This window comes from Bos indicus x Bos taurus, chromosome 22, assembly GCF_003369695.1.
Source record: "Bos indicus x Bos taurus breed Angus x Brahman F1 hybrid chromosome 22, Bos_hybrid_MaternalHap_v2.0, whole genome shotgun sequence".
NCBI classification, from domain to species: Eukaryota; Metazoa; Chordata; class Mammalia; order Artiodactyla; family Bovidae; genus Bos; species Bos indicus x Bos taurus.
In genome coordinates, this window is record NC_040097.1 from 32,280,255 (window position 1) to 32,856,970 (window position 576,716).

Consider the following 576,716-nt stretch of genomic DNA (forward strand, 5'->3'; position numbering starts at 1 on the left):
AGTTTCCATCATCCACCATCCTTTAGGTAACAAGGTTATAAGGAATATTTTAATGTGGTTACCATAGGGGTGATGATGCTGGGCAGGGGAAAAACCACAGGTGGTCATCATGCTTCATGTTGTCCACCTCTTCTGCTCTGTGACATGAGTCCGAAATTTCCCATGAAACTCTCCGCAGCAGCTAAATCCACCGTGATCTGTTGCTCATTGATCTCTTTAAAGTACAGTGTATGAAATTAATGCAATTATTTATGATGTAAGACATACAGGTGAGAAAAAACCCTTGAGGAGAAATACATCCTTAAAAAAGTGAAAGAAAGGAAGAAACGTCGTTTCCTGTATTGGAGGACTGTTCTGTCCAGGTTTTCCTCTAGGTCCATCTACTTCACAGGTAGACTGGGGACTAAGAGGCTTCTGTGGCCTGGCCCACAGAATAGATAACTTGCTTCACTGGAGAAAATTGGTTCTACATTCCAAACCAATAATTTATAAAAACAGTCATCCTGGAACAAAAAGTACTTGGTTGAGCAAGGTTTTTTGTTGCCTGGGACTAGGTAAGAGATCCATTTATCACTTGAGAATAGTATATGGCAAGGTGGTAACAGTGGTTTATCTGAAGTTGATACGGTTGTTGATGAGTTAGCTAGTGGTCTACAACAGACACTTCCTAAAATTTAGTGGCTTAAACCAACAGCTGTTTATTTGACTCATGAGTCTGCCATCTGGGGCAGGTTTGGCGAGGATGGCTCATCTTTGTTCTACTTGGCATCCGTTTGGAGGGTGGGATAGAAGGCGGGAATCACCTGGGGGTGTCACTCACCTGTCTGGTGGAGACTCAAACAGCTGGGGCTGGACAGCTGGAGCTTTGGGACACCTTCTGTTTAGTTTGTTTGTGTGATCTCTTTGGTGTGGAGACTTCCTGCATGTCCATCTAGGACTCCCAAAGCCCACACTGAGACAGAGAGAAAGAGAAAGAAAGCAGGGAAGGGTGCAGAACCAAGCTCCAGCCATATCACCTTTTATGACCTGTCCTTGGAAATTATGCAGCCTCACTTGCACTGAATTTTAATTGATCAGTGCGGTCTCAAAGCCCCACATCGTTTCACGGGGAGGAAACATGGATTCTCATGTGGAGCGTCCATATCACAGTGTAAAAATAACGTGGAGGGTGATGTATATGTATGTGTGTGTATAGCCATCTTGAGAATATAAAAACTGCCACAGAGGCTGTGAGTGATAAAAATACATACCCTTTTGATTTTTTCAAGAAAAACATGTTTTAATAACCATAAAAATTACAGTGAAGCATCTTTGATAGAAAGAACTTTGTATAGGGTATTAGAACTAAAAACTCGGCTAATGTATAGTGTATTTCTTGATGCTAATCTCCTAATCACTCTGATCACTGATTATAACCGAGTTAAGCCTGTTTAACACAGAAAAAGCCATTGGTAACCCTGGCTGGCAAAATCACAAACAAATTGATTTTTTTCAATACTTCTTGATATTTCAGACCAGCAACAAGGGAAAATGTGAGGATTTTCTAAGTCAAGTTAGAGCAATCCCCCTGAAATGCTCACCAGTCTTTCCTGTTCAGCGGAACTTTGTAATTGCAGAGACTGGGCTTGGAATCCGACAATATCGTAGCTGCAGGGCATGGCAGCAGGTGGAGTTCAGCATCTCATAAGCTTTCACTCCCCATCGCAGCTTGGTCACATAGTGAGGAGAGCGACAGAAACACTCAGAGAATGAAAACATCCATCAAAGGCTGACAGACCTCTGACATAGATTTCCTTTCTGTTACTAAAGGAGCTAGTTAGATGTGATGGAGCTGCTCATAAAAATTCTTCGGTGGTCCTGATGAAACAGCTTTGTATGCCCTATCCTCGTTAAGTGAGCAGGAAAGCGGCATTAGATTTTCCCCTGGCTAACACTGAATCTAAGGCAACGAGACCAGTGACACTCAACTCAGTTGTCTTCTGAAACTGGTGAGACTTGGCAGGGAATTGTTTGAATGGTGGGTCTTTGCCACTGAGGGGCTCTTGCTTTGTCATCAGAGACCAGGATCAGATGCTTTGGAGCCACTGAGACAGGATCTGCTTTTCCCCACATGAGTCTAATATGTAGCGTTTTTCTCTCATCAAAGCTGGTCCCTTGAAGTAAGAGATTTTTTTCTAGGGCTCAGCAGAAGAGCCTGATCTTATTCCATGCTGGAGGAAAAAGTGGTTGCAGAGGAGTTAGTGAGTAAGATGCTTAGTTGCAGCCTGGTTATTCTGAGGTTGTGCTCCACTCCTTACCTCACCTCACTGACCACAGGACATCTGGGATGACAGGGCATTTGTTTTGGTCACTGTGATTACTTCCTGTTCTCCCGTGTCCACTGCCAGAACCTTTGATTCTGGTGACTCTTGCTTTCCTGACACTCAGGAGATTGTCTGCTTTCACCAGGTGGGAGACTCGAGGCCTGTGGGCTCCTGTCCTCCTGTGCTCTGCACAGCCACCTCCCAGGGCACAGACAGGGAGCAGGAGCTGTCCTTGCATTGTAGGTGGTGACTGTTCCCAGGACCCAGAGGCCCCTGCCTTCTTCCCAGTCTGGGGGAATTCTTCCTCCTCTTTCTCCTTCCTTTCCACGGCTGTCTCATTTCTTGGCTCATCTAGCATTATGGCTTTCATGGAGTTAGGCTTTCATAAAACCCAGAGAAGGTGGCAACGTCGGGCTGCTTCTGCCTTCTCCCCTGCTAAGAATAAAAATCTCTGAGGCAGTCTAAAAGGGACTGTGTCTCTTCCAAGAGGGGAAAAGAGAGACAAAGACATACACAGCAACTTCTCAAAAGCCTAACTCTTCTGTGTCACCAATTCTGGCATGGTGTGCCAGTTCTACAGATGAGAAGACCAAGGCCTGGGCGATGAAGGGTTTGGACACAGTGACACTGTTAAAGGCTGGTATCGGCCTGGGTTCTGCCAACCAGAGCCCAGTGTGTCTGAGCAGGTCTCTGTCAGTCAGAACCCACTCTGCTCATCAAATAGGAGAAGCACTTATGAGCATTTACTCTTGGCATGGCTACGACTCCTGTCCTCTTGACCGATCGGTGGACCATCAGAACACCTCAGAATTCCAGCTTTCAAGCTGTCATAGTTGTGTGACTTGGGACAACTCACCAGACCTCTCGTTCAATTTCTGAAATCTAAAACACTTCCTCGATCAACTTAACAAGATGGTGAGGATGAGAGGAAAACACAGCAAGCCTTCAGTGCGTTGTCAGCACCCCATGAGTGGAGTATTAGCCGTCAGAATTGCTGTTATCTGCCTTTACTTGTTTCAGACTTCAAGTGGTCATGTGCATCACCAGTCTTGAAAATCTCCACAGAGTTGTGACATCACAGTGTGGGCATTAGAGGCATTAATTTGGTTATTATTATTTTTATGACCTGTGACTCTCTTGTCTCATCGGGATTTGACTCCTACACAGCAGTAGTTTGGGTTGTCATCCTGTTGACAGAAGTCACTGAACAATTAACCTGTGTCCTTAACAGTTTGTTACAGCCTCTTTGCTTTGCTGATGTGTGGCCCTGGGCATCTCAATGCACCATTGTTCCTTCTTGGTACGTTGTGAAAGGGGTTGACTGTGCTCTAGGGCAGCTCTGTCCTGGAGGAAGAAGTTCTCCTTTACTGAGAATAAAAGGCTCTTCTCACACGTGCTTTACTAATACAGCCCCTTTCCTTGCTCAATACCTGTAGGTCTTCTGTGCCAAGTAAAGCAAAATGCTGCTTTTGTAGGTCTTTGTTACCATCTGCATAATAAGTTCTTGTTTACCTAACGACTTCTTCCCTGGCCAGATTGAGTTGCCAGGGCTCAGGGCCCCTCTGCACTGTGTAGCAAGATATTTTGCATATTGTATTGAGTTGGTAAAAAAGTTTGTTCAGGTTTTTCTGTAACATGCTATGGAAGCTCCCGAATGACCTTTTTGGCCAACCCAATATTTGCTGGAGAAAGCTTGTTTGAGTTAAATTTTACTACTGAGTTGCCGTCACCAAACAGAGTGGCTGGTAGACGTGTTACGAGCTGTTGGTATTAATCTAGCCAGTTTGTTTTGCTGATAGATTGCTTGTTTAACTGTAAAGGGTGAGAACAGAGACTCATCTTGTGCTGCGTATGATTGCACCAAATAGTATTCTGAAGTGGATGAAGTCATGGCGTTGGCAAGCCCAAATGTCTTACTGCTGCAGCTGCCAAGATGCTTCTAGACTTATTTTGGAAATTGCCTTGAAATAAAGCAGGCTAAGAATTTCAGGAGGTCATGAGACCAGAATTTCTATATGTTGGGAGTGAGGGGAGTGTTTAAAAACACATGTTTCAGGGCTTCCCTGGTGGTCCAGTGGCTAAGACTCCAAGCTCCCAATGCAGGAGGCTGGATCTGAACCCTGGTCAGGGAACAAGATCCCACATGATGCAACTAAAGATACGGCATGTCTCAGTGAAGATCGAAGGTCCTGCGTGCTGCAGCGGAGACCTGGTGCAGCCAAATAAATACAAACTGAAAAATAAAAATACCTGTTTCTGGGCTTTACCGTCAGAGGTGCGTGTTCAGTGGGTCTGAGGTGGGATGTAGGAATCGACATACTAAACAACCCCAGATGTTCACATGAATATGGTCTTCAGAATACAGTTCGAGAAAAATTAATATTTTCTCCCAATTCCTTAATAGAAAGAAAACCAAACATTAGAGTAATTAGCAACATTAGGATTTCCGAGGTATTGGAATATTGCCTGACTCAGATTTTCAGAGAAGGGTGAAATTTTTAGAATTTAACATGGCCAAAACACACATTTTCAAGGTGAAGTTCAAATGTGGAAGGTTGATGTTCTGCATAGACAGCTATCTAATTTATAGGTTAAAACAACCAGTTTGTGTCTTGCTTTCGATTTTGGAGGGGTCGGGTATTGGGGAAGGACTCGGTGTGTCCGTTGGAATCTGACTCACAGACCATCAGCTGGGCCCGTGGGGCTACAACCACTTCCCCAGTGGCCTGTGCAGTCAAGGGCCTGGGACCAGCAGAGCTGCTTGGCCTCTCTCTGTTCACGTCCTGCAAGGCCTGTCTGTGTGGCTCAGCTTTCCCAGGATGGTGGTTGCAGTGTAACTGTACTTTTTCACAGTGGCTGACTTTTGAGGAGTACCATCAGGACACCAGCAGGCTCGTGAAAGACTACCTGTGTGATTGACGCAGTGTCCCTTCCGGTGTACTGTGCTGGCGAAGGCATTCCTGGGCCTGCCCGGACTTAAGGAGATCAAGGAATAGATTCCACCACCTGATAGGGTGCTGTGAGGTCTCATTGTAAAAGACCCTGTGGGTTGGGGGATGTTGTTAAAGCCACGCTTGGAAAATACAGTCTGCCATGAGTGACTTGCCCAGGATTAGGCAAAGCAGAGACCTGCTGGGTGCATGCTGAGGGAGGGGGCCTGTTTATGTTAGTGGTAGAGTATTATAGCACCTGCTTGATAATCTCCATGTTTACAGAATGTTTACTCTGTTACTTTGCGTGTTTTCTTGGCATTTTTGAAAAAATGGAAACTCCATCACACATACATGTTTGCATTTATTCTCTTTGTCCTGTGTACCTTCTTGAAGGATGAGACTCTATGTAACCTGTGCCTCCCACTTCCTGCATGGTCTTGGAACGTTCACATGTACTCATGGGTCACTTTTTTAAAAAAATTTATTTTATCGTATTTTTTTTGACTGTGCTGCATAGCATGTAGAATCTTAGTTCTCTGACCAGGATTCAGCCTGAGCCCCCTGCAGTGGAAGCACAGAGTTGTAACCACTGGGCCAGCAGGGAAGTTCCCAGGGGTCACTTTACAATTTACATATCCTCTGATGTTTTTTCTAGTTAAAAGAATTCATAACCTGATGTCTTTGCTCCTTAGTGGCATTTCCTCTTTTGCAATCATACTTTAAAATCCAATTTAATTGCCCCATTAGATGTGGTTCTTCTATTTTGATTTCAGCTTTTTGACTCTTTTGCAATTGATGCTATCGTATCAGTGACATTGACTAGTGGTTTTATTACACAACAGCGCAAAAGAATTGCCTTTCCTCCACTTCTATAAATGTCATACCCACATTTAAGCTGTGCCTGGATCTCACTAAAATACCCTGAACTTGTTAGTTGTTCCACAAATAGCTCCTCTCTCTATTTATGTTAATGCTTTATGCCAAACAACAATTTCACACTTAGAACTGTCCCTGTTGGTTTGTCTGTTTGAAATGTCATCTGCTCATATTTATAAATGTGCAGTGAGCTTACTTAAATTGGATTTCGTGGGTCCGAGACACCTCTAGTTTTCCTAATGACCAAATAACCAAAAAGCAGAACCGATTAAGAAGAAAAAAGAAATCTCAGGCATACACATCTCCAAGCAGTTGGGTTTGTTTAAAGCTGCTTTGTTTGGCAGGAATGGTTAATAAAAGAAACAGTTCCCCAAAGAACTGTTGTGGTCTTTAATTAAACTCCTTTCCCATAGGTTTGTAATATAGCATTGGACAATATTTGGTCAGTTTCTCTGCCTCTCTTTCTTAGTCACAGGCTGGACTTTATTGGATCCCACGTCCTAAGGGAACATTAGGAGCAGAGAGAGGCAGACTACATCAGATGAAAAGTTAATTGTGTTTAAGCTGCATTGGAAACCAGCCTCCTGTGCACCTTAGCCAAGAGCCAAGTTCAGCATGCAGGTGCCCTGGCTGTTCCACCAGGTCCACGGCCAAGAATATCTGACACAAAGTTTAGCAGCACAGAGGCCAGTGATCGTGAAAGAGGCCAGTCCACAGCCTCACTTCTCAGCTGTCATGGGCTCTGGAACAATGGAGAATGCAGGTGATTCATTCCACTGGTGGGGCTGGAAGTTGGGGTTTTCTTTTAGCAAGAAGTGCTACTGGGCAGCAGTTTGTACCTTGAGTTCATTAAGACCCAGAACTGTCTCATGGAAAAGCTGTGATGAATTACCCTAAAAGATCTGGAAGCTAAGCATGGTTGAAATTTTTGAAGAGCTATTTCATCTGGCTTTCTTCCTGCCCTTGAGTTGCAAATCACTATATCAGAGTAGACACACAGTGGGCTGCCCTGCGTTTCTGCAGTGGGCCGTGTTTTTAGAGGAATTGCCCCCTTTCCTTCTTGTCAGCACTTAAGGCAGACCACTCCCGTCTCCCCCGGTCTTGGCACATCCCTGGACACACATCATCACGAAGAGATATCAGGAGGTCTTCTGGGGTTAGAAGTTCTGTGAACATTCTTGCTTCATCTGGATGGTGTGGCCGTACCCACACGGTTTATGATTCTTCAGCAATTCATATTTTAGGGTATGAATCAGTTACTTACATTAGGGTATGAATTAAGATACAAAATTGCTAATAGTTGATCATTTTTCACCCTATGAAGTGGCAACTTTATAAGGTTAAACATTTTACAAGGAAATCATAAAATAATGTAGTGCAAATGCATCAGATAGATTAGCAGTCATGACATGTATGTAATCTAGGTGTGATGGTCAGTACAGAAGCTGTTCTATAATAGCTATTCTATTAAATGATGGTCCTGTTTCCTTCTGCTCTGAGAGTGCACTGTAGGCCTCCATGGCCAGATGTGATTGGGTTTGGTCCCCTGCTCTGCCATCCAACAGTTTGGCTGTGGGGAAAGTTCCGGGCCCCAGTTTTTTCATCTGAAAATAAGACTGGTGGTAGTACCTACTTTCTGGGATTGTTAAGCAGATCACGTAAATAACATAGTTAATCTTTGGAAGGGGCAGGTTTGAACTGCAGTGTGGGCTCACTGATGTTCAGATTGCTTTCAGTAAATACACTACAGCACGACACGATCTGTGATTCGGTGAGTTGCAGTTGGTTTAAACCGTGGAGGTATGCACTGACTCTAAACTTAAACTTGGTCGGTGTCTCTAATCCTTGCCTTGTTCAAGGGTCAACTGTGCCTGTCTTGCCAGCTGCATCTCCTACCACATCCCTTACGAATTTGATGCTCTGGACTTGTTTTCACTTGAGTCTTCTACTCTTCCCTTTTACAACTAAGTCTCTCCGTGTGCTATTTTTCTACTTTCCAGAATATTCTTCTCCCCATGCCTTTGCTTACATGAGTCTCCCTCTTGCCTGGGATCTCACCTCGCTTCTTGTTTCCTTAGCTGCCTTGACATCTCTAGATGGGTCATGATTGTTGATTCAAGCTCTAACGGAACCCTGTAACTTTCCTTTGTGGTACTTAATCTGTGATATCAGATTAAGATATTTGAGGGTTTCATCCATCTGTCATCCTCAATTGACTGTGAGTTTCCACATGGGCAGGAAATGAGATGTTTTTGGTCATTGTTGCTCTCTGGGGAACCTGGCTCATAGTTGGGGTTCCAGAAACATTTATTGAGTGAAGGGACTTACAATCTAGCAGTTCTTCTAACATAAGACTTTCTGACACTTCTTGTAAAATAATGACATGGGAAACCAAGTTCTTGAGTATAGTGTATATGTATTTTTCTAAAAATAACTGGTAAACCCATCAGCTTTTAAGAAGTCACTCTCGGCATTTTGCACAAAGTGACGGGTGGGCACTGAAGTGCAAGGTTGAAGAGTAGAGTCTTTGTCAGAATTCTAGGTTTAAAGTTAGCTCATCACTTGTGTGTGCTCTGTGATCTTGGAAAAGATACTTTTTCTGAAACTCATTTCCTTTGCAAAATGAATATTAAAAATAGTACCTGTATGCTGCAGGTTGAATCATGTCTGTCCAAAATCCACATGTTGAAGTCTTAACCTCCAGCTACTTCAGAACGTGACCTTATTGGGAGGAAGGGTCTTTACAGAGGCCATCAAATTAAAGTAGGCATGTTAGGGTATACTCTAGTCACATACGATTGGGGTCCTTACAGAAAGGGAAAGTTTGAACATGGAAACACAGGTAAGAGGGAACATGATTAAGTGATGTATATAGAGAGAAGATGGCCTCCTGCAAGCTAAGGAGAAGGGTGAGAGACAGGCCCGAGAGCCTTCAGAAGGAACCAATTCTGCCAACCCCTTGATTTTGTACTTCTAGCCACCAGGACTATGAGATGATAAATTTCTGTTGTTGAAGCCACCCAGTCTGTGGTTCTTTGTTTCCGTAGCCCTAGCAAACTAATACACAGAATGAGTTTAACATACAGTAGTGCTTTGTGTTGAACAATCCAAAAATGTCACTGACTCACAGCAGAAAGCATGAATTGTTCTTGCCTGTTGGCCTGTGGGTTGGTTGAAGTTCACCTGGACTCTAGACCAGCTGGGTTCTGATCCTTGTACATTTCTCACCCTGGTGCTGGCACCCAGGCATATTCTCTCACTGAAGAAGGTAAGAGAAATGTCTAACGCAAATGACACAGACCCACTGAAAGTCTTTCATGGCATCATCATCGTGCTTGGTAGCATTCCATTGGCTAAAGCAAGTCACTTGGCCAAACCTGCTTCCGATAGGCAGAAATATATATACTCTGTTTCCTGTAGGTGGAGGTATTGAAGGTCACATGGAAAAGGCAGAGAATGAAATAATCCAATTGGTCAATTGGATTGACCATACACATCATCCACCTGCAATGCAGGAGACCCTATTTCAATTTCTGGGTTGGGAAGATCCCCTGGAGAAGGGATAGGCTACCCACTCCAGTATTCTTGGACTTCCCTGGTGGCTCAACTGATTAAAGAATTCGCCTGCAATATGGGAGACCTGGGTTTGATCCCTGGGTTGGGAAGATCCCCTGGAGAAGGGAAAGGCTACCCACTCCAGTATTCTGGCCTGGAGAATCCCATGGATGGTATAGTCCATGGGGTTGCAAAGAGTTGGACACAACTGAGTGACTTTCAGACATCACAGGGTTGTCTTTGATAGATAAGATTTTTCAGGTAAAACTTTGCACCTAGTCACTGCTCTATAAATGGTCATTGCTATTGTTGTTCTTATTCTGGGACCAATTCTAGTATTCATCTTCCATTGAAAGTCTTCATGGACATTTTCTTTTCAAACAAGAAGAATTAGCTGAGTAAATTGCATTAATACTTGGTTAAGTAAAACTCTCTGTAGACTGCATTCTCGCAGCTGTGATTAATTCTTTTTAAATTCTTTTAAATTGCATGTCTGCTTCAGTGGATTGGAACAGAGATATGACTTCAAGCTTATGTTTCTCGTTAGGGCATGGAGGCCACAATTAAACATCCTTTTTCTTCTTCTTTGAAAAAAATCAAAGACTCTTAGATTGTTGTGAAAGGCCACATAAATATGTTTAAATCGATAGTTGAATTCTCTAAAGTGCCATCAAGACAAAGTGTTAAATGTTTTGATTAAATTTGTGATTGGTTAAGCTAGAAATCCATACGGTTGCATGCCACACAGTATTTAATAAATGGCATGTAGAGTATCTTAATTGTACCCATTTATCACTTCCCTCTGTTTCTAACTGCATAAAGTCATCAAAATCTGGAAACTCAAACATTTTTATTTCCACTTGCTTGGTTGGGCTTTGTTCTCTGTATTGCTTGCTGTATTGAGTCTGGTTTTGAGTTAAATATTTCTGACACAACCTTCATGACTCATTTACATTTAAATAGTAACAGGAAATCTCTTTGCCAAGAAGGCTATTGGAATCAAATTTTACACCAGATCTTTTCTTTTAAAGATGTTATAATCAATTATTTTGTACATCAAAGTACTTTTTTGCTTTCTCTTTTGGTAAATCTAAGTATTATAGACTGTGTACAAATGTTTCATTTTTCATCTTGGGTGATTATTATTGCTTCTGATGCTTATAATTTATGCCAGTTGCTATAATATTAAAAATTAGAAATGGACTTCTGAGATACTCATTGCTATTGAAGTTCTGTGAAAGAGAGTTTAAAGTATAATGCATGCTCTTGAACTGGTTATTTCATGTTGAATGAGATCTACTCATAGGATAGGGAATATATAATTATAGGAAAGGTGATAAAATCAAATAGATTCCTAATCAGCAAATTGAGGTGCGATTTGCAGACATCCAAACGATGGGAAGATTTCGTGGAACTTGGTGGGAGTTGAAGATAATTAAGAGTAAATCTGTACAGCTGGGAAAACAAGTATGTTTAGTAGAGGATCAGAGGAAAAAAAAATTCCCAGGCTTCCAAATGGATTTCATCTATCACCCTACCTCATGTTCTCAGGAATTCTCTTCGGGATGCAGTAGAATCGCAGGAAGGCTTCCAAGCTTGTAAACCAGCGTCAGTGGCATCAGCTTTGTTAGACCTTGTTGTTCTAGATGTCTGTAGGAGGAAGAACAGAGCCAGTGTGTGCTGAGATCTTGTCACGATTCTCCCTGAACTTGATTTTTTAAAAGGGATGGTTAAAGCCTTGTGTAATAATAACTTACATTTTATTGAGTCCTTAGTCTCTACCAGGCATTGAGGGTCTTATGTATATTAGTTCATCCTATTCCTCCCCAAGTTTTTTTTTTTTTTTTGAGACGATGGACAAGGTTTGTTACCTTGATTATAGTGATGGTTGCATGAATGTATGTATAGCTCCAAATTCATCAAATTTATGCATTTAATATATGTAGTTTTTAAAATTGAAGTTTCCTCGAGGGCTATGAGGGTGAAGAATTGACTGCAGTGCAGGAGACACAGGAGACACAGGTTTGACCCCAGGGTTGGGAAGATCCCCAGGAGGAGGGAACGGAACCCATTCCAGTATTCTTGCCTGGAAAATCCCATTGGACAGAGGAGCTGCGTGGCGGGCTATCGTCTGTTGGGGTTGCAGAGTTGGACATGACTGACTGACTAATACTTTCACTTTAAATATATCAGTTACATCTCAGTAAAGCTGAAATAAAATGAGAAGATAATGGATTTCTTGAGCTTGAAGGTCTTCCTGATTTCCTGCTGAATTTTCTTTGAGGGAGATCTTTGATGCCCACTTTTATCTACCATACATCCTACCGTATCTAGAATTCAGTGGCGTTCCCCTGGGAATTCTTTGTGGCTCAGACTTACTGGGATAGGCAGGAGTGGGGGATGTCTTCCTCAAAGCCTCTTGAGGTCGGTCATATGGTTCCCGTTTTCAGAAGACAGAACTGAGGACCGAGGAAGATGCTCAGTGCGCTCAGTGGTGGAGCTGGATGTGGCACCTTGGCTACTAACCTGGAGTGTCCACTGTCCTGATCACTGTGCTCATCTTCACTCTCTTGTTCCCTTGAGTATTTATGTAGGTGCCCTAGATGCTGTACTCTGTTCTGAGCACTGAGGATGAGGTGCATTTACAACAGAAACAATGCCTGTCTTCAAGGAGTTGTAGTGTACTGGGGCTCACAGGCAGTAAACAAGCAAGTCAATAATTAATACAATTTCAGGTTGTGCAAAGTGTTTTAAAATAAAACCGTGTCGGGCTAGAAATGCTGGCAGGAGAGGTACTGTCATAGAGATGCTGATGTTTGAGAGATTTCCAACAAGGGACTCAAGATGTTGGGAAATTCATTGACTTGTTTGTTGGAAAGCGAGCAAGTATGCTCTACCAGTGTAACTAGGGCTATGATCTGGAATTTCCAGGACTCTGTGTAGATTTTATACCATACTGGACCACAGATGGAGAATGCCTGTGGACAACGTTTTGAGTGATCTCAGGACAAACTTGAGACTTCTTTGTTTTGCCCTACTCATCTCCCTAGCTCCCCAGTTCTCCTCGTTGAAAATCTAGGCCAGGAGAACCTGCATGTCAACTATTTTCTCCTTAGTTGGGAAGGGACTACATCTGAAATTATTCGTCTGTATTACACACTGAATGGAGCAGATCATCATGGAAGGAACTTGCTGCCATTTAGGAAAATTACATGGGGGATTTACAAACGTGGTGGAGTGAAAGTTAGAAACTAGTGTCAAACTATAAATGTTGAAAAATATGAAATAAAACAGCCCTTAATGGCCTGCTTATTACCTCCTTTCTTCATTTAACTGAGTAGATATTCTAAATTTATTTACTCACGACTGCACGGGGCTTTGCTGCTGCACTCGGGCCTTCTCTAGTTGTGGTGCTCAGGCTTCTCTTTGTGGTAGCCTCTCTCGTCGGGGCGTGTAGGCTCAGTAGTTGTGGTGCATAGCGTTAGTTACTCTGCGGCGTGTCGGATCTTCCCCCAACCAAGGATCGAACCCATTTCCCCTGCATTGGCGGGCGGATTCTCGACCACTGAACTACCAGGGAAGTCCTAACCATGAATCTTAACATCAGGGGCTGTTGGTGAACTAAGGTGGGGATGACTAGGAGAGAAACTGGCAGTAGGGTGCATTTCACGCGCCGGCTCAGATCCCTATCAGGAGCTCCATGGAGCGAAGTGTTGAGAAGGATTCTGAAGTTGCACTGGGCTCTGTGGTAGGTTCACCGTAGCCTGTGGTGTTAACTGCTGGGAGCCCAGGTGGGAGGAGTGGATCTGTATCTGTATTGCGGCACTGGAGGAGCCAGGTTGTGGAAAACATTGTACTCTGATTTTTCTGGCCTGATTGAGGTCAAGAAACAGGAAGTACAGCAGGTGGATGTTAATTACGGATGAATTCCTTCCTCCTTTCCTTTCCATTTCCTTCCTTCTGCCCTCTTGCCTTTCTTCCTCATGCATCTCTCCTCTCTGACCCCCCTCCTTTTCCTTCTCAGCCAAACAGTGTAGTATGACAGAGTCTATCATTATGAAGATCACAAATCCTGGAGTTGGGCTTCTTGACTACCAGATCTGGTTCTCTCACCTTCTACGCGTGTGACCTTGAACAAGGCACCTCACCTCTCTTGTCTGCAGTCTGGGAGAACAATGCCTCCTTCCTGGTGTCTCTCATTTTTGGTCTCTCATAATAATTCCTTTGAGGACTATTTCTCAATATGTGACACATACACCCCCCCAAATGACTGTAAGTTTGAGATGATTTTCAGACAAGGGGTTAAATAATACTGTCTTATAGAGTGAGATGTTACTCTTCTCTTTGAATCCTTCTAAGAATTCAAGGATAAAATCTCAACATAGAGTTCTTTAACACTTTTGTAACACTTGTTCATTAGCGTTACCAGCTAGAGAACACACTCGGGCCTCAGGTTTTTGTGTTGGAACCATGTCCACCTGAAATTAATGATGTCATTTGCATCCTACTGCCTTTCAGAGTTACCTCTCTTCATGACAAGTGATAGGAGTTTTATGCTCTGAGAGAGGGTTCAAAATTTCCCTTCACATTTTTGTGCAAATAGAAGTCAGTCTCTTTAAAGAAAAGGTCCCAAAACACACAATGGAATGAGATGTAGTAATGACTGGCATGTAGCATGCACGTAAGTAATACTCTAGTTTGTGCAGTGGGGTGGATTGAGAAGAGCGGCAGAGATGGGCAACCAGTTATGGGACCATTAAGTTTGAATGGGATCCTCTTTGTTTAAGCCAAACTGGCCTTGCATCTGTGCCACCACCTCTGTTTGTAGGGCTTTTTCCAGATTATTTCCTCTGACCCCTTTCCTTCACCTAGTATTTTTAATCTTTCAGATTTCTGCTCATTTATTGCATTCTCAAAATATCCTTCCTCGATTCCTCTTCAGGGTTGTATTGTCTCTTATTTGTTCTTTTAGACTAATGTTCAGTTTTTGTGAGTGCACATCTCTGGCTAATTACATATTTACTGGCAGATGTGGAGTAGTGCCTGCCTATACTGTAGGTCACTTGTGGACAGGGTCCGTGTTTATTTTAGCTTATCCCTTATCCCCAGAACCTACTAGAATGTAGCAGTTCTCTCTTTGGTAGTTTATGGTAAATACATCAGTATTGACAATTTCATGTATCTTTCCATCTTTCTACATCTTTTAATTTACATAAGTGATGTTAGAAATAAGTTTTACTGTGTATGTGAGCAATATCATATGATATTTGTCTTTGACTTCAAAGATATTTGACTTACTTCACTTTGTATTATAATCTCTAGGTCCTTCCGTGTTGCTACAGGTGGCATTATTTCATTCTTTATAAAGGCTGAGTAATACTCTGTTACACATATTTGCCACATCTACTTTATCCGTTCATCTGTCGATGGACATTCCATGTTGCTGCAGATGGCATTATTTCATTCTTTTTAATGGCTGAGTAATATCCCATTATATATATTTACCACATCTGCTTTATCCATTCTTCTGTTGATGGACATTTAGGTTGCTTCCATGTCTTGGCTATTGCAAGCAGTGATGCAATGGACTTTGGGGTGCATGTATCCTATCGAACCACATTTTAACCATTGCAGAATCTAAAAAAAAGATGATACAAGTGAACTTATTTACAAAATGTAAACAGACTCACAGACTCGGGGAACGGATTTATGGTTGCCATGGGGGAAGGATGGGGAAAAGGGATAGATTGAGAGTTTGGAATTGACATGTGCACACTGCTGTATTTAAAATAGAATGACTTTCCATAAAAAAATAAACATTTTGTTGGTGAAATAAATAATGTTCAAAATATACAATTGGTTAGAATCTGTTCTTGCATGGATGAGGTTGTTAAAGAAAAAGTTACTAATGAAACTTGTTTCTGATGGTAAGATAGCCTTTTTTTAGAACTATAGTAACAGGCACATGGGTCTGCTGCAGTGGAATTCTACTGTAGGGGAGAGAGACTGGGCTCATCTCTGAATTCACCATGGCAGGGTCAAGGGATGGGAAATTTCTAAGAGGTGACGTCTAGGGTCTGGAAGATTCTGTCTAAAACCAACTAATGAATTTCCTTCTGGGAGCAGGCCAAGGTGATCAGACATCACCTGGGGGTTGGTGGACGATGGGAACCTGGTCAGATGTTGAGGGCAATCAGTTCCTGGAGACGTGGAGGGTTCTAATTAAACTAATTTCAGCGGGGTTCTTGCTAAGACTGGATTTTACAAGGAACTGTACAGAAGGACCTAGGAGAAGGTTCAGAAGCCTGACTGAAGTATGATCAAGAAGGAGTCTTTGTTGTGATTTAAGAATAAGGACAATAGAAGCCTGGAACTCCAAAAGTTCTAGTCCTCTGCTCAGGGGAGAATTTTGTTGTCTGAATTAATTAAGCAGAATTTAACCTGCCTTTAGAACATGGTTGTATTTACCTGGGGGTGCATCTGTGCAAAGAGCTTTATGAAGCACCTAAAAAGCCTGAGAACAGGGACTTCCTTTGCCCTGCCTAGTCCCAGGTGATTTGATTCCCTGGAGACCTGCTTGGTCATGAATGCTTGTAGGTGTGGTGGAATTCAGTGTGAGACCTGCTCTAATTGTGACCTCTCACCTGAGTGGGAACAGGGGGTTAAGGAGACCTGTGGCTTTCAAGTCACCTCTAAACATTGGAGGTGCCCCATAGTCACTGAGAGAGCTTGGCAACCATTGATGGCCAGTTGGCTTGGTCATCTTATAACCAGAGAGCAATAGACCATTGTTAAAGGGAGATCTGAATGGGAGAGGCAGTGGTGGGTTGGAGAATGTTGAGATTGAGTCAGGAGATCTTGATGATTGATTTATGTGACTGTGAGGAAGACAGCGAACCTCACGGGTCCTGGGAGCAGGTTTGGAGGTGTGGGTTGGTTGAAGGAGCTTTTTGTTTCTATCTTGTAAACTGGGCTGGTCCCTGACTCTCTCAGGAAGCAGACAGTGCTGGTCTTTGATAACCTCTCACCTCTCTCACCATGGCCCATTGTGAAACATTTCTTTCCCCACTGCTCTGTCTTAAAGAACATCCTACCTGTCTGGTGTGCTGTGGCAGCAGGCTCCCAGGCCTGGTTTGCTAGGAAAAGCACTTTGGAGTCATCCGTGCACCCAGCCTATGTTGTGATGATAATGTCTGGAAATCCCATGGGACTCCAGCCTACGTAAATAAATTTGTGGTTCCCAAAACAATCTTGTATGTATGACTCTTTTTAGACTTGCTGAAAAGTTGCAAAAATCCTGTAGAGAACTCTGATATCACTCACTCCACTTGCCCTTAGCATAACATCTTATGTATCCACAGTGTTATTATCAAGGATAAGAATTTGATATTGGTGTAATATTAGTAACTGACCTACAGACCTTATGTGAAATTCACCAGTTTTCCTCCAGTGTTCTCATTTGTTTCAAGACCCCATCTAGTCTCCCACGTTGTCTTTGATTGGCCTTAGTTTCCTCCAGTTTGGGACGGTTCCTTGATCTTTTCTTGTCTTCATGACTTTGACATTTTTGAAGAGTCCTGGTCACTTATTTTATAAACAGATCTCAGTTTGGATTTTTCAGTGTTTTTTCATGATTGGACTGAGGTTGTGCATTTTGGACATGAATTTAACGAAAGTACTCTGTCATTCTCAGTGAATTATGTGAAGGGGTTTATGATGTTGATATATCTCATCACAGTGATGTTTTCCTTGAACAGAACTTGGTACCTTGGTGTTTACCAAGTTTCTTCTCCCATATTAAGTTAGTATCTTTCCCTTCCCAGTTGACAAGCACATCTGTGATTTTAAACCTGGTAGCATCCCCATGAGGGCACTGAAATTTTGGGCAAGAGAAACAGCTCCCTTCTCCCAACCTTCACTTAAAAAGCATTCATTTGATTATTGTGGCTCATTCTGGAAAACCCATGCAGAATGGTTGATTCAGCTCAAAGTTGTCTTTTGGCTGCTTTTAGTGGCAGTTTTAAAAGATAGAAATAGTGATAATTCCTTTCTCCTTGCTGCCATCACTGTAGAACCTGTCTTTGATGATTTTACCTTCCTGATTTAAAATGACTGGGCTCCAAATGGTGGTAGGAAAATCTCTAACTTCCCAGCATGCCTCCCAGGACCTTCCACAGTAGGACTGCAATCTACCTGTCCATTTTCTTTCCCTCTGTCTCCTCTGCCCTGCACACTGACACACCCCGTATGTCAGTCATGTTCAACCAACGACTGTCCTCGGTTTTGGCTTATGCTGTTCTCTCAGCCATATGTCTCTTCTTTTGTCAGCTCTGCCTCTTAAAACTCCCGTCATCTCTGGATAAACAGTATTACGTCATCAGTCATTAAGCCATGGTCTCTCAGCTCTCAACCTGTCTTTCTGTACTCTGTGAGGCTCAGGACTCTAACAGCTACATGTCTTATGTGTGCCAACTGCCTCCTAGAAGGCTCTGCCAGTATAGGGCAGTAGAGGTGCTGAAAGATACTTCATTGCTGCGAGCATCGCCCCGGCCATGCTTCTTCGCCCCAGCAGTGGCAGTTCCTTCTTGTAGCAACCCTGGGATTCAGATGCTGTATTCCCTGCAGTGTCACAGTCAGCCACGTTGTACCTTCTGAGATGCTGGTACTCGCTGCCTGGAGAGCTGAGTCCCAGCCCCACGGGAATCCCTCCTCTAAGCTCAGTTAACAGTACCTGCCACCTAGTCCTTCCTGCGCACACTTCCGTTTCACCTCAGCAGAGAACCTTCTCTAAGCTTGGAAGTTCTGCTAATTCCAGCCTCTTCTTTCATGTCTGCAGTCCCAACAATGATAGGTTTCTCCCTACTTGATAGTTTAATGTTCTCTTTGTGGTGTCTATAAAGTTAGCAATCATATTGACTGGTAACACTAACTTTATTAAATTTTCTGTTATAAAAATGTCTACATAAAAAATACCAAACCAAAACTCCGGGTATAGTTTCTGTCTTCAGATTGGACCCTGAATGATATGGACATAGGTACCAGGATAGGTTTAGGGGTGTGTTTCTGGGGGCCTTGTGGTTTGAGCCCATGGCCAGTGGCACATGCAGGGCTGGGACCGCATGCAGCCAGTCATACCATGATTTGCGGTGCCTCCTAAAGCAAGGATCAGGGCTCCACGTGACTTCTGCCCTTGACTCTGATGGCATCACGATGACTATTCAGATGACATACTCGCATGTTTAAGCTCTCAGTTATGTCATGGACAGAGAATCAGAGAGCTCCGCCAGCAATCCCAAAAGAGCTTGCTCACTTGAACCATATTTGGAGATAATGGTGACTGCCATTGTTATCATGTCTTCCTGGTTTGAGAAAGAATAGGAATAAACCCAGCTCGGCTCAGAAGTCTCCCCAGGTGCAGTTAGCTCTGGCCAGGAAGGAGATGCCATACAGTGGGGCCCAGGCTGCCAGCTGTGGGCAGCTGTTTCCCACAGCAGAGGGCAGAGGCAGTAAGAAAAGAGTGAGATATAATCAACACGTAGTATTGACGAATTGTAAGGGGTATACTGTATTGAGTTGATACATTTATATTGCAGTATGATTGCCATTTTACCTATAGCTAACGTCTCGGTCATGTCACATAAATTATCATTTGTTCTCCTGATGGGAACAATTAAGATCTACTCTCGTACGAAGTTTAATGCTTTATCGTCTCTAGTCACCGTACTGTGTATCAGGTCTCCAGGATTTATTTATCTACCGGTTGCAAGTGTACCCCTTAAACAGCATCTCCCAAATTCTCCAGCCCCTGGTAACCCATTCTACTTTCTTCTTGTCTAGATCCCATGTATATGAGGTTTCATATAGTATTTGCCCTTCTCTTTTTGAATTATCTTGCTTAGCGTAATGTCCTTAAGGTACATCATATGTTGTTGCAAATGGTGGGATTGCCTTCTTCCTCATTACTGAGTACTATTCCATTGTATATATTAGCACAGCTTCTTTGTCCGTTCCTCTGTTAACAGGCACTTGGGTTGTTTCCCTGGCTTGGCTGTTGTAAATGAAGCTTCAGTAAGCATGATAGCCTGTTCTCATTTCCCGGGGATATATACTCAGAAGTAGAATTGTTGAATTGTATGGTAGTTGTATTTTTAATTTTTTGAGGAGCCCCTGTTCTGTTCCCCATCGTGGCTGTACCAGTGTATATCACTGCCACCAGTCACTGGTTTTTGAATATGTATCGAGGTACAGTTCATGCCAGGGAAGGAAATCTAGTGCCTGGTCACCTTAAGGCTGGGGAGAATCCTTTTGCAACTCTGTCTCAAAAACTAGAGTCTGACCTTTAAGCCAAGAGGGCATTTGGCAGGTATCGGAAGAAGTTGTTATCCTGAAGGACTTAGAGATTCAGAGCAAAAGCCTGGCTGCTCTTTGGTACCTCTGATAACAGAGGAGGACTCCGTGGGAGGGAAAGGGGTATCTTTTCTTTTCTGCATGGAGTGAGGTGTGGCTTTAGAACAGCAAAGACTGAGGGTGCTGAGGGAACCTTGAAAACCAGGTGGGTTTCACCTTTGGGAGTCTTAGGGAGACCACACCCCAGGCAGACAAACAGCCTTCTGGAAGGGGAGAGGGGATGGGCATGGTGGAGCTCCTTCACCCAGCAGATGCCAACCAGGATGCCAGAGCATAAAGTCACATCAAAAGGACTCCCCCTAAATGTTGAATCCTTTTGAAGTAGGGGCTGCAGAGCCAGCTTAATTCAGATATAAATGTAATTGCTTTTATGTAATTTCCAATATTTCTCATGCTTGCAAGGCTTGGGATTGCTCACGTTACATGAAAACCTGCCTAAACAACTTAAAAAAAGAAACACACACACACACTATTGTTATTCCGTACTGTTAGGCTGTGACAGGCTCTTCTCATCCTGAAGACTTAAGCGTTCGAAACTCAGACCAAGAGAATGACAAAGAAAGCTGTGGATATTAATCCCCTGGTTTTCACTTGCATGTCTTTCTCACTGACATCTTTTCAGGGTTTCCAGAAGAATGAAGCTTACTGGCAAGGGACTTCTGAGACTGTCAATTCCCCAAAGGCAGTTCGGGGTTTGTCGTTAGCAGACCTGGCCAAGCACACATGGAAATAAATCATTACTTGTTTTACCTGTTGTTTTAAGAAGGCAGCTTTGAGACACTTTGAATATTTCACTGTGGGGGTTTTGGAAAAACATATTTCAAATGGGGGGTGGATGGGCATAACAAGCAATGGGAAAGAGCAAATGAATGTCCTCTGAAGGATGGCTACTTAGGACATATGTGTATGTTGCTTGTGGATGTAAATTAGAATATTTGGAGACCCCATGGTGTTATTTCTGAAGCCCTTTACTTATTATTCATGGTTTCATTATGGCCCCTTTTATTCACAGACACATCTAGGAGCAGGGGAGGGGAGGGGGCAGGTGCTGGGGTTAGCCTTAAAAAAATACTAAACATAAAACTCGCCATATATTTTAGAGTTATAGGTGCATGCATTTCTTCTCTTCCATCAAATCTTGCTTTTCCATTTTAGCCACATAAATGGTTGTCATAGTGACATTTGCTTCCAGCCTCCATAGCTTTGATATGGAGCAGAAAGCTCAGACAGTATCCAGTGACCATAAATTCAGCTCTAACTGTCCCCTTAGCTCTCTGAAACTAATCAGAAGCGAGGACTGCCATAGACCCACTCCCGCTATCACAGAACAAGTGGAAATTATGTTGAAATTAGGCTACAACAGACCCTTTGTCTGAGTTACTCAGAATGGTGTTACTCATTTTTAGGATAAAGTTTGCAAGCTCAGCATTTCAAAGAACATGTAGTGAGCAAAAGTCATGATTTCTGTGATCCAGCAGTAAAGTAGGACATTTAATTCCTTGTAACAATCTCTGCATTACTTGTGTCTGGAAAGTGGCCATTAAAAGTGGTGAGATAGTTACAAAAATAATTTTTCAAAATTTCTTCCAGCAGACTTCAAACTCTCCTCTTTTTTTAATATTTACTAATGTTACTTTGTAAAACTTAGGTATATGTTCAGATTGAGTATCATCTCTAAAAATATTTCCCTAAGATTTTTTTTTAATTAAAAGATTTAAGAATTGATATAATCTAGAGGCAAAGTCTTCAGGTTCACTTAAGCAGTTGAAGGTTCTAAGGCATGGAGAGGACTGTGGAAGACCACCGAGGTGAACTAGTTTATAGGGGAGGGGATGGAAAAATAATTTCCTGGTCTTAGTTTAGGTTGAGGGTCTTTGAAGGACCAGACATTTCAAAGTGTTTCCTGGTGGTATCCGGGCCTCCTGCTGTAGTCAGTTCTAACTTCCATAAGAGTAGGACATGCAGCACGAAATATGAAAGAAAAAAAAAAAGAGCAAAGATGACCTGGGATAAAGCAAAGATGATTTGGGATGCACTTGGCTGCAAGAAGGAAAATAGTACCTAAAAGTGGCTTAATTCATTTGGATTTCTTTTTCTTCTTATGAATAACAAGTCAGGAGGTAGAGAATTCCAGGGTTGGTTCAGTCAGTCCTTACTGTCATGGATCTTGGCCATTGTCTCTGCAGTTACGTTGCCTTTCCCCTCCTGCTACCACTGCAGGTTCACATCCTAAGTTGCCATCATCCGTTGTTGAAGGAGGGAGAAGATGAGCATGTTCTTCTTGCTCTTCTGTCTCTCGCTTTTTCTCACTAACTTTCTTTTTTAATCTAAGTTACCTCTCTGGTCCTGCAGATGTCCACTTATGTTTCACTGGTAGGATTGTATCCCACCCCTGGTTGCCAGGGAGATGGAGAAAGTGAATATCTGACATTTTTCAGGGTCTATCATGAAAGGTGGAATCTGTGCTCAGAGTAGAAGGGGGAAGTTAATGGTTGGGGTTGAGTACTGACAGCCAACATTGTCAGCCATAGATGGAGTTTGCGGACTGAAGAAATGTCATGACGTTGCTTTGCCCATCTAGTCTGACTTATGAGGTAACTGGCACCAGAAGAGAATAGATGACCTGTTCACATAGCTTGGTGTCAGATTAAAAATCTAAATCTGGATCTTCTGGCTCACAGTGTAGACCTGAGGTTGACGATGACTAACTTCTGGCCTGTATATTCCAGCTGGCACAGCAGGGGCTTTGTTTAGCGTGTATCAGCTTGTTTATTTTCTGCCTTTAGCACTGGGGGGCCTGCAGGCTTCTCACAGCTGAGGGCACAGATGTCGTGGCGTGGCGCTTCTTTTGCTGAAAAGTGGCCAATCATTGCCTCCTAATTAAAGATCAAACATGATTTCAGATGGTCCCCTTCCTAAGATGTCATGGGAGATGTTCCTCGTATCTGCCAGTGGTGCTGATCATGTTGTCATTCCTGGCAACTAATTCCTGAAATGAATAATAAAATTATAATAATCTTGCACCAGAGGGAGGACGGCCGATTTGTAAAGTCCATTAAGGATTGAGCAAAGGATTGTCCTCTAATGAGATGAAGCACGTCACGGAGACCGTACATCAAGCTGGTCTGTCACTGATGCAGCACAAAGGGAGCCTGGAGGGAGGGGCCCCTGTTAGGCTGGCGGAGGGAGGGGCGGCTTGTCCTGGACGCACATTTACATATTGTCATTGATCAGCCGTTGGAGAGGGAATGACAAGAGCAACACCAGGGCTGTCCATGGTGAGGCTCGGGGAGTGTTTATGCCACCAGTGATTCATTCCCCATGGGGCGAGAAGCATTACTCACCACTTCCTCCTGTGCCAGGAAGAGAAATGGAATCAACGGGCATATCATCTCCTTGTTGGAAGATGACAGCTCCCTTATTATAAATCCCCAATAAATTGATGGAAGAGCTGTTCAAGCTTCATAGATGTGAATGTTTCCTGGGATTGGTGGGAAGTTATTCCTAGAGAGGACGTACAGTTGAGGAGCTGGTCTTTGAATTTTGAGGTATTGTTTTTGTTTTTCCTCCAGTTATCATGATAGCCTCAAAGCAGCTAAATAGAGATAGCAAGTTTTCCATTTTCCCCATTCCTGTGCCCACCACTTCCCCATGTCTGTTACATTTATAGCTTAAGAAAAGCCCAATTGTACCTACTTTTTGAGGGGAATCTTCCTTTTGAAACTCCTTTATAGGGGAGTTTGAAAAGTACAAAGGTCCTTGTGACCCTTGGGGGTGATATAACCCCCGCCTGGTAGCCTGGAAGCTGAACTACTGTTAGCTATTGTATTTTGAAGAGTTAACGCGTTTTATTCAATAGATACCTTGGCATTTTTGCTTCTAGTAGGCTTTGTGAATCAGAATATTGAGCCACTTGACTGTCACTTTGGGTGGAGATCATGCCTGCAAATGACTTATTTTGTGTCATCAGAGTTCTTCTCCGAGGTGGTCTCGAAAGGTCATTTGGGGACTGTCACTGGTATTTATATTAATGTTGATACCTTTTTTACCTGAGAGCTTTGACACATGGAACTGGATCTTTTGTCTGGCACCAAGCGCTTGTGGGCACTTAATAAATACCAATCAATAGCTTTTACTGATATTGGAATGCAGACCCAACCGCTTCCCCGATGGCTCCACGGGGAGAAATGCGTTGGTATCGTGGTTTATTCTGAAAAGGACACCAGGGGCTGATGACTCTGTTGCCTTTGTTGAACCCGTGCTGGGTGTGCTGGTTACGCAGACAATACTGTTTGTATCTGCCATTTGCTGGGGAGGTGGAACTACAGTTCCTGTTCCACCTGATTTATTGCACTTATAATTTGCCAAGAGCCCCTGACTGGGGGGTAAGGGTGTTGTCTGTAAGCCTGCCAGCCTTCTGAACAGCCGTGAGCCCACATCCCAGCCTCCTCCCTGGATGTCAAACAAGTCAGAGAGGGCCATTGGACACTTCACCTAGCGTCTCCAAAGCGGGAAGAATTCTGGTGATTGCTGTCTTTTAGCCATTTCTACCGAAATTGATTTATTCTACCTCATCTACACACCCCACACTCCGCAGTTGTAGTTCTGCAACTATAGACAATGTTGCGAACAGTAATGTTTTACAGAGTTTAAAGGTAATGGAGGAGGAGAGCACAGTGAAGTGTTAAAACTGAGAATTAGACATCATTCTTTGTTTTTGAACCTGTGCCTTGGTTTCCCTCACTAGGGGCATCCTCACTGGTGGTCTTGGTGACTTAGGTTCTGGGCTCCCACCATGCTGCTGCCCTCTCCCTCCTCTTTGTTATTCAGTCAACAAATGCAGAATACTGTGCAAAAGGCGTTAGACCAGATGCCTGGATGTGTGCGTGCGTGCCAAGGCACTTCAGTGGGGTCTGACTCTCTGCGGCCATATGGAATACAGAGCAGTAAGTGCAAAACAGACACCAGCCTTGACCTGAAGGGGCTTTTAGTTTACCATGGAGGGTTTGAGAGGTTGGCTGCACAGCACACGAGTGAGTTCTAGCTGTGATAAACTGATTCAGGCTAATGGCAGGAGAACAGGTGGTGTGAGCATGAGTGCGCTCTCCCATTTCCTGCCTCTCCCCACTGTGAGCCTGTGGCCTCTGAGTCCTTCTCCCCTCACTTTCCATCCTCGCTGCCCCCTTCCCTGCTCTCACCTCTCTTTGTTTGGATGGCTTCCTTCCAGACCTGTTCCAGGTCGAAGAGCTTCCCTTTTCCTGCACCAAGAGACTATCAAAATACTTCCGTAAAGGGCCGTCTCCCTTCATTAAAAAAAATACGCCACTGCCTCTCCTATCCCAACCTATTTGGGATATGGTTTTATTTTAAATTGCAGTTATTTCCTTCCTGAAATGCTCTCTCAGTGTTTTGTTTTAAAATGTGAGATGCCCAGAATGAGGCTGTGAAAGTTGTTTAGACATTGGGAGAATATCAACCAGCAAGATATCTCATAATGACACATTTTCTTCACCTCCTTTTATTGCAGTATAATTGACATATAACATTCTAATTTTAAGTGTACAACGTCATGATTTAATATATGTCTGTATCGTGAAATGATTACACGTTAAGTTTAGTTAACACCCATGCACAGTTATAATTTCTACTTATGGTGTGTGTGTATATATTAAAATCTATGATTCTTTTCTTATTCCATTATTGCTCCTTTTCTGCCTCCCCTCCCTTCTCTCTCTCTTCTTTATTTTCTATTCCCTGGAGGGTAAAACTGGATACTTTCAGTTGCCCATTTGTGTGTCAACACACATTTTACGGTACTTGTTATGTTCCAGGCCCTGTTCTGAGCAGCCATTCCAAATTGATACTCTTGCTTGGTTCCGAGAGAGAATCTTAGCTGGCTGCTGCTGTGACCTAGTTATTTACCCCCCTGAACCCATAAGGAGCAGCTCTGGGCTCAGAAGCTCTGACGTGTAGCTGCAGTTTCAGGATTCTGGTTTTGTTTCATCATCCCATCTAATTTTAAAGGCTACTGTCTACTTAGAGTGATGGACCAAAAGTTTCTTTTAAAAATCAGTGTGTTGTTAATGTTACATATTTAAGAATGGATAAATGCGTTAGGATGGGTAGTGTCCAGATACGGCAAAGTCACAGAGCTAACTAGATGGTCTAAAGCTTGGGTATCCCTGGTACGTGTGTGTCAGCAGAGAGCTTGGCGGGCCGGCTCGTGTTGTGTGATGAGGATGGAGAAGGATATTGGGTTCGCGTCAGAAGATGTGGTGTGAGGCTGGGTTTCGCTTGATAAGTCGCTCTTCTCTCTCAGCTTTGATTTCTTCTCCTTCCCAATGGTGATGGGTACCAGGCTGCTATACAGATGAAATGGGAAAAAGCTTGAGGAATTCTTGGCATGGTGTCTGACAAGTCCTTGATGTAGAACAAATGTTTAAGTGGGAATTGCAACATTTTATTGAATTCAGAAGTAATTATTTAGAAACTGAAAAGGCATCAGGATGGAAAGAAACCCATCTGCTGGGTTTCAGATCCTGGGTTATCCATGATGGAGACGAAGGACTGGGCTCCACGCTCAGGGGACTTCAGTGTCACAGGACCGACAAGATACATTTCACAACAAATCCTGGAATTAAAGTTGTGATCCATCTTGAGTAAGAAGAGAGAGGTGCTATGGGAATATTTGCCAAGCAGGCTTCACATTTACTGGGGAACAAAGACCACAAGAACTTGCTTAAACTGAGACCCTCCCCCCAAAATATGTGGGTGATGCTGTCAGCCAGACAAAGAGGAGGACGAGAGAATAACTGTTGAGACAGTGAGCCTGTTCTCGCTTCTGCCAAGACTGTGGCGGTGACTGTGGTTGCGCGGAGCAGATAAACTCATCCTATAAGCAAGCTCAGTTTATGGCTCCCATAAAAGGGCTTCATCCATCCCCCGCCTCAAGGCAGTCCCTTTATAGCGGTGATCTTTCTTCCTGCTTTATATTACAACCAGAGTGGTTCCTTTTCCAAATTGCCTGGCAGCCAGGGGTGTTTTATGCATACTTGGGTTTCTAGAAACAAGCCGTGGTCCCACAGCCTGGATTTCTCCATCTCCACCGGCCTGTTACACTCATCCTCAGACAGGCACTCCCTTGTCCTTAAAATGAGAAGCGCCTTCTGTGATGGTTGATTCTACGTTTTCCTGAGAGTCTTAGTTGATGAGGACAAGACCAGATTAAATGCTGTATTAGATGGCATCTCCCTTTATATTTTTAACTCTCTTCGCAAAGGGAGTCTGTGTCACTGTTCGCCATGACGTGCCCTGTAAAGAGAAGGGCATGTCAGAAGTCAGGCCTGGATTAGGATGGGGGATATTAAATTGTTTGTATTCACTGGCCTTAAAAAAGAATCCCTATTCCTGTAAAGGAAGCTTGGCCAGAATGGGATGGTTTCACTAGCTTTCTGCTTCTCACCTGCTTGTTATTTCCAGCCAGGAAATCTTTCTGGGGTAGGCACGTTCGCATTTCTACTTTCACTGTTCCAAAAGTAGCTCCAGTTTTGTCTCGTCTAACCTCATTTCTTGCTACTTGCAGGCATGCTAAGCATGAACTATGCCAAATCTTTTAGTTTCTTGAATAATCCTCGTCTCCACTCACCTCTTGGATCTGCTCACGAAGCTCGTGTTTCCTGAAATGTCCCTCTGCCTGGAACTCTGCCCACCACCCGCTGTTCACCTGGACCTCTCCCTCCAGTCTGAGTTGACACACAACCCCTGGGACCCTCTCTCAAAAGGGAAAATGAGGTTGGAGCCATTCTCTTGCACACATGCTCAGATAAGACTCTAATTCTCCCACCAGAGCACTCATCACAACTGACTGTTAGCCTGATGACTTGTTAGATTGACCCCCTACTCTCTGTTGAGGTTGGGACAAGCCACCATGTTTGCATCTGTATCTTCTGTGTCTAGCAAAATCCCTGCACCTTGCTGGTGTTCAATATATATACTAAAATGAATAAATGAATGGATAAAGTAATGAGAAAATAATGTGGGTAAGTTTTCATATGGGTCTGGTTTTGAATTCAAAATCATTAAAAGTCAATATTTTTCCCAGCCCCTTGATAGGTTTCTTTATTGTTATCCAAGACAGCTTCCTCTTAAAAATGTGTTATTCCTCTTAAAAATGTTTCTTAAGATAAAATACTAGCTTGGGTTTCATATCATCTCCATTACTCAAGGCAGTCCTTGGGAGGATCTTTCTTCCTGTTTTCTATTACAACAGGCCTTGTTCAGAGTATCAATAGTACTACAGAAGCACTTTTCTAATCGACTCCTAGCACTGAACTCAGTGGCTGAAGCAGGAATGTTGAGGGTAGAATAAAATTGGTCCACTCCTGACTTGGTACTGGCCAAGTGGCTTACTGTCTCTTGGTCTTTCATCTGTAAAATGGGGATATTCATAATGCCTAGTTACTTCTTAGGATTAGTGTGAACTGTAAACACTAGCTACTTGGATGAAGTATAACTGCATGGTGACTGAAATGATCCTCAGAGCAATGGCCTTTCTCAGCAACGTGTTGTACTGTAGATTAAAAGCTCATGTTAAACAAGTAGGATGTAATACCAGGCATGGAAGAGTACTCAGTAAATAATATTAATAGCTGCTGTGGTAATGCTCATTCATACTAGCTTATGAATATGGTCAGTGCTTGCCTCAGTCTGGAGCAAGCAGAACATTAACACACGTTACAAACTTTGAGAGTGAATGCCAGTGAACCCTCGCCTCTGCTGTCTTGAGAAGTCCTTTTCCAAAGATATTTCAGGCATCTCTCAGATCAGCCTCCCTATCACCACATCTCTCTTGCTCTTGGTGACCTCCATGACTGAACTCACCCTGTAACAGGGAACATGGTGACAGGTGGCAAGCGACTGTGAAGGAAAACTCTTGGGTAGAGGTCGAAGATTAACACGTGCTTTACAAATTTCCCTAGAGGCACTCATCAGAGAGCTTCAGCCAACTGACATCATTCGTGATCTAGCGTGAAAAATTGGTGCTGAAGCCGCTTTGACGTTAAGGTGAGCTTTTTATTTTCTTCCATGGACCTAAGATACTGACCACTTTAGGAAAGTTTTGAGTGATAAGGCTAGCCTCTTTCACTCCCAAAGCAGTATTCACAGCCAATCAGATTATTTTGGTTAATGAAATACTATTGACATTTTTTTGGACATCACTTTCAGACTTAATAATAGGGCTTTATGTTTAGTTTTCATGGATCTGGGCTCATATTAGCATTTGATTCTTCTGTCCAATATGCTCTTCTGCCTGGAAGTAGAAGACAGCATACCTTTTCTGCCTCAGTAGGTGAGAGGGTACCTAGAATTTCTGGGATTTGACCAGAAATGGATTAATAATAAATCTGGAGTTCACATAGCTTAATTATAATGATCACAGTGATGGGCATTAACGGGAGAATAAACCTGTTTTATATGCATGGATGTTACGGGCATCCATATATGAACAGGTATATATTCTGAGATATATGATACGTGTATGTGTGTACAGATACACATGTGTGCATACACAGGTAGAATTGCAGTTCAGTGCTTTAAAACAGTTGTCACTTGCCAAGATATATAAATGACATAGAACTACCCTTTCAACTTGTAAATTATGCTTGGGGCTGATAGTAATGTGAATGTGATCAGCCATTTTTACCTGTCCCATTCTCCCCCAATTGATGGATCAATCTGTCATGATATCCCCCCATGAGACATTCATAGCCTTGTAAATCATTCTATCACTACACTCTGTGCGTTATTTACAGTGGTGTGATTTTAAAATTGAATTATTGGCAGGACTTCCAGGTATGGCTGAATAAGGAAGTCAGTAAATCCTTTTCCCCCAAAGCATCTGTAAAGCTGGACGAAATTGAGACAGCAACCGTTTCAGTATTCTGGAAATTAACCAGTGGCGTCCAGCAATTTAAGAAGCACTTATGCTTGGAAAACTTTTGAGATTCAAGTAAGAATGACGGGGGAGTCTGTGATATGCTGGTTGGGAGCTTCTTCCCTGCCCTGCTCGGTTGCTGCTGCCGCAGGAGACTGGGGTTTGCATGGTTTGGAGCAGTGACTGACATAGTGACTTTTGGTGAAAGTGATGATCCTGGTGACCAGCAAATGGAGAGGGTCAGTAGCTTTACTAGCCTGGTTTTCAGTCATGTTTAGAGTATGTTCTGAGGTTGTGTACACATGTATAGCTGAGACCAGAAATTAAAAGGAACCCATTCGTGCTGCAACATGGCTGATCCTCAAACACATTATGGTGAATGGAAGAAGTCAGATGTAAGTGACCACATGTTATGTGATTCCATTTATGTGGAGTACCCAGAACAAGAGAATGTAATAGAGAAAGCCAGAATAGTGGTTGCCTTGGGCTGGGGAAGAAGGTAGGGATTAAGTCAAAATGGACCTGAGAGAACTTTTGGGGGTATTGGCTAAGTTTAATAGTATATAAATAATACCTCAGTAAAACAGTTTTAAAAAACACTAAATCATTAAATATTATCATTGGAAAATTTTATTAAGCCATTCAGATAAATTCTTCCCGTGTGTGGATATGGTCACATATGAGAAAAGTTTCAAGTGCCTATCTTTTCTAGTCTATTACTTAATTCTACTTTGTACCTATGCTTTACACAACCCAGAACTCTGCTGTGAAGCTGTTGTTTTCCCAACTGTTCACCTTGGGGGGATATCATTGGCAAACTCTTTTGATGAATAAGAACCTTCCTTTAAGGACAGGCCTTGTTAAAGGTCTACACAGATTTTTTTATAATGCGACTTTGGGGAGACATTTTCAAAATGTACTCATCCATAGCCTTCCTTCATAGTATATTATTGGATGTACACACATTCCCCTATAATCTGCATGCTGTGTGCATGCTACATCACGTGCTCCCATGCAGGGTTTGCAGGCAGCAGTGTATGCCATTTGCTGCTGTCACATGTTTCATAGGATGATCGCTTTTGTCCAGTTAGTGTTCTCCCACGTTATTTTCAGTGTGTAGAGCAAAATCTCTTTGTGCTGTTGTGTGCTGTCACACACCCAACCCACTGCTCTTAAATACACACACATTGACTTTTCCTTAGTTTCATTTTCAAGTCTCTTAAGCAACTTGAGGTTCCCCTCAAGAACCCCGCCTCTGGGAGGTTCCCCTCTTCCCTTATTGCAAAAGGGTGGCTGACATGCCTTTCCTCAGTAGTCCCTGCTGCTGCTGAGTTGCTTCAGTCGTGTCCGACTCTGTGCAACCCCGTAGACGGCGGCCCACCAGACTCCCCTGTCCCTGGGATTCTTAGCATTTCCTAAAGCTTGCTTTCTTGCACTTAGCACACTTAGGGCTGCTGCTGCTGCTGCTGAGTCGCTTCAGTCGTGTCCGACTCTGTGAGACCCCATAGACGGCGGCCCACCAGACTCCCCCGTCCCTGGGATTCTTAGCATTTCCTAAAGCTTGCTTTCTTGCACTTAGCACACTTAGGGCTGCTGCTGCTGCTGCTGAGTCGCTTCAGTCGTGTCCGACTCTGTGCGACCCCATAGACGGCAGCCCACCAGGTTCTCCGTCCCTGGGATTCTCCAGGCAAGAACACTGGAGTCGGTTGCCAACACTTAGGGCAGGCACTGCTAATTACTTCCTCCCCCTCCCCCCACCACATCCGTTCTACCTTTCTGATTACCAGACTATTCTTTAACAAAAGAATAATTACTTAAATAGTAACAAAAGAACCCTGATTTTCTCAAAGTAACCATGTGCCCAGTTAAAAATTCTTACCTTCCCATACTCCCTTGCAGATATGTGTGGTCATGTGACCCAGTAGTAGCCAATGAGATGGAAGGATAAGTTCTAGAGTAAAATTGCCAGGCAGTCATTTCCATTTAAAGGGGAAGTCAACTAGTTTGTACATTGTTTTGCCCTTGTCCTTTGCTCTGTCTCCTCTGTCCATTTAGAATTCACTTTTTAGCCTTGAGGAGCAGCAGGCTTCTTGTGAGAACAGGAATGAGGCAAAACGTTAAGAATGGTGGAGCAGGAAAATAGATGGGGTCTGAAACTACAGGTACTGCTTTTTGTGTCTGAGACATACTGCTCTTGAATTTCTTTTCAGCCACATGAAAATGTATTGGGCTAACTCAAATCCATGTCTGATTAAAGTATTACAGGTAGTTGAATTCATTCCTAACTGATAGTACTATCTTTGAATGGACTCTTTACTCAAGTGGCTTTATGTCTATGGAGTAACTTCAAAGAAGGATCTCCCCACGATTTGTATTTACTCTCTTTGGGTATATTTTCATATGGAGCTGGGTCTAGATATTCAGTAAGACTTTTTGCCATACTCTCTGGAGCAGAATTTCTCAGCCTCAACGCAACACTTTGGGCTGGATAATTCTTTGTTTTGGAAAACTTCCCTGGACATTGTAGAATGTCTGACAGCATTTCTGGTCTCTGCCCACTAGTTGCAGGACCACACCACCCCCTCGAGTTGTGACAAACAGTGTCTTCAGACATAACCCAGCGTGCTCAAATAATGTTCAAACTACTGCACAGTTGCACGCATCTAACATATTAGCAAAGGAATGCTCAAAATTCTCCAAGCCAGACTTCAACAGTACGTGGACTGTGGACTTCCAGATGTTCAAACTGAATTTAGAAAAGGCAGAGGAACCAGAGATCAAATTGCCAACATCTGTTGGATCATAGAAAAATCAAGAGAATACCAGAAAAACATCTATTTCTGCTTTATTGATTATACCAAAGCCTTTGACCGTGTAGTTCACAACAAGCTATGGGAAATTCTTGAAGAGATGGGACTACCAGACCACCTTACCTGCCTCCTGAGAAATCTGTATGCAGGTGAAGAAGCAACAGTTAGAACCGGACATGGAACAACAGACTGGTTCCAAACTGGGAAAGGAGTATATCAAGGCTGTATATTGTCACCCTGCATATTTAACTTGTATTCAGAGTACATCATGAAAAATGCCAGGCTGGATGAAGCTCAAGCTGGAATCAAGATTGCTGGGAGAAATATCAGTAACCTCAGATAAGCAGATGACACCACCCTTATGGCAGAAAGTGAAGAACTAAAGAGCCTCTTGATGAAAGTGAAAGAGGAGAGTGAAAAAGCTGGCTTAAAACTCAGCATTCAGAAAACAGCAATCACAGTATCCAGTCCCATCACTTGATGGCAGATAGATGGGGAAACAATGGAAACAGTGACAGACTAGTTTCTTGGGCTCCGAAATCACTGCAGATGGTGACTGCAGCCATGAAATTAAAAGACACTTGCTTCTTGGGAGAAAAGCTTTGACCAACCTAAACAGCATATTAAAAAGTAGACATTACTTTGCCAACAAAGGTCCGTCTAGTCAAAGCTATGGTTTTTCCAGTAGTCATGTATGGATATGAGAGTTGGACTATAAAGAAAGCTGAGCGTTGAAGAATTGATGCTTGTTGGAGAAGACTCTTGAGAGTCCCTTGGACTGCAAGGAGATCAATCAATCCTCAAGGAAATCAGTCCTGAGTATTCATTGGAAAGACTGATGCTGAAGCTGAAACTCCAATACTTTAGCCACCTGATGTGAAGAACTGACCCATGGGAAAAGACCCTGATGCTGGGAAAGATTGAAGGCAGGAGGAGAAGGGGACAACAGAGGATGAGATGGTTGGATGGCACCACCGACTTGATGGACATGAGTTTGAGCAAGCTCCGGGAGTTGGTGATGGACAGAGAAGCCTGGCATGCTGCAGTCCATGAGACTGCAAAGTTGGACATGACTAAGCAACTGAACTGAACTGAGAGAACTTGCTGGTAATGGAGAAGGGATTCTAAAGCTGAGCTCTTTGATCTACTGAGTAGTGTGTGTGTGTGTGTGTGTGTGTGTGTGTGTGTGTGTGTGTGTGAAGCCTCTGAAAATTATGCAAAATCTCTTATATGTGTGCATGCATTATTTTGGGTAGAAGATCTGCATTTCTTACATATCCTCAAGAGGGCCAGTGGTTCCAGCAGAGTTCAGAACCGTTTGTCTAGGATGGTCAAGCTGTTAAACTTTTCACCGTGTTCTTTTAACCTCCTATCCACTGTTGAACTTAATAGATTGAGAGGCTGATTAAGACTACTGCTTAATGACTAGGGAAATTCTAATCAAATGTTAAAGTCTAATAAACTGGAATTGCTTTGAGGCCCACAAAACAAGCCATTTGAAATATTTTGGAGAGCCACTATAAATATGGAAATTGAGGACAATATTCTTTGCCTTGTAACATAATGGTCACTCCACTTAAAGGAGAATCAAATTGCAGTTGTGAAACTGTAAATGCAGCAGTAATTGGAGGAAAAGTAAGAAGAGAAACTCTCATAAACAGATTACTTAAAAATGGTCTCAGGTGAATATATACTGGCAGGAAAATTTAAATTATAAAAAAGAAATAAGATGGATGTAAGCATGACTGAACTGAATTTAATGGTTGATGTTCTCACTTGCTTAATCACATAATGCCGCTACTTGGGACTCTATTACTGAAGCAAATCATTTGTTGCATCCAAAGGGAGCCATAATAATGCAAAATGTGCCATGAAATACCCAATTAAATTATTTTAACACGTTGGAGATTGTGGGCTGGTGCACGTGTCCTAGTCTTTCCTCTGCTTGACAGTCTGGAGGATATGATCTGTATTTAATATTACCTGGTTTGTATTTCTTCAGTCTGTCGTTGTGTGTGTGTGTGAGAGAGAGAGATATTATCTGGTTTGTATATCTTTGCTCTGTAGTGTGTGTGTGTGTGTGTGTTTACAAATGGATCCACTGCTCTGCTCTAGCTCTGAAAATATTTGGGCGCAGCACAGGCAGGAATATAAGGAACAGAAATAATCTGTAAATAAGACAGTCTCCTCCCAGAGCACTCCAGGGGGAAGCTGGGAATGTGACATGACGGGAACTTGGAAATCAGGTTTCCTAAACTTTATACCATGGCAGAAGCTTATTGCAGTGAATGTTCTGGGGGCATGTTCCTTGCTAACTGATAAAATAGAGTAGTCTTCTGGAAACAACGGCTCCATTTGCTTGCACTGTTTTGGGGGCGAGGAAGGGGAGAAATTGTACACAACTCCCCTTTCCACCTGTAAAGTATGTTTATTAATGTGTCTTTTTATCATCCAAGTTATTCTTAACTATAAGTGTGTAGATGAACCATGTATAGTTTAATAATATTGATATATTCTGTGTATAAATATTACATGCATTCATTAGAGGGAAAGATATAAAAGAAAATGAGAATTTCCATATTACCACCAATGACAGCTGCTCAGTATATTTCCTTTTCATGTGTATTGAAATCTAAAAACGTTTCTTTTCTTTTTAAAAGAAATAGTCTCATTAATACACAATCCTGAGGAAATAGCCTTTAATACTTTAGCCCAGAAATAGTAGTTTTTCATTTTTGTTTTGTTTTGTGTTTTTGGCAGCTCTCCACGACTTGCCAGGTCACAGTTCCCTGACCAGTGATTGAACCTGGGCCCATGGCAGTGAAAGAGAGGAGTCTTAACCACTAGAGCACCAGGGAATTCCCCAGTTTTCCATTTTGTATGTTAATGTTCCCACTTTCCCTCCAAAGATTCTTGCAGCCACAGACATTTGTAGATGGGATGTTACCTGTCCATGGGTACCCATTCTATCATGAGAATCTTTCCAAGTCAATAAAGTATCTTATATCTTACCATGTCAAACTTTGTGTAAGACACAAAGCTTTATTGCTTTTATGCAGAAAGAGATGTTCTAGGAAAAAGGAGGAGAGGGGATCTACAAAACGATATGGAAAAGACAGTAGTAATACCCCAAACCCACCATCCTGATATAGCTTATGCTAACATGGATGGAAATTTAAAAACACATGTACATCCATTTATTTAATTTTACATGATATTCTAGAAAGCCAGCTTTCATCTACAAAGTACTTTTGTGCAAACTATAGAAGGTATTTCTTTCCTGATAGATACAGGTACAGTCCTCTCATCAGGTACAGGGAGGACTCAGAGTGCTCAAACAGAGAGAGCAACCCTTGATTCTTTCACTCAGCAATATGTGGAAGACACACATGATCACATAGAGATGTACCACCCTTCCTATGTCAACAGCCCCTCTGTAAGAGAACCCTTAGTACAGTGCCCGCTCCATTCTAGAGCTGTTCGGAGAGTTTTACAAATATCACCCTAATATAACCCTTTAACAGCAATGTAGTAGGTGCTGTTGGGTTCCCCGTTTCATTGATGAGAAAACTGAGACACAGAGAAACTAAATCACTTGTCCTAAGTCAAGTGATGTATCTAATCATTTCCTTAGGATCATTTTCCAGTTAGTTTTTGTTTAGCATACTATTTCAGTGGACGTGAACTTGGTCAGACTCTGGGAGATGGTGAAGGACAGGGAAGGCTGGCACGCTGCAGTCCATGAGGTCGTGAAGAGTCAGATGTTACTTGGTGACTGAACATCAGCATACTATTAAATAACATGAAATGCCTGACACTGTTATGAACAGTTTACCAGTATTAACTCACTTGATTTTCCTCCTAACCCTGGGAGCCAGCATTTATCGTAAACTTCATATTGTAGATGAAACAAAGAGAGATTAACTGAAGTAAGTGCCAGAAGTGGGATTCCCACCCAGGCAGTCTGGCTCCAGGTCTTGTTCCTCAACCATTAAGTTACATAGCCTCTTACTTTCTTTAGGAAGCAGGAAGTATCTTGGGCCTTAAATTGGTTATACAACCATGGCATTGTGTTTAGTAGAGAGTATCCCAGTGGATGATTTCCATATTAGGGAATTTTGTTCTAGCTATCTTTTTAAATGCACGTCAAAATAGAATTTATATCATACCTTATATATAAATTCATTCATAGTTTTTTATTAAAAGTAACTTAGAAGACAAAAAATATAAAGAAAATATTAAATTTGCCAATGCATGCAGACAAATCATGCAGAGAAAACACTGATATCCTGTAGCCTATGCAATATTTTCTTATAGACGTGTAACTGTATACACATTGAAAATAAAATTGCTATCCTTCTTGCAATGAAAATGATTTATTTTTATTGCTTGTGTCACAGTGAATTTAAAAATTCAGTATAATATATTTAACAGATCTTTTATTGAAACAGATGACATTGAATTTTGGATTTTTGCAGGTAAAAATATCACATTAATGAACATCTTCACACATTATTCTTGATATTATTTTACAGTCCCTCAAGATGGGTTCTTGGGAGAGGAATAATTAGGTCAAGGACTATTAATAGTTGAGAGTTTTATAGATACACATTTAGCTAATTTGTAAGAGACATTTTTTTCTAAGTTACTATAAACTGTTTATAAGAACCATTTTACTCTTTGAATAATATGCGGTTATATATCTAGGCCATACCTTGACTATTTCACTCCAGAGTGATTGGTTTGTTTAGAATGGTGTTATTCAAGCATTTCAAATACTCTTTTGATAAACATTAATATCTCACAACTTCTTTAATGTAATTTTTAGATAGTATTCAAATCACTGACAGTTTTAGAAATAAAAAATTCGTTTTAATTTTGAAAATTTATTTCCCTTCAGTCTGAAAATTCTTCTTATATCATTTCTTGGAGTTCAGATCTGATAGTGACAAATTCTTTTAGTTTTCTTTCATCTGAAAATGTTTTTACTTTGCTTTCCTTCTGAAAGACATTTTAGTTGGGTATAGAATTTCTTTTTGACATTATATTTTTCTTTAGAACTGCAGATGTTATTTCACTATCTTATGGTCTCCATATTTCCTGATGAGAAGATTAAAATTGTTACTTCCTTGTGTTTAATATGTCTTTTTTTTTTTGGCTGCTTTGAAGATTTTCTGTTTATTTTTGGCTGTCAGCCATTTGGCTCTGATTTGCTCAGGGATGATTTTCTTTGTCTTTATTCTGATCGAGGTTTGGTGAGTTTTATAAATGTATAAATGTGTGATTCTACCAAATTGGAGAAAGTTTGGATTTTATATATTCAAATATTTTTCTGTTACTCTTTCTTCCTTGTAGGACAGATCAGATCAGATCAGATCAGTCGCTCAGTCGTGTCCGACTCTTTGCGACCCCATGAATCGCAGCACGCCAGGCCTCCCTGTCCATCAGCAACTCCCGGAGTTCACTGAGACTCACGTCCATTGAGTCAGTGATGCCATCCAGCCATCTCATCCTCTGTTGTCTCCTTCTCCTTCTGCCCCCAATCCCTGCCAGCATCAGAGTCTTTTCCAATGAGTCAACTCTTCGCATGAGGTGGCCAAAGTACTGGAGTTTCAGCTTTAGCATCATTCCTTCCAAAGAAATCCCAGGGCTGATCTCCTTCAGAATGGACTGGTTGGATCTCCTTGCAGTCCAAGGGACTCTCAAGAGTCTTCTCCAACACCACAGTTCAAAAGCATCAATTCTTCGGCGCTCAGCCTTCTTCACAGTCCAACTCTCACATCCATACGTGACCACAGGAAAAACCATAGCCTTGACTAGACGAACCTTTGTTGGCAAAGTAATGTCTCTGCTTTTGAATATGCTATCTAGGTTGGTCATAACTTTCCTTCCAAGGAGTAAGCATCTTTTAATTTCATGGCTGCAGTCACCATCTGTAGTGATTTTGGAGCCCAGAAAAATAAAGTCTGCCACTGTTTCCACTGTTTCCCCATCTATTTCCCATGAAGTGGTGGGAACAGGTATATAAAAGCTGGTGGTGGTTCTTTAGTCACTAAGTCATGTCCAACTCTTGTGACCCTGTGGACTATAGCCTGCCAGGCTCCTCTGCCCATGGCATTCTCCAGGCAAGAATATTGGAGTGGGTTGCCATTTCCTTCTCCAGGAGATCTTCCCAACGCAGGGATTGAACCTAGGTCTCCTGCATTGCAGGTAGATTCTTTACCAACTGAGCTGTGACAGAAGCTAGTTCATATGATATTATCCCTCTCCTTTTGCCTTAGATTTGGTAATTTCTTTTGCTATAGCTTAAATGTTAACTAACTTTTCTCTTGTCATTTCCTTTCTACTGTTAAACCTAGTCACTGACTTAAATTTCAGATATTTTAATATTCAATGTGAGTATTTCCATTGGGGTCTTTTTTCATAGTTTCTAGTTCTCTTCTTATTCATCATGAGAAATTTTAAAATTTATTAAACATTAGTTAGAACAGCTGTTTCAAATGTCACCATGGGGTCATTTCCAAATTAATTTCTGTTTTCTCTATTTGTGCAACTAAGTCACAGGTTTTGGTTCTTTGAATATTAAGTAATTTTGAATTACTAATTATTATATTGTAGAAACTCTGGATTCCATTATATTCCTCTGAAGACTATTGATGGTTTTATCAGGTATTTAACTTGGTTGAACTCAAATAGTTCACTCCGACTTTTGAGTAGCAGCTCAAACCTCTGTTCAGTTCTTTTTATCTTTAGCTGAACTACTTTGAAATCTGTCCAGTTAATATGTCAGCCAGACACTTGGGCAGAGATCACATGTAGGAATTAGAGTTTGTTCACTTTTGCTTTCTCATCTCTCTCCTTACTTTCTAGTGGCATTGCTTGACTCAAACTATCCTCTTATTCCTCAGGTCAGAAAAACTGAGATATTTCTTTCAGAGTTTTAGCCACTTCAAGACTTACAGCTGTAGAGACAGGTAACTCATTTTATGCCTTTTCCCCCCAAGTTTTGACTAGTCTCTAAAATGTTTTCTGTTGTTTGTACTTTAGTACCTTCAGGTCTTCATTTGTGTGTATGTTTTGTCTAGAGTTTACAGCTGTTGTGTGTAGGAACTCTGGGTTCTATAGGAACCTCCTTGGCTGAACCAGAAGCTGGGCTTCTGGGTGTTCTAAAGATGTAATAATTGGTTTCAAGAGTTAAACATCAAAGATGTTTATACCCAATACCAACTTAAATAGCACTTTTTGAATAGCATTTATGACATTTGTTATTAAAAAGTCATTTGCACACTTATTTGTCTAACATGTCTTTTCCATGAGAGCACAGGAAACCCTTTGATCCCAGCACATAGGCCTGGTAATATGGTTATAACTCCTTAAATATTTGTTGAACAAACAAATACAGCTGGGAGATGTTGAGAGTCTAAACTAGGGCATAGGAACTGAGGGTAGAGGATATAGGGTATATTTAAGAGAAACCTCAAAGCTTTCAGAGAATTTGCTATGGGCTAGATGGATGGAGGGAGTTGTGAAAAATGGAGGAGTTGAGATAAAACCTCAAGGCCTCTAGCTGGGGTACCTTGGTGAATGGTTGGTTAGGGCCAGTGCGTGAGTTCTTAGATTGAGACTGGACTTTTAAGCATTGAGAAAAATGATTCTTTGGTCTTTGCATGTTGATGTATTCATGCATGCTAAGTCATTTTAGTCATGTCTGACTCTTTGTGATCCTGTGGACTGTAGCCCTCCAGGTTCCTCTGTCCATGGGATTCTCCAGGCAAGAATACTGGAGTGGGTTGCCATGCTCTCCTCCAAGAGATCTTCCCGACCAGAGATCAAACCCATGTCTCTTACGTCTCCTGCATTGGCAAGTGGGTTCTTTACCACTAGTGCTATCTGGAAAGCTCCTTGCATGTTGATGGTCCCTCCTGATTTTTGATTGGCATTTATTCTGCCCTTGGCCCATCCTTGACTGGAACTGAGATTAAAGGAGGAACAGTAGCCAGAGTTTTGATTCGTCAGGTGCAGCTGGATGTGCTGAAGAGAGAAAAGAGCCAGTCTGCAACCCAGGGCATCTGTTAAGGAAGGGTGTTTCTCTATGATAAGAAGCCAAAGGTTGAACTATAATCCTCCAAACCCCTGCCTGCCCAGGACTCCATTAAATTGTTCCTATTAGTGTGATTGCTCCAAGATACCCAAAGAGCAGGGGAAATATTAGAAAGCCTGCGAATGAGGGGAGGGAGATTGCAAGCTGCGGCGCAGTCATGATTTAGGAGCCTCGCTAAATTCATAAGTGGAAATGTCTGACAGCCTCGGAATCTGAAATCTTTCTTCTTCCTGGTGGAATACGAGTTAGCTTGTGCTGTAAAATGAAAACTGGTGGTGAGCGCTGCAGTCAGGTTCACGTTCACTTAGTGACGGGGTTCTGGATAAGAGCAAAATTACGTGCAGCGGTGGTGCCCTAGGCTGCCTGTCACTTGATGCCAGGGCAACTTGCACTACCCAGAGGTTTCTCATTAGCACCTCTGATTTCTTCTGGAGCCACAGGCTTTCAGCTCATCCTTCAGCGGAGGGTGGCTGTTCTTACCAGCCTCAGTCAAGGCATTTAGCACCAGGAATGCCTCTTCTGATGGACTCCCCGCTGCAATGACAGAAAACGAGTTTCCAAGGGGAGGAACTTGTGGAGGGCTGTGCCTTTCAGTGGGGTTTCTCATGCTATTTCTGTTTTGAGGAGAGTCTCACCAGGATGTCTGGTTCTTTGCCACCCCCACAGGCTGTGCACTGGGGCACTGATTACCTCGCTGTCATTAGGGGGAGTTTATGCTCTTTTTGTCTTGTAGTTAGAAGTGGAGACGAGGAAATGCTGAAGGAAGAAGCAAGCCTAGCAGTTGGAAGGGACTTGCAAAAACACAGCAAAAACATGAGTGCATTCATGGTATTTGCACAAGAGAACACTGTTGCTACCCAAATGGCAAGGACCCTCATCTTAGGGCTCTCTGCCACACAAACCCCGACAGTTAACTCTGGTAGACTCCAGGGACTGTCCTGTGAGTGCTCAAAGCACATTTCCTCTGTTTATTTCTGCCCCAGCCGCCTCACTGCATTCCAGGCCCTGACATGGCAGTGTATCTGCGGCTCCATGTGGCCCAGGCCAACAGGCACTACTGCCATTCAGAACTTCTCTTCTGCTGCTTCCCTTGGACGTGGATGTCCCATTGCCCCTTGTCTTAGGGCCAGAGGATCCCAAGGTTGGGATGGGAGTCCCAGCCTCCAGTTCCTTCCATACAGTGGCCCGGTATGTGGCCAGAGCTTCATGATACTCTAGAAGACAACCCTGCATTTCTTCTCTGCTGTCCCTGTGTCTGCAGCTGTGGTTCACACCTCTGGCTGCATACTGCAGTGTCACACATGCAGCTCTTTACTTGAACTCTTAATATCCACACCCAGACCTTTGAGATTAGGCTCCCATGGTGGGGGCCCTGGTGTTGGGGCTTTATACGTTCCCCAAGTGATTGTCTGTGATGCTGTGAGAGATTGAAGGCAGGAGGAGCAGGGGACAACAGAGGACAAGATGGCTGGATGGCATCACTGACTCAATGAACATGAGTTTGAGCAAGCTCCAGGAGATGGTGAAAGAGAGGGAGGTCTCGTGTGCTGCAGTCTATGGGGTCGCAAAGAGTCGGGCACGACTGAGTGGCTGAACAAGAAGAAGTGATGCTGATGTGTTGCCAGGGCTGAGAGCCCCGACTCTGCAGGAAGCAGGGAAGAACTTGACCTTTGGGTGGGCTGGGCCGAGGGCAGCTGTCTGAACCCTTCTCTCCCCATTGCCAGCCTCAGGTGCCTGGAGGCTTCTGCCCTTTTGCTCAAACAGATGCCTGTTCTTGGATGGGACTGGCCATGGCCCAGTGGTTTGACTGGAAGTCAGACTTTGGATTCAAGTTCATTTTAAAACATTTTAATGTATTGATTGTGATTTCAAATACTACGTTAGCTTAACTCAGGAAAACCTAATCAGAAGCCATGGGCTCAGTATCACATAGATCGGCAAAAATGTGGAGTGGGAGGCTTAAAGTAGCCAGCACATCCATTTCCAGCCGTGTGATCTTCAACAAATGACTCAAACTATCTGGTCTCAGTTTCCCAACCTGTAAAATGGGAGTAGAGTCTGCATGGTACAGTTGTTGTTATGTACATATTAGGTGACGTGCGGGGAAGCAGTTTGTAAGGCATTGTAGAAAAGCACCACCTTGGCATGCGACTGTTATCCCACTGTCTTTCTGGCACTTGCGGCAAGTATGAATGTTCAGAGGGGATTCATGAGTGCTATTGGAAAAGTCATTCCACACTCACATTCTAGGGGTGAAAAATTGCCTTATTTTTGTGAATGAGGGGCAGTTGATACTGTGATTTAATTCTGTGATTCTCTGTAAGAGTGTCATTCCTGTGGCAAAAATATCAGTTTTTTCCCCCAGTACTGAGAATTCTGACCCTGGAATATTTTCACATTTTTCGATATCCTCTAGACCAGAGGTTCTTAAACACTAGGGGCACCAGAATCACCTGGAAGGCTTGCTGAAACAGGTTTCTGGGCCCTGCCCCCTGCCCCCACAGTTTCTGATTCAGTAGGTCTGGGGTGGGGCACAAGCTCCTAGTGGTGCCAGTGCTTCTGGTTCAGGGAGCACATGTGGGGAGCCCCCTGTGCAGACTGTCTCAGCTTTCCCTCCAGGGCAGTGGTTCTTGTCTTGAACTGGGCATTAGAGTTACCTGGGGAACTTTTAAATATCCTGATCTCTGGGCTCACCCCACAGCACCTGAAGTAGTCTCTGTGGGTATCACGATTTAAAAAATGCTCTGTGGGTCATTCTCAGGTGAAGCCGGAGGTGGGAAATCCCATTTCCCTGCTTCCCATCTTCTGCCCTAGAACACATGCTCTACTCGGCAGCAAAGCCTGTTGTAAAAGTACAGAACAGATTATCTCATGGCATTTCTCTGCTTAAAAACCCCTCATTTACTTTCTGATGTGCTTCGGAGACAGTCCGAGCTCTGTAGCACACCTCCAAAGTCCTGCCAGCCGAGCTGCCTCTCGACCCTGCACCCTCACCCTGCCATCTGCGTGTTTATCCACCTGCCAGGACCTGGACTTCCTCTCTATCCTCTGACAGACCTAGCCCTGCCCCGCCCAGGGTCTTGCTGTTGTCCTGTGGCTGGAACGCTAGACCTCATCTCTCAGCACTGCTGTCTCTCTATGTCCCTCCAGCCTCAGCTCCAGGGTTCCATCCTCACAGACGCCTGCCCTGGCCATCCTGTTAATGGCTACTGGTGGTGCCACTAGTAAAATAAGTCCTTTTCCCATCCCCCAGTCCATGTGCTCATATTTGCCTGATCAGATTTTAGTATGTTGTTAATTTATGCGATTGCTTGTGTATCGTCTGTCTCTAGAAATCATTTTCGTGAGGGCAAGGACCTTGTCCACTTTATTTACTGCTGTTCTATTTGCTTGCCAGGTAGAAGGACCTAAATATACTTATAAAATGAATGAATGAATGAATGAATAAACCCTCCAAATTATGAGCTACAGGAACCTACTCTGTTCTCTGCTGTTACTGGAGTTGCGGCAACTCCACACACACGTGACAGTGGACGCTTCATACTACTGAGCTGCAGTTGGCCAGCACTGGGGGCCGCATGCCTGTCAGGTTATCTCTTGAGCTGGCTTGACTGCATGCTGACTGCCCATCACCGCTTGGGTCAGACAGTGTGGGGAGAGGTCAGGGGCAGCGCATTTGTATTTGGCAGGGAGATTTGACAGGGACATGGAGGGGCCCTGGAAGCCTTTACGACATGGTTCCCTTACAGAGGGGTGGAGTTGTGCAAGTGTCAGTAATCGATAATTGTCTATTTTATATGGATGGTTTATAGGCTAATCTCAATTAATTGTTTCTGAAAGAGCAGTAAAATTAGCCCGGGAGGCCATCCACTATGATGGCCTGTGAGGGGCGGTGGCACAGACAGGCTGTTAGCATCGTGGAGGTCACAGCGGGCTCAAAGTGAAGGGCATCACGACTCCAGAACGAGAGTCCAAGGCCGGACTGAAGTATTCCCAGGAGTTTAAATGGCACCTAAGATGTTCAGTTTTCTGCAGAAGAAACGGCTGAGAGAACAGTCTGTGCTGTAGAGGAGGGAGGTGGAGTGAAAAGGGGCAGGTGGAAAATCAGGTGATCATAGCAAGCAGGTCTCTTTCTAACGGTGTGGGTTTTTTTCCCCTCATACCCAAAGAGGTTTTTTACAGTCAGTGCAACTCTCTGATCTCTTTGCAGTGGCAGTATTTTCTTGTCATACAAAGTGATGCGTTGTGCACATTTGTATGCAAACTGAAGTGAGGTGGGAAAAAAATGGTGCTTCTCAAATAATTATAATTGAATTTCAGGATAATTGGCAAGATTGTCCAAAGTGTAGCCACCTTTACTTTTAATCAGTGAGAGTGTTAGGCGTGTGTGTGTATTTATCATTTTAAAATTTAATAGCATAGGAGAAGATTTATAACTAGATACCATAGCTATGTGCATTCTGTTGTACTGTGGTATAAAGTCTTTTTTACAAGCAAATTTTGTTTAAAAAGTGTGAGTTGGTTTAAAAGAAAAGAAACTATCAAGGAACTGTCAGAAGGAAGTAACTAGATAGAGCAACAATTATTTGAAGTTTGAGAATTCCTGGGAACCAGGACTAGGATACTAGACCTAAGCAAATGATTTAGCAAAGTTTTTCTTTGTCTAATGGATGGAAATGTGAGAAAAATAGGCTTTGCTCAACATATTCAGCATAAATACTTGAGAAGAGGGGGGTTAACCGGCACCTTCACTCTTCGGGTGAGCTGAGTTTTCCCATAGTGGATCCACAGGGCAGAGATTGAGAGTAAGGAGACTGGGTTTAGCTGGATTAGCCAAATTCACGTTGGATTTTTTGTCCAACAAAAGTGGAAGATGGACGCTGCCTTCACATGATGGCTTCCTCAGAAAACCTGCACTGGCTCTGGACACAAGAACTCATCAATCTTTTCTCGCAGCCCTTGGCCCCAGCAGGAAGACAAAGTCAGGCCAGTCTTAGCAAACGTGAATCTCTGCCTAATTCAGTAACTACAGAGGAAACCGTGTGCACTGCTGGTCACACTAACATTCCAACAGTTGCCTGTCTTGTGGGAATGCCCCAGAGCAGTGAATTTAGCATGGTGGTATTTTGAGATGATAAAGATGTAGGTCTGCCATGTCAGCTACAGCTAGTAGTTTTGACCACATCAGTAGGTGCTCATATTAATAACTGCTCTTAGCCTCTTTCTCTTGATGAGTTTACTCTAGTTGAAAAGAGACTTGGGTAGAAGAATTTCCTTTTTAAAAAATTTATTGAAGTAGAGTTGATTTACAATGTTGTGTTAATTTCAGCTGTACAGCAAAGTGATTCATTTTATACATACACACACGTGCGTGTGTGCTTCCCAGGTGGCTCAGTGGTAAAGAATCTGGCTGCCAGTGCAGGAAACTCGAGTTTGATCCCTGGGTCAGGAAGATCCCCTTGGAAATGGGAGAGAAGGATATGGCACCCCACTCCAATATTATTGCCTAGAAAATTCCATGGACCGAGGAGCCTGGCAGACTATAGTCAGTCCATGGGATCGCAAAAGAGTCAGAGTTCATTTCAGTTTAGTCACTCAGTCGTGTCTGACTCTTTGCGACCCCATGAACTGCAGCATGCCAGGCCTCCCTATCCATCACCAACTCCCTGAGTTCACTCAAACTCATGTCCATTGTGTCGGTGATGCCATCCAACCATCTCATCCTCTGTCGTCCCCTTCTCCTCCCGCCTTCAATCTTTCCCAGCATCAGGGTCTTTGCAAATGAGTCAGCTCTCTGCATGAGGTGGCCAAAGTATTGGAGTTTCAGCATCAACATCAGTCCCTGCAATGAACACCCAGGACTGATCTCCTTTAGGATGGACTGGTTGGATCTTCTTGCAGTCCCAAGGGACTCTCAAAAGTCTTCCACTAAACAGCAAACATATATATATATATATCTTCTTTTTCATATTCTTTCCCATTATGGTTTATCACTGGGTATTGACTGTAGTTCCCTGTGCTATACAGTATGAGCTGTTGTTTATCTGTTCTCTATATAATAGTTTGCATCTGCTAATTCCAAACTCCCAGTTCATCCTTCCCCATTCCGTCTCCTCCTTGGCAACCACAGGTCTGTCCTCTTGGTCTGTGAGTCTGTTTCTGTCTGTAGATAAGTTCATTGTATCATATTGTTGATTCCACATATAAGTGTTAATGTGGTTTTTGTCTTTCTCTTTCTGACTTGCTTCACTTAGTATGATAATCTCTAGGTTGTACATGTTGCTGCAGATGGCATTATTTTGTTCTTTTTAAGGCTGAGTAGTTTTCCATTGTGTATTGCGCCACATCATCTTTATGCATTCATCTGTCGATGGAGTTTTATGTTGTTTTCATGTCTGAGCTATTGTAAATAGTGCTTCTCTCAACATAGGCATACATGTATCTTTTGGAATTACAGTTTTGTCTGGTTGAAGTGGAGTGAAGTGAAGTTGCTCAGTTGTGTCCGACTCTTTGCAACCCCATGGACTGTAAGCCTACCAGGCTCCTCCGTCCATGGGATTTTCCAGGCAAGAGTACTGGAGTGGGTTGCCATTTCCTTCTTCAGATCTTCCGGATCCAGGGGTTGAACCCTGGACTCCCGCATTGTAGGTAGACGCTTTACCATCTGAGCCACCAGGTAAACTTTGTCTGGTTATATGCCCAGAAAGGGGATTGCTAGATCATGTGGCGACTCTAGTTTTATGAGGAACCTGCATACAGTTTTTTTTTTCTGTAGTGGCTGTACCAGTTTCCTTCTTGGGTGAGAGAATTTCAGAACATATAGGCAGTTTTTTATTATCTATCTCTACTGTCCAGTAGGGTAACCAATGGCCACTGGGGCTGTTAAAATCTAACTTAGTAACATTGTACAGGAGGTGGTGATCAAAACCATCCCCAAGAAAAAGAAATGCAAAAAGGTTGTCAGAGGAGGCCTTACAAATGGGAAAAGAAGAGAAGCAAAAGGCAGAGGAGAAAAAGAAAGATATCCCCATCTAAATGCAGAGTTCCGGAGAATAGCAAGGAGATAAGAAAGCCTTTTTAAGTGAACAGTGCAAAGAAAGAGAAGAAAACAACAGAATGGGAAAGACTAGAGATCTTTTCAAGAATGTTAGAGATACCAAGGGAACATTTCATACAAAGATATGCACAATAAAGGACATAATTGGTATGGACCTAACAGAAGCAGAAAATATTAAGAAGAGGTGGCAGGAATACACAGAAGAACTATACAAAAAAAGATCTTAATGACCTGGATCACCATAATGATGTGATCACTCACCTAGAGCCAGATATCCTGGAGTGCAAAGTCAAGTGGGCCTTAGGAAGCATTACTATAAACAAAGCTAGTGGAGGTGATAGAATTCCAGCTGTGCTATTTCAAATAACCTAAAAAATGCTGCTGTGAAAGTGCTGCACTCAGTATGCTAGCAAATTTAGAAAACTCAGCAGTGGTCACAGGACTGGAAAAGGTCAGTTTTCATTCCAATCCCAAAGAAAGGCAGTGCCTAAGAATGTTCACACTACCACACAGTTGCACTCATCTCACATGCTAGTAAGGTAATGCTCAAAATTCTCCAAGCCAGGCTTGGAGAATGTGAACCGTGGACTTCCAGATGTTCAAGCTGGTTTTAGAAAAGGCAGAGGAACCAGAGATCAAATTGCCAACATCCGCTATATCATCGAAAAAGCAAGAGAATTCCATGAAAACAACTACTTCTGCTTCATTGACTACACTAAAGCCTTTGACTGTGTGGATTACAACAAACTGTGGATAATTCTTTAAGAGATGGGAATACCAGACCACCTTACCTGCCTCCTGAGAAACCTGTATGCAGGTCAAGAAGCAACAGTTACAACTGGACATGGAACAAAAGACTGGTTCCAAATTGGGAAAGGAGTACATCAAGGCTGTATATTGTCACCCTGCTTATTTAACTTACATGTAGAGTACATCATGTGAAATGCTGAGCTGGATGAAGCACAAGCTGGAATAAAGATTGCCTGTAGAAATATCAATAGCCTCAGATATGCAGATGACACCACTTTATGGCAGAAAGAAAAGAAGAATTAAAGAGCCTCTTGATGAGGGTGAAAGAGAAGAGTGGAAAAAGCTGGCTTAAAACTAAACATTCAAAAAATGAAGATCATGGCATCAGGTCGTATAACTTCATGTCAAATAGATGGGGAAACAATGGAAACAGTGACAGTTTATTTTTTGGATCTCCAAAGTCACTGTGGATGGTGACTGTAGCCATGAAATTAAAAAATACTTGCTCCTTGGAAAAGCAATGGTAAACCTAGAGAATATATTAAAAAGCAGAGACATTATTTTGCCTACAAAGATCCATATAGTCAAAGCTGTGGTTTTTCCAGTAGTCATGTACGAATGTGAGAATTGGACCATAAAGAAGGCTGAGCACTGCAGAACTGATGCCTTTGAACTGTGGTATTGGAGAAGACTCTAGAAAGTCCCTTGGACAGCAAGGACATCAAACCAGTCAATCCTAAAGAGAATCAACCCTGACTATTCATTGGATCAACCTAGATAGCATATTCAAAAGCAGAGACATTACTTTGCCAACAAAGGTTCGTCTAGTCAAGGCTATGGTTTTTCCTGTGGTCATGTATAGATGTGAGAGTTGGACTGTGAAGAAGGCTGAGCACCGAAGAATTGATGCTTTTGAACTGTGGTGTTGGAGAAGACTCTTGAGAGTCCCTTGGACTGCAAGGAGATCCAACCAGTCCATTCTGAAGGAGATCAGCCCTGGGATTTCTTTGGAGGGAATGATGCTAAAGCTGAAACTCCAGTACTTTGGCCACCTCATGCGAAGAGTTGACTCATTGGAAAAGACTCTGATGCTGGGAGGGATTGGGGGCAGGAGGAGAAGGGGACGACAGAGGATGAGATGGCTGGATGGCATCACTGACTCGATGGATGTGAGTCTGAGTGAACTCCGGGAGTTGGTGATGGACAGGGAGGCCTGGCGTGCTGCAATTCATGGGGTCGCAAAGAGTCGGACATGACTGAGCGACTGATCTGATATGATTCATTGGAAGGACTGATGCTGAAGCTGAAGGTCCAGTACTTTGGCCACCTGATGTGAAGAGCTGACTCATTGGAAAATACTCCGATGCTGGGAAAGATTGAAAGCAGGAGGAGAAGGGGATGACAGAGGATGAGATGGTTGGCATCACCATCTCAATGGACAGGAGTTTGAGCAAACTCTGGGAGATGGTAAAGGACAGGGAAGCCTGGTGTGGTGTAGTCCATGGGGTCGCAAAAAATTGAGCATGACTGAAGAACAGTTAAAATTAAATAATGTTAAGATTCACTTTAAATGTAAGAGTTAAAGTTCAGCTTAAAATTCTCCTTTGTACTAGCCACATTCCAAACACTTAATAACATCACGTGACTATTACTGTTGAAGATCATATTAGATAACATAAGTATGGAATATTCATTCAGGACACAAAGTTCTTTGGACAGTGCTGTATCAATGAGTCATTTCTGAAACGTTGGACTGAATCAGCCTGTTTTCAAGGAGGATCATCCCATTCTAGGAGATTTCGTTTTGTTGGGGTGGAGCGGGGGCAGTTGGCAGTTAGGGTTGTTTTTCAGTTTTCTGATTTCTGGCCATTTCTTTGTATATTTGCATTACCCCAGGATACACCTCTTGTCAACATGCCTGCTCCATCTGAGGTTGATTGGCTTCTCCACATGAGTGTGTTGTCTGTTCTGTCTTTACTAATTCAGAGGAATTCTTGCCATTTCTGGAGAGCATTGACAGGCAGTGCATTTAAAAGGGAAGGGCACAGTTCAATCCATTCTGAAGACTTTCTCTGATCATCTTCCCCTGAAGGTGGTAAACAGTCTATGGTCAACATTTAATTTTTTTGGTAGAGGGAATGTTTAAAAGAATAAGAAAAGAAGTGATTTAGAGGTGGGAGGAAATTAGTTTTGGAATTTCTCTAGGTCAAGTCAGGACACTGAGTTTTCTAAAAGCCAGAACTGGCCTTGGGAACCCTGGACGTTTTTGTCCACTGGGTCTTGTCCATGTAGCACAGACTCCCCACTTCCCTTCGAGGGATGCAGAAGAGCTATCGATTGAGCCTCTGCTAAGAAAACAAGTATCGCCACTCGATTTGAGAAAATACAACGTGTCACCCACTTAGTGAAAATCAATAATGAGGGAAAAGTTACTGGCTGCTATTCAGATCTCAGTTCCTCTCATTGTAGGGGCTGGCAGAGTCCCCAGTTTTTGAAATTTACAGGTCACAATAAGTACTGATCACCTGCTATTTGGACAACCTGAAAAGATTCTCAGTTGAGTTGTTTACTCCAATAATGACAAGGGGGAAAAGGGGGGAAGCTGCCGACACAGATACACAGGCTGGAGGCGCCTGTGCTCGGAGCTGCTCCTGAGGCTGGAGGCTGAGTCTGTAGAAGAGAATGAGAAAACAGTGCTTCCGGTGGGTTTCTCAAAGCTGGGGTCCCCCACCTGGCTCCCTTCACCCATACGAGTTGTCCCCCTCACACTGGCTGGGATTGACGTTTGTGACCCTCTTTTAGAGAAACCTAGGCATTGCTTAAAAATAGACAGATTTGAAGGCCTAGATGGAAGTGAAGGGAAGCCCTCAAGGAGCCCTGGAATTGAAGAGTTGTCTGTTGTGGTCAGAACTGAGGTGAACGTCACTTACCACGTGCCATCCTTTCCTTGAAAAAAAAAAAAATTTACAAACAGAGTAAAAGAATGGTAGAATGCAGGGCAGAGACGGGCTCGAGGGTGCAGATAGATACGGAAGGACTGATGAGAAACTGTAACCAAGTGTTGAACTGAGGGCGTAATACGGTGAGTTATAGGCCCAGCCCTTGAGTGATGCCCGAAGTCGTCAAGGGTCTGGGTTTTACCAAGTTGTCTTTCACATGTTATATTAGTGGCAACTGTAGCGACTGCGTCTCTTTCAGAAGGGGCAGTGGCTGTCCATCCTCTGTTACCGCCTCCGTGGTATTGGTTTTGCATGGGTGGGCAGTCATTCATGGGGCCCTCCCTCTACCTTTTTCTCCCCTCTAGCCCCAGATTTTCGAGTCGTGTGTGAATTGTGCTAATCTACGACTGAAGTGACTTAGCAGCAGCAGCAGCAGCAGCAGCAGCAGCGATAACACAGCAGGAAATCTCATCGTGTTTGATTGGTGTCTGGTGGGAGAGAGGAGGATTAGGGAGAGAATCACCAAATGTAAGGTGAAATTATTAAGGCCAGAAATAAGGGGACCTTTCAAAATCTATCAGGGACTGAAGGCAACAGTTCTGCGTGGAGTTTTCACCCTTTAACTCAGTGGCACCCCTGGGGAAGAAATGGGGGGAGGCTAAATATTTGGACCATTACTGTTTCCATGTTTTATTAACAGTTTCCAAAACACGCTTTCCCTTTTTTGCTGAAGAACTTTCCCAAAGCTCCACCCCAGTAGGTGGGGGTCTCAGTGAGATGTAGCTCATTTTATCCCTCAGTGGTACTTTGGTGCTTTTCTGCTTCTTCATTCTCACCCGGGATTCAGTGTTGAAACAGACTTCTGCTGACTATCAGTGTTCATCTAGACATGACCTTGGAGTCTCAAATCCACTCCCCACTACTTGTTTCCCACTACTTCGACACTGGGCTGATGTCGAAGGGTGACATTCCTGAGAATCTTAAAATCTGAAAGTTGGTTTTTTTTTTTTTAAACACAAGCGATGCCTTGACCTTGATCTTTGACCAAAAAACCTGCAACTTCATACTGTGCATATTTTTGTTGTAATTCTGTTCTGTTTTCTTTCTATCTCCTTGATTTGGTGTAACATATTTAGCAAACTAGGAAAGAGTGGAAGCAGAGGAGAAAGTGGCGACAGAGGATAAGATGGTAGATTGCATCACTGACTCAGTGGACTTGAATTTGAGCAACCTTCGGGAGATACTGAAGGACAGGGAAGCCTGGCATGCTGTAGTCCATGAGGTCGCAAAGAGTCGGACATGACTTTGTGACTGAACAACAACAACACAATTTAGCAAGTAGCTCTCATTTGAGATGTGATATAATAAAGTATATAACAACAATAATTGTTATTATTACACTTTTAATAAAATGTTGCATATTAATGAAAGCTAATTGTTACAATTGTATACTTTTGTATCACTATTGAAATAATAATTTTCTGCCACTGCTAATGTTGATTAATCTCTTACTGTGGGCCAGATGATGTGCTAAGCAGTTTTCATGGATTATCTAATTTAACCCCTATGAAACCCTATTGGTGAGTTTTATCATTTGACCCAGTTCAGAGTTGAGGAAACTGATACTTACAGAATTTAAGGAACCTGCCATAGGATGCGCAGTGAGATGGCGGCAGAGCTAGGCATTCTGCCTCCATCATCCTCAGTTGTCACCCCTGTAAACATTGCTCTGTGACTTGGTGTGGCAAGACAGGTGGCTCCAGGCCCAGGTGTCTGGCCTTCTTTCAAGCCTTCTGTTCTCGGAATGATGGAAAAGCCAATTTCAGCCTCCAGGAAGATGTTATTTTCCAATGAACTGATGATGGCTCCAAGCCCCATTAGTTGGCTGGCGCGATGGGTTTCAAGGAGGCTGTTTAATGGATCGCAGGGCCAGTTCACTTCTGGGTCACCCCATCCTCGCTGACCCCGAGTGATGCATTGATTGACGGGCATGGGGCTCCACCAGCAGTGGGTGCGTTGTGTGGGCTGCAGCCCTGGGGGCAGCACGGTAAATCTGATCTGTAGATTAGCAGGGTCTCTCCCCCGCTGCTGGCTGCCTCCTCTAAGTACTGTGTGAGCAACTGTGCAAGGAGCCATGTGATGATGAATTATGGCGGCACTGGGGATGGATGTGGGCACAATATGACCCAGTGTTGTCTTTGTTCTCACAGACAAGAATAAGGTAGAACCTTGCAACCTGTCTCCTGGAATCAAAAGTTGGCCTTTTCCAGTCTGCTCTGGGGTCCCTGAGTCAGCGCACAGGGCTGGTTTGGGCAGGCACATAATGGAGTGTATATTGGAAACAGCAAGGAAAAAGTGTCTGTAATTTGTCTTATAACAAGTACCTGGGGATTTACAGTGGTGTTGTCCTGAGATCCCCCGGAGGTCCAAAGGCCTACCCTGTGGACCTTCCTGCAAGAGAACACTCCAGAGAGGCTGCGTATCCCCACAGTGGAGCGTTGCCTGGGACAGCCACAGTTCACACACATCTCACTCCCAAAAGTTCCTGTTGGAATATAAATTATATGGTCATTTTATGACTTTGTAGAGAATGAGGCAGCTGGAGTCCAGAGCCCAAGTGCGAATCTTAGCTTTTTCTATTCAGAGCTCTGTGGCCTTAGACAGCTAGCTTTCTGAGCCCTGATTGCCTCTTCTCTGAATTGGGAGGAATCAAGGCCACTGTTTCCGAGGGTGGACCTGAGGATTAAATGAGACAATGATTGTGAAGGGCTTAGGAGGAAGTGCTTACATTGTAAGTACTCTCTGCACATTGAATGTAGATGCTGTGTGTGTGGCTCTTGTGCATTCTGAGTGCCAGCATTGTAAGAGGGACTTGTTTTCTATACATCAGTGCAGTTTCTGGTTTGGACCTCCCTTTTTTTTTTTTTTTTTTTGGACGCTGATAACACTTACCTGAAGTTTTGACCCTGCTCTGGTGAATAGCTGAGCTCCCTCTGTAGATGATTTTGCAATTCCTCATTCAGTAGCCTCTTCGGTAAGGTGAACTCTTTATTATACTTTGAGTCTCTGGAAGCTGAAGCCAAGTGTCTGCTTTCAAATCCTGGCTCCTGGACCCTGTTGTCATGTGACCTTGGGGGATTTTCTTCACCTCTCTGTTGTTTCTGTTTACCATCTACAAAACAGGAATAGAATCTACCCTGCAGGATGTTATGAAAATCAAATGTGTGAACACTTGTAAGCCTCTGTGAACTGTACTCAATAAATAGTGAGCACTTGGTGAATAATATAGTGTTGCTTTTCAGGGAAACACGATGAAATTTTTTTTAAAGTTCATGATTCCATCATCTAGAGATACTTCCTCTTAAAATTTTAGTGTATTTCCTTTCATTTATATTTTCATATTTGTCTCTTTCCTCCTTTAATTTTTGTTTTATATTGGAATATAGTTGATTTATAATGTGTTAATTTTAGGTGCAAAGCAGAGTGATTCAGTTACACACATACATATGTTGTTGTTTAGTCACTAAGTTATATCAGACTCTTTTGTGACCCCATGAACTGTAGCCCACCAGCCTCCTCTGTCCATAGGATTTCCCAGGTAAGAATACTGGAGGGGGTTGCCATTTCCTTCTCTAGGAGATCTTATCAACCCAGGGTTTGACCCCATATTGCCTACATTGGCAGAGGATTCTTTACCGCTTAGCCACTAGGGAAGCCATATATTTCTACTCTTCTTTCACATTATTTTCCCATATAGATTATGGCAGAGTGTTGAGTATAGTTCCCCGTGCTATATAGTAGGTTCCCTTGCTGATTGTCTGTTTCATCTACATTACAGTGTGTATGTTAATCCTAACCTCCTAATTTATCCCTCCCTCTCACCCTTCTTGTTTGGTAAATCGTAAGTTTGTTTTCGAAGTCTGTGTCATACGTAATTAGAAAAAAAGAGTAATGTACATAGACACTTTGCTTTTTCTTATGTCACAATTATTTTGCCTATTTTGTTGGTGTTAAGCTCATTTTTCTAGCATTATATTCCATCATAAGTTGAAAGTTATTTTTATTCACCTATTAATATTTTACATGATTTTCTAACTTTATTTGCTGACAAGTAATTGTTTAGCAAATATTTTGAAAGAAAAATGCAGAAATTTCCAGCCTACTTCTTTAGTTACTTCCTTTGGATAGACTCCTGCCTGCAGAAACACTAAAGAATCTTGATCATTTTTAAGGTCCTTGATATATACTGTGAAGTTGAACTCTAGACATGTGTCAAATTTATATTCCCAGCAACGGAATGTAACAGTGCCGTTTTATCACACCTTCACCAGCCTTGAGTGTTCTTTATTTTTTTCTTTTTCTCCCTCACTGCCCTTTGTGAGCAACCTACTCTGTTATTTCTAGTCTAGTACTATTTAATAGAACTTTCTGGGACGATGGAAATTGTCCGTATTAGCACTGTCCAGTGTGGTAGCCACTCATCTCATGGGGCCTGTTGAGCCCTTGAAATGTGGCTAGTGCAAGCAAGGAAGTAAAAGATTTTACTTTGATTTGGATCAGTTTGAATTTAAATAGCCACGTGCGACCGGTGCCTGTGGTATTGGCTAGTGCAGCTTTGAACTGTACCGCAGGCACAGAGGAGCCGTATCAACTTGGAGCTCATTTCATGTTCTCTTTTGGTCCACATGGTGGGGGGTTGGGGGCAGGGGCATGTGGCAGGACCACTGCCAGTTGGTTCTTTGCCTCCTGCATCACTCGGCAGCTTTCCCGGAAGGCCACCAGCCTGGAGAGCTGAGCCATTAGAGCAGCTTTAAGTTGAGTAGTACATTATTGTGCACCAGAGGTTGCTGCCTCTGACACCCTGTTATTTTTAGACCTCTTTCCCAGGTGATGTAGAAGCCCCAGAATGGTTGTCAGTCTGCTGCTTTGCCACGGGTTCATACTGGTTTGGAAGAGGTAAGTTGCTTGTCTCTTCCTGCTGCCCCTGCCACAGATGATGCCTGTCAGAGCTCAGAATCCAGGGTTTCTGTTTCTCACTGCACACATGCTTAGTCTGTAACACCTTCTGTTCGTGTTTGTCCCGGTCACGTGAGTAATGACACGGAGCGATTCAGCACAGACCTGCGCTCAGGACCTCTGTGACGCAGAGCCGCCCGGGCCCCCTGTGAAGTGTGACTCCGTCTGTTCAGCCCCAGCCACTGGGGCCCGCGTCGAATGAGGCCAAACCGCCCAAGGCAGCAGCTGCCAAATGGCTCTTGGCAGATGTGGAGATGCCCTATGGCCTCTTCCTGCCCACATCAGAAGAGAAATTAATGTCACGCCGTGTCTTCTCCTTGTTTCATTCTTGGCAAGCCCGAGCTACAGAAAGTCTCATTTGTGAGTAGATGAACTCATTTTCAAAACCCTGAAAGAAACAAGCAGCAAGAAGTGGTAAAAAAGAAAAAAAGGCTTAAAATCTGTATTAAGTAGCTCTTGTCCACTGTTAGCTCTTAGGTTAGGACAAACGGTAGCTCATGTCCACCGTTCTTGTTAGTCTTGGTAGACTTGTCAGGACGACGGTAGCTCTTGTCCGCCGTTCTGTTCAGATGAGTTCACTTCTGCACTTCCTTGGAGTCTGCCTTTGCCTTGAATTTTTTAATCGTACATTTTAATTTCATTCACTGAAGAAAAAACCAGGAAATTACACACGTGAACTGTTGTGTTTGAATTCCCTCAGAGGCAAATTCTTTCCCGTATAGCTGAGACTCTAAGAGACAGCCCTCTTAAACTGTACCTACGTGTTTACTGAGTGTCAGGCATGGGCTCCATGCTTCACATGGATTATTACATTTAATCCTTACAGCATCCTCCTAGGGACAGTGACATTTTTATTTCCAGTTGTAGATGAAGTGGTTTTAAGGATGGAGAGGGGAGGTGGCTTGCCTCATGTTACCCATGTAGCAGGTGGTAAAGTTGGAATTGCAGTCTAGGCAGATGTACTCGAGGCTCTGTATTCTGCTAGCCTACATACTTAACACGGTTCCAGTGGTGAACGAATGTGCCAGGCACTGTGCTGGTGGACAGTAAGGATTCTTCTTCTTTTATTACTATTTTTTAACTCTCACAGCAGCCTTATAGACTACAGGTGCTACTCTTGCCCCCAGTTTACAGATGTATAAACTGAGGCTCACAGACTTGAGGGAGGGGGGACCCAGGTCACATAGGAAGGAAAGTGGTAGAAACAGAATGGGATAAAGATTGGCTCTTTCCACACCCCAAGTTCTTATCTACCAGGTTATAAGCCCACCCTACCAATTTAAAGGTTAATGGAGGTGGCCAAAGTGTCTTTTCTTACAGATTGAAAACTGAGAAATATCATAGTTATGTGCTTCTCAATTAAACTGGGTCTGTGGTGATAGGTGAGAGAGACTTAGCGGTGGTAGACATCGGTTCACGTGCTCAGTCATGTCCGACTCTTTGTGACCCCGTGGACTGCAGCACGCCAGGCTTCCCTGTCCATCACCAACTCCTGGAGCTTGCTCAGACTCATGTCCATTGAGTTGGTGATACCATCCAGCCATCTCATCCTCTGTCGTCCCCTTCTCCTGCCTTCGATCTTTCCCAGCAGCTCTTTGCATCAGGTGGCCAAAGTATGGGAGTTTCAGCTTCAACATCAGTCCTTCCAATGAACACCCGGGACTGATCTCCTTTAGGATGGGCTCTCAAGAGTCTTCTCCAACACCACAGTTCACTCAGTGCTTCTTAAACTAGTAACCATGGTGAAGGACCAGGTTTGAAAAAACTTCCAATCCATCGTGGTCCCACTGTACATAGATAGTGATGGTGCTTGGTCCACACCTAATTCACTGCTGCTGCTGCTCCTAAGTCGCTTCAGTCGTGTCCGACTCTGTGCGACCCCATAGACGGCAGCCCACCAGGCTCCCCCGTCCCTGGGATTCTCCAGGCAAGAACACTGGAGTCGGTTGCCATTTCCTTCTCCGATGCATGAAAGTGAAAAGTGAAAGTGAAGTCACTCAGTCATGTCGGACTCTTTGCGACCCCATGGACTGCAGCCTACCAGGCTCCTCCGTCCATGGGATTTTCCAGGCAAGAGTACTGGAGTGGGGTGCCATTGCCTTCTCCGACCTAATTCACTAGGGAGTTGGAAAGACCCAGGATTCAGAGACACTGGACCATGGCTGTATGCTTACATGACATGTCAGCACTGTCAGCTTGCTATAAAGGTTTCTCATTGTTTATTCTCAATTTCTGTACTAATGTCATTGCAGACAGGTGAGAAAGAGATCATGGATCAGTACTGATCATGGGCCACACTTTGAGAATCATAATCAGAAGTGAGATTTCAGGCTCCCAATTTAGGAAACACTCATTCTAGCTGTGTCTCTACCTGGCTGTGTGGCCCTTTGAAAGTCACTTAACCTCTCTGAGTTTAGTTTCTTCATCTTTCAGTGGATAGATTTGGAGCAGACAAATAAAAGATTTCTAGTAGTTCCAAGGGACTAAGATTCTATGTGGATTTTGAGGGTCTTCTGCACTAGAGATGCCGGTGATCAGAAGTGTCAGAACAACAGGCTTTTAGAATATACTGAAAATGGTTAAGAGTCAGGTACCTGGCATAGGTGACTTGGGAGCATTGCCTTATAAAGGGCTCTTGTGATTTACAGCCTGGGACGTCCTTTTGTTTGACAGATGAATTTCAAAGGCATAGGAGTAGGTTGAATTTACTGAAAATCAAAGCAAACCCAACATGCCCAAGTGAGCTGTGTGTGGTCAGTCTTTGAGTTTAATTACAGTGATGGTTAAAATAACAGGAAATATAATGAGGTTTGTAAAGTACAAATCCCCTGTTGGCTGTTAAGTGTGGTTTCTTTCAACATCAGTCAGGAAGCAGGAGTCGACAGCCTGGGTTTTTGTATCAGTGGTATTTGAGAAAGTGGTTCAAGGGCCTCTGTTTATATTGTAGCTTCAGCAAGATTCCCTTATTTTGTATTTTCTAAATCCCCACCATTATCTGTGGTGTGGTCCATTGACCAGCAGCCTCTACACTCCTAGGGAACCTATTAGAAATGAAGTCTCATGTCTCACCCCAGGCAGGACAAGTCAGAGTCTGCTTTCTAACAAGACCCCAAGTGAACCTTATGTATCCAAGTGAGAGAAATGCAGCTTGAGGCCCCTGGAATTGCACTTGGAAAGGGGAAAATGGATACTGCAGGCATTCAGTGAGTGGCACTATCAGTGGCCTGGTAGATGGCAGGCCCCATCCTTGGCACTGGACTGGCATTGCAAGGAGACAGATCTGGTCTCCTCGTCACAGTCATGTACGACACACTGAGCCCGGTGCTCTCACAGGGCGCATGAAAGGGTCCAGGTGCCTGCAGAGGAGGGCTGCCCACCCAGCCTATGGTGGTCAGGGAAGACGTCCTGGGGCATGGCTTTTAAGCCAAGATACAAAAGTATAATAAAAAATAAAAGTGAAATGCTGTTGCTTCTAGTGAGATGGGTGAGGGGCTTGCTTTGCTTTCTGTACTGGAAAGTTCCTGATTCCCCTAGACCATGAGCGCTAAGATGCTTCAGTCATGTCCAACTCTTTGTGACCCCATGTAGCCCATCAGACTCCTGTCCATGGGATTCTCCAGGCAAGGATACTGGAGTGGGTTGCCATTTCCTTCTTCAGGGGATCTTCCCGACCCAGGGATCTAACCCACATTTCTTACATCTCCTGCATTGGCATTGGAAGGCGTGCTCTTTACCAATAGTGCCACCTGGAATGGGTAATCTGTGATCCATGGGGCCTAATCCAGCCTACTGTTTATTTTTGGAAATAAAGTTTTGTTGGAACATAACCATGCTCATGTCTTTCCATATTGTCTGTGGCTACATTCCTGATGCAACAATAGAATCAAGTAGCTGCAGCAGAGACCTTCCAGCCTGCAAAGTAAAAATGTTTACAGAAAACACTTGCAGATTTGTCTTCCAGAGCGTGGTTGTCAGCTCAGCATCGTCAGTGTTGGCTGGGGACTCTCTCGACAGGAAAATTCTCAGACCCTACCTCAGATTCATTGATTCAGATTCTAAGGGTGAGGCCCGGTGATGTGTGTTTAATAAGTCCTCCTGGTGATTCTGATGCACAGGAAGAGAATCACTGCCTCAGACCCTACCCCACTGAGCTCCGGGATCCTTCTGTCCTCCAGGCCCCAGCTCAGAAGAACCCTCTTTCAGAAAGACCTTCCTTGGACACCTAGTAAATGGAGATTCATCGGCCAGTCTGTCCCACTGTGTATTCTTCTATTTCTCATGGCACCTGTCCTATCTCCCTCACATTTTTAAGTTCACGCCACAGTCCCCTTTTTAAATCTGCAGAGTCATTGTCTCATAACTTAAGTTTGCCCATCTGTAAGATGCTAGCAGTATCTGTGCTGTCGGGTTATTAGGGGCAGTGAGTGGGTGCCGTGGTAAGTGCTCAGACTCTGGCATTTGTTGGCATCAGTCTGCCCTACAGGTGTTCTGTGGCAGAAGTCACTTGGTTTGGAACTCATACCTCCTGGACTCAAAGTTATTTTCACTGGGCTCCCCAGTTCGCTGTTCTGGTACCTGGACTCATGTAATGTTGGAGCTGATGAAGCTTGAGGACTGTCCTCTTGTTTTCCAAGGGAGCTGGGTCTGGGGGGGAAGTGCTGTCTGCTCCGTGTCTGTGGAATGCTACCAAGTACTTGACATACCTTCTCTCTTTAGTCCTCATAACGACTCCTCTGAATCCCCAAGTTGAGGTGAAATACCCTTGACTCAAAGAATCATACTAACTTGACTAAGATCAATCAGACTGTGGGAAAAGACCCAGAAAGGTCTGTGTGCTTAACAGTTTAGTAAGCTTGTCCTGCAAGGTCACAAGCAAGCATGATTTCTGCCCATGGTGGCTCCTTTGGAAGTTGTATTTTTCTGGATGAGTGGGATCTCAGCTCCTGGGAGTCTTACTGCTCTCCTGGCGTGGAGTTGATAGCTCCTCTCCACGGACGTGTGGTTCAGAGAAATTGGGGTGGAGGAAAAGCCCAACTGATGGTATGCGCTCCCTTCCTTTGTATTCTAGGTTTCTTTCATAATGTTTGAAATGGTGGGCACTGAACTCAACAATGTGGAATACAGTAAGTCCCTTACATACGAATGAGTCCCGTTCTGAGAGTGAGCTTGTAAGTCCAGTTTGTTGGTAAGTCCAACAAAGTTAGCCTAGGCACCCACCTAGCACAAATGTACAGTGTATATAGCACTGTAATAGGTTTATAATACCTTTCACACACATAGTACAGAAAAAACCAAACACAAAAAGTAAAACATTTTCAATCTAACAGTATGGTACCCTGAAAAGTACCGTCGTACCAGCTACATCACTGCTGGTTTTATGTTTGCTTCCAGACATCCTGGGCTTGAAATAAAGATACTGTACTACTGTCATGAAATATAGATATAGTCGTGGGTACTGTATAATAAAGTACCCCAAAGCACAGCCACTTGTAGAGGAGGCACGCACAAGAAAATGCACACCAGTCACGTGAACTAACTTAGGGGATCGGACATGCAAATGCATGTTTGCATCTTTGAAAGTTTGCAGCTTGAAGGCGCATATGTAGGGGACTCATTGTAGACCTTTGCAGCCAGTTACTTGAGATCTGGTTGAACGTGGGATGCAGAGGACAAAAGGAAAAAAAGGGACACTGAGTAGGAAATTATATTCTCCAGGTTTCTTCCAAAGGTCAGGCGGTAAAATACCCACTTACATGTAGAAAACTTCCCCTAAGATGCCTATGGAAAAATATTAAGGTGCAATGAAGAATTGCTGGCAAAAGTAAATATATACTTTCTTATACTTTCTTTGTGTGTTTTAGGAAGAGGCCCTTTGAAATAAAGCAGCATGAGCCAGGTCCTTCTTGTACAGAGAATGAAACAATAGGAAGGGATGCTGACTTTCAGAGGGATCTCAGCTCAGGACTTTGTAATTACTTTCATCCTGATAACATTGCAGACCAGGATGTTTTTATTGCTTGCAAAGAAGTGCCCTCTAGTTATCTGCTACTCTAGTCAAAGGCCTGTTTAGAATGGTATTGACCTTAAGACAATAATAAAGTGCGGAGTTGCAGGAGTGTGAAGGCATATTGGGTTTGTTGGGGTTCTAAGGGACGGGGGTTGCCACTGGGGACCAGAAGGGCAGAACAGGACTGGAGATCTGAAGCCGAGCAACTGATGGAAACTCATTTGGATTCTTTTATTTTTTTCTGACTTGGCGGGGCCAGAGGTAGTCATACAGCAGAGATCATCCTGGTGCCTGGTGTGCACACAGCTTCCCTTACTTCAGCTTCAGTGTTGGAAAAGTGCAGGAAGAGAAGGGGATTTAAAACCACTAGTTCAGGGCGTCATATTGTCTCCTTTTCCAGAATGTCATAGAGCTGGAATTACAGAGTATGCAGCCTTTTCAGATCAAATAACCACATTATCAGTGACTGATTTGGAGGCATTTAATAAACAAATAGGTGTATTTGCTTCAGTTCTGCAGGTGAACATGTGTCTGGTTGCTCTGAAGGCTAACGGAAAAGTGTAAAGCGAAAGTTGGCAAGCTTTTTCTGGAAGGGACCAGACGGTAACTATTTTAGGCGTTGTAGGTATTTATATAACCATTTATAATGTAACCATTTAAAGATGTCAAAAAATTCTTGGCTCATGCATCCTGTTGGATCAGGCCCACGGCTATAGTTTGCTTACCTCCAATATGATAAGATTTAGAGAGACAACTCAGCATACAGACAATTGCCCCCTCTTCAGTTGGCCATCAACCACTCTCATCCCATAAGCTGGCTGCTGCTTCTATTTGCATTACCTGTCTGACCCATTAAGTTCGCAGCTCCTAAAGGAATGAGCTTTAGGACATTGAGGATAGTTGAGGGTGGGGCAGCGTTTTGAGCAAAGAGAAGGAAAGCTCAGGGCTCTGGTAGTTGGTCTCTTCTGTTGGAGTGATTCATTAGAACAAAAGCCAGGCCTGCTTCTGCTGTGGCTTCCTACTAGCTGGCTCCCCGAGTCTCAGGGTCTACATCCATCAAATGGGGATGATGATACCTGCCTACTGGCTGCATAGGCTTGTTGTAAGACTCAGGTCATGTTCTTTTATTATGTGAGGCTGGGTTGGGAATATACTGTTTAGTATTTTTTGTTCTTGTATTTAGTATTTTTTGACTTGGGATCACAGAAGATTAAATGAAGGTGAGTTTGAAGTGTGATTTGAAGGGTCTGGGAACCATAACCTGAGGAACCAGAATTGGAGACTTTTGAATGGTGTGGTTGTAGAAATGAGAAGGGAGTGCGTCACTGTGTGGCAGGCAATTCTAGAGAAGCTCTTCCTGTGTAAAGCCTGCGGATGAGAAGTGTCCATGTAGAGACTTAATTAGGGAAAATATAGCAGCTGTCTTTAGTTCAGAGTCTGGCCTTCAGCCGTGTGGCCTTCACCTGTCCACGACTGTCGTGACAGTCCCCGTCTTTGAGGAAAGGACTCAGGCTGGCTAGACTCATAGGACCAATACCCCAGAACCAGACTGCTTATTTATTTCTAGGGAAAAGTTCAAGTGCCAGAGGGATCAAAATGCTCTTGCCTGGTGGTCACTTGCTTCTCTCCCTTTTGGCAGAACCATGTGGGAAGCCTAGCCTGACACAGAAGGTTACTTGGGGAGTAGGACATGGGTACCAGGGAGGCGAGTGAAGTGAATCCACAGGTTTGAGGTAGCAGTAGCCTGTTCCTCTCAGCTCTCAAGGGCTCATGGATGACTTTGCCAAGGAGACTGGAAAATTGAGTCTTCTACCCGAAATTTTTTGTATCTCTCTATGTAAATGTAAATGTGTACCTAATTCTGATTAGAACAGCATTTGGAAAATGCAGACACACAAATACAAATTGTCTGTAATCCTGTTACTCAAGTTCTAACCTCAGTTACTATGTAATGCTAAGTTTTTTCTGTGTATGTCCGCGTTTTAAACAAGAATGTCATTATAGAATACAATACTGTACTAGTCAGAGTTCTCCAGGAAAACGGAACCAGTAGGACCTCTGTCTGTAATCCTAAGGAGACAGAGAGTAGGGGAAGTAGAAAATACCCAAGGAATTGGCTCACGTGATTATGGAGGTTTGAGACATTCTGGGGTGGGAGTCAAATGGCAGAGTAGTAGAACGTGGAACTCACCTCTTCCCACAAACATACCAGGGGAAGTCCCAAGATCTGGGTCACCAAACTGGAGATGCTGGAGAGCTGATGGTATAGCTCCAGTCTCAAAGCCAGCTGGCCTGAGACCCAGGGAGAGCCAGTGTTTCAGTTGTAGCCTGAGAGCAGGACAAGACTGATATCCCAGCTTGGGCAGTCGAGCAGGAGCTTCTGCTCATAGGCAGTCACCCACTGTTCTGTTCAGGCCTGCAGTGTATTGGATGGGGTCACTCATGTTGGGGAGGGCCATCTGCTGTACTCAGTCTACAGATTCATGCATAATTCATTCAGAAAAACCCTCACGACACACTCAGAGTAATATTTTAAAAAATGTCTGGGCACTCATGGCCCAGTCAAGTTGACACGTAAAAGTTGACTGTCACAAAAACTGCTTTAGAAACTACCTTTTCCAATATAATATATTGAGAACATTTTCCCATGTTATTAAACAATCATCCACTACACTGTTCAAATTATACCACAGTTTAATCAACCATTTCACCATTATTGTACAGTTAAATTGTATTTCCTAAGTTTTGGTGCACTTCCTGAAATTCTTTTCTACAGTAAGAATGGTATAAATAAAGAAGTGATATAATCAAAAATAGAAGAACTAATCCAGTTGACTCCAACACCGCAGGAGTTGGGGGATCAACCCTCTGCACACTCAGAAATCTGCATATAACTTCTAGTTAGCCATCTGTATTTAAGACTCCTCTGCATGTGGCGTTCCATCTACAGATTCAACCAACATTGAACCACGAAGCACTGTAATATTTACTATTGAAAAAAATCAGCATATAAGTGGAACTGTGCATTTCAAACCTGTGCTATTCAAGGGTCACCTGTATTCACCATAGGGGATAAAATGCCTCCCTAGGAAATGATTTCTTATTCTCTTATAAGAGATGGCCCATGGATTTGACTCATGGAGGATAGGTTAGTTCAGTTGCCTGAAGCCCTTTCTTTCTGGTCAGCATTTCCTAGCCCTTTCCCTGACAATGTGTACATCTCCTGGTGTACAGCAGGTATATACTCCCATGTTTCTTGTCTAAAGTTATCCCCCCATTCTCTTATCCTGTACTATTGTTGTTACCATTATAGTATCTACCTCTAATCTAAATCATTCTTGTTTGTTACTTATTTTACTTCTTAAATAACATTCTTGTTATTTATCTGTCTTCCAGACTCTGAGTATAGGAACTGTTGTGTGCTCTTGCAACATAGGCACATAGTCAGTGTCCAGTGAACCTCTGATAAATGATAACCAAACACCTTGGTGACTATCCTGTGAAGGATTTCTCAATTTCCAGAATCTAATAATTGGTCCGGGAGGGAAAGGTGTAGGATTCTCCTCTGTAGTTAAAAATGGGTCAACTGTGAACCATATATTGATGGACTTTTGCCACAATTTCACTGTACAGTTTGATCATTTTCCATGGTCTACTTGAATGCACTGGTGTGTATTTCTGGTAATACTCTCTCAGATTAGATTTTGGGCAGCATGATCTGCAGAGTGGCCCCTTCCAGCTCTTTTGTAGCTTTGGCATTTCCTGTCAGTAAGCTTCTCCACCCCTGGGAAAGGCTGTCTCTGGAAAGCTGGGAGATAGTATTGGGAACACCCATGAGTCCATCTGTAAAAGGTATGGGCCTGGCTAACTCCACCTGTTGGGGCCTATTTTGGGGGTTCAGAGGGTCGGTGACAGAAGAGGGAGGGAAGTGTGGTCAAGAAGACCTGGGCCTTGTCACCTTTGACCTCATCCTCTTAATTAAAAAATTTTTTTTGGCTGTGCTATGTGGCTTGCATGGGTGATCCCCTTGTGTGCTTAGTCGCTCAGTCATGTCCAACTCTGCGACCCCATGAACTGTAGCCCACCAAGCTCCTCTGTCCATGTGGATTCTGCAGGCAAATTCTTGGCTGGAGTGGGTTGTCATGCCCTCCTCCAGAGGAATCTTCCCAACCCAGGGATTGAACCCAGGTATCCTGCATTGCAGGCAGATTTCTTTACTGTCTGAGCCACCAGGGGTCAAACTCCAGTCCTCAGCAGTGAAAGCACAGAGCCCTAACCACTGGACCATCAGGGAATTCCCCATGCATCCTCTTGATTCCAGTGAGTGAGAGCCTTCTCTCATGTCAGGGGCCAGAATGTAGCCTGAAAAATGACAGAGCTGGTCAGATTAAGACTCGGCCATCGTGACATAGAAAGCGGCCACCTGGGGTTGGTGTCTGTTCTGTGGGGAGAGTCTTTCTGGCAGTGAACATTCTGAGTTATCTATTTTGGTCTCCGGTGATACTGAGTTGACTTCTATTCTTTACTGTATTAGGAGTCAGCAGACTTTCTCTGGTAAAGTGTCAGATGGTAGCTGTGTCTGGGTTTTGTAGGCCATGTGGTCCTGATGCATGACCACTTAGCTTTCCCCTTGGAGCAGGAAAGCAGCCCCAGACAGTACTGAATGCCATGGCTGTGTGCTAATAAAACTTTATTGACAGAAACACGTGGCGGGCTGGATTTGACCCATGGGGTGTAGCTTGTGTGCCCCTGCGCTTTAGCACCGTGAGTGCAGATGTGGATTCTGGAATCAGATACGCCTGGTTTCAGAAGCCAGCCCCACCACTTTCTGGCCATGTGACTTGGGGGCTTGCGGGAGGACCGCATATCACCTTGAATTCTGTCTCCTCATTAGAGGAGTCAAGGAGCTCTGGTTTAAAAAAGTGCTCAGCACAAGGCCTTCACATTAGTTTTATTTTTCTCAAAGAAATTAAATCAGGAGCATTTTAGTTTTTACTGAGAATGTCTGCAGTGGGAAAGAGAAAAAAATCCATTCTGAGGCAAAACACGAGACCCTTCCTCACTTTTCGCAGAATGTGATCCTGTGATCATTTGAGGCAGCCAGTAGCTTAGGGCAGCAGAAAGGAAAGTGAGCCACTAAAGACCATTTTGCTTTGAAAGGCACAGAATAAACCAGACCACAACTGGCGTCCTTTAAAAATACTCACTGTGTTTTTTTCCTCGAGAAAATAAAAGTAGGTTGCTAAAATCAGATTTCCCTTTGTTTCCCATACAAATGTCCTTAGAATAGACAGAAGCAACCCCGCCCTGCCTCCTCCATGTGGTCCATCCCGGGCTGCCGACCGCACAGCCCCTCATGGCGGTGTCTGCCCAGCAGAATCCAGGGGGGCTGCTTAATGAGGGGTGAAGACAATATGGACGCAGGGATGCGGCCAGTTGCTTTTTCACAGTTGGTAGGCAGTGTTGCAGGTGCATTCTCTTAATGAGGGTTAATTTGTCTCATATTTTAATCTGACAGAATCTGGCCATGTTGCTAGTATTCCTTGGAGGTGACTTGGTTGTTTTTGGTTGGCATAAAGAGAGAAAATGGAATGTAATTTGGGGGTTGTTCAGGGATAAAGCAGCAAGCTGGAATTTGCAGGAAATCCTGCATTTTCAGGGCCCAGAGTAACAATTACCTGGAAGAAGAGCATTTTAGTAGAAACGGCACTTCCGAAGGAGGCCTGAATTATGTTTGTGTTATCTCCAGGTTCTAATGGCTTGCCGTACAATGAACTGAATCAGCAAATGAACTAGAGGCATATCGTGTGCTGTGTATGCATATTTGCTGGTTTCAGATATTGCTACCTGTGGGGTATTTAGTTGTTTCTATTTGGAGGTGAACACAGATACTCTCTCTCCTTAATTAGAGACAAAAGTGTTTCTGGGAAAAATTGGGTTTTACTTGAAAAATAGTATGTACCTATTGCAAAAGTTAAAATGAGTGAATCAAATGGAACATTTTTCCTGTGTTAAATTTTAATCATTGATATTTAGACCTACTGCTGCTGCTGCTACTGCTAAGTCGCTTCAGTCATGTCCGACTCTGTGCGACCCCATAGACGGCAGCCCACCAGGCTTCCCCGTCCCTGGGATTCTCCAGGCAAGAACACTGGAGTGGGTTGCCATTTCCTTCTCCAATGCAGGAAAGTGAAAAGTGAAAGTGAAGTCACTCAATCATGTTCGACTCTTAGAAACCCCATGGACTGCAGCCCACCAGGCTCCTCCATCCATGGGATTTTCCAGGCAAGAGTACTGGAGTGGGGTGCCATTGCCTTCTCTGTTTTAGACCTAAGTGCTGGTAAATTGCTTAGATAAGTTTTGAATTGGGTGGGGAGGCATACCAAAGCGTACATGTAAATATTCATGGTATTTGGGAGAGTCCTTTAATTTGCGCATGATAGAAACCAAACTCTTAACTAGCTTGAGCCAAAAGTAGAGTTCATAGCTGTGCTTTGGGAAGCCCAGGAGTGGATCTGGATTCCAGCATGATTGTATCCTGGGGTTCATTTGAAGCCTTCTATCCTTGTTTCTCTCCCTTTTTCCTTTCCCATCATCTAGTTCTTTTCTCTTCATTCCAGTGTTGCAGATGGATCTCCTTCTCTTGAGGGAAAAGGTGCTTACCTGTGTCCCCAGGCTTGTAACACACCAGTTCAGTGATCCCCCATGAAGAGGGGAACTTCTTCACCTAGGGACCCGTGGGTCAGTCCCAGGGAAGGATGGTGACAGTTCGGGCCAATCTCCATGGACAATGGGGACTGTAACACGACAGCCCTGGGTCACCTCCCTTTGTGACCACGTCAAGGGGTGTTATTATTGGTCACTGCCAAGGACAGAAACCCATGAACTCAGAGAGGACAGAGTTTCTGATACCAGAGAAAGGAGAGTTGGAATGCCAATTGAAGAGACACCAATATATGTGAACGCACACATATGTCCATAGTAATTTAAACAACGAACAGAAGAATATAGAATCCCTGGTATTCTACAGCTTTATTTTTCACTTGGTGCATACCTTTCTGTGTTGTCCTTCTAGCTTTCTTTTGAAAAGTTAAATAAGATTCATAATTGAATTCTCTTTTGCCAAAGAATAGCCACTGAATGAAAAGCCATCATTTCACATCCATCTTAAAGCACACGACAATGTGTATTTCACTATTTCCTTGTATGTCTTTGACAGCTAACCTCAAACTTCCGATTTCATTAAATAACAGAAATTTAGATTTAAAAAATAGACACCATAGGAAGTGTCGGATTGGCCTTTGTCAGCGGGAAACACAGCAGAGGTTTCCGAGCCTTTAGCGCAGCCCTTCACGTGTTCTTTGTTGCCCGGTGTCCAGCTTCGGCAGCTCCTTTCCTTTCGGCTTGAGAAATGAGCTTAGACCTGGAGAGACGGTGACTTGAGTAATGAGTCTTTTTTTTTGTTTTTCCTTAAGTTAGATGAGTTTTCTAGAGCCTTTCTCTGCTTCAGGGTTCTGATGGGAGATGAGGGGGAACCCTGGATCCCCGACTCCATACTGCCCACCACTCCAAGGGGCTCTCACTCTCGGGGGTCCAGGATTGTACCATGCGCCAGGTGAAATCTTAGTTCTGAGACCAGAGACGAAACCCCTGCCCTGCACAGTGGAGGCGCACAGTCCTCGTCACTGGACCACCAGGGAAATTCCTCCTCCTCTTCTCTAATGAGGCACTGAGCTCTGCTGTGTCCCCAGGAGCACCCGTGTATTTTGCATCACCCCCACTTCCCCTGGCACGACAACAGCAATGACAACAAAGTAAAATAAAAGGAATTACACAAAAAGAAAAGATGAAAAAAACTCCTGCTTCTTGGGGATTTGGCCCCATATGTACCAAGACCTGTAGGAGTCCAGCCTGCCACGGTTTCTGCCTGTGTCCTCTGCCTCTCCACGCCCCCATCCATGTGTGTGGCTTCCACTCCACACCTGTTAACAACTGCAGAGAACACTTACTCATCCCCCGACCGCTGGTGAACATAATCAGTTTTTACTGAAACATTCAGAGGATTCATGGAAAGGAGCAGCACTGGGGTTCATGGGACTCTTTCCCCATCTCTGGTTCTAGCATATGTGTTGGAATCAGGCAGGCATTGCAAATTCTTGCCCTGCTGCTTCCTGGCTGTGCAACCTTGGGCCAGTTACGAAATCTCCCCAGACCGTTTCCTCCACTGTGAGGTGACCGTCATGATGCCCACCTGGAAGCAATGCTGTGCGCGTGGAATGGAGCTTCCCAGGCAGAAAGCCCAGAGGATAATGGTGGGGCTGGAGGGCAGGGTACAGGTGGGTGGGGTTGAAAAGGTGAGCAGAGGTTATGTTATGGAAACTTCTAAATATCTCCTGATTTTTTTTTACTTAATTTTCAATCCAGTTAGGAACCATTTGAGGTATATGAATAGAGCTGGGCTTTAGAAGGATAATTCTGGGAGCATGGTGGTCTAGAGAGGCCCAAGAAGTGCTGATAAGCTCTGGGGCTAGGAAAAATGCAGGTCGGAGCTGCATTTGAGATGATGTCAATAGAATTTGGGGGCTTCCCAGGTGGCTCAGTGGAAAAGAATCTGCCTGCCACTGCAGGAGACTCAGGTTTTATTCCTGGGTCGGGAAGATCCCCCGGAGAAGGGACTGGCAACCCACTCCAGTATTCTTGCCTGGAGAATTCCATGGACAGAGGAGCCTGGCAGGCTGCAGTCCATGGGGTCGCAGAGAGTCGGACACAACTTAGTGACTAAACAACAACAGAACTTGATAACTTACTAGATTCTACTTGGGAGTCAGCTTCTGTTCATGCCTTTCCCCCTGCATTTAGTTTTGTAATTTGCTGTCATACATTCATTTTGCATTTATGCATTTTCTAATCATCTATTGTTATTTTTCTAATGGTGAGCAACATAAAGTCTCCGCAAGGTGTTTAGCCTTCTAGACTCTGGCTCCCAAGCATATAGGCTACTTCCATTAGCGTGGTCCCCTAGAGAATTCGTACCCAGCTCACTGGGGGCCTTTAATCAATATTAAATGAGCTAAATCAACATTAAATGTACTTGTTCACCATGGCAGCATGAAGTGAGAGGTTTGAAAGGTAGGGCTTTTTGATGGACAGTTTGGAAGGAAAAGACTCTCTCTCCCAGGGCACATGGCACACAGTTGTCTAAAATGGAAGGTTCCTGTGATTATGGGTATCATCCATGGGACATACCTCAGTAGGTTCTGTTGCTGCAGCGTTAGACCAGATCCTTTGCTGCTGGTGTTAGAGATGGGGCTTTGGCTCCTCTTATGCCTGCTTTGTAGGGTAGGATGCTTGCAGGAGAGGCTGGGGGAGCTGTTTTCGGGAAAGGGGATTGAATAGTGCCACGAGAAACTGTGTCTTCAGACAGAGTTCCAAGCTGTTGGTAATAAGAGTTTCCTGTTTGGGCAGAGGCACATGGGCTTCAGAATTTCCCCACATCTCAGGTGTGAGAGCCACAGTTAGCTCTAGGCTGTTTCAGCTAAATCATGTGCTCGGGACTTCTTTGATGAACCCAAGGCTCTCTAAAGGCTTGGCACCCAGGAAGGCTGATCTTTCACAAGTGAACAGTTGTCAGACAACTTCCCTGACCTTTGAGACATGCACTGGGCTTTCCCCCACCTCCGCTCCAGTTCTGTTAGTAGTGCTTCCTGCCTTCCTCCACTCGTGGGTAGACTGAGTGTGAAATTCCCAGTTTGTTTACGTCTGACATATCCTGTGTTTGTCAGGCTCATCTCTCCTTAATTATGAAATGCTGAGATGGACCTTTGAAATGGGAGCCAAATCTTATTAAAGACTTAATCATAGGTCTGCAAGTTATATAATCGCTTGTGACCTCCTTCTCTTGGTTCCTTTTAAGAAAATTTAGTTTGGTGTCTAAATTTCTGTAAGAGGTGCATCCAGTAAAAGTCTATCCAGGTTGTACAGAAAAATGTGTGTGTGTGTGTAAGGAGAATGGATTCATTTATGTATACTGCATGTTTAATCATTTTACGTGCACATCCTTATTACTGTATCAGAAATCATGTTGCCTTCCCTGGGTGAGCCCCGGAAAAGTGAGGCTTGCAAGCCAGTTTTGCGTGACAGAATGATGAGCCTTGTTTCGTGGCCCACATCACTTAAATGCCACCTTCGAGTTTGGTGTGGGAGCCTGTGTCTAGGCTTGTCTTCCTGTACGATCCAGGGGCCTTCAAACCTCACTCCCAGAGGCCCATGAGACCCATCTCTCAGTGAATCTAGAAGCTTTTCCTGAGTTAGATAACGTTCGAGTCTGCCTGAGGCCTGGAGTCAAATGAGAAAGCGCAGGAGGTGTGCTTACTGAACAAAGCTGCCCATCTGGAGTGCATCCACCCAAGGCTGAAATAAAATGGGTAAAAAATGAAATGAGAGGCTTTGCTTACTTTTATTTCATTTTTTGCCTGCTGTAGCCAGAACTTTCCATTTGCCCATTTGCTAGGTAATATGCAAGTTACCCCTGTTATCCCTGTCTGTACTTCATGGCTCTTGAAAAATCAAACTGCCCTTTATTGTGACTGTTTTTCATCAAATACAAATGCTTACAAATACACCAAGGCATAAGGTCAGAAATCAATTCCATCTTCCTAAAATTACTTGCATGCGGGAGACGGCTACTCCAGGGAGCCTGGTTCAATATCTCATATTTTACTCTTAGAGATTACTTGTTTAGCTTCCTAATATCTGGACCATGCAATGGGATATCTTCTGTTATTTTCTTTTAAAGCAAAGAATTCAAAAATGCTTGATGAAAGGAGACTCGAGAGAGGAGGGAGGCCAGTGTTTAAAATCCAGCCCTTGGCAGCTCTGGAGGAGCAGGTGGCCTAAGGGTACAGCTTGGTGGCTTCTCTGGGCTCTCGAGCAGCTGAAGGTTGTGTTTTGTCCCAGTGGTCTAGGAGCCCTTCCTCACTGGTGACACCAGTGTCCTGAATTAGTGGTCTTGTTTCTGGTGGCTCAGGTGGTAAGGAATCTGCCTGCAGTGCAGGAGACCCAGGTTCAGTCCCTGGACCGGAAGGCTCCCCTGTAACAGGAATGGCTACCCACTCCAGTATTCTTGCCTAGAGGATTCCACGAACAGAGGAACCTGATGGGCTACAGTCCATAGGGTCGCAAAGAGTCAGACATGACTGAGTGAATAACACTCACCTTCTTTTCAAAGTAGGTAGATTTTTTTTTTCATGAAGAAACTTAAATATTTGTCATAAAGATTCTTTTTTCCCCATCAATAGATGTATTTCCTCTCATGGTGAACTGTGTTGCAAGTTATTTGATCCTAATGATTATGTAATAGATCAAAGGCCTTCAGTTATACAGCGTTTTTTGAAAGGAAATTAATGATTTCAGGGTCGTTTCTGTCATAGCACCCCCTCCCCTGAACCCTGATAGTTTTTCTTGAGTGGGACAAAAAGGAGTAGAATTCTAGTCATTAAAACTTACATGTGTTCATCCATCTTTCCAACTGTCCACCCATCTGTCCATCCAGTTCTCACCAGACACTGCTGTACGCGAGGCCCGGTGGTAGACCTGGGACATGCGGTGAAGGAAACAGGGTTCACAGCGTCATATAGCTCCCAGTCTATTGCAAGAAACAGAAAAGAAAAAGTTGAACAGACACTAATAATTTAAAAATAATAAAAGCAATTTGGATAGCAGTAACTTCCATGAAAGAAATGAGACAAATAGTGTGGTGGAGGAACAGAGATGGTGCAGACCTTTGCACCTTAGATGATCATGTTTGCCTGAGGAGTTAACATTTGAGCCAAGACCCTGTCCTGTTAGAAGGACAGGTCCCTGCCAAGACCTAGGGGAGAGCGTATTAAGAGGACAAAAGAGCAAGCGCAGAGGCCCTGGCATGGAATGAATGTGATAGATCTTAAGAACAGAAAGGAGGCAAGGAGGGAAGCGGAGATGATGGAAGGAGAGGTGGCATGGAGTTGTGTTTAAGTACCGTGGACTTGGGGCTTCCCAGGTGGCTTAGTGGTAAAGAATTCAGGTGAGAGGTGGGAGACACAGGAGATGTGGGTTCGATCCCTGGGTCAGGAGGATCCCCTGGAGAAGGAAGTGGCAACCCACTACAGTATTCTTGCCTAGAAAATCTCATAGACAGAGGAGTCTGGTGGGCTACAGCCCAGGGTGTCGCAAAGAGCTGGATGTGACAGAGGACACACACCCACACACCCCGCACCATGGACTTGAGAGCTGTGTGTGCCTGGACTGGAAGCCTAGGCACTCCACTGATAGCCGTGTGACCCTGGATAAGTTTCTTCACCTCTTGATCGATGCCTAGTAATTGCAGTAATTCTATAGACACAAACCTTACAATGTCTTGGTTAAAAAAAAAAAAATTGTTAACCTAGGTCAGCATCCTTCTTTTGGAGAAGAAACTGCAACTTACTGGCAGGTTTCATTTAACTTACTTAGGAAGTGTGGTGTACAGGACTGTGTTCTTATTGTAAGTTCATAAAATGCTGCCACAGCTTCACTCTGCTGTTTTTACCATCAGTCCTAGTCCTTTCCTTGAAGGTCAATATTTGACCATGACTGACAGTTACCTCTGCATATATATGCTTAAGTCTTACATATGAAAATACATAGTTTTGTTTTCATAGATAATATTAAAAATATCTTTTCTAAAGATTGTGACAAAATACACATAAAATTTACCAATTTCACCATTTGTAAGTGCACAGTTCAGCAGCATTAAGCCCATTCCTATTGTTGGGCTAGAACATTTCAGTATTTCCTTGTTGGTTATAAAGCAGAATGACCTTTTCTGTTTGGCAGAAAGATGTCTTTAAGTCAGAAAGCAAGTGATGGGCAGTTGCTCTGTGACAATCATTTGAGGTTCCAAGCTGGCCCAAGTGCAGCTTTAGCTAATGAATTATGGAGGTGAGATACATTTTAAATAAAGCGCTGCCAGAGAGAATGGCAGTCTGCTTTGTCTCCTGTTTGTTTTCCTTACTCATAATTTGAGGGGTGCTCAGATGGAGCCTGGTAAATAATGGCAGTGTGCTTTGTAATCAGACACCTGTCCATCCCATCACAACTGTCGGGATTCACAAGGGTCCCACCACATATGTAGCGGTGCTGGCAGCCCCGCACAGAGCGGAGCCACCCTTTAGTGGCTGAGAGAGTGTGAGAGGCTTGGGCTTTCCAGGAGGAGTCAGGCCCTGAATCCCAGGACGGGAAGCCCCCAGTGTCCCCACGGATTGGTCATCATTTTCCAAAACATCACTACTGGCAGGTCTTCAGAGTGGAGTGTACTGTTGTCAAAGATCGATTGTGAGGCTGTGTTTGCATAGTTAAGACTGTTGCAAAGGGGGTACATTAAACAGGTGAATTAAACTAGGAAGGATTTTCTTTTTCTACCATGCTGTCCATTACATCTCGAGGAGTTAGTTGTGTTAGAACTGGAAGTGTGTACCTTTTGACAACCTTCACCCACTTTGCCTACCGCGCCACCCCACCTCTGGCACCTTATCAGTCTGTTCTCTATATCTGTGAGCTGTGTAAGAGTGTGTGTGTGTGTGTGTGTGTGTTTAGGTTCCACGTATATGTGAGATCATGCACTGTTTGTCTTTTTTCTGATTTACTTCACTTATCATAATGCCCTCAAGTTTTGTCCGTGTTGTTGTAAACGGCAAGATTTCCTTCTTTTGCATGGCTAAATAATATTCCAGCGTGTGTGTGTGAGAGACATCTTTTTTTTTTAGATATTATTATTTATTTTTAATTTTTAAAGACTTTTTTATTTTATATTGGGGCATAGCCAATTAATGGAGAAGGAGATGGCACCCCACTCCAGTACTCTTGCCTGGAAAATCCCATGGATGGAGGAGCCTGGTAGGCTGCAGTCCATGGGGTCGCAAAGAGTTGGTCACGACTGAGCGACTTCACTTTCACTTTTCACTTTCCTGCATTGGAGAAGGAAATGGCAACCCACTCCAGTGTTCTTGCCTGGAGAATCCCAGGGACGGGGGAGCCTGGTGGGCTGCCGTCTTGGGGTCGCACAGAGTCGGACACGACTGAAGCGACGTAGCAGCAGCAGCAGAGCCAATTAACACTGTTGTGATAGTTTCAGGTGACAGCAAAGGGACTTAGCCGTATGGAGACATGTATCCATTCTCCCCCAATCTCCTCTCCAGGCTGCCACGTAACATCAAGCAGAGTTCCCTATACTATGCAGTAGGTCCTTGTTGGTTATCCATTTTAAATGCAGCAGTGTGTATAAGTCCATCCCAAACTCACTATCACTTCCCTCCTCCTCTCCCCGCTGGAAACCGTAAGTTCTTTCTCTAAGTCTGTGAGTCTCTTTCTGTTTTGTAAATAAGTTAATTTATATCACGTCTTCCTAGATTCCACATATAAGGGATGTATGGCTCTGCTGTGGTCATCGTAAGCGCTTTTGAATGCTTACGTTGCCTCTGTGTCTTGACTATTGTAAATAAAGTTGCAGTGAATATGGGGTGCAGATATCTCTTCAGGACATTGATCTCGTTTCCTTTGGATACACATCCAGAAGGGAAATTGCTGGATCACATGGTAATTTTGCTTTTGAAGAGCCTGCATACTGTTTTTCATCTATTTGGTGACTGCACCAAAAAAAAAAAAAAAAATGTAAGGGCTTGAAAAGATGCTCTAATTCACATTCTCCATAAGATTTAGAGATGTCGATTAATAACCAAGTATTATTATTGTTGCTCTGTATCGTTATTGTTTTTGTAACAGTTGTTATTGTTGCTACTACCTCTCTTTCTTTTTCCTAGAGTGCCTGTATGGGAGAGGAGAGAGTATCCAGTGGGCCTCAAGCCTTTGTCAAAACAGTCACTCCCCAGCGCCTGTCTTTCCTTCACCCTTGTCTGTTTTTTAAGTGATTCTGCCCCCAGTTTCTAACGAGTAGGACTCATAGATCAGATTCCCACAGACTAGACCCTCTGCTACTGCCTCAGATCAGCGAATTGTCTTCATATCATATTGACTTAGGGAATTCTCTGGCGGTTCAGGGGTTAAACCTTCCCCTTCCAGTGAAGAGGCTGCAGGTTTGATCCCTGGTCAGGGAGCTAAGATCCTCCATGCCACAAGGCAGAAAACCAGAATGTAAAACAGAAGCAATATTGTAACAAATTCAGTAAAGACTTTAAAAATGGTCCCCATCAAAAAGAACCTTAAAAAGTGTATCATATAAAGTTAAGTCTTAAAAAGTTTATTTATTTTTGAGAAGTCATGACTTTTTCTGCCTTATGCTAATATTTGGTGAGTATTTTAAAAAGTAAGACTGTCTGGACATCTTAAAAGAGTCAGGGGAGTCTTGGCATGTCTGTAAGGATGGTTCAGCTGCTGCATATATCATATGATAGACTGGGTTTCCCTCTGGTCTTCTTAAAGAAAGAGAACAACAGCAACAAGAACACTAATGATGAGAACGAAAAGAAAACAGAGCCCCACGCACCCGTTCCCAGAGGAGCAATCCACGATAGACCTTCTCAAGAAGACAAGGAGGTGGAATCTGGCTGATGAGACTGTTTTGATATTTTGGGTGGAGTGTGCACAGTTGGGTGTATTAAAAACCCAAGTTGACCAAACTGAGGAGCAACAAAAGGGTCGGGAGCTCAAGGGACTTCTGCACCTGTAGGACACTAATGTCCCCAGTGATCATTTGCACTGTCTGTTGGGGACACACATCATGTACTTTCTAACTGATCAGTTCTAGACTGTCTGAAGGAGGGTATTACCAATCACAGGCCCCCCAGGCTCCCTTTCACTAAGGGACATTAGGTCATCAGTTGCCATGGCAACTGGGTCAAAATCTGTGACACCTGCAGTACCGACAACCTGGTAGAGTTTTATGTCCAGGTATTGAGGAGACTTGGTGTCCTGTTGGCATTGCCAGTAAGAAAGTGGTCTCAGACCTCAGTTTAAATCTGAGATTAGTGGATTTGCTCCTCATGAGTGTTGGCAATTTCTTGAGCATTTACTGTGGATTCATGATGAATTCTTCACCTACATGAGGTCATGTAATCTTCATAACATCTCTAGGACGTGGGTGGTGTTACTATCCCATTTTAGAGCCAGGGAAACTGAGACTTCGAGGGTTCAACTGACCCAAGGTCATATAACAGCCATCACTCTCAGGTGGTCAGTCTTAGAGTTAGGGCTCAGCTAAATGTGGTCCAAGGGCCAGATCCAACCCCACCTGCTTTCGGATGGCTCACATGTAAGAATAGTGTTCATGTTTTTTCAATGGTTTGACAAAAATGGAAAGTAGAATGATAACAAGGGACAGTTATATGAAATTCAGATCTTGGTGTCCATCAGCCAAGTTCTACTGTGACACGGCCTCCTTTGTCCCTTGACGGACTGTCAGAGGCAGCTTGTGCTGTGCGGCCACAGGGCTGAGTAGCTGCGTGGAAACCTGGTGGCCTGCAAAGCTCAAGATACTGACTATGTGGCCGTTTCCAGAAAAAGCCTGCCCACCCTGCTCTTTATCTTGCAGAGTCACCTGCCTGTTGGTCATCACCAACAGTCCTAGTCCTACTTCTGTTACGCGTGCTGTGTCCCAAGCACTTTTCTGGGCAGTTAAAACCACTCTATAATGACCCTTGGCATCCGATATCATCATCGTCCCCTGTTCACCTGTAAGGAACCTGAATCATCAAGAGGCACATTCTGGAATGAACTTACAGTTACCAGTGGGGAAGGGTAGGGAGAAGGGGTAGTTAGGAAAGTTGGGATGGAGGTGTATGCACTGCTGTATTTAAAATGGATAACCAACAAAGACCTACTGTATGGCACTAGGAGCTCTGCTCAGTGTTACGTAGCAGCCTGATGGGAGGGGAGTTTGGGCAAGGATGGATAGGTATATTATATGTATGGCTGAATCACTCAGCTATGCATCTGAAGCTGTCACAACATGGTTAATTGGCCAGACTCCAATATGAAATAGTTTTTTAAAAAATAAGCATGTTCTGGGGACTCTGCATCTGAACACAAAGCAGTCAGTGCACACTGACTGATCACCTGCACTAGAGGAGGAGAACGTGAGACACAGAGGGCCAGTGGCTTTCCCTGGGTTGCGCAGGAAGCTGGAGGCGGATATACCGGATGTATCCACGCCCCCATCCCTTAGGAATGAGCTCAGAGCCTGCCAGGGCTGCCAAGGTTTTACAGAGCTACCCTTGCCATGTGTCCCCCAGGTGACACTCGGCCCTTGGTGCCCCGATGGCCTCTTTCAGGCCTGCCACACCATCTTTCATCCTTTTAAAGCCAGTTCCCCATGCCCCCTCCCCCCGTACCCCCTACATCTTCCATCCATCCTGGCTAAACCAGGCCTCAGTAACAATCTCATTTACATCTGGGAGGGGAGGGAAGATTTAGTTCAAAACCACGTGGGTAAAGGCATCCTCCAGTCCTGTGTCTTTTAAGCCTCTTGCTAAAGCTGGTCTTGGTAATTCCTTCTTTACCCTCTTTCCCCGGAACCAGAGGATGCAAATCCCAGCAGGCCGGCAGCAGGCCCTGCTCCTTTCAAGTCGGATAAGTGGAGGCTCACGAGGCATCCGTGGGAATAGTTTTGATGGTCTCACAAGGTGAGAGCCGTTCCTTTTCCTTTGAAGGCATTGCTTTTTAGGCATTACTGCGGAGTCCCTGTTAGAATAAATAGATGTGATATTTCTTGAAAGCTCTCATGCTCACACTATGGATGCTTAAGTAGCATGTCTATTTTGGATGCGTGAGAAGAGAAAGGTACTCTTTGTGGAAGGAAGCTTTAAAAGAGCTTCCTTTCCAGATCCTTTTCCATTTCAGGCTCAACCCCCCAACCCCCTCCCCACTGCCCCCCTGGCATCCATTGCGATAAAACTCTTATTAAGCACCCTACACCAAGAGCAATTTCATTTAGTTCTTTTGTGACTTGTGTTCATTTCTAGAAATATTCATCTCCTTTTTGTGACTTGCATTCATTTCTAGAAATGCTCATCTCCTTTAGAAAATTGGACAAAACAGGGAATTACTCAGGTGTCTGAATCTGCCATGAGTAAACTCGTGTGTGTGTGTATAAACCCGGGCTGTGAGACTTCCTTGGTGGCTCAATGGTAGAGAATTCACCTGCTAGTACAGGAGACACAGGTTCAGTCCCTGGGTTGGGAAGATCTCCTGGAGGGGAAATAGCAACCCAGTCCATATTCTTGCCTGGAAAATCCCCTGGACAGAGGAGCCTGGTGGGCTGCTGTCCTTGGGGTTGCAAAAGTCAGACACGACTTAACAACTAAACAGCAACAAGCATGGGCTACGGGGAGGAGAGACACACGCATTTGAAACAGAAGACAGGGACTTCCTGGCGGTCCAGTGGTTAAGACTTCGTCTTTCAGCGCAGAGGGTGCCGATTCGATCCCAGGTTGGGGAACTAGGATCCCATATGCCTCTTGGCCAAAAAACAACAACATGAGACAGAAGCAGTATTGTAACAAATTCAATAAAGGCTTTAAAAATGGTCCACATAAAAAACAAATCTTGAAAAAATAGAAGACAAAATATTTTAAAATTTGCTCTAAGGCAAGGCAAAGCCCTACGATTTGTATTGATTTACATTGACTCGTGGTGAGGGGCTAATTCATAGTATGCGGCTGGGGACAGTTTTAGGATGCTTCCTGATGGAGGTAGGATTAGAAATCAGTTTTGAAATGAGAAATAAGATTTTTTTTTCAATTTATTTTAATTGGAGGCTAATTACTTTACAATATTGTGATGGTTTTTGCCATACATTCACGTGAATCAGTCATGGGTGTACATGTGTTCCCTATCCTGACCCTCCCTCCCACCTCCCTCCCCATCCCATCCCTCAGGGTCATCCCAGTGTACCAGCCCTGAGCACCCTGTCTCATGCATCGAACCTGGACTGGTGATCTGTTTCACATATGATAATATACATGTTTCAATGCTATTCTCTCAAATCACCCCACCCTTGCCTTTTCCCAGAAAGTCCAACAGTCTGTTCTTTACATCTGTGTCTCTTTTGCTGTCTCACATATAGGGTCATCATTACCATCTTTCTAAAGTCTATATATATGAATTAGTATAGTGTATTGGTGTTTTGTTTTTTTTTTTTTCTGACTGACTTCACTCTGTATAATAGGCTCCAGTTACATCCACCTCATTAGAACTGATTCAAATGCATTCTTTTTAATAGCTGAGTAATATTCCATTGTGTATATGTACCACAGCTTTCTTATCCATTTGTCTGCTGATGGACATTTAGGTTGCTTCCATGTCCTGGCTATTGTAAACAGTGCTGAGATGAACATTGGGGTACACGTATCTCTTTCATTTCTGGTTTCCTCGGTGTGTATGCCCAGCAGTGGGATTGCTGGGTTGTATGGCAGTTCTATTTCTAGATTTTTAAGGAATCTCACACTGTTCTCCATAGTGGCTGTACTAGTTTGCATTCCCACCAAGAGTGTAAGAGGGTTCCTTTTTCTCCACACCCTCTCCAGCACTTATTGTTTGTAGACTTTTTGATAGCAGCCATTCTGACTGGCGTGAGATGGTACCTCATTGTGGTTTGATTTGCAGAGAAGTAAGATTTGCTGAAGGACATTGAGGGTGGGTTAGCAACAGGAAATAAGCAATATCATTTATGAAGTAAAAAGAAACATGCTTGCATTCCTTAACTAGCCAGGTAAAGCACAAGTCAAGGGCCGGCAAACTATACAGCCCAGGGGCCAAATCTGGCCCTCTGCCTGTTGGTGTAAAGTTTTACTGGGGCATGGCTGTCCCCATCAGTTTATGTATGATTTCTGGTTGCTTTTGCCACGCAGTGCCAGAGTTACAGAGTGATTACAGCAGGGAGTGAATGGCATGTAAAACCTAAAATGTTTACTATGGACGCTCTGTGAAAAAACTTAGGAAGATGTATTAGAATTTGCTAAGGAAGATGGACTAGGTAAATAGAATGGAATAAAAGTTGAAAAAAGAGAGGAAAAAGACAGTTTAGAGGAAGAATAAGGGAGAAAAGAAAAGTCGCTGGAGAGAGAGAGAAGGCAAGAGCTTACTAGGTTTTGTTTGTATGCACATGACCCCTTTCTTTCAACCAAGTATGGCCTCACTGATATTCACAGTACTTGGCAGCACCCCGCCCTCCCTATAGGATTGTGGAATCACAGTGGAATAACTGTTGGCGAGAGGAGTCCTACAGCATCAGCTTTCCGTGAAGAGTTCAGTGCCATATAAAATCTGAAAGCAAAATTTCAGAACTCTTGAGAGCTAAATGATGTGTGCATAAGAACTGAATGAGGCCTGAAGGCAAAAGCATTACCATCCTGCTTTAGACGTTCCACACTAAATATGATAACCAAAGCAACACGGGGTGAACTGAGCATTTCCCCAATTTCTGGAACAGTCTCAGTGGTATTACGTATTTGGTCAAGTGAGTTCGGGGAATGCTGAGTTACTGGGTTGATGAAAAATTTCACTTGGGTTTTTCTGTAAGATCGTATGGAAAAACTCAAATGAACTTTTTGGCAACCCCAGAAAATACAGGTAAACATACTTATTTGCTGGTGGAATTCTCAGAGACTTTAATATACCTCGGGACACTCCGGGAGCAGAAGAAAAGGCACAGTGCTTCTCAGATTTATTTGACATGAGCATCATCTGGCTTTTTAAATAAAGCCCATTTGGGACAGTGGTATGAGTCTTATTTTGAGATTAATATATTCATATACAGACAGAATCTTAAAGGTCACGTAGCCCCATGCCTTCATAATCATGTAGTGAATCTTCTTCCCAGGAACTTTTTAAAAATCAAATTTAAACCCGAGAGTCTGTGATGTTGATTTGAATGTTGCTCTTAGAAATTTGTTTATGGTGTTTGAGTTTAGAGATTTTGTAATTGCAATTTCTAATCCAATTTAACCTTAGATTCTACTTTCTTCTCGGCCCTTGAATTCTCTCCTTCCTGAGGGGGATGATGGCAAAAAAAGGAGGGGGCTGAAAATGATAAAACTCTGTAATTAGACACTTAAAGGTCAGTCACTGGAAAAAATGAACCAGCATGTTGCCTAGATGGTCGTGGATGATGAGTTTTGGGTTAAAAAAAAAATCCTGTATTTCAAATACAGCACAGAATCAACTCTAATTGCCTGAACTGTGGGTTTCCAAATGAGTGTCTGGAAATTGGCAGTCAGCACAAGTCCACATCTGCTGTGACCAGCTCCTGACTGCACTGTGTCCTCCGCCACGTGGAGGAACTGCACTTATTTCCCCCATGATACTGTCCCCTCCATGCAGATTTTGCTTCCTGTGTGACCTGCTTTGCAAACAAGGGAGGGCCATGCTAGGGGCTTGGGGGAGTGCTCAGGGTATACTCAAAGTCCTAGGATAAACCCAGTGTATTTTTCTGGAGAATCCTTAAAAAGACTTTTTTTTTTTTTTGATGTAGACCATTTTTAAGGTCTTTATTGAACTTATTATAATATTGCTTCTGTTTTAGGTTTTGATTTTTTTTGGCTGCGAGACATTTGGAGTCTTAGCTCCCTGTCTAGGGATTGAACCTGAACCTCCTCCATTAGAAGATGAAGCCTTAACCACTGGACCATCAGGGAATTCCCCTAAAGTAACTTTTTATTGACATATAACACACACACACACACACATCCCGACAGAGAAAAGTACCTATGTCTTGATGGTATAACACATTTTCAACATTCAAACATATCCACATAACCAACACTCACAAAGTATCAGTTTTAATTGCATATTTTATGTTAAATCATGTGAAGATATATTATCAAGTAATATACCTAAGATTTTTTTTTAAATGAGATTCCAAATGACTTTTAGGGCATTGGCATGAGTCACTCCAGGCTCTGTCCTCAGAAGACCTGTGTCAGCTCCTCTCAGGGCACAAATGGATGCCTCTTTGCTGTTTGGTAAAAAGAAGTTTAATTGCTGGTGGATGAAGAGGTTCCAGGAGAAATGAGTAGGCGGATCTAAGGAGTAATCAGCATCACACTGAGTCCTTACACGGGGCCAGGCACTGCACATGTGTTATTGTGAGTGTTCACAACACACCTAGCGGTAAGTGCACTGCACACTTGAAGCAGCGGAGGCTTCGATGCACAGCGTCAGTAGCAGAGCGAGGATCCCACATCCTTCAGATCTGAAGGTCCATTCTCGTAATTGCTCTGTTTAACTGCCTCTGTGACATTTCCCTGTTTGCTTTTGTTTGAAGCCAAGCAGTCTTACAAAGGAATATTGTTATCATTTTTTAAACATGAATTGAACACCCATACTTCTTGTTGTAGCGCTCTGAAAGCAAAAACATTCATTTTTTGGGATGGAGACACACACCGATGGTTTTGTAACATAGCCCCCTGTCAGTTTTAGAGGAAAGCAATCCAAGTTGAATTTGGAATGAATTACCTTCAAATGGCCATGCTCTGCAATGTACTACTGTAATCGGGGATATTGCAAGGCAGCCTAATGTGCTGGGTGATGACACGTATGACCATTATGTGGCTCTCCCTCATTGAATGCATTGGGCGCAACCCAAATCATAAATCTGCCAGCAGACAAAACATAAAATTTACATGCGAGATCAAATCTCCCCTGTCCTGATTTTTATACAAGGGTCACCAGTGGGTAATAAATTAAGATTCAGAATAAAAGTTACCTGCAGGTGCTAAATCACAAGACCATGTCAGGATCATAGCATTTTCTTTTGTGAATATCATTACTGTTTGTTACCAGAGCCTGTGTTGAAGTAAAGCACAGGTCACTGTTTGTTTAAGGAAAGGTGCCCTTTGTCCCTTAGAGATTTTGTATTTCTTTGGTAAAACGTTCTCATATTGTTTTCCTGAACAGCCGGCTATCTGCTATCAAGATCTGGGTTTGAAAGCTAAATGTAGGCGAGCAGACATGCTTGGATGGTCTTTTGTACTCATAAATCTCTGGCTGTCAAGAAATTACACATATATTTTAATTTCATTAGCTTTCAAGAAATATTTATTGAGCACCTGCTGCCTGGTCATGTATGAGGCACGGAGTGTGCAAATATGAACAAGAGAGTTCCACTGAGAAATGGTCAGGGATCAGCACAAGAAAATACCACCCTAGGTACTTTAAGCAGGCCGAGATTTAATGTTGAAAAGCAGATGCCTGGAAAATCGCGGGAAGGATCGAAGGGGCTCTGTAAGGTCTGGCTCCAAGAATGAGTCCCTGAGCACCTCCAGTCAGCAGAAAGGAAGTACCAAGAACCCATGGTCACTGTCACTGCCACCTCAGCTGTCTTGACAACACAGAGAAACTGGAGAAAGCAGGTTGAATGCCACTGTACAAAGACCTAGGGTTTCTGAGCCTTTCCTTGGTAACACGAAGTATCTTACCAAGGCAGGACGATGGTCTCTGCCTGACTTCTGCCTAGGAAAGATTTCATGAGTGCAGTTAAGTGGCTGAGTCTGATTTCTATCCAGCTGCAAAGGAGTCTGGGAAAAGTCATTCAAAACTCTTCCCACTAGACGGATGGTGTGAATGTCAGGAGAATCGGTCTGTGATATCTCTCACTGGAAGCAGGGCAGGGGGCAGATGTAAATATGCATAATTTCAAAATAATAAGAATAGTCCCTGTCCTCTGCATCAAGTGTTGCAGGAATAGAGGGGACCAGTGCTTATCTAAGCCTGAGGGGTGTTTGAGAAGGCTTTTGGGTGGGAGATGCCTCTGCACTGAATCTCAGAAGGTGAGTAGGAATATCAAGGTGGAGGGATCGAGGGATAGCCACTGGGGGTAGCATGAGCAAAAGTAGAGGGCTGTGTGTGTGTGTGTGTGCACACAAATGCATGACTGCCTGTGCACATGGACATGCATGCACGCACACACACACACACAAACCATAGAAAATTCAGATAAAGAAACTGTTAGCTATGGAGTGGGTGCTATGAAGAGATGGGATAGGAGAAAGATGCAAATAGGACTGAGTTAAAGAAGGCCTGTTTTCCATTCCCACCAGGAATGTGTCTACTCCGTATAATGAAAGTGTGTTATGAACATTGATTGTTTTTATGTTTTGTTATTTGTTCCCTGTACTTTTAAGAATATCTCTTAATTCCTCTGGGGAACAACTTCTCCCCAATCTTAGTCAATGTGGCTTAAGTGAGGTTGACCCACCTCCTGACTGCAGTAGAAAGCATGGGGCCCAGGCCTGCCCAGTGAGGATATTCCTTGCCCTGTGATTCAGTATTTGAGTTGAGTTAATCAGAAATTGCATGCATTAGACCTTAGACTGTTACTGAATTTATTAGTAAATATAAGCGTATTTAAACCTTCCTGATGTTGCTAAATGGAGAAGCTGAGGTTCCCTAGGAGGGTGCTTGAGAATGACATCAACAGAGAGGAAAGCAGAGACCAGAGACGGAGAAAGACCAGGGCCAGTCATGTCCCTTAGAACCCACTGGCCTAACATGCTCCCCAGTTACCTGAGCCAGTAAACTCCCCTTTTCTGTCCAAGCAATTGTGAATTTGTTGTCCCTTTAAGTTGAAGGAATCTAGGGTTATTCGTGACCTTTGAAAGATTTTAAGACAAATATCAATATGATCAGACAAAATTAATGGGCTGAGATTGAAAGCTGGAAAATGAGTCTGAAGGATCTGTACTTGTCCCACAAAAATACTGTGCATGCTGGACTTGGTCGGGGCAAGGGTGTGAGGGATGGCCTTGGGACATGTTTAGCACATAAACCAGCAGTGCTGCTGTCTGCTCATTTTAACTGGGGCAGTGGCCATGTTCCACAGTCTGGCTTGCAGCTCGGGTAGTCATGTGACTAAGTGGTAGCTGGTGGGAAACATATGGCAGTGATATGTACCCACCCTGCCCCCCGACCCCACGTTATGTCTTTAGAACAAGCCTGCTTTTCCTTTATTTTGGCTTGTTCTCCTGTTCCTCCTCCCTGCCCCCTAATGCACTGAAATCTGGACCTGGGGATTGTAGGCAGGGTTAGCCATGAAGATAAGACCAGTGCTCTAAGAAGGGCACGGCTGCAGGACTCTGGATTCTGGTGGCTTTGTGGAGCAAAACGGCCTTTTTTCTTATACCACCTTTGCCTTTTACTGAGAGAGAAGAGAAACTTTTATCTTGTTAAGTAACTAGTGTTTACATCTAGATCATGAGGACAGGGGAGAGTCCCCAGAGAATGATTGCCAGGCAGTCATGGTGTTTCTGTTTCAGAAACATTGCTCTGGAGAACAGTTTTGGAGGATGGCACCAGCTGAGGATATGAGGCATGCTGGTCTTGCTTGGGAGCAAGGTGTAGTGGTCCAAGGTGGAGAGAATGGCATTTGGGTCCGGGATGTTAGTAGAGGGGACAGAAGGAGATAAGTGGATGATCTTAATTTCAGTTAAAGGCAGCAGGACATGATGAATGAATGACTGTGCGGGTGAGGAGAAAAAAGAATCAAAATTCCTTTAGTCCATGAGGTAGAAGATGTCTTCACTGCTCGATTTGAATAGGTTTGGAGGGGAAGAAAAAGAAGTCAAGTTGGGGCACCATAAGTTTGAAGTGTGAAACCCACAAGGGGGTGTCCAGTAGGTTTTAGCACACAAGGGCCTACAGCTGAGTAGAGAAAGTAAGACTAGAGATGAAAACCTGAATGATAACAGCAGATAAATGGTAATTCAGCAGATAAATGAATTCATGAATATTGATAGAATTGCCTGAAAAGGGGCAAAGCTTGGCATAGAATTTCAAGGGTGTGACATTTATGGGGGGAAAAAGTCCATGAAAGAGATGGAGGAGAAATAGAGAGGTTGGGGGAAGGAGTGAATAAGAGGTGGATTTTGACGGGAGGACAGTTGGAAATAGCCTGCTGCTAAGAGGCTAGAAGAAAAGATTCTGGAAAGTGTCCAGATGGGATGATGACCTTGACAAGAGAAATTCCCGGAGCAGAAACCAACTGGCAGTGGTTTGAAGAGTGAATGGGAATAAGATAGGGAAGGCAGGGTGTAGACCACTCCTTCAAGAAGGTGGTTATAAAGCGAGGGATCAGTGACATTTGTAGGGTGACATTGGACTCAAGGTGAAACTGTACTCAGGACTTTTTTTTCTTTCCTGTTTCTAACAGCATCCTGTAAATCAGTGGATCTGCCTTAAAGGATGTGACATTTTCGCAAAAAGATTTGGAAATGAGTTCTTTTAATGTTCTAGTTAGATATAATACAGCTATGTAAAGGTCTTTGCATCTGCTAATGGACCCATAATGTAGGTAACATACTCACTCTGAACTTCCGTTCAGTTGGGTGGTGTTTATTTAGGGCCTGTTCATGGCAAATAGATGGGGAAACAGTGGCTGACTTTAGTTTTGGGGGCTCCAAAATCACTGCAGATGGTGATTGCAGCCATGAAATTAAAAGATGCTTACTCCTTGGAAGGAAAGTTATGACCAACCTGGACAGCATACTAAAAAGCAGAGACATTACTTTGTCAACAAAGGTCTGTCGAGTCAAAGCTATGGTTTTTCCAGCAGTCATGTATGAATGTGAGAGTTGGACTATAAAGAAGGCTGAGCGCCGAAGAATTGATGCTTTTGAACTGTGGTCTTAGAAAAGACTCTTGAGAGTCCCTTGGACCGCAAGGAGATCCAACCAGTCCATCCTAAAGGAGATCAGTCTTGGGTATTCATTGAAAGGACTGATGCTGAAGCTGAAACTCCAATACTTTGGCCACCTGATGTGAAGGGCTGACTCATTGGAAAAGACCCTGATGCTGGGAAAGATTGAAGGAAGGAAGAGAAGGGGACGACAGAGGATGGGCATCACTGACTCAACAGACATGAGTTTGGGTACACTCCAGGAGTTGGTGATGGACAGGAAGGCCTGATGTGCCGCTGTTCATGGGGTCACAAAGAGTCAGACATGACTGAGCAACTGAACTGAACTGATGCTGGGAAAGAGTTGAAGGCAGGAGGAGAAGGGGACAACAGATGAAATGGCTGGATGGTATCACTGATTCGATGGACATGAGTTTGGGTAAACTCTGGGAGTTGGTGATGGACAGTGAGGCATGGCATGCTGCTTTCCATAGGGTCACAAAGAGTCGGGCATGACTGAGCAACTGAACTGAACTGAACTAGGCTTCCCTGGTGGCTCCGATGGTAAAGAATCTGCCTGCAATGCAGGAGACCCAGGTTTGATCCCTTAGTCAGGAAGATCCCCTGGAAAAGGGCATGGGGACCCACTCTAGTATTCTTGCTTGGAGAATTCCATGGACAGTGGAGCCTGGTAGGCTACAGTCCATGGGGTTGCACAGAGACGGACATGACTGAGGGACAAATACTTATACGCTTAGCACCATGCTAGATGCAGTGAGGGCTACAGAAGGCCTGTAAGACATGATTTCTGTCCTGCAGGGGTTTACAGCAATAACGACAGGTGACAGCCCAGCATTTTGAAATTACAAAGTACTCTTGAATATGTTTTCCTAATGTGAGTCTGATAATTGCACACCTGGAGGTGTGGAGTACTGGGGACCCACAGAAGCAGAGCAGCAGTAAAGGATCCACATGTTCTCTCTCTCCAGCCACCAAACCACCCCCTCCTTGCTCACAGCAGTTTCCATCTCCTGGAATAGGGAGCCCAGGATGGAGAAGCAGAGCCCTCCGTTCTCCCCACCAGGACTTCGAGGCAGTCCCTGAGGGTGCCCACCCCGTGCTCAGGGCCGGGGGGGCGCACCGGGGCAGATAAGCTTGTCGTTCAGGGCGCTGGACATTTGGGTTGAGGAGGTTTTGGGTGACAGAGAACCCAGGGGTTTGCGTTTCATCGTCTTGTGCTTATCAAGCTCCCTAAATAAACCTTCGGGCTTGAAGACTCTTTCAGGTTCCAAGGAACAGAGTGATGCACTGTCTTCCCCAGCTGATAGTAAGGTAGAGAGGTGAGTCGGGCATGGCTGGGGAGAAGTTAGTGTAAGGCTAGAGTGTGAGGAATACAGAGACATTTGGCTGGGTCCCAGGAGGCCAGGGCCATCATGGAGAACACACCAGGAGTTCTGTGTCTGATACGGGCTTCCAGGACAGTTGTAACGATAAATAATCATAACCAGAGCCCCCAATGGATACTGAGAACTTACTGCATTCTAGCTTCTGTACCAAGAACTGTGTCTTCATTACTCTTCTGTTTTGTTTCTTTTTAAAGTTTCATTTTTTGAATAGGTAAGAGTCACAGCTCGGGAAAGCATACATGGATATTTCTGTCTCCTGGACAACAATGCTATTAATGGTTTTGGTATATTGTTGCAGAGATATTTTATGCATACATAAGCAGATATCTATATTTATTCTTTACCCTTATCTTGTTTCTTTTTTAAAATGCAAACAGAAGCATTCTGCACACCTGTGTCATATCCAGCATTTTCACATAACAATATATTAATAACTTGTGGTTCTTTCCAGGTCAGAAATAAAAGAACCCATTTATTTTCATTTGTTTTCAGGAAGACAGCATTATATCCCATTGTTTGGAGTAATATAGTGTGTTTGCTGCTGCTGCTGCTAAGTTGCATCAGTCGTATCTGACTCTGTGCAACCCCGTGGATGGCAGCCCACCAGGCTCCCCTGTCCCTGGGATTCTCCAGGCAAGAACACTGGAGTGGGTTGCCATTTCCTTCTCCAATGCGTGAAAGTAAAAAGTGAAAGTGAAGTCGCTCAGTCGTGTCTGACTCTTAGCGACCCCATGGACTGCAGCCCACCAGGCTCCTCTGCCCATGGGATTTTCCAGGCAAGAGTACTGGAGTAGTCCTCTGTTAAAGCCATTGAAATTGCTTCCATTCATTTGCACATGTGGATTCTGCTGCAGTGAAAAACCTTGCATATAAGTCATTTTGCATCATAGATAAACCTATGGAATACATTCCAAGAAGTGTAACTGGTCTATGCATTTTTAATTTTGGTAGATAATGCCCAAGTGTCCTGCATGGTCATCGCATCTATTTATATGGCCTGCAGCCCAGCATCTATTCCCTACAGCACAGTGGGTTATCCAACTTCTGCATTGTTGTCTATGAGCTAGGTAAAAACTGATATCTTTGTATAGTTACGATCAATATTTCTCTTATTATGAATGAGTGTCTTTTTTTGTGTGTTTGGTCATTTATTGTTTGGATGTATATACGTTTTTTTCTGTTTTGGGTTGTCTCTTTGACTTCGGTTTCTAGACGTCCTTATTTATGAGAGAGGAGGAGAGGTTAACTTTTTGTCTGTGATGTGACTAACTGATAGTTCCCCTGTTTGTCCCCTGGTTTTTTCATTTTGAGTCAGTGGGTCTGCCATACTGACAAAAAAAATTTTTTTGACATAATTTATCACCCTTTTGTGTTTCACCAGAAGGGTCTCTCCATTGTACCAGAAGGGTCTCTCCATTGTGATATACTGCATAATTTTCTTTCCAGGACTTCTGTGGCTTTATGTTCATGCTTCCATTTTTGATACCTTATAGTTTATTTTGGTATAAAATGTGGGTACATGTACTGCTCTGTGTATTTCTGATGGCTACTCTAAGTACCATTTATTGAAAACCTGTCTTTTCTCAGTGATTTGAGCTGCTTCATTTATTATATGCCATTGCTTCATCTAATTGTTAATGACGATCCTTTGAAGTTAGTCTTGGTCTCCATGGTACAGATGAGGAAACTGTGGCTCAGCAAGGCTGTGTTACATCTAGAAGTGGAGTTGGCAGAGTTTGAGCCCAAGTGGTATTGGGCTGTATTGTTGGAAACAGCAATTCTAGAAGTTTCTTGCTCAGGGACGTGTGCCTCTGCTTGACCCCAGAGCCTTCATGTTTGTGGCTCTCCACTTGTCTGCCACTATCTACTGAAGTCCTCTTCCTCCAGCTCTTGGGCTCAGATGCTTTAAAGGGGAGACTGGTTGCATCAGCACCCACTGGAGCATCCTTGTTGGTCAGGGTGCCAGGGCAAGACCGCCTCCCAGGCCATGAGCAGCTGGCCGTTTGTAGATCCAGTGCCCGCTCCAGTGATGGCCACAGCTGAGGTATGTAGTGTCAGCCACCTGCAGAAGAGGAGGGTCCTCCAGATGGAGGCTTCCCAGAGTGGAGCGCTCTGCTGGGCTGAGTGAGGGTGAGCAATGTGCAGCCTGCTTGGCTGAATTAAGTCTTGTATCCTTTGTACAAATCGGGACTCTTTGGGTTATAAGTAACAGAAACCCAACGTGAATTAACTTACTCCAAAGGGGATGTTTCTCTTCTAATCAAGCCACAGAGAAAGCTGTGATCTTAATGGCCTGGGATGCTTGGATTCAAGCACGTCAAAACCATCAAGTGTCGGTCTCTCTTCCCCTCCCCGTGTCTCTCCTTCTCTTTCTGCCACCCCATCATTCCAGAAGAGGAGGTTCTGAGCTGACAACATTACAGTTCATGAATTTCAGGGAAAGATTCTGATTGGCTGCACTGAGGGGTACAAATCGTCCGTGGAATGATCACTCTGGCCAGGGAAGGGAGGCTCGGGTATATGACTGGGCCAGTCTGGCTGAGTGGCCTGGGTGAGGGTAAGTGGTTAGGGTCATCGGAAGATCTGATAAAACTGTACGGTTGGGATGGGGAGGGGCAGGACAGGGGTGACTTGTATCGGGACCATCAGGAAGAGCAAGAAAACAGATGTGCTCCATTTTATTCTTCCCTTTGTTTCAGAGCCAAAGCATGTACTTTGCCTGCTGTTATCTAATTTTGGCACCACATACTGCCTCTTTTTCTCCTTCCTTTTTCTAGAAAAGGGATTATTCTACTTAGAAGTTCGCATGAATTTTATATCAATAATGCTCTTCTTGGTTTGTGGCTACTGATCAGTTTATTTCAGATAAATTTATTCACCAATTAAAGATTCTCTCATCCAATAAACTTTTATTGAATCCTCCTCTGTGCTGGTAGATCTGCTCTGTTAGCTTTTGTGGGATTGGAGATTTAGGATTTATAAATACTCAGTATTGGAGGTACTCAGTATTGGAGGTATTAGTAGAAACAGAAATCCTCTGGAGCTAGCTCATGCAGAATAATGGGAGTCGATGAAGATACAGTAGAAACTGAAGCCTCAGGAGGGGACTGGAAGCAGGTCTGGAGAGCATTCAGGAATTCTCCCGTGCTGCTCCTGTCTGCTTCTGCTCTTGGGCTGTTTTTCTCCTTGAGCTCAGCTGACTGACCCTCTCACCGGCCACATGGACCCTCTCTGGAGCTTCTGCATAACATTGGAGTTCTAGACGCCTGCAGAGACCAGTTACATCCGTTTGTTAGGACTGCCATAACGAAGCACCGTAAGCTGGGTGGCTTAAACCCCAGAAGTTCTTTGTCCTGCAGCTATGAGGCTAGAAATTCTAAATCAAGATGTCCTCGGGGTTGGTTCCTCCTGAGGGCTGTGAAAGAGAATCTGTTCCATGCCCCACTCCGAGCTTCTGGTGGTTGATTGGCAGTCTGTCTGTTCCTTGGCATAAAGAGGCATCTCCCCCTTCTCTGTCTTCATTTTAGCATGGTGGTCTTCCTGCGTGTCATGTCAGTGTGTCCAGATTTCCCTTTCTTATAAGGACACCAGTCATACTGGATTCAAGTCCGCCCTAATGACCTCATAATTATTTCAGCAATGGTCCTAATCTCCAAATAAGATCACACTCTGAGGTCCTGGGGGTTAGGACTTCAGTAGATGAGCTGATGGAGGGGATGCAGTTCAACCCATAACACCCACCAATTCTCTGTCCACATTCTGAACCTCCAGAAGAAGGGAGCTGACTGTCCCATTTTGAGTCAGGTGTCTACCCGCAGTAGAGTCAGCCTGATGGTTTAGGAGTGGAGGTAGGTGGCAACTACTTCCATGGTTTGGGAAGCTTTCTAGAAACCAAAGAAAAGTCCTCCTCCAGTAGCTCTAAACCTTGGCTTCAGTCATCCACTTCTCAATGACAAATACCTCTCTGTGGTCATTCATTACTGGTGGACATAGTGGTGATGACTTAGCAGAGAGCTGTTAAGACTGCCCCCGTCAATCTGGTGACCAAACAGACTGGCCCTGCCCAGACTGGGTGCCAGATCACTTTCCCTGAGCTTTGTTCTGCCTGGACAAATGCGCTTCATTTGTTCAAGTAGCCATTTTGCTTTATTTTTCCAATGGAAGTACACCTTGTTTCAGGTTTTAAATGTTCTTTTGTTTTTTAATATAAAGAGAAATGGAGAACACAAAACACTAAGAAGAAAGTACAAAGCACTGCTCCTCCCACGTGACTGAAATGAAAACACTGTTAGCAGCTTGGGGCACTTGCCTCCAGACTGTTGTTTGTCATTTATAAGTAAAGATACATACATGCAAATGCATACACCCATGTGTTGATGTGTCGATGGGATTGTATCGTATATAAATTTGCTGTTTTTACTGAAATATTATTGATACTATTCCTTGTTATTCTGCCTAGATCTACATCAACTTTGCAAAATAACTACATAGCATTTCATAATATATTTACTCCTTCTATTAAAGGATATTTTAGATGACTTTCAAACTTTTGTTACTGATGATCCTTATCCATGTGTCTTTATGAGTTCCTGGAAGGAGAATTGCCAGATCAAAGAGTATGTTCTCCCTTAAATGGAAAAATAGGAATACTAGTAGCCTGCTGATCTCATCCCTCTCTCCCACTCCTGAAACACCCACAGGCATTGAGGGAAAATGTGCTTTGAGTAGCGCCTCGTGGATGAGAGGGTGTGGCTTTCGTGGTGGTGGTCTCTTGTGCCTGGAGCTGGCATCAGGCTGCTCATATTATTGGACACAGTTCCCTTTGCTCTAGTATGTCAGTTAACAGTCTGTCCTCCTACAGCAGCAGGCACCGACCCAACCCCCAAGCCCCCACCCACCAGAGTAAGTGTTGATGGGTTTTCCTGTTCTGTTCACCACCTAGATGTAGATTTCTTCTCTTCCTCTGCCTGGGTTGAAGCCTTGCTGGTGAGGGGGGCCTCACGCCCACTGAACGCACACCGGATGCCAAGCAGAGCAGGTGGCGTGCCTGCTGTGGCCCCAGAGGCTGGGGAGGGCGGGGGTTATGTCAGTTGGAGTGGCCAGGCAGTTTCCTCCTCTCAGCCATCCATGAAACAGCAACAAGAGATGAATCAAGTGGCCCTCTGCTCTCCAGGAAAATGTCCTGAAGTGTCTGCGTTACAAAGGAGGATTGATGTGTGGCATATTACTTAAGCTGCTGTTATTCATTATGTCAGCAGTCTTTTTCCAAATCACCTACAGGTGGCTGATGATAAAGAACAGGCCACTGTGATACCTGGGTTGAGAGACAGTCTCCTGTAGGGGCTTCATTCTCCTGGGAGGTTCATGGGTCTCCTATTCTAGGCTTGTTTGTCTTTGGGTTTTTGGAGCCTGTAGAGAAGTTTTGCAATAAGGGCAGTGAAGGCCGTGTGTGCGTGTGTGTGTGATGCCCACCAACATACACAAACAACCATCTGGCCTACTGTAAGTGCAGCATCAAGAGTGTTCCACCTGGGCACAGTTGTACAACTTTGTGGAAGCTTCACACAAAAATTTATTTCTAAGACATGCTCCTCACTCACTCACTGCACTCCCTGTAATTCATCCTGAGTTGATTGCGATTACTGATAGGCTTTGTTTTATGACAGCCACTCGTTACCCCATCGCTGGCCCCAGTGACGGTGCGGCAGCTAAGTGATGGAAAAGGACCAGAGAAACGTGGGTCCGCCAGGGTCTGTATGCAGTGGTTTGCGGGGAAGAGGAAGTGCTAGCCTATTCCTAAGAAAACCTACATTATAGGATGTGAAGTAGGGGAAACAGGTGAAGGGAATCCAGAGTCCTTAAAGGGCACATCGAAAGTATGTTTGAGGAGAGAGAGGACTCTGCTAATTTTATCATTTACCCAGAGTGTACTGTGCATGGGGCACCAGGGCTAAGTGCTTTACTGACACTTCATTACTCATAAAAACCCTCTGTGGCATTATTACTATTCCCATTGTACAGACAAGTAAGCTGAGTCAGGGAGAAGTTAGGTCATGTGTGCAGGATCGATCGAATAGCTGTGATGTTATCCTGTTCCTCTCTGATTTGAGAGGGTACTGTGCCCTCAACCACAGTCATATATGGGCCTTCAAGTTCACATGCAGCTTTTGGATTGGGGGAGAATGCTTTTCTGAGACAACACATGGTGGATGCCATCTCATCAGCCATTCATTTCCTTTCAGCACTGGAAAGATGATTCTTTATTCGGTGAGATGAGATAAATTTTAAAAACATATTTGTAATAATAGTTTGAGCTGTCTGGGCGTGGACTGAGGGCCAGTTTTGCACTAAGATCTTGAAATGTATTATTTCACTGAATTGTTTTATAACCTTGTGATAGTTCCTGTTATGATCCCTACAGTTCCCAAAAATGTTGTCTGTTTGCTTCTGTTTTGTTTTGATCCCCCTCTCTGCAATTAAAATCCAGGCTTCCCGAGAGCAGGGACCATTTCTGCTGTTTTGCTGATACATTGCTAGTATTTAACCCAGTGCCTAGCAGAGGGTGATGCGTCAGTGAAACATCACTGAATCTAAGAATGAATCTGTATCCTGCTGCTAAGTCGCTTCAGTCGTGTCCGACTCTGTGCGACCCCATGGACTGCAGCCTGCCAGGCTCCTCCGTCCATGGGATTTTCCAGGCAAGAGTACTGGAGTGGGTTGCCATTGCCTTCTCCTAATCTGTATTCTAGGGGCGATAAATGAAGCCTGTAGAGGTTGGATAACTTGCCCAAGCCTCAGGACTGGCTGATAAGCAGGGGGCTTATCAAAGGGCATTTTGATACTTGGTCTGTTCCAAGTGAGAGTTAAGAATTTTACTTGCTGACTCCAGGAGGACTAATATGAATGGTAATAATTAGGTGGAATCAGAATTTTAAGGTTTTGGAAAAAATATTCTGGAATCTGAAATTTTACTTTAGAAAGTAAAAATCTAACCTGTCCCACCTTGGGTAGGCAGTACATACCCCCTGTGAAGACCTTCATCCAGTGGCCCGTCCACAGACAGGGCTCCCACCTATGGGCCCTCTGACCTCATGAGGCCCATGGACATAGCCTAGGAGTTGAAACGAGCAGTACTTGAAAATCATTTTGTGTCCAGATTGGGCAGCGTCAAGGTCCCTATGTGAAAACCGCACAAACAAAACTTGCAAAACCTCCTTTTGCAAGAAGGACCCTAGTTTGCCCAGCACTTTGTATCTTAAATTCTTCCTATAAAACCAGTGAAAAACATGCCTGTGACTTGACAGTCAGGAGCACGGTGCCCCAGAAACATCTTTCCCTAAAAGCAGCAACCTTTTGGTTGCTGGGAACCTCAAGGTAATCATTTTTAACAAAAAGTTTCTGGGTCACTGCACCACAGACCCCATGTCCACTCTTGAGACCTGAGCAGTTGCCTGGCTTCTGGACAGTGGCTGTTGAGACTAGGCTAGGATGGGCAGGATAAGCAGCAGCCCATTTGCTAATTGGCACCAGACTTTTTTCACCCTGTGTTCCTTTTAGTCATTCCTTAGATATATTACACACTCTCTGAGTTCTTTCTCTCATCTTAGATGTGGCGGTAACTCAGGTTTTCTCATCCTGGGCGCATATGGCATTTATGGCTGGATCATTCTGTGTTTTGTGAGGGCCGCCCTGAGCGTTAGAGAAGGTTTAGCAGCATCCTTGGTCTCTACTCACTGGAGGCCAGTAGCACCCCCTTCCCATCTGTGACACTGAAAATGCCTCAGGACCTTGCTAACACAGCCAGGGGAGGAGGCAAAACCACCCAGCGAGAGCCACATGCTAAGTGATCTTACATGCCTTGTAAGAAATACTGAACTCCCCGCAGCCCACCAGCTGCTGTTGCTCATTTTGCAGAGTGGGAGTCTGAGGCACAGGGAGGGTAGCATTGCACCTGGTGTTTGAGCCCTAGAGAGCAGGGATATGTCCCGAGAGCTGATGTAAGTTGATATGCCGACCTGTAGTTCACTTTCCGGTATTATGTTACTTTCAGGTGTCCAGCACAGTGAGTCAGTATTTTTGTGGATGATAGTCCATTAGAGATTATTACGTGATAAAGGTATAATTCCCTGTCCTCTGTATCCTTGTTGCTTGTGTGTGTTATAGATAGTAATTTTTCTCTTAACCTCATACATCTGATTTGTCCCTCCCCATTCCATCTCCCCTTTGGTAACCACCGGTTTGTTTTCTATCTCTGTGAGTCTGTTTCATATACATTCATTTGTGTAATTGTTTTGGTTTTTAGCTGCAGTGTTCTCTGTTGCCCTAAGTACAGTGGGATCTTCCTAGAAACTCAGGTTACCTACCTGAGCTGAGCAATATCTTTGTAAGAAAAGGGTTCTCCTTTGTTGCTTCTTTTGTTCAGCACATTATATTTTCGGGAGCACCTGTGATGTGCCAGCATGGCTCTGGATGCTCTAGGGGATACAGCAGAGAATGAGATCATACAAATCCCTGCCTTTGTGAGGTTCAGAATGTACAGAAATGTGGCATCTCATTCCCTGAGCCCTCGGGATACGTGAAGAGGTTGTGTGGCTGCTTCTTCACATGGGTGATAGCTTGCCATCTTGCTTCTTCTTTTCTGTTATTATTACTGATGTGATTGTTGTCATTTTACTAATAGTGACCTCAGTTGAAGAGCTTTACTCTAGGCAAGCTGTGAATTCCTGAGCACTGCTATTCACTTTTATAAACCAAACTCTCTACAGCTTTGGTAGCATTTGAAATAAGGCTCAGGATCAGAAAGCATATGTATCTTTAATGCAATATTGCAAAATAGCCACTCAGCATTTTTTCAAGCCCAATCAGTTAAATTTTTTTACTGACTTTCTCTCCCTTCTTGGATAGACAATGAGGTTTTGATATTCTTGTGAGTCTTTTAATAATAAAGGCATGGATCTAGGCTTCTCACACCTCTCCTGATGGGCTAGAGTTCAGGTTGTGATTTTTTTCAAAAAAGGAGAATTTTGTTTCATTTTGGGTTCAGTGTGAAATCTTACCATAAGAACACACACAGAAGTTTCTAACACTTATGGAAGTCTTTTGATGAATGGTACCATAAACACAGGCAATTTTCTGTATCATGTTCACAGGCTTTTGAAATTTACAAGGTTTCTCTTTAATAGAATTGTCTCTGCTAGCTAACAGGCAGTTTTATAGTCTGTCCATATTTATCATTAGGATAGAAAAAAAACATACCCTCACCCTAGATTCTTTATTCTCACAGGAGCATAAATAATTCCAAATAACCAGCAATATCTTGGCCACAATTTGATTTGGTAGCTCTGAGGAAAATAGCTCCTAACCATTAAATCCCTTTCTACCACCTACATTTGAGTTCTGAAAGGCCTGGGCACATTCTAAAATGTGTGCTATGAATCTGATTAATGTATACAAAAGTGTCAAAATGCAGTTTTGAAACAGTCGTTACATGATTGAAGTTCCTCAGAGCCCTTTCACACTTTTATTTCTGGCTACCGTTGGGGAATCAGAAATGACGGAGTACCTGCTCAGGCACACACTCTTTAGCGGAGAGTCAGAGAAGTGTGGTCAGAGTGGCCAGGGTTTTGCGGTTCCACTTGAGAGTGTCAGAGCTCACAACTTTACAGAACTGTTGAAAATCAAGTTACATGTCTGTTACATTGGTACAATCAGTCAGACAGTTTGCATCCTTGTTAAGACCATAAGAGTAAATCAGTTTTTCTCCCAAACATGTAAATTAACCCATTTCAACTGTTCTTAATAGTTATTTTAAAAATAGATTTTGGCCCTTACTCTCACTATATCTAACCAACACATTATAAAATATAATAAGACAGATGTGTGTGTAGCAGGAGATACATTAAATCTTATGTGTAAAAATGTATCTTTCCTTACTTGTTATTTACTGGCTATTTCTCACAAGCCACTTTATCAAGACAGTTTCATCTGTATACTACTACAGTAGGTAATAAGGAAATGACAGAAACTTAAACCAGGTTTTTATCTTTTCTTTCGCATAAAAAAACATCTAGAGGTAGGAGATTGAGGGTTGCTAGGACAGCACCACAGTCTCATCAGTTTGTGATGACTGCTTCTGGCCATTTGTTCTCCTTCCTTAAAGTGTGACTATTGACTCATGGTCCAGAATAGTTGCTGGGGTACCAGGCATCAAGGCCAGGTTCCAGACAGCAGAATAGAGGAAGGAGAGAAGTCTCTGCTCACATTCTTTTAAGGAGACATAATGGAACTCTCACAGAACACTTCTATTTACATCTTACTGGCCAAAACTTTAATTATTGGCTTGGCCAAAAAGTTTGTTCTGGTTTATAGAAAAACTGGAACAAACCTTTAGGCCAACCCAGTATGTGGTGACATCTGCTTACATGGGGTGGGGGCTGGGAAATTCTTCCTTTCGTTGGCCATGTACACAGCTAAAAATCAGGATTCTTTTACTACGAATGTTGAACAAGCCACTGTGTTATTCCACTAGGGAAGAGAAACTGTAGACTTGCCATGGGGAGGTAACTGGGACTTTCCCTGTTTACCACAGCTGATTTCAGGTTAACTCTGAATCTCTTGAGAAGATGCTCGATTCTCTTGCTTTGCCTCCGTCTCTTCTCCCTGAGTGGCATCTGGTTAAGGAGAAGGCTGGCAGCCTCACTGGGGAACACTAGGTGAAACGAGGTGCCTCTTGTCTGTGCCGACCCTCTGGGTCTGAACAGTTCCTGCTGAGCGGGGCCCAGAGCAGACAGGCACATGCTGTGCTACCCCCAGGCTTGTTCTGTCACTGGCAGTTGCGCTGGCCCCCTTGGGTGCTGACCACAGACCATACTTTCTGCTCATGAGGTCTCTCCTGGCCTCTCAGAACCTGCACAGCCTGGAGCATCCACAAACTTCCCACCTTAGCACAGGCAGCTAGACGGGAACCACAGCGGGACGTTGGGCCCTTATCTTTTTACCTTACATGTCTTACATGACTGTCTCCGAGGGGTGAGGTCTCCCCTCAGTTCTTCTCGGGGCAGGGTGTGCTGGCCCCCAATTTCCACCATCTCCATCTCTCTAGGTCCAACCCTGGTGTTGAAGGAGGGAGAAAATCGAGGGCTCTGAGGTCTCGCTCTCTGTCCTGATTTCCTTTTTTCTTACGTCCGAAGGTCTCCCTGCCCTGTGGATTTATTTTGGAGTAAACTGCCTTTTGCTTTCCCAAAAGCAAAAGCAAACTGCCTTAAGCTTCCTGGCTAAGCCTTAGTGGTGAAAAAATTGCAGGGGAAGTAAACAGAAAAATAAATTTATCATAAGGAAAAATGCTTCATAAAATGCCTTTTGACTTGCACCAAAGCTGCTTATTTTCTGGGAAAGTCAGCAACAGCATTGCAGTATCCTGTGTATGTGTGTGTTTTATTGTAGACGGCATAAAAATCAACCTCAATTCTGCCCTGGTCCAATTAGCAACAACATGAAATTAATAAGAATTCTAGGCAGAAGTTGTTTATAATAATATTAGTATGTGGTAAGATTGGGATGGGCCTCCCTGGTGGCTCTGACGGTAAAGAATCTGCCTGCAACTCAGGAGACCCAGCTTTGTTCCCTGGGTTAGGAAGATCCCCTGGAGGAGGGAATGTCTATCCACTTACCTGGGAAATCCCATGGACAGAGGAGCCTGGTGGGCTACAGTCCGTGGGTTTGTAGAGTCAGATACGACTGAGTGACTAACACGTATACACGATTAGAATATGTAGCATTTCAATGAATACTGAGTGATTTCTTAAAGAAAGGTACTATTATTATTTTTTACTATTAATGTTTCTGCTTCCTGGTGTGTATTTGTTGAATGAGGGAATTAACTACAGACATATCTGAAATCAAGACTGCGTACAAGGGGGAAAGAAACAACAAAAATAACTCACAGTTCTCAAGCTTAATCTTTTATTTTAACTTGAGATAGTCTTGCCCCTTTGGCATTTTGATTGTCTTAATTCAAAGTCAGATGCCCCTCAGCATATTTTTTTATCCTGCTCAGAGGCAATATGAAATGTTCGCTGTCTGTCATGGGCAGTAATTGCTTTAGGGAGACTCATCAACACATGCCTCCTGCCAGCCCCCTGCTTGGGGCTGCACCTCCTGCCACACATCAGCTTATCTCTGTCGAAATGCATGGCACCCACATTAAGAACATGTTTTATTCGGCCTCCCTGACTCAGTGACACTGAAAAAGGAGGCTCATTACTGAGCTGAGAGGGGAGCGCCACTGTTTCTCAAGCAGTAAACGTTCTCGCTCTTTTTTTCTTCTTTCCTGTTGGTGACTGTTAATTGTAAACTTTTGTGATATCAGGAGCAGTAAAAAGGGCAATAAAATTGTTCCTGTGAATTGTGGGGCTTTGGGCCTGCGGCATTTATTTGTTTAGATATTTATTTCTTACAGTTTTTTTTCTTTAAAGATCTAATAAGTTTTCTTGAGAGACTCAGGGTATCCACTTTTTTTTTAATAAGGTGACCAAATATTAATCTAAAGATTAATAAAGTTCTGCCAGTTTCCTGGGGCTATACAAGGTACTATGACTTTTGGTCACACTTAGCTTTTTTTTTTAAATTTTATTCCTTTGAGAGATGAAAATGCCTTATGATTTCAGGTGGGCTTTATTGAACTGTAAGTGGAAGTTGGAGGGTTTGTAATTTCTCTAAGAGAGAGGGCTGTCTATTACTGGTATATCTGCTGGGTGTTTTATTTGTGGCAAACATTTGCTTTGAAAGAAGAAAGCTGGTCTTTTCATCTGCCTTGGTGTAGGCTATTGGAATGATACCTTCGGGTCAATTTTGATTGGTTTGAATTTCTCAAAGGATCCAATCCCCTAAGTCCTAAACCACATTCTAAAGCAAAACTTAAAGATAGAGAAGCGTAGGTTTCTCAGCATCCCAATGGTACGTGGAGGCTGTCTCCTTCACCTACACTTTGGGAGAAAAGCTGCCCCCAGTCTGGTCCCCATCACTGAGTTGGTCTCCTGCAAACTTGGCTAAATATTTATGTCTATTTTTTCTTGTGGTATAGAAATATATATATATATATATATGTATGTGTGTTTGTAGAAATATATATATATATGTATGTATAGAAGTAGAACAGAAATGTAAAAAGTAGACAGTGCAAGTCTCTGGGTAAGCCGCCTTTAGAAATAACTATTATTTGGTGCATATCAAATTACATAGATTCTAGAAGACCTGGAAAATTTCGCCTGTATGGGGACCGTCAGGATTAGGAATTGGGGAAAAGGAGAAGAGATGTCGTTACGAAATCAGTGATTCCCCAGTCATACCCTGCTACCCATCTGAGGGGGAGTTCTCTCTGATTTCTGGTGAAAAGAGAAATTAAGAATGATATGAGTTCTTTCTATTTTTGCGGTGTTGAAGTATCACAAGGGCAATAATAATGGATATTAGTTAACATAATGTTCATAAGTCCTTTCTTAAAGTTGGAGATTGGGTTGTTAATTCAAAGTACACACACAGTCGCTGCCCCTCCTTAGAGGGGAGCTGTGTATAATATCCTCTCCCACTCCTGCCGCTGAGACCTCGGGCTTGGCCTTGTGACTTGCTTTGTCTATTTCACTGGTCAACTGTGTGTGTCATTTCTTATGAGAGTCTTTTAAGAGACAGTGTATGTTTATTTTTCTTCTTGTTTTCTTTTCCATTATGGTTCATCACAGGATGTTGAATATAGTTCCTTGTGTTACACAGTCGGACCTTGTTGTTTCTCCATTCTCCGTATAATAGTTGGCATCTGCTAATCCCAAACTCCTAAGCCATCCCTCTCCCCTGCAACCCTGGCCGCCACAAGTTTGTTTTGTATGTCTGTGAGTCTCTTTCTATTTCATAGATAAGTTCCCTTGTGTCATATTTTAGATTCCATATATATAAATGAGGTCATTATAGTATTTGTTTTTCTCTTTCTGACTTACTTCACTTAGTACGATAATCTCTAGTTTCGTCCATGGAGCTGCCAGTGGCATTATTTAATTCTTATGGCTGAGTGGTATTCCATGGTGTGTGTATACACACACAGACAGCCACACACCATGTCTTTTTTATCCATTCATCTGTCGATGGATATTTGGGTTTCTTCCATGTCTTGGCTGTTGTAAATCGCACTGCTGTGAACATGAGGAGCGTGTATCTTTTCAAGTTACAGTTTTGTCCAGATACATTCCCAGGAGTGTGGTTGCTGGATCATGTGGCAGATTGTAGTTTTTTAAGAAACCTGCATACCGTTTTCCATAGGCTGCACCAATTTACAGTCCCACCAGCAGTGGAGGAGGGTCCCCCTTTCTCCACCCTCACCAGCATTTGTCACTTGTAGATTTTTTGAAGATGGCCATTCTGATTGGTGTGAGGGGTTACCTCATTGTAGTTTTGATTTGCACTTCTCTAATAAAAGTTGATTGTTTTCTCACATGCGTTTTGGTGATCTGTGTGTCTTCTTTCGATAAATGTCTATTTAGGTCTTCTGCCCACTTTTTGATTGGGTTGTTTGTATTTTTTTGTTTTTGAGTTCTGTGAGCTGTTTGTGTCATTTCTCCATTCTTTTTTTCCCTTCTTCTGTAAGGTGTGATCTCTTCCAGCTGCCTAGGTCTCAGAGTGAAGATGATGTGAAATAGAGTGACAGGCAACTCTTATTGGGCATGTTGCTTGAGGAGGAAATAAAACTTTGTTGTCTGAGCCACTGAGCTCTGGGGCTGCTTGTTATTATACTTCATCTAAGCCAACCAATACACTTGCCGAAATTAAATATGGTCAACCCTGTAGGGCCTCATCAGGTATTAAAAATTTTATGTCTGTGAACTCTAAGCATCTGGGACTCATTGCTGTACATCAAAATAAAATGATCGGTAGCAAATTTGATTGTTACTCTAGGGGTATGCTACCTAATGAAGTAGCCACTAACTGCGCGTGGCTATTGAGTGATTGAAATCTGGCTGGTCTCAATTAAGGTATATAAGTTTGAAATACACTCTGATTTCAAAGACAATATGAAAGAATGTGAAATATGTCCATAGTTTTTATATTGATTACACACTGAAATGATAATATTCTGACTCTATTGGGTTATAATCAAATTTGTGTGTGTGCACACGTGCACACTCAGTCATGTCTTAACTCTTTGTGACCTTATGGACTGTAGCCTGCCAGGCTCCTCTGTCCATGGGATTTCCCAGGCAAAAATACTGGAGTGGGTTGCCATTTTCTCCTCCAGGGCATTGTACCGATCCAGAGATCAAACCCTCATCATCTACATCTCCTCCACTGGTGACTGGATTCTTTACCACTGAGCCACCTGGGAAACCCACAATCAAATATAATAGTAGCATTAATTTTGTCTCTTCCTTTTTACTTTTTTTGTTAATGTTACTTCTAAAAAGTTTTAAATTATGTCTGTGGATCACATTTGATTTTTATCAGACACCCTTGCTCTCAGCTATGGAGTCAGACAGGTCTTTGTTTCCATCTTAACCCTGCCGGTCTCTTCCAGTGAGACCCTGAAGTTGCATCACGTCTCATGCTTCTGATTTGTAAGCAGGGGGAAGATCTGTCTCCCATGGATATTGTGAGGAGTAAGTTAAGATACTGAATATAAATCGTGCAGCCCGTAGTAAATGGCTGTCTTCTCTCTTCTGCTTTTCTCAATAATGTATTTTGTAGAGGCTTCCTTTCACATTATAATTGATTTTCTTTTCTGGTGTTGGGAGTGGAGCAGTTAATATCATGACTTCCAAGTGCTTGTAGAATTCAGAACTTTAGGGTCATGAACTGGTAGAGCCAAAGTTTTTCTCCGAATAATGTGAGTGAGGCCTTCTCATTCTGTTTGTATACTTGGTCTTCCCTGGAAGGTGGAGAATTGTCTTAGATTACTGTTCACTCTGATTTCATCATTCACCTCTCTAGAAAATGCAAATGGCCTAGGCACTCTAATGGATTATGTTGGGATGTTCATCTTGAAATCATTCATCTTTATTGATTCTTTTGACACAACCACATTTGGGGTGCCTGAAAAGCAGACTCCCCTATGGACTACAAATTAATTTCCTTCGTGAATCTACTCAAAGATGCCAGGTTAGTTTATTTATCCTGATGGCTGAGCCATGAGAAAGATCAAGTCATGTGAAAAATATCTGTCTTACTAGTTTCAAACATTTTTATAGAGAGCTGTCCCTCTATTTTAGTTAGATATCCAAATTCATTTATATGTGTTTATTTTATGAATGTCTGAAACCCTTTTGAGAGTTTTTTTGCATAAATAGCCATCTGTCAAGTTTTAAAGCATCATTAATATCGTAAACCTGTTGATGCTTAATGTTGTGAGTTAGCAAATTATGAAGCTGGAAGCATTGTGCTCTCCGATTCAAGTGTTAGACATCATCCTTCTTTGTGACTTTCCCACTACTTTGCAGAAAAGGTTGCTCTGTATTTCCATCAGAAAAGCCTGAGTAGAGATTGAATCCACTTCTTGGGAACCGTATAAAAGGTCCCAGATTGAGGCACTGTGGTTGTCATTCCCAGTTCCAGCACCACAATCATCAGCCTACGTTGCTGGGCTCGGAGTGTACGGAGTACCTTCCCAGCTTCTGATCACCTACAATCCCTGTTAACCCATCACATTACTTGGGATACTCCTTTCTTCATTGTGGGATGCCGAGTCTCTTTCAGTTCAGTCAGTTCAGTTGCTCAGTTATGTCCGACTCTTTGTGACCCCGTGGACTGCAGCACACCAGGCTTCCCTGTGCATCACCAACTCCCGGAGTTTACTCAAACTCATATCCATCGAGTTGGTGATGCCATCCAACCATCTCATCCTGTGTCGTCCCTTTATCCTCCTGCCTTCAATCTTTCCCAGCATCAGGGTCTTTTCAAATAAGTCAGTTCTTCACATCAGGTGGCCAAAGTATTGGCATTTCAGCTTCAGCATCAGTCCTTCCAATGAATATTCAGGACTGATTTCCTTTAGGATTGACTTGTTTGATCTCCTTGCAGTTCAAGGGACTCTCAAGAGTCTTATCCAACACCACAGTTCAAAAGCATCAATTCTTCAGTGCTCAGCTTTCTTTATAGTCAAACTCTCACATCCGTACATGACCACTGGAAAAACCATAGCCTTGACTAGACGGACCTTTGTTGGTCAAGTAATATCTCTGCTTTTTAATATGCTGTCTAGGTTGATCATAGCTTTTCTTTCAAGGAGCAAGCGTCTTTTAATTTCATGGTTTCAATCACCATCTGCAGTGATTTTGGAGTCCAGGAAAATAAAATCTGTCACTGTTTCCATTCTTTCCCCATCTATTTGCCATGAAGTGATGGGTCTCTTTGAATTCTCTTTAATCAACTTATTATTGGATTGACCAAAAAGTTTGTTTGCATTTTCATAGGGTGGTATGGAACTACCAGACAAAGTTTTTGGCCAGTCCAATATTTAGGTTTGGTTACAAGTTAAAAGGATCCAAAATAGCAGATTTAAATAAGATTAGAGTTCATTTCTCTCTTTTGTAAACAAAGACTAGAGATAGCCATCCAGGGCTGAGAGTCTGACCTCCCAAATTCCTTTTTTCCTGCTGCTCTGGGATTCTCCACCTCATGGTTCATCCTGCTTGAACTACTGCTGCCATGTCTACCTGCCAGTCAGCAGAAAAGAAGGTAAAGAAGGGTCAGCCCATAGCCTTTGCAGATGGTGACTGCAGCCATGAAATTAAAAGACTCTTACTCCTTGGAAGGAAAGTTATTACCAACCTAGATAGCATATTGAAAAGCAGAGACATTACTTTGCCAACAAAGGTTCATCTAGTCAAGGCTATGGTTTTTCCTGTGGTCATGTATGGATGTGAGAGTTGGACTGTGAAGAAGGCTGAGCGCCAAAAATTGATGCTTTTGAACTGTGGTGTTGGAGAAGACTCTTGAGAGTCCCTTGGACTGCAAGGAGATCCAACCAGTCCATTCTAAAGGAGATCAGCCCTGGGATTTGTTTGGAAGGAATGATGCTAAAGCTGAAACTCCAGTACTTTGGCCACCTCATGCGAAGAGTTGACTCATTGGAAAAGACTCTGATGCTGGGAGGGATTGGGGGCAAGAGGAGAAGGGGACAACAGAGAATGAGATGGCTGGATGGCATCACTGACTCGATGGACGTGAGTCTGAGTGAACTCCATGAGTTGGTGATGGACAGGGAGGCCTGGTGTGCTGCAATTCATGGGGTCGCAAAGAGTCGGACACGACTGAGCGACTGAGCTGATCTGATCTGATCTGATTCTAAAAGTTACACGTAACATTTCTGCTTACATGTAGAACTTCTTCACTTGATTGTAACAAGCTGCCAGGGAGATTGGGAGAGACTGCCTGGATTCTGAGCAGCCATGCCTCTGTTGAAAAGTACAGGTTCTATTAATAAGGAAGAAGAAGAGAGAGGCTATTGAAGCTAAGAACCAGTAGTCTCTTCTTATTATCTTCATTTAATAATCCTTAAAAAGAGAGTTTTATGGACCTTATTTTACAATACCTGATTAGTTCTTTCTTCCAGCCAGATGAGGGAAGTGCTATTATCTTCATTTTTTTTCAGATAAGAAACCGAAGTTCAGAAAGTTTGCTTTTTTCTAAGTCAAGGTCACAGTGATAATGGCAGTTGTTATTACTATGAACATTTAATGTGCAAAACTGCCATTAATTTTGGTCCCTCCAAACCCAAATGATTGACTGTATTATACCCCAGCTTCTCATAGGAGGAAATGTTGGATCACTTGTCCAAGGTCACAGGCTACTCGTTATTAAATGGAAGAACTTGAAACTTCTTAGCCTTTTCCCCTCTTCTCTTGAAAAATTGCAGGTGAGTTCAACTTTGATCTGTTGGTAGTGTCTCAGAGTGGAGCGCCATGAAAAGCATCTTGAAACCTCGCAAAGGCCTGACAGAGGGTGCTGGAATCAATTAAGGAAGTGTGCTATGGACTTGGGAGGGGAGAGAGATGACTTAACAGCCAAGCATTGGCCTTCTCTGCAGTTAGTGGATGCCTGTCACACTGTCCATTCAGTTAGCAAAACCAAGCTAAAAGGGAAGGAACTTGAAGTTGGCCCAGGTCCGAATCTTAGGAATGAAAAGGTCGCCTGCATTTGTGTGGAGAACAAGATAAATAAAGGATTTGTAGGAGACTGGAGAAAAAGTAATTTTTGTAATTTGGGCACATAGAAGTGGGAAGAATACAAATCACTCTCTTAGGCTGAAAGCATTCTTAACTCATTAAAGTGCATTGCGGCTTGTACAACCATCTTTAGCTTCATAAATCTACTTCATCATTTTGAGAGATCTTTGTCTTTTTCTTAGTTGTTTTTCTGTTTCTTCAGACTAGAGGTCAGGAGCTTAAATGCTTACAGGGAAGACATTTGGAGTCAACCTCACGACCTGGTTGAGAGCCCTATGCAGGAGTCAGATCACCTTGGTTCAGATTCCAGCTCTCCTGCTTAGCTGAGCTTGAATTTCAGTAGGTTGCTTGACTTCTTGGGGCTTCGGTTTGTCTTTTTATGCTGTTGTCAGCTAGGGGTGCTGGGAAACTGGGGGACATATGCCTGTTGGTGGTCCATGGAACAAGGCTCCACCTAGTTCTTTGGTGGAAAACTTAATGTGTAAGGAGCATGGGGCACGCAGTCCGTGATTGAGAAATGGTGGTCTTTATTATCTTGTAGTTAGAACTGGTGGCTCTTGTTCGTACTGTTGCTTAGCCATGCTTTAATCATTGCTTTACATGTTTCTTTCCCCCAGAGCCAATAGATCAAAGGCTGACTCCATCCTCTATCCCTCGTAGTACCTTACCAAGTGGGCTGAACTACAGTCACGTTCTGAGTCCACTCTGGCTGCCCAGAATCTCCTCTCCCCATGGTGGCCAGGTGAATCTTTAGGACACCTGCATCTGATGGTCTTGTCCATAGTCAGACTCTCTGGTTGCAGGGACTGACAGGGCCCTTCACGACATGCTTTCTCCACCTGTATCCCTCTGACCTCATCTCCTGTCCCACCTCATTCCACACCAGCACATGGGCTTCTTGTGGTTCCTTGACCATGACAGGAGAGATTCTTTTCCATTGTGAGCTTTTACAAGATATTGAACACAGTTCCCTGTGCTATAAGTAAGTCCTTATCATCTCTTTTATGTGTGTGTATGTATGTGTTGTGTCCAACTCTTTTGTGACTCCAGGGACTGTCCTATGCCAGACTCCTCTGTCCATGGGATTTCCCAGGCAAGAATACTCGAGTGGGTTGTCATTTCCTACTCCAGAGGATGTTGCCAACCCAGGGTATCAAAGCTATGTCCCCTGCATTAGCAGGCAGACTCTTTATCACTGTGCCACCTGGGAAGCTCCATTATATGTATATTTATATATTTATGTGTAGTGGTTTGTATCAATTAATTCCATATTCATTCCTGCCCCCCACCTTCCCCTTTGGTCTTACAGATCATACGTTTCTATTTTATGTGTAACTCTGTATCTATTTTATATATATATTTGTTTTTTTTTTAGATTCTACCCATTCAGTTCAGTTGCTCAGTCAAGTCCGACTTTTTGAAAACCAATGAATCACAGCACGTCAGGCCTCCCTGTCCATCACCAACTCCCGGAGTTCACCCAAACCCATGTACATCGAGTCAATGATGCCATCCAACCATCTCATCCTCTGTCGTCCCCTTCTCCTCCTGCCCTCAATCTTTCCCAGCATCAGGGTCTTTTCCAACGAGTCAGCACTTTGCATCAGGTGGCCAAGGTATTCGAGTTTCAGCTTCAACATCAGTCCTTCCAATGAACACCCAGGACTGATCTCCTTTAGGATGGACTGGTTGGATCTCCTTGCAGTCCAAGGGACTCTCAAGAGTCTTCTCCAACACCACAGTTCAAAAGCATCAATTCATTGGCACTCAGATTTCTTTATATAGTCCAACTCTCACATCCATACATGACCACTAGAAAAACTATAGCCTTGACTAGATGGACCTTTGTTGGCAAAGTAATGTCTCTGCTTTTGAATATGCTATCTAGGTTGGTCATAACTTTCCTTCCAAGGAGTAAACGTCTTTTAATTTCATGGCTGCAGTCACCATCTGTAGTGATTTTGGAGCCCAGAAAAATAAAGTCTGACACTGTTTCCACTGTTTCCCCATCTATTTCCCATGAAGTGATGGGACCGGATGCCATGATCTTCATTTTCTGAATGTTGAGCTTTAAGCCAACTTTTTCACTCTCCTCTTTCACTTTCATCAAGAGGCTTTTGAGTTCCTCTTCACTTTCTGCCATAAGGGTGGTGTCATCTGCATATCTGAGGTTATTGATATTTCTCCTGGCAATCTTGATTCCAGCTTGTGTTTCTTCCAGTCCAGCGTTTCTCATGATGTACTCTGCATATAAATTAAATAAGCAGGGTGACAATATACAGCCTTGACGAACTCCTTTTCCTATTTGGAACCAGTCTGTTGTTCCATGTCCAGTTCTAACTGTTGCTTCCTGACCTGCATATAGGTTTCTCAAGAGGCAGGTCAGGTGGTCTGGTATTCCCATCTCTTTCAGAATTTTCTGCAGTTTATAGTGATCCACATAGTCAAAGGCGTTGGCCTAGTCAATAAAGCAGATATAGATGTTTTTCTGGAACTCTCTTGCTTTTTTGATGATCCAGCGGATGTTGGCAATTTGATCTCTGGTTCCTCTGCCTTTTCTAAAACCAGCTGAACATCTGGAAGTTCACGGTTCATGAATTGCTGAAGCCTGGCTTGGAGAATTTTGAGCATTACTTGGCTAGTGTGTGAGATGAGTGCAATTGTGCAGTAGTGAGCATTCTTTGGCATTGCCTTTCTTTGGGATTGGAATGAAAACTGACCTTTTCCAGTCCTGTGGCCACTACTGAGTTTCCAAATTTGCTGGCATAGTGAGTGCAGCACTTGCACAGCGTCATCTTTCAGGATTTGAAATAGCTCAACTGTAATTCCATCACCTCCACTAGCTTTGTTGGTAGTGATGCTTTCTAAGGCCCACTTGACTTCACATTCCAGGATGTCTGGCTCTAGGTGAGTGATCACACCATCATGATTATCTGGGTTGTGAAGATCTTTTTTGTGCAGTTCTTCTGTGTATTGTTGCCACCTCTTCTTAATATCTTCTGCTTCTGTTAGTTCCATACCATTTCTGTCCTTTATTGAGCCCATCTTTGCATGAAATGTTCCCTTGGTATCTCTGATTTTCTTGAAGAGATCTCTAGTCTTTCCCATTCTATTGTTTTCCTCTGCCTGTAACTGATATCATGTAATGTTTGACTTTCTTTGACTGACTGACTTCACTAAGAATAATATTCTTTAGGTCTGTCTGTGTTATTTCAGGTGGCATTATGCCATCTTTTTTATGGCCGAGTAATATTTCATTGTATGCATATACCGCATCTTCTTAAGTTTGTTGTCCGTTAATGGGCTCTTGGGTTGTTTCCATGTCTTAGCTCTTGTAAGTGCTGCTGTGTACACTGGGGTGCGTATATCTTTTTGGATTAGAGGCTTTGTTTTTTCTGGATGTATATCCAGGAGCGGGATTGCGGGATTATGTGGTAGCTGTATTTTATATTTTATGAAAATTCCATACTGTTTTCCATGGTGGTTGCCCCAAATTACATTCCCACCAACAGTATACAAGTATTTTCTTTTCTCCATACCTTCTCCAGCATTTATTGTTTGTATACTTTTTGGTGATGGCCATTCTGACTTGCATGAGATGATACTTCATTGTGGTTTTCTTTGCATTTCTCTAATAATTAGAGTTGATGACCAACTTTTCACATGCCTGTTGACTATTTGTGTTTAGGCCTTCTGCCAATTTTTTAATTGGGCTTTTTGATATTGAATTATATGAACTGTTTGTATATTTTGAATATTAAACCCTTGTTTTGTATTATCATTTGCAGATGTTTTTTTTCCCACTCCATAGGTGGTCCTTTCATTTTGTTGATGGTTTCGTTTGCTGTGCAAAAGATTTTAAGTTTGACTATGTCCTATTTGTTTATTTTTGCTTTTATGCATTTTGCCTTGGGAGACTGATCTAAAAAAGTTTGCTGTGATTGAAATATGAGAATCTTCTGCCTAATGTTCTCTTCTCGGAGTTTTGTGGTGTCATGTCTTACAGTTTGGTCTTTAAACCATTTTGGGTTTATTTTTGTGTATGGTGTTAGCACCAGTTATTGTAGAGACTGTCTTTTCACCATTGCTTATTCTTGCCTCCTCTGCCATAGGTTATTTGACTGTAAGTGTGTGGGTTTATTTCTGGGCTCTCTATTCTGTTTCGTTGATCTATATGTCTCTTTTTGTGCCAGTTCCACATGTTTTGATTCCTGTAGCTGTACAGTATTATCTGAAATCTGGGAGGGTTATGCCCTTAGCTTTGTTGTTTTTCCTTAGGATTGGTAATTCTGAATTTTTTGTAATTCCATATAAATTTTAGGTTACTTCTGTTTCTGTGAAAAATGTCATGGGTATTTTGATATGTATCACAGCAAATCTGAACATTCCTTCAGGTAGTATGGCCATTTAAAAATACTAATTCTTCCAGTCTAGGATCCTGGGATATCTTTCCATTTCTTCGAATCATCTTTATCATGGAAACTGATTGTTCTCAGCATGTAGCTCTTTGACTGCCTTGGTCAGGTTTATTCCTAAGTATATTATTATTGTTTTAATGTGATTGTTAAAGAAAATTTTTTTTTACTTTCCCTTTATTAAATGTAGTTAATAATCATTTGTGCAAAAATTTTTGATTGCTTTTACTCTATGTGCCAGCTTATTTAAGTGATCTTCAGTTTTTTAATTTATTTGCCTTTTTTTGCTATGTTTTTTCCTTTCCTGTAGATTCTGGCTTCTTTTTTATTTAGAGAAGACCCTTCAGTATTTCTTTTAGAGTAGGGTTATTTCTGGTTAAAGCTTATTTCTTTTGCTTTTTGCTAGTCAGAGACATATTTTCTCTCTCCTCCTGTTAATATTCTAAATGATAATTTTGGTGGGTAGAGTATCCTACTTTGCAGGTTTTTCCTTCTGGGGCTTTGACTGGATCATGTCATTCCTTTCTGGCTTGCAAAGCTTCTGCAGAGAAATCAGCTGATATCCTCATGGGAATTCCCTTGTAACTGACTCTTGTTTTTCTCTTGCTGTTAATGGCTCTGTTTTCACGTTATTCACAACTTTTCTCAAATACTGCCTTCTCAGAGAAACCTCCTGTAATCCCCTTTTATAAAATAGAAACCCCTCACTCCACAATCACTCCGTGTCCTGTTGCTCAGTGCTGTTTTTCTCTAAACATATTGTTATAGCTAAGCATGTTGTATTTTTGCTTGATTTTTAGTTTTTCTAAAAATTGTTATTGTGTTTTGTTGTTAGTGTTGTTTTTATAGTTAATTTACTTTCTTTGCCTGTTTAAAATTGATGCTCCCTTGGAGGAAGGACTTGTTTTATTTTGTTCACAGCTGTATCTGTTGTCCCTGGCATTCTGCCTAGTAAACAATAGGCTCTCAATATTATATACTGATTAAATGACTAAATAAAATACACTCAAAAGATTCTAACTGAAGCCCCACCATGTGCAGGACCCTGTGTCAGGCTCTAGTATATACCCATTGAATTAGACTGGACATGGGCCCTGCCATCTTGCATTTTATGATTGCTTAAAGGAGACATTGGCTTTCCTGGTAGCTCAGACAGTAAAGAATCTGCTTGCAGTGCCTGAGACCCAGGTTCAATTCCTGGATCAGGAAGATACCCTGGAGAAGGGAATGACAACCCACTTCTGTATTCTTGCCTGGAGAATTCCACAGACAGACCGTGGGTTAGCAAAGAGTCGGACATGACTGAGTGACTAACATTTTCACTTTCAAAGGAGACACACAGATAAAGACAAAAACTTTCAAATGTGTTTAAAGCACAATGACAAAGGAGCTAGAGAAGACTCTGGAGAGATACTCTGCAGTATCCTATCTAATCTAGGGTCTTGCTGAGGTAAGAATATTTGACCTACACCCAGAGGATCTGTTGGAGAAGGAAATGGTAGCCCACTCCAGTACTCTTGCCTGGAAAAGAGGAGCCTGGTGGGCTGTGGTCCATGGGGTCACAAGAGTTGGACATAACTTGATGACTAAACCACAATCACCAGAGGACCTGTAAGACTTCAACTGAATGATGCTGTATATTGGGGTGGGGAGGAGTGTTTCAGGCTGAATGGGAAATTTAGCCCATCACTGGAGACTTCCCCAACAACCTGGATTTCTGAGACCCCAGGAGATCTTTTCCAAAGAAAGTTGACAGGCTGCAGAGGCCCAGCATCTCTACATAGTAGGGATTTGGGGGCAGCAATTTGGTTGCTAAGGAGATTGCTTTGATACAGTGATTGTGCAAAAAGAAATTTATACTTAGATCTTATTTTATTTTCAGTGGGGGCTTAGGGTTCTGAGGAGGATTAATTAATTAATTAAGGGCCAGAGCCATTCTTGGCCATCCATTAGTGCCACAACACTGGATGCTTTTTCAGAGAGGCTGTCTGGTAGGCCTGATGGAATGTGGTTTCCTAGACTGGTTTCCTAGGCCAGGTGAGACATAGGGCAGCTCCTTTGTCCTTTCTCTTAGCTCCTTGTGAGGGAACCCACCCTCCTTGTCATGAGGCCACTCAAGCAGCCCATGGAGAGGCCTGCAGGTGAGACAGTGAGGTCCCCCACCAGCATCCATTATCATGGGAGTGAATCACCTTGAAAAATACTTTTTAGCCCAATTAAGTCCTCAGGTGACTGCTGCCCTGGCCAGTATGTTGAGTGAATTCATAAGGCAGGACCACCTGGCAAAGATGATGTGGAATTCCTGACCCACAGGAACTGCAAGGCACTAATTGTTTTAAGTTGCCTATTTTTAGGATAATTTGATATGCACGGAAAGATAACATCCTGAATTGCACTCCTATTATTTATTTTTTTCTCCTTTAGTAACCAACACTTTTCTGTCCCAACTTTCAGACTTATTATTTTTCTGCTTTCTCCCTCTCTGTTATGGATCATCACCAACCCCATTGGATAGATAAGGAAATTGAGAAAAAGCTTTTGTAAAAAAGTCCGTAGCAAACCTGAAGTTGGTCCCATCGGTACCTTTTTATCACTCTGCCTTTTACCATCGATTGAGCATTTATTGTGTGCCAGGCATCTTATTGTGAGCTTTGCTATATACATTGTCTTATTTAAACCTTTCATCATCCATCCACTTGAAATGGGTACTGTTTTTCCGCTTATTTTCAAGTGAGAAAACTGAGGGTCAGTGAGGCTAAATAAAGTGACTTAAGAGCACACAGGTTGTCAATGGCAAAGCTCGTTTCTCGCTAACTACACCCTGAAGAGCTGTCTGGAGTTTGGGGACAGAGGCTAGAAGGGCAGAGGCGAGAGTGATGATGATGTGATTCCATGTTCCTCAGGGTTTATTGGGGAAGCGGATCACATGCAGGTTTTGGTGAACTATAGGGGCTGATTGAGTAGGTCTGGGCTGGATCCCAGGACTCTGCATTTCTAAGACTTGTCTAGGCCCTGCTGCTGCAGCTTGTCCTGAGCCACAATGCAGTTGGCACGGGTGTAGACAACTTGAGACGGGAGAGAGAACTACCCAGGGGGCCCTCTGGCCCCAACCCCATGCCTTGTTACAAAGCCCTGAAGATCAGATGTCTTGGAGCAGTAAGTGCTGAGAAAGCTAGAAAAGGATCCGTGCTCGGGAGTCTCGCCTCATTTTGGAAGCAGTTAGCCAACTCGCTTGGTTTACTCATCCCAGGAAAATGCAAACAGAAAAGAGAAGGCCCTGCCCTCATGTGCCACGTTGCGTCTCAGGCTGCCACATCTGTGGCTCCAGGCTTTCCGCTGATGCTACACGAAGGATTTACATGTGGAATGCATATTCTTAAATCTTTGTAAGGTGCCTAAAATATTTATGGTTGTTTTAGTTTGCTTTGCATGCCATATTGTGCTCTTACATTAAGCAGTTTTTACACCATTGAGGTCTCCCATTAATCATTGCAGGCTGTTCCCGGCTCTCTTAACCGAGGAGAGATCTATTACATTCTGTGACCGGAGCCAAATGATCTAATTTCTCCTTTGGCTGTTTCACCGAATGGTTCATAAAGCGATGGCTATTATTGTATTAGGAAGACACATTGTGGTCCTCGAGTGGCATGTTGACATGTTTACATTTCTTTTTCTTGAGAGAAATCATGATTGAAACAGAATATTCTTTCACAGAGGACGTTTTATAGCCATTTAGGTCTGATGAAATTAAAAAATGGGGAACATTGAGTCTCCAGCAAATGCTGAATTGGTTAAATTGGTGTCACTGAAAGATCAAAACAATCCCCCTCCTCTTGTCTTCGCACACAGAACTGTTCCAGTGGGGTTTTCAAGAGGAGGGAGATGTGCTGAGCAAGGATGATTGTGGTCCTGGGAAGAGGAAAGTCATGGTAGTATTTTTTAGGAGGTGATCTGGGACTGGGGATGGGAAAACTTGATGGTCTTACTACTTCTCTGTCAACTGAGTGTGGACACTTTCTTGAAAAATAATTTCCTGAGTGTCTCAGAGTCCACTTTGACTCTTGTAAAATTGATCTTATAGTAGATAAGAACCAAAGATGAAAAAGGCTGCTTTCTTTTTCCTTTTTTATTTGGTTGAAGTCTAGTTGATATACAACATTATATGAGTTTATAGGTGTACAATATTGTGATTCACAATTTTTAAAGGTTATACTCCATTTATAGTTATAAAATATTGGCTACATAGATAAATGCCATTTAATTTTTTTACTGAATTATAGTTAATTTATAATATTATATAAGCTTTAGGTATAGCACAGCACTTCAGTTATACGTGTGTGTGTGTGTTAATTTTCAGATTCTTTTCCCTTATAGACTTTTTTATAACACTGAGTATAGTTCCCTGTGCTAAACAGTATGTCCTTGCTGGATATCTATTTGATATATAATAGTAAGACATGCCATTTTAAATTAATGTTAAAGAGTGGAAAAAGAGCAAAACTGCCTCAAATAAATTGAGTTTCCCTTTATTTCTTTGGATTGTGTGCATGTCTATATGTGCATGTGTGCACTTCCTTTTTGACTGGAGGATAAATGGACACGACCATCCTGCACCTACGCCATATTTAGACTTCTTTATATGCACACTAGCCTTAAACAAGCACCATCTCAAAACAAACCATCAGCCTAATGTCTTTAATCACAGGATAGTTTTTAGGAGAAAGCAAAGCCTGCAATCTGTTTAACTCAAAAACTTACTTTAACTTTTTAGACTTCCTTTTATTAATATACACATCCATAGTTAAAGTGTCCTGGAAAGGAGTATGTTATTTTTCACTTCACTGATGAGAGACTTTGTAGATAAACTATATGTCAGTTCAGAAATCACTTTCATAAAAAGTTCCTCTCATTCACTGAGTCATCACTAGCAGACTGTGGGCAGTACACACCCATGCCGTATTCCTGTGAAAACCATACATGCTGTCGATAGTTTTCCAAGGATCCCTTTTGGCTTTCAGCTGTCATTTTGCATTTTTATAGACAGATGTGAACTACCCATACCACTGTCTGCCACGTCAACCTGATTAATTTGCCTTGGTATCCAAAACTACACGTGGCAGTCAGGGAAGCAAGTTCAGAGGTAATCACAGTCAGCCCAAAATCAAGGCCAGTGGGCTCAGCCACAAACCCTGGGGACCCTCACCCATCCATCCATGGTCACCACTGCTTTTGTGAATTTAATATTCAGTGGTTTTCTTACAACTTATGGTTTCTTTAATAATTCTTGCTGGAGTAGTATGCTGATGAGGAGACCTGATGAAAGGGTAGAATTCAGTATCATTGACCAGGATTCGAAACCTAACCTAAGTTGTTTGCGGGTTCACAGTCCCAAGCAGTCCATTAAAAATACATGAATGCAGATGGCTGTATGCAGGAAAGTCACAGCTGTTCAAGCCAGCATGACTCTCATGCACACATTTTCGACCGAAGTATTTAAAGCTTTAAGCAGAAAGGCACGATAGGGGGTGTCCTTGTTTTGATATAATCTCCCCTTACCTCTGCCCTTCCATGCTCCCCTCCCCCACCCCAGCATTATGAGGCCTGAAACATGGCCAGGCTGGCAGAATCCCATGGGGCCATGGTTATTTCATGATAACAACCCTCCCTGGAGTGGTCTTATTGGTTTTATAAAAAGTGTTTATTGTGGAGAAAGCCTATATTTTTGGTGCTGGCAGTAAAGGCTATTAAGCGGTAAGCACAGCTGTAGTTATGATTCGAATGGATAAATCTCTCACTGTAGACATCTCATTAGCCAATCAAAGTAATCCCAAAATAAGAAGGGAATTTGTAGAGAGAGGCAGAGAACACTGAGAGTGAGGCCGGTCCTTGCTTCCTGCCGCCAGCAGCAGCCAGGCTTTTCCAGGGTCCTGCTTGTCCCCTTTGCAGGAGCAAGTGGTGCCCTGCAAATGCTCCCCACCCACAACCAAATTCAGACGTGTCCACAGCCCTTTCTTGATTTCCCGAGCCATGAGGTGTGGGTCCTTTTTATGCTCTGAGAGATTTGGAGCTAATCCATTGGGATGGGGCAGCCAAGAGTCACTTGAAGACCACCATAGGTGTGGCGATAATTTGCATCATGACAGCTGGGGGGCTGGGGGCAGTGGCAATTCTTGTGCTTTCTGGAGGATACTGAACATGTCACTTGTCCAGTCAGCACCCCAAAGTCACAGCCGGGTGGAGTCCTTGTTGTAGGTTGTGGAAAGGAATTTAACGTCTGTCTCTAGCACACACACAAATCAGGTGTGGCTCCTGGACGCTGAGCAGATGCTGCTGGACACACTGAAATGAGCAGAGCACAGACTAGGATCGGCCAGGAGGGTAAACTTGAGTGATAGAAGCGTTTGGTTCTCTCAAGCACAGAAGTGGTTTAATGACCCAGTTAGGTCTGCCTGTCTCTAAAACGCAGCCTTACTCTCGTCGGTGGCAAAAACTTCTGTGTCCGTGCTTAGTGGAGGCTCTGTGACCGTTTTATCAAGGACTGTTTATTGAGCAACTATAATGTGTACTGTGCAGTGTTTGGGTGGTGGAAGGTCTCAAAGGTGAGTGAGGCTGGGCCTTTGTCCTTGAGTCAGGAGCTCAGAATCTGGGCCATTAAGGGGGTTCTAACAGTGTGCTATGACCCCATTTACTTATCTGGTGAAGCTTTAGGCTCCCTTCTGAGAATTCTGTTTTTTAATTCAGTGACTAAGATAGGATCACAAAGGACATTAAGTGACGCTGACAGTTATCAAAACATTAAAAGAAATCTGCTATCTAGCACCAAGTGCAGTTTTTATTAATGCATTATGTAACCGCAGCTTGTAGTGGGTCTAGTAAGTAGTTTCAGGTTAGGATTTTGTATAAAGAATATTTTGATATAGCTACAGTAACTATGACATGATGTGAAAATATTTGCATTTTCTCTGAGTGGCGAAGTCCTGGGTACTTGTTGCCTTTGTTTATGATTGAAGGATAAGCACAATTTCAGTTTGATGTCAGAGAAGGTGTAGGGTTTTTTCACATGTAAGTTCAGGGACTCTTGAATGTGTCGGACCCAGGTTAAAACCTGAGACTCGAGGGGAAAGACAGAAGTTCATCTACAGAGTCTGAAGTGGTTGTGACCTGGGTGGTGGAAGCAGGGAGAGGGGAGATTATCTGAGGGAGTCTGGAAACTCTTTGGTAGCGAGGTAACATTTGGACTGAAGGATGGAGCTCCCTGGAGATGGAAGGGAGAGGGATTGGAGAAGGTATGTGGTAGGTCTCAGATCCTCTTCCAACAAGGTCCCTTCTTCTAGCACAGCGTCACCCTCCTGTGTTGAGCTGGCACAGTAAACCCTCGAGATACAGCCTGAAGGCACACAGCCCAGATGCTGCCCCTCTGTCATGCCATGCCCGGGGCAGACATAACCAGTCAATCAGAGTCCTAAACGTAGATGTGGTCCCACAGATCTTAAAAACAATTTCACATAACCTTCCCCTATTCATGTGTCTTCTGAGATCAGATGTATTATTGGCCATTGCAGCCCTCAGCACAAAAGCGTCCTGAATAATGTCATGCAAAAGTGTGATGTAAGGTCATAAACTGATACCCAGCTCCATCTGCTCAAGAGTTGATGAGCAGTCAGGTTGCTTAGTCTTTCTGTGTTTCCTCCATTCGTAAGATTTTTGTACAAGCACACGACTGCAGATTGCAGTCAGCGGGGCTGCTGACTATGATGTTTGGGTATGTCTTCATTCCTATATCCACTTGCTACCTCTGCTATTGTAACTTTTTTAACATAAAATTTATTTTAAAAACTTGTATTAGCCTGCACTGCAAGAACAATTTAATGGTAAACTGTAAATAGAAAATAGAAATTACTTGCCACACATAGGAGGTAATTGTGAAAGTAAGTACTATGCTATGAAAAATAGTTATTCAGCCTTAGTTAAATACTGTTGTCTTCAAAACTCGGAGCTCAAGGCCTCCTCTCTATCAATTAGTGGAAGAAATAAGTGTTAACAGAAGTTTTAAGGACCCGTTTGTAACAATATGAGGCTTTTTCTTAAAAAGAATTGAAAGAAAATCGAACAGAAAAGAACTTTCTCTCTGCTTTTTAATTTAATATTATTGGAAGCTTCATCTCGAGGGACCCTATTCTACCCTGCCTTATCAAGATCAGTGGAAGGAGGTATCTGTCTGTGTGGAGTTTGGGAATAACCTCATTTCACACTATGTAAGGAAATGGTTTATGCCAGCCACCTCATTCCCAACTACATGTGGCTGGGCACTTCGCAGATTTCATACACTCAATTCAGCTGTTTTTTCCAGAGCCTGATTTGAGTGGGTCTTGAAGAGGCAGCTGGCACGGTTGGGGGTGGAGATGCTCATTACCACGGTGGTCCTTTGCCGTCATCTCATCCCCATGTGTATCCCCAGATCAGGCTGTGTGCAGCCACACAATCAGCCCCACAGGTATTGGAAATCAACTGCCAGGTCTCCCGGGAGCAAGTCACATGATGAGGAAACAGCATGACTTAGTTTTGGTTGTTTATGGGCCATGTTCCCGTGACTCTGTCACCACAATATCCTGGGCTCCTGTCCCAGTGCCGTCTTGTGTTTCAGCAGGGGTTCTGTTGGCCGATAGCAGGGTTTTTCCACATCAGCAGTGATTGACATTTTAGGCAGGATTATTCTTTGGCGGGTGTGTGTGTGTGGCAGAGGTGGGCAGGGGACTATCCTGTGCCTTGTAGGGTGTTTAGCAGCACCCTTGAGTTCTTTACCCACTGGATTTCAATAGCATCTCCTCTTTCCCCTATTAAAAATGTCTCTAGACATTGCCAAATGTTCCCTAGGGAGCAAGATCTCCCCACCTATCCCTGTTGAGAATCACTGGCTTAAAGGTGTTAAATATCTTGATGCATTTTTGAATGTAAACAGATCAAACACCAAGGGACTCAACCTCTCCTGGTGTCTCCCCAACCCTTCCAATGCCTTCTGTCCCCCTCTAACACTGCCTGGTTCCTGGATGGACAGTGAACGAGTGGGTCGTGGCTGGTGAGGAGATGTGGTGTGGTCTTGTTTACCCTGAAGCCCCAGCGTGTGCTGCAGCCTATGGTTGATATTAGCACACTGCTTGTGAGATGAATAGTGTGACGGGCTGCGGGAGCCATTTTTGGTTCTTAGGCCATCAGTGTTTTCAAAGGTCAACATTACATTGCCTCCAAGAGACTCACATTAGCTTTAAAGACACGTGTAGTTTAGAATAAAGGGATGGGAAAAATAAGCAAATGGTAACCAAAGGGAGCAGGGGTAGCTATATTTATAACAGGCAAAATGGACTTTAAAAATGGTGACTAGAGACAGAGATCATCGTATAATGATATAATATGTTCATATTCATCAAGAAAATTTAATATTTATAAATAGTTAAGTATCCACCATTGGAGTCCCTAAAAAAATAAATACTGAACTAAAAGGAGAAATAAACATGAATACAGTAAAAGGTGGGACCTTTAATACCCTGCTTTCAACAGTGGAGTGGTCAGACAAAGAATCAATATTATTTTTAAATGTAGTAGTGTTTAAGGATGGAGTTTTGGAATGGAGTGTGGGGTCAGTTGATGGTACAGTAACTGGCTTTTCTAGTAAACCAAGGATGAGATGATGGAGCATCAGGCTGTATCATCATGAGTTACTCTGGGCCAGGCAACATGATAGGGTTTTATATCTTTACTTCCATTTGATTATTATGACAACCTTATTTAGCAGGTGTTAGTAGTATTATTTGCATTTTCTAGATGAGAACACTGGGGGTAGATAGCTTAATTAAGCAAAGTCAAACAGGTCCTTTCCCCATCACTAAGGAGTTGTGTGAATTTTAGAAGGCTGTGCCTTTTCTGTTCACCTTTCTCCTCATTTTTAAAGTTAGGGAATTAGACCAGTTGTTCTAAGCTCTAAAGTGAGCTTGCAAAGAGTCATATCCATCTCTTTGCAACTCCATGGACTGTAGCCCACCAGTCTTTTCTGTCTGTGGGATTTCTCAGGCAAGAGTGCTGGAGTGGGTTGCCGTTTCTGTCTCTAGGGATCTTCCTAACCCAGGGATCAAACTTGGGTCTCCTGCATTGCAGGCAGACTCTTTACCATCTGAGCCGCCCAGGGCTTCCCTTCAAGCTCTAAAGCTTTACCACAAACTGGGTGGCTTGAAATAGGAGACATGTATTATTTCTCAGTTCTGGAGGCTAGAAATCCAACATGAAGGTGTCACCAGGGCCACCCTCCCTCCCCAGGCTCTGGGGAGAATCCTTTCCTGCTTCTTGTAGGTTCTTGTGGCTCCGGGTCACTGCTTGGCTCGTGACGGCCTCCATCTTCACATAGTCTTCTCTTCTATCCTTTCTTCTCTAATTTGTCTCTTACTGGGATGCTTACTGGGTTTAGCATTTACCTGGATAATTCATGATGATATTGCCTCAAGAACCTTAATTACGACTTGGTAGACTTTTTTTCCAAATAAAGTCACATTCACAGATGTGACCTAACCCTTAGGGTTAGGAGACAGATGTATCTTTTGGGAACCTACCTTTCAACCCACTACACCATGTCCCCTGTCTCCCTACTTGAAATGGAAGAAACTCAGGAACACTGACAGTTCTCTACCACAGTGCTTCAACCCTCTGCCCTTCAGTAGGATGGTAGCACTGAGAAAGGTGGGGGAGGGAGAAATCAGAGAGACAGCAAGAGGAAGGACGGCCCTGTCTCAGTCATGGCTGTCAGAGTCCTCCGCTTGCCCTGATTGCATGATAGGGCCAGCCTCAAAGGTGAGGCTCACCTGTCTTTGGTGGCCATGGGACAAGGGCTTCTTAGAAAGACTGTCCTGGAACTGCTTTGACACGTGGCACACCCCGCAGCCTGAGAAGTCTCCCCAGCTTTTCTGCTCTGTTTCTGAATGGCCTGCCCCTTCTAAAGTAAACCGAGTTATCACTCAGAAAAGGCCTGCTGATATCCTCAAATTTGCATACCCCAGATGAGGCTGCAAAGCCATTTATCTCTCGAGAGCAGCCTGCTGTGGTCCCTTTTATTTTTTTATGGGATTGTCCTTAAATGGCCGATTAGTTTGGGGTGATTTATAAATGCTTCCAGCTTGGCAATTTCCTCCTTAATGATGGGACAGATTTGTGTCTGACTTTGAGCAGCCTTGGTTTTTTGTTTGTTTGTTTTTTGTTTTCGTGTATTCTCCACAGCCCATCACCCTCTTCCTCCCGCTTCCAGTTCTCATCACCTTCTACCTTCCCGACTTCACTTTCAGTCAGCTTTACCTTTCTCCAAGTTTCCCCAGCATTTAAGAATTGCCCATCTTTGGTTGCTTACATTTTTGGAAAGGCAGAAAACCAGATACAAACAGTTTCTTCTCCTCATTCCCTTCTGTTTACAAGAGAGATTTGCACTGCCTTGCACCAGTTATTTATCCTTTCTGAGCCTTGGTTTACTTACTTGAAAAATGGAAAAATGTCAGAATCTCATTCTACCTCAGGAGTTGTTTGAGAATGGTCTTAGCTAATGTTAGGAAGCTGCTTAGCATTATCTTCTGAGCATTGTCACTGAGCCCTTGATAAATGTTAGTGGGTATTTTTGCTGTTTTAATGATATGGCAAGAGGCAAACATGAAATGTGAGGCTGCTTTGAGCTTTGTGCTTTTAAACACATTTGCTATTTTCACAATTATTTATGCCTGGCCTCTTCTTGGTGAAGCCTATCTCTATGATGAGTCCAGCTTTTCACTGCTGTCTGATAATACACCCTCATGTGTTAAGTAACTCCTTTATGTTTTGCTTTTTGCCATTTCTAATTTATTTTTTTGTGCAACACATGTATACCAGCTGTTTTTTAGCCCAGTGGTTTTTACAGTTTTAAGAAGTAAGTTTGTATTGCTATTTCTTATCTTTGTATTGATATTTTAGACTACTTATAGGCTTCCTAAAATCAAATATGATACATTCACTTGTTAATATACTCTCCCATAGAGAGAGAAACCCACATGTAAATTTCCTCTATCCACATTCTTCCGTTATTACTATATCATAAGGTTTGGTCAAATTAGTATTCCATAATCATTTTTTCTTTGTTCACTGCTGAGTCATGGAGTATATTGTACAGTTAATTTTTCCTTTCCTGTACAGGCTTTTGTTTTTCTAGGAGTTAATAGTTGCTTTGATTATTCATTTTAATTTGCATAATTTTCTATGTGCTCCTTGTCACTCCTATTTTCTCATATATTCTGATAAAACTGTAAGGTTCTTCTCAGTATAGATAGGCACCTCACATAAGCCGGGGTTCAGTTTCCTGAGAGGCATTCCTTCTGTACCAACCTGAGCTGTTTGCCCGGTAGCCCAGCTGCACCATCATCCTCCAGGGCTTTCCTTTCACCGTCAAACAGGCACTTTCCTTTACCTCTTGTGATCGGTATTCTCTTTCCTGCATCTCTTAGACATGCTTCTTGGTTTACGCATTCATTTAACTGGCACAAATCCCCTAGCAACTTGCTGAGAAAGGATACATAGGATGCTAAAACAAATTAAGTGCATGTCTGAAACTGTGAAGATATTTTATTATTACATTTGGCTAACAGTTTATTTGGGTGTGCAGTTCTGGATTGGATGTAATTATTTCTCAGGATATTTGAGGCCTTGCTCTGTTGCCTTCTCGTCTTCATGTTTGCTGTTGAGAAGTCTCATGCTAATTCCAGATCTATTGTAGGCAAATGCTGTATATATTTGCCTGTCAGGAAGTTCTTAGCTCTCTGTTCATAGTGCTCTGAAATGTTCTAACAATTACAGTAAACTTTTAACCAATTGCTGGTGCTGTTCATCCACTGGGCCATTTCATCCTAGAAATTTATTTTCTGCTGCTCTGGTACATTTCCTTGTTTTACATCATTGATGGATTACTTTCTTTTATTTTCCTTATTTACCACTTCTGAACCTTCCATTTTGGAGAAGGCAATGGTAACCCACTCCGGTACTCTTGCCTGGAAAATCCCATGGACAGAGGAGCCTGGTAGGCTGCAGTCCATGGGATCGTGAAGAGTCGGACACGACTGAGTGACTTCACTTTCACTTTTCACTTTCATGCATTGGAGAAGGAAATGGCAACCCACTCTAGTCTTCTTGCCTGGAGAATCCCAGGGACGGTGGAGCCTGGTGGGCTGCTGTCTGTGGGGTCGCACAGAGTCGGACAGGACTGAAGCAACTTAGTAGTAGTAGAACCTTCCATTTTAGACTCTTTAGATTGAACCTTTAATTTTATTTATTCTCTTTCACTTTCCACATACCTTGTCTTTTTTCCCCCAAATATTTTGTCTTTTTGTTATACTTTCCAACAGATTTCTTCCAACTATTTCTACCATTTCTTGAACATTTTCCAGTATCATATTTTAAATTTTTAGATCCTCTTATTGTCAGAATGTATCCCTCTATAGAAATCCATGTTGTTTTCTGGATATAATATTTTTAATCTCTCTCAGTAATGTGATTATGCTATTTGAGAATTTTATTATATTCCCTGTATTATCTTTTGAAAAATTTCTGAACTCTCTTCTTTGCCCAAACTCACCCTTATCATTTTTGTTTGTTTGTTTGTTTTGATCTTTCATTTGCAAAAATTGATTTAAGTTTCTGGTTGTCTTTGCGCAGTCATAAGAATCCAGGAAAAAACTGCTTGAAAGTTGAGCATGCATATTCATGGTGTGTGTGTGTGTGTGTGTTTGAAGTATGTATAGTGTCTGAGATATTTGTATAGTGTTTGGTATTTGTGGTGTGTGTGTGTGTGTGTGGCATATGTTTTTCAGTGTGTTTGGTATATGGCTTTGTGAGTACTGGGGACATGTATGTACATATGTCCCCTTCATGAATCACAGCCTTGTCATGGTGAAGGTTCCTGTGTAACTCAGTGAAGCTCTGAGCCACGCTGTGCAAGGCCATTCAAGACCGACAGGTCATAGTGAAGAGTTCTGACCAAATGTGGTCCACTGGAGGAGGGAAGGACAAACCACTCCAGTATTCTTACCATGAGAACCCCATGAACAGTATGAAAAGTCAAAAAGATATGACACCGGGAGATGAGCCCCGTGGATTGGAAGGTGTCCAGTTTACTATTAGGGATGAACAGAGGGCAATTATGAATAGCTCTAGTAAGAATGAAGTGGCTGGGCCAAAGCAGAAACAACACCCAGGTGTGGATGTGTCTGGTTTATCACCAAAAGTAAAGTCTGATGCTGTAAAGAACAGTATTGCAAAGGAACTCGGACTGTTAGGTCCATGAATCAAGGTAAATTGAATGTGACCAAGCAGGAGATGGCAAGAGTGAACATTGGCATCTTAGGAATTAGTGAACTATAATGGATGGGAATGGGTGAATTTAATTTAGATGACCATTATGTCTTCTACTGTGGGCAAGAATCCCTTAGAAGAAATGGAGTAACGCTCATAGTCAACAAGTTTGAAATGCAGTACTTGGGTGCAATCTCAGAAATGACAGAATGATCTCTGTTCATTTCCAAGGCAAACCATTCAATGTCACAGTAATGCAAGTCTATGTCCCCCAACCACTAATGCTGAAGAAGCTGAAGTTGAATGGTTCTATGAAGACCTACAAGACCATCTAGAACTAACTCCAGAAAAAAAAGATGTCCTTTTCTGTATAGGGGACTGGAATGCAAAAGTAGAAAGTCAAGAGATACCTGGAGTAACAGGCAAGTTTGGCCTTGGAGTACAAATGAAGTAGGTCAAAGGCTGACACAGTTTTATAAGAATACACCAGTCATATCAAACATCCTTTTCCAACAACACAACAGATAAGTCTACACATAGATATCACCAAATGGTCAATACCAAAACCAGATTGATTATATTCTTTGCAGCCCAAGATGGATAAACTGTATACAGTCAGCAAAAATAAGACCTGGAGCTGACTGTGGCTAAGATCATCAGCTCCTTATTGCAGAATTCAGGCTAAAATGGAAGAAAGTAGGGAAAACCAGTAGGCCATTCAGGTATGACCTAAATCAAATCCCTTATGATTATACAGTGGAGGTGATGAATACATTCAAAGGATTAGATTTGGTAGAGAGAGTGCCTGAAGAACTATGTACGGAGGATTATAGCAATACAGGAGGTGGTGACCAAAACCATCCCAAAGAAAAAGAAATCAAGAAGGCAAAGTGGTTGTCTGAAGAGGTCTTACAAATAGCTGAGGAAAGAAGAGAAGTGAAAAGCAAGGGAGGAAGGGAGAGCTATACCCAACTGAATGCAACGTTCCAGAGTCTAGCAAGGAGAGAGAAGGTCTTCTTCAATGCAGAGAAGTAGAGGAAAACAGTAGAATGGGAAAGACTGGAGACCTCTTCAGAAAATTGGAGATACTGGGAACATTTCGTGCAAGGATGGACACAATAAAGGACAGAAATGGTAAAGACTTAACAGAAGCAGAAGAGTAAGAAGAAGTGGCAAGAATACACAGAACTGTACAAAAAAGGTAATGACCTGGATAACCATGATGGGGTGGTCAGTCACCTAGAACCAGACATCCTGGAGTATGAGGTTAATGGGCCTTAGAAAGCATTACCATGGATAAAGCTAGTGGAGGTGATGGAATTCGAGCTGAGTGATTTCAAATCCTAAAATATGATGCTGTGAAAGTGCTGCACTCAATATACCAGCAAATTTGGAAAACTCAGAAGTGGCTTCCAAAGTGGCCATAGAAGTGGAAAAGGTAAGTTTTCATTCCCGTTCCAAAGAAGGGCAATGCCAAAGAATGCTCAAACTACCATACAATTGCGCTCATTTCACCTGCTAATAAGGTTATGCTCCAAATCCTTCAAACTAGGCTTCAGTAGTACATGAACCAAGAACTTCCCGATGTTCAAGCTGAATTTAGAAAAGGCAGAGAAACCAGGGATCAAATTGCTAACATTTGTTGGCTCAAAGAGAAAGCAAGAGAATTCCAGAAAAACATCTGCTTCATTGACTACATGAAAGCCTTTGTGTGGCTTACAATAAACTGTGGAAAATCCTGAAAGAGATGGAAATACTAGACCACTTAACCTGAGAAATCTGTGTGTGAGTCAAGAAGCAATAGTTAGAACTGGACATGGAACAACAGAATGGTTCAGAATTAGGAGAGGAGTACCTCAAGGCTGTATATTGTCACCCTGCTTGTTTAACTTATATGCAGAGTACATCATGCAAAATGCTGGGCTGGAGGAAGCACAAGCTGGAATCAAGACTGCTGGGAGAAATACCAACAACCTCAGATATGCAGATGATACCACTCTTAATGGCAGAAAGTGAAGAGGAATTAAAGAGCCTCTTGATGAGCATGAAAGATGAGAGTGAAAAAAGCAGGCTTAAAACTCAACATCCGAAAAACTAAGATTGTGGTATCCAGTCCCATCACTTCATGGCAAATAGAAAGGGCGAAAGTGGAAGGCAGTGACAGATTTTATTTTCTTAGGCTCCCAAATCACTGCGGATGGTGACTGCAGCAATGAAATTAAAAGATGCTTGTTCCTTGGAAGGAAAGCTATGACAAACCTAGACAGCATATTAAAAAGGAAAGCTATGATTTTTCCAGTAGTCATGTACGGATGTGAGAGTTGGACCATAAAGAAGGCTGAGCGCCGAAGAATTGATGCTTTCCAACTGTGGTGTTGGAGAAGACTCTTGAGAGTCCCTTGGACTGCAGGGAGATCAGACCAGTCAATTCTAAAGGAAATCAGTCCTGAATATTCATTGGAAGGACTGATGCTAAAGCAATACTTCGGCCACCTGATGTGAAGAGCCAACCCATTGAGAGAGACTCTGATGCTGGGAAAGATTAAAGGCAAAAGAAGAGAGTTGCAGAGGATGAGATGGTTGGATAGCATCACTGACTTGATTTTGACATAAGTTTGAGCAAACTCTAGGAGATAGTGAAGGACAGGGATCCTGGCATGCTGCAGTCCATGGGGTCGCAAAGAGTTGGACACGACTTAGCTACTGAACAATGTGTATGTATGTCTTTGGGGTATATATGTGTGTGTGTTTGGGGTATGTATATGTATGTCTTTTGAGAGATGTGTGTGGGGTAGAGTGTGCGTTTGTGTGGAGTATGTGTATCTTGAGTGTGTGTGTGTGTGCGCGCATGCGCGTGTACATTTCTGTTTGGAGTGGCTGTGTTTGGTAGGATGAGATTGATGGCTTCTCTGTAAGGTAACCAGGTGCATTCCTGCCTTTTTTATGACGATACTCATCAAATGTTGGTGTTTGAAAGTATTTTTCTCTCACATCAGTCAGTTTTGCAAGCTAGGCTCTTTTATCCCTTGGGTCCCCCTGTTCGTCCTTCTATACCTCCTCCTCTGCAGTTCAGCTCCCAGTACGAACGATGCTCGGAGTAACGATGGACAGAGGGACGGGACTCGGCGTTGGTATGCAGACTTTTATTGCATCCTGTTTTCAGTTTGATGCCTCACTTGAGTTTTCACTGGGCCTTGTGTTTTCAGGTTTGGAAAACATTTCTGGTCTGACGTCTCCAGATATAAAAGTCCCACCAATTCCTGAGGTCAGGGTGGATCCTGATCTAGCCTTGCGGTGTTAGGGGAGGTCCCCTGCTGGTTTAAATATTCCTTTCCTGAACTTTGAGCTAGTTCTCATTTTAACCTTACCCGTTGCCCCTCCCTTTAGAGATACCTGGTGACTCTGATTCCCTGTCTATGGTTGAGTCAGCTTTACAAGTTGGCATCCTGTTTCCTGCCCCAACCTCCCACGCACACTTATGGCCCCGCATTCTGTGTCCAGAACAATTTTGCTGATGGCCTTGGCATCTGATCTCCTATTCTCTTCCCTCCTTGTGAGTTTATACTTTTTTGTACCTTTGTAGTGTGAGTTTGAGCAAACTCCAAGAGTTAGTGAAGGTCAGGAAAGCCTGGTATGCTGCAGTCCATGGGGTCGCCATGAGTTGGACATGACTGAGCGACTGAACAACAACAAGTATCTGTTGAGATTTTTGGAAGGAAGCAGGGCCAACTGCATGTGTTCATCAGTGAAAGCTTTCCGGGAGTCTCAGTTCTTTTTGCTGACTTATCATGGGGTCCTCATATCTTTAAGCAGTGTGGTGGAAAGTGGGAGTCATGAACACATACACAGAGTTACATGTTTTATACAAATATGTATACACGTGTATATATGTGTGTGTACGTAAGTATTCTGGGCTAGTGTCTATGAATTATGTGCTATACAGATTTCTTTCTTTCAACATACATTTATTGAGCACCTACCATATGGCCAGACAGTGTTTTAAATTGAGGTGGGTGGGTTGCAGAGGCCAACAGACATCTCTGTTTGGGGGAACTTCTTTTCTTGATGGCGGTGCAATAAAAAAAAATAAGCAAGGTCAGTATGGTCAGGTAGTCTTAAGTACTGTGTGGAGAGTAAAAGGGGTGAGTGCTGGAAAGTTACGAGGGGACGAGTTTAGATTGGGGGTGTCAGGGCAGGTGTCCCTAGAGATAGAATATTTAAACTGACTTCTGAGTGATGAGAGGGAGCTGCTTTGCCAAGGCCCGGGGAGAGTCTGCAGAAACATCGAGAGCAGCTGGAGCAAAAACTGGAGGTGGAAACCGATGTCACCAAGAAGCCTATCAAAGGACTGATGGTTGATGCTCTGTGAGTGATGAGGAGGATTTAGAAGAGATTGGAGGCTCCGGGGACTGAGGCTGTGGGATACTCTAGGCTGGGTGAGGCATCAGTTTTACCCCACGTACCATGGGAAGCCTATGGAGAGTTTTCATTTCTGTGAGGCGAGGGCAGGCAAAACAGCAGGGTTGGAGTGCAGCTTTAGCCAGCTCACTTGGATGCTCCCTTTGGGGTGAAATGAAAGAAAGGAGGCTGGGTGGGATCCACGGAGCCCATCAGAAACTTACAGGAACTTGGGGAGAGGCACTGATGGCCTGACCAGGTGGTCAGGGGAGAAGGCCAAGAAGGGATTTGTTCTAGCAGCAGAGAAGGCAGTGAGTGCAGGTGACCTGGATATGGGAAGAGAATCACCAAGAATAATGTCAAAATTTGGGGTGTCTTTGGGGGAGTCTAGGGAGCAAGTTTATTGAAAAGAGCAACTGTGAGAGTATGGCTCCAGCATGTTAATTTAAAAGGACAGTGCTTTTTATTTCAGCCAGAAAAACACAACCGTCGTCAAGGATGAATTTTCCCTGAGTGAATACCTGCATGTGAGCGCTGTGGAGATCAGGACATGAAGGCTTCTCATCTCTCCATGGACTGTGATCTGGAGTCTCCTGCGCACAACTAGGGACATGAAGTCAGTGTCGGGAGGATGGGGTTCAGGTAACAGCTTGGGAGCCACTGCATATGAATGATAGTCATGGAGCTAGATGAAGTGAAGTGGAAGGAGCTTACGGTGGAACCCAGAAGGTCTTCTGCTGTCCCTGTGGGGGGTGCGGGCAGTCTTATTGGGAGCCCGGGGACAGGCTGACATGAGGACACTGAGCACCAGCCGTCGGGTAGGACGGACAGAGGATCGAGGCGGCTGGATGCCGTGCAAGGGCGTGGAGGAGCGTGTGAGCAGATACATTGTAGGGTGCTCAGAAATCGGGGGGAGATAAGGCCAGAAATGGGCTCTCAGCACAGGGGTCCCCTGGGCCGCTGAGGACTCGTCTACACTTGTGAGGACAGGCGTCCAGCTGGAGTCAGTGAGAAGGAAACAGGCTTTGAGGAAGTGCAGACAGCAGGAGGACACAGAATTAGATCACTGATGTGGAGCAGATCTGGGAGATGCTACGATGTCTGCAGGGGGTACTGGGATTAAGCAGGAGGAATTTTTTTTTTTAAAGATAGGGAGATGCTCCTTTTTTCTTTTTTTCCAATGATCCCATTAGCAGGGAGGTAATGATGTCACAGGAAAGAGTGGATCTAAGCTCTCAGGAAGGGGGAAACATCCAGAGGACAGTAAATTTTACAGAATAATCACAGTTTCTTTTATTTTTTGTAAATTTATTTTTAATTGAAGGATAATTGCTTTGCAGTTTTGAATCACATTTTCTTGATGAGAACTGACCGTTTTAAGCAGGGATGGGTGTCTGCCTGCAGGTCAGGTGGTGGACATCACAGTAGAGTTCTTGTCTTACTGCTGCTACTTTCTTCCTGGACAGTCAGCCAGGGCCCTGGCTGGGAGACAGTGGGGGAGAGACATAAGTGGGGTTGAGGACACAGAAGGTGTGAAAGAGTCAATGAGAAACTGGGAAAGTAAACTTAACCAGAGAGGTGCCCTTGGCCTGGAAATTCTCAGTGGGCTCCTGAGAGTGGTGAGTGTGAATTTCACAGAGCCCCTTCGTGATGTTTCCTGCAGCCACATTCACAGGTGTGGGTGGTGGCGTGGAATAGGGAGTCAGATGCCCTCAGCGTCATCCCTGTCCCCCAACAACCCTCCAAGGCGTGGGGTGAGCTGCCCAGAGACCCGAGCTGGTCGGTGGTGGGGTTGAAGTCCTTGTGCCTCTCTAAGCAGCATCGCCCTGTCCTGCGGAGTCACTGTCAGGATGAATGGGGACTTCCCCAAAGTGAGTACTTTGTGGTTTTTAATGTGAGAAAGGCGCCTCTTGATTTGTATGTCACCAGAGACCCTGGTCAGGGTGTCATCGGCTGCGCTGTGAGCCATGCAGGCCTGGCAGCTTTTGCAGCGATATAGCAGAGCCCCAGGCATGGGGAAAACCCGCTTTGCCACCTACTCTGGGTCCATTAGGGTTAGTGGTGAGGATGATAATGATGGTTTTTAATAATTGTTCCTAAGGCGCCACTAGTAATTATTGTGCTGAAACCATCGCCAACAACCTTCCTTCTCCCCGAAAGGAACAGGGATTGTGAGAAGAGATAACGTCTGTGGAAACCACTCAAGGAGACAGCACATATACGTGGGCAACCCTGGGCAGCCAGTTCCCACGCCTCAGTGCCTGCAGGCAGGACATGAATCCCAGGGTTTATACAAAGGAGCCGCCGACGCAAGCCACTGCGTCCTGAGCATCCTAGGAGGGGTGCTGGGAGCCCTCCCAGCCAGCCTGAATGGGGACCACATCTCTCTCTCCGTGATGTGCTGCAGTTGCTCTTAGCACAATATTTATCTCACCACGTAAACCAATCTAGCTGGTTAGAAAAACAAGTTGTATTGCATTCTTAGGCAGTGCACTTAGCTGGCTGGTCTCCTGTAAAGCCATATGTGTCTGACAGTAGAAATAACTTATCAGCATAAAGCCTGGATAAATTGGATTAAGAAATCACTGTGTGCTGAGAAAGTGGATGGAATACGTTTAGAAATGGAAGAGAACGGGAAAAAAAAAAACAAAATGGAGAGTGAACCGGTGGCCGAGGCCAGTTGCAGAGCCAAAATCTCTGAGTTCAGATCCCAGGTCCTCTATGAGCTGTGTGACCAGGGGCAAGTTATTGACTTCTCAGTGTCTCAGTTTACACACTCTGTGGGAAATTCAGTGAGCGAATGTATGCATTTGAAACGTCTTTGGAACAGTGCTTGTAAATAGGAGCACCTTGGCAATGTCAGTTATATTAGAACAGAACTTCGGAAAAGTCGGGGTATGGGCTCCATCAGAACTCCGGTACAACTTCAGAAAAGTTGGTTGGGGCAGGGACTTGGGTGAGGGGTGTGGAGTATAAATTTCAAATGGTGCCAGAAAAGTCGCTTTAGTACTAAAGATGTACGTAGTACTTTTGTATAATGTTTTTAGAACACCAAAATCCATGAAGACAAAATACCCAAATTGCAAAAAAAACAGAGGACCTGACCCTGTGATTGTCCCACACTATCTTACCTGCCTTACTACTTATCTCATATCTCACGCTCCCTCGTATCTCAGTTAGTAAAGAATCTGCCTGCAGTGCAGGAGACCTGGGTTCGATTCCTGGGTCAGGAAGATCCCCTGGAGAAGGGAATGGCAACCCACTCTATTATTCTTGTCTGGAGAATCCCATGGACAGAGGAGCCTGGTGGGCTGTAGTCCATGGGGTCACAAGAGTCGGACATGACTTAGCAACTAAACCAACTTGCCTTACTCTAATCCCAGCCCTTGATTACCAATAAAACTTTATTTATGAAAATAGGTGACCAATACAAGAGCCATAGGTTGATGCTTTGATTTTTTTTAAAGGAATTGCATTAAAATATTATCTGTCCTTAGTATCCAGGTTTTGGCACCCACTTAAATTTTACACCCATGGTCAGTGTCTCTCCCTAGTCCCAACTGTGGATGTTTTCTTTCTCTGAGAATACCAGAGAAATTCTAAGTCAGACACTGACCTCAGAGCTCTTAGGGGCACACAGGAATGTCCCCCTGGGCAGGAGGACACAGACAGTTCAGTGATGACATGTGTGTGACACGTGGTGATAGAGGGAGGCTGTCAGAAGTCTTCTGAGGTCACCTTAAGACTAAACTTCCAACCCAGAAAGAAAACTGTCCTGATTTCACTGCGTCTCCTCCTGCCCACAAAATGTATTTTTGACATTAAACTAGATGCAGGGGGAGGGAAGGGCCAACAGCGGAGAGAAGGCTGGGTGACAAATCTGGAATCACTGCCCTTCTCTTTGGTGTTGTAGCCTTCTTTTCGCTCTTCAAAAAGGAGGCGTTCGCCAGCGCCGCCATAACCTTCAGTGCCCTCTGTGTTTATAGCCGAGAATTTGATAGGAAGGACATAAACATATACTTCTCATCCATTTTCACTGTTACTCAGCTCAGACAACGGCGAGGATTATCACAGCCTTGCGGGAGGAGACATTACGAGCCTGGGGTTATCCTTGCCCTGGCAGAGTCATAAAGATGGGGCCTCTGTGTGCAGAGACACGCCGTTAATGCGACCCAGCCATCAGCAGAGACCCCCCAGCCCACCTGATTTGTTAGGATTAATCCCTCTTCTCAAGGCTTAAAGTCAACCCGCGTTTAGCTGTCCTCTGGCAGTTGCTCAGATGTTGCGGTGGGTGAACATAAAATGCAGGCTGTGAGCTGACCTTTCTCGAGGGCAGAGGAGTTAGGGCTCGGCGTTTCTGCTGCTTTGGCCCATTAGCAGGAACAGCAGGACTTGTGCATCACTTGGGCCCAGGACGCTGCCAGCACAGCCACTCTCTCCCCAGGGCCGAGGAGGACGTGACCTCTCTTGCCTTAGCTGCCAGCAGCCAGGGCCGTCTGAGCCTGGGCCCTGTGGGTGGGAGATGCAGGATACCCTGTCAGCCCGGGTGAGGCGATGCTGATGGGAGGCCTTCGTGTGCTTTGTCGTCGTTCAGTTGCTCAGTCGTGTTCAACTCCTTGCGACCTTGCGGACTGCCGCTTGCCAGGCAAGCCTGTCCCTCACTGTCTCCTGGAGTTTACTCACACTCACGTCCATCGAGTCGGTGATGCCATCCAACCATCTCATCCTCTGTTGTCCCCTTCTCCCGCCTTCAATTTTTCCCAGCATCAGGGTCTTTTCCAGTGAGTTAGCTCTTCACATTAGGTGGCCAAAGTACTGGAGCTTCAGGGGTTGTGATTACAGATTTTGTAGCTCATTTTTTTTTTTTTTAGAACAATTTCCTTTACTAGTAGTCAAAGAAATGGAAATTAAGGTAAATAGATCATTAATATTTTGAAATTATAATATATTTTGCTGCTGAGGGTATGAAGAGGGAGTTTCTTATACTCTGCTGGTAAGATTTTGTAGCTCTATAGAGAACTCAGCAACAAAGGCAGGAGTAGATGTTTTCTGGAACTCTGTCACTTTTTCGATGATCGAACGGATGTTGGCAATTTGATCTCTGGTTCCTCTGCCTTTTCTAAATCCAGCTTGAACATCTGGAAGTTCATGGTTCATGTGTTTGGGGGGGAGTGTTTCTTTGTGTTAATGTGAGTTTTGTGGCATCCTGGATGGTATAAAAATTATTCAGTACTTCTTAAAAGAATCAGTTTATTAAAGTCATACTCCTTTAAATTTATAATTCCAGCTTCTTAATCTTCTTATTTATAAACCTCACATTTTACCAATCACATTAAAGGAGACTTTATTATTTGAGATGATGTACTATTAGATTCCATTAAACCCTTTTAAACATTTTAAATTTAATATCCTAGCTGATAGATTTCACTTCCTCTGTAAGAATTTCAGCTTATTCAATTGTATGGAGAGAGGGTCTTGACAGAGGTGGTCCAGGTAAATTGAGGTCTGGGGGGTGGGCCCTAATCCTGTGTGACCAGAGTCCTTATAAATGGGGACATTTGGACATGGAGACAGACAAGCACTGACGAGATGGTCAGGCGACACTGGAGTCAGGATTGGGGTGTGGTGTCTACAAGCCAAGGAGCACCTCGGGCCCCTAGAAGCTGGGAGAGAAACGTGGACCACCGTCTTCCCTGGAGCCTTCACAGGGAGTGCGGTCCTGCCGTCACCTTGATTTCAAACTTCTAGCCTCCAGCACTGTCAGACAGTGAGTGACCGTCGTGTCAGCTGACTCGGTTTGAGGTGCAGTGTTGTAACAGCCCTAGGAGTCTAGCCCACGTCCCAAGGATGTCAGTTTCTTTCTGCCGGTTGAAAGTGTGTACATCAGATTCAGAGTAAAGCTGACTCCATCTTATTTTTAAAAACCACCTGTGCTTTTCCCTGGCCTCCATTCTTGTTGCCATTTCCTCACATGGCACCTCTCAGAGAGGCCTTCCCTAACCCCCTGTCACAGGGTCCACGCTTGTTCTTCATGACCTACGTGTGTTACAGGCTTCTTCATCCTGGTTGTCCTGTTCAGGTGTGTGTTCATTATTTATTCTCTCTTTTCTCTCCCATCCTGAGGCAGGACCTCCAGAAGGCTGAGCACCTTCTCTGCTGTCTACAGCAGTGCCTAGGACATGATGGGTCGGAGAAGGCAATGGCACCCCACTCCAGTACTCTTGCCTGGAAAATCCCATGGACGGAGGAGCCTGGTGGGCTGCAGTCCATGGGGTCGCTAAGGGTCGGACACGACTGAGCGACTTCACTTTCACTTTTCATTTTCATGCATTGGAGAAGGAAATGGCAACCCACTCCAGTGTTATTGCCTGGAGAATCCCAGGGACGTGGGGGAGCCTGATGGGCTGCCGTCTATGGGGTCTCGCAGACTCGGACACAACTGAAGTGACTTAGCAGCAGCAGCAGGACATGGTGAGTACTGATCAGTATTCATCCAGTGGCTGAAACTAAAGGAAATGTGAGAAAAAAAAAGAACTCCCATCTCTAGTTCTGCACTCGTGGCTGTAAGTTCTTCTTCCCCTTTTCCCACTCTTTGGAAAATCACAGTGGAAAATCTAAGTCCCTCCTCCCCCCTCCCTCTCTTTTCCTGCTTCTTTCTCCTCCCTTCCTTTTTTCTGCCTTCCTTCTCTTTTTTCTGCCGTTCCTCAAGAATCTCCTGCGTCAGAGGCACTGTGCTGCGTCTCAGCGTGTCCTCATGGAGCTTAGAGTCAGTCAGAGATGAAAGACATTAAACTAACATTTTAGTACATTTCAGAAAGTAAAATTTTAAGTGTTCTACATGTTGACAGTGGGGGGACATTCCTTAGTCTGCAAGATGTGTGTGAATGGCAAAGTTTCTCTGAGAAGGTTCTTGAAAGGAGAAAAGGAGAGACCAGGAGGAGAGGCAAGGAAGAGATTCTAGAAAATGAAAGCAGGGTTTGCCAAGGTCCTGAGTGGGAAAGAATGTTCTGGAAGAAGTGGAAGGAATGGCAGAGCATCCGTAGGGCCGGATGAGTCATCTGCAGGATCTGGAGAGTGTTCATAAGAGCAGTGGGCAGTGGAACATTTAGGCTCAGGGAGATGCGATCAGATTTGTATTTGAAAGAGATCTTTTTGACTGCCTTGTGGAGGAAGGATGGGCTGAGTGGGCAAGACTGAACTTGGAAGACCAGTTAAAAGGGCCGTAGTCGTGGCCCTGCTGAGCAAGGCTGGTGGCTGGGGATGTCTGACTTGGGTTGGGTTGGCTTGGGTGTTTCCCCTGTGTGAACAGACAGTCGTCTGTATGGATGGCATTTCTCTGGTTGCTTAGTGAGGGGATCTGCTAACACATTCCACATAGCTGATCGGGGGAGCCTTGGCACAACCTTCCTGGAAGTGGTATCTCTCAGAATGAAAAAGGATATTGCAGTTCCACTTGTGGGATGCCTCAGTAATGAAACCGTGGAACAGAGATGATTCTACCAGCAAGTTCACTGCAGAACCGGTGAGGGTAGTCAGACGTTGCCACCACTGCAGAAGTCTCACCTCATCGCGTGTGCGCCCCCGTGATGGCCCACTGTGCTCTTGGGAAAGTTAGGGTGCAGACTGACATTCATTTACACAGGCAAATGGCCATGGTGCCTTTTTACGGGGAAAAGATAATAGAAATTGCTGTACTTTTGTAAGTAAGCATGTAATTGTGCATCAGTGTTCAGGCGAATATAGAAATGGTTCTTCAGGTATTTTCTTGTGGAAGAAACTCTGTAGGCTTGCTCTCACTCTGGCAAGAGAAAAAGAAAAGACTGCAGAGGCTTGAGATGGTCACTGGCAGAGGCGTAAGGACAGAGGCAAATTGACCTCATGGGGTCACTCTTAGTCATGCCTTTGGTTGCATGAGTATACTTAGGCTACAGGAAATCTGAAAAACATATATTCTTTATTTTTTCCCTTGCTGAGGAAGGTAATTTTATTTTTTTCAAATGAGCTTTTTTTTAGGGGGGGAGTATAGTTGTTTTGCAGTCTTGTTTCTTTAACGTGATGCTCTTGATTTCAGGACTGCTCAGAGAGTCCTGTAGGTAGCAGTCAAGAGCACTGGCCTTGTGGTGAGCCCTGAGGGTGCCTGGCAGCCTTGCTGCTTGCTGTGTGTGACTTTGAGCAGGTCCCTGAGACTTGCAGAAAGCTGACATCCTCACTGATGCAGAGGCGCACACTTCAAGGGGGTTTTCTACAAGCCAGCTGAGGCTTAAGAGCTTGGCTCAGCACCTGGCATATAGTAGTGTGTGTATGTGTGCGCACTCAGTTATGTCTGACTCTTTGCGACCCTATGGACTGTAGCCTGCCAGGCTCCTCTGTCCATGAGATTTCCCAGGCAAGAATAGTGGAGTGGGTTGCCATTTCCTAAACAGTAAGAACTTGTCCCAGCTGCTCTTTTAGCACCTGCCTGCTCCCAGACACCTGACAGGTTCTCCTTGATTTTCCTTGACTCCTATAGCCCTTGGGGATACAGTAATACAGTAACGGGACAATCGTATAGTGATAAGTGCGGAGTGTAAACAGGAAGCTGAGGTTTTTCTATTCTTGGTTTTCCATGAACCTGCTAGGTGACCTTCAGTACCACTCAGCCCCACTGGGCTAACTTTCTTTAACTTTAAAGTGAGAAGGTTAGACTGAGAAAGCTTCCAAGTCCATAATTCTATGACCGCATGGAGTGAGGACCTGATAAAACCTGTTGGACTATCTTGTTGAGGGCCCTTATCTATGTGCCCTAGGCTGGAAGGCATCTTTAATGGGCTAATAGCTAAGAATTCAGTTTCTGTTTGCCTTCTGATCCTGTTGCACCAAAGCTAGGCCTGTAGAAGGCTGTTATCAACAATTTATGGTCACCCCCATGCATTGCTCTTATCAGGAAAGCTAATCACATTTTAAGCTTTTTCAGTTTTTCTGCTTGGAATAATTTCTTGCTTTTACTGCCTCACCAGTCTTTAAATGGTAGTTTGATTCCTTGATGTGGGAGAACTGGAGGATGTTTCTTAAGGACTCCAGCTCTTTCTGCCCCAGGTAGAGATCTGTGAGGAGAAAATGGCAGGGACTAACTTTTTCTTTCTCTGCAGGGGAGCCATGGACGTCTGGCTGGCTGGCTTGATTGTCAGCTGACTTACTGCTTTCTCTCTAAAAGTATTCATCCTTCAAAGCTCATTACCAGCATTATCCAATTACTTCCTTAAGTAAGTTGTTCTCAGAGATGTGATTGGGTATTGTGAAAAGAACTATAAAATGAAAAGTTGGCAATGAAAAAAATTGGAGTCTTTGATATTTCTCTTTTCTAAGAAAGTATTTTATTTATAGTTGATTTGGGGCTTCCCTGATGGCTCAGCTATAAAGAATCTTGCTGCCATTGCAGGAGACTCAGGTTTGATCCCTGGGTCGGGAAGATTCCCCGGAGAAGGAACCCACTCCAGTATTCTTGCCTGGGAAATCTCATGGACAGAGGAGCCCTGGTGGGCTACAGTCCACGAGGTCATGAAAGAGTCGGACACAACTTAGCAACTAAACAACAATGTGATTGATTTACAGTGTTGTGGTAGTTTTTGCCATACAGTAAAACTATTATATGTAATTCTTTTTTCATATTCCTTTCCATTATGATATTGAATATAGTTTCCTGTGCCATAAGTACAGCCAGGCCTCGTTGTTTCTCCATTCACTGTGTAACAGGTTGCATCCTCTAATCCCAAGCTCCCAATCCATCCTTCTCCCTTCCCTCCTCCCTTGGCAACCACAGGTCTGTCCACTGTGTCTGTGAGTCTGCTGCTGTTCCATAGATTTGTTCTTTTGTGGCATGTTTCAGATTCCACACGTAAGTGAGTGTATTTCTTTCTTTTTGGGGGAGGCTTATAACATTCCATGTCATATCAAAGTCACTGGTGAGTCCTACAGTCAATAAATAATGTTTCACTTGGTTTAATCCAATGTATCTATATTCCTTTCAGAATATGGAACGTTTTCATAATAATACTTCTTAGCATCTTGGTAGACTAATATTTTGAAAATATTCAAGACTGTGTTGCTGACCCTTTGAGCAGAGTTAGACTTGATCTCTAACTTCTGTTGAGAAGAATCCTTATAAAAGTATCATAGATTTGCCCACCGGCTGCCTCGCCAGTGGTTGACTGTGTGAGTTGTCTTGGCTGAGGCCCCTCCCTCTTCCTCCTTTCCTGCAGGGATGTGAGCATCTTCTGGGGGCCCCATGCGATGTCTTCTGTCCGGATACCCTTTTCATGCTCCAGCCCTTTACAATCAGCCAGAGGTCCAGTCTCTGTCCTGGGCCCTGAAATCCAGAGGGGAGAGACTGGATTCTCCTCCATCTTCTTGCTGTTCTCACACTGGAATCTGGGCCACCCGCCTTTTGTCTGAAGACCTGACCAGTTGCCAGTTTGCACCTAATCTTCTGACCCTGCAATGATGCTTGTACCTGGCTCTCTGCACACTGGCTGTGATTTTATTTCACTTTTAAATAGATACTCAGAAACGAGGTGTGTTGGGATGAGATGAATATTTAAATCAAGAAACTGAGTAAAATAGATTGCTCTCAGTGTGGGCGGGCCTCATCCACTCAGTTGATGTCCTGAATAGAACAAAAGGATGCTACTCCTCTCAAGAGAGATTTCTTCCTGCCTCATGGCCTTCGGACTAGGACATCAGCCTTTTCTTGCCTTTGGGCTCAAGCTGACACATTAGCAATTCCTGGGTCTCGAGCCGACCAGCCTTCCAACCAGGACTGCATCATTGGCTCTCCTGGGTTCCAGCTTGCTAGCTTGCCATGCACATCATGGGACTTGCTTGCCTGCACAAGTATGTGAGCCAGTCCCTTATAGAAAATATCTCTCTGCCTACATCCATACACATGTATCTGTGTGTACACACACACAGCCAATTCCTTATAGAAAATACCTTTCTATCTGACACACACCCAGACATTCTCTCTCATACTCACTCTCACGCTACTGCTTCGGAGAATCCTAATACAGGATCTCAGCTAGAAATCAGCAAACTAGGGCCCATGAGCTAAATTCAGTCTGCCATCTGTTATTTTACAGCCCATGATTGAAGAATGGTTTTTACTGATGAATATTTGTAACCAATTTAATGATAGGAACCCTTAGCTTTGATCCCCAGGTAAGCAAAACGTTACCCCCCCGACACACACACATATCTTGGTCCCATTCTTGTCATTAGTAGTCCTGTATTTCTAAAAATTGTACTCATATACTTTGAAGTTCATCACTGAAAGTTGCGGGAATGTTCATATCCTTGATTCTGTCTCTGGCCCCACATAACCTAAGATACTTACTGAAAAAGTTTACTTGCCCCTCATCTAAGCTCTGATCGTCTGCTAGAAGTGAAAAAATATGGTGGGGATCTTAAAGACATCTACAGCACATTCTTTCCCTTTTATAACTATAAAAAGTATCTATGTTAATATTCTGCAGGTATTTTTTAGTATTAAAAGGATATTTTCCCAAGGGGTGTAATTAGAGGAAAGATTGCATCTTTTTTTTGTTTTCTGGATGAAGGTGAATGTGGGAGATCTCTCAGGCTGGTTGGCCTTGTATGTTGTGTAGACCACAGCTGGGTCTTGACAGTGCTGTGAGTATCAGCTTTGACCTGACCCCAACCCTCTCCTCTGGCTCCAGGCACCTTGAGTCACTGCAGTCGTATTTGTCATTGCTTTCTTTCATCAGCTGTTGTTCATCTTTTTATGAAGCTGTCTTGAATTTGTTCTGGAGCATTCCTTGTTTATTGTCTTGAAGTGAGGAGGACTGCGGGTTACAGTGTAGGAAGTCAGACTACCCAGGGTCTCGCACCTTGCTTACTGGGTGACAGCTGGGAAGCGCTTTGTCCGAGGTCACTGAGAGTTCACCCTGAGGGGAGAACCAGCCAGGCTCTTTAAAGGAGGGCCTGGGCTACAGCAGGCCCTGCTCTTACAAGCGCAGCCAAATAAGAAAGGCAGTCCTGCTTACAGAGAGGGTAGGTTTTTCAACTGCTCATTAAGCAACGAGGATGCCTACCTTTGTGTTCCTTGAGGGTGGATAAGACTCTGGATCCTAGAATCAGAGATGGGACGCTGAAACTGCAAAGCATGGCTTGTCAGGCAGCCTGGTTCCAGAGAAAATGCCTTCCTACCCGAGGGCTTTTGTACTTTCTGTGAGAGGTGGCATGGAATATCCTTGCCCACACTGTGCATGGCTGTCTCTTTCCCCAACTTTAGAGCTCACTTAGATATTTAGGGTGTTTTTTTCTGATAATCCAGCTTAAAGTACAATAACCCACCTGATGGTTCACTCCACATATTCTCTAAGGCCCCTGCTATGTCAGGAACTGGTCTAAGAATTAGGGGTCAAAAGAAACCAACAAGGGAAAAAAAAAACCCTTCAGAACCAAAACAGTCAAAATTCCTGTTTGTTTACAGTTTCTGAAACTTTGGCATGCATCTCGTCACTTGAAGGGCTTGAAGAAAGCAGACTGCATGACCTCTAAGTGTCCAAATCAGTTGGTCTGGGGTGGGGCCCAAGAATTTCCATTTCCAGTAATATCGCAGGTGCTGCTGGTGCTGTGAGTTCAGGGATCCTATTGTGAGACCCCTGCTTGAGTGGGTAGTGCTTCTCTCAGCCTGTGCTTGTTTGCCCAATATGATTTGCAAGTCTTTTGTTTATTTGCACTTTTTTTTTTTTTCTTTTTTAGCTTGCCACTGGCAGAAGGGGTATTCTGTGAAGGGGATTCATCTCTGTCTTGCCCCCAGTGTGTTCCTGGTCCCAGCAGAGGGATCAGTATGTAGTAGATGCTCCTTGGCCACTTGAAGGGCTGAGAAGGGCTGAAGGCAGATGGGCAGCAGGGCAAAGCTCTCGTTGCTCTTCTTCCCCGTGTGTCTGCCCTTCTTCATTCAGCCACTTCCGTGATCCGTGTGGAATCCTGGCAGGTGGGCCAGGTAGGACCGGGGTTGGCTTCTCCTCCCCAGTGGGAAATCTCATGTATTCAGTCAGGTTGCCTAAGGGAAAACAGTTCTTTATGCTGTGGTGGGGGAGGGGGCATTGTAGAGCTGGCGAGTAAAGAAAAGATTGTGTGCATGCGGACCACAGAGCGATGGCGGAATGGTGGGCATCCACACCCGGGGGAGGGGTGGTGTGCGGGCGGATCTTGCCACCAGAGAGCCTGTAACATGTAAGCATTCAGACTTTTTAAATAAGAGTTCCCTGAGTTTGCACAGTGAATTAACTTTCATTGAGAGCTGGCTTCATGTCTGTATTTTTTAGATCAGAGAGAACTCTGTACTATGAAAGTTGCTCAGTGGTGTCTGACTCTTTGCGATCCCATGGACTATACAGTCCATGGAATTCTCCAGGCCAGAATACTGGAGTGGGTAGCCTTTCCCTTCTCCAGGGGATCTTCCCAAACCCAGGGATCGAACCCAGGTCTCAGAGGCAAGCCAGTCAACTGCACTTCACGTCCTTAGACAGACCTTTGTCCCCTGCCAGCTACAGTAGAGCCCGAATTTGTAACTCAGATCTGGCGTCCTTTTAGAGTTTTCTGAGAAATGGTTGTAGTAGCATTTGGTACCAGGTGGTGATTCCCTCCAGAGAAACCAAATGTCTCTATCTGTTCTGACTGCTGTTAACAAAATACGATAAGATGGGGTGGCTTCTAAACAGAAGAAATGTCTCTCATCTCTGACCACTGGATGTCTGAGACCCAGGTGTCAGCAAGCTCAGGCTCGGGAGCAGCCCTCTTGGGGATTGCAGTGGGCATCTTCTGTCTCATTGCATGGTGGAGGTGGGGTCTCTGGAGGGCCTCTTTCATAGGGTGCTGATCCCATTCATGAGGACTCCAGCCTCATGAGCTGATCACTTCCCAGAGGGTCCATCTTCTCACACGTCACCTTAGGGATTAGGTTTCCCGGGGACACAAATATTTCATCTGTAGCATGAGTGTAGGCTTGGCCCATGCCCTGAGTGGTCTCCAGGCTCAGGCGATACACGTACAATTTGTTTCCTGGGCATCCAAATTTCACTTTCGTCTCCTCTTTAAGTATTTTTATTTATTAAAATTTTTTCCTACAGTGGCTGCTCTATTCTTTTATTATTGAAGTACAGTTGATTTACAGTGTTAATTACTGCTGTACAGCAAGGTGATTCAGTTATATATATGTGTGTGTGTGTTCTTTAAAATATTCTTTTCCATTGGAAAAATTGAGTACAGTTCCCCATGCTATACAGTAGGACCTTGTTGTCTATCTGTTCTATATATAAAAGGTTATGTCTGATAACACCGACCTCCCACTCCATCGCTCTCTCAACTGCCTCCCCCTTGACGCCCTCCACTCTGTTCTCGGTGTCTGTGACTCTTCCTTCCTGACGAGTTGTGTCTAAATATGAAGGGAGGGAGGAGGGGAGGGAGGACCACTTTCCTACTCTGCCCAGGCAGGTTTTTTACTCTGAGTGACTGACTTGCTGATCCTTTGCTGAGTGGGCTTGTATATGTAAAATTGAACCAGAGTACTCTCAGCTGTTTGGCTCCTACCTGTCTCCCCACTCTTACTACCCATCATTCTGTCAAGTACACTGGTTTGTTTGAAATAAAGCATGTTTATTTAAAGTGTGCCCACCTCTGGGCCTTTGCACACATGGTTTGCTTTGCCTCAAATATGACTTGTCTTCCCAGTTAACTAACATCCATCCACTGGCTCTCAGCTCAACCGTAACTCTATGAGAGACCCTCCCTGAAATCCGGCACTTGATCTCCTATCTGCCCTCCACCTCTAACCTTGTTGATATGTTTAAAGTATGTTTAAAGTATTGGTGTGATGATTGGATTTTTCTTTTCTTATTTAATACTTTGGCCACCTGATGAGAACTGGTTCATTAGAAAAGACCGTGATGCTGGGAAAGATTGAAGGTGGGAGGAGAAGGGGACGACAGAGGATGAGATGGTTGGATGGCATCACTGATTCGATGGACATGAGTTTGAGTAGGCTTTGGGAGTTGGTGATGGACAGGGAAGGCTGGCGTGCTGCAGTCTACAGGATCGCAAATAGTCGGACACGACTGAGTGACTGAACTGAGCTGAGGAGAGCTCCATGAGAACTCATTATGATCTTAAACACAGCAGGCACAAAAACTCCTGGCTGAACAAATCCATGTTGGTTTCTGACACAGCGCCTGGAGCATAGAGATAGTGATGATTCTTCAAATCAAACCCATAGTCTGGGGTGGCAGCTGAGGAGGAGGAATGAACACAGTTCCATTTAATCCTGATATATTTTTGAGAGGCTCTGACATCTGGGGAGTTTCATTTGGTTTCTGAGGATTTTTTCTAGAATTACCAAATTGGTAAGCAAATGTAACTCTGCAATAGCCCCATTCAAGTAAGGATCATTAATTTCTCATTTTTCATTTTAAAAAGATGCTGAGTGCACTGAGGTCAGCTTTCTGCCATTAAAAGGCAGTGCCAGGCTACAGGCAGAGCACACGGCCCCATGGCCCCTGCCCTTTCAGGATTAGTTCAAACTGGAAGCTAAGGAAAATGGATCCTGTAAGCAGGAAAACCCATCTGAACAAAACTCAAAGAACCACACTTTGTTTTCTGACTGCTTTAGGGAATTCATGTTTAATCAAAATTGAAGAGTACAGCAGTAGCCACGAGAATTCTTGCATCTTATCTCCATTTTAGTGATTTCTTTTTAATTAGTTGATATTCTGCAGAAATCTTAATGCACTTAAAACAATTGGGAAGCTGAAATAAAAGTGGGAGTTGTGGTTGCTTCTGCCGTGGTTGCTTCTGGCAGAATTGTTTGCTTCTTCGGTTCTGGGCAATTTTGCTAACAAGTAACCTGTAACCTACTTCTTAGACTCCAACTAGATAATGTATTTGGTTACTTTTCAAAGTTTAGTTTATAGTCCTCATTAGTTCTCTAACTAGCTTTCCCCTGGCAGTGGATAGTCCTGCCGCATCACATTTGTGGTTCTTGCTTTTTAGGGCATCCTGTTTTCATTTAAAAGATGAAAAGCTTAATTAGTGCCTCCAGTTCCTAGATTTTTATGTCATATGTTTTTGCCAGTGGTGTTAGAATATTTTGTCACTTAAAACTCCAAGGGGAACCGAGTGAAATGTCTGTCACTTTGAAGCAGTTCCTTTTATCATGATGTTGACTAGGCTACAAGGAGTAGCCCAACCCAGAGACTCAGAATTACTTCTTGAGAAGCTGGTGGAGACAGAGCGGGGAAGGTAAAGGGTTGGGTATCAGGGGGTGCAAACTTAGATCACAGCCCTACACTCATCTGGACACCGTTCTTAATCTGACCTGTTGACAAGGCCCTCTGCCTGGCAGAACTGGCCTGTGAATTTGGAGAGGTCTCGTGTTTTGGTCTGTATTGGTGCTGCTGCTGCTGCTAAGTTGCTTCAGTCGTGTCCGACTCTGTGCAACCCCATAGACGGCAGCCCACCAGGCTCCTCCGTCCATGGGATTTTCCAGGCAAGAGTACTGGGGTCGGGTGCCTTGCCTTCTCCGGTATTGGTGCTAGCCAATAGAAATAAAGTGTTGAGTCACATCTGTGATTTAAATGTTTTTAGTAACCACCTGAAAAAGTAAAAAGCTGAAATTGAAATAATTTAATCCAAGATATGCGAAGTATTATCATTTCAACATGCAAAGAACTACTGAAGTATTTTGTCTTTTTTTTAGTACTACGTCTTTGAAAGACATTTTCTCAGAACAGCTCGGTTTAGACTAACCGTATTTGTATGTGTTTAATAGCCAGCTGTAGCTAGTGGCTACTGTGTTGAAAGGTATAGCACTGGATAATCAGTAAATTCTCATTTCTTTCCCCTTAGATTTTAGGAATAAAGTTGAGTCACCCATCCAGGGGGAGTGGCTGTTATGGAGAATCAGAAGTCTGCCCTCCTTGTGCCAATATATAACACTCTGATCTTTAATGAGAACGCATGAGGCAGGTAAAGCTATTTCCCCAGAGAAACCCACGCACTTAACTCTTACAACCTGTATATGTCTCACAGCAACTTGTAATCCATCTGACTGTTCTGGGTCTTGGTAACACATGGACTAGTGAGGACAGATGGGAGGTAAGAGAGCTGGAGCCAAAGATCCAATCATCTGTTGGAACTTTACCTTGGAGAGTATTGAAAACCATGGTGCTAATAGTCCACCTTTTGCAAAAACTCACGTAGCATGGGTAATGATCTTTGCAGTGCCTGGTCTTGCAGAGACAATGAACAGATATATTTATTCCTCCCCATTAAGATATCAGTGTCTTATCTTCATTAGGTTGTTCTAATGGAAGTATGACTACTAATAAGTCTTTTCTGACTGCAAGGGAGGAATTTTGGTTCAAACAGGGTGTGTTGAAGGAATCGAAGTCGCAGACACCTAAATACCTGGATACTTCAGGTTTCAGTGAGAAATTATCTGGCATCAAGGTAAGTGAAAATGATACACTTTGTAATCTCATTCATTCATTCATGTATGTGTCTTTTCAGGAGGTATTATAGCTGAAACTTGTGTGAATGTTGTAATCAGGGAACAGTATGTAACAAATTCATTATGTAGAATCCTGTGGGTTGTTGGAGTCTGAAAGATACCAGTTTTGAAGCCCACCTACTTTGGTGTACCTTGTTATTCTATGGAAATATTATGGATTTTGCAGATGTGTCTTAGAAATCCAACATCTCAGAGATGTTAGATATTACTGACAGGCAGTAATGGTTGCCAGAAACCAAAGAAATTTCACAGAAATTGTAAACATGATGTTGGTTGATAAACTTGCTTGTTCAAGTCTGTAGGGTAGACGTGGGTCAAGTTGAGGCTTTCTGTAAGGCTAGAGTAAATGGTGAGTGTTTGATTCCTTTTTTTTTTTCCTAACAGACTTTGTACATCTGTCTTTGGATTCCAGGCAGGATGAAGGTATTGGATGATCTGAAACACTCAAATTCTTCTAAAGCATCAAGTAAGACCATGAAGGAAAGAAGGAAACACTGCAAAAAAGGCTTTTATTTTATAGGCACCACTGCAAAATGAGGAACACTTCAAAACATAGAAAATAATAATTTATTTTAACTTCATTTACTTGTTTATAACTAATCATGATTCTGTGAATTTGCTTGTAAAAGTCTCCCTTTGAATCTACAAAGCAAAGGTTTCTCCTACAATGAGCACTTAAAATTCCACAAACCTTCTCCATCCACAACTTTCCTGTACATGCAAAAAGTCCTCCAATGAGTTGCAGTATTTGCAAACATGCTGTAAACTCCCACAAAGTTGCATTATATTTTGCCTTCTGTTAAAACCTTTACACTCTCTTGGGAACTTTAACCAGAAAAAATGTTTACTGTGTATCCCAATTCTAAACACCTCTGGTTTGGTTATGTGCATTATATATAGTTAACCACAGAGTTTGGTGGGTTTGAGTTGAAGCTTTGACCTAAATAATATATTAATGGTCACTCCTATGAAACACATTCAGCAAAGTAACATTATAAAATAGAGCTCCATTAAAATACATACCAGCAGTCATATCTGTGTTTTCAGCAGAAAAGGAAAAAAGCGTGTTTAACTTTCTTAATATGAATATAGTTTAAACAAATTATTCTGTGAAGGTATGCGTAGTAAAAGATCTTTTTGAAATTTAAAAACTTTATGTAAAAGGTAAGGAGTAAAAAAGTATCCTTGCTGTTTGAAAAAAAAGCTGTTTGGTTAATATTGCCTTCCAGGATAGTAGTTAAGGGTGGTTTTTCTCCACTTAAGACACCCAGAGTGGTAGGGCTCGCTAATTTAGACTATAAACATGATGTTGCGATTTATCTTATATACAAAAACTTGCCGCATTGAACGAGGCAGGAATTGCTACCCCAATGGTAGTGTTCGCTTTTATGTACATAATGCAGAAGTGAAAATTATACAGTAGTCACCGAGAGGAATGAATTGTATACTCTAGTGCCGTCTGGCGATTTTGCGCCGTGGGTTAAGAGTTCTTGGATTGTCATCCAGTTATCAAATATCTTTTTATTCCTCTTCTTCATCATCTTTTTGTGGCTGAGTTCGAGGATATTCATCTCCTTCCTGTCGTCGGCCCCCTGCTGCTCCTTCAGGCAATCCAGCCGGCTCTGCATCATGAACTCGCGCCGCCGCCTCTGCTCCTTGGCCCTCACCACGTGCTGCTTCCTCTCCTCCTTGCTCCAGTAGCGCCCCATCTTCAGCTCGCTCACCGCGTCGTCGTCCGTGGTCATGCCGCTGCGCTCTTCTCGGATCTTGAGCGCGCGCTCCCGCAACAGGCGATCCCGCACCGGGCGCTTGGTGATGTAGCGCGTGCCGTCGCTGCGGATCTTCACCTTCCACTCCATCCTCGGCTCCGACTGGTTGGCGGAGTTCAGGTCCTTGCACATGCTCACCAGGCTCATCTGGCTCTGCGCGTACTCGACGGCCGACTTCTGCTGGATCAGCTGCATGTAGCTCTGGTAGTGCTGTGCGTGCGCGGGGATGTGGGCGTGCTTGTAGGGCGAGTGCGGGAAGGGCGGCAGGTACGAGCCTCCCAGCTTTGCGCCGGGGGTGGGGCTCCCGCTGCCGCCGCCACCTTCGTCGCTGGGCTTCCTCTCTTTGCTCTCCGGAGCCGGGCTGGGATCCAGCTCTTTAGGGGAAGGGCTGTAGTTCGGGGAGCCCCCCTCGGAATCTTCCGTGATGGAGAGCAGGTTCTTGGGGGACGGCCCGTAAGCTTCCGCGGCACCTTCTCCCTCGGCCGCCCTCCGCAGGGAGTTGTCGGGGGACATCTCCAAGGTGAGTGGGGTGCTGCGGCAGCTCTCGCCGGTGTTGTAGGCGCTCGAGCTGTCTTTGTCGGACTTCTCGGGCAGCTCGGTGATGTCCGCGAGCTCGCGCCTGCGCCCGTCCACGCTGGTGTTGTAGTTGCGGAAGCCGCTGTTGTGCAGCATCCAGGGCTCGCGGAACTGCTCCTTGAGCTGCTGCATCTTGTGCGCGCGCACGATGCTGAGGCACTCCAGCTCGATGCTGCGCAGCTCCTCGTTGAGCAGCTCTAGCTCCTTGTCCACGCTCTCGGGGTCGCTCTTGCTGGCGTCCAGGGTGCTGCCGGGGTAGTAGAGGCCGTAGGGGCCGGTGCTCTTCACCTGGCACTTGAGCTCCAGCAGCTCGCGGAAGCGCTCGCACTCGTCCACGGGGATGCCCAGGTAGTCGGCGTCGGCGCAGTCGGCCGAGATGAAGGACTCGTTGCTGAAGGGCAGGTCGCCGCTGCCCAGGGTGTCCTGGCTGCAAGTGAGCTTCCTCTGCCCGGCCAGCGGCGGGGAGGCCGCAGGGGCATCGTCGCCGTTGTTCTCCTGCTCCGAGCTCTCGTCATTGCGTGTGCTCTCGTCCGTCCGGCCCACGCCGCTGTCTTTCTCGTGCTGGTTGGACAGGATGGTGGCCGTGTCTGTAGTTCCCCCGTCTTCCTCGTGCTTCTTCTACACGACAGAAAACAAGAACACTTGGTCACGGGGAGGGAGGCTGGAGGGACGGTCCCGGGTGCCACTTTTCCGGTAGGAGGGAGGGAGGGACTTGGGTTGCTGAGATAGTTAGCTTGAGAAGTTCCCCTAGGTGAGCCGCTTCACCTCCATCTGGGAAAGGAGGACGATCACTTGACCTACTGAATGATTGCGGCTCTTCCAGTACCTCTTACCAGGAAGCAGGAGGCACAGAGGACATCCTTGAGTGCCTAAGGCACTGGAGTGGTTCCAGCATCTCTGACAACGGTGGTGGCAGAGGAGGGGAGGGGAAAGGGCGCCAAGCAGCTGAGGTTAACAGAGGGAATTGCTTTCTCTGATCTGCTCTTTATTTTGTCACCTGTGTTTTCCAAACAAGTATCAGAAGGTCAGTGGTACCTTGGCATTACTGTTCTGCTTTCTAAGCCCAGCAGCACTGTCTCGGTCTGGGAGGATATCAGCTTGCTTTTCATTGGTGGGCAGACAGAAAAAGCACTGATTTTCTTTTGCCAGCTGGTGGGTTTCTCAGGATCCTAAGCATCATGGGGTGGGGGGTGGGGTGGGCAGCAGACTTCCCTGCTGTTGGGAGGGAGGGGCAGCCAGCGGTACCTGCTGCAGGACGCTGGCCGTGAACTGCATGGCCTGGTGGTGCTGCTCCTCCAGCATGTCCATGTGCAGGTCATCCAGAAAGTCGTTCCTGTCGTCATCCAGCCAGCCCTCGTCCAGCTGTGGAGAGGCAGCCACCCACCCAGGCTTCAGAAGAGGCCCTTTTTGCTTCTTCTATTTTATTTATTTTTAGGAAAGGACATGACCTTGGGGAATCGCATTTCTAGGCTTCCTCCGGGAGTCATCCCAATGCAGTCTGCCTGTTGTTTGGCTCTCTGACAGACTCTGACCCCATCCTCAAGGTAAAGACCCCTCCCACCCTCCACCACACATCTAGGGGCGAGGCTGTGCCCTGCTGTTTTGCTGTTGCAGGGTTAAGTGCCTTCGTGCACTTCAGCTACTTGCCGTGAAGGAGGCCACTGAGTTAGGGGATCAGAGAGCCACAGCCCTGGCTCCTCTCCTGCTGGGCCCACACCCAAGTTTAGCAGGCCCCAAGGAGAGAGCGCGGGCAGTTTGGGACAGAGTTCTTTCTGATGAACAAAGGTAGGTCTGCTAACTACCTCTTAGTCTTGGGCAAGGGCCTGTCGCCTTTATCAGGCTCTTGTCTCTCTTGCTCATAAAAAGCAGACTAGTCAGGGGTCTGAGATCTACACATCTGGCCTGCAGCTGCACCACAGACCATATACAACCCCCAAAGCCAGTCACATTTCTTACTTGGCCCTTTAAGAAAAAGTCTGCTCAGTAATGTTTCTTTTGCTTTTTAAAAGTAAAAACTATTACGGGTAAGATGTACATTGTGATGATTTGATGTGCATAGTGGAATAATGACTACAGTCAATTAACGTATCATCTCACAGTTACTACTGTAGTGTGTGTGATGAGAGTACCTGAACTTCACTCCTAGCAAATTTCCAGTAGTCATTACAGTGTTGGTAACTATAGTCATCAGGCTGTATGTTTCTTGCACTCTGCCATTGTAATGAGACCCACACAGAAAGTGGTCGGGGTCTTGGGCAGTCAAACATTTTGATGGCCATGACCCTGGCTGTGTTTTTCCATGCCATTATGTTTCTTCCTCTTTTCCTTCATTACACTCCCTGCATTAATGAAGCTTCTGGGCATGCCGTGTAAATGCCAAGGTGGATATCTGCACCTCCCTTAAAAGGCCAAAGCAAGAGATAGACTGGAAGTCAGATTACCTTTTCGGGGCACAGGGTACCTTCAAGTTCTGATTCAATATATTTTCTGCAGGGCAGGAACTCCGTTAGTGATTTTACAACTACAGACTATGTGCTGGAAGCCGCCTTACCTGGAGCTCGGGCCTGGCAATTAGCAATGAGAAGTTCTTGTTTTCTTCACTGGTTAGCAGAGCTACAGCCTCTTCACGGTTCTGTACCTCTATCCCATTAATCTACAAAGAAAAAGGTGGAGGGGTGGATGGTAGCATGATTAGATTGTTGAACACGATTCTCTATTATTTCAAGCCTGCATCCATTGCCCAAGCACAGCTGGAACAGAGAACTTCCAGGTAGGTTGAAAAGAATGCTCGTTTTCACAAGGAAAGGCCTTGTTCAGTCTGAAGCACTGTCTCTGCTATAGGAGACAGACTCCATAGGAATAGTTCACGAGATGAGGCTGTGTGAATAGGAGTAACTGGGACTCCAGAAGGCCGCACTGAGAGAAATCACAGTGTTGTGAAGAGGGAAAACATCTAAGCAATTTAACAAGACAGAATTAAATATATTCAGGAAGGAGTATAAGTGGAATATACTTAAGCATGACTACAGATGTTTCTGAAAAATATGGAAGAAAAGAAGCAATGGGTCTGATGTGAATATGATGGTATTATTTAGGGTGTTTTGTGTTCCAGGTTTGACACCAACGTGTTTAGGTGGGACAAAGGCAGATAAGTTCATCTGTACCATTTTTCTAGGTTACACATATAAACAGTATTATACAATACTTGTCATATATATACAACAGTATGATACAATCTCCGGAGAACCCCACTCCAGTACTCTTGCCTGGAAAATCCCAGGGACGGGGGAGCCTGGTGGGCTGACGTCTATGGGGTCGCACAGAGTCAGACATGTCTGAAGCGACTTAGCAGTAGCAGCAGCATTATACAATCTCACCATCACACCTGATCCCTCTCTTGCAGGATTTTTGCTTCCTGTCCGGTCACCTTTGAGCTCTGCTGGTCTGGAGGTCTCAGCTCCAGGGGACTCAGCAATGGTCCCACTTACAAGCTGGAAGATTGAGCCTTCCATCCGAGTCTTATGCCTTATAACAGCACAGGGCATCATCGATCTCAGTTAACACTTGCTGCAGCGCAGTGAAGGCAGAGAGGGCAGGTAAGGAACTCAGTGTTTCCAGACCCAGTGGTAGATGCTTGTGGAAAACTAAAGCAACTGAAAAAGCAGTTACTACTGAGGATTCAGCCCCTTTAGGAATAAAAGTTGGGTTGAAGTCCAGGGAAGTATAGAATAAGCAGTGGAAACGGAAATGAAAATTACTCATAGGGAGGTATATAGTGATAGAGAGAAACAGAGTGGATTATAAATGAGAAGAAAGGAATGAGCAGAAGTACAAGGTAAGCCTTCTCCCCGTAAGAAAACAATCTCAATTTCTGCGAGATTTAAAAAAGGGCATAACAGAACTACCATATGATCCAGAAATCCCAATCCTGGGCATATATTCAGACCAAACACTAATGCAAAAAGATGCATGTGTCCCTGTGTTCATAGCAGCACTCTACAATAGCTAGGTAGGACTGGAAGCAACTTATTGTCCAGCAGCAGAGGAATGAATAAAGATGTGGAACATATGTACCATGGAGTATGTCTCAGCCATAAGAAGGAAAGAAATTGTGTCATTTGGAGAGACAGAAAACAAATATACATTAAGGCCTGCATGCCTGTGGAAATTAGAAAAATGGTAGAGATGAACTTTCCTGCAATACAGTAGTAGAGAAACAGATGTAGAGAACAAATGAATGGACACCAAGAGGGGGAGGGCTGGGGTGAACTGGGATTGACATATGTACACTACTGATACTATGCATAGATAGATACCGAATGAGTTCCTACTGCACAGCACAGAAGCCTCTGCCCTGTGGTGACACGGGATATATGTATCATGTAGCTGATTCACTTCGGTGTACAGCAGAAACTAATACAATAAATGCCAATCAAAGTCTCTGACAGAGAAACTGATAAAGAGGTGGTACTTAACACACAATGGAATACTACTCAGCCATAAAAAGACTGAAATAAGCCATCTGCAGCAACATGGATGCAGCTATTAATAGATATTATCATACTCAGTGAAGTAGGTCAGGGAGAGAGAGACATGAATGCCATATGATAGCTGCTATGTGGTATCTAAAATATGACACAAATGAAGCTATTTATAAAGCAGAAACAGATTCAGAGATGTAGGAGTAGACTGCTCTTTGGCTAGGAGAAAGGAGAGGAATGGGTTGTAGAAGTTTGTGTACATGATACATATATATACACACACACAATGGCTAAAATAACAGGGTCCCCCTGTGGAGCACAGGGAACTGTATTCAATATCCTGTAATAAACCCTAAAGGAACGCATTTTAAAGCAACCGTACATCAACAGAAAGATGTTATCTGTATTTTAATTTTTAATTTAACAATAAAAAACAGACTAGCTACAAGAGGAACAACTGGTGTATTTTATATTAATTTTGATTGCAGTAGAGTTGCTCTAAAAATGTGGTGTTAGCTTCTCCCGCACAGCAAAGGGACTCAGCAGTGCGCATATGTATACCCCCTCCCATTTAGGTCACCACAGGGCATGAAATCCAGTGCCCTGTGCTCTACAGTAGGTTCTTATTAGTTCTCAATTTTACATATAGTATCAGTAGTGTATATATGTCAATCCCAGTCTCTCAATTTCTCCCATCTTCCCCTTCCCCCTTGAAATCCATGTATTTGTTCTCTACATCTATGTCTCTATATTCAGATGGTCTCATTTTGACTCCAAAGAGCAACAGATATCATTTACAGATAAATTACTCTTAAAAGCCATTCTATATAGTAGTTACCTGCTGAGTCAGAAAGTTTAAAAGACTGCGTAAAGTTGAAATGCCTGGCCCAAAATGAATCCTTCAGAGAAAGATAAAATGAGCATTATTTGGGGTCACCAGAACTGTGGACCTGATTTGTCCTGTGTTATCTTTGGTCCAAAGAGAAGGACAGGAAGTGAGACGAGCTGACTTGTGTGGTGTAAGGCGCGGGGGCGGCCTGCCTGTTTAGATGGGGCAGCCTCTCTCCAGTTTGTCTCGGGTCCTACCATGCCCTGTGTCCTGGTGTTTTCCAGAGCTGGTATTTCGACCCTAATTTAACTGGTCTGCCTCACCACACATCTGGTTTTGCAATACCGATAGCTGTTTGTTAACTTCTGCATTTTCAGCCCTAAAGCTATTACCTTGAAGCAGTCTGCTCTTAAGTGAATGAACAGAGGACGCTGACCTACCTGGATAATGCGGTCTCCTTCTCGGATGCGCCCGTCCTTGGCCGCAATGCTGTTAGGGTCAATCTGAAACACACGGCACTGAGTGGGTAACTCAGACATGCACGAAAAGAAACCAAGAGCACCGTCCAAAGTCTGCCTCCAACACGTCATCATGCTCATCCCTCTGTTTTTGTTTTACAGAGAAATAAACAAGACTCAGTGTCGTGCAGGGAGACACAAACATGGATTGATAACGTTTCCAAGCCCTTTCCAGGCCGTGGTCCTGGACTCTTGCCTGCAACCCTGCTTCCCTGCCCACCTGAGGGGATGGAGAGGCACAGCTAACAGTTGTTTCATACCCAGAAAGGAAAAGCAAAAGTGTGCTGGCATACACGTGAAAGGGTACCTTTCATTATGTGGTCTAGCAGTGATGTTGTCATTATTTTGCCAAATGTGTATATTACATTTTGGAAAGGAACTTGACAAACAGAATCTAGTTGAGACAAGTGGGATTGCATTTTAGAGAGACACCCCCACATGCAGTAATGGTGGGCCAGCTGAAGCTTAGTAGATGAAGTCGACTCAACGGGATGGGTAGAAAGCCTAGTAGTCACATCCCTTGGTTCAGCCCATCGAGATGGATTTTATTTCCTGATAGAATGGGGCTTGTGTGCTACTAAAGATGGGCTGCAAGGTGAGATACCCATACTGAAATCATCTGCTTTGCATTGGCTTCTCTGGGAAGAAGAAAATACTTCCGTCTGTGTACTGGGTTGGTCAAAAAGTTCATGATGGAAAATACCAAATGAATCTTTGGGCCAACCCAATACTTCGAAGTTGCACTGTGAACTCAATGATATACATTCTAGCAAAAGAAAAAAAATCAAGAGAAACAGAAATACTTGAAAAAGTGTAAATGACTCCCTCCCCCATCCCATTCAGTGAACTGGAGATGGGAAACGGGAATCTGCTTTTCCCTCGGGGTTGAATACACAAAACCAAGCAAACGGCTCCATTTTATGGCCGATTTGCAGGCTTCTGAAGGATAATTTTGCCTTATGCGCTGACATTAGAACTTAACCCCTATGTAGGGTAGTTTCATGGAGTGTGATAAAGGGGACAAAGAAATCTGCCTGTGTCTTTCCAAAGACATCTCAATAAGCCAGAGCTGCTTAACACATTAAAAGGAAAGAAAGAATACAGCCTCTGTCCTGCTACGATAGTTATAAAAAATGAGCCTCAATACCTCGCTTATATAGATGCCAATGTCATCTTCATCATCTGTCCGGTAGCACACCGTGAGGCCCAGCTTGTCCTGGCTGTTCATTCTGTAGAGATCCACTTCCTAGACAAAGAAAAGGGCATTCCCTGTGAGACTCCAACAGGCAGAGATGGCTGGGAGGACATCAGATGCTTTAAAAAACATTTTGTTTAAATGATGAACTGGATTTCTTTGCATTTGCTGTGGGCAGAGCGGTTAACTTACTAAACAAAACGTGATTATAGGCAAGAGATCAATGCCGAGGGCATTTCTGACCTTTCAGTCAATATAAAGTCATTTTGAAAATAGTTATTTTATTGATCCCACCGAAGAAAAATTATCCATATTTCACACAGCATCGAGACTTCTGGTGTCGGTCTTTTCAAAAGCATTCTTTCAATGTCTGCCACCAATGAGAATATTTCCAAACCATCCAGCCATTTCAGTACAAATGTTTCCAATGTGTTTGGTTAGATTATTTCACGTTGCGTTCCCTTAATATGTGCAGTAATAGAACTTGCAAACAGATTACACATAAATTGATCCAAGGAAGGAGGGTAACGTGATAGCATGCAATTAATGCTTTCCACAACAGCTGTGATATTTACAGTCGAGAAATTAGTTTCAGACGCTATTACAACAAATTAAATAAGATAAAAGCGAAGTGAGCCCAAATGCGAGACACATGGGCACAGCGAGCGCCACTGTATTTGACAATTAAACTGTGCTTCGGAATGAAGTCAGAACTTTGAAAATGGTTGGAGCCTTGGGAGCAAGAGGCCTGGTTCTCTGAAAGCATTCCTAGGCCCCGTCTCCCCTTCTGCCCGCACTGCCAACCGCCCAGGCGAGACTCCACAGCACCCAAGTACAGGCCTGTGCAAAGGGCTGCCTGCTAGTAAGTTTCCAGGCAGATCCCCTGGTCCGGTGTTTACTGCTAGCTGCTTACTAACCAGGAGGGGCTCCAAGATGGGGCCTGTCTCTGGGACTATTTCCTTGCTCCTGGCTCCTCTTAGATGGTGGTGAGGATAGGGTTGTTTCTTTGGTGAAGCTCAAAGCAGTTATGGAGCAGACACTCCTGAACTCCCTCCCTGGGTGCCCAATACCACGGACACTTTCTAGGTGGAAGAACTGGAGGTGCTAAGGCCCTGTGAGCAAGGAAAAGAGAGATGCCCTGAGGGTGGTCACGTAAAGGGGCCACTAGGCCAGTGTGGGGAGCTTGGATTTTATTTCAGCATCCTGGGAAGCCTTGAGTAACTTTTAAGTGAAGACTGCCAAGCTCTGCTTGATATTTTCAGCAGTCTTTATGGCTACTGTGGAGGTGCTGCTGACGAGCTGGGGCTCTGAGGGCAGATTCCCGCTCTTTCTAGCAGCTTCATCATTGGGTTTTATGGGCTTGTGACTATATCTAAGCCTGTTTCCTCACTGGTGCGTGTCATCCTGCCGCTTGGACAGGGTGGAGAGTGACTGAGACAAGACCGCCGAGCTCAGCGCATCGCCTGGCCCGGAGAAAGTCTACAGGAAACAGGAAGGATGATTGTGTGCAGGCGGTTTCTAACCCAAGTCACAGCAGTTGTTTGTAGCCAAGTGTGTGTGTTTCTCACGTGCCCCCACCCCCAATAAGATAATTTTATTTTCTGAATATTGACATGTTAATTAATTCAGTGACTTCCTCATTAAAACTTTAGCAATCTGGTATATTACCCAGAAATGAAATCCTATTATCTTTCCTTGTGTTTTGAGGAAAAGACTAAGCAGTCACAGAGGCACCAGACGTTCAACCGCAAGGGTGTGTTCTTTACAGATACTGTGGAGTTGCCTATGTGCACACTGCCCACGTAGTGGTCTCACAGCATCCTCACGTCCCAGCTGCATGCCCGAGTCTCCACCTCAGGTCACACTTCATCGGGGGACAGACAAAGGCGAGACTTGCTCTGTTTTAGTGCTTTCCTAACAGGTAATGTGGGCTTCCCTGGTGGTTCAGTGGGAAAGAACCCCTTGCCAATGCAGGAGACGTGGGTTCAATCCCTGGATCTGGAAGATCCCCTGGAGAAGGAAATGGCAACCCACTCCAGTATCCTTGCCTGGAGAATCCCATGGACAGAGGAGCCTGGCAGGCTACAGTCCATGGGATCCTAGAAGAGTCGGACATGACTAAACCACCACAAGAGGTAGTGGAAATCCGTGGGGATTTCATGATGACTTGTTTGGGCCCAAATGTACCACTGCAGCCCCTGAGCCCTGGCTTCACGGTAGAAGCCAGCTGGTTCTGGAACAAGTACATGTGCAACCAAAGCAGGGAGAAGGCTAACTGGAGAGGTTTTAAGACGCAACTAAGAAAAACAAATACTGTGATATGACTTCTACCAGAGTACAAATCCTAATACAGGTTATAGTTTTCATTGAATGATCAACCACCAAGATGAACAGCTCTTCAGAAAGATCAAAAGGTATCAGAGCTCTGCTGGGCTTCATTCTAATAGGACGTGAAGTATGCCTCGGGGTCATGATGAGGTAAGTACGGAAACCAAGGGCAGTGTTTGAGACTCTGTCCTGATGGCCAAGGATACGATTTTCAGACTTGTCTCATCGACTAAGGCATAAGACTCAGTATTATTGAACTGAAGAGGCAGGCAAGGGGTGAGTTATATAGAGTCTCACTTTGGTAGAATCACATATATATTGGTCAGTGACATGTTAAAAATGTAACCACCCACCTAACCTGGTCATCCTGGACTTCCACCACTGATAGTCTCAGAAGCATGACTCTGTAACACGCATCTAGAATTGAGGGATCCATTTAAGAACCCAGGAAAGTGAAAAGTCTTTCTTGGGGGAAAAAACCAGCATGATGTGCTAAGAGTATTCAAGTAGGAGCTAGGAAGACTCATAAGAAATGTGAGAGATGGGGGTCTGATGTGTTTAAAAAAAAAAAAAAAGATACTCATTTGGCCCAGTGCCAGTAATGTAAGCAGTGTGAAATCTACAATCAGTATGATTTTCATAAAAATGTAACTTGAAAATCATTTCTACCCCATTTTCATCAATATTTTGATGGCCAGATAGTTGAAGAACTACTTATTGAAGTGGACATTAGTTCATATTGCTACTGGTGGGATGATTTCTTTCTCTGAACTTCCCCCTTCTGATTCTTCCAATTTCTTCCAACAGATATGTTACTTTTATAACCAGAAAGGAAACTTTCTCAACAAATTCCCAAAGACAAATGCACCCCAGTGTTCACTGGAGCACTGTCTACAACAGCCAAGACATGGAAGCCACCAAAAGATGCGCTGACCGACGAATGGATAAACAAGATATGGCACATTATACAATGGAATATGACACGGCAATTGAAAAAAACCTGAACTAAGACCTTTTCTAGCAACATGGATGGACCTGGAGATGATCACACTAAGCAAATGAAGTCAGAGAACGACACACAGCCTGTCAAAACACGAACGGAGTCACCAACTTAGAAGACAAACGTATGCGCCCCAAAGGGAAAAGGTGGCTGATGGGGAGGGAGGGATAAGTTAGGAGGCAGCTGGGATTAACCTGTACCCAGTGATATATGTGAAACAGATAATCAGCAAGGACCTACTGTATGGTATAGGGAACGCAACACTCTGTAATAACCTATATGGGAACATAACCCCTAAAAGATTAGATAGATGTTTATGTATAAATCAGTCAATTGGCTGTACCCCTAAAAGAAACAACACTGTAAGTGAACTATATTCCAATATAAAATAAACAATCTAAAAGGAAAAATAAAGACAAGTCAGTGATACTTCCCTCGGGCCTTGGTGACCTGGGCTGCCGTCACGTCCTTGGAGCCTGAGAAACCTTGGGTCCAGAGGGCTACACTGTGATGGAGATGAAGAAGCTGGGGAGGACGTGCCTGCAAATGAGCCCCACTTGGACCTGGACTGCCCCATCCCTTGTGGATGGGACTCCAACCTCCAGATCCAGGTGGGTCCTCTTACAGCTCAGCCAAGCCTAGTGCACACAATGGACAGTGGACCCTCTGGGCCAGAAGAGCTCAGAAAAAGTACCTGGTCTCCACGTCTCCTGCTGCTGCTGTTCCTGGCAGCTCCTTTCTTGGAGTTGCCCCACTTAAATACGACAGTATCCTCAGCATCTCAGTTATGGGAGGGCTTGGGATTGTCTTGGGGGTACATGGTAAGGGAAAAGAAGTACCCAGACATGGGGTCTTTTTTTTGGCCCATTCCACTGGAATCTACAAACCAGGAACACAACTGTATCTTGGACGCTTGTTGCCCAAATAACCTGAATGGGGCGTCAAAAAGCGCTGTTGCCTCGTAGACATTTCCTGTAACAACAACTTGAAAACCTGTGCTGGGGGTACTTCATAGTGACAAGGCCTGTGGGGCTGTAAAAGACATCTGGCCTCCAGAAATGTTCTGGAGTAGGTAACTAAAAAAATTCTAAACAGGGAGGACCTTCAAGAAGCCAGTTTTGAAAGGTAAATTTAACATAACGCTTTTTGGATTTTTTTTTGGAGAACACATGAAAAGATGCTCTACATTGTTAATTATTTGATAACTTCATATCAGAACTAGAAGGTGGTATCACCTCATACCAGTCACAACAGTCATCACCAAAAAGCCCACAAGTAGTAAATTCTGGAGAGGGAGGGCATGGAGAAAAGGGAAGCCTCCTACAGTGCTTTTGGGAAGATAAATTGTTAATATCCGCGATGGAGAACAACATGGGGCTTCCTTAAAAAACTAGAGCTACCGTATCTGTCAATCATACTTCTGGGCCTCTGTGTGGAAGAGAACCATAATCTGAAGGGACACTTGCACCCAGATGTTCACTGCAGCACTATTGACAACAGCCAAGACACGCGAGGAACCAAAATGTCTGTCGTCAGAGGGATGGGTGGATGGGTAAAGAAGATACATACACAATGGAATATGACTTAGCCATAAAAAAGAGTGAAATAATGCCTTTTCCAGCCACTGGATGGACCTGGACATGACCATACTAAGTGAAGGACCTCAGACAGAGGACAAACAACCTGTGGTATCACTTGTGGGTGCTCTCTAGTCGAAACAAATGAGCAGTTTCCAAAAGAGACTCACAGAGAACGAACTTACGGCTACCACTTGGGAGGGATCCGGGGGAGGGATAGATGGGCAGTCTGGGTTTGACATGTATACACTTCTATATAGAAAATAAATAACCGAAAGGGACCTGGTATATAGCACAGGGAACTTGGCTCAGTATTCTGTAATAACCTCACAAATTTGAAAAAGAATAGACACTTGTATATGTATAGCTGAATTACTTTACTATAGATCTGAAAGTAACACCACATTGTTATTCAACTATAATATAAAATTAAAATTTTTTTTTTAATATTTACAGAAGTTCAGAAAAGTGCAAAGAGGACTTCCCTGGTGGCTCAGTGGTAACGCATCTGCCTGCCAATGCAGGAGACCTGGTTTCGATTCCCTGATCCGGGAAGATCCCACGTGCTGCAGAGCAGCTAAGCCCGTGTGGCACCGCTACTGAGCCAGTGCTCTAGGGCCCGAGAGCCTGTGCTCTGCAATGAGAGAAGCCACTACAGTGAGAAGCCGTGAGCACCACAACCAGAGGAGTCCTGCTTGCCACACCTACAGAAAAGGCCGTGCAGCGACAAAGACAAGCACTGCCAAAAATAAAAGTTAATAAAGAGTGCAAAGAACAGAATGATGATTTATATTCTTAATCACCCAGAATTGAACATGTTTAATCTCTTGGCATTAATAAAAAAAAAGGCACATGATATGACTTCGCTGTGGAAAGTCCATTTCCAGGGAATGGTTCCCCACCATAGAGAAGAGCCTAGTTGCTACTAGTTAAGCATAAGAGCTCTTGTCTTCAGAAGCTCTGGAAACACAACAGTGTAAGAGCTGAACCTGTCTTGGGATTTGTATACATTTTGGATTTACTTTGGCTGCTTATAAAGAAGATTACAGTAATGCAGTAATAGTTGAATAATGAATTGTACAGAAAGAGCAGTGTCTGTCTATTATGTACTATACATGGTAGATGCTCAACAAAATTGAAAGACTTGCCAAGGCAGACTAAAGATCCAAATAAAAAATAAACTTGGCTCTGCCAATTGCAAGCCAGGCTGCCCTGGGAAAGTCATTTCACCTCTCTGAAACTTCTCAGCTAATGTTCCCAGAGACTGTTTTGAGGCTCAGTGGAAACTGCAGTTCTTCAGACTGACTAGGTGGCTTGTAAATTCTCAACATTTCATTCTCACTCCAAGCTAGAGGTAAAGGCTTAGACGATTGAACACATCATGGAAAGCATAGGTGGCATCAATACTATCTCTGAGGATGGAGATAAGATGGCAAAGAAGACCATTAATCAAACTGGTATGCATAATGTATTACCATTACCTGGATTACGCCTCCCCCACCACTGCTGTCCTGTCGCTCACTGGTCTAGATGGACAGCTGGATAAAAATGAACAGCTACGCCTGACATTTTAGACGAAATCGACACAATAGCTCAATTAAGAAAAGTAAGAGGGCCACTCCACCTTGGCTGATCCAAGCTTTTGGTTTCAACGACAGCCACTTTAATCACAGGGGAGGGCCCAGAGATGGATATTGGTGGCTTATTCGCTTCAAGGAAGACTGGTTGCCCAAGTATAACTCTTAGGATCTTATCGATCCAGAAGTTCTGTGCATATTTCTAGAAATCCTCTCTATGCTTTCTCTATTCATGGCACTATGTGAGATATAGAGATGCCTCTAAAAAGACTGTACTTGCTTTTAAGGACCCTAAATTTGAGACTGGGTAACAAGGCCTTTATTCCTTTATTCGACACATGTTGGCTGGGTGGCTACTATCCGTAGGCACTGTCTGAGCAGGAGGAACAAGGAGGGAATGGTCTTGCTGGGCGAGGGCTGCCTGAGAGTGGGAAGGAAGCTTCTCTGGAGATGAGCCACACTGAGTGAGGCCAGGACCCAGGGGGAGAAGAGCAGAGCTGGGGGAAGGTTCTGGATGCAGGGGAACAGGAGAAGAATGGGCAAGTGCCTATGAAACTGGGAGGGTAGTGAGAAGGTTCCCTGGAGGCGCCCTGGTGCTGTGCCTTCAAGGCTACAGAAAATCACATAGGTTGGCGGGGAAAACCTGTATTTATTTCTAGGATGGCCTCACTTCCCTCATGATCTACTCATGTTTCTCTCTGAGACCTGGTTTGGAGCTCGTTTTAGTCCCCTTGTTGAAAGTAGCTCTCCTTTTCTGATCTCAAAATGACATCAGGACACAGCATAGGTGACGGCGGCCTCAGAGCCCCACTGGGATGCCACTGATGAATCCACTGGGAAATGCAAACAATAGACTGACGGAAAGAAGCCTTCTTCAGACACCTATTTTCTTTCTTAATTGCTTACAGGAAGATCCAGAGCAGGTGTTCAGTACCTGAAAATTTATGGGTAATTATTTGGCGGCTCAGCCCTTGGGCATACTTGGGTGTAATTCTTTTAACACTAAGCAGTTTCAAAATAACAGGGATTTGACACTTACCTAAATATGATCATTTTGTGTACTTTAAAGGACAGAACATCTGTTTTTCTCTGTGCATTTGCTTCCATAATATCCCCAAACACTCATGTATTTTCCTCCCATATAATATCCATGGAAATAGTTACCTTTCAAAAGGTGCAGATGTTAATCTAATCCAACTGAGACGATGAGCAGTTGAGACTGGCCCCCTATTCACAGCAAGCCTGGGTTGGTGGTGGGGTGGGGGGGGTACAACAGGCTGATGGGACTTTAGAACTGTCAACAACCTGTCTCTGCTAAGAAATCTCGCAAGGAAGTGGGGATGATGGTGCACACCATTCCCTCTGAAAACTGGGTCTGCTTTCGGAAGCCCAGCTCTTGGCTGTGTTGCTGGTCGTTAACCTTCTTGAACTGACCAGGGTGCCTCCCAAAGGCACGCCTCCAAAAACAGAGCCTTCCTGGAGGTACAGACACTGTTCCCTCCTGCTGAGCCGCCCCAGGGAGGTTCAGGAAGAATCTCCCTGAGTCTTGACCTCTGATCTGAGGACAGGCCACTCATCTGAAACCACCGGGTTTGCTTTAGGAGACGGCACTTAGTAAACAGAAATAATCTGGAAACATCTAAGCTGCTATCAACAAAAGTCCAAGTGTAAAAGCGGTCTTCCTGCCTGGTGTGGACTCACTGAACTTCATGGTAACTGCTCACAGGGGCTACAGATGGAGAATGGCCACTGTGTTGTTCTCTAGATGAAAACCTTGTGTCTAAGCTAACTGCTATGAACCAAAGTAGGTACTAGGAGCTCCTTAAGGGCTGGCAGGGTGACGACTTGCTGATTTTGTGTTTCTTGCACCAAACTGGATATTTAATGTAAGATGCTCAGTAAAAGCAGGTGAGCAGAACTGAACGTAAGCACGTGTGCAGAGTCTTTGTGCTGCCTATGTATGAATGGGAAGAAATCTGAGCCGAGTCCTGAATGTCCATGAGGGCCTTAGTCATTTCTAGTCCATGAGGCCTCATTCTGCACGGATGGTGCGGATGCTATGAAGATGCTGGGAGGCACAGCTTCACACCGCAGGGAAGGAAGCTCACAAAGCCTCAATCACGTGACCTGTGACAAGGGCAGGTGGGAGCGGGGCTTATCTGGGCCTGTGGCCTTCAGGTCAGGGCCCCTGGGACTTCACCACGTGCACGGAAGCAGCACCTGGGGGTCTTGGTAAAATGCAGACTCCGATTCTGTAGGTCTGAGGGCCCAGATTCTGCATGTCTCACAACCCCTCAGGTGCTGCCGCCCCAGTTTTTGCAGTACACTTTGAATAACGAGGCCCAAGGGAGGTGTTTCAGAGCGGCTCACTCCAGTCCAAAGCAAGCTGTTCTCAGTTCACGCAAAGAAGTTACTTCCTTAGTTCACACAAAGTTATTTTGTTTAGGAAGAAAGACTCAGTTTGGGCTAGTCTCAACACTTCTTTGCTATCAGCCTATGTCCTCAGACAAAGAGAAAGCAAGCAGGAGGTAGTGGAGAGAACGGCCCTGGGTGTCCAGCCCTCGGCGGCACCAGGGACAGGCATTAGGATTTCGAAACACTGCCTCGTGTCCAGTGTGTTTACGGCACCTTCCATTCATGGAAATTGATGCTGAATTTTCTGCCCCAGCAAGTGATAAAGTATTTACTTTACAATTTTCTTGTCTAAATAAGCTGGGTTGAGTTAAAGGGAAAGAGAAAGCAAACAGTGGTTCTGCTGGTATCTGGATACAGCCAGATAATATAAGGCAGATACAGTGGAACTCAGTGACCCTCCAGAGACCACATGCGCACTCTTAGAGACAGGAGCATCTTTCCAGGGAGAGACCACAGCTTTCCATCAGATGCTCAAAGACATCAGAAACTAAGACGAACGTTAAGACCCCACCACTGTGAAGTTGAGTATAATACCAAGGAATTGCAAAGTCTATACCTCTATGGGTCTGCCTCCCTTCTGTCTGTGGAAAAACTTCAGCCGAAGAATTAGTTTACTCAGAGAAGAACATGCAGAAACAAAGGAAATAGTCAAAGGAGACCAAATAATACTTTGGTCACTGAGCATAATTAAGGACCTGGGAAAGAACCCACTTGCCAATGCAGGAGACAAAACAGACGTGGGTATGACCCCTGGGTCAGGAAGATCCCCTGGAGGAGGGCATGGCAACCCACTCCAGTATTCTTGCCAGGAGAAGCCCATGGACAGAGGGTCCTGGTGGGCTGTGGTCCATAGGGCAGCAAAGAGTCAGACACGACTGAAGTGACTTAACATACAACCACACAGGACCTTTAGCTCCTTCTCAAGGGCTATAGGTAATATTCTGAGCCATATCCTATGATTCTGCCTTATAGATACTACCTTACAGATGCCAGGTGGGAGAAGTTATCTACCGGATGACTAGACTACCCATGACGTAAGCTGCCACTAACCTGGCCTCTTTAATGGCTTTTGAGCAGCGAGCAGCTGACCCCACTTCTGGTTACACACCGTCCTCCATAAATCGAGCTCCCAAGGTATTTGATAGCTTTTTAATGACCTCTGCATTGTTACAATGATCATCAAAAAGCAGTGTTGTCTTGTAAAGACTATTAAATAGTCCTTCTTGCAAAGCTGTGTTCCAGACAGCTCTAGACTCACCAAACGTGCTTCCAAAATCCATGAAAAGTGTACTTTACATGAGCATCAATAACATATGCTGATAGAGAACTTACTGCCTTAATAATGACTGATTACATGAGATGCAGATGTTCTTCTTACCTCTAGCTCCAGCTCCTCCCTGTCCATCTCCTGATGGATGCCTGCGATGTAGTCGTTTGGATCATAGTATTCATGGGCTGAGGGATGCCTGAAAAAGGATGAAAGGACGTTAAAACGGCCCTGCTTGCAGTTCCGAGTCTCTGTTTTCCCCTCAGGAAACTCCAGCAGGATCACAGGGAGAGTCTAAGGTCTTAGTTGGAGTCTCTCTGGTTGTGTTTCTCGGCACAGTCAGGACCTCCCCTGTAATATTTCCATTGTCTTCATTTATGTCCATTTCTTCTGGAAGAAGGAGTTAAGATGCAGGCTGAGGAGAAGGGATGGAGTGGGAGGTTGGGGTCAGCAGATCTAAGCTAGTCGATACAGGACGGAAACACAAGTCCCGCTGTATAGCGCAGGGAACTCTGTTCAATGCTCTGTGATAAACCATAATGGGAAACCAATATATAACTGAATCACTTTGCTGTACAGCAGAAACTAACACATTGCAAATCAACTATACTTCAATTTAAAAAAGAATCTAAAAAGATACAAGTTAAGAGCAAGACTGGCTTTGTTCCTTCCAGTGGCCATCCCCTGGCCCACGAGTCATTCGAGTCAATATAATTCATTTCTAACTCAGTCTCTAGTCTGGACACAGAGTTATAGTTACTGCTCATGGCTTCATTCTTAGATTTTATCTCTGAGGAGGAAAAAAAGTTCAACTTCAGGCAACACTTAAAGACATGTGCCGGCCTCTGACACAGGTTCAAAGGGCTGTGACCAAAACTGCGATCCTGTCATCTAGGACAGTCTTCTTTTTTCACCTTTTGATGGTCTCACAATAAGAAAAACATTTGACATCACAACCCATGCGCTGGTACATGTCTGGAATATATGTGCTTGCATGCATACAAGGCATGTATGTATATATGCATGCTCCCCTACACACACACGGCTAGGAGAATGGAGGCGTGCGTTTCTCTAGGTTAACGTGTGTGAAACAAAATTCACAGAACCCACCACCTCTTTGGCAAAACCACTGACGGAACTTCTTGGAGCCAAGGCAGCAGCTCTGAAAGGTGTCAGATGCAGACGAAGAGCTTCAGCTGGATTGCTAGCTGGGGGCCCAAACCTTCAGGTTCTCAAAGGTCAGCGCAGCCATCTGGGGACTCTGGTGTCTTCTCCCCCGGGGGGATTAAGTTTTGAAACAACAGAGGAGACGTGAGCAGTCACTCAAGTGAAGGCTGGCTTTCAATTGTCTGAACCCATCAGGCAAATATGCCGCCTGCACATCCAGGGCTGTGAGCCCTGAGGATGTGGCTGGAAGGCCTAGGCTCTCGAGCCTCTTGGTAACTAACGCGCCACCACTGCACTCTCCACCCCGTCCCCTGTTCAGCCCCTGATGCACAATCCTGCTCTCCTCTGACCTTGCAGCCTGGACTGGGGCAGGGCTGACCTCTGCACTCTCCTGACATTTCTCAAATAGCCCCTGGGGGGCTGGGGTGAGTCATGTCATGTTAACTAGACTTTAAGAGCAAATTAAGGGTTTGGCTTCTAAAAAGCCTGTAACAGTGATGTTCAACACTGAGAGTCAGAAGCAGCCTTACAAGCCTCATCAATATGAAAGGCAGTTGGAGTCTAAAACGTCAAATAACTGATCTGACTGATTGCAATCAGAGAATGGTCTGGTTGTTCCCTAGTAACTGGGATGCTCTGGAGCATTTCGGGTGAGGTCTGCGAGATGAGGTGCGACTGGCTTGCCTCTCGGTCTGGCTGCCAGCTTGTGGGGGGCAGAACTGCTGAGTCTGCGGTTCCCTGTGGCACGGAAGGGACAGGCGTGAGAAGCAGGTGAGAGCAGGGTGCTGGCACACTGCCCTGTGCCCCGTGTCAGACAGGTACCCCCTCCTCCTCCACACGCTGTCTGCTGCAGCCCAGTTCCCTTTGCCACACCTGGGGAGTCAGCCCTGGGTTCTGACGACAGCTAACCATCAGAACCACGGGATGAAAGGCCAGCCTCTGTCTGGCATGTGATGGAACCCAGGAAATGCATGCTTGTTGCAACCGAGTTGCTAACAGAAACCCGACAGGTACCACTCAGAGGCTGCCCCTAGAAGAGGTGGACGTGCCCTTTGAAGTAAGGCATCGAGGCAACGACCTGGAGCAGGAGCAAGACTGTAGTATCATCCAGAGAGGCTAAGGGGAAAGTGGACACCCTGCGCACGGACAGACCAAATCACATACGACAAACCAGCTTAAAATGGACATCTTTTAAGCCACACGGACACCTGAGCAAATTTCCTGCTCATTTTTTCCCCTTACCTATTTTACACCACTGATTAAATCAGCAATGATCACTGCATCATTCATCCAGTGCTTACCATATGCCATGCTGAGAATTTTCCACGTGACTTCATTTAATCTTTCAACAATTCTGTGAGATGGGTACTATTATGACCCCATTTTAACAGAGGAAAAACAAGGCCCAGGCAAACAGACTGCACGTTTCGCAGCGAGAGATCAGTTTGAGCATCAGGTCTGGCCACGTCAAAGGCTCTGAACTACCCGATGTCTCTGGCAGTAAGTGCAGGAGGAGGAGAGGTGTGTAAAGCAATTACTGCGATGTGTTGGATCACAGCTGTTATTTAATCGGTAAGTGCAGTACTTATATGAGCCATGTGTGGATTTATTCCATGGATCCAGGTTTGAAATGAGACCCAAGAAAGCAGAAGGCACCACCTCTAGGGCTCCCTTTACACTCACAACTTACTCTGCTGTCTCCTTAAAAGAACCATCAGCATTCCCTGTAGTGATAACTACCAAACCTTTCCTCTGCCATTTGCGGTGATTAAATTTTATTCTGAAACAACTTTTATGACATTTGTAAGTAATTTTGTTCTTCGGCTATAATTTGAATAACTCCGCTCCAGGGTTATAATAAAGTAATTAATATGTCGGGGCGGTTTTGAGCAGGATTCAATTTATCGCCTCTATAAACAATAAAGTGAAACACGGGCAACTTGGAAGAAAACGGTTAAGATGTGTTCATTTTTCTCCTCACACAGAAAGGAAGACACTGACTTCCCTGTACTTCTGTACCACCCCTAACACACTCAAGATGCATGGTCACGGGCTTCCCCGTGGTCCACTGGCTGATCATCCACTTTGTGATGGTGGGGACACCCGTTGGATCCCTGGTCCGGGAGGATCCCACATGCCGTGGGGCAACTACGCTCGTGCGCCACAACTACAGATCGCGCACTCTAGAGCCTGTGCTCTGCAACGAGAGAGGCCACTGCACTGAGAAGCCCACGGGCCACATCTAGAGAGTAACCTCTGCTCGCCACAACTAAAGAAAGGCTGCGTGTGGCAGTGAAGATGGAGCACAGCCAAAAAAATAAAAGTTAGAAAAGGACGTGTTATTACTTACTCCTCTGGCAAGAGATAGGGATCCAGCACAGGCGGGGTGGGCGAGGACATCTTGCTCAGGGCCATGATGTGCTCAAAGGTGATGTCTGTCTGTGTTCCCATGTCCACCATCTGTGACTCTGACGGAGGAGTGAACATTTTGGTCCGTGGTGTTCTCCTCAACACCTGGACCACGATGGGTTCCTTGGCTGTCTTGAAGGCTTCCACAGCCTGGTCATGAGTTGCTCTGGATAAGTCTTTGCCATTGACCTGTTGAAAAATATGAGAGTGCTTAGAGGATTATAATTAAGCAGATTTTGTTAAAGATTAACAATTCTGTTTGAATTTAACAGCATTATCTTTTTTTTTTTTTTCCCTCTAGTAGTCATGTATGGATGTGTGAGCTGGACAACAAGGAAAGCTGAACACTGAAGAATTGATGCTTTTGAACTGTGGTGCTAGACAAGACTCTTGAGAGTCCCTCGGACTGCAAGGGGATCCAACTAGTCAATCCTAAAGGGAATCAGTTCTGAATATTCATTGGAAGGACTGATGCTGAAGCTGAAACTCCAATACTTTGGCCACCTGATATGAAGAGCTGACTCATTGGAAAAGACCCTGATGCTGGGAAAGATTGAGGGCAGGAGGAGAAGGGGATAACAGAGGACGAGATGGCTGGATGGCATCACCGCCTAGATGGACATGAATTTGAGCAAGCTCCAGGAGTTGGTGATGGACAGGGAAAACCGGTGTGCTGCAGTCCATGGGGTCGCAAAGAGTTGGACACGACTGAGCAACTGGACTGAACTGAATTAAGCAGAAGCTGGGAGGATGGTTTTCATGTACAAGCAGCTAAAAGGAAAACTCGGGGGTGTCCAAAAACTTCACTGCTTAGTGTCAGGTTCCCCAGGAATGCCTGGTGGGAAGCGGGTGAGTGTGGAGGTGTGTGGATCAGACGTGAAACAATAAACCTCATGGTGGGGAAGGCTTGGCTTCCTACTGGAATGTCTTTATACAGTTTCACCCCCCTCCTAGTCTTGCCTGTGAGAGAAAGGAGCAGCCTCGGGCTCCAGCCTTTATCGTGCCATACGAGCTATTAATAACTGGATGTTAATTAATTTTTCTCTTTGAATGGTGTGTATTTTCCCAGTGCACGTCAGGGCAGATTGGCTTTCCTTTCACGGAAGGGATGTGGCATTTCCTTCTTAAAGGAATGCCTTTGCTTTTCCTTAAAAAGTCAATTGAGAATATTAAGTCAGTGATAATCAGGCCATAGGTGGATACGGCAGGGATCAGGAAGGAGCGCAAATGACCTGCCACTTTGGGGATGTTCCGGAAACAGCATCTAGCTTTACTGCTCTGCTGTTCCCGACTATGTACAGTCCTTTGCTATGGCAATCTTTCCTGAGCGCCCACTGTCTACTGCGTGGCTGAAATGAAGATGCCTCTTAACACTTTTCTCATCACAGCCTTGGGAAGGTAGCGGGACCAAAGCATGTTCATCCCCCTCCCCTTATAGCCACAAATAAGCCACACGCGATGACCTTGCTTGTTACTAATGGGTCACAACTTCGGATGCTGCGAGCAGGATTCTTTCCAATGGTAGAATCCAAACTAACCAAACATGGTTCTCTGTACAAGAGCTTACACGAGAGGAAAGAGAAGCCAAAACCTTACATCTAGAAAATGAAGTCATTCCCAGCAACACGGAAGCTCACCTATTTCATTTACCTTCCCTGTCTCATCCCCCACAGGCAAGGAGTGTGACGCTGTGTTCCAGTACTTTGGTGATGTCTAAGAATTGCACTTGCATGGCAGTTATCAGACTCTGGAATATTTTGGTATTATTCCCCCACTCCAGTACTCTTGCCTGGAAAATCCCATGGATGGTGGAGCCTGGTGGGCTGCAGTCCATGGGGTTGCTAAGAGTCGGACACGACTGAGCAACTTCACTTTCACTTTTTACTTTCATGCATTGGAGAAGGAAATGGCAACCCACTCCAGTGTTCTTGCCTGGAGAATCCCAAGGACGGGGGAGCCTGGTGGGCTACCATCTACGGGGTCGCACAGAGTCGGACATGACTGAAGTGACTTAGCAGCATTCCCCAAGAAGTTGGTCTACTTTTTTAAATCAGATATAAAATGATGGTGTAATAATCATATTGTGTAGAATGCATGTTAGCAGGAGTTCCCCAGAGTCTCAGATCTTCTCTGGACAGCAGCACTGACAAATTCACGTCTTTTGTTTATAAATGCCCAAACCGACTCTGAACCTTACTTGTCCTGCCTGGCTTCTACATTTCTGCCCTCAGCAGCATTTACTTCAAAGCATACAGACTATTAGGTCCATCCTCTGAGGTAGAGCACTTCAGTTTCTCTGTACCCAAGCAGCACATGAATACTGATGGCGCAGCAGTTTTTCTATTTTGTTCTCAGCCCTTTCACTCCGGCCCTACGGGGACGAGAACTCTGAGGCTGAAATGCCTGGTAAACAACTGTTAGGTTGAGGAATAGATGTCAGATTCTTTCCTTGTAATGAAGCTCAAATGAATCACGCCAGTGGAGATTATTAATGATCTGGAGTCAATCCACTTAAGTAATTTACTATCATCATAAGGGAGTTAGGCAGAGCAGGAACTCGGAGCTGTGAAATGCCTCGAGTGCACCAGTAAATAAGTCAATGGCTGAACCATCAAAGTCTTACAATCCCTCATCCTGAAAGACTGGGAGCCAGGATTTAACACCACAACTGTCATCACTCTCCTTCCACTGAGGACAGAATGAAAGGACATGAAGGAATTCTTTCTAGCTTTCCAAACCGGTTGAGCACAGTGACACCTTCTCTGCTCAGAGCTGAGAACTCTGAGGGCCCAGGGATGAGGTAGGGGGGATGAAAGTCAAGGCGGAGTGCTGAGGCCGAACTATCTGAGCCATGTCTTCCATTAATGCCTGACAGCTGAGTCAGATAATGAATTTATGATGTCACAGCAAAATTTGTCCCTGGATCCTATTAACGCCACATCACAGCACCCTTAGGAGATACTGGTTTGGCCATTGCCAGCTCTCCATGCTGGCGATGGCTGATACTAAAGGTAGTTTTACTCACAGTAAACTCAAGACAGCACGACTGGAATGGGCTCTGCAAGTTATGTCAAAACTCTTTATAATACAAGGACTTTTGCCAAAAGGGAACGAACATGGGATTTTCTTCTAAGGAGTCTTCAAATTGTGTCTCAAAAAAATCCATCCTGGGAGTCTTTACTTTTTACCCACATTATAATGTCTTGCAAATACCTCAGCAGAAAGGTTAGCTGCCTGATAAAAAGTGTCTCTCCTTGTTCCTTCTGCTTCCTGTCTGCAACAAGAGCTTGGATTGTGTTTCCTTTCCACTAGATCAGACAACATTCCCCCTTGGGGAGGCCTGAGGTGTGGGTTTAATTGGCTCTAGCTTGTGTGGAGGTCTGGTTCCTTTTGCTTAGTGATGGAGCTGGGTCTCTGAGGCCACGTTAACATACTGAGGGATGCAGAGCAGAAAAATGGAGAACTGGCATCTCTTGACGATTGTCATTGAGCAAATGAACGGACTAAGCTTAGAACCTCTTAATCCTAAAGTTCTTGTCACATTTGAGAACACAATCCTCATGCTTTAGGCCATTTTAACTTGGATCTTAACTCCCTGCAGCCCAGAACACACTGATTGGTGCAGCTATCGCACAGATGTTTTGTAAAGTTACACAGGGACGTCTTATTTGTTTCCGTTGACATTTCTCTGATCTGTATAAGACAGTGAGTGAAAATGCTCTTCTGATAAGGACTATCTATATCTTAGTAAGCTTATTTTTATAGGATAGTGATGGCATCTACTGCTTTCCTTGCATAGGTGTTAGGAACCAACGCTGGAACTACTGAGGACTTCCCTGGTGGCTCAGTGGTAAAGAATGTGCCACCAAAGCAGGAGATGTAGGTTTGATCTTTGAGTGTGGATGATCCCCTGGAAAAGGAAATGGCAACCTACTCTAGTATTCTTGCCTGGGAAATCTCATGGACAGAGAAGCCTGGCGGGGTCACAAAGAGTTGCATATGACTTAGCGACTAAAAAATAGCAAAGAACTACTGAGCAGATGTTTAAATGGTACCTAGAAACTGAAAGGAAGGGCTCTCCTGCATCAGTCTATGCTAAGAAGATTCTCGGGGACAAAGAGCTGCCCTGTGTCTGGGTGCATGCACACTTACAAACACAAAAAGGCTTTTCTGCATCTCTCCAACTTAGGATATTATTACAAGGCACAGATGCAACAACACCCACAACATCGCTATGGTCTAAGATGCAGAGAAAGAACAGTGGCAAACCCTCTGGGAAGCCAGGAACCTGAGGGTGACTGAAATGTCCTCTCATCGCCCACCACATTGTCACCCCTGCTCAAGACTGGGTTCCACAGAAAGAGCGCCGTACCTGGTGGAACACCTTCAGCAGTCCTCAGGCGTATACTGATCAAGCACAGCTCAAATACGCCCCTCCACAAGCCAGGGGGCCCGCTCCTGTCTTACAGCTCGGGGCCGGAGTGCCCCAGGTCCCAAACTATGGGATCGGACCAGGGTTAGAGACTGTCGCTTTGGACCGTTTATTCTGAGTCTCAGTTTCATTAATGCAAAATAAAGGTACTTATAGTGTCATGCCTCTTATGGTTATTCTAAAGTTTAATGAGATCACCTACTTTACAGCCTAGCATGCACATAAGAAGAATTTACCTAGATACCAGGGCTAAGAGGGATCCTACCCCAAAAAAGCCACATTTTCCCAGGAGACGACAGTCTGCAAACTAGAGAAGCAAAATGCAGCCTGCTTAGGTAGCCTTAAGAGACACATTAGTATACTGAGGGGCTTCTTTATTTTTCAGTGAAGTTCCCTAGCCCAAATGTTCATGAGCCACTGACATACATATTAATGTTTTCAGTCTGCAGGTTGGAATTCTCTGTGTGTGGGGGTGCAACAGATAAATTCCACGGGATTTGACCCCTGCCATACAAACTTCCTGACAAGCTATTGCAAGCATTGGTACATTCTTCTAAAAGAGGATGAGACGAGGTGGGACTTTACTCTCCTAGACAATCTATTTTTGCAGCCAAATTTGTTTTGAATTACCTTGTGCACATAACACTTATTACCCTGTCATCTTGGAATCATATCAGTGAGAGACTCGGCGAGGTGATAACTCCGGTGCACGCTGTCAGCCGACCGAGAACGACAACCTTTATTCCCGGGATTAGCATTACACGTACATTACGCCAAACGGCGACGATGATGGCTGCAATTACAGGCGCGATGCTCATCCCGTGACGTTTGGCCCAGTCAAATTAAATATCATTAACTCGCCCAATTGAGCAGATTGCTTTTTAAAACAGTTTATGCGGCTCTAAAACCAAGTAAATGGAATGTTTTCGAAAGAGAAATGCTGATGGCAAACTTTATTATACATTAAATGCTTAAGTTATTCACCTAAGGCTGAGGATGGTCCCCTGGGATGGAGGTGCAATTAGGGTGAAAATCGAGTCCGTTTGTCTCAGGGCAAAACAGCGCTGTTGCAAATCTGACAGGACACTGAGGGAACTTATAGAGGGCCCCGAGCAGGAGATCTCCAGGGATGAGATGCTGCAGGCATGCAGCGATTCCTTCCTGGTCGCACTGAAGCCTGGGTAGCGTGACTGTGGCTCTTTGAGGTGCCCATGGGTACGTATTCCACGGCCCTGAGAACTAAAGCAAAGCTGGGGTGCTCTTCCATTTGGGGGTAAATCTCACTGATAATCCCCCTGTCCATCTTTCATGCATTCATCAAGCATTTACTGAGGTTATTTAGTGAGACTTGCTCCCCTCTTGGCTGCAGGGACACCGCTTGGAAGAATTTCTTGGGGAAAGATGGCACGGGAAAGCCACTGATGAAACGATCAGAAGAAATGCACTGTGGGTAGAATTTCCTCCTGGCATCTAGGGAGGGGCTTGATCTGGCCGAGGAGGCGAGTCTACACTGGAACACTAAGCTAGTGAGTTACAAAGAGTCTTGGTTTGCGCTGTCTACCTAGACATTCCATTGGTGAAAACTGCTGTCATACACTTTCAGAAATCACCTTTCCAAAGAGGAGCTGGGGTGTCCCTGGTGGCTCAGTGCCTGCCAGTGAAGAAGACACGGGTTCGATCCCTGATCCGGGAAGATCCTACATGCTGTAGAGTGATAAAGCCCGTGTGCCACAGCTACTGGCCCTGTGCTCTACTGAAGCCCTTGTGTCCCAGAGCCTGTGCCCTGCAACAAGAGAAAAGCCCGTGCAGCAACGAAGACCCAGCCCAACCAAAAATAAACTGACAGAATTATAAATAGCACAACAAAAGAGAGGAGCCAGAAAGCTTCAAAGTTCCCTACAACAAAACTGTAAGCGGTTCAGGATATTTTAAGCTATATTCAGAGAAGACATGGCATACCCCTTCTAAATTAGAAAATAAGTTTCTATTTATGGGAAGACATTTGGTTTCTGTGGTTCGGCAGATAGCAATCACCTCGATTTCTATTACATGTGCAAATGGCCCCAGTATAAAGTGCTTATGCAGTTTCAAATTCGGCCTATTATAAATTATGCCCTAGGCTAAAACCCAACTTTTATAGGGTTCATTTAATTAAATACAGGGGCAGTGATTGCATTCTGCAAAATATCACACCTATGTTTTCAACTAATTAAAACTTAGATCCCACTGGAAGCAATAGACGATAATAAAATACATAACAAAAAGTAAAATGTTTCATGCCCTGATTTAGGCTGGATTAAAAAAAAAAAAAAAACCTTTTCTCATTCAGGAAACTCCTGTCTGTCTTAATTTATTTCAAATTTATAGTCTGCTCTGGGGCTCGATAAAGGGAAGGCCAACTTATCTAAAATGGGGGTATTATGTGGCTAAGAGGGAAGATGGGTCTTAATGAACAAATGGTGTTCAAATTAATGTTTCTGTGAAAAGCACTGATTTTAGAGATGTGTGTGAAGAAAGTACTCACTTCAGAGATGTGCACGGATAAGAACACTACACTCAAAGAGACCTCGGCTCTGATGCAGTAAGAACTTAAATCCATGCGAGTGCATTTGGTCTGCAATAAGGACCTCAATGAGGTTTGTCCATGGTAATTTCTAAATTACCTGTCCTGACGTTATTTCCATAAGTTTGGTATGTCTTCAGCTGGAAGCTCCTCTCCTTATCATATTCTGATCTCCCTATATGGATGAATGTATAGCCTGGGTAATTTTCCTATCAGAAGAATCTTCTGTCAAACTTAAGCCTATCATGTTTCAAAATCCTTTACTTTACCCGCTAAATGTAAAAAATACCTGGCTACCAGCCCTTGACTGATAAAAAGATGACATGTCTGAAAGAAAGAGGCTAAAAATCATACATGTACTCTATTAAAAATCATATATGTACTCTATTGAAAATGATGAGTAGTAAAATATTACAAGATGCTTTCTTCTCAGGTCAGTATCCTACCTTCATCAACAAAATCTTCCTTATCTTCTTTTGGAAGTTTTGATATCATCACCCCTAAATCCCACTGTTGTCCATTAAATTAGTGTATCTGAACCATTCTGCGTCTTAAAATAAACATGCAACTTTAACCTCATCTGAAAGGTAGTAATTTACAGCATCAGCTCAATACATAACAGGAAAGCCCTGTTTTAAGTACTTGGAAACAAGGTGTTTCTACAGCTGAATCTGTCTACTTTCTAGGTCCTGTAAGTTCTCTGAAACTCAAGTGTCTTTTCCAGGTACATATTCAGTTTCTCTGGAAAGGGATTGGTTTCAGGTTATAAGTCACTTAAATATGGTCCTTTATATGCCAGGGTTCATCACTGTTCACTCCTGGAGGATGTCCTTGCAAATGTCTTCAACCATCCTTGCCCTTCTCTTACTCCTTCTTACTTATCTGCAAAGCCCTGGCCAACCCTTCTGGTCCAACCAGCTGCCTCACCATTTCCACATGCAAATTACTGATGCTGGAGGACATTCCCACAAAGAGATGTCACTGAGTCATATGGGATGTCACCCTTCACAGCTTTCTGGAGATGTGTAATTACGTAGTTATTTGCTTTTCTGTTGAGTGCCTATATTTTCTCGTGGGGCCCCCAAGTTCCACAAGGGCAAAAGAGTGTGTGGTCTGTTCACTATAGGATGCCCAGAGGTTAGCACAGTGGCTGGCATGCAGCAGCCTCACAAATATTTATCACCCAAGTGACCTGTTTATATGTCTGTAGACCATCACGTTCTCCTCATGCACGCTTGTTGGCATTTCATGGCATACCTTCTAGTTTTTGGAGGAAAAAAAATATATATGAGGTCCAGAGAGGCCTTAGAGTGTCTATGAAGAATCAAGGCAGTTCCAGCTAAGCTCTTCTGAAGTCTCTGGGTTCTTAACTTGCAGGTGACAAAGTGGGGCCATTGGAAGTAAAAAAAAGAATCCCTGATCCCCAGTGGAGAGGAAAGAGACAAATGACACATCTGTAGACCTCACAAGAAATGCAAAATTGCTTCTTTCTGTTCCGCAGACAATTCTCTCCCCTCCCTGGCCAGTAGTGGTGTGGACTCAGCTGTGAGCGCTGTGCCTGGGCCAGGTGAGGTGAGGGCAGGTGGGCAACATATCATGTCCACCCAGAGGAAGGAGGGCCCTTCTCTAACTCACAGTGAAAGCCAGAAGGGTTGCTGTGGGTGGGCTCTGCTGCCCGGGTCAGGAGTTGGCTGCAGTGGAAGCACATGACGGCTTGGCCTACGGACGCGTGCACTTGAGTCTTGGACATACGGAGGGGACCGCTGGGTGCTCGGCTCCCTCACCCTATGCCAGGAGGGTTGTCAACAGGGGTCTTCCCTGAGTACTTGCAGGTTGAAGAGCCTGAGAAAGCCCCTATCAGCTCTCTGTGCGGCACTGCTCACCTTCATACCTAATGAGTGACCAGAAGATGTGAGGCTGAATATTGGAGCTTCTGACACTTAAGTTGTGAATCAGCACCCTTGTGTGCCAGATGAAGACTTGGTCTAAGCACTATGTATACACCAACTCACAGAATCATGAGGCAAGCCCTACTATCATCACCATGGGATGGGCATGAAATCAAGGGGCACAGAGAGGGTCTGTGCATCTGAACACCTTCCATTAAGATGCTGGTGGCTTTCACCTTGAATTGGAAGATGCATGCTTAGTTCAAGAAGTATTCATACTTCTTCCTACACATCAATTTTACTTCATTTAACCATCCACACTGGCATCTCCTGTGCATACGTGAGTGCTAAGTCACTTCAGTCATGTCTGACTCTTTGCAACTCCATGGACTGTGGCCCGCCAGGCTCCTCTGTCCATGGGATTCTCCACGCAAGCATACTAGAGTGGGTTGCCAAGCCCTTCTCCAGGGGATCTTCCCAACCCAGGGATGGAACCTGTGTCTCTTATGTCTCCTGCATTGGCAGGTGGGTTCTTTACCACTAGCGCCACCTGGGAAGCCTGATCATGATTGCCTGGCATGATCTCCTGTGATAATAGCAAATACAGCCAGACATAGAAGAAAGGAAGTGTGGCCAGGTTTTTGCAGGCATCACTCAAAGGTTTATGGAAACCATTTTATTATGTCATTTTCATCTGCTTGGTATGAACTTCATACTGGGCTCATATGTCACTTGTATAAACTTAAATTTGTTAGCTGTTTTCCTCAAAAACTGAGGGCTGGCTGGTTAGAATTAAAATTTCTACCTTCAAGTGTCTAATCATTAGAGGAAGGGATGTATAGGAAGACTCTTCCATCCACAGGACCATGGTCACACAGTTTACAACAATGCTTAATGATGTTCTGTGTCACCGCAGTCATTAAGTTTCCAGTGAGGAGGGGCTTCTAACATGAAGACAGGCAAGAACAGGCAGGAGTGCTATGTATGATGAGGGTCCACAGTCAAAGCTAAAAACTTCAGCCCTAGTGCTCACGGCCTGGGCTTCAGTGTTGGCTGTGTCACGGAGATGCTGAAGCATCTCGAGCAGTTTAACCTCCGGGGGCCTCAGTTTCCCTATCATTAAAATGGGTTTACAGCAGGCCCTAACTCACTGGGTGGTGTCCGAACTAATTAGGCTGTGCAGAGAAGGTAATCACGGCCCTGCACAGAGGGGGGATTCAACAGCTACTAAATCTCTGTTGTCCTCACTCGATCGTGGAACTAGTGGGGATCCACTGGGTGCCAGGCACTGATCACGTGGTAACCAAGGCCCAGGAACACTGGGGGAGGATGGGCCCTGCTGGGGCTCTGGGATGAGATGCACAGGTGCCTTGAGTTCCTGCTCGGCCAGGTAACCGGCTGTGTGACTTAGGGTGGGTCAGGCTACTCCTGTGCCTCTGTGTTCTCAGTTGGAGATGGGGGATATTTCAGCTCTTACTTCTTATGCTTCTGTGACAACTGATCTTAGCACAGTACCCAATGCTGACTGTTGTTTGAAAGTGAAAGTGAAAAAGTCACTCAGTCGTGTCCGACTCTTTCTGACCCCATGGACTATACAGTCCATGGAATTCTCCAGGCCAGAATATTGGAGTGGGTAGCCTTTCCCTTCTCCAGGGGATCTTCCCAACTCAGGAATTGAACCCAGATCTCCCACATTGAAGGTGGATTCTTTACCAGCTGAGCCACCAGGGAAACCCAAGAATACCGGAGTGGGTAGCCTATCCCTTCTCCAGTAGATCTTCCCGACCCAGGAATTGAACCGGGGTCTCCTGCATTTCAGGTGGATTCTTTACCAACTGAGTCATTGTTTGCTGCTGCTAAGTCGCTTCAGTCATGTCCGACTCTGTGCAACCCCATAGACGGCAGCCCACCAGGCTCCCCCTTCCCTGGGATTCTCCAGGCAAGAACACTGGAGTGGGTTGCATATCCTTCTCCAATGCATGAAAGTGAAAAGTGAAAGTGAAGTCGCTCAGTCGTGTCTGACTCTTAGCGACCCCATGGACTGCCGCCTACCAGGCTCCTCTGTCCATGGGATTTTCCAGGCAAGAGTACTGGAGTGGGTTGCCTAGAAACCTGGAGAAACTACCTACCCTCCCTGTGCTTTGTCTCTAAGTGGAGTTGTGTAAATCTATTGAAAAGGGCTTAGAAGGCAGTCTGGCTCATAGTTACCACTTTGTCCTGGGGTAGTGGCCCACATGTGGTTCCTAAAAATTCCACCTGCCAAATTTCAGTAGAAACTTTACTGCAAAATTACGTAAGAACAACTCATAAACAAGGCTTTATGTCCCCTCATCAATGTGGAAAGAAGGCGTCTTCTAGATCCAGGTATCCCTCTAGAAGATGTAATACTCTGAACCTGCAGCTCTGGGTTCTGCTCTGTGCCAGGCACTGTGCTACGTGCTTTACATGGACAACTGTGTCCAGGTCACAGGAAGAAGGTCAATGGTGAGGTGAGGGGTATTATCTCTGCTTTTACAGATCAGGAAGTTAAGTCCAAGGAGTGCCAGCAGCTTTCTCAAAGGCGTGCAGCTCATGAGCAGTAGAGATGGGATTTCAACCCGGTCTGCCCAACTTCAAGAGCCCACTCTCATCACTGGACAGTGCAGCTGGAGTGCTGTGACCCAACCTCAGCCTTAAAGCAAAGAGAAGTGCCAACAGCTGATTACACTGACCCCAGGGCTTCCCAGGTGGCGTGGGTGGTAAAGAGCCCACCTGCCAATGCAGGAGACATGAGTCATGCATTCGATCTGTGGATGGGGAACATTCCCTGGAGGAGGCCATGAGAACCCATTCCAGTATTGTTGCCTGGAGAATCCCTTGGACAGGGGAACCTGGTGGCCTGCAGTCCCTGGGGTTGCAAAGAGTCGGACATAACTGAAGCGATTTAGCACACATGCATACTGACCCCAGGAAGCAGGGGAAGGGTGAAACAGAGTCATCAGAAAGACAGTGGGGGAGGCACAAGATGAGGAACATGACTCTCAAATGGAAAGAACAAAGATCGTCGTCAAAGGAGAACGTTCGCTGGACGTGCCTAGGTGGGGGTGGGTGAGCTCCACCATGCTCAACCAGGTGGGTTCAGCCACCTGTCCTTTCTCAGGAACTCATGGTGATGGTACCACGTTTAATGAGATTCACTCACCCATCCCTACTCAACTGCAGAGAAACTCAAAGCAGAGAGGAATCTATTTTTTTTCTCTAAATTCTATCTTACTAAGTTGTCTCATCACATTTTAGCATGTCTGTCCTATGAATGTCCACATCCCAAGGCATTTTATGAAGTCCTGACAATGGAACGCCACTTAAAATAGTCCAATTAGGGAAAAATCTGTTAAAAAAGAAAACTCTTACCCACTAATGAAATAAGTAGCTTCAGACTTCTTGAAGCCTTTGAATCTTAAAGAAGAGTCAGGTCAAGAAAGCTAATTTTGAAAAATGCTTACGGGCCCTAATGCCCTGCACTTTATTTGCTTCTTTTAACGAGATTATGAAATCTCCTAGCTATCTCTAAACAACACGAAGGTCAGGTAACAAACCAATGAGTTCCAGAAAGAAAATCAAAGTTAAAGTGGATTCACTATAAATAGAATTTCTTGGCTGTCAGGGATTTGTGTAACCTCAAATCTGGTTTGGAACCTCAACAGGGGTTTGGAATTTTTTGGTTTTTTTTTTTTGTTTGTTGTTAGTTTTCCAACCAAAGAAGCAAAATTTTGATATATATCACTTTGATGAAAATTAATTTTGGCTCCTGTATCACCAACTAGTTCATCTAGTGATCTACAGACTGATAGTAAAACTGATAAAATGACTGTGATAGGCTCCTTGAAGAAAATACTGTGAAGACTAAATGGAGTTGTTGTTTAGTTGCTAACTCATGTCTGATTCTTTTCTGACCCCATTAACTGTAGCCTGCCAGGTTCCTTGGTTTGTGAGATGTCCCAGGCAAGAATGCTAGAATGGGTTGCCATTTCCTCCTCCAGAGGATCTTCCTGACCCAGGGATTGATCCCACAGTTCCTGCTTGGCAGGTGGATTCTCTACCACTGAGCCACTAGGGAAGCCCCGAGTAAATGTAGGCTTAGTGGTTAAAAAAATCAGTTGAAAAGGGCCTGGTGTCAGCGTGAAAACAGAACTACTCCTGAATTCTGAGAGAACAGGCTATTTATTCTTCTGTCTTTATAGAGTCATAATCATTAGTTGGCTTGTCCATAATCACCTTTCTAAATAAATTATGCCGTGTCTTCTCGAATACCTTCAATTTCCTAAAAAGCATTTGTATAAAGGACAGAAATGGTATGGACCTAACAGAAGCAGAAGATATTAAAAAGAGGTGGCAAGAATACATAGAAAAACTGTACAAAAAAGATCTTCATGACCCAGATAATCATGCTGGTGTGATCACTCACACTCACCTAGAGCCAGACATCCTGGAATGGGAAGTCAAGTGGGCCTTAGGAAGCATCACTACAAACAAAGCTAGTGGAGCTGATGGAATTCCAGTTGAGCTCTTTCAAATCCTGAAAGATGATGCTATGGAAGTGCTGCACTCAATCTGTCAGCAAATTTGGAAAACTCAGCAGTGGCCACTGCAAAAGGTCCGTTTTCATTCCAATCCCAAAGAAAGGCAATGCCAAAGAATGCTCAAACTACCGCACAATTGCACTCATCTCACACGCTAGTAAAGTCATGCTCAAAATTCTCCAAGCCAGGCTTCAGCAATACATGAACAGTGAACTTCTAGATGTTCAAACAGGTTTTAGAAAAGGCAGAGGAACCAGAGATCAAATTGCCAACATCTGCTGGATCATGGAAAAAGCAAGAGAGTTCCAGAAAAACATCTATTTCTGCTTTATTGACAATGCCAAAGCCTTTGACTGTGTGGATCACAATAAACTATGGAAAATTCTGAAAGAGATGGGAATACCAGACCACCTGACCTGCCTCTTGAGAAACCTATATGCAGGTCAGGAAGCAACAGTTAGAACTGGACATGGAACCACAAACTGGTTCCAAATAGGAAAAGGAGTACATCAAGGCTGTATATTGTCACCCTGCTTATTTAACTTCTATGCAGAGTACATCATGAGAAACGCTGGGCTGGAGGAAGCACAAGCTGGACTCAAGATTGCCAGGAGAAATATCAATAACCTCAGATACGCAGATGATACCACTCTTATGGCAGAAAGTGCCTCTTGATGAAAGTGAAAGAGGAGAGTGAAAAAGTTGGCTTAAAGCTCAACATTCAGAAAACTAAGATCATGGCATCTGGTCCCATCACTTCATGGCAAATAGATGGGGAAACAGTGGTTGACTTTATTTTTCTGGGTTCCAAAATCACTGCAGATGGTGACTGCAGCCATGAAAATAAAAGACGCTTACTGCTTGGAAGGAAAGTTATGACCAACCTAGATAGCATATTCAAAAGCAGAGACATTACTTTGCCAACAAAGGTCCGACTAGTCAAGGCTATGGTTTTTCCAGTGGTCATGTATGGATGTGAGAGTTGGACTGTACAGAAAGCTGAGTGGTGAAGAATTGATGCTTTTGAACTGCGGTATTGGAGAAGACTCTTGAGAGTCCCTTGGACTGCAAGGAGATCCAACCAGTCCATCCTAAAGGAGATCAGTCTTGGGTGTTCATTGGAAGGACTGATGTTGAAACTGAAACTCTAATACTTTGGCCACCTGATGTGAAGAGCTGACTCATTGGAAAAGACCCTGATGCTGGGAAAGATAGAGGCTAGGAGGTTAAGGGGACGACAGAGGATTAGATGATTGGATGGCATCACCAACTCAATGGACATGGGTTTGGGTGGACTCTGGGAGTTGGTGACGCACAGGGATGCCTGCTGTGGTTCATGGGGTCCCAAAGAGTCGGACACGACTGAGCGACTGAACTAAACTGAAAAGGTCCACACCAGGGGAAAACTGAAAGCATAGCTGGAATTTGAAATGTCATTCAAAGGCCAAAGGTACTTAGGCTGGAGTTCCTATCTGTGATTTCTTTGAACGAATGACGTCTAACACTTCTGAGTGTTTTCTATGTACCATACACGAGGCTTACGGATTGTACATTTAATCACTTATTCACCTGCAAAAACAGAATGACTAAAACTCCAGTACGTTTGTGAGTGAAAACAAATACAGAAGCTGACCGAGGAAGATCACTGTCTGGTTAAGGAGACAGATGCTAATAATCCCATAACTGAGGGAAGGAAAGACAACCTGGCAGGGACAGGGGTCAGGTGTTGGGAAGATGGGACGCCTCTGCGAAAGAGATGTTGAAGGCAAATCAGAAGAACAGCCAGGATTTATGTGGGGAAGAAGGGAGGAGACTGTATTCCAGATGAGATAGTAGCACGTGCAAAGTCCTGTGGCTGGAAGAGAGCTGGTACACCAGGGTCAAGATACATGCCATAGAGATGCTTATGTGAAGAGACTGGAGAGGCGGGAAGGGAGCAGACCATACTCCTCTCTGAGGCTGAGGAAGTGGAACTCTCCCAATTTCCACCATATTCCCATTTTCACAGGAAGCTGAGATTAAGAGTAAGTGACTTGCCTAAAGGTTCTATAGATATCAAACAGTAGTTTGGGGAGCTTGAACTTGGCTTCCTAACTCCAAATACAGCATTCTTTGCAAAGGTAAAGTACCTGCTGAAGTGTGAGGATCAAGACAGACAGAGGCAAGTGCCAAATGTCAAAACTTTGAACTGAAGAAGACCTAGGCAGGTCCCGAGCCCTTGCTCCTTCTGGGGGCCTTTGCTCACGAGTTCCTGTGGATGCCGAGGACACCATGCAGCACCTGCTGTTCCTGCTCTGACCTAAGCCCCTAGTCACTACTGGAGACTTTGCTTCCTAAGACTCTGGAATTCTGTATCTCTCCCCTTTTGCTGCAAGATCATAGGGAGGTTAGATAAGAAGAGGAAGATGGGCTTATTTTGCTGATTGATTAAAAAAGCTACTCAGGGACTTCCCTAGCGGTCCAGAGGCTCAGATCCCACACTCCCAATGCAGGGGCCCGGGTTTGATACCTGGTCGGGGAACTAGATCCCACATGTTCCCACTAAGGGTTCGCAAGCTGCAACGGGAGATGGAAAATCCCGCATGTCACAAATAAGACCCAATGCAGCCAAATAAATAAATAATACTAAGAAAAAAAAGACACTCATGTCAAGTCTTAACAATTTGCTCTGCAAAGTGGAACATGTACTCCCCAGCCTCAAAGAGGGGAGCTCTACCTACTTGCTCCTAAAACTCTTTGTCCTTCACACAAGCTGCCCCACATTCATGGCATTATAGTATTAAAAAAAAGGAAACCAAGCCCACTTACAGGAATTTTTGGATTCTTAGTTTTGACCTTTACTGGACGTCAGCAGTTCAAAGTGGTATTATGATGGGCGATTATGGGCCTTTTCATAATGAAAATTGTTCAGATCTCATGGGAGAACTAAGCAGAGAAAGATAAACGGCACAACTGAAGCTTGCGCTGTAGCAAGACAGACTTTGTTTTGCCTTGTTTTTGGTTTTTCGGCACAGCTCTTGTTGCTCAAGTGTTCTCAGGGAAACAGGGCTCCATATTTTATTCTAATAGCATCATTTTGGAGAGTGATGCTGTGTCCTTGGGAAGAGGTACTATTTCATTGCTTATCTAGTTCATACAATGAAAGCACAAAAGCTAACCTTGTCTTTGTCCTCAAGTTTGGAAAAATTCTCCATTTTTAAATGCAAATTACTGCTCAATTTGTTGCAGAAATTTCAGTTAGAGGAGAAAATATTTGTATCTTTTCTGCTGGGTTGAGATATATTTCTTAATTTGAATAAAAGTTCCAAAAGAAAAAAAAAAGCCTTGCTCCTCCCAGTTCACTTCATCTGTAATAGGTACGAATATTCCATTTAGGAGTGCTTACATGCAGAAATGAATCCAGATATAGCTTTCTGGGATTGGCAACACAGTCATCCAGTGCTGAGACCCTCCCTTGCAACCAGAGACCATGAACAACTTGACATCAATAGATCGTATCCACTGTAAGTTATCTCCCCTGAAATACACAATTACCTAATGACTACAGTGAGAAATTAATGCAGACTTCTGGAAATATTGGCTTTGAAAGAAGAACCAATGAAAATGAGTAGGAATAACCAGCTCTGGAGACATCTACGGTGGAAGAAACAGAAAGTGGGAAGATTTAGGACCTTTATGAATCAAAAATAAACTTAAGTTGGTACTTCTCGCTCAAAGATTTATAAACGTGATTTATAAATGGCACCAAAAGAATAATGATGACATCCTAGGATATTTATCACCTCTGAAACAGGAAATAAAATGACTCTCCTCTTGACTTCACAGGCACCGGAGGGCTTAAAATATGACCACATTATAATAATTGATCCTCGCTTTTTTGGTGATTAAACTCTGGGAAGTAAGAATAGCAGAATAATTGCATATTTCAGCTGCACAGAACACCCAGCACATAGGAGGCCCCTGATAAGTTTGCTGAACTGAACAGAAATAAAAAGTGAAATGAAAGATATTCGTAGAAAACGTGAAGTGGGTGAAAAGCACTATATTACATATGCATGAGTCTTATAATTGATAAATGCTGGGAATCAAGAAGAGCAAGTAAGCAAAATATTCTACTTTACTTAAAAGAAAACATGGATCCTTTCTGGGCCTCAGTTTCCTCACCTGTAAAATGAGAAGATTGCTCAAATGATGATGATGATGACTTTTAATGTGAATCTCACTGGACTTTGAGGTGCTCTCTGATCATTTCACATTCCCCAACACCTGACCTATGCCTTACAGCCATTCTAGACACAAATCCACAATCCCCTACTCCAGCAATACTGTCACATCCTGGGAGCACGATGCTGCTGCTGCTGCTAAGTCGCTTCAGTCGTGTCCACCTCTGTGCGACCCCAGAGACGGCAGCCCACCAGGCTCCCCCGTCCCTGGGATTCTCCAGGCAAGAACACTGGAGTGGGTTGCCATTTCCTTCTCCAATGCATGAAAGTGAAAAGTGAAAGTGAAGTCGCTCAGTCATGCCCAACTCCTAGCGACCCCATGGACTGCAGCCTACCAGGCTCCTCCATCCGTGGGATTTTCCAGGCAAGAGTACTGGAGTGGGGTGCCATTGCCTTCTCCAGGGAGCATGATACACAAATCCTTTCACATCCTCAGGGTACTCAGTTAAAACCTCCTGATTTCACTTCCTTGCTCTCTGGTTTGGTCACGCGGAAGCATTCACGGTAGGGGGTCCTTTCAGGCATACCCCTGACTCTCAGGTCCAGCACGGGACACAGAGGAGATGGACCCCTTGCTGGAAGCCACCTGGAGAAACCTCGTTTAAGTGGCACAACAACCCTGATATGTTCCAGGGAAGTGAGTGATCAAGTGCACTAGAGAGGGTGGCTGGGCGCCCCATTCTGAAATCTCTCTTTTGTTGTCAGAGATTGTTAGAGACTTTTAATATAAATGAAGCTTAAGAGGTTAATTTTGTGAAAGGAACGAGAATGCAACTGCTTGCACGGCCACGGGGCTCTAGGCATAGGACAGAGAAGAACCAGCAGTGTTTTCTAAAATGATTTACTAGACACGGGTAGAACTTGCTTTTGAGCAAACTCTGAGAGATGGTGAGGGACGAGGAAGCCTGGCGTGCAGCAGCCTGTGGGGTCGCAAAGTCGGACATGACTTCACAACTGAACAGCAACAAAGACCTTGCTAGAAACCTACCAGGAGCAAACCATCTGGAAAAGAATTAATGAATCAAAGAAAACACTTGACAACACAGTTCGAATATGAGGAAATTTAGGGGTTTTCCAGAGAGAGAGGCAAGTGTGTGTATATATGAATTTGATTATGTCCAACTTCAGGCTGGAAAAGAATGTAAACATATTTTTGAAGAGTATAGTTATCACAAACTCATGGTTGCCAGGGGGAAGGGATAGTTAAGGACTTTGGGAAGGTCATGTATACCCTGCTATATTTTAAATGGATACCAACAAAAACATACTGTATAGCACATGGAACTCTGCTCAATGCTATGTGCTGACCTGGACAGGATGGGGACTTGGGGGAGAATGGATACACACACATGTATGGCTGAGTCCCCTTACTGTTCACCCAAACCCATCACAACATTGTTAATCGGCAACACCCCAGTACAAAATATTTTTGGGAGAAAAAAGAAAGAGAACATACCGGAAAAAAAAAAAAAAAAAAAAAGAGTAGAGCTATCAGAGGGGAGAGGGAGATGGCTGGGGCTGATATTTATCTTTTGGATGCTCAGTACAGTTAGCAGGTATCCCAAGATGGGTGGAAATTCATCTGCAGCTATGTTTCAGCAAAATAGTGTATGGGTCTGAGAAAAAAGAAATGAGACTCCAGGAAGCAAAAATATGATTCCCCATCACAGGTGGTGGCAGAGGGCAGCCGTGGGAACACCATGTCGCTCTTTAGCTATTTCAGGCAACAATAATTTTTTCCCCCTCCTCTGCTTTGGTTTGGTTCAGGGACTTCCTTTAAACCCTTCCAGAGTTGAGTTAGAAACCAAGAGTCTGAAGCTCTGGAAACTTCTCTCTGATCTCATTTCATCATGATCTTGGATGAATTTACTGAAAGACAAGTTTGGCTGTGGTAACATTTGCTGTATGTGTCCGAGGAAACTTCAGGCCGAATACCTGCCCTAACTGCTATCCTAGGCTTTATATGAATTCTAGCTGGAAATAATACAGGCTCCTTTTTATTGCTATGAATGCATCGGCCTAAATACATACTTTTAATATTTTTTATGGAAGTAGTTGATTTACAATGTGTTTGTTTCAAGCGTACAGCAAAGTGATTCAGTTACATATACATGTGTGTGTATATATATTACTTTTCATATTCTTTAAAAAATTTTAGTGAGTAATTTTTACTAAAGTAATTTACTTTTCATATTCTTTTCCATTATGATTTATTACAGGATATTGAATATAGCTCCCTGTTTTCAAAACCTATAGTTGGAGCTCATATGTTCCTTCATCCCCTTTACTAGCTTTTTAGTTTGGCAGGGATATGGTTAATACCAAAAACATTTCGTCTTTTAAATATACATCATAGAGACTTTGCTGGTGGTCCAGTGGTTCAGACCCTGCCTCCCAGTGCAGGGGATGCAGGGTCAATCCCTGGGTGGGCAGCTAAGACCCCACATGCTTCAAGGCCAAAATACCAAAACATAAAAGAGAAGCAATACTGTCACAAATTCAATAAAGACTTTCAAAATGGTCCATATCAGAAAAATAATCTTTATACGTCACAGAGTCACACCCACCACCTACACGGCACTTTCATACTATATAAAGTGTTTTCCTCAGCTTTGCTCAAGGAGTAAGTGTCAAAGCTCGTATAGCACCCTGGAAACAAAGCTCTCTCTGGATACAGGAGCAGACGCGGGACGTGTGCGCACGAAAGGAATGAAGCGCTGTTCTAGAATCCAGAACTCCTTCTGCCCCGGAGCCTCTGCCTGGGGACCCCTGACGGCTCCATGGTCCCAGCTAAGAAAGCCAGCCCAGCCACCATGACTGGCTTTCCTTACAAACCCCACCCCATTACAGCCCCCTTGTGCTTGCCATCCGCACCCAGAGTGCCGGTCACAGGTGTGACTTTACCTTGTAACTTGGCGACATTGCCTCCATCTCTGAGTGGTGAGAACTGTGAAGACTGACCTTTTTAGTTTGTTTGCGACCATGCAGCACTGTCCGTGACCGTCCCTACTTGGCATACTGCAGGTGTTCAAAAAAGTACCTCTTGAAAAAAACAGCCTAATCCGGGCATTTCCTCCAAATGTACTGTATTGGTCCACCTCTGCAGAATATTTCTGGGGGAAGTACTGGCCTTACCACACCTCTTGAAAGCCCTGCTCTCCACGGTTACTTTAACAGAAATGACTCAGCAACAGTGGTACCAAGGATGTCCACAGAAGGTGCTCTTTCTGCATCCACTCCCAGAACTTCACGCATTCCTCTGGAGATGACAATCCAACATGATGATCCTCTCTGACCCGATTTTGGAGACCCGGCTGTCCCCACCTCCTCTAGAGACGCCGGCTTTCTCTCTTGGTCCCCGAGAACGGCCTGCTTGACTACGTAACAGCGGTCGGTGCAGTATCGCGCCGTACGCGGTCCCGGTCTGCACGCTCACACATCTCAGAGTGCACTTGCACACTCCCAACACCCTAGCAGGAGGAGGAGTGTGGACTCCTGTGCGTCAGAGGAAGAGTCTACTGTCCAGAGAGGCTCAGAGAACTTCCCACAGCACAAAGCTACTCCATGGCGCGACCCTGAATCTCCCTCTTTTACACATCAATGCTGAGTAAACGAGCTCTCTGCTTTGTCTTCTCACCTAGGCCATGGATGCTGTGAGCACAGGGGCTGTTTTCAGTTTTTTTCTCAGCGTGTGGCCCATAGAAGACAGTAGGCACTCACATGCTGGCCTTAGGACAACTAGAGGGTGATTCTCAACTGGGATACCTTGCAAGTGGAGTCCCTCTCCTGCCTTAATCAAACAATAAGGTGAACCTTCACTTGGAGGTCTCAGACTGATACTCATATGCCCCCGGAAGCTGCAGACCCGCCTCCATGTAACACAGGACAAAACCAAGTACAGTTTCTTGGTCAGTGCTTCTGCAGCTGACCCACGTTCCCGTGCAGTTTACCTTACACTGTAAGTATAAGCTCACTGGTCTAAGATTTATTTTTGGCCTCCCTCCCCCTTCTTCTCATGAGGGTCAGCCCCACAGGGTAGGGGCTCTGCTCTCCATGGCAGTGCCATGGAGATACTTGGCACGATACCAGGACCACAGAGGGACCTCTGAGGGTCTGTGGAAAGAAGGAGTGAGGGGACCTGCCCAGGGTCAGGTCTGTGCGTGAATTAGTACTGAATCAGAATATATGCTCTCCCTCATGATTCTAGGCAAGTCACTCAGCTTCTCTCATTCTCAGTTGTCTTGTCTGTAAATGGAGCTGATAATAGTACCTGAACTTTAAGGGGCTATGTGAAAATTACATGCATATAACACATGTATATTTTCTTGGGCTCCAAAATCACTGCAAATGGTGACTGCAGCCATGAAATTAAAACACGCTTGCTCCTTGGTAGAAAAGCTATGATAAACCCAGACAGTGTATTAAAAAGCAGAGACATTATTTTGTGGACAAAGGTCCGAATAATCAAAGCTATGGTTTTTCCGGGAGTCATGTATGGATGTGAGAGTTGGACCATAAAGAAGGCTGAGTGCCAAAGAACTGATGCTTTTGAACTACGGAGTTGGAGAAGACTCTTGAGAGTCCCTTGGACTGCAAGGAGATTAAACCATTCAATCCTAAAGGAAATCAACCCTGAATATTCATTGGAAGGACTGATGCTGAAACTCCAATACTTTGGCCACCTGATGCGAAGAGCCAACCGATTAGAAAAGACCCTGATGCTGGGAAAGATTCAAGGCAGGAGAAGGGGAGTACAGAGGATATGATGGTTGGATGGCATCGCCGACTCAATGGACATGAGTTTGAGCAAGTTCCGAGAGGTCGTGAGGGACAGAGAAGCCTGGCGTGCTGCAGTCCATGGTGGTGCAAAGAGTTGGACGTGACCGAATGACTGGACAGCAACAACACAGGTATACAGGGCTATCCAGGTGGCTCAGTGGTAAAGAATCTGCCTGCCATGCAGGACATGTGAGTTCAATCCCTGGGTTGGGAAGATCCCCTGGAAAAGGAAATGGCAACCCATTCCAGTACTCCTGCCTGGGGAATCCCATGGACAGAGGAGCCTGGTGAGCTACAGTCTGTGCGGTTGCAAAGAATCGGACACGACTTATCGACTAAACAACAACACATGTATATAAACCATGTGTACTGCAAATAACATTCAGTAAGTTATTTATCATTGCTGTTATTGTTATTTATTTTATGCTGATAGGCATAAATCTCCAAATCATGAGAATACATTCACCCTGGGCCTTCACTATTCATTCAAAGACAAATGATGCAATCACGGAATTGCTTCCTCCTTTGGCCATTTCTTGACCAAAGGCTGCATATGGAATAGAATTGGTTCTGAAACCTCAGGGCCAACTGAGAAAAAAGAGATGCACTGACACCAGGTTGACTTCTCCATGGTGGTCAACCCTCTCCCTTCACTCTTAAGGGAACAGCCTTTGGCTCCTGGATTCCACTCCGTAGACAACCGTGAACAGAAACTTCATCAGCGTGGGAGAGGTAAGACAGACACGCCAAACAACTTAAACTTCAAAACCTGCAAAGTTTTCCAGAGACCAAGCCCTATCCAACAAAGCTTCAGTTTAGAAAGTTGCCACAGCACAAGTTAAAAAGGAGAAAACGCCAGTCCCGGGGCAAGAGAGGCACCCCTTAAGGAATCACTCCAAAAGGGAACACATCGATGTAACTGCAGCAGAGGGTGGCCAGTATCTAATACGGACAGGATGTGCAATATGTTACTCACATCAAGGGTTTCATAAGCTAGATAAAAAGGAATGGAATCCCGGATATAAAAAACCATTGAGATTCTGGGGAGGGGGCATCCACTGCTTCCACCTCCTGATGCCACGGGAAATATCATTATGAAGGACAGTAATTTCTCCCTCGGATTTTCCAACTCTCCAAATAGTGAGCAGCTGCCTGATGAAGGGAAATTGGTTCCTATCCTTTGGAGTTTTCTTTTATTAAAGTGCACATCACTTTGAAAGCTGTGTGCCACATCCACTGACACTTTGGGCAGGGGAGGAGAGCAATTGATTGTCCCTTGTGCAGAACAGGAACGAGTCTGGTAATTCTATGGTAAACTGCAACACAGGGAGGAGACTGTTATCTTCCCAGATGTCTGACAAATTAACTGTTTTCATTGGTTTAATGTGCTGAATGGTAAGTATCTGCATTATTTGGTTTATGCGTTGTTTGTTCACAAAAGAGACAACATTTTGCTGAGGACTTCTTTATATAGAAACAGGCAGACATGCAAACTCTTAAGAAATGTGTTTATAAAGACTCCGGCTCTGACTCTAGTCCTACAGATGTCTTCTCTTCTGTTACAACAAATGTTATGGTTTGGGAGAATTCTTTTGTGAGTGAAGAATGCTTTATGCTAAGAAAAAAATATAGCAGTGTTCTGTATTTTTTCATGATCTTTATATCTTATCAACCCCTCCCACCGTTACTATTCGTGATTTACTTTCCTTCAGAATTGGGGGAAGGGGAAGGCTTTAAAATAAGATATTTCTTCTTGAGTCTTTTATTAATATTTGCTTTTTATTAAATATTGACTAAGTTAAAAAACATCAAATATATATGTAACTATAAACAATGTTACAATGAAGACTTATAAACCTCCCACACATTTTGAGAAAAAGAACACTACCCACATGTCACCTTGACAGATTGAATATCTCACTTCCATGAATGATCAGAGCGCCATGAATAGCCAAGAATGTACCAAGGCGACTCTGGGAAGGCACCTGCTCTGTCAGGGATAAAAAATTACTGCAGGACTGTAGGAGGATACAACAGATGCCCTAAGATCAATACTGGTGCTCGGACAGGAAAGGAACCACAACCAGCCCCGACCATACAGGGAAGCTGGCACGACCCCGTGACTAGGAAGAGACAGGCTTTTCTCCAAGTGGCATTAGAAAATCCATATGAAAACATGAAGCTGGACTCCAACCTTACACCATATATAAGACGGGAACTGGAAAAGGTTAAATTTATATTAAACTTTTAAAAGAAAACAAAGGCCAGTAGCTCTATGACTTCAAGGTAGAGATCACGTTTGCCAACAGAGACTAAAAGCACAAACCGTAAGAAAAGACTATTTGATGACATTCAATTAAGGACTTTGGTCCATTGGAAGACAGCATAAAGAGAAGGGAAAGATATGTGACAAATGCAGAGAAAATGTTTAAAATTCATAACAGACAAGGGACTCGTATCTGGACTATTTTTAAAAATTCCCACAAGCCAAGAGAAGAAGATGCAAAATCCAATAGAGAGCTGGGCAAACCCTGAAGCGACACTTCACACAAAGAAAAATGAACTCAAAGAAGATGAAGATACACGTGAAAAAAAAAAATACAGTCGGCCCCCTGTAATTGCAGGTTTCACATCTGGGGATATGAAGAGCTGACTGCATTCACCGCACTACACCATTTTACAAAGAGGACTTGTGCATCTGTGGATTTGGGTGTCTGCAGGGGCTCCTGGAACGATTCCCTGAGGATACTGAGGGTGAGTGTGCTTAGCGTCATTTACAGTGTGAATAAAGCAGATTCAAACCAGAGTGAGCTACCTCTCCATGTTCGCTATGTGGGAAAGTTAAAAAGTCAGACAATACCAAGTGCTGACAGGGATGGGTGGCAATAAGAATCTCTACCAAGATGATGAGAAATAATTTGGCATTAGTGAAACTGAAAAGGTATATCCCCAAATGCCCTCCTTTCCTCCACATCCTGTCTTTTCATCCTCCCTGACTGCCTTTCTCCCTATTTCCTTCTTTCCACCCAGCCTACCACTCACCCACCTGCTGCTGCTGCTAAGTCGCTTCAGTGATGTCCAATTCTGTGTGACCCCATAGACGGCAGCCCACCAGGCTCCCCCATTCCTGGGATTCTCCAGGCAAGAACACTGGAGTGGGTTGCCATTTCCTTCTCCAATGCAGGAAAGTGAAAAGTGAAAGTGAAGTCGCTCAGTCGTGTCTGACTCTTAGCAACCCCATGGACTGCAGCCTACCAGGCTCCTCCGTCCATGGGATTTTCCAGGGAAGAGTACTGGAGTGGGGTGCCATTGCCTTCTCCACTCACCCACCTACCTACATGTAATTATGTATGTGTCTCCTAGAGCAGTGATTCTCTAAGGGTGGTACCCAGACTAGTAGCAACTAAAACCTCATGGTGATGCACATGAGGTGATGCACATGTTTTGACAGATCTCGCATGTGATTTATGATGCCTGTTCACTTTGAGAACCTGTCTTAGAGGGTTTTTTATGCCTTGAAACAGGTGTCAGAATGAAAGTTACAAAATGAGAGTCCATTTTCCTCTTCCACTGGTCTTTGCTATCCAGAAGGCAAAAAAATGAGACTATCCTTAATACCCAGGGAGTATAGTTGGGGGGAGGACAGGTAGACATTCACATACTCGGGGGTATTACACAGACAGGCTTATTTGGGGGGAGGTGATTTTGCAACACTTATAAAGAACCTCTAAAAACACTGATCCTCTGACAAAAGAACTAGAGGTGTGCCTAAAAGAACTATCTAAGATTGGCCAGTGATGTTAATTGACGGATATACAGTGAGATCGAGTCCTGCACCTTGAACATCCCCAGCAGTGGGGTCCGTGTATCATGAACTGTCACGAGGGTGACAGCTAACTGACTCATCATTACAAAGAAGTCCCTGATCAAACTTACTTCCCCCCAGTTTCAGAAAATCAAGATCCATTTGGCTAACAAGGTCCTTTATAAAAACACATTCTCTTCTGGCAGGAGGATTCTGCCTGCCATCATTCACATTATTCGGAATTATTTTCATTAGATTACCTTCCTGTTGACTACTGGGAAAGGGATGTTTGGAGGAGGAAGGTCTGTGGTTAGGGTGACACAGGATATCTCTGGAGCCTAGGGTGATTCTGACAAGGGCAATGGTTAAAAAAACACCCTGAAGGTTTGTGAAGTTTTATCTGTAAAACTTTCTGATTAGTAAATATGTAAACATGTCCTGATTAGTTATTGGTTATGTGTCAGGACTGGGTGTGTGTGTAGGTATATATCTTTTACAGACAGAATTTCACTTACCTACAAGTTTTCACTTGTAAACTAGAGAGTACATAAAAATCTACTTGAAAACTCTGCTTAAGCAAAATGAAGTAAACTTTTTGGTACTGACCTACAGATGGTTAAATTTTTGATCTGCATTTGAATGTCTGAAATGAAGAGATTGTCTTGCTGCCTACTTATCCAAAGGGCTTCCCTCATAGCTCAGTTTGTAAAGAATCCGCCTGCAATGCAGGAGACCCCAGTTTGATTCCTGGGTTGGGAAGATCCCCTGGAGAAGGGAAAGGCTACCCACTCCAGTATTCTGGCCTGGAGAATTCCATGGATTGTATAGTCCATGGGGGTCACAAAGAGTTGGCCACAACTGAGCGACTTTCACTTTCACTTTATCCAAAAGAAGACTTAAGAAAAACATCCTGCTTGATGACTAGTAAGACTGGGAAAGGGACCCCTTCCCAAAGTTCCCCAAGAGACACATGCAATGCAATATTCCCTTGGTGGAGAAATGGGAAAACGGGCCATTTGAAGTCGATGAATTCGCTCTTGATATGTTTCATGCTTGCCTCTCCACCACATAGCCCGACAGCATCTCACTAATATTATGACACCTGCCATACCACTGAAGGTGATACTGCCAGGAACACGGCTCTGCACACTTCAGAGAGGATGCTACGTCCCCTGCTGAGTCCCACAAGGCAGAGAAGGCATGAGGATTGTTCCGGCTCTGGTGGGCCTCTACTCAGAGCTGCTGACAGTATTCTTTTGCACCTCTGCCTCAACTTAGCCACGGCCTCTCCCTGCATTAATAATGCGGGTAAGAAAAGTCATTTATAAAAACTGCATTTGTTTTCACTCTGTGTGTCTGTTTCTGCCCGCCCCTGCAGGTGGGTGACAGGAGTGCAGCGAGCGGGCACAGCCCTCCCCTGTGACCCCGGGCTGCCTGCCTCAGGCCCTTGTGCAGCTGCATCTGTGGGAGCCATTAGAGGCTGGGGACCCGGGCTCATTTGTCACTGCAAACCTTTCCAGACCAAGGCGGGACCCAGTTGAGCCATTCCTCATTCAGAAGCTAATTTGTAAGTACGTCCTGATTAGTTATTGGTTATGTGTCAGGACCGGGGGTGTCACAGAGACCAGGCAGTGTCCCCACCTTCAGGTTTTCCTGGGTGCTGGAGACAAATGATAAGCAAGTTAATAAGTGTGTGAGCTGTGACAATGCCAGAAAGGAAATAAACTCCTCACAGAGGGGTCAACGCTGGCGGAGGTGGGGGGACCCTCAGATCAGGGGAGCTCTCGAGGGAGAGGGACATTTAAGCTGCAGCCTTAAGGATGAGTTAGTGAATTACATGGCAGAGGAAGGGAATGGGCCATGGGAAAGCCTTGGGAGGGAAGGAGGGTTCTGGGTACTGAAAGCAGCCTGTGGGGACCAGGGCAGGTGAGGAGGGGGAAGGAATGGAGCGTGAGGCTACGGAGCCATAGAGGAGGCCAGTGCAGAGCCCTGCAGCCTCAGGTAAATGGCTCCTCTTACACCAAGGGCACTGCGGAGCCAGGGAGCGAGGCACAGAGAAGCTCAGGGCTTAGCAGTTGCCTGGGTGAACATGTTGCCTGAATGAACGAAAAATGCCTGTCTGTATTCCTCTGCTCTCCCTCCTCACCTTCCTGGGTCCCAATCAGGGTCATCTCATCTAGCAGCTAGCTGTCTTTCAGGGTTCCTAACTAGTTCCCTTGTTTCTTTTCTTGCTCCTCAGCTCTCACCGACACATACAAAATCCAACATGTTCAGCCAGCCATGTGCTGAGTAAATGTGGTGATGAAACCCCCGGGAAGTCACAGTATAATAGAGGTGGTTCAATGAACAAAAACCCACAGACACGAAGTGGAAGGAGGTACAGGGATACAGTGATGCACAGGGCCTTGTGGGATGGCTCAGGGGAGGGATTCACGCGTGCAGACAGCATCATGGGAAGGCCCAGCGCAGGGATCCCGAGGTGCACAGGGCATCATGGGAAGGCCCAGTGCAGGGATCCCGAGGTGCACAGGGCATCATGGGAAGGCAAAGTGCAGGGATCCAGGGGTGCACAGGGCATCATGGGAAGGCCCAGTGCAGGGATCCAGAGGTGCACAGGGCATCATGGGAAGGCAAAGTGCAGGGATCCAGGGGTGCACAGGGCATCATGGGAAGTTCAGCAGAGGAATACAAGGGTGCGCATGGTCTCATGGGAACACTCAGAAGAATATCTAAGCTGGGTGGTAGTTAACTGGGCTTAGTTCTATGGGGAAAGCAGGACAACTCCTTTTTAGTTCCCCCATATCTTTCTACCTAAAAAAGAGACAGCAGGAAAGAGAGAAGTACGCCCTGTTCTAACCCTAAGCTATGCCTTTTCATTTCTTAACATAAAAGTGGCTTATGATCCATTGTTAACTGAAGAGAAAACAGCAGCTAGTGACAGTAAATGTCCATGCTGAAAGCAGTGACTTTCTCAACCATAGACAGGCGCCGTACTCATTAATAAAGGGCCCCCAGGTTGTCAAAGCAGGAGCAGGTGGGCTTTCTTTTTCCATACCTGCTTTGCTTAACTAACTCAGAAATTAGTTTAGCAACTTAGTTTGGTAAATTATTTCAGCAATTTAATTTAGTAAAGTGAAAGTGAAGTCGCTCAGTCGTGTCCGACTCTTTGCGACCCAGTGGACTGTAGCCTACCAGGCTCCTCTGTCCATGGGATTCTCCAGGCAAGAATACTGGAGTGGGTTGCCATGCTAAAACAGTTTTCAGAATCTACTGATACACTGTTTAAGCAAACACACTTCTAACTGCAGGAAAAGAATGCCAGGTTCGACGCTGCTGTGTAGAGGTCAAGTTTATGCCCATCTAATTTACCACCATTAACTTTGTACTAGAACTTCCCTGGTTCAGGTGGTAAGGAATCTGCCTGTAATGCAGGAGAGCTGGGTTTGATCTGTGGGTCGGGAAGATTCCCTGGAGAAGGGAGTGGCAACCCACTCCAGTATTCTTGCTTGGAGAATCCCATGGACAGAAGAGCCTGGTGGGCCACAGCCCATGGGTCTCAGTGGACTCACAGTTGCTTTTGCTTTAAAGCAGTAAACTCACCTAACTGAGTACTGAATGTAGCTAATTAAATATGAAAATAAGACTGTGTACTGTCAAGTTTCCAGAATAGTCCTTAAACTTGCAGATCTGTACTAGCATTTAGTACAGAAATCTGTTTTTTTTTTTTTTAACCAACTAACTTATCAATAGATTGACAGAGAAAGTGTCACAAAGACTTATATCTTTAGTTTTCTGGCAAGCTACAGTTACTGGGTGGAATTTTTGCTGTTCAAAAACCAACACTAATGGCCTAAAAAGGGCACAAATTCCTCTTCTATAGGATTCTTTGTTACTAAGAAGTAAAACAACAGGAGCTTTCTCAAATCATCTGTTCTAAAAGTTGCTTGGGGGAGGGGGGTCAATGAAAACTCTCGGTACCTCTCAAGCTCATTTCTCTCTGCTCACCGCTCCCCTCCCCACCCTGCCCCAATGTGAGGGGCCAGAGGCTCTATCAGGTCCAAAGGAGAGCAGGCTGCCAGCTGCCAAGCAGCACAGGTCCATCCCTGTGTGAGAATGTGGTGTCTGCATGAGAGCCCCACAAAGGTAAGGGCAAACTCAAAACGAACCCAAGTGCTGCATGTACACCGGTGAGCAACTTGATGAAGACGATGTATGCAAGAGAAGACTGCACAAACCTGGGAATCAGATGTGGCTCACAGCCCCATTCAGAAGTCCTTTGGGTTTCACTTTCTTCATCTTTGAAATGGGGATAGTAACATCACCTAGCTCCTGGTGCTGCTGTGGCAGAAATGCATGGTTGCCACGTAGCACAGCACCGGCATATAGTAAGCACTCAATAAACAATACTATAGAGTTTGGGATTGACATACACACACTACTATATTTGAAACAAACAAGAATCTGCTGTATAGCACATGGAACTAAGTTCAATGTCTTGTAATAACCTATACTAGAAAAGAATCTGAAAAAGGATACATACATACATATAACTGAATCACTTGGCTGTATACTTGAAATACTGTAAATCAAATATACTTCAATAAAAGAATAAAAATTAAAAATAATACTGTGGTTGCTGAAAGGAGCATCACTGTCATTTATCAATATTTTTATTTGCCATCTTGAAAATTTGCATGAAGGTTTTAGTGAATGTGTTAGTTGTTATAACTAACACCAGAATGACTTCTCTGTTGGGTCATCAAGCTGCAAAGGTCACTATTCTACTAAGAGTCTCTGGCTGACCTCAGAAGAGGTAGAAGGAATGAATGCTACCGCCTAGTGGATCACTGCTTCCCCGCCACCGCCCCCAACTCCAGGTCTCCATTTGTGAGAAGAGCCCCGTCAAAGCATCCACAAGCTGGCTTCCCCCTTGTCCTGAAGGAGCACTACTGGGTGGAGGGCTGGTGCCTGGCTTATGATGGTGTCACAGGCACAAAGCCAACCGAGGGGCAGACTTGCCCACCTCTGCTCACACATCCCCTACCTGACAACAGGTCATCAGCTTCAGATAGATTCTGACCGCAGCCCCAGAGCTGTGACGCTCCCTGTCATGCTATCCTGTGAATATGAGATCTCCCAGGCCAATTAATTTATCCAAGTGGAAGATTACAGCCCTCGATAACCTGAAAGAATCTTCCCTGTCCTTTCCGCTTCCCTGTCCTTCCACTTCAACAGTGCTTCTGAGTATTCTAAGTCACTCAAGGCAAGCAAAGGCTTTCCAAAGCATGAAGCAGTTGCTAAGTTAAATTTTAAATCTCTCACAGGCACGGGCCCTGTCGTGATGCTCCACAGGATGCCACAGTCACCATTAAAGCACAAAGCGCTGCTGTAACTCAGTTGATCTGACAATCCCAGGGTGGGCAGGAGGGGCATCTTGTACTCTCCATCGAAGAAGTCCACACATCCCCAAATATCTCAGGGCGTTCCTTAACACACAGCCTAGATCACTGGGATGCGTGCGCTTCTGCAGTGTCCTTTAATGACCGGGCAACTTTGTGTGTTTTTGGTGTTTTCCTATTGTGATTAAAGGTACAATAAGGTATGTTTGCAACAAGAGACATGGCCATTGTTCTGCATCATTAAGCTCACAGCAGTCCCAAAAAGAAACTGTGGGCAGCTTGCCAAAGGCCCTAATGAAGAGCATCTCTTTGAATTATCTCTGGATGAGGAAAGGATCAAGTCTGAGCCCCAGAATATTTGATCCTCTTTGTGTGGCTGTTACAAGGGCTTACTGAAGCCAGACACACTGGACCTTCTGCAACTGTAATTTATGGAAACCTTAATTTCTCTGCTCTAATAAGGCTTTGCATAATAAGAGCGGGAATGCAATTACTAATTCCTGCAAGTGTTTTGTGAATTCCTTTATGCTACGGTTCAGGACTCCCAAAGAATAGGAGAAAGGGGGGTTTTACTTAGTTGGCACAAGGGTAATGGGTCTGAAAAGTAGTTTGAGTTTCCTGAAAATAAATCTGCATGGCTTCCTAAATTGCTGACAAAGTGGATTCCGGATGAAAGTCATTTATCAGCAATTTACTGCATGGTGCTCTGGCCAGAAATATTACCACATAAATTCACCTAGTAACAAACAAACACACAACACCCAGGCTTTCTCTTTTTGGGGGCTGAGGGGGAAGAGCCCAAATAACACAGATGAATAAAGCACAGGTTAATGCAGATTTGCAGAAAATGTGGTAGGATTACCTTTTGGAGGGTGTCAGTTTAATAATGACATCTACAGCAATGTATGTGAAATAGTATTTTCATGCATTGATGGTTAAAACAACAAAAAAAAGCAAGCTATTAATACTACATTTTTATGCAGAGTTTTTATCTCATATGCATCAGCGAGCATCTGTATATAATCACCTTGGTGATGGTTCTGTTGTTCTACTTGCTTCACTTCTAAGTGCCTTACTCGCTGAGAAGCGGGGCTCACTGCACATGATAACTTGGCAAATATAGGATTACAACATCAACGTATGATAACATGAGAGCCAGATCTCCAGGGGCAATAGCGCTTCTACCCAGACCTCCAAAGTGCCCCTGGACTGCTCTGAAAGGAGGAGAATGCAGCACATCCCTGAGCGTCAGAAGCATTATTTCCAAAATCTATTTAAGATGCTTGTTTTTTGAAAGGTATGTGCCACAGAGGAGAGTGGCCTGGGTGCCTAAGCCCCAAAAGATTTGTTTTGACCCTCTCTATGCCTCAGTGCAGAAACACACACACACACACACACACACACACACACACACACACAGCCCTCTTTCATTTACTCAGAGTTACTCTATCTAGACTTTTGTCCATAGAGGCAGCCAACTCACAAATCTTGCTGTATATTTAATGTTAAGCGCCCTCTGCTGGCGCGTGCAAAAATAGCACCCAATCGACAGCTAACCAAATTTTAAGTCTAGCTCCTTTCAAGAATTTATTAACATGCCATTTATTATGAAAATCAAACAAGCACCTTTTTTTCTCACCAACAGCGTTCTTCTAATGTGCTAGTGTTAAAATTCCTTTGTAACAAGATTATGATTTTTTTTTGATTAGCAGAGAAAATTTTGAAGGAGTTAGAATGATTTAAGGGGAAAAATCTCTTAAACTGTCAGGTATAATGGTGTGAAAATCTCCTAGTACAAGGGAAGACTGAAGCGTTAGTAAGCACTCAACATGAAGATAAGGTAAGTTCTCTGAATTGTGCTGTAAATACCCCATTTCATCTCCACTGAAATTTCCCACTGGTGATGCTGCAGAAGTTTAGAGAAGCCATACGCGGTGGATGACAGCAGCCAAGACCACGCCACTCGCTCTGGAAGTTCTTCAACTTTTCACAGGGGCAGGTATAGACATGGCAAGTGTGAAGCGTGAATCTGAACCACATGTCCTGTGACGAGAAGCTACTCATAGACTGAAGTCTGCGGTAGAGACCCGTGCTGTCCTGAAAGGAGAGCCTTCCAACTATTTGTAAACAGAGACAAAACCGGGCCAACATTAATCATCCTCCACGTCTCCCACAACTTGTTCAAAGGGTGTGTGACCACGCGCTGACCCTGCCTAGGACATCTGTCCGCCACTCCGGAGAAAGTGGGCGGTGGAAACAGCTTTGGAACATTGCAGCTTGAAACATACTTTACGATCCTCAACATCTATTTAAATACTCAAATACAGGCACCCAGGGGCCACTGTCAAGGAAATCACCTAAGAGACTTCATAGAAAACACAGAAATGTCAGAAGGGCTGTTTCGTTTCAAACATACACACACACCCACGTGCAGAAACCCCCAGTTCCTTTCCCAGGAGCTATGCTCAGCCAGGTGACTGCCCGGCCACTCCCACAGGCTAAGAGGCAGCGCGTTACCTGACAAACTTCGTAGAGTAGTTTGTACTGCTCCTCCGGCTTCTGCAGGCTGCACAAACTGCATCCCATGTTTAGAGAAGTGGCAGAGGCAGGCTGCAGGACTCGCCGGCGCCCGGGAGGAGCAGCGCTCTCAGCGTGCAGGCATGAAGGTGTCCTCGGAGAGCCTCAGGTGCCAGGTGCTGCGACGCTGCAGGCTGGCGGTGCTCCTGGAGGCTTCCAACAACTCTGCTCCCTTCCACGCTCCCCTTCTTTCCCTCGCAGCAGCACGCACACACGCACACAGACATACAGACACACACTCAAGCGCGCGCGCGCGCGCACACACACCACTCCCTCCTCTGAGTGATTCTGGCAGCTGGATTGTGGTCCAATGCACGCGCTATATATACTGCCACTCATGCATATTAATCAGCCCTCATTGACTATTCATAACAGACAATGATACAGAAGCTATAATTGCCAACTATGACAGTTGAAATTTCTCTAATTAACAAGCAAGTGCTCCAGTGGCAGGGAATAATAAAAGACACTAACAATTTTGCAAGCCATTTTCTGGCAGTTACCAATAAACATGACTGCTTGTTGAGCTGGGTCTCTGAGGATAATCCCTAATGCACTGAAGCTAAGTAGAGATTCGTTTTTAAATATACCATAAAATTTGTGATGATATAAAATGTATTTAATGCTGCAAATAATGATGGCATATTAAATGGGTTTTATGGAATGGACATGTTTGGAATCACATTCCTAGGACATGTAGTGCTTTACTAAGATGCGGGAATAATCTTCCACATATGAATAAAATATAAAAATTTAAATTGTGAAATATATGCGTGAGTATGCAAAATAACCAGAGGGGAATAAGGACAGAGGCTGCCTGATAGGTGAGCAAGCAGATAATCACTGCTAAGGTGCATTTTCAATTCCCAAAGCGTAAAGTTATTTGTGAAAGGGCTGCCGGGCTAACTGGAAGGTGGAGAAGCAGCCCATCTCCTGCCACAGCCACAGCCACAAAGCCCATATCAGAGCTCATGCCGTGGAGCTAAGTGTCACTGGCGACTCCAGATCTGTCTTTAATGCTCCAGATCTGCTCAGACTTCTGTAGCTTTGCCCTGTGCTCAGTCTCCAAGCAAGGTGAGCACAGACAGGACTGAAGAATTTGGGTCTTTGCTGCCTTGCTTCTTGCCTCCCTTTCATTCAGCCTCTGAACTACTATGTAAGTTTGACGGCTTTAAAAAAACCCAAACAAAAACTGTGTCTTTATAAACAATCATCCCACTGCCAGACCACAATGTGGTGGTCCCATCTTCTCAGCCCAAATGGGTGATGTTGACAATTCTCACAAGTGCTTCCTTCCACAGCCTTCACCTCCTTCATTTTGTAAAGGTTGAACTGTTTCTCAGAACGACTCCCACGTCTCATGTCAGAGAGGCAACAGGGAACCTGAAGAATAAAGCTCCCTTTCTCCGGGAATCAAGTAACCCCTGCAATGTGAGTAAACCAGTCCCAGTGAACTTTGGCTTGTGCTAGCAGCACAAGCTACTGGTCCCATTTCTTGGACCTGGAAGGTGAGGCACAGGGATGGGGCTGGATCAGCTAATGGCCTGGCTATCTGGAAGGGGAGGAAGGGAGGGCTTTATCTCAAGCCCTCGCCTGGGCAGGGACAGCGAGCTGAGGTGTGGCAGCAGATAAAGGAAGCCACAGATGGCACTGGGCCATGGCAGGGACCTCTGACTGCCTTTAATGATGGGAAGGGTCTCATGGACCCATGAGTAACTCATGGAGCCCCATTTCCCATCTCCAAACAGGTATAATACGAACTACCGTGCAGAGTTTTGCTGCCAGGATGTGAGAAAGCAAGCGACTCAAGCCAAAACCAGAGGCCATGTCTGTTCACCCCCGGCCTCATCTGCGGAACCTTCCGTCAGGAAGTCTGTTCTCTTCCAGCCCACAGTAGACTGCAGATGGGCCCAACGTCCACTCTCACCCAATTCATGTCAGGAGCCTCCTGCCCCACGCTCTGCATCCTCTCATTCTCCCCTCCCAATTTACTCTCCACATGCCAGGCTATTATTTGTGTATGCATGTGTGCTAGGTCACTTCAGTCATGTTCGACTCTGTGCGACCTTATGGAATATAGCCTGTCCACGGGATTCTCCAGGCAAGAATACTGGAGGGGGTTGCCGTGCCCTCCTTCAGGGGATCTTCCCAACCCAGGGATTGAACCTGCATCTCTTATGTCTCCTGCACTGGCAGGGATTCTTTACCACTAGTGCCACCTGGGAAGCCCAGGCTATTCTTTACGAAGCAGAAATCAGATCACTTCTTTTGTGGGCTTTACCAACCTAGATAGCATATTGAAAAGCAGAGACGTTACTTTGCCAACAAAGGTCCGTCTAGTCAAGGCTATGGTTTTTCCAGTGGTCATGTATGGATGTGAGAGTTGGATGGTGAAGAAAGCTGAGCGGCGAAGAATTGATGCTTTTGAACTGTGGTGTTGGAGAAGACTCTTGCGAGTCCCTTGGACTGCAAGGAGATCCAACCAGTCCATTCTGAAGGAGATCAGCCCTGGGATTTCTTTGGAAGGAATGATGCTAAAGCTGAAACTCCAGTACTTTGGCCACCTCATGTGAAGAGTTGACTCATTGGAAAAGACTCTGATGCTGCAAGGGATTAGGGGCAGGAGGAGAAGGGGACGACAGAGGATGAGATGGCTGGATGGTATCACTGACTCGATGGACGTGAATCTGAGTGAACTCCAGGAGTTGGTGATGGACAGGGAGGCCTGGCGTGCTGCAATTCATGGGGTCGCAAAGAGTCGGACACGACTGAGTGACTGAACTGAACTGATCTAAACTGAAAGATCCTTCAGTAATGTCTTGTCACACTTGAATTAAAAAAATCTCCTCCAGGACCTCCAGTGCCCTGTAAAATCTGTTTCTTACCCACTGATCATTCCATCCCCATCAACCCCTCCTCAACCCCACACGGGTGCTGTTTTCTCTCCCAGCAAGCCAGGTCCTTCCTCAGGGTCCCTGCATATGAAGTTCCCTCCACTGGAACAGCTCCTCCCCTTCTCCTGCCCACTCAGCACACCCATCTCAGCTCAAATGAAGACTGCTTAGAAAAGCTTCGGCCGGACACCTTGTATGAATTTCTTTCTCAGCTCTCCAAACTGTCATTTCAACCCAATCATTTCCATTGCATCACTCTACACAGTACTGAATGATCCCGCCCACACATGCTGATTTGCTGTCGGTCTGTCTCCCTATCTAGGGATTTCAGCATCCCAAGGGCAGGGCCTGGGTCTGAATTTCAATCATAGACCGGGCCCATGAGGGTGCTTGGGAAACACGTACTCTTTTATCAGAATGACTAGATAAGGCTGGCTCTGCAGTCTCACCAACTCATCAGTTACACCGCAAATTGGAACTGCCACATAAGGAGGAAAACGGTCCCCATGAGGGTATCATGTTTGCATTCCTTCTCCAATCTTGTGGGCCTTTACATTATTATTTTTTGGCAAGGTGTAGTGTTTCACAATTAGTTTTTTTCTCATTTTTTCCCTGTACATCCCCAAATTAGTGAAGAAATAGGTCCTGGCTAAATGGATGGGGAACTTTTGCCAATCCTTCTCTTCTTGGGTAGAAAACTTCTAAATCTCAGCCACAAGCCAGGAGAGCTTTATTGCATACTACCCTGTACTTTACAGCAGTGTTTCTCAAACACTGGGGCTTAGGAATCCTTCACACTCTTCCAAAAAATTCACTGACACTCTCCCCACAGGGCCATTGTGTATGTGGGTTATGTCTACTGATATGTACCATGTTAGAGGTGATTAAATTTTAAAATACTTACTCCTTAATTCATTTAAAAGAGCAATAACAAATTCATTACATATTAATATAAGTCACATTTTTGGAAAAGCTACTATATTTTCCAAAACAAAAGAATTTTTTGAGAAGAATGGCACTGTTTTACAATGTCATAAAACTATGTCTCGCTAGATTAAAGGCAGCTGGCCTTTCGCGTGGATTCTGCATTCAGTCCTTTCTGATACAGTGTCATAGAGGAGTGGCTAGAAAACTCCACAGTACTGTATATAAATCAAGGAACGAGTGTTTGAGAAACACTGCTGTAAAGTACAGGGTAGTATGCAATAAAGCTCTCCTGGCTTGTGGCTGAGATTTAGAAGTTTTCTACCCAAGAAGAGAAGGATTGGCAAAAGTTCCCCATCCATTTAGCCAGGACCTATTTCTTCACTAATTTGGGGATGTACAGGGAAAAGATGAGAAAAAAACTAATTGTGAAAGTAACATCTTGGTATTTTTATGAAAATAGTTTTACCCCTCAGCGGGGTCTGAGTCACACTCTGAGAATGGCTGCTTTAGAAGGATGTGCCTGTGAGCTGAGTGTCTAAGAGCCTCCTGCTTGTGGGGAGGGAGAGAAGAAGAGTAGAGAAGATATTCATTCAAATTCAATTCAGGGTTGGTTTTGCATCTGCTCTTGTGATTAATGATGTATTATTTGAAATCAACAATGCAAAGCGCTCATGTACCCGTTATGGTCCAAACAAGACTTTGTTGGGATAATCTACCTTAAAACCACCCTTTACTTTGCAAAACCATCCAGGGCATCTGGAATACAGTTTTGCTTTCAAAACATTACTTTCATAGAGTAAGTAAGAAGCGCACTGTGAAGGGAGGCTCACCTATTTTGCGCCATTCACCAGGCATTTCACGCTGTGGATACTAAAGGCACGGGCAGTCTGTGAGCGACAGGAAGTTATTTACACCAGAACTCTTTCTGAGAAAACAGCTGTCCCAGTAAAGATGGAAACTACTGGCTGCACAAAAGCACACACTGTCTGCCGAAGATGCTGAACACCCTTTCCAAGTTAGTCATCGCATCACTGCAAAGTGCTCCCTGGGCTCAGGAGCGCACAGGGCACTCTCCTCCCTCTGCTCCATCTGACGCCCGCCTCTTCCTGCCTTCATGGAGATGAAATCTACAGTGCAAAGGAGTGTCACCGAGGAATACACAGAGACTGACGGACAGAATGGACACATACAGAAGGGGCTCAAGGTGCCCCGGGAATATCCTTTACAATCATCCTTTGAACTTCCCTAAGTCACCGGGACTGCTGCAGGAGTCAGCAGATGAAGACATCAACTCACATTCACTTAATTGCAGAATCATCTACCGAATTCAAGCCTTATTATTTCCCGCACACAGACAGGGGTGTTTACTCATCTATTCACCTGGAATGTGGCGTTTTCTTGTTTCCCCCAGTGTCTGATGAGCCCAGGTCTCATCCAACTACACCTTTCAGCCGAATTCTGTGTTCTTCTGGGAAGAGCCATGTCCCAAAAAAGCAGAGATGACAGGGCCAAGCAGGAACCAAGTCCACATGGAGCAATGGGGTCTCTCCAGGACCAGTCAGCTACTCAAGGGACACATTTCAGCTACCCCCAGTATCTGGAGGACCCCTGGGCTCTTTCCAGCTTTTTCCTGGATCACACTGATTCACTAACTTGGCTTCTTGCTGCTTTGAACCTCACTCTCACTTCAATCCCTGTCTTACACTGTGGCTTGAATAATCCTACACCTACACCCACCCCCACCCACACATCCTCCACCCCCGAAACACCCTCAAGATGTGGTCCAAGCCCTGAGCGTGTGCTTCTACGCTACTCTGACCTCGCCTTTCCCCTCTATTGTCCAAATGGACAAGGAAGCCTGCTCCTGCCTCCAGAAGATCAAGGCCATAAACCTGGAAAAAGCACTTTTTATGCCTGCTAGGGTCTGAGTGTTTGTGTGTCCCCAGATTCTTATGTTAAAATCTGAATGTCTCCTGTGATGTTGTTAGGAGGTGGGCGTTGGGAGAGCCTTGGGTCATGAAGGTGGAGCCTTCCTCAATGGGAGAAGAGCTCTGCTAAAGAGCTTCCCTGGTGGCTCAGTGGTAAGAAACTGCCTGTTGTGCAGGAGACTCGAGTTTGATTCCTGGGTTGAGATCCGCTGGAGAAGGGAATGGCAATCCACTCCAGTATTCTTGCCTGGAGAATTCCATGGACAGCAGAGCCTGGTGGGCTACAGTCCACGAGGTCGCAAAGAGTCTGACACGACTCAGCAACTCAACAACAGCTCTGATAAAAGCCACCCACAGAACGCCCAGTTCCTTCACCACATGATGATACATGTCAAAGTCTGTGACCTAGAAGCAAGCCCTCACACATTGCACGGACTTCCAACCTCCAGAACCGAGAGCAAAACATTTCCGCTGTTTACAAGCCACACAGTCTATGCTACTTTATTATAGCTGCCTAAACACACTAAGACAGCACCTTCAGGATAAAAACTGTTCCCACAAGCACCCTACTAGTTATGGCCAGGGATTCAAAACCACCATCTGTTCAGGAAACAGGCTAGTAACTTCTAGTTAAACCTCCTCTTCATCAGGGAGACTTTTCCACAGCTTGTCTGAACCCCGTTTAGTGAGTTCTTCAACTGATTCTTGAATAAAAAGTAAGAATTGCTAGAAAGCTAAGTGTGGATGGAAACATCACAGCTAAGAGAAAAAGCAACTTCAAAGATGTCAGAACACACAGAGAAATGTCAGATGAGTTGAAAGACTACATCATAGCATCTATGAGTGCTGTTTTACTTCTGAAAAGCTACCTAAGCTCAGAACATCTGCTCAGGACTTCAGATCATTTTTTTAAATGAAAGGATATTTTCCCCTTGCGGTGCTGCTGTCCTGAGGGCATTCTCTGGGGGTACCAGGTGCCTGATGACCATCCTGGGTGCTGGAGACAGTTTGCTGTTTCCACTGGGAGAGGTTTGGAGAGAAGGTACCTGCTAGGCCCCTTGGGGGAGGGGGATGCAAGAGGAGGAGGGGTCAGAGCAGCCTGGCCATGGCTGCTGCTCAAAGCCCACGTGGAGGCTGAATTCCTGAGTGAGTCATCTCAGTGACCCCAGACATGCTGAGAAAACATCTGACCCCCAAGGAGCCTTTTACTCTGAACCTGTGACCCCGGCCAGGTTCCCAGTGATGCTGGAGGTTATCTCGGTCCCACAGTGATCCCGGGGGGTCTTCTCCAACTACTGGACGTGAGAGCATTCCTGACAGCGAGAAAAAAGATTAGAGAAGGTCAGGAGTCCAGGCGGGAGAGATGTAAGAGGAGATGTGACATAGACGCATGCTGACATGGAGATGAGCAGTGACTGCAGAGGACGTCGGGACAGGATGTGGGGGAATTAACACGGGGACCACGCACATCCTTCAAAGTCCTGGGTGGCTCAAGCCTGGCTTAGCTGTGAGGACAGACTCAGATGAGAGAGAAGGAAAGCAAGTGACAGACAGCACTTAACAGCCTTGACCAAGACAACTGGAGCACAGGAAACGGGGGATAGAGTCAGGATCTCAGCAGAAGGACACATGGAAATGGCGCTAGGAATGTTATCAATGATTCACAGAAAAGACTAGAACAACAGGCTGGAAAAAATGTACATGAAGAAGCAGGTGAACATTATAAAACCGTGGAGAGACCGAGGAGGAGATGTGATCTCATTAAGTAAAAACATAACTTAGAGGTTACAGACTGCCTGACAGAACAGTGTGGATTGGGTGATAATCCAATAAACTGGGAGTTTTTACCTAAATGTGTAGAGTTTTTTTTTTTTTTTTACATCTTTTGATACATTTTCCAGGTCTTGCACAGAGGGCCTTGCAGCCCCATACGACAAACATGAGCAGGTACAGAGCCCAGGCTGTCACCGAGGGATGGTCCCCCTTTTCTTCTCGGGCCTCCTCACTGGCAGTCTAAGCGGGTGTTGCACCGAGGTGCTCAGGCCCCTGTGATGTTGGTTTAAATACAAAATTTCAGAGTCTGGGGACTTTACTGGTGGTCCAGTGGTTAAGGCTCTTGACTTTCACTGCAGGGAGCACTGGTTTGATGCCTGGTCAGGGAACTAAGATCCCACATGCCACATGGCCAAAACAAACAAATGGAGTAGATGTATGTATGTGCATAACTGACTCTACATACAACTGAAACTAACACACACTGTACATCAACTATACTCCAATAAAGATTTAAAAGATCAGCACATGCTCATTTAAAGAAAAAGTCTGGGTATAAGACCACAGGTGGAGACTATAGGCCGGGCTGCGGGCTGACCCACCTTCCGCCTGCACCTGGGCAGGTGGTGAGCTCATTGCGGGGTGGGGAGGTGTGGGAATCAGGCTGCTCCCAGCACGGCAGCTCCAGCCCAGGGGTGGTGGGAGGGAAGCAGCATGGGAGTCATCGCCATGGGTGCAAATAAAAGTCTCACTCCATGCCTTCCTCCTCTTGACTCACTGCCTCCTTATGAATGAGTGGCCGTGAGCCAGGCACTGAGATTGAGTGACGGACACAAAACAGAAGCCCTGCCCTCAGGGAACAGCCTCTCTGCACCTGACTTGTGGCCTCTCTAGTATGACAGGTGCTCTAAGCTCACAAATGACCGTTCCACTGTCAAATCTCAGCCGTCCCTTAGTCTTTGGCCTGGGCAACTCTTCTGCAGCATCTTTCCACTCAGAGTCTTCCTGTGTTGACATCTGTGTGCTCCAAACTTCTAGCCGGAGGGAGCCACCATGATTTTTGATGTATTATCCTCAACATTATTTACTTGATACTTTTCTGTAAAGCTATTCAGTAGGTTTTGTTTAAACGTAAGTATTTTCAAGTGAAATCTAATCCTGACTATAAATGGGAAACCCTTGTGCCTGGCTGTGTATGAAAATTACAGCGCACATTACCATCTGAATTTCAAAAGAAAAAAGGGGTTCATTCTCAACATCACAAATTCTTCTGGTGTCCCACCATGTTTACCACGCTGTGTGGAAGGTACATCCATTTGCTGCTGAACTTCAGCCTCACTGGGACCTTGCCCACATCTCTTTTGCCAGTCTTTTCTATCTCCGCCCCACCCCTCCAGGTAGACATTCCCAACCTCCTCACTTCCATTACTGAGGCTGTGAGCTCTAACCAGCACACCCTCTGCACAAACCTCTGCTGTTGAAATCTGAACTCCCTCCTTCAAATCCCATTCTTCTTCAGACCAAACCCCAACTTCTCCATCATAGTTTCTCTCTCACTCCTGGGGGCAAGTCTGTCTGTCTTCCGAATCAGTGAGTTCAAGCTGGCAAAAGATTACACTAAGAATCTGGGATAGAATGGTGACTGTGGCCAGCTCCTTCCTTCTAAGAGACAAGCTGCAAGGTCCCAGAGAGACAAACTCTGCCATGTTTTATGACCAATAAATAGCTTCATTACAGTGAGTAATCAACAAGCCACCATTTACAGAACATCTGTGCTCCACATCGCACCAGCTGAGGGGATATGAAAAAAAAAAATGGTCAAACTTTGTCTCTATATTCAAGGAACTCACTACTTTTTCTGGAAGACAGGACTGAACTGTGAATTGGCGGGTAGAGGGGAAGTCAGAGCTGCAGTCAGGAACCCGAGACACACTCCTCCTTATAACCCCACTGGGGCAACTACAGCAAAGCTCCTGGGGACCACGCTTCTGGGTCTGGTGTGGTTACTCCAGCCACAGAGGCTGGAGCAGCTGCAATGTGAGCTGGCTGTTGTAAGATAGAGGGAATTTGGACCTACAAAGAAACAGTGCAGGCTAGAGTCTGGATGTGTCGGGGGCACTTCCTGCTGGAGATGAAGCTGGGTGCCTGAAAAAGGCAAGCCCACAGGAACGATGGTCTGGAAGGCAAAGGGATGCTGGGACAAGGTGATGTCTGAGAAAGTGGCCTGGGACAGGTGTGCCTGTTCGTGCAAAGTGGGGAAGGTACAAATTGGCAAGAGGGTGAACACCAGGGTAGAGCTCACATCTGAATTCAGAACTAGGGGTTCCAAGGGGCAAATCACTTTGTACTTTCTTTGGCGGATGTCAGGTGGAATGATAGCCATTAGTGGCTCTGGGAAATCCAGGTTCTCTCTTTCATTCCTGGTCACATCTTTGGACTCAGGACATGCCCCTGTATCAGACTATCCCTTCCGACAGCCTGTAATTGAGCCACAGGCTACAGGACTCTTCGTATCTGAAGGACCTTGGAGGACAGAAGCAGCATGAGCTGGATGGATGACTTGGCCACTAAGCAGACGCTTGTTCAATATTTTAAAATCACTCAGAAGATAAACAGGTCACTGCGACGGAGAGACTTACTTGAGGGGGAAAAAAAAAAAAAGCAGTGCAAAGTGAGGCTTCATAATTCACCTGTTCCTATAAGGTTCATGTGCTATCAAGTCTGAAATTACTTACCAGGCTTCTATCCTGGATTTACTTTCTATATAAAAATGCACTTTGACGAATAAGTAAGTAAACACTATTATGACCAATGGTTGGTTTTAAGAGAAAAATGCTCTCTTACCAATGGCAATACTAATTTTTTTTAACATTCTCGGGGAAAATAAAACAACGCGATATATTTGGGAAGCAGGTATGAACCACTGACATTGTACTTAATCTTTAAAACTGATATATGTGTGTCCAAAAGCTAATAAAGTTCCCTCTAATATAAATGGAGGCAGGGGCAAGTAAGACACTGGATCACAGGCAGCGCTCAAGCTTTGGCTTCTGATCTGATGGGCAGAGCCCAAGGGCAGGGAAAATTGAAGTGACTTAAAATAGTCCCTGATAGGATATATCTGATATTAGTGGGCGTGCTGAAGTGGAACCATAATACTGGAGAAATACAAGGGTGTAAACCCCATTACTGTGTGTCCAAATGTTTTGATGGTTGGACCTCAACATAATTCATGTGACTCACCCATGGGACGGGCAGACTTGGGCTGGGGAATATCAGCGAGAAAGCCACTGAGCAGGCGCACAGAAAACATAATTGATTTTACGGGATGAAGCGAGGGCCGCTAACAGCTTCCTTCACTCAGCACCTTTCACTGCAGAGGAGTCCCCTCAGTGCTCCATGCTCTCTCCGTTGTTTTTGCATCCATCTACCATGACCTAGCTTGGGGCGAGGTATTTCATTACAAAAAAAGGAACAAATATACGGTTCTATCAACAGTGGGTGTTCTTTCAAAGCTTTGCTTGACTAAGCCATACTTCAGTCTCACTCGCTTGCACACCAGCTAATCTTTGAATCCTACCATGTACACTACGGACCAATCCTTCTCCATCACCTGGAGCTCACGGATGGTAACTTAAAAGGGTAAAGATTATCTGAGGACAAGAGAATGGACTTAGTATAATAAAACATATTGCTTCATCCGTGCATTCATTTGTTGGGACTTTAATCAGAAAAAAAAAATTCAATGGACTTAATGTAAAAATTTAAATATCAGAATGAATTTTTATTTCCAAAATACCACACTGTTCTATTTGACTCTCTTTTCAAGTAATCGGTCACTTTAAGGACAGAAGGCCCACACTCCAGGGAAGCTACAGAGGAACACAGAAATTAGGCTGCTTCTGGTCATTTCTCTGACTTTAGGAAGAAGGGTTAACTAGGACACATCAAAGCGGATAGAGCATGTTTTCTGCTTACTTCCTTCTTTCCAATGTGTGTGAATGTGTTCAGTTGCCAGTCATGTCCAACTCTTTGCAACCCCATGGACTGTAGCCAGCCTGGCTCCTCTGTCTATGGAATTCTCCAGGCAAGAATACTGGAGTGGGTTGCCATTTCCTTCTCCGGGGGATCTTCCAGACCCAGGGATCGAACCCACAACTTTTGCATCCCCTGCATAGGCAGGTGGCTTCTTTACTACTAAGCCACCTGGGAAGTCCCTCCTTCTTTTCAATACTGAATTGTAATGCACCACATTGGTAGGCTTTATGGCTTACCATCTTCTTTATTTTTTAAAATTAATTTATTTTAATTGAAGGTGGACAGGGAGGCCTGGAGTGCTGCGATTCATGGGGTCGCAAAGAGTAGGACACGACTGAGCGACTGATCTGATCTGATCTGATCTGACATGAATCAGTCATGGGTGCTCATGTGTCCCCCATCCTGAACCCCCCTCCAACCTCCCTCCCCATCCCATCCCTCAGGGTTGTCCCAGTGCACTGGCTCTGAGTGCCCTGTTCCACGCATCGAACTTGGACTGGTCATCTATTTCACATATGGTAATATACATGTTTCAATGCTATTCTCTCAAATCATCCCACTCTCACCTTTTTAAGTTGAGGTATAGCTAATTTACACTGCTATGTTAGTTTCAAATGTCCCGCAAGTGATTCAGTTATACATATACAGGTATGTACTCTTTCCCAGATTCTTTTCCATTATAGGTTATTATAAAATAGTGAGTATACTTGCCTGTGCTACACAAGTATTAATTTCCTTCCTCCTGCCTCTCTATGTACTCCTGTCAGGGGCAGTTCAGCAGAGAAAAAATGCCCTCTTCCATCTAAAAATACCCTTCCCAATCATCACCCGTGAGCACGCACCTACGGTGTGAGGGGCAACCGAGTGAAGAGTCAGGGATCAGGGCTCAGACGCCCACATTTCAAATCCCAGCTCTGCCGGTAATTCAACACAGGACTGTGGGATTGGGCAAGTGTCTTTCTAAGCCTCCATTTCCTCAGCTAAGCACACAGGCTTGTCATGAAGCCTAACGGGAAAGCTTTTAGGAACCACTCAGGGAGTGCCTGGCTCACAACACTTGTGGTAAGCTCTCAGCAGATTCCTTCTTTTTGTTTAAATTTTCATTATTCATGTTTGCCAGAGATGATGCTAAGCCCTAGTTCCTTCTCTTCAGTAGCTCAGTGCCTTGGAAGGCCCTCCGATGCAGGCACTAAATCCTGCCACCAACTTTAGCTGTGCTCTGACAGATGTACACAGAGGTGAGTGTGGGAAAAGGGAACCAGAAAAGGCTTCCCTTAAAGATCTCAACACTGATATGACTCTTATTTTCCTTCCTGGGGACGGAGCTTGTCTATGGACCACGTGCAAATCTTACATAAAAGAAAGCTTTGCAAAAGAGAGAAATCATGGTGGGGACAATCCCCCAAAACACTTAGAATAGAATTACTCAGACTGTGGGCTGCATCAGAATCCCCCCTCTTGGGAAGTGAGGATTTTTAACTTTGTTTGTGAAAGGCAGATTCCTACCCTCTATCCACTGAGTAGACCCTCACGCCCTGTGTGTCACGCAGGTGAATCATGAGGTGAGCACCCTGATGGTGGGGAAGGGTGGCTGCAACAACACAGACAAACCAGAGTGGTTTTGGATGATCATCACACGTTCCTGTCTCTTTCTGCCACCATATCTGTGACCAGGGTGGCAAACATGCTTAAGGATTCAGAAGGAAAAAAAGCTGCATTTTGACATTTGCACATGGTTTAGTAAATAGTTACCTACTTTGAGGGTTTACCCCACGAAATGGTTTAAACAGTCTGCCTGTGTCTTCTTCACAAGGAAACAATCATGATTCTCTAGCCACCAGTGGCGAGCAAGGAACACAGGCCAGTATAATTCCTAGCCACCCCCTGGAGACATGCACAATAGCTAACTGCAAGCCAGAGAAGCCATGGAAGCACCTGGAAGGATACACCCACACCTGCAGCACCAAAGCCACAACGGGGTCTTTATATTTTAAACCAATCACCATGACGACCACGACCCAGTTTCCACTGCCGTTGAGCACCTTCCTTTTCTCAGTGCACTGTGGTGTGTGGCGTGGCTGGTCACAAGGCTGATTTTCATGGGCCTTTGAACCTCCAACGCTTGTATGTTTCTTTGAGTTTCACTGAAAGTCTGGGTTTTGAGAGATCGGGAGAAGAAATCACAGATAATTACAGCTGAAAATATTCTCATTTCCTGGCGGCGCTAACAAGTGAAACTACAAGTAATGATGTAATCCAACTTGTCAAAAAGGGACATGAAAAGAGGAGACAGAAGGCAGGTCAGAGCCTTGGGACCCGGCATGCCGTGTCATCTTCTAATTAACTAACTGATCCTTTAAACTGTCAAACTCAGAGAGGAACTCCCTGGCTTGGTGTCTGATTAATATTCATATGTGGGCATGGGATGCTCTGATTTAGGTCCCAGTGGTTGTAGTTAAACATCAGTTTTTAAAAAAGAGAGAAATAAAACCCTGCCTGGCCAGCCTCAGTCTCCAGGTCTTATATTCATAGGGAAATGAGGGAAGGCCATTCTGGAGTCTGTAATCCACGGTGAGCACCAACCCTTCACGGATGCACATTGATTTCTGAATCATGATGAGGACACGTATATTGAAAAAATAATTATTTTGCTTCTCCCTCCTGGCAGTCACATTGTTAATCACACTCCATGCCTCATTGTTAGATAAGGGAACAACGCGTGTAAAACCACACAGCATTCGGTAATATAATCAAGCATTTAATTTCAAACAAAAATAATTGAATATGTAATTTAATCAAAGCAAGCTAGAATCGATCATTTCCTTAAACTATAATAAGTGGCAACCTGGACATTTATTCATTTGGCACAGGCTGCAAAAGAATATATTCCCTCGTACTACTGACTTCCCTTAACTAAACGATGTTTCAATTGGGTTAAATGGGCAGAAGGCCTAAACAGACATTTCTCTAAAGAAGACATACAGATGGCCACAAAGCACATGCTCAACATTGCTCATTAGTAGAGAAATGCAAATCAAAACTACAGTGAAGTACACCATTTCACACTGGTCAGAAGGGCCATCATTAAAAAGTATACAGATGATAAATGTTGGAGAGGGTATGGAGAGAAGGGAACCCTCCTACACTGTTGGTGGGAATGTAAATTGGTACAGCCATTATGTAAAACAGTAGGGAGGTTCTTCAAAAAACTAAATATAGAGATACCATATGATCCAGCAATCCCACTCCTGGGCATATACACAGACAAAGCTATAATTCGAAAAGATACCTGCACCCCTATATTCACAACAGCACTATTCACAATAGCAAGACATGGAAACAAGCCAAGTGTCTGCTGACATCTGAATGGATAAAGAAGATGCTGTACAAAGATACAATGGAATACTGCTCAGTCATAAAAAGAATGAAATAAGGCCATTTGCAGTGACATGGATGGATGGACCTAGAGATTATCATACTTAGTGAAGTAAATCAGAAAGAGAAAGGCAGATACCATATGACATCATTTACATGTGGAATCGAAAATACGACACCAACGAATCTATCTATGCAACAGAAACAGACTCACAGACCTAAGAACAGACCTGTGGTTGCCAAGGGGGGAGGGGAGGTGGGTGGGGATGGACTGGGAGTTTGGGATTAGCAGATGCGAACGATTATGTATAGGATGGATAAAGAACAAGGTCCTACTGCACAGCACAGAGAACTGTACTCAATATCCAGTGAAAACCATGATGGAAAAGAACATGAAAAAGAATATATACAGAATGTTTCAGTCCAGGATGTAAGAAGTCCCTGGACTACCTACACACTTTCGGTGGAGAACGCAGCTGGCTTTAAAAAATATATAATGCACCCCAGACAGTGTCTGAGTTGGGTTCACACTCCCAGCCACCAACAGCCGGGCAGGACCCCCGAGGGCTGTTGTTCTAGAAGATGGTGACGTGGGAAGGGTTCTTCAGAGACACAAGACAGGCTGGGACTTTCCCTTCACTCTCAGATCACAACTTAGTCTTATTTTTAATTGGAGGATAATTGCTTTACAATATTGTGCTGGTTTCCGCCATACATCAAAACATGAATCAGCCATAGGTACACACATTCCCTTAAAGATCTCCAAAGGAAGAATATAATTCAACCCAGTTTCATGGTGAGTTCTAACAGCACAGGCTTTCAGGAAATATTTCCCAAATCCGAATTTGCACCTTGCCTCTCATGGAATAATCCATTCCATATTCATGTATCCTGGACTGAGATGCCACATATCTATGAGCCTTCTTTGTAGTTATTATTCTTTATCCTTAGACCTTATTTAACATCCTTCAGCCCTTGCTAAACTTAGCACTGAGCTATTTCAACTCATATTAATAATGGGTGACACTGCTAAAGAACGCACAAATTGGGATCAGCATTCTCACACATATGGAATACAAATGGCATGGAACAGCTACACTCAAGTTGATTCATTTGACCAACAGATACTGAGGCCTACCATGTAATCAGACATAGTAATCAGTCACAGCTCACTTCCCTTCTTAGGAGAGGGAGAAGAGGAGAACATACCACATACATGATCAATACGTATTTAATAAAAGAGCTTCCTCCTAAAAAATACATGTCTACATTCCAAGTGACTTCCAGGGCTTTCCAGGCTGAGAAGAAACTCGTGATCCAGCTGGTCCGGGACCCTCCAGACAGAAGGCATTCATCTATTTCTGCTGCTAGAAGTGGATGACAACCACCCCACAAGGTCAGGAGCATGCTGGCTGGGTCACACCCACCTGTGACAAATGAGAACTAAAAAGCCAAAGAAGAAACGCTGGCCCCTCAGGAGCCTCAGTCCTTCCAGCCCCTCTGGCAGAGATCATCAAAACTACTGGCCAAAAACATTCTGTTCTTACCCCCTGATGATTATTTCCAGGATGACTTAGAATGCTCATGCTCTTGAAAAAACACGCAAAAAGCTGACATGCTCCAAATTCGCACCCACCCACCTGTACGTGGGGTCAGGACCATTGGAGAAATCCCCCAACCAGTGCCAGATCTGACCTGTGAATTCCACGGCAGAGAAACCCAGTGCCAAGGCAGGGAAAGTCTTGACGTCTCACTCCCGAAGTCAAGGCACAGGGTCACTGCACTGCTTGCCCGGTGACATCCTGAGGTATTTTCCCTGGAGCTGCAAATGCTCCTTCAGGTGGGGAGCAGGCATTAGGGACACCGAAACTGGCTCGATTCCACGGGCAGTAAAGTAATTAATGGTGTCTTTCAGGGCAAGCACCATAAAAAATAATTGCTCTCAAATTGTGACTGCTAATGAATGAATGGTACAGTCAATATTTGTGTTGTGGCGAGTGGATATGTGATAGAGAGAGAAGGGTATAGAAGGAGAGGAGCATCTTGGATTAAAAATACCCAAATCAGTTCATCAACCTGGTTAACAACTCTGAATCGCCAGACCACAAATGCTGAATGTGTTGACTTTCAATGTCCATGGGGAATAGTGCCATGGATCAAAGAGCACACTGATTAATCCAACAGAGACCAAAGTCTGTCACTTTGGCCATGGTGCAGAGATGGGCCAAACAGGGTCCCTAAAGAGAGCAAATGAACAGGAGAAAAATACCAAAGCAGAATTGGTTTCAGCAGGGGGCCGAGCTGCCGACTACCTGTCTATGTGCGACCTGATGAGGTAAAACAGCCTTCCTCCCCAACACATCTGCCCACTTCTGTTCAAACAGGGCTTTCCCTTCTTAAAACAATGACCCGCCTGCCACCGCCAGGTAACTCCCCCTCACGGCGGCGGCGTTCAGTATCACATGAGGTCATCTGCCTTCCTGCTACTGAATCCCACAGACACATCAACTTCTCATCACACACAGGGCCCTGTAAACAGAGATTTAAAGATAACTCTGCTTGTGTTTTTTTTATTGGGAAGCCAGTTCTCATAAGTAATAGGAACCCACTGCTAGGATGAGCAATGAACACAGGGAGGAAACTGTGAGAGCTTCATACAACTGGGTCTTTACTGATGTGAGGATGACGTAAGTGGCCACGTGTTCACGGACCAGTTTGTTCAGCTGGTTGGAACACTGCTGCATATGAGGCCACCCTGGGGAGCCTCATTCCCATGTGAAAAGGACAAAGCACCTCACGGCTACAGAATGAATTGTTACTCTCCACCCAAGATCCCACAGATTCACTCTTGGGGTGGGGATGGAACACAGGACTAAAACGAAGAGAGAGACAATATGGTAGACTGGAAGTGGGGTCTCAAGCAGAGGTGAGGTGGGAGGTAGGGGGTGGACGGACGCCTAAGCCACAAATGCAGTTGTATTCTTTGCCACCAACAAGAACAAGATTGTTGCCACCAACAAGCGTTTGCTACTGTCCCCCAAAGAGACTACAAAATGTCTGTCACACACAGTTCTCCAAAACTGCTAACGGAAACACACACGTGGGATCATTCTATTTGAATCTGCTTTCCTCTAACTGCATGGAAGGCTGAGTCATGTTCTGGAAACGCCATTCTCACAGGGAACAAAAGTTAAGTTCAAGTCAGTTCTGTCCGGGTCGGGTTTTGAGGACCTTCGCACAGTCACCCAGCTGGTGGTGGTATTCATGCACTGATCTCATACGTGGAATTTCAGAGCACAGGCTCTCTTCTGGGGGTATCATATTTCATTTGGTTTCAGGTTCTGAGTTCCTCCAATGCTATCCCCAAGACCATACTAGACACTTGACTAAAAGCATACAGTGAAATAAATTCATAAGTTATTTGCGAAGTAACAACTGGTGCCAACAAAGCAAGCTTTCCACAGGATATTTTTCACCGGCCACAAATTTTTGTTTTTTTTTTTTTGAAAGTCCACTGCAGTTGTCCTTAACTTGGTCCTCGCCTAATTTATTGGGCAGCTGTCAAATATACATGTGCTCTTGTTTCATATCTGACATTTGTACAGAGAGGAATGACATCGGAAACAGGCCATGGACAGACCCACACTCTGAGACTGAATATATGAGAAAGAAAAAAACTTCAATGATGAGAGAAAACAGCCGGCAGAAAGCACGCTACTTCCTTCTGTGACTGGGCAGGCCTGTGCGGGCATTCATGGTAATTCCTGAAGAGCCCACAGAAATGAACTCACTTCACAAGTTTTTTAAAGCACAATAATCTCAATGTACAGAAAGTAAATTTTCTTCATGGTTTAAGTATCTAAAATCTCTAAATACAGTTTTATAAAATTTTATGCTTTTAAACAATGATTTTATAAAGTTAACAATGTCGATACCATAATGAAAAACAGAGTTTGAACAACTCTCTTAAATGTCTCAGAAGAGAATGCCTGATGCCTCAAATTGGGCCAAACCACACAATTCTGAAACCTCACATGCACAGACCATTGATCTCCGTGTTACCCACGAAGCATTGTTACTAAGCTAACACTCATTCTTTTTGATCTCTTTCCATTTCCTGCATTGTATTCTGTGTCTCTTATCCTCATCCAACATCAACAGGTCATTTCTCAGAGGGGTCAGTGTTGGCCAATATAAATAACCATTATAAAACCTCTAGCATGCTTTAAGTCAACAACCAAAGTGCCCTACACTGTTTAAAGAATAAATTCCAAATATTTTCACGGCAGAGGGTGGCCAAGGTCTATGACAAGTACAGGTACAGATTACAGCGAAATAATCAGATGGAGGCCAGCTAATCTAGCACAACGCGTCCTATTTTTAAACCACCTTGAAAACAAATATTGATGGCAGTGCCCCTCGGGCAGGACTGTCAGCCTGGGCTCTGTATGCAGGCATGTATGTTTCAGGAGAGTTTCACACATGCCTGCCATGTACACAAACACAAGGAGTCTCAGTCAAACCTAGAATTGCCCAGAGAGACTCAGAACCGAGAGAGGCAGTGATTCCCTGAAGTTTCTAGCTGTCCCTTCCCCATGCCCCTGCCAAACCTGTTAGCAATGACCCCCACCCACCCCACTCAAGCAACATGATGCATTGCAACATCAATGGGGCATCAAACTCTCTCTTGAAAGAGGTCATACGAAGGGGCCCGCGTGAATAGTCTGAGAGTTAACTGATATCTGGCTTTGGGAACCACTCCATGTTTCCTCACTCCAGATGTACCTCTTCTGTCTGCTTTACCTCGGTTGTTATTGGAATTATGAGCATTACCTAAGAACACGGTCGTTAAGCTGGGTGGAGTAGTATCTATAAGCACTGACGACCAAGCAAGCCAAGAATAACATTGACCATGACTGTGATGAAGATCGACATTTATTGCTATGGAGAGATGGCTAGAATATGGAGCTCACTGAGAAACAGGAAGTTCTAAAACAAGCATGAACAGTGTGGAATAATTTTACATAGAGAACTAAACAAGGGATTTTAAAAATGCATGAATAATAAATCAATACATAACATCTAGAGGATATTTATTCAAATCTCATCTCTGTGTACTGGGAAAATAGCTGATTTTATGTCTCTTTATTATTATTGTTAATAGTACTGTGTTATTTTTTTGCACTGATACTTTGGTTTGCTTGATTTCTCATCCCAAGGAGATAAGTCTGAATTTCTACACTCTGTTGTGCACTGGCTGGTCTCTCCTGGAGTTCCAACCCATTCTGCACCTCCTGTTCCAAGCTGTTGGTTTAGGCATGTACATACATTCCTACTGAATTGAACCCTTATCCTTTGGAAGTTCCCCTCCTAGTTTCACAGTAAGTTTTAATAACTAAAAAAACAAACAAACAAACCTGTTTTCATATCAGAGAGAGAGTCACCGTAATTCCCAAATCATCATCATCAATATCCTTTGGGAAATATTCTGTATCATGGTGTCATGTCCTTCGATCCTTTCCGTAACTCCACACAGTAGAAACTCTTGCCTAGAATATTCTGTCTAGTTTACAGACAAGAAAGTTGGGGTCAGGAAGTTAGGTGCCTCCTCTGAATCCCACGGTAACTGCTGTAACCACAATCCAACCTCAGTTGACCCAGCTACAGAGCTCTGGCTCTTACTGATTACATGAGGCTGTGCTGACATTAAGAAATGGCTATCTTATTATACCCACACTGGCATAAAAAGACACTTCAGACCGAAGAAATTAAGACATAAGAAATCTGCTTTCTTGGCCTGTAGAGCCTTTCAGAAGCCAGGCATATCAGGCATATTTAATTTCCAAGCTTCTGCTTCTCTCACCTGCACACAGCTACTACAGTCAATTTTTTCTAAAGATGAAAAAATGTTTCCAAAATTCTCTGAGAAGGTGGGATGTTTTATGTCAGTTTAAATGACAACAGATTGTCTTTTCCAGTACTGAGCAAATAAAAGCATAAAACTGCATTAGGCCTTCCTAACACAGATTCACACGAGTCAATATGTCCATTTTCTTCACTTTCTTCATGAGGCAAATGTCCTCCTCTGACCTCCTGCTCATTTTCCTGATGATGTCTGAACAGAACATGCTGATTTGGGTAATTCCATGTCCGTGTGCAAAAATAATTGATGACATCAGCATAGTTATGGGAATTAGACTTATTAGTTAATTATAGAACCAGCAGAGGGAGCACAAAGCCTGCATAAATAATAAGCATTTCTTCTGTACTTAAGAAACAGTACTGCCCTTCTTAACGGGCAGTAGGGAGAAATATATTGAAAACTCAGTTGTCAGTAGTCCAAAGATAATCTTTGCTTTATTATGGGAGCAGTGTTAAGGTACAAATCCAATATGCTGTCCATACGGTCTAAATAAAATGTTGGCTTCTTGGGTATCCAAGAGCAAGAAGTGTGTGTGTCTTTGTGTGTGTGTTTTGCTTGGTATCACAGTGATAAACTACTCCATCAGTGGTGGAATAATTAAGGTCAGATAGTGAGACTTGCCTAGAGTTGGTAAATATTTACTTCACCCTGGTATCAGACCAGCTTTCATTTTAGCTTTGTTCATCCTAACAAACTCCTGAGTGAATAGGCCCTTTTATTATTCTTCTAAGATGGAATCACGGTTTACATTTATGGTTGAATAAAATTTTGATTCAAGTCAAACAATATAATGCCTACTGCTAAAAAAAATACAATTATATTTCTAAAACCATCTGCCTTAATTATTGCTAACATTTTAAATAAACAATCCTATTTAATATCTTTAAATATGAAGCAAATGACGTTTATCTTCTCTTCTGGAATACTACTGATAAACAGTAAAGAGACATAGGCCTTCAACTAAAGGAACCCTTTCATGTATAATGAAAGTCAAGAGAAAGAACATCCATTTATCCTTCAGTATGTTAGGCTCACTGCTTTTAAGACATCTATGATCACCACATCACTACCACCCAATAAGATGCAAAATTTAGACAGAGATGAATAATACAACAAAGGACTTGCTTTATATGCTACGAATTTCTTTTGTTGGTTTTAAGAAGGTAGTCTCCCCACACTTGAGTGGGAAAATTAAAAGGGAAATAATGGTACTTACATATTGACATTTAAATTATATGCATCCTGCTGTTGTTGTCTAGTCGCCAATACGCATCCTAACATGACCCTAATACACAATGTTTATTTTGAGGAAGTCTCTAGGAAGGGGGTGGTGGACAGAAACTTCAGCTTTAGCTCACATGCCGAGACCCATCCAAGCTCAGGAAGCGAGAAATGTGTTGGTGAAGAATGGTGCCCATCTGGGCTCGTCTGGCCTCACGTGGACTTAGCTGGAACAGGACACTGGGACGGCCACCTGCCAGGGCGCCTGCTGTTCCCATGTGGACCCTGCCCCCTTCTGCCGACCTCTTCTTCCACTTCGGGCCCTGTTCCGTGGGCACTGTTTCCCATCGCCCCAGCCATCCAGTGCTACCTCCCCAGGGATGGGGAAGCAGAGAGTCAGCAGCGGTTCTGCCATAAAGACTGGAGAGGCGCTTGGATGCAGAGACCCGGGATTCGGATGCCAATGAGGAAAACCATGCTCTGCCCTTGCTTTTCATCCTTTTTCTTAGTTGAAGAACTCTGAACACAGTGGACACTCCAGACGTGGCCCTCACCAACTAGCTGCGGTTTACCTCGGGGTGCTCTGCTTCCTTCATCAACATGATCAGCAAACAGGAGGCAGTAGGGTGGCCCTAGCGGGTGGATTCACCTCTGTGCCCAGCAGGTGCCAGAGACTGCTCCCAAGTCAGGTGCCAACACCTCTCCTTCAGAGAGGAGAGCATTACTTTCTTTCACTTCTTTGAAAACATTCAAATGAGTTTATCTTACAGGGTCAGGTAACTCCCTGTCCTGTGCCTCAGCACAGATATTTCTGAAACTTGGTCTCCATAAGTAATTTTCCTCCAACTTTTGTGCACATCTCAAGTTTTAATGTCAATCTAGGATGCACTGGACACCTATCGTACACTAGTATAGCACCAGAAACCCTAGCTACATGATCTCACTTAGGACCTAAAATAATCTGATGAGTTAAGCACTCTCTTTTATTCCGACTTTATCGATGTAGAACCAGGGACTCAGAACGGTTAGGTAACTTGCCCAAGGTCACCGTGCTGGGATGCAGGAGTCATGAGTCGCATTCAGATGTCTGCCTGTGAAATCTATGCCTGCCTTCTCAACCGGAGCTCGCTGAATCTCCCATTTTAAGTGAAAAGGTACATGGCAATGTTTATGGAAGACGGGAAAATCTCAAGTTGTTAGAGTTCTCATACATATGCTGTGGGGGTTTGCTGTGGTGGTTTTATGCAACAGGAAGTTCACTGGTTTTAAGAACTAACAGCCAAAGAATCCTGTCACTGAAAAAAAAAATAGGAACTGGTGAGCGAAAGATGACTGTGACAGGAATGACTGACGCTAACACTCTCTGGTGAGCCAAGTGCCTGAATTACACGCTGTGCCCTCCAACGGAAGGACCTTTCTCTTCTGTCCTGTGGCTGAAGATCATTACAGACCTGATCGGCAAGCCAACAAGCCCCTCAGCTGTCGGAGTCATCAAGACCAAAATAAATGAAACCAACAGTGTGAAGCCTCAACTTCTGATTTATCTTGACAATCCACTGGAAACTCTGGTTTCTTACAAATTAAGAAATTTTTAAAGTCTCCTCTGGGAGCCTATTAGATTTCTGGCAAGTGTAGCCCCATCATTTTCTTTATTTACGATGCTACATTTTCCAAATGAAGAGTTTTAGCATGGAATGTGATATGAGTGCATTCCTAGTAAGCTCTTGTAATCGATCAAGAACAAAGAAACAAATTTAACAAGGCTTATTTTCATCAGTAAATGAATTTAGCACAGCTCATCTATGGATGAAACATGAATACAGGGATTCATGTTATATTTACTATTTGTTGTTGTTCAGTTGCTAAGTTATGTCTGACTCTTTGCAACCCTATGGACTGCAGCACGCCAGGCTTCCCTGACTTCCACTATCTCCCAGCATTGCTCAAATTCATGTCCACTGAATCTGTGATGCTCTCTCACCATCTCATCCTCTGCTACTCTCTTCTCCTTTTGCCTTCATTCTATCAGGGTCTCTTCCAGTGAGTCTATTACTCGTTATAATATGTGTCAAACAGTTTCAAAATGAATCAATCAACAGACACTAGCACTGGGTCTCATCCAATCACGTAGGAAGTAGTTGAAAATCTAAACCCTATAATGTTATTTTAGTGAAAAGAGCCAGCCTTAAGAAAGGCTAATTGTTCCATCAGGCCTATGCTATGTGCATAAGTTTTTATTCTTAGTATCTCACACCCATTCTTAGCTAAGTTTGCAGACAATTCAGGAAGCTGCATAAACTTAAGGTAAGCAGTATGTATGTATTTGGAGACCCAGAAATCTTATCATAAATTCTTTTTACACTACCCACTCCCCCGTTAATCAAATAGACACCAGTAGTAACTGGGTTGGTGGAATGCATCTCATCAATATCTGAAGCACTGACCACCACAAATGTGTTTCTGTTAAAAATAGGTGGTTTTCTTCACTCATCTGTGGAGACACAATGTCTCCCACCAGCAACCCCTAAGCGTCAAGTGTTCATGATAATTTGGAAAAGAAATCCCCATGTTTTCACCTAGATCTTGGATTTGGTCTTTGACAGAGAGATGTGGAGACACTATTATGTCATCTGGATGGTTCTGTTGCCAGTGGCTGTATCCTGGCAGAGTCCTGTCACACGTGCCTGGCCAAGTACATGTCACAGCAACTGCCGAGTCATCCACAGCCTGAGGTTCCCCAAGGACAGGGATTCAGCCATGGGGCGGCCAGAGAAAGGGCCGTGATTCACGCCGGCAGGGGCAGGACCTGATGGGAACTGTCTTTAATTGTCTAGTTGTCATCTCTGAGATACTGCTGTGTGCTGCTGTGGCTAGAGTAATGAAGAAAATAAAATACATGAGATCCCATATACTCTGGAATCCTAAAATGCTCTATTTATTTGTTCAATATTTATAAATGAGGGGGAAAAAAAAGAGTTCATCTTTCCTATTTCACATTGATATAGTCTATCATTTTTTGCTCCAGCATAAATTGGGGTGTGTATTGTTTCAATTACATAAAAAGCAAGGCATCAAATACATTTGAAATGAATCTTTCATTGTACATTTGAAATGATTCTTTCTCTATCCTTCTATTTTTTATTGTGAAAACCTGCAGTTGGAAGGCAAGGGTAATTAGCTGAGAACAACCGGAATAGTAAATTTGCTCTAGAGGTGGAAAAGTCATCATTTCATTACTCAAGTGTTATAGAACTTAGGAAACTTTACAGAAGAACCTGATTCCATTTAAGCTGTAGAAGTTTTCTTCCTATTGTATAAGGCAGCAAGAAGTCTGGCATTTGCATTTGCTGCCGTCTATGGGGTCGCACAGAGTCGGACACGACTGAAGCAACTTAGCAGCAGCAGCATCATACTGGCATGTCAAGGGAAAATCAAGCCCTCTGACCCCTCTGCACGTGTTGTCGGGGGCTGGCCCTATCCTCTCGATGAAACAGCAGTGGTGGCCGCCATGGAGTGGTCACCACCCGATACCAGGTCCCATGCTAAGCGCGTTGCACACAGTATCACATTTCTCAACGTCCTTTCTCCAGAAGCCAATACTGGTCATACTTTTACAAATAAGAACTCAAGGTTTAGAGGGTTAAGTATTGTGTCCAAAGTCAGGACTCACAGCCAGTTCTGTTTTGCCTCCAAGTTTGTGCTCTTAGCCAACATAGTCCATCATCTTTAGTTGCTCTGTGTGTTGTGTGACTACTCACTGTTGACAACACCACGGATAGAAAGGCAACGAACAGCAAAGACCGACGTGAGGACAAGATTTTAGCTTTGCAAGAAAAGTCCGCGTGTACTGCGGGGAAATAAGCAAGCAGCAAGAAGTGGGTATCTTCTAGGGGAGCCATGGGCAGAAGGCTGGCTCTCCTGGGGCTCCCCCGCACTGTGACCTTAAGCAGGTCCCATCCTTGCTCTAGAAGACTTGGGAAGGAAAGGTCAAGCAAAATCAAGAAGTGGGCAGCTGAGCCACTCAGACAGAAGAGGCTGATCCCTATGATGGTATTTGGGAGCTAGCTAGTTACTCAGTGTCAAGACGACCCAGGATGCCAGCAGCATGGGAAGCCCTTTCATCATTCATGTGATACTACTGAGTACAGATATTCCTCATTCTTTTATACACAGATGCTTAAGAGGATTTATAACTTAAAAAGAAGTGTCTCTTAAAAAATCTAGACTCAGACTCTGCTCTCTGAGTTTTGTGTGTTTTTTGGTGTTTGCATCTTGAATCTCGGCCTCTCCTCTTTTTTTGTTGATTTCCCTTCCTTCACCTCAGATCGATCATCCCTTTTCTACAACAAGTCACCTTCCTTAGGCATGGGGGCAGAGAATGTGGACTGAGCATTCACTGAGTTGTTTGTTTTCAGGCTGCAAAATATCAGGAGGACATGTGGAAAACAAGACCCCCAGTGAAACAAAATATCCCTTCAGAGGTTTAAGCGTCTGAAGGGCCTGGGGTTCATGAACAAGACCCCTTCTCTCTATACAAGGACAGAGCCAATTGCTGAGGATCAGAATGGCTACTGGGAAGTCACAATTATTGTCATACATTATTTGTGTTTAGTGCCAGAGAAACGATTTTCCTTTTGCAATATCTCTGTCCCAATAAAATTAAGAACTTAGTGCAGGATCCAAATTCCCCCCAAAGGAGTCAGCTTACAAAAATTTACTAGCTGCACTGCCACAGGGATTTATGGTTTCCTTTTTAATAGTTGCAGTCTGATAAACCTGAGTTTCTCGGGTCACAAGGTAGATTCATTTATCTTTCTTTTGAACATTTTAAGCAAATTCCAGCCCTGCAAATTGACTGCATTTTTATATCGTGGAATAAACTATAGAACAGAGTTGGAATACACATCCAAAAATAAGAAGATCTTACAATAAAAACAGATACCGAAGTCTGTATTTTCCTGATTGTCAGTCAAGCTAATTATGTTTTACTCTGAAGCTCTGTCTATCAGGCAAGAAAGGAAAAGGCAGCAAGGGGCTCCCTCCTCACCCAGGCTGATGTTTGGGAATATAACACCAGTTTCTTCACAGCAGGAGTCTGCTGTAATTGGCAGCTCTGTTTTCTCCTACTAGAGGGTAATTCTCTAGCCAAGGAAACACAATGTTAACAAGATTTTACAAATCTGACATATGGCATCCTATCTGAAATGACCAACAAAAGTTCCTTCTCTCCCCAAGCCAACAGTTATTGCTGGTTAGGGATACAAGACAGGGTGATAAAAGGAAGTAAAGGCCCCTGGAGTTCTTTTAGGGGGGCTGGTAAATTTGTGATCTTGAAAAAGGCCAATTAATAAGGAAAGGTAAGCTATTCAGTGTGGTGGTATCTCTCAGAGATGGATGAAATGACAATAAAAACTTCACCGGGAAGACTGGGCCTCGCTCAGGACATGTTTCTTCCCTAAGGCATTCAAGGCGAGCTCAATGAGTCCATTAAGGAGGGGCTGGGAGTGGCAGGGCTGGTCCCCCATGTGAGTGAAAGCGGGAATCCTAAACAACGCACTGGACCTAGCAGTGGTTCTGGGTTGATCTCATCCTCGCCCCACACCTACAGAAACACTAGAACAAATTTGCACGGAGGGTGAAATAGCTTTGATGTGACTCCAAGAACTGCATCACAACCTAAATCTTGTTTAAAACCATAACCCCTCAATGAGAACCCTATACTCTGTTTTAACTAACAAAAAATGGCAGAAAGAACAGTCTGGGGCATAAAACCCAGGCAGAAATACATGTAGACTTTCCAGGAAAAGAGGAACAAGAGTATTTTCCTTCCCTCTTGGGCATATTAAGTGACTGACACGTTGCTTCATTCTTTCTTGGCAGGACGCTGGGTAGATTCTAAAGAGGGCAAAGATGGGTTCTCAGAAAGTTATCCCGGATGCACTGTGATACCCGCACTGTAGTTACAGCCGAATGCAGGGGCCGACTGTCACCAGATCCCATCTAACGTTCCATGACTCCAGCTGCAGATAGCGATCAGACTGCAGGCTCATTCAAAGGTGGGTGGGATCAAGGAGTTTACACATGAAGGGATTAATGCGCAGCTTCAAAGCACCAGGTACTTGGGAGTAAAGACACAGAGTCAGGTCAAGTCTTAATTTTCACGGGGAATTAAACTGCCTTTTGTTACCTCCTGGTAACATACTGTTGACAGTCAACTGGAATCTGCCCACGAGAAGGAAGAAGGATGACGGCGCCCTTCTTTGGTTTCGGTGTACCCAGGGCCACAGACACTGCAAATATTCCAAGAGCAGGACTTGTTTCTTCAGTGAGATCATCTGCTCATTCGCTGTACCTGCCCATTTCTTCTTTCCTTTCTGGATGTCCTACAGTGGACAGCAGCATCTGAACTATTTTTAAGTAGTACCAGGACAGACCTTGAACGAACACGGACTCACAAAACAGTTCTGCTTCCTCAAATATCCTGCTGTCCTTAAGATTATGAGAAAGTGAGAGTCTCAGTTTGGTGCTGATACATCTTGCTAATATCTGCTAACCTCAAAGGGAGATAAGAACCTCAGAACGTCCAAGAGACAGCAGAACCCAGCCAGCATCTAACAATGGGATGTTTTCATTGTATTCATTCTTATGGCTACTACTTCTTTGATGACAAGCATGGCTGATTTGCCATTTCTAGACGTTAGAGAAAATTTTCATTTGAAATACAGTTCCTCAAATGAAGTGAAATAAACCAATCACAAAAAAACACACATATTTTAGGATTCCACTTACATAGAGTATCGACAGTAGTCACATTTATATAGATAGCAGAATGGTTGTCAGGGGCTGGGGGAAGGAGAGAACAGGGAATGGTCTAATGGGTACAGAGCTTCAATTCTGCAAGATGAAAAAGTTTTGGAGACTGGTTTCAGAACAATGTGAATATACTTAACACTACGGAACTGCACTCAAGAACAGTTGAGATGGTAAATTTTACCTTATGTGTATTTTATTGCAACTGAAAAAAATAAGTGGAAGATATAGGTAGAGGAGGATATGGCTCTGGAAGATAGACGTAATGCTGCTGGCTTTAAACATGGAAGGAGGGGCCGCCAGCCGAGGAAAGCAGGCAGCCTCTAGAAGCAGGAAAATGCAAGGAGACAGATTTTCCTCTAGAGCCTCAGGAAGGAGGTAGCTCAGCCAGCACCTTGACTATAGCCCAGTGAGACGTATTTTCAGCTTCTGCCTTCCAAAACTGTAAGATGATAAATCTTCACCCTGAAAAACACAGTTACTCAATGTTTTTTCTTAGAGTCAATCAGAATATATTTAGAAATGATGCTGATGAAGTACATGTTTCTGGGAAAACTGTGACGATGCCATGTGAACACTTGGTGTCTGGTGAAAGATACATACACTATCTTTTGGGCTGTAAAAGACAAACCAAGTTTTCCAAGATTTATTTTACATAAGAGGCATCAGAACTATCAGGATGGATTAAAAATAGGTGTCTAACATGGTTCACATACAGTTCACAAGCAATGATCTTTAGTTATTAAAAGCAAGCCCTCCCAAACTCTTTCATTGTATGGACTGATGCAAATATGAACCAAAAGCTAAGCTGAGGATCTGGAGGCCACAACCTTAAGTTAAACCCTATCTCTGCCACTTAAGAATGGCAAAAACTTGGACTAGTCACCTAATCTCAGAACCTTAATTTGTGCAACTGTAAAATGGGATACTCAGCACCTCCCTCAAAAGAGCTGCTGTGAAATCAAATAAGAGGATGTATGTCAACTTTTGGCTCAGGCCTGATTCCTATTATGATTATCAGACATTATCTGTGCTCAGACTCTCAGTCGTGTCCGACTCTCGGGAACCCCATGGACCACAGCCAGGCTCCTCTGTCCATGGGATTCTCTAGGCAAGAATACTGGAGTGGGTTATCATTTCCTCCTCCAGGGGATCTTCCCAACCCAGGGATTGAACCTGCATCTCTTGTGTCTCCTGATCCTACCAAATAGCTGTTTGTTTCTGGAAACAAAAATAATTCAGCACTTCAATATAAATTCAATCTGAGCAACTCCAGCTTTTCCACATTTGGAAGATCTCATTAGCTGGAGTCATGGCAACCCTGGGTTTCTCTTAGATGTTGGAGCAGGCGTGCTCGGGGAGTTGGCTCTACTGTTTGGTCAGTGGAGTGAGATCACTGTCTGCTTGCTTGCTGTACACTTGCAGCGGCTGAAGGGCTGCCCGAAAGCTTTAGCCATTTGATGTTGAAAGCCTGGCCTGAGTGCCAAGCTCCTCCATAGCTGTCATTTATCAGCAACACAACACCCCAGGGGTGTGTATTCATCAAATGTTCATTGACTTAAGCTGCAGGGTTACCCCCTCCTTCTATAACATTAGAAAATATTGCTTCTGATTTAAATAGTTTTCTTTGCAGGATGGAAATCAAAAACCAAGTGCTATTACATGGCACCCATTTTCTGATTGGATGCACTGATTGAAGGTGAGCACTTACTCATGGAAATACATTGGATGCTTTAGGCAGGGTTTCTCAAGCTCAGCAAAACTGACATCTTGGGCTGGGTAAGTCTATGCTGCAGCAGCTGTCCTGAGCATTATGGGATTTTAACAGCACCTTTTGCTTCTGCCTCTGAGATGCCAACAGAGCCACCATCCCCACCTGGGACAACCAAAAATGTCTCCAGACATGAATAGATGTCCGCTGACAAAGATCGCCTCCCACTGAGAACTACTGCATGAGCGGGTGATATTAGCACTGAGATTACTAACTGCAGCTATTTGCTGAACAAATAATTAAAATATTTAATATAGAAAGCTATGAATAATTACTAGTTGCTAGTTGCGAAATTTAAAAGAAGCCATTTCCCTATTTTCAACACTGTCCAACAACCCAATAAATATAAATTAAATGTAACAATACATAAAATGGCTTTGTAAACTATAAAACATGGTGTTAATGATTATTAACATTTCCTCAGCATGCTCAGGGACTATATGAAGGATGGGCTGCTTGAGGAGCAAACTTTTATTAAGCCTGTGCTATGTGCTAAGTACTTTGCTCACATTATCTTATTGGAGCTTCATCCTCTGATTTTTATGAAGGATCAGGATCAAGATCATTCAGCAGGACTAAGACCAAGGTCAGTCAGCTGGTAAGAGGCATTGGCAGGATCTAAATATAGGTCTGTAACTCTCCAAACTCACTCACTCCTGTTCCACCCACTGCCTGCCATTCATTGTGGATGCCATTCTCAAATGGGAGAGAGACATTCATATGTTTTTTGACAAGCCTTTCGAGAAACAACGGCACCTATATCTAGAGAAGCTAGCAGGGTTGGAGTGAAATCTATAACCTGGAGCTAAAGCCATCTGAACTGGTTAAACTTAGGCCCAACTTCATGACCCAGGACCCACTGAACAAATCATCTAACCAACTCATTACAAACTGACATGTGGAGGGTCAATTGTTAATACCTGCTATTCCTGTTTTCTCCCTTAAGTATCCAGAAAATTCAGGTTCGATGGAACTATCTGGGAGAAATAAATTCCCAATTGACCTAGATAAAAAGAAGTAAGATTTTCTTTTGTACTTTTTAAAACTTAATATCTGTAATAGGTTGAAATGGGTTCCTTAAAAAAGATTAGGGTAAAGTCCTAATCTCAAGTCCCTGAGGATGTGACTTTAGTTGGAAAGAGGATTGTGCTAGAGGTTATCAAGTTAAAATAAGGTCACTGGAGTGGACCCTCATCCAGTATGACTGGTGTCCTTATAAAAAGGGGAAATTTTGACAAAGAGGAAAGACGATATGAAGAGACACAGGGAGAATGCCTTGCAAAGACAGAGGACTGGACTGATGCTTCTATAAGCTGAGCAATGCCAAAGACTACAGACAACCATCAGAAACCAGGGAGAGCAAAGGACGGATCTGTCTACAGTTTTCTCAGAGGGAGCGTGGTGGCCCTGTTAACACCTGGATTTCCGACTAACAGCCTCCAGAACTTGGAGTCAATGAATGTCTCTTTTCTAAGTCACCCAGTTTGTGACTTAATGGATAAAGGAAACAAATATTATGGCAAACTATTTAATAGAGTGTCTATGTTTCATAAATTAATCCACTGGCAGATTTGGGGAAATGCATTTGGTGTGTGTTCAGGGGGACTTCTAGAACACTGTACTCATATGAGTGGAAAGCCGTCCGAGCTTTCTGGGGTGGCTCGTCACTGGGCTGTGTTTGCCATATGGATGTTTTGGCCCACGGCCACGAAGTCACAGAGCCCTCATTGTGCCAGCTGGCAGAGGGGCCCTGGTCAGCCTTCTCCCTGGTTTTGCTCTCAAGGAGGCTGGGACTCCCTTGCTGTCTGTCACGAGCTGCTCCCTGCGACCTCTTTTATCCACCTCCTTATGGTGTTTCTCCAAGTCTCAGGCAGAACAGCCTCCTTGCTTTCGCCCCTGAGATCGCAAAGGATTTATACATATTAATTCTAAGGGATCTGTAAAGATCGAATCTCAGAGTAAAACTTCCCTCATAGGAGATGCATATAAATAGGTTCAGAGAAAAAAGAAAGACTATTTATAAAACACAGAAACATAGGGGACATTAATGTTGTACACCCACCTGGAATGTGGGCCAAAAATGGGGATGCGTTAGCAGGCTGCAGTGAAGGAAAAACACACAAAATCTTTTCTCAAAGCTTCCTGAGGGAGTCTGATGTATATGATGCAGGGAGCCCAAAGCCAGTGCTCTGCGACAACCTGGTGGGATGCGGTGCAGAGGGAGGAGGAGGGGGTTCGGGAGGGAAGGGACCCACAGGCCTATGGTCGATTCATGCTGATGTATGGCAGAAACCACACAACAGTGTACAGTAATTATCCTCCAATTAAGACAAAATTAAAAAATAAATTGTAAAAAATAACTTCTTGATGTCTAACGCTGATTTATTGTCTTTGAGAGATGGTTGAGGAGCAAAATCTAGGCGGGGAGTTAGACAGCTCACTTCTGGCAGCAGGAAGCAGTGCAGAAATCGACACAGCTCCTGTCTGGTGGGCGAGGCGGGTGCTGCTGCTGGACGGTTTCAATTCTGCCCTTGTCACAGCTGCCAGCACCAGCTTTTGTTTATAGGTGTCCTTCCCTTCAAATCCGCCCGCAGGGGCTCGCCCATGTCATTTGTCAGGGGCTAAATAGCCCGCGGCCAAGAGTAGACATTTACTTACAGCATCTTCAGACTCTTTTAAATGGGCCTTTGGGATTCTGCCGCTGACCGCTCTGTAGCATGAGGCTAGGGGATGGCCTGCCCTGGGTGTTTGTTCTAATTGACTAACCTCGATGGTGCTGTTCAAAACCACTGTAACCCATGCGTGCCCTCGGTCTGAAGCTTCTAATGACCTTTCTCTGGCCCTCCACACATATGGCTGAGACGATGCAAACATCATTTGGAAGAGGAGTAAATTCAATAACTCAATTACAGCTGCACCAAAGCGCCATTTATCAAACTCAGACCACAGCACTCTGTCTCCCTTAGCCCTCTGGTTTTCCACGGCCAGGCATTTGGGGAAAGTCACTAATCAATTTAGGAATGATTAAATTGGAATTTGTAACACTTCCCATTATTAAACCTTCAATCTTCATTACGGCAACTTAATGATTACATCATGGTGGAGAAAAACAAATTATGGGTAGCTGGCATCGTTTAGAAAGCTGGAGCAGCAAGGAAGTTGTCAAAAACACCAAAGTCTAATACGTGTAGGTGTGTAAGTGATGGTTTGATGTATACAAGGTACACAAAATTCCTGTTCGCTTCAGATAAAAATATGCATTGAAAAGGGTCTTTATTGCATTCTTGCTCTTTTTAAATAGATTCACTTAATTCACCTGGAGTGAAAAGATGGGAGGTGGGAAACTCACAAAAATCCCATGCAAACTTGGATGTGTGCACATGAGCTTTATTCAAAGAAGAAGGGCCAAAGATCCTTAAAGGGCTGGATAAATGGAGATGGTCTCTATTACTCACTAAATCATTGGAAGTTTCTAGTACTCACTAAAATCATTGGAAGGATGTACTACTTTTCATTTTAGAGAAGAAATGGAGGCTTGGAGAAGTTAAGTAACTCGGCTGTGTGTGACGGCCTGGAGCTTGGTGGGCTCTGTGTGGTCCTCAGAGTCTTGTGACCCTTGCCTACAACATGCCGCTACTGGTCGGTGTGACCGACAGAACGGTTCTGAAGCGCCCGGAGGTCACTCTGAGATTCAGGTACAAAAGATACCAAGGCTTCCGTCTGCGGTGTGCTCTCTTTCTTGGATTCCCTGCTCTCAGGAGAGCCAGCTATAATGTCATGAGCAGACCTATGTGGTAAGAGCTGAGGCTTCTTGCCAACAGCCATGGTCATGAACTCAGAAGGGGACTCTTCGAACCCAGCAGAGCCTCAGTTGTCTGCAACCCCTGCAGAGAGACCCCGAACCAGAGCCACTGAGAACTTAAGCCACTCTGGGCTCCTGACATTCAGAGACCATGTGACAGAACAAAGTTTGCCATTTGAAGCGCCCGAGTTTTTAAGGGACAGTACATACGAATGGGTTCTGTAAGCCCCCTACATATGAACGGGTCCAAGTGCAGGAGTGCGTCGTAAGTCCAATTTGTTTTTAAGTCCTATGAACTTAGCCAAGGCACCCAACTAACACAACGGATGCACAGTACTGAACTGTGATAGGTTTCTAGTACTTTTTACACCAATAGTACGTTACAAACACAGAAATACAGGAAACATTTTTAATCTCACAGTATAGGGCCTTGAAAAGTGCCAGCTACATCACTGTTGTTTTTATGTTTCTTCCACAGATCCTGGCCTTGAGATAAAGATACCGGACTACTGTACTCCATACAATAAACAGCAGCACAACCACACTTGTAGAGGATGTTCACATGTGACAATAAATACCAGACATGTGAACTAACTTATGTGACTGGACATGCAAACATATGTTAACATCTTCGAAAGTTTGCAACTTGAAGGTTCATATGTAGGGGACTTATTGTGATTTTTCATAGCCTGGTCCCACATCTTCCTGAGTAGCGTTAGTGGTAGAGAATCTGCCTCCCAATGCAAGAGATGCAGGTTCAATCCCTGGGTCACGAATATCCCCTGGAGAAGGGGATAGCAACCTGCCCCAGTATTCTTGCCTGGGAAATCCCATGGACAGAGGAGCCTGGTAGGCTATAGTCCATGGGGTCGCAAAGAGTGGGACATGACTGAGTGCAGCACAGTCACACATCTACCAAGCACTAGAGTCTGGATTCAAACCCAAGCTTGCCTGGCTCTCAAGTTCATGTTCTTTACCACAATCCTACTGTGTCTCCTCAGGGTTTCTGAAATACTCCTTTATGCACCTAGTACCTCTTTTATAGGAAAACATACTTTACTTCTGCTCCCCTGCCACCTTAGTAGGCACTTTTAGACGTTGCTACGGTCTTCCCCAGCCTGCTGATCAGCAAAGAAGAAGGGCAAAAGTAACACAGCTTATCACCCAGACAGATGGGAGAAATCCCAGCGCTTAGCAGGTGTGCCCTCTTGTCCCTGCTTTTATCAGCTTTGGAAGTTTCTTTTACACACACGGCATTTTCTAAGGCAGACTGCTACCCATGGTGTTCAGTGGGAAAACACAAGCACACACACATCTCATAATTAAACCTCATTTATGAAAAAAGGCAGAGCAGATTAAACTCACCAAATACTATCTTCCACCATGGGGTTTACCCATGAGAGTAAATGTACTGAAAAATAAGGCCATCTTCTCATGTTCCATCTTCATTGAAAAACTGCCTATGTTAAAGCACTGTAGCCTCATAATTTCTCTGCAATCCAAACTCGACTTGTGGTGGGGGCACAGAGCAAGTGCTTCTCTTCTGTGACGGGGTACATGTTTAAGCTCAGAGAATAGAGAGGCATTAAACAAAAGAGGACCAGCAGGAGACCCATCCATTTCATGCCCTGGGAAAGGTCCCTCTCGCCAAGTGAAGGGGGGAAAATGAGCCGTGAGGCATTAAGAGGGGAGCAAGCTGTGAAATGAACCAAGGGGTAGATGGTGCAGTTCATGACCCTGCAGCCTCATAACAGTCCTTCAGCCACGGGGTCGCTAATGAAGGGTGATGCCTGGAAATTAATGGAGTGATGTGGGGTGTGAGGGTGAAAAATGGGAGCCTGGCGATGTTTCCAGTCCCTTCTGCTCAAAGAGTCTGGGCAGAACAGTTATTCAAGCTTCCAGCACTTTGATAAGTTAATATTTCACCATTATGTTATTAGAAGGAGCCAGCATCAAGTAGCCAAGCATCTTCTTTTGGTGAGATAGAAGGGATCACGAGCCCCAGCAAGAAGAAAGAGAATTAAGACATGCCTGCCCATCTGATTGCAGGCTCTGATGTCCTGAGGAGGTAAGGGCCTTCCTCTTCTGTTTCAATTCAAAAGGCCCCTTTAGCCAAGTGGACTCTGTGAAATCCTCCACCAAGAGCTCACACCCTAATCACACCCTCCCAGAGCCTCCCAAATAGATATCTGCGGCAAACACAAAACGCCAAGCGCACTGACTTAGGAAAGGTGATTGGTTCCATCTGCGAATTGAGACCTGAAACCTTTCTCTTTTCATGTGAGCTGTCATTTTTCTCCTACAAATGAAATGAATAATTCCTCCTCATGGCAGTCAATTTCAAATTCACAGGGTTTTCCCCTGCTCTGAACCCATTATATTTTGTTGCATAAAACCTATCTTATAAAATAAACCTCTCAAAGTTGTAAATTAAAAAATAAACATTCTTGAGAAAATGTCAAATGTGGGCCTGAGAGAAAGGCCAAAAAATCCATTTAAGGGAATACTGCAGTGAATCCGTCCCCAGAAAATTCAGGTGTTGGGGGGGGGCATTCAAGACTGGTGATTGAATATAAATTTACTGCCTTCAGCCAGTTTGTAATGAAATGAACCTTTAGCTAGGGGTTGCTATATACTTTTAGAACTGAGTATAAGATTAGCTGTGCCTGCAGTGGAGGGAGATCAAAAAATATATATATATATGCACCAGAATATTAAAATAAAAGCCAAAACGAACAAACCTCAGAGGGGCCAACACAAGCATCTGGCACCATCTCTGGGTTCGCAAATAAAGTCACAGAGAACACTCCCTGTACATGCATGGTGGGTGCACTGAACAATCGACTCATATACTGAATGGTCAGGTTGGTCGTCTTTCACTGGTAAATCCTTAGTTCCAGAGAAGTTTTCCTAGAGTGTTTAGTCACCTTGCCGCCTTCATGGTTGGGCAAGTGATTCAGTGTAGTAGTTAGAAACGCACAAATACCACGGAGGCAGTCCGCCTCCAAGACAACCCCACCCAACCCCTGTCTCCCGGTATTTATGCCCCTGGGTTGTCCCTTCTCACATCGTGGTGAAGGTGTTTTGTGTGACTAACAGAATATGGTAGAAGTGATGATATGTCACTGCCAAGACACTGTAGCTTCTATCTTGCGGACGTTCCCTCTTTCTCTTTTTTGATCATTTGCTCTGCTGCTGCTAAGTCACTTCAGTCGTGTCCGACTCTGTGCAACCCCATAGACGACAGCCCATCAGGCTCCTCTGTCCCTGGGATTCTCCAGGGACACTGGAGTGGGGTGCCATTTCCTTCTCCAATGCATGCATGCATGCTAAGTTGCTTCAGTTGTGTCTGAGTCTGTGCGACCCTATGGACAGCAGCCCACCAGGCTCCTCTGTCCACAGGATTCTCTAGGCAAGAATACTGGAGTGGGTTGCCATTTCTTTCTCCAGGATCATTTGCTCTGGGGGAAGTCAACTGGCAAGTCCTGAGCAGCCTTCTGGAGAAGCCCACATGCTGAGGGGCTGAGGTCTCCTGCCCACAGCCAGTGCAGATCCAAGAAAGCTTCGGCAACAGCCCAGTGAGTGGACCACCACGGATACGGACTCTCAGCTGAGGCTTCAGTGCAGGCTGGCATCTAGACTCCCATTTCATGAGAGTCCTTGAACCAGAAACACCTAACTTAGTTCCCCCCCACCCAATTTCTTGACCCTCAGAAACTGTGAGATAATCAGTTTTTGGTTTTTATTAAAACACTACGTTTGGGGCAATCTGTTATATAGCAACAGATAATTATTACAACCACCATTTCCAGATAGCATGTGGAATGTTTTTCATGAACAATCTGACTTAACAGTACATCACATCCTATTACACAGGTCCCATTTTATTATTCCCAGGTGTACCTTATGGGGGTACAATGAGGATTAAGGGATATGCAAAGTATTTAGGGCTTTCCTGGTGGCTCAGTAGTAAAGAATCTGCCTGCCAATACAGGAGATGTGGGTTTGATCCCTGGGTTGGGAAGATCCCCTGGAGAAGCAAACGGCAACCCACTCCAGTATTCTTGCCAGGAGAATTCCACGGACAGAGGGGCCTGGCAGGTTACAGCCCATGGGGTTGCAAAGAGTCAGACACAATTGAAGGGTCTTAGCATGCAGGCACAGTTGACCCAGCATTCAGGCAGAAACCACCCACTGGGGGCCGTTTTAGTACGTACTTGCTCAGGCTTCCCAAGTGGCTCAGTGATAAAGAATCTGCTTGCTAATATAGGAGATGCAGGAAACGAAGCTTCTATCCCTGGGTTGGGAAGATCCCTTGGAGGAGGGCATGGCAACCCACTCCAATATTCCTGCCTGGGAAATTTCTTGCCTGGATAGAGGAGCTTGGTAGGCTACAGTCCATGGGGTCGCCAAGAGTGGACACGAATTATTGAATGAAATTGACAACAAAACCCTTAGAACAGTGGCTGACACACAGTAAGCACTTCCTAAATGTCAGCTATGAAGACTATTATTGTTCCTGTTAGAGAGGAATCAACGCTGAGCAAGCAGAGTACTTTGTTCTAGCCCATACAGCCGAGAAGTAGCAAACATGAGACTCTCTGATTTCAAGGCTCATATTCTTAGCCTAAGAGGTTTCTTCTGACAGAACAGTCTTCAATTAACAAAACAAAACGCTGTTCTCCATCCCTGTGAGTCTGTGTCTCTTTCATGGATATGGCCATGTGTGTCACATTTTAGATTCCACATATAAGTCATATCATATAGTACTTGTCTTTTCCTGACTTACTTTGCTTAGTATGATCCTTTCTAGATCCATCGCTATTGCTGCACATGCCATTATTTCATTATTTTCATAGCTGAGTAAATAATCACAGAGAACAAACTTGTGGTTGCCAAGGGGAAGGAGGGAGGAGACGGATGGAGTGGGAGTTTGGGATTAGCAGATACAAACTAGTATATACAGAATCAATAAACAACACAGGGAACTGTGCTATAAAATATTCAATATCCTGTGATAAACCATAATGGAAAAGAATATGAAAAAGGATATAGATATATATGACTGAGTCCCTTTGCTGTATAGCAGAAATTAACACAGCACTGTAAATCAACTATCCTTCAGTAAAATTTAAAATTTAAAATAAAAGGAGGAGAAGAGAAGGAGAAGAGAAGATGCATGCTAAAAACAAAGGTAAATAATTCCTGGACTGTTTACAATCTTAGATTAAGCATGATCTTGGATTATTCACATTAAAAACCCCCTTCATATGGGATGCTGACGGAGCTGATGGTATTTCCTAATTCTCTAAAAGTACTCTCAAATATTAAAAAATAATGAATGCAAGGAATTACCAAAAAAAGCCTGTAAGGAATCAAGGTTTTTATTTGGTGTAAACAGTTACTGAATATCAATGACATTTAGAGCAGAGAATTGACTAAATGTTGCCGTGAGTCACTAAATCATGGCTCTCTTTAAGATGAAATCAAAGCAGACAGAAGTGCATGTGCATTCCTCTGGCTACATCCTGAACCTGCAGAGGAACTGTAACTTAAAGAGATTTTGTTACTGGGTTCGCCAGTAGTGGGAGGATTATCATAGTCAGAGAGAGGGCCAGTCCTCTGACCCAGGTAGCCTTTCTGCTTCAGTGCGTCCCAGGTGTGGTTATAAACTCTATAAGATTAATAGGTATTAACAGAAACTGCCTGCTGACCCTGTTTCAAAAATCACATTTTGACCAAGTCTTATAGAATTGATTCATCCACGTATCACTGTCGTCCCCAGAGCAGAACCTTAACTGTACATAACTCACCGCAGAATGAACATCACTTCACGGTGGAAACTTATTTATCATCAACATTCATGCAATGAGAGAATATGGCCTGAATCTTATTCTACCTTTAAAAGTTCTCTGCTCCTTTGAGCTCAGGCAGCTTGAAACAGACCCTGGGTTTTTCAGATCTCATTTCTTCATGATACTAACATCCTCAGTGAAAGCAATGCAGCAACATCGAATAAAACTGCCACTCGGAGCACTGATGCTCTTTTGGCCTCCAAGGAGGAGAAACTCAATTCCTTCAGTTTACCAGTGTTTTCAAATGGGGAAGGGAGCAATGAGCAGAACCCAACCCTGAGTGGGAGCCTCTCATGGTGGAGGGGCTCCTTTTGAGCAGCACGCACTCTCCCCCAACTGATGCAGTCAGTCCTTTTTCCACTGCTGTTCCACTGCTGGGCTTCAGCCAACAGTTGCCCGAGAACTCCAGAGGGAGCCATCCCCCTCCAGTCTGCTGTATGCAGCCCAGAGCAGAACCTGTTGGAATCACTCAAACCCAATCCTTGTGTGGGCTCAGCCTGAGAGGCAGATCCCTGTTTGTATGGCCACCAGGAGTGCTTCAAAACGGTCTCAGTGAGGAGAGCCTGGACCACAAGGGCCAGCCCTTTTCCCTCTCCACTCCTCAACCGGCATCACCAGATGGATGGAACACCCCCAAGCAACGCCTCTCTCCCCTCCTGCCCAGGCTCCCAGCTCACGATGTGGGAAGCTCAACTCAATATTCACAAATGTCAGGGGTGCTCACATATCCACTGAGATGCAAGAGCTGAGATTCATACCTCACTGTGCGGGGGCGGTTATTTGGCAACGCGAGAGGGACAGACTGAGTGGGAAGGGGAGATGCCGGGAGGAAGAGGTGGAAATCAGGTTAAAGTGTGAGGAGCACACTCGTGCATGGAACACAGTTCCCAACAGAGATGCTGGCACTAGGTCTTCCAATAAACCCTGTCGTCTGTAATGGGATTTTATTGGTGGCAATCCAATTACGGAGAAGTTCAAACCACCATCCTCAGGGCAAGACCTGAGGCCAGGGTCTCACTATTATAACTCTATTAATACTCGCCCTCACCAGACAACCTGTGTCTGCCTCTGGCCGTGGTGACTGCCCATCAGAGAGCATCCTGACCCTGAAACCACTGCAGCATGAAGGCCAGCCTGAGGTCTGAAAGGGCTGTAGCCACTGTGCTCAAAACTGCGGCCAACAGTGCTCTCAACTGTGGAAGGGAGCCAGCCTCCCAGGGCTGAGCAGCGGAGCGAGCCCTCTGCCAGCCAGTGTCTCTACCGCCCCCTCGGCCCTCTCACCCTGCCTCTGCTGAAATGGTGTCGGTTCAAGCTGCAGGCAATGCCGGCTCCAGCTTTCGGTCCTCAGCCTCCCCAATGGTAATGCGACTTCCTGTTGTCCAGTTCTCCTCTAAACCACGCTGACAGCATACAGTAAGTCCCCTACAGTCTCCAAGTCGTGACCTTTCAAAGATGTGAACATGTGTGCCATCAACGTCAGGCGTGAGGGAAATCGCAGCTCAGAGTCTCCTGTTGCTGACGATCCTTCAGCTCTACCATCTCCCACCTCCTCTCCCTCCTCCAGCCGGTAACTCTTCTAGCCTGCTCGCTTGATGCCAGCCCCCTGTATGCCAGCGGTTGCACTGTACTACTGTACTTTCAAGGCAGTGTTCTCTAAGATTAAAAATGTTTTGTGTGTATGTTTGTGATGTAGTATTGGTGTGAAAAATATTATAAACCTATTACAGTGCAGTTCTAAGGAGCCCACTGTGTTAGTTGGGTACCTTGGCTAACTTGGTTGGATCTACAAACGAACTAGACTTAGAAACACGATCTCAGGACAGAACTTGTTTTTATGTTGGGGACTTACTGTTCCCTCTGTTCTTTCCAGGAACCTCCTCGGCTTCTCAAGGGCAATTGGAAGGCTCTTCCAGGACCTCGGCCCATGACGCTGGTCTCTGTAAGGCACTTGGTCAGAGAGAAGGACGGTGGTATTTCCCCGTCTCTCCCCACTGCACTGCATGCGCTCCTTTTGGGGTGGCTGTTCCTCCGTCAATCTGTGCCCCTACAGCTCCCCGCACAATAGCACAACCAGACAAGGCATCAGCCTAAAGACCTACCGTCCTCACTCCTGATGCAGGGTGTTTCTAGAGGCTGCTGCCCCAGGACATGCAATGCTTTCCTCACTCACACCCTGCATCTTCTCCACCATCACGAAGAGAGGACAAGCAGCTTCCGTACCTCACTTTCCTGGGGTTACTAACTGCTTCTGTACATGCGCGATCTCACCTCTAACACTTCTGTGAATCAGGTACTCATATTATTCTTTTTCTTTTACTTGAAGTATTACTTATAGTGTTGGGGTAGTTTTGAGCCTACAGCAAAGTGATTCAGTTATCTCTCTGTGTGTATGTATATATATATGTATATATATATATATATATATATATATAACCCTTTTCAGATTCTTTTCCATTATAGGTTATTACAATATATTGAATACAGCTCCCTCTGCTATACAGTAGGTCCTAGCTTATTTATTTATTTTATATATAGTAGTGTGTATCTGTCAATCCCAAATTCCTTATTCCTTCTTCCCTTCCTCTTTGGTAAATGTAATTCTGTTTTCTGTCTGTGAGTCTACTTCGGTTTTTAAAATTGCCTATTTGTATCATTTTTTTAGATTCCATCTATAAATATACCATATGATATTTGTCACTCTCTGATTAACTTCAATTAATATGATAATCTCTAGAGTGGTATTATTCTTGATTTATGGCTCGGTAATGGGGTTTGGGCAAGTGACTTGCCCAAGGTCACAACTGTAGGCGGCAGAGCTGGAATCTGGCCTCTGTCTGGCCTGCTCTTGCTACCTGCGCTATTCGCCGCTAGGCACACATAGCTCCTGTTTGTACGGGGCTTCTTCCAGGCTTCTGAACCCTCTGACACAAGGCTGTGTGTGGTGATTACATGTGCCAGAGGTTAAACAGAATATAACATCCACCCAGGAGTATATCACTTTGGAGAATAATCTCCTCCTCTTACCTCAAAATAACAAAGAACAAAGAGACAAACAACTTTGCTTGATAGGAGTCTACCTCCAACAAGACAAAGAGCTGGACCCAGAGACACCCAATGACCTCATGAGCAGCAAACTGCCCATTCTTATTTCTTACCCTTGAAAAAAAATGGAATAACATATTCAAACTTATGAACAAGTTGTTCATAAAATTTACAGTGCCATTTTTCTAAAGTAAGGGATATCAGAGATTATCCAATCCACTTTACTCACTTTACAGAGCAGAACAGAAAGGCCTGTGAAAATTGTAAAAGATTTGACCAAAACCACAAAGCTAGCCAGTGGCAATCTCAGGACTATACACAAGTGTCTTTTTGAATCCCAGCCCAGTATTCTATCATACAAGCACAGCAAAACGCTTTCAATGTAAGGGCATCTCTGATGGATTGGCAGTGACTGCAAGGGGGCTCTGAGGAGAAGAAGGTGATGATGGATTGATGAGTCAGGCCTGGTGTAGGTTTGGGATGAGAACACAGAAGAGTAAGCTCGCTTCTTAGGCTCCTTTTTCATAGAGATGTCTCTGTATTTAACTTCAGCAGACTCATAATTTATCTCAAGAGCTATGACATCAATACCATCCTAGATCTAGTTTATTAGATTGTTACAACTCTATTTTCAAGAGAATATACATTTTAAGTTGCAATGCCGGATTCCAAAACTCCTGACTCATCCTGTGAGGCAAGTCATCAGAAAGGGAGATGAAGCTGGAACTCATTGGAGACTAATCCATTACAGAGTCTCAATTCTGCATTCTCATAAACAAAAAAAATAGGTGACAACTTTACATGGATATACCCTTTCCTGTTTGCCTTGGTGCTGGCCATCATTCATCTAGTCTGTGTTACAAGGGCCAAATCACACATTTACCATCCACTTCCTTAAGGCATTGGAGATTTTTAAAAATAACATCTCCAACAGTCTTCAACTCTTTTTTCATAATGTGTGCCCTAAAGTACTCATGGGATACTAACGGAAAGCTTGTCAGTTTGGGGACTGTCCTGAGAAAACTCAGTTAAGTACCCGAACACTCCAGGGAGTGAGGCTGGGTTGTAGGATACTCATAGGGCTAGTCTGGGAAGTCCTTCAACAGTAAGATGAGAGGACCTTGAACTGCCAGCAGACACCATGTCATAGTAATACAGCATTTAAGGGGTCTGGAGACTACAGTGTTTCTGAGGATAGACTACCTCCTGTCTTTCTGCACAACAGATTCAGAAGCTATTCTATTAATACATGCCCTGGATCAATCCAGCATCTTTTACCTTTCCTCAGTATATTTACATAATTTTTCTTTGGATACCATGAGTCTTAGGGAACTGAAACTGATGGTGTCTTACTTTTGAGTAAATTAAGCTCCCCAGAGTCAAAGAAGAGAAGACAATGGACATGCACCCCTGGCCTTTGCATCAAATTCTAGAGTAGAAAATGGAACTTTCTCTCTACTTCAGAGAGGGTCAACTACACATGAAAATATGGCTGTGACCGTCATAGAAATATTAGGTATCTGAATGGCTGATCAAAGCACTCCAAAGGGAGAAAGTCACCAAGAAAAATCTACCAGGATTCAGGGAAGAGCTTCATTCTGAAGCAGTCCATAAGAAACCAGAGTTGTGCTTTCTGGGACTCACATTTTCCCCCTTGTACAGTCAACAGAATGAAGCTGCAAGAAAGAGCAGGTGACATAAAGCACTTCAGCTCCATGCACTTCACCAAGCAGGATGCTCTGTCAACTGTGTCTTCACCGTGCTGTCGGTCGTCCCAGAAGAAATGTGCCCTGGATTCATGGTGCTGAAGTGTTTACAGAGTAGGAGAAATTTATTTTTAGTTCACCAGATGCTATCATGCCAGCTATCATAATGGTATATTTCAAGCTTCCTGTCACTATCTCTTGTCTGGGCAATGCAGACGCCATGTAATTAAGCCAATACATACCTATTCTGTAAAGGTAAATGTGGAGGTGATATAAGTTAATTGCATATGGCATAAAGTGAGAGTGAGAAGCTTGATGATCATGTTATTCAAAACACAGAGCCTTACAGAAGCACTGTGTGGAAGGCTTTAGGATGAAGCTACAATATAATGGTGTCTACTAACCACGGGGAACTACTGACTAGGAACAACAGTCTAATCAAGAATTTGATGGAAAAGGAACTGGCAACTGGTGTTTGTGAATTATGACCCACAGATGCTCAAGAGGCGTCAAGGTGTCCGTGAAACACTCTCTGCTTTTGCTTTTCCCTGCTTTGTTTTTGGCAGATGGACAGAGTCCATCTTTGACTCCTAAAGATGAAGCGTGCAACTCCATGGGTTAAAAGATGAGCTGGATTGCATTGACAAGGAGAGGGAGGGCATCTCAGATGGAGAAGACAGTGGCTGCAGAAGCAGGAAGCAGGACATCCTTGCTGCATTTAGGACACAGGATAGCTACCATGTAAGCCTGGGGTGAGAGTAGGCCAGATGGGGAAGTGGGGGCTGGGAGAGGCTGGGAAGAAGCCTGAAAGGCCAGGCTAAGTAACTGGCACTATTTGGCAACCAGCAGAGTTTTTCTCCATATGGAAATGATATATCAGGTAAGAATTTTAGACAAATTTTAGTGCTTGGAGGTACTGGATTGGCCAAACTGGGTTTTTTTTTTTTTTCTGTTAAAACCCTGAATGAACTTTCGGACCAACTGTATGGTAATTAAAAAAAATAAATAAAAAGGATTGGAAGAAGACATAGAAGGGAGGGAGGAAATAGGAAGGAAGTAAAACAGCCACGGCAAAGGTAATTGCGCTGTTGGGGCTGCACATGCAGAAGAGGGGAGGGACACAGAGACAATACTAAGTTAGAACTGGCGGGAACTGACAGGCAGGTGGGCAAGAAGAGTCCAGAATATCACCAAGATTTCTAGCTTGAGCAACTAGGTGGATGATGCTGATGTGAAGACTAGGGAGATGAGGACAGCAAATAGGAAGAGTATGGATTTATATACTGTAGGTACTGAAGGAAATCAACCCTGAATATTCATTGGAAGAACAGTTGCTAAAGCTGAACCTCCAAGACTTTGGCCACCTGATGTGAAGAGCTGACACATTGGAAAAGACCCTGACGCTGGGAAAGATTGAAGGCAGGAGGAGAAGGGGACAACAGAGGATGAGATGGTCAGATGGCATCACCGACTCAATGGACATGAGTTTGAGCAAGCCCTGGGAGATGGTGAAGGACAGGGAAGCCTGGTGTGCTGTAGTTCATGGGGTCACACAGTTGGACATGACTTAGTGACTGAACAACAACAACAGGTTTGAGGTGCATTGACATTGGAACAGAGATGTCCCACAGACACGTGGCAGCCCAGATCTGGGTTCTGGAGAGGGGGTATGGCTGATTTGGGAGTTGTGTTAAGTCATGGCTGCTCAGAGCATGTGCGAGAGGCGGGGAGTCAGAGAATCATTTTCCAGTGAAGGGGAGCGGTGGCTCACATGCCCTGGAGTGCCCAGGATGAAGTAAGGACAGAACTTCCCGAATATGATGGCAGAAAGGCCCTTCAATGTCACGTGTCAGAAGAGCTTCAGCAGAGGGCTGGGGGAACAAGCCAGGCTGTGACACAGAAAGCTAGGAAAGAAAGCAGGGACTGAAAGCAGGTTCTCTCAAGGTGACTGGTATTAAATGGGAGAGAGAGGTGAGGCAGGACTTCCAAGGGGAGGAAGGTGTGGTCCTGGAAAGGAGTGAAATGTAGAACCTTGCTGTGTCCAGCGTGGTCCCTGCAACAGGGTGAGCAGCAGCATCCACGAGCTTGTTAGAAACTCAGAATGTCAGGTCCCTCTGCAGAGGGAGTCAGAATCTGCTCTTCAGCAAGACCCTCAGCTGGTGTATTTGCATACAGAAGACTAAGAAACTGGGATAAAGGACTCTTGAACTTTCTCTATAAGCAGAATGGGAGGCCCCTGGAAAGAGGAGCATAAACCTTCTCTGCCAGAGGAAGTGAGATGAGATTAAAATAGAAGGAGTGAAATTAACCTGAAAATGAAGCCAGACGGGGACATATATTTTAACCTTTCTTCCTTTACCCAATTTCCAACAGATACACATGGGTGAGGAAAATAAGCTTTTTATGGGCTACCAGTTTTCTGACTTGTAAGACAAGGAAAATGAAGAATTATTTAATCGGACAATCAAAATTTCAACACTATTATCATGGAATGAGACATACTTTCCTCAAACTCTCTTGACCTCTTTGTAGAATGACACTGTTAGGGAACTGAAACCAATGATAGAAGGATTTTTCTTTTTATGGGTCAGATACTACTCCTCACTCAGATCCTTCATGGGAGAAGTTTTCCTACCAGTATTTGGCTACTAAGCGCCTGGCAGTTTCCAAGTCAAGTAGAGTTAGACTGCATCACAAAAAATTAAGCTCTAATTTTACGATGGGTGGTAGTACTTTAATCTTCCAACCACCTTCTGAACAAGAGCTTTGTCAGGTCCAACCTTACTGGTAGCAGTAAATGTTTTAAGCAGTGAGACCATGAAAAATGGGTTTTTTAATGTAGGCTCTCAAAGAAACATAGCCAGCGTGCAAAGGATGACAATTAAATAAGTTAAGTCAATTTCAGGGAAATTGGCACATAATCTGATATGTGCTAACCTATCCGTCTCCACTTGTAATCTTCAGAAGGAAATTTGGAAAAACTTACAGGCAAGGCAAGGATGATAAAAACCTATAATTACAACCAAAAGGCAGCATCTCTATCAAGTAATTAACAACATGTCTGGCAATGATTACACATGACTCACTGTTTCCAATTTCTTTAAGTGAATTGTAAAGCTATTACCAATGCCCTTGCCAACACACAGCATGGGACGTGGCCGAGCCGCTTTTGTGCAAAAAAAACTTTATCTTCATCAGTGGAAGGTAAGTGGATCAAGCGGACAGGAAGCTGGGCAACAGCACACGGAAAGGACAGACATGTGTGATGAGGGAAACGGAAAAATAATAAGCACATTAGCAGAAAGTGGGGTCTGGGAGACGGTGGTGGCTGCGAATGGCTTGCTTCTAGGTCAACAGCTTGAATCTGACTCCGATGGGCAATAACTCCGAATTCTATGGCCTGTGTAAGAGCCTGTTGATGGGAGGAATGGGATTACAACCCAGGCACAAGTATACAGATGGGGATTTTCCATGGCTAAAGCGCTGGCAAGGCGCTCACAGGCTGGAGGGGAGCATGAGGTGAGAGACAAAAGATCATTCGGCTGACTGGTACAATTTTCCAAACACTGGAGACAAACCTATTAAACTAACCAACAACAAAAAAACCAATCCATTTACATGGGGGTTACAGAGTTTCTGTTTGGGGGTAATGAGCCGGTCTGGGAAACAGATAGCGATGATAGCTGTACCACATTGTAAGTGTAATGAATGCCACTGTACATTTAGAAATGGTTAAAATGGTATTGTTATATTTCACCACAATGAAAAAAAAAAAAAACAAGAGAAGGAAAAAGCCACACATTTAATTGATCTAGTCCATGAAAGTTTCCTCAGTTGTAGCACTGGCTTAGCTGAGGCCAGAGCTAGGAGCTATTTTTTTTGTGACTCTTTGGGAAGTTGCCAGAAGCAGACTGGCACAGGTAACATCTAAGCATGATCATCAGACATGTTTTATTTCATATCAGGCAAGGTAAACATTTGAAGGAAAGATATGAATAAATCAACCCAAGGCAGAGCCTTAAATCTATTATAAACTAAATATGCCTCGTCTGCTTAACGTCTTTTGCTCCAAAGTTGGTGGCCATTGTTTTTTATACTACAGTCCTATCCCTCCCCCAAACTGATTAGAACATATAAACATTCAGAATTTTCCCTCTATGTGGGAATCACATGGATTTTCATAGTGAATATAATACAAAAATTCTACAATATAAACTAACTTTAAAAAGGGAGAGAGATAAATGTCACTGGGCTTTACTTTTTTCCCAGTAACTTCAATATTTCAAGATTTAGAGAGATGTTTCCTGACAGTTTCAGTTTTGGAAATCAAGACGCAGTCTTAAATTTTTTTTTTTTCTTTTTACCAAATTTAAGTAGTATCTAATTCTACTAGAAGGTCAAGCTCTTTCTTAAAAAGAAAACACACACACACATGATTTTTTTAACCATTGGGAAAGTAACACCAATATAATAAGTGCTTAAATAATAAAATGTAGCACAGGTACCTAAATTGTTATTTTATACATTCTCTGCAACACCTAAGAGAAGGCTGTCTTCCCTTCCTATGTTTTCTGAGAGGTGGACTCATCACTTCATTACAATCTACAAGATTAAGACATCACAATGACCTGATCCCAGCTAATTACTGCTGCCACTGTCCGGGTCATTTCAGCGCTCTGCTCTCTAGTGGCTCTCAAGTTTTCTTCTCTGGCTGAAAACTGTTTTTATTTTTATTTTTTTCAAATCCAAAACAAATACGCCCCATTAAGCAGCCAAAACATTCACATTCTGAATTTTTTTAAGTGTTGAAAAACAGCTCTGGTGTAAGAATAAGTATTTCTATGTCGCTGTCGGAGGCAAGTACAGACAATTTTTGAAACCCGTCTGATTTTCCCAATGATGTCTCCCTCTCTGCCAGAAATGGGGCCTTTTAACACTCGCAGCTTAAATCATTCTCCTTGGAGCCCATTTCACAACAGCAGCAAGGCCTCCCAGAAACACTGCCTAATAAGAACCCCAGAAACCATCTTCTTATCTGACAGCAGTGTGCAGAAAAAAATAACCCACAGCAGATTATCTAGTGCAGAGTGAATTCTCCCAATTTTAGATAAACTCTTTTCAATAAGGTTGTGATGGAGACACTCAGGTTTTGTATTTCACAGGAGCAAATGACAAGCACGAGGTATGGTTTGATTTTTAGATTAACTGTCAACACACAGTTACTAGACGAAATCCCCCTTTCAAGGAAACAAGCTAAAATCTAAACTTTTTTCTTAAAGGTCTCCTTGGGGTGAAGAAGCTTAGACTTTTAGGCAGGAATTAACCCAAGAGAATGAGGTGTACAAAGACATAGGTACTCTTTAAGGAAAGACAGCTTATTTGTCTTGTCCCCAAATTCTCCTTTGTATCTTTCCCACCTTCTCCCATGCTGCTCCCCTTGTCAACCCTCAAGCCCCAGCATCCGCTTTCAGTTTCTACAACAAGCCAAGCAATTTCTGGCCCCAGGGACTTTGCACATACTGTGTTTTTCTGCCTGCAACAACCTTCTTCCCCATTTTCCCCTAGGCTGCTACCTTTCATAGCTGGGTCTTAGTTTAAATAATCTGTTATCCAGAGGTTGCCTGTGTGCCATCTCTAACAGTCTCACCTTGTTGGGTCTTTCTCTGCCCTGGTCTCCTTTTATTTTTTCCTCACCTTAGTAGAAATTACATTCAGTGGGAGGGAGGAGGGTGTCTTTCTCTTTTACTCCTGTAGAGTCTGGCTTCACACACTCAGACAGTTCCCATGCTTGGGGCTTACTACCCTGTGGCCATGGTCATGAATTTTCCAATACTTTTATCTTTGAGTTTTCATCTTGTAAGTGAAGCGTGATGGGGCCAGAGAGCATGTGACGAAAGCTTGGAGACTAGGCTCTGGAACTGTCCCCGGGGCCCTGCCTGACTTCCTATTCCCTGCCTCTGCTGCTGACCTCATCCTTGGTACTGACTGGGCAAGAGGAGGGTTGGAGTCACGTGTGTGTGTGGGTGGCATCTCGTGGCTGGGCATGGTGGTGACTGTCCCTGCCCTGGGCTGGCCATACCACAGTGTGTTCAGTGGGCCAAGCACATCCTGGCACACTGACTGCAGTACTCCTGAGGCTCTCCCGTCTGCTGTGGATTAGGGCTGTAGACCCAAGCAGTGGGGAGACACCTGGCTCAACTCCCCTCCCTTGGGTGGCACGTGATGCACTGGGCAGGTGACTGGCAGGAAGGGGACCCAGCAGCTGGTGGCCGTGTCTCTGCCACATTGCAGGCTGAGCCCCCCAAGAAGCCTATGAGGGTCATCAGTGCACGTGCCCTGTGCGGAGCTCTGTATCTGAGGGTGCTTGGCATTCAATAGCAAATAAAAACACCGTGACAGGTAGACAGACCATGGAAGAAAAGAAAGAGTTTTACGTGTTAGTTATTTTAATGACACTTTTTTCCCTGCCTTTTCTAACAGGGCCTCACATTTTCATTCTGCACTGGTCCCTGTAAATTCTGATCTTGTCTACCACAGCATCCCTAGCACCCAGCCCAGAGCAGATATTCAACCTCTGTTGAGTAAACCTCTCTGCATCCCATTCTGTTTGGGGGAGGGGGTGGGTGAGAGGAGGACTTCCATGGAGATGCTCTACGGAAAACTAAACACAATCCTTGAGGTTGGTAAGTACTGCATCTGAGGTGATCCTCCCTGGGCTCAGGGGCAGTTTCTAGTATTCCTATGGGCACCTGAGGGGGCCACGTTTCAGACTGTTTGCCGGGTACCTAAACCCACAGATGTGGTGACAAGGTAATGACCCGATTTTGTGAGCCGCTTGTGGACTCAGCCATATTCCTCACAATCGCATCTCTTCACGTGGGAACCTCTGGACTGACAAAAAATATCTCACTTGATGAACTGATTTTAACTGGCACTACCTGCCCTGCAAGACCTCAAAGACATTTTTTCCCAAACAACTAATTTTATCTTCATGCCCCAGCACACCTGCAGCCCTGGCGGGGCTCAGCACCCCTCCCAGAGGATGCATAAGCAGCAAAGTCTGTTTTCCTCCCTTGTGTTTAAAGGGGAAGCCCCCCGCCTCCAACACCGAAGGTTCTGTGGGCTGAAATAACACTGCCTGGCCCATCTCACCACTGCACGCAGAATCCCAGGGCCCTTCCTACCCACCCAAGAGAGAGAAAACACGGCGCCTGGTTAGGATTCTTGTTCCTCATATAGTATCGTGCACATCCATAAGGTTTTCAGTTCCACGCTCGGCTCAGCCGAGACTGTGAGCTCCTCCCATCACTCCCTGCAAGATCAGTTCTTGTTTCTTTTGGCAGGAGCACCTGTACCCTCCAGAGTGGCAGATGTGGGCAAAATCCTCATATCTGCACCAGTGGCTGCATAGAGGCGTTTCTCTTCACCGGCGGTTCTCTAGCTATAAATTCCAACGTGAGCAGACTCAGCAAAAACTAGGGCTACAGGGTGTCTCTTCTTTATTGCTGAATCCGCATGAAATCCCACTTGACGGGGGAAAGGACGAGGTTATGGTGCATTCAGACTAAAATGACCTTTCCAGTGAAGGTCTGGTTCTTCGTCAGGCAAGCTGCTGCAGAACCCAGGCCTGCCTTCCCGAGTAAGGGATGCAGGCAGTGGCTGTTGTTCTCCGGATCCTTGAACTTGAAAGGAGTCCAAGTGACCTGACCCAGCCCACTGCCAAAGGAAACAGTGTCTGAGGACCCCTGGCCAGAGGTAAGTGCAGCACGGCAGTCCTTAAATGCATAGGCCCCCTCTTCTCCTGCCCCTCTCAGGCTGAAACTGTAATATCAGGAGTCAGTAAAAAACCTGCCAGGCAAACTTTCCAAGTTCATGGTAAGTTCAGCGAGCCCTGGGAAAGCGTAGGGAGGTGGCCACGATCCCCAGCAGCCCCTATGGCTCATGCTCACTCACAATGACCCTCTGGCCTCCTGGCAGGCAGGCTGTACAAGCCTGCAGAAACTCAGGTTACAGAAACTCTCTCCCTGGAGCGTGCTGAGGAGGAATTCATTCCTTCCTTAGGGGTGGCACTAAGATCAGCCTATAAATGACTCAATGGTTCACCAGGGGCCCTTTTTCCAGTCCCCTCCATGAAACAGGCAGGAAGGAGGGGGACCGTGATGTCTGATTGCCTTTGACCCCACGCCCGTTCTCAACTGGCTCTTCTCTGTCCCAAACTTACATCTTGGAGCCTATTCGTGAGGATGCAAATTTATACTGCCGGTTGGGCTTTGCACTACTTGCTCCAACACAGATTTTAAAGGGTGGGGGTGAGGTCATGAGAGAAGGGGGGTTGCTAATTCAGATGAGGAGACTCCCCAGTCTCTGGGAAGAACAAAAGAAGAGCCTCGCAGGGAAGGTTGTTGGTTGGATCAGAGATGCAGCGTGCCAGTGTCTCCAGAGATGCTTGGCAGGCCTAGCAGCAAATGAACCTGGGAACCCCTGCATCCGCTCTGCGATTCTCCAGACCCCTCCCCACAAAAGAAACACACACAAACCACTGAACAGAGACATCTTAAAAGACTGCAGTGAAGAAACCTTCTACTGCTGCTTCTCATGTTCACAAATCCTCAAATCTCTGTTCCAGGCCTATCCCGCCCCTCCCTATGCCAATTTCAAGGGGCCTCTAAGTTTTCAATTGGTTTCCAACACTAAGTAATCAACATATTTCATCGGAAAAGCCCGGTTTTCTCTTTTCTCTTGCAAAAGCCTAGAAGCACAAGCAGCTGCAGGCAGGCTTGCATCTCGTCCTGGCAGTAACTGGCTGGCCCTGACAGTGGCTTACGTACAAGACTCATGTGCCCACAGCCCCTCACTTCACTCCCTCTTGTCCTGTGTCCCAGGGCCATAGGAGGCCTGTATGCATGTGTTTACAGCGCATGTCTAATTGCAGATGGACGTGAGTCTGAGCGAACTCTGGGAGTTGGTGACGGACAGGGAGGCCTGGTGTGCTGCGATCATGGGGTCGCAAAGAGTCGGACACGACTGAGCGACTGAACTGAACTGAACCAAGGGTCTGAAGCACAAGTGAAGGATACTCCCTGGGCGCCCAAGGGCACAGCACGGTTCTGGGGATCTGGGACTGCAGAGCTGATGAGAAAGCCCCATTGACGGGAGCCGAGAGCAAAGGTGAAAGATGAAGTGGACTCAGAGAGCACCCCGGAGCTGGGAGGTACTGAGGCTCTGATGCCTGTGCTTAGCCAGCCACCCGGCCTTGCTGGGCCTCCTGCTGCTGCTGCTAAGTCGCTTCAGTTGTGTCTGACTCTGTGCGACCCCACAGACGGCAGCCCACCAGGCTACCCCGTCCCTGGGATTCTCCAGGCAAGAACACTGAAGTGGGTTGCCATTTCCTTCTCCAAAGCATGAAAGTGAAAAGTGAAAGTGAAGTTGCTCAGTTGTCCGACTCTTCGTGATCTCATGGATGGCAGCCTACCAGGCTCCTCTGTCCATGGGATTTTCCAGGCAAGAGTACTGGAGTGGGGTGCCATCACCTTCTCCGGCTGGGCCTCCTTACAGATGAACATTTCTTTTTCTCTTTTTACTTGGGAAAAAAAATTCTTACGACAATTTTATACAGGATGTCATCTGAAGGGGATGGGGTAGGGTATGTCTGGGGCCCCCACCTCCTTGGCTTTCTCTTCTTATTTGAAACTTATTTGTTGGACCTCAGAGGAATCTCTGTTCTGAAATTCAAGGCTCCCTAAACTGCAGATATGGCCTCACTGCCTGAGTGATGCCCAAAGTCTCTACAGACTCTGTATGTTCCACCTGTCTTTCTGAGAAGTCTCATGGACATATGGGGGAGGAAGGGACATGAGACTATTCCCTAGTACCTGACAGAAGAAAATAACCGGGAAAAGTGACAGAGGCCACACTCACGACCTCATACATGGAGCAAATGGCTGTGCAGATGTAACATGGACGGTCACATACCATCTCTGCAGCATCTCCAAACCTGGTAGAGTGGAACTCACGAAAGAGCCTGACACCTCTCAAAAATGAGCTAGCTCCTTAGTAAATGATGAGAACAAGTGTGTATGATCACAAATACATACAAGAATGTGAGTCCCTGGGGAAAAAGAGACAGCCAACAGACCCAGTATCTCTGAAAGGCACATTTCTTTCTGCCTGCCAACATCCACTCCTCGTCTTCCCTTGGGCAACCATCCCTTTTTCTCCCAGCATGATGAAGGTAACTGTATTACCAGTTCCAGTGATGAGCAAGTCCCTCATTGGCCAAGTCAGAATTCGTTTTCTTATAGGTAATGTTAGAGATTAAAAAAAATGGCCTTTTACTTTTTAATTCTTCGATTTGATCTTTTGGTTTTATTGTAAGAAAAGCCTTAGTATGAATTTAAAGTATTAACATAAGCTTGGCCAATCAAATTGTTACAAAATTTTGGTGTTAGTGGTTGGTTAAGGAATAGTACATGACCTGACTTGGGCCAATGAGAAACTGCCCTAAGACTTTTATGGAAATTATCAAGGAAAAAAAAACCTTGCTCTTATCCTGGGGTTCCTGGGCTGTATAGGATCAATCTTGGAAATGCTAGGGGCCAACTTTTACCATCTGGGTGAAAAACACAGCCCCAAATAAAGCCAACACAGAGTTAGGCACAGCTAAGAAACGGATGACAATACCGGAATGGCTGGACCTAGCTGAGCTGAAAGCTAGATCTGCCTGTAATTTTCCAGTGCTTGAGCCAATGAATTGCCATTTGTTCTCTGTTTTGTGTACTGCTGTAGCCAATCTGGGCTGGGGTTCTGACACAAGCATTCCAAAGAATCTTGACAAATATAATCTTTCTTCACTGACCACCACAGCACTGTAACTTACGTTAATACTTTAAATTCATACTAAGGCTTTTCTTACAATAAAACCAAAAGATCAAATCAAAGAATTAAAAAGTAAAAGGCTATTTTTTTAAAATCTCTAACATTACCTATAAGAAAACGAATTCTGACCAGATGTCCAAATTCTAACCATTCCCTAAAATAACATGTTTTCCTTGGTTAACTATGAAGGTCAGAGCAGGACAGTCCTGACGCGTTTACGTAAAGCTATTCCTGGGAAGATGTGTGAATAAAGTCTACGTCTGCCTCATGCAAGGTTATTTGTTGTCACCAAAACTCCAATAAAGAAACTCAAATACCTCATGGAACACTTATCAAGGAAAATATTTACAACCTATGAAATAGCATTTGCAAAAAAAGTTTCATGGCAACTGCTTAGGAAATGTATTATTGAAATGGAATATTTAAGAGCTGTTGGTTTTGGCCAGAATTCTTTAGCTTCTTTAAGAAGCTGAATTTATAAAGTAATTTTGCCTGTCCATGAACTTTTTTTCTGCATTATTTTAAGAACACTTATGTGACCTCATTTATTGACTTGGTTCCATTCACCATTCAATCTAGAGGCAACACCTATCATTATTTTTTTTAAATGAAGAAAAAGATTTCATGTTTCTTAACATGCCACAATATAGAAGATAGAGCTTATTGTTCAAAACCTAAATACACCAAAAAAAAAAAAATCCAGTATTACCAAACAAAGCAAATTAACTATATTTCAATAAAATTAAAAATAAAAACAAATAAAGCAAAGAAAGTCAATCACTTTACAAAATTATTTACTTAAGTCTTTTCAATACCAAGATATATTCAGCAAGTGGCTTGCCTTTTACATACTTTTTAATTGCATAAATAATACATGAAGATATTTTGCTTCTAAAAAATGTAAGCATGTCTAATAGAGATAAGATTCCTCTGATTATCTCCTTTTTGAAGAGGAGACCATAGGAATGCCCTCCCAGATATATAGGTATATGCCTGTATAGTTGTATATTGTGTGGTATGTATGTGTCTTTCAATAAATGGTATCAAAGACTATGTAGTATGTAATTTCACTTTTTTCTCTCATTAGTACTAAGGAGATCCAACCAGTCCATCCTAAAGGAAATCAGTCCTGGGTGTTCACTGGAAGGACTGATGCTAAAGCTGAAACTCCAATATTTTGGCCACCTCATGCGAAGAGTTGACTCATTGGAAAAGACCCTGATTCTGGGAGGGATTGGGGGCAGGAGGAGAAGGGGACAACAGAGGATGAGATGGCTGGATGGCATCACCAACTCGATGGACATGAGTTTGAGTGAACTCCGGGAGTTGGTGATGGACAGGGAGGCCTGGCGTGCTGTGATTCATGGGGTCGCAAAGAGTTGGACACAACTGAGCGGCTGAAGTGAACTGAACAGATCATTCCCTATTAGTGCACAAATATGTCTCATTTTTATTAATAACTCCACTTTAATCATTCTGTTGTTGATGGGCATTCAGGATGTTTCTGTTACGTACAGCACTCCAATGCACGTCCAAGTATTTATACCTCTTTACACACAGGCAAGGGCTTCTCTGGGGGTGATTTACATCCATTTCTTAGGACAGTATTGGTAACCAACCAGCCAAACAAACAAACAAAAAAACAAAAAGAAAACCCAGAATTTAAGAAAGAGATTCATGAACCAAAGCTGGTGTTCTGTTTACTTTTTAAGGATCAGATCACTGTCTTTGCTTTTCAAGAATTGTTGCTGCTTGAAGGAATGCTGCCCAGTTGAGACAGAGACCACAGCAGGTACTTAAACGCAATTTTTTAATTTGATCACTTATTCTGCTCTGCCCCCTCCCCAGAATTTCAGCACTGGATCTACATTTAGTTGATGTGTTAATTGAAGGATTGCTGATTCATCAAGTGCTGTCCTAAAGACTTTTACTAAGTCACGGTGAAGACATGTATTTGAAAAACCAAAACTGTTGCACAGAGACGAGCTTCACTTCTAAAATGCGATGTATAATACATGCACAAGAACATGCTCACACCTACTGCATGCAGTGCGAAGACTAGTAAATTAAACACCCATGTTCCCACCATTCAGCTTAACAACGTCTGAACCGATGATGCCTCGAGGGTTCCAATACAATTTTCCTATTCTCCGTCTTCCTAGAGAAAACATTATTCTGATTTTTATGTTGACCTTTTTCTTTGTTTTGTTATTGATATTTTATTGTAGAACTCTTCAAACATACAAAAAGTTAGAATAACCAAATGAACTCCCATGTATCCAGCACACAATCTGAACGGATATCACCTCTTTGCCACCCTTGTTTCATCTATCCTCCCCCAGCCCTTTTTCAAATTTCCCAGGGTCTTTCTACCCATATTTACATTTTATCAACACAAAGATGCCTTCTAACAGTTAGTAAAAAAAAAAAAAAATAGAATCCAAACCAAAGAGCCCACATTATTTTAAAAATATTCTACTTCAAGCTAGTAAATGGCCAATCTCTCCCTCAAATTAGTATGCGATAATGAGGTTTTACTGTATAACCAATAACTCGGTGAGCATTACCAAGTACATTCAAGGAAGCTAAGCTGGGATACCGTTTTCCCTTCCCCTTCCCCGTGTCTGCCATAACATACAACAGAATCATTAATATGTGGGTGAAGCAGTTGGTAGAGTTTTAAGATTTATAAGTGTACTGATGCGGTTAACAAATGAACCAAATTACATGGGGAATACAGTGTTACAATGTGACCATTATACACTCTGGGCCTTATTTTCCAAGCTTAAAAATAATTGGGTAGACACCACAGAGTATTTGGGCTAGGAGCTTATTTATTTTGCTTCCTTTAAGGAAGCATATGATTAATTTAAATATGGGTATTCAGAAACATTTGCTTCCTTGTTCTGTTTGCTCTTTACACTCAGAAAGAAAGAAATCTATGTTTGGGAAGCAGTAACATACATGGACAGGAACACTGCTAGGTAAATGTTGAAACTGCTTCTGAGGGGTTTTGGTCCTGCCTTTCTTCGAGTATTTCTGGATAGTGAGGAAATACATGCATGAAAATTCACCTGTAAGCTACAGGATCAGGATTCAGTGTGCTCAGCTACTTTTCTAAAGCAGAAGTCTCATTATCATTTCTGATATTGCAGGTGGATCTCCAGTTAAGAAAACTCAAAATCCAAAATGCTCAAGAGTTACAGGGTGATTACCAATGTGATAAAAATATTTCTTTCTTTATGCAAAATTTCAAGCAAAGGTAGAGAAGTATTGTAATGAAATCCTATATACCCAGCATAAACAGTTATCAACTCCTTGGTAATCCTATTTTGGCTACATCATCAATAGTTTTACATTGGTGATATCACGTGGGGACCGATTTGCCTCCATGAATATCTCAGGAATACAAGGAAGTTCAGAAAACTCACCTACAGCTGGGGTGTAGCACCTCCTAAGTTCTGCACAATGTGGGGCATATAATGGCTCAAATGTTCGTTGAACTCATCAGGAGCCCAGGAGACACCCCCAACCTTACCAAGAGTGAAGTGACCTGCTGCCGCTGCTGCTGCTAAGTCGTTTCAGTCGTGTCTGACTCTGTGCGACCCCATAGATGGCAGCCCATCAGGCTCCACTGTCCCTGGGATTCTCCAGGCAAAAAGACTGGAGTGGGTTGCCATTTCCTTCTCCAATGCATGAAAGAGAAAAGTGAAAGTGAAGTCACTCAGTGGTGTCCGACTCTTAGCGACCCCGTGGACTGCAGCCTACCAGGCTCCTCCGTCCATGGCATTTTCCAGGCAAGAGTACCAAAGTGGGGTGCCATTGCCTTCTCTGGAAGTGACCTAGGTGTGTGATTTGTTGATTTCCGAAGGGAGACCTGTAAAATCTTTCTCCCCCTCATTTTCCAGATGTGATTAATCACCAAGCCCTGTCACTCCATTTGAAAATACAGTCGTCTCTCTGCATCTGCAGAGAATCAGTTTCAGGACCTGTTGTGGATACCAAATGATGCAAAAACAAACAAACCAAACCAAACAACTAAGACGCAAGTTACCCTGATTGTAAACATAGTACGTGAATGAACCTGGACTGGTTGAATCCATGGATGCTGAACTATGAATACAGACCGCTGACTGTATTTATTGAAAAGAACTGGAGCATGAGTGGATCCACAGCGTTCAAACCCATGTTGTTATGGGCTCAACTGTACCTCCTAGACCTGTCCCCCTTTCTCCATCCTCCTGCAGCCACTCTTTCCTTCTTTAGGGTCCACCGATGCATGACCCTGTTTGTGATCTAACTTGAAAAGATTCTCATCCTTGTGGCTGGGAGAAACATGACATTCAGTGGTTAGTTTCATAGGGCAGCTGTTTCTGAATGACTGCTGCATCCAGGTATCAAATGAGAACACAAGAGTCTAACACTGCTTTCAATCAAAAGTTTAAAACAACAACTAGCTATTTGAAAAAAAAACAAAAAAACAGAGAGAGAGAGTAAACACCTGAGCTGTTTTTCCTAACTGCTGCATCTAGAAGAATGAAGGGCTTGCTATTATCTGTAATCTAACTCTGCCTTTCATGCCAATAGTAGAAAGGGAGTTGGTAAAATGCTCCAAAGCTGTGAAGAATCAAACTAACATTTCTTTTCTTTTTTTTTCTAACACATACTGGGTAGAGGCATATGGTGGCCATGTGACTCAGAGGTCAGACTTGCTGCCGTTTTCGAGGTAAAAGCTATGTATCTCAATGCCCTAGAAGCCCTGCCCTATTGCTGCCTGAGGAGGAGGAACCGCAATTACATGTCTCCCGGTGGCCAGTGATGTCACACAGAAGGGATGATGGCCATGTGGCTTGTTCTTATACCCCGTAAGAGCGTGACTGAGCTTTCTGGCGCCTTTAATGACCTGCCAACAGCCAGCCCCACTGCCTTATCCTCTTCAACACACACCAGGTCCTGGGCACTGCAGAGCCGTGGAAGAGACTGATGGTCCCTGGTCTCATGGAGTCTGTCTTTGAAACCTCCGGTTTCCATACCTGGAGGTTGACCGCCATCCTCCCAGGCTCTCAGACCTGACCTGCAGTCAGAGCTTCCCCGCCCAGCTCTCACACCAACTCAGCACCTATCACCTTTCAGAGGCATGAAATCTACTGGTGTCAGGCCCTGGGGTGTGTTCTCTAGATATGAATGACTGGATTTTCTGGAAATATCCTAATTCTGATGACTCCACAGATGTTAAAGAAACCATTGAAATTCCAACATTGCGGCTTCCAACTGACAAACTCCGAAGTGTCCATGCCTGGGAAAGAAGATAAGGGGCAAAGAGACCTCCTGTTTAATCACAAAAAGAAGCACAGGGGTCTGGGGAAGCTTCCGGGCTCCTATCTGGGTCTGCCATTTACTAGCTGCAACTTCTTGGGTGAATTAGAGAACCTGCCATGCTACCATTCCCTTGCCTGTACAATGAGGGTCTTGACAACACACCTGGCTCTATGCTGTAGTGATTAAATGACTTAAAACATGTTAAGTACCTAGAAAGAACCAGCCACAGGGAAAGCTGGATAGATGTGAACTAACATTATGTTGGGGTTGTTACTGCTATTACTTGACAGAGATTTCTTTTATTGTTTGAAAAACCCAGTCACTACACGATGTGGCATTGCCAACAATACCAGGGGAAGCCCGAGGTGTCTTCAAAGTCTGCTATTAAGACTGACCTTGAACCTGGCCTTTTCAACTTCTCTCCCTCCCCACCCCGCTTCCACGTGAGGTGTGGCTCGCTTCACTTTGGCCCCTGACTATCTCTGATCTGAATTACTAGGACTGCTCTACGTTAATCGCCATGGCTCCAGCCTCGATCAGCATCACCGCCGGGGTAATCCTCCTAAAACACAGCCTTAACATGCTCTTCCTATCCCACAACGGTTCCTTCTTGTAGACTGGATTAAAGGTGAGCTCCTCATTCTTTCATTCTGGCATCTTACTCAGCCTGCCCAGCCCACCTGCCAGCTCTCACCTCCGCCTAAGTTGGGTCAGCCCCTTTAAACCACCTACATCTATATTCCAGGCCATTTCTACCTTTGTCCACGACCGCCACACCTTGTCTCTTTCTCTCTAAATCTGCCTATACTAATGCTTTGATTTCTTCATGATGCCTAACCCATTCACAGCAGACCCTGTGAATTTTTCCATCAACTCTACAGCTCCTTTGGAGCGATGTTATTTCTTTTTTTATGTTTAGTTTGTTGGGTTTGATCTCCTTTCTGCAAGTCTGATCTCCCTAGACACAGGCTTTAAATTTCTCAAGTGCAAGTGTGCTGTCATATATATTTTTTGCATTCCTTCTTCTTCCTCACTCCCCCACAAAAGTAGTCAGGTGATTCAGAAATCTTGTAATCCTTGAAACTATTTGGACACATCATCAATATAAACTCTCACTGAAATTTTGCTATGACTTCATGTAGCTGATTCGAGTTGCAAAATCCAAACACGAAACCACAGCCGGCTTGGTTTTCTATGGGGCTCTTAAAAACCAAACTAATTTCTTCACTTGATTCCCACCTGTGATGAAGACCGTGCCTGCTCCTGTCCTGAGCTAAGGGTGTCTTTCCAAGTTCTTTCCACTCTCAACTGGGAAGGAGCTTTCAGAGATGTTGCCCTTTACTCAAGATCTGTCTCCTCTTAGTAAATGCATTTCCTTTGTTCCCGGGTTCTGTGCTATCTGCCTTCCAACCAGGGCACTTCCCGTCTCAACTTCCCGACTGATTCTACATACAGGGCAGCATCCTCACTCGCCGTGATAACTGCAGGAGACTCACCTATTCCCTCCACCTCCATTCCCTCCCACTTCTAATGTATGGAGAATTCATTCAACAAACACCTATTTGTACCTTCTATACAGAGAGCATGGACAACAACATTGGGAGGAGAGGCTCGCAGGGTGTCTAAAGGAAGACTGGTTAAATCTGACCCTCTGGCTCCATCCATATTTGGTGGGAACAAGGCAGCTGACACTGTCATCTCAACTGTAAAACAAAGCACCAGAAAACGAGTTGTCTCCAGCTTTTGGGTTCATAGAGACCCTTTTCTCTGAGCTGTGTAATCAAGCAAAGAGGAAAATAGAGCAGCGACAATACGAGAGAAGATGAGGGACTAGTTTACAGGCATCTTGATTCAGTTGGCTCACGAACGTACCGAATCAAGTGTAAAACCTTTTGTCTGAGCTAATGACTATGTTTTCAGTCAAAATTACAACTTGGTTGCAGCCCAAATGATAGGCTTTCATAGAGAAGATTCCATTGCCATAATGGTGCTCTTTAGTGTCTACATAAATGGCTTCCCATAAGAGAGTGATTGTCAGATGGTTGAGAGAAAAGAACAAGAAGATGCTAGGTTCTTGATAAGTTTAGGCCACTAATAAGTAAAATTATTCTCTTCAATATTCATCAGTTCTATTTAATATTCATCTTTCTGAATGTTCTTTTATTGCGACATTTTCCCCCTCCCAGCATCTTCCCACTCTAACATATGTAAGGCTACTGAAGGAGAGTGCCTATTTTGTGATGTATTATGTTACTGTGTTCTGGGCTGGCATCACGAACCTAGGCAAGTGTAAGAAACGAGAACGCCAATGTACCACTATGGACAGAGCAGCTCAGTCAAGGAGTCGTCAGATGGAAGGCAAATCACTCAAGGATCCAGATATTTCTAAAGACAAGCTATGTGACATCTTAGAGAAAATCCTGGAGTGTGGTATACAATGTGACCAGCCAGTCTCTTGTGTGGAAAGGAAGGATGCAGAGATACGGAATCAGATCGCCACCTTCTGGCACAGCTACGGCAATGTTTTAAACACAACACATTTCTAAAGGACACTCATTGGTCCTAAGTAAATAAATTCAAAAAAAGAAAAATGAAACTCTTCCTATGAGCAAAAGAGGCACAAAAACACAGCTGAGGTTTTCCATTACTGGGGCTCGGCATATGGATATCACTGATCAGAGAACATTATACTATCAGGGCTAGTTGTTCTGTCATTTCAGGTAAGGCAATTTTATTGAGATCTGAACGGTTCCTTGATCTCAACTTTAAAACTCTGACATTTTGTTATAAACATAAGATACCACCATGAAGAATTTTAGTAACTCAGTCTTATCAAAAAGAAACTAAACAAGCTTTCCATAGCTGTGTTTCCTTCATAAGCTAAATCTAGACTTATTTTAACAGTTCCTTTGAAGTGAAAGTCACTCAGTCGTGTCCGACTCTTTGCGACCCCATGGACTAAACAGTGCGTGGAATTATCCAGGCTAGATACTGGAATGGGTAGCCGTTCCCTTCTCCAGGGGATTTTCCCAACCCAGAGATCGAACCCAGGTCTCCTGCATTGTAGGTGGATTCTTTACTAGCTGAGCCACAAGGGAAGACCTTTCAAAAACTTTTTTCAGTTAGGTGCTACATTTACAAGCAAATGTTGAAGTGGTCCATTATTTACTTTGAAGATTCTCCTGAGGTCATAAATCTGCTGTGACTTTCATTTACAAGTTACACATCAGGAAATGCATAACCAAATTTAACATTACACATGGAAAATTCTTTATTTTAAAACCGCAAGGAAGTATGATTTCATAGTTTAAATACCAGATTTGAAAAACAGCAATTTCTTCATTTTAAATCAATCCCTTATCTGTAATGTTTTATTCTAAATATTATTCCCATTACTGTCTACTCAGCGCCAGCTAATGAACAATGAAAAAAACCCTTCTTTTACTTAGTTTGGTAGTTTCTGATTATAGAGGACATCATCTAAGGCTTTTCCCCATGCACTTGGCAAAGTCTTAAATGACAGAATACATTTCCAAAAATATAACACAGCATCTCTTGTGTCTGAACTGAACTGTCTCAGTGCAACCAAGAATGTGTCTCGAGAAACTTGGTAAAGACCCTTTGAACTTCTTTGGGGCAGAAAGGCATAGGAAACTGAAATTAAAAACCTCCAATTAAAGCTTTTTATACTAAACTTACACACAGATCAAGCTGTGCTCTCTGACACAGAGGCAAGGAACCACGGCGGGTGGGAGCAAGCTCGCACAGATGCGTTTTTGTATTACATAGACGACCGCGCCGTCTGAAACACAACTCAGGGAAACTGAAATCCCAGCTGTATTATTCCTTTTCCAAGGAGAATAGAGATGCAAATATGGCATCCCACAGCCACTGTACGCGTACTAGACCTTCATTTATTCACACATCAAAAAGATGTACGTACCCCAATGTTCACAGCAGCATTATCTACAATAGCTTCCGTTATGAAATGGAAATAAATATTACACTCTTGGCTATGCATGCGTATCTGTCTTTCACAGGTACATTCTTCGTTCCAGATCATCTCCCAACTCTCCTCATTCTCACCATTAATTAAAACAGTTATACGGTTAAACACATAAGAATATGGGGTTAGTTAGCAAGTGCTGTGTAACAAAGGAACTCACATAAAATTTACATGTGATTTAATTAGCTGATAATGGGTCATTAGTTGAGGGGCTAAAGAAAGGAAACAGATTTTTTTGAACACATAAAGGAACCATTCAGGAAGAAGAGAGTTGTTTTCATTTGGCCCTTCTCAGCTAGGAGAACCACCTGTGCAAACATGGGGCTCAAGTCAGATGACAAGCAAGGTTTTCATGGTACCAGGAAGATTTCCATCTCCATGACAACCTTCCTGGGCCCAAATAGAGGATGTTATTTTTCTGGATTCAACATCTCAGCCACACTAGCGAGGAGGGCACAGCTCGGGCCTGGTGTGAACCTGAACACTCTTTCTTGGGCAGCCATTATGGACCAGGGCAGTTTGTGCCAAATCATAACTCACGGGAGATTGTAGATAGAGATCTGATATATTTCACAGTGACTCCATCTTCTGAGTGCTTCATTTCCAAGAAATGAAGTAATGCTCTGACTCAACAACTCACAGGAGTTACAAACCACTCTTCCCATCTCCAAAGTACAGCACTTAGTATTTTAAGTAGGTCATGTGAGTCATGAGATGTTATATGTAAAGATAACTGTGTTAGTATCACTTATGAACATGCATTAAAATAACTGTTCAGATATCAATGAACAATATGATTGATTGATATGTGGGGGTGGGGAGAGAAGCACACAAAACGACTTTCTGGAAAATTCTTTCAAATAAGCATGGGGATAAAAAACAAAACCACCATGTTCTTATATAACCATGCTTTAGAACTAGAAAGGACAGTTTTCGCATCAGATTCAACAAGTGCTCCTGCTGTTTGGAAGTCTGTCAAGTTGTTGATTTAGAGCCAAATCCCATGCCTATTCTGAGAGAGAGCCATCCCTCAGAGGGGCAGTGCAGAATAGAAGAGTATGAAACCACAGAACTGCAGGTTAATTAAGAGCTGAGTCAGAGTTTCCTGGTGGCTCAATGGTAAAGAATCTGCCTGCCAATGCAGGAGACAAGGGTTCGACCCCTGATCCAAGAAGATCCCCACACGCTGCGCAGCAACTAAACCCACGCATGACACAAGTACTGCACCTGTGCTCTAGAACCTGGGAACTGCAACCATTGAGCCCACACACTAGAGTCCACGCTCTGCAACGAGAAGCCCGTGAACCACACCTAGAGAGCAGCCCCACTCGCCGCAATTAGAAAAAAGCCCACCCAGCAACGAAGACCCAGCACAGCCAAAAATACATACATAAATCTTTTTTTTTTTTTTAAAGAGCTAAGCTATACTTCCACACACAGTGCCATTTTATGTATGTGGTTTCCCATGAATAATCATTTTGGGCATTTTTGGTGGGAAGTCCTCTCTGACCACACTCTTCTTATAAACCCAATCCCTTAAAGTTCCAGACTTTGATTTGGGATTCAAGGCATCAAATTTGGCTCAGAACTAAAAGCCATAGAATTTAATTCATGCAACTTTCTTCACTGTTAGGTTTCTTGGTGGCAGTTTTAATAGAACTGGACTATGATGCATTGGCAATAATAACCACATCAGAAGAAACATGCTCCACTGAAGAACCAGCAGCCCTATCAGCCCGAATATTACAATTTTCTAACTGTCCATCTTGTGAAAGACAGTTAATGACATTTATCAATTCTTTGAAGGCTGAAATCTTATGCATTATTTACTTATTTACTATATAACTTAATAAACTTTTAAAAAAATTAACCAAAGGTTGTTTATTTGTAGCTCTCAAATCTCAGGAAGAGGCAAAAAAAAAAAAAAAAAAACCACACACACACAAATAAATGGGAATGCCTGTCTGCAACAAAGATGCAAATGTTGCTAACTCTAATATAAATGAAGCTTTTCTACCTCAATAAGGTAAAAGATGAACACCCCAAGCAACACCCAGGGAAGGCAACAAGGCTTACACCAAAGAGGAAATAGGACTAGCTAATGAGTAAATGAAATGAGGTCCAACCCAATTAGATATAAAACAAGTACTAATTTAAATAATGAAGTGCTATTTTTTACTTATCCCATAGCAAAGACTAAAATCACCCAGTACGAGTGAGAGGGCAGGTTAAAGAGCTGCTCAGATACCATCTGTGGGACACCAGTAGTCCCCACCTTTCTAATATCTAATATCTCTCCATTTCTAAGGAGATATTCATAATGGCACAAACATTCCATCCTAGAAAAACTTAAGACAAATATATAAATGGACATAAGGGTTTCTACATAAGAATCATCAGTCCAGCAATGCTTATAATAGTAAACACGACGATATGTGAAGAAAACTACAGTATAGCCACATGTGGAAAACTACACAGCCAGTAAAGGCGCTGAGGCTAAGAAATAAAAATGACACAAAGTTTACTGCTTACAATATGGTGCTAAGTGGAAAAAAAAATAGCTACAGGACCCCAGGAAACACATGATCTCTTTAAAAAAAAGACCTGTGTATGAGTGTGTAAACATCCATTTTTATTCTCACTTTCTATCACACATATTCCTAAGACACACCCACACCATAAAATACAAATAAGGAATAAAGTAAGAGTAATAGCTTTATTCTAGCATCATCAGATGACAGGCAACACCTTCTCACTCTTGGTTTCTTCTGATGCTTTATGAAATAAGACTGTATTACTTCAGCAACTTGGTAAAGTGATGGAGTTTCATAAGGTCGGGTCTAATTAGAATCAGCCAAATGAGAAAATCACTATTGGCAGGTGAACATTTGGCAAAGGAAAGATGGATTTAAATGGAGCCTTCAGTTCAGTTCAGTTCAGTCACTCAGTCGTGTCCGACTCTTTGCGACCCCATGAATCGCAGCACGCCAGGCCTCCCTGTCCATCACCAACTCCCGGAGTTCACCCAGACTCACGTCCATCAAGTCAGTGACGTCATCCAGCCATCTCATCCTCTGTCGTCCCCTTCTCCTCCTGTCCCCAATCCCTCCCAGCATCAGAATCTTTTCCAATGAGTCAACTCTTCGCATCAGGTGGCCAAAGTACTGGAGTTTCAGCTTTAGCATCATTCCTTCCAAAGAACATCCAGGGCTGATCTCCTTCAGAATGGACTGGTTGGATCTCCTTGCAGTCCAAGGGACTCTCAAGAGTCTTCTCCAACACCACAGTTCAAAGGCATCAATTCTTCGACGCTCAGCCTTCTTCACAATCCAACTCTCACATCCATACATGACCACAGGAAAAACCATAGCTTGGACTAGACAAACCTTTGTTGGCAAAGTAATGTCTCTGCTTTTGAATATTCTATCTAGGTTGGTCATAACTTTCCTTCCAAGGAGTAAGCGTCTTTTAATTTCATGGCTGCAATCACCATCTGCAGTGATTTTGGAGCCCAGAAAAATAAAGTCTGACACTGTTTCCACTGTTTCCCCATCTATTTCCCATGAAGTGATGGGACCAGATGCCATGATCTTCGTTTTCTGAGTGTTGAGCTTTAAGCCAACTTTTTCACTCTCCATTTTCACTTTCATCAAGAGGCTTTTTAGTTCCTCTTCACTTTCTGCCATAAGGCTGGTGTCATCTGCATATCTGAGGTCATTGATATTTCTCCCAGCAATCTTGATTCCAGCTTGTGCTTCTTCCAGTTCAGCGTTTCTCATGATGTACTCTGCATATAAGTTAAATAAACAAGGTGACAATATACAGCATTGACGTACTCCTTTTCCTATTTGGAACCAGTCTGTTGTTCCATGTCCAGTTCTAACTGTTGCTTCCTGACCTGCATACAAATTTCTCAAGAGGCAGGTTAGGTGGTCTGGTATTCCTATCTCTTTCAGAATTTCCCACAGTTTATTGTGATCCACACAGTCAAAGGCTTTGGCATAGTCAATAAAGCAGAAATAGATGTTTTTCTGGAACTCTCTTGCTTTTTCCATGATCCAGTGGACGCTGGCAATTTGATCTCTGGTTCCTCTGCCTTTTCGAAAACCAGCTTGAACATCAGGAAGTTCACAGTTCACATATTGCTGAAGACTGGCTTGGAGAATTTTGAGCATGACTTTACTAGCGTGTGAGATGAGTGCAATTGTGCGGTAGTTTGAGCATTCTTTGGCATTGCCTTTCTTTGGGATTGGAATGAAAAACGGACCTTTTCCAGTCCTGTGGCCACTGCTGAGTTTTCCAAATTTGCTGGCATATTGAGCGCAGCACTTTCACAGCATCATCTTTCAGGATTTGAAATTGCTCAACTGGAATTCCATCACCTCCACTAGCTTTGTTTGTAGTGATGCTTTTTAAGGCCCACTTGACTTCACATTCCAGGATGTCTGGCTCTGGGTCAGTGATCACACCATCGTGATTATCTGGGTCACGAAGATCTTTTTTGTACAGTTCTTCTGTGTATTCTTGCCACCTCTTCTTAATATCTTCTGCTTCTGTTAGGTCCATACCACTTCTGTCCTTTATTGAGCCTTAGCCAATCTCTAAAACTGTATGCAGCATGGAGGTCTCAGGCATTAGTGATCTTAGGTCATACTTCAACAAAATTTTGCCATTAAAATGCAGCTACTGCCAGCCCCATTCCCCTTTCTCAACAGTGGATCTAGCTATCGGTGAAGCTTGCTTGAAAAACACAGCTCCTCCTCCACACGCTGGACACCCCAGCTGAACCTTGGTTACCTCCAAACAGTTCCTCCCATCACGTGGCCTTGGACAGAGTACTTGCCATGGAAGGCCTCCCTCTTTGGTTATCAGAGCTTTGTGCATAATATCAGCCTTGCATCATCTCTACAACTCAGGGGACAGCACAGAAGTAAAAGAAAAACTGTGGGGATGAAAGAAGAAAAGCCAATCAGTTGCTCCATGCATATTATTGTTGGCCAGTTTCACCTCTGAGCAACCCAAGAAGCTAATGGTGGTGCTTCCAACATGAACGAGTTTTGTCAGCTGCCTTTCAATGAGACCATCAATAACCCAGGTGGTGCTAATGGTAAAGAACCTGCTTGCCAATGCAGGAGGCAAAGAGATGTGGGTTTGATCCCTGGGTCAGGAAGATCCTCTGGCTACCCACTCCAGTATTCTTGCCTGGAGAATCTCATAGACAGAGGAGCCTGGTGGGCTACAGCCCATGGGGTCGCAAAGAATTGGAGATGACTGCAAGGACTTTTGTTTTTGAACTGTGGTGTTGGAGAAGACTCTCCAGAGTCCCTTGGATGGCAAGGAGATCCAACCAGCCCATCCTAAAGGAAATCAGTCCTGAATATTCATTGAAAGGACTAATGCTGAAGCTGAAACTCCAATACTTTGGCCACCTGATGCAAAGAACTGACTCATTGGAAAAGACCCTGATGCTGGGAAAGATTGAACGTGGAAGGAGAAGGGGATGACACAGGATGAGATAGTTGGATGGCATCACTGACTCAATGGACATGAGTTTGAGTAAACTCTGGAAGTTGGTAATGGACAGGGAGGCCTGGTGTGCTGCAGTCCATGGGGTCGCAAAGAGTCAGACACAACTGAGCGACTGAACTGAACTGAACGGAAAGCACTTAGCACTCACGCACATGCGTCAATAACCCATGGGACCACTAGGGGGCGAACTTGGCATGAATAGCTTTCTATCCTTAGGACAAGAAAGCTAATTTCCAACATTAGTCGTTTGAGTGGAACTAGCTCCGAGGTAGGGTCTATTTTAAATGTTGATTATAAATATAAGCAAGGTTTTTCTTTTTAACATCTTTGGAAATGTTAGCATAAATGGCTTTGTGCTAGAAATCTGAGAAAGCATATGGCACACAAAATTTAAGTTTGAGAATAAATGTTTTTTCTTTCCCCTGTCTACTTCTGTAGCCATCCCAAGGCTTCCTCCTCCAAAAGGCAAAATAAACAAATAAACCTCTGGCAACAGAGCCTCTAGTGTCCCTTTGAGGTTCTATTTATATATTACGACTGTGGTTTATACAGACAGTCCTACAAACAAACGTTCTTTAGAGGAAAGGACAATTTCACCCACCCCCCGGCCCCTTGGCGTTTGTTATCTGTAAGCCTCACATGGCAATTAGTTACTTAGTGCCGAGTGAGGGCCCTGCTATTGGTGCTTACGCTCATAAGCTGCTTCAAATCCTTTGTGGAAGGAGGCAAGATATAAACAGTAATTTTAAAAACAGGCAGGCTTACTCCACTGTTTACATTTTTTATGCATTTGACTTTTCCTTTCTGATTTCCCAAGACTCCTGTGAGGAAGTGACTTCGCCTTCATATGCTGGTTGGAAACCAGCCACCCCAGCATGGGGTGTGCAGAGGATAGGTGACACATTCGCTGAACACCGACCATATGGCCGACGCTGGTGAGGTTCTGGAGGACACAGAACCTCAGGGCCAGGAGGTGGTCCCCGCCCTCGGCAGGCAGACGAGCTGATCCTCTGCAGTGCTGTCCCCTGCCCCAATTTCTCCAACATGAGTGAGCTATCTGACCATCTCCCTCCCTGGGCCTCAGTTTCCTCCTCTGTGATATCCAAGGGGTTGAACAAGATACTGGCTAAATGTCCCTTCTGGCCCTCCCAGTGCTATGGGCTCAGAGGGACATCCGTCAGTATTGATTAATTTACTGCGAAACGAGGCTTTGAGCCCTGGAGGGCAGACGTGTTTCATTGGGAGAGTTGTGCCAAAATTTGTCTTCTATTGGAGTCTCAGGGTTTTGGGAGGAAAAGGAGCCTCTTCCGTCACCACCTCGGCGACTGTAAGCTGCCACTTTCCACTCTGATTGAATAATCATTTTTTGCCAGAAGACGCCTGAGTAAATACCAAACAGACAACTTCCTGCCTCGAGCCCTTGTCTGGGGTGGCACTTCCCCGTGATGTCTGTAAAAACCCGCTGCACATGTTTCCACCTGGGAAAACCAGGGCCTCCCGCCACCCATTCTTTGAAAGCAATAGTTGCAAATGTTTTGAAAACAACAGATTATCTTTAAAGAAGCAGCAGCAACAACAAAAAGCCATTTGTTTCTTCCACCATGACTGATTCAGGTGTTGTACACTTGGGGGGCAGAGGTGGGGCAGAGAGGCCTTCCACCAAATGTTTCCTATCAAAGGCAAGCATTTTGATGATCAGAAAATTCCTGAAAGACGTTCCAGTAGCGTGGTAAATCACCGAGCTTGAGGATTCTGTAGCATCCCTACTCCATTCTGTCTGTCTCTTTCATTCTACTTTCGTGTCAATTAATCCACTGGCTAGAAATCAAGCACGACTATCATAAATGGACTTAGCAGGGACATGAAGTTAGTGCTTCTGCCTATAATGTGTAAAGTCCGGTCTTGCCCAGAAGCCCGCAACTCTGTTTCTAGATCTCTACCACGGAAGAAACGCCAGCATGCACGCATGAGGACAACTGTTTAAGGAAGCTCATGGCAGTACTGCTTGCAAAAGCCAAAACACAAAACCAAAATGGCAAACAACCTTGATATCCAATCAAAGGGGAATGGATGAAGTGTGCTCTAGGCTGGGGAAGAGACCTGAACCAGAGGGCAGTCTAAACCATACTCCAATTATTAAAAAAAAAAAAAAAAAAGAACAACAAAAACAAAACAAAAAACCACAAAAGCAGGCAAAGATGACCTGTTAGGTGTGAGAATAATGGTTACCCCTGCGGTGCTGAGGAATAATGATTGGCAGAGACACAAGAAGTGTCAAGAATGTTGTTTCCGAATCTGGGTAAATGGCTATATAGGTGTGTCAGTTTGTGAAAACTGAATTGTAAATTCATTATATATGTACTTTCAACATATACATTTATTATATTTAGACTTTTATGTATACAAGTTAATAAAATGTTTTTAGAAAGACACAAAAATATACAGAGTAAAAGACCCAGAGGCAGAAAATAAAGACAGAAGGAACACATATCAAAATCACAGCAGGGATTGCCCTCTGCACTGGGGAGAGACTTGGAAGTGAAGAGAGGTTGAATCCAAAGAAGGCTTTAGATGTATATATATCATTCTGCAATTTTAACATGAGAATGTGAAGGAAAGTGTATTCAGATATGCTCGATATATTTTATAAAAAAGAGGAAAGAAAAAAACTCAGAAAGCAGGTGTGCCAAATGGGGCTACTTTTAGGCAGCAGGAGTCCAGATGACTGAATTTCTCCTTTGTGCTTTTCTCTATTTCTCACCAATCTCTTGCTGCTGCTGCTCAGTTGCTCAGTCATGTCTGACTGTTTGCGACCCGATGGGCTATAGCCGCCAGGCTCCTCTGCTCATGGGATTTCCCAGGCAAGAATACTGCAGTGGGTTGCTATTTCCTTTTCCAGGGGATCTTCCTGACCCTGGGATTGAACCCACGTCTTCTGCATTGGCAGGCAGATTCGTTACCACTGAGCACTCTTGAAGCCCTCACCCATCCCTTGCCCTTCATGAAAAAACAAATAAGCAAGGCTTTTGACTCTGTGGTCTCATGGATGCCCGCCATTTGGGAGAATGAAGTCTACAATGCAGAAAAGAAGAGCCGAAGTAGGGACTATTCTTCTCTCCTTTCTTGTCTGTGCCAGAAAAACAGTCCTTTCCAAACCACCCCAGCCCAGCCCAGCCCAGGGCATCCCTGGACCCCCTTCCACAGCCAGCGGCCCCCGGAGCTGGCTTTCAGTTGGGTGAGTCTGGTTGGATCCCACGCTCGGTCCTGCCTGTGTCTTTGGACTGCCTTTGTGGAGTGAGTTTCCACTCTCATGTTCCAAGAGCTCCTAGAGGCACTGGCTTTGCTGCACGTCTCATCCTGAAATCCCGGGCCTGGGGCAGATCGGGGATGGAAGGAGAAAACAGCAGTGTTTCACACTGCCCTCAAGTCCCGTCTGCAGCTTTAGTACACAAAGCAGGGGATGTTAAAAAAAAAAAAAGTAATTCTGCTGGCACATGGAAAACAAATCCGTGTAGTATTTGGACCCAGGCTTGGCGGCCGCATCTAAAACAGACATCGCATTGTGCTCGGTCTTAAAAGGAGCCCTCCGGAGCGGGGGCCTTCTGGGGCTGACAGTTAAATCACAACGGCAGATATTTACACGAACGGCTTCCAACTGTCTGGGCGAATACATAATATTTCTATTTCATAGAAACCAGGGGTGGTTAACAATGCAGAAGCTGGGGCCACCAGAAAGTAAACCCTTGATGAGTAAGAACGTGTTTCAGACCTAGACCCTACATACTTGCAGGAGTGCACACACTCCTGTCGTAAGCAAATTTGTTGTTTTTTAAATCAAGTGACAAGTGTAATAGATCAGAATACACTTCTACATATACGTCTCAAGACGGCTTTATGCTCATTAAATCAAGTCTGTTCCTGGGAGTGCTTTCCACCATCCAGGCATTAGCAGGGAAACTGCGTGATTCTTCACTTCTTATAAAAAGCTAGGGGAGCTAAGCAGCAGCAAACCATTCCAAATGCAGACAGGAAACACCTGGAACTAACTCTCGCGCCCTCGGCCCGCACTTTACATTTCAAAACAGAAGATTCTGAATTGTTCATAAATATTTGTCTTGTTTCAATAAAACACTCTTCAACCAATTTCATAAACCCTCGGTTCACGAGGCTAAAACATACATGCTACTAGTCGTCCACATTCTTTTCACATTGCATATATTTACATGGACAATATCCTAGAAGCATAAAACCCAAAGGAAGGCGTTTAATGGCATCATAAGGAAATTTCAGGGTTTTTTTTGGGGGGGAGGGGGAGGTGCAGACAATTCCCACCATCATTAAAGCCCAAATCAGGTTTGTTTTTGACAATCATGAAAAAAATACTGAATTGAAATATAAATTAAACCCGTTTCCCTAATGTGCCTATTACAGTAAATAAGACCCAGACAAACCCTGTTTGAGACTTACAGAAAAGCTTTAATATAATTGATTATTAAACCTCCAGCTATAGAGTAGAATCACACCACAGGCCCCACAGCCAAACATTCATACTTGCATGTTGAACCCTTTAAAATGTTTAAAAAATCTCTTTTTAGACACTAAAATGAAAAGTAGCTCAGCTTTCTTCATGAAAATTAGATTTTTGAAAGCTATTTTTAAATTTAGACTCTTCCAAATTTTTCACCATGTACGTAAACATGTATAGATTTCATTTATTGTAATATATACTTTGAAAATCAGAAAAATGACCATGTCACGGAACACACCCATTTAGACACACAAAGAGGGAAGGATCAGGGAGGAAAGGAAAAAAAAAACTGGACTTCTTCTGAGCAGTGTAGAGATGCTGTGTGTCCCCCGGGAATGACTGGAGCCCTGAGACCATTTGTGAAAGCTACAAGGGCTGGTTCCAGGCAGGGACTCTGCCAGGAGCTGAGCTGACACAGGAAGCAGAGGGGCGCTGAGATGGGGCTCTGAGGAGATGCCAGCCAAGGGCTCTCAACCCAGCCTGTCTGCCAGGGAACCCTGACTTTCCCCACTAACCTAGTTCTCCAAAGTCAAAAAGAAAACAAAGAAGCCCGGAGTTATCAAGAGTTAAGTGGAAAAGTAGGTCACGAGAATATGAACTTCTAAGCATGGACCAAAGACCGCAATGAGCGAGCTGAGTTTTGTTTTCTTTTTTCCTGTTTTCTTTCTCTCTGTTTTTTAAGCAGTTGTGATGAAAAATTCTTCAACTGGCCATAAACTGCTTACTCTGGTCCAGCTCAGAAATATCAGAGCGCTCCCCCCTGCAAGTTAATGAAGATTAGGCTTGGTGGTGATAAGGGATTTCATAGAAGCGCTTCGGAACCATAAAAGGCAGTAGTTAGAGGTAATGATAAACTAATTCTGAATACACGGGGCAGCAGACGCTCAGGCCCGGGTTAATGATTAACGTGCTGGACTCTGGCCAGTTAAGAAGTTGTTTAACCAGCGCCCCTGAGAAGCAAACCTGTTAGCATCCGCGTGTCCATAACAACAGCCACTGTGTTCCCCCTCCGTCTACAAAGAACTGAACAGCAAGCAAGTTTTCACCTTTCCCTCCTCAAACCAGGACATTCAGCATCCAGGACCTGAACATCTAAGGATGAGGCACGCACAATTTTCTGGGATCCCTGAACCTTGAATGAAACAATCCACCAAAGAAGTATGGGTCTCCCTCTAAAAGAAAACATTCTGACCCATGGCTGAATGCTAACCTCTCAGAGCTTAGTCTGTATACTTCAATTAACTAATTTTTATTACTCTTGAAAAAAGATAGCCGCAAAATGTAGGCATGTTGATGAGATGACATTTAAAATAAAGGATGGAAAAGAAGAATCCCATTTGCTACTATATACAAACCTTTCGTGACCTTCTTGGAGGGACCTGCACAGAAAGCCCAGCCCATTGTGAAGGGTCAGACTGCCTTTGTCAAAAGTGAGGGAACTCTTTAGGGACATTTAATCTAATTTGAGAAACAAAGCATCTGAAGACAGTGATTAGTAATACAAATGAAAAATCACCTTTGGTTGGGGATAAGCAGGACAAACAAAGGATTCTTAGAAGCCCTGGTGCTGTCTTCTGGGGTACAGCTGCTTTGATCATGCTGAAAGGCAAATTTTTAAAAGACTGAAAAGAAAGGACTCCAGGATAGGAGGTCTGGGGTCTGTTTATCCTACTTAGTTCAAGTTGGAATTAATACATTTAAAAGTTTGGGATGACCCTAAACTGCTCTTCCTGGGGCAGGCCTTAGCCAAAGTGGTTGGTTTAGGCAAATAGACTATAATGTGTATCTCTGTGTTTGTCTAAGATAAATGTCATCCCTTGAAGGCTTTGGTTGAAAAAAGATGTAACAGAAGTGGAGAGGATGGAACACTGTAATGACAGGGTAGAAGCAGAGGTGGTGTTTAGTTCACCTAGGTCTTTTTATCTGGGCAAATTTTCTGGTCTTGGTTTGCGCTAGGAGGGCCATGACTACGCGAATACACTTGCACCCCTCCACTTCCGGTAAGTCTCTGACCCAAAAACTCTCCACCAACACAATTGGATCTTGCATATTCTGCACTTCACATCAGGTGACTAGCCAACAGTTCTGAGTTCTGATACTCTGACCAGCTTTCATGATCAGTGCTGGTTCCGCAATCCAATTAACAGCTGTCAGAGTCCCAGGCCAGTGGCCTATCTGATCTAGGTTGGGCTGCTGCTGCTGCTGCTAAGTCACTTCAGTTGTGTCCGACTCTGTGCGACCCCAGAGATGGCAGCCCACCAGGCTCCCCCGTCCCTGGGATTCTCCAGGCAAGAACACTGGAGTGGGTTGCCATTTCCTCCTCCAATGCATGAAAATGAAAAGTGAAAGTGAAGTCGCTCAGTCGTGTCCGACTCTTGGTGACCCCATGGACTGCAGCCTACCAGGCTCCTCCACCCATGGGATTTGCCAGGCAAGAGTACTGGAGTGGGTTGCCATTGCCTTCTCCGCTAGGTTGGGCAGAACTGCACAAATTCTTTAAAGATTGTGGAGCTATGGTTCAACAGTGATGACAGGTACTAATGAAGACTTGTCCTGTGCTGCCAGGGCCATTCTACCTGCCCTATCCCAGCTAGCAGCTCCGTAAGCTAGTCATCCTTCCAAAACCCATTTTACAGATGAAGAAACAAATCTCCAAGATGACAAAGTGAAAAATGACGGAAGCCAATCTACATGTGGTATATCAGTCTACATAGCAAATTCCCCTCATATGTTTCCTAACATGAAAACCAACTCCTCAAACAAGAATTTACCCTGATGTGCTGACTACAGTACGGCACAGAAAGGCTCCACAGATACAACAGCCTGGGTGGTCTCTTCTGACCAGGTAATCTAGTGAGCCTCCTTTTCCAGCCAAAATCAGGCCTGCATAGAGCCTAGAACCTAAAGTGCTTTCCTCCCACCCCGGAAAAGTACCTATAAAGAAATGACCTCACCTGCACATTCTGTTACCAATGTAACTCCACCCAAGACTTTTAAAAGATGAGTTTCCAAGACTCTGATGCTGGGAGGGATTGGGGGCAAGAGGAGAAGGGGACGACAGAGGATGAGATGGCTGGATGGCATCACTGACTCGATGGACGCGAGTCTCAGTGAACTTCAGGAGTTGGTGATGGACAGGGAGGCCTGGCGTGCTGCGACTCATGGGGTCGCAAAGAGTCGGACACGACTGAGCGACTGATCTGATCTGATCTTCCACAGAAAAGCTGAGCCAAGGATCTATATCCACATCATAGTCTGCTTCGGAAAACAGCTCTTGGCTCTCCCCCACAAGAGGTAACTCTGTATTCTTCCCTCCCCAAAGAACAGCTCTGGACAACTGTATTGCATAGATGAGATCAAGACTTAAAGCTAAATATGGTTATCTATAACTGCTAGGATCATTTTCAAATGGATTTCAATCCAATTTCAAATTTTTTCAATGAATAGACTGCATTGGGGAAAACCTTTTCTTTTAAACAAAGCAGAAAATGTAAACAGGAAAAACAAAAGCTTATCCACACCTCTACAACAGCGATGCCAAAGCTTTAGAACCATATACTGTACACACAAACAGCTAGTCCTCCATATCCACGGGTTTCACAGATGCCGATTCAGCCAATCGTGGATTTTCTGCCATGAAATTTCAACCTGTGGACACAAAGTGCTGACTGGATTCAGGTACGAGGCCACTTACATAAGGGACTTGAGCTTCTGTAGATTTTGCTATCTGAGGGCTTCTCTGGTGACTCAGTTGGTAAAGATTCTACCTGCACTGCAGGAGATCCTGAGTGGAGAAGGAAATGGCAACCCCCTTCCCTGGAGAAGGGAACGGCAACCCACTCCAGTATTCTTGCCCAGAAAATCCCATGGACAGAGAAGCCTGGTTGGCTACAGTCAATGGGGTGGCAAAGAGTCAGACACAACTTAGCGACTAAACGATGACAACCATCGGAGGGTGCTGTCCTTGAACCAATCCCCCTGGGACACTGTACCAGCAGGTTGTATCATTTTTAGAAATGACTTACAGATGGACAAAAAGCACATGAAAGATGCTCAACATCACTAATTAATAGAGAAATGCACACCAAAACTACAATGAAGGATCACCTCACACCAGTCAGAATGGTCATCATCAAAAAAAAAAAAAGTCTACCAACAGGGACTTTCCTGGCGGTCCAGGGGTTAAGAATACACTTTCCAATGTAAGGGATGCAGGTTCGATCCCGGGCCGCAAAACTAAGATTCCATCTGCCCTGGAGCAACCGAACTGGTGCACTGCAACTAGAAAGCCCATAGGCCGCAAACTATGGAGCCCGCATACTCTGGAGCCCACGTACCACGACTACTGAGCCTGTTTGCCGCAAGTAGAGGGACGCCTACATGCTGCTAGGAAGATCCCGCGTGACACAACTGAAACCCCACGCAGCCAAAAAATAAGCAAACAAATATTAAAAAAAAATGTACAATGCTGGAGAGGGTGTGCAGAAAAGGGAACCTTCCTATACTGTTGGTGGGAATGCAAATTGGTGCAGCGACTATGGAGAACAGTATGAAGGTGTCTTAAAAAACTAAAAATAGAGCTACCGTATGATCTAGCAATCTCACTCCTGGGCATACATATAGAGAAAAAACCATAATCTGAAAAGACACATACACCTCAGTGGTCATTGTAGCACTATGTACAATAATACTGAGGATATGGAAGCAACCTAGATGTTCACTGATGGATGTATAAAGAAGATGTGGTACATGCATACAATAAAATATTAGTCAGCCATAAAAAAGAACCACTGCCATTTCCAGTGACATGGTTGGACCTACACTGCCATTGTGAGTGAAGTCAGACAGAAAGACGAATATCGTATGGTATCGCTCACATGTGGAACCTAAAAAAAATGATACAAATGAACTTATTTACAAAACAGAGAAAGTGTCACAGATGTAGAAAACAAACTTATGCTTACCAAGGGGGAAGGCTGGGAAAGGGATAAATTGGGAGATTGGGACTGTCACATACATACTACTATATATAAAATAAATAGCTAATAAGGACCTACTGTATAGCCCAGGGAATTTAACACTCTGTAATGACCCATGTGGAAAAAGAATCTAAAAAAGAATAGATATACATATAAGTATAACTGATTCACTTTGCAGTAAAGCAGAAACACAACACTGTAAATCAACTATACTCCAACAAAAATTAATTTGCATAAACAAATAAAAACAAACTGGAAACAATGATTTACACAAATATTTGCTGTAATAAAAAATAAAATATTTCACATGACACCGAAGCTCAAAAATCTGTCCAGTAGCCCAGCTGCAGATCTACTTCATTCTTTTTAATAGTGACTGTCATTAAATTTAAGATTCAACTTGTTTCTAATTTGGGAGGAAGTGCTATCTTGTAGCGTTGGTTTTCCATTGCATAATATCATCCATAGCATCCTTCTCTGTGTATGTACTCACAAACCTTGGCGTACTGTTTTGTGATTGTATCTACAGCGTAGATGTCTAATAATGGAATTTATGAGCCAGTCTGAATGCACATTTTAATAAACATTGCCAAAAACTTCACCAGTTTAAACTCCCACCAACAGTTTATGAGGGTGCTTATGTCAACACACTCATCAACGTTGCATATTATCAGATAGTTACATCTTTGCCAACATCATCTCGTTTTGCATTTTCTTAATTATGAACGGAGCACCTTCTCATTCATTTATTGATGGTACTGTTGGCTTACTTTTCTATTGAGTAGTTCGTATTTATCCTATAGACATGTAGGAGCACACAGCGAAGGCAGGAAATCAATCCTTTGTCTGCTCTTGCCAGATTACTTTTTATTATATTCCTGTCACCATATGTAAGTTCTAAGTTTTATTCCGTCAAATGATCAATGTCTTTCTTTATGGCTCTGGGTAGACTGGGTTAAAAAAAAACAGATTTAGATTCAGACCTATAAATAGGTACCCATGAAAAAATGTACAACCAAGCCTGGCCAAAATTATCCTCGAGTTCTGACATTTACAACAAACACTCCAGAAAGAGGTCTACACTTGTTAGAGTACAAAGAGTCCTGGACACCTGCCCAAAGCCTTCCGGAGCAGAGCACTAAAACTCCATTTATGGTCCTGATCTGCTGCCGGTTGTGCTCATTTGCCTACAGACTTGGAGGATTCTTTCAGGTCAAGGCAGACACTACCAACAGCACAGAGCTAAGTTCAAGTTCTGAGTGGAGCTGTTGCGACGGCCGTGCCAGACTTCCAGTGGATCTCCCGTCAATCCTGGTTCCTCCGATGGAAGAAATACAAAGGACTTACTTATTTAATACGTGTTGAGAGTACTCACTGGCTACCACAAAGGAAGTGTGGAAACAGTCCAGATATCTGAGGAGAGTGGTGTGTGTGTGTGTGAGTGGTGTGCGTGTGAGTGTGTGTGTGTGTGAGTGGTGTGTGTGTGTGTATGTGCGCATGCGTGTGTGTGAGTGTGTGTCCTTTCACAGCTGGTTGTACGAGGAAGGACAGAAAGCATGGATGCAGTGGAATGACCAGGGTTTAAGTTCTGTAACCTCCGTTTACTAGCTCTGTGTCTTTGGTTTTAACCTCTCTGAATCTCAATTTTTCTGTCCAGTGAATGAGGATAATTCTATTATCTCTCAGGGTTATGCAAAGAATATTAAGACCAGACATTTAGCGCTAACTGCTAAGTGCCTGGGCTGTGTTAAATACTTAGTAAATGTTACTTGCTTTTAATATGTAAAATAACTCACCTGTGAGTAACTTTTTGGAAAGGTATAGAACAATTTCAAAGAAATGACAGTTTCTTTTAAATGTATAATTCTGGTATACCAAAGATCTTCCAAATAGATATTCCTACATGAAAAGAAATCTCAACTTCAACATGGCATAACATCTATTACAAGTACCAAAAATTTCATTATAGAAAAAGAAACATTAGATAAACAAGCAAAAACAAGCAAAGTTAACATCACATCTAGGTTAAGGACCAAAAGGATGCTGAGAGACTCTTATTTAAAAGGTTGCAGGCTGGACCACTGAGGTACATACAGGAGGATACTCTCAAAACAACAGGAAGGAAACTTAGAGACTATGTGTTGAATCTGTAGCCATGGCAATCAAAATATTCAGTTATATCATATAATTGAATCCATATCTATAATTTACACATCTGCTTTGAAAGCCAGCTTCGTATTTCACTAGCAAGATAATGTAAACTTCTTGCCATGCACTTGGCTGAAACTTTCTGTGGACCAAAATATTTGCCAGCATCAAAAGGATAAATGGGTTAAGAGAAAAGCAATTGATCTCATAGACATGACTAAAAAGTTTCTCTGATGTGGGATACCATATAGATAGGACAAGTTTAAGAGTGAGCTTTCCAGGTCAAAGCAAGTAATATAAATAACAGAAGAGGAAAATGGTACAGTGGATCCTCCAAAAACTAAAGAAAGAACTGCCATGTGATCTGACAATTCCACTTCTGGTTATATATGCCTAAAAGAATTGAAAGCAGAATCGTGAAAAGGTAATTGTAGATCCATGTTATAGGAGCAGTATTCACAACAGCCAAAAGGTGGAAGCAACCCAAGTGTCCCCATTGGTGGGTGAGTAGATCAACAAAACGTGGTATTTATGGACAATAGAATGTCATTTAGCCTGAAAAAGAGAAGGAAATTCTGACCTGTCCTACAACATGGATGAACTTTGAGGTCATGATGCTAAGTGAAATAAGCCAGTCAGAAAAGGACAAATACTGTTATGACTCCACTTCTTAAAAAGGGCCTGAAGAAGTCCAATTCACAGAGACAAAAAGAATGGTGGCTGTCAGGGACTAGAGAGTGAGGGAATTGAGGACTGTTGTTCCTTGGGTGGCTCAGAGGTTAAAGCATGTGCCTGCAATGTGGGAGACCTGGGTTCGATCCCTGAGTCGGGAAGATCCCCTGGAGAAGGAAATGGCAACCCACTCCAGTATTCTTGCCTGGAGAATCCCATGGACAGAGGAGCCTGCTGGGCTACAGTCCACGGGGTCGCAGAGTCGGACACGACTGAGTGAGCGACTTAAGGTTAAGGTAAGGTTCCTTGGGTAGAGTTTCCATCTGGGATGATGAAAACGTTCTGAGGATGGGCAGTGGTGAAAGTTGCACAACAATGTGAAATGTTCTTAATGCCACTGAATTGCACGCTTAAAAATAGTTAAGATGGAAAATGTCATGCTATGCATATTTTACCACAATTAAAAAAAAAAAATGAAGCATACCTCTGTAGTGAGGTTCCCAGCAGGAAAAGGATGACAGGCAGTCGTACCTAAGACAAATGAGCTTGACTTGCAAAGCAGGCACGGGGGCGTGGGGTGGACCACAAGGGCCAACAGCAGTGACTTGGTCCGAAGAAGAGCACATCCTACAGAAGGTGCCTGGGAAGAGGCAGGGGGTCTCCACCCACAGCTGCAGCCTGAGACAACCTCACAACGGGAGGACAAGAAACGAGTCCCCAGCTCTATTTTCCCTCCTCACTCAGACATCCTGCAGGGCTCCCCATGGCCAAACCCACCAAGAAGGCAGGGAGCACTGGAACTGCTGAGAGGGTTCCCTGGGCAGAGAGCAGGGGTCAGAAAGAAGGGATGGCAAGGGACATCTGGGGCAGAGATGAAGGGCTGTCCAAGGACTTTAGCTTGATCTGTAATGTTTCCACAATTCTCGAGAAGAATGTGCTCTTGCACTGCTTGTACAGCTCAACATTAATATGAAAATAGGTAAATGTTGTCAGTTCATTTAATTTTATGAAATGGAGATACCTCTGCTGCTGCTGCTGCTGCTAAGTTGCTTCAGTCGTGTCCGACTCTGTGCGACCCCATAGACCGTAGCCCACCAGGCTCCCCCATCCCTGGGATTCTCCAGGCAAGAACACTGGAGTGGGTTGCTATTTCCTTCTCCAATGCATGGAAGCGAGAAGTGAAAGTGAAGTCACTCAGTCGTGTCTGACTCCTAGGGACCCCATGGACTGCAGCCCACCAGGCTCCTCCGTCCACGGGATTTTCCAGGTAAGAGTACTGGAGTGGGGTGCCATTACCTTCTCCAGAAGATACCTCTAGTTCTTACAAAACTGAATTAGGGAACCCATGCCCAGGGATGTCCTAGGAACCTAAGTGAGTAGTGTTACAATAAAACAAGTTTCACAGTTTGTCAAGCTATGTCTATTATCAGTGGTTCTTCAAGTGTGGTCCCTGGATCAGCAGCATCACATCACCAAGGAACATGAAAGAAACAGATTTTCAGGCCTGACCCCAGCCATACTGAATCAGAAACTCTGGGGTTGTGTTTCAGGGAGAGAGGTGTATGGGATGTGGCGGGACAGGAGTTCAAGGACAGATATTGCTGGAGCCTCTGAACCAGAGCTGCCAAGTACAGTGGCACAGGCTGTACACTGCACAACTGACGGAGATGCAATTCACGCAGAGTAGGATGAGAATGTTGCCTCCTAGCGTTGTGCAGTGCAAAACCTGCATACCAAACCTGGCAGTCCTTAAAACAGTGGGAAACCCACAGAGACGTTTTAACAGAGGGAAGACACAATCAGAGTGGTCTGGGAAAGGTGCTGGTGGCACTGGTGTTACCTAGGAGACAGGTGGTGAGGAACTACATCTAGCCACTCTGTCCCATGTATATATCCTTGGGGCTGTTTACAGGCTGCATTAGGAGTGAACTAAAGTAAAAGATATCTTAATGGAATTCAAGTCATCTTTATAGCCAAACCTCCAAATCAGATTACAAGATGCTTGAGTCTAGATTAGAAGAAGCACAAGGGAAAGACAAAGGAAGACTATGATACACTTGTAGGTTAATTCAGCTCAGGCAAGCAGGTCTTGGTGAGGAAGACATGAGCTGCTGAGCAGGCAGTGGGAAGCAGCAGCCAGAAGAGAGGGTCAGTTCCAGCTGGTGATACCGATCTGAAAGCCATCAGCATCCAGATGGTACTGAAACTGTAAGCATAGATAAGATGACTTGGGGAGACTGTGAAAACACTGGAGTATCTGTGCTGGGGACCAAGCCCTGGAGAACCTCACCTTTAAGCTGAATAGAGGCAGGTGAAGGTGTGTGCGACGCCTGACTTGGATGCAAGACCAGAAAAAGCCAGCAGGCGCATGACCAAAGACTCTTGGTATGGAAGAGTCAGTAATTTTATTCCAGGGAGACAAAGCAGGAGACAGCACAGGGCAGCACTGCCCATGGGCTTTGTCCCCTAGGAGCGTCTTTCTCTGGTGGACTCTTGAACAGGTCACTGTGGCTGTAACCCCATCAGGCTCCCTGGCCCTTTCCTCAGCCTCAAGAAAGACCTCACATGTTTGGACTTCTCTGCTGGGGCCCACGCACAGTCCTCCCATTCCCCATCATTTCTCATTTGTGACGAGCTAGACCAGCTGATTGCCAACATCCACTGGATCATGGAAAAAGCAAGAGAGTTCCAGAAAAACATCTATTTCTGCTTTATTGACTATGCCAAAGCCTGTGACTGTGTGGATCGCAATAAACTGTGGAAAATTCTGAAAGAGATGGGAATACCAGACCACCTGACCTGCCTCTTGAGAAACCTGTAAAGGTCAGGAAGCAACAGTTAGAACTGGACATGGAACAACAGACTGGTTCCAAATAGGAAAAGGAGTACATCAAGGCTGTATATTGTCACCCTGCTTATTTAACTTATAGGCAGAGGACATCATGAGAAACGCTGGGCTGGAAGAAGCACAAGCTGGAATCAAGATTGCCAGGAGAAATATCAATCACCTCAGATATGCAGATGACACCAGCCTTATGGCAGAAAGTGAAGAGGAACTAAAAAGCCTCTTGATGAAAGTGAAGGAGGGGAGTGAAAAAGTTGGTTTAAAGCTCAACATTCAGAAAACTAAGATCATGGAATCCAGTCCCATCACTTCATGGGAAATAGATGGGGAGACACCAGAACAGTGTCAGACTTTATTTCTTGGGGCTCCAAAATCACTACAGATGGTGACTGCAGCCATGAAATTAAAAGACGCTTACTTCTTGGAAGGAAAGTTATGACCAACCTAGATAGCATATTCAAAAGCAGAGATATTACTTTGCCAACAAAGGTCCATCTAGTCAAGGCTATGGTTTTTCCAGTGGTCATGTATGGATGTGAGAGTTGGACTGTGAAGAAAGCTGAGCGCCAAAGATTTGATGCTTTTGCACTGTGATGCTGGAGAAGACTCTTGAGTCCCTTGGACTGCAAGGAGATCCAACCAGTCCATCCTAAAGGAGATCAGTCCTGGGTGTTCATTAGAAGGACTGATGCTGAGGCTGAAACTCCAATACTTTGGCCACCTCATGCAAAGAGTTGACTCATTGGAAAAGATTCTGATGCTGGGAGGGATTGGGGGCAGGAGGAGAAGGGGCCGACAGAGGATGAGATGGCTGGATGGCATCACTGACTCGATGCACATGACTTTGGGTGAACTCTGGGAGTTGGTGATGGACAGGAAGTTTGGTGTGCCATGATTCATGGGGTCACAAAGAGTTGGACACGACTGAGTGACTGAACTGAATTGAACTGAGACCAGCTGAGGGAAGCTTCTCCGAGCTTCAGAGTATCAAAATGTGCCTCTGGGAGGGGTGGAAGGGCAGATGGCATCAGATTAGAAGAACGCTGGGTTCACTCACTCCTCTGCGATCTCTGAAGGGTCTCCAGCACAGCAGTGGGGAATCAGCAACTCCATCACATGGCCTGAAAACATGAGTGTCTCTCCAAAAAGACTATGCACCCTTCCAAGACACGGAGGAGGATACACTGCAGTTCAAGAAGGCCTGGGATTCTAGAAAACCCATGATTCACCAGGATCTTGCTGGAATCAACGATCATGTGCAAATCCACCTCAAGTCTGAAAGTATTTCTCATGCTGCATGGCCATTCACTTTGTAACACTTCCACCCTGCTACCTTACCGCTCTTTCCAACTAGACTGTAAATTCTTTGGAAATAAAGATCACCTTAACTCATATCTGATTCCTTATTGCCAAAGTCATGGCTGCCCTGCAGCAGTTGACCATCAAGAATATTTGTGAAATAAATGTGATGGGAAAACTGATTTGCAGAAGTGCTAGTGGAATGTATGCCTCTTTGTCTATCTGAAGGTCTAAGACAAGTGTGTAAAGCAAGGTTGAGAAACTGTAGCCCATGAGCCAACTCTGGGCCATGTGCTATTTTTATGGAGCTTTCAAGGTTTTAAATGATAGGAAAAAACATTTTGTGTGTAAAGTATGAAATTACATGAAACTGAAATTTCTGTGTCCATCAATAAAATTGTACTGGAATCACAACTATACCCATTTGGCATTGTCAATGGCTGTTTTGGGGCTACTTCAGTATTGTTGAGTTATATGGTTGCTACACCAATGACATGGCCCCCAAAGCCTACAATATTTACACTCTGGCCCTTGATCAAAAAAGTCCGTTGGTCCTTGATGTCAAGTAGTGCTAAACTAGGAGATAAACTTCATATATCCATCAGAATATGAACTTCCTCACAAGGAGAGTTCTTTTCAGAGACTTTCCAGTCATTGGCACAAAAATAAAAGACATTTTAACATGGGGTGTGAACATCAAAACATCTTAGCGGTGTAAGGTAGTAGGCTCTGGACTCAGAAGGGCCTACATTTAATCCCGATGCTATAACACTGTTTAATAGGTCTTACTCTCTAAACCTCGGTCTCCTTGGCAGTAAAACAGGCATAATGATAAGACCTCTTCTAAGGCAGTTGTTCTAAGAATTAAATAACGCAGGGTATCTTTACCTGTTAATCTGGTATCTAATGTTTAGTAAGACTTTGATAAAAGGAACTGTAATACTTTCCCTCATTGCCTTTGGAGGAATGCTTCACTTCTGGAAAACGTCCTCTTTGATATTTGTCTCTGAAATGAATTATTCACATCAGACTGCAGTTTTTATGTTTAATGATAATAATGTGAATTACTACTCTAGGACCTAGTTGCTAACTATGAATTCACAGAAACCTCGACGACATGTGTCTACATGAAAACTTAAGATTATTATGATAAAGTGAGATGTTCTAGCCAGTGAAATATGACAAGAAAAAAAGCAATAAAAGGCAAAAGATCTTTGAAAGAAACAATTCTCATTATTTAGAGATGACATAATAGGCTACTGTAAAACACTGGAATAACCATAAAACTATGTAAGTAGTTAACAATGACAAAAGCTATACGTATATATGTATGCATGTGTATATGTATGGCTACATGTACATATGCATGCACAAAGACTGGCATCAGTTCAGTTCAGTTCAGTCATTCAGTTGTGTCTGACTCTTTGTGACCCCATGGACTGCAGCACGTCAGGCGTCCCTGTCCATCACCAACTCCCGGAGTTCACTCAGACTCACGTCCATCGAGTCAGTGATGCCATCCAGCCATCTCATCCTCTGTCGTCCCCTTCTCCTCCTGCCCCCAATCCTCCCAGCATCAGAGTCTTTTCCAATGAGTCAACTCTTCGCATGAGGTGGCCAAAGTACTGGAGTTTCAGCTTTAGCATCATTCCTTCCAAAGAAATCCCAGGGCTGATCTCCTTCAGAATGGACTGGTTGGATCTCCTTGCAGTCCAAGGGACTCTCAAGAGTCTTCTCTAACACCACAGTTGAAAAGCATCAATTCTTCGGCACTCAGCCTTCTTCACAGTCCAACTCTCACATCCATACATGACCACAGGAAAAATCACAGCCTTGACTAGTCGAACCTTTGAGGGCAAAGTAATGTCTCTGCTTTTGAACATGCTATCTAGGTTGGTCATAACTTTCCTTCCAAGAAGTAAGTGTCTTTTAATTTCATGGCTGCAGTTACCATCTGCAGTGATTTGGGAGCCCAGAAAAATAAAGTCTGACACTGTTCTGCTGTTTCCCCATCTATTTCCCATGAAGTGGTGGGACTGGATGCCATGATCTTCGTTTTCTGAATGTTGAGCTTTAAGCCAACTTTTTCACTCTCCACTTTCACTTTCATCAAGAGGCTTTTGAGTTCCTCTTCACTTTCTGCCATAAGGCTGGTGTCATCTGCATATCTGAGCTTATTGATATTTCTCCTGGCAATCTTGATTCCAGCTTGTGTTTCTTCCAGTCCAGCGTTTCTCATGATGTACTCTGCATAGAAGTTAAATAAGCAGGGTGACAATATACAGCCTTGACGTACTCCTTTTCCTATTTGGAACCAGTCTGTTGTTCCATGTCCAGTTCTAACTGTTGCTTCCTGACCTGTATACAAATTTCTCAAGAGGCAGATCAGGTGGTCTGGTATTCCTACCTCTTTCAGAATTTTCCACAGTTTATTGTGATCCACACAGTCAAAGGCTTTGGCATAGTCAATAAAGCAGAAATAGATGTTTTTCTGGAACTCTCTTGCTTTTTCCATGATCCAGCAGATGTTGGCAATTTGATCTCTGGTTCCTCTGCCTTTTCGAAAACCAGCTTGAACATCAGGAAGTTCACGGTTCACATATTGCTGAAGACTGGCTTGGAGAATTGTGAGCATGACTTTACTAGCATGTGAGATGAGTGCAATTGTGAGGTAGTTTGAGCATTCTTTGGCATTGCCTTTCTTTGGGATTGGAATGAAAACGGACCTTTTCTAGTCCTGTGGCCACTGCTGAGTTTTCCAAATTTGCTGGCATACTGAGTGCAGCACTTTCACAGCATCATCTTCCAGGATTTGAAATAGCTCAACTGGAATTCCATCACCTCCACTAGCTTTGTTCGTAGTGATGCTTTCTAAGGCCCACTTGACTTCACATTCCAGGATGTCTGGCTCTAGGTCAGTGATCACACCATCGTGATTATCTGGGTCGTGAAGATCTTTTTTGTACAGTTCTTCCGTGTATTCTTGCCACCTCTTCTTAATATCTTCTGCTTCTGTTAGGTCCATACCATTTCTGTCCTTTATCAAGCTCATCTTTGCATGAAATGTTCCTTTGGTATCTCTGATTTTCTTGAAGAGATCTCTTCAAGATAGATAGTTTTCCTCTATCTCTTTGCATTGATTGCTGAAGAAGGCTTTCTTATCTCTTCTTGCTATTCTTTGGAACTCTGCATTCAGATGCTTATATCTTTCCTTTTCTCCTTTGCTTTTCACTTCTCTTCTTTTCACAGCTATTTGTAAGGTCTCCCCAGACAGCCATTTGCTTTTTTGCATTTCTTTTCCATGGGGATGGTCTTGATCCCTGTCTCCTGTACAATGTCACGAACCTCATTCCATAGTTCATCAGGCACTCTGTCTATCAGATCTAGGTAGGCCCTTAAATCTATTTCTCACTTTCATTGTATAATCATAAGGGATTTGATTTAGGTCATACCTGAATGGTCTAGTGGTTTTCCCTACTTTCTTCAATTTCAGTCTGAATTTGGCAATAAGGAGTTCATGGTCTGAGCCACAGTCAGCTCCTGGTCTTGTTTTTGCTGACTGTATAGAGCTTCTCCATCTTTTGCTGCAAAGAATATAATCAATCTGATTTCGGTGTTGACCATCTGGTGATGTCCATGCATAGAGTCTTCTCTTGTGTTGTTGGAAGAGGGTGTTTGTTATGACCAGTGCATTTTCTTGGCAAAACTCTATTAGTCTTTGCCCTGCTTCATTCCGTATTCCAGGGCCAAATTTGCCTGTTACTCCAGGTGTTTCTTGTCATCCTACTTTTGCATTCCAGTCCCCTAGAATGAAAAGGACATCTTTTTGGGTGTTAGTTCTAAAAGGTCTTGTAGGTCTTCATAGAACCGTTCAACTTCAGCTTCTTCAGTGTTACTGGTTGGGGCACAGACTTGGATTACTGTGATATTGAATGGTTTATACACACATACATACATATGTTGTTGTTGTTTAGTCACTAAGTCCTGTCTGATTCTTTTGTGATCCCATGGACTGTAGCCCATCAGGCTCCTCTGTCCATGGGATTTCCCAGGCAAGAATGCTGGAATGGGTTGCCATTTCCTTCTCCAAGGGATCTTCCCTACCCCTGCACGCGCGCGCACACATACACACACACACACACACACACAGAGTATCAAACAGCAAATGAAATGAGTGATTCTCTACAGAAAAGCACAATGTTTTACTGACACATACAAAAGAATGTTATGAAAGAACATGAATTATAATACCTAAAATCAGTGAAAAATAAGACCACAGAAACAGAACAGTTGGTTAAAGGTCCAAAAGGAAATCTGGTGGGATGCAAGAGCTTAAAACAAACTTCAATCTCAGGATTACACAGCGGGGTGACACACAGCCCTCCTGTTGCTCAGATGTTGGCCAGTGCTTTCTTGAAGCTGCTTTCATTTAGGAGTGAGCAGATGCAACTGTCATAAAGGAAGAGGGAGGCTTTTCAAAAAGCAGCATGAAATGAACAAGCAGGGAACACAGTCACTGAGATCCTGGCAAGGGATCCAATGTGTTCTGTAAAAGGAATTTGGAGCCTGTGAGTTGATTCATTGGATTTACAAACCAGGACAGGATAGTTTCAGTACTGTTAATAGTGTCAGACTTTATTTTTGGGGGCTCCAAAATCACTGAAGATGGTGACTGTAGCCATGAAATTAAAAGACGCTTACTCCTTGGAAGGAAAGTTATGACCAACCTAGATAGCACGTTCAAAAGCAGAGACATTACTTTGCCAACAAAGGTTTGTCTAGTCAAGGCTATGGTTTTTCCAATGGTCATGTATGGATGTGAGAGTTGGACTGTGAAGAAGGCTGAGCGCCGAAGAATTGATGCTTTTCAACTGTGGTATTGGAGAAGACTCTTGAGAGTCCTTTGGACTGCAAGGAGATCCAACCAGTCCATTCTGAAGGAGATCAGCCCTGGGATTTCTTTGGAAGGAATGATGCTAAAGCTGAAACTCCAGTACTTTGGCCACCTCATGCGAAGAGTTGACTCATTGGAAAAGACTCTGATGCTGGGAGGATTGGGGGCAGGAGGAGAAGGGGACGACAGAGGATGAGATGGCTGGATGGCATCACTGACTCGATGGACGTGAGTTTGAATGAATTCTGGGAGTTGGTGGTGGACAGAGAGGCCTGGCGTGCTGCGATTCATGGGGTCGCAAAGAGTCAGACACGACTGAGCGACTGAACTGAACTGAACTGTATCTCACATGCAAATTCCAGAGGGCATGCCTACCCTTCACTGGAAACTCACTGTTCACCAGACACTTCTACTCTGAGTGTGTGGAAAACATTTTTGGACTAGAATGGCCACTTTTACTTTAATGTTAAATATTGCAAAAAGAAGACAGGATACCACTATCCTTTCTTATAGTCAAGGATGCAAACATATCAAAACATTTTGGAGACTAGAAAACAGGCAGGCTGGGCAACTTAAAGAAAAGGAAATTTAAGTAACAGTATGAGTATGTACATATGTTTTACCCTTATAATACAGAACTCCTTTTTTCTAGATATTCAAAATTAGCCCTAAAACAAAAGCTTAAAAACTGTGGTAATGCATATTACCACCAGTAGCTGACAAGAAATCACAGAGAAATTTCAAGTTTTCTCTGATTAACAAATTAGCCCCTCTAAACATACCACCACCTACTGAAAAAGCCATGACCTCTGGAAGCAGGCTGTGGCCTCCATGGGCCACTCATCACAGGCTGCCAGTGCCGTCTGCAGTGTGGTCAGGTGTGCCCCCGAGGATCAGCAAACCTCTTTATTAAAAATGAAAGAGAACTCGGTCTTCTCTTGCTGCTTTGATGTGAGATCAGCAATTTCTAATAAAAGGGATTTTTTTTTTTCCTGGATGGGGCTACAGAACCAAAATCTATATTTAGACGGGTGGGTATGTTTTCACTGGCAGGCTCCAGTTTAATTAATTTCGATTTATAAAGGAATAGCAAAGGTGAGTGACACTGCTACCCAGGCATGCAAATTCAAAGTGAACATAATCCTAGTTTACATTTTTGGAAAATAGCCAGTGTGTCTCGGGAAATGAAATGTACCTGAGAGGGACAAAAGACGTGATTTCCTTAATTTTTTTTTTTTTAAATAAAGAAATGTTGCTTCCTGTGGCAGATTTTTCAAAGGTACGGATAGGCATTAGCAGAACAGTTTTTCACGAAACTGTTTTGGTGATCTGTGTGAATTGCCTCTGCTAAACGCAGAACAAATAAATTAGCATTCATTAATTTTATGCATAGCATATATTTCAGCATTTACAATTATGATGCTCTTTTGAGGGCTTCCTTGCTCAGAGTTATGATTCTGTTAAATCTTTTTTTTTTTTTTTTTTTTGGGAAAAAGAATGTATATAAAGGCAGAGGAACATCATGTTTTATGAACATGTCATGTTCTAAGGAACCAAGTCCCATAAAAGAACACTAAGGAAATATTTAGAAGCAGAACTTCAAAACTTTCTGTCCTTCTGTTTTGCCCACATTTGGGAGAGGGGAGGGGATGGTGAAATGCAGTCAGTTATAGGCATTCATGAAAAGGCTGAATCCCTTTCATGTTTGTAAAATTGAACATACGTAATAAAATAGAGAAAACACTAAAGCCACAGAGGCAGCTGCACAAACTCTTTTCAACTGATTCTGAAGAGATTTTAAGCTCAAAGTAGTCCTGACCGATAACTTTCATTGCTCATTTTGAGCAGTTACTCTGTATGAGTAGCTGGTATCCAGACTGTTTCCATCTTTAGACTTTCCCACTTTTAGATATACACCCCCCACTTGCTGAAGTCCTCTGTCCCCCACTTGTCACTTGGCTAACTGCTATCCATTTCTAGATCTCAATTAAACCTCACTCCCTCCAAGAGGCCCTCTCAGATTTGCCCCTCTCACTCAGACCATCCTGTTTATCTCCTTCATAGCATTTAGCACAGTATGTTGTCCTTATGTTTCTTTACTTTCATCCTTTCTCTACTGGACTCCGAGTTCCTTGAGGGCAGAGACCCTCATGTCAGTAGATCACAGACATTTGATGTCATGGTTAAAATGCCGGTTTTAGACCTGGCCAGTTGGGTTCTAATCCCAACTGCACCAATGCAGTAGCTGTGTGATCTCAGCACGGTACTTAACCCTTGGGCAATCATTTCTCCCTCCTATGTGGAGGTAGGGTATGTGGAGTATCTATCTCACGTTTCCTAAGGTTAAAATCAAATGTGATGATGCAAGTAAAGTACTTCATAAATGAGCACTGTTATTATTTGCCACTGTATACCCAGTGCCAACTACAGCTCTCATACTAAAAGATGCAGGATAAATACCTACTAAACTGGTGCACTTTAATACAATTATATCTACATATTCTCACAACAACTCATGAAGTATGTCTACACCAACTTCACATGTAAAAGAGAAGAGAGATTAGTAATACCTTCCTCAAAGCCTCACAGCACTCTGGAAACTTCCATTCCTTGAGCCCCAGCCCCGCCAGCATAAACTGAGGACATTATTTCTACCAGTTTCTCATGAAAGGGTGTCACCATCAACCTGTTATGTTTGTCAAAAAACAAAGTACACACAATAAAATCCAGTAGGAATCTATCTACATTCATAAAACAATGTTTATCTGATTACAAACATAGTGTGACATGGACGTTCTGTCAGATCCTATAAACCCTTTGAGCCTCAGTTTTTACCTTCTGTGAAATGAGGATAAGAAAGACATAGGAGAAATATATGAAGCCCTGCATGGGGTCTGGTATTAGTCAGGTGCTCGAAAAAGGCAGCTCCTGCTTCTGAGAGGATGTGAGCCACTAAATGATTCTTTAAGGTCTTAAGTTATACTTTATCCTGGATCTCATTAGTTCAATGGTGAGAAATCATTAGAAATAGCGATTTTGCTTTCAAAGTACAGGGCAGCTAGAATGCTGAGTTCTTTGGGTTTGCAACAGATACTGTATGATGTTACGCCTTAAAAGTTTCTAGGCAAGAACAAAATGGCAGAAGAGAGGTGGTCGTGGAGTACATCTCTCTCCACAGATACATCAGGAATACACCTTCAGACACAGAAGTGCATGCAGAGCACCAGCTGAGAGAGGAAAAGAACATAAAGACCCACGCAAAACTCGATAGGACAAAGGAACTAGGGGGGAAAAACAGGAGTGTTAGTAGGACCGGACCTGCCCTCAGCCCGGGGGGGTGGGGAACTGAAGCAGGGTCCGATCCCCACATCGGGGCAACTCTCTGAGTCAGAGGAGAAACATTAAAGGCTGAGAGTGAAACAGCTGATCTGTGACAGTCCAAATGGAATGAGAATCAGACTTGCCACAGCCATACATGCCCTGGACAGGGCCCCTGGAGGGTATAGCAGCTGGGAGCTGGAATATGGGGATTGTGGAGCAATACCAGGGCAAGGGCTGCTGTTGACTGTGGAGAGACAGATCAAGGGGATGTGAGAGAGGAGATTGTGGTGGGAGATGCCTGTGGAGGGAGGCTGGGCAGCCATGGAAGCAAGGTGATGCTGCTGAGTCACACATAGAGGGTGGAGCCATCGCCATAGCCTCTGTCTCCCCACATGCCAGCATCCGCAGCTGAACAATAGAGAGGCTGGCCCATCAAATGCCCGATACACTGAACTACAGAGAAGGACTCCACCCAGGGTGCCTCTTTAAGTACTTGACCCACCATCTACAGAGTAGGACCCCAGCCAGGGGGGCCCCTCCATGTGCCTGATGCGCTGAACAACAAAGAAGGACCCCGGGCAAGGGAGCCCTTGAAGTGCCTGAACAGGCAGAGCTATGGAGAAAGACTGGCCAAAGAGGCCTTCTGATCGCCAGCTACAAGAGGCTCAAAAAAAGACTCTGATAGGGCCATAACTCCTGCAGCGGAGGCAGTCCATGTCCCTGCACACTTGGTACCGCCAGGGTCCCCGCAAGCCACGTAGCTGCGCCACCTTCACGCTCAACTCTCACTGGGGCAGAGCTGCCACAGGCAAAAAAAGTCTTGCATCTAGGGTCGCTTCAGTAGTGTCCAACTCTGTGACCCTGCAGACTGTGGCCTGCCAGGCTTCTCTGTCAGGGAGGGGGGCTCTCCAGGCAAGAATACTGGAGTGTATTGGCCAATACTGGTTGTCATACCCTTCTGGAGCACTGTATTTCCTGGTGCCCTAACCGCCAACTCCCCTGAGTACCTGGTCCTGCCAGAACCCCTGCAACCCAAGCAGCTGCACAACCTCCACACCTGGCCCTCACAGGGGCAAACGCAAGCCCTCCAGGGCAGCCTCAGGAGCAAACCCCAGTGGATGACCCACATGCAGAGGTGGAAATAAAATCACGATTGAAACCAAGGGGCAGTGTGGCTAAGGAAGAAGACACAAAACCTTCCCACCAGAGGTACAAGCTGCAGATTAAATCCACATGATCCACTAGGCAGACTCTGTGCCTATGGAATATATAAAAGGTTGAGAGCATCCACAAAAGAAAATGTACTACTTCTGATACCTGTGGACACTGGAAGCAAAAACACACAGGAGTAGGACCAGATTAGAATCTGAGCTGCCCCCACAGCAGGTCCAGAGATCAGCACAGCGTTGGAGGGCATCCTAGGGAGGTAAGGTGGACTGTGACTCCCAGCGATGCAAAGGACTCTGATAGCAGTGACTCAAGAAAAACATTCATTATTCTTATGTTTTGACTTGTACTGTAGATTCCGTTGGATTCCCCCCCTCCTCCTCTGTTGTAGTTGTCGATTTTATTGGCACTATGAAATCTAATTAAGCTTTTGAGCTTTTTTTCCCCTCAGTCACATTTTTTATGGTTGTTATAAACCTCTGCCTCTATGTTGGGCTTTTGCAATTCTGTGGAGTTTTCTTTTTATTTTCTCTTTTTTTATTTTCAATTTTTTAAACCTATTGTTTTTTCTACATTTACTCCTGTTTGCTTTTCCTACTGTTCTTTTCCCCTTGTAGCTAATCTTTAATGTATATAAATCTTTATCTACCTCTATTTAACTTTGCATATCTATTCTTTCTTTTCCTCTCAACATGTTTGTTGGTTTCATTTTCATTGCTTTATTCCCCAGTTGGCACCTTGTTTTGGTTTTGTTTTCCGGTTTGTGCTTTAGTTCGTTTTGCTCTGGTAGATAACATTTCTGGTATCCTTTGTTTGCCAGGTCACTCTATTGTACTTTATTTTTGTTGGACTGTTTTGATTTGGATTATGTGTGTATATGCGTATATTCAGCCACACTTTTTATTGTGGTTATAAACCTCTGCCTCTATGTTAGGCTTTTACAGTGCTGTGGAGTTTTCCTTTTTTTTTTTCCTTCTTTCTTTTCTATAATTTTAATTTTTAATTTTTTAAACCTATTATTGGAGAAGGCAATGGCACCCCACTCCAGTACTCTTGCCTGGAAAATCCCATGGGCAGAGGAGCCTGGTGGGCTGCAGTCCACGGGGTCGCACAGAGTTGGACACCACTGAGTGACTTCACTTTCACTTTTCACTTTCCTGCATTGGAGAAGGAAATGGCAACCCACTCCAGTGTTCTTGCCTGGAGAATCCCAGGGACGGGGGAGCCTGGTGGGCTGCCGCCTATGGGGTCGCACAGAGTTGGACACAACTGAAGCGATTTAGCAGCAGCAGCAGCAAACCTATTATATTTTTTCTACATTTATCCCTTTGACTTTCCTACTGTTCTTTTCCCCTTGCAGTTAATGTTTAATGTATATAAATCATCTTCATCTACCTCTATTTAACTTTGCATATCTATTCTTTCTTTCCTTTCCTCTCAACATATTTGTTAGCTTTGTTTTCATTGCTTTATTCCCCACTTGGCACTTTGTTTTAGTTTTGTTTTCCAGTTTGTGCTTTAGTTTTGTCCTTAACTGGTAAATATAATTTTTGATTTCCTTTGTTTGTTGGGTCAATCTACTGCATTTTATCTTTGTTGGACTGTTTACTTTGCTCATGGGTGTATATGTATATTTCATTATTTTTATTATTATTTGCCTGATTTTGTAACTGCCATTGTCTAGGGTTCATCTTTGGTTCCGAGAAGGCAATGGCACCCCACTCCACTACTCTTGCCTGGAGAATCCCATGGATGGAGGAGCCTGGTGGGCTGCAGTCCATGGGGTTGTTAAGAGTCGGACACGACTGAGTGACTTCACTTTCACTTTTCACTTTCATGCATTGGAGAAGGAAATGGCAACCCACTCCAGTGTTCTTGCCTGGAGAATCCCAGGGATGGGAGAGCCTGGTGGGCTGCTGTCTATGGGGTCGCACAGAGTCGGACATGACTGAAGCAACCTAGCAACAGCAGCATCTTTGGTTTCTCGTTTTTGGATATTTGTTGGATATCGTTTTGGATATTGGCATTAATCTCACTTAATGCCATAACAAGCCACTTGTGGAATCTTCGTTCCTGACCAGAGATCAAGCCCTGAGCCTTTGAAGTGGGAGCACTGACTCCAAGACTCTAGACTACCAGAGAATTAACCCTGCTGCTGCTGCTAAGTCACTGCAGTCGTGTCCGACTCTGTGAGACCCCACAGATGGCAGCCCACCAGGCTCCTCCATCCCTGGAGTTCTCCAGGCAAGAACACTGGAGTGGGTTGCCATTTCCTTCTCCAGTGCATGAAAGTGAAAAGTGAAAGTGAAGTTGCTCAGTCATGTCCGACTCTTAGCGACCTGATGGGCCACAGCCTACCAGGCTCCTTCATCCTTGGGATTTTCCAAGCAAGAGTACTAGAGTGGGTTGCCATTGCCTTCTCCGCCATGGACCCTAGTGAGTATCAAATAGTGAGAACTCACAAAGTAAACCACTTGAATACAAGACCTGGCATCACCCAAACACCAGTAGCACCTTGTGCAACAAAACAAAAATACAAATCCAATCATCAGCAGACAGGATTACCACCTCACTCAGCCTTACCCATCAGAGGAAAAGCAAACAAACAAACAAAAACTCAGCACAAATCTCACCCTAAAAGAAGCTTACACAAACCACTGGACCAACCTTAAGGGGGCAGAAACCAAACGGAAGAAAGAGTTCAACCTTGAAGCCTGAGAAAAGGAGACCTCAAACACAATAAGTTAAAAAAAAAATAATGAAAAGGCAGAGAAATAGTACACAAATGAAGGAACAAACTAGAAACACAGAAGTCCAAATAAATGAAGAGGAAATAGGCAAACTACCTGAAAAAGAATTCAGAATAATGATAGTAAAGATGATCAAAAAACTTGAAAACAAAATGGAGAAAATGCAAGGATCAATTAACAAAGACCTAGAAGAATTAAAGAATAAATACACAAACAACACAATTACTGAAATTAAAAATATTCTAGAAGGAATCAATAGCAGAATATCTGAGGCAGAAGAATCAATCAGTAAGCTGGAAGACAAAATGGTGGAAGTAAATTCTGAAGAGCAGAATAAAGTAAAAAGAATGAAAAAAACTGAGGATAGTCTCAGAGACCTCTGAGACAATATCAAACGCACCAACACTGGAATTATAGGGGTCCCAGAAGAAGAAGAGAAAAAGAAAGGGTATGAGAAAAGTTTTGAAGAGATTATAGTTGAAAATTTCCCCAAAATGGTAAAGGTCAATCAAGCCCAAGAGGCATAAAGAGTCCCATACAGGGTAAACCCAAGGAGAAACTTGCCAAGACACATATTAATCAAACTAACAAAGACTACACAAAGAAAGAAAATTAAAAGCAGCAGGGAAAAGCAACAAGTAACATACAAGGGAAATGCCATACACGTAACAGCTGATCTTTCTGCAGAAGCTCTGCAGGCCAGAAGGGAATGGCAGGATATATTTAAAGTACTGAAAGGGGAAAACCTACAACCAAGATTACTGTACCCAGCAAGGATCTCATTCAAAATTGATGGAGAAATAAAAAGCTTTTCAGACAAGCAAAAGTTAAGAGAATTCAGTACCACCAAACCAGCTTTACAACAAATGTTAAAGGGACTTATACAGTCAAGAAGTCCAAAAAAAGAAAAATGATCTACAAAATCAAGCTCAAACAATTAAGAAAATGGCAATAGAAACATATATATCAATAATAACTATATATAAATGGATTAAATGCTCAAACCAAATGGATTAAATGCTCCACAGACTGGCTGAATGTATACAAAAACAAGACCCATATATATGCTGCCTACAAGAAACCCGCTTCAGACCTAAAGACACGTATTGAAAGTGAGAGGATGGAAAAATATATTCCATGCAAATGGGAAGCAAAAGAAAGCTAGAGTAGCAATCCTCATCTCAGAAAAAATAGACCTTAAAATAAAGAAGATTACAAGAGATAAGGAAGGACACTACATAATGATCAAGGCATCAATCCAAGAGGAAGACATAACAATTGTAAATATCTATGCACCCAACATAGGAGCACCTCCATACATAAGACAAACACTAACAGACATAAAAGGAGAAACTGACAGTAACACAATCATAGTAGGAGACTTTAACACCCTACTCACACCAATGGACAGATCATCAAAACAGAAAATTCTTAGGGAAACACACGTCTTAAATGATACATTAGATGAGATGGATCTCAGTGATATCTTCAGGACATTCCATCCAAATGCAGAAGAATATACCTTCTTCTCAAGTGCACATGGAACATTCTCCAGGATAGACCTCATCTTGGGTCACAAATCAAACCTCAGTAAATTTAAGAAAACTGAAATTGTACCAAGCATCTTCTCCAACCACAACACTGTGAGACTAGGTATCAATTACAAGAAAAAAACTGTAAGAAACACAAACACATGGAGATTGAACAACTTGTTTCTAAATAACCAACAGGTTACTGAAGAAATCCAAAGGGAAATCAAGAAATTTCCAGCAACAAATGACAATGAAAACACAATTCAAAACCTATGGGATGAAGCAAAAGCAGTTCTAAGAAGAAAGTTTGTAGCAATACGATTCTACCTCAAGAAATAAGAAAAACATCGAATAGACAACCTAACTTTACATCTAAAACAACTGGAAAAAGAAGAATAAAAAAAACCCCAAAATTAGTAGAAGGAAAGAAATCATAAGGATCCAAGCTGAAATAAATGAACAAGAAATGAAAGAAATAATAATAAAGATTAATAAAACTAAAAGCTAGTTCTTTGAGAAGATAAACAAAATTGACAAATCTTTAGCCAGACTCATCGAAGAAAAAAGAGAGAAGAATCAAATCAACAAAATCAGAAATGAAAAAGGAGAGGTTACAACAGACACTGCAGAAACACAAAGGATTGTAAGAGACTATTATGAACAACTATATGGCAATAAAATGGATAACCTGGAAGAAATGGAAAGATTCTTAGAAAAGGGTCATCTTCGAAGACTGAACCAGGAAGAAATAGAAGTTATGAATAACCCAGTTACAAGCACTGAAATTGAAGCTGTGATCAAAAATCTCCCAAAAAACAAAATCCCAGGACCAGATGGTTTCATGGGAGAATTCTATCAAACATTTAGAGAAGAACTAATGCTTATCCTTCTAAAACTCTTCCAAAAAATTGCAGAGGAAGGAATACTTTCAAACTCATTCTATGAGGCCACAATCATCCTGATACCAAAAGCAGACAAAGACAACACAAAAAAAGAAAACTACAGGCCAATATCACTGATGAACATAGATGCAAAAATCCTCAACAAAATTTTAGCAAACAAAATTCAGCAATACATCAAAAGACTCACACACTATGATCAAGTTGGGTTTATTCCAGGGATGCAAGGATTCTTCAGTAATAGCAAGTCAATCAATGTGATACAACATATTAACAAACCGAAAGACAAAAACCATATAATCATCTCAATAGACTTGGAAAAAGCCTTTGACAAAATTCAGCACCCATTTATGATTAAAACTCTGCAAAAATTGGGCATAGAAGGGACATACCTGAATACAGTAAAGGCCATATATGATAAGCCTACAGCAAACATTATTTCCATTGGTGAAAAACTGAAAGCATTCCCCCTAAGATCAGGAACAAGACAAGGGTGTTTACTTTCACCATTATTATTCAACATAATTTTTGAAGTCCTAGCTACAGCAATCAGAGAAGTAAAAGAAATAAAAGGAATCCAGATCAGAAAAGAAGAAGTAAAGCACCGTTTGCAGATGACATGATACTATACATAGAAAACTCTAAAGATAGTATCAGAAAATTACTAGAGTTAATCAATGAATTTAGCAACGTTGTAGGATACAAAATCAATATACAGAAATCACTTGCATCTCTATATACTAACAATGGAAAATCAAAAAGAGAAATTAAGGAATCAAGCCCATTCACCACTACAACAAAAAAAATTAAATATCTAGGAATAAACTTACCTAAGGAGACAAAAGAACTGTACAGGGAAAACCATAAGACACTAATGAAAGGAATCAAAGACAACATAAACAGATGGAGAGAGAGTCCATGTTCCTGGGTAGAAAGAATATTGTGAAAATGACTATACTACCAAACACAATCTACAGATTCAGTGCAATCCGTATCAAATTACCAATGGCATTTTTCACAGAACTAGAACAAAAAATTTCACAATTCCTATGGAAACACAGAAGAACCCAAATAGCCAAAGCAGTCTTGAGAAAGAAGAATGGAGCTGGAGGAATCAACCTCCCTGACTTCAGATCATACTACAAAGCTACAGTCATCAAGACGGTATGGTACTGGCACAAAAACTGAAATATAGACCAATGGAACAAGATAGAATGCACAGAAATAAACCCATGCACCTATAGGTACCTTATTTTTGACAAAGGAGGCAAGAATATACAATGGGGCAAAAACAGCCTCTTCAATTAGTGGTGCTGGGAAAACTGGACAGCTACATGTAAAAGAATGAAATTAGAACACCTCTGAACACTATACACAAAGATAAACTAAAAATGGATTGAAGACTTAAATGTAAGACCAGAAACTATGAAACTCTTAGAGGTAAACATAGGGAGAACACCTGATCACATAAATCAAAGCAAGATCCTCTGTGACCCACCTCCTAGAGTAACAGAAATAAAAACAAAAGTAAACAAGTGGGACCTAATTAAACTTAAAAGCTTTTGCACAGCAAAGGAAACTATAAACAAGGTGAAAAGACAACCCTCAGAATGGGAGAAAATAAGAGCAAATGAAACAACTGACAAAGGATTAATTTCCAAAATATACGAGCAGCTCATACAACTCAATGCCAGAAAAACAAACAATCCAATCAAGAAGTGGGAAAAAGACCTAAACAGACATTTCTCCAAAAAAGACATACAGATAGCTAACAAACACACAAAAAGATGCTCAACATCATTCGTTATTAGAGAAACGCAAATCAAAACTACAATGACATATCACCTCACACCAGTCAGAATGGCCCTCATCATAAAGTGCTGGAGAGGGTGTGGAGAAAAGGGAACACTCTTGCACTGTTGGTGGGAATGCAAATTGATATAGCCACTATGGAGGACAGTATGGAGATTCCTTAAAAAACTAGGAATAAAACCACCATATGACCCAGCAATCCCACTCCTAGACATATACCCTGAGGAAATCAAAATTGAAAAAGACACGTGTATCCCACTGTTCATTGCAGTACCATTTACAATAGCTAGAACATGGAAGCAACCTAGATGTCCACTGACAGATGGATGGATAAAGAAGTTGTGGTACATATATTCACAATGGAATATTATTCAGCCATAAAAAGGAACACATTTGAGTCAGTCCTGATGAGGTGGATGAACCCAGAACCTATTATACAGAGTGAAGTGAGTCAGAAAGAGAAAGATAAATACCGTATTCTAACACATATATACTGAATCTAGAAGAATGGTACTGAAGAACTTATTTGCAGGGCAGCAGTGGAGAAACAGACATAGAGAATAGACTTATGGATCTGGGGCGAGGGGAGGAGAGGGTGAGATGTACGGAAAGAGTAACATGGAAACTTACATTACCATATGTAAAATGATAGCCAACAGGAATTTACTGTATGGCTTAGGAAACTCAAACAGGGGCTCTGTATCAACCTAGAGGGGTGGGATGGGGAGGGAGATGGGATAGAGGTTCAAAACGGAGTGGATATATGTATACCTATGGCTGATTCATGTTGAGGTTTGACAGAAAATGACAAAATTCTGTAAAGCAATTATCTTTCAATAAAAAAATAAAAATAAAAGCATTGTAAAAAATTTTCTAAACTCTTCTTAAATATTTATAAACTCTCTTAAGATAGAATATGAAGAATAAAAAATCCCAAATCTAGGGCATTAAAAAAAAATTCATACCTTCTGAGATATCCTTCAAACTCTTAGACTCATGAATAAAGTTGCTTCAGGGAAAGTGGCTGTCTTTCTTTAAGCTATTTAAAGATTCTGCCCACTCCCAACAAATTTTTTTTTTTTTTGGCTCAGAACTCTAGTTAATGGGGACTCAACACCAGTACAAGAAGGACAAGGGGAATCCTAAATAATCACGGCTCATATCATGTTCCAAACCACCCCAAGAGACCACTTGACCTAAAAACCAAATGATGGAAATAAACACTTGTTTACACGGGTTGGGCAAAAAACACAGAGAACTCTTCTCCCACGATGAGCAGAGAGGTAAGGCTCCTTTAGCGTCCAAAACTCGCAGGCTCATGTCTGCACTCAACTGACCTGGACAAATCACTCATGCTGACATTCAACTAGGAAGGTCAAGGTCAAAGGGCAGTGGGCTCTGGGGTCAAGGGCCACCCACCACAGACTAAAGAAGCCACAGGCAGGATCGCTCATCACTGCTGTGGTGGACGAGACGTGCCAAAGAAGAGAGTATTCTTTAGCAGCTGTTTTAAAAACCTGCTGGTTAATTCTTCAAACACCCTGTCTTGCTTTTATCCAGTGTGCTGAGAAGGTTAAACTAAATGACCCCCCTTCTGAGGGTCAGGAGAGCTTGTTAGGGAGTCTGAAGACTTGTGTAGTAGAGAATAACCTTTCAATGGGAATAATGGCCAACAGGGTGAGCAGCAAGCAATTATCAATAAGGATTAGATAAATGCAAGACGCAGCAGAGCTTGGCTCAAGTTAGGCAAGATAACAATGGCCCCATTTCAACCCAAGGAGGGGGAGAGACTCAGGAATAAATAAATGCTCACCATCTTTTATAAATAATGATGGACTAATGTGTCTGATTCCAAATTCTGCTGGTTTAAAAATTCAATTGGATTCCTCACTCTATTTCTGACTGCACTCTTAATTTTATTCACAGCATAAGAGGGCCATGTAATGAGGATCAAAACAAACAAAAGTAACAAAATGAAGCCATTTTCACAAGCTGGTGAAATAGTGTGAGAAACAGAATGAAGATTTTGCATGACACTGGGACTGTGTCTTGCACACACCTGACATTGAGGTCTGTGCATCAATGCCTTTAGGAAAAGAGAGGAAGACACATGATCACCAGGGAAAAATGGAAATGTTTAATCTCAAGAACATTTCTGGAACAAAAAGCTGATAGGAACTGCTTTAAAACCTTGTAAGGAAGAAATAGTTAACTCACAGGGAGAGAAACCTATGTTTCTGACCAACCTGTGTTTACTAAAAGAGCTCTGGCAAGAATAATACACACTACAATATGTAAGAGCCTTTTTTAAAAAAAGTATCTCCATGGTTAGAATGAGGGTTGAGGATTTGGAACCTTGGTCCATGAGTGCGAATACAAATTAAGCACACCTCTGCTGGAATGAACTGCACGTGGTGACTTTCTATCTAAGCTGCGCTGCATTCATTATCCTCCTAAATGAGGATGTATAAGCCTTACACAGGTGACCTAAGGCTGCTGGGAGCTCTTATTGTTCAGGACCTGTAAGGCACAGACCCTGGAAGGGGTCTGATGGCCACTTCTGGCCCTCCCTCATCTTGCAGATCAAAGCGCTCCTCCAAGACATTCAGACAAATGAGAACTGAGGCCAGGGCACAGACCCACCCCTAGATGGGGAAGCTGGCAGGTGGCCCGTGGTTTGCAATTGGTTCCCACTCCTCCCTGTTATCTCATAACCCCTCTCCTCTGCACTGCTGCCTCTGCCATCCCTCACCTCATCCAGTTTCCATTTCCAACTGAAGCCAGTGAATGCTGACTCTGTCATCGGCAAAGTACCTTATTAATGAAGTAAGGGCACTTTAGGGCTGCAAAGTGGGTGAGAAAGGAAGATACAGAAACCACACGACACAGCCTGTCCTCAAGCAGATGGCAAGGCATCAGCTGGGAAGATACAAATTCTCTTTTTTTTAATGCCTGGGTCTAAGTACATCATCTTGGTGGTCTTACTCATTAATGAAAGAAATAAGGAAAGAAAGAAAGAGAGAGGGAGGGAAAGAGGAAGGAAGAGAAAAAGAAGAGGGAGAAGGGAGAAAAGTGAAAAAGAAAAAATAAATGGAATGCGAATTCCCTGGCATGCCAGTGGTTAAGGCTCTGCACTGTCACTGCCAAGGGTGTGGATTCAATCCCTGGTCGGGGAACTAAGACCCCACAAGTCACACGGTTCAACCAATAAATAAATAAGTAAAATAAATATCATACTAAGGAGTTTAGATTTCATCTTATAAGCATGGTAAGCCACCATGTGCTTAAGAAAAATGAAAGAAATGAAATAAGTGGGGCCTGGTCCTGACTTTGCTTTGAGAATCTGGGCTGCTTTCTGGTGATCATGTCACTCTGGGTGGGGAGATTTGCACTCAGAATCCAACAGTAGGGAGAAGATCAGAAAAAAACCCAAAACTTACAGGTGCAGATGTATGAACGCCACAGTACAATTTGGGGCTTTAAAGAGTAAACGCAAAGTACCTGGTGCAGTGACTCCTACAAAAAGAACAGCATCCTCATCGTCCTGCCTGGGAGTAACAGCCACTGGAACAGATTTGCATTATACTCACTATCTGCTCTTTTAGACAACAGGAAAGTATATACAGTGATACACTTTACGAAGAGCTTCATCCAACTGGTACTGTTCAGTGCACTCCATGAGAACCTTTCCATTCATTTCCTGACAGCACAAGATCAGCATTGCCACGCCACCTCAAGAACCATTCAGGCCAGAGTGAATTCATCAACAGGTGAAAAATAAATGCTTCTCTCTGGGCTGTTTTTCTCTAGCTGCTCTTAAAAGGAGATAGGAATGCAGAACATCAGCTAGGCTGAATTGTCTAAATTCTGCTCCATCACTGGATACACTGAATTGAGCAAGTCATTTCATCCGCCCCAGGTTCCTCGTGTGTAAACAGAGGAGAGTAAAAATACCCTCCTCATAGGATTGTCGTGAAAATGAAAGGTATTCATGCAGGGCAAGCCCTTACCCCAAGGCCTGGCACATGTAAGTTCTGTAGTGTGAGCTGTCAACAGCAGCAGCAGCAGCATGATTTTACTTCTTATCCATTCGCTGAACCGTAATTCCTTACACATCTGGTAACCACCATAAAAGCCTAATGCAAAGCCACAGGACACAAAATCTCTTTACAGGCTGGGGGTCAACTTTTGGCCTCACTGCAGTGGTTCTGCTCAACCATACTCCCTCTATCAGCTGAAGTGCACTTGGAATGCTGGAAGAATGACCACAAAGATGTTTAGAGAGGTCTGGTTCTTTTACTGGGCACCGTGTAGACACTTTTTACGACTTAATACTCACACAATAAAAATTAAGTGCTTACATAAGACCTCTACCAAATGACAAAAACACGATTATATATTAGTTCACTACAAAATCCTTTAAAGAAATGGATGCTATAATTGAGAACTGGTTATTAAGAATCAATAACCTCAAGATCAACACCAACACAGTCATATTTTTTAGGAAAACCAAGGTAATTCTCGGTTCCTTGAAAATTTCTAAAAAAAAAAATCAAAATAATCATCAAAGTGATCTTGTTAAAAAGTCCTGGTATACCAGGTTATGCCAAATCTGGGTCTATTATAAGAACCAAATGGCCTACAAAATTGTAGCTTTTAAAGCAGAATGCAGCCCCTTAAATGGCAATGAGAAAAATATAGATTAAATGTCATTTTTCTAAAGTGAATTCAAGACAAAAGTCTTAAATTTATTTCTTGGGGAGAAAATCATGGATATCTTTGATTTATATTCATTTCTTATGTACCTCAAAATGCACTCAATCAAAACTGTGGGATTTTAAGGAAGAAATGTCATGAATTCATTGACTGCGCCAGTGAATCAACTGACATCTCTTCTGTCACTGGATTGTGAAAAATGTAGTGAGTTGTGATGAAGACCAGATAAGGGATATAATCGCTTTGAAGAGAAACAAATCAGAGCAATGCAAAACTTTATTACTGGACTATAATTTTTATTATCCTAACTCGATCAAGAGTGCTGATTCTGTCCCAAAATACATCTGGTAATGAATTATCCTTTTTGTTTTGGGCCAACTAAATCCTATATTTTCTCCTGATTTCTCCAATGTAAGCTTTAGGCCCTATTCACTTCATGGTACTGCTACAATTTCCCCCACTCATCATCTCTGCCATAACCATGTTTGCCTTTGATATGCCGAGGATGACTTGGGTATGTATCTATCACCCTACTCAGTGGGTGATTGTAGAGGCTGACCTTCTTGCCCGGTCCAGTGTTCCAACACCCTCCCCAAATGCTACTTTTTATAAGTCGAAGACAAAGCTGCACTGTCGGTCAAACAGATAGCCCCTCTGGAAGGAGGTACCCTTCTTCTTCAGTCAGGGGTGTGCAAGGGATTACCTTTCCTTGCTAGAGCCAAACACATCTGAAGGCCCACAGTGAAATGGGCCAAACATCTTAACACCATACAGAGAAAATATACACATTGGCTCAGCAAATCCAATCAGCCTAATGTCTAGACTGGGTGCTGCTAACACTGAGGTGGCCTCAGAACAGGCAGAAACAAGGAGAGAAGGGAGGTCAGCGCACACATTCTCTGAGCGAAGCCACTGCCTCTCAGCTCCTGCTGGGTGTTGGCTGTGCAGGGCCGAGTGGGGGAGGCACAGTGCTGCCAGACAGTCTCAATTTTCAAATAAAGCCAGGAACCCAGACATCTCTGTAAAAACTCTCTTGATTTTTAAATGTTGGCAACAAATTCCAAACATTTTTAAACACAGTGCTCATTGAGCCAAACACTTCTTTTAGCCACATCCAGCCTACAGCCTGCCAATTATGGAGCTGACTCCCCCAAAAGGTCAGGCAACCCGAGTAATCATTTCCATCTCTGCAGTATTTGCAAAGGACTGACCAATAACGGGCCCCAACCAAGTGCCAGGCACCTTGCTCATTGCTTTCCAAGAGTCATCTCATTTTGAACCTCATTACAAACTGACTGCAACATCGTTACCCAGGTTGAAGAGATACAGAAAGGCTCTTAGGAAAGTTCAGATCTTGTCTAAGTTCTGAGAGTCAGGCGGGAGCAGGATTCGAACTTGCGTCTTCGTGACTTTAAACCACACCTACTTTCCACTAATGCACAGGACCCACCTAGAAACAAGAGTGGAATAAAGCAGACCTTGCAGGGAGGGTTTCTTTAGCCCTGAGGAAATAGCTGAGGTGGCATATGGATCTCTATGCATTTGTTGGGAATACACCACCAAGTTTACTGTTTCAGAGTCAGTGATTTAATGCAGTCATCTAAGTAGTGATAAATAACAGTGTATTTGACCACATTTCAAATTTATGATTCAGCCCTTCACTGTGATAATTGCTGGCTGGTGTGCAGTGGGCCAGAGGAGGCCAGAAATCTGGTCACTAACTAGATCTGCAAGCGAAATTATTCTTAATAATAACAAAAGTAACAATAATCACTTTTTAAAAGGCAAACCAGAAACTTTTTGTTGCAGAAGGCTTTACACATAATGACTCTTTCTTATATCTAGAAGTTTCACAGCTAACAAGTTGATTTTAATCTCCTTATTTCAACATCAAAGAGAGAAAAAAGGTTCAACATCAAATGGATCAGAAATGAAGGATTTTATAAAAAAAAAAAAAATTCTGGTAACCTCATGCAGCACTCTTTCCTAATTATGTTAAGTTAATCAAGTTTCCATATTGCTTAATGCTCACTTTTGGCAAAAATTAAAGCAAAAGCAACTGAGTCCAAAATTAGTGCACAGACCAGTTGCGATTTGTATTTGCCTTAATTCAACTTGACAATAGAGCGATTGTGAAGGACACAGCTTCCTCCCAAATATTCCACCTCCACCACCTCTCACTCTAGCCATTTTTGAGAACAAACGTCCAATTATTTACATAGAGCTACACAACTACAGGAGTGTTTAACTGTGTATCAATCCACTATTTCCAACTCCAAGTGAAAAAAATAAATTGAGAAAACAACTATCTACATTATAAACTCAAAGGGTAATTTTTTTTTTTTTAATTAAAAAGACAGCCTGGAATTACATGGGGCTGCATTTCAGAGTGCTTTATGTAACAGAAGCAGCTTACTGGAACTGTCTAGGTGACCCACACCACAGAGCAGACAGAATACCCCCTGACTGTCCATAGGAATCACATTCTCTGTGAAAGGCATGGCCACCTCAGCAGGAGAGGGAAGTTCTTGTAAAGAACTTTCTTAGTGAAAAGCCCAGGTGAGAGATCACCAAAGACATCAACTATGGATGGTCCTGCTGGGCGTTCCACTTTGTATCTTTTACTGCCTTACGCTGGAACATCCTTTGCCAAAACGACCTTTTCCTCCAGGTCTCTGTGTCCACATCACCTCTGCCATGCGGCCTAACCTGACCACCCAAGAGCCAAGAATACACTCAACATCAGCACTTCACATCCAAACTCCCTACCCAACTTACCTTCACAGTGTATCACAGCACTCTGCAGCACTTCACATTCTGCATTTATCAGTTCATAGTTCATAACCTATTCATCCCCCTAGCAGGATGGCACTTCCATGAGGGCTGGACCTTGGACCATCTAGTTCACTGCTGAGTCCCCAGTATCACACTTAATCAACATATATACATTTCAATAAAGTAATTAATATACAAGTGATAGTTCATTCACAAACAAGTCCACTAGAACGCAAGCACCTCAAAAGCAGGGTTCCTCAGTCTCCCCTGCAGTCCCCCAACACCTACAACAATGCCTGACAAATAGGACCTGATGCCTGAATCAGCAGGTCAGTGAAGGATACTGCCTGGCTTACTGGGAAGCTAATAAGCCAATGCCCCTGGCCAGGCAGCCGCATTATTCCAGGTGCAGGCAAGTGTCCAGTGGACATTCAAGATCCTATTTTCCTTTTGTGGATCCTTGGAGGTGAATTCTGCAGTTAGTTAATCTCATCTTTTAGGTGCTAATTTTATTTTAATCTTACAAGGGCACTGGTAAAAGGAAGAGATGGAATATTTTTGGAGAGGCATATATTTACGGGAACTGAGGGTAAACAATGACCAGATCTCTGAAAGTTCAGAAGATCACAGGTCAAGACTGACAAGGAGTCTGTGAACCCTAAAGCAGGAGCTCCTTGGCCTTGTCTGGGCAGCCCTTCCTCTCTCATAAGCTCCCATTCTTCCACATTTGTACACACTTTCTAGTTTTCTCCTTACTTCATATAGACAACACCTTTTGACATTGAAGTGGTTTTTTCCCCTCTTACTGTTTTTAAAATTAATTTTTACAGGCATATAGGTGCTTTATAGTGTTGTGTTAGTTTCTACTGTACAGCAAAGTGACTCAGTTATACGTTCACATATACCCTTTCTTTTTTGGATTTCCTTCCCATTTAGGTCACCACAGAGCACTGACTAGAGTCCCTGTATTATACAGCAGGTTCTCATTCGTTATCTATTTTATACATAGTAGCAATACGGCATATAAGTCCATCCCAATCTCCCAATTCATGCCATAACCCCTTACCCACTTTGGTTGGCACCAAAGATTTCTTTGTCCCTCTGTGGCAGTAAGGATTAGCAAAGATAAAGGATTCCACTTCTATCCTTCCCTGCGTCTGTCAGCCTCCATTGGCAAGGATGAAATACTTGCAGTTGTCAAAGGGCAGCACTGAGAAAACCAACCTTGCCTTGGCGAGTGTGGCAGGATCCACTGCTGCTTAGGATATTCACTGCCCTTCCCTGTGGGAGGATTCTACTTCCCTGTCCTGGTGACGTCAGGCTTACCTAGGTCACTCACTCGGGACATGTGACTGGGAGGGATGTCCCTCTTCTGAGCTGAAGATGAAGGACCATCGCCTGGTTCCTGCCTTTCCTTTCTCCCTGGAGACCAGCAACAACCCAGGTGGGGTGGGGTTGGAGGGGTCAATCCTTCAGCCTGTGTCCTGGAAGGCTGATGACATGGCACAGAGCTACCGCTGACCCCACAGGCATACATAATAAGAGCAAGACATAAACCTCTGTTGTTGGAAATTGCTGAGATTTTCCAAAGGCGTTACTGTAGCAGAATTCAACCTGGTGCAGAATGATACACTGATCATAGTTTCACGGTAGTGACTACTTTCTCACAGTCTAATCCCTGATTAAGACGTGTGAATAAGGACCCTGCCATGCCTTCACAGTCCCCAAGGTTTCCTCTTTCTACATGGAATTTGGAGGCTCACCAGAGCATCAGTAAGGCCCAGTAACAGCAAAGGCCAGGGCAGTCCAACTACTTGCTGTCTGGGCCCCAACCCTACTCCCAAGCTCAAAATATGTTTGAAGTGAAAGCAAAAGCCCTGGGAAAAATAAAAACCGACACACAAAGACAGAACTTGCTTCCTCGGGAGAAATCATCTTGTGAAAGTTTCACCTGACAATTCACATGGGCAGACGGTTCTCTATCGGTCCATAATTAGATAATTGCACGCTTATAACCTGTGTTTCCTCAACTGTCATCTGTTGTTTATGTAAGGTATAAGCCTCACACCTAATGTGCACCTTGAAGGTGATTATGGAATAGTATTTATGACGCACCCACATGTATGGGGCACAGCACAAACAAGAAAGGCAGACTCCAGCCCTGGAGTAACTTGGCTCAGGATTTAACTCTGGGGACAAGGGGAATTTACAGGGATACGAATGAGGGGGTTTCTCCATAATTATACATTATGTAACAGCACTATAAAAGGAAAAACGATACGATCTAGACAGACTCAAACACACACAATTTGATGAATGTGACTGAGAAATAAAAGCTAGAATTTTTTGGATGCTAATTTGACTTCTAAAAAAAATCCATGAAAGTGCTGTAATTTCTTTCTCTGTGTCTCGGTAACCAAGACAAATGTCTATGGCACGCCAGAGTAAGCCATTTCTGACACATCACGGCATTTACTATCTTTAATGCCTCACAGCCACTAAGTGTGCACCCCAGAGTTGTTTAAAGTTTCATTAAATCAGATTAATAGATTCTCAACATTCAGCGTTCCCAAATTCTCCCGGAGTCCTTTCAGCTTGCCTGCCAGCAGGGTTGACCAGATGGAAGTGGAGAAGCCCCCACAACAGGACCCCGGGAGTGAACTCTGTGTTGGCCCAGAGCTGCTCTGACAACCCAGGTATCACTTCTGCCCAGGTGTCCACCCTGAGGATATGGCTCTGCTGGCCTGACAGATAATGAGTGTCATCTCCGATCATCTGCCGTGCCCACAGAGAAAATACTCAGACACATCTGAAACCTCTGCCCCTTTGCACAGATTTCCAGCTGCTTCTAATCCTGAGCACTGAGAACTTGTTTTAAGAGACAAAGGTTGCTTTAAGCCAATATCCATAATTAAGAGACTGGAGGGAGGGACTGAGTCCAGAATGCCACACGTGTTCTTCAGCTGTCCCTGTCCTTAAATCCTCCGTGGTGGCAGGTCTCTACACAAGAAAAACGTGCTTTCCACACTCGGGAACTCTTGCATCCCAGACCAGAAAGCAGATGTGTCCAGAAGTAAATAGGGCTACGTGACCCTGCTTCTGCTGAGGGCAGGGGTAAGGTCCTGACTGCTCCAGAAAACATCTTAGGCTTACAGAGAATTTCTCTTGTGTGATAAGAGTCACTTTCATTGCGAATCATCCCAGGGCCACTGGGAGGCCTCCCACTGTTGGTGCTAAGACTGTAACAACATCTGTGCCCCAGGTGCAACTCCCCGGAGTCCTCAACTGGAAAGCAAGGGCCAGGCTGCCAGGGCTCACTGACACTGCCTCTTCTCTGGGCTCTCGACTCTTTTCTCCCTCTCCTCCATTATATGCAGTCATGAAACAGACTTCTGGCTGACAGAATGTGAGCAGAAGTCATGTACCTCATCTCTGAGCCTGACCCACAGTCCCCGCCCCTGCTGGATCCTCACTCGCTTTCCAAGCGGAGAGATTCAGGAGTCCTAGAGAAGGTGGGGCTGCAGGATGGGAGAAGCTAGATCCCTGAACCGCCGCCAAGAACAGAGGGCCCAGCCCCTGTCAAATGGCCTCTGACCCTCGATGTGAACACATAAGTATTTATTGTGTTGAGTCTCTAAAGTTTTGGCATCATCTGTTCCAATGGTTATCTACTCTACTACAGTGATAAATAAATCTGCTTTAATTGGCCAGATGGCTTAAATCTATAATGCTGAACTAATACCTGGACATATAACTAATACCTGATACTTGGCACCAGTAAACCCTAGGTGATAGTCTCAACTCTCCAGCTTCTATTCTAGAGTGCTACAGCATCTGGACAGTACTAGTCAAAGGACGGCCAACAAGACCCAACTGTCACCTTCTGTAAAAAGATGACACAAGGCCTTTCTTTCACGCATTCCTCGTGTACAGACCTGCCACCATGGGGGGATTTAAACACAGAGGGGCAGCTGAAGAATACACATGGCACTCCAGACATGGAACCACCCCTTCTTCCAGTCCCGGAAAAACAGCTCTTGGTTTAAGGAAACTTGGTCTCTTAAGTTGTGTTCAACATTGGCACCTAATTCACTGTTCTAAGAGGGGCTTCTGGACCAAAACAACTTCTTGATGCACCATCAAATGTAGAGGGGGCATGGTCATGGATCCATAAAACCTGCCGATAAGTGGAAATGCATAAACAGTGCTGTCCCAGGCTTGGGCCGTCACCTGAAGACCTAGGACTCGCAGAGAAGCGTCTCACTTTAATTCTCCACCTTCATGTAACACTTCAGGCTTCCAAGAGTCTTGCATCTGTCTCACAGTGGCCAAAAAAGACATTCTCTAATTGCTTCTGACCGAAAAGCAGAGGCTTTTAATTTCCTCACACAGAACATGCACGTCTTACACACACTCCTAGCACAGTGAGGTGTGTCTCCTTCTCTGTAAGCACGGAGCTGCATTTCACTGGCAAAGAAGAGCTTTTTCAAATCGCAATACACCTCCTTAGAAAGGCAATCCTGCTTTCTGAAGGTCTTCAAAATGAGCTTAGCCAGAACTCCAGGGACTCCAATTACACATATTTACCTGATGTACTTTTATGGGACACATAATTCAAAAATTGCAGTCTGCCTTTTATGCTGCGTACTATGCACTTTAAAAATGTACTTATGACGTCGAGCCCTTTCTTTTGTGGTTTCTTGATGCTACCACTCACCCTGAGTAGCTTCAGTCTTTCCCTTATGTGAGGCAATGCAGTTATTCTTCAGCAACATAAAGCTCTTAAGGGTTTTGCAAGCCTTGTTTTGCATCCATTCTTCTCCTGCATGGAACATCTGATTTTTCATCTGGTTTTAATCTCATACAGTGATGTAGGTAAAGGCAAACTCCAAGACCTGGTAATTAAGCCCTCATGGCCACCCAGCAGATGCACAGGACATGTTTGCTAACCATTCTCTGAAGGGCTCACCACGTTTCTTACAGTCTCTAGAAAGTTCCTTAATCTTGTTGCTTCCACAAAGACCCACAATGGCCAAACTGCTTTCTTGTAACAAAGTCTATTCCCACAGAAATGCTGTGTTTATAAAATATCTCCAAATTTTGACAACAATGGTATACAGCTTCCCCACCGATCCCCCATCCCCAAGGGAACACCACAATTTCCTTACATCTGCTTCGTCCCTTCAAGGCTGAAAAGGAACTTGGGTTTGTCTAAGGGTCACTGACTTTATCATATTTACATAAAATAAAACAAAAAGTGATTGTTCCTCAGAGGAGGTATTCCTCTCACATTTGGGTCCTTAAAAAGATTTTTATGTTACAAGTCACTCTGGATTACTAAGTTTTGGGCCACAAAACAACGTATTTTCAGGGAAAATATGTTAGCTCGAAACATTTTCTATCAGAGAAACTTTGGCATGTCTGTAGGGTCGCTGGAGTGAAGTGAAAGTGAAAGTCACTCAGCCGTGTCCGACTCTTTGTAACCCCATGAACTATACAGTCCATGGAATTCTCCAGGCCAGAATACTGGAGTGGGCAGCCTTTCCCTTCTCCAGGGGATCTTCCCAACCCAGGGATCAAACCCAGGTCTCCTGCACTGCAGGCGGATTCCTTACCAACTGAGCTATCAGGGAAGCCCAGAGTCACTGGAGGGAATCAGTCAAAAATGAGGTTGTGGTGGGTTAAAAATGGCCACACATTCCCTGCTGCTCCTCTCTCCAAGAGATGGATCTACTTCCTCACTTCAAATCTGCGCTGGCCTTCGGACTAATTCTGACCAATCGCCTGCAGGGGAAATGACATTTGAGACTCCTCAGTGAGGTCTCAAGGACCTCTTGACTTCTACTCTTCCCTCCTGATGTTCCAAGTCAAACGTACCAAGAGCCCACTTCAGCCTCAAGGAACAGGAAAGCCTACAAGGAGAGAGAAGCCCAGTCAATACCCAGCACTAATAGCTGAACTCATGGTTGGGACCAACTTAGACATCAGACCCAGCTGTCACTTACTAAGTGAACCCAAGGGAGACCAGCGGAAGAAGAGCCCGCTTAAGGCATCATAAAGAATTATAAACCACTGTTCCAACAACAAACTTGGAGATGGTTTGATACATTGAAACTGAAAGAAAGCAACTGAGAAAGACATATTCTCTATTCCTTGTGGATGTATCTGTATAATTCCAAGTGTCAGATATCACTGGAGAGAGAAGTTTTTTAAAGATTAATTTGAAAATGATCAATAAGGGGTTAATAGTAAAGAGCACAAACACTCTCATAGGATGAATGGGAAAAAACATTGAAAGGCTACAGAGAATTTATGGCTCAGATGAAACTTCCTATGACGTATATCACACAAGAAACGCTGTGTAATAACAGTGAGGACGGTGTGCACTTAAAAACTGCTGGATAAAAAAACTGTGAAACAGGACAGTAAAAAGGCAGTATTTGTAATTTAGCACATTATTTTGTATGTGATTTACCTCAAATCGTAAATATGTAGAGCAGAAAAGGTTAGACTACTAGCTCTTCACCTGCATCTATAAAAGTTTACATATTGGTGATGACCCCTTCCAAAACAAAACAGGTTTTTGAATTTTCTCACTGGGGAAACCAGAGAATCAGTCTAGAACTGGGCATATCTGGTATTTTATAACATGGGAATAAAGTATAATAAATGACTGGAGACTACAATTTGGCAAATGTTACTTTAAGAAGGTACAAAAGCTATATTTATTTTCTGTAAACAGCTGCTGTTAATTACATTGCTGAGATGCCTGTGTAACCAATTCTTAAAATAGAATTTAACCATTACAAGTGATAAAGGAAATGAAGTAATTTATTCTAATGTACACTAAAACTTCTTGAGAAGCAGAAAGGTTCTGGGAACTCGTGGGCAGTTTTTAATTCCATTTATGGAGGTTAAAAAGGAATGTGAGCTGAGTTTTAGCAAAAAAAAAAAAATGTTGCCTAACCTCATGAATATTTGTTCTAAATGGCTTTCGAGTCATCTAAATATGACTCACCTGTGGCATACACAGATTTAAAACCCTACTAAGAGACTCAACTTTAAAAATATTTCTCTTCTATCATAGGCACATATGTCCACTGTGGAAAACCAAGATAAAACCTCTCATCATCTCGCCATTCCAAATTGGCAAATTACCTAACATTCACCGCAAGTCAGACAGTGGGCTAATTCTTCACATATATTCGTTCATTTAATCCATCTAAGCCTCTGAGTTATGTACCAGAATTATCCCCATTTTACAAATAAGGAAACTGAGGCAGAGAGAGATATTAAGTGATGTGAGTTTCATGGTCCAATAGGCAGTAAAAGAAAAATCTGGGTGCCCAGGCTTATGTCTCAGAGTCTGAATCACTACATATGCTGCTGCAATGGGGTGGTTAATTTCCTTTCAGTCTTTTTTCTACATTGTTTCTATGATACATACATACTGGACTTACACTGAGATTTCTGTTAAGACACCTAATAACCATCAGGCAGAGTCTCACCTTTGTCACACAGGCTTTCCAGCTGTCCCCAAACCCTACAAAGTGGCTAAATTAGCTATTTCAAATGTCGTGTTTAGTACAATGTGTTCCATAGGTTACTGAGTGCAAGGACCATATCTTACTTTAAACTCATCTCCCAACTCTCAGACACCGTGTGAAAGTTTGTAAATGCTGGAAACATTTGGGAGTCTGACATACTTCCAGCAGAGAGGTATCTGAGATGAGGAGGATTACAGTAACCGCTTTTCAAAAATGCTTTGGAACTATGCTAAACCCTAAGCTACTGATGGGAGAGGAGTCATCAGAAACCAATGTTGTGGGGAAAACAGAAGATAAGAATGGTCTGCAGTTTCTCTGGAGTGGAAACTATCAACAATGGAATCAGTACTGGACCAGGTGTCCAAACCTTTATAAACGACCAAAGTTTTATAAATGACCAAATGCTTGCTTTGATAGCATGATTAAATAATTATGGACAGAGAGATGCAAAGCAAAAGACAAATCAGCAAGATACTGTACAGGTCTCTCTGGATGAGCAGACAGCAGGGGGTCGGTAGCATCTGGGCAGGAACACGCTGGTGTGTTTATGTTGCTAGGAGCACAAACCCTGCCATCTTATTGTCACACGGCCTGGGTTTCAGTCCCAGTCCAACCACACCATATCTTCAGCAACCAATTTTTTTCCCAGCGGATTTATAAGTTAAATGTAAAGGAAACTTTCATTAGATCAAGGCACAGTAAAGGGAATTCTATGACCTCCCTGCCCATGATCAACGCATGAGGACACACTGACGTCATACAGTGATGTGGAATGTCATCAAAATTGATGCTTCACACTCCCAAGCACTCACGTGACTTTTAAAACAAAACTGCACTTGGCCAGGGAAAATTATGCCTTCCTGCTATGTGTACCACAAGTGTCTGGCATTTTAGACCACACTGGATTATATTCTAAGATTCATATTTTATCTGTATAAATGCAAAGATGCCCAGTTCATGTTCATGGACAGCTTCAAGAAGGCAAAGACGCCATCCAGAAAGAATCCTCAAGGGCTCAGGGAAGTCGCTTTCTACTCCCAGGCATCTCTAGCAGCGGTATGCCAGGACAAAGAGCATCCAGAGCTGAGAGGGGCCAGGCATCCAACTGCAGCAGGCAGGCATACCCAAAGCCGTGCCCGTCCCTGGGAGGCCAGGACCAGTGCAGCATCTCCCAGGAGTCCTCCTTAGAACCAGGAGGGCAACTGCTGCCGTGAGAGAGGACGGCACAGAGAAAGGAGGGAGTTCCTTCTTACACAAACCAGGCAAAACTGAATCTGGCGTTGAAGACAAAAACGGCCTCTCATCCAGCCTTCATATTTATGCTTGCAAATTTACAAATGTTGCTGGGTTCTGTGCGTGTGGGTGCATGCGTGCGTGTTTCAGTCTTAACCGAAACTTAAAAGGGTAGGCACTGCTGACAGATAAAAGATTCAGTCTTTGCTTCAGTTTTTTTCAGTTCTTCCACAGTTATTTCCAGGAAAAGCTCTCAAGGCAGCTGGCACTGACAGATTCTACAGGCGTATTTCATAAAAGCAGACCAACTATTTAACTTAGAAATGAAGCTCACTGTAGGGAAGGGGCTCAGGTCAGTCCTTGGGGCTGTAACACAGGATATCTGACACCTTCACATCTAAAACAGACTCTTCCAGACCAACAAGCATACAGAAAAGAAAGAGCACTTCCCTGCCTAACTCAGATTCAGTACTCCTACTTGTTGTCATTAAAATAAATGCATTTCCATTATAAAAAAAAAAAGTTAAAGAATTAAACATGTATAATGAACTAGTTCAAGTTTCCTATGTTTGCCCAACGTGACCTCCAACCACAATTAAACCATGCTTTTCCACACTAGTTCTACACACAAGCTACCCCATGTGTGTTATTATTTGACACAGATGAGGTCACATGACATACTATGTTTTAAAAGTTGTCCTCTTCATCGCAAACTTATGCATATTTCAATTGTAAAGAAAATTATACAGAAAAACTCTCAAAGACACTGTTCCTTCATCAAGCCAGATTACTCCATTTTCTGACTTTTTACCACTGACCACCTTGAAGTTTCACTATCTGGACTTTTTTCCTGAAACAACCGAGTCAAGGAGATGCCTTGACATTTAGAAAAAGTGTAAGAAAAAATGCTGCATCATCAGGTAGTTGGTTTGAAAAGGAAGGAACTTTGTGTGGGAGTTACTGTTAATCGCATTTTCTGGGGAGTTTATTATGAACTGGCATCAACCTGTGGTCTGTTTTCCCACAGATTTCAGAATTTGCCTGAGACGTGATATGTAAAGTGAACCTGATTCTGTACCTTTTTATCAAGATGTCCACAGCCATTTTCCCTATTTCAAGTACTTACACGCACACACACACATATACAAACACATAAAACAACAACAAAACAACAGAAACAATTTGCAAGGGAAACAAAAGTAAAGAAAAAACATCCACTTAGATTATTCTGCTCATTTCCCACAATGCCTCACTACATGACTTGTTTAATCACAAGAATAAAGCCAAATGCTAACTTTTACTGAGCCCAACTAGAACCTCGGAAAAGGCAATGGCACCCCACCCAGTACTCTTGCCTGGAAAGTCCCATGGATGGAGGAGCCTGGTGGCCTGCAGTCCATGGGGTCACGAAAAGTTGGACATGACTGAGCAACTTCCCTTTCACCTTTCACGCACTGGAGAAGGAAATGGCAACCCACTCCAGTGTTCTTGGCTGGAGAATCCCAGGGATGGGGGAGCCTGGTGGGCTGCCGTCTATGGGGTCGCACAGAGTTGGACACGACTGAAGCGACTTAGCAGCAGCAGCAGCAACTAGAACCTGTGTCCTATGACAGGGTATAGGTGGGGACAGGTAAGCTGGAGGGCAACCCCCAAAACCCCACACAGAGATGAGGGTCCTGACACACACTATCTTAATCTATTATGCTTTATCTCCTGTGCCATCAGAACCCCTTTCATTAGCACCATAAGAGGTGGTAAGTGCATCTTGTTTCTCAATTAGGTCATAATCCAGGAATCAGAGAGTTTAACAAACACTTTGGAGAAGGGCAGATTGCACCGAAAAATCTTGTCAGCTACCACTGCAAAGGTTATGAATACCAAGTTTTAATACAACATTGTATCACTTCAGCTACTACAGGAGAAAAAAAATGAACAGAAGTCTAGACTGCTAGTCTAGTTAGACTGCTCAGAAATGCCTGAGTGCCTGGGACATACACAGCAATTTTCCTCCCATTTCTTAAGCACTTACTACATGCCAGGTACAAGGAGGAAAGAAATGCAGCAGACCAAGCCAGAAGGAAGTGCCAATATTCATTCACCCATTCTGACCAACAGTGAAAAGACAAGCCACATGGCCTCCCCGAGCGCTTCTAGTCCCTGAGACATTCTCAACTAGAAACTACTCAAACATGCAGGCAAAAACATCCTGAACATTAAACACCTAGGTGACAGCAACATTTTGATAAACATGCTTTTTCCTTGAAGTCTTAGATTCTAGTATTCTAGCACGGGAGTTCTGCCACGTGCAATGACAGAGTGTTTTTACACATTATAGTACAAGAACTGAGGGGAGTTAGCTATGGGGTGTGTAGGGAGGAAAGCCACTACTTTAAAAAAAATAGATTAAATTGTATATTTAAACAAAAGACAAAAGAACAGGGATTTATTCACCTTACTTAAAATAACTGATATAAGAAATAACACATTTCAAATGCCAATTTTCATACAATGTTCAAAACAATTCAATCTGCAAATAGTGAATTCAAATTCACCTATGGCAAGGCCTGAGGTGCAACTGCCACCGAGGTATTTTGTACACAATTCAGGCTAATACAACTAAGGAAAAGCAGACTGGCATTGATCATTCTTAATCAAATTCAGTCAATGTTATGTTCAGGAGGCTAGTTCAAAGAAAGCCTCAACTACCACAGGCCTGGGAAGAGTGAGAACTCTCCACTGCTATTCCAACTGGAAATTAATGAGTTGGCAGGTTACAAGCTCTGACTCTTGACCATGACTTGCTTGACGAGAATGAAGTGTGCCCTTTGGTTCAGGGGAAAGTCACTGCTTTTCTTTTTTTATTATTTTACACTAGAGTATAGTTGGTTATATCTTATACTAAGATCATGGCACCTGGTCCCATCACTTCACGGCAAATACAAGGGGAAAAAGTCAAAGTAGTGACAGATTTAATTTTCTTGGCCTCCAAAATTGCTGTGGATGGTGACTGCAGCCATGAAATTAAAAGACACCTCTGCTCCTTGGAAGGAAAGCAATGACAAACCTAGACAGCTTATTAAAAATCAGAGACATCACCTTGCCAACAAAAGTCTGTCTAGTCAAAGCTATTGCTTTTCCAGTTGTCACATATGGATGTCAGAGTTGGACCATAAAGAAGGCTGAGCACCGAAAAATTGATGCTTTTGAACTGTGATACTGGAGAAGACTCTCTAAGAGTCCCTTGGACTGCAAGGAGATCAAACCACTCAATCCTAAAGGAAATCAACCCTGAATATTCATTGGAAGGACTGATGCTGAAGCTCCAATACTTTGGCAATGTGATGTGAAAAGCTGACTCATTGGAAAAGATCCTGATGTTAAGAAGGACTGAAGGTGCACTGTTTGTAATAGCCAGGACATGGAAGCAACCTAGATGTCCATCGGCAGACGAATGGATAAGAAAGCTGTGGTACATATACACAGTGGGATATTACTCAGCCATTAAAAAGAATACATTTGAATCAGTTCTGATGAGGTGGATGAAACTGGAGCCTATTATACAGAGTGAAGTAAGTCAGAAAGAAAAACACCAATACAGTATACTAACGCATATATATGGAATTTAGAAAGATGGTAATGATGACCCTATATGCAAGACAGCAAAAAAAAAAAAAAAAAAAAAAGATGTACAGAAGAGTCTTTTGGACTCTGTGGGAGAAGGTGAGGGTGGGATGATTTGAGAGAACAGCACTGCAACATGTATATTATCATGTGAAACAGATCACCAGTCCAGGTTCGATGCATGAGAAAAGGTGCTCAGGGCTGGTGCACTGGGATGACCCTGAGGGACGGGATGGGGAGGCAGGTGGGAGGGGGGTTCAGGATGGGGAACACGTGTGCACCCATGGCTGATTCATGTCAATTTATGCAAAGCCACTACAATATTGTAAAGTAATTAGCCTCCAATTAAAATAAATGAATTAAAAAAAAAGAAGGACTAAAGGCGAAGAAGAAGGGGGAAGCAGAGGATAAGATGGTTAGATAGCATCACTGACTCAATGGATATTAATTTAAGCAAACTCGGAGAGATAGTAGAGGACAGAGGAGGCTGATGTGCTGCAGTCCATGGGGTCAAAAAGAGTTGGGCATGGCAACTCTGTTCCTATGATGTAAATGTCCTCAAGGTGGGTTGCTTAAAGCTTGTTTCTTCATAAATAGAATGGGGAATAGTTCCTTATAGAGTTGTGCCCATTGAGATGATCATTATTGAGACTGGTACTTTGTATGTGATCAATAAATGGGAACAATAATTGCTCATCCACCTATCTAATTCCCTGAGTTGGGGTATGAGTATGTTTACTGCTTTCTGATTGTATATGTGGCTGAGGGCTGTAGCCCTCTCCAGGCACCCCTTCAGGTTTAGTGAAACTTTCCAGTAGTCATGTGTGGATGTGAGAGTTGGACTATAAAGAAGGCTGAGCGCTGAAGAACTGATGCTTTTGAACTGTGGTGCTGGAGAAGACTCTTGAGAGTCCCTTGGACTGCAAGGAGATCCAACCAGTCCACCTTAAAGGAAATCGGTCCTGAATATTCATTGGAAGGACTGATGCTGAAGCTGAAACTCCAATACTCTGGCCACCTGATGCGAAGACCTGACTCATTTGAAAAAACCCTGATGCTGGGAATGATTGAAGGCGGGAGGAGAAGGAGATGACAGAGGATGAGATGGTTGGATGGCATCACTGACTCAACAGACATGAGACTGAGTAAACTCTGGAGTTGGTGATGGACAGGGAGGCCTGGCATGCTGCAGTTGCAAAGAGTCGGACACGACTGAGCGACTAAATTGAAATGAACAACAACATATTGCAGAGAAGAGGCCAATTCTGACTCCATGTTGAAACTGTTTCTGTGACTTGCTTTTCATTGCTTTTGTTAATATAATTATGCCGAAGGGCCTGCCTCAGAGAATCCTGTCCCTCCACCTGACTGTAAACTAAAGAGCCTTTGTTCAGAACTCTGTCCACCTATAGATGGCAGGAAGGAAGAAATTAACACATCCCCTGCCTGAGGCTTGCCGTTCTAGGAGATGTTTGTGAGATTAATGGCCCTTTTATTTGCTTCCTCACCTCCCCCCATCTCTGATCTATAAAAGAACCTGGCATCCAGGCCCCAATAAGATGGTTACTTTGAGGTGCTAGTCTGCCATCTTCTTGGTCAGCTGGCTTTCCGAATAAAGTCGTACTCCTTGCCTCAATACCTAAGCAGAGCGAGCTTGGATTCAGTAACAAACATAGTTAATTAACAATGCTGTGACAGCTTCAGGTGTATACAAAGTGATTCAATTACACACATACACACACACGTGCGTGCGCGCGCACCTATTTTTCAAATTCTTTTCCCATGTAGGTTGCTACATAATATTGAACAGAGTTCCCTGTGCTCTGCAGTAGGTCCTTGTTAGTTATGCATTTCCAACACAGCAGCGTGTGCATGTCCATCCCAAACTCCCTAACTTCCCCCCACCTCCACCAACTATAAGCGGGTTCTGTAAGTCTGAGCGTCTATTTCTGTTTTGTAAATAGATTCATTTGTGTCATTTCTTTTAAGATTCCGCATGTAAGTGATATCTTAAACTTTCTGAACAGAACCGAAGGTCCAGGCTCACCCCCCAGCTCTGCTACTCCCCATGTGAGCACTGTGATGTAACCTCCACCCACAAGCAGGGAGATGAGTTCTCCTCACCTAGAACAGGACTACACATAGGACTTCCTATCTGATGAACACATGAGCCAATCAGTGAATGAATCACACTCGGCAAAATTCACCGGATAAACGTCAACTACCATTTCTCTACCTAAAATGACAGTACTAAGCGACCTGAGAGGATTAAATAGATTGTGTGTATAGTGTTTGTTTATCTATAAACCTAAGGCAGCATATTTTTCTGGAAAGTAAGGACCAGCAAGCAGCAGCACAGAATGAAGAAAACTTCAACCATGCTCATGTGGTCCTCACTGTCAAGCAAATTTCAAGCCATCTGAAGGTCCTTCAGCAATGCACTGACAGCTATCTGTCCTTGGATCATAGACACACCAAGTTATTCACTTTGAGAAAGAACTAACCAAATAAACCCAGCACGCTCCTGACAGGCCCTTTCACCAGGAAGGAAACGGCTTCAACACAAGCATCTTTGGTAAAGGTTCTCCTTGCTGTGGGATTTCAGGTGAAGCTCAGATTGCAAGGTCTCACAAACTGGAACTCAGACTCTTTTCCAACTTACCTAAAACATTTTACAATTGCTGTTTTTTAAAGAATTCTGCTAAGAATGGGTCCCCCACTTACATACATACACACAAAATGTATACATAATATTTAACTGTCTTCATGTTGAAACTAAGCACAGACTTTATCAAATTCTTCTGCAGCTAAATAGCCTTGGAGTCCATGCAGTTTAGGAATGACTGCATAGTTGTTAATACAACATACGCACCCACATGAAGAAATTAAACACACTGTGGAAAGAGCCGGAGTTCTGCAGCGGGGAAGTGGGGTAAGAATGTTCAGGCCCAGCTCTGCTCCCCACGCACCCAGGTTTTTGCCCCTAAAAGGCCCAGCGCCATCCTGACAGAGTAGGGGAAACAAGCTGGAATGTGCAAAGACAAGAGCAGGATCCCTTCCACTGCACTCTTGACAACAGCCCAAGCGAGGAATCCTTGCAAGCTCTTGAATGGTTCTCCATTAATCATCATCCTTAGGATTGAGGAGGAAAATCCACACACCCCCACCAACCTATCCCTAACCCCGCTCTAGAAGAAAGTTGATTCATGTCATGTCTGAGGTTGACAGTAAAAGCTTTGGAGTCTTAGTGGCAGCAGGCAGTCTTTTCCCTTTAAGCTTATAAGCCTTCCTTGAAGAAAAATGAAACACTCCAAAATGTCATAAAAGGATGACCATGCTGCCCTGAAACCTGGTTTGAGAGTTGTGGGTGTTTCAGCCACCATCCCAGCGAAAAAGACAGAAAGTCAACTGCTTGGTAAGCATCTGTGGGTGGGAAAGTCTGAGAGAGAGACCCTAGGGACCAGTGAGTGGACAGAGGTGGGGAATGGCTATTCAAGTCCGCTCACTGTCCAGGCAGCAGCCATCTGCATCTCTGTCTGCCCTCACTCCCTGGGCCAGAGGAAGAGACTCTGCAAAACAAGTGTGTGGAGGTGGGTGGCTGCCTTAAGAGAAGCAGACGGGGAGACTGAACTCACTGCCGTGTGGGGTGTGGTGTAAGTGGCACGAGGGCACTGGGCACCCTGAGAAGGAGGAAGAGGGTCTTTCTCTGTTGATGCTGGAGTTGAGTCCACTTAGGTCTAATGGCTCAGCCCAGGGACAGAGTCAACCCTGAAGCTTGATTTTATTTATTCTTGGCAAGTCCCAACTTCCTGTTTCTAAGGGGATGGAGGGCTGGGGGGATGGCGGGGGGAGTTAAAAGTCTCATAAAAAGGCTCCAAATGCTTCTTGGATACCAAAGAGCTCTTACAAAACTACATTTTGATGAGCTACGTGTAAATGAATCAGAAACATATGGATTTCATTTCCTTCGTAATACACAGGGGTTTAGGAACGAAGAGGTGGGGGAGGACTTGGCAAGAGGAGTCTGGGCTCTGGCGAACATGTTAAAGGGTGGTGCGGGGGGCGGGGGAGCTTCAGACCTTTAGCTTCAGACATTTGCTAAACTGAAATTAAGATGAAGATGATCACCCCACCCACCCCGTCCTCTGTGGGCCTTCGGGATCCACCGACCAAGCTCAGATGCTAGTGAGACGGATACTCCAGAGTGATGAGCACTGGGGTCTGGGGCTTTGTCTAATGAGGCTGGGCCCCTTGGAAGTGCTCTGGAACCAGCTGAAAATATGGGCTATTTTGGGACTGCTGGGAATCAGAATGGAGAAGAGAGAAAGGCTTTATGTATGTAGGATTCCACTAAAGGGAATGGAGGCAGCATTTTCCATAAGAGCTGTCTTACCAGGGTACCATAGCAAAGAAGGAATCTTATGTTTCAAACCTCACCAACTGGAGGTTCTTTGAAGTACCACATCTTGGAGGGTTGACTATCTCACTAGGAACTTGGTCCCCTTAAATCCCCAGGATGTAGGCAGGAGAGGGATGCAGACATCCACGCTATGTACAGCAGTGCTTTCCACTTGGAACTTTCACACGTGCGTTTTATTAAGCTAATGAATTATGAGGGGGTAATAAAGAAGTGAGGAATAAATGAGGTTTCTGGAGTGAGGGTCAATCACTCAACACCTGTTTTGGCTAAAAATTAAATGGACTGCTTTAATTTTTGCCTGTCAGAAAGCTAGTGGCAAGTTCAAGTGGAGAAAGGCAATTCTTGCCAAAGAAGAAAGTAACAAATAAAACAAAATGCAGGGACAGACGCAGGTGAAAGATCTACAGAGAAATGGCAGACAGACAGACGGTACCAGACAATCTCAAGAATGGATGAGAAAGAACGTTCAAACGGCCGGAAAAGAGAGAAAATGGTATGAAGGGTGACACCTGCCCCAACCCCGGGGCCCATCAGGCACAGAGCTGGCCGGGTCCGGGGGGACATCAAACATCCCCAGAACCATTTTCTTTTGATATGTCACATGCTTGGTGGCTTATCTCTTCTCGCCTCTGAACACAAGTACAATCACTTTCTGTTGATAATCATGTTCAGCTTAATTACACAGAGGTTGCACTTGAACATTTCCTTCCTTAAGGCTGAAGTGATGCCATTATTTTTCATTTAACTGCAGAATAAGGGGTGCTCTGTTCGCACAGTCCAGGAATTGCTAAGACCACAATGGTGAATAGCCATGGCTGTGCACAACTTCAATTTTCATGATTACTATTAATTAAGGGTCTGTCAAAGGGATAGAATGGGCTCTTTTCTTCTCTATCAGCCAGCATAGACACTCTCACCCAGAGAAGTTGCACGGCAGGAAGGGTGAGTCAGGCTGCCCTGTTGCTTGGGTTCAAAGCCCAATCCCACAAGCCCAACATGGACACGGTATAGCTGTTTCCACAAGTTCGCTCTTCCATAAAGGCTGTGTGCGTGCTCAGTCGCATCAGTTATGTTCAGCTCTTTGCGACCTCAGACTGTAGCCCGCCAGGCTCCTCTGCTCATGAGATTCTCTAAGCAAGAATACTGGAGTGGGTTGCCACGCCCTCCTCCGGGGGATCTTTCTGACTCAGGGATGGAATCCATGTCTCTTCTGTCTCCTGCATTGACAGGCGGGTTCTGTAGCACGAGTGCCATCTGGGAAGCCTGAGCCATAAAGGTTGGGTGAAGACAGGTGGACAGTGAATGTACTCCAGACATGGCGGAGCTGGCATCCTAGAAGATCAAACATCTCATCATGGGTTTTTCACTTACAGATGGGGGAGGTTTTTCAAAAAGCAAATAGGAAAAGTCCCAAGAATTGGATAAAGAGAAATTTGCAATATCCAATTAAATAAGAAGTATACACATCTAGCCAGAGACCGCACATACTGCACCTAAAAGGTCCTGTTTTGTGGGCCAAGTACCATGCTTTGTATTCATCTTTGCACTTCTGTGCCATGTATCATGCTGTCCAGAACATTAAAAGTGTTGCCATTTCATCTTTTCCCAAACTACACATCTCAGTAAAGCTGAACACTATGTGGGTAACTTTATTAGCCTATTAGCCTGAGCAACGATTCTACAGACCCTTGCAACACTGTCTATTTAAAAAACAAAACAAAACTTCTAATCTGCCTTGAATCTAGTTCCTTTCAGATCCTGAGTCTCTAATTGCCTGTCAGTGAGGATACTGGTTTAAATTTAAAAAAAAAAAAAAAAAAAAAAGGCCCAAATCACCTAGGAAAAGAGAAACACATTTTAATGTTTGTGCCTGGCATGGTTGTTCTACAAAAAGCAAGGCTGGGTATTTGTTCAGTTCAGTTCAGTCGTTCAGTCATGTCCGACTCTTTGTGATCCCATGAATCGCAGCACGCCAGGCCTCCCTGTCCATCACCAACTCCCGGAGTTCACTCAAACTCACGTCCATCGAGTCGGTAATGCCATCCAGCCATCTCATCCTCCGTCGTCCCCTTCTCCTCCTGCCCCCAATCCCTCCCAGCATCAGAGTCTTTTCCAATGAGTCAACTCTTCGCATGAGGTAGTCAAAGTACTGGAGTTTCAGCTTTAGCATCATTCCTTCTAAAGAACACCCGGGACTGATCTCCTTTAGAATGGACTGGTTGGATCTCCTTGCTGTCCAAGGAACTCTCAAGAGTCTTCTCCAACACCACAGTTCAAAAGCATCAGTTCTTTGGTGCTCAGCCTTCTTCACAGTCCAACTCTCACATCCATACATGACCACTGGAAAAACCAAAGCCTTGACTAGACAGACCTTTGTGGGCAAAGTAATGTCTCTGCTTTTGAATATGCTATCTAGGTTGGTCATAGTCGAGTAAGGAACCTCCAGAGGTTCCAAGGAGTAAGCGTCTTTTAATTTCATGGCTGCAGTCACCATCTGCAGTGATTTTGGAGCCCAAAAAATAAAGTCTGACACTGTTTCCACTGTTTCTCCATCTATTTCCCAAGAAGTGATGGGACCAGATGCCGTGATCTTCGTTTTCTGAATGTTGAGCATTAAGCCAACTTTTTCACTCTCCTCTTTCACTTTCATCAAGAGGCTCTTTAGTTCCTCTTCACTTTCTGCCATAAGGGTGGTGTCATCTGCATATCTGAGGTTATTGATATTTGGGTATTTGTACTGACATCATTTCTTTAAAAAAAATAAAACAAAACAAAACAGAATCTTATACGGCTATTGGAAAGAGTCCTCTCAGCCAGAGGTTCTCAAAGTGGGTTCCCAGAACCAGCAGCATCAGCACAGCTTGGGAACTTACAAATGATGAATCTCGGACCCTACTCCAGATGTCCTGCACTAGAAATTCTGGGGTTAGAGCCTGCAGGTCTGTGTTTTCACAAGCCTGTCAGGGGATTCCGCGGCACACTCAAGTTTTTGAGAATCATTCCTCAAGAGCACTGGTTCTCAACCCTGCCTCTGTGTTATTAATGCCTGGAGAGCTTTTAAAACTACCAATACCTGATCCCACTCCAGATCAATTAAACCAGAAATATCTAAAGGGGGGCCCTTGGCTGCAGTCTTCACTGAAAATTTCCCCAGTTGCTTTAGTGCACAGCCCAAATAAAAAGCCACTGTTGCCTGTGAGCAGACCTGCTCTGTTTAAGGTAAATCTCACCGCAACAGACATTTTAGTGATCCCCAAAGCAACTTAATTATTGTGGAATGAGTATTGCTTTCTAAAAATAAAGCGATACTTATGTACTACAACTTTGACCAATAGAGGGCTTTCTCTAATATAAAGTTTGGGTATTTGAAAGAAAGGCACGTGCCAGCAATCAGGGCAAGAAAAGGATGCCTGAACGAATGCTCAAGAAAATAACAACATCAGCCTCTGAGTCTGCTTCAGAAACCAGCAGATTCCTTGAGACAGGGGTCAGGTGGACAGCGATGCTCCAAACTGTCCCTTGCCCTGCAGAAGCAGAATGTTCCAGAATGTTCTTTTCAGTGTTTATAATGAAGGTACCAGCAGGAAAACCAGCTGAGGCTCAACAGCAGAGAGTTCTGGATGCTCTCAAGGAGCCATGGTTTATCTTTCTGCATCTGTCATCATCCCAGTTGATGTTTACTAATCAATGGTGAAGTCATTCCCTGCAGTTCAAGTGAAAGGAGATGACATGAAGATGGAATCCACTCCGTGTCATCTGATGGAGGCAGCATCGCATGTGCAGGGTTTCCAGCAGCCGCCCTTTCAGAAGCTACTGGTTCGGCCTCTGAGCCTCAAACAACTGACTGAGAGCAGACTGGCCTCCCATAGCATCTCCTGACAGGTGGCACGTGCTCGTGTGCGGCTTCTGAAACACGACCCACGCCCATCACAACGCAGGAAAGCAGCACACTGGTCTGATTTGGCTTCCTCATGTGTCAACTGTGATGTTCACATCACTTTACACTCCTTTCAAGAGACATCACATGTACACCCATGGCTGATTCATGTCAATGTATGCAAAAACCACCACAACACTGTAATTAATTAGCCTCCAATTAAAATAAATAAAAAAAAGAGAGAGACATCATGCTTGGGAAGCCCTACTCTACAGGGTCGAGTTTTTCTCTTCAAATTCTTTAGAAATAGGTTCAAGTATGTACTTGTGCATAGTAGCTCCTTTCCCTCGTTCCCCAATAGTGCTCTTTACTGAGGCCCCCTAGTTCCAGATTGAATATCCAACTCTAGTAGATATACCCTTTGTTCACAGGCTGCAGATTGTAAACTTGGCCACTCTACACTCTTCAGTCTAGGTTCCAGTATAGTTCATGTTCATCGCAACGTGACAGTTCACAAGGAAGAGAGACAGTGAAGCACTGTATCTGGAACACAGATTCTGAAGACAGACCAACAGGGCCCCACACTGGCTGCTCCACTCACAGGCTGTGTAACCTCAGTAAACATTATTTTGATTTGAAGCCTCAGTTTCTGCATCTGTAAATGGTGGTGGTAGTTTAGTGGCTCATTGTATCTGACTCTTTGAGATCCCATGGACTATAGCCCACCAGGCTCCTGTAGCCTACCAGGCTCCTCTGTGCATGTGATTCTCCAGGCAAGAATACTGGAGTTGAGTTGCCTTCTCCAGGGGATCTTCCTGGCCCAGGGATGGAACCCATGTCTCCTGAGTCTCTTGCACTGCAGGCAGATTCTTTACCGCTGAGCCACCAGGGAAGCTCCCCATCTGTAAATGGGGATAATGATATTACCTACTGGTGGGTTACTGTATGGAATAAAGGAATCTGCATTTCCTATCTGATTCTTCATCTAGGAAAACACCTTTCTTAATTCCAAAAGTAGTCTTTCAAAATGCATAGAGACAGCAAAGTCAGACACCAAATTTACAGTAATCTGTATATATGTGGAGATGAAGCGGATAGGACTGCTTGAAGCTGGAAATTGGATGATATCTTCCTCCACAGTATATACCCCTTAAAAAACTTTCAAGGCTTTATGGTAAAATGTCAACAACTATTAGACTATGCCCACATCATTGTTTTACTCACTTTTCACAGTACTTGAGTATATTTAAATCTTGAGTATAATATCTTCTGAAAAATAAACTTAAGGAAGGCAAGCAAAATGAAAAAGCATGCATGAAATCCTTAGATTTAATCACTCTTGCGGAAAAAAAAAAAATGAACACCAACTCATAAACTACACAGAAATTATGTTTTTGACTATTTTCCAAAGCTCCAGTACTGCCGATTTTCAGTTTACATTTAATTTTGTCACTTCTAGTATGGCTAGGTAAGGAAATGTGTATGTAGTTTTAGAGATGGATACTGAAGTACATTTCAGAACAGAAAGAAAAAAACGAGGAAAGGAGGAAGGGAGGAAAGAAAGAAGCAAAGCAAGTAAAAATGGAAAAAATCATGATCTATATTGAGTGCAAGTAACAGTTAAAGTTGTTCTTACAGTTGTTCAGTGTTCCTTTGGCTACACTTGAAACCTATACAATTATTTTTCCTAATTCTAATATTAGAAGCCTATTGATAAAATCTTGAAAGTGGTAAAGAAACATATTCTTTGTGTGCTACAACCTTTAAGTAGTAGACTAATAATCCCTTTGTTATATGTTGTTTTTTAGTTGCTAAGTCGTGTTTGACTCTTTGTGACCCCATGGACTGTAGCCCGCCAGGCTCCTCTGTCCATGGAATTCTCCAGGCAAGAGTACTGGAGTGCACTGTGATTCCATTCTCCAGGGGATCTTCCCAACCCAGGGATCGAACCCATGTCTCTTCCATTGGCAGGCAGGTTCTTTGCCACTGAGCCACCTGGGAAGCCCTTTGCTAAACATTATTTATTTTTCGCAGCATCACTATGGCCATTATGTTTCCCTTGATGGACTACTGAAAAATCCAAGGCCCAGACAGGGTTAGGAACTTGCTTAAGGCTAGTCGCCAAGAGGCAGCTAAGCCGAAATACCTGTCCATGTTTGAGTGACTCTGATGCCTGTGGTCTTCCAGGTCCCTTCACTGCCACTCCTTCCTTGTGGATGGTCCCCTCTACTTCACTTCAGAGACAATTTCTGCAAAGGAAAACATGCCAGCTCCCTGGAGCACATTCACTTTCTGACTTCCTTCGCAAGCCCCCTTCTTCTGTCCCCAGAAGTCACTCTCTTCTTTGGACCTTGATGTCCTTACTTCAACACTGCTTCTTGGATTTGAGACAATAAAGGAATAAACAGGTACAGGTAAAGCTACAAACCATAGCAGAGTCTCTGGATGTAGAAGTGCTATATAAATAAGCACCACTATGCTTGTGATTAGGTACTGTTTACCCAATTGCTTACCACTCAAAACTATCCCCACCCCCCACCACCGCACCTGAGCAATATCTTAGTAACTTTAATTGGAGACTAATCACATTAGGGGCTTTCCTGGTCAGTCAGTCAGTTCAGTCACTCAGTCGTGCCCGACTCTTTGTGACCCCATGGACTGCAGCACACCAGGCCTCCCTGTCCATCACCAACTCCCGGAAAAGAATCTGCCTGCCAATGCAGGAGACACAGGTTTGACCCCTGGGTCGGGAAGATCCCATGGAGAAGGAAATGGCAACTCCAGTTGCCAGTATTCTTGCATAGAAAACCCCATGGAGAGAGGAGCCTGGCAGGCTACAATCCATGCGGTCACAAAGAGTCAGACACAACTGAGTGACCATACACACACGTAATCATATCTAGACAGCAGGTTTACTGAAGAAATCACACAATTATCTCATTTTTTCTTCATGACTCTAGAAAATTAGGGTATTTTTCCCCTCAAAGTATGAACTATTATAAAAAGCAGATTTTTGTGAGTGTGTATGGGTCTCTGTGTGTCCGTCCATGATAGCTTTCAAAGGGACAAATCATTTTTTATCAACTAGATTCTGTAGAAACTAAGACAAAGATTACATGAAAAATTACTGCTGAGACATTACGATTTGTGTGAATTTTAACTGGATCAGTCTAGCTGTCTGCCTGTGGAATATTTGCCCAGAGAACACAGCTGCCATTGCTTGGGAGAAGTATGACTGATCAACTGTTTGGAGTTTGTAGAGACTCAGATATGGTATTTGAAAACAGCTCTTCAGAATTAAGGTAAACGTTTCTATCCTTGGATAAACAGAGCACAGTTGTCCAGAGCAGAGCTGCCCAGCACGATGACTCATGCATTCTCAGCCCTGCAGCACTCAGTAACAAGCCAGGTCTACTGACTGCTCTCTACTGTGAGCTGACTCTCTGGTAGACAGAGAAGGATCAGATGACCCCAGCCCCAATAATCTAAAGTGCTAAAATTAACAAGTAAAGTGGATAATTAAGGGCACAGGTAGAGGATACAAAGAGAGGAAAACATTTTGAGAATGTAAATGGTAGTAAAAAGATAATTAGCATCCTTTAAAACATTATCTCACTTATTCTTCATGACTGAAGTAAGAAGTATTATCCCCACTTTATATTTGAAGAAGCTAAAGGTCATCAGAGTCAGCATTTGAATCCAAGCCCTCTGATTACACGGTTTGTATCCTGAAGCTTTCCAGCATATGCTTTCAGAACATAGGATAAAGACCAACAATACAGGCTGGAGTGGCTGGTTGGCAAAAATGACACAGAAGAGTTTGAAAAAAACTATTTTTTTTCAGTTCTGGCAAAGGATTAGGAGGATGTGAGATGGGCATGGACAGGAATGAGGAGAGATGCTGAAATATACATGGCATCCACATGATCAGGACACTCATCCTGACCAGAGTCTATATAAGGGGTGTAAGGGAAACAATAAGAAAGAATGGGGGTGAGGAAAAAGAAACCTACAACTGTGTGCAAATGTCTCCCCAGCTGCTGGAGATGCAAGGCAGAGGCAAATGAAGCCCAGAAACCCAGGTGTTAATCAGCACAGTGCTGCTCAGTGAAGAGTTTATGTAGTTATGAGATGGAAAAGAGAGGATCAAAGTCTGGGTCTGAGTAACAGTGACTATTTAAGGCAGGAGAAAGAACCAGGAAAAAGGAATATGCAGTTTAATGGACTTATATACCTATAAGATTCTATTTGGGCTTCCTTGGAGGCTCGGCAGCAAAGAATCTGCCTGCCAATCCAGGAGATATTGAGTTGGATCCCTGGGTTGGAAAGATCCCCTGCAAAAAGAAACAGCAACCCACTCCAGTATTCTTGCCTGGGAAACCCCATGGACAGAAAAGGCCAGCAGGCTACAATCTATGTCCAGCAAAAGAGTCGGATATGACTTAGCCCCTAAATAACAAGGTTCTATTTGGATCAAATCCCAGTTAGGAAACTTACTAGCTTTATTACTTTGGTCAAGTTCAATTTTTCTCAAATATAAAATGGGGAAAATAAGAATACTTATCTCACAGGGCTGATGTGAGGATTAACACACACACATACACACAAACACACACTCCAATGATAAAACTAATGCTGGGCACACAGTTAAGTACTTGCTAAGTGTCTGCTTATTATCGTTGTTATTGTTGTCATCATCACCATCATTCATATAAGCTTAGTCTATAGCACTGTGGGTAGCAGAGAGCAGTTAGAAACAACTCAATGTACATTCAGAGGGAAAAGGCCACCCATGGAATACCATGAGACAGTTTAAAAAACTGGAGTCGAATTCTGTATATTCTAGCCTGGAAAGGCCTTCAAGATATAAAGTAACAGAAATAAGCTAGATTCCAGAATTCTCATCCATACACATTAATTCTGACAAGGCAGTGACAATGATGAGTGTCACACAAACATCTTAGTAATTTCTTAGCAGAATGAGTCTTTGCAGACCCCAGTGTGGTAGGGAGAACAGTTTTCTATAGAGATGCATTTAGCAGGGCCAAGCACACTGTGAGGCCTGGGCCAAAGCCCTCAGTGGCAGAGGAAGAACCAGATTCCAACAAGCCTGACTGGCTGTCGCCTGCCTTAATCACCAGACAGAGCAGATAAGCTGCACAGGGGATAGAAAAATTAAACATGTCTGTTTTACTTTTTAGAGGCAATTAGGGATTTATAGCCAAAGTGTTGTAATTTTTTGGATCACAGCCAGCAATTTTTTTTTTTTTTCTTTCAAGGAAGATGATTATGCCACTGACATTCTAAAGGACCATTTTAGAGCCACTTCTTTATTCCCCTAGAACAAGGACTAGTTACTAAAACCTAGCCATGTCCCTTGGGACAAGAAAGCAAAATTTTAAGTATGAGGCACTGGAGAAGCTCTCAGAAGGAGCACGTTTGTTCTCAGAGTAAAACAATAAAACAAAACAGCTGCAATGGTTATCAAAAGGCAGAGCCAAATTCTGAATCCACAAACCCATAGGGAGAACCCTAATTTGCAGAGATTCCTACAGTCCAGGATGTTTAGAAACAGCTCAATTCTCTTAAGTAATTAAAACTTTCCCACTGACATTTTGTAAAAATGATTGTTCTCCCTGGCTTTCCCTTTCCTTATGAAAAATAAGGGTTGTCTTCAGGCCCGCTCCAGCATGATGACCTCCCATTCCACATAACTTGAGTCTGAATCAATGCCACGTCTCAAAGTCCTCAACTCTGGAAAGATAAAACTGACAAGATATGCACAGTGAATTTACAGGCTAGAGAAAGGGCAACTACGAAAAGAACAAAATTTGGGATATGGAGAGATGACAGGGAGAGGCTGATGGTGACCTTAAATTCAGAAATTCTCTATTTCTGAATTTAAAGCAACTATTGTTTAAAATGTATAAATTTAAAAGAGCAGTTTTAAACACAAGACTGTTTCCAGCTGGATCTCTGTCTTTCTTCTGTGTCCTTATAAATGATATATGAGAGTCGCTCAGTTATGTCTGACTCTTTGCAACCCCATGGATTGTAGCCTGCCAGGCTCTTCTGTCCATGGAATTCTCCAGGCCAGAATACTGGAGTTGAGTATGCCATTCCCTTCTCCATGGATCTTCCCAGCCCAGGGATCGAATCCAATCCAGGGATCAAACCCAGGTCTCCCGCATTGCAGGCAGCTTGTTCACATCTGATCCACCAGGGAAGCCCTTTTGTGTCCTTACGCATAAGTAAATACACACATAAATTCAAACAAATACCCAGTACTTAACACATTCAGGGTGCTGTGCCAATCATTGAAGATGGCAAAGTGATTCTGAAAAGACAATGATTACAAAATCTTCTAAGGAGTCAAAAGAGAAAATTCTGGAAAATTCCCCCATTGCTCAATTTTCTTTCCCGAATGCATCACTGATCTGAGAAATTCTTTCAACTTTCAAAATCCTCATCTTAAAAAGGACATAATTACTAGAAATGCACTCTCTACACTTTGAAATTTTTACAATGGCTTAAACACAAGGAAATCTCAAATATAATAAGCAATAATCATTCATAATCTCTATTTCTCACTTAAAACAATTTGAATTAAAAGGTAAGACCTTGCCAAAAACAATTTCAGGCATTAAATAATATAAAACTTACATAGAATAACATAGCATTATTTTATAATAATATAAAGTTATATTAGAATACGATAAATACCTAATACAAGGCACACATAATTTTGTCCTTTTCCTATTGGCAAATGTAAGGAGTCGCATTCAACTCTTTGCAACCCCATACAGTCTGTGGAATTCTCCAGGTCAGAATACTTGAGTGGGTAGCCATTCCCTTCTCCAGGGGATCTTCCCAACCCAGGGATCTGAGGTGGAGCTGATATAATAATAATAATAGAAATAAAGTGCGATTCTTTACCATTTGAGCCACCAGGGAAGCCCAACATAATACTATGCCACCAAAAAGAGCTATCAAAATTTACATAAATATTTTCATCAAGAGATTTTAGATATTTAGGTTAACAAAAGAGAGGCAAAATACTGTTTCAAAAAGTCTTCTTACTCCTTCAATGAATATTTAGGTAGAGTCTGGTGCTGAGGACAAAACGGTGTAGAAAACAGGGCGAGGAGGACATTCATCAAATAATCCTAATACGCAGCAACTACAGACTATGTTTGGAGGTGATTTCGTGCCAGGGATCAAAGGCAACCCTGAAGAAATTAGATGTGAGCGGCTCTCCAAAGGACACTGAGATCACAGGGCAGGTTTGTGGAAGCAGCGCAGGAATGGGGGGACTTCCAGCTCTGAGGGTGTCCCCCACTTGTCACTATTGAAGCTGCTGGGGGCAGTGATTCAAGTGCCATGAAAGGAATTCCACTGTAAGCCTGAGTGAAGGGTACCTGAGCGAGGACGGCTCCCTCTGCCCTGCTCTGCCCCTAGGACTCGGCCGCCTCCTTGCCCTCTCCTCTGAGTGCTGGTGGGATGAGGTTGCTCTCATCCTGCTCCTCACCTTCTAGGTCCCCTGTGTGGGCATACTCTGTCACCCAGTTGTGTCTGACTCTCTGTGATCCTGTGAACTGTAGTCCGCCAGGCTCCTCTGTCCATGGGATTTCCCAGGCAACAATACTGGAGTGGGTTGCCATACCCTCCTCCAGGGAATCTTCCCGACCCAGGGATTGAACCTGCGTCTCTTGTGTCTCCTGCACTGGCAGCTGGATTCTTTATCAGCACACACCTGGGAAGCCCTCTGAGTCCCTGAGGCAGAGTTTATAAGGGTGAGACACACCGCAGTAGGGCTGGTGTGGGTGAAATAAGAATGGGGTCCCTGCATAGGATGGTGGAAGCCTGCTCCCTGGTTCCTCCCTCCCCCAGCTCCTTCAGGAGGAAAATACCCACAGCCTGGGGTTTCTGAACTCACAAACAGCTCAAGGATGGGAAGCCAGCTGCTTTCAAAAAGAAACAACACAAGTATTCTTTATAAGACCTTTTCCATCTCCGGAAAAAAAAAAGTAGTGTATTAAAGACAACAGCTGCTTCAAGTTAATAAAATCTGAAGTCTCTTTGCTTGGAAACTGATCACTAGTTTTAACTTGGAAAGCTGGATTTCTGTAATGATTTCTCATCTTTCGATTTGAGTCCTTTGTCCTTGGGGTGGTAATAAAACTGAGTGTGTGGTTACTTTTTATCCTTAATTTAGGTCAGTAATGACCCATATAAAATCTAAGGCCTCATTTTAAAAACTATGCAACCAAACTAGTAGGTGTAAATAAAAGTAACTACAAATTACAAGTTATTATGTTGGAATGTATCTCAGCATTTTTCATTAATCTCTTTGGCTATTTTCTTTCATTTGACATTTAAAGGTCATATCTTATGTCTAAATATGAACATGGCTAAAGAATATTTAAAGATTTGAAAGACTATACGGTTGTAACGATTTCAAAAAGGCAGGCAGTTTAATAAAGTCTTAAAACACCATTTCAAATCATTTGAATAACCCCCATAAGCAATGAGTTTCAGAACATAAATACCATTTAGTTCAACTTGTGTCTTACACACAAGGAGAGAAGCAAATTAAGAAAATTCACAAAGTTAGGTGGTTTCATCTCAATGTTTTTTTCTTTATATAAAAATAAGAGAGTAGATCCTTTATGGTCTGAGCCACGTGGGCAGAAGCAACACCAAAATATCAGCTGTGGTGATCGCTGCCTGGTGGGTTCTCACTCTGCCACATAGTTTCGCATATGTTCTATAAAACAAAAATACTTTACTTTCATAATTTCAAAAAGAAGTTTTACATCTTTAATACGTACTTTCTGTCTTTAGGACTAAAGAACTCAAATACAGAAAAACTGTTTCCAAAAATAACCCTCTGTAATGCAACCGTTATTTTTATATCATAAAAGTAAAATCCACGGCTAGCTGTGTATAGACAAGTAAAGCTCCCTGGGCATTTGAAAAAACAAGCAACCAACTCCAAAAGCCTCCAGGAACATAAGCCTCCAGGAACATATCTGGAAAGCCAGCAGGCAGATTATTTAAGTGCTAAATATTAGGTTAAATATCCTGATCTTTGCACAATGAGAGGTCTTTTATAAGATACAAATATCACAGCATGGTTCAAAAATACCATTATTTTGAAAACTAAATTTTTTTATTCTAACATATAATAACTTTCCTCCCCAGTTCCCGCCCCCCAAGTTATCATAAGCTTAGAGTATCCGGTCAATTGAAACAGAAAAGGAAGCAACACTGACATGCTTCATCCCTCACTGGCCCCCGCAGGGACCAAAGCACACCAAGTACCCAGGCCCCGAGTGTGAACATGCCAACTCTCCTTGCTTCTCCTTCTGCCATCCAGCCTCCCTCCTGGTCAGGGGCTGTGACCCCAGGACTGATAAGGTGAGGAGAGAAGCACGTGGCTCTAGCCTGGAGAGAGTTCATTCTAAGATGCTTGTCCATGCAAAGGGCAGGGAGGGGCGGGCTATAATTTTAATGACCTAAATACTCTGCATCAGCCTCACAGTAAACTCTTATATCACACACTCCCATGAGCCTTTCCGTCCCATCACAGCTGCCACAGCCAGGAACACCTGAGATCTGTGGGAGCTTCTGAAAGAGGAGTCCAGAAGCTTCCAAGGACATGGGACTGCCCTCTCAGCAAGCTGCCAGATGCTCCAAGTCTGCCCAACAACTCATCATGGAGTCTGCTGTACACACGGCACCAGGCTTAGAATAACGCTGCAGCAGAGATAAAACTGGACTCTTCCCCTCCACAAGTGCCAGGTACACCCAGCAATCAGGACTCCCAGGTAGCCTCAATTAGCCAGGGTTGGTGCACGGCAGTTTCCTGGCTAACATCTTTCAGTGGGTTTGGATTCATTCCATTCTGCCTAGTAGACAATGTCCTTCCCAAACTGAAGGCCTAACCGAGGAAGAGTTGCTCAAATCTGTGCTTCTTAGAAGTACAGTTGCTGCCGAAAAATGCCCTGAATTTTGTTTCCAGAAAAGGAGAAAACGGGAACCCCTAATGATAATGGTGTTAATAAAAGATTAGGTGATGCCATTAAATTGGTTCTAATCTAAAAAATATGTTGACGCAGGAATCCAAACAAAAACCCTCAGAACTTGTCTAAGGAGTTCACATTAAGGAGAAACTCCTCTCTGATTGGTGCCATCACATCTTAAATATCCCTCTCACCCACTTGTTAATTTCCTCTTGCACCAGGGTTGCAGGCCTTAAACTTGGTGTTTTGCACTGATCCTAAGACACTGTTTTCCCTGCTCATTTAAACACATTCGACGGCTTGGTCAAAACCTTTTTTTCCATCAGATAACTCTAGTAGCATTTTGTCGTCTTTAACTTCATTCAAGATAATTTTGTTAGCCTGTCATGTCATCGTGCATTTAAAAAAAAAAAAACCTTATCAAAATTGGTGAATTTTTGTGTAGCCATTATAATATTGAAGATGAAAGGGAAAAAGCAACATTTCTGGCATATTATACTTTATTACTTCAAGAAAGGTAAAAATCCAACAGAAATGCAAAATAAGATTGTACAGTATATGGAGACAGTGCTGTGATTGATCGAATGTGTTAAAAAGTAGTTTGTGAAGTTTCATGCTGGAGATTTCATGCTGGATGATGCTCCACAGGTGGGCAGACCAGTTGACAGTGATTAAATTATGATATTAATTCAAATTAATGAGAGTTATACCATGCAGGAGATGGCCGATGCACTCAAAATATCCAAATCAAGCCCTGAAAATCACGTGTGCCAGCTTGGTTATGTTAATTGATTTGATGTTTGCGTTCCACGTATGTTAAGCAAAAAAAAACTCTTCTTCACTGTATTTCCACATGGGATTCTCTACTTAAATGTAAAGAAAATGTTCCATTTTTAAAACAAATTGTGACGGGGATATAAAATGGACACTGTAACATAATGTGGAATGGGAGAGATTGTGGGGCAAGTGAAATGGACCACCACCAATCACATCAAAGGCCAGCTTTATCCAAAGAAGTTCCTTTGGTTTTTCAGTAAAAACTAAAAGACACATTTTTCATTTTTACCAAGAACTTCATTGACTAATGTACTCACCATTTTGTTCTACAGTCTTACAGGGAATTGAATTTTTCTCCAGTAAGAGAATTTTGTAGAGACTGAAATACATGGAAATCTGAAGGTGCAATGTCTGGTGAATATAGCGGATGAATCAGAACCTCTTAGCCAAGCTGTAATAATTTTTGCCTGATCACCAAAGAAACACATGGTCTTGCATATCCTGATGTAAGATTATGCATTTTCTGTTGACTAATTCCAGACAGTTTTCTGTCAAGTGCTGCTTTCAGTTGGTCTAACTAGGGGTAGTACTTGTGGGAATTAACTGGTTTTCCGGAAGGAGCTCATAATAGAGGACTCCCTTTCAATTCCACTATATATAACAGTTACTGCAAGGGTAGTTTTCCACTCATGCGAGGAAGACGTTCTTTTTAAAATAAATTCACATTTTAAAAGAGTGAATTTAAATAAAAATATTAAATAAGAAACAATTTAGATCACAGAAAAACCAGCAGTAGTGGGTGGATATCTGAAGTCCAGCCAAGGCTACAATGTAGGTTCAGTGTGCATGCAATTAAATACAAGACAAAAGCTAAACAACTAGAAAATATCCTACCACAATATTATTTAAGTTCTTCCTTAGAATCAATATTTATATATACAGAGGACCTGCGTGAGCATATAGTTCATTTACAAGCCCCAGATAATATGTTCTGTCAAGGGCAGCAGCAGCCCTGGCCACCGTCCCTAACATGATCTGAATAGAATGGCTAATGTCAAACCTTGTCTCTGCACGTGACATCTCTCCAGAATCTGCTGTACCAGAAAGTGCCTATTCTCAAGGTAACCAACACTCTGAGATATCAACACGACTTTCATCCAAGAAGGAGTAAAATCTGGTTCCTCAAAGCCTTATAAACCTTTCCCTTAAACCTCAAGAGAACTTCTTTCAATTGCTAAGTGCTACACTTGGCAATTTACACATATCCTCCTAATTTGATTTTCACAAGGTTCCTATTACTCAGCAGTAGTAAAATACCGCTGGTTCCAAATTGGGAAAGGACTAAGACAAGGCTGTAATACTGTCACCCTGTTTATTTAACTTATATGCAGAGTACATCATACGAAACGCCGGGCTGGATGAAGCACAAGCTAAAATCAAGATTGCTGGGAAAAATATCAATAACCTCAGATATGCAGGTGACACCACCCTTATGGCAGAAAGTGAAGAAGAACTAAAAAGCCTCTTGATGAAAGTGAAAGAGGAGAATGAAAAAGATGGCTTGAAACTCAACATTCAAAAGACTAAGATCATGGCATCTGGTCCCATCACTTCATGGCAAATAGATGGGGAAACAATGAAAACTGTGAGAGACTTTATTTTGGGGGGGCTCCAAAATCACTGCAGATGGTGACTGCAGCCATAAAATTAAAAGACACTTGCTCCTTGGAAGAAAAGCTATGACCAACTTAGACAGCATATTAAAAAGCAGAGACTTTTTAATGTAAAAAAAGTCGGCCAGAGACTGGCCAACAAAGGTCCGTCTAGTCAGAGCTATGATTTTTCCCGTAGTCATGTATGGATGTGAGAGTTGGACCATAAAGAAAGCTGAGTGCCGAAGAATGGATGCTTTTGAATTGTGGTATTGGAGAAGACTCTTGAGAGTCCCTTGGACTGCAAGGAGAGCCAACCAGTCCATTCTGAAGGAAATCAGCCCTGAATATTCATTGGAAGGGCTGATGCTAAAGCTGAAACTCCAATACTTTGGCCACCTGATGCAAAGAACTGATTCACTGGAAAGACCCTGATGCTGAAAAAGACAGAGGGCAGGAGGAGAAGGGAGTGACGGAGGTTGAGATGGCTGGATGACATCACCCACTCAATGGATATGAGTTTGAGCAAGCTGTGGGATGTGGCGAAGGACAGAGAAGCCTGGTGTGCTGCAGTCCGTGGGGTGGCAAAGAGCCAGACACACCTTAGCAACTGAACAACAAATGACAAACAAGACTTTCTGTAAGAAAACTTGCATCACTGTATATAACACATGGGACAAAAATTGGGAAACTACTTACAGATATCCATTCAGTGGCTTATCAGACACATTTTGCTCCATATCTGGAAATACTCAACCTACTCATTCAAAGGTGCTTCAACAAACCTTTATAAAATCTGCCAATTTTGTCTGGCCCCTTTCTGGTCACCCTGAGATGATGGCATAGGTTTTGGCAGATTGACCTCTCTGGTGGAACCACAGGGGTCCATAAGATTAATTCCCTAATTAACCATAAGATTAATTCCACAAAAAAAGAAATGCTGGAACAGGCATATTTCGGGTTAGTACTGCCAGGACTGAGCCTCACTCATGGGCAGGATCACTGCATTATCAGGATTCAGATCCTTTAATACAGAAAGCCTCCTGGCTCCTGAGACACTCAACAAACGTCGTGGTTCACGTGCACCAAGTGGGCTTGGCATTTTGGGACCCTGAAATCTATTTGCTACACCTACATGAAGCTTCGGCTTCCCAGGTGACTCAGTGGTAAAGAATCCATCTGCCCATGTAGGAGATGTGGGTTTGATTCCTGGGTCAGGAAGATCCCCGTCAGGAGGAAATGGCAACCCACTCCAATATTCTCGCCTGGGAAATCCCATGGACAGAGGAGCCTGGTGGGCTACAGTCCGTGGGGTCTCCAAAGAGTCAGATACGACTGAGCAACTAAACAATAACAACAACGACATGAGGCTTATCAGAGAGAAACTGGATGAAGAAAGAGAGGGAAGGGGAGGAGGACAAGCAATCATGTAAACAGTTCATAAACCATCTGAAAAATAAGTGCATTTGTTGATGAGCAAAACACAGCCAAATAAAGGGACCTAGGAAATAAACTTTATGCAATTTTCCTACCTTTGGGTAGAAACTCTTTACTTACCACTGATCACCTGGATACTTGAATAAAATACGTGTTTTGTCTGTGATCTGACTGATCTGAGAGCAGGACAATGTTTAGTTTTGACATCTGCTCAGCTACTCGTGCAGAGCTGTTTTAAGAGAAGTGGCAAATGTTCTGAAAGCTTTCTGCCTTTCAACTATGAGGGCCCACCCCGACTTAGACAAGCCCTTGCACCCTCTGCCTGCTTCGGAACTGCTGTGTCGAGTGCAAGCTGCTGTCCTTTTGGCCACTGACCAGGAAGGAGTGAGTATCCCCGCTCTGGGACTCAGCATTCCCAGAAGGAGAGGCTGCGGCAGACACCAGGGGGCAAGGGCTCCCAGGACCACAGGTGCCGTTTCTATTCACTAACGGAGACTCCACCAAGAGTGTTCTCAACATGTGGGTGCTGACCACGGAAGATTCCTTTCTCAGCGTCTGACACAGCTAATCCACTCAGTTGCTAGGATGCCAGCATTTTTGAAGGAACGCCGACATGAGCTAGCGCTGAAAAATACGGCTGTCCACCTGATGGGCAGGGGAAAGGATGCTGGGGTCAGTCTTTACAAGCAGATCCTCGCCCACCATGGATGAGGTTCATGTTTGGGAAAGGCCAGTATGAACTCATCAAGCCCAGTATCTCCATTCCTGGAAAAGCAAACTTTCTGAAAAAGTTCTCTTTCCTCATTTCTTAGTATGATTTTAAACAGATAATCACAACTTGCTACAGTGACTATCTCAAAGCAACCCAAATTATCTTCTCTCTTGGAAAAGTTTTGTTTTTTTCTTCATTAGGAATCTATCTAAGCGCGCTGGACTTCAGGCAGATATATTTTGCCCGCCAAACTCCACTGCCAACATCTTCTGGGAGATTTATAAACTTTGGTCACAGAACATCCTCTGATCTGAGTCGATTTTTAATCTCCAAAACAGCACAGAAAAGCCTGAGTCCTTTTGAGTCACACATTCACAGGGATAAACAGACCAACATCCCCACAGCCGTTCTTAGCGCTATAACTGCATATGGGAGGAGCTGACACTCAATAAATCAATGTCCAACATCTAAAAACTAGCGATGAGAACTTCATTACAATTATCAGGGTTAAGCTAATAAAAGAAATCTAATAGGTGATGTAACGTGGAGTGCATGTGAACACAGCACACCCTGTTACATGATGACCATGAGATGAAATTCTTCTGAAACACTGACCCAAAAAACCCCTGATGTTAGGAGGTGTTTCATTAGGTTGAAATTAGACATGGTTTCCAGAGTTTCTTTGAAAAAATAAACAAAAAGGCTCCATTCCTTGTAAAGTACAGACAAAATATGTCATTACTCAGACCTCAATTTGCTCTTGGAGAGCCATGTAACACAAGCATCCTCCAGCCCCATGAACCCCTGATTACCACGGTCAGCCTCATCTGAGGCATGCCATGTCCTTTCTTCTGCCTTCATTTAGTCCAAGTACATCTAAAATTTACATAACTGGGGGCATACTGGATACACATGGGCATTTCCCCTGCAAATCAGAGCTCAAACAGACAGACTGAACAGATTTTTGTACTGTCTTTACTTTCGTTCACTTTTTAATTTCAAGAGAGTGCAAGAGAATTCTTTACCAAAGGTTCCTAGATACACATCTCAGTTACAAGTCACCTTAAGAATGAAGTGTATGTTCTCAACATTTCCAAATCAGCTTAACCCCTGTTTCTATAAATGGAAAACACATTTTCAGGCTTTAGGGTGATCCTTACTTATCCATGGGCTGCAATGTGCCAAATTATATTTCCATTTTTTAAAAAATGGTGGATGAATTGGACAAATCAAAAGAAGCGTTGAAGAGAAAGCTGAGCAGATTTGCAGAGAGAACACACCTCTTATAATCACATTTACACAGACTGAAGCCCTGTGTTTAAAAAAAGTTATCAATTTTTTGCATTTGACTGTGTTAACAATTTGGAATCTAAGGTTGAACATTTAAGGCTACCATTTTCTGTGACATCATACATAAGGCAAGGACCACTTGCCTACTGGGGATTTTCTGTAGATTTTCTATGATAGATAAGAGATTTTTAAATGCCTGAGTTTTCCACCAACTTACGGGAGGGTGGAACAGTCTTGACAAAGACCATATGGTCTCCAAGGGCAAAAATATTCAACTGTCTTTATAAAAAGGTTTGCCAACTCCTGTTGTAAATCTCACTCAACTCTTTCAATACTCTACTTTCAATACTCTTCTGTCTTTCGCCTGCCTCCCGTCCTCCTCACGTCCTGAGCCAGGCCTTCTAGAACCAAACCTATATAACTCTACGTACAAGATCTCAAAGCCAGGGCCTGACAAGCCCACCTGAATGACCTAGAGCTGTAGACTTGGGGCTGTCACTTGAAGTCCCCCAAATTCTTGTTTCCCACCTGGAAAAAGCTTTTCATAATTGTAAAACCCACTGTATGCCTTGCAGGGCTCTTCAGATGTTAGCTGCTGTCTCCCCAGAGGACACCTGTCCATGCGACAGGCCCACCTTTTACTTAAGCATCTGGTCTTCTCTCACCAGCAGCCCCAGGACCTTGATCCAGGGTGTGTCACAGGGAGCCAGGATCCCAACCCCGGGCCCATCGAGTTTCATCAGTTCTCCCAGCACCTGCAGCCAACTTATCTTTTCAAAGCTTGAACCCGTGGCTAAGGTCTCCTCTCTCCCCAGCTCTTCCTCTGGTGGAGCAAAAGAAAGCTGGAGTTTTCACCCGATCTAAATGATACCCTATGTCCACTGGGTTATCCAGTCCTTCCCAGGGCTGACCATGCCTCATGCCACTCAGGACCTTTCCTTCTTGTCAAAAACACCACCCCCTTCCGCACTGTGACCAGCGGTAAGCCTCATCATTAAGAACGCAGGCTCTAGCATCAGAGAAACATGCCCTGGAACCCCAGCTCTAATAGAGCTGTGTGACACTGGCCTAATTTAACCTGCCCACTCTACTCTTTTCAGTGGGAAGATTATGGTTACTGTGAGGCTGAAGTGAGAGCACGTCAGCAGAGCTCCAGACATGCTGCCTGGTACAGAGTAAGTGCTGGATAAATGTTAGGATGATGCTCTTTGCCTTTTATTATTCTCATCATCACTATTACCACCACTCCCAATTGCTACGTTTACAATCAGTATCAAAATTATCTAAGTAGAACATTGTTCAAGTTACTGTATATACAACACTATACAATACTGCATGTGCTGTGTGTTCTCTAGGGCTATAAAGAAGTATCACATCCTCCAAAATTAACAGAGGTGGAAAAGTAAAAGTGAAAGTTAACCATGTCTGACTCTGCAACCCCAAGGACTGTAGCCCACCAGGCTCCTCTGTCCATGAAATTCTCCAGGCAAAGATACTGGAGTGGGTTGCCATTCCCTTCTCCAGGGGATCAATCAAACCCAGGTCTCCTGCATTGCAAGCAGATTCTTTATTGTCTGAGCCACTAGGGAATAAGTCTATGCTTGCTCATCTGAAAAGCAGAAGAGTTGGATGAACTGACAGATAATGTTGCTGAATGTTGTCTCAAAGAATAAGGTGAATAAACCTGTATGCTGATTTCAACCTCCACAGCATCCCGTGAAGACGTGGCCAATCTGACAGGCTTCCAAACTGGCACTGTTTGTTGAAAACTATGTTTTCAGTGAAAAGCACTCCTGTTCTCCTGAACATCCAGCTTGATCTTTGATATTCAACACATTTCCTGCAGCTTATTCTGTGAGATAAGGATTTTTATGCCAAAGAAATGAATGACATCTGGGAAAAGTAAAAATAAACTCAATACCTTCTCTCAACTTCAGAAAAGTCAAACATTTGAAAGCCTAAACGTTCCAAGTATTAACATAATTAGGGGAAAAAACAAGGTAGTGCAAACTTGAAATTCCCAGAGATCGCAGGATGACTGACAAGTTTGAGTTCTATTTCTATTTTCTATTGCACGAGAGAGACAAGATGGGTTTGATTTTGCAGTCAGTGTTCCTCGAACCAACTTCCTTTCCTAGTTTGCACAAAATGACATATCTTTCAGTACAAGGAATGCAGAAAACCTCAGCTGGTAAACAGGCGTGCTCACTTAGCACATTTGGATTAAAAGGCTATTTGAAAATCTTATTGACAGAGTCACATGACCTGTGAGCACAGCACTCCTCTCATACTGATGGAGGAGCTGTCATCGCAGAACTCCCAGGAGGATAACCTGACCTGATGGTGGGAACTTTCCACCAGAACTATCGCTCTGTTCCAATTTTGTCAAATGTTCATAATCAGAGAGCAACAGACACATCCATGAAGGGGGCGTCTGGGAGGATGTACCTGGAATGGCAGTGACCACTATCTGCTCACTTCTTTCTCACCTTTTCTTTGACAGACAAGCCATGTTTTAGTCACCCCCAGAGAAAAGTGACTAGATCCCAACTGGTCCCGGCCAATCAGGGCATTTCAGGTCCCATAACTGGGTTAGCAGTGTGACCCCCATGTGTCCAGCAGGACTATAAAGGTACAGTCTCTGCTAGGGCTTCCAGGAAAGCATCTTTTACACTAAGACAGAGAGACAACGAGACTACCTCTTGCTGCTGTCTCTGGAGGCTGTCATGTCATGTCATCTAGATACGATGCCAGGATCTTTGGTGGCCATCTTTAGACCACCAAGAGACCAACTGAACATACCAAGGACAGCCAAGAAGAACCTGGGTCCCCGACAAGATCACTGAGCTACTCAATCACTGACCTGGAGAATCACCCAGTCCTTATATCTAAGATAACGTGTTTAAGCTGTTTTGATTTCAAAGTTTTGCCACCTATAGTAGAAAATATCTCAAGCAATTGAATTGGACCAGTGGAAACATCTGAAAGTCTAGACGTTCATTAGCTATACATTCTTCAATGGTCATCCAGAACTGTATGGCTCTGCCTCACCCAAATGGCCAGATGTGAAAGGAACATGTTTTAAGAATCAAGAAGGAACTTTTTATTGCTGACCTGGACACTTCCACATCAAGCATTCTAAATGACATGCAGATATGCTAGGAGTCAAAAAACAATGACCAACTATACACTCTGTTAAAAAAAAAAAAAAAAAAGGCCAGGTATGATTATTTTTAGAAACAAAAGCTCAAGATCATGGCCTATGTTTCCAAAGTTGAAAAATCTCTCAGGTGTTTAAAGTCGAACTGATGATTAACAGATTATTATCAATTCTACTCAAGTAGAACCAGCACTGAAACTTCTTCTAATTCAAAGTCTGCTGTATTTTTAAAAAATTAAAAAAAATCCCCCAAAGCAAATCTTATTTACCTACCAGACATTATTTGGAAAACCACACACATTAAAGTATACACCTCTTTCATTTGTGGACATGTATTTTCATAACAATGTTCACACCTCAAACCAACCTTCCCTTTGGTCTGCTTTCTGCCTCTGCGTATAAACATTCAATGAACAGCTTAGCCTTTAAAACCTCTTACTAGACCCTCCTTGCTTAAATATTAACAAAGGGTCTCACAAGGGTCAGGCCCTACATGAGGACAACAAAGATGGAGGCTAGACCTTAAGGGAGTACAGGTTCTTATGGTGAAGACGACTAACAATACAATTAAATAGTGAATACTAACAACAAGCTAATATAAAGAAGATTAAAGCTCGTGACTAATGCTAATAAGGGAATAAGAGGCAGAAGGAAACAGTGAGCAGGAAAAGAGCAGTTTTACCTCAATGAGAATGAAATAAGGCTCCTCTAACAGGGAGCATACAAGCTGAGGTCTTAGGGCCAAGAAGAAACCCACCAAGGGAAGAGCCACGTGAAGCCAGGCATCAAAGCGAAATGGATGCCGGTCCTGAAGCCACAACCTTCAGCAATCTCATCTGTAAAACGGTACAGATCATCACTAACTTCCTTATCTTCCAGGAACTTGGTATAGTTACAGAAAAAAAAAAAAAAAAATGTCCTCTTCTTTTAAAATTCAAGGTTAAAGGCCCTACCAGTAATAAATGTCCTTAATTATCAATCTTCCCTTGGAGAAGCATGAGGCTATAGTTGCTCCAAAAATATACACCTATTGCTTGCTTGGGTTTCATTCTGCATCTCTAAACCAGTAAATTAAAACCAGTTTTGACTGGTTACATTTTATGGCCTTGGAGATACCTGGAGATCCACGAGGCTCTCTCCAGGCAGAACTGAGAACAACCCTCCTACAGAATTTTAGTAAATGCACGCCATTACTATAATGACCAACACAATGACACTGCAAAACTACAGTGTCACAGTCACCCAAATTAGAAAGAGCCCTGGGTGGCTGGCGGAGGATCCCTGGGCAACCCATTTGATATGGTAACACGTGGCAGCAGAGGCAGCTAGGAATTTGCTGGCTGACGACCAAACCCTATTTGCAGCATACTCTTTTTACAGCCCTACCTCCTGATGCACGGTTATTTGCCACACGATTACGTAAAAATTAAATAATCAGCCACAGTGCTAAGAGAAAGTAAAATCCTGTGATTAAAATGAGTGACAAACCTATTAACGAGCGCAGGGCATTATGTTACAACCGTTTCTGTTTGATTAGGGTAAACCAGATGTGCAGTTTTTAAAAGCGATCTATACTGCAATGGGGGATATGTGTGTATGCTAAGTCGCTTCAGCTGTGTCTGACTCTTTGTGACCCCATGGACTGAAGCCCTCCAGGCTCCTTTGTCCATGGAATTCTCCAGGCAGGAATACTGGAGCAGGCTGTCATTTCTTACTCCAGGGGACAATCACGCCAATTAGAAAGCATGGCTGAAATTCCTGTTCAGCTTTGGAGAATCCCTGAGGATGGAGGTACCATTATTCTCCTTTCTAGATGACAAACTGATGTCCTAAGGAGTAAATGAACTTGCCCAGGGTATGTGCTGCCTCTAAAATTTGAATCAAGTTCATCTGATTCCAAACCACATGTTCTTTTTCTTCCTCACAAGGCCTCACCTGGCGAATCATGTTCCGGTCTTCTTTATTCCTTGATGAATTAGGAGTCCTAAGATTTTCCTGCAGGTCCTTCATAGGAAGGGCTCAAGATGAACACAAGCAATCTGGAGACTGTTACATGAAATGAAGACTGTTTCTCTCCAAACAGCCTCCGGGGAACCTCAGCGCAAGCAGGTTACCAAGCTTCCATAAGGGGGAGTGGAGGGCACCTCATCCTCGCATGATGGGGCACATTCTGCCTCCTGGATGCCCTATTTTTCCAAGTCTCTAGGCCTCTACACTGACAACTCCCACTGCTGGAAAGGTCATTCTCTGTCCTACTCTCTACCAAGGCTGCTCCATCCTCAGCAGGGCCCTCTGAGAATTTCCTCACCCGCTGTACCTCCAGACACAGGCACAGACTCCACCCGGCAATACCCTCAGGGCACGGTGGTAGAGTGCATCCCAGTGGCCCTCCTCACTGGACGGGGACACCTCCAGGAAGGACCTGAATTTACCTTTGTGTTTCCTCCCCAGTACAGGGCACAGCGCCTTCAAGAATCAACTTCAAAGAGATACTCATTGAGCTAAGCCAGGTGCCCAGCTGGAGGTGGCAGTGTGGAGATAAGGCACTCTCAGGAGGTTGAGAGGAGGGTTTCTGGGTGCCCTGACATCTACTTTCTGTGTCACCTTACCTGTCCCTTAAATTCTGTGCCTTGATTTCCCTATCTGTACATGGGGACCATGGTCCTGCTCAGCCCCCACTAACCTGCAGTCAGAATGACAGGCAAAGGAAGCCAGGAGTCACTGACACCAAGAGGCAGAGAACACTATGGATGCTCTATTAACCTTCCACCCCCCAACCTGCTTCCAGGGATTAAGATCCAGCTGATACATGATATATTTGGCTTTGCTTCTTGCCAGGATGTAAGCCCTGGCAAGATCTTGAGGATGTAAGCCCCAGGATCCTTACATCTTACTAGGATGTAAGCCCCAGAAGAGAGAACTCTTGTTTTCTTCTCTGCTGGATAGTGGCTCCGAGGACAGTAACTGCAGGCAGAGGGCCTCAAATGCTTCTTGAATGAATGAAGAAGCAAATGAACGAGTGAATGAACAAGTAAACAAACAGTGCCTGACCAACTCACGGAGCAGATACCATCCAGAAGAGGCAAGGAACATTAACAAAATGGAGACCTGATATTTTTATGGCCATAATTACAGGGATATTTCCTTTTTTCTGTGGATTTCCCAGGTGGCACTGGTGGTAAAGAACCCGCCTGCCAATGTGGGAGACAATAAGAGATGCAGGTTCGATCCCTGGGTGGGGGAAGATCCCCTGGAGGAGGACATGGCAATCCACTCCAGTTTTCTTGCCTAAAGAATCCCGTAGACAGAGGAGCCTGGTGGACAATGGTCCATAGGGTCGCAAAGAGTTCGACACAGCTGAAGAGACTTTGCATGTATGCACACACAGAGTAAAGGCTGCACGTGTATTCAATTCTTAGAAAAGACTGATGGCTGATTTCATGCTAGGTGGCACAGGAGTCCTCACATTTGTACCTTACCTGTCCCCAGACTCTCTGTAATATAATGAATGCTGTGTGAACCCACACGCTCATGGCCCACAGACCTCTGCTTTAACAAAACCCTCTGGAAAAGGACGAGTCCTCTGAAAGGAAATCTATCACTCCAGCTGCCTAAACTTGGGTTTCCTCAAAGGCCAGTCTGTGACTGACCAGAGGCTCCCTATCCAAAAGGAAGCATTGGTGGAAGCCAGCAGGAGGCCCCATCCATTGGAGGGGTAAAGGTATCAAGTTCCACTAGCACCGAGACTGGAGGAGGAGGAAGAGGAAGTAGAGAGGATGAAAGTGCCCGGGAAGGAAGACCTCAAGCTCCAAAATCCCTCTCTGGACTCTCACCTTCCAAGATGTTCCTAAAAACTCTCTTAAGGTGCCTGCTTTGTCCTCGCCCTTAACATCTTACAAATGCATTTGCATTTGATTTTTTTTTTTTTTTTTCTTTTTCAAATCTACCTGGCTGGCTGTGGATGGTAAGAAAACTTAAGCAGAAGACCAAGATAAGGGTCCTGATCTTTATCATAGTTACCTCTTCAACTTGCACGAAATCTCTAAATTAAGAAGCATCACTTACTCCATCCCAGATATGGACTGAGGTTTCTAAGATTCCATTTTCTCAAAGTAAGATTTTCTCAAAGGAAGATTCCACCTTCCCCAAAATGAAAGGAAGACATTTCACGTAACAACTTATATACCCACAATCCCAGCTCTCTTGCAAAGTTTCTATATACGTCATGTATAAATGCTCCAGGGTGCTTTTACTTTTCCCCTCTCTAAAAGGTCTTTGTAGCCCTTTCTTCTCAATACCCAGTGGTGAGAAAAGTGATTTATCACCTGCCACGGTAGCTACTCGGTATTCCCACCATAAATCGTGCCTCTCTGACAAAACCCTTATCTCCAAAAACAGATAGCAGCAACCATTACTGCTTTGTACGTCGATGTCCCTTTTATTTAAGAACAACTCTGTTTTCTTTATAAATCCTTAAACATATTAGTAGAAGACTCATCATAGTAGATGCCTTCAGCGACGGGCAATCCAGCCCAAGCCTCGTGCTCACTTCTAAGAAAAGGCGAAATCCATAAGCAAACACGTGCCGCAGGGACTGTGCCAAAGGACATTTTTCAAAGACCAGTGCCACTGGGTTGAAGTCAGCTCTGCATACCTTTTCAATCAAAGCCACAGCTGCCCCAGCAAGAAGGGTCAGAGAACTCGATCTCCACAAGCAGGTGGTCCGCGCTCCATCAACAGACTCGGCCCCGAGTTCATCCCTTAGTCGGCTGCTCAGAACCCAGGGAGCAGAGGCAGCTCTGTGAAAGCTGAGAGGGACACACGTGCTTCCAGAAAAGACAGGGATGATCCATTCCCTTGAGCACAGGTGGGCCTCTGCACTGACACAGGGCAGGATGGAGACTGGAATAGGGGCTTAGGTTTGGGGAAAGTGTGCCAGGTAATTTGGCACCTAAGTGAGCAAGGGACAGTGGGGTTCAGAAAATTTATCAGGTTTGTGTCAACAGAATTTTAGCTCATACCAAAAAAGATCTCAAGAATCGCTTCACTGAGCATCTGCCTTTTACAGAGAGGTGAGCTGGAGTGCTTAGCGAGGAGTCAGGTCTCCGAGGGCAGTCTCTCTTTTCAAACCCGATAATCAAGACAATAAAAAACAAACATCCAATCTGTTTGCTCATGGCTGTGTGTTTTCTAACTTTTGATCAATTTCATGGGTGGTCAGGTGGATTGTCTTCTGTACGTCTGATCCCTCTTTCAAAGATTTTAATCAGTTCTTCCCAAAGATCAAAGTCCACTTGGTCAACATGGGAGTTTTGCTAACTCTGAAATCACTGGGTGGAAATCCAATGCTGTTTTATTCTAGAGGACTCTGGCTGATTAGAGAAAAGAAAAGAAGTCCCAGATCAATTCATCACAAAGTTTAGAAATATTACGAGCTTTCCTCTATCCCTCAGATGCGTTCTTCTTTCAGGGATCCCTGGACCTCACGTGGATGGCAGAGAATCAAGCTATCTCATCTCTGTGAACAACCCCCCATAAATCACAATGTACATTCCATCTGTCATAGTACGTATGACAGCAGTAAGCACTGCTGGTTGTGCCCCAGTTACAGGCACACAGAATAACTGTGAGCAGGGCCACAGAAGTACAAAAAGGAGACATTTAACAATCAATCGAAGAGGGGCCTGGCAAAGAGGGAATGGCGTGATTTTGCAAAAGCCTTCTTCCCACACTTTCCCATTAAAAAATGCCAGTTTCTTCCTGCACTTGAGAAAGCATCACATATATTTTGCTTGGATTTCAAGAGTTTGAGACTTCCCTGGTGGCTCAGAGAGTGAAAGCATCTGCCTACAATGCGGGAGACCCAGGTTCAATCCCTGGGTCGGGAAGATCCCCTGGAGAAGGAAATGGCAACCCACTCCAGTATTCTTGCCTGGAAAATCCCATGGACGGAGAAGCCTGGTAGGCTACAGTCCATGGGGTCGCAGAGTCAGACATGACTGAGGGACTTCATTTTTCAAGAGTTTAAGGAGACACATGGAAAAACTTCTGTAGTTTTGAAAAGACTAGAGCTTTCATGATGGAGACTGTGGATAAACCAAGTAAATGTCACAAGCCAATCAGCAAAAGAGAAGCTTTCTGCTCTTCTCTGCAGTTGCCTCCAGGACTGTGGCTTATCTCCCAAGTCTACAGAAAGATGTGGAGCTTGTTGATTGGTGGGGAAACCAGTACAAACTGGAGCTGTCTTCCTTGCCCCAAAGGTCTCTCTGAGATCCAAAGGTGACCTTCCACAGAAGTAGAAGGCCCCAAACCAGACAGCTAGATGGGATCTCCAGGGTCTTCAGCTCCAGGGAAGGGCAGAGTATGCAGGATGCAGCCCAGGATTGGTCACTTTTATTGCAAGGTGTAGCAAGTGATAATCTGGAATGTCGGGGCCCCAGAGCACCAGGAGGGAAAGGAAGGCCCAGACTGGTCCCTGACATAAAATCTATGTAAAGCCAGATCTATAAATCAGCAGCAGTATTTTCTAGCAGAGCTGAACAAACCACAGCCTATAAGCCAATTCTGGCCCACCACCTGTTGGTATTGGTTTTTTGTTTGTTTGTTTGTTTTCAGTAAAGTTTCACTGGACCTAGCCATACCCATATGCTTACATACTGTCTATGGCTGTTTAAACACTAAGACGTTGCTGTGCTGATTAGTTTTGAGGTGCTGTGTGGCCCCCAAAGCATCTACTATCTTGCCCTTTACAGAGTGTAAACCCCCATTCAATGGTGAAATGTCAATGTTATGGGCCACTTTCAGTCTTCCAAATCTATACAAGCCCTCCAAAATTACCTTTTATAAGGCTTTTTAAAAGGCCAAAAAATATACAAATTTACCCCTCTGACGGCCATGGGTTGTTATCGCACCAGGCCCTCAAAGTAACCCATGATGTGACAATTAAAAAAAAAAATCACAGCAAATATTAAAGGCTTTTCACCCCACTCAAGACAAGCTGTTCACCTCTGCCTTGCCACAGACACACAGTTCCAGCGGCCAGGTAGAGTGTGCAGCTGGACTCAGTGCATCCTCTGGACCTGAGCAGTCACAGGAAGCAAGAAGGCCTGAAATTTAAAGGGCAAATACCCCTCACTCTAACATCACAGAGAAGTAACAGTTGTCTGCATAAGTGAGCTGACTCTACCCCTGTCTGATATTTGACACTCGGCCTCTAAAGGAAAAGAAAAAAAATGTCCAACATTAATTACCCTCCAGGGCTAAAGGCTGTGCTCTAAGTACATTCTCAGCCCCCACTCGGAGCCTCTTGACTGCTAATCTCCTCAGCACGGAGAAAACCTGCCCCAGGGTAGAAGTGCCTTCTTGGCTAAAGCTGGATAAAGCTTCTAAAACCCAACAGGGTATGTACTTGACCATCTTAATTAGGCAGCGGGAGCCTGTGTAGCTGAGGAATCTCGGCTCAGCCTCCTTCCCTGACACTTCTCCCAAAACAGAAAGAAACGAAATGAGTTAAGTCAAACGAGCACACTGACGGGACTTCCCTGGCAGTCCCAGGGCTAAGACCCCAGGCTTCCATTGCAGGGAGCATGGGTTCGACCCTTGGTCTGGGAACTAAAATCCCATATGCCGAGTGGCCAACACAGAAAACAAACAAATAAGCACACTGATGATTGAAAACCAGCCAAAAGGGACCAACCAACACTGACTCAACAGAAGAGAAAAGACGGTGACTTTTAAACCAAAGTCAGGTTTCTTCTACCCGCATCTAGCTCCTTCTATCTCTGGCAGTTCGGTCCTACGCTGAACAAAGGGTTCATTTATAACACCAGTCCTACTGGAGCAGCTGCCAAATACAACTGAGTTTTCTACCTCTCAGCTCCCCAAAGAGCAAAGATAAGTTGTCACTTCTTTGAAGTGTGGGACGAGAGCGCAAAGTGATGGTTTTTTAAAGAAAGGGGGGAAAAAGTTAATAAGTTATAATACACAGACAATCTCCAAGCTCTGAAGAATTTCATCTTTTATCGCACAAACTAGTACTTCTGTAATTTACCAGGATCGCTGATAAAAACAATGAACACAAATGGCATTATACTGTACTTAAAAGGAAGAACTGGGTTTATAATTACACTTGTAATTCTCGAGGTGGCTCACAACTACAATATGTGTGTTTTTCACAGACTACAAAGGTGCCTGGAACCTTCTGAAAAAGTCAGCCGTGCAAGACCAACTCAAGTATAACATCTTACACTTCCAAGAGTGCTTGGAGATCCCATTTCTAAGGTAAGTCCTCTTTCCCAACTAACATCTGTACCAAGCTCAAGAAAGAGCCACGCAAGAAAAAGTTGCTTCTAGAACATTCAGCTCATCGTTTTCTCCCAGAAATTCCAGTGCCATTCTCAAGGAGAAAGTTGAGAAACAGCAGTCAAGTCAAATGGAAAACTCATCAGCAGCTTTGATCATGTTGACAGGTGGGCCAAAACTGGGACATGTGTTTAAAAGACAAAGTGTTTACAGAAGCAGAAAAACTTAGTAAGTTCAGAATGAAGCGACAGAAAAGCAGGTGACAAAAAGCACTGTTGCATTCGTGCACCACGGTTGTAAAGCCTGGTTCCAGCCCACTTTCTCACTACACCAACAGGAGGCCAAATGAACTGGTCTCCAAGGATCATCCAGTTGTTAATACAATCCTCTGTGTACGTTGATCAAAATCAATTTCCGATTCATAACTCAGCAGCAACCCTCTTAAACGTACGTCCGACTGCCAAGAACACTTAAAGACTGATTGTAATCTGAAAGTGAGGGTGAAATATTACAGAGGGAGAAAAGAGGCGCAGGGATAAGGATGGAAGGAGAGAGAAAAAAGGAGAAAAAGCCAACCAACACATCTTTAGTTATCTTGCTATCATTCTGCAGTAACTGTATGTCCTTTAGAAGAAATTACACGTGTTTGCACATCTGCACACACACAAACACAGGTATACACGCCACTTATTTTCTGCCAAAATTGTACCTTTATCCCTACCCCCTGACTTCAAACTGGGGACTGCACACCGTCATGTGTTAAGGATGGGAGAAAGAAGTCCAAATTGAGACTGATTAAAACAATGCAGTTAACATACCTAATGAGAAGTGTTATCAAAGCCACTGAAAACTAAAGCTGATCTAAAAGGATGGTCCTCCACCTAAATAAGTGATACAGAATGAGCCAAACTGCACGCTCCAGATCTGAGTGCATTCTGCCCTCATCACCCACCTACAAGTCAGGACAGCTGCACATAGCTTCCAGCTACAGTGTGCCCAAAAGCAATGCCACCGTGCTGGCTTGCAGTGGGAACTTTCCTTATGTCTCTCTCTGAATGTAAACATAAATAAGTGATCCAAACTTAAAAAAAGGCAGAAAAACAAGTTTTCAGGGTGATGCAAGGAGAATTCTGAGGCTCCAAAATACTATGAAATTATATTTTAAGGATAATTTATCAGAATACAACTGCCAACACCAAACATAAGTTCCTTGAAAAGTCTGCTGAAATCATTAGCCTTTTATTATTTTGCTTGATTAAACTCACTGACTAGATAGACTTATTGGTAAAAACCAAGGCCAGTTCCTGCCAAAGTAGACTTTACAGAATTGCTATCTTGTTGGTGTGGGTCACTAAGCATTTAGGGTGATAGCTTTGAGAGCTACAAATAAAGAAGTCAGGTCCTGGAGATAAGTACAATTGCTAGAGAACGCATTACACAAATGAATTATGAGTTAAAAATAATCAGGAGAGGGGAGAAACAGTATAGGGCTAGAGGAATAAGAAGTACCAATTACTAGGTAAAAAATAAGCTACAAGGATAAATTGTACAACATGGGGGAATATATCCAGTATTTTATAATAATTGTAAGTCAGGTATAACCTTTAAACTCTGTGAAATCACCCTAATGTACACATTATAAAATTTATGTAACATTATGCAACTAATAGATATCAATAAAAGTAACTTTAATGAATAATTTTTTAAAAAAGAGAAAAGAAATCAGGATGAATCAAACACAATACACATTCCCAAGACACCTATTTTCAGCGCATCTATTAGTGAGGATGGCAAGGTTATCAAGACATTCATTTTGCTGGCCTTACTTTAATCTGAAATGTGGCATTTGGGGACATAACTCACATAATGCTTTCCTTAAATGGACGTACTCACTCATGCATTGTTGACACCTGAAATTCGATAAAAGGTTAATTTTCATTCATTCATTCTGGCAAACATGACTTTCCTTGCTTTCAAAGCCCAATTGAGAGCTTAGCAGAATGTCTTTCCAAAAGCATCCTTGCAAAAAGAAAACTCTGGAGGAGCGCATGACTGGGCCAGGGGATTAGAAGCTGTTACATGACGAACCTCGGCATTGAGCAGGTCTCTGATGAACATTCTGTTCAAGCTCTCTTTACTCACTGACTCTTTAAAAGATTGTAAATGGAAAGAATGCATGTAAACCCTACATGTAATCAGACACACAGATGTTTAGGATGATTGGGATTAATAAACAACAACAGGAAAACAATGTTTACAGAGCCCTTCGTGCCGAGGGACGCCACACTTGGTGACTGCGGGCCTGCGTCTCACTGACTCCACCTGCCAGGGTCAGGCCTGCCTTCTCCCAGCCTGCTCTTTGATCCCGGGGAGGACTTCCATCACAGAACGGGGCACCAGGCCCCTAGCTCGGCGGGCTTCAGTCACAGGGCACACCAGAGGAGAAGCCAAAGACAGAGGAGAGATGATCCCTACATATCTGTCCACAGCACCCTCCTTGTGGGGATCCACAACATCTTTCTAGAGATAAGGCTCAGGTCTGGGCAGCCCGCTCCACAGCACCCCCTCCTCCTGGCTTCTGTACTTCCTTCCAGTGCTTCAAGCCAAAGCTCGTCTCAGCCCAGCTCCTAGCCCTGGATACCACCCCATCACCTAAGCATCCCTCTACTAGGGGTGGACAAAACATGGCCCATGAGCCAGACTCAACCCAAAGCCTCCTTCTGTTAATAAAGTTTTACTGGAAGCCACATCTCTTCAGGTAAACGCTGTCCGTGGCTGCTTTCTCACCAGAACTGCAGAGTTAAGGAGCTCAAACAGAGGCCACGTGGCCCCAGAGCTGAAAATATCCACTATGTGGACCCCAATAGAAAAAGTTTGCTAACCCCTGCCCTACACTCTCCTCACACCCTTGAGAAGGTTCCTCACTAACCTCTCCTGATTGATTCCACTGCAACTGTTCAGTTCAGTTCAATTCAGTTCTGTCGCTCAGTTGTGTCTGACTCTTTGTGACCCCATGAACTGCAGTACGCCAGGCCTCCCTGTGAGTTGGAGTTTACCCAAAATCATGTCCATTGAGTCGGTGATGCCATCCAGCCATCTCATCCTCTGTCATCCCCTTCTTCTCCTGCCTTCAATCTTTCCCAGCATCAGGGTCTTTTCCAATGAGTCAGCTCTTTGCATCAGGTGGCCAAAGTATTGGAGTTTCAGCTTCAACACTAGTCGTTCCAATGAACACCCAGGACTGATTTCCTTTAGAATGGACTGGTTGGATCTCCTCGCAGTCCAAGGGACTCTCAAGAGTCTTCTCCAGCACCACAGTTCAAAGGCATCAATTCTTCGGTGCTCAGCTTTCTTTATAGTCTAACTCTCACATCAATACAGGACTACTGGAAAAACCATCAGTTCAGTTCAGTTCAGTCACTCAGTCATGTGTGACTCTTTGTGATTCCATGAATCGCAGCACACCAGGCCTCCCTGTCCATCACCAACTCCCGGCGTTCACTCAAACTCATGTCCATTGAGTCGGTGATGTCATCCAGCCATCTCATCCTCTGTCATCCCCTTCTCCTCCTGCCCCCAATCCTTCCCAGCATTAGGGTCTTTCCCAATGAGTCAACTCTTTGCATCAGGTGGCCAAAGTACTGGAGTTTCAGTTTCAGCATCAGTCCATCCAATGAATACCCAGGACTTATCACCTTTAGGATGGACTGGTTGGATCTCCTTGTAGTCCAATACTAGACAGACTTTTGTTGACAAAGTAATGTCTCTGCTTTTTAATATGCTGTCTAGGTTGGTCATAACTTTCCTTCCAAGGAGTATCTTTTAATTTCATGGCTGCAATCACAATCTGCAGTGATTCTGGAGCCCCAAGAAATAAAGTCTGACACTGTTCTGCTGTCTCCCCATCTATTTGCCATGAAGTGATGGGACCAGATGCCATGATCTTTGTTTTCTGAATGTTGAGCTTTAAGCCAACTTTTTCACTCTCCTCTTTCACTTTCATCAAGAGGCCCTTTAGTTCTTCTTCACTTTCTGCCATAAAGGTGGTATCATCTGCATATCTGAGGTTACTGATATTTCTCCCACAATCTTGCTTCCAGCTTGTGCTTCTTCCAGCCCAGCGTTTCTCATGATGTACTCTGCATATAAGTTAAATAAGCAGGGTGACAATATACAGTCTTGACGTACTCCTTTTCCTATTTGGAACCAGTCTGTTGTTCCATGTCCAGTTCTAACTGTTGCTTCCTAACCTGCATATAGGTTTCTTAAGAGGCAGGTCAGGTAGTCTGGTATTCCCATCTCTTTCAGAATTTTACACAGTTTATTGTGATCCACACAGTCAAAGGCTTTGGCACAGTCAATAAAGCAGAGAGAGATGTTTTTCTGGAACTCTCTTGCTTTTTCCATGATCCAGCGAATGTTGGCAATTTGACCTCTGGTTCCTCTGCCTTTTCTAAAACCAGCTTGAACATCAGGAAGTTCACGGTTCAAGTGTGCTGTCTGTTTACTCCTGGGATCCTGAACGACACAGTCCTCAACTATGCCTATGAAGTAGCTTCAGTTACTATAATTATTCCCATTTCACAGAGGACAATAAAATGTAAGGTTCCTTTAGGAGTAAATATTTAGGTGAAAGGAAAAGGGAGTGACACCGAGTTTCAGAACAAAAAAAAGACCAGCCAAAAAGAAGCTTAAAGAGAGAAAGAGACAGACTGACTGATGAAGTGTTAAAAATTTGTCAATACATTAAGGATACGGATGACTTCCCCCTCTTATTTAAAAGATAAACAAATAGCAGCCAAGAATCCAAGCTGTTCCGGTGACTGGTGAGAAGCCAGTCTCCCTTGCCATATCTTGCTTTTTCCCGTTGAATATGAGCACCATTCATACTTCGGTGAGTAAAATGGAAATATTCTTTTACAGGATTCTTTGTTCATTTGTGAACACGGGAAAAACAATACCGTGAGTTCTTGGTGAACAGAGAGCTACATGGTTAACCCAGGCCCTCTCGGCCAGCCCCTGCACTTCCCATCACTCACTGAATGATACCTTATTCATCAGCGACTCAAATGACCTTTGACGTCACTATTCCCTACACAGCGGAATGCGACACAGAGACAAGACGGTTGGTTGGACCCCGTCCAAATGGTGTCGTTACTCAAGCAGCACTGGGGCCTCTTCTATGGCCCTTTCACCTATTAGGCAATTTCTTGACCTCCAGTCTAAGACTCAAAATAGACTCATCAGTCTGATGAAAGAAAATGAAAGAACAAATGCACACGGATCTCCTTGTGTACCATGTTTGTGGTGTGCTGCTGCTGCTGCTGCTACGTCGCTTCAGTCGTGTCCGACTCTGTGCGACCTCATAGACGGCAGCCCACCAGGCTCCCCCGTCCCTGGGATTCTCCAGGCAAGAACGCTGGAGTGGGCTGCCATTTCCTTCTCCAATGCATGAAAGTGAAAAAGTGAAGTCGCTCAGTCGTGTCCGACTCTTAGCGACTCCATGGACTGCAGCCTACCAGGCTCCTCCGTCCATGGGATTTTCCAGGCAAGAGTACTGGAGTGGGGTGCCAGTGCCTTCTCCTGTGGTGTGCTGATTCTTCATAAATAACTATGTTTCATTACTGCTGTTATTTTTCCAGAGACTGGCTTGAATTCTACCTTGAATTGAAGCAATAAAAGTTGCTGCAAATGAATTTTCAAACACAATATGTCCACCTTTGCAGTATCCAAAGCTTCCATGTAACACACCAGAAGCAACCTGCAATTGTTTTTATTTTAGTAAAATGCCCTTTTTTGTGTGTAGAGTGGGGAATGAATTCTGGGGTCTGAGGTTTGCCCAAGTATAAAATTTCAAGTTCATACATATGCCTGTACACAGACAAATAGGCCTATGCAAGAGCATAAGTAATATTCCTTTGGGACTCTTCTCTGTACAAAGAACCATGTGTATACGTACATGAATGAGTATGTGCACATGTGTATTTGTATGTGGCTTTGTGTGTTCTTTTCTCAGGCAGCTGAGTAGGCAAAGAGAACTGATGGTTTTCTCTCAGTGTGTTTATCAGTTTTTCCTCTTTTTAAAACAAAAACATTCCCCATGCCATGACCACATGTCCTTAAATATTATATTTTACTACAGAATCCCACAATATCAGCAATGAACTCAGTTATGTTACTTTCAGTTCAGTTCAGTCGCTCAGTTGTGTCCGACTTTGCGACACCATGGACTGCAGCATGCCAGGCTTCCCTGTCCACCACCAACTGCAGGAGCTTACTCAAACTCATGTCTATCAAGTCATGATGCCATCCAACCATCTCATCCTCTGTTGTCCCCTTCTCTTTCTGCCTTCAATCTTTCCCAGCATCAGGGTCTTTTCAAATGAATCAGTTCTTTGCATCAGGTGGCCAAAGTATTGGAGTTTCAGCTTCAGCATCAGTCCTTCCAATGAGTACTGAGGACTGATTTTCCTTTAAGATGGACTGGTTGGATCTCCTTGCAGTCCAAGGGACTCTCAAGAGTCTTCTCCAACAGCACGGTTCAAAAGCATTAATTCTTTGGTGCTTAGCTTTCTTTATAGTCCAATTCTCACATCCATACATGACTACTGGAAAAATCATAGCTTTGACTAGATGGACCTTTGTCAGCAAAGTAATGCCTCTGCTTTTTAATATGCTAAATTAGTCATAACTTTCCTTCCAAGGAGTAAGTGTCTTTTAATTTCATGGCTGCAGTCACCATCTGCAGTGATTTTGGAGCCCCCAAAATAAAAGTCTGTCACTGTTTCCATTGTTTCCCCATCTATTTGCCATGAAGTGATGGGACCAGATGCTATGATCTTAGTCTTTTGAATGTTGAGTTTCAAGCCATCTTTTTCACTCTCCTCTTTCACTTTCTTCAAGAGGCTCTTTAGTTTTTATCCTTATGTTACTTTAGTCTTTGAATTAATGTGGCTCTGATTTTAGAAGCTATGTCTTCTCATACCAGCCATGAAGTTGGTGTGGTGTGTCTGTGTGTGGGTCTCAATTTATGATCATCTAGTTCTGTATCTTTTATGTGAAATTTTATCTCTGATCACAAAGAAACATTTTCTCATTGTGGAAAATAAAACGCCAAAATTGTATGAGTGTACAGCACACATTCAGCTTTTTAAAGTCCAAATACAGTATGAATGAGTTCTCCTCTGAGAGCATGTTTGTAAGTCCAGTTTGTAAGTTTGACAAAGTTAGCCAAAGAACCCAACTAACACAACTGGCTACACAGTACTGTACTTTAATTGGTTTATAATACTTTTCACACAAATAACACATAAAAACTACCACAAAAAAGAAACACTTATCATCTTACAGTACAGAACCTTGAAAAGTGCAGTAGTACTGCACAACATCTGGCACACAGGGGCATGTTTGAGCCTTTGGAAGTTTGCAACTTGAGGGTTTGTATGTAGGGGACTTACTGCACCAGGTCCAAAGGGAAGAGCCACAGGGATGTAATGACAGCAATGTCGGTAGGTCCAAAAATGTAACAACATTGGGAAGATATATCGATACATGTAGCTTCGAATAAGCTGGGGTCACATCCATGTGATGATACAGGATGTGTTTATTACAGTTGATGACTCATCTGTATTACCTCCTGGAGACCTGTGCACGACACACAGGTAAAGAAAGCAAACTGCAGAACAAGCAGGGTTCAACTGCAAAAAGAAAATGATCCCAAAACGTTGAATGTCCCATGTGGGCATGTGTTTCTATTTTTGTGTATTCACAGAGAAGGATGCCTACCAGGCTGAATCATCACTTACCTCCGACACAGGAGGAGGAGAGGAGAGGAAGGAAGGAGACCTGTCTTTTTTGTTTGAAAATTTCGGTTTCAATAATTGTATTAGCTACACATAACTTTGCAACTTGGGCAGCCGTAATTCAGTAAATATTTAAAAAGAGAACCGTATATTTATTTTAATAAAGAAAAAGATCTCAGAACCTACTCCCCTCCTACTATGCTTCAAGTGAGACCACTGCTGGCTACTTGCCGTGTGCAAGTTCCCATTAGTACTTACGCCTACATTAACTAAAATAACATTTTCCTCTCGTATCTACTTTAATACAGATGTTCTCAAACAAAGTGTTTACTGAAACTAAGGGATCCAAAAGTATATAATGTATAAATCCCCAACCCCTCTCCAAGATGTTTAAGACTTATTTGGATAGATTAAGCAAATATTCCTTAAAAGATAAACCAAAATGGTTCGGGTCTGAGTTTCAAATTTCATCCAAGGTGAGAAAATAGATACTTGAGATTTGAACATTTTGATTGCCTCAAAGTCCAAATTCAGCAAGTATTTTCAACCAAGCATGATGCATGTGATCATCTTTAAAACAAAATAAATGAGAAATCATATGTATACATATACACACACATATAGTTGTGATGTATGCTTGTTCACTTAATGAGGCTTCACCCTTTCGCCATGGTCATGGGGTCTCGCTGGGCAGAGGTGTGACATTCAGTGAGCACACAGAGTCTGATGCAGATTTCAAGCCTGTCATCCTCAACCACCAGCTGAGAGACCCCAGATAAAGCCTTAACCAGAGTCTCAGTGGTGTCAGTTCTAAAGTAGGAACAAGACTACCTGCTACTGCAGGGCTGTGAGGAGAATTAAATGAAAAACACATTACGAAAATGAAGCTCCCTGTCTGACTTACAGCAGGTGCTCAACAAATGGAAACTCCCACTAAGGATGATATAATATTTAAAATGTCATTGAATTCCTTCTGGGTGCTAAAAACTCGTGGAAGAGCTTCTACACTCTTTGAGACATATTATCTCACCTAATTTGCACACAATTTATGAGATGGGTGCCACGGTCCTCATTTTTTCAGACGAGAAAACAAAAGTCCGGAGAAGTTAAGTAACTAGCCCAAGGCTATACAGCTAATTGTATCAGCACTGAGATTCCAAGTCAGGCAGCTGGCTTACTCTTATCCAGCACACACATGGCTGCTCAATACCACGAATGCAGCAGGAGTCTACGGAAATACGTTCTCCTTCAGGAGCAATTGTGGGGACAATGTCATAACAGATGAACCACACTAGCTAAAGCAGCCTCAGGATAGTGGGTTTTCTAAGCACTTGGGTCCCCAACCTTTCCTTTAGGGCACCCAGGTGTGTACTCACCTGGTCACCCCAAACTAGCCCACCTGGGACGTGGAGCCCTCTCTCCCCATCTCTCCATGTGCCCATTCAGTTACACTCCACAAAGGAGACCCGCCAGCCAGGAGACGCTCTTTTTCCCATTAGCGCTTTTAGTATCCCAAACAAAATGGAACTAAAGGGAGGAACAAGCCCAAGGAAAATAGCACAAGGTGGCCTCAAGTCTGCACTCACATGAAACACGGTCCTACATGGGTCACCTCACCCCAGGAAGGTCACCCAAGGGGGCAGCCCTCAACAGTGAAGATCTCACTAGCTCATGAAAGGTCCCACAGGCTCTGATCAGGAGAACCCCATAATCAGCTTATGAAATATACACGTGAACCCAATGTCCTGCAAAAATCATCTATTTCCAATCTGCACATTTAACCCTGTGTCTGTACTTCCAGGACTCTCCTAAATTAAATCAAAATGACATTTCTGTCTCCTTAAAGGTCCAAAAGACCTCAAGTTAGAGCGCTGACCTATAGGTGGTCTATAACATTAAACCATCAACAATTAGCTTTATGCTTTCACTTCCAGTGCCACGAAGTTCGTTTCTCTCTGTGTCAAGGCCAGGGCATTCCTTCTGTCTGGATGGTAAATGAGAAGAGAAAGAAAGAAAGGAGGAAGGGAGGGAGGGAGGAAAAAGCCAAGGGAGGGAGAGAGAAAAAAGGGAGGGAAGGAAGAGAGGGAAGAAAGAAAAGCAGGTCATTTATAATCCAATGCTCTAAAGGAACAGAATCCCACATCTGTGTTACAGGAGCATCATCTGTGATTGCTATGGAACCTCAGGTGTCACTGGGGTGAAGAAGGGAAAAAAGAAAAGAGAAAAAGAGCCACTTCTGCCTAGGAAACAGGATAAAGGCAGACAAGTCCATTTCACTGAGCAATTGAACTTGAATGCTAACAACACATTTTCCTCAGTTAAGACGACAGCTACATTTTCAGAAGTTACCGACTTTTCATTTCTTAATTAGATGCTCCACTGAATGGGTGTGTATGGGTATGTGTGTATGTAAGAAAATAAATGAAAACTAATTTAGGAAAAGAAAAAATTATTACTAAGAAAACAACGTGTGTGTGTGTGTAAGAAAATAAATGAAAACTGATTTAGGAAAAGAAAAAATTTATTATAAGAAAACAACCTAGTTTTTAAAAAAAAATTTTCTTGTTCCACTGAATGATGTGCAAGAAAATAAATGAAAACTAATTTAGAGAAGAAGAAAAAAATTATTACTAAGAAAACAACCTAGTTTTTTAAAAACATTTTCTTGCTCCACTGAATGATATGTGTGTGTGTGTGTGTGTGTGTGTGTAAGAAAATAAATGAAAATTGATTTAGGAAAAGAAGAAAAAAATCATTGCTAAGAAAACAACCTAACTTTTGAAAAAAATTTTCTTAAGGTTCCCTGAAACATCTGTTTTGATTCCTCTTGAGTTATTTTCACTCGGACTCGAGGGTCAACTTCTGTGATATCCTTAAAGGACATGTCATGGCATTTTCTCTAAAGTAAACACAGATGCTGTATTGCATTCTTTTATGAAGAGTGTATATTGTTGTTTGGATAGCAAGCTGAGCAAAATGTTATATTAAATGCATTCAAAATCACAAATGCATGTTAACAAAAGTGGCTAATTACTTATGCACAGAGTTTCCCACTAATCTTTTCAGTTGGCATAAGAGAGGCCATACTCATTCTTTAACATGTCCACTGAGTGAATTCTGCTATCCCCAATTCTGAAAGGCAAGAGAAACTGCATTGTTTTTGATTTACCTTCTCCTTTCCAAATCTTTAACAAAAAAAAAACAACTTTTTTTTTTTTTCAAAATAAACTCTTTCAATGTGAGTCCAGGCTGCCTCCACCTTTGAGAGAGAGCATTTTACTCTTAAGCTGCATAGCATAGAAACACAAGCAAATGCCTGTCTCTAAACAATTTTGGTTTCCTTCCCTGGCTCAAGGGTTCGAAGGAAAAATTAAGAAAGTTGCTCTATATTACTTACTATTTTAGGGCTTAATAATTCAAATTTTAAAGTCTCTGTTTGCAAGCAGTATTAGAAAATAGAGCAGGAACTATGAAGACATTTCTACTGGATTTCTTGTTATTCATGTTTGCATTGTTTTTAGCTTAATTTAATTCTATGAAGACATTCATCTATTTTTGGCTTGTTGTACTTTCTCACTAATGCAGCACAGAGTGCAAGTCTCAAACATTTTAGCAGGAAGATATCAGTAAAAAGATTAAACTCTGTTTCCTATGTTGGGCTGTAAACATCATCTCACTTATCATCCTGGGTGTGATCTAGGGGCAAGGAGCAGCGAAGACCTTTCCCAAGGTCTTTGCTTAATGCTCTAATTTGTATTCCCCTCCAAAGAAGCCCTTAGAAAATTCTACCAAGGTTTATGGCTTCACTGACAACTTGGTTTGATAAACAACGGAATTATTTCTTGGCGCATGTATAAAAATTCCATGGCAACAATAGTGGCTAAACTTCCATCTAAAAACATGACACATTCAAAATAAAAGGGAGTGAATGCATCTTCCAGAACTTAATTATTCTTGATTTTATGTTGCCAAACCCAGGTCCTATGGGTGCTAAGACCCAAGACAACAAGAGGACTCTTTGCAACCCTATGGACTGTAGCCCCCCAGGCTCCTCTGTCCGTGGGATTTTCCAGGCAAGAATACTGGAGGGGGTTGCCGTGCCCTCCTCCAGCGGATCTTGCCAATCCAGATATTGAGCCCACACCTCTTATATCTCCTACATTGGCAGGCAGGCACCTGGAAAGCCCAATGAGAGGACAGAGGTGACCAGTGCCAAATATTTTCCAAATACGGTGGCAAAGCCTGTTGCTTCATAAGCAAAGAGCACAACTTGTACTCCATCTCACAGAAACTGAGTTAACCAGAAAATACACAATTACCTGTATCGGACTGCTAAATATGACTAAGAGCAATGTTTTCTTAAAATATAAAGTCTGGAATTCATAAATGTAGGCGACTTGACATTTAATTTATAAAAATACATTGTGGTATCTCAAAAAACGAACACCTGATTTTCTTATGCCTCATTATATTTATATTGCTTCCCCCAAAATGGAACTCTACTCCTGAATTCTCCCTAGCAGGAGGAGATATATCTATTTTAAGCTGATGCTATTCCTGTATGGACAGCTGGCAGATTCCACCTGTCCAGAGGAGGTGTTGTCAAAGTATCAAATGTCCCCAAGACCTCATGACACAGTGTCACCTGCCTTTAAGGCTTCTAATGTTGGTCTTCTGTAGTTTTACTCTCAGAAACTGGTCATGTAACTTGAAAATCTGCTTCCAAGTCAGCAGGCACCCTGTTCAGTCCTGAAACACTGCAAATCCAGAGCTTAATCCATGTTTTCCTGTTCTCTGGGGCTGACACTCCAGCAGGATCTGCCTTGGTCCTTAACAAACTGCACATTTCACAGGGAGACCTCCTCCTTAGCAGGGCTCTACAGATGCTGAATTCAGAAGTCCGTGTGGGTGTAACTTACAAACTCCCTCCCTCCTCAGACTCTGGAAGTCAGTCACCACACATGGCACATGAAGCGGTCACATCAAATGCCAGGCAGATACACTTTTCCCTACTGAGAGGATAAACCACCCTGGACACCAGAACTTCACACGTAGGAGCAAGTCAGGCTTCCGAAGGCTGGACCTAGGTCCCCTCTGTAGTCAGTCCATTATGACGCAAGTGACCGCTAACTAATGCCCTCCGTCTGTTGCTGGCCCACGGAATCCGTGAACTTTGCCTCTGGCAAGATGTTCTTAAGTGGAAAGCTGACAGGTAGTGGAACTCAGATTTTGTAAATACAGTCATATGCCTTAATAAATCTGACTCCATTCTTTGGCAAGAGGCTGGGGCTTAGATGTGCCATCCACAGATCCAACAGACTCCAGAGTATAATATCAGGAAAAGACATCTGCTGTCAACATGGAAGATACTGTTCTTTCCTCCACAGCAGAATGTTTCCAAACTCCTGGCCACTGCCTTTTAGAGAGCCATGAAATCAACTCAGTGAGTGGCAAACAGCATTAAAAGAAAAAGAATTAAATAGAAACACCAGACTTCTGAATGTAGTAAGGATAAATATCTTTCATGAACCTTTTCTTAATTTTTAGACACATACACCGAGACTCGTTCACACTAGTGATTGTTGTACTGGGATTATATAAAACATATTTCTTACCAAAAAAGCTTGCAAAATGCTCTTTCAAAGAGGAGGATAGCATGGGAGGGGCTTTGAGGGGCAGTACTTAAATATCTATGTTTGGGATGCATAAACTGACAAATGTGCATAGTATAAACAGCTACAATTGGAATGCATATAGTATAGATTTTCAGAAATTTATCAAAATAAATCAAACTTTGTCAAAGATGGATGCCCTGATATCTGGCTGTGATTCACCTCTTCACCTCTGAAATTATTTTTTTAAGTTTTTATTTATTTTATCTTTGCTGCACCAGGTCTTCATTGCTGCACACAGGCTTCCTCTAGTTGCAGTGAGTTGGCCCTACTCTCTAGATGCTGCACTCGGGCTTAGTGGTTCCACCACACGTGCAGTCTTCCCAAACCAGTGATCAAACCCATGTCCCCTGCATTGGCAGGAGGACTAAACACTGGACCACCAGGGAAGTCCCTGAAATTCTTTAGCAGTGATGGGATTATTCCTCCTTGTGGTGGACTCTAACCTCTAAAAGCTCCTTTATTCCTCTACCCCAAACTCAAGTGTCTACACAAAGTATAGCTCCAACTGGCACGTGGCAGCAGTGGGCAAGATGAGGTCCAGAGCACTTGACGTTACTGAAGTTTGTGTTAAAGGACCTGACAGGATAAGCAGGTCATTCCACTGTCAATCTCCAACCTGTCCGATTTCATCGAAGAAAGTTCAAGTGTCTGTCACTCAGTCGTGGCAGACTCTTTGTGTCTCCATGGACTACAGCCTGCCAGGCTCCTCTGGCCACAGAATTCTCCATTTCCTTCTCCAGGGGATGTTCCGGACCCAGGGACTGAACCTGACTGTCCCCTTATTGGAGGCAGATTCTTTACCATCTGAGCCTCCAAGGGAAGCTCGTGTATCTAAGGGACAGAGTCAATTTGAGCCTAAGTGTTTGTAACACCGTTTTGTAAAATAAATGTTATCTATGTTTACCATGCAGGATGTGATTAATTCCATCTTGTGTATTCAAGTGTCCATCCTGATGTATTTCCACAGCCTGAGCATATGAACTGACCAATATCCAGATGAAGACTAGCATGGGGCCAGCATCCCAGAATCTCCCCTGGGGCTCCCAGGCAACATCCTCACTTCTAATCCCAAAGGATAATTATGTTCTTAAAGAGATAGCAAGACTCAGGATCAGAGTATTCCCCAAGCAACAGCAACTGGATGAAACTGACCAACTCTACACTTTCAATATATTTATTTCTACTGTTGCCTTTTATTTATAGCACAAAATGGCCTTCCACTTGCAATCATGACATAAAGTTTCCTTTAAAAGAAATCTAGGTGAAACAAAAGCATGTTCCTTTAAGATAAGTATTAAGTGTGGAACAAAACAGGTGGTGTATAAACGCAAAAACTGAGTGGGTGGTATGCAACTGACCCGAGTTTGAGAAACGCTTGTTCCTGTTTGCTGATCAGCATGAAATACTAAATTGGCTTAGCTGACTATCCCCAACCCTGATTTTCCAAGGATGACGGTAGCTTCTCTCTTTTGCTCCAGGGTGTATCAGAAGGACTAATTTCTCTCTCACATTGTCTTACACCAGTTTAAGTTCGGTGCTCTCAGGAGATGATACAATGCTATTTTTCTAACCCTCTGGCTTGTACTTCTTACACACATCATGCTTAATCAAGGCTGGACTAAGTTGATTCTGAATAAAAAGAAATATATTGATCTTTCTCTTCTTAAATTTCTTCTATTTTAAGTTTTAGAAGGCCACTTAGAACTGGGATCAACTATAACAACAGGCCACAAACAGATCATACTGAATGCCTTTAGTGTTTTAATTATGGCAAAAAGCAACAAACCCTTCCATACACTTAACTTTCAAACAAACTGAAGGAGAAAGGAAAACATCATTTCAATAGAAGTAACAACTTCCTTCCTTGTCCTCTTCTCTCTGAATTAGTGTAACATCCTGTACATTCTATTAAACCTAGTAAATATAGCAGAGGAGACTGTCTGCATTTCACTTATAAGATGTACTAAACACATCAGGCAAATTAGCTTAATCTTACCTATGAATAGACTTTGAAGGTAATTAAACAACCTTGTCAAAACAAAGATTTCCTGGCCTGCACTTTACATAATACCACGTTGTCTAAAGGATTCTTCTTTCATTTCTCACCAAGTATAAACAGAGGTTATTAAACAGGGATTATATTCAAAACAGCTTAAAACTTCATCCAATTTGTCCTGGGTCTACAATGACCAACTCATACAAAACAAAGGCAAAATCTCTCAAGTAACTCATCTGAAGCCAATATATTCAGGCATATACACTCACTCCCAGATTCATAAACATGTATATGCCTACATGGAGTCATATATATACATGCAGTTTCTACAAGCTCTTTAAGAAATCTTTAAAAAAAAAAACTTGTCAAAATACAGTTTATTAAAGGTTTATGACTAATTAAATTTAAAATGTGGTTTAGAACTTGATGAAAACGCAGAAATTGAGGTTAAAGTAATGCTTCTCTGAAAATGATGAATCTGAAAAAGATTCAGCCAAATGCGGCATTTAATGTTTTTCTTCTATCTGATGTTTCCCTCCGCCATTTCAAATACCAAATGCAATCAGTCCTTCAGATATACTCACATGCTGATCAGGGCAGCTGAACGGAGAAATTATAAACTTCTCCAACTTTGCTATTTACTACCTTTAATTCTCCAAAAGCAAAGGGGAAAGTTTTTTCCAGTTTTCCTTTTCGCCACCAAGGAAAATTAAGATGCTACTCTATTGATAGTACTAATGTTTTGAACTTTCAATAAGAATATGATAAAATATTTTCTTGCTTGATGCCCCCTTTTAAAATTCCTTTATCACCAGCAATTCTATTGCAAGTCCCCTATATATGTTAATATTCCCCTGCAGTTCCTATAAGCACAATGACTCAGATATTTCAGAGAATGATGCAAAGTATTTGAAATCCAGTAACATTACTATAAACAAACATACTTTATTCTATTTTACATGTGTTCTTATCAATTCATTTAAGTGAGTTTAGAACAAGAAATGCAAATAATATGTGCTCCATATGCATTAATCGGAGAAGGCAATGGCACCCCACTCCAGTACTTTTGCCTGGAAAATCCCATGGACGGTGGAGCCTGGTAGGCTACAGTCCATGGGGTCGCTAAGAGTCGGACACGACCGAGCGACTTCACTTTCACTTTTCACTTTCATGCATTGGAGAAGGAAATGGCAACCCACTCCAATGTTCTTGCCTGGAGAATCCCTAGGACGGGGGAGCCTGGTGGGCTGCCGTCTATGGGGTCACACAGAGTCGGACATGACTGAGCGACTTAGCATAGCATATCATATGCATTAATACCCTGTGATTAAGCAAACTGATTAGTTTTTATCAAGATAATGCTTACTATCAGGTTTTCTTTTTTCATCTTAACTCTTTACCATATATATACACTTTTCTACATTGGTGTATTGCATTCATATCAATACACAAAAATGTTACCCTACAAAGAATGTGATGCATCTTGCCATCTTAAGTGAAGACTTGGTTCAAAGAAATGCAAACTCCATAATTTTAAGAATATTCCAATATTCCTCATGAGTCAGGATAAAAATGTAAATTTTTAACCTATTCAGGCACTTTAAAAATAGCTGATATTAAACACGCAATCGTTTTATTTTTAGAACACTGAAGTCAGCCCATATGCAATGAATTACCAGCTTCACACTAAGAAGTAAACTAAGAATTACTCCTGATTGATCAATTACTGAGATGTATATGGCCTTAGGAAGTGACAGCTCTTTCTCCACCCAGATTCAAAGGGCCACTAATTAAATAAAAGAAATCTAAAACAAATTAAAGTGATCTAGTCACAACTGTAATTTTGGGTTTATGAAACTGTGCCACACAAACGTCATCAAAGCACTGGCTTGTTGCAAGGTCCTCTAGTCCAGCCCCTGCAAAACGACGGGAAACACAGCAAAGCTAACCACCTGTGGAGTGTTTATTCTGGAGCCAAATTTACAGTTTTCAGACACATGTATTATATTCTTTATTGCAGCAACCCTGTGATATATGTACAAGCAGACCTTGTTTTATTGTGCCTTGTCTTTAATAGCGCTTTGAAGATTACTGGGTTTCTTACAAATGGAAGGTCTGTGGCAAAGCTGAGTCAGGCAATTCTCTGACATCATTTTCAACAGCATTTGCTTGCTGCGTGTCTCTGTGTCACATTTTGATAGTTCTCACAATATTTCAAACATTTTCACAACTATTATACTTGCTATGGTGATCTGTGATCAGTGGTGTTAGGCATTTTATAGCAATAAACTATTTTTAAAGTAAGGTCTGTACATTTTTTAAGATAGAATGCTATTGCCGCCTAACAGTATAGCATGAACATCACCTTTAAATGCTCTGGCAAACCAAAAAATTTAGTCTGACTCACTTTATTGTGATATTTGCTTTATTGCAGTGGTCAGAAGCTGGACCTGCAGCGTCCCCATGGTATGCCTAAACGGTTTTCATATTTTACAGAAGAAAGCACTGCTGGGAGAGAAGAAACTTGTCCAAGTTTGCAAGGTTGGCAATAGAAAAACTAGAATTAAAAATCTGATCTGAGTCCAGAGTCCATTGACTCCTAACTACTCTATATGCTGACTGCCTTTCTTATGACCCTTGTGTCAGCTACCTTCTGTCCACTGGTCTGACATGGAAACTTCCCAGAGCCAGGGACCACATAGGAGCTCACCATCCATCCTGGCCTATCTCAATATTAGGGAGAATACAACTTGCCTCCAACAGGTGAACACACGCCTGCTGATGGTTTTTCTTCCACTGGGGGCCTAAGAACTCACACAACATAAAGATTTTCAACAAGCCCACGACCAGAGATCACTCTATATGGTCCATTACCTCTTCAACTCTTTAAATAAACACCTAATATGAGTTGCATGTCTCTGGTTAATGAACTCTCAAATCAACATGTGTAGAAACACTAATGTCCCAGCAACAGTCACTCTAGGAAAAGAACAAAAACCGCCTCCTTTGACTACAGACTGTCAGCATCTTCTAATCTGCCCCAAAGTTTCTCCAGATATTGAAAAATAAAACATAAGTATATTTAGCTTATTTTAAAAAACAGACCGACATATTTCTTTGGGGAGTGGCTAAGAAACCACAGGCTCTTAGGCTTCTAGTTCTCCTGGTCCCCAGAGCTGTCAACTGACTCACTAGGAATTGCGGGAAAAGAGAAAGTGATAAAAGATGGAAAGTAAGAGAATCAAACAAGCCAAAAGGAAGCAAGGAGTGCCATCCTCAGGAGAAGAGGGGGTGGGACCCAGGCACTCTGCACTTCAAATGACAGTCAAAATAGACACAGACAAGTAGACAAAACAAAAGTCAAAGGCCCCCTGGAGCGGTGTGGCAGAGAACGGCATCCCAGCTGCCCTCCCCTGGAGGCTCATGGGAATCATTCGCCATCATTAGACATGATGCTGCAAAACGATGCTGCTGCAGCTTCCCCCCCTGGGCTATAGGGAGCTTTCAGTGAAAGTGGCATAACCGCAAATCAGCACTTGTAGCTGCCAATCCGACTGAGTCTTCCCTGTGTAATTCCCACAGGCAGTTCCTAATCCAACACTCCCTCCTCCTGCCCAGTCCCCTCACCCGTAGGCCCAGTGCTCAGATTCCATTTCCAAACGCTGTGGATCCACTGCTTTGAAAGGTTCCCCCAGGGCTTCTCCCACAGAGCTTATTTTACATACAATTCATAGTTGTGAGACCATCCCAAACATCCTGGAGTAGGAAATGGCAACCCACTCCAGTATTCTTGCCTGGAAAATTCCATGGACAGAGGAGCCTGGCAGGCTACAGTCTGTAGAGTCGCGAAGAGTCATACACGCAGCCCAAACATTCCTTCCAAATTTGATAAAAGTGCATCCAGCTCTTTGTGTCTTATACCAACAGACTGAAAGACAAAAGCTTATTTAAAAAAAAAAGTGACATGGGTTCTTGTCCTCAAAACCCCCACACTTAAGGTGTTGTTGGGAAATTACCAAAGACTTAATTTTTGGACCTAATCTTCATCGGAAAAATTTAATGGGGATGCCAGTCACTTCTGATTTATCCTCGATTTTAAAGCACTTTGTGGAAGAGCTAATTAACTCTTACTAAGGGTCGACCCAGAGGGATAGATTTAAATTTTCTGTGGAGTCACAACTCCCACACAATACAGTGTCAAGAGACGGTGAACTCGGATCATCTGGGCAGAGGACGGATGGAGGGGGAGCTTCCAGAGGCTGCCCACACAGTCTGTACCCGGGGCCACATGCTAGGAGCTGGTGGAAAGGAGAATGACAAGTAACTTCTGAAGGAAACATACAAGCAGGAGTCAACACTGTGATACGTGAAATTCAAAAGAAACTTCTAGCTCACCACAGTTTTCACTTTTACTGTTTGTGTCGACTATAAAAGTGAACACTCACTTCTGGGCAGAAGAATTCCAACATTCCGGAAATGTGACTTCAAAAACTTAAAAGTTTCCCCATAATCCCACTCTACAACTTTATTTAAAACCTTAAAATGTTTTATTAAGGCAGAGTATTTTTTTTCCTGTGGAAAGACTAATATATATACAAATGCCTTTAAAACAAACTGCATCATAGCACATGTTCCAGTCGTTACCTAGTGTATCTCGGTGTGCAGTGATACCTGTTACAAAGATGTTCACTGAAAACCCTAGTCTGCCTTTTCTATTCTTTTTGAAAAACTGACTTTAATGGCAAAATTGTAACAAGAAAATAACAACAGCAATAAAATCAAGTCACTACAGTTATTAGAAAAAAATAATACATATTATTTTTTTGAAGGCAACTGGGAGTAAAGAGGAAATACTTGGTGTTAACTGATCACATTGTTAAGTCTGGAAAGTATATCTTCCTGAAACACATCAAGGTTTTCTCAACAGTCCTATAGAAGCAATACATTCCGGCTAAAACATGCAAGGGAAAAACAAATCTCAGAAGTATTATTGCTGACTTATATACTTGGCTTTGGTATTGAGTTCTTGTATAAGATACTAAAATTTTAATTTGGAAAAAAAAAACAATTCTTTATATTTGCACTTAACAGCAAAACTCCTTTAACTTAACATTATCTTCGAACTCTACCCAAACAACATGACAGGCATGAGAGACAGAGTGTAATTCTCTTCTCATTTTAGAGATGAAGAAATTGAGGCTCAGCATTTAGGACACTAAGACCACAGAGCGAATAACTGAGTAGAAACCTAAACCTGGGGTTTAGGTTTAATATTTATTTAAATCTCGGGGCTCTTTCCACCTCAGTGTGTGCCTTTCAATAGAAAGGAAAGGAGTTGCCTTAATTTTGCCAGAACTTCTACTGCTGCAGGACAGGTTATAAGAATAGATGAAAGTGGAAAGAGCCCTTAAACAGGGGGGTGGGGGGAAAACCAAGATCCAACAAAGGTATTGCTTTCTGTAGAAAACAATACCTTCTTCAGTCTGAAGACTGAAAAGAATGGCTGATACATTATTATTAAATATGCACTATGCCAACGAAAGCTGATACATTATTATTAAATATGCACTTTGCCAATGAAAGGAGACTCATTACTTCCAAATGATAATGTTGTCATTCCAAAAACATCTGCGTCCATCCAGAGATAACAAATCCAGAGTCAAGCTGTCCCCCCACCTCTCTCGTGTCCAAGGCAAACATCTCTAAATGGTCACTACATTCATCCCTCTCAATCCAGATACTGTCTCAGAATCCTTCCACGACGCAATCCAGGGTTCAACACTGGCACCAATCGCAGTTAGTATCTAAGATGAAACTCTAGTCTCTGCCTCTGGAAACAGAGCTGGAATCCATTACTAATAGGGGTCTCTAAAACCTGTTTATTTTTGCAGCTAAAAAAGAACTTCTCAACATAGCTTGAATTATACCATATCTCTTTCATCACAATAGAGTATTTGTGCAACTGAGACAAAGTTAGAGATCTCAAATTGACAAGAATAGGTCGTACTTCTTAAGACAGTAACTGATACAGAATTCTTTCCTCTCTGCTGAGTGTGGCGCACATCACTGCAGAGGACAGGGGCAGAGACCCACATGTTTATTTTGAATATTACCCCCAGATGGCTTGTGCATCTCTCTGCCTGTTTAGCAACAGTAAGTTTCCTGTACACAGTTACATAAGAAATACTGAGCCTTTCTTTCCCCTATCATGAAAGAAGAGTATAACTGTAAAATCATATACTTTATAGCATATTTTTCCTGAAAAAATGGAACTAAAAACAGTGTGGAGATATTTCAAATAATTTCCATCAACAATTTTTAGTTCACTGATAACATCTAAGTAAATATCAGCGAGTTGATTCAAAAGAAGAGAGTATATTCATTACTATTTCAAAAGGGATCCCTCTAGGAGTTACCAATTCTCAAAGAAGAAGGAAAAAATTAACCATGCAGATTTGGATTGGAATTGGACGTAATGATACAGGCATAGATTTCAAAATATTAATACATAAAGGGACGAATGAAGAAATATATGGAGAGATGTGTGCTGTTGTTGATGATAATGTTGTGTGCATGCATAGGTATTTATATTTTCTAACTGTCTGCTGAGAGTGCCTAGGAACAATGAAACCTCAAGGATAATGATCATGCTAGCAGCTGATTTTGATTTCTAAATGCCACTCACACTCCACTCAATGGAGTTAGAGCTACTTAGAAAAAAAGTGGACTCTAGAGCTAGGGGCAGCAAAGTACAAGATGAGCCTGGGACACCTTGAGGTTCCAGAAAGTAACAAGTGCTTAAAAAGTGATGGGAATACGTCAAAGGATAGAGGAACTAGTTAGAAAGAGGTCCTTCTGGCCCAAACTGGCCAATGTGAGTCCATACTGAAACTGGCAAAAAGAGAGATGGAGATAGAAAAAATAGGGAGGAAAAAACACTTTTTCTTACAACTAATAAACACAGAAGGAATGTAGTCAGTAAATCACCATTTGTCAACTAATCAATTCAAGGAAAACCTGTAAGTGGATGTGAAAATCAGCGTACGAGAGTCTCAACAGGATATTAACACAACCTCAACAAAGCCCCTCTACCCCGACAAGACACAAGAAAAAAGGAGAAAACAGTACCTGCACAGCAGAGAAATCTGGCAGATGGCCCTCAACCAAGCGGGCCAAGCTGACATCACCAATAAAGGGACAAAGTGACATCACGTGACTCTTGACAGGATGCACTGAGGAGGACGCACCATCTCTTCTCCTACCCAGAATATAGACCTGAATCCATACCAAATCGAGAGAGGTTATACAAAAGACCTAGCTTGCATTCTGCAAAAATATCAGTAGCAAGGAAGACAAAGCTGAGGCACTGCTCTAAAGGAAAGGAAACTAAAGACACAGGACAACGAAATAAAACCTATGATCTGGGATTTGCTCTTGCTATCACAGACATTGTGGGGATGATCAGAGAAATCTGACTAAATGCTGTAGACAACAGTATCCTACCAATGTGTATTTCCTGATTTAGATAACTGGACTGCAGCTATATAACAGAAGGTCTTATTCCTAAGAAACACACACTGATGTATTTAGGAACAGGGGGTAGAGACAGAAAAGGATAAAGTAGATGTTAATGTTGGAGGAATCTGGGTAGAGACTGTAGAGGAATTCATTGATGTAAGTCTGAAATTATGTCAAAATAAAAAATAAACAGAAAAAAGGAGCATCTTCTATTGCTTCTCCTAAAACTAAACGCCTTTCCAGGTGAATCCACTTGCCACTCTGCAGTTTTAGCTGGTGGGAGAATATTATCTTCACTAAGTAAAATCCTGCTTTACCAAGTGGCCTAGGTTGGGAATGGAAGACAGTGTTAATTCATTCCAGTCAACTCTGGCTCAGACGTTTCAGCAACAACACAGTAACTAAAGCTAGAGCAAACAGAGAACGACCGATTTACACAAAGGCCGCTGAGGACACACAACTTGCGTCACTACATGCCTGTCTCCAAATCATAACACTCCCGAGATGCACACATATTTACAGAGGACCGTACAAAATCAAGGTTACTGGCGACAGAGGGCTTTACTGTCCTGCCTTCACTGCATTTGGAGAATTGCATTTATTATCTCAAAGCAGAAACAGGACCTTGCATTTAACCCAGACAACTGTTAGAGAAACTCACTCACCACCAAATGAGAGGTGAGCACGATGCAAGAACAAGCTTCTGCGCAAGGCACCTGGCATCATAAGGTTTGGGAATAGGACAAATCTCTACCCCAGTCATCCTCTTTGGGGTCCCTGCCATAGCCAGAGATACTGGTGGAAATCTACAGAAGTGATTTTCACTGTCGCAAAGAAAATCGAGGTGGGGACCGGGGATGCTAGAAGCCCTACACTGCACAGGGTCTTGGATAGTGAAGAGTTATTCGACTTTCGGGATAACTTCCCCATATCATTCCAGACATTAGTAAAGATAAAATAACACACTTTTAATAAGTACCCGAGAGCAGACTCTAACTCTGTTTTACATATAAACACTAAGGGGGTTTTGGGGGTTGCGATTTAAATACATACAGATTACACACCCATTTTCTCAGCAGAATTACTCAGCACAGCATAAAGGTGAAAGCAAGCCAAACGTCCATCAGTGGAGAAATGGGTAAACAAAATATGGTATATACTTCTACACATACAGTAGAATAGCATTCAGCTTTAAAAAGAAAGGAATCCTGACACAAGCTACAAGCACACAGACAATCCTGAAGGACACGGTGTTTACTCATTCGCTTATACAGAAAAAGAAATGCTGTGTGATTCCACTTACATGGGGCACACAGTCGTCAAATGCATAGAAACAGAAAGTAGAAGGGGGCAACCAGGAACTGGGTGAGCAGGAGGAGGGGTGGCTTAGTGGCTACAGCTCTAGTTTGGGAAGAGGAAAACTTCTGGAGATGGGACGGTGGTGATGGCTGCACGACTGCATGGGTGTACTTAACGCCACAGGAAAGTACACTTCAAAATAGCGACCACGGTGAACTGTACGTTACGTATATTTTACCACAATTAAAAAAAAAATACATACACACAGATGTGTGTAGATCAAAGGAAGACTGCAGTTTTTTTTGGTGCCATATCATAACCACAATCTGTTCACCACCCTGGAAAATGCAACTGTGGAGGGCGATGCCTGAATCCACAGCACCGCCCACGTGGACCCAGCAGAGGAGTAGCTGGTGTAACCATGGTGAGTCCACACGGAGGTGCCAGAATCTGGCAATAAACATCACAGCGTCTTCTAATGTTGCCGTGCCTGAGTGTTTACACACTGATCCATGCATTTTTTAATAAATGATCTCCCTTTTGTTCTTCTATTCCAGGACAGTACAATAGCCACCAGTAGGTGCGTATGTATTGGGTTGGTCAGAAAGCTGATTCCGGTTCTTCTGTAAACCAGCTTACGGAGAAACCTAACCAAATAGGTTCTGGCCAAACCAATATATAAAAGTTAGTTGTGAATTTTGTTTCATGATAGTATTGATGGTATTTCACAGTATTTCTTATAAAAACCAAGGTGACTGTGCTCGGCTCTGATGTGGGCGGGATCTACAGTTCCGTCCTCAGGGAACAAAGAGCAGCAGGAACAGGGTAACTGCTGACAACTCTGCTGAGGAAGAGACTCCCTCGGTCCCTATGGATTTAATATAAGCATCCTTTCATCGGAATGAAAGTTCTTACAGTCAAAGTCTCGAGGGAGTTTGCCCACTCATCTGAAAAGGAAGCAATCTGACGGAAAACTAGAAAACCCCTGACTCTTAGTGATAAAACCCACATGCACACTTAAAATAATCAAATTCATGCCTGGTAATAAACTCAGACAGAGATGAGGTGAACCGGGGAACATTATTTTCAGGCATGGGAATCACTGCGTCACGTCAAAAGAGATTAGAATCTGACTGAGAAGGGTACGGGGTGTCAACTGCAATTACACATCTACTGTTTCTCTATGGGGATCATCCCTTTTTCCATCTCAACAGTGGGACATGATTAATATTTTACATACTGTCCAAAAGCAGAATGTGACTTACCAGAAACCGTACTGAACACTTCAAATACAGATCCCCGCTTTGCCAAGAGAAAATCCTGCCCAGCTGTACAGTGCTCATTTGCAAAACATAAGAGCAATGAAATTCCATTACTTAGAGAAACTGGCTGTTCCACCAAACCCTTGGCAACGGAAGCTGTACTTATCTTTTGGAACAATAGTCTCAGAAAATGTATTCTCTCTCTCTCTTCACAGAAGACGGTAAAGGATGCATTTGAACTCTTGAAAGAGCGTCCTGCCCAAGCAAATTCCTGGAAGGGAAAATCCACTCCGCTGACCTGGGAAGTAGGAAGACTGACCCTAAAACATGCAGCAGAAAGAGTTCCAAGTGTAAGAACTCTTCAAAAAGTCAAGGAGGATGTAGCATGGTTAATAATGTCCTTAAAACAAGATCAAGTATCCTTTTAGTAAGTAAGTTTTCACACTGCATCCCCTCCTTCTAAAGAATAACTCTTATACCATAACTTGTTTAGTTTGTTTACTTGGGGAGATATAACCATCTATTTTCTTGAGGATATATAAACTGCCCTGAACTGTACTGCTTTGAACATTGCAGAAATCATCCAAATTAGACCAGAAAAGCGAGACTCTATCTTTCTCTTCCCAAGGTTCCCTTCCCAGAAGCATGTGGCCACTTTTCTGTTGGTTATGTGAGTCTCCCTTGTGGCTTATCCCATGGCCAGAGCTTCCAGTCAGTCCACGGTTTGAAATAGGCCAGAAATACACTCAAGAAGTATAGATACTATGCAAATGTGTTTGGAACATAGAACATCCAGTGGTCATAGGGCCATTTTTCCAGTTTCCTATTTAACATGCTATATTATGCCAACAGCACATGGGGAAGCTTTTTATGGGCTTCAACGTCTCATCCTGGATTCTCACATTTAAATTTGTTCCCCTCATATAAAATCCAACACATTGAGCCCATGTATTCACCCATTAAAAGAACAATCAAAATGGCCAAAATCACAAACAAAAAATAGTCACATATCAAAATTTGCAATGAGAGCCCACACAAGCAGGCCACACAAACAACTCTTTCCCTTTCAGCAGCTCCGGGCAGGCTAGGACACTGACCCTATTCCCGAGGGTCCTATGATTGGGCAGAAGTAGCTACCTCCCCCAGCAGAAAACTAGAAACCTCCTACACAGAAGTTTAAAATGATGAGTGAAGAACTGAAAATGAGAACAGTGGTGATAAGTGATCCTCCTGAAAATCAATCTTTGTCTGCAAACCCTTAAGTCAAACTGGTACAACTGACAACAGGCAAGACACAGAAAAGGGGGAATGACACATATGCAGAAATAATTGTGTGCCATGAGCTCTGAGGACATGAGAGTGATCCCGAAGCTGCCACAATTACCCTCTGGTCGCCGACCTGAACCAAGTCCCCATTTGCACAACAGGGACTTGTCATCTGGTTCTAACTAACACACAGCTCCCCAGTGGTTTTCACACAAAGCTCTGACTGAAGCACACAGAACAGATGCACAGCTGCATGAAAAGAGCCAAATCGTCAACAAGCCACTCATACTTTGGCTTCTCTATACGGAATATAAACAAAAACTTAACACCAAGGCAATCAACACCCAATGTGGTCCCACACAATCGGAGAAATCTGTCTCCCGCCCAAACAGCCACCAGTTGAGGCCTCCCTCCCCAACAAACATCTAGCCTTGAGCCGGATGAAGACTGCATGGCATTCAGCCTATAAAAGACCCTGGCAGTGTTCACATACCTCAATAATCCTGTCGTGAATTTGCAGGCCTCCGTCCTTGGCTGCCGGCCCGCTGTCAACTATTTTGGATACAAAGATTCCTTCACTGGACGATCCATCTTGGTTGTCCTTTGGGTTAAAAAAACAGAGGCATGAATGCTAGGCATTAAGTTGATCGTGAAAATCAAGCCAACACTCTTAAAACAGTAATGGACTCTTGCTGGTGTCACTTGTGGCAAGGGGGTAGAAGTCAGCTGTTTCCCCTCATATCTGTTTTAAACTAAAATGAACACATTGTAAAATAATTCGAGTCAGACCAAAAGGTATAAAATGGTAAGTCCCTTCCATCTCCAACCCACAGTCCTTCTATCCCTTTGTAGCATTGATTGGCAGTTAATCCATCCTTTCTAAAACATTTTTTCTTTGGCCAGGCCGCACAGCATATGGGATCTCAGTTCTCTGACCAGGGATGGAACCTCTGCCCTCTGCAGTGGAAACTCAAGAATCTTAACCACTGGACTGCCAGGAAGTCCCTTTCCAAAACATTTTTTTTTTTTTTTACTTTACAATATTGTATTGGTTTTGCCATACATCAACATGCATCCGCCATGGGTGTACACGTGTTCCCCATCCTGAACCCCCTTTCCACCTCCCTCCCCATACCATCCCTCTGGGTCATCCCAGTGCATCAGCCCCAAGCTTCCTGTATCCTGCATCGAATCTGGACTGGCCAAAACATTTTAATGTATCCCTTCCTAAGTGAAAGTCTTAGTCTTTCAGTCATGTTCAACTCTTTGCAACCCCATAGACTGTAGCCCGCCAGGCTCCTCTGTCCATGGGATTTCCCAGGAAAGGATACTGGAGTGGGTTGTAATGTCCTTCTCCAAGGGATCTACCTGACCAAGGGACTGAACCCATGTCTCCTGCATTGCAGGCAGATTCTTCACCACCTGAGCCACCAGGGAAGCCCATCCCCTTCCTAAACATGTATCTATTCCTTTCTTATATACATAAATGGGATTATGCTCCACTCAACCTCTTTCACTAAACTGTAAAAATGTTAGAAATTTTTCACCATCTGACCCACCATCACCCTCATTTCCTTAAGTGACTAGACAATCAATCCTCACACAGGAGTAATTAGTACTGTTTCCAGTTGTTGCTTCCCTGCTGGCTGAGACAGTAAAGAATCTGCCCGTAACGCAGAAGACCTGGGTTCATGGACAGATAAGTCTGGCAGGCTACAGTCCATGGAGTTGCAAAGAATCAGACACAACTGAGCTACTAACACCAGTTAGTCGCTATTAGAGACAGTAGCACCTCCAATACCTTTCTACCTGTATTTTTAAATAAAGACCTTCGCTAGTATATATTGCTGCAAATCCCTAGCAATGGAATCGCTGGGTTGAGAGTATGCATATTTTATTGATGTTGCCAAGTTACCCTTCAGAGAGCCTCTACTGATAGCTCATTCAACAAAGTATATTCTCATATCCTTACAAGCACAAGTGTAATGTTAAAATTTTAAATTCAATAATCTGATGGTGAAAATAGGCTTTTGATTTTTCTTGTGATTTGCATCAGAAAACCCCACCACGAACCAGCCCCCACCTCTTCAATCCTAATGAATTCTGATCTCCAATCTCTTTGAATCCCTTTAGATCTTTCAAACTCCAGTCTGAAAGTCTCTGGGAAAGAAGACAGCTCACTGCTCAAAGTCTTTCCTTTATTTAAAATAACAAAGCTTCAACAAACTCATTAAAAAAACAAAACAAAACAAAACAAAAAAACCCCTCACAGCTTGTTCATGAACTTCTTTCCAAACAGCATTGGGATGAATACTTTCCAAGAGCATGGACTAAATTTCTAGTGATTAACAGATGGATTTAGAAATGAAACGGCAAAAGTGAGTGTTGTTTCCGAACAAAAGGATTTAGGAAGTAAATTCAGGATGTTCCACAAAAAACTCCCAAATCCACCATCTTGGTGATTTCCCTGCCATAATGCCGTAAGAACATCTACTTCAGTAATCATTTCTCTGTACAAATACATCAAATTTGTAAAATACAAATACATCAAATGCAAATACATCAAAATTCCATTTGTTAAAAAATTAAACAACCCCCAAACCCTATATTCTAAAGATGGAGAGAGATGACTTTGAAGTCTACCCCCTGAAGTCTAACAACAGGAACCCACAGTGGGAAAACGCACACTCCCCAACTCTGCTCTCCCCTCCCTGCCCCGCTGCTCACAAAGACACACACACAACACTATATAATGTTATAATAGGACTCAAAAGAAACTAAAATCACAATGTAAAATGAGCATTAAGGGTTGTTCCCAACATCTATCCCCACAAGACAAAGATAAATCTCCCACTGCCATCTGGGTTCCCTCAACACTCTTCCAGGGGGCTGGATCAGTAAGACTGTGGGCGCTGAGCTGGATCAGCCGGCCCACAAAGACACCACTGCCCAGCATGGCAGCCCTTCCCTCGGGCCTAGCGCACACTAACCCTTTCCCGCCTGAATCTCTTTGAGACTCCTCTCTCTCTCACAGCCACTACTAACAACGCACAAGTCGCAAGCATATCTCAGACAGAAGCACAGAGAAGTGCGACAGCTTCTATTTACTGAGTGCACACCAGGTACCAGGTACATGGAGCTTCCCAGGTGGCTCACTGGTAAAGAATCATCAGCTAAAAAAGGAGACACGGGTTTGATCCCTGGGTCGGAAAGATCCTCTGGAGAACGAAATGGCAACCCACTCTAGTACTCTTGCCTGGGAAATCCCATGGACAGAGGAGCCTGATGGGCTACAATCCAGGGGGTCGCAGAGTCAGCTAAACAACAGCAGCCAGGTACATAATGAGTGTTCTCTGTCTATCATTTAATCCTCATAAGAGCCACAAGTACTGGTAAGTAGTATAAATATCCATTTCATAGATGAAAGAAATCTGAGACAGGTTAATTGACCTACTCAAGGTCATACAGCTAAAAAGTGGCAAAGGTTTGTTTCCAACTAAGGATAGGCTGATTCTCTTACACAAACTCTAAATGCAACATTGTCTCCCATTGAGAAAAATTTCAAAAATACACATGAATTCAGAAATACAGCATTCCAGGCTATGGAATATTCCACCAGAGGACCCTGAAGAGTCTCAAATGACCACAAAGGATTTATGGACAAGCTTAAGTTCCGTAAGAGGTGACGTCAATACATCAAATGAAGAGATCTGTGTTTACTCTGATTGAACTGCTTTGCATTTCTCGGCTGGGGAGGAAGGAGGAGATAGGGGCTGAGATTTTGGTTTTGGCTCGTTTTGCAGAATAATACATTTGAACAGAATTATTTATCTTAAGGCGCATCAGAAAGTCCCAGCAAAAATCAGAGAGGGACAGGCAAGAGCAAACACCAAACTGAGGTCATATGAAGACTGTGATAAGGGATGGGAACAGAATGTAAAAAACATAGAAAGCACAAAATCAGAGAAAACCAAATCAGAACATTCCTGATCCTCTCAGAACACCTCTCTCTATTCTTTGTTTGGAGGCTCCTCTCCTAACACATTTTAAGGCACAGCTATGCACCAAGGTGAACCAAAATGACTTAGGATTTGTTTGGGTTTGCTGGCCTGAGAAACAGAAAAATGAAAGGGCTTGTTTCCATCCCAGGGGTGCCAGACAATGAAGTAAACTTGCCAAAGGCCGAAGGTCTGATACACCAGACTGGCTGCTGTTTCTTCAGGGACCTTAGCACTCGTGAATGGGTGATGTGATTTTGATAAGAGCATTACGTACTGCATGGTGCAATGAAAAGCCTTATGTCAGAGCCCCCCGCTGGGCTTATATCACAACTCAACCAAGCATCCAACACAGGGATTCCTTGGGAAACACACACGTCATTCGCCCTGCCTTCTACTTCCAGTAACTAACAATGAGAACACATTGTTGCTCATCCTGGCTTTTTAGCATGTTCTCAATGACCTGCCAGATTTCCAGGCAACAGGGCAGAATCCATTTAGGTTTTATTATGCTGCTGCTGCTAATCAGGACACGTTTTTAAAAACATGATGGCAAACACATGCATATGGAATTCCATTTCCCTCCCCAGGGCTATCCACAGAGTTCTTGCAAAAAGACCACATAAGCCGAGAGCCCTTTAATGCTTCAAAAATCAGTCTAGTTTGTGCTTATACCACTTTTTTAAAGGAAAAAGAAAATGACCTAAAACATATTTTTTGGTAAGTCTGAGAAAAACAAAACCAAACTGCATTCTAGTGAACTTGGAAGCATCCTTTCATCCCTGGGGAGGTGCAGAAATGAAATACCATCTTTGTGGGCTTTCCCGTTGTTGGATGACAACAATTGCCAAGCCATGAGTTTGCCTCTCCACTTCAGGCATTTTGCAAAATTCAGGCTCCCCTTTTCTATATATAAGCTTTGGTGTGCAGAGAAGAGGGCTTCCTGGTTTGGACTCTTTGGGCTACAGAAGCTTTCAAACTGTCTAAAAATGAAAAGCATCTTTCTTTACTGTAGTTGTTTCTTAAAATGGTAACGGTAATGATGGATAGGGAGAGAATGAATAATTATGAATAAAAACCAACTGTAGCCAACTGTCTTGTTACATGTGCCAAGTGGCAAAACACGTCTCCCGATGATAAGGTGGAGGACTGAGTCCCTGGGATCCTGGGACCATGACTGAGCCAGTCAAACCCGATTTGGCTCCCTCAGCCCTTCTCACAGCTGGAAAGCCTGACCCTCAGCAGCAGGGACTGAATCAGAGCAGCACCAAGACATGCTGCCTGGGATGGCAGGCAACCAGAAAAAAAAAAGGAAAAGCAAACAAGTCCCAAGCTGACATAATTTGGGGTGTCCCAAATGGTGGTAGTGGTAGAGAATCTGCCTGCCAATGGAGGAGACACAAGAGACCTGGTTTCAGTCCCTGGGTTGGGAAGATACCCTGGCGAAGGAAATGGCAACCCACTCCAGTATTCTTGTCTGGGAAATTCCATGGACAGAGGAGCCTGGTAGGCTATGGTCTATGGGGTTGCAAAGAGTAGGAAATGTCTGAGTGATTGAGCACAGAGATCATTTTAGTTTAAGAATTCCCCTAAGATGATGGGAAGAACAAGGGTATGCCCACATCCCTAGGGCTCAGGCAAGACGGACAGCTCCCTGCCCTAACCAACCTTCATTCTATTTTAACCTCATCATTTAGAAGTGTTCTTTTTAAAACATATTTTACAAGGCAAATCATGTATCAGTTAATCATTTTAATGACTATGTACCACCTACTATTAAGCTGTCATTTTCTTGCAATAAACCATGCTCGTTTGTTGTTGAAACTGTGGCTTTGGCCAAAAGCAAAGGGAATTTAATCACAACCCGCCTCTTCTTCTCTGGTCTCTTTCTGACCACGTCCTGCCACTCCTCAGCTCTGTCTTTGTCCTTGGCCAGGTTTCCCTGGGTCTGTCCACTTTCTTTTATCTCAGTGGCCTTCAAAGATGGGTACTTGCAATGAAACACAGTGGAATGATGAAACAGTATATTAAAAATCATATTCATATTTTAATTTCATCATTTAAATGATTCTTTAGCATGTAGCTTTTATAAGACAGGTAATATTAGTTTCATAGTAAATATATGTATAATTTGTAACCAACTATGTCCAAATTTTTTCCTACAGTGGGTCCCTTGGACTGTAAGGAGATCCAACAAGTCCATTCTAAAGGAGATCAATCCTGGGTGTTCTTTGGAAGGAATGATGCTAAAGCTGAAACTCCAATACTTTGGTCACCTTATGCGAAGAGTTGACTCATTGGAAAAGACTCTGACGATGGGAGGGATTGGGGGCAGGAGGAAAAGGGGACGACAGAGGGTGAGATGGCCAGATGGCATCACCGATGCGATGGACATGAGTTTGGTTGAACTCCGGGAATTGGTGATGGACAGGGAGGCCTGGCGTGCTGTGATTCATGGGGTCGTAAAGAGTCGGACACAACTGAGCAACTGAAGTGAAGATTGTTCAACTAAATATATTATACATGGACCTCTGATCTAGCAAACTCCTACTCATTCTTCAGAACCCAGCTTCAATGGCCTGCCCCATGATGCCTTATTCCCCAGGGCTAACTGCCTCCCAAAGCATCTTTAGCTGAACTCAGGCACAGAGTTTTATCAGTGAGAACAGTGCTTCCCTCTCTAATTCATCAGTTTCTCCACCTGGACATGAGCTCCATGAAGGCGGGGCAAACATTAGTTACATCCAGATGGCTGACATCTTCTTATCCTTTAGGATTTGGCTTTATATCCCTTCCCCTCTTTCCTAAACACTCTGGGCAATGATGCCCCTTGCTCCTTGGTATGTAGCATAGCCATCCTCCCATTTTTTCCCCTTCATTGTACTTCTCCCAATCTGTAATTACTCTTTATACTTGTTTCTTGCCTTATATCACCCAGGACATAAACTCAGTGACCAGAGGGATCCAGTCTCCCCAGCCAATATCTTCAAGTCCCTAGCAAATAGCCCATGTATAATGCTTAACTGTTGAATGAGTGAATCTGATTTTTCTTTCCCTTTTCCTTGACTATTTTCCTCTTAAGCTGACTAATGAGGAAGATGTTTGATTTTAGTTGATCAGTTGTGTCCAGCTCTTTGCAACCCCATGGACTACAGCCCACCAGGCTCCTCTGTCCATGGGATTCTCCAGGCAAGAATATTGGAGTGGGGTGCCATTGCCTTCGCCAGGGGATCTTCCCTACCCAAGAACTGAACCTGGGTCTCCCTCACTGCAGGCAGATTCTTTACTATCTGAGACAAATGAGGAAAGGCTGGGAAAAGGAAAAGAACAAGAGATGACACATACTTTGGGCACCCCACATGAAAGGTGAGACTCCAGAACATATCCTCTGCCACCTCCCCAGAGCCCTCTCAGCAGACATTTTCCTGGCAGTTAAATCAACAGATCTGAATTCAGCCTCCCCTTTCTGGAGGAGGGGATCATGATGAATGGGGTGAACAAACAGCTCCAGTGAGAGGGAAGCGCAAAGGATACACCAGCCCACAAATGAGGGAATGGCCCCTGACTGATGAAAGGTGGGTAGAAGTCCTGACAAGACTGCCAGCCTTGGAGCCCCGACTCCAGCAAAGCCCCTCAGTGTAAGTGCACAATCCTTTCTTCTTTTAAACTTATTTTGTATTGAGGGGGTAGCTCAGCTGGTAAAGAATCCACCTGCAATGAATGAGACCCTGATTTGATTCCTGGGCTGGGAAGATCCGCTGGAGAAGGGATAGGCTACCCACTCCAGTATTCTTGGGCTTCCCTAGTGGTTCAGATAGTAAAGAATCCACCTGCAATGTGGGAGACCTGGGTTCGATCCCTGGGTTGGGAAGATCCCCTGGATGGAGGGCATGGCAACCCACTCCAGTATTCTTCCCTGGAGAATCCCCATGGACAGAGGAGCTTGGCGGGCTAAAGTCCAGGGGCTTGCAAAGAGTCGGACATGACTGAGTGACTAAACACAGCACATAGACAATTAACAATGTGACAGTTTCAGGTAAACAGTGAAGGAACTCAGTCATACATATACATGTATCCATTCTCTCCCAGGCTTCCCTCCTATCCAGGCTGTCTCATTAAACTGAGCAGAATTCCACACATATTAACATGACTTTTCGCAGTTCAACTGCTATCAAACTAGACATGAACTCTTCAAAGCTAAACAGCTAGGATTAGCTATTGTATGACTAGGACAAGGCTACATTAGGAGACCACAACTAATCCCCCCAACCAAATCACTTTGCTGTACACCCGCAATTAACACAACATGTAAATCAACTATGCCTTAGTAAAAAACAAGATGATAAAAAATCCCGGGTGTGAAGATGATAAAGGCACAATGAACTCTAACTAGAGCAGAATGAAGTGAGCAAGGTTTCCTACCCTTCACAGCCCAGTTCTTGATCCCTTTCCCAGCTACATCAAGGACCTGTAAAATCCATCTCAACAACTAACATACCACACACGGCCGGCCACCAATGATGTTGAATCCCAAGGAGCCAGAGTCCCGATGCAGGACTAGAGTCAGGCTTTTTGTTTCTTCACCCTGCAGGGAATAAATGAGTTCAACATTTCATTAACATTTAGGAAAACAATGGGGGTAATTTTCTATCTAAATGGACTCATGGATTGTCAACCTGTATCTCTAGAGAAGTTTAACCCAGAAAATTTGGGAGGCTCATGCTGAAACTCTGGTCTGTGTTGAGGAGATTACAAACATTTCTAGATCCCATCAGACCCTGCGGTGAGCACTTAAGAATATCTGAAGACATCCAGACAGAAGTAACAAACATTTTCTCTCGGTGACACCTTGCTCTGCACACACATCTTTGCTTTGGCCCGCCCACCATAGGCTGGCTGTTTTCATCATTTGTGTTTGGGAGACTTAGGGGGAGAAACAGCGCTTAAAAAGTCAGACTCAAACATGGGTGGGAACAAGGAAAATCCTGAATCTTACTAAAAAGGGAGGAGGGGGCATTTTCACAAAGTAATGACTGTCCAGTCCTGAGGAGACGCAGACTGCTGAACAGAAAACACTCTGTTTAAGGCAGGTGGGACCACGTGAGCCACTTTAAATCAAATAAGCAGAAGTGGCCCCGGCAGGTCTCAGAGGCACAATGTTCAACAGTCAAAGAAGAGGGAGATGCCAGGGCCCCCCAACCAACACTCTCCAGTAATAGACAGATAGATAAAAATAGATCTCACCTTCTGTGCAAACTATCACTTAATAGGCTTTGACATAAATGCTAAACTCACAGATATACCACTGAAAGGGTCCCAACTATTCGAATGGTATGCAAAGGTCCACATGCACTGGCTATAAATTTGCAATTGCTTCACTCACATTTTCTGTTTAAACAGGGTATCATTTAAATGTGGCATTTAAAAAAAAGTATGAAATATTTCATTATATGCTTTCTCAAAAACAGCACTAACAGCTTATCACAAAAGAGGTTTTATTCGGATATTTACTGCTTCCTGGTGCAACTTGTGCCTTATACTTTGGCAGGGGTGGGGGGGGAATAAATGGCAATATTTGAATGACATGAATGCAGCTATCTGACTTGACCACCATGCAGGCAAAGAAAGCCACACTTTCTGACCTGCAGTGCCCAGTGGTTTTTTTCTGCCACCATTTTCAATGTAAAATACTGTTCCCCCATTGTCAATGTAAAACCCTGTTCCGTATTTGGCCAGGAAAAATGCACAACATAGCCACACGCACATTCACACATACATTAAAGATTAATAGATTTCAATGTGTAAAATTATCTCCCTGGGCTTAACATTCTCAGTAAACAAGCCTGTTTCTCCTGACTAGTTAGTATATTGCAGAACTCGAAATATTTTCAAAAATGTCACAGAAGTTAGCATCAATTACGAAAACGCTGTACAAAATGAAAATGATAATTTACTATTAGAAACAGGCTGTTTCTGACGGAAATAACTACATATTCTATAAGAACAAAATAACAAAGTCTTCATTTCTTCAGATTGAAACAAAAGATTCATTTCTGTCACTTACTCGTTACAGATAGAGTATATAAATATAAGAGAACCCAGTCTCTATCAAGCTACCATACTTAACAAAAAACAGCAGAGCCTCATTAATGATAACCATTTACTTACTTAAAAAAAAAAAAATCCAATCCACAGTACCACCATTCAGAGCATCTAGTTTCCCTGGTAGCTCAGTTGGTAAAAGAATCCGCCTGCAATGCAGGAGACCCGGATTTGATTCCTGGGTTGGGAAAACCCGCTGGAGAAGGGAATGGCTACCCACTCCAGTATTCTGGCCTAGAGAATTCCATGGCCTGTATAGTCCATGGGGTCACAAAGAGTCGGACACGACTGAGTGACTTTCACTTTCACTTTCATCAATGGTATCAATCTTTATCATTAATTTGAACCAACAGCGAGACTAAACCTTGCAGAATAACCCTAATAGTTTGGAGATGTAAATGTAATGTTTTGCAAACTTAAACAGTTTATATCTTTCTGCCTTGGAAATGGAAAAGGTTGCTAAGTCCACATCTTGCTTTATCTTAGCTGAAAAAGAAATACATGGGAATTTGAGTGAGTTATCATACATAGCTTACATTTCTGGCTTTCATAACTAATCAATAATAGAAACTGCCAGGTCACAGTAATCTAAGGCAGATAGCTCTGGTTGGACAACCTCAAATGAGGCAAAAAGGAGAATGCACAGCTAAATGATTAAAACAGACTCGTTTTAAATCTACTGTGTGATAACTATTTTTTTTTTAAATGAAAAATAAAGAAATCATATTACATTAACAACAATAACAGCTAACTTTTACTGGCTCTTTATCATGTGTTGGAAATTATACTGAGCACTTAAGTGCTTTATTTTGTCTAATAATCCAACCAATCTTATCAACTGGCACTATTACCATTCTCAAGATATAGGTGGGAAGATTGGGAGGATTAAAAAAGCTTGTCAAGAAGCTAGTAAGAGGTCACTGGCATTTAAACCCATGATCTCCTAGATTCTAGACTGCAACTCTCTACACTGTCTTTCTTGTGTGGATGTAGAAGACTGCCATGTAACCTGGCAACATCTGAGGTCCCACCCAAGCTGATTCCCTTGATGGCATTCCAAAAAGTTCCACAAAGAAACTTATTATAGGAGGTCTTGGCCAGGAAACCAGTACCAGAACAGAACTCTAAACTCTTTATTAAACTATTAATCTCCAAAAGATCCAGCCTGAGATACCCAGAAACACCTAGGTCTGGTCCCAAACTCAGAGATCTCTTTCCAGGGACAATGGAGACCAACTGAGACAATGCCTGAAACAACATCATTTAGCCAAACATCAATCTGCAAAGACTGATCAAGTTAACAGTCAAGTTAACCCTCTAACCCTCCCTGCCAGATGCAATCAACCGCAGGAGCTAAGAGAGCATGTTCTCTTTTTCTAGAAGTGTGTTGACCCAGTCTGTTGTCCAGCAGGCTTACACACTGGCTTTAGGTGACATTGCCTATTTTAGGACTAATTTACAGGACTGAGCCACCACATGGAAGTTTCAACACATGATGCTGGGAGTGATGACAGAGAAGAGAAATGCTCTGGCTAGACTGAATTACTTTCATTTCTCTAACTCTCAAAGGTCAGTTTCTTTTCTCCGACACCCTGAGCTCCATTCTGATTTTTCCTTTCCACTTCCTTCCCCCTAAGCAACCTGAACTACTTTTGTTTACTTTCTGATTCTTCAGAAGAAATGTTAATAGAGAATTTTAACAGGAGGCTTCACATAATACCATGTTAACAGATTAATTTCTGATTAATGATTTAATCTGTTCCTGGGTTCAAAGTGTATCAGGATAGAGGGTATTTAAATGATTCTCATTCAGTTATACTCTACCCAGTAAAGCAAAGAAAGTGAAAGTGTCAGTCACTCAGTCATGTCCAACTCTTTGTGACCCCATGGGCTATAGCTCTTCAGGCTCCCCTGTCCATGGGATTCTCTAGGCAAGAATACTGGAGCGGATTGCCTTTCCCTTTTCTAGGGGCTCTTCCCAAACCAGAGATCAAATCTGGGTCTCCTGCATTGTAGGCAGATTCTTTACCATCTGAGCCTCAAAGATCTCAAGAGATGGATAAATGGAATAAGGACAAAGGCTCTCATCAATGCTGCTTTCCCAACTGTTCACAGATGTTACATTTGTAAGTAACATCATTCATCTAAAGGAAAATTTAATTAATATTGCTCTGTCTTGGTAGTTTATCATGACCCATGCTTTGAAACTTTCTCAATGTCTTGATATAACAAAATAAAAGATGGGAAAGAGCTCTCTTTCACATAAACAACTGAGTAACCAAAACATCAGGCTTTTGAGGCAGGTATTATATCAAAGCTCTGTACCTGGGAAACTGAGGCTCTGAGAATCGCATACACTTGCTGAAGATCACGTGGCTGCCAAGAGGGAGGGGCGGGGTTGGAACCCAACCCACGGACTCCAACAGCCAAGTTCTTGCTCCTGTGCTGGTAAATGTGTGCACCCTATCCTAAACCCCTTTGCCTCAAAATACTCAGTCTTCACATTAAAATGTCAGGAAGGATTAGACATCTAATTTGTTTTCTAATTAGAGTTTTAAGCAAGGCTTATTTGGACTATGCACCAACAGTGGCAAAGATCAGAGTTTCTATTATACCCTAAACGGTGTCATAAGAATACAGTGCCCTTCACAGGAACAGGGTGACGGTTAAGATCCTGGACTTTGGAGTCAGAACGTGATTTTAGTTTTTTCCTTCTGAGGAGGAGGAGAATGATGGCTTCTTCCGAAACATGAATGAGATGGGACTATTCCTGCCCAGTGCCTCTGTACCGGGCTTGGCCAATAGCAAGGACTCCAGACATGAGCCAAGCACAGCACCATGGTACTCTCTGACCACATAAATGACTCTGCTACAAAACCCCAGAAATGGAGAATGTCTAATCCTAAATTAACTTAGTCTACAGCAAGTCTGGGAGAGCTGAGGCCCAAGACAGTTACATGTTCATCACAACATCTGGCCCTCAAATGGGAACTATATCCACGTACACATTTCTCCTCTTCCCAAGTCTGGAGAAAGAGCAGCACGGTCTTGGAGGGCTGCTGAAGGGCCAGGAGGCAGATTTTATTCTGGAGGCGGTGGGAAAGAGACATGATACAGACAAGGGGAACAGCTCGGCCTGAACCTGGAGCTTCAGGGCCGAGGAGATAGGATGGGCAGAGGGTACTGATCATGGCTGGAGCGTGAGGAGGGAAATCAGACGAAGGATGTCCCCAGGCATGGAAGGAGATGTCCTCACGACAGGACAGAAGAGACATCAAGTCAAAGAAAGTGCGGACTTGGATACGGACAGTGGAGGAAGGAGCTGGGAACAGAGGACACCGGAGGGCTGCTGAGACACTGGGACAGCTTCCAATTCTACCAGAGAACTGAGTCTTGATGGGCTGAGAAGAAAGGGAAAGGGAGAGATTGGGAGTGACGTATACACACTATTGACACTGTGTATAAAACAGGTAACTAATGAGAACCCCCTTACAGCACAGGGCAGGCGTGCCCAGCCTCCGGGATCTAAGGACTGATGACTTCAGGTGGAGCCGATGTAATAATAAGAGACATGAAGAGCACAGTAAATCATACTGAATCATCCCGAAACCATCCCCAGCCCCTGGAAACGACTGTCTTCCGTGAAACTGGTCCCTGGTAACAAAGAGGTCAGGGACTGCTAGCATAGGGAACTCTACTCAGTGCTCTGTGGTGACCTAAATGGGATGGAAATGCAAAAAAAAGAGGGGATATATGTGTACATATAGTTGACTCACTTTGCGATACAACAGGAATTAAGAGCAGCATTGTTTAGTTCAGTTCATTCGCTCAGTCGTGTCCGACTCTTTGCGACCCCGTGAATCGCAGCACGCCAGGCCTCTCTGTCCATCACCAACTCCCGGAGTTCACTCAGACTCACATCCATCAAGTCAGTGATGCCATCCAGCCATCTCATCCTCTGTTGTCCCCTTTTCCTCCTGCCCCCACCCCCTCCCAACATCAGAGTCTTTTCCAATGAGTCAACTCTTCGCATGAGGTGGCCAATGTACTGGAGTTTCAGCTTTAGCATCATTCCTTCCAAAGAAATCCCAGGGCTGATCTCCTTCAGAATGGACTGGTTGGATCTCCTTGCAGTCCAAGGGACTCTCAAGAGTCTTCTCCAACACCACAGTTCAAAAGCATCGACTCTTCGGCGCTCAGCCTTCTTCACAGTCCAACTCTCACATCCACACATGACCACTGGAAAAACCATGGCCTTGACTAGATGGACCTTTGTTGGCAAAGTCATGTCTCTGTTTTTCAATATGCTATCTAGGTTGGTCATAACTTGCCTTCCAAGGAGTAAGCGTCTTTTAATTTCATGGCTGCAGTCACCATCTGCAGTGATTTTGGAGCCCAGAAAAATAAAGTCTGACACTGTTTCCACTGTTTCCCCATCTATTTCCCATGAAGTGATGGGACCGAATGCCATGATCTTCGTTTTCTGAATGTTAAGCTTTAAGCCAACTTTTTCACTCTCCTCTTTCACTTTCATCAAGAGGCTTTTTAGTTCCTCTTCACTTCCTGCCATAAGGGTGGTGTCATCTGCATATCTGAGGTTATTGATATTTCTCCCGGCAATCTTGAGTCCAGCTTGTGCTTCTTCCAGCCCAGCATTTCTCATGATGTACTCTGCATTTAAGTTAAATAAGCAGGGTGACAATATACAGCCTTGACGTACTCCTTTTCCTATTTGGAACCAGTCTGTTGTTCCATGTCCAGTTCTAACTATTGCTTCCTAACCTGCATACAAACTTCTCAAGAGGCAGGTCAGGTGGTCTGGTATTCCTATCTCTTTCAGAATTTTCCACAGTTTATTGTGATCCACACAGTCAAAGGCTTTGGCATAGTCAATAAAGCAGAAATAGATGTTTTTCTGGAACTCTCTTGCTTTTTCCATGATCCAGCAGATGTTGGCAATTTGGTCTCTGGTTCCTCTGCATTTTCTAAAACCAGCTTGAACATCTGGAAGTTCACGGTTCACGTATTGCTGAAGCCTGGCTTGGAGAATTTTGAGCAAAGAGCAGCATTGTAAAGCAGCTATATTCCAACAAAAATTTAAAGTGAGAGAACTTGATAGGGGGGGCAACAAAAATGGAAAAGAGATGGTACCTCCTTGGCAGCTTTTCCTAGAGTCGCCCCCTATTTTATTACTCTTCCTGAATGGCAGGGTCTCTTCCCTCCAGAGCCAGGACTTGGGAGGGCAATGAGCTCTGACTTACAGCGCTAACTTGGGGATGGGAAATAAAGATGCCTTCATATTCTGGAGTCCAGCCAGGACTGGTTCCGTGGGAAGCAGGCACGAAGCTCTAACAGATGCTCAGCCCCCCATCTCCGCCCCAGAATCCAACTCAAGCAGACAGTCAGGCCCCCAGTGTACTGCAGGGTCTCCTCAGAAGCTGCTTAGGTCTTTCCGAGGGTGACAGGGCAGAGACTTAGTAACCTGGGAGAAGGGGGCGTGGCATGAGCCACCCACAGCAGGTAAATTACAAGCAGAAATAGAAGCTCCAAGTTCAGGAACATACAATCAGTTCTGCTGAAAATACGCTTGGCTATTATACTCCAACATGTAACTACCAGATCAGTGTTTAAAAAAAACAACACCCGATTTATAATCTGCCTAATTTAAGGTCTCACTGGACAAGATTAAGAGGAGGGAAATAAAAGTCACGGTGAAAACACAGAAGTCACAAGTCCTTTGTCAGAAAGACACCATATGGTGGCTGTTCTTGTTTTAAGTCCAAGAATGTAAACCGTCTTTCTATGGCACAGTCCCTCTTCCTCTCAGCATCACTCTGAAGTCACCGCACCGCTCTCCTCCAAACAACCTGGCCTCAGAAACTTGGACGCCAGCCATCTTCTAATCTATGTGGCGGCCCTCAAAGTCCATCCACGCCACTGTCAATGTGGATCCTTTCTACAAACTCCTTTCCGCCCTGTGACGGGTGTTCCTTGATTACTGCCGCCGTGGGACTCGCAGCTGAGAACTGGCTCGACTGGAAAGCCGCCTGGCGGGTTATGAGCACTGTAACTGACTGACCACTCGTCTGCATATCTGGGATGACGCGACACCTCTCAGCCTCAGATTATGCAAAGCTCTCAAAGACTCGCACAGCTGGGAAACAGCTCTGTCTGCTGACTAGTGACAAGAGAGGGCAAAAATGTGGAGGGCGGGGCTGGGGGGACCAGGAGACAGAGCTGGCCACCAGACATTCTCTCCCAAAGAGATGGAATGCCTTCTCTTTCTCCGAACTGAGATGCTTCGGTCCTCTTCGTCAGTCAAAATATGTTTTTAATGGGGAAGCAGCCTGGACTAAGCCCTCCCTGTAATTGCAACCTCAGTTCTGAAGAAGGTGTTCTTGGAGGAAGAGCAGAAGGGGAAACTGCTCACGCCTAAGACCAAAGGGAGTCTTAGAGAATGATGCTTGAAAACAAATTGGAAATGGATGAGATTAACAGTGGTATTAGCAGCATGTACCTGCCACGAGAATAGGGAGGATGAAGAGAGATCAAGGGCGTGGGGGGACAGGCAAAAAGGACAAAGATTTCCTGGAGCCACAGACTAGGAAACATGCATCCATAAGCCAAACAAGATGGTTTTGAAGAATACCCTCAGAAATTAAGCACGGATTGTCAGTGTCGCCCTAGGCCAAAATATACACATATTTTTAGCCTGTTGCTGTTATATTTAAATAACCTGAGAAACCCCCAAGTCTACTTCTCCATTTGCATGAGTCTGATTTCAAGACTGTGTCTCTCATTTTTATCATCTGCTCATTCGCTTTTCTGGAGAACACCTCCAGGCGACATTTTCACGGACACAACAAACTAACTTAAGGGACTACAGCGTTTTCCCATTTCCACTTGATGGACTGCAAGGTGGTTTCCGTTTTTGAGATATGACCATCCAGTCACCCAACCCAGAGCATTTTCTCCTCCAAATCAGAAACAAAGCAAAGGCTACCCAGCTGTAATGTCCTATGTTCCCGCTTATAGGATGGTGGGAGTTTGGCCTGCCACCCCTCCTCTTGTTTTTCCAGTAGTCATGTATGGATATAAAGAGTTGGACCATAAAGAAAGCTGAGTGCTGAAGAATTGATGCTCTTGAACTGTGGTTTTGGAGAAGACTCTTGAGAGTCCCTTGGACTGCAAGGAGATCAAACCAGTCAACCCCGAAGGAAATCAGTCTTGAATATTCATTGGAAGGACTGATGCTGAAGCTCCAATACTTCGTATACCTGATGAAAAGAGCCAGCTTGGTGGAAAAGACCCTGATGCTGGGCAAGACTGAGGGCAGGAGGAGAAGGGGGTGACAGAAGATGAGATGGCTGGTTCTCATCACCAAATAAATCAATGGACATGAGTTTGAGTAAATTCCGGGAGTTGGTGATGGACAGGGAGGCCTGGCGTGCTGCAGTCCATGGGGTTGCAAAGAGTCAGATGTGACTGAGCATATGAACTGAACTGACCTCTCGTTAGTTTGGTAACTGCAAAAGGACAAATGAATACACATAAACATGCAGTAAGCATATTTTGTTTGCAGCTTTAGGTACAGCCCAGAGCTGTTACCCAGATGCAGTGCAACTGACATGAACATCCCTCTTTCTCAAAGTCTCCAGCACTGACAAGCAGTTAGAGAAGAGACACCCAGAGAACGGGTTACCCAGGGGCAGACTGAGGCTTGCAATGAGCCTGTGATCCTTTGAATAAAAGATCCCTTTCCTTCTTCTCCATTAAACCATCTTCAATTTCTAAAGTTTCTTCAGTGATTTACTTGGAGAAGAACCCCAAACCTACAGGTACTTAATAAATGTTCAACAAATGCTCGGTAAGCCTGATTAGGATCCTGCCTGCAGGAGAGCCAGTTCGATCCCTGGGTCAGGAAGATCCCCTGGAGAAGGGAATGGTACCCACTCCAGCATTCTCGACTGGAGAATTCCATGGACAGAGGAGTCTGGTGGGCTCCAGTCCATGGGGTTGCAAACAGTTGGACACAACTGAGCAGCTAACACTTTCAAACACTTTCATTTTATCCTAAAGCCTGTCCCATATGTGCATAACATTAGCCCATTTTAGAGATGAGACAGTTAAGGCTAACAGGAGATTAGAGGATCCTCCCAGAGACCCTCAACAATGAGGCAGAAGGAGCACAGGAGCCTGCATATCATTGACTCCAGGGTTTGATACTAATCACACACCAGCTCAATTCAGGGTACCCTGGAGCTGCCGGTGACACAGGCTTGCATCCAACCCTGACGTGCAACCTGAATGGGACTTCACCCCCTTCCTGATAATGTGCAGCAAAGACACAGGGCACCTGAAAACAGCTTCTCACAAAATTCTAGGGTGACCCCTCTGTCCAGGACTCATTTCTGCACAGGTCCTCTGCCAGGGGAAAAGCTCATCAGACTCCCCTTCCTGGAGAAGGGACCACTGCAGGGCCCATGTACACTCGGGCTGCACTGTGGCTCCGCCCCTTAGGCTCCCCATAAACAGACTCACGGGGTGGGGGAGAAAGATGAACGCCCGGGTCCATCTGTTAGTTATTTTCTTTACAAGAGTAATCATTATGTTACACCACTTCCCTTTCTTATTGGAACAGGCTTATTAGAACCCCATTAGTCAGGGAGGACAGAGGTGACCCACGACTCGGGTAAGCAAAGAACAGAACAACGTGGCATTTTCAAAGACACAAGTGGGTGTCTAACGAATCCAGGAGTGAAAGCTGTGCACATTCCCCTTTGTACCCAGCGGTGCCCATCCCAGTGCCTGGCACACAGTGTGTAAGCATGTGAGAACCTAACCCGAAAGAACACATTCGGAAGAATTTCATTTGCTTCCTACCACCAGCCACTCTTTAACTTATTAGGTTCAAAATTAGGGAATGATTAAAAATTAGGGAATGAGGCATGATTCCATCCAAGACACCATCTTTTTCTTTTCCTTTTGTCTCTCTTTTATAGTGAGAACCTGTTTTGTTTTATACTCCACGTGCTCCACACCAGACCTCTGAAGATGGGAATTACAGCCTGGGGTGAACCCACTTCATCACCATGAACCACAAGCCATCGGACCAACTTGGAGCCAGAAGATGATGCTGGGGAAGTTATTTGACCTTCAGAATCTTTCTTTTTCCATCTGTAATGGGTTGTGGGTCCTAAGTTTGCAGAGTCTTTCTGAAGTGCTGGCATGTAGAGAAGCAGCTCTTTGGAAACCTGTATGAGCCTTTGGAGGGGATACTGCCTCAGGAGAAAATACTGTCTTATTTTGGTAACAGCTTGGAATCAGGTTCTGGGTTCAAATCCCATCTCTACACAATTAGAATCCGAATCCATACAACTTCTAGTCTGAACCCAGCTGTTTTATAGTGTTTTACAATCTGTCTCTCTTACCAAAAACCCCCCAAAAAACCATCTACCAAATGAATAAGATGGGGAAGTTAATGTGTGTACATACACAAAGCACCCTAAGTGTATGCTGCTGCTAAGTCACTTCTGTCATGTCCGACTCTGTGCGACCCCACAGACGGCAGCCCACCAGGCTCCGCCATCCCTGGGATTCTCCAGGCAAGAACACTGGAGTGGGTTACCATTTCCTTCTCCAGTGCATGAAAGTGAAAAACGAAGTCACTCAGTCATGTCCGACTCTTAGCGACCCCATGGACTGCAGCCTACCAGGCTCTTCCATCCATGAGATTTTCCAGGCAAGAGTACTGGATGGCACCCAGTAAAACTCAATGAATTTTATTTCTCTTTCTTTTAAGCCCCGTGTCTACAGCCAACACAAACCAGCTTATACATAGATTCTCTCTCATCAAATATTTTCACAAAGAAGCAAACATCATTTCTGAACTCAGAAAGAGCCACTTACAGATAGACGGCAACAGAATTCCCAATTCCTATTATTCAGTTATGATCATTTGAGCCAGTGTAGCTGGGAAATACATCTGTAAGCTGAATCCTAGTTTTCTATATATAGCACTGAAATGAAATGGATGCAACAGCCCACAAGTCGTTTTAGCTGAACTGGGACAGCACAGAACAGTCATTCTCCTGATGCTTTTCAGAAACAGAAAAGACACTGAACTGTGAACACTCTGATAGACACATTTCAAAGTGTTTGGACATCTGGAACACCTTTCCATACAACTGTCTATTATAGATTCACTATCTCCAGGAGTTCTGAAACAGACAAAACTGTTTCTGGGATTTGGGGCTTTATACAGTTTGATCTGGGTGGATCTTGGGGAAACAAAAAGCATGCCTCCCGCAAACCTGGAAACAATTTTGTTCACTTGCAGGTCACGGAAAAACTCATTCTTTTTTAAGAGTTAGCTAACAAGCTCACTCTTGGTCAGCAACCTGAAAAGTTTTGACGGCTGACAAGATACCCTTTCGAACTTGAATTTATTCACTGAAAACACATCAAGAGTTCACAGGGTACCTGGTGACCGAACTGGTGCCAGGACATAGCCCTGAAGAATGCACACGTGGTCCTTCCTTTACCGTCCCTCACAGACAATAAGCTCTTCCTGTTATTCAGTCACAGCAGTGAAGAAGGCCATGCAGGCGGAGCACCAAAGTGAGAGTCTCAGGGTACCAGCCCTAGTCTGTCAGGCCAGAGAGGGAGGGCTTTCCGCAGGTGATGATGGTGGGAGCATAGAAAGGTTATCTAGCCACGAGCAAACCCCAAGTGCCGACAGCAAGGCAAGGGGTAGAAGGTGAAGAGTTGGAAAACCTGCCAGTCACCTAGGTTACCTAGTGATGAGCAACTGGAAAGACTATTCCTAGGGGAAAAAAAGAGCAAGGGCAAAGGCCCAGGGGCAGGAAAGAGCTCATGGGTCTATTCTCAGAGACCACAGAACCTGGGAAGAGAGACTAAAGCAAAGAAGAGCACAGGCAGGCAGGACCCAGAGTATGCTTCACCTTACATCCGTCCAAGATAAACTCAAGGCACAGCAGGCTTGAAGTTCCCAGGTGGCGCAGTGGTAAAGAATCCACCTGCCGATGCAGGAGATGTGGGTTTGATCCCTGGGTTTGATCTTCCTGGGTCCGGAAGATCTCGTAGAGGAGGAAATGGCAACCCCCTTCAGTATTCTTGCCTGGAGAATCCCAGGGAAGAGGAGCCTGGTGGGTTATAGTTCATGGCGTTGCAAAGAGTCAAACATGACTTAGTGACTGAGCAGGGTATCAGATTTACATTTCTAAGAGATGATTCCCAGCATGAGGTCACTGGAAGGAAGCAAGAAGATACAGAGAGGGAACAGCTGTGGGCTAGGTAAGAGGTGATGGGGGTTGAGACCAGGGCTGATTTCTGTCCCAGAGGGGACAATGACAGCGTCTGGAGATATCTGTGATTTTCATGCTGTGGGAATTGCTCCTGGCATCTAGAAGGTAGAGGCAAGGATGCTGGTCCGCATCTTATAATGCACACAACACACACACACCACACACACACACACACACAACCAAGAATTATTCAGCTCAAGATGCTAACAGTGCTGAGGTCAGGAAATCCTGGTTTGGACCAAAGTGATGATCTGATGGGGCTTGAGAGTGGTGAACAGACTCAGGAAGTGTTCAGGAAGTAAAATCAACCAGGTTTAATGAAAGACTGAATGTGGGGGTAAAAGAGCAGATGCTACTGAGGTTCAGTCTCAAGTTTCTCAAAAATTCCAAGGAAAGTTGTGCCCAGAGCCTTCCCTTTCCCAGAAAGTCAAAGACTTTTTTTTTTTTTTGCTGTGGAATGCCTTTGTTCCTAGAATCAGGTGGTAAGTCAGGGTGGGAAACTGAGGCTGGGAGCCAAACTCTTTAACATCTTTAAGTATAGTTTCACCAAGTCTGCTGTAGCCTGGATAGGGCTGCAGATTGGTTCAAGATGCCTTTCTGGGCCATGTTACCTACCATACAGCTGCTAGGCGCTCTGGGTTTGAGAACTATGCACTGGTCCTTCATAAAATATTCAGGAAGAGATGTTTAGACAATGATCAGTAAAATCATAACCGTGTGAAGAAAAAGAACACATGTTGGTCTACATCTGTACTTGAGCCTAAACTCTCTGTCTAGATGAGCAGTTACCCAAAATGTGCTAGGTGGCCTAGCATCAGCTGGGAACTTGCCAGAACCTCACGCTCCTCACACCCTGATGGGGCAGAATCTCCAAGGGTGAGATTCAGGAATCTCTTGTTTCATCTCCAGATGATTCCAATCATATGAAGGTTTGAGAAGACCTGTGTGAGCTCACCTTTCAGATCAGAAGAAACGATGCCAAACCCTAGCTCTAAACCCTAAATGCTTAAGTGTTCGTTGCTCAGTGGTGTCCGACTCTTTGCGACCCCGTGGACTACAGCCTGCCAGACTCCTCTCTTCAGCGGATATCAAAAATTGCAATCTAAGATTATTTAAATAATGCCAGATCACTTTATGGTACAAGTTCTAAAGCCCTGAACAAGGGGTATGGAAAAATCTTCTGAGTGTTTCTTATCTACTTTAGCTCTTAACAGAGAGGTAAGTGATAGGACTTTTAAAAAATAATAAAAGTTTTGTGCATGCCCGTTTCCAAGGAATATAAATCCTTCTGCCTTTTAGAAGAGAATAAACAGTACCCGGTGGGAGCAGAGAGTCCGGCCAATGAAATAAACAAGTTCTTAAACAGCTTGCAGTGGGAGGGGGTCTGTCTGGCAGATGCAGGAACAGCGAAAGCTTTCCCCAAGGGTGACTAGGGGTTAACTTTAAGGCAAAAGCAGTGCGCTTTCCCCTAAGGCCTGGGCTGAGACGGCCAGGGTCTGAGGCCAGAAAAATGAGTTCAGCTTTCAGGCCAGGCCTTTCTTGGCTGTTCTCAAGCCAGCACTAAGGTCCATGAAAGTCCTGAGCAGTGCTCCAACTCCAGAAAGAAACTTTTGTCTGTAAGCTCAGAAAGCAACATCTTGTCCCCAAGCTTAATGCCCCTGATTATCCTCCTGACTCACCCAACAGAACTTCAAAAACATCCATAATTTTGATTCAAGTATCATATTTTTGATTCCGAGAGAGAGTTTACCCAAACACTCCAGAAAGAAAACAGAAAGGCAAGAAGAAATAATAAACCAGCTTAACAATGAATGATGTATAAACTCCGGGGAAGTGAATGGCTTGTTTATAAATAAGCATCACTTAAAACTCCGCAGGAAGTCCAGATGACAGCATAAACAGGAGAAACTCCGGGAACTCCTTCACCCCAAGCCCGGCGCCTGCTTGTAGACAGAGCTTGGCCCCCTGCTTTGGGGACTTGCAGGCTCACACCAGTCTTTTGTACGCCTGTGCGGTCCTGGGTGAGCCTCAGAGCTGTAAATATTTGCCCTTCACCCAGAGCCGGCCAGCTGCTGAGGCTGCAGCTGACAGACAGGCCGGGGGCCAGGGCAGGGTGGAGGCGAGAGGGGGGAGTCGGTGTGCTCTATGGGAGAGGGGGCTGGGAAAGGGCCAGAGAGGCGAAGTAGACAAGCAGACACAGGGAGGCCCCTGGGGACCCCTCAGGCGCACACATTCTGCTCCCCTGCAACAGGCAACCAGAGTGGCAGCGGCATGGTCCAGGTGCCTCACCAGTTGGTGAAAAGGTGGCCTCTGCAATCAAGGGAAACCTTGGTTCTCTGTGGGTGACTGTGTCCCCTCAGGGGATAAAACACACAGACATTTCTGGTGGTCACACCTAGAGATAGGGGGTTCTACTGGAATCCAGTAGGTAGAGGCTAAGGACGCCCCTCAGTGCACAGGACAGCCTCCTATAGCAAAGAATTTGGGGGTCCAAAATCTCAAAATGCCCAAGGTTGACAACTGAGGTGGAACCTGAATCCTAGCTCTATCTCGTGAGTTACTGTTTGACTCTGGACAAGTTCTGAGACCTGTGCTTGCTTCCTCATCTCAGAGGATTACATACAGAATGCATGCAGAGTGCTTGCTACTGTGGCTGGTACATAATAAACCCTCAGTAAATGGTACTTGTGGTTACACTGAGAAGTGACACGATGGTGGCTAAGAGCTTGGGCATCTGTGGGTTCGGAACCCACTTCTGCCACCTCGAAGCCATGACTCAGGGCCAGGGCTGCCCCTCACTGGTCCTGAGTTCTCTTCGTCTGCAAAACGAGAAGCAACCTGCCTCCCTTACTTGATTAAAAAGGAAACAGCTGAGAAGCACAAGAGCTTAGCAGAGGGCCTGGAGCAAGGCAAGCCTCCAGCAGTAGTGGCTGTTGTAATTATACCAACTCCCAGGACAGGGGGATGGCTTACAAGGGAAGGAGGGTAAAGATAATTACAGGCAACACTTGTTGAGCATTTGCTCTCTACAGGGCAACTTGCTAGATCCTTTTCATATGTTCTCTCCCTGAAGCAGGCAAAGAATCTATTTTACATTTAGAGAGATTGAAGCACCTGGGATTAAGTCACAACATTAGCCAACAGCCCAGACTCGAAAAACAGTTCTAACTCCAGAGGCCTCACTGCCAATTATTACTTTATATTTGGTGGCGGTTCCTTTAATTCCTTCTGGAATTCTTTCAATCCCTGGAGGAATACCACAGGAGGGGCCTGGCAGTGTTTCACCCCCCGTGTCACATCTCTAGGGCCCTACTTTTCCAACTTGAGAGAGCTTAAGCAGCTTGCTCAAGGTCAGCCAGCTAGTTGGCAGCAGAGCTCACACTGGAATCCAGCTTTTACTCCAGCGGCCTCTCTTCTGGCAGCCCTGTTAACCTAGTCTCCAGGGGCTGGGCTGTGGGTTCCTTTGATTCTTTCCGGACCGCCTGAGGGTGCATGGATAGAGTTAACATCGCGTGTGTCAGTATCTTATCTCCTGTACACGTGTAGAGGAACCCTGTTTCCCAACTTTCAAAGAGGTTAAACGACTTGCCCAAGATCATCCATCTGGTCTGTAGCAAAGCCCCTACAGGGTTCTGACTCAAGAGCCACACTCACTCTTAACTCTGCGCTGCTCTCGAATTCCTTTTAGTTTTTCCAGAACCGATGAAGCTGCTGCAGCTGTACTTCACCCTGAGTTTAAATCTGTAAGGACAACAGTTGCCAAGGTGAGACAGATTCCCCGACCTGCTCAAAGCGATCTATCTGGCAAGGAGTGTTAGAAGAGGGAGGCAGAGATGCTCCCGGAAGCTCCCGGTAACACCAAGACCGCAGGGACTGGGAGGCGCCCCAGGGTCAGTAGGGGGTCTGGGCGGGCGGCGGGCGCCTACCTTGCCGCCGGGCGGCGGAGCCACGCAGCGGCTAAGCGAGTCAAGGCGCGCGCTGTACTCGGTGAACTTCTTCTGGTAGCGCAGAGCGGTCATCTGCAGCTCCAGCTGTGCGGCGGCCAGCTGCGCCACCAGGGACTTCTCGCGCTTGCCGGCCCTCAGCGCCTCCTTCTTGAGCGCCTTGTGCAGCGCGCCCAGGCGGGCCTGCAGCGCGGCGTTGTGCGCCCGCAGGGCCCGCGCACAACAGTGGCCTCCGGCGCGCTGCTCGCCTTGCGTCAGGGGCAGCCCGCAGCCCTCCTGGCAGCGGCCCACCGGCCGCGCGTCGCACGCGTCGCGCATGTGCGCCTCCACGTCTCGCCGCAGCAGCACCTGGCCGCAGCCCGCGTGGCGGCAGCGCGCGGGCGCGAAGTCGCAGCGCTCGAGGTGCTCGGGCAGCTGTTGTAGCTTGACCACCTGGCCGCAGCCGCGCGCCGCGTGCGCGCACTTGATGTCCAGCTTGAGGATGAGGCGCTTGAGCGGCAGGACGTGGTTGAGCTCCTTGGCCGAGAGACGACCGCGGCAGCGCGCCGGGCAGCTGCCCTCCTGCACCACCCAGGGCAGCACACAGCCGGCGCAGAAGACGTGGCCGCACGGCGTGGTCAGCGGGTCCTCCAGGACCTTGTGGCACAGAGCGCACTTCAGGTCCGGGTCCACGTCGCCGTCGAAGCGGTCCAGCTCGAAGCCCATGGTGGCGGCCGGGGCCCGGGGTCGCCGCCGGGCGGCCGGCCGCCCCCTCCCTCCCAGCGAGGCAGCCCAGACGCGCCGGCAGCGCCGCCCGCTCGCTCGCTGGCTCTCCCCGGACTGAGCCTAATTGCTCCAGACTTCCTCGGAAAATGCCCGAGGAACAGAACTCCTCGGCCGTAATTGCGCGAGCGCGTGCGCAAGAACATTCTGCCTCGGCGGCCTCCCGCCCGCCCGACGCAAAAGGGAGGAGAGAGGGAGGGAGGGAGAGAGAGAGGGAGGCGGAGGAAAGTGAGAAGACCCAGAATCTCGCCGAGGGGACTGGCCCGCCCAGGACGCCAGCCTGAGCTCTTCTCGGGAAACTCCACTCCTCTGTCTTGCAGTTTTCGCTACAGGAGACAAAATGCCAGCTGAGAAAGCTCAGAGTTAGCCTCTAAGGATGCTGCGGCCGCCCAGACTAGTTTCTCTGGAGCCCCGTCCGGGCCAGACTGCGACTTTTGACTCCACTCCGCGGCCTCCTCTTTCCGTGGCTGACTGCAGAGAGATTTTTGCATGGAGTCCGCTATTTCAGCACTTACGGTCTTTATTTAATTATTTCATTCTAGGGAAAGTTACAGAGCCGGCGGGACGCTCCGGCAACTACAGGTCAGATCCGAGGTTCAGCGGATCCCGAAGTTTGCCAGGCCAAGGTTTCCAGGTGCTGAGAGCGAATGTATGAGGGCCAATTTTTGGAAAGGAGAGCTGCTCACCGGCTGCAGTCTGGCTCCACCCAGTTCACTTAACACCTTTGACTTGTCCGCACTGTAGTTTGGTGCTGGGCCCTGCTACATTGGTCCCTTTAAAAATCATCAGTACAATATTGTGAGAGAGCATCAGCTGTATTTAAAAAATATTTTCGCCTATTACAAAAGAAGTAACCCTGGTCTTACATTGTTAAAAACTGCATAGTGTAGAACTTCAAGAAGTTCCTCCATAGTCCTCCGCACTCCTGTGCTCCTGTGAACTGTCTTGCTTCAATTTTTTTTTCCCCTTTGTATGCACTTTGTTATATTTCCATATTCCAACTGAGGAAACTCAGGCTGAGAAAAGGCAAAAAATAAACTACTCCTGAAGACCCTGTAGAGCATTCTTTCTCAAATTTTACTGTGGATGCAGATTCTGATCCTGTAAGTCTGGGGTGGAGTCTGAGAACCTGCTTGTGAAAAAAAGCCTCCAAGTGGTGCTGATGCTACTACTCAGTGGATTTCCACCTGATTGGGAAGTGGCAGTCCATGAATCTGGACGTTTTGCTTCTGCTGGGGAGTAGTTTCAAGCAGGGCAGTTTTCAGCAATAGTACTTTGGAATTCCAACTTACGTGATCAATTCATAGCAACATCCATGGATTTGGTGATTTTTTTAAATTTTTCTTTCTCTACCCCAGGCTATAGACATGGCTAAGAAACATCTGGCCAGAATTGGTAAGAAAGAAATCAAGCTATGGCATTCTCATTTGGGAAGTGCTGCCAGATCCTGAATAGTGAAGTGGAAAAGTTGAATCTCAGTGTTTAGTGTGGCTCTGGGGTCTGGAAAGTGGGATTACAGCATCCATTTTGTCTAATTGCTTTTACTTCTCTCCTTTCTGTGGCTGAGAAAAGCCCATGACCTTTCTCTTCACTATGTAACTGTTTTGCCAGAGTAAGAAGGTTGCTTTGATGTCCAAAAGGATTACTTGTTTTGAACTGGCCTTTCAAAAGTTGTCACTGATTAGATTTTTTTAGTGCCATGTTGAGGTCCCTGGATAGTGTTCTTTCATCTGTGTTGGTGGCATTTGTTGTCTATTTGTGGTAGGGACTTTAATTGCTTAAATCAATTAATGCATTCCTTCGCTAGTTCTTGGAATATAATTGGCCTTTGTTCAGATAAGCAGGTGCCAGAAATCCTCCATCAGTATATTTATTAAGCAGCTCACAGGTTCTCAGATAATGGGTAAGAAACACATTCTTTCACCAAAGGTGTGTGGGCCTGTCAGTTTCATAGGGTGGACTAGTATCAACAGGGTGATCCTCGTCAAACCAAACTGGTTTTGAGAAACAGGGAAAGCTTACTGCTTAGTTTGGGTATGCTACTGCTAAGTCGCTTCAGTCGTGTCCGACTCTGTGTGACCCCATAGACAGCAGCCCACCAGGCTCCCCCGTCCCTGGGATTCTCCAAGCAAGAACACTGGAATGGGTTGCCATTTCCTTCTCCAATGCATGAAAGTGAAAGTGAAGTCTCTCAGTCGTGTTCGGCCCTCAGCGACCCCATGGACTGCAGCCTTCCAGGCTCCTCCGTCCATGGGATTTTCCAGGCAAGAGTACTGGAGTGGGGTGCCATTGCCTTCTCCTACTTTGGGTATAGGTTTCTCTTAAGATTTGTCCCACCACCCCCACTGCATCGCCAACTAAGAGGCTATTGATGAAATGCTACAGCTGAGGCCACAGAAAAACTATAGCAGACTGTGGATTGGCCTCTTTAGGCAAAAGAGTGACATGAGTTTGAGCAAGCTCTGGGAGATGGTGAAGAACAGGGAAGCCTGGAGTGCTGCAGTCCATGGGGTTGCAGAGAGTTGGACACGACTGAGGGACTGAACAACAACAAAAGAACAGCAGTCAGGAATGCACACCAAAGGATTCCAGAGCCCTCACTCTTAACATCTGTGAGCACACACTGCCTCCCCCACAACTCCTAAACTCAAAAGTCATCGCCTTACAGATATATAGATAATCACGCTACACCTCCAGCATTACTCATCTCCCCTTTCTCTCTATCAGTCCTCAGTTTCCCCTGAGCTTCAGATAATTTGTGGGTTCAGTACTAGAGAAAGGGAAATAAAAGGGCAAGTTTTTTTTTTTCTTGTTTTTGGTGGCTTCCCTGGGCTTAAATATATATACTCTACCAGCCAAAACAGCACTAGACAATTAGATTAATAAGCATCTTTTTTAAAAAACCAAATTAAAAGTACCACCAGGGTTTATTAAGGTATATTTGTCAAGTGTGAAATGTCTCAGTCAGATTGCTTGCCTCCTACCATAGCAATGTCAGCCATTCTGGGGCCTGCAAGATTCATCCCTGATGGCTCAGACGGTAAAGAATCTACCTGCAATTCAGGAGACTCAGTTTCGATCCCTGGGTTGGGAAGACCCCCTGGAGTAGGAAATGGCTACCCACTCCAGTATTCTTGCCTGGGGAATCCCATGGTCAGAGGAGCCTGGCAGGCTACAGTCCATGGGATCACAAGAGTCAGACACAACTAACTCATACACGGGTAAGATAGGTCATCTTTGACCTGGACTGTGGAAGACTTGGGCAAGTCAGGATGAGCTCACACAGTGGGAGCTTTGGACAGAAAACAGGAAGCGTTGGGAAAATGTTTCTTACCTGCTTCTGTGCACAAGTCTGGTGCTGCACATCAGCAAGACGTCATCCCTGTCCCTCCAGATGAAATGAGCTTCTACAACACTTTGGACGTTCCCTGGTGTAACACTCATCCCACTTAAAGTCTCTGAACTTATCCAGCAGGTGTTTATTTAGTAGGTAGGCTTCCCTGGTGGCTCAGATGGTAAGCAATCTGCCTGCAGTGCTGGAGACCTAGGTTTGATTCCTGGGTTGAGAAGATCCCCTGGAGAAGGGAATGGCTACCAACTCTGATATTCATGCCTGGGAGATCCCTGGACAGAGGAGCCTGGCGGGCTACAGTCTGTGGGGTTGCAAAGAGTTGGACGTGACTGAGTGACTAACACACATACACACACACGCACACATGCACGCACGCCCTAGGAAGATGCTGTTCTGGCACCAGGGCGACAGGTGAACAAGATGTGCTCACTGAGCACTCCTTCCAGGCTGGGGAGATGCAGACATCCAGACACAAAGAGCTTCCTAAGACAACGGTGTGATAGGATAAGTTCTCTTGAACAGGGCTACTCAGAGTGTCGTCAGAGGTACAGGCAGAACCAGGGAGCTTGTTGGAAATGCATAGTCTCAAACTTCACCCTGCGCCTACTGAGTCAAGACCTGCATTTTAACATCCCCAAGAGATCAGTGTGCACCAAAAGTTTGAGAAGCACAGCTATAAAGACCATCCACCAAGACAACTTGCTGGAGAGAAATCAGAGGAGACCGTTCCAAATAGAGAAGTCTCATGAGAGGAAATGAGATGTGGCTTGAAAGATGAGACGGGCCAGCAACAGTCAGCAGAAGATTCCGGGCAGAGAAGCAACAGAAAGTGCAGTGGTCCAGAGGGAGTCAAGCTCTTGGTTTATTGAAATTGGACAGAACATCCCTGGAACAGGCTGAGAAGGGGGGAGAATAGAAGCAAATAAGGGTAGAAAAATAGGCAGAAGCCAAACATCCAGTGGGTTGCACAGCTTACACGGTAAGAAGCGTTCATTGCCTTTGTGAATGCTGGATGCCGGTGTTGAAGGGTTTGGTCTCTGTCTAGTTCTCAGCCAACATTCTATTAGAGAGTCAGGGCCTCGTGCCCATATTCTATCTCACGTGGGTAACACTTAAGTGTTCCTGCTCCCTGGTCCATGTAAGTTCCTGCTTCTAGGATCCTGAGCACAGGCTGACTCTAAGAGCATGAGTGTCTGTGTCACAGGATGGGTTAAACAGGCCGCTGTGGCCTATTTAGAGTGTATATCATCATTTAATATGTTGTTTCCAGAAGAAAATGTATTCTGAAATTGAGAACAACCAACTCTCATAACAGAAGAAAATGGCAGCCCACTCCAGTATTCTCGCTTGGAGAATTCCATGGACAGAAGAGCCTGGTAGGCTACAGTCCATGGGGTCACAAAGAGTTGGACACGACTGAGTGACTAACACTTTCAACTCTCATAAGAACAGCTGGATCATGCTCTGGTCGTGAATTGGCAGGCCGTGCACAGAAAAAGTATGCGTTTGATAAATATGATTGTAAAGATGCATGTTGATTCTAAAGATGCATATAGATTCTAAAGATGCACTGTAGACATTTGGAGCTGGAAGAGACCTTCCCTTTTATTCCACAAATACTTATGGGACCGTTATCCTATAAAGAGCTTAGAAGGAAAGAATATGAAAAAGGACACAGGCCCTCTTACCTTTAAAGAGCTTATAAGGCCCCCAAGGTTGCCAGAAGTTCCAATAGTTCTAATACAGAAACAAATATGTTAAGTATCTTATCCAGTCCCACCTACTCACTATCAGATGAGGAAATGGAATCTCAAAGAAGTTAGATGAGTTTCTAAATATTTATGATGCAACATACTCTCATAACACACACCAAGATACCCTGCATGCCAGTTCAGTGGAGAGAGGATTGGACTAAGTGTTGGGAGATGAATGTTACAATGATCACTGGGTGGCCTTGGGTCAGTTATATGAGTGTATGTAAACATAAATGTGTATGTATATGCAATGTAATTAAGAGAAGCAAACCCCTAATTCTCAGAGACCTCAGTCTGAAGAATTTTCTTTCCCACTCTTATCCCCTGGTGTGGATATCCATATGGTCACGCAGAGCCCCAGGCCCCTTCCACCTCATGGCTCTGCCTCCTCAAGTCCTCTCCCTAAAGTCCTCTCCCTAAAGTCTTCTCCATTTAGTCAGTAGATGGGGAGAAAGAAGGAAAGACTGCTCTACTGACAAGGCTTGAGGATGGCGTACATTATCTCTACTACTTTCTATTGGCTGTAGTCTAGTCACAGGCTGGCAATGATAGTATGGAAATCTGGGAAATGTGGTCTAGCTATGTTCTCAGGAAAAAGAATTAGGTTTGATGAGGATTCTAGCCAATATATCCATATGTGTGTATATGTATATGTGCACACCCCCTATGAGTGTACATACTTACATGTGCATATACGCATATACACACCCACTCCCATGCATACATGCACATGTGCCAGAAAATAGATTATGTTGAGCTAATAGAACAGAACAACCAGGGAAAAAACAAGCTAGATTTTTATTTCTCTCTTCAAGAAAACCATATGACTTATAGTTAGCAGCCCATGGCTGATATAGTTGCTTCCAGGTGACAAGGACTCAGGATTCTTTCATCTCCCTGCTCTAATGTTGATAGGATGGGTCTCTAATCTCACTTCACTGACCAAGATGCCTGCTGCAGAGCCAGCAATTCAGGCAGAAGAATGGGAGGAAGAAGGAAAGGCCACAAATGACTACCCCTTACTTAGCCAGCCTTCTTTAAGAGCTTTTCTCAAAGCCCTACCAAACTACATTCCCGTACAGCTTACCAGCAACCACTAAATGCAAAGAAGGGGATCTGTGAAATATAGTCTTTTATGAGAGCACATTGCTTCATGGAATGTTAAGAGAGTTCTACCACAAGATATCACTTCACACTCACTAGGATGGCTCATGTCAAAAAGATATAACAACAAGGGTTGGCAAGGATATGGGGAAATTGGAACCCTTATACATTGCTAGTGGGATTGTACAATGGGACAGCTGCTGTGGAAAACAGTGTGGCAGCTCCTCAGAATGCTAAACGTTGAGTGACCATCAGACCCAGTAATTCTACGCCGAGGTGTATACCCAAGAGAACTGAAAACATTTATCAACATGAAAACTTATATACAAATGTTTACAACAGCATTATTTGCAATAGCCAAAAAATTTAAACAACCCAAATATCCATCAACTGATAAACATGTAAACAAACTTTGGTATAGCCATGCAACAGGATATCACCTGCCATAAAAAGGAAGGAAGTACTGATTTATGCCATAACATGGATGAGCATTGAAAACATTATTCTAAGTGAAAGATGCTTAACAAAAAAGGCCACATATTGCATGTTTCTATTTATATGAAATTTGTAGACACAGAGATTAGGTTAGTGCTTGTCACGAGTTGGGGGGAGGCAGAAGTGAGGAATGCCTGTCATGGATATGGGAGTTCTTTTCGAGGTGATGGCAGTGTTCTAAAATTAATCAAGCCGATGGTTACGTAACTGTGAATATACGAAAAACTACTGAATTGTATACTTGTAAAGGGTGAATTTCACGGTATATGAATTATATCTCAATGAAGCTACCATAAAAACATGAAAATATTAATAGGGTTATATAAAGAAGGAATAAGGGAATGATAAATATTAGTCACACAGATACTACCACTCTGCATGTATCAATATATATGCATAAGCTTTTCAATCTAAAAAAACAGTGTTTCTTTTCTTGTTCATACTAAAGGCTATATTTTAAAAAATTATTGATTTGAATTGCAATTAAAACTCTTTTCTCCTACAAGTTTTTGACACTCAATTCAAAGTGACTCAGGCATTGATGGGGGCGGGGGGGCGAGGGGGCGGGGGTGGAAGGGGGAGACTAGGCCCCATCACTGAAAAGTCCAGGAAGTAAAATGGCTTCAGGTATGGCTGAATCCAGATGTTCACACAGACACAATACGAATCTCCCCTGCTTTCCTCTGGGTTGGCTTGCTTCTCAGGCAGGCTCTCCCCATATGGCTACACAGCCCCTGTAATCCAGGTTTACATCTTAGCAGCGTCCCAACCCCAAGAGAAAGAACATACTTTCCTAATAGTTTCAAGAAATGTCCTAGGCATAATTCTTGGCCTGCCTCTGACAGTGTGCCCATTCCTGAACCAGGGAGTGGATGACAATCACACCCACACCACAAGAAATGAAGGCGGGGGAGGCAGTGGTTCTCCAAAGAGACTCCAGAAAGGCAAAAAATGCATGCCTACTACAGTCTTAGTACAGAAGTCATCACTAGCCCTAGAGGGGGAAGAAGCATGACCTGAAAAATATATACACACCCACTGTCTGCTGCTGCTAAGTCGCTTCAGTCATGTCCGACTCTGTGCGACCCCATGGACGGCAGCCCACCAGGCTCCCCCGTCCCTGGGATTCTCCAGGTAAGAACACTGGAGTGGGTTGCCATTTCTTTCTCCACCCACTGTCTAGGAATGACATTTAAAAACACCGTCAGCCGCCCTAACTGTTCTGAGTTATATCCTGATTTGAAGCAATCATCTGTGAAGGGAAAAGAAATACACATACTAAGACCATTTAAGGGCTTCCCTGGTAGTTCAGACAGTAAAGAATCCACCTGCAACGCGGGAGACCTGAGTTCAATCCCTGGGTCGGGAAGATCCCCAGGAGAAGGAAATGGCTACCCACCCCAGGATTCTTGGTGGGAGAATCCCATGGACAGGGGAGCCTGGCAGGCTACAGTCTATAGGGTCACAAAGAGTCGGACACGACTGAGGCAACAGCACGCACACACGCACAAGGCCACGTGGTGCTTTTTTTGATGGAGGCTGCTTTTAAATACACAAAGTTTAATCTCTTATCGTTCTAGAAGTAAAAATCTAACAGTGGGTTCCATGGGACTGAAACCAAGGTGTTGGGAAGACTGCATTCCTTCCAGAGGCTCCAGGGGATGATTCTCTTCCTGACCTTTTTCAGCTTCTAGAACTGCCTCACACTCCATGGCTCACAGCTCCATCCTCGTCTCTTTAAAACCAGTATAGCATTTTCAAACCTCTTTTACTTTTTAATAACTATGTTCAACAATAGACCCTCCTCTTTCAGCTAAATGACAGGAAGATACAGTTTCTACAGTCAAATTTAAACTTAAAATTTAAAAGGTACCTGTCTCGTCAGTCAGTGCTAGATTCCTAGGCCCTGGGACAGTGTTTGGCCCACACTGGACACTCACTAAACTTGTATATTGCATATGTAACTTACTCAAATACTTACAAGTCCAAAAAAAAAATCTGTTTTCTGTTAATAAAGCCTCAAAGATCTTTGATTATTCCAAAAGAGCAAAATACCAAGGAATGCGATTTGAAGAGTGAGAGTTATTTTCACATGAAATCCCCATCAAAAGGAAGACCTTCATAGATGTATGGAAGATAAAAAAAAATCATAAAAATAAATATTCATAAATTAATAAAACCCAGAATCCCAGCACTGGTTTCATTGATAAATAGGACTTTTTTTTTTTCTAAATTTGGGAAACCTGCTTTTCCAATATTTAAATTTCACTTTAAGAAAGCATGTTCTTTAAAATAAGTAAGTTCTTTAAAATCTTTGCAGCTGAGGCCTGTGGTCTAGGAACTCATTCATGTTAATTTTTCTCCTGGCACCTTCTCCATCATTCTCATTTACTCTGTCTGTAAAATTATGATAATAATAATCCATGCTTACCTAACAGAAGGTAATGATTGCTAATTAACTAATTTTTATATGTAGAAGCCCTTGAAGAATGTACACAGTTGCTAAATATAATCATTTTAAGCTGATGGCAAAGATAGTACTTTCTGTTTTCAAGAATGCTGTCCCTTCCACAGAGATGGAATTTCATACACTGCGTCTGTGTATCTTCCATTACTGATAGATGTGACAAGCAAAACCCTGCAGCGTGATATCACTTTCTCTTGTCACCTAGGACCTCAAATAGCCAGAGCCGTGCTCAGTGGTTCATCAGCGGGGGCCTCTTTACAGAAAGTCATAAACCACTTCGGCACTGGTAACCAGAAACAGCGGTCTGAGCTCAGCTAATGTAGAATGGCAGCTCTCAAACGAATGGATTTCCAGAGAGACTCCCTACCGCCTCCTTAAAGTATAACACAATTGCTTTCATTTAAATCCCATTTGATTGCATTAAAAAGAGGCTTGCCCATTGTTTTTTTTTTTTTTTCCTCCTTGCCTTTTCTTTTTACAATTTTTACAACCAAAGAATAACTTCTTTTCTTCTGGGAGGGCTTTAGGCATAACATTTTTGAGATGTCAGCCAACCAAGAGAACTGTTGTATTGCCGTTCTTTGAAATCTCGTCCATAAACTGTGGTTTTGGTACCCAGATCAAGCGGGCACTTGGCAATGAAAAAAGCTAAAACATAACAAGAACGAAAATAGTGCTATGACGGTACGGCGTTTCCAGGATAATCGTTTGTTATATTTTAGCAAACAATACTCACTTGAACCTTTCATTCTATTTTCATCACTGTATAGAAACAGACACAAAGCATTTCACGAAGCTGGTGCGGCGCTTTTTACAATGGCAAAAAGCAATCATGGGGGAACAAAACACCTTAATATGATAACGTTCTTTCAATCAGGTAAAGTGGAAAATATGTCCCAATGCTGGCACACTCTCTGTCATTTTGGCAAATGGCACACTCCGTCTTGACAGAATATAAAAGAGCTTAGAAGTGGAATCCAGAGAGATGAAAGGATGTGGAGGACAGTGAGTCAGTTTGTCGTTGGTGGGAATCTTTATCATAACTTATAATTTATCTGTGAGTTGTGTAAGCTTCAAGATGAAGATAAAGCCGGAATCAGAGAGCTCATACTGGTTTTCCCTCTATCCCAGAATGGCAGTTTCTGATGGTTCTTTCAGCTGCAGATGAGTGAAAGTGTGTTTCTAACTTGTGTATTGCATGCTTTGCTTTTGTTTTTCAGGTGAGCAGTAACCAACTGACTAGCCAGGGAGGAGACTGCTCAGTCTATAAACGTTCTCGATGGGTGAAGGTCTCAGAAGTGCATACAACTCCAGATAGCCGCAAACACTTAGGGGTACCTTTGGGAAAAGTCAAAAGAAGTTTCACATTTCACATGGTAAACTGGGAATGGTGCATTTTCTTCTCCATCCAGAAATCCCCCTTGGATAGACTGATGACCATTTTTGGAGGTAGGAGGTGGGGTGGGGAGCAGCATTTGATAAAAATGTATTGAATGGAACAAATACTGTATACATATAAATTTAACCATTAAACTGACCCTGAGCCATTGAATGGGCTTCCCTGGTAGCTCAGCTGGTAAAGAATCCACCCACAATGCAGGAGACCCCGGTTCCATTCCTGGGTCAAGAAGATCCCCTGGGGAAGGGATAGGCTGCCCACCCCAGTCTTGGGTTTCCCTGGTGGCTCAGCTGGTAAAGAATCTGCCAGCAAAGATTCCCTGGAGAAGGGAATAGCTACCCACTCCAGTATTCTGGCCTGGAGAATTCCATGGATTGTATAGTCCATGGGGTTGCAAAGAACCATTGAATACCACCAGTCTATTCATTAGAAAAAATTTAATCAAAGAAACAATTTATATGATTGCGCTCTATATCAGGGGTTGGCAAACTTGTTTTTCCTAAAGAACCACATAGTAAATATCTCAGCTCTGTAACGGCTTTCTGGGCTCTCTGTCACAACTACTCCAGCCTAACGTAGGCAGCACAAAAGCAACCACAGACAGCATGTAAACAAAGGACTGCGGCAGTGTTCCAGCTCAGCTCTGATTTCAAAAGGGCTGGTTTGGCCCGCGGGGCTTAGATTGGCGACCCTTCTCATCTGTAAATGCACTGCCTTTTGGTGAGACAAAATCAACTAAACCTGAGACCCTTAAGACTATCAGAGTAAGACAGAGTGATATGGACTTTATGATAGATGCTCAATAAATAATAATACTTTCAACTTAAAAGTCAGAAAAATCAAGCTTCCTGGACCCACCAGTTATTGTCTGTACAACATTTGCAGATCTCGTCAATTTGCAAAAGGGAGAGGTGATTAGCGCCTACTTCACAGAGTTGATGTACGTTCAATAGGATAACATTTAAATGAGAAAACTCATGTGAAGTGTTTGGCACGATGCCAGGCACATTACTGACTGAACTGGATAATGTTAAGACTGAGTTATTGGCCATGGGGAGAGTGAGGATTCTAGTGGACTGTGCTGGTGCTTTCTGAAGTTATCACCTACAAAGGAAGCCCAGAATCTCTGCCCTACAGCCCTGGAATTCCAGGATCCTACGGTAGCTCAGCAGAAAAGAATCCACCTGCAGTGCAGGAGATCTGGGTTCAATCCGAGGGCTGGGAATATCCCCTGGAGAAGGAAATGGCAACTCATTCCAGTACTCGTGCCTGGGAAATCCCATGGACAGAGAAGCCTGGTAGGCTACAGTTCACAGGGTCGCAGAGTTGGGTACAATTGAACACACACACACATACACACACACATACACACACAACTGCATGTGATACAGACAGTGAAGCTGAAGCCACATATGTAGTGATACCGAGAAGCAATTTGCTGGCAAACTTTACCAGAAAGGAATTAGAGGGAGAAGAAGCCATAACAGAGCCACAAATGAATCATCTCTCTGTTCTGAAGTTATTTAGTATTTTGTGAATTAGCTGGTTAGTCGCTGTCACGATGTTGACATCCCCCAAAAACAAATGAATAAAGGAAGAGTGTGATAGCCTCTCTTTTTAGAAAAAAAACAGTGCCAAGAGTCATTCAGGCAATTCTCTGAAAGTGAATTACTGAGCGGCATTGTCTTTCAAGGTCAAATGTGTCCACTGTGCTAAGTGTAAAAACCAAAGTATCTTTTTAGGCGTTCTGTAACTCAGACTGCCAAGATGCCTTCATTACTGGAAACCCATGTTAAGCCATTTAGGGAAATATTTATTCATCCTTTGTTTACAGGAACTGGAGGCAGAAACCAGAGAGCTATTTCATTGAGGAAGTCACAAGGTCATGTCTTATTCACCTCTCTGTCCGTAAGACTGAGCATGGTTCTTGGCATCCAGTAGGTGCTTAGCTGATGCCCACAGCAGTACTGATTGAAAGAAAAGAAGGTGCCATGGCTTTCTCAGGCTTCTGATGGTACAGACACACAGGTCTGGAACATTCTACTATTCAAAGCCCTTGCTCTGCACCGCAGGGTATATTGGAGACAGTAACCGATTGCATCATATTATATGCTTGGCATAATTATACTGTAGGCTTTTGTCTCCTTTGGTGCCAGTCAGTCTCAAAACACATGCTTTGCTTATGTCAAGTGCTGGGGTTGCCCACTCATTACATTTGGGACTTGTGAACTCTGTGTCTGCATCCTGAGCGGTTTCAGCCCAGAGGCTCATGCTTGGGAGTACCAAGATGGCTTTAACCTCCCAAAAAGATGTTGAACAATGGACATGTGAGTCCTGGAGGAAAAAGAGGAACAGAGCAGACAAGGACCAGCTGGGGCTGGATCTGATGCTCCATGTGGATCATGGTGATCACATCTTTTCCATTTTAAATATTATTAACAATGAAGCTGCTTTTCCTTCATTCCTCAGAAGGGAGTTTAATCTGTAGGATGCTATAGATTCTCTCCTCTAAATCTCTTTCCCATCCATTTAGGTCATGTCTTCACCACCACGCTTATTCAAGCTACCATCTCTCTTACCCCAATTATGGCAACATTTTCCAAAGTTGTCTCCCTGCAAGCCCCTTCCACACTGCTGCCAGAGTGGTCTTTTTAAAATGGAAAAATGGCTCTGAACTGCTGCTGCTGGGATATTCCTATTTCTCTTAAGAGAAAAGTTGTAACCTTACACTTCATTTCACCTCTAAGGCTGGCATGATCTCACCCTGCGTGCCTCTCTTGCCAGCCTCATTTTGTGCTTCTCTCTCAACTTCAATTCAGCAACTGAAGACACTGCCAAGTGTCCCCCAGTATCACTTCTCTCTTGTGCTAAAAAACAATTTTAAAAAAGCTGAGGTTTCTCCTGGGCCTATGACTGCCCAGTAAAGAACTACATTTTCGGCCCTTTGAATTCTGGACAATTGAATGTGAGCAGAAGTCATGTTGTCCCCTCAAAAGGATGTAAATCTCCCACCCCCACTGGTCAGCACACACACACCAAGCACATGTGACCAGCCAGGGCACCAAATTATATCCCGCAGGCTAAGGCTGGTTCATCACTTTTGTGTCAGTAAAGTTTGATTGGAACACGGCCCACCCATTCATTTAGGCATTATCTGTGGTGGCTTTTAGATCGTCAGAGTTGAAAAGTTGTGATCAGGACTGTCTGACTTGCAAAGTCAAAATACTTTCAATCTGGTCCTTCACGCAGGAGTCTGCCAACCTGTGCCCTAGAGGACACAGAGCAACAAGCGAGAAGGAGCCTGGGTTCCGGGCATAAAAGAGCCCATCATATCAGCCAAATCAGTCCATCTGGCCTGTGAGACATATTTTTAAAACACACTTTTAAAGCTTCCTTGGTGGCTCAGTGGTAAAGAATCCGCCTGCTTATGCAGGAGAAACTGGTTCAATTCCTGGTCTGAGAAGATCCCACATGCCCCAGAGCCACTAAACCTGTACGCAACAGCTACTGAAGCCTGCTCACTCTAGAACCTCTGCTCAGCAACAACAGAAGTCACTGCAATGAGAAGCCCGTGTACCATAACTAGAGAGTAGCCCCCGCTGGCTGCAACTAGAAAAAAGCCCATGCAGCGATGAAGACCTGGCACAGCCAAAAATTTGCATAAATAAAGAAAACTATATCTTGTTGTATCCTCTGTTTGGGCTTCCTATTGATCAGTCCCTCAACCTTGATGTCACTGACGTTTTGGGTGAGAGAATGCTTTGTTAGAGGCTCTATGCACTGTAGCTATATCCCTGGCAGGCACTTGAAGCACCCACCTCCCAGGGTGTGACACTGCCACATAGCCTGCGGGGGCTGGAATCACTCCTGGTTGAGGACTGCTGCGTTAGAGCGGCTGAACCAGCTCCACTGAGCACCTCTCCCTTTCACTGTACCTCTGAGTATCTCTCCCTCACTGCTAGGACCACTCCCATGCTGTGCCCTCTTGCTCCCACCCCGCTCACTTAGTCATCTCCTATAGGATTGCCGTGTATCAGCTTCCACATCACCTCCTCAGGGGAAAACTTCCATGGATCCTCCCACCAAATAAATGCTCTGAGAGTCACCTGGAGTTCCCCTGTGGTGCAGGAGTGTCATGATTGAGAGTGGTTCACCATTCATAGACACACAGAAGGCCACTCAATAAATCACTGCTGACCGCCTGAGCCACGTGACATGGCAATTTTGAGGGGAAAGCAAAAGACTCGATGGTAAAGAAAGTGAACATTAAGTCTTGCTACGGTCCTGACTGGGGGAGAGGGATTCTAGAAGGATGGAGAAGCTGATTGTAGAAGAAGGGAGAAGCAGCCAGTAAGAAATGAGGTCTCCTTACCTCTCAGCCCCAGGATTCCCATAAACCAAGAAACCTGCCTTCTTTCCACAGCAGCCAAAACAGCTGCTATAGCGAGTGCCTTTCTGTATTTCAGAGCAACATATGGATTTGTACTTTCTTTGGTTTTGACATTGGTTGCATTTTAACCCTGTACTTTTCAGGCTGCATTATATATGATATGATTTATTGGCCCTGCACTAGCTTTTTAAAAGTTAAAAGTAATCCCTATGATCACATTTTAAATTCACACACAGATAAAATGTGCGCCCTACATTCTCTAGCCCCACTGTTATTGGAACGAAGAGGCTAAACATTCAGAGAGGTCTAGATGCTTCCTTGGCACAAGGCCATAAAGGGAGATGTGTGTGGTCTACTTAATTCCTTTACATTTTTCTCTCTATTCAATGAGTCTGTCTTCTGTCTCGGTCCCTCTCTTTAGGTTTCTGTGCCTTTAAAGCCAAAATCTCTTTCTCAAGATTCTTAGCATTCTGCAAGTGAACCTGTATATGTTTATAATAAAGGTACCCTTCTAATCCTCCCTTAGTAGAAATACGGTAGGTGTTCTACTAAAGGTTGCAAGAGATACTTTACCAACAGACCAAAAGCATGTATTTTGCGGTCAGATCTCATGCTAAGACTTATTTCAACCAATTGTTCAGGGTACTACAACGACTGGGAGCAACTGCATAATCTCTCTGGAAGAGTAGTTTGTTTATCTTTTTAATGGGACTAAGAATGCTTACCTCAAGGTGATGTTGTATGGATCAAATAATACAACATCTTGCATCTGATGAATGTTTCTGCCATCGATTCTCCTAGTTCTTTCTAGAAACCCTGAGACAGATCACAGACTTCCTTGAGATGGCCAGCTGGTGCATGGACAGGCAATGGCAGTGTTCTGCTAACCAGACCATAGGGGACTGTACCATTTTTGAACTGTGGTGTTGGAGAGGATTCTTGAGAGACCCTTGGATGGCAAGGAGATCCAACCAGTCAATCCTAAAGAAAATAAACCCTGAATATTCATTGGAAGGACTGGTGCTGAAGCTGAAACTCCAATCCTTTGGCCACCTGATGTGAAGAGCCGACTTATTGGAAAAGACCCTTATTGCTGGGAAAGATTGAAGACAGGAGGAAAAGGGGACAACAGAGGACGAGATGGTTGGATGGCATCACCAAGTCAATGGACATGAGTTTGAGCAAACTCTGGGAGATGGTGAAGGACAGGGAAGCCTGGCGTGCTGCAGTCCATGGGGTCACAAAGAGTCGGACACGACTGAGCCACTGAACGATAACAACAAGCATGTGAGGGAGTTCCTGGCAGACACTGTAAAGGACAGGCATTTTTTCCATGCTAATTCTAGGACACACATGGTGAGCAGGATGCTCATGTTCTGACACTTGCACATGTGCAGAGGCTCATTGTATACATACCTGCATTCGCAAGCATGTGCTTATTTTCATGCAAAAATTCCACCTTGCATTTGAGTCAGTTCCAATGAGGTAGATGAACCTAGAACCTATTACACCGAGTGAAGTAAGTCAGGAAGAGAAAGATAAATATCATATTCTAACACATACATGTGGAGTCTAGAAGAATGGTAATGAAGAATTTATTTATAAGGCAGCAGTGGAGAAACAGACATAGAGAATAGACTTATGGACCTGGGGCAAGAGGAGGAGAGGGTGAGGTGGATGGAAAGAGTAACATGGAAACTTACATTACCATATGTAAAATAGAGAGCCAATGGAATTTGCTGTATGGCTTAGGAAACTCAAACAGGGGCTCTGTATCAACCTAGAGGGGTGGGATGGGGAGGAAGATGGGATGGAGGTTCAAAAGGGAGGGGATATATGTACACCTATGGCCGATTAATGTTGAATTTTGACAGAAAACAACAAAATTCTGTAAAGCAATTATCCTTCAATTAAAAAAAAAATTCCACCTACACATACACCACCAGAACCTTTGGAATCTGCTCAGGAAATGTTTACCTTATGCCTTTATGGGGAAAACATTGTGTAGAGTCTTGGATTCATGATTGGAAGGTGTGCATAATTGCTTAGGGGAGCCTTGGGATAAGGATAAGGCAGGACAGACTGTGAAGTCTCATTCAAGTGAGGACAGGCTGGGAAGAAAGGAATAAGAACAAAGTGTCAAGATGTATCAAGCAGTAAGTTCACAAGCGAAGTGGAACTAAGCATCCAGAAATTTTATCCTGAGATGGGTTAAAAAAAAAACTCATAACTGTCATTTACTTTGCAGTTTATGACAAAAGCTTAGCAAATAAGATATGAATGACTTCCTTTAATCTTCACAACAACCTTAATGTGGGAGATGCTCTTCCCTGCATTTCACAGATGAGGGAAATGAGGCCCATAGCTGCCAAGACTTCCTGTGGACCTGTGAGTGACTCAGCAGAATGTCAAGCTCCTGGGTACTAGATGCCAGACCCTGAACTCACGATGCCATCGAGTGGGGTCCCGGGGATTCCACATAGTGGAAGGCTGAGGATTTCAGTGGTGGAGAAGGCTCGCGGCCACCCCCAATCCCTTCTCCTCCGCTAAGGCATGATGCTGTTGCGTTGACATGGCTGTCCAGGTAGGCATGACCGATCCTTGCACCATTCTTTGATTTGAGGTGGGACTTGTCACTCACATTCTCTAATGAAGTGTGATACAAAGAGATCTGTGCTGCCACGGCCGTTCCTAAGAGGCCATGCTTCTTCCATGCTGTTTTGCTCAATTCCTAAGACCTTTCCACTAGCTCAATTCCTAAGATCACCAAGAGCCAAGCTATGACTGAACTTGGAGACGAAGGAACTTTGTCTTTGAATCACTACATGGACATAAGGCTGACCAGCAACTCTCTCTGGGGACACTTCCATGAGAACGAAATGAACTTTTATTTGAATCTTGTCATCATAATTTTTAGGCCTTCTTTGTAAACAGCCACTGAAAGAAAGTGAAAGTGAAAGTTGCTGAGCCGTGTCCGACTCTTTGTGACCCCATAGTCTATATAGTAGTCCATGGGATTCTCCAGGCCAGAATACTGGAGTGAGTAGCCATTCCCTTCTTCAGGGGATCTTCCCAACCTGGGGATCGAACCCAGGTCTCCCTCATTGCAGGCGGATTCTTTACCAGCTGAACTACCAGGGAACGCCATCACGACCACTAGACCATCCTAACTAATACAACTTCTCACTCTGCTTTAAGGAACAAAAATGGCTCCCGACTAGTCTCATCAGTTAAAAAGAAGCCCCTAGATAGCATAAGTAAATGGCAAATGAATTATACCTCCATAAAATAAACATTTCCATAATTGGGAGACAAAATTAAATTCCAACGTGACTTATTAGACATGGCTGTTATTTAAAACCATTTACACTCCATCTCCTCTTCAAATAAAGCAAGGCAGCAGTTTGATAGAGAAAATGTAAAAAGATGGCAGACAATGCTAATAATATTTCAAACCCTAAAAGATGTTCTATTAAATTATTTCAGATTAATACCAGGAGAAGAGAATGAAGCATTTACTTTTAAAAAATAGTAACAGCCACTTTTTCCTTTGGCTTGGAATTGTTTTTCCTCATTTTCTTCGGTCACACTTTATTCAGTTGAGTGTCTGGCTTTCTGAGCCAGCTTGTCTTTTATGAATTTTCCAGGTGCTTTGAAACCCTGACTAATTAAGTGACTTCTGCACAGTTACTAAGAGCTGTCAGATCCATAGCCTTCTCTCCTCACTTCCAGCTATCCCTCCCCAACGTGTTCTTTTCCATCTACATGCACAGAACCAGACAGAGATGTATTACTTAAGAAAGGAGCATCAAAAAAGAAACAAAGAAAGAAAGGAGCATCAAGCCTCTTTTAATCTTAAAATTAAACTCACCTACTTTACCATTTCCAACCCATCTCATTTCAAGGTTGGGAATTCATATTTGATATGAATAAAGATTCAGAACTACCTTTGCTAAGGCTGATGCCTCATATATGTTCCCAGACAAGTGGAAACCAACTCTCTGCTTTTCTCTCTACTCTTTGCTTCATACTTTCATGGAAAAAGCAAAAGTGCATGGAATCACAATGCAGACGTGGCACCCAGTTACAACTCCCGGTGGTTCTGGTTTTCTGTTTTTATATGACAGGCTCAGAACAGAGACAATAGCTAGTACATGAGCCTAATTACTCTGTGTGTGCTACTTGCGAGCTGCAGTCTGGACCTGGGTTTGATTTAATGTTTTTGAACAGAACACAGAGAGCACAGCTAAGACTCATTACCGCAGTTGCGGTTTCCAAGCTGTCACACCCACACAGAAATTCTGGGTCAGCCTCCTTTTCTAAAAGCTGCACAAATTTCACCTCACTCCATACTCTTTCCCGCCAACTTTGTCTTGGCGGGAACACCTTGGCAGGTGTCCCCAACCTCCAGGATCTAATGCCTGATGATCTGAGGTGGAGTGATGGAATAATAATAGAAATAAAGTACACAATAAATGTAATACACTTGAATCATCTAGAAACCATCCCCCACCCCCACCCCGGTCCATGGAAAAATGGTCTTCCACAGAAATGGTCCCTTGTGCCACAAAGATTGGGAACTGCTGCCATAGGATATTTGCATCTAAATTAGGACGCAGGCCCGTGACCCTGATAGAATTCTCAGACATTGGCCTTCGAGTAAGGGAAGACTGTAAAGGGGGCTTTATCCAACACAGCATCACCCATTCCAGTTAGAATTCCAAGTGTGTCCACTTTCATAAGCAGCCACTGTTATTTCTCCAACTTACCCTCTATCTGTCCATTTGTACTCTTACTCTCGAGGCGAGGAATCTAACCTCTTTATGTGGACCTCTTAGCTTGTGAGTCGTCCTACAGCAGCCTGTCCCCACCCCACTCACTGCCGCCATCAGGGTTTGGCACATAATGGCCGTCCACTAAAAGTAAGGCAACTGTTATGTCGATTGCCTGACGGGACAAATGGAAACTTCAGATACTTCTACGTAGTCAGTGTATTTTAGAGACAGAAGTGATCTGTAAGCATGGCTGCTGCTCTTCCTGGCCCAGCATCAACATTCTCTTCTTTTCGGAGGGGCACTCTGCTTCTCCCTTTGAGGCATTATACACACATCCACTGCTTTCAGATCGAGCTGCTATCTGCATCTCTTGGATCTAGGAATGGGCGAGAGAGTCAGCGTGGCCAAAACGCATACGCTGCCCACAGTGACCAGCACCATGCTAGACACGTGACCTGAGTGCCATAGATGAATGCTTGTGTGCCCATCAGATGCATGTTAAATACTATTGTCCAGTGTGATAGTATTAGAAGACAGACTCTTTAAGAGGTGATTAAGTCATAAGGTCAGAGGCCCCACAAATGGGATTCGTGCCCTTATCAAAGAGGCCCCAAAGAGCTCCCTTGCCATTTCAGCCATATGAGGTTACAGAAAAGAGATGGCCATCTATGAAACAGGCCCTCATTAGATACCCAATCTGCTAGTGCCATCATCTCAGACTTTCCAGCCTCTAGAACTGTGATAAACACATATCTTTAGTTATAAGTTATATAAGTTATAAGTCTTTAGTTATAAGTCGCCCAGTTTGTACTATTTTGCTGTAGCAGCCCAAATGCACTGACATCAAGATAGTATAATCAGAAGAAGTCCACACATTTTTCTGGAACTAGCAGAATGGAAAGCTGTATTTAACTTTGAGTTTTCTAATAGAAGACGGTAAGTCCAACTCTGGCTCACCACATACAGAGATCTGGCCTGGAATGGAGACAACAGACAGGAAAGGAAAGCCAAGTGACTGAGTCCTGGTGACATATAAGATCTCCTGGATCCATCTGTACCTGAAGGCATACTGACTCTTGGTCTTATCAGTGTTTCAACAAATTACCTATCCTGCTTAATACAACTTGATAGGGGCTTCTGTCATGGGTCACCAAAAGAGCTGATTACAATAAGACCGATGTAACTATATTCGATGGTTTTCAACACATGGGCCATGGAGAGTTAACACTGCTAAGGCTCCTCTTTTCAGTCTTTCTATATTGTTTCATTCACTCAGTTCAGTTCAGTTCAGTTCAGTCACTCAATCGTGTCTGACTCTTTGGGACCCCATGAACTGCAGCACGCCAGGCCTCTCTGTCCATCACCAACTTCTGGAGTCTACTCAAACTCATGTCCATTGAGTTGGTGATGCCATCCAACCATCTCATCCTCTGTCATCCCCTTCTCCTCCTGCCCTCAATCTTTCCCAGCATCAGGGTCTTTTCAAATGGGTCAGCTCTTTACATCAGGTGGCTCATGTATTGGAGTTTCAGCTCATTCACTCATATGACTTTAAATATCTTTTGTATTGTACTGACTCCCACATTTATATGTGTTGCCTGGATTTCTCCTCAGTGCCCCAGTTTATCTAAACTGTTTCCTAATGTGTTTGCCAGGTCATGCAGAAACATCCCAAATGTTACCCTTCTAAAACTGAACTCTTCATTTCTCCTCCCAATACATTCTTTTCCTGGGTCACTCTTGTGTCAGTGAGAGCCACTGCCATCTATTCAGTTGTCCAAGCTAGAAACTGGAGACACAGTTTGGAATCCTCCCTCTCCTTTGCCACCCACATCCAAGCTGTCAGCATGTCCTGTCTGTTCTATCTCCTAAATAGATCTCAAATCCGCAGACTTCTATCTTTACTGTCTCCACTCTAGTTCAAGAATGACCAGTTCTTTCCAAGATTACAGCCAGACTCAATTTTCTGATTCTTCTACAACTCACTTTGAATCCATTCTCTACATACACCCAATAAAAATAGATTTAACAGGATCATGGCATGCCCCTGCTTAAGGTACTTTGCTTCATATTGGATGAAGATTAACTGTTTACCATGGCCTAAAGGGGATGCATACACTGTCTACGTTTGCATCTCTCATATCATTTTGTACCAACTTACCTCTCCAGCCCCATAAGGCTTTGCTTGCTGTCTGGAACATCCGTAGGCCACTTTACGAGCAGTTCCTGGTGGCGTTACCTCTACTGAGCATGCTTGCCCATCCCCTAGAACTCCTCCGATGACTTTGACCTTGGTGTCCTTCAGGAGGCCAGCTTTGTGGGCACATCAATCTCCATTTCAAACTTTATTCATTTCCTTCACAGACTTGCATATTTATTAGTTTGCTGTTGTTGTTTAGTCACTAAGTTGTGTTTGACTCTTTTGCGACCCCCTATCCTGTAACCCACCAGCTTCTCTGTCCATAGGATTTCCCAGGCAAGAATACTGGAGTAGGTTGTCATTTCCTTCTCCAAGGGATCTTCCCAACCAAGGGATGAAACTCACATCTCCTATACCGCAAGTGAATTCTTCACCTCTGAGCCACCAGGGAAGCCCTATTTATTGCTTGGTTTACATATGTATTATCTGTCTCACCTTACCTGTCTCCTGAGAAACCTGTGTGCAGGTGAAGAAGCAACAGTCAGAACTGGACATGGAACAACTGACTGGTTCCAAATTGGGAAAGGAGTACAATAAAGATATATATTGTCACCCTACTTATTTAACTTATGTGCAGAATACATTATGTGAAATGGTGGGCTGGATGAATCACAAGCTGGAATCAAGACTGTTGGTAGAAATATCAACAACCTCAGATATGCAGATGATACCACTCTAATGGCCGAAAGTGAAGAGCAACTAAAGAGCCTCTTAGTGAGGGTGAAAGAGGAAAGTGAAAAAGCTGACATAAAACTCAACATTCAAAAAACTAAGATCATTACATCTGGTCCCATCACTTCATGGCAAATAGAAGGAGAAAAAGTGGAAACCATGACAGATTTTATTTTCTTGGGCTCCAAAATAACTGCAGACAGTGACTGCAGCCATGAAATTAAAAGATGCTTGCTCCTTGGAAGGAAAGCTATGACAAACCTAGACAGTGTATTAAAAAGCAGAGACATCGCTTTGCTGACAAAAGTCCATGTAGTCAAAGCTATGGTTTTTCCAGTGGTCATGTATGGATGTCAGAGTTGGACCATAAGGAAGGCTGAGTGCCAAAGAATTGATGCTTTCGAATTGTGATCCGGGGGAAGACTCTTGAGAGTCCCTTGGACAGCAAGGAGATCAAACCAGTCAATCCTAAAGGAAATCAATGCTGAATATTCATTGGAAGGACTGATACTGAAGCTGAAGCTCCAATACTTTGGCCACATGATGGGAAGGGCCAACTCATTGGAAAAGACTCTGATGCTGGGAAAGATTGAGGCAAAAGGAGAAGAGGGTGGCAGAGGACGAGATGGTTAGATAGCATCACTGACTCAGGGGACATGAATTTGAGCAAACTCCAGGAGACAGTGAAGGACAGAGAGGCCTGGCGTATTGCATTCCATGGGGTCACAAAGAATAATACAACTTAGCGACTGAACAACAAGAAATCTGTCTTGCCACTAGACCAAACTGCATGTAGGCATGTGGTAAGCACCTGATAAATGCAACTGAATGAAAAGGAGTTCTGTGATTCCATGTGCAGACAAGACATTTTCCACAGACAGAATAAATACCACATGATGCCCGTACACAAGCTCTTTGTCAAATGTTTGCAGATGCTGTTGTGTGTACCAAAGCACAAGTTCATTTACAATGTTAGTGAATTTGTGTTGTCTTTTTTTTTTTTAAGGTATTTTCTTAATCCAGGGCTTCTTTACAGGAGGTTTTCCCCACTTCTACCTCCTAACACCTAGGCCCTGTACAGGGCTATCAATTAGCATTCCCCGATTCCTCTTTTAATGTTGAAAGAGGTCTTTATGCTGAGAAACTCCAATTTAGGATATTTAAAAAATGAGGGACATGTATCCTCAGGAAATAAACACATATATATAGATTTGATGAGAGAGTATAATAGATCATAAACCTGAGTGAAAGCTATGGGTTGTTTCAACAGAAATGTAATTATATCACAATTTGCATTCAATACATTGTTTGATTTATTCAAATATGTTGATAAGGAAAGGATCAACATGAAGCTAACACAAAAGAACTGGAAAAACATAAATAATAAAAATTATATATTATGAGATGGTTGGATGGCATCACTGACTCAATGGACATGAGCTTGAGCAAACCCCAGGACATACTGAAGGACAGGGAAGCCTGGCATGCTGCAGTGCATGGGGTTGCAGAGTCGGACATGGCTGAGTGCCTGAACTGATTGAACTGAAGTCTGAAGATAAAAAGAAGAAATACACAAAATATGATGGAAACCACCCCGAAGAAATTATATACAATATAATCTCACTAAGAAAATAGTTCAAAAAAGAGATGCAAAGACTCAAAGAAGAGGCTCTAAAACAATAGAAGATGCTAAGGGTGAGTTGGCAGACTGGGAAAGAAAGAGAAAAAAAGTAATAGTAAATTTTCTAATAGAACAATTAACAACAAAAACACATAACTCCAAACTGATTTAAAGAAATCCTGCAAAAGAAAAGGAAAATTAATAAAGATGTAAAAATGACTGTGGCATTAGTGGTAAAGAACCCACCTGCCAGTGTAGGACATATAACAGACACAGGTTCAATTCCTGGGTCTGGAAGATGCCTTGGAGGAGGACACAGCAACCCACTCCAGTATTCCTGCCTGGAGAACCACATGGATAGAGAAGCCTGGCGGGCTACAGTCCATAGGGTCACAAAGAGTCAGACACAACTGAAATGACTTAGCACATATGCCTGTAGAAGAGATAATAGGTATGGATGGTAGATGAATGAGATATACCTTATGTATAACTGGGTTGCCAAAGAAGAGTGGCAATAAATGCAGTAGAAGAATACATTCAAAGATAAAATGGAAGAGAGTTTCTTGAAACGTACACTTTAATTTGGAGAGAGAGGGCCATACCACATTCTTGGGAAAAGTGATATATAAAAGGAACAAAAGATATATCCTGGAAGAAGTTAATGCCACTTTATTTTAAAAAGATTAATTTGAATGTTTTCACAAGGAATGTTCCTGCTCTTTTTAAAATAAGAATGAAGCAGATAACCTCACTGAGGGAGACAACCACGTAATCTACAACATGGGAAAGTATTTCAGCTAGGATGCTCTTACCCATACGAAACTCTGACTCAAACTGTCTTACAATCTCGCTGCTCCAGATGCAAGCCCTTTGCAGCAGCATTGTCTCATCTGGGAACCTGCTAGACAGGCAAAATCTCAGGCTTATCCCAGATCTACTGAATCAGAACCTGCATTTTGACAGGATCTCCTAGTGATTCATATGTACATTACACTTTGAAAAACCCTGGCTTAAATGATCTAAGATTTCTTTTTAGCAATCTTCTCAACTTGGCAACACATTAGAATCTCCTTAGAAGCTTTAAGCCATCTTGTCATAGAGACGACACCCCATATCAATTAAAAAATCTAGGATTTGGGCAGCCTACTGCATGTTTTAATATTCCAGGAAATTCCAGTGTAAAGCTGTAGCTGAGAACGACTGTAGTAAAAGTCGAGAAGTAGGTGTGATTCTAGGGTTGGCTGATTCGACAGTTCAACAGAATCAAGCTGGATCCAGGATCTTTCCATCTCTTTACTTTGCCTTCTTCAGGACTGACTTTTTAATTCACAATGGATCTTCTTTTGTTTTACTTCCCAGCGCTCCTTCCCTCCATTTTTTATTTTCCCCATTTTCCCTGTATTTCTTCTTTCCTGTCTTCCTTTTATTCTTATATACTTAAAGTAATATTGACTGTAACTATCACCAAATAGTAAGATGACTGTTTCCTGGAATTTTGAGTGATTTGAGGTATAACTTTAGAAACTGATATAACTATATTCTCGTCCTCAAAATTATTTTTTTAAATGTGAATTGGGTCACCATTATTAACAATATTGAGAACTGTTGGTTTAGTCCAACACTCTCACCTTACAGATGAGGAAGGAGACCCTAGAGTATATCATTAGGAACAGCATGGAGGAAAAAGTAACTGAGGGGAGTCCTTGTGCTACTTCGTATGGCTCAGAACCATCAATACTATCCATGGTATTAGGGATGCCTCTTTGGATTAAGTGGTTCCTGCAAACTTCTAAGCATTTGGAATTGGGTGAGGAAAAGGGGTGGGGAGGAAAACATTGGATCTACAGCAGGATTTAGCCAATGATAGGTGCCTTGGAGAGGCATAGCTCCTGAGAGATTGCCAGAAAGAAAAAGAAGGGCTTCTATATTGATGGCATCTTGAGCCAGTAAGAATTAGCAAGAAAATTTCACACCACTGAAATCAGAAATAATAGGAAGACATTTGTGTTCCAAGCCATTCAGAATTGTGCCAGTGTGGGGTGGTCACTTCTCTGAGGAGGTGACATTGGAAGAGGGACATGAATGAAGTGAAGAGGTGAATTTCAGGGTCCACTTCAACCAAGTTAAACCAAAGACTCAGAGGTCTTATTTGTTGCTGTGTTTGGCTGTAAATCTTGGTGGATAAAAGAAAGAAACTTTCCCACTATTAGAGAAAGGACAGAATCGCTTCCTAGGTTTATAACTTACATAACTGATAGTGTCTGCTTTTCATCATTTTTGTTATGTTTCTAATAATTGCAACTTTTGTCCTCTGCAGAGTTGGGAACATGTAAACCCTGCCCCATGAACTACCCTGATACTTTAATTTTAGTCACACAGAATATATTGTTATTATCTAGAACTGTGCTGTCCAAAATCATAGCCTTTGGCCACATATAACTATTAAGCACTTGAAATGTGCCTAGTCTGAAATTAGATGTGCTATAAACATGAAATACACACTTAGTATAAAAAAAATCTCAGCAATAATTTCCTTTATACTGATTATATGTCAAAATGATAATATTTGGAATATATTAGCTTAAAGAAAAAAATTTAATTTTACCCATTTTTACTTTTTAAAATATGACTACTAGAAAATTTTAACTCACTTATGTGGCTTGCATTATATTTCTATTGAGTGTGCTGCTCTGTTCTGGATTCATCCCAAAGCTCAATTCACTTTTTCAAAAGCAATAGGTGGTCATTGATATTTTATTATAGATGGGTATGAGATTATAGGCTTCCCTGGTGGCTCAGATGGTAAAGAATCTGCCTGCAAGGCAGTAGACCCAGGTTTGATCCCTGGGTCAGGAAGATCCTCTGGAGAAGGGAATGGCAACCCACTCCTGGAGAATTCTTGCCTGGAGAATTCCATGGACAGAGAAGCCTGGCGGGCTATACTCCAGGGGTCGTGAAGAGTTGGACACAACTGAGTGACAAATACGCACACACACACACACACACACACACGAGATTGCAGTTCAGACTTTAGGTCCTAGTTTATTACCAGAATGATTGAGGTATAGGCAGAGGACATAATAACCATAATAAGAGTATCAATGCTCACTAGTATGATTGTTACTATTACTATGACTGCTGCTACTCTCACTGTACAGTGCTTGCTACTATTACTACTTCTGTTACAACCTAGACTCTCATTTTGAGAGTTCCAAATACTGAGCCAGGTCGTCCTTACACACTTTCTTTCTGATCTTCACAAGCAGCCTGCTAGTGTATTTGGTTTTCTCACCACTAATCGAAGAGGAAACAGAGGTTCAGAGAGATGAGTTCCTTTCCCCAGGACACAGGGAACTAGATGGCACAACAGGGACTCAAGCCCACGTCGCCACTCTCCACCCCACTCACTCACAGCCATCTCCCTCATACTTGGCTGTGGGCCACCCAGAGTCTCCCAATGTTGAGGGTGGTTTGTCCAGAGTTAGTCCAACAGATTGGCCCCTGCTAATAAATGCATTTCCTCTCCAGTTAACAGTGGACTCGGAGCCAAAGTAAACGGACTGAGTTTCTCCAGAGGATCCTTCAAGAATAGGACAAATGCTGGATATTTCAGTCAAGCATCCAGGCCAACGGGGTGGTTGATATCTCTGCCTAACTTCCTGTTCACAGCCCTGAAATTCTACCTCAAATATCATCGTCTTCTCTGCTTGCAAAGAAGTTTGAGCCTACAGCCAACAAGAAAACCAAATTTCTGAATTCTACATTTTCCAGTGAAGGGTGGGCTTCAGATTCTCATTTCTGGAGCATGTTTTCTCACCTCTTGGCTCCCCTTTCTCCTCGCCTCTCTTCCCCATTCTTAGTTCTCACATCAAAGGTCCCCCTCCTCCATCCTGGCAGACTGTCTTTGCTCTAAAGAGGACCCCTTCTGAGTGTCCCTTACTCAGTTCCTTGTTTATTCTATTCAAAGAAATTATGGCCATTATAATTAGTTTTTTTTCTCTTGTTCCTCCTCCTGTTACAAGTTAAGTCCCAATGAGGATCTCACTGTCATATCTATAGCTTTTTCCCAGCACATGAAATGAAGTGTGTGTGTGCTCATGTCCGACTCCTGGCGGCCCTATAGCCAGGCTCCTGTGTCCATGGGATTCTTCAGGCAAGAATACTGGAGTGAGTTGCCATGCCCTCCTCCAGGGGATCTTCCTGACCCGGGATCAAACCCTCATCTCTTGCATCTCCTGCATTGCAGGCGTATTCTTTACCGCTGAGCCACAGAGATAATCCATGAAATGAAGTAGACGCTCAATAAATATTTGTGGTCTGAATAAATGATTCTAACATATTTTCTTTTTTAAGGATTTTTTCCTTTGTCCTAAAAGAGAGACTATACTTTTATATGAGAAAATATTCTATGATGACTTAATTCCAAACTATGGTCATCAATCCACAGGTACAGGAGGCTCAAGCCCTGTTCATGCCCATCTGTGTGACCTTGGGTAAGCTGTTTACTCTCTCTGAGCCTCAAGTTCCTCCCCTGTATGATGGAGATAAACAGATCAGTCTGAAGCATTATACAGACGCTGCTCTAGAAGCATTTGGAAAACTCTTTAGAACTATGCAAACAAAGCAATGGGCTTCTATTGCAATATGCTGTAGAGCGGAAGGCAGAATATTAAGATGCTGGTTGTAACCCCACGGATTAGATGGGTCCCCAGTTGCAGAGTTTCCCTGGTGGCTCAGAGGTTAAAGCATCTGCCTGCAATGCAGGAGACCTGGGTTCAATCCCTAGGTTGGGAAGATCCCCTGGAGAAGGAAATGGCAACCCACTCCAGTGTTCTTGTCTGGAGAATCCCATGGACGGAGGAGCCTGGTGGGCTACAGTCCATGGGGTCACAAAGAGTCGGACACGACTGAGCAACTTAACTTTCACTTTCTTTCTTTCAGTTGCAGAGCCTTAAATAAGGATTTGTGTGAAAGCAGTCTATTAGGAAGTAACCCTGGGGAAATGAGTGGAAGAGGAGAAGTGTAAACCAGGGGAGAGGAGGAGATCAAGGATGCATCGTCTTAGTGAAAGTGACTCAGTCCCACTGGGAGGCTGGGGACACAGACAGGCTCAAGCCTCAGCTGTCACCATCAGGAGCGAAGGAGCAGGAGTGTCTACAGCCCCACATCCATCAGTTACTGTCAGTAACTGCCCCCAGGGGTGGGAGTGTCTGAATTCCCCAGTCCTTCTACCTGAGCAAATCCGGCTCTAGTAGCCGGAGGGGGGCAGCTCTCAACAGAGAAGTAATGTGCTGGCTGTTGGGTGTGATATTAATAGTATTCCAAGAACCAGTGTGCACAGACAGGGATAAAAGGGAGAGAAAGCAAGGACAGAGCGTCCATCAGGAAATTCCTGTCTCCATCAGAGACTATTATACTTGGCAACAGGGTTCAAGTTATGAGTTAAGATTAGATTTGAGTCACTACTACCTTGCATTTATGTAGCGTTTCTCTTTTCTCTTTGAAGTGCTTCTCTGTATAACTCATGTGAAAGGCTCACTGAGAGCAAGCTTGGTTGGATCACGTGCGGACCATAAAAAAGTACATTTTCAAGGGCAAAAGGTTAAATAAAGGAAAGAGGTTCACTGGTTTTACAGCCATGAGTGGTTTCTATTTTTCAATAAGTCAAACCCCTTAGAAGACATGGCTGAATGGCCAAAGAACACTCTCAGGGAAATTCATGATTTGACAGCTTGATTTTCTTTGGAGAAAGGGGAAAATGCAAGCCATTGGCTCAAAACTATTCATTTCATCAAGATCCTGAAAAAAAAGGTGTGGTGTTTTTTGTGGCAGAGAGGATGCGTTCTAAAATATGTTCTAAAAGTGTTACATTTGGATTTTAAGTGTTGCTTTCCACAATCAATGCTTTCTTTCCATCCACCAGAATGGTCCCGCTTTACTGAACGTCAGGAGCTGACCCACAGGGATGACATGGGCCAGGAGGGAGCTGTCATCCTATTAGCCTCCTGCCTGCCTCTGGTGTGGGAGACCCTTCTGTTTTTCCTTTCTGTCTGTGGAAGCTTCACGGTTCAGTGCAAAGAGATCTGGTTTGGAATCAGACATGACTCGGTGACGTGACCTAGGCCAAGGGTTGGCAAACAATGACCAGTGAATAAATCCTGTTAGCAGCCTGCTTTTGCCTGACCCCTGAGTTAAGAATATATTTTACATGTTTAAATGGTTGAAAGTAAGTCCAAAGAAGAAGTATTATCTGTGTCATATGAATATTGTATGAAATTCACACTCCGGTCTCTATATAAGGTTTTATTAGAACACAGGCATGCCCATTGGTTTACATTTTCCTATGACTGCCTTGGCAGTGCAGTGTAGGGGTACAAAGACAGGAGGCCACAAAGGCAAAGGTACTTACGATCTAGTCCTTTACAGGAAGTACAGGACTATGCTGAGTCCTGAAGCAGGATGATTCCCTTGTCTGAGCCTCACTTTCCTCACCTGCAAAATGGGATAATAATGGGACCTCCCTCCCAGGCTGGCAGCTTAAGGAGGCAAAATAATGTATGGGCAAGGGCAGATGTTCCATCGCTTGCTAACCAGGTGATGTGATCTCTTAGTGCCTCAGTTTCTGTTTCTCATGGGGATAAGAGTGCCCTGTCTCCTCGGTATGAGTTCACTGTGTGCATCACCAGGAAGACTGCCTGGCACAAGGTAAGTGTTAAGCGATGTTAGCAACTGTTAACCTACAGGACTGTGAAGAGAAACACTCGTGTGTATTAAAGAGAAGACAGAGGAGGTCATGTTGTTGTTCAAAATGCCCAGCAGGTGCTCATCTCACAGTAAAGACACTCACACGCACAGACAGTAAGGACTCTGCTGCCAGAAAACCCCAGGGGAAACCCAGATTTCATTCACCAGCCATGTGACTAGCACGTGACTTAACCTCTCTGAGCCTCGGTTTTATCATCTGTAAAACACAGGTAGTAGTAATAATAATAATGATCCCCTCCTTGGATTTCTATGAGGATTAAATGATGGTGAATATGTGAAAAGGACTTAGCGCCCAGCACAGAGTAAATAAATTTTACTTTTTACTTCGCAATTCTGAACACCATAAAAATAAAGCATAATGATGGGAAAAGACAATAAAGTTAACTCAATGATGACCTAAAATCATCTTTCATACACTAAGAGGTAAAAGCACCACCATATGGGAAACATGGACTGGCTGCCAGATGGATGGCAGAAATCTTTAGAAGGCCAAGGGGAGCAGGTAATAACTTGTCTCTGCCCTTTTAACCATCAGGATCTATCCCCAAATATCTGTGAACAGAAGACTGATACATGAGCATGGGCTACCCACCTCCAGATTTGGGGTACAGTACACCCCACCCACTGCTGCGCCCCTCTGGCCCCCGATCATGTGTTTCTTGGTTATCCGGCCTGCCTGCACACCGCCTCTGCTCCCACCTCTCAGCTATGGTCGGTATTCTCTAGCTCACCTTCTGCCCTCTCACACACACAGTCCTGGCCCTCACCCAGCCAGCTAGCCAGATGGAGTGGACCTCTGACATTCTGCAGGCATGACATTTGAATATTCTATTTGAGGGGATCCCAAATCAGAGCTTCCCTGGCGGCTCTGATGGTAAAGAATCTGCCTGCCATGCAGGAGACCCAGGTTTGATCCCTGGGTTGGGAAGATCCCCTGGCGAAGGGAACAGTTACCCACTCCAGTATTCTTGCCTGAAGAATCCCATGGACAGAGGAGCCTGGTGGGCTATAGTCCATGGGTCACAAAGAGTTGGACATGATTTAGCAACTAACACTTTCACTCTCTTTCAAGATCAGAGCCAAACAAAGCCCACTTCTGACTACAAGAGCTCCGAGGCTGGGTTGCATACTGTTCTCCCTTGGTTCCTGGCCCCACAGTCCATTGGGAGTGGAGGCCCCAGTTTCTGAATCTCGGGGAGTGGCACAAAGGCATGGAATCAGAGAAGGAGCATGCGCTGAGGCACTGAGAGCCCTGGGCCATGGGAGGAGCCGTCAGTGGCGATGGCTCCGTGGAAGTGACAATGGCCCTGGTGGAGCACACTAAGGGGACCATTCCTGGGACTCGACTTGGCTTTACAGTGCCTGCCCTGGTTCCTGCCTGAGCTGGGTCTCCACCTTCTTTGATGCTAGGAGCAATGTGACATCCTTCCAATAAATTTCATCTCTGAATAAAGCAACCAGAGATGTTTCCATTGTTCATAACCAAATCCCTGACCAGACCATCAGGGTTGGGGGGTGGGTGTCACCAGGGTGACAGTTGGATTTACACAAGCTCACTGGGTGACTCTCCCGTCAACTGAGCCAGGCTCTCTACTGGAGAGCACAGACGACAACCTACATTTGCACGCCGCCTTATTGTTATTTGCATCATCATTGTCACGTTCATCCTTTTCTGCTATTTCCCATGCTTTTCTTGCCTTCTACATTCCTTTCTGACCATAAGATATTCATCTGGTTTACAAAGTCTACAAATTTTGGAAGCCTAGGTAGGCATCAACCAGCAAGGAAGGGGAAGCATCTTTATTAAAAATCTAAGTCTAACTTCTTCAGATGAAGCCAACTAGCATTATTGGGAAAGAATTCTGTCCCGTTTTCTTTATTGAATGTTCAGTGATTTGATAGCACTGGGACATCTGGTCCATGCAAGGTTTTTAACTTTTAATTTCCATTATTGTTTTGGATTTTTAAAATTGCACGTGGAAAGTCATCCTTTTAGGTTTTAGGGGGTGATATTTAGAGAAGAAATTAGAATAAACCGTTGTCTTATGTAATATTGAAGCAACATCAAGAAAATGTAAAATATACGTTTCAATATCCTCACACAAAGAAGTTTCTACTGTCCATATAATTCCAAATGATAGAACAGAGCATATTCCAGTGTCAGCCAATAGACTTCTTTCTTTCCCTACTGGATATATTTATAGCCTAATTTATGTCCCTTTTCAAATAGATACTTAACAAATATTTGTCATGAACCCATCTTCTTCCAGGCACATAAAGACATGAAGAGAAAACACCTTTCCTTTTTACTTTTCCAAATCAAGAGCTCACTGGGAACAAATCCACAGCCCAAGTCTTACACGTGTGCACGTGACTAGGGTCTATCCCTGTGCTGGTGTATCGTTTTGTTGTTGTTGTTCAGTCGCTAGGTCATGTCTGACTCTTTGTGACCCCATGGACTGTAGCCTGCTAGGTTCCTTCGTTCATGGGATTTCCTAGGCAAGAATACTGGAATGGGTTGCCATTTCCTCCTCCAGGGGATCTTCCTGACCCATAGATCAAGCCCACATCTTGTGCATTGCAAGCAGATTCTTTACCACTGAGCCACCACCAGGGATTCCTGCCCAGTGTACAGTAAGCGTTCAATAAATGTTCATTGAAAGAATAATACCACTTTCAGAGAACTCAGGATCGGTGGCACAGGTAAACATGTACAGGTGTGAGTGTTGCATAAGGGGGTTGGTGTTATTGACAGAGATAGAAAAATAAAGTAGGGTGGGTACCCAAGAGAAGGAGGATGCCAGTTTGTTTAGGGAGGGCAGGACAAATATCTTACTATCTTTTGCATCCCAATGTAATGCAATCATCCCACCACTTCCAAATCTCCCTTTTAAAGCAAATTTATGGGAAGGGGGATTGCACGGATGCTCACAGCACCTGCTGGAGCAGTCCTGCTACAGTCTCTCTGTGTGGTCTCTGGTCTTGTCTTTTGGCTCTGCCATCTGCTCTTGCCACCTCTTTCATGGGTTGAACTCCTTTTCTTTCCTTCCTCCAAAGTACTTTAAACAGAAATGTCATGGGCGACGGTGGACTTCGACTGAATTTGGGGAAACACAGACCACAGCCCGCATGATACCAGATTCAGCGTTTGACATTCCTGTTCCGACAGTCTGATTGACCATGCCTCACCTTTGGGACTTAACTTGCTAGTCATAATCTCACCTGCCCCCCACACTGTGCTACACCCTCCGCCCCTTGCCATCACCAAACTCCCAGCTGCTCACAAATTCATAGTGAATTTTTCATGACGAGCAGGTGAGCTCTCCTCCACCTACTCCTAACTCATATCCGGCCTTTCCCTTGCTTTTCCAAGATGTCTTGGCAGTGCCCTGCTATATAAAGGACCACTGACTCCAGTGTCTCGTTAGCATGACCAAGAGCTAGAAGGAGCTTCAGACGTAAAAGATCTCACAGTGAAGCAGAAATCTCTTTTCCACTGTCTGGGTGGAGGTGGAGACACGACTATCCTATTACACTCCTAGCACACAGTCAGACAGGAACAGGCACTCAAAGGTGTTTGACAACAGCATGAACGGAATGGGAAGGAGACAGAAAGAGCAGGTGGCTGGGGAGGCAGGTTCCCATGGGAGTCAAGCACAGGGAGATACAGGCTGTCGGGTTAGTCCTGGCAAGAACAGGGGAATGTTCTTAGAAATAAGCCAATAAAGGCAGGACAGGTGGGATAAAAATTAAATAAATCATGGTGTGTCCCTGCTTGATTTCTTCTGCACTACACATGAACGGGCAAGGGTTGGTGAGCATTTTCAACTATGAGCATTGTCCCAGGCCCCCTTGACTAGAAGTGGGACCCGTAGCTTGTCTAGAAAGGGAAGGCTGAACTTGGGAAAACCAGTCTAGGGAAACAAAGAGTTTGGATGTGTGGAGTCAACTCTAAATGTGCCTTGTAGAACTCTAGGCACCTTTCTGTGGAGTTTATAGGATTTATTTCTCTTAAAAAAAAAAAAAGTCAGCAAGCCTGTCTCTTCTTTCTTCCCTTTCGTTTGCCTGGGTCCCCTTCATAATCTGTCGGTTCCAAGAATGGCTAACACAAGGAATGAAGTGTAACTGGATCCCAGCCCTTGCTTTTATGTCTGCTACCTTCCCAGGCTGCACAGACGTGTGGACTTTTCCAGCTTTACACTGAGACAAGAAAAGGAAAGAAACAATAACAAACCCCACCCTGTTGTTTTCCCAGGATGTTCTGACTTTGGAAAGGGATTGTCTTACACGGAAGTAATCAAGTGAGAGTCATGAGATGTAGAAACCAGTGCTCTAATTTGCCCAAGTTTGAAGCCAGTAAAACACAATTTGACTGTGTATTTTTCTTCCCTTCTACCTGTACGAATGGTAATGGGTAATAAGCCCCTTACCAATTCCGTAAACCTCATAGTTGATGAAAGTTCATGATTGGAAGGACTCTTGTAGGTCACTTTGTTCTGTCCCTAATTGGCATTTGAGCTCCTTTAGAAAGACTTTGCCAAACAGTTGTCCTCCTTACCTATGCCAACCTCTTATTTGGAAAACTCATCATCTTTAAATCACTTCATTCCTTCCTTTGCCAGATATGACTGTTGGAAAGTATTTATATAGCATCCCAGTCCATCTACCATTAGTCCCTATTTCTATTCCATAAGGCATAAAGTAAACAGAAACTTCACTATCTAGTTACTCATGTAAACCAAATCCAAGAGCTACTCTTTACTCTGTCTCTCATACTTGCTATTCAACCTATCTGCAAATGCCATCAGATTCACCCTCAGATTTTTACCAAACTTCATCACTTCTCGTCTTTACTCCAGCCACCCTAGTATATGAGCCCCTTTATTCTCTAGCCTGGACTACTATAATAATTTGTTCAGTGCTTTCCATGCTCTCATATTTTCCTGCCTTCATCTGCTGCCTGTATATCACCCAAGGGGGATGTGTTTTAGAAATAATTCTACTATTTACCATAGCCAAGCCATGGAATAAATGTCCATCGAGAGAGGAATGAAAAAAGAAGATGTGGTATATATACACAATGGAATACTGCTCATCTGTAACAGAAGAATGAAATAATGCCATTTCCAGCAACGTGGATGGACCTCAGATTACCACAAAGTGAAATCAGACAGAAAAATACAAATATCATATGCTATCACTTCTATGCGTAATCTAATTTTAAAAAATCATATAAATGAACTTATTTAAAAAACAGAAATGAACTTAAAAATATTGAAAACAAACTTATGGCTACCACACAGGAAACATGGTGGGGAGAGATAAATCAGAAGCTTGGAATTAACATGCACACATTACTATGTATATGCTAGATAACCAACAAGGGACCTGCTGTATAGCACAGGGAAGGCTACTCAATGTTCTGTAACCGACATGAGAAAAAAATCTGAAAAAGAATGAATATATGCAGAATAATCACTTTGTTGTACACCTGAAACTAACACAATATTGTAAATATACTATAATCGAATAAAACCACTTTTAATATATTTTGCCCCCATCCCCCAAATACATTCTATCATGTTATTCCCTTGGTCAAAATTTTCTGGCAGCTCTACAAAGTATCTCTACTGCAGCCATACAAGGCTCCTGAATTGACCCATGGTGCTCTCTTTCTCTCTGATCTATTCTCCTCCCACTCCCTCCTTTCTATCCATTCCTGGACATCCACTGAAAAGAACAAAGCCTTTGCATTGCTGTTCTCTCTGCCTGGAATGCTTTTCCTTCAGGTAACCCTGAGGTTGGCTCCTTCATTTCACCCTGGTCTTTGCTCAAACGTTACCACTTCATTTGTAAACATCACCACCACTCATCATAGCATTTATCATCTATTTGGTATATTCATTTATAAAATGTGTTTCTTGTCCACTATGCCTAACTAGACTGCAAGCTCCATGAAAACACAGATACTGTGTTTCTTTGCTTCTGCAACCACACTGACTGACACATTTCAATAAAATAGTGTCGTGAAAAGAGTGAAGGAATAAATGGCTACAGCTCATCTGTCATCTTTCTTCCAAACAACGCTGCTCTCGGCCTGTAAAGATGTTTACTCATCTCCAGGTCCATCTTTCTCTGGGAAAACCAAACTCATTCCATCGCTGGCATACACACGACTTCCCCTTCCCTCTTGGTCCCTCTTTTCTTTCCTCCATGTAGTTTGCCAGCTCTCCTCTCGTGGTGGTTGGTACTGGACCAGAGCATCGGTCATCAGTTAACTGTGTGGGTTCTGAAGTCAGCCCAAAAGGTTCTTGAATGACTTGTTTATCTTCCTGCAAGTCACTTGATGTTCTTTATAATAAGCAACAGTAACTGGCTGAATTAAACAATAAAAAAGCGCACTTATTGAAAGTACATGCACTGGCTTAGAGATCTGATGAAAAAAAAAATAGGCTCTGGAAAAGTCAGAAACAAGGCGAGTTGGGGAGCCAAGCCATAGGGGCATTTCTGCAGAATACTGATGCTGGGTGTTATCAGTTCCATTATTTTCTCTCCTTGTTATACTCCACTCATGGCTCAAATTCCTGGAAGAATACTGGACAGGCCAGGCGGCAGGTGCCCACCACACTCTCTAACCTGCCAATGGCTGCCTTATTGATTATCTGAGGCTTAAATCAGATAACATGCATAAAGGTTTCATCACAGAGCTGGGTGTATAGTAAGCACAGTGCACCTACAGGAAGTAGGGGACCCAGATTGGAATTCAGTACTCTGGGTATGTAGAGTCCACTGCCATTGTCCTCATTTCAGACCTAGTAACAGGCTGGGAGCCCGGTAGGCTGCAGTCCATGGGGTCGCTAAGAGGTGGACATGACTGAGTGACTTCGCTTTCACTTTTCACTTTCATGCATTGGAGAAGGAAATGGCAACCCACTCCAGCGTTCTTGCCTGGAGAATCCCAGGAATGGGGGAGCCTGGTGGGCTGCCGTCTATGGGGTCACACAGAGTCGGACACGACTGAAGTGACTTAGCAGCAGCAGCAACAGAGGCTGAGGGGAGAGGTACATTTTCACTTGTCACAGTAATGATTGACTCTAACTGAGATTTTCATCACCCAATACTCCTGGGTTGTTACTGTCAGCGCTTCTGCCAGGTCTCAAATCCTCATCTCACATGAACATGGCTGATGGTTTGATCCTTACACTTATCCCATGATACTTAATCTTATTAGATAATAACATCTGGATCCTATCTTCTAATAAAGTCTTTTAGTTTTATGTCACCTGCACATTTATGACCAGATTAATTGAAATTATAAGAGAAAGTATATATGAAATTCTTTGGAAATATGCATCACAGTGCAAATTAAAGGTATTATTTTAGTTAATAATAACTAAAGTTATTTAGTTAATAATAATTATTTAGAATAACTAATTATTATTTAGTTAATAATAACTAAATAATAATAATTTAGTTAATAATAACTAAATGATAACCAAGTGGTGATAGATGGAAATTACTTAGTCCAGGATCCGTTTTCCTGGTATATGCCTAATTAGTTCCCCACCCCCCCTCTGGTTTCAGTTCCACTAGGTGAAATAATGCCATGTGCTTTCTGAGGGCAAACAAATTTAACTACTTTACAAGCAAGACTATGTGGGGCTTTTCCATTAGCATTCATCTTCTAGATAGCTTCAAGGAATTTTGGTTTTCAACAGACAGCAATCTAGTTCCTAAGCCATATGGGCATTTGTTCTCCATCTTTTAAGTCTGACCTTGGCCGGCTTCAAAAGCAACAGCCAGTGCTATTTCAGAGCAAATGTAATTTACATTATCTGATTGTCAACAATGCAATATCTCTATGCTACATGGTCATGGTCAGGAAGATAGCTACAATAAAGGCTTTATATGAATAGCTTTGGTTAGGGATTTAGGGTAATGTTATTTACATAACTTCAGCTTCTTCCGTGGAAACCATGCAAAGCACTGATACTCTCTGAAGAATATATTAATGATATATGCCTGTGGGCTGCACGTCCTTCGCCTTTTTACAAATTGATTTAGATGCCAAACAAAACTCCTAAGCACTACTGTTCTTTTGATGGAATTAAATTCCTTTCACTATACTAAAATAAAGATGTCCTGCTTAGCACACAAAGATATTATATATCCGTGAGCTTTAAGCCATGGTCTGTACATCTAGGTGCCTAATGTGCTGTCTGATACTGGTGTTATCATTTTATATTTTATTTCCTATGCCATTATAAAGTTCATGTCTTTCCTGTTAATCTTCCATATTGACATTCATTCATTTTTGAGGAAATACATACCTATTGATATATTTGAGCAAAATAAATGCCTTTTTGGTTCTGTTCAAAAATGAACATTTTCAAGTCACAAAATTCACTGGATTATAGTTTTTTTGCTTTTCAAACCCAGGCATCTTTAAAGCATACTAGGGGACCTTTGAAAAGTGACTTATGGCCTCTGTCCCCCACAAACCAGCCCTTGGTCCTCAAAGGAAAATGATGACCATCATAACTGAGGTTTAATGGAATAAGGCAGAGGGAAGAGCTAAAGACAAAAGCGAGTGCTTAGGCCAAACGCTGACTGTTAGACATTTTTCTTCCATCTTTGAGAATTTTCTATTCTGTAGGTTTGATCCAGGTACACTTCTGCTATTTTTAAACAGCGCCTGGGTCCTTTGAGGGCAGTCTGGTTTCAATCCTCTTGGAGATAAGAAATGCTCAGTTGTGACAAGAGGCATTTTCAGGCCAAAGCATGTATGGAACAGCACAGGGTTGGGGTTCGCTGGGTTGTGGCAAAGAGGATTCTAAACAAAGACCTTTGAAAGTGAGAGTCCCCCACAGAGAGACATGCTGTTGCCACGTGAGTCTCCCCTCCTTGGGCTTGGAGGGGATTTCACATTCTCACAGATCTTTGATGTTCTGAACGCTAATTGGAAAATGTAAACCCAACAACGATTCTCTATTTATTATTTGTACTTGGATAAATTCTGACCTCACAAGGCAAACTCCTGATCTTTGGTGTAAGATTCTTTATCTGGGCAATGTTTTTATTTTTTCCTCCATGCTGTTTCCTAAACATCCTGGGGCCAGATTCCGTTAATTCATTTTTCTCTTCTGATTTCAGAAGGCAGCTGATGATTCCAATGACTGGCCTTTTCTCTTCATTTTCTTTTTTCCTTTACTAGTTAAACGTGTTAAAAAACTGCATAACTTTTGCTAGAAGATGAGACCCAAGCAAACCTATATGTAAGTCACGAAAATAGAATGCAGTTTTGGTGACATGACATCATGACTTGGGATTTGGACAGTAAATACAAGCAGGAATTTAACGACAAAGTATGAATGAGGTGGAGGAAAATATAGACCGAGGGGTTATGTAGTAAGACTTTGCAATTTCCTGAGTGGCAGGATCTCAAAGCAGATTCAAGCTCAGGATAATTTATGGAATTTGGTGCTGATCATGCAGTCTTGTGAATGGCCTTTAGTTTGGGAGGATGGCTCTTATCTGAGGGGCCTGTTTTGTATCATCCTCTCTGGTTCACTCTTCCGTGCAGCTAACGACCCTGAGAGCCCCAGGCTGTACTGTGGAATGTCACATGTATTATAACAAATGACCTGCTGGGCATGGAGGCAGATGCAAAGTGCCTACCGTGGTATTAAGGACCCTGCTTTGCAGATCTCATTTCATATCACATGTGGGAAAGTGATCTGCTTTAGGTTCTGTCGGATAGGATTATTGAACTTTGTTGACTGTGTGTCTGGAGGAATTGCAGAGCCTGCTGGCATCTTCGACAGGCTGCACCATGCTAAGGTCTCTCGCATCATTTAGTTGAGGTGGAAGCAGGGCCAGGGCCCTTAGGTGCTTCCAGATGAGGCAGAAAGGTCCTCAGAAAAAATACATAAATGGGTGAAGAGCAGCAAGTCTCAAATCACTGTGCATAAGATTACCTGGAAGGGCTTCCCTGATGGCTCAGTGGTTAGGAGTCCACCTGCCAACACAGGGGACACAGGCTGGATCTGTGGTCCAGAAGGCTCCCATGTGCAGCGGGGCAACTAAGCCGGTGTGCTGCAACTATTGAGCCCATGAGCCGCAAGAGAAGCCACTGCAACGAGAAACCCGAGCACTACCACCACGAGCAGCCCCCACTCGCTGAAACTAGAGAAAAGCCTGCATAGCAATGAAGACAGGGCAGGGCCAAAAATAGAGTAATTCACTAAGAGAAAAAGAATACCTGAGACTTGCTTTCCTCGTGGCCCTACTCCCTACCGTTCTAGGCTCCGGTCGTAGAGATCGAATTCTCTAGGCTTTAGACAAGGTGCTCCATACTTTTAACGGGTTCCACATTCTGAGGGCAAGCAATCCCTTGACCATACTTTGAGAATCACTTATTTGGAAGGCGCAGCTTGGTGTAGCAAAGAACTGAAACACAGGAGCCCAGCTGGCACGGTCTGGCTGCAGTGCTGCTCATTGGTCAAATGTGCTAACTTCTTTACCTTTATTTTGCTCATCTATAACCCTGGTACAACAGTACCTCCCTGGAGTGTATTGGTGTCAGTAAAACACCTCGTATGTGCTCGCTCAGTCGCGTCTCACCGTTTGGGTATACTACAGGAACTCACTGAGTCACAATATCACTCTGATTACTACTATCATTTTAAAAAATCATGTTCAAAGATGTGCTAAAATGACTTCAACACCAGAAAAACTCCACAAAGCGGGGCCTGGGGCAGTAGAACCAAGACAAGGAAAGGGTTTAATAACTGGTTGATACTCTACCATCCACTCCTTGCACTAGCCAGGCCATCTTTCTGTATTTGCAACTTCCTTGTTTTTATTCTCTGTGGTATCTTTTTTTTCAGTTTTATTTATTTTTTTACTTTACAATACTGTATTGGTTTGCTCTTTTCTTCTTTAAAGGTAACCATCACCAAACTTGTTTTCTTGCCATCAATTATATTTTTTTATGGATATACCAGGAAAAATATGGAGGGAATTATTCCTAGTTGTCTTGATTTTCCATACAAGGCAATAGCCAATACCACTGGGACTGCTCTAGTATTCCTAAGAAGTACTTGAAGCGAGTATGGTAAAGGAAAACTGCCAGGAAGATATGTTCTGAAGCCCAACTACTGTCCACAGTGATAGGAGCTGTGTATATGTACAAGCCCATTTTCCAAAACAGCATTCAGTGCTCCAATGTACTGGTTTCAAAAAGGATATAGTATATTGGAGAGTTAGTGATGGTGCTGGTGGAGACTGGGCTGGCTTCACAGTTGGGTCACCTCTGAAATGGCACAGAATCCCATAGTTAGAAGGACCCCACATTTGTTTTAATACTCTCCCGTTGCCATCTTGAAATTTGCAATAATACTGATCAAAGGCCCCATGCTTTCAATATGGGCTTCCTATTTTATAGCTGGTCTTGGGTATACATGATGGTGGAGATTAGAAAAAGCATTGATGGTTATTGTTAGAGACATCAACAGAAAGTTTAAACACAGATGTGCTCTGATTTATACTCCAAAGAGATCATTTTTGTTTTTTCTGCTGAGTAAGAATAGATCACATATGAATAGGAAGAAGAATGAAAGCAGAGAGACCAGCAAGTAAGGCGGTCATTTTAGTATCTGGATAAGAGATAATAGTGATTGTGGACTGGGGTAGATTGTGGAAACAGAAGACTCCAGGTCCCAGAAGGAACAGAGTTGAGATACATTTTTGGTGGTAAAGCCAACAAGATTAAAGTTTAAAAACAGTAACAGAAAGACACTGATGTTATAAAGTCCTCTCATCAGCAAGATGGGTTCTTGTCAATGCTCACAGAGCCACACTGGTGGGAACAGTAAATGGTACATGAGATTTCTGGCTCTGACCCTGACAGCTTTCAGGCCTGGGGCCTAATGATCAAGCTGAACCAGAGCTCTACAGGGCAGGTTTCAGGCTGACCAAGGTCAATCACAGCCAACCTTGTGGATGGGGTCAGAGAAGATCCCAACTTGCAGCTGTGGCCCAAAGCTGCACATGACAGCAGTTATTGATGGCTGTTCTTTGTCCCAATTTGGTAGCAGTCAGGAGATGACATAAGCAGAATAAAGGGACTAATGTGGGATTGACTATGTGTATACCAGCTTGTTAAGAGAAAACAGTGGAAGAACATCACCCAAACATGAGTTACATGATTCTTTTTAGAGCTCCAATGCTGTCTAGAGTAAAGGGGGCAGTCTTTAAATATTTATAGTGATTTCTTGTTTATTACATCTTATTTTATTTGGCTTTTGGAAAATATTACAAAGGTGAGTTGTATTGTTGTTACTAATGATTAAATTTCATAATTAATTTTAAACTCAACATGGCCTACTGCTATTTCTTTACTCTAATTAATGAGACTCCTTGGAATTTACATTAACCAATTAATCAACATGACTACAGGGAAGATACTTGGGGTGCTAGTTCTCAAAGCCCTAAAGCTGAAAGTCCATTCAAATATAGAAACCTCAGAGATCCAGGCTTATTTTCCCCCACCAACAGTGACTTTAATCATATTTATGAGAAGCATTAAACTAACATTATTTTCTTTGATTTCTTTAGATTATTCTAATCATGGAACTGAGGATGTCACATGGTTTTGAGATAATGAGTTTCTTTTGCAGTGGTCCCATGACAGTCTTTCGTGCTTGCTCCCTTACAATGGGAAAAGAAAGCTAGGTTGGCCATTCCTAAATGAAAAATGATGCTCCAAACATGTGAGACACTGTGAACTAACCAGGCTACAGTGTTGTGTTCAAATGCAAATGGAACCCTACAAATGCTCGCTGCCCAACCATCCACTGTTCTTCAAAAACAACTGAAACACAAGTTACAGTTTCTGAACCACTTCCGCCTCGCACCTTGTTGGGTTTTTGCTAATGCAGAATCACCATTTGATGAAATGAATGGAAGAGGCAGGGAGGAGCATAAATTCCATCAAAAACAAGATGACAGAATCAAATGAAACTCTTTCATCAGAGTTAAAACATTTAGCCTGTTTTTATCTGTAAAGCACAACTTGAGGGCTTCAGAGAGGCATTGGCCAGCAGGCCAATATATTTGTTTTAATTTGTGTATTCAATTGGTCTTAGAATCCACTTTAAAAATACATAAATATTTTCCTTGGAAATGCAGATACTTCCTGCATTTATGAAGGGGAAAATAAATGAAAGCTCTGTTTGTTTTTCATGACCAGATGTGGGCTGGATACAATGTGGGATGGAGCAAAAAAGACTGGGCTGGCTTGAGGCCCCACACTATCAGCAACCGTGACCTTGGGTGAATCCCATACACCCTTCCCCCAGCCTCAGTGACATCTGTAAGATATCAATCAAATAGTGATGTGAATGCTAAGGTTTCTTGTAGTTCTACAATTTGACACCACCAGCAGTCACTTCCCTTTCTTCTTTCATTTCTGCATTTTCAGTAATTCCAGGGAATTTTTAAAATTTGAAACTCAGTATTCAGTATCTTTTCCATATTCTCATCTTATCTTCCCACTATTTTTTTTTTTTTTTTACCCTCTGATGAAACTCAAGGCAACCCAAACTGTCTGTACAGGATTTAATCAGTGGTTTATTGATTTTCTTCACATTGGTCCATTGTCCTTTGGTTGTTTATGAACACACAAACTTGTATTTAAGTGTTTACAGGCAGAGATTATGTAAATAATTATTGGAGAGTCAAGAAAACATATAATCACAAAATGAGTCGGTTGTTGATACATTTAAAAATGTTTGATTTTTCTCTTGGAAGAAAAAAAGGGTAAGGCAAAGAGAACAGTCTACAGCCTACATATATATTATGTAAGCTTCCATCTAATCTGTTCATCTAGCCACTCATCTTTTTTTCTTAGCAGGAAACACTGATGTATGTTGTATAATGGCAACATCGTTCATCTTGGGAAAGATTTGAACTTAAGTACTATAAATGTTAGAGTTGTCATATAATTTCACTGTTTGTAATGCTACTTTTCCTCTTTCAAGCCAGTACACATATTCTAAACGTTAACACACAATTATGAAAGGCCCATATTAGAAAGAACTATCCCAGGTCTCAGGAATGACTTCTTAAGTCTGTTGTAAATTATTCTCGTATCACCCTTATATTTTCTTGCAGAGCTGCTAGCATTTTTCTGACTTTAACTTAATTTCCACTGAGGAAAAAGAAACTTCACAAACATTGACCACTGCAAAATGTTTATCAAAGTACAATTTTTCCTTTTGTCTGAATAGTTAATATCCTGTTGGAAAGAGGATGGGATAAAACTTCAAAATATATTACTGGGAGATACAATTTAAACTTTCACAGACACATAAAGACAAATATATTATTCCGTTTAGATGAGGTTCCTACATCAGTCAAATGCATAGAGACAAAAATTAACAAGGTGATTGCCAAAGGCTGGAGGAGAAGGAAATGAGGAGTTAGTGTTTAATGGGCATAAACCTTCAGTTTGGAAAGATGGAAAGTTCTGGAGATGAATGGTGGTGATGGCTGCACAAGGCTACAGAACTGTAGACTTAAAATCCTATAGAACTGTATACTTAAAAATGACTAAAATGGAAAATTTTCCTTTATATATATTTGGCACCAAATTTAAAGACAAACAATTGCACCAAAAATAATAAAATACCTAGGAATATTTTTAAACCAAGTTGGTGAAAGACCTGCATAACGAAAATTCTAAGACATTGATGAAAGAAATTGAAAAAGACAGAAACAAAGTAAATAGATATTCTATGCTCCTGAATTGGAAGAATTAATAATGCTACAATGTCGATGTCCAAAGAAAACTACACATTCAGTGCAATTCCTATAAAAGTTCCAATGACGCTTTTGCAGAAATATAATGCACAATCTTAAAATTAATATGAAACCTCAAAAGATCCCTAATAGCCAAAGCAATCTGGAGAAAGATGCACAAAGCTGAAGGCCTTACACTCCCTAATTTCAAACTATATTACAAAGGTACAGTAGTCAAAACATATATTTACATAGATCAAATGGAACAGAATAAAGAGCCTAGAAATAAATCCATGCATATATAGTCAGCTAATTCATGACAAAGGAGGTAAGACTAGACACTGAGGAAAGGACAATGTCTTCAGTAAATGATCTTGGGAAAAATCAACAGTAACACACAAAAGAATGAAACTAAACTACTGTCTTACATCACACACAAAAATAAGTTAAAATGGGGTTAAAGACTTGCATATGAGACCTGAAATCATAAAACTCCTAGAAGAAAACATAAGTAGTAAGGTCCTTGATGTCAGTCTTAGCAATAATTTTTTTTTTGATCTACCTCCAAAAGCAATGGCAACAAAAAACAAAAGGAACTACACCAAACTAATTTCTGTGCAACAAAGGGAAAAATTATCAAATAAAAAGGCAGCTACTGAAAGGGAGAAGATATTTGCAAATTATATATTCAATCAGATCAGATCAGATCAGTCGCTCAGTCATGTCCAACTCTTTGCAACCCCATGAATCGCAGCACGCCAGGCCTCCCTGTCCATCACCAACTCCCGCAGTTCACTGAGACTCACGTCCATTGAGTCAGTGATGCCATCCAGCCATCTCATCCTCTGTCATCCCCTTCTCCTCCTGCCCCCAATCCCTCCCAGCATCAGAGTCTTTTCCAATGAGTCAACTCTTCGCATGAGGTGGCCAAAGTACTGGAGTTTCAGCTTTAGCATCATTCCTTCCAAAGAAATCCCAGGGCTGATCTCCTTCAGAATGGACTGGTTGGATCTCCTTGCAGTCCAAGGGACTCTCAAGAGTCTTCTCCAACACCACAGTTCAAAAGCATCAATTCAAAAAAAAAAAAAAAATTAAAAAAAAAAAACAAAAAAACAAAAGCATCAATTCTTCGGCGCTCAGCCTTCTTCACAGTCCAACTCTCACATCCATACATGACCACAGGAAAAACCATAGCCTTGACTAGATGAACCTTTGTGGGCAAAGTAATGTCTCTGCTTTTGAATATGCTATCTAGGTTGGTCATAACTTTCCTTCCAAGGAGTAAGCGTCTTTTAATTTCATGGCTGCAGTCACCATCTGCAGTGATTTTGGAGCCCAGAAAAATAAAGTCTGCCACTGTTTCCACTGTTTCCCCATCTATTTCCCATGAAGTGGTGATAAGGGGTTAATATTCATGGTATATTAAAACTCATACAACTCAGTAACAACTACAACACCAAAATCAATGTGATTTTTAAAATGGCAGAGGATCTGAATAAACATTTGTCCATAGAAGACATACAGATGACCAACAGGTTCATGAAAAGACACATTGCTAATTATCAGGGAACTGCAAACCAAAACCACAATGAGATATCATTTCACACCTGTTTGAATGGCTATGATCATAAAGACAAGAAATAAGTGTTGGCAACTATGTGAAGAGAGGGGAACATATATGTGTTAACAGGAATGTAAATTGGCAGAGTCACTATGGAAAACAGTATGGAGACTGCAAAAGTTAAAAATAGAACTACCATGTGATCCAGCAATTCCCCTTCTATGCTATGATTTCTATTCCTTAAAATTTTTTAAGGTGTGATTTATGGCCCTGAATGTGATCCGTCTTGGTGAATGCTCCATGTAAGTTTGATAAAAATATGTGTTTTGCTGTTGATGGATGAAACAGTCTATTAATGCAGTTGATAGAAATAAACTTTTTGAAGCTTTAAATTTACTTTGTTCATGTATAGTGTGATATTGGTGCAAAATATAAATCATTTTGCCATTTTTTGGTTTGGAGTGTTAAATTTTGACAAGCATTCATTTTTCTTCAAGAAAATCTTGGAGTGGAGTTAAATCTTGATAAACCTCTTCCATGACTCAACTGATGTATATTGGCAAAGTATACAACATCATTAAAATCATTGTCTTTTAATCTCATCAAGAAGTCTAAAAACTGGTGATGATTTCTAGCAGTTGCACATATATTAAACAGTTTTTAACAGCTGCACTCATGATAGTTTTAATAGGGCTTGCTTTAGTAAATGAAGCACAAATTGTTTCAATATGAATCTTTACAGTGAGTAAACTATTAAAGGAATCACCCATCTTTTGTTTTAAAGTACCATTAACTTTAGATTTTTAACCTAACATACTTGGAAGTCCGTCATGATAGAAACTAATTTTTCACATTTAGCTGAAATTCTTGTTTGACAGAAGTTGAAAAGTATCTACACAATCTTGACTTTTTAAATTTGGTTTGATATTTCTTAATAAATTTGGAAGCCCTTTAAGACAAAACCTATCCAGAGTTCTATTTGAGCTGTATCACATATCACAGTTCATGGTAAGCTAAAGTAAAGTACTTGCAAGGTTTTCATAGTCTCATCATTTGCTCTTTGATACTGCCAGAAAAGTCTTGCATTCTATAGTCAATTGCTTTCTGATTTTGTTAAAGATCTTTCATTTTTCATATATTATTTTGTCTTTTCCTCATGATTTTCTAGCACAACTTTCATAATGGGATTAATTTACTTTACCATGTCTCTGTTCTTAAAATACTTTTCTTTTTTCTATACAAGAATCCAAGATGCTTATAGCTGGCCAAAATTAGAAGCCCATATTCTGTTAGTTTTTTTTTTTTTTAAACACTTTATTTATTTATTTATTTAATTTTTGGCATTTAATTTGGATTTCAGATGACTATTTCAGTGATTCTTTTTTGAATTTTGAGAGGAAACCTATTACCAATATTATGGAATAATATTTTGAAATAGACATTTGCAGGATGAACACTGAAGTATTAGACTCAATCATTCTTAAATTTGAATGATGTAACTGACTTTTCCAATCTTAATGTGAGAAGAAGTTAGAAGTTAATCTAGGCTTCATGGTAAATGTTCCTGGTTCAATCAGCTATATATGACTTGGGCATGGAGTGGGAGTTGTAGCAAATATACTACCATCTGTTTGGAAAAAATCTGGAATTGAGAAGTCTAACTGCTTACATGTGTTCTTGGGTAAAAATTCCTTACATTTTCTGTTCTTAAAACTATGGAGTATAACTGCTAAACCAGAAACTAAAATAGTCCAGCTACAACCATTCTCTACTAAACTCTTTCTCTATATGCTGCAAATTCCTTTATCCATCAAAAACCTTTTCCTGCTTTTTCAAAAATTCTACCTTTTTTTCCCCAGCCGTAGCACTCGGCACGTGGGATCTTAGTTCCTCATATCCCATTCAGTGCAAGCACGGAGTCTTAACTGCTGGACTGCCAGAAAGTCCCTCCAAATTCTGCTGGTTTATAACATGGCTCCTGCTTGCTGTGGTACAAGTTCTATTTTGTAGCCCCTTCATGGCACACTTTCACTTATTTCTACTAATTCTAACTCGCTCAAGTGCTTTATGTTTCCAACATGAAACTGTTAAGAACTAGGCAGGTATCCATTTATGAGCAAATAAGCTAAGGAATCGAAGTCACCTGGGAGAAAATAGGAGCATGTGAGCAGCAGTGGCTGTCCAAAGGGTTGTCGCCCTTAGAAAGAGGTGTGGGCAAGCAGACAGGAATTAAGGACACTGGGAATCCTTAGGATTGGCACAGAAAAACACTGCAGCTCCTTTTCTGACATTCGTGTCCAACTCTCTGCAACCCCATGGACAGTAACTTACACCAGGCTCCTCCGTCCATGGGATTTTCTAGGCAAGAGTACTGGAATGGGTTGCCATTTCCTTCTCCAGGGAATCTCCCCAACCCAGGTCTCCTGCATTGTAGACAGACGCTTTACTGTCCGAGCCACCAGGGAAGTCCTATTCTGACATACTATAGACCAAATCATTGGAGAGACTGAGAACAACTTTCTGAAGCAAGGAGATTTGTGAAGAAGAATTCTTTATACCAATTTAATAGAATAAAACTTGGACACCAATATTATCAATGCTCTTCAAACTAATTATTTCTAAAGTTGGCCTTATCTTTCTGCAGTTTTCCATTATACCACTGTTGCATGCACCATCCTTCACCTTGCACAGACTCCTATACTAGTGAGCTCCGGGCTGGCCTCCCCATAGCCAATTCTGTGTCGTCTGATTTGGTCCACGCACAAAGAAGAGTATATTATACTACTTAAATGTGACACTTGGTTTTCACTTCCCAAAACTGAGTTGTCACTTTTAATTAATTCTATTTGATAAGTAAATATTGAGTACATACTATGCTAGATGTTTTGGGGAATATAATCATGAACAGGATATCTATCTTGCCCTAGAGGACAGTACAATGTAGAAGAAATTTTATGCCTTACAATCAAGGATGCATAGGAGAGTATGGTATCCTAAGAAAGGGTACTAATTAAGGGAGGGAAGGATCAGAGGTAGGACCTTCAGTTGAGCCTGAAAGCAAGTGGGGGATTTAGCAAATGGAGGGAGAGGCCTATTCCTAAGGGAAGAAAACAGGAGAAGGAATAGGAGGAGGAAAAACTGGGGACAAGAATGGAAAAACTGAGTACACTGGTTCTGTAATCCAATTCCATCCCTGACTGTTGACCCAACTCAACACTAATTGTCGTCTCCAACTCCACCCATTTCAAACCAATGACAGAGATAACAATAATAATCATAATAACTAATATTTGTTTAATTACTGCTCAGTGCCAGGTACTGTTCTAAGGAGCAAACCTTCCTGTTTCCTTGTTTACCATGTTGCTGAGCAGCCTCTGCCTCCTCTGGGTGAGGCCGCTCCATTCTCCGGCTCACCACGGAGCCTGCCAGGCGCCATTGTCTTCCCCACACCAAAGCGCAAGGGGCCATTTGCCACTGAGCTTGCGCAAGCGCGTTATGGCAGAGTGAAGCAATCTCTCTATATCCATGACTCAGAAATGGGAAAACAAAATACAGATGACCACATCTTTCAAGAAAGATGGGAAAGAGTATATTTCTTTGTTGAAGTCAAGAATACTTGTGTGGAAATACTTGATCTTTTTCGGTTAATTTATATTCTATTGGCACTCTCATCAGGCATTTGAGTTGGAGGTCCTGTTTCTGGTGGCAAGACAGTCTTACCAATAAGAGTCAATGGAAAGACAATCAGTTCCTTAGTCAAAGGCTTGTTGTACATAGGAAGTCCACAGTTTCAAAATGTATCCCAAGTCAGCATGGAGCTTGACACGCATCAAAGGAGTTGTGAGGCTGGCTCTCCATATGAGATTTTTGAGCAGTTAGGATGAAAGGAAGAAAAAAAAGAGACCTAGCTTTCTTCTGCCGTTTCTTACACCCCATCTCTTTGGAAGCAACCCAGTTTCTTGAGGTTTCAGGTTGAGAAATTATAGGACCCTCTCACTGTGCTGTCACTCAGATTCTAAGAAGGATGGGAAATAGGAAAAAAGTAAAAGAAAACTAAGATGAATGATGTTCCAAATATGGAAAAACTAGTTATTCTGTGTTTATTTGGAAACCCATTTATTTTGGTAAAACTCACCTGTGCTCAACTTTTAGGAAAAGTCTACTTACAGAGAAGCAGTCTCTCTATGAATCAAGCTCGAAACTTATTAAGGAGAGATGAAATATACAACTGTGAGGACATGTGCAAGGGCCATGTGAGGGCACTCATAGGGATTAGGTATCATGCTTCTCACAGGAACCAATGTTAACTGAGAAACCCTATAGCTTCAGACTGGAGAAGGCAATGACACCCCACTCCAGTACTCTTGCCTGGAAAATCCCATGGATGGAGGAGCCTGGTGGGCTGCAGTCCACGGGGTCGCTAAGTCGGACAGGACTGAGCAACTTCACTTTCACTTTTTGCTTTCATGCATTGGAGAAGGAAATGGCAACCAACTCGTGTTCTTGCCTGGAGAATCCCAGGGACGGGAAGCCTGGTGGGCTGCCATCTATGGGGTCGCACAGAGTCGGACACGACTGAAATGACTTAGCATATAGCTTCAGACACTCTAGAGAAACAAAATAAATTGTTACATAGGTAAAACATGAGTGAGTGAGTGTGTGTATGTGTGTGCGTGTCATTGCAGGGAAGGGAGGTTAACCAAACGATGTTTTCTTAGAATTTATTTGGCTTGCATCTACAAAACCCCCATAAGGCGAATAGTCTTACTGTTCTCCAGGAAGGTATGTTGAATGACATCAACATTATTTTCACATTAAAGATAAGGCCAGTTGTTCACTGAGGGTAACATGAGGTATATGGCTTCAGAATAACCACACCAGACTTGCCAATAAACAACTTCAGTGAACTCAATTTTCTCTAATTTATAGTCAGCCTGTTTAAATTACTGTTATTTGGCTAGGATTATTTCATAGGGATTTAATTGTGCCTGTGAATTGAGTTTCTCTCAAATTCATCTCTTTACTTCACTTTATTTCCCTCCCCCATGTCTCGTTTTGCATATGCTCCAAAACATATCAATAATTTATGCCACAAAGCCTTGTTTTCGCCTTTGTAATGACACACATGTTCTGCATTGTGTCGTGATGTCAAAGGAAATGTGTACATTGTGAAAAGGTCTTGAATTTTTCATGAAAGCTGGTGGGGGCCAAATGGCTATTTGCAGTGCTTTGGGAGAAGGACAAATTTAGTTTCTGAGAAAGTTTCAGAACTGAGTCAAAGCAAAAAAGATAGTATTTGCTGAGCCTGTATTTTTTCCATATCACACACAAAGCTCAGTATTTACACACACTATCTCATCCTTATAACTGCATTGCAAGGGAGATGTCTCTGATGATATCCATTTTACAGATCAGGAAATGGAGGCTGAGTTGTAAGAAGTCACTGGCTCCATATCACACAGTCAGGGAGCGACAGAAGAGGGACTTAAAGCTCAGGCCTTTGGGACCTCAAAGTCCAAGTGGTCTTCTTATAAAATTACTTAGGTAACTTTCTCATACTTGGGCCATAATCATTCAGAGAAATTGGTTTTGCTTCAGTGCTAGATCTAAAACTTGAACCCTCAACTCTCCTTTTCTTTAAAAAAAGAAAAAAAATAATTTTTTTTTTCAGTCTTGTCTGTTCTCTTCTCCTCTGACTGCCTTTTAACTGACCACCAAATCAAGGGAACAAAGCCTGATGGAATTTTTAGCCTAAGTCAGAGGGAATGACATCACTGAGGTCTGTAGGGCACAGACAGCATGAGATCATCTCGAGCCGACATGAAGCTGATGCAGAAGATTCATTCATTTAGCATTTACTGAACTCTAACTCTCTGTTAGATCAGGGGTCAGCAAATTGTCGCCCGTGAAACAAATACGTCCTGTCTCCCGTCATCACAAGCAAAGTTTTACTGGGACACAACCGTGCCCATTCAGTGCATATGGTCTGTAACTATTTCTGTGTGACAATAGCAGTGCTGAGTAGTTGTGACAGACTCCATATGTCCTGCAGCGATGAGGACATTTACCCTTTTCCTCTTTCCAGAAAATGTTCATTGACCCCGTGCTAGACAACGATCAAAACAGACACAACATCTACCCTTGTGAAGTCTATAATCTCACGAGACATTCATCAAATAATAATTATATTATTAAAAACCGTGATGCCTGCTACGAAATCAAAGTGTGGTAGAGTGGGCAGAGAGTTTTATTTATGCTCGTCTCTTGCCATCAGTTCTTGATATTCAATCATTTGGGCCTTATTCTCTTACTGTAAAAAGAACTTCTTGCCTGGACTGATAAAACTGTCATTCACGTATTCAAATTCAGTGAATATGCCCTGAGCACCTGCCATGGACTCAACACTGCCTTAGGTGCCTGGATATTGGAATGAGCAAAAATTGAGAGTTGGTCTCCCATTTGGCCTTAATCCTCAATTGGTTCAGAACCTAGAAAATGAAGAGGCATTCTAGTTATTGGACCCCATCAGCCTCCCAAGAGAGTCCATGGTAGGATCTGGCTCCTTCTTATCCCTGAATTCTCTGAAATGACCTTGCATCCTTATAGTAAGGTGCTTCCCAGCTGGTGCAGTGGTAAAGAATCTGCCTGCCAATGAAGGAGACACAAGAGAAGCAATTTCGATCCCTGCATGGGGAAGATCCCCTGGAGAAGGAAATGGCCACCCACTCCAGGATTCTTGCTTAGAGAATCTCATAGACAGAGGACCCTGGCGGACTACAGTATATCCTCCTTTTGAACTGAAACTAGCTAGGTTTCCGCTACCCAGAACCCCTAACACACAGGGTTTAGTGACTAAATTGGCTGGAGGAGCATGTAGCCTCATACATTCTGGCAGCAGGAATGATTAGCCTGGTCTTTGTGTGGACAACCAGGCTGCCCCAGTTCTGTTTTCTGAGTTTCTAATTTTCCCTCCCTCTGTGTTCTTCATCTCAGCCTCAGTGATGTGAACCAACAATAATTTCTCTGGGTCTTCCAGGACACAGTTCTATCCCAAGTCCTCATTTCTGGTAGCCTGCTGCTCAGTAGACTTGGGAGTCCCACTGGTGCCCCAGACCTCACAGGACACATTAACTTCCTACATCCCTCTTGACTTGTTCCTGGTCTTGATGACACCCTTGGAGATAAACCACAGCTGAAACCACAAGCCCATGTCACACCCCAGTGGGGGAATTGCTGCAGGCTTAGGTGGAAGCCATGCTGGTAGGAACATCCAGGTAAATTCTGTCTCCCTCGCCTTAGGCAGGCCCAGGTTACCATCATTAAAACTGGCCTTTCCTGTTCCTCCTCACTCTGACCTTTATCCCTCTTGGGCCTTGAGGTGATTCTCTGAGTCTCAGACCTGAGTTCTTGAGCTTGATTCTGTACTTTCTAGTTCTGTGTCATGCTCGACCTTTGGATACTAATTGGCTATTCAGTGTGTTATATAGGTTATCTAGTATAGTCCTTAAAACACATTTGTCAGAAAGGTAGAATTATTATTAAAATCTATTCCCAGATGAGGAAGCAAGTGGGAACCTGTTCAAGTGACTCGTCCAAGGTGACAGAGATGTATGTGTTTGGAGTTAGGATTCCAACTATGTCTGATTGGCTCCAAAGTACGTACTATTCTAATTCCTTCTTCCAATCCTTTGGCCACCTGATGCAAAGAACTGACTCATTGGAAAAGACCCTGGTGCTGGGAAAGATTGAAGGCAGGAGGAGAAGGGGGTGACAGAGGATGAGATGGTTGGATGGCATCACTGACTCAATGACATGAGTTTGAACAAGCTCCAGGAGTCGCAGATGGACAGGGAAGCCTGGTGTGCTTCAGTCCATGGGGTCACAAAGAGTCGGACACGACTGAGAGACTGAACTGATGCTGATACTGATTACAGGAAGTTGATTTCTTTTCCCTTCCTCCTTAATTGTGCTATTTTGGAGGTCCTGATCTTGTAACTTACTTTACCATTTATACCAGTGGCTAGAAAACTTTTTCTGTAAAGGGCCAGGCAACAAACGTTATTGGCTTTGCAGGACATATGGTCACTGTCACCACTATTTAACTCTGCACAGACAGTGCTTAGAAAATGCTACATTGAGTGTGGCCATAGACAATGCATAACTGATGGGTGTGGCCCTATGCCAATAAAACCCTATTTTGGATACTGAAATCTGAATTTGATACCCTTTTCACATGTTGCTAATTAGCTTTTTTTCCAAAAACTATAAAACTATTCTTAGCTTGTGAGCCATACAAAAGTAGACAGTGGACCACGTTAGATCCCTGGGTCACAGTTGGCCAACTCCTGGTCTATATCCCATTATTTGGATTTATAATTTTTTTGAAACCCTCATGCATTAGTGAACATTTATGGTCTGCTTGCTACACACCAGTGTTCTAAGTTTTTTACAAATGTACACTAATGTGGCCCTCATAGCTACCCTATGAGGAAGATAGGGTAATTTGATTATCATCTTAAATTTACAGATGAGGAAAATGAGCTATCGAGAGATGAGCTAATTTGCACAATGCTGTATTAAGCTAGGAATTAAATGAACTTGAGATTGGCACCCAGGTAGTCCCAGCCCAGGGCTGGCATCTTACGCAAGAATCTATGCTTCCTCTCTGGTTCCTATGAGATAATATATTTTAAAGTGTTTTGAAAACTGTAAAGGGTTCTATATATAAGCCAATAGCATAATTAGTGATACATCTTTATCTAGGTTTCTGAAGGGATTGGACAGCCATCAAATTGATGTTAATCAAAACAAAAACACCCAGGCATGTCGTGGGATGGTATTTGTTTTTCTGTCCATCTTAGCAATAAATTTCCATCTCCAATAAACAACGGAGGAGACTTCTTGTGTAGACTTCACTCCTTGCTCCCATCTCCATGAACTTTACATTATGCTTCAGTTTTGATTAAAATGAAAATGAAGCTGCATATATGAAAGAAGTTATATATCAATAAGGATTGTGATTGTTTTTTTTTTCCTCCCACTATTTCTTTCAGGTTCTTAAATTAGATAGCAAGAGAGACATGACTTAATTATTGAGAATACTTTGGAGCCAAATAGAAAATTATACAACTACTTACTCAGATGCCAGGGTAATTAGAGGCCAATTATCTCTCTCATTTGGCGCTAATGAATGAAGATCAATTAAAAAAATAATGTAACTATGAATTGCTTTTATTGAGCAGAGAACCCTAAGCAGCTGAAATTGTCTACTCTTTCACTAATTGAAAATCCAAAATGAAGGCAAGCCAGAATTCGATTGTCTTCATGTAATTTTAGAGCAGTTTGATTTTCAAAATCCATGCAGATGGCCAGAGCCTTGGATTAGAATCATTTCCTGGGTACAGCATGCAATTCTTCCACAAGGAGAGTCAAAACATGGCTCAAGCAATTCCTAGTTCCTATTTCCCTAGTGATAACATCAGGTTTGCTGGCAGGACTTTATTGTTGCTTCTGGGCTGGTCGTGCTTGGGCCAAGATGGAATGTCTGATTTGCTTGGCTATTTCACTTTTCTCTTGATTAGTATATCCATTTCATCAAATGTACTGTGAAAACATTTATTTTACTGTAAAAAGCTGATTGAAAAAGGCATCTCCTTGATTAAAATTTGAGATCCCAATTATGTGGGTATGGATTTACCTGCTCAAAGATCACCTTGGAGTTCAGTTAGCCTTTTAATATCATGGTTAAATGATCTCCACTTAAAACAAGTTTATGCTATTTTACTTTATCTAGAACATAGTTGTTTTTTTTTTCCAGAGGTATAAGAATTTCAATTTTTTAGGTTTGTTTGTGGTCTGAATAAATATTCCCTTGAAGCAGCTGGAGGGTCTTAGGACATGAATCTGTGGATAAAGTAATGGTGCCATTTGTAACAGTGGGCTTCTGCTTGTAAAAGTTCAATTATATTGGGTTGGCCTAAAAGTCTGTTTAGGTTTTTCCATAAGATATTATATATTATAAAGTAGGGAATTCCCTACTTCTCACCCCAACACACACTTAACACACTCTCTAAAGAACTTTGCAATTCATGAGATGTTTACCCTAGATTATTTCATTATCCCCAAATAGCTTTGGGAAATCAATCAGGTAGGTTTTACCTGCAATTTACAAAGGAAAAAGGTGAAACTTCACAAAGCTTAAAGGGCACCAAAATATGACCAGAGCTGTTGAGTCCCACTGTGGTCTCCATGAAAGGTGACCCTGAGGACTGTGCAGAATGCAACCTGCACACTCATACTGGCAACCTGGCTCTGACCCTGAATTCAGCTTTAAAGGAAAGCAAAAGAAAATTCTAAAAAGCATGAGTCACAATGAAGGCAAAGCTTACAAGATTAGTTCACTTTGCATTTTCCCAACGAAAAAGGATTGAGTGTGACCAAAGTCTGAATCAGCTTCGGTCATCAGGGCTTGGCTACAGGGCTGAGTGTAAGTGGGGACTCAGAAGTAAAAACCCCCCTTTATCTGGAAATGCAGTCAAAATGGCACACTGGTGTCATGTTCAGCTCATGAAGTGACACTGACACAGAAGTACGGGGATTCTGAACTCAACAATCAAGGTTTGGGTTTTGATTTTCCAGTCCTTGGCCCATCCCATGTCCCACGAACTACTTTGTTAGGTTCCATCAGCTCTGCCAGGGCCTCTCACAAGGTGTGGAGCAGGAGGAGGAGGGCTCTTTATCATTTCAGCAACCAGGGGCCTCAGATTCCTACTGCCAAATGTGGCCATGCCGGAGGTCCCAGAAGGGTAGTGACGGGGGGAGAAGAACATGCCCTTCTTTTGAGTCTTGTAGCTGCATCTCCCCACCTGGAGTTCATTATGCATTACTGCTGTCTTTTTAATAATTCTATTATCACCTTGTAAACAGTACTCAGAGCTCACTGTGGTTTCCGTGTCTTGTATGTTAGCAGTGTAACTTTGCTAAGTGAGCACAGTTAAACTAGTCTACAATTTGTCTTCCTTAAAAACAAAAAACAAACCATATCGAGAGGTTAAAAAGAGGAAAGAACCTGCCCTCCTGCCCAAACTCTGAGAAACGTGTTCAGTGCACCAGGGATGAAGGTGGGATGTAGAAGGGGAAGAAGGTGACTTTGAGGTCAGCATGCTTGGGACAAATTCTGGCTTTTCACTTTATACGTTGAAGTCTTGCACAAAGTGTTTCTTTTTAAATCTCCATTTTCTCACCATTAAAATGGGACAATTAAAATTAAATACCTCATAGCACTGTTCTGAGAATTAACAAGATTTTGAAGGTCAAGGACTTAATACATACCACATGCAGAGATGTTCACTAAATGTGTGTGCGTGCGTACTAGGTCATTTCAGTCATATCCAACTCTTTCCGAAGTTATGGTCTGTAACCTGCCAGGCTCCCCTGTCCATGGGATTCTCCAGGCAAGAATACTGCAGTGGGTTTACCATGCCCTCCTCCAGGCAATCTTCCTGACCCAGGGATAGAACCTGCATCTCTTATGTCTCCTGCATTGGCAGGCAGGTTCTTTACCACTAGCACCAGCTGGGAAGCTCCACTAAATGTGAGATCTAACGATTTCTCTCTTTAACTAAGATGGACGCATCTGTCTGTGAGGAATTCCACGTAAGTGGTGTGTTTTCCCAAAGACAAAGGAGAAATGGGGGAAAAATGGGAGCACTGAGGCTGCTGGGGTTGAAGCTGATGTTATGGTTGTTAATTAATGAATTCAACAAACACTTATCAAATTCTGCTAAGAAGAGACCCATATAAGGCATGGGAGATACAGAAGGGAACAAAACAACTGTGCTGTGTGCTATGAACAAGGATGACTCAAGGTGATGGTGGGGATAGACAGTGGTTAGATCTGCACACATTAGATGTGAGTTCTGGGCGGGGGAGGGGGGCTCTTTTAAGCGTGTGGATAAGTAACTCCTCTCTGATGAGGGGAACACATGAACAAAGCCCTTGAGAAAGAGGGTGGGATTCAGAAAGTGGAAAGATGATTTCCAGGAAGACCTCAGGGTCTCATTTCACAGGTTATTTGAAAAGTGAGATTTGTGTTTAATTCTCATTCAAAACAAAACAAACCCCAGGACAATGGGTTCACACTAAAAAGTGTAAATATGACCATGATGGGAACTGAGAGAGTTCTCTTGTCATTAAGGGAGGAAGAAGAACAGGTGGTCAGGATGGTGAAGGGTTTGGCCAGACCATCTGGGCTCTGGTCCAATTTGACAAGAAAGTTGTTAAAGAGTTAATGGAAGACTTAGGTTTCCCAATAATAACTGAATCATAATATACCTGTTTAAGCTTCACATCTTATCATTTCCGCAAAGATGGTGCTGAAAGCCTGGTGCTATAGAACGAGGACACAGCTCATAGTCCGATATGGTATTAAGTCATAGTTCGGCCACTTATTAGTTATGTGACTCAGGAAGCATTTCTTTGCCTCTCTGAGCCTCAGTTTTTTCATCTGTACAACAGGGCTAGTGGAGTCTCCTTCTGACGGCTTTCATAAGGACATAATGAATTCTGCACACATCACACCTAGCACAGGACTCTGGACATGGTAATCACCCAGTAAAGGTGACAATGCCTTCTCTGCTTCGTCATTGTCGTCATCGCCTTACTGTGGCTAAACTGGATCCACGGCGAGTGATAAAACACACACAGGCTGACTCAAGACATTTCACTATCTGCTTAGGCGCAAAAGGATCGTGCTTTGTCTAGAAACAACACCCTTTTGAGTGGCTGACAGTTTGGCCTTGGACGTAGAAAGACTAAGACATTTATCTGGGACCAGGCAACCCTAGTAGTCAGGCTCTCTGAGACTCAGTTTCTCCATATAGTGTCTGTAAGATTTCAATAAATAAACGATGATAATATATTCATGTCTATTATTATTATTCTATAGTGATTTCTGCCAGGCTGCTTTGGGCCTTGTGAAAAGCAGCATTCAGGGAAAAAAAAAGTTTCCCTTGAGGAAGATGCCTTTTTGACATGACAGACCTTCTCCACCATATGGATCACCTTAGTCATCCTCGTTCTAGTCGGTAGGAATGTGACATCAGAGTCAATTTGTCTGCTGGTGCCTCTTGAGGAGGGGCACCTTGCCTCCAGTCCACGGATGATTTATTTAGTAATGCCTGGGAGCCCAGAGACACAGAACGTTCTGAGCAGTCAGTGTGTGCACCTTGTCCCGGGGTGATTTCATGACTGCTCACTTGCTGTTTACAGGCTTAACTCTAATTTATAGACTCTGAAAGCACCGGTGAAAGCAACAAACTCGCTTTTGGATCGCCTAATATAGTTTATAGCACAACCATAAATTTGGAACCATTTATGGAACATTATGACTTGCAAACATCTCCCCCAGTTTTATTACTCAAGCAGAAATCTGTGGAGCTCACAATCATTCTAAAAACTTAAAAAACATTAAAAATTTTTTCAGTTGTTTCACAGACAACACAGGGCAAGATGCAAGCTTTTATCTTGAGTCATATATGGGAAGCCTAATTTTTTTTTTTTTTTTTTTTAACTAAAACGTCAGCTGGTTTCAAAACACAAGCGATGACTGGTTTGGAATCTTTACTGAAAAGAAGTCATCTTTGCTCTTTTCTCTTTCAAAAAAGAAAAACTGTGCTGTGCCTAAGGAGGAATTTAGCAATTAGATGATTGCTGTAAAACAGCCATTGACATCTGCCCTATTTTTTCTACCATCAAAGAAGTTTCATTTGAATAAAAGCTTTCTCCTCCACAATCTGACATTCTCCCTGAGTTTTATCTGACTCTAAATCATTATCTTACAATTAGGTCTGAACTTAGGGGTAAAACAACAACACAGACCGGGAACTTCCATGCAGAGACCTTACTTGGGCTGTCCTGTGGTGTCTGATGCTATCTGGGTTGAGCTGCCTTTTATCCTCCTGGTGTTTAAAGGGAAAGGTCTCTTCTGTTGCCTTCCACCCCTGCCCCCCACCCTATTATTCTTTTCAGAGGAACCTGCTGAGTAGTCCCAGGCCTGTGTGTGTCAGGACAAGATATTGTTGTCATAAAAATGGATGTGGAGGTCACGCGTTTATCTCTGTCTCTGTCTTCTGTGCAGGATCCAGAGAAAGGAAAAATTATGGATGGGGTGCTTTTATCCAAGCGAAGTTCAAATGGAGATAAATAGTTGGGGTGGCGAGCAAAAAGAAACAGAACTGGGCCAGGGAGAGTCTTGGAGGAGCAGAGTCCCTTCTATTGAGTCCTGTAATTGGCATCACACAAGGGACTTTAGAAATAATCCAGTGTGACTCCATTAGGGCACAGAGGCGATGCAACACGGGAGGTGTGGGAAAGAGCAAATTCCTTCCAAACTCTTGTTCCTTTAGGAATTTAAGCACCCAGGAGAGTCCGGGGTCAGTGTATGTGGTCTAGGGTCAGACAGCTTGGTTTAAATCTTGCCTGGGTCATTTTTTGGTTGCGTATGGGCAAGAAATAGAGCTTCTCCAAAGCATAGGGTCCCAGCTGTCACATACGAAAGAACACACATCATGCATTACTGAGTGTGTTATTGAAAGTCAAAGATGGAAAGCGCGGAATGCTGAGCCTGACGGAGTCGGTACCCTTTCTTCCTCCCTCCCTCTCTACCTTTCTTTTTTGCTCCCTCCTTCCCTGCCTTTCTCCCTTCCTTCCTTCCTTCCATCATTTCAACTCCACAAACAATTATTGCATATACATAAAGTGCTTCTATTGTTATTGGCGCTAGGGATATGATGATATGCACGATGGGGCTCCCAATCATATACATTTTATTAAAATGATAATCACAATTATTATAAGAAATGAGGAAAATTGAGATGCTAAGAAGTTGAGTCCTACAGCCAAGGAAGTAAAAGAAGTCACAGCCGCACAGGGTCTTCAGAGTCCCATGCTTCCCCCTCACCGTACCCCATTCTGTGCTGCTTCTACTCAATGGGTCACCTGTGATGTTCTTTGTTACCAAATGGACTTTTTTGAACAAGATTAGTTATTTAAGCACAGCTCTTAGACTTATAAAAACAAAAAAAAACCATGAACACAGAACAGAGAATTCTTATATACCTCCCACTCAGTTTCTATTACCTCTCACATAAATATGGTATATTTGACACATTTAATGAACTGATACTGATACATTATGAACTCCATACTTTATTCAAATTTCCTTAGCTTGCTTTTTTTTTTTTTTAACCCTAATGTTCTTTTTTCCATTTCAGGATAACAGATTACGTTCAATCATTCTGTCTCCTTAGCCTCCTCCGCATTGTGTCAGTGTTTCTGCCTTTCCTTGTTTTTCATGAGCTTGACAGTTTTGAGGACTGAGTGTGTGCTCAATTGCTCAGTCGTGTCCAACTCTTAGTGACCCCATGGACTGCAGCCCACTCCTCTCCCCATGGACTGGAGCCCGGCTCCTCTGTCCATGGGATTTCCCAGGCAAGAACACTAGAGGATGCTGCCATTTTCTTCTCCAGGGGATCTTTCTGACCCAGGGGTGGAACCCACCTCTCCTGTGTATCCTGCATTGCCAGGAGGAAGCCCTAGTTTTGAGGACCAAGTCAAGTGGGCCTTAGAAAGCATCACTACGAACAAAGCTAGTGGAGGTGATGGAATTCCAGTTGAGCTATTCCAAATCCTGAAAGATGATGCTGTGAAAGTGCTGCACTCAATATGCCAGCAAATTTGGAAAACTCAGCAGTGGCCACAGGACTGGAAAAGGTCAGTTTTCATTCCAATCCCAAAGAAAGGCAATGCCAAAGAATGCTCAAACTACCGCACAACTGCACTCATCTCACACGCTAGTAAAGTAATGCTCACAATTCTCCAAGCCAGGCTTCAGCAATATGTGAACCGTGAACTTCCTGATGTTCAAGCTGGTTTTAGAAAAGGCAGAGGAACCAGAGATCAAATTGCCAACATCCCCTGGATCATGGACAAAGCAAGAGAGTTCCAGAAAAACATCTATTTCTGCTTTATTGACTATGCCAAAGCCTTTGACTGTGTGGATCACAATAAACTGTGGAAAATTCTTCAAGAGATGGGAATACCAGACCACCTGACCTGCCTCTTGAGAAATTTGTATGCAGGTCAGGAAGCAACAGTTAGAACTGGACATGGAACAACAGACTGGTTCCAAATAGGAAAAGGAGTGTGTCAAGGCTGTATATTGTCACCCTGCTTATTTAACTTTTTTTTTTTGAAACATACTATTTGTATTTATTAGTGTCAATGCTTAATATTTAGATAGCATAACATGAATATAATGATTTATCTATTGCCAGTTACGTCTTTTTTAATTTTTATTTATTTTATTTTATTTTTAACTTTACAATATTGTACTGGTTTTGCCATATATCAAAATGAATCTGCCACAGGTATACATGTGCTTATTTAACTTCTATGCAGAGTACATCATGAGAAATGCTGGGCTGGAAGAAACACAAGCTGGAATCAAGATTGCCAGGAGAAATATCAATAACCTCAGATATGCACATGACACCACCCTTATGGCAGAAAGTGAAGAGGAACTAAAAAGCCTCTTGATGAAGGTGAAAGTGGAGAGTGAAAAAGTTGGCTTAAAGCTCAACATTCAGAAAACGAAGATCATGGCATCCAGTCCCACCACTTCATGGGAAATAGATGGGGAAACAGTGGAAACAGTGGCAGACTTTATTTTTCTGGGCTCCAAAATCACTACAGATGGTGACTGCAGCCATGAATTAAAAGACGCTTACTCCTTGGAAGGAAAATTATGACCAACCTAGATAGCATATTCAAAAGCAGAGACATTACTTTGCCAACAAAGGTCCTTCTAGTCAAGGCTATGGTTTTTCCTGTGGTCATGTATGGATGTGAGAGTTGGACTGTGAAGAAGGCTGAGCGCTGAAGAATTGATGCTTTTGAACTGTGGTGTTGGAGAAGACTCTTGAGAGTCCCTTGGACTGCAAGGAGAAGTCCATTCTGAAGGAGATCAGCCCTGGGATTTCTTTGGAAGGAATGATGCTAAAGCTGAAACTCCAGTACTTTGGCCACCTCATGCGAAGAGTTGACTCATTGGAAAAGACTCTGATGCTGGGAGGGATTGGGGGTAGGAGGAGAAGGGGATGACAGAGGATGAGATGGCTGGATGGCATCACTGATTTGATGGACGTGAGTCTCAGTGAACTCCTGGTGTTGGTGATGGACAGGGAGGCCTGGCGTGATGCGATTCATGGGGTCACAAAGAGTCAGACACTACTGAGCAACTGAACTGAACTGAACTGGTTAGGTATTTGGTACAATGTCCCTCAGTTGGGATTTGCTTGGTACTTTTTTGTGATTATTGGAGTTTTAGGTTTTTGAGAGGAAGACCACAGAGGTAAAGCTGGTGCTAGAGAGATCTGCTGAGTATCAGTAAGAGTCTCAGGGCTGGCTGCAGTCACATGGCCTGGTTCACGAATGCCCTTGCATTAAGTCTTTGCACAGGTTGTGGTGGCTGCCACATGAAACACACTATGTAACTGTTTGGATGAAGAGAGCAAAAGCACAGCCGAGTGGATCAAAGGGGACACCGTATCAGACACACCTTGGGTACCACCTCAGCACCTCTTATCTGTTCTTATCGTCACCTCTTATTCTAGCCGATCTGAGATAACTGGTTCCACTCATCCTTCAGCCAGCTTTGTGCAGGTGAAACTGATGGTGCTTTACTGCAAGATTCCACTGCCCTGCATGTCTCCTGCTTCCTGCTCTGGGGTTCCTCTGATGGTATACAGTGCGGGATGCCCCTAGGAATCCACTTGGCACTCGTTCAGACACAGTCTGTGGAACAACGACTGATCCACAGAAAATAGGAGCCAGCGGTAAACATTCCTCCTTCACTTCTCTGGGGTAGATGGACCTGAGAAGCATTTCATCTAACTCCTCTGAAAGTCCCATGGCATTAAGCCTTCAGTCTCCCCAAGCACTTGTCAACTTAAAATCGCATCTGTGTATCGGGTCTCAATCATTCCTTTTATTTGTCTGTCCATCTGACACTCCCAAATAAGCTGCCTGCACAGAAGTCTTTCTCTTAGGGGCTGCCTTTGGGGAAATCTAACTCTCACCGAAACTAAAGCAGATAAGGAAAAATAATTTTATATGGACAATGACCACTTTCTAATTTGATGTGAATTAAGAATAAAAGACTTTTATCAATCTTTGCCATTTTAACTATTAATTATTACAGGAAAGCCTGGCATGCTGCAGTCCATGGCGTTGCAAAGTGTTCGACATGACTAGTGATTAAACAACTACATTATTAAAAGCATCAAGGGCTCTAGGCAGATACAGTACCCAGACACATCCTCTCCTCACCAGACTATAACCCCCATATAAAAGTGTTGAGCTGCCAGTGAATCAGAACTTCTGACATGGAGAGAAGTCAGCACAAAAAAAGCTCTCTCATTATTTAACCATTGAGAGCGGGGCTGGAGGAAGGTGGTATTTGTGCAACTGGATGGTGGGGATGTTGCCATTTCTAAAAGCGCATTATAATCTCCCTTCTCTATTTGTCTCAAGTTCTCACCACCAATGTTTCAATTAGGTACTGAGGAGAAAGATCTTTGTTCTTTCTCTGACAGTTTTTCATCATGGCCTGAACTTCACTGAAGATAATTCACTAACGACACTTCATTAAAAACCTGTTGTTTTCTGAGAATGTGTATGTTCCAATGATCTGTTTATCTACAAGGAACCACCCCAAATAAAGTGGCTTAAAACAGCAAATCCATTTGGCTCCCAAATCTGCAATGTAGGCAGGGTATAACAGGAACATCTTTTCTCTGCTCCACCTAGTGATCAGGGTGACTCAAAGCCTGGAGTCTTCAGAAAACTCCCGACTTGAGTTTAATGGTCAGCTGGCTGTGGTGAGAGCTGTCAGTCAGAACATCTTCATGTGGTCTTTTCATGAGGCCTGGGCTTCCTCACAGCTTGGATTCCAGAGCTGATCGTTTCAAGAGAGAAAAAAACCAAGAAGAAGGTCTATCATCTTTTCTAACACAACCTCAGAAGTCCTAGTTTCACTTCCATCTCATTCTGTTCAATAGAAGCAAGTCACTAAGAGCTCATACCCAAGACAAGGAGAATGAGATTCCACATTTTGGTGGTCGAAAGGGCTATGACATGTTTTAAAATCACCAGAGTATGCCTGAGAATAGCAGCTCTCCTACGCGTCATCTAACTATGAAAACTGTTTTTCATGGGAATCGTTCACTCCGTGATGCCTGAGGTTGTGCTGTAGAGCAATACTGTCCAATAGAACTTTCTGTGATATTGTCCCTGGTGGCTCAGTGGTTAAGACTCTGCCTGCAATGCAGGACACCCAGGTTTGATCCCTGGGTCGGGAAGATCCCCTGGAGGAGGGCAAGGCAATGCATTCCAGTATTCTTGCCTGGAGAATCCAATGGACTAAGAAGCCTGACAGGTTACAGTCCATGGGGTCGCAAAGAGTCAGGCATGACTAACACTTTCACTTTAATAAAACAGTCACTGGTCACATAAGGTTGTTGAGCACTGACAATAGGGCTAATGAGAGTGAATTTTAAATTTCATTTAATTCTAATTAATTTAAAAGTTAAATAGTTTCCTGTGTATCATAGCTACTACACTGGGCAGCTCAGTTCTAGATAAACAAAGAAATAAGAGTTCAAATTCCAGCTGTGATGTAAGTTTTGGGCAGGCTTTCTAGTACAATCCTACAACATTCCAATTATAAGCAACATGTTTCCAGGTCTGACTGCATTCAGAGATAGAAATGGAGATGATTTGGCCTAGGATGTGCTAGAGAGGAGAAATTTCCTCAAGTGTGGGTGTGGAAAAGCAGAATAATCACTGGTGAGAAGAGTCAGGACAACGTCTCAGGTGGGCAAGATGCTGAAACCATTTAGACATGCAGAGCCTTGCTCAACAATCCATCTCTTCACACAGAGATGCTAGCCAACTTATTTTGGCGTGAAGTGTGGGCACTGTTCAAGATTGGATCTCACAGGAGGATGACTTCTGAAATTCCTCTGTGTGTCTGTCTCCCATGCCTGCTTCCTTTACCCTTTCTGCCCTCCTTCCCCTCCTCCTTCCTGATCCTTCATCTTGAAACTTGTGATTTTGAAGATAACGTGTTGAAAAGATCATGGCTATCCCATCCAAAGAAAGAGCAATGATTATCCAAAAAGATTTCTCGATCATCTCCTATGTGTAAACTTCTATGCTGGGAATGGCAAGAAGCATTAAGCTCCACCCTTGGAGTGCTATTCTTTCATTGGTGAGATTTAATAAAACAACTAGTATTTATAGCGAGCTCACAGCGGGCCAAATACTACACTAATGTTCACATGAATATGATTTCTTGTATCCTTTTAAAACCCTATGACACCAAAGCTTCTTAACCCATGCTTTCCAGATGAAGAAACTGTTGCCTGGTGAGTTTAAAACAGCTCATCCAAAGTAAAACATCTGTTTAAGTGGTTGAGTAGATTCGAACTTAGGCTGAGTAAATGTCAAAGCCTGTGCCCATAACCACTCAACCATGCATACAGCCCATTATTCTGAATGGCATTTCCTATTTCTTTGGGGCTGATGTTTGGCATATGTAAGTCACTGACACTTAGCGAGATTTAGCCGAATTCCTGAAGGACAGCAAGATATTAGTCTTTGGTGCACACCAAAGAGTGAAGGAAATAAAACTGGCTCACCTATTTTGAAGATATGATAAGAGGGTGAGGAAAGGGTCAGCAAGAGAAACTGTTTTTAGCATTGCCCAGTGGAAGAAAACATTTTTAATCAACAACAAGGTAACTGGGAAGGGATATGTGGTAAATGAGAGGCTTTTTTGAGTCACAGCCCTTCTATGAAAGGTTGAATCCTGCCAACTTACTGTACCTGGGAAGGAATGTTACATTAGATGTGCATGTTTCAACGCACTTAGCTCATCGGAAAGCCTTGAGGAAATGCACTCAAATGCCAGCATAAGCCTCCCTGAGACAGGGGAAAGATCCCTATCACTATGAAATCCAATTTGAAGGACTTTGATTACCTATAGGGAGGGGGGAGTATCTCTGCTGAGGGCACAAAGAAAGAGAAAGAACCTAAAGGAATGATCATTTGTCTAAAACCAAATATGGGATAGAGATTAACTACTCATGACCTGGGTTCAGGGACTTTGATTCAAATCCCAGCTCTGTTATTTACTAGCTAAGTAACTCTGGATAATGTACTAATCTTTCTGTATTCCTTGTTAGAAAAGCAAAAAAAAAAAAAAAAAAAAAAAACCAGTTTCATCCTTATTAGATGAAACAATTCATGTAAACTGCTTACTGCAGTGCCTGACACATAATAGATGTTTATTAAAGGGTGGTTGCTCTCAGCTTTAAAAGGTCTGGAAAGCAGTGTGGATTCTGGAATTGCACCATTTGGGTGTGAATTCCAATTCTACTGTTTCATAATAAGTATGTAACCTTGGGCAGGTTATTTTGTCTCTCTCTGCCTCAGTTTCCTTCATTTACAAAATGGAGACAAATACAGCTCTGCACATACCACACACCCATTTAGATGGCTGCTGCTGCTGCTGCTGCTAAGTCACTTCAGTCATGTTCAACTCTATGCGACCCCATAGACGGCAGCCCACCAGGCTCCCTCTTCCCTGGGAGTCTCCAGGCAAAAACATTGGAGTGGGTTGCCATTTCCTTCTCCAATGCATGAAAGTGAAAAGTGAAAGTGAAGTTGCTCAGTCATGTCCGACTCTTTGAGACCCCATGGACTGCAGCCTACCAGCCTCCTCCATCCATGGGATTTTCCAAGCAAGAGTACTGGAGTGGGGTGCCATCGCCTTCTCCGATTTAGATGGCTACTTTTATTTAAAAAACAAAAACAAAAAACTTTAGTCAATTCTAAAAGAAATCAGTCCTGAATACACATTGGAAGGTCTGATGCTGAAGCTGACACTCCAATACTTGGGCCACCAGATGCAGAGAACTGATTCATTGGAAAAGACCCTGATGCTGGGAAATATTGAACGGGGGAGGAGAAGCGGACGACAGAGGATGAGAGGGTTGGATGGCATCACTGACTTGATGCACATGAGTTTGAGCAAGTTCCAGGAGTTGGTGATGGACGGGGAAGCCTGGTGTGCTGCAGTCCATGGGGTCGCAAAGAGTTGGACACGACTGAGTGACTGAACTGAACAAACAAACAAACAAACAGAAAATAAGTACTGGTGAGGATGTGGAAAAACTGGAACTCTTGGGCTCTGATGGTGGGAATGCAAAATGGTTCCTTGCAGCCTCCATGGAAAACAGGAGCGTAGTTCTTCACACTACTACATAGACAATTACTGCAGGGTTCAGCAGTCCTCCTCTCAGTATATACTCAAAGGAATTGAAATCCTGGCCTTACAAGATCTCTGTACACCCATGTTCATTAGCAGCACTATGCACAAGAGCCAAAAAGTGAGCGCAACCCAAGTGTCCATTGATAGATGAATGGATAAACAAAAAGTATGTGTGTATATGTATATATACAGAGTAATGTTACTCAGCCTTAAAATTGAGTGAATTTTTGCAAATGGTACAACACGGATGAACCTTGAGGAAATTATGCTATGTGAAACAAGCCAGTCACAAAGGACAAATATGGTATGGTTTCTCTTATACGAGGTTCCCAGAGTAGCCAGATTTGTGGAGAGAGAAAGTAGAATGGTAGTAGCCAAGGGGTGAGGGGGAGCGAGGATGGGGAGTTAGTCTTTAATGGATGAAAGTGAAAGTTGCTTAGTCGTGTCCAACTCTTTGTGACCCCATGGACTATACAGTCCATGGAATTCTCCAGGCCAGAATACTGGAGTGGACAGCCCTTCCCTTCTCCAGAGGATCTTCCCAACCCAGGGATCGAACCCAGGTCTCCCGCATGGCAGGCAGATTCTTTACCAGCTGAGCCACCAGGGAAGCCCAAGAATACTGAGTGGGTAACCTATCCCTTCTCTAGGGGATCTTCCTTTCCCAGGAATCAAATCGGGGTCTCCTGCATTGCAGGTGGATTCTTTACCATCTGAGCTACCAGGGAAGTCTATTTAATGGGTACAGGGTTTCAGTTTGGGAAGATGAAAAAGTTCTGAAGATGGATGGTGGTGATGATTGCACAGCAATGTGAATATACTCAGTGCTAGGGGACTGTACACTTAAAAGTGGTTAAGATGATGAATTTCATATTATGTGCATGTGTATCCAATAAAGAAGAGTTAGTGTGTGTCAAGTGTTTAGAGTACTAGCTGCCACTTAATATAGAGCTTTGCTATGATGATGATGATGGTTATCAGCATCATTTATATTACATCTTTCTTTGTGCGCTAGCCTTGTGCAATGTTGCATTAATTAATATTCCCTTTCTGTCTCCATATGACAAGGATAATAATCAGCTAAGAGCTAAACAGAAGATTCGCACTCAGCCTAACCTACCTGCCAGATTCTTTAGAATACCGATTTTTTAACATATGAGAAAAAATGAATATTAATAACTTTCATTTTTTTCTCTTTTGTCTTCACAACCAACCATATAGCACCAACATAAAGAGGATAGGGATGCAGGAAGATTAAACTGATGGCTCTTTTTTTCAGTAACAATTAAAAAACAATTCAGGTGTCTGACTATTCAGAGAGTCTAGGAGGAAATGTGAAAACAAATGAAATATGTCATCCCATCATTAGTTAAAAGATTAAGAACAAACTCTGCAAACCATGAGACTGGAAGAGAAATTGCTCACATGCTTAAACTAATAATGGTAATTTTCAAATGCCAAACTAGTTCAACTGTCAAATTCTGGGAAATTGTGTGTTCCCAGTGAGAGTAATTCCTAATGTTGGGGAGAAAAAGGAAATTATGTGATAGGCTTGTTCAACTTTGCCAACAGCAAAGACTGAGGTTTGTTCCTGGGGTGTATATGAGAGCCTGGGACACTATGACCCGAGCTACCAATTGAGCCCGCAGACTCTGGCACTGTGCCTGAACACAGGTTATGTGTGTGGACTGACCTGCGATGGAGGTGAGGGAGTGGGGGGCAGGCGTAAAGGGCAAGGCTTGAGGCATCACACTGTCCGGTCCAAATCTTGGCTTGCCACTGATTAGCCATGAGATCTTGGACAAATTAATCTGTAAGACTCAGTTCCTCAACCGAAAGTGATGATACTAATGGCTCCAGCCTCAGTTGTGATATTAGATAATCGATAAATAGATTTTTAGACAATAGCGTTGAGTGCTAAATAATTATTAGACAACAAGTTAGATAGTGATTTTATAAATATCATGAGATACGCTGGGCTGGAAGAAGCACAAGCTGGAATCAAGATTGCCGGGAGAAATAGCAATAACCTCAGATATGCAGATGACACCACCCTTATGGCAGAAAGTGAAGAGGAACTAAAAAGCCTCTTGATGAAAGTGAAAGAGGAGTGAAAAAGTTGGCTTAAAACTCAACATTCAGAAAACGAAGATCATGGCATCTGGTCCCATTACTTCATGGAAAATAGATGGGGAAACAGTGGAAACAGTGTCAGACTTTATTTTTCTGGGCTCCAAAATCACTACAGATGGTGACTGCAGCCATGAAATTAAAAGACGCTTACTCCTTGGAAGGAAAGTTATGACCAACCTAGATAGCATATTCAAAAGCAGAGACATTACTTTGCCAACAAAGGTCCTTCTAGTCAAGGCTATGGTTTTTCCAGTGGTCATGTGTGGATGTGAGAGTTGGACTCTGAAGAAAGCTGAGCGCCAAAGAATTGATGCTTTTGAACTGTGGTGTTGGAGAAGACTCTTGAGAGTCCCTTGGACTGCAAGGAGAAGTCCATTCTGAAGGAGATCAGCCCTGGGATTTCTTTGGAGGGAATGATGCTAAAGCTGAAACTCCAGTATTTTGGCCACCTCATGTGAACAGTTGACTCATTGGAAAAGACTCTGATGCTGGGAGGGATTGGGGGCAGGAGGAGAAGGGGACGACAGAGGATGAGATGGCTGGATGGCATCACTGACTCGATGGAGGTGAGTCTGAGTGAACTCCAGGAGTTGATGATGGACAGGGAGGCCTGGCATGCTGCGATTCATGGGGTCGCAAAAAGTTGGACACGACTGAGCAACTGAACTGAAGCCCTATTTTAGATCACTAAACCTTATTTTATCAGAAATGATTTTAGCAACTAGTAAGAGTAAACCCAACTTCAAGTGGCCTATAAAATAAGTCAAGGTTTATGAAGGAAGAGTACTACCGCAGTGGCTCAGAGCCTCAGTGATCTAAGAGCTAGCTTACCAGTGGGTCCCTGGGCCCTTTTTCATTCTGGGTGCCTCATAGTCACAAGATGGTTGCTGTAGCCCCAAACACCAAGTCTGAATGCAAGCAAGAAAAATGTGCGATGGAGAGTACCAGATACATTTCTCCTCTCTCACCAGGAAAGTAAACATTTACCCAGAAACCCTAGCAGAAACGTGATGACAGCCTATTGGACAGAACTGGGCCAAAGGCGACTCCTTGCAACAAGTAAGGAAAACAAGTATTTGTTTTTGTCCTAGAAAACAAGTACTTAGCCGGGCACACTGCTGTTTTGAACAATCTGGGTTACCGTAGCAAGGAAGAAGGAGGAAGCGGACGTAGCTACCGCACTTAAACTTGCCTTTATATTTTCCTTTTAAAAGTGGTATGAGATTCTGGATGCTAATTTACAGGCTTTTTCTGTGAGAATTACAGCAGAAAGCAGACACCAGCAACAGTACAGCCGTCGATTTCAGCATCCATTATGCTGTAGTTGTTGGTCAGACTTCTAGATCAGGGTTGGCAGTTTATGTCACATGAAACAAATCTGACCCATGGACTGTTTCTTTAAGGCCACCATCTTAAGAAGGGTAAATTTCACATCTCTAAAGGGTTGCAAAACAAGCAAGCAAACAAATGACAATGTGTTTGCAACAAAGATGCTAAATCGCCCAGGAAACTTCAATCTATTTACTTTCTGGAAAACCTCTGTTGACCTTTTGTGGTCTGTGGACAGCCCACTCAGGCTGTCATTATCTTTGTCTTTGGGTCTCTCTGACAGGGTCTGGCACATCCTAGGTGCTCAGAGCAAGTGTAATAAATGGATGTAGAAAGAGTGTCATGAACGACTACATAAATTGTGCACCCGTGTTCTATCAAGTGTTTTAGGTTAATACAGAGTTTCCACTTAATTTCCCTTAATCTTCACAGTTAGCCCTGATGACTGATGCCCAGGTTTCTTTAGCTAATGAAGCCTGCCCAGGAAGTTTTAAGCATCCTGGAAAGGTGTCTGACCTGGAAACATCTTGTTTACTTCTTTCCCTCGTTTACGCTGTATGATGGCATGGCTCCTGGCTGTCTTATTCACTGACTACTGAATCTCTGGGTCTCAAAAAATATTTGCTCCGTGAATGAGTGAATGAATTTGAGCCTTCCCACAAAGTGGGGTCGTGTTTTAATGGGTAAGTCATGCTCCTTGCCCTCATTGCGTTGGGGATTGATATGAACTTTATTTACCTGTTTTGATTTCCTAAACAAAGAATTATTCCTCATACTCATGGTACTTTGTGGGCCCGTTCAGATCTGAATTCAGATTTACCACTCAGGCCCCTGGGAAATCTGTTCCCTACTTCTTATGGGATATATATAGGTGGGCGCAAGAGCACTGTTCTCACTGCGTATACATAGGTATTCAATCTTTTCTTTACATCCTCCAAGGTTTCTCTCGACTACATGCCAGCTAATTAATTTGCGAACTCACCCATCATCAAGCAACATCTGAGCCTCCTCTGCATCAGGCAAGGTGCTGGGATTCATTAGTTCCTGCTCCAGAAAGACATATGACCTAGATGGGGAGACAGATAACAAGCAAATAAACAGCATGTGGTTTTCCATATACAGACTCGGAGGTGACATTTTGAGGTTGATTTTCTTTGTGTGCTTCTTTTGAAGAGTACCTTGTGTAAGGAGGTGGCATCCATAGGGAGCCAGCTCTCTACCGATGAAGCTGATCAGGACAAAAGAATTTGGTTAAACAAACCAACCTTCATGTCTTAGGAGTGTCAACCACAGGGTGATTTACTGCTCTGATACTTGGCTTTGTTTTCCTGGTTAGACACCTGCTAGGTCTTGGTAGGGAAACACAGGCAACAGAGATGGGGTGAATGGACCATTAGGCCTCAACGTCATCTGAGTCCTAGTCTGCACACACACAAGTAACAGCATTGTTAAACTCATGTGGTTTAATATTGGTGACATTCAGCAATTTTTAAAATATACTTTCTACTTTGAGATAATGTTACATTTACAGAAAAGCTGCAAAGACAGTAAAGGGAGTTCTTCTAACATTATCATCTGCAAAAACTAGGAAATTAACATTAGGACACTACTATTAACTAAACTAGATTGTGTTCAGATTTCACCAGTTTTCCTCCATCCCAGAACTAAATAGTATATTTCATGTTATTCACTGGGGAGAAAGAACTATAGGTAGAAGTGTTTTTTTTCTTTTAAAGTCTGTAAGTACATGCAGTTACCTTTTGAAATTGCTTTGTCGCTGTATAAATGAGTATAAAAAGAAGATATAGCCACTAGTTCAAAATTTTCTTAATATGAACCTATGCATGTCAAAAATAATTCACCATATTTAAAACAGAGACTGACAAAGACAGGTAAATTATTTAGAAGAATTAAAAGCATAAACTTCTTTGGCAATAATCATTAAAGAAGTTGAAGCACATGCCAATAAAATATTCCAGCAAAGGGTAGTGATGGCCTACTAAAATATGCATTTCAAACACATTAAGTGCCCTATGGAGACTAGCTTTAAGTGATAAACATTTATTTAGAAAAAACTCTTCTAACTCTGATTCATGAAACTCTGTTCTGTAAATTCCCCAACATCACGTATAATTAGGATTGCCTGTAAAAACATTTTCTACCTAACAGTCTGAGATTTTTCTCTGCTAGTTTTAGCCAATAAATAATTTTTATGGACAAACCAGGGAGATACTGACAGATTTGCGATGTCTGAATGGTGTCTCTCTACTGAATTATATTTAAGTGTATTAAGCCTATGTGGTCATGTCACCTCCCTACACTTCAGTTACTTTATGCCTGAAAGCTGCTCCTTCATGGAAAAGAAGTTCCCTTCGCCTTGCACACATTCCAGAGGTTTACTTCCTTTCAAACCAGACTTCAAATAGGTTTCCATTCTGTACTTGGCCCTAAGATTAGCCATGGGATTAACACGGAGTATTTGAAACTATGAGAAGAACGTACATTTGGTATTTGTAAAGATTTTAGACAGCATGTATTTGTGTTTTCACTTTAGCCACAAAGTAGCCTGACTCTGTTCAGTGTTTCTCAAAGTCTACTTCTCAAGAAGAGAGCGTAGAGGGAAGGGCTGAGAACGTGGACATTGGAACCACGCAGTGTTTTAAACCTGAGCTCGGCCGCTAGCTGTGTTGCCATGAACCACATTACTTAATATTGCTGAACCTCAGTTTACCACTCTGTAGCATCACCCTGGTGGCTCAGCGGTAAAGAACCTACCTGCAATGCAGAAGATGCAGCAGGAGCTGCGGGTTCGATCCCTGGGTTGGGAAGATCCCCTGGAGAAGGAAATGGCAAACCAACTCCAGTCTTCTTGCCTGGAAAATTTCATGGACAGAGGAGCCTGGTGGGCTACAGTCCCTGGGTTTGCAGAGTTGGACACAACTTAGCCACTATAATAGCAACAATGTGAGAATAGTAACAGTAAGCCCTACTGCCACTGGGGGAATTAGTTGATGCTGAAAGCCTGTAACACAGGATCTGGAATGTAGTTAGCACTCCACACACATGGAGCTTCTACTTTGTATTCTATGCTTTTCTTCCTTGGAATGTTTGGGAAGCACAGAGCTTAATTTAAAATAATCGTTATTTAAGTTTCTGATATATTTCAGAATTACCCACACATTAAAAAGCATCAAAATGATTGTTTTCTTCCCCTGAAAAGACTGGCAATGCTGAATCTGAAAAGTATATGAATTTTGCCTTCATTGATATGATCTCTAATAACTTAACCCATAGAGTGTTTCTTATGTGCCAAGTAACCTATTTCATGGAAATTATTTTAATCTGCACAGCAACTATATGAAACACTCGGTTGGCCAAAAGGTTCATTCAGTTAGTGACTATGTTGTTCAATAAAGTCATTGGTGAAAAGGAAAAATGTCTTATTTTTAAACCAAATGAACTTTCTGGCAAGCCAACAGTTAGTATTTTGAGAACACACACACAAACACACACAAAAGAAGGAACAGAAGCTTAGAGATGTTAAGCGCCTGCCTGAGGCCACACAGTACTGATGGAGGTGTGAGTGCTGGCTTTCAAATTCATGTCTGATTTATTTCAGAAGTCCACTCTCTGTACCATTATGCTATTCTCTTTTGGCAACCCCACACATATTGCTCTCTTCCTCTCTCTCCTCTTTTTTTTTTTTTTTTTTTTGCGATCTCTGTGAGATCCCCCATCCCTGGGATTCTCCAGGCCAAGAATACTGAAGTGGGTTGCCATTTCCTTCTCTCTCCTCTTTTTTACACTGGTGATATATACTCAATGCCTCAACTTCCTCTATGGTATAAGTTATCGATTGCTGCGTAATGAATGACCCCAAAGCTGAGCGGATTAAAACAACAAACATTTATTATTTCTCAGCTTCTCTGGGTCAGGAGCAGCTTAGCTGAGAGATTCCACCCCAGGGTCTCTTGCATCAGCTGGGGCGACAGTTGTCTACGGAACTGACTGGGTGTGGAGGATCCACTTTCAGGTTGGCTCACTCCTGTGACTTTGCCAGGAGGACTCACTTCCCCACCAGCTATTGGCAGGAGGCCTCGGGCTCTTGCCACATGGACCTCTCAATAGTGCCTCTTAAGTGGCCTCATGTCATGGCAGCTGGCTTTCCACTGAGTGAGTGATCCAACAGAGAGCAAGATAGAAATCAAAGTGCCTTTTCTGACCTAGCCCTGGAAGTTACACTCATCATTCCAGCACCATCCTGTTAGTTACGAAGGCCAGCTCCATCCAGCATGGGAGGGAACCACATGAGGGTGTGGGTCCTGGAAAGTAAGAATCTTTGGAGACTGGCTCCAACACCTACCACTAAGGAAGCTGGCCAAGACACCTACTATTCCCTTCTTTCTTAACTCTCAGTACTTATCTCCTCCTTGCCTGGGATTTTAGAGACTTCCAATAGATTTTATAATTCCCTTCTTAACTATAATATTTTTAATTTGGGGGGCTGGATTTAGCAATCCTTCATCATTCCCTACTTTTTTCCCTTGGTTTTCATTCGGATCCAGTCCTTATTAGCATGGTCCAGGGCACATCTGGTGGCCACTTAACATACCCTTGTGACCTGAATGAACACATTCACTGAATGAGCTCTTGATTTCCTTCCCCTGCTGCCCTTCTGAAGGGCTGACTTGTCACTAGGGCTCAGCTGCCATCTGGGCATATTTGGGCAAGCTGATGTGTTTTATTTGGCTCACACACGATTAAAAAAATTGAACCAACGTTTGAAAGTTAGGAGGTTTCACACAAAAATATGAGTTCCTGCTTCTCTTGAAAAATATGAATCCCTGGCATGAAAACGTCTACTGGAGCTAAGAAATGAGGGTCCCCTTTAGAGATGCAAGTGCCCTTCCATTGACCAAGGTCCCCAGCTTTTTGTTTCTCTTTCCCTGACACCAAGGCTCTGGCAGCTTGTCATTCATTACTGTGATTACAATGTTAGTTTAGAGTATAGGAAGGTCTCTAAAACTTACGGCTCTATCAAAATGGGGAAATGAAAAATAACCCACGTGTCCATGTGATTAAAAAAATAAATACCTGCCTGGCTGAAGTAGCCAATAGAGTTTATAAACTATATTCTCTGCTCCCAAGGTCAAGAGAGTGATTTCATCCCATAGTTTTTCAGTAGGGCTGTGAATCCTTATCTTTGGTATCTTTGCTTTCTTATCCGTCCAGGTTTGCAGTGGCAAGTGAAGTCCATGTTCAACTGCAAGACTGACTTTTCTACTGGCATGTGGTGGATAAAATAGCCATGGAAAGAAACCACCAGCTTCTTCTGTTAATACTACATCTGCACACACACAAATCATTTTGGTTTGTTCTAGAAATCCATATGGCCAAGGCTTCAGTTCTACTGCTGGGAACTGTTCTTCAATTTTTACTCATCTCCCTTTTTAGTACACTTCAGCATATCTAGATCAGAGTCAGATTCTATGTGTAGAGCAATGGAAGAATGGGAAGATGAAGGTGGCCTTGTTCAATGGGTAGAGCTGTAGGTAAGAGTTGAAGGATGCTTATCTCCCCTGAGACAAATCAAAGTTTAGGCTGAAGAGAAGAAACAATTTGTCATCACAGAGCTAAGGGAAGGAAAGGAGATAAACTAGATACAATTGTGTAACTAGGGTGGATTGGCAGGTCAACCTGAAAGTGAATGGAAATTCAGAAGATCTTCAGGTTTACTTATCTGAGTTATTAGTTTGTTGTTAATAACAGAGACCCAATGAAACAATTAGGGATTTACTTTCTCTCATTTAAAAGAATATTTATAACAGTCATCCAAGATTACTATGGAAGTTCCCTAGAATCCTTGCGGGTCCAGTTTTGTACTGCGTTTGGCTCTGGCGGCCATCAATGTGTGAGCTCCATCCTTAGGTCACAAGATGGCTGCCGGAGTTCCAGCCATCAAGCCAGCTTGCTGAGTAAGAGGAAGGAGAACAGAAAGGAATCTCCCAGATACCCCAAGCCCCAAACTTGTGCATCCCTATATATAAGGGAGGATAGAAATGTATTCATTCAGCTGAACACATTGCTTAGGGTTCTGGTACTAAGGAACAAATGATGAATAACTGTAACAAACTATGCCAAATCTACTTAAGAAAAGTAATTATCATTCACTGACTAAGACATGCTGGTGCCGTGCTATGACTAATCCTTACTAGATAGTAAAAAACCCATACTGAATAAGAAATAGTACGTTACTTTGCACTATAGACAAGGAAACTGAGGCTCAGAGAGGTTAAATAACTTGCCTAATGCCACACAGTAATATGCGTGCATGTTCAATCACATTGGACTCTTTGCGACCCCATGGACTGTAGCCTGCCTCCTCTGTCCTTGGGATTCTCCAGGCAAGTATACTGGAGTGGGTTGCAATTTCCTCCTCTAGTGAATCTTCCTGACCCAGGGATCAAACATGTGTCTCCTGCAGTGCCTGCATCGGCAGGTGATTTATTTACTACTGCCACCAGGGAAGCCCAAGCCCATATAGTAAGTAGGTCAGCATTTCAGAAACTGCTGATTTGTCCCTGGAAACTTATGTGACGTGAGATACGTTGGTAAACGCTTAGAGTTTCTCATTTTTCTTAGTGTGGTATGAATCCTGCAGACCAATATGAACCTTCTACCATGAACTCTTCTGTTCTTTATTATTGAGATTTAAAATCATAATAAAACAGTGGTTAAAAGCCTTTGAGAACTTTAAGAAAGTGATAAACTGTCTTTCGATTTTCTCCATTCCTCCACATTTAACTAAGCAGTTTTCAGGGCCCTCCAATGGACAAAGTATTTTCCTTGAAGCTGTGTTCCCATATGTGTACTTTGCTCACTAAAATCAAGACCTGCCTCCCAGGTGGATATCCCTTGCTCTTATTTATGCATTTTGTCATTCCCAGATGAGAAGTAAGTTGTACCTATTCTACTCAAACCGCGTATAAATTTTGTTCTACAAACTAGGACACAATTGTGAATTGCCTACTGTCAAAATCAGAGCATAGTTTATCGTCTTAATACACTACTTCATTGTTATTCATAAAGTCAAACTCAGCGATTTACCAGTGAAATTTTCAAAGAAAGCATATTAACTCATGAAACTCATGATGGGAAATGTGGAAGTCTAGCAAGACTAAGCATAGTGTCATGGGCTTTGTTTTCTGTAGAGAACAAAAGAAGGGATTTTCTCAAACCCAGGAAGGAAACAAGTCACACCTGGGAGGCTGAGCAGTGGATCAAATGTTCAAAGCTTGGATGAAATAATACAAGCCATTGTCCTCTCTACCACACTCCCCGTGTGAGCTAAAAAAGATTTATTATTGCTAAATCCTCCAGTGTCTTTCTTAGAATCTTCCAGAAAGGAAACTCAAAGCTTGCTGTGTTAGCATAACTTTTGAGGAGCCTGAGTGCCAGTATTCAGAAAACACGAGGATTGAATCTTTCCAAAGGCAGTGATTGCTTTTCCTTGTTCACTGTATATGTGGCACCAAGCACATAGTGCTGTGGTTAGCTGCTCAGTTGTGTCCACCTCTTTGTGACCCCATGGACCGTAGCCCACCAGGATCCTCTGTCCATGGGGATTCTCCAGGCAAGAATGCTGGAGTGGGTCGCCTGCCCTTCTCTGGGGGATCTTCCCAACCCAGGGATCGAACCTAGGCCTCCCGCTTTACAGGCGGATTCTTTACCATCTGAGCCACCACTGAAAGCTAATAAGCACATGGTAGGCACTCATGAATTTACTCAATGAGTGGATGAAAGAAAATATTGAGAAGATTTCTTAGTTTCTTTTACAGTTTGAGGATCTTATTAGGGTCATGCCTGCAGCTTCCAGACCTCAAAGCCACCTCATCACTTGCTACTCTTTTGATACCTGGACTCCATATGCCTTGCCCTACTGAAATGGTATTGAAAATCAGCCTTGTGTTACTTACACTAACTCCTTGACCTTCTCCCAGATCTTTTTCTACCTGGTCTGACAGCAGCATTGGTCAAGGCTGGCTTGACCTCTGAGCAGTCTCCTCCCTTAGTTTCTGTGGTGCCTTGATTTTTATTTTCTTTGGCTGCTTCTTGTGGCATATGGGATCTTAGTTCTCTGACTAGGGATTGAACCCATGCCCTCTGTATCAAGAGTGTAGAGCCTTAACCACTAGATCACCAGGGAAGTCTTAGTGCCACAGGATCTTGACTGTCCTTCCCCTTCTGCGACCTTATCTCTGTCTTTCTCTGAATTTTCTTCCATTGTTATACAGAAAGTCATTTCACTGATATTCAATTGTTCATTGAGATCTCCTCCCGCCTTTCTAAAATTCTCTCCCTGGTGATCTTGTCTCTATATGTTTCCTCAAATATGCTCCTAACCTCACTTCTCTGCTCTGCTTTTTCCTCTATTCTCACCTCACACTTTCATTATCCGGCTTCTGGAGAACTTTGCCATGCATGTCAACAGTGGAAGTGATTACCTCATCTATACACACACACAGAGTTACACATACACTCACAGAGTCACACATACACTCATACACTCTCACAGTCACACACACACACACTCACTACAATAGGTAATTTTATATGTCAACTTGACTGAGGCATGAGGTCCCCAGATATCTGATTAAACGTCATCCTGGGGTTGTTGGTGAGGGTGTTTCTGGTTGGGATTAATAAGACTCAGTAGATGGTATAAGGCAAAATGCCCTCCCCAGCATGGCTGGGTAGAATTCAATCCCCTAACGGTCTAAATAGAATAAAAGTTGACTAAGAAAGAATTCTTTGTCTCCACCTGATGGTCTTTGAGCTGGGACATAAGCCATTTCTTTTTTATCTTTTTTGAATAATTCATTTATTTTACTTGGAGGATAATTACTTTACTATATTGTGATGGTTCTTGTCATATATCAACATGAATAGGCCATGGGTATACATGTGTTCCCCCATCCTGAACCCCCCTCACACACCCCTCCTCACCATATAACTGGGTTGTCCCAGAGCACTGGCTTTGGATGCCCTACTTCATGCATCAAACTTACACTGGGGTCATGTACTTTTTGCCTTTGAACTTGAACTCAGACACAGATTTATACAGTCAGCTTTCCTGGTTCTCAGGCCTTCAGTCTTGGACTGGAAATTATATCACTGGATCTCCTGGGTTTGGAGTCCTCAGCATCCTAATCAATTGAGCCAATTCTTTAAAATCTCTCCATGTACAGACACAAGTCTAGAGATATTGGTGTCCCTATAAGTATCAGTAGGATTTGTATGTCCTGCTGCATCCTATTTATTCTGTTTCTCCAGGGAACCATGACTGAGGTTTGAGGTCCCAGCTCAAAGACCATCAGGTGGAGACAAAGAACTCTTTCTAATTCAACCTTTTATTCTATTTAGACCTTTAGGGGATTGAATTCTACCCAGCCATGCTGGGGAGGGCATTTTGCTTTATACCATCTACTGAGTGTGTACTCCCACAGCCACCCCTGCTCACACTCACATAAGCAGCTCCACACTAGTGGACTTCCTCCATTCTGGACTCTGCATCACAACCTCAAGGAACAGTCTTCAAGGTAGCTTTGGTTCCCCCCAACTCCTTCATTCTTTAAAGCCATCCAGTTGTAAAGTCCTGTTGGTGTTTCCTTTCATGTCTTTTAAAGACAATTTCTTCCATTAAAAAATTATTAAAAAAATGTTTTCTAGAAAGGCTGCAAAATAATACAGAGAATCCCCATACACCCATTATCTAGCTTCACTACTATTAACATCTTATGCAACTGCTGTACAACTAACAAAACTAGGCAATGAGCATTAGTACAATGCCATTTGCTCAACTACAGGCTTTATTAACATTTCTTCGATTTTCTCCTTGCTTCCCCTTCAGTTCTGTGAACTCTCTGCTGTACATTTCATGTCTCTGGGAAAGCTCTTTGTCTTTCTCTGCCTCCTGACTGCCCATTTCGTAAAAGCTTATGGCCCACATGCTACCAACTCTATCTTCCAAACATATTCAGAATCTGGCTCAATCCTACTCCCACTGCTAATCCCCAGTTCCAAGCTTCTGCCCTCACACTCCTCGATTTCTGCAGGAACCCCCTACCAGTTTCACCCTCTTCCCTTCTCCCCACTACAGTCCAACCTCCACACAGTCCCAGTGATCTTTAAAAATGTTCATCAGAAGAATGTCCCCCCTCTCAAAGATGCTGCAATGACTGTTTCATGAAGGTCATAAATTGAGGTGCTTGGGAAACACTCAACCAGATCCGCTCTCCACCATCATCTCTCCACCTGGACATCTTTCTACTCTCACCTTCGCTCACTCCACTCCAGCCACAGTGACCTCAGCTAGAATATTCCAGTCACAATGAAGCTGTAGGGTCTTCATCTTGGCAGGATCCTCTGCCAGAATGTTCTTCCCCCAGATATTCACACGGCAAAGCCCTTTCACATGTTCACTCAGATGTCACCTTCTCAGTGAAGCCCAGTCTTGCCTTGAAAATGTCCAGCCTCCTTCATCGTGCTCTGCTTTCCCTGTCTTCACAGTGCCCATTACCTTCTAATAAACTGAAAGTGTTACTTGTGTTTGTACCCATGGCATGTTGTCTGTTTGAAATGGAAGTGTTAGGGAGGCAGGCATCTTTGTCTGTTTTGCTCACTGACATATTCTAAGCACTTAGCACAGAGCTTTGTACACAGCAGGTCTTCAGGAAATTTCTGGCAAATGATCGGAATGTCTATTCATAATGACTTCCCCCTACTATGTCATCCTATGACATATACGGTGTCTGAATGATCCTTTTGGCTCATACCAGGTATGCCCTGCCCTACTTCATTTCTAAATTCATAGCCTGTCTCCTCGGCAAGATTCTAAGTTTGGAGATATGATATTTGTGGATTTGTTCTGCTGAGAGTCCAGGCCACCATCTTTGGTTCAGCATTATAGTTTCCTTTGGAAAGTTATATTTTCCCCAGCTCTCAGACTGTGTGGTTCTGGTTGGGCTAACATTAGTTCCTATTCCAGGGATGAATAGTCAAAGCTATGGTTTTTCCAGTAGTCATGTATGGATGTGAGCGTTGGACCATAAAGAAGGGTGAATGCCAAAGAACTGATGTTTTCAAATTGTGGTGCTGGAGAAAACCCTCAAGAGTCCCTCAGACTGCAAGGAGATTGAACCAGTCAATCCTAAAGGAAAACTACCCTGAATACTCATTAGAAGGACTGATGCTGAAGCTGAAGCTCCAATACTTTGGCCACCAGATGTGAAGAGCTGACTTGTTGAAAAAGACCCTGATGCTGGGAAAGATTGAGGGCAGGAGGAGACAGACGATGAGATGGTTGGATGGCATCATCGACTCAATAAACATGAGTTTGAGCAAACTCCAGGAGATAGATAGTGAAGGACAGAAAAGTCTGGTGTGCTGCAATCCATAGGCTCACAAAGAGTCAGACATGACTAAAAACAGCAGGGATGAATGTGTGATCCATAACCATCTAAGGAGAATATGACATTGTCTAGCAACAGGGATTGATTTGGGGATGTCTACTGGGGAATTTTTAGGTACTATTTCTGTTGAGGTGGTCAGAAGCTACCGGTGCTTCCCTTTGCCTCTATACTTCTGAGATCCTGACTAGAAATAAAGCCTATATGGAGGAAAGTAGAGTCCAGAGATGGAGAGTGGCAGATTTGTGACACTATTCTTTAAGCACCTAGATCCAGTGATGTCAGAAGTCCATCATTAGAGTTTCCCAATTACAAGGGCCAAAATGTCCTTTTTCACTAAAACTGTACTTAAGTCAATAGTACAGTGCCCTATATTATTTATTTATTTCAAGCCTTGTTTCACAGAGGACTTAAAGAGGATTACAAATGTATACACAAATGTAAGGTTAAAAATATCTCAAGAAAACAAGACAAAAAATGTAAACAAATGCAAAGAAGAGGGAAAAAAGGTAAAAATGGATCTTAGTCCACAAGTATATACCAGGAAGTCCTGTACATTTTTAGTGGTTTCTCACACATTTAGCTCTGATCTTTGTAGACAAAAGTGTACAAGATATAGACGAAAACGCAATTACAAGCGTCTCAGTAAACAAAAGCTAAAAGACAGGAGAATGTGAGATTTCAGAGTGGAGGGACTGGTCTCATGCATCATCTGTTTCTAAAACTTGGTAAGTTTTTCTCCTCGAGGCAAGGAGATCAACTTTATTTGTTTTCCTGTTTCACACACAGCTTTGAAATTGTAGGTGATTACTAGCTGTACACTGATTGATAAGCTCTCATTACTTTGAGTATTTTGTTCTCTTCAGCTTTCATCCATCAGCTCCACCATGCAGCCCACCCATGGGCCTCTCTGTTCATTGACCTTATCACTCCCTTGAATTTCTCTGCTGTCTCAGTCAACCAGCTCTGAGTCTGTCTCCAGAACTTTGTCATCATCACCAAGAACTGTACTTTTTGCTCTTCTTCCAATTCATTTCCCCAGTGTACCAACCTATCCGTGCCTTCCAGACTTCCAAGTCCTGAATCTGCCACGCTGTCTCCTTCTGAGACATTTCGCACACCCTCCTTTCCTTCTTACCCCAGTGAACATCCACGGTCTGTCTCTGTCATTAATCCCTTGCATGTATCCTCAAACACATCACCCCTCACCAGGCACATCTATTTCTGGCTATATCCCAAGCCTAACCCTCTGCCTCCTCCAGGGTTGGTCCCCAGCTGAGAAATAGAATTCGAAGAAAACATGCAACCACGCTGATGGGCTTCACACTGCATCCATAGCTGTGATTATCAAGTGGACGCAGCCTAGTTCGCAACTTGGTTATGTTTCCTTATTTTCTGCTCTTACTTGTCTAGGTGACTCCTGCTCATTCAGTTTTCTCCTTTCCCCGAGACTGAGGTGGCAGAGAACTTTCCCATCTCCTACTCACTGCATCTGGATTTGATTCTCAGTCTGCCATCTGTTTCGATCCACACTGATCCCCCACTGGGGGACCAGGTCCTTTGCTTTCCCACCCACTCAAGCACTTCCCTCCTGCAGATGACTCTGCTCTTTCCTACATAACCGAGTTCTCCTCTCTTCTGGGTCATCTTGACTGGAATGAACACTCTCCTTTCTTTGAAAACCTTAAGTTCCCACTTCTACTTTCTGCTACTATCTCCTCTCTCTCTGTGCTGTCTTTTATTAAGACTGCCCATTAGACTAGTGAGCTCTATCCATTGTTTTTCTTACTTTATACTCCATTCTTTCTTTACTCATTCTAGTTGGGTTTTCTTCCCCACCATTTCACTGAAACTGCTCTTGTCAAGGAGGCTACATTTTGCCAAATTTGGTAGTCCATTCTGTCTGTCTTGGAGAAGGAAATGGCAATCCACTCCAGTACTATTGCCTGGAAAATCCCATGGACAGAGGAGCCTGGTAGGCTACAGTCCATAGGGTAGAGTCAGACTTCACTCTTCACTCTGTCTGTCTTACTTGATCACTTAGCAGCACTGGACACAGTCAGTGGCTCCTTCCCTTTGGAAACACTTCTCTCCTCACTCTTCCTTCCTTATTGTCAAAATGTTAGAATCGCAGGGCTCAGCCTTTAATTTCCTTTTCTTTTCTCTCTGAACACACATCCCAGACAATACTGGCTTTGGGAAATGTCTCCCCTGATAATTCTTTTTTTTTTTTTTTTAACATGATATTATACATGTTTCAGTGCCATTCTCCCAAATCTTCCCACCCTCTCCCTCTCCCACAGAATCCATAAGACTGTTCTATACATCAGTGTCTCTTTTGCTATCTCGTACACAGGGTTATTGTTACCATCTTTCTAAATTCCATATATATGTGTTAGTATACTGTATTGGTGTTTTTCTTTCTGGCTTACTTCACTCTGTATAATAGGCTCCAGTTTCATCCACCTCATTAGAACTGATTAATTCTTAAATTTATTCTCCAACGTGGACCCCTCCCCTGAACACCACCAGACTTATAGAATCACTCAGAATTGCCACTTGGAAGTCTATGGCAGCTCATGATTTGTTCCAAACTGAACTAAACATGTCCTTCACTTTCCCCTCTTGGAAAATATCATCCCCATCCATTAAAAAAATACAATTATGAGTCATCCTGATTCTTCCCTTTTTTTTCACATCTTATATTCAATTTAATAGCAACTGAAGCTGGATCAACTTTCAAAATATATCTCAAATCTCATCACTTATCTCATTTACCATCAACACGTGAGTCTAAATTATCATCACCATGTGTCTGGATTATAGTAGGCTCCGCCCACTCTCCTTGCTTCCATTATTTCCTCCAAAACCTGCTTATTTAACTTGTATGCAGAGGACATCATGTGAAATGTTGGGCTGGATGAAGCACAAGCTGGAATCAACACTGCTGGGAAAGAGATCAATAACTTCAGATATGCAGATGACACCACCCTAATGGCAGAAAGTGAAGAGAAACTAAAGAGCCTCTTGATGAAATTGAAAGAGGAGAGTGAAAAAGTTGGCTTAAAACTCAACATTCAAAAAACTAAGATCATGGCATCCGGTCCCATCAGTTCATGCCAAATAGATGGGGGAAAAGTAGAAACAGTGAGAAATTTTATTTTCTTGGGCTCCAAAATCACTGCAGATGGTGACTATAGCCATGAAATTAAAAGATGCTTGCTCCTTGGAAGAAAAGCTATGACCAACCTAGGTAGCGTATTAAAAAGCAGAGACATTACTTTGCCAACAAAGGTCCATCTAGTCAAAACTTTGGTTTTTCCAGTGGTCATGTATGGATGTGAGAGTTGGACTATAAAGAAAGCTGAGTGTCGAAGAATCGATGCTTTTGAACTGTGGTGTTGGAGAAGACTCTTGAGAGTCCCTTGGACTGCAAGGAAAACAAACCAGTCCATACTAAAGGAAATCAGTCCTCAATATTCATTGGAAGGACTGATGCTGAAGCTGAAACTCCAGTACTTTGGCCACCTGATGTGAAGAGCTGATTCATTTGAAAAGACCCTGATGCTAGGAAAGATTGAAGGCAGGAGGAGAAGGGGACAACAGAGCATGAGATGGTTGGATGGCATCATCAACACAATGGACATGAGTTTGATCAAGCTCCAGGAGATGGTGAAGGACAGGGAAGCCTGGTGTGCTGCAGTCCATGGGTTGCAAAGAGTCGGACACGACTGAGTGACTGAACAGCAGCAGCAGCATTCTCCCTTTAAATCACTACCCTCCAGCCACCAGGAGTTCTCGCTCCATGTTGAAAATGCCAAATCTGTTCCTGCCTCAGGACTTTTGTATCATTGTTCTTTCTGCCTGAAATCTTTCTTCCCCCAAATCTTCATATGACCTGTTCACTTATTTTCTTCATTTTTCTACACGTCTCTTCCTTGGAGGGGCCTCCCCTGACATTCCACCTGTAGTTACCTCCAAGCCCATCACTCCCTATCCTCTTGCCCTGCTCTCGTTTTCCTCACGCCACTTATCACAGGTGAAATAATTTTACAGATGTGCTTCTTTCATGACTGTCCTACTAGAATGGAAATTCTCTGAGCACGTGAAATTTCCCTGTCTTATTCACTGTGGAATCCTAGCTTCCAGAACTGTTTTGAATGCAGTATGAATAAATATGAGTTAAATGAATGGAGAGAGTTGGTCATTTATTGGAATATGTCTTTGTACCAGACATAGGACGAGGTGTTCTGAAGGGATGAGTAAGCCAATTCCTACCCTCAAGAAGCTTATAGTCTTGGACAGTGAGTACCTCTCAACATGTCCTCCTTGGACCTGCAGCATCAGCACCATCTGGGAACTTATGAGAAGAAAGGCAGATTCTCAGGCCCTACCTGGAACCACTGAATTAGCAACCCAGGGGATGGGGTAGCCTTCTGTGGTTTCACAAGTCCTCCTGGCAATCGTATGCTCTATGGAGTCTGAGAATCACTGTTCAAGTGGAGAACTCAGACCTAAACAAGTGATTATCGTTTAGTGGGGGCCAGTGCCATTCGCAAAAGCCTAACATTTTAAAGAAATTCTTTGTTAAAAGTAAGAGGGCTGTGCCAGTACAAATAAATCGCTCCAATCTACTTGTCATTTTCCATTTTCTTATCCTTTCCGCTTTTCTAAAGGGAGTGAACAGAGGGGAAAGAAAAACAAAAACAAAAATAAAACACAAACAGCAGGCCCAAGACCAGGGAGCTGTAGCCTTGTTTAACCAGTTTTCTAAATCCAGTTAAACTAGGCTATAACTCTGGAGGCTGGCCCACGCTTTGTGTTGTTTAAACTGCAGAATCCCCACGGGAATTGGAACAAGAGGCCCAGTGTTGCCTGGTCTGAGTCGGCAGCACACCTAGACAATGGGAGTTGCTCTCAAAACAAGGACTGAATCCACTGCGAAGGATCCAGACCTCAGGGGAAGGTTAGCTTTGGTCCAGGAGAGCAGGCCAGCTGATTTCGGCCCGCCTCTGTCTGCACTGCCCACGTGGAGCACTCGAGGTTTCAGCACGTTCACGAGCTATTGTCAGCACGGTTTTTAGTGACCACCAGTGGACTGTCTCTCTACCACCCTGATGAATACCGATCAGCCACTATAGCTCCCTCTGATTTTAGCTCCACATAAGAGAAAACTCCCCTGGACATTTACATTTCATATTTACCCTCTGAACAATACTTGGTGAGCCAGTTTCGTTGGCCTGAATACCCCAGACTTGCTATCAGCTGATAAATCAGCAGAAGGCAGTTAGAAAATTAATCTTCATCTTGTTTTAAAACTTGGGGGAAAAAATAAGGAAAAAAGAAAAAGAGTTTGACTAGGTTTCAAAGCACTGAAGTGACTGGCCATTTCAAAATTTCCAAGATGTCAGCTGAAGCCCATATGAAAACAGTTAAATGCTATTCTAAGAGAATCCAATATTCTAGGAATATGATAGGGGACGTTGAATGGAAAAATCTGTAATTACTATGTTCGTGTTTCATGGTAAAATATATTCAAGATTAACTGTATTCTAATGGAATGGTACATGTATACAAAACATTTGGGAGCAGCTTGGTTGGGTGGGAAGGAGGAGTAATTTAATCAGGCCACAGATAGAGTTTTCATAGAATTCCTGGTCATAAAGCACTAGGCTTGAATTTCTTCTTTCACAACTTTGAGCCACTGGTCATGAAATCAGCATTGTTAGGGAACAAAGCTGGGGTGCAGCCGGGTCATTTCTGGGCTACCCGTGTGAGGCCAGACTTGACCTAGTGGTGAGGTCAAGGGGGGTGGTGAGGGTCAACACAGATGCCCAAGGTATAGCTCATATACATAAAGCCCTGTGTGGGTTTCCCAGGCGTCCACTGACTTTGGAAACCAGTCAGTTTCTCTGAAAATATACACAACCTTAAACCACAGGCCGAGTTTTCAGTATGTTGTAAACATTCTCACAGCAAGAGCAAAAATAGCCCCCTTTGATTCATGGCCTGCCAGTGCTTGCTCTGAAGAGTGGCCTAGAGGAGCAGAGATGCTGGGAGAGTAAAAAAAGTGAGGCAGAGGCAGAGAGAGAGAGAGAGAGAGAGAGAGAGAGAGAGAGAGAGACAGAGAGAGAAGAGAGAGAAAGCAGGAGCATAGCATTGAGAGAAAGAGACAGATAGACAGAGGTCGAAAGGAGCGATTTCAAAGCAAACCAGCAATCCTAAGTACCCTGGAATTTTCAACTTCCTAAAAAATTCAGTGGAAAAGGGCAAAGCTTACTTACTCCTCGGCTAATACTAAGACACCTTGGTTGCCTGAGGGTGACTGGCATTGGCAGAGCTTCTGGCAGGCTGCCTGCCTCGCACCATGGCTGCAGAATTTCTTTTGGAGTTTGGATTCACACAAATATGAGCATTAGGGAGAAAACAGTCCCGCTGACCTTCAGAGTGAATTTCTCAACTGGGCTCATCAATTCATCATTATTGTGAAGCAAGGAGGGGTTTTCCAGGGTTTCCCAAATCACAATGCATCTTGTGCTTAGAGACAAAATATAACTGGAGTCCATTCACAGATTGTAGAAAGGGAAAAAACACAAGAAGAAATAGTGTTTGTGATATTTCTCATGTGCACATATAAGAGGAAAAGATATTCAAAAGAAATAATGTTGATTATGCTAATATTTTATTTTTGAAGGTTTTTTAAATTTTTAGTTAACAGTACTGTCTTATTATTCCCTATAGTGTTCACTGCAAATTTACTGAGTTAAAGAGTCATGCTTTTTATAGAGGCATTTTTAACTGAGGTTTAAAAACCTTACTACCTGTTTAAAGTCATCTCACGTTCACATCACTCAAAGGAGTTGGCTCTTGGATCTCACAGACTCAATTTTAAAACGGATACTCACTGTTTCAGTCTACCAGACTTGCTCAATTTAATGATATATGTGATTTCAGGGGGCTTCTGAGGTGGCTCAGTGGAGCTCTAAGACCTTGGCCATCTGATGTGAAGAGCTGACTCACTAGAAAAGACCCTGATGCTGGGAAAGATTGAAGGCAGGAGAAGAAGGGGACAACACAGGATGAGATGGTTGGATAGCATCATCAATTCAATGAACATGAGTTTGATCAAACTCTGGGAGATGGTGAAGGACAAGAAAGCCTGGTGTGCTGCAGTCCATGGGGTTGCAAAGAGTCAGACACGACTTAGAGATTGAGCAACAACGACCAGTGCAAGGAGACGCAGGAGATTGGGTTCAATCCCTGGGTTGGGAAGATCCCCTGGAGGAGGAAATGGCAACTTGCTCTAGTATCCTTGCCTAGAGAATCCCATTGGATGGAGCCTGGTGGGCTACAATCCACGGGGTCGCAAGGAGTCGGACACAACTGAGCAATTGAATATATACACACATGCACGCACGAGCGATTCCAGGAACTTCACAGATCACCAAGAAAGCTCTGGTTTTCTGCTTCAGCTTGGAACTTGGGTTCAAATCCCAGGTTCACAGTTAACTGTCTAACTTTGGAAGAGTTAAATATTTTCTCTGTAATTCAGCATCCCCAGTTGTAAAATGGAGATAATAATAATACTTGCTACACAGGGTTGTTGTGGAGGTTAAATGAAATGATACTGACAAGCACTTAGAATAATACCTAGAATATAGTAAGTGCTATAGAGAAACATTAACTACTATTCTGAGTCAAACGTTCATTCCTACATTTATTTTTATTGATCAACTACTCTGTGCCACACTTCCTCTGACCACAGAGTCTTTGAAACTACAGTTCCCTTTGCCTGGAATGTTTCTCTCCTTTTGTTGGATTAAATGATATCTATCTTTCAGCTATTAGTTCAAATGTTAAGTTCTATTCGAAGCCTTTTCATGAACCTCTGGAAGAGATCAGATTATTAATGTCCTGAGTCTCTTGGCTTCACAGCATTATTCAGAGTTTGTAATATGCTTTCGACTTTTATTATTTGATTCCTGTATACCCCTCACTAGACCATGACAATGTACTCCATGCAGATTTTGGTTCACCATTACGTTCTCAACGACCAGCAGAAAGTAATGCTCACTATATAATGGTGTTCTGAACCAGTGGGCAAGGGTGCCATCGAAAAATCATTGATCCCTGCCCTCAAGAAGCTCAGAGTCAACCAGAGGTTGGAGACCAGTCTCAAATCAATCTCATTTGTCCAAATGAATAATGAGAAGCCTGACAAAAGAAAGCAATGATGTGCTGCCTCACTCAGCTCACCAGCTTCATTTCTTGCTGTGGCAGCTCCAGACAATTTGAGGGCATGGTCCAGGAACAACGAGAATCTCTCTAGCAAAGCAAGACAATGGGTCCCTTCAGGAAGCTGCATTTGGGAATCCTCAATTCATATTTTCTCTCTGGTCAAATCTAGTCGCTGGTTAGCTAGAAACCCCAGGAAGTTTCTCTTAAGTTTTGTGTCCAGATGTTTCAGGCTGTTACTAATAGTACTTCTGCAAACTTTTCTTCTTAAAAAATAATTTTACATTTCAATTGTGAGTTCAGTGCTATTTGTGATTCTGAGGCCTACTTTTTTTGGAATTCGGCCTAAATCTACTGTTTCATGCATAACGTTTGACTGCATCTTTAACTCCTGCTTAGTGTTCACTTCCAGGCATACACACTCCATCTGTGTAGTACAGAGGGAAGTGGAGATTGGAAGACTGTATCTCAAAAAATTAAATCAGTTGAACCTGTATCTTTACCTTTTTTTTTTTTTTTTTTAGCTTATAAGAACAAAAGCCTTACAGTGATGAACATTATCAACATGCATTTATTAAATGCTTACTATCTTTCTTAGTGGGTCCTAAAATTTAGGTCTTTAGGCTGTAGGACTTTAACATCTCTGCTACCAGCTGACTATATGACATTGGGTTGATCAATTTCTTAATGTATTATATCCTAGCCTTTTCTCTGAACTACAGGGATAATTGTAATACCTGCGTTCTCAGGCTGCTATGAGGTTTAAGCGTGATAATCCATATGGTGCACTAATAAATGCACCAGAATAATAGGAATAAAGATGCTGACATTGACAACATGCTCCTCAATTGTCCACTACTACCTCAGTCTAGGAATTTAAAGTTCTCCTGGATTGAGGTGTATCTGGCTGTGTGGTAGAAGCAACTCACCTTATGTCTGGAGGAAGGAAACTTCAACTTAAATGCAATCTCTACAAACACTTTTTAAGGACAATGACCAACATACAAGTAAAAATGATCAAGCATGTAAGGAAACAAGCCACCAAGAGTAAGAAGCAGCAGAAGCAATACAGAGCAGAACCAAAATTATAAAGACTTCAGATATTGGACTCACAAATAAAATATAAAACAATGGTTTTAGAATGTTTAAATAAATAAAAGGCTAACTTAAGAATATCTTCAAGTTATTATCCAACTCCAGAAATGGCTGAGATGAATTCTGAGTATCCTTGTAGCAGAATGCCTTTTCTTTAGCTTCTCTATTCACTTTGGCCGTCTACTCCGCTTGCTCTCCCGAGTTCTACTTCTAGGTCTAGGCCTGGCCTTGATGTCAACGCTTATGGATTGGGGTCCTTTTTTGTATTTCTCTTTCCTAGAGGAAGAGGGTTGATTTTACATACTGCACTTCCTGAGCAAAGCTGGAAATCTTCCCAGGAAGGGATAGACATACTGGGACTTCAGTTTGTCTTATGGTAGTAATATTCCCTGCCCTCAATTCACCTTGGTTCCTATTTCACAGAAAAACAGGCCTCCAATTAGTTAAAAAATAAGGAAAGGTATCATTTCACTTAACAGAAAATCAAAAGGTAGGCTGGACGTTAAGTTAGGTTAATTAGCAATTCAGCAACAGACCCAGATTCTTTCTATCTGCCTTACTATTAAGACTACTGACTTCATTCTACACCTAGCTATAATCTCAAGGTGACTGGCAGGGGCACTTAGACATATGTGTACTTAATGCAAGCCCAGTCAGAGACAGTGAAAAACACACTTTCCAAGCTGGTGAATAAGTTTTCCCTATGATCTGATTGGGCCAACACAGGTCATGTGAATACTATGGTCTAAAAAGGTTTACTGATTGGCTTAAGTCTGAACCAATCACTGCAAGGAAGAATTCATTTATGTAAAGTGCTTAGACCAGTGGTTCATGGTTCTCTAAGGGGATAAAACTAGCCTTGGGAGGAAATTTAAGTGGTTGTTACAGTCCTTGCAATGATTTAGGGGAAACAAGTGGCTGAGACACTAAAGGTCTCGCAAAGTATAAAGAGGACTGCAGTAAAGTTACATACAATAGTGAGTTGTCCTCTCACCTACAGGACATTAAAAAAATCTTTATTGAGATGTAATTCATATGCCAAAGAATTCATCTATTTAAAGTACATAATCCTTTTTTTAAAATATTACTCAAAGCTGTGCAACTATGATCACAACAAATTTTACAATATTTTGCCCTCTCTGTGGCAAATCTGCCCTCCCCACAGCTCAACCCCACCTCCCAACGCACATACCCTGGAAACCTAATCTATCTTGTGTCTTTTATTTATTTATTTTTTTTATTTCTTTTTTCTTTTTTAAAAATTTTATTTTATTTTTAAACTTTACAATATTGTATTGGTTTTGCCAAATATTGAAATGAATCCGCCACAGGTATACATGTGTTCCCCATCCTGAACCCTCCTCCCTCCTCCCTCCCCATACCCTCCCTCTGGGTCGTCCCAGTGCACCAGCCCCAAGCATCCAGTATCGTGCATTGAACCTGGACTGTGACTTGTTTCATACGTGATATTATACATGTTTCAATGCCATTCTCCCAAATCTTCCCACCTCTCCCTCTCCCACAGAGTCCTCTTCTGGATATTTCATATAAATGGAATAAAACAAAATGCAGCCTTTGGTGACTGGCTTCTTTCACTTAGAATAATGTTTTTAAAATTCATCCATATCATAGCATGCATTAGAACTTCATTTAAGTGCAAAAAATACTTCATGGTATGGATATGCCACATTTTATTTATCTATCAGTTGAAGGATACTTGGGTTGTTACCAGTCTTCAGCTGTCACCAATAATGCTGCTTTGGACATTTATGTACAAGTTTTGCATGGATACAGGTTTACATTTCTCTTGGGTAGGAACCTAGGAATGGGATTACTGGGTCATATGGTAACTCTATGTTTAAACTTTTGAAGAACTGCCAGATTGTCCAAAACATTTTCTATTCTTACTTCATCTGCAGATGAAAATACCCCTGTTGCTAAGTATTTGAGGGTGTTATATGACCTTGATTTACATATAAACACAAAGCATTATTTTGCAAGCATTAGGTGAATTACTAGCATCTCTTAGACTTGGTTTCATGGAAAAGAATGCAGCCACTGTGTGAACTGAGGGAAGGCTTCACTGTGTTTGTTGGGAACTTTACTAGTAGCTGGTCACCATTTCAGAAAAATCACTGCACTGTTAACCACACTATTTGTTATATTTGAGTTACCCTCACACCTTGTATCAGTCTAATCAGTGATTCTTAACCAGAGGTGATCTTGCCTTCTGCCCCAGGAATGACTGGCAATGATTCAGGGCGTTTTTGGTTGTCGAGGAGTGGGTGAGAGCTGCTACTGGCATCTAGGAAGCTGAGTTCCGGGATGCTGTTAAGCGTCTTTCAAGACTTAGGGCAGTTCCTGCAACAAAGAATTATCCAGCCTCAAGTGTCAATAGTGCTGAGGTTGAAAAACCCTGGTGTATGCTCATAGTTCTCCAATTCACAGCGCTTCATCCCTCAAGCTCGGTCTTCCCACTATTTATTATGTGCTTTAGTGGAGCCATGCTGGGACATATTCTGATTGAAATGTATATAATTTTATCACATGAAACTTTTATTTATCCTTTGTATGGCAGTTAGGGAATCATATTGATTTGATAAAATATGTATCTCTGAATTTCATTTCATGATAATATAGGGGATGCCACAAATTACAGAAATCTGCTAAAATGGAAGTCAGTGGTTTGGGTCTCATTGAGCGCTGAGTTGGGCTTTCTCTGCAACCACTGGGCCGTGAAGGGGAGGGCTGAATACTGAGGGGAACTGCGACTCTCTAAGGAAGAAGGAAGGGAGTTCTAGGAAGATACTCAGTCATGGACACTGCAGTTTCCAGTGTTGCCAAGATCCTGGTTTTAGATCTATGGGAAAACTGAATGTACTGCCCACCTAGAATGATCCCTGAATACCCTGATCACCTATGCTGCTGCTGCTAAGTTGCTTCAGTCATATCTGACTCTGTGTGACCCCATAGACTGCAGCACACCAGGCTCCCCTGTCCCTGGGATTCTCCAGGCAAGAAGACTGGAGTGGGTTTCCATTTCCTTCTCCAATGCATGAAAGTGAAAAGCGAAAGTGAAGTCGCTCAGTCCTGTCCGACTCTTCGCGACCCCATGGACTGCAGCCTACCAGGCTCCTCATCCATAGGATTTCCCAGGCAAGAGTACTGGAGTGGGTTGCCATTGCCTTCTCCCCTGATCACCTGTACCACCTTTCTTTTCTTGCTTAAATTCATTTCAGTAGATTCCATTATTTTCAATCAAAAAGGTCAAAAGCATAACAAAGGCAGGTGGGAAAACAGAACGGCATTCTCAGAAGCATAACTAGGGACTGCCAATGATATGATTTAAACCTGGTTTTCCGAATGCTTCTTAGTAGCAGCAGATGTTGCTATGGAATGTCTCCACCTAAGAAGACAACAATAGAGAAATAGAACTCTCCTGCTGAGAATGGTCTGGAGCTTGCATGTGGACAACAGAAGACCCTGCAACAAAAGCTCTGTCATGGGACTCATAAGGACTGAAAATACTTCCTGCCCCTGGGAAATGGATGTTCTGAAACTTTCTTCTACTCGGCGATCAAACAATGTATTTTTCCCCTGGTCTATGAAAAGTGAGGTCGTTCTCTAGTTGACGCTTAGCCTTTTCCTGGTAGTTAAACATTGAGTGTGCACAAGCATCTCAGCGTGGGTGTGCATGCCCACACGTGCTGGTTTGGTTAATAATCAGATTCTTAGATTCTGAAGGATGACTATTTCAGTAGGTCTGTGGGTCCCTGGGAACCTGTATCTCAAACAAGGTGCTACCCTACCTGCCACTCTTCCTGCCATGACTGCTTGTGATCCAGGCTCTGAGAATCCTGCTTTAGACAGAATGATTCTGGTCTTTGTTCCTGACTGAAGCGAGAGCTGTGAAAGAAAACTCTGCCAGCGTTTTTCCTGCTGTAGAAAGCTTACTCAGATCCATCTGTCAGCTCAGCTTTCTGGCTGCGTACAGAGGCCCAGAGAAGTTGGCTCTTCTAGGGCTGGCTGACATTCCTTCTGCAATGGAATTTCCTTTGCTGCAGAACCTGTGGCCTGTGTCATGCTGTGCACAGATTTTGTTGCTCCTCAGGAAGATTTCCTTGAAGTGGCCTCAGCCGACAAATGGTTAGGAATAGGGCTTGCAGGCCCTGGGATCACTTGATTTGTGGTATGACCATCACACACAGTTTGGCCCCACAGGGGAAAATGCCAATTGCCACCCCCTCGGACGGAGGAGCCTGGTAGGCTGCAGTCCATGGGGTCGCGAAGAGTTGGGCACGACTGAATGACTTCACTTTCACTTTTCACTTTCATGCTTTGGAGAAGGAAATGGCAACCCACTCCAGTGTTCTTGCCTGGAGAATCCCAGGGACAGAGTAGCCTAGTGGGCTGCCGTCTATGGGGTTGCACAGACTCGGACATGACTGCAGCGACTTAGCAGCAGCGGCAGCAAGGGACTGGGCCACTGACTGTCAGCTGCCTTATACAATATGCTGCTCATGCCCTTGTAAAGGAGTTACTCTTGATAGAGACCAGGGTTGGAGGAGTGGGTAGATGTATTTCTGTATGTATATAACCCCTGATGGGTTGAGGTTTCTGTGTTTCCAGAGGACTTTGATGTGGAGGGAAAAATGCATTTCAGCAAGAAATCTTTGTCAGAGAGAAGGCTGGAGTGCCTTTCCCCATCTTCCAAAGGCTTCTGAATCAGACAGAAAGCAGGTCTCAGAAGATGAAAAGTGGAAGTGCTGTGGAAAACAGTAATTTCAGTCGGGATTGCTGGTAGGTGTGGAGAAATGACTCAGATTTATGAAAGAGAATCAAGGAAAGGCTGAAAAGGAGACATTTGGTGCATAGGGTGGTTGTGACTTTTTCTTTTTTGGGAATGGGGGCAGGAGTTTCAAGAAGAGGAAAACAGGACAAATAGGAGTGTGTGGGAAAACCAGAGAGGTAAGTGCCTCCTGCCAAAGCCAGGTAGGTCCTCAAAAAGAATTACAGACCATTTAGTGACAGAAACAGTTCCAGCTCTACAAGGATAGAAAGTATCAGGCACTGATGTCACCACTCTCGCCTGTGGTAGACATTGCCAATGGATCACTGCACACTTTCTCATTCTAGGCAGCCATTAGCAATTGATCAGAGTTAGCGCTCAAGATGAGACAGAAGATAATTAAATATACCCCAGGGAAGATTTGAGAGAACATCTTGAACTAGATAAGATGTAGGAACAAGAATAATGTCAAGGTTCCAAAATCTCATGAATCATGGGGGAATCCTCTGATTCTAAGGACGGTGTGGAACCTGGGGTAGTTTATATCAATGGCAACAAAGGTGACTGTTATTTATTAAAACTTTTCAAGGTACACTGAACTATTGGTGTGTCATTTCATCCTCACATTAGTGGCGTGAAGGGCTGGAATACTCATTTTGTAGATGAAGGAACTGAGGCTCAGAGAAATTAAGAAATTTGCCTGAGGTCACATAGCTAGGAAATGGTCTTAAATTCAGACCCAAGACAGTTTCAGTGCAAAGTATGAACTTTAAGCTCAGAGGCCTTGGGCCTAAGATGATTTCCCTCAGTCTGGGTGAACACAGGATATTATAAAGGTACAGCCAAACACAAGCTTTTGGCCAGTGCCCTTAGATGTTTTTATCCCCTAAATTACCAGTGTAGAGATTTCTGCTACCTACTATCTCCATTCTCTGTTTGCAGAGGATGGGCTCTGTCGGAAGAAGAAGCATGCAGAGATTGTAAGCTGACACCTCGCCCTGGTCATTTCCATGACTTATGAACGCATATTAGACACACAGTTGCCAAATACCCTTGCACATACTCATTTTCCTTGGGTCCCAGCTGCCTGTGAGTCCTGAAAGAAAGCTGGGGCCAGCTCCAGGGTCAGCTGAATGAACAGATGGGGATGAGCAGAAGTGACACCCGATCACTCCTCGGCATCTGCTGGGCCTGTCACGGCTGTGTCGGCTGGCTCATGTCTTGACCCAGCTAATCCTGGTGGTCATCCTGGTGCCGGCTGCGTCATGTCACTCATCCAGCCCTGGGGGTGACTTCTGCTTCTAGAGGATTTCTTTCAGAAACTCAGGCTGACAGTGCCCTGACCTGTTGCTTCGATTTTGACCTTGGGTTGGCTTTCAGCAGACAAACCCTATGCAGGGGCTAAAGAAGCATGGTGGGATGGCATCACTGAGTCAATGGACATGAACTTGGGCAAACTCTGGGAGATGGTGAGGGACAGGGAGACCTGAGATATGGCAGTCCATGGCGTTGCAGAATTGGACGCGACGTGGTGTCTGAACAACAACAACGATGATGCCTGATTCGAGGTCGTTTACTGAGAACATGGGTCTATCTCCAGCTACTTCCTTTCTTGACATTTGTCATCTGACACCAGAAACACTCACATAACTGCTACGGTTAGCTAGATTTTCTAGAGCACCATGCTAAAACAATGAAGTACACTTAGTTGGGGTCTATGGCCACAGATCGAGTTTATCATCTACCCTCTAATAGTTACTCAGCACCTATTATATGTCAGTCAACCTTAATTGGGCACCACCAAATCAATGATTAAAAATTCACCTTCAATACTACCACTTGGAACTCCCAGTCTACTGGGAGAGGGTGAAAAATAAGCTAGTTAGAAACAGATTGGTATAGTTGTAATTTGAGCAAAGCTAGGAAGGAAAAGAGCCTTTCGGGGACTGATTTGTGAAAACCCTGAAGTAGGGAAAAGCTTTGCTTGATCTAGAAACTGAAAGAGGCCGTGAAGGCTGGAGTTTAGTTGGTTGTAGGGATGGGACAGGAGATTGGGAGGGAGAGGCACGTACAGGTTAGATCATGCAGACTAGGGCTAGGGAGCCTAGGTTTTATGTGAGGTTCACTGGAATATGATAAAGGGTTTTAAACAGAAAAATGATATAATCTGGGCAACATATACTGTTTTTCTGTAATGTGAAGAATGTTTTGGACAAAGCCAGAGTGGAAGAAGTCACGCAAGTTAAGAGACTAACACAATATCTGAGATAAACTGAGATGGCTGGAATGGGTATGGAGAAAAGTCAGAGATCTCTTAAAATTCTTTGCTTTGAATCTTTGGGAACAAAAGGACAATAGGTGGATGGTCTGGGTGATTAAACTTTCCCAATCTGAGTTTAAAAATTCTGAGAGAAAACCTAATTAAAAATTATGCTTCTAGTAATGTGTTATGTGGAAGTAAATAAGCGTAGGAAATGGCAACCCACTCCAGTACTCTTGCCTAGAAAATCCCACAGACAGAGGAGCCTGGTGTCCATGGGGTTGCACAGAGTCAGACACAACTGAGCGACTTCACTTCACTTTCACAAACAAGTGAACACAGGTTAACTATAAGAATGTTCACTACAACAATGTTTATAGTAGCAGAAAATGATGGTTTGAATGTCCCAAGTATTCAGTCTAGGAACTTGTTTAACATATCTCAATTAAGCTACATAGTGAATTTTATGAAATGATTATTGCATATATAAATCTTCTTAATGATATTGACAGTATCCATAATAAAAAAAATACAGCGAATAAGGCATATTAAAGATCAGTATGACAATATGATGCCCTTTGGGGGTTACATTTGTCAAAAAAAAAAATTCTTCAAATGACATCCAAGTAAATATTAATCACAGTGAACACTAAGTGCTAGACAATCAGGGTGATTATAAATCCTTTTTATTCTCATGTCTATTTTCTGTTTATTCTACTATATGCAAAAGTATAATTTTATATAATTTTAGGTAATTTAAATAAAATTCCCTATACATCGGTAGTGGATTGGTAGTAATAACTTTCACATGCAAACTGCATATGTACTTGTCTGTGTTACAGCTAAACATAGCTTTACTCTCTGAGCCTTGGCATGTGCTTTATATCTTCTCTCTCTTTGATCTTGCTTATAATCTTTGTTTACTGCCTTCTGGAATATCCTTTTCACTCTCCATACCTTGTCTCTAAATTCAGTTTTCCATAAGTAGGGTGACCACATAATTCCTCATGCAAACTAGGACACTTTGGAGAATGAAAAGGGCCAATATTACACCATTAAGTATAAACTAGTGTGGCCTCAGCCAAGTCAGTACATCTGCTCAACCTCTTGTAATCCCTTGATCATTGTGCATCTCTCATGTAATACTCTTTGCCATTTTGAACCCTAATCATTTACTTCATCTTCTGGCAAGAATTATAAACATACCATTTGTTTTCTGTTATTTTCCATATAGTTCTTTTCATCTTTGATTGCTATTGACCATTTCTCCCGCCTCTGTCTTCTTTTTTGACTGAACCTCAAGCTCAGTGATGGCAGGCACTGTATCCTCCCCACCACACACCTTCACTTCACTGCTAGCACAGAGTCTCTTACCTAATAAATGCTCAATAAATATTTTCTTTATTTAGTAGCAAAATTATTACATCATTTCACCCAAACAAACAAAAAATTACGCAGGTCAGAGAGAGAGACAGAGTTAAGGCAAGCCTCCTGGGAAGGTGCAGCTTGCAGAAACACTGCCAAATCAAGGTTGGTTTCCAGTTTTCTAAGAGTCAGGGAGCCCAGTGGATGTGCTGTATCCCAAACTGCAGAAATTGGGAACAAATGCTTTTGGAAACTTCACATGCTTAGGGGTGGGGGATGCTTTGCAGGCTTGTTGGCCACAGGGCAGTTTAAAGTTTCGGTACACAAGGCTTGGGAGTGAAAGTCAGATGTGATTAAAAATACACATCTTACAGATGTCTGGATGCTGTTCAAATCCCCAAAAGTGTGATAGAAAACCCAGTTGCTTCCAGATTTTTAGGGCGGAAAAAAAGGCCAGTGTGGCCCCTTTGTCTCTTTATTGAATGGGTATGTTCAAGCGACGTTTTAAATTTGTAGTGTTAGCTCAGCTGTCTGTTTACCTTTTGAGTGGCCCTGCTCAGCGCCCTGAAACTGAAAGCAGGGTAATTGGAGGAACATGTGACACATCCCAAGAGATGAAAAATCCTTATTATTTTTAGCGTATGCTAAGTAAGCCTAGGTAAGTGCAACACATAATTTATGGGACTGAAAAAGACATAAAATCCTAGATACTGTCTCCTTGATACCAAAATAGAACAAAATTATTTTAACATTCTGCTACATTCTCATTTTTAAAAGAGAGAATTGAAATTTTGTTTATTTATTTTTGAAAAAACGTTCTCTAATCATATCCAGCTGTCTGGCTTTGTTTATAATAACCTGTTTATTCCTCATCAATTTAAACATACAATCTGGACATCTGTCTCCTTCGACCCCAGCTTATTTGCTTTAAGTCCTCATTTTAGCTTGAACTTGAAGTCAACGGCTTTTTCTCTGGGGCTCAAAGGAGTTGCAGAGACCCAAGAGATGTTTCCTTGCTTGAGAGGTATGTCTAATTTAAAAATTCACATCCCACTCCTGCCCCTGAAAAAGGAAGGGAAAAAAAATTGGTCTCTTTTACACAAGCAGAGAACAAAATGGGAAAGAAAGGTACTTTGTTTTGCCAGACAAAGACAAGCTATCAATTTTCATAAATCTGCATTCCCAAGACAACTGCTCATGTCTGGTAAGAGGTCTATTTCTTTGAACTTACATACCAGAAAGTATTTTCTCCCTTGTCTTAGAAACTGAAGAATACAGTTAATAATAGTAAAACTAAAGTATTATAACATAGATCATTTTGTTAATCTCAACAATTCTATTTTATAAGGATGGAGGTCCTGGGGGTGGGCAAGTGGCCCATGGTCAAATATGGAAAGTCATAAACACAAGTTGTGCAAATATGCTTTCTGGTTTTCTAACAAACATTATTTGCAACCATAATGTGTGTTTTTATGTATCAGTTTGCTGGTTATAAGATGGATGTATAAATATGTTAAAGAAATAAGTGGAACCTGGTACATCTCTAACAAGACAATCTGTCAAAATTAAAACTATTTTACATCAAAAAGTCAAATATTACCAACTTTCACTAGTTTCCTAAAACCAGTAGAAGGTGGTAATAATTTATTTTCATAGACTCCAAAATCACTGTGGACGGTGACTGCAGTCATGAAATTAAAAGACACTTGCTTCTTGGAAGGAAAACTACAACAAACCTAGACAACATATTAAAAAGCAGAGACATCACTTTACCGACCAAGATCCATATAGTCAAAGCGATGGTTTTTCCAGTAGTCATGTGTGGATGTGAGAGTTGGACCATAAAGAAGGCTGGGCAATGAAGAATTGATGCTTTTGAACTGTGGTGCTAGAGAAGGCTCTTGAGAGTCCCTTGGACTCTAAGATCAAACCAGTCAATCCTAAAGGAAAACTACCCTGAATATTTATTGGAAGGACTGATGCTAAAGCTGAAGCTCCATACTTTGGCCACCTTATGTGAAGAGCTGACTCACTGGAAAAGACTGATGCTGGGGAAGATTGAAGGCAAAAGTCAAAGGGAGCAGCAGAGGATGAGATGGTTGGATAGCATCACCGACTCAGTGGACATGAATCTGAACCAAGTTCGGGAAAGTGAAGGACAAGGGAGCCTACAGTCCATGGAGTCACAAAGAGTCAGGCACAACTTAGCGACTGAACAACAACGAAGTTTTATGTTTCCTCCTGTTCTTTTCTTTTTCTTCTCCTCCAGTTTTAACCACCAACAAACTAATATTCTTGCACAAATAATACCTACCCATACATATCTACCAACACATGAATATGTATGGTATCTGTCATCCTTAGTGAAGATTCATAGCTGGGTGTTTGAGACAAACAGGGTCTATGTTACTAAGACTGCCTAACACACATAACTTCATTACATAATGATGTCCCATAGAGTGGAGGGATTCCCAGGTGGCACCAGTGGTAAAGAACCCACCTGCCAATGCAGGAGATGTACACGATGCAGGTTCGATTCTGGGGTCAGAAAGATCCCCTGGAGGAGGAAATGGCAACTCACTCCAGTACTCTTTCCTGGAGGATCCCATGAATCCCTCTTGCCAGAGGAGCCTGGCAAGCTACGGTCCATAGGGTTCCAAAGGGTTGGACATGACTGAAGCGACTCAGCATGTACACATGAGTCACTAAACATATATGGCATAGATCAGTTGAAACAACACACTGAAAGAAGTCAAGACAGATTTTAAGAATTGGCAGTGGTTCCTATATATTCATAGTATTAGAGAACCCTAGGATTATGATAGCTCAGTTGGTAAAGAATCCACCAGCAATGTGGGATACCTGGGTTAGATCCCTGGGTTGGGAAGATCCCCTAGAGAAGGGAAAGGTTACCCACTCTAGTATTCTGGCTTGGAGAATTCCATGGACTACAGTTCATGGGGTCACAAAGAGTCAGACACGACTGAGCAACTTTCACTTTCACTTTTCAAGATTGAATTTTTAGGGTCAACTAAACTATGGATTCCAACCTGGTTGATGATATGTTACTTCATGTGACTGTTAGACATTTAATTCTCCTGACCTTACTTCTAGAGATTTTTTATGCAGCAGGGTGGGGTGGTTTTCATAGGTGCTTTGAGTAATCCTTGTGATGGGGCAAATATAGACAAGAACACTCTAAGCTCCTGCTGCTCAGAGTGTGGTCCTCACAACAGCAGCATCAGCATTACCTGGATACTGGTTAGAAGCACAGAATTTCCGGCCTCACCCCAGACCCACCAATCAGATGCTGAACTTGAGCAACATCTCAAGATGATTTGTGTGTACAGTGATGTCTGAAAAGCACCATTTGTTATATTGCTTTGGCAAAAAGGTTTGTTTGGGTTTTTCATAATATGTTTAACCTGAATGAACTTTTTGGCCCATCCAATATATCTACGGCCTGAAACTCCATTTTGCTTTAGTTTATCCTACTTTTGGGCAGCTAAATATATTCTACAAATTTGTGCTTTGAGTCTCAGTTCAAGGCAATCTGATTCGTGATGTTGAACTTACTGGTTGAAATAGTCTGGTCAAGAGTGTGGTTAATCCTGTGGGGAAAAACACACTCTCACAAAATCCCCAAATCATCAGTCAGGGCAATTAACCATTACATATGCATCAACCGAAATACCTACTGGTGTGATGGAATTACTTCCTTTGCAAAGCCTCGTTCTGATAGGAAGCTGGGTTGACTTTTGGTGACTTAATAGCAGGAGGAACCTTGTATGTCATCACTGAAGCCATGGCATGTTTGGCAAAAATCTGGGTTTTGGGGGAAAAAAAGAACTGGATTTGAGTCTTGGTTCTTTTACTTATGACTTGCATGCTCTTAGACATTTTTTTTTTTTTTTAACTCTTTGAACCTCAGTTTCCTCATGTGTTAAAAGAGAATAATAAGACATCCCATCTACACTGCAGCTCATCCCCAAACTGTGAAGGTTAGTTTTCATCACTGAGATGGCTTTAGGGAGTAGTTGTTTTTTGTTATGTTTATAAAAGAGATATAACTCATCTATAGAACGCACTTTTTTAAACTGTGTAGGGAATAGCTTTATTTGGAGGCTGAGTTTGTTGGATTTGGGGGTTTGTGTTGGTGTTTTAAAGGCCTGGAAGCTTTATCAATGGTCAGTCTATGCAATTATAAACCAACTAAGTAGACTTGAGTGGATCTCATTTAATTTCGTGATCCTGGTGGTCTTGTTAGAGAGACTCAGGACAGTATCCACACATATGTGTTTTGTTCAGAATAAGTCCTCTTTGACTTAACTCTGAAGCGAGTTCTTGTATACTTGTGACTTCATTCATTATTTATTATTGAGCTTGTCACATCCATAGGACTACTGAATGATACTGGCGTTCTTTGAGAATACTTTATTGAACAAGGCCAATCCAAGGGGGATTGGAGGGGCTGGCAAATCACCGTGTAGGCGGCCTTGCTCCCAGTCCAACATGAATTCAGTGATTTCAAGGTAAAAAAAAATTTTTTTCAGGCAAGGGATATAAAAGTCATCAAAACAAAACACCTGGCCTGGAATTTGGCAGTGCAGAGAAGGAACAAGGCTGATTCCTTTGGTGACTGCTTATCTACACGTGAGTCTTACACCCTGTTGAGTATTATTCCTCTTACTTCTTCACCTATGCCTCCCAGAGGCACTGCCCACTCCAGGGTCTCCTCCGTATTGGATAAAATTCCACTGGTGTTCGCTCAAGCACTGACCTGCTAATTCTATACAAGCCAATTCACAGAAAATATGTGGGGCTTCAAAGTTATTTTTCTTTCAGCAATAAAAGAAATACGACTGAAAATAGTAACACTTCCTTCACTTACTCAATGGGTAAACATTTTATTTTGAATGACCATACTCAATATAGGGTAAGTTTCTATCAATCACTTGCTCTTAATTACTGCTGATGAGAGTAGAAATAAATTTGACAATATATAGTGAGACTCTTTAAAAGCTTCCATTTTTTGGAAGACTCTTTTTAGACCATCAATCCTTAGGCTGAACACAAATCATTAACAAATGTTCACCTAACAGATTTTCTTTTTTCCCATAGAGTTATTGGTTAGCAATTTTGAAGCTACTTTCTGTGTGAACTGCTGCTTCTGCTGCTGCTAAGTCACTTCAGTCGTGTCCGACTCTGTGCGACCCCATGGACTGCAGCCTATCAGGCTTCTCCGTCCATGGGATTTTCCAGGCAAGAGTACTGGAGTGGGGTGCCATTGCCTTCTCCATTCTGTGTAAACTAGGACTGAGTAAATAACTAGACTGTGGATGGTAGTAGCCATGTTTCAGATTATTGAACAATGAAGTTACATATATGAAAAGGGCAATCCTATTCTGTTGAGTTGGATTTGGAGGTCATTCCAATTGAAGGTCATAAAACACACGTTATTTTATATCTATACATACACACACACAAATATATATATATAGCTATCAGTACACTTACAGGTATGGATACAGATAAAGGTGGGTGTGTACATGTATACACACATGTACACATGAAAGTATGCATATATTTATATTTTCTAGTTCTGCAGATGGAGAAGGTCTAGAAGCAATAACACCTTGGTAGCCATGTGCACATCTATACTGATTTGAAAATATTTCCCCTGAAAAGCAAGTAGGGCCCTTTGGAGAAACAGCTGACTCCAGGGGGGAGGAAACAAACAAACAAAACCAAACCAAGCTGGGCCTGAAACTTCACAACGTTCAAGAAAGTACGAAGTATTTAAACAATTAGATGGACATGCCAAGAGGACACAGGAACCAACTCAAAGAAGCCCACACTGCTTATATTTGAGCATCAAAAGTGATACTAACAGATTAAGACCTACTGAGTAAAATAGGAAAACATGAGTCCATATGGATATCAGTGAATTCATGAGTCAAAGAGAAGGAAAGCTTCTCCTTGTGGGAAAATGTGTCTAATACACGCAGACGGAATGATGGAATCAGAAAATCACCCTTTGGCAAACATCACAATAATTCATTCATGCTAAAATAGTCAATAGTTAATAACAGCAGTAGGTCAAAGTTTGATGAGTAATGGAATATTTACATAGTTTCACAAAATACAGATTAATGATAAAGGGGGAAAAGCTATCTTTATAGTGGAGAATCCTGGCAGATACCACCTGAACCATATGGCCAAAGTTAACATCATGAGTAAAGAGATGAATCAGTATCAGGGATCTTTTGAAGGGAACAATATCACTTCTAGAGTAGTCCTGCCCCAAATAAATAACCTGAAACAAAACAGCAACCCACTCCAGTACTCTTGCCTAGAAAATCCCATGGATGGACAAGCTTGGTGCAGGCTACTGTCCATGGGATCGCAGAGTCGGGCACAACTGAGCGACTTCACTTCACTCACTCATGAGAAAATATCCAAGAAGCAAAAGAGAAGGACATTTCACAATATTTTACAACTTCATTCTGCAAAGGTGTCAATATGAAAGACAAAGAACAGCTGAGCAACCTTCTAGTTTACAGAAAACCAAAGATATATATGACAACTGAAAACAACATATGAAGCAAAATTTTCTTTTGCCATAAAGATTATTATTAGGACAATTGGAGGAACCTGCATAAATTCTGTAGATCAGATAATGGATACTGTCAATGTCAATTTTCTGTCTTAATTCTTGTACAGGGTTATGTAGGAGAATATCCTTAATTGTAGAAAATATGTGCTGAGTATTTTGTTGTTGAGATGTATCATACCTGCAAGGAACTCTAAAATGGGAGAGAAGAAGGAGGGAGAGAGAAAGTTTCATAAAGCAAATGTGGTAATATATTAAAATTTAGGAATGAGGAAATCTAGGTGAAGGCACGTATGATAATTTTTTATACTATCCTTCCAAATTGTCTGTAAGTTTAAAACTAGGTCAAAATAAAAAGCTTAAAAAAATGTACCATGGCTGGATAATTTGACTTCTAAAAGTCTCCCTTAGGAATATAAGAGGAAAGATAACTGCTTATGTACAAATACGCTTATCAAAGAATTATTTACAAAAATGGAAAAATAGAAACAATGTATCTGCTACATAATGAGAAAGGTTAGCAATTATACACAGCAGTTAAAAATGGAGTCAGTAAAATGAAATTTTTCAAATAGATTTAATTAAATGAGAAATTCTTTAATAGTGATTATAAATGAGTTCAGTTATGCAAATTATATAAAAAGAGAAAGCACATTAATATGCTGATGGATCATTTCTTTCAAGATAAAAGTAAAGAACTAAAGTTTACCCCCTTAAATTTGACTTGATTTTCACAGTTTGATCACAATTAATGTATTTCTAATAAGAAAGAAAAAATATTTTAAAAATTTTATACCTAATCTGAGATTCTCTTTAATTTGTGCAAAGGCTAGGTTTGCAATAAAGGAATTTTTTAGTCAAGAAGTAGAAAAATCATTTTAACCAAAAATTTATTCAAAATGCTGGGCACTTTAGCAAACTCAGTTTATAAATAATTACTATGCTAATTATGAATGGCAACTTATTAACAATTCAAGTTTGATGGTTTAATTATTCTTTTACTTCATGTATTTCATAGTAATATGATTGCATCTACATGTCCTGGAATACATATTTCTGTTTCAGATTTGCCTTCCCTTTAATACACACAAATTCTGTACATTACATTTCCTTCTGAAATGTGAGCTCCATGGATGGGAGGTGGCTTCTGGTAAAGAGACAGATGCTTTCTGCAGAGAATGGAAGACATAACCATAGGTGTGGGAGCAATGACTTCTCTCTCATTTAAAAGCACTTATAAAATGCTGACCAAGAGAGAACTTGACTGAAGACAACATGAGACTATTTTAAATGGTTGCTTGTCACAAGTGGATGTGTGTATGTGTGTGTATACATACATCTTTTTAATATAAAAATCTCCAGGGTTATATAAGTGACTAGAGAAGATCCATTTGTAATGGGAAACCTTAGCAATGGTTGTGGTGAAGGATGTCATGCCAGTATTTCCATGGCTAAGAGTCTTCTCTGGAATCACACACATATGGTGTTCATTGAGGATTTTTTTCTTTGGAGGTGGTTGGTTTAGGGATCTTGGCATTTTTGGAAAAAAAAAAAAAAAAAAACAGAAGGTTATGCAAAATGTCCCATCCTACTGAAAGAAAGGACCCAGAGAAGAATTCACAAGGGGAACATTTGTCAAGTAAAATAAAAAAAAATGTTTTGAAGTTGGGGATTTACCAAAACCAAGTTGGAAAATGAAAGCCAGTAATAACAAGAAGAATTGAGTATCTTCTATTTGCTCATTGTTTTGCCTGCTTCACCCAATTTATTGCCAGTTTCTAAACAGTGAAGGCTGGAAAGGGTAAAAATAAAAAATCATCTTGCAATTTTTAGCATCATCTTCTATGCTTAGCACCCACGTGGCTCAAGGAAGTCTTCCTGGCTGACTTGTTTATGAGAGATAGGAATGGAGTTTGAGCAAGAAATCCCGGAAGCTGGGCTTCAGGTAAGCTGGAGGCCTTGGCAAAGGAAGGCATGAGGCAATGTTTCCATTAGGGATGACTGGGGGAAAAAAAGAGGCTGGAAAGGAAATATCCATGGGTTCTTGGGTTGCCAAGAAGAACATGACTCACCAATGAGAGATTTGTTATCTGAGCCTCTAAGTCCCTTCTTGAAAAGTGATACTTTTCCTGAGGTGGATTGGACTCAGGAAGAAAGTGATGTGGGAACCTGGATGGGTTCCATTCTGAGGGGGAGGGACAGGAGACTGCACTCCGCTGCCAGTATCTTAGAGGCAAGGTATTGAGTTTCCCCTGGACTGTATTACAGATGTACAAGTCTGATGGGCAGTTGGAGCACAGGAGCCTGACCAGCTCAAATGAGTAAATCTCTTGTACTGAGCCCTTACTCATGTCTGCAATCTGTCTTTTCTCCCTCCTCTTCCTCCTCCACGCTTTTGCCCACATGTCGAAATCCTGCTTGCCTTTAAAGGTTAAGACACAAATACAGTCTCCACTGAGCGATCTTCTCTGATCCTTTTAAGTACCATCTAATCGCTCCCTTCCTGGTGCTTTCCTAGCACTCCATCTATTCTTCTTTTATGTCAAATCACGTCTTCTGTTACCATGGCTTGTCTTCTACCGGAACAATTGGTCCAGATGTTGGTCTTCTACACTATTGGGAAAGTGCTTTGGGGGCAGGGACCAAGTCTTATCTTGCCCTAGACTATCATTCAAAGCCTTGCACAAATAAAAGATCAGTAAGTATTTATTTTTGGAGTTGAATGGAAGAGGTCCATCTGTATGATACACATTTATATAGTGAAGACAGTGAGAAGCAGGTAAGAGGCATGAGTGGGCGGGAGGGTGTAGGTGGATATGTTGCTGTGGAGAATAGCTCTAGAGTCATCAGAAAGAAAAGTCAGTGATATCCTTTCCTCTTTCTTCTGAAAAGAATCTGTGAATTGATCATAAGTCAGTCATGACACTTAAGACACTGAAAATTAAAGTCAGGGCAGTATGATGCTGCTGGAAGGACCCTGAATTGAGACTTTGAATGCCTTCCCATCTGACTTTAAGAGGCCATTTAACACCCATGCTACTTGGTCTCCTCCCCTGCAAAACTGAGACAAAACACTTGTTTGTTTCCAACATCCACGAGGTCTCTGTGAAAATGACCTGTAAGCTCTAAGGACTCCTCGTGAGTCCTTAGATACTCCAGTATCCTTGGCATCCCCGGGAAGCTGGTTAGAAATGCAGAATCTCCGGCCCCACCTTAGAACTCCTGAATCTGGATTTACATCTTTACGAGGTCTTTAGGCAATTCACACGCAGGTGAACAGTTTCAGGAGTACACCTCTAACGCGCTAGCCAAGATGAGGTACCATTGTTATTTACAAGGTTTATGAGTGTTAGGGAAAATAATCATGGGCTCAGCGCTGAGGATTCAGCACTGGAGGGGGGACCAGACTGCAGAGCGAAGGAATGTTGACACCATGGGTCCTATCAGTAAGGCCGAAGACAAGGGTCCTCTTCTGTTGCATTTAAAGTGGTGGACATGCCAATGCCTCAGGGACGGTTGCTCGGATGCCGCCTTTGCTCCGAACTTTCCCCTGTCCTCTTCCCTCATCAAAACTCACCTGCCCTGTGTTCCTCTTTCTTAAGAATCCTTGCCACATGAACACTAGGTCATATGAAGTACTGACTCTATGCTAATGGATGCTACGTTGCTATCTGGGGAACTGGTCAGGACACAGAAATGAATTTTCCACTTTATAATTTATTTCTGTTTGAGGTAATATTTTATAGTGGAAGTCAAGACTTTGGAAAGTAACTTGAATAGTCTTTAAGCTTTGTCCTCAATTTCGTACTTTGAAAAGAAACCCCAGAATGCTCCCCACTTTAATTATATCTTTTTTTTTTTTTTTTTTGCAGAATGGCCAACTGTTCTAATATGAAAATAGGGTGACAGTTAATTGAATTTGACCTGGAAAAAAATCTCCACAAGTTTACATGAGAGACGAGCAATCTGGTGCCCATAAATTCTATCTTGAAGAATGAACCATATATTCTTTTATATTTTTTAACCATAGATTATAAAGAACAAATAATTCAGAAGATGCTTTTGAGCTTACATTGTCAAGAAAAGATATAGTGTTCATATGTACTTTCTATTAATTTTTAAGAAAATTATGCTTTTGTGCTCTTGTCTAGGTAAACAGTGGTCCAGACTCAGGATCCCACCCCTCATACCAAAATCAACAGATGCTCAAGTCCCTCACAGATTAAATAATATTTCTGATTCACATTTGGTTGAATCTGCAGACGCAGAACAAGTGAATCTGGAGGGCTGTTGTACATGTTCTACCAGATGTGTAATATCACAATTTTAATTTCAGAAGACTAGGGCTGGAATGACATCATATTAATGTCGTTTATAATCACAACCCTTGAATTCATCCTATTTCTTTGCATTAGTTTCAATATTACGGGCTGAAACACATGTGATGATACTCTTCCCAACCATTTGGGAACACAGATGTTTAACTGCTTACTAATCAGAGTCATTTGAAAAAAAATAGCCAGGCCACAGCAACAAAAAAATCTTTTTGCAAATATGTAATATTAGCAAATCTGCTCTAAGGATGTCACGTAACTCTCTCCAGTTCTGTGCTAAAAGGGAAGCAGAGAAGATTTAAATCAATAGGGGAAGCAGGAGTGTGTCACAGGGTTAGAAGCGTGGATTTGATGTCAGCCCTAGCTTCACCTGAAGCTTTTATCTCTTCCTGGGGGGATTTGAATAAGTTATTTATCCCCTAGTCCAGTTTGCTATGATGACACAAGCGTATGTGTATGCTGTAGACAGGATTGTTGGGAGAACTGGATGAGATAATCCATGGTAAACTTGAGCACTGGATGTGGCCTACATAGTTAAGAGAATGCTATTTCTACAGAAAATTACAGATGTTTTACCTCTGATTCTTTACAAGAGAAATGGAATTTTGACTGTGGTTACACATGGCAGCTCTGGATGAAACTGGGGTGAATAAGAATCGGAATCGCTGGAATTTACTGTAAGACTTGGCCATACCTACGTCTTCCTGGCTTCTGCTCAGTTGCCAAGAACTGGTTTCTCATTGCATCCTGTGAGTTCTTAAATCTCAGAAGATGACAGCTGGGGTTCCTTAAGAAAATGTGGTCCTTTAGATAGACTTATTTGTGTTTATGCCACCCTCTTTAAATGCCCTAAAAGTATGCCAGGAATTGGGTTTTCAGAGTACTACCAGATTGGTGGCTGTGCAGGTCAAGAATCCGCCTGCAACATGGAAGATCTGGGTTCAATCCCTGGGTTGGGAAGATCCCCTGGAGAAGGAAAAGGCTACCTACTCCAGTATTCTGACCTGGAGAATTCCATGGACTGTATATAGTCCATGGGGTCGCAAAGGGTTGGACACAACTGAGAGACTTTCACTCACTCACTCACCAGATTTGAGACTTGGAAAACCAATGCTGAGACCATGATGGGAAATTTGATAATTAGACCAATGTGCAGTGGACGATATTCCCCAAAGAGTAGCAGAACAACTTAGCTCAGGTTGTGGCTGACACTTCTGTTCTTCATCGAAATGCTTCTGCTTTAAAGGCTAGTAATGGTCTTCACTGGGGCTTCCCTGGTGGCTCAGATGGTACAGAATCTGCCTGCGATGCAGGAGACCAGGTCTTCACTAGGGACCGATAGAGTATTATGTGGGAAAATGGTAAATTGCATATGAACTGTTTCATCTTTTGATAATAATGTTTCCAATTTTATTGTTTATATGTAACAGTACGGATAAAATTGTGTCTTCTCAGCAGCTGGTTTGAAGATTCTTTTAAACTGAAAAATGTGGCCTTTGCTGAGGAGTTCTGTGCAGCCAGCTGTGGGGAAGGAGAAAGTGTGGAGCTGGGGCAACTTTTCATGTAGAATAAGGAAGGGACTTTCCATTTATAAGCATCAGAAGCTGGAGTGGAGACAAGGGGCCAAAGGAGACCAAGAGGCTAGATGGGTAGGAAATGAGAGAGAGGAAAACCCGTAGGTTGCTTCGAAAAGAGCCCTGATCCAAGAAAAGGTCCCAGTGGGGATGTTTTGAGATAAAACACCGGAGGCTCTGAGAAGAAAGTATCCTCTCTTCTTTTTCACCTGAAACTTCCACAGAATTCAGATTGCTCATCTGAGCTCATGGTTTCAGATTCTTTTTGGAAAAGGAAGGAAGGTGCTGAGGCTGCCTCAAAGTGGGCGTGAGGAGAAAGCAGCGCGTGTAGGAGGAAACCAACATATGGTACACACAAGTGGCTCAGGCTAATTGTGGAAAAGTGAGAAAATCTGGGTGAGCACAGGGAAGGAAAGAAGGGCTCCAGATTTGTCCCACCCTGATATAGCTGTTGCTAATGTGCTGATGCCTTCTGGTCCTTGTTCTAGATTACTGAGCACATTTCGGTTGTTCCTTTATTCTTTTCTTTAAAAAGAAAGTAGGGTTCATGTAGTATACACTGCTTCGTAACTTTTTGCACTGGTTTAACCTCACTGAGACCATCGCTTTACCTGTGAGCTGTCACTGGAGGAGGCTATGTAGCCTCATACATAGGAGGCTATGTACATAAATGTAGGCTATGTAATTAGAATCAATTTCTAATTGATATTAGAAATACTGATTCCCTGACTTTTGCTATCATAATTACCAGTCTGATAAATATTTTGAGGGTCCAGCCTTGCACACTTCTCTGGTTACTGTCTTCAGATAAATTTTTCTTCCTCCCTTTTCCCTCCCTTTTAGTCTTTCATGCATCTGTTTATCAACAAATAGTTGCTATCTTAGCTTGGACTGCTACAGTAAAATATAGTATGGACTGGGTGACTTAAATAACATTTATCCCAAAGTTCTGGGGACTGGAAAGCCCCACATCAAGGTGATGGCAGATTGAGTTTGGGATGAGAGTTATCTTCCAGATTTTCAGATAACCACCTTCTCTGTGTCCTCACAGAGAGAACAGAGAATGAGGGAGGGAGAGAAAAAATAGTCTCTTCTCATTATAAAGACACTAATCTCATCATGGGAGTCCCAGTTTCATGACTTCATCAGTCCTAATCAACTCCCAGAGTTGATCTAAATACCATCACATTGGTAGGTAGTGTTTTAATGTCTGAATTTTGGGAGGGATATGAAACATTCAGTCCACAGCAGTTGCTGAATGTCTCCTCAGTGTTGGGGGCCCTGGGAGAGGTTCTGGACATACAGATCTATTAACCAGTATGTGAAAGACACAGGCATTCATCAAACAGCCCTGAAGAAAAAATCCTCAATATCTAGTGAAACAAGCCCCCTGCCAAGGAGAGTCATGGTTCCATGGGTATGTTTAGTGAGGGTTTGACTAGTTTAGGGAAGTCATGGAAGACTTCACTGAGGAGGTAACACTTGAGCTGTGATGTGTAGGATGAACAGAAATTACTTAGGGCAAGAGAGAAGGAAAGAGGATCACAGGGAGAAGAGTGGAGGCAGGGGCTTGAGAGTAGGAAAGAATATGTTAGATAGAACAAAGGACTAAAAGAAGATCAGTATTGTGAAAGTAGACACACCCAGGAGGCAGCAAGGAACTGCTGACTGAAAAGAATACAGCATTTCCAAGCCTTAAGTAAAATTGTCCTTAAGTTATGCTGTATCACATTTAACTATACTGTTTTAAATACTCCACTGATGGTCAGACCATTCCAATGAGAATATTTAAAGAAGAAGCTAAGGGATGTTGGATATGGTGTTGAGAAGGCTGAGTGAAACAAAGTGAATCTGGAAAAACATTTATGAAATGTCACCTTCATAGTGTTTGTGACTCGTTTTAACAGCCCACACTTAGCAGCTCATCTGAGATGGGCTTAGAGAAGACACATATGTCACCAGCGCGACAAATTAGCAGAGTAACAAGACTGGGTCTGTCACACTCGGTAAGTTCCATCACTGGAGCATTTCCACGGTTACTAATCCAGGGCCCTGTCTTTTCTCAGCCAGCAAGAATACGGAATCTAGACAGTGTGGACTCAAGGCAAGAATGCCATCGCGCAGCTGACGAACTCCACGTATTCTGGACAAGGTACAGAATTAGAACATAATTCCATGAAAACGTCCGTGATTTTTTTGACACGTCTATTTGTTGACGACACTGGTGAGACTTATGGGGAAAGTCTGTTTATGACTGTGTATGACTCAAGCGTAACACTTGGCAATCATTTCAGCTTCACTTGTCCCCTCATCTGGGCATTAAGAACTTTGTGTCAGGCGTAATCAGCAATACTGTGCCAGTGGTTCCGCTTCACCTTACGCTCCTTTTGATGTAAGACAAGGCTATCACGTTGCTTTTCTTATCTTTAATTTGACGATTTTTCATAGGGAAAAAAAAAGAAAAGGAAAAAAGCAAGATTTGAAAATCACCTCTTCTTTTATTCACTTTCCCAATATTTTATCCAATGTATAACCTGCTCTTGTTTTCATATGGGTGAAAATTAGATCATATCACACAACTAATGTCTTAGTTTCACAAGGAAATTCAGAAAATAGATTAAATATGATTAAGGAGATGGTTCATGTTAAAATAAAGTCTGCTCTTTTCTTAAAATGTTCCCTTGCCCTGTGCTAGAAGGGTAGCTTTTCTTTTCAGAAGCTCTTCTGGCTTTTTCTTTCTCTTTATTTGTGGTCTAGAAGGACCCCAGTTTAAAACTCTTTATCTGTGTTTTCATAAAGACCAAGCTGGCAGCAGTCCAAAGTAAACGGGCTTAGTTTTAAAGCATGTTTCTTCAGTGAAGAAACAATTGATTTAATTGCCAAAGAACTGAGGGGGAAATAAACAAAACCGATAGCTAGGAAAGCTCTCGCCTCAAACCACTGTACTCACTGAAAATTATCCCAGTGCTCCCCTCTTATTCACAGGACATACGGTTGCAAGATCCCCACTGGATGTCTGAAACCAGGAGTACTGAATTCTACACATACCATGTTTATTTCCTACCCATACATACCTACGATCAAGTTTAATCATAAATGAGGCACAGTAAGAGATTAACAATGCTAACTAATACAAATAGAACAATTTATAACAGTATACTGGAATAAAAGTTATGCAAATAGACTCTCTTTCTCTCAAAATATCTTATTATACAAAATTAATGCTGTTCCCATCTTAATTAAGAACTCGTGATACACTGTGGCTGTAACTTTCGCAGTTTGTGATGCAACAGCAAAATTAGCACAAGTTGATTTTTCCTCCCTCACTATTTCATGGATAGAAGATTTACTCTTACTCTAGATCTAAGCAACTTCAAACGATTTTTTTTTCTTATTTAGTCAAGGTTATTGGACTGCCTGTCGCTCAAATAGTAAAGAATCTGCCTGCAAAGTCGAGGTTAGTAAGATTTTTTTTCTTATTTAGAATAGGTTATTTAAGCCCTACTCAGAAAGCATGATGACATTTAAAATGTATCAGTTGTTTATTTCTGGAATTTTCCATCTAATATTTTCAGACCACAGTTGAATGTGGGTAAATGAAACTGTAGGAAGTGAAACTGTTGATAAACAGGGATGACTGTAACAGCAATAGAGGAAAAGAGTGTGCTGCCCTGCATCACCAGGCTTTTGTTCCTGAATTGTTCAAGTATATAGCAGCATGCCAAATATTGACCTATTTAAGCCAACCATTGCATACAGCCTGGCATCACATTTTTAATAATTGTTCAAGCCAGTACAGCTAACTGGTTCTACACAATTGGAATATGTAGATAGGATCTAAAAAAGTTTCCAACAAACACAATCCCACGGAAGGCAAGTCCACTTAAGGGTTTCTTTTGAGCTCTAAACACTATTTGAATCATTTTTAAGCCATTGAAGTTTCTATCCCTCCTCTCTTTATAACACTGTCTTTTCCACTTAGAGGAAACATGATCTTCTTCTCTTAAATCCGTTTTCAAGATAAAATAAAATTTCTCTCTCACAATGTGCCAAGCTTTGTTGGGAATAAAAACAAAGAGAAAAAGAAGGAAAAATAAATACAGCAACAGTTATTCAAAGCAGGATAAATGAAAATATCAGAAGCAAGCTGTTAGCGTGTCAGAGGCACTGAGGGGGGCACACCAGTCACAGAGAACTAGGGTTCATCAGGAATTTCACCCCGCATAGATGATCTCCTATCTTCTTTTAGAAATTGTGATTATGAGGCCACACCAAGAGAACGTGCTACCACTAAGAGCAGCTTGATGAGCATTTCTTTTTCTAGGCTAGTGGCAAGGACAGCAGGTTGGATGAGGAAGTTTGGGGTTTTGTCCCAGCTCTGCCAGCAACTTGTGCTTCAGTCAGCTGTGGTTTTAATCAGGCTGCAAAACAGAAGACCCCATGTCTCAGTGGCACACCACAATGAACGCTCATGTCTCGCTCACTTGGGTTGGCAGGTACTGCTCGGCTTCTGTCTGCAAGTCTATAGGTTATTATCAGTCGACCCCAGTCAAGGTCAGGTCTACTTCAAGAATCTCTCCTGCCTGGACCAGGCTGAAGGGGCAGTAGCTACCAGGGACATCTTCCTCTCATGGAGGAGGTTGGAAACTTCTGGACGGCAAATGCAAACATCTCATTCCTCTCAAGGCCTCTGAGTGGAACTGGTACACTGCTATGCCCACCCTCAGGGACCTTCCTTCCTTATCTAGCCGGATGTAGTCACCACCGGACCAAACCTAAGCTCAAAGAAGGGGGCAGGGATGAGGGAAGAATACTCCTCCCTTGGGGGGAGGGCGGTTGAAGTGTGGAGACTGGCTGCACAATAACAGAATTTATCACACTCTAATTTCAAGTAACAACTGTATTTCTGTTTATCAAGTCTGTAAAATAAGGCTTTGGATCTCACAGGCAGAAAGAAATCTATCCTGCCAAAGATCAAGTCAGGAAACAAGGGTTATGGATTACCCTTTTAATGAAGTCACAATTAAATACACTTAATGATTCCAATCCCAAAGAAAGGCAATGCCAAAGAATGCTCAAACTACTGCACAATTGCACTCATCTCACACGCTAGTAAAGTAATGCTCACAATTCTCCAAGCCAGGCTTCAGCAATATGTGAACCATGAACTTCCTGATGTTCAAGCTGATTTTAGAAAAGGCAGAGGAACCAGAGATCAAATTGCCAATATCCACTGGATCATGGAAAAAGCAAGAGAGTTCCAGAAAAGCATCTATTTCTGCTTTATTGACTATGTCAAAGCCTTTGACTGTGTGGATCACAATCAACTGTGGAAAATTCTGAAAGAGATGGGAATACCAGACCACCTGACTTGCCTCTTGAGAAATTTGTATGCAGGTCAGGAAGCAACAGTTAGAACTGGACATGGAACAACAGACTGGTTCCAAATAGGAAAAGGAGTACATCAAGGCTGTATATTGTCACCCTGCTTATTTAACTTATATGCGGAGTACATCATGAGAAATGCTGGACTGGAAGAAACACAAGCTGGAATCAAGATTGCCAGGAGAAATATCAATAAGCTCAGATATGCAGATGACAACACCCTTATGGCAGAAAGTGAAGAGGAACTCAAAAGCCTCTTGATGAAAGTGAAAGAGGAGAGTGAAAAAGTTGGCTTAAAGCTCAACATTCAGAAAACAAAGATCATGGCATGTGGTCCCATCACTTCATGGGAAATAGATGGGGAAACAGTGGAAACAGTGTCAGACTTTATTTTTCTGGGCTCCAAAATCACTACAGATGGTGACTGCAGCCATGAAATTAAAAGACGCTTACTCCTTGGAAGAAAAGTTATGACCAACCTAGATAGCATATTCAAAAGCAGAGACATTACTTTGCCAACAAAGGTTCATCTAGTCAAGGCTATGGTTTTTCCTGTGGTCATGTATGGATGTGAGAGTTGGACTGTGAAGAAGGCTGAACACCGAAGAATTGATGCTTTTGAACTGTGGTGTTGGAGAAGACTCTTGAGAGTCCCTTGGACTACAAGGAGATCCAGCCAGTCCATTCTGAAGGAGATCAGCCCTGGGATTTCTTTGGAAGGACTGATGCTAAAGCTGAAACTCCAGTACTTTGGCCACCTCATGCAAAGAGTTGACTCATTGGAAAAGACTCTGATGCTGGGAGGGATGAGGGGCAGGAGGAGAAGGGGATGACAGCGGATGAGATGGCTGGATGGCATCACTGACTTGATGGACGTGAGTCTGGGTGAACTCCGGGAGTTGGTGATGGACAGGGAGGGAGGCCTGGCGTGCTGCGATTCATGGGGTCACAAAGAGTCGGACACGACTGAGTGACTGATCTGATCTGATCTGAATGATTTCCGTGAAGATCATAATTTAGGCTGAGTATATTATGAAACATCTGCATATCAGTGAGAAAGTTGCCACTGCTTTTTGACCTCTTAAATTCTTCTACTGCAGCCTATTGGAGAAGAAGGCACACTCAGGCAAGTAAACAAAGCAAGCCAGTTTGCATATGGCAATCTGCCACCTCCATCTCAGAGGCTGTGTTACCAGGTTAAATCGGGGGTTAAAACCTACTGTCTAGAGGCCACATCTAGCCCACTGCCTGTTTCTGTATAACCTGTGACATAAGGATGGTCATTTTTATATTTATAAATGGCTGTAAAAAAAAAACAAAGAATATAACTGAAAATATATGAAATTCACATTTCAGTAGCCATGAAAAAGCTTTATTGGGACATAGCCACACCCATCTGCTTACATACTGTATCTGACTGCTTTGAGTGCTATAGCAGCAGAGTCAAGCAGTTGCCATAGAGACCACATGCCTTGAAAAGCTGAAAATATCTGCTATGTCTTTACTGGCCTATTACCTGAAACAATTACCAGCCTCTGGACTGAACGATTTATTCAGATATAAAATACCATAACTCTATTGGGGGAGGCCACAAAGTTTGTTTGGGCTTTTCTGTACCATCTTATGGAAAAACTCGAAGTAACTTTTTGGTCAACCCAATATATGGTTCTCAGTTTGAAGCCTATTCTTAGATAGGTTTGAAGCCTGACAGTTTTGTATCATGAAACAGAGAGGTGAGCATAATATCTAGTGGGTCCAACTGTACCCTTGAGTCTACATCACTTTGAGAAAGCAGGAAACCCAGATTTCGTGATCCCTGGCTCTCCCCTAAATATTCTACACAGATTGCAACTTGAAGTCAGCATTTTCCGTAGTGCTGGAAGCTGTACCAGTTCTCTGCGGCCTAGGTAAAACTCCATATTCCTCTACCGAGGTGTGTCTTTGCACTGGCCAGAAGGAAATGCCTGGCTACTCAAGGGTTCATAAAGCATGAGCTCACGTCGTCTCAATCTATTTTTTACGTTGCACTTTGAGTCATGCCAAAAATAGCCCCTCTATTAACACGGATTTACATTTCATGGTGGTTATGCGCTGCGACAGTTTGGTGTCTGCCCATTACTTTATACACACTTTTTAAAAAAAACCCTCATAAGCTTAGAATTTGATTTAATTTTTGTTTAATAAAAACAAATGTCATCCCACGAGGGGAGATGGCTCTTGTTATAAACACACGTGTGTAGGACTGTAAAACTTAATGAAATTCACAACCAAACGTTGTAATAAATGGCCTCGGGACAGAAACAATCTAATCAGCCTCCAGTGAGTCACAGATGATCGGCTGGAATTGTACACAGGTGGCTGAGGGCACAAGGCCTTTGGCGTCTTGCCTCATAACACACAGGGGACGTGCGTTTTACGACCCAACTCTACATGCCCTGTCGTGCTTCACTGTTTGCGTATTTCTGTCCCAACCCGCCCTGGCAATGGAGTTACACAGAAATTATAGTCTGCAAACCACCCTCATTAGGAGAAGTTAGCAACGATTTCATTGCCTGAGAAAGGACTAGTGTGTTTTAAGAGCAGTGTCCAGATGAAACTCAAGCTCTGGGGGCCCCGGCTGAGGCTTGCGGCTTTGAAAAGCAGTACAGAGGAATAACTACCCCCTCCTTTCTACCTGAAGTCTTCTTTTGGTAATTCTGTGGGGGATAGAAACTATGTTCCTCAGCTTGTACTGTGTGCTTTATGGAGTTGAACCAAGTCATTGGGCAAGCTGACATGGCTTTTAGTAAAAGCAATGTACGTATCTTTGCAGCTTGGAGGAGGATCACTATCGAGACCAGTTTTCCAATCTTTCATTCCAAAATTAAATTGTGAGCTTTATCATGAATCTTGGGAGGTGTTGCCAGGGTCACTGACATTATTCAGGGAGCCATTTGCTGCACTTAATTGTATACTGATGCTGAACATGGCAGGTGGGTTGCATGAGTATACTCTTAGAAAGATTATACAGGCCTTGTCATGGCATTGACTGATTCCAGCAAGGGAAAATGTATGGGATCATCCAACTACATGACCCTATTGGTGACCTAGGAAAAATGTATCCAATTTGAAAATAAATGAGTAAACATCATTTCATTATTTTGGGAACAAAGCAAGCACCTCCATTTTTGGAGTCACACCAGTGATGGCACCGCTACTACCAGTAACTACTTCCAAGGGTATCTGCAGTCCTTCTGTGATGGTATTCAGAGAGCAGAGTGGTTAAGAGCAGGCTGTGGAACTAGACCACAGGGACTGAGTTCTAGTCTGTCATGTATAAGCTCTGTGACTATTAGCAACTTAGTCAGCATCTCTGTACCTCTGTCTCTCTTCCAGAAAGACCAGGATATTAACAGTACCTACTCACTGAGTGATTGAGCTGTGCTGAGTTAACTGATGCAAAGAGTACAGTGCCTGACACATAGTCATGCTTCATTGAGATCAGTTATTATGAATATAATTAGTTGGTATATATGTTTGTACATCCACCCAGGACTCTACAGTCATCATCATTTAAGAAGAGAGATGCGTAAGAACTAATATTTATTGCATACCATGACCTAGGTCTTAGCTGACTATTCTCCGTTTATTATTGTAATTCTAATAATCTTATAGAGGAAGATACTATTTCCATGAATGAGAAAACAAATTCTAAAAAGGCAAACAAATCAGAACCTGCTCATCAGCTATGGTAGATCTAGTGTCAGCAAATTACAAATCTACACTGGTTATTGAGCTGAGACTTTGGGTTTACTTGCTGCCTCTGCTGCTGCTAAGTCGCTTCAGTTGTGTCCGACTCTGTGCGACCCCAGAGACGGCAGCCCATCAGGCTCCCCTATCCCTGGGACTCTCCAGGCAAGAACACTGGAGTGGGTTGCCATTTCCTTCTCTAATGCATGAAAGTGAAAAGTGAAAGTGAAGTCGCTCAGTCGTTCCCGACTCCTAGCAACCCCATGGACTGCAGCCTACCAGGCTCCTCTGTCCATGGAATTTCCAGGCCAGAGTACTGGAGTAGGGTGCCATCCTGCGTCTATCTCTTACTAACTGTGAACTTGGGCAATTTAACCTCTTCAAATTTCATTTTTCTCCTTGCAAAAAGCACATAAAAATAGAAACTACCTCACAGGTATAGTAGAAACATTAAATGATATACTAATATCTATGAATGTTTAGTATAGTATTCAGTACTTGAAAGATACTGATCAGTAACTATCAGTTCAGTTCAGTTACTCAGTCATGTCTGACTCTTTGCAACCCCATGGACTGTAGCACGCCAGGCCTCCAAGTCCATCACTAACTCCTGGAGGTTACTCAAACTCATGCCCATTGAGTGGGTGATGCCATCCAATCATCTAATGCTCTGTTGTTCCCTTCTCCTCCTGTCTTCAATCTTTCTGAGCATCAGGGTCTTTTCAAATGAGTCAGTTCTTCACATCAGGTGGCCAAAGTATTGGAGTTTCAGCTTCAACATCAGTCCTTTCAATGAATATTCAGGACTATTGTCCTTTAGGATGGACTGGCTGGATCTCCTTGCAGTCCAAGGGACTCTCAAGAGTCTTCTCCAACACCACGGTTCAAAAGCATCAATTCTTCAGCGCTCAGCTTTCTTCACAGCCCAACTCTCACATCCATACATGACTCCTGGAAAAACCATAGCTCTGACTAGATGAACCTTTGTTGGCAAAGTAATGTCTCTGCTTTTTAATATGCTGTCTAGGCTGGCCATAACTTTTCTTCCAAGGAGCAAGCTTCTTTTAATATCATGGCTGCAGTCACCATCTGCAGTGATTTTGGAGCCCCCCAAAATAAGTCATTATAATGTTCCACACAAAGATCTGTGTGGAACTATGGCTCCGTGTTGCCCCCTTCACAACACTTATTGTGTTGTTAGCCCACCTATCACCACCGTTAAAGAGCTGTGTCACAGTGGTTACTCCCTCTCTGTTGATCACTGTATGTCTTCTGTTTATGACACAAACATTTTGGCACACCTCAGGTATTCCATAAATACTAAAACAGTGGATGGATGGCTAAATAAATTCATTTTTATGTTTAAGTCATCCATTCTGTGTTTTTGCCATAAATATATAAAGAAGATACTACATTTACAGAGGAATATTATTCATTCTTAAAAAGGAAGGATATCTTTCCATATGAAACCACAGGGACACAGAAGGGCAAGGACTGCATGATACCACTTATATCAGGTATCTATCATAGGCTCAGAGGCAGAGAGTAGGACGGCAGTTTCCAGGGGCTAGGGGAGGGGGAAGCGGGGAGTTAGGTTCCATGGATATAAAACTTAGTTATGCAAGATGGTCAAGCTCTAGCGATCCACTGAACACCATTGCACCTATAGTTAATAATCGCACACAAAAATTTGTTCAGACAGTAGATCTCGTGTATTCTTAACACAATATTAAAAAGAGACAGAAAGAGAGAGGCACTAAAACTGAAATTTTTTAAGTAGTTCCCAACTTAATTTCATGGAAATTTTGCCCAAGGAATCTGTTTTGATTCCTTTTTTAATTTGCCTTGAAGAAACTGATATCTTATGAACAATGGGGCTAATGGGCCTATGGGCCCTAATGGGCCCTTTTTTTCTTTAAAGAAAGAGAAATAACAATGGAAATAAGAAGGGATTGTGGCCTCTTGAGAGTTGAAAGACGTTGCTTAGTGACATGGCATCATCACCATCAAATTGCTACTAAACTTTAGCTCTTTCTGTATGTAGCATACTGTACCAAGAGCTTTAAATAATATCTTATTTAGCATTCCCTCCTAAAGGAAATCAACGATGAATAATCATTGGAAGGACTGATGCTGAAGTTGAAGCTTCAATACTTTGGCCACCTGATGCAAAGAGCTGACTCACTAGAAAAGGCTCTGATTCTGGGGAAAACTGAGGGCAGGAGGAGAAGGGGCAACAGAAAACTAAAATCATGGCATCCGGCCCCATCACTTCATGGCAAATAGATGGGGAAACAATGGAAATGGTGAGAGACTTTATTTTGGGGGGCTCAAAAATCACTGCAGATGGTGACTGCAGCCATGAAATTAAAAGACACTTACTCCTTGGAAGAAAAGTTATGAGCAACCTAGACAGCTTATTGAAAAGCAGAGACATTACCTTGTCAACAAAGGTCCATCTAGTCAAAGCTACGGTTTTTCCAGTAGTCATGTATGGATGTAGAGTTGGACTATAAAGAAAGCTGAGTGCTGAAGAGTTGATGCTTCTGAACTATGGTGTTGGAGGAGACTCTTGAGAGTCCCTTGGACTGCAAGGAGATCCAACCAGTCCATCCTAAAGGAGATCAGTCCTGGGTGTTCATTGGAAGGACTGATGTTAAAGCTGAAACTCCAACACACTGGCCACCTGATGAGAAGAACTGACTCATTTGAAAGGATCCTGATGCTGGTAATGACTGAAGGCAGGAGGAGAAGGGGACAACAGGATGAGATGGTTGGATGGCATCAGCAATGCAATAGACATGAGTTTGAGTAGGTTCTGGGAGCTGGTAATGGACAGTGAAGCCTGGTGTGCTGCAGTCCATGGGGTTGCAAAGAGTTGGACACGACTGAGTGACTCAACTGAACTGGGATATAGTTGGTTAACAATGTTGTGATAGTTTCAGCTGAACAGTAAAGGGACTCAGCCATACATATACATGGAGCGTAAACTCCCCTAAACTCCCTCCCATGCAGCCTGGCTCCTAACATTGAGCAGAGTTCCCTGTGCTACACAATAGGTCCTTGTGAGTTATCCATTTTAAATACAGCAATGTGCACATGACCTTCCCCAAATCCCTAACTATCCCTTCCCTCCATCCTTCCCCCAGCAACCATAAGTTTGTTCTCTAAGTCTGTGAGTTTCTTTCTGTCTTGTAAGTAAGTTCACTTGTATAATTTCTTTTTAGATTCTATATATAAGGGATGTCATATGATATTTCTCCTTCTCTGTCTGAGTTAGTTATGGATGCAAATTTTCATTCCTGTTCTTTCAGTGAAAAAAAACAATGTCCAGGAAAGTTAAGTGACATGCCCAAGGTCACAGAGAGCAGCAACATGTCAGATCCAGGGCTGAAACACGGCTCACTCTGACCTCAGATCTCCACCTTTGCTGTCTTCCTTTATTCATCCAGTCTATAAATACTTACTGAGTATCTACCATTAAATGAGTAAATATTTTTAAAGAGTTTAGAACAGTGTCAGATATAAAATAAGTGCTGACTGTGTTTGACAAATACATACATAAATTCTTGGCTTGAATGGAATATATTAGTGAACAAGGCACACAACCTCTGCTCTTGTGAAGCTTAAGAGAGGAGGCATGTAACAGAGGGGGCAGATGTAAACAGTGTGTATAGGAAGCAAGTAGCAGAGCATGGCAGGAGGTTATAAGTGCAATGGAAAAAGAGCAAGGCCTGAGGATGGGGTGGGGATATTCACAGGGATGCTGGGTTGCATTTCAACATGGTTGTCAGGGCAGGACTCAGAGAGAAGAGAAACTCTGAGTAAGAAGTGGTGGCTCTCTCAGGAAGTGTACTCCTGATGGGGAAGAGCTAGCGCCAGGGCCAGAGGAACGGCACACAGGCCATGTGTCTGGACTGGAGTAACCAAGGGCAAGAGAAGCGGGGAATGAAGTCAGAGAGGTGATGGAGTGGGAAGGAGTGAGGGGTGGGGGATGCCATGTAGGGGTCCCCTCTCAAGCTGCTAGACTAGGACCCCCTCCCTCACATTCTGTCCCCTAGAGGTGGTCCCAGTATTTGCAATTCCTGCTTGGGGACAAGGTCTGAGTAACCCCATCCAATGCTTGACATTTCAGGGTCGACAGAGTTAAAGTATTAATAGAATATTCAGGAGCCAGATGGTCAGCAGGGTCTGCTCATTCTGTGAGCATTAGATCCTGCAAAGGGCAAGGGTTATGTGAGTGGCTCCAAACCTATGACATCTGTCGGCCATGCACAGATAAAGGGCCACAGATAATTTGAAAAAATTGAGCGTGCAACTGAGGGTGCTCTCTCTGCGGAGAATAAAGGACTGAGCGACCACAAGAAATCTAAAAGTGTATGTATATGTGTGTACCTATATATACATTTGCGTATGAATATATGTATATACATTATATATGTGTGTGTGTGTGCATACATTTAATTCAATTAAATCACTAAGTAATAACTGCTCAACATGTGCAAGGCACAGTGAGGAAGACCTAAGATTTTTATAACATGGAGCAGATTTTTAGGCACCATGAAATACTAGAAAGAATACTGATATTTGAAGTCAAGAGCTGCTGCTGCTGCTGCTGCTAAGTCGCTTCAGTTGTGTCTGACTCTGTGCGACCCCATAGACGGCATCTCACCGGGCTCCCCCGTCCCTGGGATTCTCCAGGCAAGAACACTGGAGTGAGTTGTCATTTCCTTCTCCAACACATGAAAGCGAAAAGTGAAAGTGAAGTCGCTCAGTCGTGTCCAACTCTTAGCGAACCCATGGACTGCAGCCTACGAGGCTTCTCCATCCATGGGATTTTCCAGGCAAGAGTACTGGAGTGGGGCAGGGGTTGGCAAACTGTTTCTTGAAGAGCTGGGGAGTAAATATTTTAGGTTTTGTGGGCCATAGCGTCTGTGTTGTAACTTACTCAACTCTGCCATTGAAGGCCTACTAGACACCATGTATACAAATAGGCATGGCTATGTCCTAATTAAACTTGACTTACACACACTGGGATTTGGCTCATGGGTAGTCGTGTGCTGTCCCATCAGTTGAAGACTTGTACTTCTACTAGATCTGCAGAAGGTGCTATTTACTGAGCACATGTACTATCAGGAGCATATGCTAGGTGCTTCTCCTACTAATCCTAACATAACTCTTAGCATTCATAGTATTATCCCTATTTTGCAGATGAAGGAATAGAGGCTCACCTTAGAGAAGGTCAGTAAATTGCCTAGGGTCACACAGTGATTAAGTTGGAAAACTGAGAAGCAAATTGTGGAGCATGATTCCACATGGCATTTCTTTCTATCACAGTGCACTGAAGCTCACAGAAGAGAAATGCAGATAATAATATAGTCAGATATTTAGCCCTTTGCCCAAAGCAACTGAGATTTTAGTCGCTGTGTATTCTTACATTTACAATGTCCATTTCAGCTATGGGGAAAGAAAAAAAAAAAAGGCACATTTCCATTTTGCCTTCTTTGGCATGTATGTGGACTTCTCTCCAGAGATTTCAAAGCTGCTTGAGCCTCAGGTTCTGCATTTTTCTTGGAAACAATCTGTGCTTTATAAATGATGGTGGTGGGGGACTTTTAGGCTGTGGGGAATAAATTAACACTCCCTGCTCTTTGTTCTGAGCAGTAGATTGGCGAACTCAGGGATGAAGTGAGCAGAGTGAAATGCAAAAATACTTTTTGAGTCACATGCAAACTAGAAGATGTATAGAAATCAGGCCCCCACCCCTTGGGGCTCCCTTCATTCCTCCACGCCCTCTTCCCATGGGGCTCCGACCAGCTCAACTCTCTGTTCTCAAGGAGAAATGTCAACTTCAGTCCTGATTCATGGCCCTTGTACTTGTTCCCTCTGCCTGGAATGCTCTGCTCCTGGATTCTCACAGACCTGGTGTCTCTTGTTCACTAGGTCTGAGATCAGTCCATTTATTTTCACAGGAAATTCTCCTAGGAGCTCCTAGTCTAAATTTTTCAAATGCAGGTCTTTCTCTGTGACATTAAGCTGTGTTCATTCTTGGCATCAAATACTTCCTATCTTGTTCATTTACTCATTTTTATCTTTTGTTTCCTCTGACGACATCTTCAACTCCATGGAAATAAGCACCTTGTCTGTTTCATTCATCCCTGCTCGTGGTGCTCTGGACAGCATCTAGCACAGAAAGGTATTCAGAGAACGTCTGTTGAATGAATGCATGATCGACAGCAGCAGAAAAACATATGTTGAATGCTTATTGTCTGCTAGGTACTGGGCTGAGCCTTTATATGTACTCCTTCACTCAGTTCAACAGCTTAATTTCTTCAAGGAATTCTGATTACCCCCACTTTACAGATGATACAATGGAGGCTTGGAATGGTCAGTCCCACAAGTGATAACACTATTCCCATCCCAGCCCATCTGACTTAAGTCACTATTTGCAAGATACAGGAGAAGTGGAAGAGTGAATCACACATATATTACCCAGAAGGATAAGGAAAATGTTCTAACCAAGAGCCAGTTCAAGAAAGGAAACAGCCTCCCTTTCTCAGAAAGCCAATACAATGGTGATGAATTCTCGTCTGTGTCCAATGCAGGGCAGTGTTGAAGGAGGGGTGACAGGCAGGTCACCCGCACGTGTTCATGGACATCCAGTAAGAGCACGAGGCTACACCTTGCACTGGTAACCTCATGGAAGTGGGGCTTTTTGTCATTTGTCTTTGCTGCATTTTCAGGGTGCATTATTAAAGAAACCATCTCAGGGGAGACGGGTGATCTCGGTGGGGAGCCCTCATCTCCGTTGGCGTGCCTGAATTCTGCTCTGGGTGTGCCAGTCGCCACCTCTGCCTGTTTCATGGGCTGGATTAAGAAGTGACACTTAATAGAGGCTTCTCCAATTCGGCCCTTTCCATTTGCACTTTTGGCACATTAGCTTTGAGTTTCCGGCTTTGATGTTGGCTCTTGTTCAGCAGGCTCTGGGCTTTGGGGGGTGTAAGCTGTAGCAAGCAGGAGGAAAGCTTTGTGTTTGAACTGGCACAGTGATTGATTAACCCTTTCTGTAATGTATCTGGTGAAAAGGAGACTACTCAGCAGAGTAGGAACCAGATGGCCAGAGGATGCAGGCCGTACGTTCTGAGATACTGATTTTGGGGGTTGTAATAACCTCAGATATGCAGATGACACCACCCTTATGGCAGAAAGTGAAGAGGAACTAAAAAGCCTCTTGATGAGAGTGAAAGAGGAGAGTGAAAAAATTGGCTTAAAGCTCAACATTCAGAAAACGAAGATCATGGCATCTGTTCCCATCACTTTATGGGAAATAGATGGGGGAAAAGTGACTTTATTTTAGGGGGCTCCAAAATCACTGCAGATGGTGACTGCAGCCATGAAATTAAAAGACGCTTACTCCTTGGAAGGAAAGTTATGACCAACCTAGATAGCATATTCAAAAGCAGAGACATAACTTTGCCAACAAAGGTCCATCTAGTCAAAGGTATGATTTTTCCAGTGGTCATGTATGGATGTGAGAGTTGGACTCTGAAGAAAGCTGAGTGCCGAAGAATTGATGCTTTTGAACTGTGGTGTTGGAGAAGACTCTTGAGAGTCCCTTGGACTGCAAGGAGATCCAACCAGTCCATTCTGAAGGAGATCAGCCCTGGAATTTCTTTGGAAGGAATGATGCTAAAGCTGAGACTCCAGTACTTTGGCCACCTCATGCGAAGAGTTGACTCATTGGAAAAGACTCTGATGCTGGGAGGGATTGGGGGCAGGAGGAGAAGGGGACAACAGAGGATGAGATGGCTGGATGACATCACTGACTCGATGGACGTGAATTTGAGTGAGCTCCGGGAGTTGGTGAAAGACAGGGAGGCCTGGTGTGCTGCGATTCATGGGGTTGCAAAGAGTCGGACATGACTGAGCAACTAAACTGAACTGAACACCCTAGAATAAACTGAGTGTGACACGTAGTCATACTAACACGTGGACCCTGGGAAGATTGAGTGTGGGGGTGGTTCAAGAAGTTTGCAAGTCGGCATTTCATTCTTTGAGCAAATTTTAATTTCAGGATGGCCCTCGTTACTGCATGGAAAACAAACCAATCCAAACAGAAGGGACAAAAATAAACTCAAAATAAAGTGTGTTTCCAACTTGTTTTGGTCTTGATCTTTTGTTTTGTATTTTGTAAACTCCACTGTCAACTACCAAGCTTTAGATAAAGTTGTATAGCAGCAAAGTAAGAAAGAGAAAAAAGGAAGAAAGGAAGGGAGAGAGGGAGGGAGAGAGGCAGGAAACTACAAGACTAATGATCAATAACTGACCTCCTAAAGCAGCTTATAAATACAGCCCTGTTGCATCAACATTCAGTGAGTGAAGCACATTTTCATTTTCATTTCTGGAACACCCCTTAATATTTTAAAGCAAGAGATGCTTGCTGTTCTCTGCTTATTCTGTTATTCCAGACAAATTTCTGTTGGGGAAAAGTCAAAATAAGCCAGCTCTGTTCTCTTGTTTAAGTGAAAATGAAGGAAGTGTTTGCAAACATGTTTTTAATCAGACTTTTACATTTGTACTTAATTATTTATTTAGCCATTTACTAAACATGCTGCTAGTTCTTTCAAGGAAGAGAAAACCCTATGTGAAACACGACTCAATTCTCTCTGGGGCTCTACCCACGGGTCCAGCCTTTACAGTTACTATTTCTGACAGCGGGAGGCTTGGTCGCCCGCCATCAGGAGTCCAATGTGTGATTTCGGGACAGATGACAGCATCTGAACAATCTCCTCACACAACCTCAGAAACCAAACCAAAAATCAGAACAAATACATCCTCCTCCATTTCTTAAGTATGTTTGTAGTGGGAAATGGAATGCACATGCACAGAAAGGTTCAATATTGATTTGAGCATATTGAAGAAAAAAAAGTTTCAAAAAAAAAAAAAATCCAGTAAGACAAGGCACCCATTAGTAACATAACTCAAGTCAAGCCATTCAAAGCACCTTCAGACTCAGCTATCAGATATGTGAGTTTTTAGCCACTCATCAATTCCTCTGGGTAGCACCATAGAGAACTGTCATATACATTAGGTCTGGGAAAACTAGCTTTGATGCTGTTAGAATGGGGCTGGTCAGTCTGTGGATGTAAGCTGCCTTTCTTCCAGCACACACCCAGGACCAACATCACTAATCGATTATAGCACTGTTTCCCACTGAGCCCATAAGGCCTTAGAGTCTCATCGGAAAGAAGTGCTGAGTAGCCAGTCCTTCAGTGTGGGACTTGTCATCACTGTGGACACTGGCTAGGGCTCTGTCTCCAGGTGACACGAAAGTCTCCTGCAGTTTTGACAGCTACCATTGCAAGTCCCTCCTGGCATTTGCATCCTTGTAATTCCCTCACTGTGACTGTAGGCTAGACTTAGCCATTCACTTCTGGTGAACAACATACACAAAAGTGATGATGGGATGTTATTCTTCAGTAGGTTACAAAAGACCAGCTCTCATCTCGTCAGGACTCACTCTTGCCCTCTCTGAAGAAACCAGCTGCACCGTTGTGAGCTGCTCCACGGAGAGTCCACAGGGCAAGGACCCAAGGGGAGCCTCTGGGTAGTACAGCTTGGGAGGAACTAAGGCCCTCAGTCCAAAAGAAAGCCAGTGACTAAACACTGCCAACAACCACATGAGTGATCTTGAAAGAAGGGGACCATCCCCCAGCCAGGCTTTAAGATGACCACGACCCTGGTCAGTATCTTCCCTGTAGCCTTGAGACAGAACTTGAGTCAGAGGACTTCCAACTCACAGCAGCTATGAGAGAATAAATACCATTGCTTAAGGCCACTAAGGATTGGGATAATTTGTTACATAGCAATAGACAGCTAACATAGTAAGGTTTTAGCAGACTCCATGCAAGTGAGGACGCAATGATAAAGAAGAAAAAGGAATCCGTCTCTGAAAAGGAATTCAAATTTCCCCCGGCAGGAAAAACTAAACTTAGTCACAGCTCAGGACTGTGATTGGCTTTGGGAATCTTGTCATTCTTATCAAACATTTATTACATGTTAAACCTAAGTATGGCCTCCTGTGGTATCTTGGAGTTACAAAGAGGCAAGCCCTGGTCTCTCTCCTTAGATACAGCAGGGTGAGGAAACAGACGCTATGATGAAGTGGACACCGACTGCTTTCATTTGCCCAGCAACCATCCTGATTCTTTTTCAGTTTCACCAGACTGACTTTTCTTGATATCTCCTGGTATCTCTTAGGTCCATTTGGTCTGGATGGCACTGACCCATGGCCAGGTCTGATACCAAGCTTGCTAACTTGGCAGGATGTGGGTGACCACTGTTACCTCTACTTGGAGTGAATTGGTTTGAATTATAACAAAGAGAGGAAAGCAAAGCCAAGAAAAGGAAAGAAGCACACTGTTGACAAAACCTTTTCAGCACCTTTCTCCAACTGCTCTTGTACTGGGATTTTCAGTTCTATTAGGCAAGAAATCCCTTCCCCCACCCTCCTACCCTTAACCCTATATATGTTTGAATTGGGTTTCTGTAACTTAAAATAGAAATTACCCAGAATAATGCAACAGGAAAGATGTGAAAATGTAGGAATTTGAAAAACCTGGCACTTCATAAAGTCAGCTTTGAGGTGGGCCTGGATTAGCAGGAGAAAAGGGTCACAAAGAGGTTTTTATGTCTCCTGGAGACAACTCAGATATCAACAGGGGTCATCATTACTGCTATGAATTTTGTAGATGATTCTCAGTCTGCTTGGACACATGTGAGAAAATGAACCAAAATATTAATAAAGGTCATATTCAGCAAATATCTATTCTGCACTGGCTATGTGTTAGGAACTGTTTGGGGGTGGTGCTGAGGAGAGAAGGACAAAACAAGACATCTGTGTTCAGGGGGTATAGAAAAGTCTAGTCACTTTCAGGGAGATAGATCATAAAAAAAAATCAAAGTCTATCAGTGTCTCTATCAGTGTAGGATAATGCTGGTGGTGATAAGCTCCAGGAGAGACAAAGCATGAAAGAGTTGGATAGTGATGATGGGGACTAAGAACTTCTTGTAGAGTGAGAATGTGAACATAGGTATGACTGAAACATGGGGTGACTTGTGCAGGTATCTGGGGGAAGGTCTTCCAGGCACAAGGAAGGGTGAGTACCAAGGCCTTCAGTTGGAATGGAATATTTGGTATGTTTAAGGTCAATAGAGGGCCAGGGTGTCAGGGAGACGTGAGAAAGAAGAGGAGCAAAAGACTATGATGTCAGGGAGACATCAGATCACACAGTGTCTTGAAGGGCATTGTAAGAATGTTAGCTTTCATTTTTTAACTCAAGTATAGTTGATTTTACAACGTGTTGGTTTCTGGTGTACAGTGATTCAGTTACACATACATACAAATCTTCCTTTTCATATTCTTTTCCATCATGGTATATTACAGGATATTGAATATAGTTCCCTGTGCTACATTATAGGATATTGTTTATTTATTTATATACAGTAGTATGTATTTGCTAATCCCAAACTCCTGATCTATCCCTCCCCTGCCCCCTCCCCCCTTCGGTAACTGTAAGTTAGTTTACTATGTCATTAATCTTTCAGTTTTATAAATAAGTTCGTTTTTGTCATATTTGGGATTATGCATCCAAGTGACATCATATGGTATTTGTCTTTCTCTTTCTGACTTATGTTACCTAGTATGATCATCTCTACTTGCATCCATGTTGCTGCAAATGACATGATCTCATTCTTTTCATTGCTGAGTAGTATTCCACTGTATATATGTATCACATCTCCTTTATCTATTCATCTGCCAATGGACACTTAGGTTGCTTCTGTATCTTAGCTATTGTAAATAGTGCTACTATGACCACTGGGGTGCAGATATCTTTTTGAGTTGAAGTTGTCTCTGGATATACGGCCAGGAGTGGGCCTGCTGGATCAGGATGTGAGCTTTCACATAAGAGTAACGGGCAACCAGAGGAGTGCCGTGATCTGTGAGGCTCTCTCTTGCTGCTCCGCTGAGAATAAAGTTGCAGTGGACAGGGGTGGAACAGAAGACCTGTTTAGAGGCTATTGCAGAAGTTCTAGCAAGAAGTGATGGTGGTTAACAGTTGGGCTTGGATTCTGGGTATATTTTTGAAGATAAAACCTCTAAGATTTGCAGACTCATGGACTATAGCACATGAGAGAAAGTATGGTTGTCTAGGAGAAGTAGATGGAAAGCTAGGGCTGTCTTTAACCAAGCTGAGGAAGGCTGGGGAGGAGAGCTGACATGGCGCCACTCGATGTATAATGCCTGTTAGACACGCCAGTGATGGATCAGGTGGGCGGTTGGATGTATGAACCTTGAGTGCTGGGGAGAGGCTGGGTTGGAGACTCATGTTTGGGAGACAGAGCAGACAGAGCTGTTTAAAACTGAGATGATGAGGTCACCTAAGAGGTGAGTATAGACAAGACGCAGAAGACATTCAATCGAATCCTAAGATACTCCATCACTTAAAGGTCAGGAAGAGGAGGAGCTTGCTGGAAAAGAAACTGAGGTGAAAAGTTTGAGCCACAGTGCTTTGCTATTGATGTTCAGTCGCTAAGTCATGCCTGATCCTTTGCGACCCCATGGACTGCAGCATGCCAGGCTTCCCTGTCCTTCACTCTCTCCCAGAGTTTTCTCAAACTCATGTCCATTGAGTCAGAGATGCTATCCAATCATCTCATCATCTGCTACCCTCTTCTTCTCCTGCCCTCAATCTTTTCTAGCATCTGGATCTTTTCGGACCAGGTATCAAACAAAAGCAGTAATTTTTCTGCTTCTGCTTTTCTCTGCTTTACCTAGTATCACTTCCCTTTCACTTTGTATAGTACTTTCTCATGAAGTAGTAGGAAAGCTGGATTCTAACTACACAGACTCACTATAGTCCAGTGTTCTTGCTCAGAGAAAAATCAAGACATAGGAACTGGCCTTAAAGAAGATAGAGTCTCTACTGCAATGAATAGTGAGTGTAGGATGAAGGACAGATACTGGGAAAGTGAGGCAAGTTTCAAGGAATCTGGTGGGTATTAGGTCCACATGAGAAGTCAAAACTACGAAGGCAGACAAAGCTGAAATGAGCAGCTACCCGGTAAGGGGAAATAATGGGCAAGAAGAATATTAGATAAGGGTTCAGTAGGCTCGAGACCTTGAAATAGAAGGTGGGAGATCCAAGTCTGGTACCTGATGAATACCCAGACCATGGGATTCAGTGCCAGCTTATTGTTAAAACCTTGTTTAATGGCTTGTACACCTTTTATTGTGCATTTTGGGAACTCCTTGCCCCCATGGAACTGGCAAAGTGTAAAACTTGACTATATCACTCATTCACCTACAATGTCACTTTTCTTACATACATACAAGGACTAAGTCCAGTGTAAATAATAACAACAGCAGCAAGTAACATGTCAAAGTGTCTTCCATGTGTCAGGCACTGGTCTAATGCCTCATTTTTCACTTATTATCTTCCCATTTTACAGATGAAGACATGGAAATTAGGCAATTACGTGGTGTGCCTAAATTCCCACAGCTAGTGAGTAGGAAAAATACAATTCAAACCTAGAGCTTTTGAAACTGTTCTGGCACTATCAGAGCTGTGTGGGGTGAGAGCTAAGTGCTAGGTGAAATGGGGTTGGACGACCGTGGGTTTAAATGAAAGCCTGTGTGACCATGGGGACCAAAGTAGGCGTTGAGCCCAAGTGATGGCAATGGATCCTCTGAAACACACCCGATGCATGTGTACCAAGGTCTGCCATCTTGGACCAGAGTATCTGCTGAGCAAAATAAGTGCCCTGATGATTGCAATAAGGCTAGTAAACAGGATATGGTGCTCCTTTGGACCCAGGCTCTGTGATCCACAGCCCAAATGGCCAAGGAGTTAGGCACATCCTCACGTGTACTTTTAGCACCTTCGCAGAACGTTTCAGTAGCGAGATGTACCTTCCCCTACGTTATAGCTGAAGAAGCTAAGACTCATGGGAGTGACCTACACAGGTTTATCCTGGGGGGAAAAGGAGGAGACCAATTGTTCTCTCTCATACTCCTAGGGAGAAGGTATTCTTTCCTGTCTCCAAACCAATGCCTCTTTTCTTCCACTTCAATCTCTTTTGTAACAGCTTTGTCTCCTCTACCCCAATCCTACCAAAACAGTTCTGGGGAACTACGAGTAGTACAGACCAACAATCCTTTCTTTCCCTCCTGTTTCCTCTCCTCTTGGAGCCTCTTCAGCACGTTTGAAACTGTGTCTTCATTCCCTTCCCCCAAAGTGAAAGTTGCTGTCTTTTGGTTAATTCAGAACTGCAGGGATAAATTCTTAGGAAAACCATGTGCTTTTTATTATGTTGTTGTTTATTCATGGACTTGAAACACATTTATATTGGTAGGCTATTCATGGAATAAAACATTCAGATGAAAAAAATAATAACAGAGAGTTTGGTAGTCATCTTGAGGAAATAAAGAGAAGCCTCCTATAGAGAAGCATGTTTAACTCTTCCTGTCTCATTTCCTCATGTGGGAACCCTGTTGACCACCACCATGGTTGACAACCACCCCAGCCTTCTTCATGTGAAATTCATCATCACAGTAGAGACCTGGTCCTTGTTGCTATCAGCACAAAGGCAGCAAGTGGCCCAGAGCTTACTGGAATCTCATGTAAAGTAAATAAAATACGGTCAGTGCCTCTAGCTACCCGCCTTCAACTTTCCATTTCAAACTCCACAGTGGGGACACATGTTTTATGGAGGGTGAAAGGGGAGGAACTATTACCTCTTAGTTCTAATATCTACTGTGAGCAAACCCTCTGCAGCCTTGCTACTCAAAGTGTGGTCTGGGGACCAGCGGCAGCATTGGCTTCTTGGGAATGTGTCAGAAATGCACAATCTCAGACTCCATCCCAGCCCTACTCATTTAGAATCTACATTTTCACAAGGTGTCTGGGGAAGACTTCCTACATATTAAAGTTTGAGAAGTACTGCATAGCAGTGCTAAGTATTTCATTTATGCACTTCATACATTTCAGGCACATGTATTTATGACCATGAAAGTGAAGTGTTAGTCACTCAATTGTGTCTGAATCTTTGTGACCCCATAGACTGCAACCTACCAGGCTCCTCTGTTCAAGGAATTCTCCAAGCAGAAATACTGGAGTGGGTTGCCATTTCCTTCTCCAAGGACTTTTCCCCACCCAGGGATCAAGCCTGGGTCTCCCACATTGCAGGCACACTCTTTACCAACTGAGCCATCGAGGAAGCTTGTATTTAAATCCATGTTACTTAAATGAGAAAACAACCCAGATCATGATGGTTAAGGAGCTTGGCCAAAGTCTTGGCTAGTTTGTGTTAGGACCAATATTTGAATCCTGTTGTGTCTGACTTTGAAGCTTGCCTATCTTCTACTGTCTCATGTTACCTTCATTTTTTCCCCTAAAGGTTAGGTTGCAGTGAGCAGCTCTCACTTCAATGAGAAGAAACATGAGACTTGAATTTCCACAAGGAGAGACTTAGTGAAGCAAGAATTAGAAGTTCCAATAATGATGGACCAAGGGAAGCACTGGACAAGTCAAACAAACACAGGCTCTCAGAGGTTGAGAAGGGCAAGGCCTGAGGATCTGGGCTGCTCTCTAGATGTACTCAGGCCAGGGTAGTATGGCCTGGAAATACATCTGCACGTGTCTGAGTCTTGCAACCATGTCTGGCCTTTTCCCTCCTCCCCTGCATGTGAATGAGTGGTAGAAAAATCAGCAATTTTCCCCCAAGTTATCTAAATTAAAGCTGATAAAGAATGACCTTGAGGGCTTAATTCATTCCACAGATGGGCATTATTTGACATACATAATGTTGGTCCAGAAAAATGTTGTAAATTGTTCCTAAAATGTCAACACATTTAAAAGTATAAGTATCATATACATACAAAAATTTGCATATATAATTGTCCATCTCCATAAATTTTCACAAAGGACACACCTATGTAACTAGCACCAAGATCAAGAAACAGAACCAGAATCCCCGAATCCTACTTGTACTTTCTATATAAGCACTGTCATGATCCTGATTTCTAATTATATTGATTACTTGTCAACATTAAAAAAAAAATTAGAAGACGTAACAGAAAAATCCGATGTCTGGCTTCTTTTGAAAACTTGAAGCATTAGCAACACTAGGCTTATGTTCTCACAGAGCAACAATCAGCTGGGCTTGAGAAAGGACTACTGTCTTTAGTAAGGCATGCCCTTTCCTATCTGCCACCGTCCGCATCACTCCCTACTACCTAGTACTTAGAGCCAGTGGCAGTGGTCTTTAATCAAGGCACTTAAAATAGAATTAAATAAAAACTTTTCTGATATTCTCTTGCCTCCCTAATTTACATTATATTTACATTATATGTTAAGATCCCCAGGAGAAGGAAATGGCATCCCACCCCAGTATCCTTGCCTGGAAAATCCCATAGACAGAGGAGCCTGGAAGGCTACAGTCCAGGGAGTCGCAGAGAGTCGGACACAACTGAATGAATTCACTTTCACTTTTTACATTATATGCCTGGCCCCATAGGCATTTGAGTTTGAAATTCCTGATCTAAACTTAAGGATTCTTCATAGAACTGTGAACCACAGAGGGTATCTGAAAAATTTCTTAAGAACAGATGTTACAGCAGTTCTTTCTTATTGTCACAATCTGGGTATACATATGCTAAGGAAGTAGTTAAATACATTTCTCAAAGTTAGTGCAAAGGAAAGAAGATTCAACTTCTTCACAGATTAGTTTCCTTTTCCTGTCAGGTGTTGATAGGTGTTTTTGCAGGGAGCTGGGGTGTGGAGCTAAGAAACCCAGGAAGGAAGCTGAGCCTATGACCTGGTACAGGGGAAGGACCACATCCAGATGTGAGTTCTGAGACTATTCTTTTGCCATGACGAAATAGTCATCCACTCTCGCTTAACTTGACCCAATCTGTAAACAGGAGAAAAAATGTCCTCTTGGAACGGGTGTCGTTCCAGAAGACTTCAAGAGAAAAGAAAGTAAACCAGGGGCTGGGCCGAAGCTCTCTAGATGAGGAGAGAATAAAAAACCAACAACAGAAGTATGTCATTTTCAGGCTGCAGGGTAGGCCCTAAGGATGGCAAAGGCAAGCCAGGATGAACTCGCAGCCCCTTTCTTAAGGCCCTACATTCGCGGTGGTGGGAAGCCCTATCAGATCCCAAGAAAAGCACTTTGATTCAATGAATTTCAAGAAAAGAAGATATTCTCTGCCAGGAACATAGGTATGAAATGATCCTCTGTGGTAATACAGATTGAAAATAAGTTTAAGAGACATTTTGACAAATGATTCTAGACTACTAAAGGAAAGTTACAGGCCAAAGTTTTCAGCCTTGAGGTTGGTGTCAATGAGGAGAGGCTTGCCCTCCCTAAAGTCCCAGGTACTAAGAGGTTAAATTTGAGGCTGGATCATCTTTAAACGGTGTTGGAAAAACTAGATATCCACATGCACAAGGAAAAAATTGGACTGTTATTTTACACTATACACAAAAACCAACTAAAAATGGATAAAGTATTTAAATATGAGACTTGGAACTGTAGAACTACTAGAAGGAAACATAAGGGATAAGCTTTATGATGTCAGTCTTGGCAATAATTTCCTGGATATGACACCAAAAGCTCAGGGAACAAAAGCAAAAATAGACACGTTAACACTACATCAAAATAGAAAGCCTGATGGAGATATGTAAAGTGAAAAGGCAAAAGGAACAATTAACAGTGTATAGCCAACACATTGGATAGGAGAAAACATTTGGAAACCTCATATCTGATGAGTTAGTATACAAAAGATATAAGGAGCTCAAACAACCTGATTAAAAAAATGAGTACAGACATGATTGACATTTCTCCAAAGGAGACATACAGATGGCCAACATATACATGAAAAGGTGCTCAGTGTCACTAACCATCAGGGAAATACAAAGCCAGGGCACAGTGAGATATCACCTCACACCTGTTAGGATGACTATTATAAGACAAAAACAAAACCAAAAAATAACAAGTGTTGGCAAGGATATGGAGAAACTGAAACTCTTACACACTTGTTAATGGAAATGTCAAATGGTGTAGCCAATGTGGAAAACCGTATGGAGATTTCTCATAAAGGTAAAAATAGAATTACCATATGATCCAATAATCCCACTTCTGGGTACTTACCTACAAGAATAGAAATCAGGATCTTGAAGATATATTTGCATACTTGTGTTTGCTGCAGCATTACTCACAAGACATGGACACAACCTAAGTGTCCATTGGTGGATGAATAAAGAATTCGTGGTGTGTATATATACAAGTGAAGTGAAGTGAAAGTTGCTCAGTTGTGTCTGACTCTTTGCGAGCCCATGGACTATGGAATTCTCCAGGTCCGAATACTGGAGTGGGTAGCCTTTCCCTTCTCCAGGGGATCTTCCTGACTTAGGAATCGAACCTGGGTCTCCTGCTTTGCAGGCGGATTCTTTATCATCTGAGCAAAGCACAAAAAGGAGCTTATACATACAAAGGGCTATTATCCCCTTGTATATATAAACATATACAAAGGACTATTATCAAGCCTTAAAAAGGAAGGCTACCATTCCACGTGCAATAGCATGATTGAATCTTGAGGATGTGATGCTAAATGAAATAAGCCAATCATAGGAGGACAAATATTGCCTTATGGGATTCCCTGGTGGCTTAGAGGGTAAAGCGTTTGCCTGCAATGCAGGAGACCCAGGTTCGTTTCCTGGGTCAGGAAGAGCCCCTGGAGAAGGAAATGGCAACCCACTCCAGTACCCTTGCCTGGAAAATCCCATGGATAGAGAAGCCTGGTAGGCTACAGTCCATGGGGTCGCAAAGAGTCGGACACGACTGAGCAACTTCACTTCACTTCATCACTTCCATGAGGTATATAAAATAATCAAATGCACAGAGTGGAGTGGTGTTTTCCAGAGGCCAAAGGCGGCGGGGGTGGGGGGGCATGGGGAGTTGAAACTCAACTAGTATAAAGTTTTAATTATGCAAAATGATTACATTCTAGAGATCTGTATTGTGACTATGCACGTGCTAAGTCATTTCAATCTGTTTGACTCTTGGTGACCCTATAGGCTGCAGCCCACCAGGCTCCTCTGTCCATTGGATTCTCCAGGCAAGAACACCAGAGTGGGTTGCTGTGCCCTCCTCCAAGGGATCTCCTTACCCCAGAGATTGAACCTACATCTCTTATTCGTCCTGCATTGGCCTGTTCTTTACCACTAGCGCCAAATGCACTGTGCCTACAATTGAAAACAATACTACACTGTACACTCTAAAATTTCTTAAGAAGGAAAATCTCATGGTATACGTACTTTCCATAATAAAAACAACTGGGGGAGGTGGATATCCCATTTGTTCTTAAGAAACTTGAACATAAATCCCTTGGTGGGAAGAGCGTGATCTACCCTCAGGCTCTGCAGAATGCCAGTACGCTAATCAGTTTGTGTGACATCATAATGGCAAAGGCCATAACCCATCTTAATCAGATGCTTCTTGTGCGTGTCAAGCTCTTTTTTGGACACCCAGCTGACATGGCTCGTATAATTTCAAAACTGACCCTGTGAGGTTAAGTATGATGTAAATTCACATTTTACAGATGAGAAAGATGAGGATATGAGGACTTGAATTCTATGTCCAAGTTGCCAAGTTTGGGCTCTAAAGCCTGTTTTCTAATGCCAGAACCCTCTGCTTTTCAAAATCACACCTATTGTCTCACCACCACTAAGGAGAGGGTTTGCAGTTGACCCCTGGTGCCAGCGCCTCTCCCTGAACATTCTAATTGGGACGATAAAGAGATGAAGTGTCAAGTGGGTGAGCATTTAGCTTGGCTCCGCTCATCCTTTGTCAAATGGCATCACACGGAAAGTATGAGGTGTTGTCACGGGAATAATTGGCCACCTGGGAGGGAGAAGGAGCACCCTTTGGCTTGTGAAAGTCCAGGAGGGCTCTTCTAGACTCTCCTGGTAACTCCTCACGAGGAAGTGTCTTGAGTAGATTTTCTATACCAGAAAGATTGCTGCTAAAATGATCCGGGTTAGGAATGTGACAGAGCTCTGGCCCCCTGAGCATTTGGTATGGAAATAAACAGCAGGACTGATTATCTGTATTCAAGCTTAAATAAAACCGTATGAAGAGCTGAACCCATCCCTCCCCCATCATCCCCACCTCATCTCTTCTGAAAGACTGATGATTTTTGGAACATCTATTACAATGGAGCTTTTTCTTTTCCTTTTCCTTGCTCTCCTCCCCTGAAACAGGGCCCTTTCCTCCCAGCTGTGTGCTGCAAATCAGCAGTACCTCCACTCTCTCCCAGATGTCTGGAGGCTGAAGAAACCCCAAATCTATTTCTGCCAAACCCCCTTCTCCTCAAATTTTAAAAGATTACATTTTCAGAAATGTAATCAGGATGAGTAAGGTTCACTGGCACTTTATTCATTAAAGCTGTATTTTGAAAGAGGCATTTGATGTCAAGTAAGTTTTTTTTTCCCCTTAGTCTTTTCCCCGCTCCCACCCCCAAGTCTTTTATCTCCAAACCAGGAAGTCATATTTTGCCAGCCAACTGTGAACTGTAACCACAAAAAGTTGGAGATTGGTTCAAAGCTTAGGACTCGAGAGGCTTGAGTCAGTTTTAAGGTTGGCAGAAGGCATCCTTCACTCATTTTGGGGGAATGTGCGTCCACAGGGGCTGAGGGGGCAGTCCTGTTACTGGTGACATGGTTGGTGGGTTGTTCTCACAGTCTGAGGAATGTGTGAGCAAAAGAGCCTTGTTCTGGGAGGTGCTGTGCAGGCGGGAAGGGGTTAGTTTCATTTTCCACTCAGACGCAGTGGTGGAAAGAATCCGGCAGGGACCTCTCCCTCTTTCTGTTGCTCCCTTTCTCTGAGCTCAGCTGTAAAAAGGGTCAGCACCGCTGCTCTCGCGCTGGGGCCGTCACGAGTGTTCAGGCTGACACTCAAAACTTAGAGGGTGATTTTCTCTCCTTGGTTTCATCTCCTTCTGTCTAACCTTCCTTGCCCCTCAGTCTTTATCCTCTCACAATTTAGAGCAGCTCGAGTTCCCTGAGCAGAACTTGTGTGCTTTTTGTCTTTTTTACAGTCTGCACAAGATGGACCCCTTCAGAGACCTTCCTCCTCCCCTCAGGGCTTCCTAAAAGCACCCGGTACTCCTCGCACCACTCCTCGTGTGTCATCCTGCGTGTCGTGACTTCCGTTAGAACTATTTCTGTCTGTAAGTCTTTTTGGACACCACAAGAAAGAGTTCATAACTCTTTTCCGTTTGTGTATTTCACCTCCCTGTTCCATGTATTGGTCTTTGAAAGCAATTTTGAAACTTTATTAACTTCTATGAGCCTGTGTGGCCATCCAGACCAGTATTGTCCAATAGAACTTCCTGCAATGATGGAAATGTTTGCTATCTGCATAAAGTAATACGGTACCAACAAGTCACATAAGGCTATCAAGCACTTGAAATGTGGCCAGTGTACTCCAGGAATTGAATTTTTAATCTGACTTAATTTTGCTTAATTTAAATCTAAATAGCAGCACATGGCAAGAGGGCGCTATATTGGACAGCACAGCTGTGACCTTCTTCAGGATAAAGTCAATGTCATGCTTATTGCCTGGGCTTGACACAATGCTGAGTGCCTAAGTAAGAGCTCAATCAACATTTAGGGAATCCAGCTACTTTATTTATTTATGATAATAATCCTACCAGGCAGATATTATTAACTCTAGGAATTTCATCTTTACATGAAGAAACAAAAACAAAATAAAATGTGACTCAGAGGAATCAAATGATGGAGCCAGTAACTGAATCATAATCTGTTTAAAATCAGTCCCCCCATCCTTTCTGTTTCCACTGGCAGTGCTTGGGTACGTGGTAAGTAAATTTGTAGGTAAGTGGTTACACATACAAGATAGATGGAAGCAACATTTTAAAGAACAGTTAATTGTCTTTATCCAATCAGACACACAAGGACTTGCCTGTATAAAAGCTAAGAGAAAGAAAGAAAAAGAAAAAAGGCAGGTTAGCACAATGCTTATTCATCTTTAGTACCCTGCACATATTTAAAGGCTATAGTGGCTGAATGGATCTCTTTGAAAAGAGGAGTCTATCATAAAAGAAATGTTACAACAGGCAACAAATTGGGCAGCTGGTATGCAACTTGTGACTGTTAACTTTCAAACGATGATAGCCTCAGTGTTTCAAGGACAAACATCAAAAATGGTGGAGGTTATGCTGCCACCTACTGGTCATCACAGTTAACTAGTGTTTCAGGATCTTAAAGAATCCAGACGCCTGGGAAATCACAGTTATCTCTTCTCTTCATTTGCTATTGGCTCAGCAGGTAAAGCGTCTGTCGACAGTGCGGGAGACCGGGGTTCGAGCCCTGGGTTGGGAAGATCCCCTGGAGAAGGAAATGGCAACCCACTCTAGTACTATTGCCTGGAAACTCCCATGGACAGAGGAGCCTGGTAGACTACAGTCTATAGGGTCGCAAAGAGTCGGACACGACTGAGCGACTTCACTTTCACTTTCAGCAGGCAAAGAATCCACCTGCAACGCAGACGATACAGGAGAAGTGGGTTTGATCCCTGGGTTGGGAATATGCCCTGGAGGAGGTCATGGCAACCCACTCCAGTATTCTTGCCTGGAGAATCCCATGGACAGAGGAGCCTGTCGGCCTATAGTCCACAGGGTCACGACTGAAGCAACTGAGCATATACAACCTTACACGTGGAAAACAATTTTAAAATTATTCTAAATTTGAAGAAAACTATTATCATGCTTCAAAACTTCCTTTTTTTGCAAGTAAATATAACCATCTGGAGTTTTTCAACAACCCTTCCCCTTCCCCTGCCCCTCCCCATTTCCTCCTCATGTAGCTGAATTGCTTACTGAAATGTGACAATAGTTTTAGTTGGCTTTTCTTTGATTCACATTCTACCCTCTGTCAAATGAAGCATCAGGCTATAATCTGATGGGAGTACACATAATCATGGACTCCCATGAGAAACAGAGTCTCTTCCTCCCTACATCACATGTGTTTCGAGATCAGTGTTGATGGCTGCACCTTGGGCCAGCCTTTTGGATTTGGTGGTAGGGCTGAGTCAGAAGCTCTAAAGAAATCTTAGAGAAAGTTCGAGTCATAAACACTGGGGGTAAATTTACCAGTATTACATGCTGGAAATCAGAACTTGTGCTGTCCTTTCGATTAGCAATAAGTGCCCCAAAGACAATATAGGACATGAAATTTTATATTCCTGGGCTGTCTGCAAGGGGATCCAAACCATAGCTGGTGATTTTATAGTGAGAAATCATGCTGCACACCTTGCTCTGCTATGTGTTCAGGGAGCTGGGAGTAAGGCTAGCAATACCAGGAGCTTTGCAAAGTAGATGAAGAAGGGAAAGGAAGCATTTCTGCTTTGGTTCATAGAAGGACTATTTATACAGATATGAGCTTCTGTGGACTTTCTGTGACTGCTGGTAGAAAACCCATTATGTGACCTCTCCCCACCAGGACCTAGCTGCCTCGCTGGGCCTTCAAGCATCTGTGCTCTAAGCAGTTCCTTGGATATCACTTAGAAATGAATCACATTAACATGTACCCATTAATTCATTAATTTAATTATCCACTCAATTGAACACATTAACTATCTGATATATTGCTAGGGACAAAAAACAGAATGACAGATGACACCTGTCTTCAAAAGATCCATTGCTGTCTGTGTTTGAAGAACTCTTAGTATGTGTCAGTTCAGTTCAGTTCAGTTGCTCTGTCATGTCCGACTCTTTGCAACCCCATGAATCGCAGCACACCAGGCCTCCCTGTCTATCACCATCTCCCGGAGTTCACTCAAACTCACGTCCATCAAGTTGGTGATGCCATCCAGCCATCTCATCCTCTGTCGTCCCCTTCTCCTCCTGCCCCCAATTCCTCCCAGCATCAGAGTCTTTTCCAGTGAGTCAGCTCTTCTCATGAGGTGGCCAAAGTACTGGAGTTTCAGCTTCAGCATCATTCCTTCCAAAGAAATCCCAGGGCTGATCTCCTTCAGAATGGACTGGTTGGATCTCCTTGTAGTCCAAGGGACTCTCAAGAGTCTTCTCCAACACCACAGTTCAAAAGCATCAATTCTTCGGCACTCAGCTTTCTTCAGTCCAACTCTCACATCCATACATGACTACTGGAAATACCATAGCCTTGACTAGATGGGCCTTTGTTGGCAAAGTAATGTCTCTGTTTTTGAATATGCTATCTAGGTTGGTCATAACTTTCCTTCCAAGGAGTAAGCATATTTTAATTTCATGGCTGCAATCACCATCTGCAGTGATTTTGGAGCCCCCAAAAATAAAGTCTGACACTGTTTCCACTATTTCCCCATCTATTTGCCCTGAAGTGATGGGACCGGATGCCATAATCTTCGTTTGCTGAATGTTGAGCTTTAAGCCAACTTTTTCACTCTCCTCTTTCACTTTCATCAAGAGGCTTTTTAGTTCCTCTTCACTTTCTGCCGTAAAGGTGGTGTCAGATACTATGTTAAACATTTTATAACAATTGTATTTGTTATTAATTTCTCCAACAGTGTCCAACTCAAGGCCTTCTCTGTGTTAGATAATGTGCTCAGTGTAAAGATGAAATGGTACTCAATGTGGATATGGTTCCTGTCCTCACCCATATGGTTCCCTCTTGGGAAAGGCAGAGGAGTAAGAAACAAAACACAGTGTGTTTAACGTCTGCAATTTATTTTCGCTACTAAGCAGTTTATCGGCTTTCTATACTGAGAAATCTTTCACTGAGATAGCACAATGACGTCTTCCAACTATAAAGGCTGAAGATATGTGCGTGTAAGCTCAGTTGCTGAGTCATTTCCGACTCTTTGTGACTCCAGAGACTGCAGCCCGCCAGGCTCCTCTCTCCATGGGATTTCCCAGGCAAGAATACTGGAGTGGGTTGCAATGCCCCTTCCTCCAGGGGATCTTCCCAAGCCAGAGACTGAACCCATGCCTCCTGCATCTCTTGCATTGCAGGTGGATTCTTTACCACTGAGCCACCTGGGAACAGTGGGTCCTTTCCCCTAGCATCCCTTGCAGTTCTGTCAAGCTCTGTCACAGGCGTTGAAACAGATTGTGCCAATCAGATGACAACTTACTAGAATCTGAATAGGTCCTAGTGTTTCAAAGAAGGGACAAGGCACTTTATTTCTCTGATGGGCTGTGATGGGGGGTAACATTTTCCTCTTTGAAATCTCTCCAAAGCATAGTTTTAGCTATTTTTTCCTGCTGCTGGCTTTCAACTGAATTCTCCAAGTCCTCCTAGTATGCTTGGGGCCTATTATTACTCTTTCTAATACTCATTTTCTTTTTGGTCTCTCTGAATCCTTTCTGTTGGGTAAACTAGGTACCCTGAAGACACCCATGGAAAGGACAGGGATATGGTATCATCAATGCACAGCGATCATTGCCCTCCTAGAGCAAGTGACATCAACACTTGCATCTTAGCACATATAGATGGTCAACAGGTATAAGAAAAGATGCTCAACATGTCTAAGTATTAGAAAAATGCAAATCAAACCTAAAATGAGATACTACCTCACACTGGTTAGAATGGCCATCATACAAATAACAAACGCTGAAGAGGATGTGGGGAAATTGGCAGAAATCTAAAGTGGTACAGCCACCATGGAAAACAGAATGGAGGTTCCTTAAAAAACTAAAAACAGAGTTGCCATACGATCTGGCAACTCCTCTCCAGAGGAAACTATCTTTGAAAAGATAGAAGCACCCCAATGTTCATTGCAGCTGGTGGCTCAGAGGTTAAACCGTCTGCCTGCAATGCGGGAGACCTGGGTTCGATCCCTGGGTCGAGAAGATCCCCTGGAGAAGGAAATGGCAACCCACTCCAGTATTCTTGCCTGGAGAATCCCATGGATGGAGGAGCATGGTGGGCTACAGTCCACGGGGTCGCAAAGAGTTGGACACGACTGAGCGACTTCACTTTCACTTTACAGTAGCCAAGATATGGAAATAACCTAAACATCCAAAGACAGATGAATGGATAAACAACATGTGGTACACGTGTACAATGGACCACTGCTGCTGGTGTTCAGTTGCAAATGCTGCTGCTAAGTCGCTTCAGTCGTGTCCGACTCTGTGCGACGCCATAGACGGAAGCCCATCAGGCTCCCCTGTCCCTGGGATTCTCCAGGCAAGAACACTGGAGTGGGTTGCCATTTCCTTCTCCAATGCATGAAAGTGAAAAGTGAAAGTGAAGTCTCTCAGTCGTGTCCGACTCTTAGCGACCCCATGGACTGCAGCCCACCAGGCTCTTCCATCCATGGGATTTTCCAGGCAAGAGTGCTGGAGTGGGGTGCCATTGCCTTCTCCATTGCAAATGCTACTCAGCCATAAAAACCAGTGAAATAATGCCATTTGCGGAAACATATAGGGACCTAGAGATTATCAAGCCAGGTGAAGTAAGTCAGAAAGAGCAAGACAAATAGAATAACACTTATCCGTGGAATCTAAAAAACGACACAAATGAACCCAGCTATGAAACAGAAACAGACTCACACAGTGAAAGAGGACAAACCTGTGGCTGCCAGGACTGGGAGTCTGGATCAGCAGATGAAAACTACTGCATGTGTGACGAATAAACAACAAGGACCTGCTGTATAACACAGGGAACTATATTCAACACCCTATGGTAAGCCATAATGAAAAAAATAGAAAAAATAATATATATGCATAACTGGATCACTTTGCTGTACAGCAGCAGAAATTTCCACAATATTGCAAATCAACTATACTTCAATAAAATCAAATTTAGAAAATCCACTGGTATCTTAAAGACTGGTAAGAATTATCCAGCTTAAATACGTTGTAGGAAGGGGCCAGAAAATGGGTAATAGGCAGAGGAACAGCACATTTGCCAGCCCAAGGCAATCCTTTTAGGTACAAACTCTTAGGTCTTTTACATATGACAACGCTGAGGCTGAACAGCAAATCCAGGTCTGACGGGAAATTTCAGCTGCAGAGACTCTTTTCCAACTAAGGACTGGAAAAGTATTTATTCCAGTGGTCTCTGGCAGTGTCTTTTCAAAGTTTTTCCACTTTGAAGTGTCCACATACACAAACTGTGGAAAATTCTGAAAGAGATGGGAATACCAGACCACCTGACCTGCCTCTTGAGAAACCTGTATGCAGGTCAGGAAGCAACAGTTAGAACTGGACATGGAACAACAGACTGGTTCCAAATAGGAAAAGGAGTACGTCAAGGCTGTATATTGTCACCCTGCTTATTTAACTTCTATGCAGAGTACATCATGAGAAACGCTGGGCTGGATGAAGCACAAGCTGGAATCAAGATTGCTGGGTGAAATAGCAATAACCTCAGATATGCAGATGATACCACCCTTATGGCAGAAAGTGAAGAGGAACTAAAGAGCCTCTTCATGAAAGTGAAAGAGGAGAGTCAAAAAGTTGGCTTAAAGCTCAACATTCAGAAAACTAATATCATGGCATCTGGTCCCATCACTTCATGGGAAATAGATGGGGAAACAGTGGAAACAGTGGCTGACTTTATTTTTCTGGGTTCCAAAATCACTGAAGATGGTGACTGCAGCCATGAAATTAAAAGATGCTTACTCCTTAGAAGGAAAGTTATGACCAACCTAGATAGCATATTGAAAAGCAGAGACATTACTTTGCCAACAAAGGTCCGTCTAGTCAAGGCTATGGTTTTTCTAGTAGTCATGTATGGATGTGAGAGTTGGACTGTGAAGAAAGCTGAGCGCCGAAGAATTGATGCTTTTGAACTGTGGTGTTGGAGAAGAGTCTTGAGAGTCCCTTGACTGCAAGGAGATCCAACCAGTCCATCCTAAAGGAAATCAGTCCTGAATGTTCATTGAAGGTCTGATGCTGAGGCTGAAACTCCAATACTTTGGCCACCTGATGTGAAGAGCTGACTCGTTTGAAAAGACCCTGATGCTGGGAAAGATAGAGGGCAGGAGGAGAAGGGGACGACAGAAGATATGATGGTTAGATGGCATCACCGACTCGATGAACATTGGTTTGGGTGAACTCCGGGAGTTGGTGATGGACAGGGAGGCCTGCTGTGCTGCGATTCATGGGGTCGCAAAGAGTCAGATATGACTGAGCGACTAAACTGAACTGAACATACAGAAAAATGTCCAACCTATAAATGTACAGCTGAAATAAGAGCCCTCATTTAACCACCACTCAGATCAAGGTCTTAGAAGATGTGTCCCCCAGAAGACTCCCCTCTAGCTCCTTCCAATCAGTATACTTCCTTCCTCACCAGGGGTGACCACCACACTGGCTTCTAACATCATAGTGGTTGTACGAGTTTCTTAACTTTGTATAAATAGAAAAACATCATATGCATTCTTTGGTGTCTGGCCTCTCTTACTGAACATTAAGTTTGTAAGATTCATGGATGTCCTTTACAGCTTGTTCATTCACATTGCTGTATAACATAAACTTCAAAGATTTACTTATCTTTTATAAGCTTCCTTGGTGGCTCAGATGATAAAAATCTGCCTGCAATGCGGGACACCTGGGTTTGATCCCTGGGTTGGGAGAATCTCCTAGAGGAGGGCATGGCAACCCACTCCAGTATTCTTCCCTGGAGAATCTCCATGGACAGAGGAGCCTGGGGGCTGTAGTCCATGGGGTCACAAAGAGCAGACATGACTAAGTGACTAAGCACACACACACTTATCTTTTATAGGTGATGGTCATTTGATCATTTTCAGTTTATGGCCATTATAAATCATGTTCCTCAAGACATTCTTGTACATTTCTACATATGTGAATAAGTTTGTTGGACATATACGTAAGAGTGAAATTGGAGGTCATAGAATGTGTGTGTATGTATATAAATATAGGTATATTGAACTTCACTGAATAATACCCAGTGGTTTTTCAAAATTGCTAAAGCAATTTAAGTTCCCATCTGCACTTTATGAAAGTTTCAATTTCTCCATCCTCTGAAATATGTGGTGTGGTTCACCTTTTTAACTCGAGCCATTCTGGTAGGTGTAATGCTATCCCATAGCGACTTTAATTTGCATTTTCCTGATGACTAATGATGTTGAGCAACTTTTCATATGTTTATTGGCTGTAGCCCCAGAACTACTTATCAGATGACCACTTCTTGGCATATTTTAGGGTGAAGTGCCTTAAGGATGAATGCACAGGATTTCCAAAGAGAGTGCAGTCTTTTTTTGGGATTCTCCAAGTTCATGGTTTTCCTTATTTCTCTTAAGACAAACACCCTCTAGATTTGTAACGCTCTGTTCTTTCTCAAGAAGCGGCTTTCTTGCAGAAAACTTTGTGTCGAGTTGCTTCCATGAATGTAGAAAAATTAAGGGCAGAGTGAGGCTACAGTGAGTGAGGCCCTTGGCTGGGTCACGGTCTCCTGGATGTTGTTTGGGCAAACACTGGCTTTGACAATATGTGTATTTTCCCACACATTCACTGGTAAAAAGTCGCAATGGACGTGTTCCTGTGAATTTACGATCCTCTTTGAGGGGTTTAGGTTAGATCTGTAATAAAAATTCTGGCATATGGAGACATACGTCTGGTTCCCACACACTTAAGGCCAGAGAGAGCAGAGTTACATTTTCTTAGGTCAGCTTACTGATGGCTCCAAAGATAAAAGGCAACTTCTGATTGAAGGCTTGTTCTGAAAATATTTTTGGCAAAGGATTTCCAAGTTCCATTCTCCTGGGATGATCAAATTGACTTCTATTTTGTCTGTTGTCTTGACAAACTCACTTTAGCAGGGGAAAGGGCTTATTGCAGGCCTTTCTGCTTTGTTTTGAGATTTTATAATCAGAGGCAAGAAGACAATTGTAATCAATGAAAACCATTCACTCAGAATACAGAGCTGTGTACAAATATACAACAACAGAAACCATAGCATTACTTTGTGGTCTCTCCAAAGGTTCAATACACTTAGAGGTTTTCAATCAAGTTAAGTATACCCTCTTCCAACAACACAAGAGAAGACTCTACACATGGACATCACCAGATGGTCAACACCGAAATCAGACTGATTATATTCTTTGCAGCCAAAGATGCAGAAGCTCTATACAGTCAGCAAAAACAAGACCGGGAGCTGACTGTGGCTCAGATCATGAACTCCTTATTGCCAAATTCAGACTTAAATTGAAGAAAGTAGGGAAAACCACTAGACCATTCAGGTACAACCTAAATCAAATCTCTTATGATTATACAGTGAAAGTGACAAATAGATTCAAGGGATTAGATCTGATAGACAGAGTGCCTGAAGAACTATGGACAGAGGTTCGTGACATTGTACAGGAGGCAGTGATCAAGGCCATCCCCAAGGAAAAGAAGTGCAAAAAAGCAAAATGGTTGTCTGAGTAGGCCTTACAAATAGCTGCAAATAGAAGAGAAGAGAAAGGCAAAGGAGAAGAAGAAAGATATACCCATTTGAATGCAGAGTTCCAAAGAATAGCAAGCAGAGATAAGAAAGCCTTCCTCAGCAATCAATGTAAAGAAATAGAGGAAAACAATAGAATGGAAAAGTCTAGAGAACTCTTCAAGAAAATTAGACATACCAAGGGAACATTTCATGCAAAGATGGCCACAATAAAGGACAGAAATGGTATAGATCTAACAGAAGCAGAAGATATTAAGAAGAGGTGGCAAGAATACACAGAAGAACTACACAAAAAAGATCTTCATGACCCAGATAATCATGATGGTGTGATCACTCACCTACAGCCAGACATCCTGGAATGCGAAGTCAAGTGGGCCTTAGGAAGCATCACTACAAACAAAGCTAGTGGATGTGAAATTCCAGGTGAGCTATTTCAAATCCTAAAAGATGATGCTGTTAAAGTGTTGCACTCAATATGCCAGCAAATTTGGAAAACTCAGCAGTGGCCAGAGGACTGGAAAAGGTCAGTTTTCATTCCAATCCCAAAGAAAGGCAATGCCAAAGAATGCTCAAACTATTGCACAATTGCACTCATCTCACATGCTAGTAAAGTAATGCTCATAATTCTCCAAGCCAGGTTTCAACAGTATGTGAACTTCCAGATGTTCAAGCTGGATTTAGAAAAGGCAGAGGAACCAGAGATTAAATTGCCAACATCCACTGGATCATCAAAAAAGCAAGAGAGTTCCAGAAAAAAATACTATGCTTTATTGACTATGCCAAAGCCTTTGACTGTGTGGACCACAACAAACTCTGGAAAAGTCTTAAAGAGATGGGAATACCAGACCACCTGACCTGCCTCTTGAGAAATCTGTATGCAGGTCAGGAAGCAATGGTTAGAACTGGATATGGAACAACAGACTGGTTCCAAATAGGAAAAGGATTAAGTCAAGGCTGTGTATTGTCAGGCTGCTTATTTAACTTTTATGCAGAGTACATCATGAGAAATGCTAGGCTGGATGAAGCACAAACTGGAATCAAGATTGCTGGGAGAAACATCAATAACCTCAGATATGCAGATGACACCACCCTTAAGGCAGAAAATGAAGAACTAAAGAGCCTCTTGATGAAAGTAAAAGAGGAGAGTGAAAAAGTTGGCTTAAAGCTCAACATTCAGAAAACTAAGATCATGGCATCTGGTACCATCACTTCATGGCAAATAGATGGGGAAACAGTGGAAGACTTTATTTTTCTGGGCTCCAAAATCACTGCAGATGGTGACTGCAGCCATGAAATTAAATGACACTTGCTCTTTGCAGGAAAAGCTATGACCAACCTAGACAGCATATTGAAAAGCAGAGACATTACTTTGCCAACAAAGGTCCATCTAGTCAAAACTACGGTTTTTCCAGTAGTCATGTGTGAATGTGAGGGTTGGACTATAAAGAAAGCTGAGCAATGAAGAATTGATGCTTTTGAACTGTGGTGTTGGAGAAGACTCTTGAGTCCCTTGGACTGCAAGGAGATCCAATTAGTCCATCCTAAGGGAAATCAGTCCTGAATGTTCCTTGGAAGGACTGATGCTGAGGCTGAAACTCCAATACTTTGGCCACCTGATGCGAAGAACTGACTCATTTGAAGAGACCCTGAAGCTGGGAAAGATTGAAGGCAGGAAGAAAACAGGACGACAGAGGATGAGATGGTTGAATGGCATCACCGACTCAATGGGTATGAGTTTGAGTAAACTCCAGGACCTGGTGATGGGCAGGGAGGCCTGGCATGCTGCAGTCAATGGGGTCACAAAGAGTTGGACATGACTAAGGAACTGAACTGAAGTACATAATCCCTACTTTGTTTAGCCTTAGCCCATGATACACAGATAAGATACCAGCCTATTGTACCAACATCACAATATCCCCCATCTCTAAAATACATCAACTATCGACAACCCTTTGAACAAGGCCCTCTTTGTTTCAGCCAGAAATCAGACCAGAATCTAGAGGGCTGCAGAGAGCTGGCATCAAAGACCACAGCGA

The 576,716-nt window shown here is 43.3% G+C and overlaps 1 protein-coding gene and 1 long non-coding RNA gene across 3 annotated transcripts; one reads left to right on the forward strand and one right to left on the reverse strand.

Moving 5' to 3' along the window:
- Window positions 1–151,146: 151,146 nt before the first annotated feature.
- PDZRN3 (PDZ domain containing ring finger 3) lies at window positions 151,147–420,668 on the reverse strand. Of its 2 annotated transcripts, XM_027523614.1 has the most exons (10): window positions 419,345–420,668; window positions 402,488–402,574; window positions 394,485–394,592; window positions 173,706–173,953; window positions 170,300–170,387; window positions 159,977–160,075; window positions 158,752–158,814; window positions 155,553–155,654; window positions 154,247–154,363; window positions 151,147–153,619 (listed from the first exon to the last, which is right to left on the reverse strand). In XM_027523614.1, exons 1-10 carry the CDS (start codon window positions 420,065–420,067, stop codon window positions 152,069–152,071), a joined length of 3,186 nt encoding a protein of 1,061 aa, XP_027379415.1. In that variant the 5' UTR covers window positions 420,068–420,668; the 3' UTR covers window positions 151,147–152,068. The 2 variants fall into 2 exon arrangements, with proteins under 2 accessions (XP_027379415.1, XP_027379416.1); XM_027523615.1 differs by lacking the exons at window positions 394,485–394,592; window positions 402,488–402,574; window positions 419,345–420,668 and adding an exon at window positions 207,931–208,190.
- Window positions 415,258–421,176, forward strand: LOC113880932. Its single transcript, XR_003507881.1, has 2 exons — window positions 415,258–419,182; window positions 420,667–421,176. It is a non-coding gene; the product is annotated as an uncharacterized LOC113880932 (long non-coding RNA).
- The last annotated feature ends 155,540 nt before the right edge of the window (window positions 421,177–576,716 follow it).

Excerpts from the sequence above, each read along its gene's own strand:
- PDZRN3 (XM_027523614.1), bottom strand. The coding sequence starts at position 420,067 with ATGGGCTTCGAGCTGGACCGCTTCGACGGCGACGTGGACCCGGACCTG. Across the intron at positions 170,388-173,705 it reads CCCTATCTCTTGCCAGAGGA|GCATCCCTCAGCCCATGAAT; the intron begins GTAAGTAATAAC and ends ATCCTTTTTCAG. Across the intron at positions 154,364-155,552 it reads TTGCCAGGCCCGAGCTCCAG|CTGGACGAGGGCTGGCTGGA; the intron begins GTAAGGCGGCTT and ends GCCTCTCCACAG.